General features: G+C 44.0%; 2 protein-coding genes across 2 annotated transcripts; one reads left to right on the top strand and one right to left on the bottom strand.

The window, feature by feature from the left end:
- Positions 1 to 27,797: 27,797 nt before the first annotated feature.
- On the bottom strand, positions 27,798 to 41,791 carry LOC115079328 (interferon-induced transmembrane protein 1-like). The gene is made up of 2 exons (XM_029582794.1): positions 41,533 to 41,791; positions 27,798 to 29,110 (listed from the first exon to the last, which is right to left on the bottom strand). Exons 1-2 carry the CDS (start codon positions 41,749 to 41,751, stop codon positions 28,907 to 28,909), a joined length of 423 nt encoding a protein of 140 aa, XP_029438654.1. The 5' UTR covers positions 41,752 to 41,791; the 3' UTR covers positions 27,798 to 28,906.
- A 75,404-nt stretch (positions 41,792 to 117,195) lies between these two features.
- Positions 117,196 to 451,841, top strand: B4GALNT4 (beta-1,4-N-acetyl-galactosaminyltransferase 4). Its single transcript, XM_029583102.1, has 21 exons — positions 117,196 to 118,121; positions 215,149 to 215,264; positions 300,694 to 300,789; positions 348,138 to 348,233; positions 350,403 to 350,493; positions 357,244 to 357,344; positions 360,389 to 360,456; positions 387,565 to 387,643; positions 399,819 to 399,885; positions 417,076 to 417,219; positions 417,915 to 418,024; positions 420,228 to 420,328; positions 422,232 to 422,235; positions 423,633 to 423,714; positions 425,651 to 426,965; positions 433,712 to 434,037; positions 434,415 to 434,568; positions 437,028 to 437,100; positions 437,430 to 437,583; positions 446,597 to 446,723; positions 450,940 to 451,841. Exons 1-21 carry the CDS (start codon positions 117,971 to 117,973, stop codon positions 451,055 to 451,057), a joined length of 3,573 nt encoding a protein of 1,190 aa, XP_029438962.1. The 5' UTR covers positions 117,196 to 117,970; the 3' UTR covers positions 451,058 to 451,841.
- Positions 451,842 to 490,758: the final 38,917 nt, after the last annotated feature.

Genomic DNA, 490,758 nt, shown 5'->3' on the forward strand with positions numbered 1-490,758 from the left:
AAATGGCTATGTTCGCTGATGACATCTTATTGTTTGTTAGTCAGCCGAAAGTTAGTATACCAGTGATAGTGAATATATTCTCTCAATTTCAAAAGATTTGAATAAATTAGAGGCCTTGATGCTGAATTCAAATATTAAAGAGCTCTGGGAGAACATCTCTTCTTTTCCTTGCACGCGGGCTATTTACAGAAATGTAAATATTTGGGCGTGTGGATTCCACGGAATCTTGCCTCCCTTTGTGAAGTTAACTTGGCCGAAGTTTTCTCTTAATGTTCAATCACAGCTCCACGTTTTGCAAGCATTGCCAGTATCCTTTTTTGGGGAGATGGAAAAATGGTAATCCTTCCAAAAACTTTATACAAGATACAGATGCTTCCTTGTTGGCTTCTGGCGCGGGTCCTGAAAAGACTGAGGTCATCATTTGTTACTTTTAACTGGAATGGGGAGGGCTGCTCGCATTAGCTGTTTCAAGTTGATGTGCGGAAAAGAACAAGGGAGAATAGATTTTCCAGATGTGAGATATTGCAAGGCGGCTTGTCAACTGCGTTTTCTAGGCGAGTGGATTTCAGGCAGGTATGTACTGTGAGAGAGGAATGCTTGAATGTATGGTATTCTCTTGGAGCCCTATGTACTTACTTCACACTATGGACAAACAATTATTGAAACTAGTGAATGCTAACATTTTGCTGGTCAGTTGATACTAGTGTGCAGGTGGTTGTGTAAGGCGTGGCGACGTCCGGTGCATCAATCTGTCTGTATGCCCCTTCTTGGCAACAAGGACTTTCTGCCCGGCATAGATTGTGGCCCTGTTTCCCATCACTGGAAAGAGCAGGGGATGACCTGGTTTTCATGGAGGGTAGTTGTACTTGTACAGCCTTTACCACCTTACAAAATCTCACCAAATCCTTCCTCAGCTTTTTGTTTTCTTGCAAGCCAGACATTACCTGTCCTCATTGGTTTGGTCTGAAGGGGCTTTTGCCTCTGAATCTTCTTTTTTGATGGATGTGCAGAATCTGATGATGAAAGGGAATTTGATTTCAGGGTGGTACAAGCTATGTAAATGCTATCTTCAAGTACCACAGTTGGACTCGTTCAGTACGTTCTGGTCTTCTTTACTAGATGAGAAACTCTCTTCCACTCTTATCAAGCTATGCTTTAAAGAGATTTACCAATTCTTTAAAGACTCAAACTTAAGGGAACTAAATTCAAAATACTTCACCATGTGTACATGGATGATGTAAAAAGGCATAAGATGAAAATCGCCTTATCCCCCATATGTGTCAAATATAATATGGACCCTGGCACATTATTACATCGTTTTGTGTCTTGCTGTAAGTTGGATGCCTTCTGGGACAGGGTGATGCAGAAGGTCCACGAGTACACTTGGTGGACACTGCTGCGAACTGGCAAAATGATTCTGTTGTCACTAAATTTATATACCTAGCCCTGGCATTAGCATGCAAATGCATTTTGTTGTACTGGGTGACTGAGGGTATCCCCTACCTTTGATCAGTGGCAAGAAAAAATGATTCTGACTAAGCAAGTGGAATGGTTGGATGCTAAAGTTGCCAAACGCTCTGTGACTACCCAGTATATTGAAATCTGGAAGAATTTCTACGATCAACTGCAGTTGGAAATGCAGACCCACCTTTTGGCCCTGAGTTACTCCACTAGCTGGAGTGATAATCATGGCTCAGGTTGTAGAATGCAGTCCACTTGCTGATTATGTCAGTAGGCGGGTGTATGTGTGACTGTAGTATGATTGGATGGCGTGTGTATGGTGTGAAAGGGGGATCAGTTTGAAAATGGAGACTGGAGAGTGTGTTTTAAACTATGATAAATGGGGTGGCTGTTTCCGTACTCCATATTTCTGTCATTTTTGGCTGTTTTGTTGTTATGCCACTATTGCAAAAAAAAAATTATTTAAAAAAAAACAACTCCACATCCCCATCAGACTAGAACATTAGTGCTTCCTGAGATTTGTGAGAGGGAAAGAACATATCAGTGCGAGGCAATGCCCTTTATGCTAACAACAGCACCAAAGACCTTAACAATGCCATGATGGTAGTGGCAGATTTCCTCTGCAAGGAAGGAAGCAGGGTCCACCTATGTCTGGATGGCTGGTTTAGCAGGGCCAATTCTCTGTGGCAGGGCATCCTACCAATGCAAAGGCTTATGCAGGTGTTGGAACAGTTGTCTTTGGGTAGTGAACAGAGCCAAAAGCCATTTCTAGCCCTCCCAGGTATTAACATACTTAGGAAACCAATAAAGATTCTGTCAGACAAATGCTACAGTAGTGGCGTATGTGAACAGACAGGGGGTACAAAGAGCAGACAAGGCTTAAGAGTCAGAGCTGTTGATGGAATGACTGGAGGAGCATCTGCAGGACTTCTCTATAGCACATTTGAGTCTTGCTTTGCTTTGGTGACTTGGTGAGTTTGCCAAGTCATAAGTATCCTGTCTCAGTCCGTTTCCTATATCCTCTAGTAAAACATCATACTCTTGTCCTGACCGAACCTCACAAATTGTCTTTTATTGGTTAATGCTCAATCTTTTATATTAAAAAAAAGAAAAAAGTATGTATTATATATTTTATTTGTGACTATAAACCTGATATTTTCTGTATTTCAGAATCATGGTTAGTAGATTCTGATACTGTTATCTTCAATCAACTATTTCCTGTTGATTATGCAATTTTTTTCTTAGCTACACTTTAACAGATGAGGTGGAGGTCTCCATGTTATCTTTAAAAGAAGTTTTCGTTTTAGACTTTTACTATATCAAAGATCCAGCTAAAGTGTTATTATTCTCATCTAATCTTAATATTTGCCTGTTCTATTGTCCTCCTGGGCTCTTGCTAAAGAATGTTTCCTCATTAATCTAATTTTTAACTAGTCTGTCCATAGATTTAAGGTCCACCATCGTTCTTGGGGACTTCAATCTTCATATTGATATCTCCCTATTGCCTCGTATCTGTGAAGTCTTTTTAGAATCGATGAAGGCTTTGCAGTGGTTTCCTTGGATTAAAGCCCCTGCTTACAGGTACGGTCACGCATTGGACCTTATTTTTATAAATAAAAAATTGGCTAACTTTCCATGTTTAGGCAATAACCTCTTTGGAGAAAAGCTTTATGAAACAGTGTCCCAAATAAAGGTAGAGAATTTGGCCCTAGGAGTTAGCTGTAGGTATGCAGGAGGGATCTTCGAAGATGTTTGCTGGGGGTGCCATATCATACGAATAATTATTTCCATGATTTGAATATAAACTGTGAACTCATGTTCACGAGCCTTGTGATTTCTCTATTTAGTGCAATGATTGCTTAGCTAAATATTGCTCCACCTTGGAATTAGACCCCAGCCCATGGCCTTTGTTTCTTGTTGACCACCTGGCCCAAAAAAATATATCATTTTCTTTCTACTATTACTACTACTACTAATAATAACATGCATGTGCCAGTGTGCACATATTATAAAATTGGTGTGTCCATGTGCATGTGCTGGGAGCCGCACACACATGGACTTGTGCGTGTGGGTCTTATATTTGACCCCTTAGGGGTTTAGCACATCTATAATGTGCATCCAAACCCCCCAAAACTAATAGCGCTCATCACATGCAAATGCATGTTGATGAAGCTATTAGTCATTCGCGAGAGCAAAAGTACACAATAAGCAACCAAATGTCCGATCTTATACAACTTTATTGTGTAGAAACAATGTATGCAAATGAGCCCGACTCCAGCCGAGTTTCGCCCTCTTTCAATAGGGCTGCATCAGGGGTATTTGCATGTATAGATATTCTATCCTCATCAATGTTGTATATATGAACAAAGGGCATTGCAAGAATGCGCCAGTCTGTGCAGTGCAAGAATCAGTTTCTTCAGAGATAACACTCCGGACCTCAGTAGTGCACAAATGCTGTGGTCACTTTCAGAGCGAACCAAAGTTTTAAAAAAAAATTAAGTGTGCTGGCGGGACAGGTTAGGAAAACAGATGCTCATACAATTGAGCGTCCATTTTCCTAACCTGCTGACAGCACATCTCCTGGGCCAAGGAAGTGCTAGGGGCATGCAATAGTCCCTAGTGACTCATTTTAGTGCACACCCCCCCATGCTGTATCGAGCGCCCAGGAGAGGGAGCTGTGTGCGCATTGAAAGAGCGGGCGCCAAAAACAGACTCGCTTTTTTAGCGCGTCCATACTGTATCGGCCTGAATGTAAATCTGAAGCAGCACCTGACTCAGGGCTTTTTATTATCTCTGATAATTATTAAGCCCCTAAGGGTAAGGAACACCTCCTGACACTAAGATGACCCAGGGCTCTGGAAGATTCCTATGCTTCTTAAAGATTGACCTCTTGCCTCTGTGCACATCCTGTGCACTTTCAGTAGATGTTTACTTAGAGATCAAAAGATTTCTAGCGCCCAGGCCTCCTGGTAAAAGGAAACCTCTCCTTCACCTGCACCCCTGCTAACATAGACAGCCTCCATACTCTTTTCTATGGCATAGGAGCCATCCACTTATTAAGAAATGTGGAAGGAAGGCCAAAAGACTGCTGGCATGGTTAAAAGGTGAGGTGAGAGAGGCTATTTTAGCCAAAAGAGCTTCCTTCAAAAATTGGCTCCATTAGAAGAAAAAAGGAAGAAGCATAAGCATTGGCAAGTTAAATGTTAAACATTGATAAGACAAGCTAAGAGATCATTTAAAAAGAAGCTGGTCACAGAGGCAAAAAATCGTAGATTTTTACTTAGATGTTTACTTAGAGATGTAAAATATATTCTAAGTGAGATCGAGGGGTTAAAGCGGCACTTAAGGAAGATAAGTTCATTGCGGAAAAACTAAATTAATTCTTTGCTTTGGTGTTTTCTAATGAAGATGTTGGGGAGATACCCATTCCAATAATGTTTTTCAAGGGTGATGATACAGATGAACTGAGCCAAATCACGGTGAACCTGGAAAAATAGCAATGATGAACAGAAGAGTAGCAACTTGCCAGGACCAGATGATAAACACCCCAGGGTTCTGAAAGAACTTAAATGATTATTTTGAAGGGGTTAATAAACATGTGGATATAGGTGAGCTGGTAGATGTAGTGTATTGGATTTTCAGAAGGCTTTTGACAAAGTCTCCCATGAGAGGCTCCTAAGGAAATTAAAAAGTCATGGGATAGGAGGCGATGTCCAAAGTGGTTAAAAGATAGGAAACAGAGTAGCATTAAATGGTCAGTTTTCACAGTGGAATGTCTCAGGGATCTGTATAGGACTGATACTTTTTAATATATTTATAAATGATCTGGAAAGGGGAACAATGAGTGAGGTGATCAAATTTTCAGATGATACAAAATTATTCAGAGTTTTAAAATCACAAACAGATTGTGATAAATTGCAGGAGGACCTTGCAAAACTAGAAGACCGGGCAGATGAAATTTAATGTGGACAAGTGCAAAGTGATGCATATAGGGAAAAATAACTCACGCTGTAGTTACATGATGTTAGGTTCCATATTAAGAGCTACCACCCAGGAAAAATATCTAGGCATCATAGTGGACAAAACATTGAAATCGTCGGCTCAGTGTGTTGCAACGGTCAGAAAAGCAAACAGAATGTTATGAATTATTAGAAAGGGAATGGTGAATAAAAAGGAGAATGTCATAATGCCTCTGTATCGCTCCATGGTGAGACCACACCTTGAGAGACCTGTGCGCAATTCTGGTCAACACATCTCATAAAAGATAGAGTTGCACTGAAAAAGGTACAGTGAACAGTGACCCAAATGATAATGGGGATGGAAAGGCCAAAGAAGTTAGGGCTGTTCAGCTTGGAGATGAGACGGCTGAGGGGGGAGGGATATAATAGAGGTCTATAAAATCATGAGAGGACTAGAACGGTTAAATATGAATTGGTTATTTACTCTTTCAGATAGTACAAGGACTAGGGGGCACTCCTGTAATTACAAGCTGAAGCAGTAAAGACATTCTGTTCTCATGTGCCCCATGCACCAATCATTGTCCATTCTAGTCATGATGTTAAGGCATTGTTTCAGAATCCTCAATTCACCTTTACTAATGCTCGTATAGGGAAGTATACTGCCCTGTTATTGAGATCAGGAGTTATTAGTGTAGTTTTGCAAAATAAAGACTCACATTTAACAATGCTTCAGGCAGCATTAGGACAGTCCACAGATTTTAGTACCCCATGTATTTTTAACTCTGAGATACAAGATTCTCTTTCATGGTTTACAGCTGGTTCCTGTAAGAATGGTATTACTGCTTTTTCTGCTGTTCTGTTTTCACATGAAGAGGAAGTGTTTCAGGAAGTAGCCTTTATTTGCCCACAGGAACATCTGCACAACTCTGTGAAGTTAGCAAGTAGCACATTAAACAAATTGGAGAAAATTCTTTTTCAGTCAACGCACAACTAAGCTCTGGAGTTCATTGCTGGAGGATGTGGTAAAGGCAGTTGGTGTAGCTGAGTTTAAAAAAAGGTTTGGACAAATCCATAAAGTGCTATTAATCAAGCTGAATGAGGGAATAGCCACTGCTTATTACTGGCATTAGTAGCAGGGGATTTAATTAATGTTTGGGTACTTGCCAGGTACTTGTATCCTTGGATTAGCCACTGTTGGAAACAGGATACTGAGTTTGATGGACCCTCATTCTGACCCAGTACGGCAACTTCTTATGTTCTCAAGTTCTTATAGAATGGTAGTTATTATCATAGCTGGGCAAATCGAATGCCATTGTCCATTTTAACAATGGCTGGTATCCCATAAGCAGAAAAAATCATGTCTAGGTAAAGAGAGAAACATAATGACAGAAAAAGACTCTACAGCCTATCTAGTATGTCCTGGTATAACAGCATTCATAGAATTGGTAATAATTTTCAGTCTCTGGGTAGCAACAGTTGTCTGTGAAGGGTTCTGAACCCGGTCCTCTGGACCCATCTCGCCAGTCAGGTTTTCAGGCTATCCACAATGATGCATGAGAGGCATTTGCATGCATACACACATGCAAATGCACCCACGCAAATGCCTCTCATGCATATTCATTGTGGATAGCCTGAAAACCTGACTGACTAGGTGCGTCCTGAGGACTGGGTGGAGAACCACTGGTCTAGGACAACAAGTAAGTGTCCTGCCTGAGGAAGATCACAAAAACCTATGCCGATTTCTGTCCCCAGAGCAGCAGAAAGAGAAAAACTTGCAAAGGAGGCGTGTGCTTCTCCAGCACAACAGTTTGGCACAATCTACAGGATTTAGGGACCTATTTACTAAAGTGCTGCATTAATGGCAGGTTCCCTGCCACAGAGGCACTCCATTTCATTTTATTACCTTTTTTTATGGATGTGCGACATCCATCAAATACAATAAAGCTTTGTGACGTAACTACAGAAAGAATAAATACGAAATGGGGGCAGTTTTCCAAACTGTGCAGGGAGGTACAAAGTCCGCTATACTTTTACCCACGGATATTGCACCAGTTCTGAAAGGGAAAGTACAAGTATGCTTTCTCTTTGAAAAAGTACCCACAGCGATTTGCACCTGAATCTTCTGTGGCTACTTTTGCCAGCCAAAGCAATGCCCACCATTTTGAAATGATAAAACTTGCGTTTTTGCCTTCCCCTCCCCCGCCCCTGGCCTAAACCCACTCCGGGAATGGCACCCTGTAAATGAAGATAAAAGTAGGCGCATTGTTCCACAGTTCATCTGCTTTTACCCGCATACAGGATGGACAATATTCAACTAGCCCTTTCATGTGGGGGCGTGGCTTTTGAAAATTTCTCTATAAATAAACTCCACTTAGTAGAAACTTACTAAGTTAGCATAAATAAATCTATAAAAGCCATGGAGATGAAAGCACCAACACAATAAATACAGACAGCAAGGTCAAGTAATAAACCAATAATTATTACATGTACTGTAATGCAAGTGTTCTTCAAGAATCCCATCCCTCCCGATTCAGCCCCTACGGCGAAATACAGGCCATGTCAGGGATTTACTGCATCCTTCTCTGAAGCCTTAAATAAACCCTAAGCTTGTAAATAAATGAAACCTATGCTCCGTGATTTTCCTGCACAGTCTATTAATATTTCAGCCCGCATTTCAGACTGTGGTTATTTGATGTGTGTTGGCTCACTTCATTGTTTGGACTTTGCCCCTGTCAATCTTACCAGAGTTAACTGATTTGCTGAATTAGCAGCTCGTCTTATCCATAAGCTTCACTTATTGCAAAATAGTGCAATCACATTGACTCTTAGAAAGTCTAGGTTTGAAAGGGCTTCTCCCTGACCTTATTATCGACATTTCTTATCAATCATTGAGAGGACAAACTTCAAACTATTGGCCATTACTTTTGGTTCTGTGGGAAGTCATGGACTAAAGTACTTATTGTATACATTGAATTGGTATAGGCCTGGTTAGGATCTGAGATCTTTTCAAGGTGGGTGCAAGAGTATTTACCGCCTCAGGCAAAACGTCAGTCATGTATCCCCTCCCGCATCTTACCTATTGACAGTGGCTCCAGCACAGCGCGCCTTCCAACTGGTGACAGCGGCCGCAGCTCAGCGCTCCCTCCTACGAGTGACAGTGGCTCCAGCACAGACCTCCCTCCTACGGGTGATAGTGGCTCCAGCACAGTGCTCCCTCCACATAGCGCCAGCCTTTTGGTATGCTTTCCTGCATTGGGTGGTACTAGTTAACGTCTTCATCTACAGGCAATTTACATGTGTTGGGCGCTATCAGATACACATTTGTTAGGGTATGCGTTTTGGACTCGCTAATCTCCTTACTGCATCGAACACTATTCTTGCGTGCCCAAAATGTGCGCCTAACCGCAAGTTAGGCGCACGTGTGCTAGGCTGGATGCACCTTATTGCATTCATTGACCTGAGAGAGTACAGGAGGTAGGGCTAGATGTGAGAAAGCACAGGAATAAGAAAAGAAGGTGGAGAGAAGGAGCACACGATGGAGGGGAGAATAAAGAATGATTGGGGAGACAGCACTGTAGGGAGCAAATGAGAGACCCCAGAGGGGAGAAGATTTAAGAGAGTGCATAAGAGAAAGATGGAGTTAGAAAGGAAGAGAGAACAGAGAAGAGACCACAGGAGATATTGGAGGAGCAGAAAGAAGAGAGGCAGGGGAAATGACAAAAGAGGATGAAAAATGTCCTGTGAAGGAAAGAGAGACAAAGAAAAAGGAAGAGACAAATCCGAAACAGAAAAGAGTAAACAAATGAGGACAGACATGTAAGCAACAATTAAGAGAAATAGCAACATGACCAGAGAATGAGAAAAGAGAGACATGCTTTTCAATTTATTTATAAATGATGTGGAAAGAAATACGAGTGAGGTAATCAAATTTGCAGATGATACAAAATTATTCAGAGTAGTTAAATCACAAGCAGATTGTGATAAATTGCAGGAAGACCTTATGAGACTGGAAAATTGGGCATCCAAATGGCAGATGAAATTTAATGTGGATAAGTGCAAGGTGATGCATATAGGGAAAAATAACCCATGCTATAGTTACACAATGTTAGGTTCCATATTAGGAGCTACCACTCAGGAAAGAGATCTAGGCGTCATAGTGGATAACACATTGAAATCGTCGGTTCAGTGTTCTGCGGCAGTCAAGTAAGCAAACACAATGTTGGGAATTATTAGAAAGGGAATGTGACTAAAACGGAAAATGTCATAATGCCTCTGTATCGCTCCATGGTGAGATCGCACCTTGAATACTTTATTTATTTTAAGTCTTTTCTATACCGTCGTTTGGTGGGGACTGTCACAACGGTTTACATTAAGGCACATACAAGTAGTGATACTACCATTTGTACATTTACATAGGTGCCATAAGGTCCGGTAACATAGTTTGTTATCAAAGTTAGTTTTAAATGTGATTAATCATGTCCATGTCTTTCATTCTCAGTTTTAATTACAGAGCTAATTTTACAAATGAAACTTATCCATTAATAATGGTGTGCTACTTTGTTCAATTCTGGTCGCCGCATCTCAAAAAAGATATAGTTGCGATGGAGAAAGTACAGAGAAGGGCAACCAAAATGATAAAGGGAATGGAACAGCTCCCCTATGAGGAAAGGCTAAAGAGGTTAGGACTTTTCAGCTTGGAGAAGAGACGGCTGAGGGGGGATATGATAGAGGTGTTTAAAATCATGAGAGGGCTAGAATGGGTAAATGTGAATTGTTTATTTACTCTTTTGGATAATAGAAGGCCTAGGGGGCACTCCATGAAGTTAGCATGTGGCACATTTAAAACTAATCTGAGAAAATTCTTTTTCACTCAATGCACAATTAAACTCTGGAATTTTTTGCCAGGGGATGTGGTTAGTGCAGTTAGTGTAGCTGGGTTTAAAAAATGATTGGATAAGTTCTTGGAGGAGAAGTCCATTACCTGCTATTAATTAAGTTGACTTAGAAAATAGCCACAGCTATTACTAGAATCAGTAGCATGGGATAGACTGTTTTTGGGCACTTGCCAGGTTCTTATGGGCTGGATTGGCCACTGTTGGAAACAGGATGCTGGGCTTAATGGACCCTTGGTCTGACCCAGTATGGCAACTTCTTATGTTCTTATGCTGACCCAGAAAATTAAGCCAGAAAGCAAAGGTTGGAAACTATTTTATTATCTGCAGTGCATTTTCTTTCTTGGCTAATCATGTGCATTTTAAATTGGATTGTAAAAATTAATAACCTGTTGTGCATTTATCACTTTGTACTGTGGGCTTAATCATTGCACTAATCAAGTTTTCCTTAGACAGAAAATGAGAACAAGCTAAAGCTGACCAAATAGGAGCTAGCGCTCCTGAGCCTACACTGCTAGGGTAAATCCCATCTCCAACACTAAAATGTCAGTGTTCCTGGGACCCCACTGCAGTTGATTCACCCTGGGCCCTGAACCCTCCTTAGATCAGTAACTGGCTGAAGGATGGAAAACAGAGAATAGGACTAAATGGTCATTTTCTCAATCGAGAGAGTTGAATAATCCGTGAGCCCTCTGGGGACAGAGAAAATACCTTCTGTACCTGAATGCAACTTGCTTTGAGCTCCAATGAAAAGGCGTGAGCTACATAATTATACTAAATAAACAAATAATGGAGTACCACAGAGACCTGAACTGGGACCAGTTTTGTTTAAGATTCATATTTTGATCTGAAAAGGGAACAATGAGTGAAACGCCTTGTGGGCTGTCTACCTTGCACAATCTGTTGACCTGAAGAAACTTGTTTGTACATTTGCTAAGCTAAAAGCATGAAAAGAGAGATTCTAATATGCATTTCTTCCTTGTAGTAGATATTGTGTGAAAGTTGTAGATCAAATTGAACAATGAGAATATACAATCAGTACCATTCTCTTTTTTTTCATAGGAATGTTGTAATTGAGTTCTATGTAAACCGGCATGATGTGTTTCACGAATGTCGGTAAATAAAAGTTAATAAATAAATAAATAAATAAATATGTGTAATAAAGTAACAGAGAAGATAGAATCAGAAATAAAGTCACTTACACCATCTCGTAGTATTAAATATGAAGCAAGAGACTTAGGCCCTATTCTTCACTCAGAGCTGAATATGAAAGCATCAATAAAAGCCATAACTAAAGATGGCTTTTATAAATTACAAATATTAAGAATATTGAAACCTTTTTTACATATAAAGGATTTTCGTACCATCATGCAGGCACTTATTTCACCCAAACTTGACTATTGTAATGCCTTATTGGGAGTACCAATTTCAACTGTCCGTCCATTGCAGTTGCTGCAAAATGCGGCGGCCCGCTTACTGACCAATACGAAGAAATATGATCATATTTCCCCTGTTTTAAGAGAATTACATTGGTTACCAATTCAGTCATGAATCCAATACAAATGTTTACTGTTAATTCATAAAACAGTCTATGGCAAAACCACTGAATGGCTAAATGCCTCCCTCTGTACGAAACTTAAGATCTCTGGGAAAAGCGTTGTTGACGATACCATCACCAAAAATAGCACATTTGAGTACAGTCGGAGAAAGGACATTATCCCTGGCCGGTCCAAAAATCTGGAATTCTTTGCTTCTTGACATCAGAACAGAACCAAGCACAGAGATTCAAAAAATTGATAAAGACCTGGTTATTTGAACAGGCGTTTAATGAAACAAATGGTACCAGCAACTGACCCCACTCAAAATCAGTGGGATTAACCTTAGAAGATTGCCTTGAAAATTTGACTTAAGATTAATTGTGGGAATTATTAATAATGTCAAGAATGAGTCAGTATAGGAAATAGTGCTTTTGTAGCCTAGATTAAGGATTTTAGGTCAGGAAATTTTATATATACATTTAAGCAATTAATTATTACCGAGATTTTAGGAATTTTAGGCTCAAGAAGTTACCTTAGTGCCAGGTTGAGGGACTTATGTTGAATGGAATAATTGTTCATTTTAGTATTTAAACTGGAGAAATACGAAACGTTTAATGGTTTTATGTATTAATTCTATTGTTTTATGCATATTTTATTGTACTGTTAATTGAGATGTATTTGTTGTACTGTTAACCGACTTTGAGGAAGGTCGGTATATAAAAACATGAAAAATAAATAAAATATAAAATCTATTGTAAATGTAGAATTTTATTCATTCTAATGCACAATATTTCACTTTTACAGTGCTGGAAAATTCCTGGGAGCATTGGGATATACATATAGCAGTGATCTAGTAGCTGGGGTAAACTGGATTCTCCACAGGCTATGATAGCTTTTATTGGGTCTATGTAAGTATTAATCTAAAAGTATTGTGCATGGGCTATCAAGACAATATAGGTCTCATCTTCATATGTCAATAACGTCTCTGATGTGACATCTAAAAATGGGATCTATGTAATTTCAAAAGCTTGTGTATACAATATTAGATAATTCTTGTGCTAATCCAGTGAAAGGTTTCAGAATCAGCCAAGAATCCCATGATTGGTGTACGATTTTCAGTGTTGAGCATGTTCTATGCACTATTTTATCCGAGGAGAGGGGTGGTGGAAGGTTAAATAATTTTGTGAAAACAGGGAGTGCCTCACCAAATGGAACAGAGCTGATTGAGAGACCCTTCATAAGAAACTAGCAGCCCATCACTGATCCGTGTAAGAATCAACCAGAATGGTGCATCCTCTTGGCTCTTCCAGTGGGATTGGGCACATAAGGGCCAGCAGGAGCTCAATTACACTCTATTCTGTATTTTTTTTACAGGATTGTTCTGGGAGAAGGGAGGTTTATCATGGTTGAGTTTAATTACCAGAATCCCTGGGTGGGGGCCCCTGTGGGGCCTGAGTTCTGAGGCTTTTAAGTACCTAGCAATGACTCATTGGGATTGGTGCAGTGTCTAGTTACAGTCCATTAACAGGCTGACGTAATACGTTAACCCGCAGTTGGACGCGCATTTTGGATGCACTAGACTAGCACCCGATGCAATAAGGTGATTAGCCCATCCAAAACATGTATCCAAACAGCTCCGTAGCCGATAGTGCTCATCGCATGTAAATTCCATGTAGATGAGGCTATTAGATATTACTCCCAGATGCAGTAAATCGCCGGATACCCAAAGCACAGTTTTTAACGCAGCAAATTTAACTCCAGCCCAGGAGCTGGCATTAAGTCATTCCACCAGCAAGGGTTCATAAGAAATGCAAAAATACTGTTCTGTGTGTTTCTCTTTCTAAGAATTGCTGCAATACTTAGATCTACTGCTTGCAGTGTTCAAGATTAAAGGAATAATGTAATGACCTGATCTAAAGATTTCTGGATGCACAACATACACGCACAATATACGCATTCCAGGTGTGTATATTGGGCAAAATCAGCTGAGGCAGGATAAAATGGACGCTTGTATTGAGCACCCGTTCCTGGGTACCTGAGGAATTTCAGAGCTAGGGACGCTTAATTCATCCCTAGGCACATCCTTTTTAATGCAGCATCGGGCGCCCAGGGGACGAGGCTGTGCACGTTAGGAAAACAGATGCTTAATATGAACGCCCATTTTACCACATGTCTTATTGCATCGGCCCCTAAATGCAGCAAATCCTGGAGCAGGCACTAGCAGGAGCAAAGCAGGCTGGGATGCAGAACGGAGCTATTAAGTACAGCAGAGCTAGGACAAGCAAAATGTTGCAGTTTCTGTGCACAAGGGCTGGGTAGCTTCCTGGTCGCCAGGGATCAGTTCCTGATTTGCATCAACTCTTTGTATCTGGCCCTTAGCTAATTCCGGTGTCTCAGGAGCATGGCCACTGGGTTTTCCGACTCGGACTTTACCTCTGCGGTTTCAGATCCCTCTGTAAAGCCACTTCGTTCGGTGGCTAGAGTTTACACCCTTCTTCCCCAGCTGACCCTGCTTTGAATCTGTGCTTCGCCTAGAGCACCAAGATTTCTGGGGTGGCAGAACCCTGCATGGTGCTGTATGAAAGTCAACATCACCAAAGAAGGGAGCCCTGATCTGAAGGCAATGCTGCTGATGGGAGCAATATTTTTTTTTGGGGGGGGGATGACAGAAGATTCACCTAGGGTGCCAGATATTCTTGTCCCAGCTCTGGCTGGGGCCTTGCCCTGACGGTTAATGTGGATAAATTGTAATGCATGCATTGGCATTATGAGGGTGGATTACGGGTTCTGACTGTGCACACTGGTATCCTGCCCGGGGCTCTGACCTGGAGGAGGCTAATCTCAAATAAACCACACACAACTACTGGGATTATTCTTGGGGGCTTGAACCCAGGGGCTTAACCCCTGTACAAGTAGCCACACGCAAACTTGGATTCAGTACATCATGGTTCCAGGTAAGAAAGTAAGTTTATTTGAGCAGTAGGAGGATAGAAGAAATAAAATCAGATCATATAGAAGAAGTAATGGTAGATAATAACAATTGCTACATAGCTATAAAAAGCTTAAGTTTCCAAAGAATCAGCCATCCCATCACTCTCTCTCCCGCTGTCTCCCCTTATACACTGCAAACGCTTGTGAAAGTAACCGGTTTCCTCCCTATGAGTTCTTATCGGTTTTCAGAAACAGCTGTGCGGCCTTCATTCTCTCTCTCTCAGGCTTTAGTATAAGTAAATTGCTAGCTTTCTCATCATAGATTTAATGGAGTAACTAAATGAACAGACGCTTGCCTGTTGGTAAACATTTCACAGTGCAAGTCAGTAAACAGGAGTTCACTCAGAGGTTGGCCTGTGGCCTTCAAACTAGTCTGGGTCTGGGAGGGGAAGGTGTGTTAAAGGTAACATGAAAAATATTACTGATAACCATCGTAAGCAATTGCATGAAAAAAAAAAGCATTAATATTAAAATGGGTTACTGCAAATCATGTTTACACACACAATGTGCCATAATCTGCCTGGTAATGCAAAACGTGAGTGAGGTAATCAAATTTGCAGATGATACAAAATTGTTCAGAGTAGTTAAATCACAAGCAGATTGTAATAAATTGCAGGAAGACCTTGTGAGACTGGAAAATTGGGCATCCAAATGGCAGATGATAAGTGCGAGGTGATGCATGTGACAGGGACTACCGGTGCTATTGGGCAGGCCTATCACACGGAAGGGGCACTAGATGTCCAGCTCAAATGGCACCTGTAATCCCTGTTACATGGTAAGTGCAAAGGGTTGCTGGCGCCATTTTGACTAATGGCAGCCGCTGGCCTGGAAGCAGGAGACCACTCCTGGGCCCCCTGCTTGACCACCATGGAATTTTGGTGAGTTATGGGAGGGTGAGGGAACTTTATATTTAAATAAATGGGACGGTTTAAGGCTGGTTTTAGGGTGGTTTTTTAAAAATACAAATTGTAACAAAAAAAAAAAACAACCCAACATCAGGGATGGAACCGAAATGGCCCATCCCCAATCCGAAAATGAAATTGGTACAAAAAACAAACAAACTGTGCACACCTCTAATAGATAGTAGAATGAATTAGGTATTACATGGGGGGGGGGGGGGGGGGGGGTGACATCATCAGGCAGCACTGAATGGACGTCTGTCTTAGCTAGTACAGTTTTGAGCTCCACTGAGCATGTGTGGGAGTTCCCGTTCAGGCATTGTTTCATGAGTTTCCTCAATCAGTATCAGAGCTAATTCAAGCTATGTAGTCTATTCTCCATGGAGGTGGTTTGGTATTACATAGTTAATTCAATGACCATGGGTGGGCCTGGATGGGCCATTGGGGTCAGGCCCACCCAACTAACGTTGCCCAGGAACCCTAGATGAGAGGCTGCAGCACCAACAGAAAAGAAGAGACCTGTGAGGCTACCGATGGACTCCATCCCATTGATAGCTGAGAAGAGAAGGAGGCCCAGGAGGCTGCCAGTGGACCCCATCCTATTAGCAGCTGAGAAGGGAAAGCAGCCTGGGAGACCATCTGTGGACTCCATCCCTCCAGCAGCTTGGAAGAGGCGCAGACCCAGGATGCCGCCAGTGGACCCCAGCCCACTGGCAGTCGAAGAAAAAAATAACCTCACCTAGAAGAGCTCGTTCTCCCACTCCTCCAACTGTGCCAGCCCTGTGGCATTCAAAACATTGTGGCCAGTAGGTGCTCTATGCTGATCTCATGCATCACAAAAACAGCATACAGGAAGTTCTAACCTGTGAGTTTTGAATACTGTGGGTCAGGCACACAAGGAACAGCAGCAGAATGGGCTTCCCCTCTTGCTCCAAATGGGGAGCCGGCCTGTGTTTTGTGTGTGTGAGTGAATGGTAGCCTGCCTGGATGTGTGTGAATGGGAGTCTGTCTGGGATGGGGTATGTATGATTGCAAAATTTCTAAGCGGGGAAATGGCGTCGGGTCTGAAAAATTGATGGACCCGCAGCATCGCACAAACCCACATCGCTGAGGTACACCCCCGTTAAAGAATCAGAAGGGGAGTGCTGGATCAGGAGAGTTTTGAACTGATGTCTCTGAAGCAGCAGTGTTGCGAAACGCGCACGTCGGACGATTAACCCCGACAGCCACAGAAGGGAAGTTCATTTGTTTTAAATATATACCCTTAAAAAACCAAAAAAATTCTTTTGAACATTGAAAACTAATATATTGGATGCTAGCTGATTTGGACCAATGATTAAAAGTGACCCTATTGAAGTGCATGAAATACAAGTTTTAACTTGTGAGCACTATGGGTGGTATGATGGTCCTTAAATTTATAGTCTAAATACATATAAGCATTGTTTACATACAGCTTTATAAATTGAAAAATTTTTCAGTACCATGTTTCTTATTTAGATTGTGCTAATCGTGGGATCATATAGTAAGAGAATTTTTGGATTAAGGGTAGTAATCCCATGCCTTCTGTTAAGGGTAGTAACTGCTGCTCTGTGCAGGTTTTATTTATATGTTTATTTATTTAAAATCTTTTCTATACCATCGCTAAGTTATATACCATCGCAACGGTTTACATGTAGGCACATAATTAATGTAGGTAAAAGCGTATTATAGTACATTCTAACACTTGCCGTTTTTACTGAAGGAATGGTTAAGAGTGCTTTATTTGCTGATCGAAGGTTTCTGTGTGGGACGTGTACCCGTAATGCTGTGTTTAGCCAGTCCGATTTCTCACCATGTATTAGTTTGTGTATGGTACATAGGGTTTTGTATTTAATTCTGTGTTCAATAGGTAACCAATGTAGTACTGCCAGGTTTTTGGTTATATGGTCCCTCCTCCTTTTTCCGGTTAGTATTTTAGCTGCTGTGTTTTGAAGCATTTGAAGTGGTCTTAATGTTGTATTCGGGAGTCCTAGTAGAAGGGCATTACAGTAGTCCGTGCTGGAGAAAACTAGTGCCTGTAGAACTGTTCGGAAATCAGTTAGTGTTAGTAATGGTTTTAGTTTTCTGAGTACCATGAGTTTTGCATAGCCTTCCTTTACTTTTAGTGATATGTGCTGTTTTAGATTGATTTCAGGGTCCATTATTATTTCAGGTTTCGTACTTTTTCAGCTAGTTCAATTTTCTGGTTGTCTTTGAGGATTATTGGAGTTTGGCTGATTTCAGTATTTTTCCGTTCTAAGTGTAGAAATTCTGTTTTATCAATATTAATCACAAGTTCCATTTGGTTTAGTAGTTGTCTTATAATGTTTAGGTACATGTTAGCTAGGTTTAATGTTTTCTCTAATGTGTCTTCTTTAGGTATGATTCCTAGTCCTGCTAGGAGATGACATAAGGGCAGCATGTATATGTTAAAGAGGGTTGCAGACAGGGCTGATCCCTGCGGTACTCCTGTTTTGAGATTGATTTTTTTTCTGATAATGTGTTATTGATCTGAACTTGGAAAAACCTATTATTTAGATATGAACTGAACTAGTTTGCTTTGCCGTGTAATCCGATTTCTTCTAGTCTATTAAGTAGTATTTTATGGTTTACTGTGTCGAAGGCTGCCGATAAGTCGAGCATTATTAGAATGTAGTGTTTACCGCTATCAAAACCTCTTAGAATGTTAGAGAGAGAAGTAGTGTCTCAGTGCTGTAGTGCTTTCAAAATCCGTGTTGGGATGGATACAGTAGGTTATTGTTATCTAGATGTTCAGCCAGCTGTTTCTGTACTGTTTTTTCTATTAGCTTAACTATTAAAGGAAGATTTGATACTGGGCGGTAGTTGTCACTATTTTTTTTTTCTTTATGATTGGTTTTATAATTGCTCCTTTCAGTATATCTGGCATAGATACTTCTTTAAGGGATAGGTTTATGATCTTAGCTAATGTATGGGAGACTGTGTTAGCTGATTTCTTAAGTTCAAATGTTGGTATTGAGTCAATTTTGTGTGGGGCTGGGTTTATATTTTTTAGCATTTGTTCCACTTCCAACTCTGATATCTCAGTAAATGATGACCATTGGTTGACTTCTCTTTTTTGCAATTTAATTTCTTGGTTGGCAGTGTTTGGAAGTTTGTTTCTTAAGTTAGTAATTTTGTCACTGAAAAATTTGGTGATTTCGTTACATTTTGATTCTGGTAGATTTTGTAGTGATTCTTGTTTGTCATTGGTTAGGTTTGATACTATTGAGAATAGTGTTCTTGGATTGTTAGCAAACTTTTCTATTTTATTGCTGAAGTATTCTTTCTTAACATTGAGGATTAGTTGTTTGTAAAAAGCTAGATGTTACCCCCATGCTTATCAGTTCCTCAGACCGTAAAAGTCAGGACCCTTGTTGGTTGCTGTCTGAATCCAATTCCCCTTTTCCCCTGCCATTGAAGCAGAGAGCAATGTTGGAGTTGATTCAAAAGTAACAAGGCTGCTGTTCCACCAATTTCAAACATTTACTTTGTATCTACTGAAAAGGAAGATCATATAGCACCGGCTAACCCACCTCCTAATCTTAATACAGATCTTACAGCATTCTTGGAAACAACGACAGAAGAGCAAATAGAGTTTCGTGGAACACTTTTGATAACTTTCGTATTTTCTGCAGATAGAGATTCTATTTTGAAACTTTTTCTACGCAACAGAGAGAAATTATTTCTGGGACAAAAGATATGGGTTTACCCGGACATTGCTAGATCAACGCAAATTTGTAGAAAGAAGCTTTTGGAAATGTCAAGAGGCTAGGCAGCTGGGTGCTAAAATAACAATTAGATACCCACGTAAATGTGTGTTAAATATAAATAATACACGTTATATTTTCTTTGAGCCAACTCAGTTATGTTTCGTTTTAGATAACTATAGAACCAAGGGAAATGATACCTAGCTAGTCCAGGGCAGTGTAATGAGCTAAGTAAGCCTCCTTATTTTCTTTTTCCCTCAATGGTTGTTCTCGTAAACCTTGGATCTCCTCATTTCCTCTTACAGAATTATGATTATAGGAGATTGTAATTTATTTATTTATTTATTTATTACTTTTATATACTGATATTCCTGTACAAAACTACAAATCACACCGGTTTACAGTAAACAAAACTTGCATAAGAACATTACATGGAATTCTAATGTGAATTTTGTTTAAATTACTGATTTAAGACATTTTTTGTTAAAAAAAAAAAAAAAAAAAAGATGAATGGATATGCTCCAATGTTCTAACATTTTTTGTAAATTATGTTTAAATAATCATAAATAAAGAATTAAAAAAAAAAAGTAACAAGGCTTATTGATTAAGGGGTAGATTTTATAATTTTGGGCGAGCGCGTACTTTTGTTCGCGCACCAGGCGTGAACAAGAGTACGCAGGATTTCAATAGATACGCGCATATCCATTAAAATCCTGGATCGGCGTGAGCAAGGCTGCCGATTTTGGGCAGCCTGTGCGCGCCGAGCCATGCAGCCTGCCTTCGTTCCCTCCCTTCACCTTCCCCGCCCTTCCCCTACCTAAACCCCCCCCCCCCGGCCCTATCTAAACCCCCCCCCCCCCCACCTTTATCCATGGATTTACGCCTGCCGGAGGCAGACGTAAATCTGCGTGCGCCAGCGGGCTGCTGGCGCGCCAAGTCCCAACCCGGGGGCTGTTCCGGAGGGCGTGGCCACGCCCCCGGGCTGAAACCATGCCCACGGCACCGCCCCCAAAACATCACGTCACGTGCGACACCCCCCCCAAAATGCCGTGTCACTCCGGGCACGCCCCTTCATGCAAGCCCCGGGACTTACACGCGTCCCGGGGCTTGTGTGCGCCGCCGAGCCTATGCAAAATAGGCTCGGTGCGCGCAGGGTGGGGTTTGGGGTAGGTTTTCGGGGGGTACGCGCGTATCCCTTTGAAAATCTACCCCTAAGGGTAGAAATCACTGCCCCAGCAAGTTACCCCATGAATGCTTTCATCATTTTCTTTAGGTCTTGGCCGTAGAAGCAGTCCTGTGCTTTTTCCCTTATGTCCGCGTAACAGTATCCCAGACCATGGAAGTCAGGTACAGATTTAGAAAAGGTGTGGGTTTTTTTTTTTTCCTGATGCAATCTTATCCAGTGCATCTGCAATCAGTGAGTTCCAGGCATTGAGAGCAGTTATGTGTCAGGGGCAGGAAAGGGGGAACATTTCATTTTGTTTTGTTTTTGGTGGGGTGGGGGGGATTTTCCCCATGAATTTTGTTTCATGAAATGTTTATTTCATTTCTCTAGTTTAAAAAAAATGAAATAAACATTGAAACAACCCCCCTCCCCAAAATGGGAAAAAATTGGGCCTCTCATGCCCCCACCCATCCCTCCCACCTGGAAAAAGGCCAGGGTCATGTAATAAGTTCAGAAATGAGGTATTTACCTGGCAGTCTGGATCATGTAAAAGAAATTAAGACAATAACACTCACGATGGCTTATGTGAATCAATGAAGAGATATTTTCTGTGTAATATACACATAAAACAGGTGCTTATGAGAACACCTGAGACAAATAAAACAGAATATAAATATATATATACATATATATATATACACAGTATATCAGTACATAAGCAAGAGAAATTTTCCTCACAGGAATTATATCCAAAGTCCTAGCAGACGCTGTCACCTTTTTGGAAAAGCGTCTCCAGGCCCTCCCAACTAGTGAGTCAGCTAAGCAGGGGCTGGGCTGGAGCCAGGTCAATGCTGCGAGATCCTCTATTGTTGCAAGATCTGGCACACTGTCTGTTCAGAATCAGTTCTCAGCAGGAAATCTGTCTGGCGGAGGGTGTGCTGGGGTTACATGTTTGGACTGCACATGCACAGAAGGGATTTCTTTCTCTAACTTTCCTGAAATATCGCTAAGCTATTGATAAGAAAAACTACTGCGTAAAGATAGTGGACTTCTTGTGTTTGTAACTACCCTATTGTGAGCACTAGCTGTGTACTTTCTCTAAATTTAACACAATCTGTAACCAGAAATCAACATTTGTATAATCACTGATGTCATGTTTCAGGCAACACGTAAAGTCCAATTTATACCAATCAGCTGTTAGTCTCTGCTATACTTAACTCTTACTGTGCTAGCTGGCTTTAAAGTAAGTAGTAGTCTTATGTTTTTAATTGTCTGCTTTGTGACCTTGAAGCTTGCAGACTTCTTTAGAGAAAGGGAGAGCTATTTGGAGGGGGAACTGCCTAACATTGCATGAGCCTGTATTTTCTTTAAGCAGTACTAGATGGCTGTGTAATCTTTTCTTAGCAAAAATATGCAATACTTCCTAACAAGCTGTATACTGACCTTGTTCATCATAAGATCTGTTTATTACATCCTCCTTCACCATTTTAAGAACATACTTTTACCATCATACCTTGTCTGTACTAACTTCTGAGCATACTTTTCACACACACATAGGGCCTCTCTCATACATGCCACACAGACCAGGATCCTCCCTGGCCCAAGCCAGGGCCTAGGCTGAGATCACAGTAACCCACCATGGCCTAAGCCTATGCGAGGCTGAGGCTTCAGCCTGGGCATCTGAGCCAGCTGGTTCTGAAGCCTCGGCTTTGTGTAGGCTTAGGTTGCCAAGACCTTGGCTTAGACGCTATGCAAGGCCCAAGCATGGAAAACTGGACCTAAAGTCAGGGCCTAGAGGTCAGATCCATACACCTAGGCCTCTGTTGAGGGTCAAGTCTAGAGCTCAGAGTTCCTTAGATGCCGTCCTCTTCTTTCTCCTTTAATCTGACGCCAAACACTGGGTGTATATTTTTCTTCCCCTGACAACACTCCCTCTCACTGAGCCTATAGGATTTCTAGCTGCATGAAGGCGAGACAATTTTCAGCCAGTTGACATGGGCAATACATTTACCTGTGGAAATCACCTTGAAAATGGTCCTCCCCTCTGAGCACAAGCAGTTTTCATCCTTTCTTCTGAAGATGAAGTTTCTGGAAGCCTTGTCCTTTTGCTGAAAGTCAGTTTTTGGGGTGTACAAGGCATGTGGGGCGGACCATCCCTGTATTACACTCTAGTAAGGAGCCCTCCATCCCCCTCAATCTGGAGGGTGGGGATTGGATGCCTGAACACCAGTTAGCCCAGCCATTTTAAGACACATGGGGATCAGTTTGAGGAAGCAGGTGCCTGATTTTTAGACACTGGAGGACTCCCAGCTTCACCCAACTGGAGTTTCTTTTAGCAGTGATGCCTCAGTGTGCCCTCCCTGCCAGCAGGTTCTTCTTCTGATTTACAGAGATGGATCTGTATGATCGATAGTCTTTGGGGGCAAAAGGGCTCTCACCAGGGGACCAAAGACCTGTCAGCCTACTATGACCCTTAAGTGGACAAGTACCAGTGCTGAGGGAGAGTGAAGAACTAACATGGATCCAGTTTAACTTTTGAAGTTTAGCATTGGGGGGGGGGGGGGGGGGGGGGAGTTTGGATCCACTTCCCCACTGGGATTGCAGAGCAGAGAACTTGGCTGATTCCATTGACTTTTGCCCACGAGAAGTCCCCCCAGAAACAGTGAATAAAGGATGAAAGAATTACAAAGTAAGGAAGAATAAGGAGACCCACACTTGATCTACACCCCCCCCCCCCCCCCCCCCCCCGAGGGACCAGGATGGCCAAGGAAATGACCAGAGGTAGGATTTTTGCAGTAACGTTGGGGACCCCTGCACCAGGATTCCCTTACAGTGAGGGGGTGCGCTTCATGCCTGAAAAAAGGCCACCTACCTACCCAGAGCCACACCTGTACCACCATTCAGATGCAACTTCAATATTATGCATGGACTTTCATTTAGGAGTATTAATCAGTAAACTTCTAACCCTCAGACCTGGGCCTATTTCAGTTATTACAGCCACGTGGGAGGCACCACTACCGTATCCACACCCTGGCAACCTTTTAACATCATCTGGGCCATTAAGTGAGAGCTTCCTCCCCAGGGATTGAGAGTCAAGCGTGGGCTGAAATATGTTTGCCAGAGTAGCCCCTGAAGATACAAGTTAGTCCTGTGCCCTAAGGAGCCACCGTCCTCCAAAAACAGGGCTTATATATGATTGCACCAGGTGCCCAGCACCAGGGGGTACTAGCACCACTTCCCCAGCACCAGGGGGTACCAGCACCCCTTCCCACTGCAGCCACCGGGCTGAAGAGCCATAGTCCCTCTTTCAATAGGTCCTGTGGGATGCTGGGTTGCTGCTGCCTGCTCTCACCATTGCATTCAAATACCTCCTCTTTCCCTGCTGCCACTCCTCCTTAACATGAAAGCTGATTTTGGGGGGGGAGGGGGACCTGACCTTTGTAAATGCCACTTCCTGCCAATCACACTTCTCTTATGGTAAGAGGAGGAAGGCGTGAAGGATGGAAAGCAAGCGTGGTGTACGGGGCAGTTCTGCTTTTTCACAATTTTTAAAGTATTACTCAAGACAAGCATCTGCAATCGCTTTCATGTCTAGATCATGGCTGAAGTTAATTCTTAGCCCTCAAAGAAGGACTGAACATAGTATGCAGCTACGGGCCTAGACCAGACCTGCAGAGGAGTTAGGCCCGATGCCTGGGTTAGCCAGGGCTGGGGCTATTAAGGAGGAAGACCACCACCCCATGGCGGATTGAAGGGCCGAGACCTGGAGCATGGCCCTGCCCAAGGGCTACAATGACCGGCTTAAGGTGGGAGGCAAGAGTGAAATGAAATAGAAGGGAAAAATCCCCAGCTAGCTGCCAGTAGTTCATGGCATCATTGCACTGCTTCTGATAAAGCTGGAAGCCCCAAGAGAAGGAGCAAGTTTCTACCTGCCGCACATCTGTACTTTCCAGCTGAACATTATAAGGACAGAAGACCCTGCAGACTTGCACAGGTCAATTCTTCCTAATAATGTAGTTTTCAATTTCACCACACACCTCTCCATGCCTCCCCCAAATGCAGCTAGGAACAAGCTGTGACCCTTCAGACAGACTGGGGGAGGGTAACTTATGTAGCCAATTTATGCCACTAAATTTCTATCTCCCTGCAGAAGTGGCTTTGGAAATTGTCTTTAGAACGTGACAACCAGGAAGGGCCCTTACAGTCCCTTTAGTCTGCCCCCTACCTCAGGAGCCATTGTAAGTTCAATATTTTTCTATACATGTTATTTCTCTTTATGTATAGGGGAGAAACATGAGCCATGAATTTGCTCCACCCAATAGGACCAAGTGGCCCTGCCCAGGAAGATCAGATCCATGTCTTTGTGCAAACCACCCAGCATGGACCTGCCAGTGCTGGATGTTGTCAGAGCAAGGGAAGGTCCAATAAAGCAAATTGGAAGGTGGTCCCATGTAGCCAAGGCAAAAAAACAAGGAGACAACCTTATGTCGTGGAAAGATTATTAATTGTATTACAGAGCCCGACTCCGGCTGAGTTTTGCCGATTAAGGCTGCATCAGGGGCTAAATATAAAATTTAAAAAGACTTATTCAAAACCAAAATTAAATCATCATATCTATATAATTCATAAATTATTTCTCAAAAAAGATTTCTGATATAAAACTCACATGACTTCTGATGTCAAACGAAATTACATAGGTAAATTCTTTTGTCAAGTTTCAATCTAAAATTAAGGGTTGTAAAAGAATTTAACAGTAAGTACTACAAAATTTAACAGTGCTCAAGTTGAACAGATACTGAATATACAAAACATTCTCTATTATAAAGCCTATTGAGTAAGACTGTAGACACTTCCTTTATAGTTACAAAGTATCACTGTGCGGCTACTGTTTGGTAACATGTCTAAAGGAGCAGTTTTACCATGTTGATAGTTACAAAATAAAGAACTTCTCTCTGTATACATATATCTATATATATCTGTCATGATTGGTTTCTTCATGGCAATATTAATATAATTATCTAGTTTCTCAGTTGAAAAAAGTTTTATTAAAAAACAGTGGGAGACTTCAAAAAAAATAATTGATTGAGCTCTGTATTGACATCGGGTATACAAAGCTAACCTGGTCACAGTGAGTTCTTAGTAATTAGACTATTTTGGTATGTTGTTCTAGACTATATATTTAATAATTCTCTTTGCCCTAGTTCTACATAATTTTGAGCGTGATATCTGCCAGACGGCAGAGTGGAAATTATATACAGGATTAAGGTAAAAAAAATTTTTGAAGTCTCCCGCTGTTAAATTTTGTAGTACTTACTGTTAAATTCTTTTACAACCCTTGATTTTTAGATTGAAACTTGACAAAATTTACCTATGTAATTTTGTTTGACATCAGAAGTCATGTGAGTTTTATAAGAAATCTTGAGAAATTTATGAATTATATAGATGATTTAATTTTTAATTTTGGTTTTGAATAAATTTTTAGCCCCTGATGCAGCCTTAATCGGCGAAACTCAGCCGGAGTCAGGCTCTGTAATATAATTAATAATAAATCTTTCCACAGCAAAGTGCTGGATGTTGTCCATTTTTGGGACCTGCCTAAGATTCAGCTAACTGTAGAGGTATTTGAACTTGAGATTGATATTTTGTTTTTCATGGATATGAGGTTCTCAAATCCATGAAAAACCAAAGATCAATCTCAAGTTCAAATACCTCTACACAATTTGTTTCCTACAGTTAGCTGAACTTTGTCAAAGCTGGAAATGTTACTCTTGAGGAGTTTAGAAAACATTACTGAACTGTGTCTTTAATAGGGCCCTCTTCTGAGCCACTTTGGGATCCCAATTTTGCATGGGTTCTTATGGTGATGCTCTACAGTTACTCTGAGATTTAAAGTGTTGATTTGTAAGCCATTTTAATTAACAGTGGATAATCTATATAGATAAGGCTTGTGTCAGTCACTCAGCCACATAATCAGGTGTCTGGCCACCAGGTGGCAGGTGCACTGTGCAAAGGCAATATACTGTGTCTGGCTCACCCCAGGATGGGATCCCACTGCTGCCCCTCTTCAGCCACCATGGGATCGAGTACCAGGGTAGCCCTCTTTTGGCCACCACACCAGCCGTGCTGTAGGCCTTTTCTGCCACTGCAAGCTAGAGTCCCATGGCTTTGGCTACCAGGGACTAGGATCCACGACAGCTGTTCTGCAGCCTTGATTGGCAAGTATGAGCCCTAAGCATGTAGGCTACCCCTCACCTGTGGCTATGTCACTGCTGTGGATTGTGAACTGGTTAAAAGACAGAAAAAGAGTAGGATGAACTGCTCAGTTCTCTCCATAGAGGTCAGCAGATAGTGTAGTGCCCTAAGGATCTGTACTGAAACTGGCATTTTCAAATCTTCTAAAAATTGCTATTCAGCACTCCAGAGTTGGGCAATGAGAGATGTCTAATACCTTATCAATGGAAGAGGGTCTTTAAGTTTCTATATGCTTTAAATTACTTATTGTATCTTGTTTAAGAACATGCCATACTGGTCAGACCAAGGGTCCATCAAGCCCAGCATCCTCTTTCCAACAGTGGCCAATCCAGGCCATAAGAACCTGGCAAGTACCCAAAAACTAAGTCTATTCCATGATCCTGTTGCTAGTAATAGCAGTGGCTGTTTTCTAACTCAACTTAATAGCAGGTAATGGACTTCTCCAAGAAGTTATCCAATCTTTTTTTAAACAACTATATTAACTGCACTAACCCCATCCTCTGGCAACAAATTCCAGAGTTTTGTGTGTTGAGTGAAGCACTTTCTCCGATTAGTTTTAAATGTGCCACATGCTAACTTCATGGAATGTCCCCTAGTCTATTATCCAAAAACATAAATAACAGATTCACATCTACCCGTTCTAGACCTCTCATGATTTTAATCACCTCTATTATATCCCCCCTCAGCTGTCTCTTCTCCAAGCTGAAAAGTCCTAACCTCTTTAGTCTTTCCTCAAAGGGGAATGGAACAGCTTCCCTATATCATTTTGGTTGCCCTTCTCTGTACCTTCTCCATTGCAACTATATCTTTGAGATGCAGCAACAATTTATCTGCTATGAATCAGACAACGTGATCAACACTGAGCAGTTTTCACTAATAGTTTTACAATTATGCTAAGCCTTTACAAAAGTTGTATTTATTAGCAAGAAATCAGAGCTAGAGTTAGCAACATTTATTTAAACTCAAACCCCCAACATCATGTAAAGTAGTCAAAAAGTATAATATGAGCCTTCCCTAAAAGACCAGACATTTTAAACAAAAATAAAGCAATTCTCTTTATAAACTGCATAAATGTGGGCCAGCTACCAAGCATTTGCACTAGCATCACAGATAAGGGGTACCAAAAGGGCTCCAATGATCTGGCATACACCAGTAAGCCAGGTCAGCGGATGTTAGATGCTATCAATGGATGAAGGGCCCGATTCTCTAAGCTCCTGTCCCACTGACAGAATGGAAGAGCACCAGGCTACTCACTGGCACCATGGTCCTTCATGCAGGATCAGCTCTTTTTCCACTTGCTCTGTTGTGACTGTTTGTACCTGCATTAGACAAAACGTACGCTTCTATAAAAAATATAAAAAATTCTAGCAGCCACTAGAGGAGCAGGAGAGAGACATGGAAAAGGAGATACATAGTGTTCAGTGGCTCTGTTGTCAGAAATATTTTGGTAATCAAATGCAGGTCCAAAAACAAACACTTCAGAACATCTGGTGTGAATTGCTGGATCTCCCAGTCATGCTAATAGAGAAACCAGACCTTGTAATGCAAAAAAAACCAAAAAACCCAAACCAACCGAAAATGAAGACTCCTTAAAGAATGGTAATTAAGGAGGAAGAGCTCATGTGTACATCTCATTGCCTTCTTCAAAGGGAAGTGACAATGTCTCAGCCTAATATAGTCTGATAAATGTGGTAATATGGAGACATCACAAAAAGTTATCCTTAAAAAAAAAAGAAATTAACTTTAACATAGGTGCACTGTACAGGCAACATGACTTACTATTTCTGTATGGGGCATGCACTATGAGAGAGACTAAATACAGTAATGTCAGCAGCTAGGAGAATAAAGCAAAAGTCCCAGAACGCACTGGATGGTAAGCCTGATAACATAGCTCTACTAAGAATGGTTCACTATTTTCTAGGAAATACAAGAGCAGGGATCTCTCCATTGACATGGAAGTCATTCCAGTACACCAACATCTGGTCAAGAGCTCAGCATCCAGGTTACTTTCCACCCCTGTTTCCCCAGGGGTAGGTATTCTCTTTCGGCATATGAATAGCAAATACAATGACTCCGGTGGTTATCAGGATGATGAAGAGGAGACAGAAGAGGATACTCAGCACTGGGGCTGTGATGTTCAGGTACTTGGCAGTAGAGGAATAGCTGCTGGCACCATTCATATCTCCCACAAGTTTGCGATCTCTTGCCTGTGAACAAAGATAAGGAAAAGTCAGAACATAAAAGCAAGCAACAGGACACTTGCTAATGTAGAGACGAGTGATATATCATTAAGTTCTAGTCAGCAAAAGCATGTAATGCATTTGCCAATCCTTTTGTATTTTAGGCGAGGAGCCCTGGCATTTTGGGATATGCATACTTTGAATTCCCCTGAAATAAACACCCCGCAAACCATGTTAACAAAATTTGATAACCCAGAATGAAAATGACAAATTCAGTGCTCATCCCTAGTTATCCAGTGCATTGTCCCCATGGAAAATTGAAGTACTCAAGATAGACCTAAAAAACCTAGAGGAAGTGACATCACTCCTCATGTAAGCAGCTTCCCCGATCTGCTCCCCGAGCTCCTGGGTTGAAAGCGCGATAAAACGAAACCAACACATTATTCAGCTGACCCGACGATACCTGTGCTGTTCTTCAGAGTGTGGGGGATGACCTCAAGGAAAAAAAATCTCTGGATCTGTGCAAATTCTCATACACCTGCGGTGAAGATGATCGGACCTGGGGAAATCCAAGATGGCGGCACCCGACACTCCCGCAGAATTGGAGGCAGAGAGCAATGACCCATCTGCAGCGGATGATCTACTGGCGATTCATAAGGAGATGAGAAGGTGGTTCGGGGAGCTGAGGCAAGATTTAAAATCATACATAGAAACAGAAATGACAGCAGAAGACGACCAAACGGCCCATCCAGTCTGCCCAGCAAGCTTTCACACCTATTTGTTTTCATAATCTGTTACTCTGACCGCTGAGGTCAGGGCCCTTATTGGTAACTTTTTGGTTCCAATATCCTTCCACCCCCACCATCGATGCAGACAGCAGTGCTGGAGCTGCATCTAAGTGAAGTATCTAGCTAATTGGTTTGGGGTTGTAACCACCATAATAAGCAAGCTACTCCGTTTGTTTACCCTGCATGTGCAATTCAGCCATTGTTGGTTGTTTGAATAAAAATCCTCTTTACTTAATTCCCTCTGTTGCTGAAGCAGTGAGCTGTGCTGGATACTTATTCCAAGTCAAGTATCAGGCTTAATTGATTCGGGGTAGTAGCCACTGTAACAAGCAAGTTACACCCATGCTTATTTACCCAGACTATGTAATTCATTCCTTGTTGGTTGATGCTGAATATAAATCATCTTTTCTTCATTCTCTGCCGTTGAATGAGAGAGCTATGCTGGATGTGCATTGAAAGTGAAGTATCAGGCTTATTTGATTTGGGGAGATTTCAGAGCTCCTGGCAGAAATGAAGGAAGAAACGGCGGAGTTGGGCCGCCGCGTGGAAGAGGCAGAGACCCATTTAGACATGCAGGGTGAAGGCTGGGATGCGCTGCAGTGAGAACAATTGCAGCTTCAACAGTCCCACTGCTCCTTATCTGAAAAACTAGAGGACCTTGAAAATTGTAGTCGGCGCTGTAATATTAGGATCTGAGGGGTCCCAGAGTCTGAGGACTTTCAGGATTGTACTGCAGTGGTGGAAAACATATCTGCTTTTTTTGTAGTCAAAGATGATACCACAGCCGTCGTTTCAGCTGGAGATATTAAAGTGGAAAGGGCCCATCGGACCTTGGGACCCAAGCTAGCCAATAGACACAGATATTGTAGCATGCTACCACTCTTTTTCTGCCATCATATGCTATATCAGACTGTTCTTGAACTGTAAAACTTTGGCTTACTACAGAAGAGAACTCAGCCACATCATTAGATCAGGCCATGTCATCCTAACCTACTGGGCATAGCAGTTGCCAAAAGTACTTTGTCTAACTGGCTAGGATTCCATAAGGCATTTGCTAGTAGGAATCCAGATTATAGATGCCATTAAGGCTCAAGCAAGAACCATGGCTGCATCAGTGGCTCATCTAAATGCTGAACCTCGAGAAAGAGGGCACCCGTGTACAAGGATGTACGTGTGAAAGGGAGGAGAAATTGCACATTTTGAGAGAGAGGGAGCCTGTATGGGTGTTTGGATATGTGCACAATAAAGAGGGAGCTTGTGAGACTGGTGTGAGAGGAGGTCAAACTTTTGGAGTGGAGGGCTGAGGAGTGAAGATGGAGCAGAAGGGAGGGGGGAGAGTGTAGGGTGGAGGAGTTGAGGCCTGAGAGGGCAAAGTGAAAGGTCTGGCCAACTGAGTAGGGAGAGGGTGGAAGAGATTTACAGTGAACTAGGGAAATTCTGCTCTAAATATTAAAAAAACAAACAACTCTGCATCTTTGAGTTATAAGATTTCTTAATTTAAAATATAAAGTTAGTCAAACTGATTTATAGTGTTATTTTGACCAATAAAATATGCAGAATTTTACATTTTTGTGCACAGAATTCCCCCAAGAGTAACTTTACTGGGCCTTGCTTCTGGTCACACTTTCCAACACTGCCTGGCTTTAATGTTTCTACATTGTTTTTTGGTTTAGTGCATTTTTTGTTTTGTTAACTCCTGTTCCATTTGCATGCCATTTGCCTACTGCATTCCAAATTAATGTGCTTTAACATGCAAGCAAATGAAAGTTCATGCTGAAAATCAATGCATGTTTTAACCTGCATTTTACTATACCAGCCTGCCAGTGCTTAACTCTGGCTAAGCAGAGGGAGCAACAGACAGGCAGTGACTTGAAGTCCCCCTCCCCCATACCCAAAAAGCATGCCACCATACAATATAGGGCTGACTAGCCATCACTATGTAAAAAAGCCTAAAAGTGGAATAACCAGCAATAATTTCAGGAAGTGTAGTGCTTTTGGTGGTTGACAGGAGGATCTGTTGCTAAAAGTGGGTTACTCAGAGGTTTATAAAAAAGTGGAAACTGAAGGCGGAGTAATGATAGATTAACTTGCACGCGCCTAGGCCCGCCCCAAAACAGAAGGCAGCCAACCAGAGAGAGCCCGGCAGGGATTTAAATCATACCCTGCTAGGCGCCGCGCGCCGAGCGTCGCGTGTCGAAGGAGCGCGACAAAGGGGCCTGCCCCTTTGTCTCGCCCCTTCGTAGAGCCCCCAGGAGGCCCAGAGCCTTACCCATGGAACAACCGATATCTTCAAAGGCAACAGCCAGCAAAGATTCCGATTAACCGTTTCAGAAGTATAGAATAAAAGTCCACCTCCCCAGCAAGCTCTCCAACAAGCGTCCAGCATTCACCCAGCCTCTCCAGCAAGCATTAAACATTCATACCAATCTCAGCACTCAACATCAGCTCTCAACCAAGATTCGCCCCAGCATTTCACCCCAGCACTCAACTTCAGCACTCAAACTTAGTGACCTCCAGAAGTGGAGCTCTACCACCACTTGATCAAACAACCACCCACACCTAAGGAGGACTGAGCACTCCTCCAATCAATCCAATAAGCTTATAGACTTCCTTTCAACAATCATCCAAACCGCCCTTCATTCAGACAAACACCTTCTTTCATCCGTCCACAGACATCTCTTCTTCATACAGACTTCTCACCAGTTGTATCCAGTCACAATCAAATATTGCTCAGACTAAACCTCTTCCAGAACCTCATTCATCATGTTCACACACAACATCCCAATCATCTACAACCAGAGGAGAATCTCCTTACCTAACTCCACAAACGTCTTACAAAAAAGAATTATTCCAATCATGACGTCTCCTTTGAACCAACTTCTAGGCCTCACGCTACTCTCAGTAACACTCCTCAATGCACAATCTTTAACTAAAAAGACACACATCCTCAATGATTACCTCCTGGACTCCAACCCAGACATCTGTGCCATCACAGAAACCTGGTTAAAAAACTCGGACATTGCCTTAACCAACCAACTACCTATCCAGTCATATGACATCTTCACCTTCCATAGACACAAAAAAAGAGGAGGCGGACTTCTTCTAGCCTCCAAGAAAGAACTCAGACTGACCGCTCACACCATCAAGACTGAATCCAAATTGGAACTAGGATTAGTCAAGTCAAAACTTATACAAATTCTGTTAGTCTACGCTCCTCCTGGAGTTTTAGAAACCGACCCCTCACCCCTCATAGAATCCATAGCAAAACATATTAACTTAGACCTACCAACTATGATTATGGGTGATTTCAACCTCCATACAGATGCTATACCGCGATCTGCGAACTGCGAAGCCTTCCTCACCACCCTCACTGCTATGGGATTCTCTCAGACTATCAACAGCCCCACACACAAAGCTGGTCACATCCTGGATTTAATATTCATTAACTCTAAATTCACATGCACGGTTGATCCCACATGTACCCCAATCCCTTGGTCAGATCATTTCTTGATAGAATCATCCTTCTCCACATACAAACAGACTCGCACCTCTCCGCACCTTTCCACCATTCAATTCAGGAAATCATGTCCATCTGATATACTCAGCGAGCAGCTCTCCAAGGAACTCTCCAACCTGGACCTGTCTAATCCCGACTCAGCCCTATCTTCCTGGCAAACAATTACTGAAGCAGTCGCAAACAAATGGTGCCCAATAACCTCCAAAACAATCAATCCAAAAAAAAGGGGGAAATCAACCTTGGTTCAGCACCGAACTAAAACAGATGAAACAGGACTTACGCCATAAAGAAAATAGATGGTGAAAAACCCCCAACTCAACTACCCTTTCAGCATACAAGGGTTTCTTACATCGCTATAGGACCTGCATACTACAAAAAAAAAAGGAATATTACGCCAACAAAATACACCACTACCAGTATGACGCCCAGGCCCTATTTGCTTACGTAACACAAATAACTAAATCAACCCCGCCACCTATTCCAGACGAACAAGCTCTATCCAAGGCTAATGAACTCGCCTCATTTTTTCAACTGAAGATCCTAAATACTCTCGCCCTCCTTCCTCCTAATACAACACCTCTCAAATCAGATGAGAATTTCAATTTGTTCGCTAAACCTAGGTTGGACAGCTTCGAATTAATCTCCACCAAAGAGATTGAATCCATTCTAAAAAGACAGAAACCATCTAGTCATCCGGCTGATAATATCCCATCAAGACTCCTGCTGCTTATTCCAGACACGATCTCAGGACCTCTAACAAATATTATTAACAGCCTTCTAACTCAAGGAAGCTACCCAGACAGCCTAAAAACTGCTTCTCTTAAGCCCTTCCTCAAGAAACACAATCTAGACCCTAATGTACTAGCCAACTTTAGACCCATCTCCAATCTACCATTCGTTGCCAAACTTAGAGAAACTGGTAAACACCCAGCTTTCAGAATATCTAGAGGACCATAAGATCCTATACCCCTCGCAATATGGCTTCCGGAAATCACGCAACACGGAGACCCTCCTCATTTCGCTTACAGACCATATTATAATGGGATTAGACAAAGGACATTCCTTCTTATTAGTTCTGTTAGACATTTCGGCGGCATTTGACACAGTCAACCACACCATCCTCCTGGATCGCCTTGAGGATATCGGCATCTCCGGATCAGCCCACAACTGGTTCAGGTCCTTTCTCAGCAATAGGACTTTTAAAGTCAAAATCAATAACAAGGAGTCACCTCTAACAAAATCTTCCCTTGGCGTACCACAAGGATCCTCCTTATCTCCAACCCTCTTTAATATATACCTCCTCCCCCTCTGCCAACTACTGACAGACCTCAACCTAATTCACTATCTGTACGCAGATGATGTACAGATTCTAATCCCAATATCAGAATCCATCTCAAAAGCTCTCACCTACTGGAATAACTGTCTTCTATCCATTACTAATCTACTCAACAGCTTAAACTTGGTCCTCAACGCCTCAAAGACGGAACTTCTCTTCATCTCTTCAAATGAAAACAATCTTCCTCCACCTTCACCGCACAATGCTCACATCACCTGTACGCACGTTAGAGACCTTGGGGTAATAATAGACAATCGTCTAAACCTTAAAAAAATGGTCAACACAACTACCAAAGACAGTTTCTTCAGACTACAGGTTTTGAAACGACTGAGACCACTCTTATTTTTCCAAGACTTCAGGACAGTCCTCCAGGCTCTTCTGTTCGCCAAAATAGATTACTGCAGTGCCCTCTTTCTAGGCCTCCCTAAATCTACCACCAAACCACTGCAGATGTTACAAAATGCGGCAGCGAGACTGCTGACCAACACCAGCCGCGGTGAACACATCTCCCCCGTCCTCAGAAACCTACATTGGTTACCAGTAAATTTCAGAATCCTGTACAAATCTATTACCCTAATACACAAAACCATCCATCAGCAACTCCAACTCGACCTGGATATCCCTTTCAAACTCCACTCCTCTAACAGACCAACGAGAGATATCCACAAAGGCACTCTGAAATTTCCCCCTACTAAAGCCACTCGCCTCTCTACGACCAAAGACAGAGCTTTTTCAATTGCAGGCCCAGCTATCTGGAACAATATCCCAGCAAATCTCAGATTGGAACCCTGCCTCTTAACCTTCAGAAAAAGACTAAAGACGTGGCTCTTTCACCAAGCCTTCCCAGATCCACCGGATAATCACTAGTTTGAGCCTCACTTCTTACAAGGACCTTGACACACTTCCTCCTGAACAATGGACACTGGCATTTCCTGGTTAAAGCATATGCTCTAACCCGTTAAATTATTCGTATCATGTTATATTTATTCTACCTGCCTCTATCTTCCTTCCAGCTTGTCTTTAAGCCTCCAAGTTTTCCATACCTTGTTGATTGTAACTTTGACTTATTCCTTTGTTATCTATTATTTACCAGAATTGTTACCTCAGTTTTACCCTTTGTTAAAATGTAAACCGATCTGATATGGTTATCTACTATGAAGGTCGGTATAGAAAACTGCTAAATAAATAAATAAATCATCTGGGCACCTGATGCTGATTATAAATATGGGGCTGCAAAAAAAAAAAAAAAATGCACTAGGGGAGAATTGTGCATCCATAGCACTCAAATGCATGAGGTGTAACTAAGATGCTATTGCAATGGGCACTCAGCATCCATTTGATCCCCAGTTGGGGGTAAGTACCAGGAACACTGTGGGCAGGGGAGGGAAGGCCTATATTGTGACTATGCTGACTCAAGGCAGGCAGGAGGTGGAAGATAAGTGCCGCAGGTCAGAGGATTCTCTCCTGCAGGAGCAGGATGCTACCCACAGCAGCAGGTCCCATCTGACTAGCCTGTGATACAGAAACAGGCCTGTCCTCCCCTAGAGAACCCCCAGAAGATTCCCCAAGAGCAGGGGCTGGAGCAGCTGAGTCAGTGAAACAGGTGCCCTCGGGACAACCACAGCCACCGCCTTCCCTGCAGAAAAACCAAGCAGCAAGTGGGCTAGGATTAGGCCTGGGGCCAGATCCAACCAGGACAGGTCTAGCAGGCAAAAAAGGAAAAAATCTTAAGTATGTACAAATCACACCAGACCCCAATACACCTCCTATTAGGAAAAACAGAACAAGGCAGATCTAGATCCCTACACAGAACTATATACATGTTAGCAGAAAGAGTCATCTGTCAGATGTGCAAAACAGACCCTCAAATACAGAATAAAGAGATCATACAGCAAAAATAGAAACATGCAGAGGGAACACCCAAGCTAAACTGTATGCAGTACAATGGGAAAACCACATTCCTCAAAATAATATCAGGAAATATAAAGTCATTAATAGCAGCCATATCACTTTTAAATCTTATGCCCAATTGTCTGCTTTTAGTCATTAACTTTTTCTTTAACTATTTTCTTACTTTATGAAATACCCCAAGGCTCTTGTCCCGTATGTTTTATTAGATTGTAAGCTCTACTGAGCAGGGACTGTCTTTGTACAGCACCACGTATGTTGTGTAGCGCTATAGAAGTGTTAAGTAGTAGCAGTATTAATGAAAAACAGCTCCCAGACACAAAAAAAAGCCATTTGTGTCTACAGTTTGGAAATAACATCCAAAAGTTAAACATAGGACTTTAAAAAAATTCCCCACTCCCCATTACTAGAAGGTTGATTTTCAGATGGCTGAAGATTTGTGGATTAGATGTTTAGTTCACACTTCCCGGCTCAGTGTGCTGCGGCAGTCAAAAAAGCAAACAAAATGTTAGGAATTAGGAAGGGAATGGTTAATAGAACGGAAAAGGTCATAATGCCTCTATATTGCTCCATGGTGAGACCGCACCTTGAATATTGTGTACAATTCTGGTCGCCGCATCTCAAAAAGGATATAGTTGTGATAGAGAAGGTACAGAGAAGGGCTACCAAAATGATAAAGAGGATGTAACAGCTCCCCTATGAGGAAAGACTAAAGAGGTTTGGATTGTTCAGCTTCGAGAAGAGATGGCTGAGGGGGGGATATGATAGAGGTGTTTAAAATCTTGAGGTCTTGAACCAGTAGATTTGAATCTGTTATTTACACTTTCTGATAATAGGACTAGGGGACACTCCATGAAGTTAGCAAGTAGCACATTTAAGACTAATTGGAGAAAATTCTCACTCCACACAATTAAGCTCTGAAATTTGTTGCCCGAGAATGTGGTTAGTGCAGCTGGGTTTAAAAAGAGGTTTGGATAAGTTCTTGGAGAAGTCCATTACGTGCTATCAATCAAGTCTACTTAAGGAATAGCCACTGCTATTACTGGCATCAGTAGCATGGGATCTTCTTCGTGTTTGGATACTTGCCAGGTTTGTCCTCTGTTGTAAACAGGATGCTGGGCTTGGACAGACCCTTGGTCTAACTCATCATGGCAGTTTCTGATGTTCCTCCTGGGAGCTCAAGCAAGGAGCAGCAGCTTTCTCCTTCAGCCTCCAAGGCAGAGAGTTGTAAGAAGTGCTGTACCCACCCTGTCCATTTCTTGGAAAGGCATGCTCAGGTGCTTCACAATAGTCAGTCTGTTAGTTCAAATTTTTGATCTTTGTGCTAGCATGGTGGCCGGACCCTCCAGGTTTCAGGCTAGATATTTCAATACCATCAATGAGCCATCCATCCCCCCACCTGGAGGGTTGTAGTTGGATGCCTCAACCCTATTTAACCCTGCCATTTTTCATTAGGGGAGTGGTTACTTCAGGTCAGACAGCATTACAGGTGTCTGGTTTCTCTCTCCTGGTGAGGCCTCTGCTTTTTGAAGAGGAGCGACTATGTGCACTCCCTGCCAGAGGGTCTCTGTTCTTAGTTGCGCTAAGTAAAACATTTTGCCGGAACCCCTGTAAGACTCCTGTTCCAGGGCCGAAGACCAGAGAGCCCCATTCACCCCACGAATGTGGCAAGTACCTGCGACAGGCTTAGCAGCGAGAGATCTTTGATGGCCAGAAGAAGCTTATTTTAGGCAGGGACTGTGTTTAAACCTTGCTCCTCTGGGGATGGTCACCCTTGCTGGGCAGACAGAGAACAGGGGCTGAAGATCAGTGAGCCCATTCACCCCACGAATGTGGCAAGTACCTGTGACAGGCTTAGCAGCGAGAGATGTTTGATGGCCAGAAGAAGCTTATTTTAGGCAGGGACTGTGTTTAAACCTTGCTCCTCTGGGGAAGGTCACCCTTGCTGGGCAGACAGAGAACAGGGGCTGAAGATCAGTGAGCCCATTCACCCCACGAATGTGGCAAGCACCTTTGACAGTTTTTTTGTTTTGTTTTTTAAGGAAGCATGTCTCATTGTAAAGAGGTTTTCAACCACCCCTTCTCACTGGGACCAGGCTGGTATAGGTGGTTCTCAGTCTGACAGCTTTTCAACATGAGGCATCACCATTTAGATAACTAAGGAGAGTTCCATCCAGATCTCCACCCATGTGGCACCAGGACACAGGGCTGGGTGTTCAGGAATGAACTGAGAGACTCAGGTAGGACTTCCATTTCTGCCAGGCCGATACTGCAAAAATCACGGGAGAGCAGGTGTTCGTGTTGAGCGCCCGCTTCCCTCAACGCGCCCAGGCACTCTCTCCTGGGAACGAGATTCTCTATTTAATCGAGGCCACATGCTAAAAAGGAGGCGCTGGGGACAATAGCGCATCCCTAGCGCCTCCTTATTAGCGTCTGGCGTCTGTCAGCGGGTTGACAGACGCCAGTAAAATTGAGCATTGGTTGTCGACCGCTGACAGCCAGGACTCCCCACCATGCCACTGGGTGAGCCAGGCTCACCTACAGCTGAAGCTGGAGAGCTCCGTCAGCAAATGAGGGGCAAGCAGACAGAAAGGGGCAGGGCGCCACAGCCAATCAGATCACTGGCAGAGGGGCGATTTTTTGATCAGAGCCAGTTGGTGCACTGCCCATGGGCTCCTTCCTCTCTCCTTCCCCATGGCCGACCTGCCCCGTGAGTAGCAGAGCTGCCGCCTTTCCCTCCCTGCTAGTGCAGCCTCTGGTTCCCGTTTGCTGGGTTGCTCAGATCAAGGGCAGGTGTTAATTTCTGAGAATAAAATGGGTGGCTTGGCCGCATATTTTACTTTCAGTATTCCAGGGGAATAACTAATAGGCTCATCAGCATGCATTTGCATGTTATGAGCACTATTAGTTTCGGGGGGGGGGGGGGGGGGGAGATTGGCTGCATGTTTTCCACACACACTATTACCCTTGCAGTTGGGCCTGCCACAGGAAATTTCCATTTCCCATGGTTTGGGCCGATATTTTTCAACTGCCCCAAAACAAAACAGACCCACCCCAACCCTTCAAATTCAATTTACAACCCTCCCGACCCCCCCCCCCAAACTTGCCAAAAAAGTCCCTGGTGGCCCAGCGGGGGTCTCGTGAGCTATCTCCCGCTCTCAGGCCGTCAGCTGCCACTAATCAAAATGGTGCTGGTGGTCCTTTGCCCTTTCCATGTGACAGGGGCTACTGATGCCATTTGCTGGCCTCTGTCACATGGTAGGAGCAATGGACGGCCATCACCATCTTAAAAAATGGCACGGGCCACCCATTACTATCATGTGACAGGGACCGACCAATGGCACAGGTAGCCCCTGTCACATGGTAAGGGCAAAGGACCATGGCACCATTTTGATTAGTAGCAGCTGATGGCCCGAGAGAGGGAGATTGCTCCCGGAACCCCGCTGGACCACCAGGGACTTTCTGCAAGTTTTTTTTTTTTTGGGGGGGGGGGGGGGTGTTGCAATTAATTTGAAGGGTTGGGTTTGGGTTTTTTTAATGTGCCCTTTCTCCCCCCCCCCAAAGACAGATAAGAATGCCACACAAAATTTTGTAGGTTTTCCTATCATTTCATCAGTCCCCTCCCCGAAATAGGAAATAAAGATATTTCCTATTTTGTTGCAAACGAATGCACATCCCTAGTAATAGCACTTCTAAGACGCGCTGCCAAACTGGGGCTAAATGGTGGGCTCGGCCGCGCGCACTGCTCTGTATCAGCCTGCGTGTTAGAAGGGGACCCCTTTAAGCCTGGTAGGTTTCTGGGAGAGGTGTTGTGCACTTTTATATCACTATGGGAAGCTCTGCTCAGATTGCTGATGTACAGGATCCAGTGGGAACACCCATGTCTGTACCAAATTAGTCTGTAACTTCATATTTACTGCTAAAATGGCTGTTAATTTAGACTTGTAAGGAATCAGTAAATTATAGTTTAAGACCCAGCGCCTTGTCCTGCCTGGTTTGTCCCTGCTGCAGTAGCCCAAGGGGGAGAGATGCTATCAACACACAGGGAACAACCTGCCACTGTCTGGGCCATAAGCCAGAGCTGCCCCCCCCCCCCCCATCCCCATAGAGAGAGGTCACCCTGGCTCAGAGTTTGCACCTGGGAGTGAACAGCTAGCAGGAGAGCCCCAGAGAAAATAGGTTTGGTGCCCTTGGGGTTAAAACCCCACTAAGAGTTACAGTGCAAGGCCGGTGCCTCCATTAGGGAAAGTAAACAATGGCACCTGGAGAACCAGTCTGGAAGCAAAAAAATCCAAAGTGAAAGAGCCACCAATTTGCACGAATGAGGTGGAGAGACCTCCATATCAATAGAGCAAAGCGGACCTGAATGCAGGGCAACGTTGCTTAAGTCACTCTCACTACTATTGGTCTCTCGTTTGGCTCGTAGCCATCCGTCTCCAAAGGAAGACATTAATTTGCAGTTAAAGCGAGCACCAAGCAGCTCACTAGAGTGGCGTACAATGCGGGGCGGGGAAGAGAAGGGTGCGGGAGCCAGATACGCGCGCACAGACTCCCTTAGCGCGATTTTCTGTAACTTTAACCTAGTGCTACGGGGGAAGAGAGGGGTAGGCGCGACACCAGCTCGCCAGGTCCAGCTGTATGCACAGACAGATCGCCTCTCTCCAGGGTCTGGGCTAGCTCGTTTTGCTTCTGGCGAGAAGGCTAACAGCGCACACCCGCTCTATAACAGAGTTGCCCGGCAGGGGAGTTTTAACGATGCAAAAACCCAGGAGCTACCTCTGCAGAGCCAGCTGGGGGGGGGGGAGCCCAAAGCAATGTTGCTAGAGCCCTCGTCCCAACTCGTTCTCACCAGCTCCAGCGCACGCTAAAAGCAGCGTAATCAGCGGGGAGCGCGCCTCACCTTGATGGAGAAGACCAGCGCGATGAAGCCCAGGCAGCAGAAGTTCATGTAGATGGTGTTGAAGACCGACCAGAGGACGTGGTCCCGGGGCTGGGGGCTGCAAGTGGTTATTGTGATGACGGAGGAGGGCGCCCCGCCGGGCGCCTCTCCCAGCTGGTAGCTGGGGGGCGAGGGCATGGGGGCAGCGGCGGGACTGTACTTGAAGCCGTTGTTCTCCATGCTGCCAGGAGCCGCCTGCTGTGAGGGCGGGGGGCAGGGAGCGGGGGATTTATAGCCAGCAGAGGGGGCGGGGCGGGGCCGCGAGAGAGAGGCTCCCGGAGAGTAAAGAGGGAGCAGGATGTGCGAAGTTCATGGCTTGACAGCTGGCCGACTCCTTTCTCTCCCGCTGCTGCTGCTGCTGCGCGCTAGTCTGTACATAGAAAAAAACAGCTAAAGGAGTAAAAGGGGGGGGGGGGGGAAGAAGGGCTGCCCCTTTATCGACGGGAAGCGCAGATAGGAGGAAGCACCTTTAGCAAAGTGGGGAGGGCTGGAAATCAGTCACTGTTTACTGTACGTGGAAGCCCGAGGCGGGACTTTCCCGGAAAGGGGCGAGAGAGAGAGAGCAGGTGCATTTCTTAATCCAGGCGAGGCAGGGCCGAAGAATTTCCAATCCCAAACCACACATTGGAAATCGTTTTAGTGCCCAGAATGCAGTAAACACTTCCAATCCTTTGCAATTTGGGATGGAGCTCTCCAGAGCTCCTGTCAACTCCTGTCCTGGGCTCTTTCCTGTCCCAGCGTCCAAATGTAGGAGACCCGGCCCGAGTTCTGGGGTGGATTTTTCAAAGCCCGATGCGCGCCCAATCATGGAGCTGCCCACGTTTCTGGGGCTGCGCAGGCTGTGCGTATTTTAAGAGGCGTCCATTGGACGTGTGTATCTCCCGGTACCAGCACAAAAGAAAAAGTCCAAAAAAAAAAAAAAGCGGGGGCTGGGCAGGGCATGGGTGATTCTAGGAATTTTAAATGGAAACCAGCATGAACATGTACAAGCACGCACCGGGGTCCCCTACTGAGTAACTTTACTTCTGCTATAGATGGCATGTAACTTATAAAACAGAAAAAAAAACTAGACTAGTCAGTGGGTTTTAAGGGTTCGGACAGCTAGGGGAGTTAGGAAGCCCTAGCCTATAACTGGGCAAAGTGGGAATGAACTGGTTTAACTGGTAATTGTGTTGGCACGCATGTATATTAAAATCCCCCACTTATGCGATAGAAATGGCCCATGCGCGCATCCATATAAAATGGTGCAAACAGTTACGTGCATCCAGCTAATTTTATAAGATGCTTTTAGATTTTTTTCCCTAAATACAGGGTAATAAAGAGTATCTCGCTATTCCTGAGGTATGGCATTCCATAATGTGGGTCCCAGAACTGAAAAAATCAATTTATATACATCATGATAGTGATTTACCTTGTTGGAAGGGATCATTAATAAACCCTTTTCTTCTAAATGCAGAGTATACATGTACTATAGGTACATAAGATATTAGGAGCTTTGTTAGACAGGAGTCATTCTTGCTCCAGAGTCTTAAACCTAGGGTAACCAGCTTAAAATTCACCATTAGAGCCACAGGCAACCAGTGAAGAGCAGACAACACTGGGGTGCTAAGACTCTGAGGAAGACACCCTAAAATAAGCCGAGCAGTGGCATTCTGCTGTAGCTCAAGACCTTTAAATAGCTTTTAGGGAGGCCTGCATACAGCGAGTTATAATAATCTAGTGTAGATAGCACTAAGGCATGTACAATTGTATGAAAGCTGTTTTACTTAAGATGCATTTGAGTCTTTTCAGCAACCATAGATGGTAACTTTCAAACAGCCACACTGGCATGCATGTATGCACGTATGCTGGCTGACGCCCAGAAACGCGGCCATTTTATAAGGCACGTATGATATAAAATCGGCTGTACACGCGTACATGTGCGCACAATTTTATATGGATGCGTGCATGTGCGTGCAAATGCAGGATCTACCGCATAAATGGTTTTTAAAAACAAAACAAAACATGCACACCAACGCAATAGCCCTTTTTCCCAGTTCACCCAGTTAAGGGATTGTATTTCCTAACTCCCCTATTTAGCCTCCCTTTTACTCTTTTAACCCCCAAACCTTAAACCCCGCTGACACATCTATTTTTTTTTTTATTTTAATACTTACATGCCGTGCAAAGCAGAAGTAAAGTTACACAGTAGGGGACCCCGGCGCATGCTTGTGCGAATAAATACGTGCACATTTCTAGGTAATTTCCTGGAATGCCCATGTCCTGCCCCATACTCCATCCAGGCCACGCCCCCATCCCTTTTTTGATTTATGTGCATACCGGAAGATGCGTACGTACTTATGCGCTTTTTAAAATTCGCGCAGCGCGCACCGGCCAAGACATCAGGGTATCTCTCGGCTTTGGCACACATAGGGCTTTCCAAATCGACCTACTAGTTTTTAAAATACAGATCTTAGTACAGAATTTATTTGTCAGACGTGAATCTAACAGTATCTCAAAATCACATATCTGTATCAAAAAGGCAATATTGTCTGCAGAAAGGTTCAAGTTAGTTAAAGACTTTGCAGGATCAGAATATCCAAGCCACAAGGTTTCAGTTTTGTAGTATTTAAAACCATCCCATTTTTTTTTTATTTGCAACCTAAACTGAGTATTACTCTTTTTTTTTTTTTTTTTAGTGATAATGCAATATATAATCCTCAACTAATAGGATACAACAGTGTATAACTCTTTACACACCATGTCCATGAAAGCAAGGTTATCATGTCACACATCTGGGCTATCATTTAAACCCTTTGCCACCCCTTATCCCACAAATTTGACAATTTAACAGAATAAAAAACAGGAAAAATAGATGAATGGTCGAGGGCCCAGTAAGAGAGTAAGACCTGTGAATTAAACAAAGATTATTTCATTTATTTAAACTTGAGGCAGAACAATAGATCTCACAAAAGTACAACAGGTAAAACAACAAAAGCAGTAAACATTGTCCATTCCATCTTTTTTTTTTTCTTTTTAACTTTTTGCCATGGCAACTGCATACACAGAGGATGCACAACAAATTTATACACACATGCCAGATCAGATCTTACCCAATATCTATACAAAATGAGTTCTGTGTGGACACACCTATAACAAACTACTCCCATGTCTTTGGAAAGGTATTTATGTGAACATTTGGCATCTATTTCTTCTGTCTGCCTCCATTCAAACTTATGCTGGGTCAGACCAAAGGTCCATCAAGCCCAGCATCCTGTTTCCAACAGAGGCCAATCCAGCTCACAAATACCTAGGAGGATTCCTAAATTCTTTCTTAATCCAAAATTAACTTTACCAGTCTGTGCACACACAAGAAATCCCTTAGGCAACTGCGTTGGCCAAGTCGTATCTCAACAAAAGAGATTCCCACAGAGAACGATTTCATGGGCGGAACCCTCTACATCTACACAAACCTTAAAACCACACACCAAAAGGTATATAGTGTTACACAAAGCAGAAAAACCATGCACGTAATTTTCAATACGCGCATAAATGTAACTACTATCTTAGCAATTTTCAAAAGCCATTCATGTGAGTTTAAAGTGCACTTACATGTGAATATCCTATGGACAATGGAATGGCATATATGGTAGCAATTTTCAAAAGCCCACTTACACAGATAAGGTGCATTTATACATGAAAAACCCAATTTTAACCCTGTAAATACTTTTTCAAATCAGGCCCTAAGTGTCAAAGTGCTCTTAGGGATCTTAAATTTAACACATAAATTAGAAGTGGTGATATTTATTCGCATCCTTCTATCCAGAGCATAATAGCTTCTATGCAAATTTTCTAAATTGCATTTCTTGTAATTTGGAATTTACTGTAACCTTATGTAAATTCTGGATTAGCATTTCCAAAGTATATTTAGTGATGGTGGTGCCAAACTCATTAGATATCTAATGGCTAATCTCACCAGACGACTGTAACATAACTTCTTTTTAGATCACAATCCAAGAAATAAAATAATAACTGAGTGAGAAGCAAATAGGTCTGGAGTCTGGTGCTGTAAAGTACAGACATAGGAGTTTAATTTTCAAAGGAGTTACTTGTGTAAATCTAAGATACTATGGGGCAGATTCTCAAAGTCCTACGTGGGTTACGCGCGCCAGGCCTATTTTACAAAGGCCTGGTAAGGCGCGTAAAGCCCAGGGACGCGTCTAAGTCCTGGGGCTTCGAACAAGGGGAGGGGGGCGAGGCGGTCCGGAGGGGGTCCATTTGCTGCTGTGTCGGAGGAGCGTGTGCCGGCCGGCTGCCAGTGCGCGCAACTTACGCCTGCTCGGAGCAGGTGCAAGAGGTAAAAGGAAGGTCAGAGGGGGAAGGGAGGTTAGGTTAGGGGGGCAAGGAAGTTCCTTCCGTGGCCGCACTGAAATCGGAGCGGCCTGGGAGGGAACGGCGGAAGGCTGCGGGTGTTGGCACGCGCAAGATGCACTAGTGTGCACCCCCTTGCACGTGCTGACCCCCGATTTTATAACATGCGCGTGCATGTTATAAAATCGGGCATCCATGTGTGTGCGCACCGGGTAGTGCGCGCACATGGACGCCCGTGCGTAGGTATTAAAATCTACCCCTCAGCAATTTTCAAAAGCCATTTACCTGCATTAAGTGCATTTACTGTGGGTAACACCTATTTACAACTCAATGGCATATATTGTAGCAATTTTCAAAATCTCACTTACACTTGTAAAGTACATTTACACGTGTAAAACCCAGTTCAAAAGGATTTACAGGCTTAAAACTGGGTTTTTTCACGTGTAAATGTACTTTAAATGGGCTTTTGAAACTTGCTACAATATATGCCATTGAATTGTCCATAGGTTATACTCGTGTAAGTGCACTTTAAGATTCTAATTTTGAAAAGCATTTTCATGGTTAAAACTCGGTTTTAAATGTGTAAATGCATTTTACCCACTTTAAGTGGCTTTTGAAAATTGCTGCAATATGACATTGAATTATCCATAGGTTTTACCCATGTTAAGCGCACTTAATGCAAGTAAATGGCTTTTGAAAATTGCTACAATAGTAAGTTAGATTTATATGCATAACTCCTTTGAAAATTACCTCTTAACAGGTGAAGTTTCGAAGGAGTTACACTTGTAAATGTAACATACTATTGTAGCAAATTTCAAAAGTCATTTACACGCTTACAAGTGAATTTTCAAAGGAGTTACATATGTAAATGCATCATACTGAGTATCAATATACAGGTAAAAGGGAAAGCACCCTCTAGCAAAAGTAGTTTTTTTACTCAAATATAACTCAGTAGTGACTGGAGCATAATTTGAAAGGGTCATCGCTCTGATTGTTGCCATTTTAATTCAAGAAATTAAAAAGGTAGAGACAAAAATATAATCTATATGGAATAAGAAGAATGAAGTACAGAATACAATGTGAAATCTGAATCCTCTGGATTGAGCACTCGCTAAATATCTAACTGTAGTTCCTTTACCAAAAAAAGAAAACCCATGCCCTGCTTGATACCTCTAAGTTGCTTTAGCATCTATAGTAAGATCCATAACAATATTAGAATCGCCTCTTAAAAGTAGTGCTTGTTCTGGGAATTGACTTACAATAATGATTAACTGTGAAAAAAGGTTATTAGGAGCATAGATATTATACCCAACAGATATTGCTGATTGTTTAGAGAACCAGTGAGACAAATAAACTGACTATTAGGGTTTTATCTATTTGAAAATAAACATTTTTATTAATTAAAATTATCACACCTCTTTATTTAGCTGTAAAGGAGGAAAAGACACATTGACCCACCTATTCACATTTAAGTTTCTTATGCTTCTCTGAAGAGAGATGAGTTTCTTGCAAAATACGATATGGGCAACAGATTTTTTTTCTTTTTGTTGGAGACAGCATAACATCTACGTTCAAGGAGCTTATTTGGAGAACATCTATAACAACCAAAAATAAAGGGGTTGATTTTCAAACCGCGCGATTTGGCATACTTTTGCTGGCGCATCAGGTGCAAGCAAAAGTACGCGGGATTTTAGTAGATACGCGCGTAGCCGCGCGTATCCGCTAAAATCCTGGATCGGCGCGCGCAAGGCTATCGATTCCGTATAGCCGGCGCGCGCCGAGCCGTGCAGCCTACCCCCATTCCCTCCGAGGCCGCTCTGAAATCGGAGCGGCCTCGGAGGGAACTTTCTTTTGCCCTCCCCTCACCTTCCCCTCCCTTCCCCTACCTAACCCACCCGCCCGGCCCTGTCTAAACCCCCCCCTTACCTTTGTCGGGGGATTTACGCCTCCCGGAGGGCGCGGCCACGCCCCCGGACCACCCTGGGCCGTAACCACGCCCCCGGGCCCGCCCCCGAAACGCTCCCCACACGCCCCGAAAATGCCGCGTGGATCGGGCCCGCCCCCGACACGCTCCCCTCAGAAAACCCCGGGACTTACGCGAGTCCCGGGGCTCTGCGCGCCCGGTAGGCCTATGTAAAATAGGCGCACCGGCACGCAGGGCCCTGCTCGCCTAAATCCGCCCGGATTTAGGCGGATTTAGGCGAGCAGGGCTCTTAAAATCCGCCCCACAGAAGAAAGCAAGAAACATAAATGTCCTGCTTAAAAGCGCAAAGAAAGTCAAATAATAAAAATTGGGGAGTGTCTCTCAGCCTAAGCACCCCATAAATCCAGTGTATAAAAAATGACCCAACCACCAACATACATGCCCATGGGAGAAAAAGATGAAAAGTAAAAAATAGTACTTTAAATCTTCCCATCAAGGAGAACCAACCATGCATACTCCATTCATCTGTTTCTGCATACAAACAAACATTTACAAACCACGCTAAACATAAAATATAAACACATAACACTCCAAGGGACTGCATCTTCATCCAGGCTTCTTTGTCTTGCATTCTGAATCATGCACCTTTGAGGGCCAAGAAAGTCATCTCTATGAAGTTTCTGTTCAAAAAAATTAAATAATATAAAACAAAGCAAGAGGAAGAGAATATTATGATGTAGGGATGCTTTGAAAAGGTTTTTCTTTGAAGCTGCTATTATTATTGCACTGTGAAATTGTACTGATCAGACTTGTAAAAACTATCCAAAGTTGCTGAAATGCCAGAATATGCCGAAATATCAGAATGAATGTCAAGGATCAGCCGTAAGTTTTTTCTACCTTCTGGGCTCAGTTTAGAAGAAATCACATGACTTACATGAATTCATTCTCATTAGCATATATGAGAAAAAATAATAATGCCAACCAATTAGGAAAATGTTATGCAAGCAAACAAACTAGCTCTTTGGTGTGTAAATTAGAGATAGTGACCTTTTTAATCTCTTGTATCAATAACAGGGCAGCCCAGACACCCATGGTTCTACCCGCCCCCACCCAGCCTAGCTGGACTCCTCCAATTACACACACATGGAAAACGTGATACATAACTTGGATGAAATGGCCGCAGCCGCTTATTAGAGTCCCTAACAGGGGAGTCTAATTTAGGTGCTGAGTCCTGCCAATAATGCCTTTTCTCACCACTGGGGAGGTGCCGATAACTCTTTCCACCCAAGCAGAGCCACAAGGTCTTTCTTCCTGTGAGGCCCCGGACAGACATTGTGACTGCCAACAACGGAGGTGGTCTCAGCTGGGCTGCCACGCAGCGAGCCTGCCGGAACCCCTCCCTGCGTATCCAGCCATTGAGCCATCAAAGCCCCAAACCCTGGGCCTGTCTCTCAGCCTAAGCACTGCTCGATGTCATCTACTTGGATTTCAGCAAAGCTTTTGATACTGTCCCGCACAGGAGACTGGTGAATAAAATGAGAAGCTTAGGAGTGAGTGCCGAGGTGGTGGCCTGGATTGCAAACTGGTTGACGGACAGAAGACAATGTGTGATGGTAAATGGAACTCTCTCTGAAGAGAGAGCGGTTTTAAGCAGTGTACTGCAAGGATCGGTATTGGGACCGGTCCTGTTCAATATCTTTGTGAGCGACATTGCGGACGGGATAGAAGGTAAGATTTGTCTTTTTGCGGATGACACTAAGATCTGCAACAGAGTGGACATGCCGGAAGGAATGGAGAGAATGAGACGGGATTTAAGGAAGCTGGAAGAGTGGTCGAAGATATGGCAGCTGAGATACAATGCCAAGACGTGCAGAGTCATGCATATGGGGAGTGGAAATCCGAATGAACTGTATTCGATGGGGGGAGAAAGGCTGATGTGCACGGAGCAGGAGAGAGACCTTGGGGTGATAGTGTCTAACGATATGAAGTCTGCGAAACAATGCGACAAGGCGATAGCAAAAGCCAGAAGAATGCTGGGCTGCATAGAGAGAGGAATATCGAGTAAGAAAAGGGAAGTGATTATCCCCTTGTACAGGTCCTTGGTGAGGCCTCACCTGGGGTACTGTGTTCAGTTCTGGAGACCATATCTCCAAAGAGACAGAGACAAGATGGAGGCAGCCCAGAAAAGGGCAACCAAAAAGGTGGAGGGTCTTCATCAAATGACTTATGAGGAGAGATTGAAGAATCTAAATATGTACACCCTGGAGGAAAGGAGGAGCAGAGGTGATATGATACAGACTTTCAGATACTTGAAAGGTTTTAATGATGCAAAGACAACTACAAACCTTTTCCGTTGGAAAAAAATCAGCAGAACCAGGGGTCACGATTCGAAACTTCAGGGAGGAAGATTCAGAACCAATGTCAGGAAGTATTTCTTCATGGAAAGGGTGGTGGATGCTTGGAATGCCCTTCTGGAGGAAGTGGTGAAGACCAGAACTGTGATGGACTTCAAAGGGGCGTGGGATAAACACTGTGGATCCATAAAGTCTAGAGGACGTGAATGAAGAGTGAGTGGCTCGCGGGAATGATGGCTACTGCCTGGAGATAATACCCTTATTCAATGAACATACATACGGTTAATGCGACTCCAACATTGCTCTAAGCTTCAACGGCAAGAGGAAATGTGGAAAAAAGGATTTGCATTCACAAAAAAGCGGGGAGTAGCTTGCTTGTTACGGTGGACTACCCCAAACTAAATAAGCCTGATACTTCACTTTCAATGCATATCCAGCATAGCTCTCTGCTTCAACAGCAGAGGAGAAAGACTGATACTTCAAGTATATCCAGCATAGCTCTCTGCTTCAATGGCAGGGGAGTAAGACTGATACTTCAAGCATATCCAGGATAGCTCTCTGCTTCAACGGCAGGGGAGAAAGTCTGATACCTCACTTTCAATGTTTATCCAGCATAGCTCTCTGCTTCAGTGGCAGGGGTGAAAGTCTGATACTTCACTTTCAATGCATATCCAGCATAACTCTCTGCTTCAATGGCAGAGGGAATGAAGAAAGGTGGATCTATATACAGACAACAACCAACAAGGATTGAATTATTTAGTCTGGGTGGGCAGGTGGGTGAGTGTGTGGCTTGCTTATTGCTGCGGTTGCTACCCCTAACTAATTGGGCTAGATATTTCACTTAGATGCAGTTCCAACACTACTCTTTCATTAATGGTGGGGGTGGAAGGGAAATAGAACCAAAAGATTACTAAGAGCGAAGATTAACAGATAAGTATGAGAAAAAAAAAAGTGTGAAACTTGCTGGGCAGACTGGATGGACCGTTTGGTCTTCTTCTGCCTTCATTTCTATGTTTCTATCCATGGCCGAACCGAGTGGTGGCCCCTAGGCCCCTCTCATCCATACTGACACCTCCAAGTTTCCTCTAATGCCTCCCATGTTACAATAGGCTTTCCTGAACTCAGTCACCACTGCCACAGGGTTCCTGGCACATGAAAGCAAGGAAGTACCTTTCCACCCACATGTGACGGGCTCCCTCAAAATAACAGCTACGGCTCATGCATCAAACCAATTAATAACTTCCAAATAGCTTGTAGAAACAGATTGTTTCCCATTTTGACAAGTATACTCCATCTGGAACATACAGTTCTGCACAATGTCCGTCCACCCATTCATGTCTCAAATGATATCCACTCCAATGTTGGTCGGCTTTGCACGCCAATTGAACTTGGCACAGTATCTTCCCCACCATCCAGTGCACATCATCTTTTGTCAAGGTATGATTTCGGACCAGCAGATTTTTGAGGATGGCCACAGTGGAGCAAGGCAGCTCAAGACATCCTGGATCGTGTTCAACAGAGCAAGGCCAGCACCATGGCCTAAATCGTTGCTACCAAGGTGCATGATGATAAGGTCTGGCAGTGTTGGACTCACTCTTCCCGACTGCAGCATGGGTCAGAGTTGGTGCCAATGCATGCCTCTTTGACCCAGCCATTTGATTGTCCAGCCTTCTCCTGACAACCCGAGGTTGTGCCCAAATTTCCCACTCATGGCCCTTTTCCAAGTATGTGTGATGACTGAGTGGCCGATCCACATAGAGTGACACCAGATGGCAGCTGTAAGTGGAAGGAGTACTTAGATCTTAATGCGCACTCAACCCAGTGCAGGGGAACCGTCATCATGCCTAATGTATGATGCATAGACTCCTGACCTCCATCGACCTATGTGCTGTATAACATCTTGCAGGATACCGGCGGTGGCAGTACTGGAGGTGGCTTCAATGCAGAATGAATGAGTGCCAAAGCATTCGCTCTGAAGCCCTGCCCCTGTTAGGGCTTTCTTGAAAACCGCCAAAAACTGGTAGTGGCTTAGAGGGGATTTATTGTGGTGAAACAAAAACAGACCGCTCCCTTTTGGGCGAAGGGTTAAGGACAGGGTCACAGTCATGACGGGACATGTTATCAAGTCTCTAGCCACTGTTAATGTGATGATTTGATTGTGGGCCCCCTGATCAGTCTTGGACTATCTCAGTCTTAGGTATAAGGTGCCGTTTGAGATGCTGACATCCTCCCCCAGTAAGCCACATAGCTGTGCTGCATTTTGTGAAGGTACTGTAAACTCGCTAACTTGCAAAGCTCCGAAGAATAGCAGCGCAAATGCAGAATGAAACCTGGCAGAGCATAGTCTTGAACTCGTCTGTAGTTACCGAGGGCAAGATGCGCCAAAGCTGCAACAGTAGGTCATGGGTCAGTGGTCTCCACACGTCATGCTGAGGCAGGGACTCCCAGGCCCAGCTTTGCATCACCCTCTTTATGGCAAAATACTGCTCTGCGCAACCCGTTTCCAGCTTTGAGAAAAACGCAAGAGCTGCTAGGTGTGAACAGACCATGTTTCTGGACAATCCCTGCTGTTTGGCGTGCAGTATGTAGCTAATCAAAAGGTCTCCTAGAACCTGGTGACTAGACCAGCGGTTCGCAATGAAAACGCCTTCACTTTGTTGTAGTTGCACATGTAGGCATTTCATATGGATGGGGGTAAGTGATCTTCGCAGCATCTCGCACACTGTCCGGTTCCGAAGGATCAAGGCGTTCTGTGGCCCTCTCTGCCATTTGACTCCACTCGCAATGCCAGCTTCCTATACAGGGACCACTCGCAACAAGAAAGAGAATCCGCTGTCTCATTGCAAACTCCAGGAAAATGCTTCGCTTGAGCCACAATGTTCGCGCGCAGGCAGCATAACACGAATTCCCCCAGCAACTCTGCCACTAGGAGGCACTCGGAGGTCTGTTTGTTTATTGGATGAACCACTGCTGCGCTGTCACACCATCACACCACCCGTTGACAACTAAGCACCTCGCCCCATATGTGCACAGCAAAAGTGATAGGAAAAAGCTCAAGAAATGTGGTGTTCGTGGTAAGGCCGCATGCCATCCAGTGGTCTGGCCAGCACGCGGCACACCAAGCTCCCCTGAAATAGACATCAAATCCAATGCCTCCTGATGCGTCAGAGTATAGCTGTAGGTCATCGCTAAAAGAGCGGGGCGCTGTTTGCCGTTAAAATTGATGGCTGCTCGAGTCTGAGGCTCTCACCCTGCCTATTCACGGCGCAATACATTCGCCACGGAAATATTTCAAAAACTGGCTCTTAAACATAGCATCGGCTTGGGCACGAGTTGCTGAACACCTTCGCCTACCAAAATGGGCTGCTCACTGCGAGACGGGAGCACTGCGAGTCAGGGAAGTTTTTGCCTTTATGCTATCCCGGCCGCCATCTTTGCCACGAGCGTATCAACTAGCTTCCCGACGCAGGCCAGTCCGGGCAGAAATCATTGAATACCTGACCATAGCATTAATTTAAAAACAACTCCCCCCCCCCCCCAAAACAACAAAATACCACCTACGCTGTGCCGATTGCCGCGGGACGAACAGGCAGCCTAGTGCTAGAACACCCCCTCCTCCCCCCTTCCCTGCTCTACCTTCGAACCGCCCGTCATCAGAGCCGGGAGAAAAACATTGGAAGCAGAACTTTTACAATAAAATACAAAAATCTTCGGTTTTCCTACCCTTTAACATAGCAATTGTGGTAGCAGGGTCGGGCTGGGCTGGAGTAGGAGAGCAAAACCTTTATCAAAGCAGCCGTGTGGCTTGAGGAGCAGCAGGGGAGCTACAAGAGAGGGTCAGTATCGGCTCAGTTTTTTTTTTTACTGGCAGCCATTTTGCAGCGCAAAACACTGCAGGGGCACAAGAAAAGGGAAACTACTGCCGACATTTCATACCCGATTGAGCTTGAACGAGTGCACTGTACCATGAGTCCCCATTCCGGAACTCTACCGCGCGATATCATTGCCGGCTTTCTTAGATACCCAGTCAAAGAAAAGTAGTGTCTGTGGCCAGGAGGCAGCAATCGTGGTCTTGGGAGGGTCATAACATCTCGGTATTTGCGGACATATCCCCGGGGACTCTAAAACGGCGCCAAGCATATCATCCAGTCACTAGTGTGCTCAGAAATGAAAAAATTAAATACAGGTGGCTGTTTCCTATGGAGATTTCGATTACCATTCAAGGAACGATATCACGAGCTACCACACGCGAGGAAGCGGCAGCCATCTTGAAATCGGCAGGCCTCTCTATTAAAACTACACCGTCAGGAGAAAGTAGAGGCTGACCTGAAATTCCGAGATGGCAGCGGGTAGCGAAAGGGGATCAAAGGCTCCGAAGAAACACAGGACCCACAGCCTCAATCTTACCAGAAGGAGCGGGCTGATATACCATCCAGGGGACTTGTGACAGGTTTAATTTTACACTAGAGATCATTCTTTAATATGATAAGGAGTGGTTGTTCAAGTGTACATGTTTAGTTATTATATTTGCTAAGTGCTAAAATTGTTAACAATGCTTGGGGAAATGTGGATTTATTATTGGGGAGGGGGAGGATGATGTGTGTTGCATTGCAAGTGTTGGGGGGGCTGCTAGACCGCCCTAGGATCTCACACCGTCCTTATTCTGCATAAGCAGAAAGGCCATGCAGTCATGGCGATTAAGTTGGAGGGAGGGGAAGGGGGTGGAAGGGGGGAAGGGGCAGATAACGGCGGGCACATGGAGAGGCAGGGTATACAGAGTGACATCAATGACACCAGACCGGAAGTCATTTATGCAAATCAAACTCAGTGTACTTTAGGGGGGATTTGGCAGGAGATTAGAAGCTATGCTACAGTTTTTCAAGGGTGTACACATATTCACACGAATTCACATATCTGCTTAATGGCAGTTAAGCTTATTTCATTGAATATTAAAGGACTTATTATCCCTCGAAAAAGGCACCTTCTGCGTCAGGATATTCAGCGCCACTCGGCTGGGATAATCTGCTTGCAGGAAACACACATGAAAAGGAGATATGAGCATCTGTTACATTGGCCAATGTTTGCGTACAGATTTTTCTCAGCTGCCAATCGGTTAAATAAATACACGGGAGTTAGTATATTATTCATGCAAGGTTTTGATTACAAAATAAAGAAGCATATAGAGAACCCCTCAGGGAGATATATTCTGGTTAAATTTGAGTATCAGGGGGAAATGATAACCTTATTGAATACATATGCCCCCAACGCAGATCAAAAGAACTTTTTCACCCAGGTTGATCAAGTATTATCTAAAGAAGTTAAAGGGAACCTAATCATAACTGGGGATTACAACTTGACCTTTAGTCCTCAAATAGATAATTCTGGGGGAAGCACTAAGGGGACTGGTCCACATAGGAAGAGCCTTCGATCTCTCATCTCTAAATGGAATCTGAATGATGTCTGGAGACAAAGGAATCCCAGTATAAAAAACTATACATTGTTTTCTGCTCCCCACCAATCCTATTCGTGCATACTTTCTCATTGACAAAACACTAATAGGAAGGGTGGGTCAGGTATATATTGATCCCATACCCTGGTCCGATCACGCTCTCATTGGACTGGCTTTAGATAATCCTACCCAGGGAGGGGGCTTTCGTCCATGGAAATTAAATGATTCCCTTATCGATGCTGCTGATGCTTTTAGGAATATGCTACAAAAACATATCGAGGAATTTCTTCACATTAATACAGGGGATCCGGTACTAATGTGGGAATGTTTGAAAACTGTCATGAGAGGTCATCTAATTTCCCGGGGAACCTATGAAAAAAATCAGAAACAGCGCATCAAGCAACGGTTGATGGATGAAATAGCAGCCTTAACAGTACTTCATAAACAAACACTAGGCAAGGCCACCTATGCAAAACTCCCAAAATCCCGGGAAGCACTACAGTCGTTAGCAGATCAAGAAATTTGAGCTCAATTATCCCTGCTCACCCAGGAAAAAGTTGAGTGGGGTAATAGATCAGGGAGACTTTTGGCTAGATACCTGAAAATTAAGCAAACCCAGAATTAGATTACCAGAACTCGGGATGTCAATGGGATCTTACTCAACTTTCCGCCAGATATTAGAGACCGTTTCCAACAATTCTATGATATACTGTATGAGGTTGAATCCTCCATACAGCCGAATCACACTGACGAATATCTTGATGAGATAACCCTTCCTAGACTGTCTGAGAAAGAGCGAGAATATCTGGACAAGGAGATCACACAAGAGGAAATCAGTGAGGCCATAAAAGGACTTAAGGCAAATAAGGCCTCGGGATTAGATGGGTACACCTCACAATTTTATAAAAAATTTTCCCAGGTGCTCCTGAAACCCATGCTGGAGTTTTATAATTACTTAAGGGCAGGCCATTCATTAGAGAAAGGAGTGAACGTAGCCGGAATCACAATATTGGGTAAGCCAGGGAGAGATCTCACTAATTGTGGATCTTACCAACCGATTTTTCTCATTAATATTGATCTAAAAATGTTAGCGAAAATCTTGGCGACTTGGCTAAATCAGGTTATGGGTAGGCTGGTTCATAAAGATCAGGTAGGTTTCATACCTGGCCGAATGGCTGCTGATAACATATGAAAAATTGTACACTTAATCTGGTGAGTAAACAAGCAAAAAATATCTGCGGTTTTGCTATCTATCGATGCCGAAAAGGCTTTCGACATGATGCATTGGCCATTTCTCTTCATACACTTCAGAAATTACATTTTGGCCCCCAGTTCCTTAATTGTTTACATCAATTATACACAGACCCCCAGGGCCTGCGTGAAGGTGAATGGGATATACTCGGAGACTTTCTCAATCAAGAGGGGGACAAGGCAGGGATGTCCCCTTTTGCCCCTATTATTTGCTCTGTTCCTTGAACTGTTAGCTACTAAAATTAGAAATAACCATATCATCCAGGGCATTCAAGTGGGTGACACAGACTATAAAATGTCAATGTATGCTGACGATATTATGTTAACATTGACAAGTCCTGTACAAGCACTTGGTTCCCTCAAGGGAACTTGAAGTTCCCTTGAGGGAACTTCAAAATTTCAGCAAGATATCTGGCTTTAACCTTAATGTCGAAAAATCGGAAATTCTAAAAGTGTCAGTCCCCACGGCAGAACTTCCTGGCCTCCAGACATCATTCCCATTTCAGTGGGCCCACAAGAAAATTAAATATTTAGGGGTCTATCTTAGTAATAACCCTGAGGAGCTTTTTCAACTAAATTACCCATCACTTATATGCAAGGTTTTTGGTGATTTGGATCCGAATTATATCTTTCATGGTTTGGCAGGATTGCGACCATTAAAATGAATATTCTTCCTCACCTGGGATATTTATTCCAAGCACGACCTATCCATATACCATCTAAAATACTTAAAACATGACAACGGATATTCTCCTACATTTGGAAACGGCGGCCCCCCCGAGTATCTCAGTACCAAATGTTTCGTCCCAGACTCAGAGGGGGGCTTGGAGTGCCCAATTTGTGTGGGTATTTCATGGCATCCCAATTGAGGGCGATCCTGGATTGGCATCGAAGTAGTACACAAAATCAATGGGGAGTCATAGAACAGGCATTACTATGTACCATGCCCCTTAGGGCTTTAATCTGGCAACCCAAGCGCACGTGGATTGCTCTAGAGCATGTCTCACTTCCAGTTCAAACCACTCTCACTATCTGGGAGAAATGGAAGATATCTTTAGTAGGAGATAGACAATACTTTTATAAATCCAGCCTCACTGCCAATGCTCAACTATTACCTGGGGTCCACCTGAAATTCTTAATGGATGGGAATCAAAAGGTATTAGATGTATGGGAAACTTCTGGAGACAGGGTGCATTGATCCCATTTGAATCCATGCAAGAGCAATATGACTTGGCCCCCACTGATGTTTTTTGCATATCAACAACTCAGACACTTTTTTCATTCTGAAGGGATTGGTAGAGCTATGGGACTGGGTAAAACCCAATTAGAGAATTGGTGCGACAATGCGGATTACTGTGCGAAAGTGATCTCCCAATTGTATAATTTTATAAAAAAAAAGATCTCCCTGTTAAATTGGCATTTATTAAAGCTTGGGAGGCAGACATTGGCAAAACTCTATCTGATGATACCTGGGATGCCATGTATCTGGCCACAAAAAGAGGGTCCTCTTATGCTACTTTAGCAGAGAATAGTTATAAAGTTCTCCTCCGGTGGTACTACTCGCCAGATCGCCTACACAAAATAGCTGCCACAAATGATCCTCATTCAGGCCGATACAGAAAGAAACGCGGGACAGCGGGCGAGCGTCTGCTCTCCCGGCGCACACAGGCCAGTGTCCTGTGCGCAGGATACAGTAAATAAAAATATGCTAATTAGCGCCCACGGTAAAAGGAGGCGCTAGGGACACTAGTGCGTCCCTAGCGCCTCCTTTTTGACAGGAGCGGCGGCTGTCAGCGGGTTTGACAGCCGATGCTCAATTTTGCCGGCGTCGGTTCTCAAACCTGCTGACAGCCACGGGTTCGGAAAACGGCAAAATTGAGCGTCTGGTTTTCAAGCCGTGGGCCGATTTAAAAGGTTTTTTTAAAAATTATTTTTAACCTTTGGGACCTCCGACGTAATATCGCCATGATATTAAGTCAGAGGGTGCACAGAAAAGTAGTTTTTACTGCTTTTCTGTGCACTTTCCTGGTGCCGGCAGAAATTAACGCCTACCTTTGGGTAGGCGCTAATTTCTGAAAGTAAATGTGCAGCTTGGCTGCACATTTTACTTTCTGAATCGCGCGGGAATAACTAATAGGGCCATCAACATGCATTTGCATGTTGCGGGCGCTATTAGTTTCGGGGGGGTTGGACGCACGTTTTCGACATGTTATTACCCCTTACTAAATAAAGGGTAAAGCTAGAGCATCGAAAACGCGCGTCCAACCACAGGTTAACAGTGCGCTCCGCCGGAGCTCCGCCGGAGCGCACTGTACTGTATCGGCCTGATTGTTGGAAGGGATGTGGGCAGATTGGCACCTTTTTTCATATGTGGTGGACCTGTCCCAGAGTGTCGCTCTTTTGGAACTCTATCGCACAAATTTTACAACAGGTTTTGGAAGAAGTGGTTCTTTACACCCCTAAACATGCTCTGCTGAATCTAGCTCTAGACATCTCCATGGATAAAAATAAACTGGCACATATGATTATAGTAGCCGCTCGATGTGAACTAGCATTAATGTGGAGATCCATGGATTTGCCCTTCATGGATGGCATATGGAAAAGGTTAGGCAGACTTTGGGTGATTCTCAAGGGCATTGCTTTATCCAATGCTACCGGTCATCGGTACTTCCAGATATGGCAACCTTTGGGGGACTGGTTGTCCACGGACGAAGGGGAGGGAACTTCAGTGACAGAATGAATGGCGTAGCACTGCTTATGTGTACTTCCTAGTGTAACTCTGTCTGTGCAAGTCATGGCTGAGCCACATTTCGGCCACACAAATATCCACACTCATTATAATGCCCTGTCCACCTCGGCATCATGGTTCATTCAAGTTTTTGGTTCGTCACTTTAGTACTCTATGTATAAGAGGTACTATTGTTGTGAGGCTGTAAACTTTCCTAATGGGAGGGGGGGTTTATGGGGAATGATATATGTTACGGACAATTGTTAATGCATTTTGAATTGTATAAAAAATGTTATGATATCTGATATGTAATGTTTTTGTTATAATGATGCAATAAAATATAAATAAAGAAAAAAAAAATCCCCGAGGAACCTGGATCATAAAGCCAGGTCTTCCCTAATAGGCCCTGCTAACCCACAAGCGGTGGTAGTCACGAACCAGACCTACCATGGACCGGATTAGGCAGCACAGAAAAGTCCTGCCCATAGGAATAATTCATACAACAAAGGCTAGGCTGCCTATGAGGGACCTCATGTGCCTCAGCGTGACTCTCTTGCTTCGCATGGTGATAGCCACCAGACTGGTCAGTTTCGCTAACTTGTCGCTTGGGAGTCTGGATTCCATCTGTGTAGATTCGAGCTCGATCCCTAGGAAAGTAAGGGCAGTTGCTGAGCCGAGGGACTTGTCCTCTACCAACAAGACACCAAATCTGTGCACCTGCTCGCGAAACGTGTCAAACAACTTAACGCATTTGAGTGAACCACCTCTTCCTATAAATAAGAAATCATCCAGATAGTGGACCGGCGATGCTAGCTCGGATGCCTCTTCAATTGCCAGTGTAGGAAGATGCTGAATGTTTCAAAGTAGGCGCACAAAATCAAGCATCCCATTGGCAGACATTTGTTGCAGTAAAAGCCCCCCTTGAATTCGAAACAGAGTAGATGGAAACTGCTCGGGTGTATCAGGAGCAGTTGGAAAGCAGACGATGTCCGCTTTCGCCATAAGGGTGCCCTGTCTGCAGGATCTTAGTAGGTCCAACGCGGCAACAAAGGACGAATATTGTACCCAGTGTTCCAAGGGAATATGGTCTTTCATGGAAGCTCCCAGTGGATGAGATAGGTTATGTATAAGCCTGTAAATTCCTGGCTCCTTTTTAGGAACTACTGCTAGTGGGGACAGCTCCAGTGGGGGCTCAGTTAAAGAGCCAGAAATGCACCCCAGGTGAACCTCCTTCTTGAGTTTCTCCCAGACAATGTCAGCCATTATGTGCGCTGAAGGGGCATTGACCATCTTAGTGGATTGCGGCTGACCCATGTAGGGAATAAGGAAACCAACTGGGAAACCATTCAGTACAGTATTCGCCCCTGCTCTATTAGGGTAATGCACCAGCCAGGGAAGCATCGCCTGCCACTTTACGGGGGTTGGGTGATAACCTGTCCCCGCCCTTTACTTATTATTTTGCATACATTTGTTTGCCTGGTGGGGTGCTGCGCACCGAATGCAGACATGTTTATATCTGCAATCAGCAATGGAGTAGATGCTCCGTCTGTATTTCCAGAAGATGCCTCTTGGCTTGACTGCCGTGTGCCTGCTCGCTGCAAAAGGGCCATGAACTCACTTTGTAGTCGAAAGACCGTATCGTCATTTTTGTGAGCTACAGGCTGACGTCTTCCCCAAGACATGGTGGACTTACTAGCCATTCTCTCGCGAAAGCCCTCATCATAATTAAGCCATGCAAATCCGCTGTATTCTTTATAAGCGTCCGAAATAGTGTCCAAGAATGTGTAAAGGGGCTGCACTGCAGCGGGTTTTGCATGCACAACTAAAGATGCCATTTGAATGAATTCACACACCCAGTTTATAATCTCTCTCTCTGTGGGCTTTGCTGCCTCCAGTTCCTTTCTCCTCTCCTGCTTAGTCTGGCCCTGCTTCTTATGTCCCTCGAGCAACCGGAACAAATCGATGTAGTGCCTGCACCTGATGCGATATCTGAGGGTTTTGGACAGCAATTCCCAAAGTTTGTACTCCGTTCCAGGCAGCTCGGGGGAGGGGGGGGGGGCGAACCTAGTCTTCTCGGTCTAATCAACTTGCCATAGATGAGGAACCCGAACTTCGGGAGGAAGAGGAAGGTGAACTGGATGATCTGCTTCGTGAGGAAGATGAAGACTGCCTATGCCTCGCACTCTTGTGCCTATTCCTGCCTCTGCACTCCTTTCGAGAAGCTTCATCTACGCTTTGTGCAGCAGACTTACCATGGCCCTTGGTAGGCCGAGGCACCGGGTACAGGGATTTTTGGTGGCGGCTTCGGTGTCAAGGTTCTGCAACCAGCGTCGCTGGGATGAGACTTGGCTGAGTGTTCCACTGACAAGTATTGCTGCTGACTATGTACGTTGCCACCTCCATCTCACTGCGGGCTACTTAAGGACACTGCTGGTCACTCCCTGCGACCACACTTGTGTCTGGATTGGTCAGGGTAGCGACTACATTTTCCCGATTCTTTACCACTATCAGGATATGGTGAGAAATCCCGGTAGGGGTAAGGAGGAGATCTGAATGTGGTTGGGGAGTAGCGAGGCCATTTTCCCTATGACCTGTGCCATGGACCCAAACTTTCATGGAAATGTTCAGATGGGGAGAGGGAGAGAGAGGGAGAGACTATAAGGCCCTTCTAGTAGTTAGATATTTATACCTTTATCTGAGGCCCACCTACTAACTCGAGGTGAGGTTTACGTCGTGGTGTAGGGGTTAGGGGCCACTTTGACATTCAGAGTGAGACGTACGAACAGAACAGTGCTCTCTTGTGAAGATTTGATGACCTTCAGAGTGAGGAAACTCCCCCAAAGATGAGATTTGTACTAGTCTCTCTCTCTCTCTCTAAGGTAATACCTATGTGAAGTGCTAAGATAGCCTATTTATCACAAAGTGCGCTATTACCATAAAACACACCCCTCTTCTTATTGCATGCGATAGTTTTATGAATCCTGGTCTAAGAGAGGGAAAATGATTTGGTTCAAAAATCTTTTTACACACACACTGGCACACCCAGAGCTCTTAAGTGAAAAACAGATTAAACTTACTTATAGTTCCACTCCTCTGATATATAACTGTTCTCAGAAATATCTAGTCCTGTTTCATATGGAACACTGAATAGTCACATAAATTGCAAAGTCACTCCCAGACCAGAATCTGAGTTAAGTACTTGTGCTGTAGAACTTCAACAGCCCATTAACTCTCAGACTATCAATTTATGCAGCGAATGTTCACAGTGTGGTCAGCCTGAAAAGTTTATTTATTCTTTTCAATTAACAAGTAAAAAGAATATTAACACAGCGTTTGAATACACCTCAAATTCTCTTACTCAGTACATTTTCTCACTACAACAGTCTAAGTGAACTAAGCCAATGAAAATCTCTGTGTCTTGGCTGATAATTTTAAGTAACTGACTATTATGAACTAAAATTTTAAAATCACAATCTCATTCCTTTCAATCACACACTATACTTTGGGAGTATTATCAAACAATTTCCCTACGGATTTAAACAAACCCACAGATCTTTAGCCATTCTCACCGAGACCGCATAATCACACTGGCACTTAAGCACGTTTAATATTATGTAACACGATACTTTCATGGAAGGTGCGCCAACCAGCACTGGAACGGGGAAGAGAAGAACCGTCACAACAGTCATTACTATACTTATGCGCTGTCTCTAATTATTCAGTCCGGCCAGCCCTAGTGTTCTGCACCATGGGCTCATAACTGAAATCACAAACCTTACATAACGTGCAGTAAATGCACCCAACAATGGTCACTATTCCATCCTGTCTCCCATCATAATTTCACAAAACTACAGACTGCAAGAGGTAAACTATTTAACAAAAAATTGCATAGTAATGTCACATGATAGAGTGACCAAAAAAAAAAAAAAATCAATGATCTATAAAATAGTTTTTTCTCTACCATGGGTACAGGCTAAGAAGGAATTGTTTTACTGTTAAAATGATCAGGTTATATGCAGTATCTTGCATGTCTTCAACAATATAAGTAATAGCAATACCTATGGTAATCAAACGATCCTTTTAACAGAGAACAGAGCATAGATGGCTGGGCTATTGCCAGCATACGGATAATCAGCCCCTCTCAATGAAGTGACTCATAGCAATGCAGCTAGAGCTAATATTTTCCCAACTAAACTGTGCTCTGTAGCAAGAACAGTGATGGTAACCAAATAAAGTGCTACGAGAATTGGTTTCTCCTAATCCATTTCAACTCACATTTTGATTGCTTAACTCTGCAGTCTACAAGAAGAATGGAAGAAAATCCCCAAATCCAGGTGTGCCAAGATTTTAGCACCTGCATTATTTCTGTCTATTTTATATTCCCCTTTTCAGGCAGCTCAAAGATTGTGGTGATGCTGGAATGTTAGGCATGGAGGGGGAGAAGAGAGATGCTAGGCAGGGAAAGAGAGACTAGATGCTGGGCAGATGAGGAAGGAAGAGATCGGGGGGAGGGGGGGCAGATTGCTGTGCTAAGCCAGTGCTTCCAAAGAAGGAAGCTCTGTGCTGGGGTTGTCTCCAATAGATAAGTCTTGGGTGGGGGGGGGGGGGGGTAAGACCAGGGGCTTCACCTAGGGCTCCTAATACTCTTGTATCAGCTCTGCACCTAGGGGGACCCATGGACCACAGTGTCCTTGTGGGAACGGAGAGGATGTGGGCACTGATGAGAGCTAAGTCATGTCCCTATGAGGCTTAAGGACCTGATTTAGATCTGGAGGCTGTAATAGGCAATGTAAAAGTATATTTGTTTTTGCTGTGTTGCTCGTCGGTGCTGTTGATTCCTGTGACTGGTGATTTTTATTATAGCGCTTTTGATTGCTGGCAACCTGAAAAGAAATAGAAGTTTCTATTTCGGAAGATGCTTTTTATTTGGCCTCAGGGCATGGGTTTGAAGTGTGAATCCATCGGTTAAAGGAAGAGAGAAGTAAGTAATTGTTTGTAATAGGGGTGCAGTTAGATGGTCACAGAGGGGAATTTAAAAAAAAATGTACACAATTTTTCATTTACATGACAACAACCTCATGCATAAGAAATCCATCACGAATGTAAAAAAGGAAACAGTCTACAGCAATAAATTAATCAACATAAGTAAATCTAAATCCACTTTTGGGAAAAGGTCCAATAGACATAATTATATCTATAATTGTAAAGAAAATGGAACAAATAAAGTACTTAACACAGCCCGCAGAAAGGGAGGTTTTTATTACTTTTCCTTGTCCAGCATGAGAGGATACAACCCTTGCCTCTGGATCAGGTCCCTTCCTTGATCATGTTTGTGATTGTTTGAACCCCCAGAGGCTGGTATCAGGCTCCAAAGTGAGGAAGTGAGGAGAAAAAAAAAAAGACAAATAAGAATCATTACAGGACAGCAGCTGGGAAATGTCTCAATGTTGGATCAGTATCCAGACCCGACATCACCAATGCTGTGAGTCTGCTTAGCAGCAGAGTGACAAATGCAAGGCAGGAGGACTGGACAGCAGTAAAGAGGCTGGGAAGATTCCTGCAAGGGGCGCTGAAGTTAAAAGTGAAGTTAGCAGCCGCAGAGGTCAGAGCTGACTGCGTATGTGGATGCAGATTGGGGAGGAGGCAGGACGGATAGTAAATCTATAACAGGACCTGTTTTCTTTCACAAAAAGTGCAGTTATCAGGTGCTAAGCAAGAAGCAGACAGCTGCTGCTTTGTCTCCCACGGAGGCAGAGTACTGAGCTGCCGAGCAGGCTCTCAGACAGCTTGAAACATGTACCCAAAAATTAAAAAAAAAAACCCCTAAAAACATGGCTTTTTAAGCAAGCACTCCCAGATTAACATCTTTGCCCCTCCACCACCTCACCACAAGCTCTTTACCCCCCCAGCCCCCCCTTTATTCCCCTCCTGCTCAGCCCTCCCCCCTCTTTTCCTCCCCCTTTCCCCCCCCCAATGTAACTGCCACCCAACCACCATACAGTGGCTTCCTCTACATGTAAATAATAATTGCAATACCTCGTCTTAATCCTCCTAATTGTAAATAATAACGTATCTTGTAAATGAATGTAGCTCTCTTTCAATCACTTACTCTAGTGATTAACCACATTGTATTGCTTATCTTTCAGCTCTGTTTATCCCACCCCCCCCAATTGCATGCCCCTCGCTTAATGTACTTTCTCTCTTGTTTTAGAGTTACTTGTAAACCGATATGACGTGCCACACGAATACCGGTATATAAAAAACGTCAAATAAATAAATAAGTTCTCGGCCCTTGGGAGCGATCAACTGACGCCAGTACGGCTTTCTGAAGGCTGCCAAGGGTTTTTCAAAGTGGTGGACGCAAATCAAACCAGGCCAAACGTGAATATAAAAGAACACTATCTAGCAGATTTTAAAAGCGCCACGTGCACCGAAGCCGGGAGATGTGCGCATGTCTCGGCCCGACGCACGCCGCGTGGATTTTAGAAACTGCGCAAGTAGGCGTACGTCTCCTGCTACGCACGCAAATCCGACAAGTTCAAAAAGGGGGCGGGGTCTGGGCAAGGTGTGGGCGGGCCCGAGTCTGTGACGTGAAGCCCGCACCTAAGTATTTATGCGCACAGGCGCGCGCCGGGTTCCCCTAATGCGTAACTTTACTTCTGCTATGAATGGCGTCTAAGTAATAAAATAAAAACGAGGCTGGTCAGCGGGGTTTTAATGGTCGGGGCTAATAGGATACAAGGGAGGCAAGTTAGCTAGGGGGTTTAGGAAGTCCTCTCCTTTACTGGGCAAACTGGGAACAAACTGGGGAAATGGGAAATTGCCCACTTATGTGAGCGAGGGGGGCATTTGCGCGCACATGCGCTCATCAATATAAAATCGATTTTATAACCTGTTATAGAATTGCCACATCCATGTGCACACACACAGGGGTCTTGAAATTCACCTCTAACGGGTCGATACACTAAAAGTCGCAGGAGAGCGCACAGGCCACTCTCCTGTGCACGCGATTTAGTATCGGCCCGCATGCAAATGAGGGCCCGCGGTAAAAGGAGGCGCTAGGGACACTAGCGCGTCCCTAGCGCCTCTTTTTTGACAGGAGCGGCAGCTGTCAGCGAGTTTGACAGCCGACGCTCAATTTTGCCGGCGTCGGTTCTCAAACCCGCTGACAGCCACGGGTTCGGAAACCGGACGCTGGCAAAATTGAGCGTCCGGTTTTCAACCCGCGAGCCGCGGGCCGATTTTACATTTTTTTATTTTTAATTATTTTTAACTTTCGGGACCTCCGACTTAATATCGCCATGATATTAAGTTGGAGGGTGCACAGAAAAGCAGTTTTTACTGCTTTTCTGTGCACTTTCCCGGTGCTGGCAGAAATTAACGTCTACCTTTGGGTAGGCGCTAATTTCTGAAAGTAAAATGTGCAGCTTTATTATGGATTATTGGTTTAGTGGACCCTTGGGCCGACCTGCAGGAGACTGGGGGAAGATGAATTATAGTCCATGGATACTGGAACCAGGCACGAACTGTAGCAAGAAACGGGTACTGGAACCAGGCAGAACTGTAGCAAGACACGGGTACTGGAACCAGGCAGGAACTCTAGCAAGATACGGGTACTGGAACCAGGCAGGAACTGTAGCAAGACACGGGTACTGGAACCAGGGAGGAACTCTAGCAAGATACGGGTACTGGAACCAGGCAGGACTGTAGCAAGACACGAGTACTGGAACCAGGCAGGAACTCTAGCAAGATACGGGTACTGGAACCAGGCAGGAACTGTAGCAAGACACGGGTACTGGAACCAGGCAGGAACTCTAGCAAGATACGGGTACTGGAACCAGGCAGGAACTGTAGCAAGACACGGGTACTGGAACCAGGGAGGAACTCTAGCAAGATACGGGTACTGGAACCAGGCAGGACTGTAGCAAGACACGAGTACTGGAACCAGGCAGGAACTCTAGCAAGATACGGGTACTGGAACCAGGCAGGAACTGTAGCAAGACACGGGTACTGGAACCAGGCAGGAACTCTAGCAAGATATGGGTACTGGAACCAGGCAGGAACTGTAGCAAGACACGGGTACTGGAACCAGGGAGGAACTCTAGCAAGATACGGGTACTGGAACCAGGCAGGACTGTAGCAAGACACGAGTACTGGAACCAGGCAGGAACTCTAGCAAGATACGGGTACTGGAACCAGGCAGGACCTGTAGCAAGACATGGGTACTGGAACCAGGCAGGAACTCTAGCAAGATACGGGTACTGGAACCAGGCAGGACTGTAGCAAGACTCGGGTACTGGAACCAGGCAGGAACTGTAGCAAGACACGGGTACTGGAACCAGGCAGGAACTCTAGCAAGACACGGGTACTGGAACCAGGCAGGAACTCTAGCAAGATACGGGTACTGGAACCAGGCAGGACCTGTAGCAAGACATGGGTACTGGAACCAGGCAGGAACTCTAGCAAGATACGGGTACTGGAACCAGGCAGGACTGTAGCAAGACACGGGTACTGGAACCAGGCAGGAACTGTAGCAAGACAAGCGGGAACCAGGCTGGAAAGTAAGCAAAGTCAAAAGCAGGAACCAGGCTGGAACGGAGCGACTACCGACAAGTAGAACCACTCCGGGGCACGGAGCAACTGGGAACCGCAAGGTAACCCCATTGCAAGGCAAAGACTGAGAGTCCGTGGCCAGCTTACATAGGCCGCGGCGTCTGATGTCAGGAAATGGGCGGAGCTCTGAATGGCGGGAACTGGCCTACAAAGATATCCTTCTTGTGCGCGCACGCGCCTAGAGACAGGGTGTCCACCGAAGGCCTTCCTCTGGCGTTGCCCCCGCGGGGACGCCGCCACACGGGCCGCGAACTCCGCCAGCTGAACCGGGATCAGGTCCAGGAGCACAGAGGTAAGGGCCGGGTCGCGGCACACGCGACCGGGACCATAACAAGCTTGGCTGCACATTTTACTTACTGAATCGCGCGGGAATAACTAGTAGGGCCATCAACATGCATTTGCATGTTGCGGGCGCTATTAGTTTCAGGGGGGGTTGGACGTGCATTTTCGACACGCTATTACCCCTTACTGAATAAGAGGTAAAGCTAGCGCGTCGAGAAAACGGGGGTTAACAGTGCGCTGCGCCGGAGTACACTGTACTGTATCGGCCTGTAAGGGAGTGGTTAAGCTGAAATACCGGTGGCAGATATATTAACTATGCCTTTGTCCAGGGATCGTTTCTTGGCCCTGCGTGATGAATTGGGACTACAATAACACAGAGGTGCTGAGAAGAGGAAGCTTGGCAACCTCAGCTCTTACAATTGTAAAAGGGAGGGAAGGTTCTCATATATGTTAGTCTGCATTGAACTAGTGCACAGTTGTGTACAGTAAGATAATGTTAAAATGTTTCCCTCTTTCTCTGTTTAGCACTCACTGCTTGTAATTGGACAAGGGGGTTGTACTGATGTCATAAGACCCACATCTTTCTTTCTTTCTCTCTCTCGCGCTCTGTTTGCTGATTTTAGGTTCCTCCTTCTGATCTGCCCAGCATCTGTATTGCAGCTGCCAAACAGACAGGCCGATACAGTAAAGCGCGGCCGCAGTTACCCCGTTTCTAACCCGCTGTGTACTCACAATTTGGCCTCTCTTTCACTCCCACATGCTGTCTTGCTCAAGCACAAGCTCTCACTGTCACATGCTCTCTCTCATACAATCATTCATACACACAGGCTCTCACTGTCACATGCTGTCTCTCTCTCACACACACACAGAGGCTCTCACATGCTGTCTCTCTCACTCCCACATGCTGCTTGCTCAAGCACAGGCTCTCACCGTCACATGCTGTCTCTCATACAATCATTCATACACACAGGCTCTCACTGTCACATGCTGTCTCTCTCACACACACACACAGAGGCTCTCACATGCTGTCTCTCTCACACACACACACACAGGCTCTCTCTCACTCCCACATGCTGTCTTGCTCAAGCACAGGCTCTCCCTGTTACATGCTCTCTCTCATACAATCATTCATACACACAGGCTCTCACTGTCACATGCTGTCTCTCTCACACACACACCCAGAGGCTCTCACATGCTGTTTCTCTCACACACACACTCAGGCTCTCTCTCACTCCCACATGCTGTCTTGCTCAAGCACAGACTCTCACCGTCACATGCTGTCTCTCTCACACACACAGAGGCTCTTACATGCTGTCTCTGCAAACATTCAGGTCCTCACTCCCACACGCAGTCTCTCAACTCATCTCATGCACGCACACATACACACCGTACAGACCCTCAGCCTCTCTCTCACCTCTGGGCCTCCTCTTCGCGGGGTCGCTGCAGGATAGGCTCTGCAGTGGCCCTGCTACCGGGCCTCTTCCTCTTCTCCGGCCGCTGAGATGATTCGCGGCGGCCCGTAAGCGCTGCTCCTCTTCTGCACGCGCTGATGCTCCTCCTCCTTCCTGCCCGCGTGGCTCCGGCAACGTTTACTTCCGGGACCGCGCAGGCAGGAAGGAGGAGGAGCATCAGCGCGTTTAAAACGCGATCTTTTTCTTCGGGCCGTGGTGACGTGAGCTCCACCACGGCCCTGCCGATCTGCCTGCTACATGCGCGTCACTGGCGGCCGCATGAGCCTCCCTGCGCCCGGGGGCACTGGCTCCCCTCGGGATACCACTGCTCGCGGCGCCCCCTAATACTTTGGCTGGAAACTTTATGATTAAAAAAAATAAAATAAAATAATCACGTGACAGGAGTGACCGGCCCACCAGGGGAAGCCCGATCCCCCAATAGGTCAATCCACCCCTGCGTTAGATGTTTTGTTTCTCAAATAAATATACCCAACTGTTTTGGGGAACTTACTGTTGTGCATTTTCTGCTGGATTTGCTTACTTTGAACACAAAGGTTGAACCTCAGCCCTCCCACACCAACCGCCCACATTATTATTATTGTTTCCTCCCCAAACAAGAATTGCTTTCATCCAGCACTGGCAGAGAACCAAAGGGAGCTCTAAAAGGATGAGATTACAGCAGAAAGGCAGCGCCTTGCAACATCCTCGGCCACCTGGGCTCCTTTGCTGGCCTCTGTAGTCAGATAGTCCTGAGAACTAGGCGTGTTTTCATTCCCGTCTTTCCTCTCTCTTGAAACCTTGCGGTGCTTTCATATTTTCCTTTTTTTCCTCTATATTTATGATTTTAATTCACAAAATAAAATCAAAATACATTTCAATAATGTTCATACAATGAAAATTATTTTTGAGGAAGAAAGGTTATCATAATTACAACTTAAATGTCTAATAATCATACCTTAATCACCTTCTTCCAGTTACCAAACAAATCTGGGGAGCCACTATAAGCAAGAAACTTTTTTAGAAATAATTTTAGAACAAAATTAACAGAAGTAAGTCGACTAAACATTAAAGTCCAACAGTATCCTGACTAGAATTCCCATCTCTTTCTACCTGAGCCCTCTGACCTTCTAAGAACTTTTCTAAATCCTGTGGTTCATAATATATATACTTTTTATCATTCACCCACATTATGCACTTACATGGAAACCTTATGATGGTACGGATCCCAAAAGTTTTAGCAAGATTTGCTAATACAATAAACTTTTTCCTCCTAGTTTGAGTTTCTCTCGCTATGTCTGGATAAATCCATATCTTCTGGCCCAGGTAGAGAGAGGTTCTATTTAACATAAACTGTTTGAGAATTTTATCTCTGTCTTCTGACTGAGAAAATTTTACTAACAAGGTACCCCTACTCTCTACCTGGGCACTGAGAGATGTCTCTAATAAATCGGTGACGTTTAACGTTGTTTCTTGATTTACATTCACATTGCTACTTTGGCTATTCTGTCCTATAAAATACACATTGGATATTAAAGGTAGGTTTTCAGATGTTATTGAAAGAACATTCATAAAGTAATTTCTCAGTTGTTCTTTAGATGACATTAATCTACACTTAGGAAAGTTGACAATTCTAAGGTTTTGATAACGGACTACATTTTCCAAATTTTCTACTTTCTTAGCCATTACATTCTCTCCTCTAATGATATTAGACTGTACATTCTTAATCGAGTTTAATTCTTCCTCCACCTTTATTAACGTCGCACTGTTATTAGTAACCAAAGGATTAATATTTAATATAACATTCTGCATCTCTTTTATGTTGATATTCAAATTGGCAATGTTTGCTTGTAAACCAGTTATAGCTTGCCATAGCATTTCTAAGGAAACTTTCTTAGGGTTTACCGGTTTAGCAATTGGGGTTGATGATGACAAAAAGTTCCCTCCAAGTTCTTGTCTGTCAGTGTTCCCTAGGTTTGGAGATGGAGTACTCTCCCCAGGAACGTTTGGACTCCCATCTGTTCCATTTGATTTTCCACCGACTTTAGACTCTCCCATTTTAGATGTATCAGCTGCTTCACCAAGCTCGCTTTCTTGTACTGACATTATCCCTGGAGCCTCCTCATTTGGGCCCCCTACTACCAACGACTTCCGTAAGGTGTGTGAGCCTGACTCCAAGGTGTAAGCAGTAAACTGGGGGGGAGCCGGCATTGATGGAGCCCCTGGACTTAGACTGACTTCGCCTGATAGAGGGGACACTTGCTCCTTGTCTACCTCTATAATAGGCCTCTCAGGGGTTAAACATGCCGACGGTGAGTAAAAACCGGTAATCACTGACTGAATAGGGATAGGTCTCGCTGGTATTGAGGACTCCTGCTTGACCTTTCCCTTTCTTTTAGTGTGAGGCATTATATTAAGAAAAATTAAAGTCAATGAATATAGGGTTACTCACACTTCTGTAACAAGGCAATGTATGGCTGAAGAGGTACCGGAGGTTCCGATGTCCTGGAAATAAAGTCCTGGGCGCCTTCTTCGCCTTCGCCGGCCTAAGCCAGTCAAAGCCGCGCGCCCCTTACGGAGCGCGCGGCTTAGGTAGCGCGCCGACGGCGACGACGCGCCGTCTGTAGATCTTTTTAAAGGCAGACGCAGGCTGCTGACGTCACTGGGCGTCTCCTTCCGGGTCCAGAACCCGCCGCTGTTCCGAGGGGTGTCAGGTGGCGTTAACAAGCCATCAAGGCGCCAGCAGCAAAACTCCTCTCCGGCCGAGGTCTCTCTCCTCTCCGCTCAGCAGCTCCCGGGGTTTCCAGCGTCTGCAGATCTTTTTAAAGGCAGACGCAGGCTGCTGACGTCACTGGGCGTCTCCTTCCGGGTCCAGAACCCGCCGCTGTTCCGAGGGGTGTCAGGTGGCGTTAACAAGCCATCAAGGCGCCAGCAGCAAAACTCCTCTCCGGCCGAGGTCTCTCTCCTCTCCGCTCAGCAGCTCCCGGGGTTTCCAGCGTCTGCAGATCTTTTTAAAGGCAGACGCAGGCTGCTGACGTCACTGGGCGTCTCCTTCCGGGTCCAGAACCCGCCGCTGTTCCGAGGGGTGTCAGGTGGCGTTAACAAGCCATCAAGGCGCCAGCAGCAAAACTCCTCTCCGGCCGAGGTCTCTCTCCTCTCCGCTCAGCAGCTCCCCATATTTTCCTTTTAATTGCCTAAAAAGGATAACAAGATACAAGTTAAACGCATTAGGCAATACTGAGGTGGATATTGCTATTTCATTGTTTTCACCTGCCGTGCTGAACGATACAGAATATAGAGTAACCACATCTTCCTGTTAAAATGCACTGATATGTTTAACTAAAGTTGAAAAGGACACCGTACAGAGCTGTTTTTCAGTTTAATTGATGGCTTAATCTAAAAAAATAAATAAAAAAATGTGCACAGTACAGTGATTTGATTTGAAGTCTTGAGTTCTTACAGGCAGAGCCGTTGCACATTGTTGTAGTCAGACCTACATCCCTGAGAACTTTCCAGATTTGCCCCAGAGCCTCTGGAATTTTGAAGGAATTGCCCCCCCCCCCCCGGGAGCACGCCGCAAAACTCTGGGTTATGGCCGAGAAGGGCCTGTGCAGGTAGAAAGAAGAAGGAGCGCGCTAGCTGCGCAGGCAGGCGGAAAGGAGGAAAAAGAGTCCCGTCGGCCTGGGTAACTTTAAGAAGAGGAGAGGAGGATTGGCCCGCATGGGCTGAAGGAGGAGGAAGCATCCTGTTTGCTGCCTGGGCCTGAATAAGGAAGCTGCTTCAGCTGGTGGATTCAGGGCAGGAGAGGGAGATAATGAGTGAATGCGTGTGGGGGTGTGTGAGAGAGAGGACGAGTGGACATGTAAACGTGGGTGAGGGATGAATGTGAAAGTGAGCATGTGTGCAAAGGAGAATGAGCATGTATGTGAGCCCTCTGCCTCTGTCTTCCAGCCTGCTTCCCCACCCCCAGGATGAATCGACATCAAAAGGTGGCATGTAGATTTATTTGCTTCTCAGAAACCAGTTGTGACGGATATTCAGCAGCTGAATTAAAGTTTCGTTTCTCCAGCCTGTTGTTAAGTTTCTGTTCCTGGGCTGAGCTTGCAGAGAGCAAGAAAGGAAACTATAAAGCTGATAAAGAAACTGATAAAACCACACTCAACATCCGTGGAACAATCCTGTCATATCAAAATAGCAAATTCTCCCAGGACTCAAACAGCAACAAATTTACCTATGAAAAAGGCAGCAATGCAGACAGTACACCGGGCTTTAGAACACCAATACACCTGTTAATGGGAAAACAGAACAGGCTGGAATATTATAAATCTCGATACAGTGGGCCCGGATTTAGGTATAGGCAACTTAGGCAACTACTTATGGCACTAAAGGTTCATAGGTGCCAGAGCACCTTGCCTTACTGCTGATTTGAGCCTAAACTTCACCTCTGACCTCCAAACACAGCTGAGAACTCTCAAGATTTGACCTGGAGGCTCTGGAACTCTGAAGGAAATGTTGGGTCTCTAGCAAACACCAGAAAACTCCAGCTGCTGCTGCTGTAGTGACCTGCGAAGGTATGGCCCCAGAAGAGGAACTCACCTGGGCCCACATCAGTGAGAAGAAGAAGGAGCATTGGCCATGTGGCTAGAAGAAGGAGCTGGAGGAGCACTGGCTCTCATGGCTGGAAGAAAGCGGACCTCCGTCGGCCTTGCAGGCCCCAAGGAGGAGGCTGCTGCTGCTGAGGGTTCAGGGTGGAAAGAGAGAGAATGAGTAGCATGTGCGTAAGAGAGAGAGAGAGAGAGAGAGAGTGTGTGTGTGTGTGTGTGGGTGGAAGAGGGACGTGAGTGTGTGTGTGAGTGGTTGTGTGTGTGGAAGAGGGCGAGACATGAGTATGAGTGAGCATGTGTGTGTGAGAGAGTATGAAGGAATTAGAGGAGTGAATATGTGAATGTGTGTGTAAGAGGGAAGCGAGTGTGTGAGTGTGAGTGGTTGTGTGTGTGAAAGAGGGCGAGACATGAGTATGAGAGAGCATGTGTGTGTGAGAGAGTATGAGGGAATGAGAGGAGTGAGTATGTGAGTGTGTGGAAGAGGGAAGCGAGTGTGTGTGAGTGTGAGTGGTTGTGTGTGTGGAAGAGGGCGAGACATGAGTATGAGAGAGCATGTGTGTGTGAGAGAGTGTGAGGGAATGAGAGGAGTGAGTCTGTGAGTGAGACTGTGTGTGTGTGGGTATGGGAGAATGAGCATGTGCGTGTGAGCGAGATGTGAGAGTAAACTTTTGAGTGTGTGTGTATGAGAGAGGAGAAAGTTTGTATCCATACATCCTCCTTCCCCCCACCCCACCCCAAGCCACGACATTCTCAGGGTGACTGGAAATCCAGGCGCCAGCCCCGCAGCTGCGGCAACTCCTGGAAGGAAATTCGCTGAGGGGAATGCGAGTCCTCGTGCACTCAGAGGCCCTGCTTCCCTCCCCCCGCCCCTTTCCACGAGTTTCCATAGTAACATGAAGTCTGTCTGTGAGGAAAGGGGCGGGGGTGACCACAGGGGCCTCTGATCTTGCAAGGATTCACAGGCCTCCCCCACCCCCCCCCGCAGACCTCCCTCCCTGAAGTCGCTGCTGTGGCGGGGCCAGTGCCCGTACGGGTGACAGCGGCAAGGCGTGGGGGGAGGAACTGGGCGAGGGGTGATCGGGAGGGGGGAATTCTTAACAGGCGCCCCCCCGTGCCAAAGCCAGCCCTGCTACACAGAACGTACACGTTGGCCGCGTACCCTCAGTCGCACCAGAACCCCGACAGACCCTCAGCAAATATGCAATAAAGACTTCGTGAAGTGTAAATGGAAACTTGTGGACAAAAACTGAACTGGAAACTGCAGCGAGCCAGACTCAGTCTGCAGTGTAACAGCAGGGAAATCGAAACTGCTCCAGTCAGTATTTACTGTGAAACTGTGCTGGAAAGTGAAAGCTTTAGGAAGCACTGAACAGACACTTAGAAGAGACAGTCTCTGCTCGGCGGGAGCTTAAAATCAGGTTGTGAAGGAGAGAGCAGGGGTCTCCACCCTCCAAAAAGTCGAAAAGGAAATGCAGCCAGAGCCATTTGCTTTTGCAGACAATTTCACTCTTCTGCTAACTGAGGCGAGTTGCATGCAAACGTGACTGTAGTAAGGATGCTTGGCATAAACATTTTTTCCCCTTTCATTCACTCCCACTTCCTCTTCTCCTTCCCCTTATTTAAAAAAGATTTTTTAAATCTTCTCCTTCCTCTTATTTAAAAGATACCTACCTCTGTACATATGTTCCTGATTTATGGTTCCTGATTTATGGTTCACAGTTACATTTAATTGAGTTTATGAAAGTTCTCTTTAATAGTTTTCCTGTATACTTGTGTTAATGTATTTCCGCCCTGGAGGCGACTGTTCAGTTCCTTGTAAACCGGTGCGATATGTATTCTTTACAGGAACATCGGTATATAAAAATTAAAAATAAATAAATAAGGTCACTGCAGAATATGTAGAAGAAAATTTACTGCGGGGGAGGGGGGGGGAGAAAAACCTCAGAGCTGGAACAACTTAGGGGAGGTAATAACTATTTCCAGTACTAGCGTGATTGCTGTCGAGGAACATTTCCACAGCACCGTACGGGCACACACAGGGGGCCCTCCCTGCTCCGTGGAGCTCACCATCCAGCCCGGACACACAGGGATGGCCACTGCCATGGAAACCGATTGAGCAACTGGAGTGGAGGAGTAACCCTAGTGCTCAGAGTTCAAATCCCACGGCTGCTCCTTGTGACCTTGGCCAAGTCATTTGACCCCCCTCATTGCCTCAGGTACCGACTTTACAGGAGAATTTTAAAAGCCCCTAATGCATACCAAAGCCGGGAGATATGCAAGGATCTCGGGCTAGTGGGCACCGCACAGATTTTAAGAGACACCGAGTACGCACATTATCGGCTCGATACAGTAAGGCCGCGGTAGAAACAGTGCGGCAGTGTCAGGCGCACCCTTCCTCCCCGCACGCACAGTTCTCTTCACTAACTCCCCGATACTCTCTTCTAATCGCATGCAAATGCATGCCGCGGCTTTAAAGCGTTAGGGAAGGGTTAGGCCCGCGCAACCCATTTTACTGTATAGGCGCTTAATACAGCGCCTATACAGTAACCTGGGTGCGCTGGTGCCTGTCATTTCAAATGGCATTTGGAATGACAGGTACCAGGAAGTGTAAAAAACAAAATTTTTAAATACCTGTCGGAGGGCCGCGTGGGTCCAGGCGGCCGGCGGGATCCGGGGGGCGGGTGGTCGCGTGTTAAGTCTAGGCCGCGGGTGGGTGGGCGCCTGTTCCAGGCGGCGGCGGGTGGACGCGCGTTAGTTTCAGACGACCGGCGGCGGGAGCCGGGTGGTCGCGTGTTAAATCTAGGCCGGGTCGCACAAACGCGCATTCATCCGCCTGAATGAATGCGCGTCTGTGCGACCCCTGCGATTCGGCGCTCAAGGCAGTCACATACCGTGACGTCACGCCTTGAGCGCCGAATCGCAGGGGTCGCACAGGCGCGCATTCATTCACTGCCGGAGAGGCAGCCCCCACCGGCAGTGAATGAATTCATTCATCCAGGTGGAGGAGCCGGCTGCTTTCGCCGCCTGGATGAATGAATGCGCGCCTGTGCGACCCGGCCTAGATTTAACACGCGACCACCCGGCTCCCGCCGCCGGTCATCTGAAACTAATGCGCGTCCACCCGCCGCCGCCTGGAACAGGCGCCCACCCGCCCGCGGCCTAGATTTAACACGCGATCACCGGCTCCCCGGATCCCGCCGCCAGTCATCTGAAACTAATGCGCGTCCACCCGCCGCCGCCGCCTGGACCCACGCGGCCCTCCGACAGGTATTTAAAAATTTTTATTTTTTTTTCTGACAGGTTTTATGTGTCCCACAGCATTAGAGTATCTTAAGCGGTGTCGATGGATTTGTTACAAGACTCACAGTCCTAACACCTACTAGGGGGAGGCGGTAAACTAACACGTTAAGGCCGCGGCAAAACAGCGGGTTACTAAGGAGATAATCTGAGCGCGCGTTACGGTATCGGAGGGGAATAGCTAATTCCTTCATTATACAGCTTTTTCGTTCATTTACATGCTGGGTGCGGAAAGGGTTATGCGTCTGTTTTAAGAAGCGCTAAGGACGCGTGAAACTGGAGACTGTATCACTGAATCGCCTTACGCGCCCGAATTGTGCGCTCCGAGCACGTTACAGACGGGCAATCTTCGACCGAACGATACTGTATCGACCCGTATGTATTTACGCGCACACGTGTGCACCAGGATCCCCTACAATGTAAGTTTACTTCTGCTGTGGATGGTGTGTAAGTAATAAAACAAAAAAAAAAAATGAGGCTAGATAAGGGAGTTTTAAGGGTAAGAGGGAGGTGTATTAACTAGGGGAGATAGGAAGTCCTATCTTTTAGTGGGATGAACTGGGAACAGACTGGGGAAACTGGTAATTATGTCGGCCCGTGTATCTAATAAAATCCCTCCACTTACCCAGTAGAGCCGGCATTTGCGCGCACATGTGTGTGTTCATATAAAATTGCAGGCACATGTACGCGCGTACAGCCGATTTTATGTCACGCACGCATTCTCACGCGTTTGTTATAAAACGGCCGCGTCCGTTACCTTAAGCTGGCAAACGCGCGCACATCTACGCCCGCGCAGCTGTTTAAAAGTTACCCGTCCCCGATTGTGAGTCCTCTGTGGATAGGGAAATACCTGCAGTGCTCGACTGTAATCTGCGCTGAGGTGCCGAAAAAAACAAAATGTAAATCAAGTCAAAATCTCAAAGCGCAACAAGTCTACGATCCAGGGAGAGCAGGATCAGGACTTGAAAGCAATGTCAAAAAGCCGGGGGTGGGTTTGCCTGTGGCCAGAAAGAGAGCAGAACGCACCGATTCAGGAAGGTTTTTCCGAGCATTTGGTGAAACAAAGTGGAACGTGCAGCCTGGGAATTGGTTATGGAGGAGAAGGGCACAGACAGTAACATCCTGCCCGAAGAACAGAAAAAGTGCATTTCCTGTGTAAAATGAAGAGGTGGAGATGCTGATTTCCCAAAGCTGACAGAGAAAATCAGAGACTTCCCATAAAAGAATGAGCAAAGAATGTATGATCCTGCGGGAAAGAAGAGAAGCAGCAGCCATGGTAGTAAAATGTGTACCTGCCACCAGGCCAGAAATGTCCTCTGACAAGGGACAATACTAAAATCACCAGAATGCTGGAATTGTAACTTTGTAACTTTATTTTGCTATTATAGTTACTATTTTCTATTTTTGTGTGTGTGATTTGTTTTTTTTTTTTGCTATTCCCTATATTACTTTGGCAACACATTTCCAAATTATCAGGCCCATAAAGTTTCTTGAAACTTGAGAGGAAATGGGCCACAAGGACGTGGGCGTACATGAGGCTTGGGATGGTTGGAATGGTAAGAGAAAAGGCGGCGCTCTCTCGCCCCCTGCTGGAGAGAAGATGAATCTAGCAAAAAATATCCAGGTAAGAAATAGCTTTTCTTTGTCTCAGAAAACTGAAGATCATCGGGGACCAAGAGATGCAATCAGAGACTAGGAGAATGGGGACAGAAAACGACAGAAATAGTTCCAATTGTTTTGGACGCCACTGGCCCTGATTAAAAAGAACTTCTATGGGTATCTCCATATTTTGCCTGTTTATGCCCTATGGGCTCCAGGCTGAAGCTCTTTTTGTCATGCTGCAAGCATTAAGAAAAAGCCTGAGAGTCTCAAATCATACTAAACATGCCCTGGCTAACGAGCGAGGTTCATTTCTGGCATGGTGCAGGAAAAAAAGTGCATTTCCTGGCACTCTTTCAGCCACGTGACGATCTCAGCCAGGAAATGTCTAATCCTGAACAGAATTAAGCACATTTAGAAATGCATACAGGAAGAGGACTGCGGATTGTGGCAGGATCTGTGGCAAAATGATTCTTCCTGCTTTCTTGTGATTTGACTTCATTTCCCAATTCAGTTTCCAGCTGTCTTTTCCCCCTTTTATTTCCCCCCTGCTCTGCTCCCTGGACAGTCACATTTTCCTGCAGGCGTCCCCTGTTATTTAAATGTCCTAATGATAGTCTTTAGGTGCTCCAATGCACCTGTCCCTTTTTGATCCAAACATGGAGGTGAAGGAAGGTAAGATTTACTTTTATTTACAGAGAATTTAAAGATTTTTTCAAGGTAATTGAATTCCGAATGTACATGAAAGACTTGGGAATGGGCAGTAGCCAGGGCTGAAGCCTGGACGACTGGCGACACTGCCCGCAAGTTTCGGGCTTAAGCTAAATCCACCCCTTTGTGTGTTGGCGAATACACAGTATGCGAAAAATGCCTTCTCACATCTGGAGTCTCCTCTATATTTCTAGTGCAAGAAGGGAGCATTTTCTTCTAGATAAATACAAATCCATGAAGGAACAACTAAATGTTTTATTGCACCAGTTAAGAAAAATGGTTCTGGAGCATATTGTCAACCAAACCCAAAACGGTGCAAAGAATGACATCCCGGTAACTGCAGACCTGTATCTTTGGACAGGCACATATAGGTGATGTTTCCAAAGAGAATTCAAGCTTGGCCATGTTCCTGGTGAAAAACACTTCAGAAATGAATAAACATTATGTTACGAATGCGCCCAGTGAGCCCTGGGAAAGGCATGGAGAGTGAGACCTTGGGCCCCAAGGTGGCTCAGGGAGGAGCTCCAAGACCCACCCCAAGGGAGGTGAGCAAGTACAGGCATGGACGGAGCAAGAACACAGGAGGAGGATGAAGTGGGTCAACCCTCTGTTGAACCAACACATACTAGTGAGGACAGACGGAGGTAGAGAGCTGGAAACTATGAGGCAAGGTACCGGAGTAGGAGATTCTGGATCTGAGAGAGTAAAAGAGTCAGAGTACATAGGGGAATGAGGAATCCTGGAACTTGGACGAGAAGAGAATTCCTGGACTGGATGAGCCAAGACGAAACTCTTGGAGACTTGAACACGAAGAAGAGATGAGGCTCTTGGAGACTTGGACAAGATGAAACTCTTGGAGATGAGGGAGAGTGCTGTCCCTCAGGGTGCCCTAGACAGCCCGACGTGGACTGGTCATGGACCACACTGTCCTGCTATGCGCCTTCACAACCTGGAAGGCTGGTCGTGGACCACATGGAGAGTGGGACGTGCATAGGATGGGGAAGAGGGTCCAGGCAGCACTTGAGAGAAGTCCAGCCAGAGAGGATTCCAGTCACCTGAGGATGGACACCTGGTGAGATGGATTTACTCCTGAGAAGGTCGACTGGGGACGAAGTACAGGGGATGGCAAGGCTGCTGGCAGATTCTTCAGGATTGAGAAAGGAGGGAAAGAAGATGGTACGTGAGAGGGTATGCCTCAAGCGCAGGTCATCTGGACATCTGGACATCTGGATCTCAGAACGAGAAGACATCAGGGTCTCTGAACATCTGGACCCGGGAAGATAGAACTACTGGATGAGTAGAGATCAGAAGATCATAGAGAAGAGGACGAAGGACATCAGGAAGAAGGACATCTGGACACCTGGACATCTAGATCTCTTGAACCAGAGGACATCTGGGCATCAGGAACATCTGGGATGTTGAGTTATGGACGAGGAACCCCGAGGCTTTCGGGAAGGGAAGCCAAGGGCTGGAACATTCCACGAGGACGATCCGACGAGGAATGAGACCTGGAGCGTCGGACGGAGACATCAGGAACAAGAAGACATGGAACATGAAGTCTTCCGGAGAGGAGCAGCAAGATGGACCATGATAGAAGCAGTGGAACTCCATGGACGAAGGAGAAGTTCCATGGAGTGTGTAACTCCATCCGAAGGCACTGAGGAACTGAAGCAGGGCCTTTATATAGGGCAGGACCAGGAAGAGCCCTGAAGACATCATCTGGAGGGCACAGGAGTACTTCCTGTCTCTGGCCCTTTAAGAAGAGAATAGAAAAGCTCGGCCCGCCCCTAGAAGGAGCCCTGGAGGAAGATGGGCGGAGCTGAGGCCTGCAGTGGGGTCCTGGAAGAGAGAAGGCCGGAGGAGGCTCCTGCCGCTGAAGAGGAGCTACAGAAGGGCAGAGTCCTGCCCCAATGAAGAGAAGGAGGTGGGGGCTCCCTGCCGCGAAGAGAGACTCCGGCGGTGGCGCACAGCCATGGAGGAGGGAGGAATCGGCAGCGTGGCACCAGCCACGCAGGAGAGGAGCAGCAGCAGGCCACGAAGGCCAAAGGAAGCATGGCTGAGCGGCAGTCTGGCCGCGAAGGAGAGCGGCAGCGTTGGGCCGGCTGGAGACAAAGGTGAGGGCCTGTCCACGGAATGGGGTCTGCGGGCAGGGTCATAACACATTATGGGGTCCATTTCCAGCTGCTGTCCGACTTGGCTAGTTAGCCATATTAATATATTCGGCTAACTAGCAGAAAATATTCAGCGGCACAGTCTAACCAGCTAACTTTAGGACAGGCCTATGGGCTGGTTGGATCAGCTGGCTAAATCCAAATATCTGAGTTATCCAGTTAATTTAACTTAACTGGCTAACCTCTGTTCCTCCACGGAATGCCTACTGCTCGGCCATGGAATGACCTCATCTTATCTGGCTAAATATAGCCGGCTAAGCCATTTAGAAACTAGCCATGAAGTTAGCAAGTAGCTCATTTAAAAAAAAAATTGGGGAGAATTCTTTTTCACTCAGCGCATAGTTAAGCGCTGAAATTCATTGCCAGAGGATGTGGTTATGTAGTTAGTGTAACTGGGTTTAAAAAGTTCCTAGAGGATAAATCCATAAACTGCTATGACGGTAATTAATAAGCAATAGTAACTTGAGATCTGTTTAATGTTTGGGTAATTGCCAGGTTCTTATGGCCTGGATTGGCCACTGTTGGAAACAGGATGCTGGGCTTGATGGACCCTTGGTCTGACCCAGTATGGTATTTCTTATGTTCTTAGATGGATATGCCAAACATACATACATAACTTTCAGCTGAGGTACTTGTTAACTTACATAAGAACCTAAGATTTGTCATACTGGGTCAGTCCAGAGATCAACCAAGCCCAGTATGCTGTTTGCCAATAGCGGCCAATCTAGGTCACAAGTACCTGGCAGGATCCATAAAGGTAAATAGATTCCATGCTGCATATCCCAGGGTAAGCAGTGAATTTCCCCAAGTTCACCTTAATAATGGTTTTTGGTCTTTTCCTCCAGGAACTTGTCCAAATCTTTTTTAAATGCAGCTACATTAACAGCTTTTACCACATCCTCTGACAATGAATTGCAGAGCTTAATTATATTGAATAAAAAAATATGTTCTCCCATTTTTCTAAAATGTACTACTTAATAACTTCATTGCATGTCCCCTGATCTTTGTTACAAGCATGGTTAAAACTGGATTAAATAAAAAACGAAATGCGCATTGACAACAGCACGTGCTTTGTTATAACGCCTTGAGCAGTTGCAAGGTTGGTTCTGGACAAGCAGTGACAGGTGAATGATCTGGATTTGGAAAGTGGAGATAAGAGCTTGCCTGGTTTTGTTTTGTCTTCTACTATGCAGGCTCAGTCTTGCTTCCGCTCAACCTCTGAACAGGGCTTGGATAGTTTATCACTACCTGCATTGGTGAGTAACATTTGTGTGCTGAGTATTTTTTTGTAATATTCAACAGAGGCAGCTGGTGGTTCTTGTCATGAATCGTCCGTTTTTCTCTCTCCCTTAGCAATCTCTTTCTTTCTCTTAGTGTAAAGTAGAAGCAAAGTGTGCACAAGCGAGAGAACATTAAGCCCATTTCGTCCTGCCCCGGTGCCCTTACCCTGATTCAAAGCTGCAGGCTTTAGGGAGGCTTCTGCAGCAGAGCTCAAGTGACTTTCCAGGGGATCCAGGCCTGCATTTAGGCATCATAAGAACATAAGCAGTTGCCTAGGGTGCCAAACACCCAGGGCAAGGAGGAGCACAACCGTGCCAAGGAGGAGCCGGGTCCAGCCGTCCGCTGCAGAGGTTGCTATTGTGACCTGCCGCCCCACCGTCTCTTCCATCAGCAGGATTCCTCAAGAGGGCACCTCTTTTTCTCAGTCCCTCCACCTCCATGGCCTCCTGCGAGTCAACCACAGGATTCACTCCATTCGACTCCCAAGTGTCTCCTTTTATTTTCGTCCACGCACGCAACGCAAAGGGGGCTCTCTCTCAGTTCAGAGGGAGCTGTTAAAGTTCAACAAAACCCCATCACTGCCAAGCACACTCTCCAACCCTGCCTACAGATGCCAAAATGTTAAATCCCGTCCTGATGGGTCCCTCCTGCGTTCCTTGCAGCCGCCCACTGATTTCAGCAGCCGGGTAACAGCAGGCATTGCCCAGCATTTCTCCCTATGTTTGCCCTCTTGTCCGGCTCAGCGTTCAGTGCTCCTCTTGAGGGGCACAGGTTCAGACTGCAGCTAAGCGTCGTCAACGCCTTGAGCACTGGCCCGGAAAGGCAGACTTAACAAACGTCAGAATTAAATTAAATCTTCCAAACAGGCACTTCAGCTTTTTCTGCCTTGGAATATCTCCCAGCCTCCCCTGGCTTTCTGTCTGACTTGTCTTGAGCTGTTTATTTCCTGGCACTTTTAAAATCTCCTTGACAGCATTCAGAGAGTAAGGGTAACGGAGCTGGTGCAGAAGTGCCGTGGCTCATCTCATGAACGTCCCGCATCTCTCCCCCCATTGCCGCCTAGAGAAGAACCTTTTTTCTGATGAGCTGTAGTGCTTGCATAACATTTGCTTTTTGCCCCTTTTGCTGACCTCCATCTTAGAAGCCCTCTCCCCTGATGGTCAGCTTGGGCTATGCTATGAACTTTCACTGGCCCACAGGCTGGAGGGACAGCATCTTCGAGGCTGCTAGCAGATGCCATCAAAGGAGGAACGGCCAACCCTCCCGCCTCACCAGGCCTGAGCACACCACCTCCATGTCCCGTCGGCTGCAGTAAAAGGGCCGAAAGCAGACCCCCTCTGTGGCCCCGCAACCGCAAGGTAAGAGACTAAAACAGACCTCCCCCCCCTCTGGCCAGGGCTGTCGCAAGAGGATAAGACGCCCTAGGCATCTTCTGCCTTCGTGCCATCTGTCCCCCGGTCACGCCACCCCTCCCCCGGTCACGCCACCCCTCCCCCGGTTGTGCCGCCCCCCCCCCCCCTACCTTGTTCTCGGTTTTCTGGGCCCTGCTCGCGCCCCACCGAACCTCCACTCCTCTTTGCCGCCGCCGCTCGCAGCTCCACGTGGCTCGCGCCCCCTAATGGTCGGTGCCCTAGGCTCGGGCCTAGTTTGCCTAGTGCTTCTGCCAGCCCTGCCTCTGGCCCCGCAATTTAGAAAGGAAGTAAAAACGTGGTTGTTTTTAGAGGCCTTTAATTAATGCTGTCTGTTGTTAATGTGCACATGCTAAGGATGTAATGCACTTTTGTAATAGTGATGAAGATGTGCTATTGCTTTATTTTTATGTATTATTTATCAGAGCCGTAGCCAGGCAATTTGGCACCTATGGGCGAGAAAAAAGTGCTATTTCACCCTGTGCACAACTCGACACCACGAGCTAGAAAACTCTTAAGTTTTTAAAATTTAAACCATAACACTATTACTATTATAATCTATAGATATACCCAAGTGTGACACTAAAACTACACGCTAGCAGAATACCTCATCTCGATTATAAATGCATAATGCAGAGAGACCCTCACCAAATACAGAATGAAGAGAACATAAAGAATAAATAGAAACCTGCAGACAAAACTGAACTGGAAACTGCGGCAAGCCAGACTCTGTATGCAGGGCAAGAATAGAAAACCAGAATCACCACCATCCCTCAGAAAACATAAAACAAGAAAATCAAGAAATATGGATCATTAATAGTGAAACCAGACTAATAAAATGTGCATATTTCAAAACAGCTGATGAGCAGAACATCTAACAATGAAAAACACTGACTTATTTTAAAAATTTCCCAAACACCAATAAAATATTTCAATTCACCAGACACATCAAACACCCGATAAATAAAACGAATAAGGATTTTAAAAACTTTCCGGCTCTCCATACCCGGGAGCTTGTGATTTCCAGTCACCCTGACCCAGAGATTGTTGTGGATTAGTGAGTATGTGTCGGGAGTGTGTGTGCAAACTTTAGCCTCCACATAGACAACACACGCGCTCCCCCTCTACCACATACACTGGCATCGACGCTCCCTCTCCCAGCCCCCCCCCCACACGCTCTCTGTCCCCTGCGTCTTTCTCTCCCCCACGTCACTCATGTATGCGCGCACACACACACACACACACACACACACACACACATTCTCTCACACTGGCGGTTGCCCAGGGCAGCACCAGTATCCCCCACTCTATCCCATTCTCCCCATCTACTCTCCAATGACCCCCCCTCCCCCTAGTCTAGCTTCGGTATCCCCCATCTCTGACTCCCCATTCTCATCCAAGCCAGCACCAATATCCCCCTTTTTCTACCCCCACTGCCAGGCTCTCCCGTCGGTTCCTCTCTCCCCTCTCGCCAGTTCAGTACCGGTATTTCCCTCTCGCCTACACTGCCATGAGAATTGCCTCTCCTCCCAGGAACATCATTCTCCCTGTCCCCCCAGACACCTCCTGTCTCACTGACCCCAGCACAGGCAACATCCCCGTCTCAAGCCAAATAATGTGATAATCCTCCCATCCTCTCCGAGGTCTGCAGAGCCTGAAGTGTCAGCGGTAGAGGGTCCCTTGCCACGGGCTCTCAGCAGGTCACACAGCATCGGTGCGCCGGTGCTGACTAGACTGTCCTGTTTCTTTGCCGGGCGTCTGCCTGCCCTGCCTCGATTTAGCACTGTGCGTAGCACTAGGCCTGCATGGCTGCAAGCGTTTTAGCACACTAGAAGCGCCATCAGTCCCGAGAGGTGGGGGGAGGCTGCAGCAGCTGCACTACTGCTTAAAAGGCTTTGATCTGCCTGTGTCCCAGTGTAGCCGGCGGCACCCTTCTGATTTGCAGCCTGTGGCCATGGCCATATTGACCATAGGCTAGCTACGGCCCTGTTATTTATTATGTATGTAGTCTATAATCCGCTTTGATTGATTGAAAGGCAGGCTATGTGAGTGAATAAATAAGTTATTTTCCAAAACGGTGTATAATATATGCAGAATGGGCAATCTCATTTGACATGAGGGTCCTTAATGTTCTGTTATTTTCCAGATTCACTGGCTGGATTACTTTGATAAAGCAGCCTTATATGGGAGATACAACGTAAATTAATTCTCAGCTCACCTCTCAGATATTTACATATGTAGGGAGACGCCCGATTATACTGCGCCTTTCTGAGTCTGGTGGGGGGAGACCAGGGGATAATCATGGTTGCCCGCTCTCCCGACGAGCGCCCAGGCCACTCTCCTGGGCGCGCGATTCAGGAAGCCAAGGTATGTAAATTAGGGCCCGCGGTAAAAAGGAGGCAGCTGTCAGCGGGTTTGACAGCCAATGCTCAATTTTACCGGCGTCGTTTCTCGAACCCGCTGACAGCCATGGGTTCGGAAACTGACGCCAGCAAAATTGAGCGTCCGTTTTCCAACCCGCGGACCACGGGCTGATTTTTTTATTTTTTTAGATTTTTTCTTATCTTTGGAGCCTCCGACTTAATATCGCTATGATTTTAAGATGGAGGGTGTACAGAAAAGCAGTTTTTTCTGCTTTTCTGTACACTTCCCCGGTGTCGGCTGAAATTAACTTCTGCCTTTGGGTAGGCGCTAATTTCTGAAAGTAAAATGTGCGGCTTCGCTGAATATTTTTCTGTATTGTGCGGGAATAACTAATAGGGCCATCAGCATGCATTTGCATGTTGCGGGCGCTATTAGTTTTGGAGGGCTTGGCTGCGTGTTTTCCATGGGCTATTACCCTTACTGTATAAGGGGTACAAATTAGGGATGTGAATCGGCTTCGGACGATTGAAAATATCGGACGATATTTTCAAAATCGTCAGAAATCGGGGGCTCCCCCGAAACGATAGGAAAACCCCACGATATTGTTTGTGGGGGTTCTCTTATCGTTTTGGGGGAGGGCAGGAAAAACGGCACACAAAAATAACCCCTAAACCCACCCTGACCCTTTAAAACTAATCCCTTAGCTTCCCCCACCCTCCCGACCCCCTCAAAAACATTTTACAGGTACCTGGTGGTCCAGTGGGGGTCTCGGGAGCGATCTCCCACTCCCGGGCTGTTGGCTGCCACTAATCAAAATGGCGCCGATGGCCTTTGCTCTTACCATGTGACGGGGTACCCGTGCCATTGGCCGGCCCCTGTCACATGGAGGGAGCACTGGATGGCCAGCACCATCTTTAAAGGCCATCGGCGCCATTTTTATTAGTGGCAGCCGACGGCCCGAGAGCGGGAGATCGCTCCCGGGACCCCCACTGGACCACCAGGTACCTGTAAAATGTTTTTGGGGGGGGCGGGAGGGTGGGGGAAGCAAAGGGGTTAGTTTTAAAGGGTCGGGGCGGGTTTTTTGTTTATCGGCTTGGGCGCAGCCAATAAACAAAACCACGATCGGGCCCGATTGAAGAAAAATCACATGTGAATAGGAACCGGAATCCGAACCGATTCCGGTTCTGATTCACATCTCTAGTACAAATAGTGCGATGAAAACGCGCAGCCAAACTGGGGCTAAAGGTGCGCTCGGCCGAGCACACCACACTGAATTGGCCCGTTAATAAGTACTACTTAAGGACCACTGGAGGGCATTTGATATGTGTGAGCTTTGTGTTAATGTGATGTTGGGAAAATATAGTGAGTGTCCCTTTAAAGACTTGGGCTGTTAGGATTGGGTGATCAAGGTTTGGTGGGATCTCTAAAAGGTTGGCGTTTTGGTGGATTTTTGCCCTTTCCTGCCCCTGCCCTTATAGAGTAAGGTGGGCAACAGGGACCTCCAGAAATATGAACCTCTGGAGTACTCGGCCTGCAGGCAGTGAAGGTTTCCTCCTCCTCCCGAGGAGCTTACCGGTGTGGTGAAATGGAGAGGCCAGAGGTGGTGGCGTGGAGTGGGTGTTTTCCTCCTCCTGAGGAGTGGGGCGAGTCCAGGGAGCCAGTACTGGGAGGAAGGTGGTGTGGAACAGATCAGAGGAGGTGTGAGTAAATCAGTGTGAATGGGAAGTTCTACGTGGCCCCCTGTGGATGTGGATTTTGGTATGGATATGCTTATCTGGGATCCCAATTACTCAAAGATGTTTGGGATTTGGGTAAGAGTAGAGAGAGCTTGAAAGTATTATTGGAAATGAATGGAATTGTTATGTTCACAGAAAGCGGTGGTGAATTTGTTATCCGGACTGTAGCACGCCCATGAACTTCTGATACATTCGGCATTTACTTTGTAACCTGTTTTTGCATCCATGTAAATAGTTGCTGGCTGGCTTTCCAGAAAAATAAAGTTAAACGTTTAGAAACTGGAGTCTGCTACACTTATGTGGCCAGCACAAATGGATATATGGGTCCAGAGTACATGGAAGGAGAGCTGATGGGAATCCTCCCAGTCAGAGACAAGAGTGATGGGGTCCATTCATGCTGTCGCTGCACAGGTCCACATCACCATCTGCGTGACCAAACACCGAACCCACCGAACAAATCTGGAAGGGAAGAACCTTACACAACAGGGAAACCCCATGCCATCATTTTATGTAAACCGAGGTGATGTTTGCTAACGAGCCGCGGTATATAAAGACCCTTAAATAAATAAATAAAATACATGTAGCCCATCAGGGGGTTCGCACACTGTGACTGATGGAAGCCAAATTTGAAAAATGATCGGGGGTGCCAAACTCAACACAATTTACCCATAGTGAAGGAGTTTGCTTTATATTGGGGGTGCCCAAGCACCCTCTGCTCCCACACCGCTGGCTTCTGTGCTATGACTTTTGTGCTGCTTATTTCGCCACTGCCGTTGACCAAGCTTCTGCTGCCCTCTGGTGGTCAAAAGGTGTATGAGGCGAGATGCTATGCATCGCTACTATTGCTGGACTCTCAGACTGCGCTGGTGACTCTTCGGGTTAGTACCGTGCTGCCAAGCGACTCGGCTTCTGGAGGGACACTTTAACCCAACCCTGATTTTTGGCTGTCCAACTCAATCAAGCACGGCATTTCCAATCCTTGCTTCTTCAGTTTAAAATCAGCACAACTTCAGGAAGAGGAGGGCAATGTCTCCCCAGAACTGGGGGTCCCTGTGCGGGCTCACTTGCTGGCTGCTGAATAAGCCTGGGACAGTTGATGGAGCCCATTCCAACAGCCACTAAAGTGTGCAGGGCAGTGCAGCCAAGCCAGCTCTCAAGGTCTGAAAGTGCTTGCACAACCACATTACCTCCAGCCAGAAGGAGCAGTGAAAAGAATGGAGGTAGGGCTGAGAAACAGCGAGGGAGAGGTATAAGGGAAAAGGAAGGTCAAACAGGGTTTCTTGGGAAGGGTTTGGAAGTCAGGGGAGGAGGGAAAGGGATTTGAGGGAAGGGGAATTGCCCCTACAAGAAATGGCACTGGCTGACCTGCAGCTGAAAGGGAACCACAGGTCAGCCAGGGCCTTCTTTCTGTGCAGCGGGGGTAGGAGTGAGTGGGGATTGCTCCCACCCCCCTTTGGAAGTTTGAAACAGTTTGAAAGGGGGTGGGGTTTTGAGGCCAGGAATGGAGCTGCACTGGAGAAGGTACAGAGAAGGTTGACCAAAATGATAAAGGGGATGGAACAGCTCCCCTATGAGGAAAGGCTGAAGAGGTTAGGGCTGTTCAGCTTGGAGAGGAGATGGCTGAGGGGGGATATGATAGAGGTCTTTAAAGTCATGAGAGATCTTGAACGAGTAGATGTGACTCAGTTATTTACTCTTTCAGATAACAGAAAGACTAGGGGGCACTCCATGAAGTTAGCAAGTAGCACATTTAAGACTAATCGGAGAAAATTCTTTTTCACTCAACGCACAATAAAGCTCTGGAATTTGTTACCAGAGGATGTGGTTAGTGCAGTTAGTATAGCTGTGTTTAAAAAAAGTTTGGATAAGTTCTTGGAGGAGAAGTCCATTACCTGCTATTAATCAAGTTGACTTAGGGGCGGATTTTCAAAGGCCTATTTTGCATAGGCCGCCAGCGCGCGTAAAGCCTCGGGACGCGCGCTAGTCCCGAGGCTTTTGTAAGGGGGCGTTCGGGGCGGGGCCTACTGATGCGGCGTTTCAGGGGCGGGCCCGGGGGCGTGGCGCCGGCCCAGGGGCGTGATCGAGGTCTCCGGACCAGCCCCCGGGACCAGAAAACGGAGCGGGGCTACCAGCCGACGTACGCAAAGTTAAGGGGGGGGGGTTTAGATAGGGCCGGGGGGGTGGGTTAGGTAGGGGCAGGGAGGAGAAGGTGTGGGGAGGGCGAAGGAAATCGGAGCGGCCTTGGAGGGAACGGAGGCAGGCTGCGTGGCTCGGCGCGCACAGGCTGCCGATTTTGCGCAGGCTTGCGCGCGCCAACCCCAGATTTTATAAGATACGCGCGGCCACGCGCGTATCTTATAAAATCAGGCGTACTTTTGTTCGCGCTCGCGCAACTTTCTAAAATCTGCCCCTTAGGGAATAGCCACTGCTATTAATTGCATCAGTAGCATGGGGTCTTCTTAGTGTTTGGGCACTTGCCAGGTTCTTATGGCCTGGATTGGCCACTTTTGGAAACAGGATGCTGGGCTTGATGGACCCTTGGTCTGACCCAGCATGGCAAGTTCTTATGTGAGCGACGTAGGTATTAAAAGCCGCTAATTATACAAGTATACACATGTGCTTGAGCAAAAGGGGGCAGAGCATGGGCATCCTGGGGCCAGGCTAAACATTGTGCACGTAACTCCGTATTTTATAACCGGAGGCCACAGCGCGTATATTTCCTGCTGCTCCTGACGAGGTGTGAGTCTGCAGAAAGCGCTTTTCAGGCCTTACAGGACAGGGTGAGGTGTCCGGGGCAACTGGGGGGAGGGCAGGCTGAAGAACCAGAGGGGTCTGGATGACTCCAAGATAGACTGGGCAAACTGGTGGACTACTTGGGAAAACTGGGAATGTCCTCCCCGCGAGCACGTTTCAAAATCCGCTTAAGTGTGCGCTGTGCATTTTGCTCTGTCCTTCACTCCAGACAAGCACATCAAGCGGTTGAGGCTCCACCAACATGGATGGATATTTGACCCTTTTGGTGGGATAAAATTGGGGGAATGTAATGTAACAGGCGATACAGTAAAAATCGCTCTCCTGTGCGCGCGATTCAGTAAATAAAATTATTCAAATTAGGGCCCGTGGTAAAAAAGGCGCTAGGGACACTAGCGTGTCCCTAGCGCCTCTTTTTGGACATGAGTGGCGGCTGTCAGCCGACACTCAATTTTGCCGGCGTCGGTTCTCAAACCCGCTGACAGCCACGGGTTTGGAAACCGGACGCCGGCAAAATTGAGCGTCCAGTTTTCAACCCGAGAGTTGATTTTAATTTTTAATTATTTTTAACTTTTGGGACCTCCGACTTAATATCGCCATGATATTAAGTCGGAGGGGACACAGAAAAGCAGTAAAAACTGCTTTTCTGTACACTTTCCCGGTGCCGAAAGAAATTAATGCCTACCTTTGGATAGGCGCTAATTTCTGAAAGTAAAATGTGCAGCTTGGCTGCACATTTTACTTTCTGAATCGCGCGGGAATAACTAATAGCGCCCACAACATGCATTTGCATGTTGTGGGTGCTATTAGTTTCGGGGGGGGGGGGGGGGGGGGGGAGTTGGACGTGTGTTTTCGACGCGCTATTACCCCTTACAGAATAAGTGGTAAAGCTAGCGTGTCGAAAACGTGCGACCAAACGCGGGTTAACAGTGCGCTTCGCTGGAGCGCACTGTTATGTATCAGCCTGTAAGTGTTTAGTTAGCAGATTGTTTCAGATTAGAAGGTATAACGGAGGGACATGGTGAATAGGAAGAAGAGCATAGAGTTAAAGTCGGCTTGTGAAATGGTTATCGGATTGCATATGAAGAACATTGAAAAAACGTGTGTTATCGATACGGTTCATTTGGTAATAATCAGTCACTCGGTTATGTGCTGTTGAGGAGAATGATCCTTGTATCGCATTGAAGATTTTGATTGAGTTATCCCCTTGAATTCTCTGAAAGTTTGGATTGATATCCCCTGAAGAAGCAGGTGGGGGTGAAACCAGGGACCTTGTCGGTACACAGCTGCTGTGCCGGAGGTTTGCGAGTCGGCAGCCGGCCGGCGCATGCAAGAGACAGGCATAACTCGGCTGCTGTGTCGGAGGACTCGGGAATGCCCCCAGACCGCCCCAGCCCGCCCATTTTTTAAAGCCCCGGGACATATGCGCATCCCGGGGCTTGCGCACACCGCCGAGCCTATGCAAAATAGGCTCGGCGCGTGCAGGGTTAGGTTTTCGGGGGTTACGCGTGTAACTCTGAAAATCCACCCCATTTTATTTATCTGTTATCCTAATAGTTTGTGGTAATTCCCCAGGAAGGGAGTCAAACAAATTGTAAGCGGCTATTAAGGAAAAAAGAGAGGATAATATACTTCCAAAGTTAACCAGATAAGTTTATCTGGCTGACAAGGCTATCCGGGCTGTGTCTGAACATGGGCCTCTTTAAGTTTAGTTAGCTCCTCACAAACATACTTTTCTGAAAATCAATTGAGATTTATCGCCCTTCCAATCCTATTTGTGTTCATTTTATGTGATCCTGCTCCTGATCCTTCCACAGTGAGCACCAAACAGAAATATTTGTTAAGCAATTTTGCTTTTTCCTCTGCAGCCTCTACCCTCTGAATCTCACATTGCCACTTTTGCACTTCCTTCTATCACTTACATATCTGAAAAAAAGTCTTGGTCCCCCTGTTTTTCCATTATTTGCCCTGTTTTCTTCCATTTGCATCATTGCATTCCTGACCACTTTCCCAGCTTCTCTGAGCTTTTCCAGATATTGTCGCCTGTCTTCCTCTTTCTGTGAACTCTTGTAGTTTATGAATGCGAACCTTTTTTTCTTACCTTTTCATCTATTTCTTTAGAAAGCCATAGCGGCCTCTGTTTCCTCTTTCATTTATTTACTTTCCTAACAAACAGGTTTGTTGCCCTTATAATATCTCCTTTTAGTTTTGCCCACTGTTCTTCTACTTCACCTAGATTTTCCCATTCAGCTAAATATTCCTTGTACTCCCCCATTGTAACCAAGTTGGCTTTCCTGAAGTCTAGGCCCCTCGCCTTCCTCCTGCTCTCTAATAGTGAACCATACCATCCAGTGGTCACTAAATCCCAGATGATCTGAGCCAAAAGATCCATGGGATCCACTCGGCTCATACCATGAGATTGGCCCCGCGATCTATTAAACATCATTCCTGCTGCCAGGTGGAGAGGATCACGAGGGAAGACTAAGGTTGCAAAAGGATAGCGGGGCAGAGGAATGATCAGGCACAGCTGGGGAGGGCTAGATGAACATGGCTAAAACTTTCTAGGGGCTGAGGGGGTAGTGGGAAAATGGCCACAGGTTTTTCTGGGATGGGCGGGAAGGTTGAGAGGGAGAATATGGACACAGCTTTCAGAAGAGGGGAGAAGAATGCAGGAAGAGCCTTCCATCAGTTGGAGAGTATAAGGGCAGAGCTGGTGCAAGGATATTAGGCATAATGAGATACAAGTTTTGTCAAGGCCACAGCTTAGCATGTCGGGTGGTACCAGCTAAATTGTAAGGTGGAGACAGATTGTTCGATATGGAGATCAATATTAGCTTCTTCTAAGAACATAAGACCTGCCATACTGAGTCAGACCAAAGGTCCATCAAGCCTAGTAACCTGTTTCTAACAATGGCCAAGCGAGAGGCAAAATACATAAAGAAATTCATAAATCCGACAAGCATTCAGCTAGCTATCTGGAAAAAAGTATCATTTGGAAATGTGGGCAAAACATATTTTTTCTTCTACTAATTGACCAATTTTGTTCTGCGGTGATTAGTAAATTCTCATTTCGGTGGTTGCTGATCTTTTCATGTGTTTCTATAGACGTGAGGAATAAACTAAGCTTTTTTTTTGCAACGCGCACACTAGATGGTGCTCCGAGTCAACTGCTCCATTGCAGCTTACTTTCCAAGCGATGCCAGCATTGTCCAGTATACAGGCCACACACTGGCAAGAATGGCCGGCGGCTGAAATACTTATGCCAAATATCAACTCTCATCTGATATCCTAGGATGCAGAAAATATCTCCTGCTTGGGAAACGTCCTGCCTTGACGTAGTTTACACATCAGTCTTTGTAGCATGCCTTGGATCCAGGCAGCACTGTGAGAATAAAAAAGCAACGGTGGTGAGAGCAGGACAAGTCTCTGACAGCAAGCTAGGTACGGTGTCCTCTGGGAAAAAAAACTCCTCCTATCAGAGTCGTCTGGAACAGCAAGACGTTAATGAAAAATAACAGCATCACAGCTCAGCAGCAGGCATGGGGCTGTGAGGTGGATGCTACCACTGTCTGTGCAGGCTTGCAGAAAGCTACTGCTCCTGCTGACCTCTGGACTGACCGTGACTGCAGCATGACCCTGCTGGCGAAAAGTCAGCAGCACTGCACAACAGTGCCATCTACTGCCGTCCTGCCTCCTCAAATGAAAGACTTGCTAGCCGTCTAGGACTATGTGAAGCTCCGATGAATTTCACATGCGGGCCGATACAGTAAGGACGCGTTAGAAAGAGTGCGGCAGTGCTGGGCGCACCCTCGTTTGCCGCACGCACAGTTCGGATCACATACCGTTCGATACTCTATTTAAATGGCATGCAAATGCAAGCCGCGTCCAAAGTGCGTCCATGAAGTGCAATCCATTTTACTGTATAGGCGCTTTATACAGTCTTATACAGTATCCCGGGTGCGCTGGTACCTGTCATTTCAAATGTCATTTCAAATGACATTTGAAATGACAGGTACCAGAAAGTGGATCCCAAATTTAACCAAAAGAAAACCTAAAAACCTAAAATCCCCGAATCATGACAGGCGAAAAGCGACTTGACATGTAAAGTATTGTGAATAAGTGTAAGCAAAGTAAACTTACTTTTTCTTTCTTTCAGCCCTCTCTGCCCCCCTGCCTCCCGGGGGCAGCCGGTGGCGAAAGCGGCTTCCAGTGGCCCCCGCCGGCGAAGATTGACGAACGCACGCCCGTAGTGCACGGGCGCCGTGACGTCACGCACGCCCGTTCATACGCTTTCGTTGACTTGGGGGCCCGTCAATTTGGGCGCTCAAGCCAGCGAAGCGTATGAACGAATGCCGTGACGTCACGCACGCCTGTTCATACACTTTCGCTGACTTGGGGGCCTGTCAATTTGGGTGCTCAAGCATGCAGATGGCACGGTGCTCTGCCTGCAGGGAATACAACAGAGGAAAACACACGTAATTCAAATTAGTAGATGAACACATATAAATGCTTTAACAGCTCATTCATGCTTACATCTGCCACAGGGATCTCTGGTGTACAGTTTGAATGGCGGTACACAAAAATAATGTAACAGATCAATGTGGCTAGAGAGAGATTGACAGATAGTCCGCCATCACTGATCAGAGTAAACTACAGCGAAGCATTTATAAATTGTTTTCAATGCAGCTATAGCTGACACAAAATCTGTCACATAAAGAAAAACAGGAAATATATACAGATAGAAAAAAGAAGCATGGCCATGGACATGGATCAGCAACACTGTTATAGACAACCGTATAGGCGACTGTAGAGGAACCAGAGCGGACGCCCATCTCTCGGTTTAACTATACCGTCCATCCATGCCGTAAAGAACGGCATCCGTGTAAGTCCGTGTCCGTGTCTTCTGGCGTCTTCTGGCAGCCATCTCTCTGGGCGCCCATCTTCTGGCGTCCATAGAGGCGTTCTCGTCTCCACCTTTACGGATGCCTATGTTTATGGGCGCCCATCTTCCGGCATCCGTTGAGGCGTTCTCGTCTCCGCCTTTACGGTCGCCTATGTCTACTGGCGCCCATCTTCAGGCGACAATAGAGGCGTCAGAAGACATGGATGCCGTTCTTTACAGCTAAACAAAAACAGATCACGTACCTCCTCCGGTCTTGCAGCTGGGTTCTCGGGTCGGATGGGTTCTCCTTGCTGCGGCTCACCCCTGTTTACCTCTCCAATCTGCCGAGCATTTCCTGCATTTCTCAGTCGAGCATATCTCATTCTCCTTCTCAACCGAATGAAAATTAGCACCAGAGCAATAACATACAGGTTGTCCATGGCGCTGTCCAGTACGAAGCTGATCGAACACCACACTAATGCCAGGTAAAGGGTAGGCGGTAAATTAACAGGTTAAAGACTCGGCAAAATAGCAGGTTAGAAAGGAGATAATCGGAGCGCACGTTACAGTATCGGAGGAAATAGCTAATCCGTTCATTAACATATCATATACATGCCGCGTGCGGAAAGGTTTCAAGAAGCACTAAGGACGCGTGAAACAGGATACTGAATCGCGGGATCGCCTTACGCGTCCCAATTGTGCGCCCACAGCGGGTTAGAAACGGGGAAACTGCGGCCGCACTTTACTGTATCGGCCTGACTGGTAGCTGTTTTATGACTCTCTACTCTTCCCCTACAGAATATTGTCATGGCCAGGCTGGGCTGTAGGAGAAGGAGGGTGTGGCCTGAATGGGAAAAATCCCCCACCCTCCCCACGGCAGACACAAATGGCAGCTCAGCTTCAGAGCCTTCTCTCCCTTTCCTGTTACCAATGGGCAGTGAATGGGGCTCGGGCTAGGATGAGCAAAGTGAGCCGGCCCCAAAAAACCCAAAAGCCTTCTCTTCTTGACCAGGACAGTTTCCAATGGCCTATGCAGCTGTACTAGGTTGGGAGCCTGGGAAGGCAAGGGCAACGAATGTGCCAACCAACTGGGCAATCTGATTGGCTGAATCCCGCCTCACCCCCTCCTTATTCTTTATAATACAATTATTAAAAATAATCGCATTGCTTGTGTGTACGCTCACAGAATAAATAGAATAGACTTAAATAATTACACCAAATATTGTAACTTATAATTATACAGAGTAACTTTTTTTTTTCAGTTGAACAATGTTTGGTGTCATTTATCAGATATTTCTTAATTATGGTAACTAATTTCAAAACTAAGAGAAAAATGAGAATAAATCATCAGTGTTGCAGCAGATTTTTTTTTTTCCTTCTGCAGAGCAGATTTTTACAAGGAAAATTTATGCAAGGAAAATACATGCTCAATTTGGCTTTCAGGGATCACAACCACTTATTTCCACTTGTCGCTTCATTTTCCCCTCCACCTGATCTCTCTTCTCTCCCTACGTCGGGGGAACAGAATTGCTCAGAGGAGCTACTTTCTCACTTTCTTAGTCGCCTCCACCGTCTCCAGATCATCAGAGCACTTCCACCCGGCTCTGGCTGTAAAGCTTCCCTCCGCTCGCATCCTGTCATCCGTTCTGCTCTGCCACCTTTGTAAGACAGGACTGCAAATGCCCAAACGTCATTTGGCGTGGGTGTGAAAAATCAGGCCTGACTCAGCGCCACTTATGAATGAAAGAGAGGGCAGTAAGCGGATGAGCAGCCAGATAGCCAGTTAAATAAGAACGGACAAAACAGGGCAGGAATTTTAAACCTAAAACCTAACCGGCTAAGTCTAAATATCTGGGTGTATGCAAGTAGAAAGGGAGCCAGTTAAAATGTCTTAGCTGGGTAATGGAGCCTATGTGTGACTGGTATTATTTATTATTCATTTAGCATGTTTTATAATCTGCTATCTCCAACATTTGATCGATGCGGAGTACAATAAAACATACACAAATAGCATGTACATAAAAAAAAACTAAAACAAACAATAAACAAAATAACACAAATCATCAAATGTATTTATTTTGGTGTGAATATGCTGTACAAGCGGTTATCTCATTATATCTGGTTATATTTGTTTAGAGCCCTATTAAGTCTCTGCTATTATACTAACAGGCTGATGCAATACTAATAGGCCGATGCAATAAATCTGCGTGGAAAACGGGCACTCAGTATTGAGCGCCTGCTTTCCTAACGCGCACCCAGCCACCTCTCCTGGTCATGCTAAAAAGAAGGTGCTAGGGACAAATGTGCGCTTCTAGTGCCTCCTCTGCAGCAGGCACCCAGGAGAGGTGGCTGTCAGCAGGTTAGGAAAATGGACGCTCGTTAATTGAGCTTCCCTTTTCCTAACCTGAACACTGGCACCCTTTCTTTTTTTTTTACATTTTTTTTAAACATTCTCATCCTTTTTGTTCCTCTGACATAATATTGTCACGATATTAAATTGGAGGAAATACAGAAATGAAAATTGGTTCTTACCTGCTAATTTTCATTCCTGTAATACCACAGATCAGTCTAGAAAAGAGGGTTGTGTATCCCTACCAGCAGGTGGAGTCAGAGAACAATTAGAACTTTGGGCACTGCTACATAACGAGAGTGCCACCTGCAGTCCCTCAGTACTGACCTGAACCCAAGCCCATGCTAACAGAACTAAATAACGAAGGGTAGCACCCAACCAAATTTCCAGACTACCACTTCGCCGCTGGCAAAAACCAGACCGAACAACTGCTAAAAACTGCTCCATGAATCATGTCTGCAAAAAAAGGAGCTTCAACAATAAAAAACTTAAGCAGGTTCTGACCAAGACAGTCTTTCGGTATCTGAAGAAAGGGGTGGGCCTCTGGACTGATCTGTGATATTACAGGAACGATAATTAGCAATTTTCATTTCCTGAACATACCCAGATCAGTCCAGTAAAGTGGGATGTACCCAAGCCACCCTACACTGGGCGGGAACCCGAAAGACCCGCACGAAGCACACTCTCCCCGAAGGACATAAGAACATAAGAAAATGCCATACTGGGTCAGACCAAGGGTCCATCAAGCCCAGCATCCTGTTTCCAACAGAGGCCAAACCAGGCCATAAGAACCTAGCAAGTACCCAAAATCTAAGTCTATTTTATGTTACCATTGCTAGTAATAGCAGTCGTTATTATCTAAGTCAACTTAATTAATAGCAGGTAATGGACTTCTCCTCCAAGAACTTATCCAATCCTTTTTTAAACACAGCTATACTAACTGCACTAACCACATCTTCTGGCAACAAATTCCAGAGTTTAATTGTGTGTTGAGTGAAAAAGAACTTTCTCTGATTAGTTTTAAATGTGCCACATGCTAACTTCATGGAGTGCCCCCTAGTCTTTCTATTATCCGAAAGAGTTAAAAACCGATTCACATCTACCCATTCTAGACCTCTCATGATTTAAACACCTCTATCATATCCCCCCTCAGCCATCTCTTCTTCAAGCTGAAAAGTCCTAACCTCTTTAGTCTTTCCTCATAGGAGAGCTGTTCCATTCCCTTTATCATTTTGGTCGCCCTTCTCTGTACCTTCTTTATACCTTCTCCATCGCAATTATATTGGTTCATCAGAAGCCTTAACGTCCAATCGGTAATGTTTTGTAAAAGTGTGAATAGACGACCACACTGCCGACCTACAGATCTCCTGAGGTGACAGTAACTGACACTCTGTCCAGGAGGTAGCCTGAGCCTTAGTGGAATAAGCTCTGAGACCCAAAGGCACCTGATGCTCTCGGCTATGTATCCCGTGCAAATGGCTTCCTTAATCCACTGAGATATGGTTGCCTTTGACGCTTTGTCCCCCTTCTTTGGGACACCAAAGAGTACAAATGATCAGAACGTCTGAAGTCATTGGTAACCTCCAGATAACACAATAAGATGCGCCACACATCCAGAAGATGAAGGTCTCTGTTCTGAGAAGACTCCCGGGACCAGTTAGGGAACCTCGGAAGCTCCACAGTTTGATTGACGTGAAAGGTTGAAACCACCTTAGGGACAAAGGACGGAACTGTACGTAATGATACCCGATCGTCATAAATCCAAAGAAAAGGATCCCGACAAGACAGCGCCTGCAACTCTGAGATCCGACGGACCGAGCAAATGGCCACCAAAAACACCATTTTCAAAGTCAGATCTTTCAGGGAAACTCCATGAAGAGGCTCGAAAGGAGCGCCACATAGAACTCGCAGGACTAAATTCAAACTCCAATCCGGACACACCGAATGGATGGGAGGGCGCAAATGTTTGACCCCCTTAAGAAACTGAGCAATATCCGGATGTGCTGCCAGCGAACAGCCGTCAAAGTTTCCTCGCAAGGCACCTAGAGCTGCAACTTTTACACGAAGGGAATTGAATGCCAAGCTCTTAGCTAGGCTCTGTTGCAGAAAGTCAAGCACCCGAGAACATTCACTGCTAAAGGGTCACAGGAACGCTGTTGACACCACATCTCAAAAAGCTTCCAAACTCTCACATAGGCCATAGAGGTGGCTTGACGTCTCGCCTGTAGGGGGGTGGAAATTACTTGTTCTGAATAACCCCTCAAGCGTAAATGTCGCCTCTCAAAAGCCAAGCCGCAAGAGAGATGCGATCCTCCTGATCCGAAAATATGGGCCCCTGACAGAGCAGATGCGTTAGATGAGCCAGCTGAAGTGGACCCTCTAGAGCCAAGCGTACCAGATCTGTGAACCATGGACAACGTGGCCATTCTGGCGCCACCAAAATCACCCTTCCAGGGTGCCACTCTATGCGACGGAGAAGCCGACCTATGAGGGGCCAGAGCAGGAAGGCATACAGAAGAATCCCCATGGGCCAAGGACACATGAGAGCGTCTATGCCCACCGAGCCCTGTTCTCGGCGATGGCTGAAAAAATGAACTGTTTTTGCGTTCGCCTGCATTACCATCAGATCCAGCTGAGGAGGTCCCCATCTGGCGCAAATGAGATTCCACGCCTCGAGAGATAGTTCCCATTCCCCTGGGTCTAGTTGCTGACGGCTGAGATAATCAGCTTGCACATTCTCTACTCCTGCGACATGGGATGCAGCATTGCCCTCGAGATGGCGCTCCGCCCAGGTGAACAGAAGATGTGCCTCCAGTGCTACGGCGGGACTTCGAGTCCCGCCTTGCCGGTTGATGTACGCCACCGTTGTCGCATTGTCAGAGAAGACTTGCACCATTCTGCCCTGGATCCAGGGAAGAAACGCCCACAGGGCCAGATGTACAGCCCTGGTCTCGAGCCGGTTTATGGACCAGGATCTTTCCATTGCCGACCAGAGCCCTTGAGTGGACCTGTCTGCACACACCACCCCCCAACCTGAGAAGCTGGCATCGGTGGAGATTATCAGACAATTCGGAGTGTCCAAATCCACTGCCCATTCCAGATTGTCCAGTGACAGCCACCATGACAGACTGGCTCTGGATTCCGGAAGTAGAGGCATTGGTAGATGGAATTGCTCCGACACCGGGCTCCAGCGAGACAAAAGTGCACGCTGTAAAGGTCTTAATGAGTGAATGCCCAAGGAACCAAGTCCAAGGTAGAAGCCATGGTGTCCAGGACCTGAAGATGATGCCACACTGTGGGATTGTTCCTTCGAAAAAGGGAATGTATTTGTTCCTGCAACTTCCCTATTTGGTCCGCCACTAGAAACACTTTGTCCATCAAGGTATCGAATTGTGCTCCGAGATATATCAACTTCTGAGTGGGTTCCAAGTGACTCTTCTGCACATTGATTACCCAACCTAGGGATCGCAATGTGAACATCACCATGTGCACTGATCTCTCGCAGTCCTCCTGAGACTTCACGTGAATCAATCAGTCGTCCAGGTACGGGTGGACCAAGATTCCCTCCTGACAAAGGAAGGTCGCCACCACCAACATCACCTTGGTGAACGTGCGAGGTGCTGTTGCGAGACCAAATGGGAGGGCTTGAAATTGGAAGTGTTGTCCCAAGACCTTGAACTGCAGAAACCTCTGGTGATTCAGCTGGATTGGAATGTGTAAATATGCCTCCGTGAGGTCCAGAAAAGTGAGAAATTCCCCTTTTCAAACTGCGGCCATCACTGTCCTCAGGGTTTCCATACGAAAGCGAGGAACCCAAAGGCAGTGGTTCACCTTCTGCAGATCGGGGATGGGCAGAAATGTGCCCTCCTTCTTGGGGACCACAAAGTACATGGCGTACCGACCTCATCCCTGTTGAGCCTCCGGAACTGGGACAATAGCTTTGAGCTCGAGAATTCGTTGTAGAGTCACCCGGACCGCCTCTCACTTGACACTTGAGGCCACTCGGGACTCCACAAAAACTCCTGGACCGGGCGCGAGAACTCCAGTGCATACCCTTCTTTGATCACTTCTAGGTCCCAGCGGTCTGATGTAATTCTTGCCCTTTCCGTGTAAAAGTTGGATAATTTGCCTCCGACAGCTTTGACGATGGAATGGGTGCTCATGGCTTCATTGGGGGTTTTTATTACTTCTTGCACCAAGATGTCCCAAATCTCTTCTGGGCCGGCGACCCCTGGAAAGGACTGCTGGCGCCCTGAAGCAGGTTTAGAAGCAGGAGGTGCGGAGTATCTACCCGCTCTGAAGCGGCGAGAGTCCCGAAACCTAGCTTGAGGAGGGAAGACTTTCTTAGAAGATCTTTTATCTTCCAGCAACCGATTGCCCTTGGATTTGGCAAGCAGCTTTATTAGCTGATCCAGATCTTCCCCAAACAGGAGCTTGCCCTTAAAGGGTAGATTACAAAGCTGGGACTTGAAGGACAAATCCGCCACCCAATTTTGCAGCCAGAGGAGATGCCTTGCTGACACCAAGGACACCATACCTCTCACCGAGGTCCTAACCATATCATACAAAGCATCTGCAACATAAGCGATGCCTGCTTCTAGACAGGCAGACTGCAGAGCCCCACTGTCGCCCGTACCGGCCCTGGCAGCTGACTCCTGGACCCAACACAGAGAGGCCCTCTGCATGAGAATAGCGCAAACTGCCGCCCAAAGGCTTAGCGCGGCAATCTCGAATGCTCGCTTCAACTGGATCTCCAGCTTGCGGTCCTGCATATCCTTAAGGGCAGCCACCCCAGCAACCGGGATAGTGGTCTTTTTCATGACTGCTGAGACCGCGGTGTCCACCTTTGGAATCTTCAGTAAATCCAAAACATCAGACGATAACGGGTACAGTTTTGCCATAGTTCTGCCCACTTTCAAGCCGGAATCCGGAGTCTCCCACTTCCGGGTCACTAGTTTGCAAACCTTCTTAGGCAGAGGAAAAGATGTTGTGGGACCCCTAATTTCATCGAGGACTGGACTTACGCCCTCGTAGTCAGACTCTTCTTGAGAAACCTTAAGTCTCAGAACTTCAAGGACCTGGGGAATAAGGGGTCTTAACTCATCCCATTTGAACAAACGCACCACACTGGGGTCATCAGTATCCACATCAGCCGGATCCGGCCGCGGATCCGGATCAGCTGCCCCTACTACCCCAGAAACCAGTGTCGCCCCAGACCCCGGGATCTGATCTTGCATACCCTGGGGAGAATCCCCTGTGTGGTGAGCCTGATCAGGAAGGCACTAACAAGGGTCCGTACCCCGACCTCTATTCTCAGGCGGGTCCAAACCTGCCCCCAGGAGACTGGGCCGCTTTACCGCCAAACATTTCCTTGCCAGGAAAGCCTGGTGCATAAGGAGGAATAAATTCTGGGGAAAACTCCTCCGGGTCCCCCTCCCCCACTGGAGAGTCGGCTGGGGTGATATCATCAGTTCCCCTGGTGAGGTCTTCCCTCACCGGGGCTAGAACAGGCGGAGAATCCTCTTCCCGTGAAGCCGAAGGTGAGACAGATGTTCCCTCCCCAAGGGAGGAGGCAAGAAGCCCTGAAGAGCCTTCTAACCCGGGGGGAACATGCTGCACATAAGGCACATCTGGGCAGGCGTTAATTTCTGAGGGGTAAAACTGTGTGCATAGGGTGCACATTTTTGTTAAATCGGGAGAGAATAGCTAATAGCCTCATCAACATGGATTTGCATGTGATGAGCGCTATTAGTTTTGCGGGGGGGTTGGATGTGCATTTTGGATGCGCTAATCCCTTTATAGAATAAGGGGCTGTGGATGCGCGTCCAACCTTAGGTTAAACAGTGCACTCGGCTGAGCGCACTGTATTCCATCATCCTGTAGGTGAGTAGAGGAGAGAAGTAGATTTGGTTGGGTATAACTCCCCCATGTGGGAAGGCTTCAGTGATGAAGTCCTGACCCTATAAACACCAGTGACACCATGTTGAAGTGTGGGTTATGGATTAGCCCTTACATGAGGCAGGATGTCTCTGTTTCTGCTCCTGGTTTAGTTGGGTTCTCATCTGGGAAAGGATCAAGACCATCTCTCAGGCAAAGTGCCCTGGGCAACCCCCCCCCCCCCCCCGGTTCTCCCTTCAGCTACAACAGAATGGTGTCCGCCATGGCCACGCCAGGCTTCTTTTTAACAGCACAGGGATGGGATCTGCCACAGCCACACCGGGCCTCTCTTTAGCAGCAGAGGGATGGGATCCACCACGGCCACGTCGGGCTTATCTTTAGCAGCAGAAGGATGGTATCCGCCATGGCCATGTCGGGCTTCTCTTTAGCAGCAGAGGGATGGTGTCCACCACGGCCACGCCGGGCTTCTCTTTAGCAGCAGAGGGATGGGATCCGCCACAGCCACGCCGGACTTCTCTTTAGCAGCAGAGGGATGGGATCCACCACGGCCATGCCGGGTTTCTCTTTAGCAGCAGAGGGATGGGATCCACCACGGCCACGTCAGGCTTCTCTTTAGCAGCAGAGGGATGGTATCCGCCACGGCCACAGCCACGCCGGGCTTCTCTTTAGCAGCAGAGGGATGGTATCCGCCACAGCCACACCGGACTTCTCTTTAGCAGCAGAGGGATGGTATCCACCACGGCCACGCCGGACTTCTCTTTAGCAGCAGAGGGATGGTATCCACCACGGCCACGCCGGACTTCTCTTTAGCAGCAGAGGGATGGGATCCACCACGGCCATGCCGGGTTTCTCTTTAGCAGCAGAGGGATGGGATCCACCACGGCCACGTCAGGCTTCTCTTTAGCAGCAGAGGGATGGGATCCACCACGGCCATGTCGGGCTTCTCTTTAGCAGCAGAGGGATGGTGTCTGCCACGGCCACGCCGGACTTCTCTTTAACAGCAGAGGGATGGGATCCACCACAGCTATGCCAGGCTTCTCTTTAGCAGCAGAGGGATGGGATCCACCACTGCCACGTCGGGCTTCTCTTTAGCAGCATAGGGATGGTGTCCGCCACAGCCACACCGGGCCTCTCTTCAGCGTGGTGGGATGAGATCCACTGCGGTCATGCCGCCACAGGATGGCTGATGCTGGCAGTGCCTAGTGTCTCCCAGCTCATGGCACTCTGGCCGACCGACCAGCTCATCCACCTCAAAATTAGCTCTGGAAAGGACCCTTAAGCCTCATGGAAGGAGACCTGGAACTGGAATAGAGAAGAGGGGACCATTTTCCATAGTTTGGGATGTCAGTTTTTGCTCATTTTTTATTTTTGGGTGAGGGAAGTTTTATCCCCCCTTCATTCTCATGTTGGTTATATTTTGAAACCGATTTTACTTTTTACCACCTACCTGAATTCCCCATGTATCCAGGGGCTTAGTATCTGTTGCATTGGCCCGGGCTGGCCGCACTGCCCCCCCCCCCCCCCCGACATGGCGAAATCTTGTTTTATTATTTTGAGGCTCAAGCCCAGCTTCTGCTGTTTGGGCCTGCAAGGACTGGGGATGCTATGGAGGGGAAGTTTCTCAGCACTAGAGAAGGAGTCACCTAGTGGCCAGACTCAGAAGTGCATGCGCACAGGGTTCCAGGGGAAGCCAAGAGTGGCCCCTGGTCGTGCACTGTTGCTGCAGTGGCTGAGCTACAAGGAAGGTCGAGCTGGGGAAGAAAAAAATGGGTAGTCTCATGTGCAATACCTTCTGACTGAACTGGAAGCCCCAAGGCAACAGGACAAAACTGTTCTCCCTCTTCCCCCAGAAAGATTTCGTTATTTTATACATAAATTATCAGTAGGTTTACCCAGCCAAAGCCATTTTGCTTCCATCATCCATAGATAAACAGGAATTACTTGCAGGCAGAGCAGGCTATACAGCCCAAGTACAGTAGCATAGCTGGATAACAGAATCCTGGCATTAAAGAGAGGAATGACGGCAGAGCACTGTAAACTAGAGATGGAGTTCCAAGCACTTGAACTGGGGAATTGTAGGAGTAAGCCAGTTAAACCTCTGCTTTTAAACAGTTTTCCCACTGACTGCCTACGTGTGACTCCCTAAATTCACAAGACGCCCAAACTGAACCTGTCAAAAAAAAAAAGGGAGGGGGGCTCCAAGGGCATTCCCGAGGGGGGGGGGGTTCATGAGCTAGCTGGTTAGTGCTGCCTGATTTTCAATGCTAAGTGGCTACGTTTAGGACGGCAAACCCAGGCCACGTATATACAGCAGCCCTGAATCTAGCCCGGCATGAAGAGGCAGCAGGCCGAAGCCTCTCGCTCGAGGGGGGACTCGGTCTTCACAACTCCTGAGAAGAGCGGGCGGTAAAATCGTTGCCTGACGCAGGCCTCGTTGACAGCAGTCTCGAACACGGGAAGGAGCAGTCGCTCAGCAGGAACTCCTGTATTTCCAAGAACCTCTCATGAAGTGCAGAACAAAGATGATCTTGCCTGGGAGGATTAATAGGGAGTTCCTTTCACTCCAAAGAGAAAGACCTTTACAATGCATTTCTTAAGGCAAAGGCAGCAAAAAACATAAAGCACTCCACACATAAATTCAATCTCCTACTATTCTTTACTGGGAAAGGAAATCTTACACCTCACAGCTCCTTACACCTCAATACAATGCAAGAGAAGAATCTAGAAGCATCACAAAGCTCAAGCTTACCTTACAGCCAACAAAAATGAAACTCTGCTTCATGTCTTATTTGCCTTTATTTAGCTTCTTTTTCCCAAAGAAATTTCAGGACACATAAAAATGAGAGATGTTCCAAGTAAGAATAAAACTAAAAAGTGTTGTGGGCATCTTTATATATTGTACAGCTCTGCAAATGCACCTCAGTCTTACCTTGTAGTACCCCTGGCTATTGCAGTACTGATACCCAACACCCAGCTCTGCCAATGCACCACAATCCTGACCTGCAGCATCCCTGGCTATTCCAGAACTGCATCTCCACCCATAGCTCTGACAATGCACCTCAATCCTGACCTGCAGCACCTCAATCCTGACCTGCAGCACCTCAATCCTGACCTGCAGCATCCCCGGCTGTTCCAGAACTGCATCTCCACACCCAGCTCTGTCAATGCACCTCAATCCTGACCTGCAGCATCCCCGGCTGTTCCAGAACTGAATCTCCACACACAGCTCTGCCAATGCACCTCAATCCTGACCTGCAGCACCTCAATCCTGACCTGCAGCATCCCCGGCTGTTCCAGAACTGAATCTCCACACACAGCTCTGCCAATGCACCTCAATCCTGACCTGCAGCACCTCAATCCTGACCTGCAGCACCTCAATCCTGACCTGCAGCATCCCCGGCTGTTCCAGAACTGAATCTCCACACACAGCTCTGCCAATGCACCTCAATCCTAACCGTTAGCATCCCCGGCTATTCCAGCATTGAACTGACTCACACAGCGCTGCCAACGAACTTCAGCCTTCACCTGCAGCACCTTCTGCTAGTTCAGTATCGAGACTTCTCCTTCCACCCCTGCCCCTGCCAGTGCTGCTGTTTTACCCCACAGCCTCTCTGTAAAACATAGAATTTCACTTTCAAATGTTAGAGCCTTAATTGTTTTTTCTGTTTGCACCCCCACATGGCCATTAAATTGTAAGCTTGTGTTAACCTAACCTACTGAAGGACGAAAGCTCTTACTGGTAATTTTTTTGATGGACGACATCAAGCTAGGAAAAGCCTGTCTGCTCTTGGTAATTAGCTTTATGATGGTAAAAGTGTATTGATCAGTAGCATCAACTCCTAGACCAGAGTGAAGGATCCCATGTGCAGATGTCCACACCACTGTGAAATAATCTTTTTTCCCCCCAATTGTTTCTTCTATTACTAAAGATTTCTTTCCAGTTTACATTTTAGTATTTCCAAATATAACAAGTAATAGAGTCCCATACAGTAAAAAATGAATACAAAATGGAAAGAAAATAAATAAAGAACAGAAAATTCTTGATGACCACTGCCTTTAATGGATTACACAGTGCAAATTTTTGATAAAAAAAAACAAAAACTAGAAGAGAGATTTGTTAAAGGGGAAAAAGAATATCCAGAGGAATCTTCTCAAATGTGCTAAAAAGGCTTTAAAAAGGTTCCAGGTGCTAGGACTGCACCCGTGAAGTCAGGCAAGCGAGGAACGCGACCGTCTGGAAGCCGTCAAAGAAACAAACAGCATCCCTGATCACATCAAGGTCAAGTTTACCAGTCAGAAACAAGAGCCCAGCCAGAGGGTGATGTACAGAAGGACGTTTGCGGGGCAGGCAGAGCTTTCCCTGCAGGAATGAACCATCAGAGAGCTGTCCACCTGCATGCACTGTAAGGGGAATTTTAAAAGCCCAGCGCCCACCAAAAGCTGGAGCTGCACGCAGACGTCAGGCTTGCCGCTCACCCACCAAATTTTTAAAGCCGCCCAGGTGTGGGCCTATCTCCCGCCGTGTACACATCACACAAAAAATATAAGAAATTAGCCGTTTCTGCTGGGTTTAAAGGGTCTGGGGTAACTGTGGGGAGTGCAGAGGATTTGGAGGACCGAGCTCTTAAGCGCTGGACGAACTGGGGCAACTGGCGGTGGCGTGGACATGGTAGAATTTGGATCTGGGCACCTGGGTGCGCACCCACTGAAAATTGGGCGCAAATGTGTGCACGGCCATGCTATTTTATAAAATGCATGCCTATGTGCATGCAAGTTAGAAAATGGCCGCATATCTGGGTGTGTGCCGATGCACCTGCGCGAAGGTGTGCCTGAGTACCTGAGTGCCAGTTTGAAAGCTCCTGTCTATATTTACAATCTTTTATGCACACAGGGGAGAGGCCTTCAAGGGGGGGTGGAGTCTGGGCGGGGTTGAGATTTGCATGCATGCTTTTTTTATTCCTTTAAAAAGATTGAATTCCCTCCTTTACACAGTTCAAGGTGGGTTACAAATAAAGCATTCGCAATAACCATTAAACAAACAATCAGGCCGAATGGACACGCGTTTTCCCTTACCCCTTATTCAGTAAGGGGCAGAAAACGAGCATCCAACCCGCCGAACCTAATAGCGCCCTCAACATGCAAATGCATGTTGATGGCCCTATTAGGTATTCGCGCGTGATTCAGAAAGTAAAATGTGCAGCCAAGCTGCACATTTTACTTTTAGAAATTAGCGCCTACCCAAAGGTAGGCGCTACCCAAAGGTAGGCGCTAATTTCTTCCGGCGCCGGGAAAGTGCACAGAAAAGCAGTAAAAACTGCTTTTCTGTGCACCCTCCGATTTAATATCATGGCAATATTAATCCGGAGGTCCTGAAGAGTAAAAAAAGTTAAAAAAGAAAAAGAAAAAAAAAATTGGAAGTTGGCCGGCGGCTCGAAAACCGGACGCTCAATTTTGCCGGTGTCCGGTTTCCGAGCCCGTGCTGTCAGCGGGCTCGAGAACCGACGCCAGCAAAATTGAGCGTCGGCTGTCAAACCCGCTGGCAGCTGCTTCTCCTGTCACAAAGGAGGTGCTAGGGACGCGCTAGTGTCCCTAGCGCCTCCTTTTGCCCGTTTCTACCGCCGGGCTTTATTGAAATACTCGCCTGTGCGCGCGCCTGGAGAGCGGGCATTCGCCCGCTCTCCCGCGGACTTTACTGAATTGGCCTGTATGTCAGCAAACCACTCCCAAAAACAGTCTAAGACTGTGAACAAGCAGAACTACTCCAGCCAACAACAGGATGGCCAGGGAGGGGAAGAGAAGAGCTTAATCTTTCATTTCAAAGGTCTGTCGAAATAGGAACGTTTCAGCTGTTTTCTCAATGTCTGGGGCCAATGCAATGTCACATGTGCAAAAAACGGGCATCCAAACTAGCGCCCGTTTTTTCAACCGCACACACACCCACCACTCCTCGGTGCGCAATGCTATATTTTAATGAGCTGTCGCGTTACAAAGCATTGGGCGCCCAGGGGGAGATGTGGCTGGGCTCCTCTCCTCAGAAGAGTATCATTGAACAGATTGCCAACTCCTCTCCCTGGGGAGTTGATCCATAATAGATTGCCACCTCCTTCCTTTACAGGAGCATCTAACAGCAGTTCGCTAGGGGGCACTCCATGAAGTTAGCATGGGGCACATTTAAAACTAATCAGAGAAAGTCCTTTTTTACTCAACGCACAATTAAACTCTGGAATTTGCTGCCAGAGGATGTGGTTAGTGCAGTTAGTATAGCTGTGTTTAAAAAAGGATTGGATAAGTTCTTGGAGGAGAAGTCCATTACCTGCTATTAAGTTCACTTAGAGAATAGCCACTGCCATTAGCAATGGTAACATGGAATAGACTTAGTTTTTGGGTACTTACCAGGTTCTTATGGCCTGGATTGGCCACTTTTGGAAACAGGATGCTGGGCTTGATGGACTCTTGGTCTGACCCAGTATGGCATTTTCTTATGTTCTTATTACTAACTCCGCCCTCCGGGCAGGGTAAGCACTACAGATAGCTAACTCCTCCCTTCTGGAGGAGCAGATCATGACAGATTGCACACTCCTCCTCCTTTCATGAGGAAAGCAGAACAGGATTGCTAACTCCGCCCTCCTGGCGGGGTGAGCGATAACAGATTGCTATTCCTCCCCTCTGGAGGAGGAGAGCGCTAACAGGCACAAACATGGCTTCTATGGAACCTTATTTTCGCGGTCTGAACTCAGACTCGCCAATTTGAAAACATGGCCGACTCTAGGGGCCTTTTATTCTTCCTCCGGAAATGATGTAAACTTTCAGCAGTCCCGAATTAGGTCGGCTCCGCTCCACTATAGTGATACACAAAGATGGAAAATCGTCTCAGTCTTCAACCAGGTCGTCTCTCCTCGGTCATGGATTTTCAGTCCTTCCTCCGAAAGTGATGTGTCCATTCTAGCAGAACCCAGTCGAATCATCTCTTTTATACCGGAACATCACAATGAGATTCGGAAATAGTCTTCAACCAGGTTGTCTTTACTCGATATCAAAAGATGTCGCAAAACATATTACCAAGTACCATAGTCAAACTGAAGCAAAACTAATTTCATTATATAATACATGAAATCAGACCACACCGACTATCCCACAGCGATTTCTGACCTTCCTACAAGGTAATGATTATACATATATTCTCCGAGTCATCTCTACACTTTAGTTCGAAACGATATCTTCTCAATCCGTCTTCTTCAATGTAGCACACATTTGAATCAAACAAAATAATAAACACTAAAGATATGCTACTTTTTATAAAATCCAAAAGAAGATCTTATCCTCCTTATCCAAATCACAACTGATTTTAAGCAGTATTTAAATTAGCGAATACCAATTGATTTTTTCATTCAAACCTTGAGGGTAAACTGAATGCAATGTGAAGATCCAAAAATGTTCTCGTTTATTTGTGGTTAGTGCAGTTAGTGTAGCTGGGTTCAATAAAGGTTTGGATAAGTTCTTGGAGGAGAACTCCATTAATGGCTATTAATCAAATTTACTTAGGGAATAGCCACTGCTATTAATTGCATCAGTGGCATGGGATCTTCTTAGTGTTTGAGTAATTGCCAGGTTCTTGTAGCCTGGTTTGGCCTCTGTTGAAAACAGGATGATAGGCTTGATGGACCCTTGCTCTGACCCAGCATGGCAATTTTTTATGTTCTTATTTAAACGTGCTTGAATATCCCCTCCTCTAATCCCCTGTTGTAATTGTTCTAAAACAGACCACTTAAGGTCCATAAAACTATGATTAGTTTGTAAACAGTGTTGTACTAGAGGCACTGTCATTTTGGAAGTTTTGATACAGCTTCTATGCTCGATTAGTCTGGTGCATATTTTCCTCTTCGTCCTCTCTACATATCTCAAATCACAGGGGCATTGTATCAAGTAAATAACACATGCAGAATCACATGTGGTGGATGCTACCAAATCTACTGTAATGTCCAAATTTGGAGTCTTCCACTGGTGTCCAGTCATAATTAAGGCACACATATCACACTTCCCACAACTGTGGTGTCCCACACCTTGCGATTTTGGCGGTGTTGAATCGAATGCAGATCTAACAACCAAATCCCTGATGTTCTGTGCTCGCGAGCATGCAAATCTTGGTGTAATCTGAAACACTTTATGTAGTGCCAATACTTGCCAATGGGATTTGACAATCTTGACAACTTCATTGGTGTACGCAGAGTATTTCATCACACATGTTAAGTTCTGGCAAAATGGTTTCTGTTTGTATTGAAGTAACAAGTTTCTATTTGGAAACAAAGCCGTTAAAGGCTTTTTTTTTATTACCGATTTGGATAACCCTTTTGGGAAAATCTTACACTTAAATCAGATGCTTGTTGGCGAAACTCCACATCACTAGAACAAATCCTGCGCAGTCTCAGGAATTAGGAAATAGGTAAACCATCTTTGAGTCTTCTTGGATGATAGCTAGAATAATGCAGGAAATGATTCCGATCGGTCGCCTTCCTATACAAAGTCATCCCAATTCTGGAACCTTCACGTACCAACAGAATATCCAAAAAATGCAATGGAATTTTGATGATATTGCGCAGCAAACTGTAAATGTGGGTTCTGTGCATTCAACCATTGTAGAAAGTTCTTAAATCATCTCAGAAGAAGTCCAAATACACAGTATATCGATGATATAACGTTTCCAATTTGTACTTTTGTATTAATACTACGAGGTTACTGGAATACACCGTGGGGTGTTTTTGGGCCAATTTTTGTGATTGATATTTCTAGACCAGCAAGCAGCTTGCAAAAAGGTGTGAGGCAGATGTTAAAAAGAGCAGCTGACAGGGACGACACCTGTGGTTCTCCTGGTTTCCAAGAAGATGAAACAGAACCATTGCTTACTATTTGTGATCCATTAGTCAAATAGGAGGTGAGGCCCTTGAGAACTGGACTGGCTATTCCGATATTAAGATATTATGATCAAGAGTGTCCAAAGTAGCAGAAATATCTAAAAGGACAAAAATGTAATTAACTCTCCTATCAAACCCATACCTAAAGATATCAAAAGTGAACAACATTAAAGTTTTGAAGCTGAACAATTTGCAAACACCAAACTGGTAGTGGTCCAAAATGTTATCGTCCAAAAAAGTTCTAATACTACACCTTCAATCACTTTTGAAACAAAGGAAGTAGAAGAATCAGGATGGTAATTTGACAGATCAGACTGATGAAAAGATGGTTTCTTTAATAATAGCCTTCTTTAAAATCAGTGGCTTGTGACCTCCACCAAAGATGTAAAAAAGCATACAGGAAATTCTTCTGCAAGATTATGTGCACTCAATAGCAGGTGTAATTGTGTGCACTCAGCAGTAGGTGTAATTGTGTGCACTCAATAGCAGGTGCAATTGTGTGCACTCAATAGCAGGTGCAATTGTGTGCACTCAGCAGCAGGTGTAATTGTGTACACTCAGCAGCAGGTGTAATTGTGTGCACTCAATAGCAGGTGCAATTGTGTGCACTCAATAGCAGGTGCAATTGTGTGCACTCAGCAATAGCAGGTGCAATTGTGTGTGTGTAGTTTTGCTGGGATAATTTTTAAAGCAGGCTTTTGTGCATATTTGTTGGCTAACAAAATTGCCCCCTACAAGGCACTAGTGCACCCACCTCTAGAATGCCACTCATAGCTACGGTTATTCTACCAGGTAAGGCACAAGTTACCAATTGTGTGAGTGTACAAAGGAGTGCTAGTACAGTGATCCATGTGCTACAGAACTGCAATGAGGAGGAGAGACTGGACAAATTAATCCAGAATTTAAATCTAGAATATGGCTATTGCACCTGGTAGGAGTTTGTGTGAGGGTAGTTTGTTGTTACTGAGATGACACCAGAATATCTTTTTTGTATGGTGAGTTGTACAGGGAATGTTCTAGTTCTGATCTGCACCCATTGTTAGGGGTTGGGGGGTGTCCTGTGGATGCAGAGTGGATTTTTACATTTAGTCCCGTGTCAGTCATGTATGTGTTCAATGTGTCACGCATGTGAGAACCATGTCAGGTGTGCCCCGACAGAAAAAAGGTTGAGAACCACTGGGCTAGTATATTCAGCTGAATATATGGGATATGTTATGTTGGCTGGCCACTGTCAGAGACAGGATGCCAGCCATGATGGACCCTTGGTCTGACCCAGCATGACAATTCTTAGGTTCTTAAAGAGTCAGCAATTCAGTGTAATGGAAGTTGCAAATTCTGAAACTATTTGACTTGAACTATTTGGAACTATTTTTACTGTTATTACTATTTAAACAATGTATTACTTTAACACCTGAAAAACTATTATTTAAAATAATTTGTTTCGTCTATATTAGAACATTGATGCTAATAAAGTAATCTGAAATCTGAAGCAAAGAATCACCTCCCAAAAAATATTCAATAAATTATTATAAATAAAACCCTGCAATTTTTTGGGTGGGTTGGGCACAAATGAAGCACATTTTCCAAACTGCCCAGCTCGAGTGATGGGAATTGTAAGGGCTAGATAAATCAGACGGATGGGCAGACTAGATGGGCCATATGGTCTTTATCTGTCGTCAGATTTCTACGTTTCTACAGTTACAGCTTTCATGCAGCCTAATGTAACGAGAACAGATGTTTCAAGCCCTCTGCTTATTCATTGCTACAGAGAAGACGTCGCCCTCTGTTGTTTCACTTTCCTCAGCTCGAAGCAAGTGCTTGGAGACCAGGTCGATGACTATCTCTCAAGGCGTCCTTACACAAAAGGTCAAGGGCACAGGTTTGCCCCGGCTATGAATAGCCATTGCCTGGCGCGCATCCCTCACCCTGCACAGAGCCCAGCCTGGACCATCCTTGCTCCCAGCTCGCACACTGGCTGCTCTTTGAGAACGTACCATCATCACACGCCAGGCTCTGGCAATCCCAAACAAAGAAACTCGTTTTAAACAACCAGGCCGATCAGAGGTAAAAGGCTGGCCTGTTTCCCGAGCAACTGGCTGCAGATGGCCTCTGCCTGCGCCCGGATCCTATTCCCGGATCGATTAGCTAGGATATTAGGTAGCAACGGTCTGCGAATGCCCCTCGCCGAAGCACCATCCTCAAATGGTACAATCAAGAAGGGATCCGATCGCGAGTTGGCTTGGGAATGAACGCCATGTGCCGCCTAGCCTGCGAGGGCCCCGCCTACCGAGAGTGGATTGGCTCCCCGTACACAGTCAGTGACCCGATTGGTCTAACCGCTTCAGGCTGCTGTGCGCCGCGGCGTGGACGCTTCTAGCCTGTGAAAAGGCTGGCGAGTGGTGCTGTAGCATCGCTGTAGTGACGGGGAGGGAGGAGGAGGAGGACTTGTAAGGTTTTCGCGGCCGGGTGTGCATAAAGGAATACAAAATGCATCGGAAAGTGTTACGAAAATAGCAAGAACTCATTGGGGTGGACGAACCCCTAAAGCCGCTATCAACTGGTTTAAGAACGTTCTTGATTGTTTTACGGGATTGCAAGTCTGCGGTGAGCTGGAGCCGGTTTCATTGCAAGCCTTTATCGTGCTTTCTGTGAGGAGACTGTGATGGTTATCAGCAGACCTCCATAGATAATCTGCAAGCGAAAGCTGGACCACCCTTTGCAAGCGCGATTCTCGCGTATCCTGTCTCCCGGCTTCCTGCGAGCGGTCCGCGAGCCTCCTCGCCTTGGAGCATCCTCCTGCCGAATTGTTGGACCCTTTTCCGTAGGGCATTCATTTAGTCCACCAAGATACTGGACCGCGGGGGTGCTCGTGCCGTCGCCTGGTCTCTTGCTGTGGTCTCGCGGGCGTGAAAGCTCGCGCATCCTCCTCTCCCCGGCTGGCGCGTGGGGCTGGGCGAGCCTCCGCTTTTTTTTTTTTTTTTCCTTTGGAGAAGCGCCCTGGTGTCTCGCGCTCTCCCCCCACAGGTTAAAACGTCGCTCCAGCGCGTGGATCGCGAGCAGGCGCCTGTGGTGCTGGAAGCTGGGCTCCGAGGTGCCGGCTGGCACGGAGCGGTGGCTGCAGGAGCCTGGCTCTCTCTGCTCAGGGACTGGGGTAGTATCCGCGGTAATACAGAAAGATAAAAGAACGCGCTTTCGTTTTTTTTTTTTTCGTGCTTTTACATTTCGTCTTGTATTCGGTGTGCGTTTCCTGGTACTGGCTGACCCCGTTTCAAGACTTTTTTTTTTTTTATAGCACAATCACCCAGAAACTTGCAAACCACAAAATAATCGGCTTTTTCAGTCGCTTCTTGAAGCAGAGGTTAGGCTCCCTTGTGTCACTACCTTGTTTCGCCCCACTTTTAAAGTGAAAACGGGAGAGCAGCGAAAGAATTAACAAAAGACACAAAAGGAAAGAACCCGATTACTGACATTTTTCATAATTAAATATTTTTGTGTTGGACACAGCTGGATTTGTTTTAACCTGAAGAAAAAATGCTTTTTTGTAAATGAAGCTGAACTTAGTTTTTTTTTAAGAACCGAATGATGGGATCAAAATGAATAGACTTCAGGCATCGTTTTTCATTTCTTTTGTTCATTACTGAAATACATAAGCAAAAATTGGACCCAAGGAGGATAGATCGAAAAGTCCAAGACCCGAAATTCCTTTGTGCTCACCGGTAAAATGTTTTATGGTGGAAAAGTCAGAGTGAAATAAGTTGAAATGCACTAGATATTTATGGATTTGTAATCTGATTGAACACATAGAAAAGGTGGTAGCAGATTTTGCAAACTTCTGAGGATTTCACTAGACGTTCTCAGCTTTCTTAATTTGCCTCAAAGCAAAAGCGAGGAGTTCATTTTTCCTGGGCAGGCTTGGGGGCGCTTTAGCACGCGCTCACCTCCCTGGACGCGGCCTCCGGTGCTGCCTGGGCTGCTCTCCCCTCCCCTCTCCCCTTGACGCGCCCGTCCCCCAAAGGGTCCGGTAATGGTGCCTCGAGGATGCTGTGGTTCCCGGTGAAGAAGATCCGGAAGCAGTTTAAACTCCTGCTGCTCCTGGTGCTGCTCACCTTCGCCGTCTGGTTCACCTATCTGCACATCAACCTGGTCCGCCAGGGCAAGGCGCTGCGCTTGCACTTCGGCTACAACAAAGGTAATGGCTCCTCTCCTCGTTACTTCGTGCTGCCTTGCAAGGCACTTGTCAGCCTCTTGTAAAGGAAGGGGGGCAGTAAGTTCTGGCCATAGCAAAACAGCCGAAAGAAGTGGCATGCATAATTACCCCGGGGTCCTGGCTGCATTTCTGTGGGAGAAGGAAGGTGTGCATGGTGGGATGCTTGCTGAATTCTGGACCAAGGAAAGGGACCTTTAGGGAAAGCATGTAAAAGAAAAAAACGAAACTGCTTAGCTCTGTATGCTTTTCAATTTCAGTTTAAAAAAAACAAACCAACCAGGTTTGTGTTAGAAAGCTCATTGCACTGAAAAGTGGTTGAATTTACTTGAACCGGAGATGGTGTGCAACACCACAACACCATGGCTTCTTTTCTTTTTGCTATCCATTTCCTTGCCTGTTAATTACCTCCTAGTCCTTGCAGCCAGCTCCCAGATACAGAGAATTCCCAGGATGAATTAATCAGGACTGGCGACTGAGAGCAAGGGAAGAGCTCCTGTCGTCATGTGGCGAATCTGAATGGGGTGTTAATTGCAGTTTGAGTGTAGAAGTGAAGGAAAACCCGAGGAGGAGTGGCTGGTGGAACAGGTCTTGGAAGCTAAGAATAAGGGTAATAAAATAGGGTGACCACCACTTCATCCAAAAGAAGAGAATGAGCTCTTGTTTTAACTCATTACATACATGTAGATGCAGATGCTCTATGATTACCCAAGAGTAGACAGCGGTATGTAGGAGAAATCATAAACTTGGTGAAGTTGTCACAGGTTCTTGTGTATCGTGCATTAACTTCCCTTTCCCAGTTTATATTTCGCCACACCCAGAATGCCAGTGGCTAGCAGTGTAGGGTCTTACTTTATGCTTATTTTCCATTTTACTTGTGAGCCTGACCAACATTTTGTGGGCTGGCTGTGTGAGAGGAGACCGATTGAGGAGGTCAGAGAGGTGATGTAATGTTAACACCCTAAACATGTGCCCATGGATCCAGAAATCCTACATTTAGCATACTATGTAAATCCCCAAAAAAGCAGGAACACACATCCAGATTTCAGTTATAAAAATAATGAAAATGGTTGGTATCATATAATGAGCTACTGCGCTGTGACAGTGCTCTGCACTATGTACAACTTATATAAAGAGTCTCATTTTATTTCATACAAATATTCCTTTTTCTTTCTCCTTTTTTTTCCTCCTTTTATATAAACAAAATTGCTTTATTTGTGATTTTATTGTTGTAACTGCCAACTCCATTCAATTCATATGAAGACCACGGCAGCCATCAAGAGTAGACCTTAGTTTGTTGTTTCGGCATCTAACCTGCCTCGGGGAAGGGGAAGATCAATTCACTTTAACATTTGTCTGCATAACCAGCTTCAAGGTTTCAAAGGGCCCTTTCTTTGGATTTTTGTAATATTAATATAAACTCAAATATATGCTAACTAAATCACTTTTCTCTGTGTTAAAATAGCACCTGATGCTTCTGGATGGATGCTTTAAATGTGTATATGTAGGAAAAAGGCAACTTATGTTTTTAGTTGAGCCATAATGTACAAAAGGTACAATGGGCTACCACGAATATACACTGAGCGACAGTGGTGAGCTTATAGCCTAAATCCCTGCTCCGGGCACATTGCTGTGTGTATGTATGGTGACATCATCTCAAGGTGCTACTGCAGTGACTTGGACACAAAAACCTTGCATTGCAAGGAAAACATGTGGCTCGGCACTTCATGAACAAGTTTAATCACGTACCACTTAAAACATATCGATCACTTAAGCTGGGTTTAAGAACAGCTAAACTGCCCCACATTTGTATGTGTCCAAAAGGCAAGACCAGAGGAGCTAATACTTAGCTTGTAATACTGGAAAGGCCACCGCTGGCACAGTGTTCAGAGAATGCAAACGGTGCTGTTCCCGAAGCATTGCTAGGGCTGGGGAGGCTGCACACAGGCAGCATTCACCGTCCCTGGCGAGAGGGAATCATGGTCCTTGCTTAAGGGCGACCACCTAGTGACCAGTTTTCACAGGACCCATAACTGGAGGGCTCAGGTGCATCACTGTAGTGACCTTCTTCTTTTTTCCATCTATCATTATCTTGAACACGTGTACTGTGTCCTACATATAGTAACATAGTATTGATGGTAGAAAAAGACCAAATGGGACATCCAGTCTGCCCAGCAAATTTCTTATGATAGTAACTGCTACCCTCTGCAGGTTACCCCCATATTTATGTTAAGGGTAATAACTTCTTCTCCTAGCCCCCCTCAAGGGACCATCTACACATCCAAAACACGTAATCAACCTCACCCCCCAATCTTCGCGTTCACCCACTCAACAAACACCTCACTCAACCGCTCAACAATCACCACTCCCAACAGATCAACAACCATCGCACCCAAATGTCAAACAACCCAACACTTCACTAACAGTGCTCAACACTTTTGAGCTCACATCCACTCTAGAAATTGAGAATATTCTCAAGAAGATAAAACCATCCTCCCATCCATCAGACCATATTCCATCCAACAAACTGAGTCTGATCACCAACACCATAGCCAAACCTTTAGCAGACATTATTAACTGCTCCTTCACTCAAGGTCATGTCCCGAACCAACTCAAGTTAGCCATGCTCAAGCCGCTCCTCAAAAAACCCAACTTACCCACCTCAGACCCAGCTAACTTTAGACCCATAGCAAACCTCCCGTTGATTGCCAAAGTTATGGAGAAAGTTGTAAACAAACAACTTACAGAATATCTTGACGAAAACAACATCCTCACCTCAAACCAATTTGGCTTTCGTAAGTCTATGAATACCGAATCATTATTAACATCACTATCAGACACTATCATTTTCAACCTAGAAAAGGGCCAACCTTGCCTCCTTGCTCTCCTGGATCTTTCATCAGCGTTTGATACCGTTAACCACTCATGCCTTCTGCAACGCCTAATAGACATCGGCATTACAGGAGCAGCTTTTAACTGGTTCATATCGTTTTTGGAGAATAGAACATACAAGGTCAAGATAAATAACAAAGAGTCCCACACCATCGAATCCAAAAGGGGGGTACCACAAGGATCATCCCTCTCCCCGACTCTCTTCAATGTTTATCTACTCCCACTCTGTCAACTTCTCACTAACCTTAAGCTAAGACATTACCTATACGCGGATGATATTCAAATCCTCATCCCTATAGAAGATTCCATTCACAAAGCCATATCATTCTGGAATAAATGTCTGTCAGCTATCAACAATCTACTCACCAGCCTCAACTTGGTTCTAAACAAAAACAAAACTGAAATCCTCATTATAACACCGGATAACTATACCCCCTCCTCACATTCTAACACTAATCAACATCCGGACACCGCAGGGCTCTCCACCACGCAACAAGTTAGAGACCTGGGAGTCATCATAGACAACAGACTCAGTCTCAACAAATTCGTCAACAACACAACAAAAGAATGTTTCTTTAAACTTCAAACATTAAAGAAACTCAAACCTCTCCTCCTATACAGAGACTTCCGCATGGTTTTACAAGCCATCATACTCCCAAAGCTAGATTACTGTAACTCTCTCCTCCTAGGCCTACCAGCATGCACCATCAAACCACTTCAGATGGTCCTGAACGCCTCTGCAAGAATTCTATCAAATGCCAAAAAGAGAGATCATATCACCCCTATTCTCCACCATCTCCACTGGCTTCCGATTAAATGCAGGATCCAGTTCAAGTCTTTAATGATGATACATAAGGCCTTACACAACATCGCACCTCTCAACCTAACATTTCAAATTCAATTACACACATCTGTGAAACCAACCAGAAGCGCCTATCAGAACAGACTAATCACACAACCGGCGAAATCCGTTCTGAGGAAACGTGCATTATCCACAGCGGGCCCTTCACTTTGGAACTCGCTCCCTCCAGACTTTCGTTTGGAACCATGCCACTCTACATTTAAAGGGAAACTTAAGACTTGGCTTTTCAAACAAGCTTTCCCCTAGAGCCAAGAACTCGAATAAAAGTCTTTTTCAAGCCCACAACGAGTTATTCAGATCTATTATTTTCTTCCTTTTTTCATTCAGAAATTTACACATGCTGACTTCAATGTAAAATCTTGTTTACTTAGTTCTTGTTCAATGTAAAACTTCTTGTTTATTCTGTTCTATGTAAACCGCTATTTGTAGCGATAGTTACTGTTCTTTGTGAACCGGGGTGATATGTATATTATACAGGAACCTCCGGTATATAAATTATTTAAATAAATAAATAAATAAATAATATGGCAACTCCCTTTGTAAAACATGGTGTTATGAAGCAAATCCCCCAACACGGACCCCGTGTTTCGCCAGTCCAGCTGCATCGGGATGGATGAGAATTTTTAGCAACAAGCAATCTGTAAGAAAAGAACAGTGTATATAGACCAAAATATAAGGAACTGGGACTAAGGCATCATGTGGAATAAAGTCATATATCTAAACATTCTTACAAAACAACATACCTGTGTTTTAGGCTGTAAAATATTTTGACAGGAGCGCACTGAGTTGGCTTTACAAGAGGGTTTTAAACTCTGACAGCCATTTAGGCGCGAAACTGCGCACCAATGAGAAGAGCGGATACATTAACCAATCACCACGTGTCCAGGCTAGATGACGTAAACATACTATCAGATGAAATAACTCCACTCGAGTTCCGCATTTAAACCCTTAGGGGTGACGGTGTCCAGAGTATGAATCCATCTCTGCTCTTTTCTGATCAGAATTTCAGAAAAATTCCACCACCCCCCTCACGGGAGATGTGACAACGTCGATAACAAAGAACTTTAAATCTAACACTGTATGTGACAATTGTGTCCAATGATTAACTAATGGAGCGTTTTCCTTACCCTTTTTGATGTTAGACCTGTGTTCTATAATGCGGGTCTTGATCGTACGTGATGTCTTTCCCACATAAAGTTTATGACACGGGCAGCTGATTACATATATTACCCCTGATGAATCACAGTCTGATTCCCCATATAGTAAATACATTTTCTTAGTGACCGGATGTGTGAAATCTGTAATAGTGTATGTATGCACACATACCGAGCAGTGCCCACATGGTTTGTGGACACCCCTGCTGGGCAAAGTATTCTTGCTCAAGTAGGTAGAATGTACTAACATGTCACGGACATTTTACCCCTTCTATAGGTAAATCTGAGGGCGCTATGAGGGCTATGAGGGCTATGAGGGCCAGAGCGGCCCAATGTTTTCGTATAATACTCGAAATTGTACTACTAAGTGTGGAAAAGGGCAAAATACAATTTACAGTGGAAGCCGTGCTACAGTCTTGTTGTAAGAAAAGTAAATCACTATTAACATATAAGGCTCGTTTAAAAGCCTTTTTTAAGATTTTAGAAGGGTACCCTCTCTCATGAAACCTAAGCAACATCTGCTTAGCTTGGCTTGGGGAAAGCCACTTTTAGGTCGAAAATGACCATCACTGCATTGTGACCCATATCTAATCCTCTAGAAACATTATCCAACAAAGCAACCAGAACTGTCTCAGAGCTCATAATCAATCCTTTGTGTCCCTAAAAATAGGATCAGATGGCTGGGTAACAGCCCTGCATATTATACAGGTGTTCATTTTCACTGCAAACATCAAGAAAGGACTGTACTCAGCTCATGACTCAGACCCAAGATACACAAACATGGTTACTTATAAGATGAAGGTTTTGGGATCAGTTTTCAAGGGTTTAGGAATTTAACTTTGGGGCCTTTTTACCAAATTGCGCTAATCCATGTTAGTAAGTAGATCTCCTTGAGATTAATGAGATCGATTTACTAATGTGTATTTAATTTGTGTGTTGGCACAGGTTGGTAAATATGTCCCACAGGGAGTTAGCCTCCTATATCCGCCCCTTTGAAATTTGACTAGGGCTGAGAACTTAAATTTAGGCTTCCGATTTTATTAGGTAATGAAATTTAGGTGTCTTAAAAAGTGGGCAGCTACTGGGAACAGAGTTAGAGAGTACAGAAAATGTCTGGTGCCTAGCATTCATTTTAAGTGCTAGGTACCTAACTTAGGCCCAGATTCATCATTCTGCTGTAAATATAGCGGAATGCTGAGCGGCAAAGAAAAAAGGGGCGGGAAGGCGATAGCGTGCACTCGGCCACATCGCGGTGGTGCGTTTTCACCCGCCACAGTTGTGGCGCGCACTGTCGCCCCCGTAGCACTGCCGTAAAAGGTGATGTTATTTCCGGCGCTGCTGCCAGCGATAATGTGTAAAACCCTTATCGCCTGCAGCGGTACCAGAAAAAATGTTTCTAACCCCGCCCTAGCCCCTCATTTAGATTTTAACATCACGATAAGGGCACATTGCATTTTAAAGAATGACCTCCTTAGGGCCTGATTTATCAAGGCATTTTCCCATAGACACAGAATGGGAGAAATGCCTTAGTGAATCAGGCCCTCAAGTTTCTAAATCTAGATTAATTTTAGTTCTAAATAAGTTTTTTTTTGTTTAATTTTTATTTATAGTAATTTTAAAAATTATTAACAGCATACAGTGTAGGAAAAATCATAGGTATTACAGAAATCAACCAAGAAAAAGGAAAAAGAAAAATCTTAATACAATACCATAATTCAAGCCCCCTGACGGAGTTATAAAAAAAATAACAGGCAAACATTATCCCACACAAAGCAGAAAGAAACGAGCAACCACTATTACATGATCCTAAATATATTTCTAGTTAGCAGTAAATCAGAAGAAAGAAAAATCATGTAAGTATTTTCCAACTGCGCAGGTTCATTAAAAAACATGCAGGTGAATTTTCAAAGGAATTACATTTACAAGTATAACATACCATCCTAGCAATTTTCAAAAGCCATATGTGCAAAGGAAGTAATTTTCAAAGGCGTTACATGCGACAGTTGTTTAAACCAACTCTTTTTGAGCGCCAGTTTTATCGTTGCATTTCTGTATAGAGCACAAACAGGCCGATACAGTAAAGTTCGCAGGAGAGCAGGTGAGCGCCCAGGCCAGTGTCCTGTGCGCGCAGTTCAGTAAACTAAAATATTTAAATTAGGGCCGGTGGTAAAAAGAGGCGCTAGGGACACTAGCGCGTCCCTAGCGCCTCTTTTTGGACAGGAGCGGCGGCTGTCAGCGGGTTTGACAGCCGAGGTTCAATTTTGCTGGCGTTGGTTCTCGAGCCCGCTGACAGCCACGAGTTTGGAAACCGGACGCCGGCAAAATTGAGCGTCCGGTTTTCGAGCTGCTGGCCGATTTCATATTTTTTTTTTTTTAACTTTCGGGACCTCCGACTTAATATCTCCATGATATTAAGTCGGAGGGTGCACAGAAAAGCAATTTTTACTGCTTTTCTGTGCACCTTCCCGGTGCCGGCAGAAATTAGCGCCTACCTTTGGGAAGGCGCTAATTTCTGAAAGTAAAATGTGTGGCTTGGCTGCACATTTCACTTACTGAATCGCACAGGAATGACTAATAGGGCCATCAACATGCATTTGCATGTTGCGGGAGCTATTAGTCTTGGGGGGGGGGGGGGGGTTGGATGCGCATTTTTGATGCGCAATTACCCCTTACTGAATAAGGGGTAAAGCTAGCGTGTCCAAAACGCACGTCCAAATGCAGGTTAATGGTGCGCTCCACCGGAGGCACTGTACTGTATCGGCCTGAAAGAAAATAAGCTTGTAAGCGACCATGTAAAGCCTGTGAGCGATACTCCATTCCTATATGTTATTTTGTTAAATAATAAGTGGTGTGGGGAGCTGGCCAGGCTCCCATCTCTCTTTCCTTCTAAGGCAAGTATCAAGCTTTGGAGCAGCCTATGACATTATTCCTTTTGTGATCCCAAAGCAGTGCTTAAAGAAGGTGATTTTCAAAAGCCTTGCCATGGGTAAGACAATGTTTTCCCAGCAGGCATGGTCTTTTTAAAAATGTCCCACCTGATAATGTGGGTGAACTTGCACGATGTTGTCCTGTTGGCGTAAATGTCACCGGTCTGAATGGAGGTGCTCCTGTGGGAGGACTGGCGGAGGGGTTTCCACTTCTGGATATGTGTTTGAAAATTCATGTGTATGTGTGTAAATATTCCTGAGAAACGAGCGCACACTAACCAGATGTAAGCATGTGCAGGTGGATTAGGTGGGATAATTTTCCAAGCGGATGTATTCGTGTAAGTCCACCGTGAAAATTGGTGTAACTTATGCTCATTAACTTCCGTGTGATGTTGCACAATTACCCCAAAGTTCTAAAAACAAATAAATGTATTTAATGCTTCTTGTTAGTCAACTTAATGATTGCATAAATAAATAAATAAATATATATATATATATATATATATATATATATATATATATATATATATATATAAAATAGAAGAAACCTAATTGAAAGAATTCAGAATTCTGTATTCAGAGACGTCATTTTTACATGATTTTAGATTGTACTTCGGTGATTATTCACAAGAAGCTAAGATTATGATTTCTTTTTGCCCATCTCTAATTATCGGTTGAAATAATTGGAGAAATAGGACAGCTTCCCAGGATCCATTCCTATTGCTAGTAAGGGAGAGTTCCCTATATTCAAGGAGCCAAGGTACTAAAAGTGCTTTTAACACCGGCTGTTGATGCTGTGTTTAATGTGCGTGTTAACGACGATGATAATAAGATGCAAATGAAGTGCATGCTAAGGAAGGCCTTAATGTACGTATGTTCATACAGATTTTAATGCAAAAGGTTACTGACACCTCCTTGAGGTGTAGTTAAACATTTTGCATTAACGGTTGTGCATTGAATTTTGCATGATTTTATGTATGTTGTTTTTCACTGTGCTAATAGGTAATAAGCTGTTTAGCATAATCTTGCATCTCATTAGCATAAACTTTAACAATGCTAGCTAGTGAATGCATGTTAACATTCCTCAAAAGCCTTTGTTAGGTAATGAGACTATTTAACACGTATTAATGCTTCCGAACCATTAACGCACTTTAGTATGTTGTGTCAGCTTTTAAGTTTCTAGTGATTTAAATTGGAAGAAATATTGATTGTAGACTGGTACAGAAGCTTTCCAGTTTATTCTTCAGGTCTCTGTTTTAAAGAGATTACCAAGGAAATAATCAGATAATATAACTTGTAGAATCTGTTTATGTTCACACAGGTTTTTTTGCCAGCTGACAGACAAGAACAGTCTGCATTATGTTAATAACAAAATAAACCCTTTCTTATCTTTCATCAGTCGTTTCATTATCCTTCATTGCCTAATTTAACACAAAGATGCTTTGATTTAAATAAGTCCATTATGGTTGTCTTTGGGCTGGAAACAGAGCCACAACAATGGCCTGAGAATCATGCACAGATCAGATTTTAAGAAGTGGAAGTTAATATTCTGACATTTTAGAAAGAGGTTTGTGCCAGCTTGCAAGATGAGAGAGTATCGTGGTTTGGGAATTCAGCGATGGGGAATGAGTAACAGATTTGCCATGGAGAGCTATTAGTAGTGTTTTACAGCTTTGTCATGAGCTGAATATTGATATTTTCATCTGTTATTCTTATAATGTTACTGTTACTCTTGAGAATGTAACGGCTTAACAGCAAGAAAATATTGTTCGAATTTTATTTAAAATATTGTCAAATGGGAAAAAGTATACTTGATGATGACAGTTACAAACTAAGAGCAAAGCAGGTTGTCAGTTTGATTTCTATATTGAAAACTCGTTTACAAAATTTGCTGGGGAGATGACGGTAGCACTTAAAAAAAGGTTAAGCTTGATTTTTTTTGCAGGAGTGCGGTCCCGTAAAATCTCACAGCCCATTTATGTTTTTCGGTTTTGATAATGATTTACGGAAAAGAACGACCCTGGCCTGTAAGGAAACACCCAAAAAACAAATCGGAAGCCGATCCAGTTAGCTGTGTAGCAGTAAAGATAGCGAAGATCAGTTTGTGCAAGAAGCCCTTTATTGAAATTTGCCCGACTCTGGCCGAGTTTCGCTCTTTGGTCGAGAGAGCTGCCTCAGGGGCGATAAATGTGAGCAGGACTTATTGCACGCTTGCAGGGCTGAGGGCACAATATTTGTGCATCCACTATTGCAAACAATCTTTGGTTCCGGCTGCACCGGCAATGATACACTCCGCAGTCTCATATATCCTATCAGTGCTTTGAGGATACAAATTGAATGAAGTGTTCTTCACATGTTATTACTACATGTTTCAAAAGACAGGAACCAAAGATTGTATGCAGTAGTGGATGCACAAATATTGCGGCCTCAGCCCTGCAAGCGTGCAATAAGTCCTGCTCGCATTTATCGCCCCTGAGGCAGCTCTCTCGACCAAAGAGCGAAACTCGGCCAGAATCGGGCAAATTTCAATAAAGGGCTTCTTGCACAAACCGATCTTCGCTATCTATAAGGAAGCACTGCCGTTTTTAAAAACTTGGCCAACTAGAAAGCAAATGATTTGTCAAAGTGGAGACTTGGCAAGTAGTGATAGGTTTCATAGAACCAAAGTGAGAATCACCCAGAGTTGATGTGACACGTGGTGTCTCGAGACCACACGGGGCTCTTTTTTTTTTTTTTTTTTTCCCCCAGAGTTCATTTTACAAAATATTTGGATAATTTTTATGCTGTTCCAATAAAAGGCATTGCAGTTTGCAAAGATTCCAGGTATCTTCAGGACAGATGCATCAAAAAACTTGAAAAATAAAAATTCTGTGATAAGAAATTAGTTTTCTGAAGAGACTTCCTTGGTTGGTGTGTCCTGAGTCAGCTGGAATGCAGCTCGTCAGTAATAGTATATCCAGAAACTGCCATTATCCTGCTGTACTGTTTCTCAGGGTTAGCTGTTTGAAGAATGCGTGTTGAATTTCACACTGCTTTGTTGGTATTCATTTTTTTTTTTTTACATGTGAGTTTCTTCCTACTCCTTTGTACTTCCAGCTCAGTTGAAACCAGAGCTGAAATCTAGTGCCGGGAGCCTTCATTCGCAATTACCTGGGGATTTTTCCTCTGTTTTTATATTCCTCCCCCCTCCCCCACCCCCACCTGCTTAGGCTGGTCATCGCAGTGATAGCCCCCAGCAGGGGAAGGACAGGGGCCATGCACCAGGGCTCCTTCTGGATCCCTGCAGCCCTGGGCCCTAAATCTGGCCACTAGGTGTCACCCTTAAGCAGTGACTACAATTCCACCCTTCCCCCCCCAGGCACCGTGAATGCTGCCTCTGCAGCATTCCTTGCCCCGGTTGACCCAGGAAATGGAAGGCCCGACTGGGGGAACAAACCAGGGAGGAGAAGACCCGCGTCGGGGATGGAACCGCTGACCTTCTGCATGGCAGTGCACAGCATTGTCACAAAGCTACTGGGATGGACCTAATCATTTTCTATAATTGAGGTACGGTCAGTGATTTATATTTATTTTTTCCAGCATTTATAGGCCACTTATATACAGCTCTAGGTGACTTACAATTTGAACGTAAATTAAAAATAAACTGATCAGTAAAAATGAAAACTGTGACATTCAAAATAAGAAAAAACAGATTCTTCCTCTAAGATACACCACCTCTGTCATTAAAAGTCTGCTGAAATAAAAATGCTTTTAAGTTTCTTGAAAGTTTTTGTACAGTCTGTCCAGGCGTAAGGCTACAGGTAAAGAGTTCCCATAGAACAGGGCCAGTGACTGAAAAAGTCCTCTCTTGAGACTCAGCCAAACAAACCAGGCGGATTGATGGTACGTCTAAAAGTCCTCTCTGAGACGACCACAAAGGCCATTTTGGATTAATGCACGGTAATTTTCTGTGCATATACATCTGCTCGCACTCAGGAATGTGGCCATTTTGTAACATATGGGGCTGATTTTAAAAGGGTTGCTCGCGTAATATACGCGCATAACCCTTTAAAACCCCTACTGTGCGCGCCGAGCCTATTTTGCCTAGGCCCGGTGATGTGCGCAAGCCCAGGGACGCACGTATGTCCCGGGGCTTGAAAAAGGGGGCGAGGCGTGGGCTGGGCCGGAGCCTCCAGGCACAGTGGCCATTTGCCGCTGTGCCCAGGATCGCGGGCTGGCCGTCAGCCGGTGAGTGCAACCTATGCCTGCCCGGAGGCAGGTGCAACTTCTAAGTTAAAGGTAAGGGGGGATTTAGGTAGGGCTGGGGGGCGGGTTAGGGAGGGGAAGGTGGGGGTGGCGGAAGAAACAGAGGAAGGCTGCGCGGCTCGATGCACGCAAGGCGCACAAGTGTGCACCCCTTGCACTCACCGACCCCGGATTTTATAACATGCACGCGGCTGCGCGCACATGTTATAAAATCTAGTGTAGATTTATGCGCGCCGGGTTGCGTGCACAAAGCTACGCCCGCACCTAAATCTTAAAATCCGGCCCTATGTGCGCATAGGGGCAGATATTAAAATCTACGCCCGATTTTATAACATGGCCGTTGTGCCTGGAGGCTTTTTTTTTTTATATACCGACATTCTTGGCTCCGGCCGTGCCCCGCCCCTTTTTTAAGCCCCAGGAAATACGCGCGTCTCGGGGCTTGCGCGTGTCGCCGGGCCTATGCAAAATAGGCTCGGCGCGCGCTGGAGGGGTTTTAAAGGGTTACGCTTATATTACGCGCGTAACCCTTTTAAAATCCGCCCCATAATGCGCAGAATGTTAAGCGGGCGCACGTGCACACAAATGTCGCTGCTACCGCATAAATCAGATTTTATTTATTTTTATTTATTTATTTTATTTAAAAACGTTTCTATACCGTCGCTAAGTCATGTACCATCGCAACGGTTTACAAATAGGCACAAAATAAGGTATATATAGGTAGTTTATCGTACATTTAACAGGTGCCAGTTACAAACGGTTACAATATCATTAATAAAGTCAAAGTTTTGGGTAGTGGTGGATTAGTCCAGGAAAGTTATTGAGATACTTCTATTTTGGTCTACATCTTAACTGTATTATGTCTTTGTAATATGGTAATGCCATTTATTCTTAGTTGCGCTTTTCTGTATTTTTCGTTCTCTCACTCACTCTCTACCCCCTTGTTTCTTTTGGAAAGGCTTGTTTATAGAGCCATGTCTTCAAGGTTTTCTTAAAGGATTTGATATCACTCTGTAATCTGAGTTCAGTGGGCATTGTGTTCCCTAGAAAGGGTCCAGCCAGAGATAAGTCCCTTTCTCTTACTTGGGTTAGTTTTGCCGATTTTACTGTAGGGATTGTTAGTAGTGCCTTGTTAGCTGAGCAAAGGTTCCTTTGTGGGACATGGACTCGTAGGGCTGTATTTAGCCAGTCTGCTTCTTTATCATATATTAATTTGTGTATGGTGCATAAGGCTTTGTATTTTATCCTGTATTCGATTGGTAACCAGTGTAGATCTGCTCAAGTTTCTGTTATATGGTCCTTTCTTTTTTTTCCTGTTAGTATTCTGGCTGCAGTATTTTGAAGTATTTGGAGTGGTCTAATTGATGAGCTGGGGAGTCCTAGTAAGAGTGCATTGCAGTAATCAGTACTGGAGAAAACAAGTGTTTGTAAAATTGTTCTGAAGTGGGTAGGTGAGAGTAATGGTTTCAATCTTTTAAGAATTATGAGTTTTGCGTAACCTTCCCTTACTTTTAAGGATATGTGGTGTTTTAGGTTGATTTCTGGATCCATTATTACTCCCAGATTTCTCACTTTTTCTGCTAGTTCTATTTTCTGGTTATTTCCTAGAGTTATTGGGGTTTTGATGATTTCAGTATGTTTTCTTTCAAGATGTAAGAATTCAGTTTTTTCGATGTTAATAACCAGTTAAAAGGGGCATGCATCAACACTATTCCCAGTTTTACTACTTTGCCCCCAGTTTGCCCAGTTAAGAGAGAGGTCTTCCAAACCCCAGTTTAATAGCCTTCACTCTCCCCGGTTAGCCCCGCCCCTTAAAACCCCACAGATCTGCTTAGTTTTCTCTCTCTTTTTTAACTTGCGCTTCATCCATAGCAGATCTTGCTTTTCTTGCATATTATATTTATTCTAGTTATGTTCTCTGCAATCCACTGCCCAGTCCCTGTTAGTTGTAACTTTTTCAACCTGCAGGTTGATGTAAACCGATATGATAGGGATAGGAAAAAAAGACTATAAATAAGTAAAGTTACGTGGCAGATGGGCTCAGCACATCCTGGGTCAAGTCAGTATTTGGGCGCACATCTTAGGTTCACGGCTCGAAACGCCCTTTCCCCACCCACACCACACCCCTTTTGAAAACTTTTGAGATGCGCGCACTGTGGGAGATGCGTGTATATTTTTGCGGCTTTTAAAATCCGCTCTGTGCGGCAGTTACTCCCTTAACAGAAGGCTTGGGGGTAACCTGCACGGAGCGGCAGTTACTGCCCTTAACAGAAGGCATGGGGTAACCTGCATGGAGCAGCAGTTACTACCACAAGCAGATTTCTGGGCAGTCTAGCTGGACCATTTGGTCTTTATGTGCTGCCATTACTGTGTTACAAGTTGGGTTGCCTGGGCACCAAAAAATTAACACCTGATGTCTTCTGCTGGCCTGAGACCAGGAGATGCTGCTGCCGCAGTGGGCCCATTGGAAGTTGCTGCTGAGGCTGGCCCTGGGATCAATGAGAGAAACTGCCAGTGTGGTAAGCCAGGGAGAATCTGTCACTGTCTGGAGCTGCTCCCTTTATAGAAGAAAAGCTTCAGGGAGGTGGGGAGACAAAAAAAAAATATCAAATATTAGAAAAGACCAACATACAAAATCTAAAATTGACAAAATAAAACAAAAATGGGCAAAACAAACCCCTCTCTTCACCACAAAACAAAAAATAAAGAGCCAAACAAAATAAATAAAGGTGACCAGGAAAAATAATTTGTTGCCCAGTCTCCTAACATTTCAGCTGGTGCCCTATTTTACTAAGAGGTCCCTATTCAGAAGCATTTAGCTGGAGAACTCAGAAGCTTTGAATATTTATGGGACATAGCCAGTTAAAGTTTAGCTGGATACTGTAGGGGCATTTCAGGGAGGAGTTATCCAGCTAATTCTGGTGGTGCCAGAGACTTGTCCTAAAATTAGCTGGATAAACATCTGGCTCTCTGTAAATAGCCATCTATATTCAATAGTGCAGCTGCACCACTGAATATCCCTCCATAGGTAGCTGGATAAATTAATCCAGCTCATTTTGCTATCTGGCCAGTGACTGCATGTAGACCTCTAAATACTTTTCCACTCCTATATTTATCATAAGTAAACATAATATTATCACCTAGGAGGATACTACTACCTGAGAGGTAGATCTTAAAAAAGTACGCCGGATTTTATAAGATATGTGCGTAGCTGCGCGCATCTTATAAAATCCGGGGTCGGCGCGCGCAAGGCTGCGCAAAATCGGCAGCCTGTGCGCGCCGAGCCACGCAGCCTGCCTCCGTTCCCTCCATGTCCCCCCACCCCCCCAGCCCTACCTAAATCCCCCCCCTACCTTTTGTTGTGCAAGTTACGCCTGCTTGAAGCAGGCGTAACCTGCACGCGCCGCCTCGGCATCCCCCGGCACAGGCCGCAGTGCCGGGGGACTCGGGACCGCCCTCCCGGCCCGCCCCCAAACCATCGCCATGCCCCCGGACCCGCCCCAGACCACCCCCTAACATGCCCCAGGACATGCCCTAGGACTGCCGACACGCCCTGGGACTTACGTGCGTCCTGGGGCTTTGCGCGCACCGGCGCGCGAGTGCCCTGCGCGCGTAAATCCGGCAGGATTTACGCCCATATTGTACAGCATAGTTTGTCTAATGATACATCAAAAAAGGGGTGTAATTACAGTACCTGGTATATGGGAAGGGCGATTTTGAAAGTGGCTGCAGAGCTTGCAGTATTTGTAACCCCACTCCCCCCCCCCCCCCACCGGCATTGCAAACTCATTTTCAAAAGGAAACCCCTTGTGCGAGTTTCCTTCTGAAAATCCACCTAGTGCATACCATGTGGGTATAGAAGTGCCCATTACCTCGCCCCTGCATGGGAGTAGGAGCAAAGTATGCGTAGAGATGTCAAAATAAGTTCTCCGTGTGTACTTGTTTCTCCCAGTCTACCCCTGCCTTTTTTTTTTTTTAATATGAATAAAACCACGTGTCCTGTGCACGGAGGAGAGTGGCAGTTTTAAGAGGGGTTACGTACCTTTGAGAAGGAATTGTCTTTCAAATCTGTAAGGATGAGTTTTAATGCCGTGGATGGTAAAATATCTATCAATTTCTTAATATAGGTAGAAATATCTCAAGAACATCTTAAAGGAATGCTACTTTAAGCTCCAAACCATAAAAAAACTCAGACCACTGCTACATTTCTCTGACTTCCGTACTGTACTCCAGGCTATCATTTTGTCTAAGGTAGACTATTGTAACGCACTCTTTCTTGGCATTCCTGCAACACATACCAAGCCGTTACAACTTTTACAAAACGCCGCCGCTAGGATACTATCAAATTCAAAAAAAAGAGACCATATCACCCCCACACTTTATTGAACTCCATTGGCTCCCTATTCACTCTCGAATTCTGTATAAAACCCTCTCCATCATCCATAAAAGTCTCTTAAACTCCAACCTTAATTGGATCAACCCCCCCTCCTCCCCCGTACCTCGAATAGACCCACCCATTCAGCCCTCCAAGGAACCCTACGTGCCCAATCTATCAAATCTTTCAAACTCTCCTCCACTATAAGCAGAGCTTTCTCTCTCGCTGGCCCCTCTATATGGAACTCCCTACCTCATGATATACGCCTGGAGACATATACTCCCACTTTCAAAAAAAAACTGAAAACATGGCTCTTCCAGCAAGCCTACCCCTTGTCACCCCCTATTACATAATACTCCCCTGCTTGACTAAGAATTGACTAAGAATTGCCTTGATGACTAAGAATTTTGCCTTTATGCCCAATGTTTATGCCCAATGTTTATAGTTCCTGTTATACCTATTTATAGATTCTATTGCACCTATTTATTGTCTTATTGACTCTGCAACGCCTAGACAGTTTTTTCCTCTCTCCCAGTTTAGCCGTTTTCTCCTCAGTTACATGTAAGGGCTCTGCCCAAAAGTTAATTTGTAATTTGTAATTTGCATTTTCTCTGTTATATGTAAGGGCTCCGCCCAATAGTTCCTGTTTTTTGTAAACCGATGCGATGTGCGAACGGATATTGGTATAGAAGAGACTTTAAATAAATAAATAAATAAATAACATAAAAAGTGTTGTTTTTGTGTCGGACCAGTTGTCGATCAAGCCCAGCATCCTTTCTCCAGCAGTGGCTTGTTGGTGACACTTGGAAGAACCCGGCAATGCGTGGCGTAAGGGATTTGGTGGTGCAGCTTTATCGTGTTTAAAAATGAAAATCAGATCTGGAATGATATGCAGGGAACATAAACAAGTATTTGCTCAGAGGAAAAAAAAAATGTTCAGCTGTAAATCCTGTCGTATGGACACAGGCAGCCTGTTTATCAGGGTGATGGATGGTGCACATGGGATCCAATAGTGCATGTTCTCTATCATGTTTATCTTTTTCATTTGTGCCTTCATTCTCGCCTCAGGCACATATAATTATTATTATTAATTTTTTTAATGAAACAGTTACTGGCTGAATATGTTACCTTTATAAAAGGGCCAATTTTTAGTAAGCTGGCTAGGAACAAGATATGCGGGTGACTTTTGTACTTGCGTAATTTATGGTATATTTTCTCGAGACATTATAGAAGTAGTTTCTGTTTGAAAATTTGCTTAATGCTTACACAGGTACAAAAGTGTCCATGCACTACTACTACTTGCAGCATTTCCCGTAGTGCTACTAGGCGCAGGCAGCGCTGTACAGCTGGATAAAAGAAACAGTTCTTGCTCCATGAGCTTACAGTCTGGTTACTTTGCGCCTGCTCTCCGTGTGGGCGGAAGAATGGGGGTAAAAGTACATGGGCGTGCTTTTAAAAATCTAATTTTGCATGCAGAGTTCACTCCCCTGCACCTAAACACACCCCGAAGAACGCCTCTTCATAGAGTGTCTAAAAGTGTGCACGTTGTGAAAGTATAAATGTATTTTTAACCTCTGCATGCAGTGCAAGTTTCACCCCAGGGATCTAGCTGGCCAGCTTGATCGTTACTTGGCTAGATCCCTTTGAAAATTGATCTAAAAAAAGCAGAGCAATTCTGTCCAAATTTTGGTTGCAAAATGCTCCTACTGTTTTTCCCTTTAGGAGGCCTGCCTGAAATAAATACATTCTTGTGTGTTAGGAAAGCTGATCTCTCGAAAGTTGACTTGAAGGAGCCTTTTATACCTCCAGTTGCTTTTGCTTTTATTTTACCTTGTACTTATAAACTATAAAATGTTTTCCTCCTTAAAAAATGAGAGATCCCTTTTTCATGTGGCTTTTTTTGTTTAGATATTTCTTTGTAGTAATCTGTCCTAATTACTCTTTTTTTTTTTTTTTTTTTTCATCCTGACCAACGTAGTCCTTATTTTTAGTTACTCTTACTGACAGGGCTTTTCTCTCAGTTCCAACAGAATTTATTACAGGTTTCTCAGGTGACCTTCTCGTGAATGGCCCCTTCTTCGTGAGAAACCTTTCATGCTAAGCCATTGGGAAAAGATAAACAATCTGCAGCGAGGAAAGAAAAAAAACACACCACATTTTGACTTCTGGAAGGAAAGCCAAGAAATGGAGCATATAGGAGGGTGAAAGAGAGTTTGGCACAGAGAGACAGAATGAATGAGTTTCACTCATATTTTTTTTTTCCCTCTCTCTGGCAGTTTGACATAGAGAGAGATGCAGCGAGCCAAAAGGCTTTGAAGAAAAAGAGCAAGCTGTTGGGTTTAGAGGAAGAGTGTGAGAGACAGTAATAAGGAAGATTGGAGAGAGAGAGAGAGAGAAAATGAAGCAAAATCGAATAAAATACAGAAACGGAAATGAAGAATTTGCAAGGCAGACGTGAGATGAGACGGGGAAATGCAAAAGCAGCAGAAAGTTAGAGATGTCTGAGAGAACAGGAAAGTGGAAAGGCTGTGGTCAAAGGGAGGGTAACTTTCAAAGGGACTTCTGCTTTACCTGCAGGAAATTGTGTGACCTACATGCTTGTAAAAATTAACCGCACACCCATTATATGCGTGCACGTTTGCACGCACAGGGGAGAGAGGTGTTCCGGGGTAGGGTTGGCACTAGCAAACATACTTTTTGATTTATAGAAGTGTGCATTGGTTATAGCTGGCAGCTGATCGGATGTAAGGGAATGGATCTCCTGTGGTGCTTCCCCCCCCCCCCCCCGCAGATCGATTTGCTAAGGGCGGTGACGGCAAACAGATGCTATCCAGGATTAAACGGACAGACTGTTTAGATGTATGAGAGAAAATATGTGTGAAGCTTGCTGGGCAGACTAGATGGGCCATTTGGTCTTCTTCTGCCGTCATTTCTATGTTTCTATGTTTCTATGTTTCTATGTCAGCAGAAGCTCCGCTGGGCTCGTGCCTTCTCAAGATTGGATACGGGTGCCAGCCCTCCGTGGCCCTACTGGCGACAGAGCGAGGATCGGCGACCCTAAAATGGTGACTCTGGATGGGAAGTCATAATGTCGTGGCATCAGACGATGGCATTCGTCGGATTTCTAAACGCGTGTCTGTCGCGCCAGATTGTTGTTTCATAGGCGGCTATTGGAAGAAACAAAAGAGAGCATTCCTCTTCTCGTGAGGACCGAATTGCCCATGCAGAGCGGCGTGCAGCTGAGTGACGTGCACACAGCTCCTGATGCGTTTAGACAGTCGGGAGAACCTGTAATCGCGGGAACAACCTGCGGACCATCGGTCTCCCAGAGACGGGGAAAAGACGCCGGCTTGCCCGATTCTGTTGAGTGCTTTGGCCTGGGCGCGCCGGAATGTAGGGCACGCCGCGAGCGCGCTCATCGGTCGGTCTGCGCCAGGAGGAAAAGGGAGGCCCCCATGGCAGATGGGATTCGTAATTGGTCCCCCTAGTTTGCTGCGGGTGTATGGCAAGGCTGAAGTGTTGGCTTACCGAGGCAGCAAGATAACTCTTCTTTAGTGATTACTGGACACACATGGTCGCACAGCAAAAAGAAGTGGCGCGGTTCTGTTCGGAGCTGTTTCGGAGGGGCGTGACGTTCTTCCTGCTTTACCTGGCTAAGCTCCGGCTTCAGTATAATGGCACCTTGTGTTTCCTTTCAACCAAAGCAGAGGCAAAATTCATTTACTGCTGCCCTGCTGGTCACTGAAAGTCAGCAGCCGGATGGCTGCGGATGAAAAGCCATAAATAAGGACCTGCTATATAGCCCTGTTGTTTAGGGTAACGGGCCTAAGTACTGCCCAGCCAGGAATTGATAACTGCTGCGGAGTTGCACAATCTTCCAAGACTTCTTATTATACATGTTGAAACTCATGTAGTATTTGGATCTTTTGTTAAAATTGTTGACTGCAGTTTCACCTGTTTTGGCTGTTAGCATGGGTGTCAGACATTCCCCCAGTGGGACCTTACAGTATACTGGGTTTTTTTTTCCTTTATCATTTTTAAGAGCGACACAGTGGATAGACTTGTTTATTGGACTGCCTTTTTGTCTTTTCCCTCCTTTGCCAGGGGGGGTGCCTTATTGCTAGGTGCACCGGGGGGGGGGGGGGGTTCCTGCCTGGGTGAGGAGAGGTTTTGTGTTAAGAGGACAGTGAGGATTATATCTGATTTCTGTTTTAAGCTGTCTTACAGTCCAGCAGACTTCATGCTGCTTTTTAGAGGTCTTAGTTATCCTAGTTGATTGGTCATAGCTTGTAAATGCTGTTTGAGATTTGGTGGGGAGCCCCCCAGGGCACACCCCAGTGTGACTGGTGGAAGAAAGGGGGATTTGTAGTCCCTTGGAGAGCGAAGGGGAGGATTATTATGATATTTTTTGGTTTAAACGTGTGTGTGTGTATGTGTGTGTGTGTGTGTGTGAGTATGTCCACTGGAAAGGCAACATTGCTGATAATACTGATCAACAGTTTTGGGAATAAACTTATGACCAGAGTTTTTCTATTCTATTTGTAGTATCTTGACCTGAATGTTTAGGCTGGAGCCCTTAACAGATCGCGACATGATCTGTTTTGTCAGATTGGATAGCCCTGCATTTCTAGATAAATTGTTATGGTGCAACTAGATGCGGTTACTTTAAATGCGGATGGTACTGATTCTCCTATAAAGCGCAAAAAAAACCCTTTTGACTGTGTTCAAACGTTTAAAGTCCCTTTTGTGTCTTAACCCAAGAGAGTCATCTCGGGGACGCAGGGCATGCTGAGTTGAAGCATGAATGGTTTAGAGACAGTGCTGCTACTCTTTTTTTTTTCCAGGTGGCAGTGGGGAGTGGTGGTTTTAATTCACAAGCAGCTTTCTCTTTCACATTGAACATCAGCTGCAGGATGAGGAAGGTAGATCTATTATTGTATTGGATTCGTTATGGGGCCAAAATTTGGCACTGTGTAACCTTTTGTGCTGCACATTCATATTGACCTGATTTTTTTCCACTGATATTGTGGCTTAGCTGTTATGCTTCCCTGACTGTTGCTTAGTGGTGGGGGGTGATTTTAATATTGTAGCAGATTGCAAACTGCCCAAGGTTCCCACGATGGGTGATCCTGTGCTGGGAGTAAACTTTGGGCCTTGTAGATATGTGGCGGGTCCTCCGCCCCTGGCAAACGGGATTATACTTTTTATTCTGAGTCGCATAAAAGTTACTCCAGGCTGGACCACTCTGCTGGTTTCGTAGGGCCTATTTTCTGTTCAGTAATTGGCGTCGTAGCTGTTTCTGACCCATGCTCCTGTTTTGTTGGCTTTTGGCTTGGGCTTGGGCGTTTTCCTGGAAAGTGAATCCCGAGTTGTTTCAGGACTCTCACGCTTACTTGCAAGCCAAATGGCCTGAAAGCGTCTCCCTTAATGATGAGCCCCAGATCTCCCCTTTTCTGTTGTGGGAGGCTGCTGAGATGGGAGGGGAGGGGGGGGGGGGGGGGACGGGACACACGCATCACTGCCTGCACAGCTAACCAGAAAATTTGGAAGGCTGAGATTCTCAGGCTGGCTGCAGATAAGTACAAGGATGGTCCATCAGATATGCATAATGTGGCCCAAACTTCTTTAAATCATTTGCTATTCCAAAGGGCTAGAAAGTCCTTAAACCTTTTTTTTTTTCAGCTTAGGCTCTATGGGACTGAAGCCAGCAAGATGTTGGCGAATTTGGTGAGAATAAAGCATCAGTGTTCTCTTTTATTCTGGATGTTCAGGACAGTTCCGGCCAAGTTAAACATGCTACATCAGATATTGAGAATAGTTTTCTAGCTTATTTCCGGCTTTTTTATGATAAACAAACAGCACTGAAGCCAGAGAGGCCTTGTTCATGAGTTTTGGCCAAACTGCCTGAGGCACACTTGGAGAAACTTAATCTGCCTATTAAGGACTCATAAATATATGGGGTTATTCAAAGGCTTACAGGTCGATACAGTAACGTGCAGTTAAAGATTGCCCGTCTGTAACGTGCTGGGGAGCGCACAATACAGACGAGTAAGGCGATTCAGCGATACAGTCTCCAGTTTCACGCGTCCCTAGCGCTTCCTAAAACAGACGCATAACCCTTTCCGCACCCAGCATGTAAATGAACGAAAAAGCTGTATAATGAAGGAATTAGCTATTCCCCTCCGATACTGTAACGGGCGCTGATACTATCTCCTCAGTAACCCGCTGTTTTGCCGCGGCCTTAACGTGTTAGTTTACCGCCTCCCCCTAGTAGGAGTTAGTGTAGTGTAGTGTAGTGTAAAAAACATTGCTTACCCGCCCTGGTCCCGTCCGGTCTCCGGTCCAGCCCGTCCGGTCTCCGGTGTAGCCCCAGTCCGGTCTCCTGCAGCCCGTCCGGTCCCCTCCTCCCGAAGCAAAAAAAAACAAAAAACGAAAAAAGTAGCAAGGCTCGGGCCTGCTACGGCAGTCCCTTCTCCCTTCCTCCCGATTTCGCACGGCCATTCATCCAGGCAGAGGGAACCGGTGGCGAAAACGGCCCACGGTTCCCTCTGCCTGGATGAACGCACGGCCACCGGCAGTGAAGGAATGGCCGTGCGATTTCAGCGCTGAAGGCAGTCACATGCCGTGGTCACGGCATGTGACTGCCTTCAGCGCTGAAATCGCACGGCCATTCAACCAGGCAGAGGGAACCGGTGGCGAAAACGGCCCACGGTTCCCTCTGCCTGGATGAATGCACAACCACCCGGCTCCCTCCGCCTGAATTAATGTGCGCCTGTGCGACCCGGCCTCGTTTGAACACGCGCCCACCCGCCCCCCCCGGATCCCGCTGCCGCGCCCGCCCAATCGAACACGCGCCTACCCGCCCGCGGCCTCGATCGAACACCCGGCTCCCGCCGCCGCCGCCCGCCGGCCGCCTGGACCCACGCCGCTGCCTGGATGACCGCATGAAAGTGACAGGTATTTAAAAATTTATTTTTTTTTTATAACACTTAGGTTTTTACATATTTTTTGTTTTTTGTTTTTTTTACACTTCCTGGTGCCTGTCATTTCAAATGTCAGTTGAAATGACATTTGAAATGACAGGTACCAGCGCACCCAGGTTACTGTATAGGCGCTGTATTAAGCGCCTATACAATAAAATGGGTTACGCGGGCATAACCCTTCCCTAACGCTTTAAAGCTGCGGCATGCATTTGCATGCGATTAGAAGAGAGTATCGGGGACTAAGTGAAGAGAACTGTGCGTGCGGGGAGGAAGGGTGCGCCTGACACTGTCGCACTGTTTCTACCGCGGCCTTACTGTATCGACCTGTTAATTAGGTAAGGCATCTGGGATGGACAGGTTTGGCCCAGAATAAGATATTGAACTTTCCAGTCCTTAACTCCTTTAGTGAAATTTTCCAGTGCTCTTTTCTCTCCTGGTGTCTTTTCTCATCTGAGCTGAACCAATCCTTAATTCTAGTTCTACCAAAGAAGAATAAAGATCTGTATGATGTGTGCTCATATCGCCCCATTTCGCTGTTAAATATAGATCTGAATCTCCTTGCAGCTGTGCTAGCAAGGAGACTGAATGCTGTATTACCAAGGTTGGTGGCCCCGCATCAAATGGGGTTTAAGGGTAGACATGGAGTCAAAAAAGTTAGGTAACTGATAGCTGCCTTAACTCAAAGGGATAACAAAGGGACCCTCCCTGCCCCTTCCCCTACACCCTCTCCAGCGCCCCGCAGCCTCCCCCCCACCCCGCCCTCTCACCCCCTAGCAACTTTTCCTTGAAAGTACCCTTGCTCTAAAAGTACCCTTGTTCCCCTTGCCCCACTTTCGTCCCCCGCACCTTTCCCCCTACTCCCCCCCCCGCTTTTCTCCCTCCTCACTCCCTCCCCCCCTGCCTCCCCCTGCCCCTGCTTTTAATTGTACATAGGTGCACTTGCCTCCTTAATATTGTTTATAAGTTCATATGCCTATCTAATCTTGATATGGATAATCAAAATCCACTTCGTTCAACAAAGTTGTATTTCTGCTCGTTGACTCTCTCTCACTGTACTTTCGTATATTATCTAGTTAGCCTTCTATCATCGTTCATTGTAATTTCCTTTCACAGTTACCTGTAAACCGACATGATGTGTCCTACGAATGCCGGTATATAAAAAGCTTTAAATAAATAAATAAATAACAACCAGGCTTTACTACTTAGTTAGATGCAGAAAATGCTTTTGACTCCCTGTCATGGGACTGTAATGATTTGGGCATTGGAACATTTCGGGCTTCAGCTTAATATCTTTGCATGGCTGAAAATTCTTTATAGGAACTCTCCGGCACAGCTGCTTATCAATGGGTCGGTTTCTGGGAGCTTTCCAGAAACCATGGGGTATGCTAGGGGTGTCCTCTTTCCCATTATTGTTTATATTGGTGGAAGAGCCTTTCTGGTTGATTCTAAAAGCCCTACGCGTGCCGAAGCTGGGAGATATGCACGGGACTCGGCATGGTGAGTGCTGTGCTGATTTTAAAACCTTCACGGATACGCGGAAAAAAAATAATTTTCTCCAAAATGGGCGGGGGGTGTGTGTGTGGTCTGGGTGGGGCTAGATCTGCACAGTGAAATCTGCGTGCAAGTCTTTACGTGCACAAGTGAATGCCGGGGTCCCCTAACCCTGTATTTTACTTTTAATTTGTAAACCATTGTGATGGCATGTCTGAATGACGGTATAGAAAAGTTGATAAATAAAATAAATATTGTGTAACTTTACTTCTGCTATGGAGGAGGTTAAATAGAAAACAAAAAAAAAACCTAGGCCTCTCAGCAGGGTTTTAAGGGTTGGGCAGGCAGGGTTAAAAAAAGGCTAGTTAGCTGGGAGGGTAAGCAAGTACTGTCCTTTAACTGGGCAAACTGGGAATGGACTGGGGAAATGGGTATTTGCATCGGCGTGCGCATCTTACAAAATTCCCCCCACTTACGCGGTAGATGAGGCATTTGCGTGCACTCATATAAAATGGTGTGCACATGTATGCACATCCAGACAATTTTGTAACATGCTCGCATATACGTGTGTATGTTATAAAATGGACGCGTCGGCACGCCGGCAAACGTGCGCCCACGCGCCAGTATTAAAGTTTCCGTCTTTTTGGCTATCTTGTTGTAAGAGGCTCAGGCTTTCCAATGGTGTTAGTGCTGGTCCAAGAACACTAAAATTCTCCCTCTTTGCAGGTATTTCATTTTTTCCAGGGGTCCTTTGGAGGGGGTATGACAATTATTCAAGATATGTTTTCACAATTTCAGTCTCTTGCGGGGTTAGAAATGAATTTCGACAAGTCGGAGGCTATGCCTGTAAACGTAGATCTGCAGAAACAGAGTCAGGGAATTTTCCCCTTTCAGTGAGGAGCGGAGAAATTGAAGCATTTGGGAATTTTAGATTCCAAGGGATCTCTCGCTATTGTATGACCTCAATATCAAAGATACGGTTACTACTATTAAGATGCAGTTGCATACTTTGGGGGACCTTTCTATGGCCTTCATGGGGTGGTGTGTGCGCTTAAAAATGATCATTCTTCCAAAGTTGTTACATATCGCCTGCACGTTACCTTGTTGGTTGACCATGAAGGAAGCTGCTTTGATTACGTCCTGATTTCTTAAATTCATTTGGTGCGGTAAACGTGCTAGGGTGAGTTCCAGCAAACCGATCAATGCCAAAGAACGTGAAGTGCTTAGATCTCTCAAATCTTGTGCTTAGTGGGGTTGTGGTGTACTGATGAGAATGTTTTTGTTTTTTGTGGAAAAAGCATGGTGGAGAGCGCAAGTGTTTCCTTGGTCTCCACTATTCTTGCTACATACACACGATGCCAAATTGGTCAAGATTTTTAAAGACAATATTTTATTCAGAGCTGGTGCCTTGGCTCGGTGTTGGTTTCAACGTCGGTGGGATCTGAAATGTCTCTGTTTTTTCCCTTTCTGGGTATCAAAAATGTTCTTCCTGGTTTGGAATATGAGCAGTTATTGCAGGGATTCTGGTCTAATGTGTCATGGACATTTTATGGAGGATGATGCACTTACCTTTTCTAGAGCATCACAAGAGATAGGCAATTATCATCTACTTACCTCCCACTTTGCATTTTTTCAAGCTAGGCATTACATAGCTTCCCTAAACTGGTTTGAGACTGCTGTCCATAAAGAGCTTAATTTTTCAGAAGCATTTGGGGTGTGGAAGATGAGAAGAATTCTATTTCATTTTGGCATCTACTACCCAGTTTTGGACTCTCTGAGTAAATACTGGAGCAGGGGGCTGAATACGGATATCTCAAATACTGATATCCAATGGTGCTGTAAAACTTTGAGTAAGATTAATATTGATATGCATGTGTGGGAAGTGAAATTTAAATTACCGAATCATTCCTATGTTGGTGATATTTGACGACACCATATAGAATTCCAGGTGTTAAGGAGCATGATGATTATATAGACTTCTTCAGTGCCCCGCAGTGCTGCCATATTAGATCGATGTGATCGATGTTTTACAGCAGTATACAAGGATATTGCTCTCGCTGTAGGGGATTTCTCAAAGATTCAAGGGATCTGAAAAGGAGTAGATCTGCTTTTGTATTTGTCCTTTACAAATAGCATATAAATGTATCCTGATCAAATGGACAGAAATACCAGCACTTGCTATTGGTTTGTGGCAAGCAAAAATTTCAGCATTTCTGTAACTAGACTGGTTGGATGGTGTTTTTTTTTTTAGAGAGCAGCCATTGGAACTGGCTCATTGGAACTGGAGCAGTCATTGGAATTGCTGATTGGGGCACATATTTTGTAGTTGCTGCTGTCTGATCTGTGAGTGGATTTCTGTATCACAGCATATGTTATTGGTATGAGTGTTGGTTTTGTGATAGCTGCCTTTTTATGGACTGTGTGCAGGTGAGTAAGTGTAAGCATATGTTTTGTTTTGTTTTTTGCATGTGTGAGGAATGGGAACGTGGTAGAAGTGCGGTTGTGTTTGCTGAGTGTGCAGGGATGTTGGATGTTGCGAATAGGAAGGTGGGTAATGATTTGATGGCTCTTCGCCCATGAACAGAACTGTGATCTTGTTGAATGCAAGCTGCCTTTGTATTATTCTATACTGTTTGCTTGTACATCTTAATGTGCCCATGTATTGTCTTGTGGTCTTGTGGATTTGCTTTGGATGTGCCTTTATTCCTTGCTGTAATCTGCATGATCACAGAATGGACTGGGGAAATGGGTATTGGCGTCGGCGTGCGTGTGTAAATGTTCTCAGCAAAACTACACTCACCAGATGGTAGCCATGATTGTTTATGCATAGTTTTGCTGGGATTATTTTCAAAATGGACGTATACATGCAAGGTCATTTACAAAAGTGGTGCAACTTGTGCGCATATTTGCCAGCTAACTTATACGTAGCATTACAGAATTACGCCCTAAAAGATTTGAAGAAAAAAAACAAGGTTTGAAAATGTCTGTTATGCTACAATTTGAAATATTGGTAGGAGGCGTGAAGGGAAACAAGAATCAGAGGTACAGGGATGCTTCAGACCAAGTAACGATGTTTTATGGTATTCATTCTATGGTGTGGCATCTTGAGTGAATCTATGTAATTAAGCAATTTCTGTTTTATATAGAAATATAATTCACAATGGGGTTGATTCACCCATTTTGAGACTGGAAAGGAGGCTGAGGCAAATAGCTATTCGGTAGGCTGGTGAGAAAAAAAAATTGCTATTTGAAGCACTCAGTGTTAATGATGGTCCTTTAAGATTTACAAGAAATTCAAACTTGAATTTATAATAGCAAATGCTGGGTGCTCAAAAACGGAAAATTGTTCTGTTTTTGAGCACCCGGCGTTTGCTCTTTTATTGTATGATTTTTGTTATGTCGATGGAGTATAATTGTGTTGTACTTGTGTTAATATATTGATATTGTATTGATTTATTGTTATATTATGTATATATATACTTACTATTATACCTCATTCCGAGCATTATTTTGGAAGGATAAGTTAAATAACCGAATAAATGTGCCTTGGGATTATCCACTCTTCCTCGCTGAATACTGCAAGAATTGTTAGTGCCTTTGAAGGCAAAGTGCATTATTACAAATATTTGCAGCTACCTATTTAGTACCCTCCATGCCACTTTGGTTTCACAAATAAAAGATCATTTGTTTTATACTGAAAATGAAATCCTGCTTTTCTTATAACAATGGCATTCAGTGAAAGGGTGGACAGAGGTGGATTTGCAAAGGCCTGGTCTGGTACAGAATTGAATTAGCTGTCAGCTGACTCCCCCCTTATATTGTTATTTGGAGATTAGTGGAAAGGTACATTTGTTCCGTCTTATTGAAATTCCTGTACGCTGCATGATTTGTATTGTTTTGGTTTTTTTTTTAAATATTTTGCTGCTTGTTTTTCTCTTCAAGCTCACATCCACTTCTGATCCTTTTCTGCTCTGAAGATGGTTGTTATGCAGCAGTTCCCACAAGCCTGCTCTTTCCTATCAACCATGTATTTGTCAGCTATTCCAGGGTAGAAGGAGTTCAGTTTAGGACTTTCATCTATGACTTGTGGCTTTTTTCCCCTTCTCTCTTCCTCCATATCCCTGTAAACCAAATACTGCACTGACTTCTAGTGACAATTGTACCCGTGGATTCTGATGTCTTATTCTTTCTTTCCCAGTGAATGCTGCCTTCCCAGCACCCAGGTCTGTTGGGCTTGAGGAGCAGAGTCTGACTGGGGACTTGAGATCCGGTTTTGCTGCCTGACCCAGGGACCTATTTACTAAATGTCTTCTTCCGTTTTGTGTCTGTGGGGAAAAAATGCTCAGTAAATGGGGCCATTGTTGTGCGTTTTTTTAAATGTTTGCTGGAAAAACAGGGACGGTGGTTTTCAAACCGGCGCACGTTGGCGTATGTGCATTGGCGCACACCCAGGGACGCTGCCACTTTATAACTGGTGCGCATGTTATAAAAGAGCCCGGCCGCGTGCACGTGTTCCTAATTTTAAGTGGGTGGGCAAATCCCTCTTCTGCCGTGTAAGTCAGGGGATTTTAAAAGGGGCACTTGCCCACGTCATTGCCAGTTTCACCAGTTCTTCCACCAGTTAAGAACTAGCTCCTCCAAACTCTCCCAGTTTAATAGTCTTTACTCCCCCCAGTTAGCCCAGACCCTTAAAACTAATGTGGCACTAGACCTGAGTGCACGCCCAGGCGTATAAATATTTGCATGCACATCTGTTGGCCCCACCCTGGAACGCCCATGTGTCGCCCAGATTCCGCCCAGACCACACCCCTTTTTGGAATCAGAGCAAGATGTGTGCACAGAGGGAGATTCGTGCTTATCTAGGTGGCGTTAAAAATATGGTGGGTGCGCGAGAACCCAACTTGTTCGTGCATCCCCTAATTGATGGCACATGCTGCGCTTTTAAAATCCACCTTAAAGTCAGATATATCACAAGAGATGAAGATGATGTGTATTTCAAATCTGCGATTATGATGGGTCAGAAAGGTATTTATTTCAGTTTATGTATGTATTTCAGTTTTTGAATCACTTTCCAAAATGGTTCAAGTTGATGTACAAGAATTAATATATCAACTATGAAAACTTAGAGGGTGAATTTTCAAAGCATGAAACACAGGTTTATTTTATTTAATGTACTTACAGTCCACTATAGCCAATTAAAAATTGATTAATGCAGATTACAGCATGGACGCTCATAAACATATCAGTACAGTACATAACATTTCACATAAGTAATACAAAACACATCTTACTTAAAATCAAACATTCAAACCAAAAAGAATAAACTTGCTTAAAAAATAGACTTTAAAGCTTTCTAAAACGTTTATAATCTTCATATGCTCTAAAAACAGGAGATAATTCATTCCAAAGCACTGGACCGATTTGAGAAAAAGTTCTTAATCTAGTTTGTTTTTTTATAACTCCCAACTCAAGGTTTATGCATGTAAATGTTATAAAATTGCTTGGGGTTATGTACGTATAAGTATGCGCACAATCTGATTTCATGCATACTTTTATGTACACACACAAAAAAAGAAGCATTCTGGGGCAGATTTAGGATTTGTGCGCATACTTTGATTTTAAAATGGACGAACATAAATTCACATGTGCAAGTTTTGCATTGCAAAGTGCAGGTGTAACTTTGTGTGGGTGAGCTTGTTTACTTAAAGGTGAATTTTAAAAGCCCAGCACATGCATCAATGAAGGGATGCATGCAGAAATTGGGCTGACACGCACCCAACCCTATTTTCAAAACGTAGAGGTGCGTGTGCTTCCTGGGCTGTGTGCACATCTCACTGAGAATGGGGAATGAGTATGGTCTGGGCATTCTGGGCGGGGCCAAGAGATATGCGCGTATCTACCTATGCAGCTGGGCGCGCTCCCAGGTCCCCTGCCGTGTACATTTACTTCTGCTACGGAGGAGATGTAAGCCAGAAAAAAACCCAGCTATTTCAGAGAGGACTTGAAATTACAAGTTTGCCAATATCTCCATTAGTTCATCCAGTCCTTCAGGTCATTGAAACCTTCAGAGTTCTTCACCCAGACTTCCCACCCAACCAGTAACAAACAGCAGACAAGTCTGATACCTGTTGTGCTAGATAATTAGCAATTATAAAATTGCACGAATATGTTGCCTAATGTAGTTGAATCTCTTATAAAATAACTAACGCACATTCCTCTTGGTCCCGCCCTGGAATGCCCTTAGACTGTGCCTTTTCTGCGCAGGTAAATGTGTCTGTGAAACTGAAAATCGCACGTACTTTTAATGTTTTTAAAATAGCATGTACATGAGTATGTGCTACTCGTGCACACAATATGCTACTTTTGCTCATGTAACTCCTTTGGATATTAATGGCTAACATTAAGAACATAAGCAATACCATGCTAGGTCAAACCAAGGTCCACTGAGCCCAGAATCCTGACCCCCAACAGTGACCAGTCCAGGTTACAAGTACCCAGCAAATCCCAAAAAATAGCGAGAGCTTTCCCTAGACTAATAATGTTCTGTGGACGTTTCCTCCATGATCTTGTCTAATCTTTTTTTTAAACCCTGCCTTTCTAGTTGCCTTCACCATGTTTTCTAGCAACAGATTCTACAGCTTGTGTTGAATGAAAAAGTACTTTCTATGATTTCTTTTCAGTCTGCTGGTTGTTAGTTTTATGGCGTGTCCCCTTGATTCAGTATTATTTGAAAGGGTAAATGACTGTACTTTATTTACCCGTTCTACCCCACTCATGATTTTATAAACCTTTTTTTATGATGATCGCTCTCAGCCATCTCTTTTCCAGTTTGAAGAGCCCTAACCTGTGTAGTTTCTCATCTTAGGGGAAATGTTCCATTCCCTTTATCATTTTTATTGGACTTCTCTGCACCTTATCTAATTTCCACATTAAATTTAATTTGCTATTTAGATTCCCAGTCTCATAGTTTTCAAAGGTCCTTCTGCAGATCTTCACAAGTATTTGAATAATTTTGTGTCATCTGCAAATTCGATCACCTCACTTGTTGTTCCCTTGTCTACATTATTTATGAATATGCTAAACAGTACAAGTCCCCATATAGATTCATGGGGTACTCCACTAACTATTAGATTTTTTTGAAGGTGTAAATAAACATGTTTCTAAAGCTGACAATGTCCCTCATGAGAGACTCCTCAGAAAATTAAAAAGTCATGGGGTAGCAGGCAGTGTCCTGTTATGGATTGGTAACTGATTAAAGGATAGGAAGCACAGGGTAGGACTAAACGGTTAGTTTAACAAATGGAGACAGGTCAGTTTACATAGTAACATAGTAATGATGGCAGAAAAGGACCAGATGGCCCATCCAGTCTACCTAACAAGCTTCTTATGGTAGTACCTGCCACTCCGTGCAGTCACCCCGAAGCTTTATGATAGGAGTAGTAATATTTACAATCAAAACCAAGCAACTGCAACCCATAACAAATTACTGCTAGCAACATTTTTACGGGGTGAGCAGCCTTCTCGATAATTCAGATAGTGCTGCTTGATGTGCTTTGCTTTGTAAGACTAGCCATCCCTTTGCTAAAACCATGTTCACTCTTCTCCACTAAGGTATGTGTATCTGTGTGGCTAGTAATGTTGTTCTTAAGAATAGCTTCTACCATTTTGCTTAGCATCAACATCAGGCTCACCAGTTTATAGTTTCCCGGATCGCTTCTGGAACCCTTTTTAATGTTTAAACTTTTTATTGACATTGAATTAGCAACATCCGAAGTACATTGGCTTTTTATGTACACTAAACTTCAGTATCTGACAATATAAACATTAGGAACAATTATATAGAAATTTTTACCCAAAGCCTAACAATTAAGAGGCGTTGTAAAGGTAATGTCTAAATACATCCATCCATCCCTCCCAAGCCCACCTCACTGGGTTTCAAAGTAATACAAAAAAATAACCAAATTTCAGCAGTGAACCATAAAAAAGTGTTAAAATGAGATAGCAGCTGTGGCACAATATATTACATAATCAACATTACAGAAAAAATTAAAATCAAGCAAGAGTGAGAAGGAGACCATCATGGATAATTGATCACTTCACTCCTGGCTCTAGGGGAAAGTTTCTGTAGATATCTCTCCCAGATCTCAAACAAAGCGTATCTTGGATTTGAAGGACTCTATAGTATCCAAGGTTTCCATCTGCATCAGAAAGTGAAATAGGTTCTGCCAAGACCAATAGGAGGGGGGCGTTTTGTCAGACCAAGCCAAGAGAATAGCCTTTTTTTTTATTTTTTTCACAGACAGGGCTTCCTAATGAGCAAAGAAGAATTCTGCTCACTAATCCCAAAGGAGTCATAGGCATCAAACAATAACCCATCCGGAGTAAGTGCAATCGTTTGGCTAATTAAATATTCTAAATATTTTTAATCCACATTCAAAAATCCTGCACTAAGGGACATGATTAGAATAAATGTTCCAAAATACCCCTCCCATCAAGACACTTTAGGCCAGATTTTAAAAGCTGTGTGCTTGTAAATTTCAGGGGTTACTTGTGTGGCCGGGGCATGCGCGCATTTTACGAGCCCAGCCATGCTCGTGACCCCCAATATGCACACAAGTGCCGGGACTGATGAAAGGGGTGGAGCAGGGGCAGGCCGGGACAGTACCATTAGCTGCTGTCCTGGGGAAGCGCGCACTGGCTGGCTGCCAGCACATGGAGTCTACTGCTACTCTGAAGGAGCAGCAAGGTAAAAGAAAATATTATAGCTAGGAAAGGGTTAGGAGGAGGAGGAGAGGGGAAAAGGTAGGAAGGTTAGGTAGGGGTATAGGGATGTTCCCTCCCAGTCTGCTCCTTAATTGGGGCGGACTGGGAGGGAACTGGGGAAGCCCTACTCGTGTCGCTGCGTGTATTTTTCTAAAATACCCCACCTGGCCTCACATGTGCATGGACACGAAAATCCGTCGCACATGTGTGTGCGGGACCTGTATTTTATAACATGCGCACGCTGATGTGTGCATATAATAAAATAGCTGCGTCCATGTGCATGCACCGGGAACCACACGCACATGGACGCGCACGCTCCTTCTAAAATCTACCTTTGCGGACATAAATCTGAATCAGCAAAGCCAACTTTAAAAGCCTGACCTGGAGCGATATAAATGTTCCTTACAAATTTTGTACTGTACTTCACAAAGATTAGCCTCATGTGTGAGAAATCGATCTACCATTTTTCCAATAAGGTTGCAAAATGAACAATAACAATTATGGAGAAGAAAGATTTATGAATCCTAGAGATTCCTATCCTTTCCTGCTCCTCAATTTGAAAAAGTGATTCAATTTTGACCCAAATCTCCTCGGCCAGATTGTCCTTAGACATCACCTGGACATAATGTCTCAACTGCAAATAAGTGTAGATATGTTTTGGATCTAGATTATATTGAACAGTGAAATCTTGAAGTGGTTAAGCTCATCATGTTCATTCACTACGTGAGCAGTATGCTGAAGCCCTTTGGAAGTCCATATACCAAAGATCTTAGATAGAGTGGCAAGGTCAAAAAGGCATTACCTTGTATGAGCAAAAACAAGGACTCTCTAGGGCTATGACTCATCTTTGTACATAAATATAATCTGTGTTTTCATAAGAGATTCCAATAGATTATTTGCTTTAATGTGAGAAGGAAGAACTGATGGATGAGCATGGGTAATGTAATGCAATTACAAAGGCTGGAGTAGATCTTTCTTGATCTCCAATAAAATATAATGGGAAGTGTCAAAGATCCAGTCCTTAAGATGTCTCAACAAACAGGCTACATTATAATAACTTTCCACGTTGGGAAGACCGAACCCTTCCTCATGTCAGCTCCCTATCAACTGCCGAGCATATATTCTGGGTTTCTTCTGTAATAGCCAAGAGATCAAGGCATATATCAATTTGATATCCTTTTAAAATAAGCACAGCGGTAAAATAACTACTGAGGTATATTAACCATTTTAAAAAGACTAATCCTGCTGGTCAATGAAAGAGGAAAGGGAATTCAACTGCTGAAATTTATTAGAGATGTGCTTCGGGTAAAAATTTTGTGTCAGGCTTCGTTTCGGGGCCCCCCCGCGGGAATTTCATTTTTCCCGCGGTTTGGGGTTTTTTTTTTTGGGGGGGGCCCCGATTTTCGGGTTAGTGCGCACTATCGGGAGTTAGCACGCACTGACTCCCGATTGCGCGCATTAACTAAAAAATGAAATTTTTCCAAAATTTCAGAAAAAATTAAATCATTTTTCGGTTCTTCCGAACCATTCCAAATTAGGCAATTTCGTTGACATTGCCTAATTTGGGAAAAACGATTGCACAACCCTAAAATTTATTCTTCAGTTTGGAAGTTAGGACATATAACCTAGTCAAGTCTATGGGAAGCATGATACCTACATATTTGAAGGAAACTTGGGCCCATCTGAAGGGAAATGTATTTTCCCATAAATCTGCCATCTATGGGGAAGATAATCTCTGATTTAACAAGGTTTAACAACATTCCCGCATTAGTTCTGCCAAAGGACTGGTAAAAGGTTAGTCAGATGAACCAGTTTATCATTAGAATTAACCAGTCTGCCATTCTAGCAGCAGAAATAAATTTATTACCAACTTTACGTTTAACCAACAAAGCTAAGTAGTTCACCTGATTTTTCCCAAATTTGAACAATTTTGTATTTATAATATAATAAGGATATTGTTTTGCTCTTTGGTGAATTAACAAATTAAGAACAACCTGTAAGGAGTATAAATGGATTACCCTAATTTGGTAGAGTGACTGGTTAAAGTAATCCTCTCACACTTAACTTGCTTCCTTTTCTCCTTTTAATCATAAAGGCAATAGCTTTCCCCCTTTAAGACAATTTATTATTAGTTTTTTAAAATTTAAATTCCACTTTTCTGCACTTTAAGGTGGATTACATTCCGGTATGTAGATATTTCCCTGTGCCCAGAGGGCTCACAATCAAAGGGCAAGATTTATCAGGCCATGATAAGGCTATAAAGCGCGTTAAACAGTGCATTTTGTGCAATAAACTTTGCATATCCTGCGATGTAGTCCCATTGCGGCGGTATATCGCTCAGTGTTTGGGCCATAAACCCTACCCCTCCCTTTACAGTGAGCTGCTTTGCATGGAATTTTCATTCATGAATTTTGCAAATCCATGCAAAGCAGCTCATGCATACCTAATCTTATGTAAATAAAATAATGCAGCTGACTTAGAAATTTGTCCAATATGTTACTTTAACTACACTGTTTCCCAAAACTGCGGGATTATCAAGACTCCTAACACAGGTGCCAATGCTCCCCCCCCCCCCAGGTAACCGCAATCTCAAGGAATCTAGAACTTTCAGCATATTCTACTGAGCATGTGCAGCTGCAGTTATTCCCTGCCCTCTAGGCAGAGCCTCTCAGTATCTCTCTCTGGAGCCGTGTGGTTGCGGTATACAGCTTTGCCTCAAGCTACTGCTGTGAATTTTCTAGAGCTGCAGCCATTTTTCTAATAAAACCTTTTGTTTTCCCTTTTTCATTCCCTTACCTTGCAGTATAACTTGTTTCCCCCCCCCCCGCCCCCTTTTTTTTTTTTCCTCTTCTATTCAGGCTCTCTGCTGGCTGCATGGCAGGTCTTCTGCAACCACCAGAGTCTGCTTTCTTTTCTTAATAAATAATGCTGCATCAGCATTTCTGTGTCCTCTCCTTAATCTGCTAATATGCCTTTGTCAGGTGCTGGTGGGACTGGGCCTGGGGCCTGAGGTCTTGCCCAGGCAGGAGTTCCATGTGATGTCGTCCGACTGCTGGGCATCGATGGAGGATCAGATAGTGAAGGAATTGAGGACCGGATCATTTCTGTGGAGCGGAGAGCTCATCCTCCCCACACTCCTGGAAACTAGTCTCCACAGGTTGGTGCCCCGGACAACATAGCCTCCCCTCCTGCTTGTCAGCTCTGGTAACAGTCTCCTGGAGAGAGAGGGTGAGACTGAACTGGGAAATCAGCATTAAACTGCTACACCATTGGTGCTATGCCCGAGATTGGTTGCCTGTGCACATCTGTGCCAGAGCACTGGTGGTCTGAGGCATGGCATCATGGATGCTTTGGATGCATGGCCACCATCGAAAACCTTGGCCACCCTCAATGCCATCGAGCATTCTCGATGCTGGGTAAGGACCATCGAGGGCCATGGATTGATGGCCTTGGGCGCCATAGAGTTCCGTGGATGTCCTCAAGACATCGAGTGCCATGGCCATCATCGATACCATTTGAAGCTATGGCCACCCTCAACACTGGCATCATCACGCAATGGAGTGCCATGAAAACCTTCAAGCGCCTGGGTGTAGCGGGTGGACCTCATATACCTTCAGCGATGTAAGGCACCATAGAGGCCATGGTGCCATAAAAGCCCTCGATGCCGAATGCCATGGAGGCCATGGAGGGCATCCTTGGCAATCAGGTACGTGCATCCAGGGTTTCCCAAGGGTGTCGTGCGCTACAAGTACGTTCAAGCACTATTAGACGAGGTGGCATCTTAAGTGAAATTGGCCGTGATAAGAGCCATTGCGGGGTTCAGCTGAGCGCCATGCATGCCATCAATGCCGCTGACTGTCATAGGCATGGTGCATCATTGATGTCATAAGAGCAGTCAAATGCCATGGACACACATGCTGTCGATTGGGGGCACAGTTGAGCACCATGGGCCAACATTATCGAACACCAAGGGTGACATTGCATACCATGTTCGCAGTCAATGCTGCCATGTACCCTTGATGCCGCCTTTGAGCACCAAGGATGCTCTTGAGATCCGGGGGAACTGTCGAGGCTTTTGTCCACCATGGATGATGTCGAGACTGTTGATGGGCCCCTGAAGCAATCAAACGCATGATATATGTGATATAAAGTGCATTAGAGACTAGAGATGTGGATCGGAACTGAAATCGGATCCAATTCTGGTTCCGATTCACATCTCTATTAGAGACTACTGTGGGCTTGATGTATCACCCAGTATACTTGCCAAGCAGCTCTACCTAACTTCTTGCACCAGTCATTCTTTCCACTGGGGACTAGATCTAAAGTAGTTCCGTCTCTAATCAGTTCTGTGACCAGCTGCTCCATGAAACAGTCATTTCTGGCATCTAGAAACTTAACCTCTCTAGCAATTCCTGATGAGACATTGACCCAATCAATACTGAGATAATCTAGTCTCCATTATTATTGAGTTTCCAAATTTGCCTTTCTAAGTTCAGCTAGCATTTCAAAGTCTGTTTGTTCAGTTTGGTTGGGTGGATGGTGCTGTACACTCACTGCTATACTTTTACCTCTCGTTTATGGAATTTCGATTCATAAGGATTCACAATGCATTTTGTTTCTTGTAGGACTTTTTTTCTGTTCACTCTATGCCATCCTTTGCATGTAGTACCACTCCTCCACCAATTTTATCTGCGCTGTTATGTCGATAAAATTTATAGCCTGAAGTCAGTGTCCCATTGGCTATCCTTCTTCTACAATGTCTCTGAATTGTCTATTATATCTGTATTCTCATTTAATGCCATATATTCTAACTCACCAATATTATTTTTCAGACTTCTGGAATTCAAATACAGATATTTTAAAACATTTTTTATTTGTGGATTTAATTGTATTTGTATCCACAACCTGCTTATTAGCAGATGATATTGTCATTTTGGAGTCATTCATATCTGTGTGCTCTTTATTTAAATCTATCTGAGGTACTTCAGCCTTTACTACAGCTTCTCTATTGGGATATTATAACTTCCTTGTTTTGTCAGTATTCTTGGAAGATACCTCCCTCTGAACCATGCACTTCTCAGCAACTATTGGCTTTCCCCATAGTCTAGTTTAAAAATTGCTCTGTTCCTTTTTTAAATGTTAGCACCAGCAGCTGTGTTTCATCCTGGATAAGGTGGAGCTCATGTTAGCACTGTTTAGTATATTGGTCCCTAAACTCGAATTGGATATTCAACCATTGTCTGGTAGACTAACAGGTCTAATTTAGGCTTGGATTTATCAAAATGCGGTAAATATCACATGTGATGGGAAAAGGGGTGTGTTTTATGGTAATAGGCAGTTTACTGCAATAATACCTAAGGGGCAGATTTTAAAAAAGTACATGCGACTCTACCTGGGTAACATCAAGCTAGGTTGAGAGAACATTTGGGTGAGTTTCCTCACTCTAAGTTTCCTCACTCTAAGGGTCATCAAATCTTCACAAGAGAGCACTGTTCTGTTCGTACGTCTCACATTGAATGTCAAAGTGGCCCCTAACCCCTACACTAATACCTAAACCTCACCTCGAGTTACTAGGTGGGCCTCCTATAGAGATATAAATACCTATCTAGGGTGATAGCATTATGGCTAGTCTCTCTCTCTGTCTCTCTCTCTCTCTCTCTCTCTCTCCTTCTCTCCTTCAAACTACCAAAACCATCACAATGGGTGATACAGCTTAGCACTCCTGAAAAAGTTGTAGTTAAAGCCATGCAATAAGGCTTTGCAAAATGGTAAGTCTAACCCCTCCTCTTTTTTGGATTGCACGATACGATATGGTGCTATCGCATGCGTTAAAGGCGTGTTAAGGGTGCTTTTCGCATGCGATAAGCCCTTAATGCATGCAAAAACGCCTTAGCGCATTTTGATAAATGAGGGGATTAGCTAGCTAACTTACCCCTGGACTCATCATTCTGCTGTAAATACAGTGGAAATACAGTGGGCAGGGGGCGATAGTGAGCAGGCGGCCACATTGCGTCAGTGTGTTTTCGTCCATCACAGTTGCGGCCGTGCTGCACACTATCACCCCCATAGTGCCAATGAAATAGCTGTAGCTATTTCCGGCGCTAATGTGGGTGCTAATGTGTGATACATTATCGCCTGCAGTGCTACAGGACCCAAAGTTTCCTAAACCCTGCCCAAACCCCTCCCTTTTCTCTAATTTACATTTTTGATTCGCAAAGCGGTAGTTATCGAGATTTGAAGAATGATCCCCTTAGCCGGATAAGGCTGAATATGGACAGTTTATTTATTTATTTATTTATTTATTTATTTATTTATTTAACAGTTTTATATACCGACCTTCATAGTAAATAACCATATCGGATCAGTTTACAATTAACAAGAATAAAAAACTGGGGTAACTATTCAAGTAAACGAAAGATAAACAGTAAGTAGGAATGAGTCAAAAGTTACAATCAACAGGGAAGAGAACTTGGAAGCTTGCAACAAGCTGGAAAGAAGATAAGGCAGGAAATAAATATGAAGTGATGCCATAGGACGTACGGGTTAAAGCTTAATGGTGCTTTAACCTGGGAGAGTCAGAGTCCATTCGTGAGTATAATCATCATAACGGGTAAGCGTGAAGGACAACTAGTGATTGTCTGGTGGGTCGGTGAAGGCTTGGTGAAAGAGCCAGGTTTTAAGTCTTTTTCTAAAAGTTAACAGGCAAGGCTCCACTCTGAGACTTGAAGGGATGCTATTCCAGATAGATGGGCCAGCTATGGAAAAAGCTCTGTCTTTGGTCATCGAGAGGCGTGAAGCTTTAGTAGGGGGAAATTTCAGGGTGCCTTTGAGAGTATCTCTAGTTGGTCTGTTAGAGGAGTGGAGTTTGAATGGGATTTCCAGGTCGAGTTGAAGATGATGATGGATAGTTTTATGAATTACGGTGATTGATTTGTATAGAATTCTGAAATTAACTGGTAACCAGTGTAGGTTCCTGAGGATGGGAGAGATGTGTTCGCTGCGGCTGGTACTGGTCAGCAATCTCGCAGCCGCATTTTGTAACATCTGCAGTGGTTTGGTAGTGGATTTGGGAAGGCCTAGGAAAAGGGCACTGCAGTAGTCTATTTTGGCGAACAGTAGCGCTTGGAGGATTGTCCTGAAGTCGTGGAAGAATAAGAGTGGTTTAAGTCGTTTTAGAATCTGTAATCTGAAGAAACAGTCTTTGGAGGTTGTGTTGACCATTTTCTTAAGGTTTAGACGATTGTCTAGTATTACCCCAAGGTCTCTAACCTGCTTGCAAGTAATGTGAGAGATGTGTGGAGATGGTGGGGAGATATTGATTTCGTTTGAGGATATGTGGAGCAGCTCTGTCTTGGAGGCATTAAGAACCAGGTTTAAACTGTTGAGTAGATTAGTGATGGATAGAAGGCAGTTGTTCCAATGGGTGAGCGCTTTTGAGATTGATTCTGTTATCGGTATTAGAATCTGCACGTCATCTGCGTACAGATAGTGAATTAGGTTGAGGTCTGTTAACAATTGGCAGAGGGGGAGGAGGTAAATATTAAAGAGGGTAGGAGATAAGGAGGAACCCTGAGGTACGCCAAGAGTTGATTTAGTTAGGGGTGACTCTTTATTGTTGATTTTGACTTTGAAAGTCCTATTGCTGAGGAAGGACTTGAACCAGTTGTGGGCAGATACGGAGATGCCGATGTCTGTTTGGCGATCCAGCAGGATGGTATGGTTGACGGTGTCAAATGCCGCCGAGATGTCTAACAGGACCAACAGAAAGGAGTGTCCTTTGTCCAACCCCATGATAATATGGTCAGTAAGTGAAATGAGAAGGGTTTCCATGTTGCGTGATTTACGGAACCCATATTGCGATGGGAATAGGATCTTGTGGTCTTCAAGATATTCAGAAAGCTGGGTGTTTACCAGTTTCTCCGTTAGTTTGGCAACAAATGGGAGGTTAGAGATGGGTCTGAAATTAGCTGGTACATTAGGATCTAAGTTGTGTTTCTTGAGGAGGGGCTTGAGTGAGGCGGTTTTTAGACTGTCTGGGTAGCCGCGTTAGAAGGCTGTTTATGATGCCGGTCAGAGGTCCTGAGATCACATTTGGGATGAGAAGCAGGAGTCTCGATGGGATGTTATCAGCCGGATGGCTTGATGGTTTCTGCCTTTTTAAAAGGGATTCAATCTCTTTAGTGGAGATTGACTCGAAACTGTCAAATTTGGGTCTAGTAAGAGACTGGAGATTCTCACCTGGCTTGGGAGGTGTAGTATTTGAAGGCAGGAGGGCGAGTGTATTTAAGATCTTCTGTTGGAAGAATGTAGCGAGCTCATTAGCCTTGGAAAGAGCTTGTTCGTCTGGAATAGGTGGGGGGGTAGATTTGGTGATTTGTGTCACGTAGGCGAATAGGGCCTGGGCATCATATTGGAAATGGTGTATTTTGTTTGCATAGTATTCCTTTTTTTTCTGTAGAATGGCGGTCCTGTAGTGATGTAAGAATCCCTTGTATGTAGAAAGGGTAGAAGTGTTAGGGGTTTTTCGCCATCTGTTTTCCTTATGGCGTAAGGTCTGTTTCATTTGTTTAAGTTCAGCGCTGAACCAGGGTTGATTTCCCTTTTTTGTTGGGTTGATTGATTTGGAGACTAAAGGGCACCATTTGTTTGCGACCGCTTCTGTAATCTTTTGCCAGGAGGATAGGGCTGAGTCGGGGTTAGCTAGGTCTAAGTTAGAAAGTTCTTTGGAGAGCTGATCGCTGAGAGTATCCGATGGACTTGCTTTCCTAAATTGAATGGTGGAAAGGAGTGGGGCGGTGTGTGTCTGTTTGTGTGTGGAGAAGGAAGATTCTATCAGGAAATGATCTGACCAAGGGATCGGGGTACAAGAAGGTTCTATAGTGCATGTGAAATTGGAGTTGATGAATATTTGATCCAAAGTGTGTCCAGCTTTATGTGTGGGGCTGTTGATGGTCTGAGTAAATCCCATAGCGCTGAGGGTGGTGAGGAGGGCTTCACAGTTTGCAGAAAGAAGTGTTGCGTTTGTATGGAGGTTGAAATCCCCCATGATCATTGTTGGAAGGTCTGAGTTAATATGTTTCACGATGGATTCTATGAGGGGTGACGGGTCCATTTCTAGAACTCCCGGGGGAGCGTAGACTAAGAGTATTTGTAGATGTTTTGACTTGACTAGACCCATTTCCAATTTGGACTTTGTCTTGATTGAGAGTGCGGTCAGTCTGAGTTCTTTCTTGGAGGCTAGGAGGAGTCCACCTCCTCAGTTATCAGGCTAAGCTAGTTGGACAAGTAGCCATGCCTCAGAACACCGCCCTACCACCCACCAATTAGCCAGATAACTGTTTAGCAGACAGTTTTAAAAACTTTCATATCCCTATTAAAAACATGGCTGTTTAAGCAGGCTTTTTATTAAGCTATGGCACTATTGTAAGCATCTCCTGATTTGGCTACTGTTTGTCTATGTTCAAGTATGTTTGCTGATATGTTCAAGTATGTTTGCTGATATATATATATATATATATATATATATATATGTAATGTATAATTATTATTTTATATACGTTTTATGCTGTACATCGTCTAGATTTTTTTTTATAGGAAATTAACATTTAAATAAAAGACAAAAAGATAAAGGTAGCTGGATAAATAGTTATCTGGATAAGGGGTGGCTGCTGAATGCAGCTGAATATTCAAATTTCACTTAGCTGGCAATGTAGCGCTGAATATAGACTTCTTAACGAATATTTTTCTTGAAAGATTTTGTTGGATTTATGGAAAATTCTTTCACAGGGCATACATGCATATCATCCAAACATCCATCATTGCTATGCATCGAAAACAAATATTGACAAAATTACAAAAAATATATTTTTCAACCATCCAACATAATCACATGACATACCCCAAACCCCCTCCCTATGCAGGGTATACAAGTATCATAATTTAGAAAAATTTTTGATCCTACTAGGGAGTCAGGCAGTAAGTGAGTTTAGAAACGGAAAAACTGTTGCCGGCGTTTAATGGTCCTGACTCCCTAGTATTTTTGCCATTATTGACAGGTTGGGTGTTTGATTTCGGCACAGCTCCAACACAGGTGACCCTGTGGCTAGCCATTTCAGCATAATACATTTCTTAACCATGTAGCAAGCTTTCTGCACAAGTAGTAACAAGTATTTATCAGACACATCGTAATCATCCAGGACGTCAAGCAAGCCTACTGCAGCGCTTAGAGACACCGCGTCTTCCGCCCGAGTTGAAATATGAGAAAAGACCTGCTCCCAGAACTGTTGTGTCACCGTACAGGTGGTTGGATTTCTTTCATCTGTGTCTCAGTGTGTTCTTGAAATGTTGTTATAATTTCTTATAAACTACAAGAAAAGAAAATTCACTTTTCATTCCTGGGACCACTTTAGTCGTCTTAAAGCTTCTCGAACGAAAGGTCTCTTGGGAACAATACACTGCTCTTTGGAAATCTGGTATTTAGAAGTTAATTGTGTGAGCTATGCTCTCACTAATTTATAGACATGGATGTGATGTGACCTTTTTCTTCTTTTCCCAGTTGTTCCATGGCTAAGGACAGAATAAATAACATTTTCTGGAACCTGTCATTTAAAGCAGCTGTCACATAAAAGCCAGAGGGACATAAGTAACTCAGAGGGTTGGCAGAGGGTTCCAAATCTTTAACCTCTAGATTGCCTGCACACACTTGACTTAGGTTGGTAACTAACAAAAGCATTATTCTCTGAAATTTGCTGGTCTCGGTCCATCTTTAGTGGACAAATGTTGACATCTCTATAAAATCATCAATTAATTGGCACTAATTGGCACGCTTATTGGCAGCTTCATTGGAGCAGCAAAGTATTGAATGAAGATGGATTAATTTTAATTTAATTTATTCATTTATAAATTGCCTTTATAAATCAAATGATCCATTCAAAGTGGTAAACATAGAGCAGTGGTTCTCAACCTAGTCCTTGGGACACACCTAGCCAGTCAGGTTTTCAGGATACCCACAGTGAATATGCCTGAAAATAGATTTGCATACTGTGAAGGCAGTGCATACAAATCTATCTCATGCATATTCATTGTGGATATCCTGAAAACCTGACTGGCAGGGTGTGCCCCAGGGGCGGGGCTGAGAGCCACTGCTCTACCTAACCAATGCCAGAGCGAAGGTGGGATTGATCTGCTGTGTCCCTGAAGGACTCGTCTGTATACCTCTCTGTCTGTCTCAGTTCCTGGTGTCCTTGCTTCTCCAATTGGGGTGGCTCAGAGGCTGCCAGAGTGGAGATGGAACCGTTGTACTATGTCCTTGAAGGTCTCCTCTGTATACTTCTCTGCACCAACTCATCTGGGTCAGCCACTCTAGCTTACAGAGGCTGTACTTGTGTAAGTACTAAGAGCTTTTTGCACCAAAAATTGTGGGGTGGGGAGTGCAGGAGGTAGGAATACATGATGAAGTCATTTTATCCCTGCTGATGGAGTCCCTGTATTAATAAGCGAGGCACTCCTCTCCCTTTTCCCGCCTTCATACTTCCAGATGTCTTCTCTTTGTACAGACAGACCTTTAAGAAGTGTCTCTGACGACCTCAGTAGACTTTCACTCTTAAATAATGTTGGTGTCAGAGCTCCACATATCACTGATGATGATCTGAGGGCACTGGCGGGTTATCTCTTCTCCTGACCATCGCGCTATATTCTTGTTTATGAAAAGTTTATTTTCATGGAGGCTGAGAGCCTCTTGTATTTATGAAAGTGGTGTTCGACCCTGCCATAAGTCTGTAACTCTTATCCATATCCAGTATTGTGTTCACTTATGTTTTGAATTTTATTTGCTAATATTTAGCTCATGTCTTTTTCACTGCTAGCTCAAGGTGAGTTACATTCAGGTACTGTGAGTATTTCCTTGTCACCAGAGGGCTTGTAATCTAAGGGAAAAATACCACGGGAGTCACAAAGCTGCGGTAAATGATCCTTCATCTTTGTGACTCTTACATTATTTTTTCCCCATGGTCAAATACCATGAGGAAAAATATCAGGGCAGTTAAAGGCCTCCTTATAATGTGAATGGTGGTCCCAGGAATGTGGTGACCCTGAGTAAGCCACCCTTCTCCCCCAAAATACTCAAATGCCCCGGGGGGGGTCTGCACAGACCCCCTGACATGTCCCTCTCCCTTGTCGCCCCTGGAGGCAGCCAGAGTGACAAAATAATTTTTAAAAAGATATATACAATTTGACAGCAGACCCCACTGCCCATCCCCCAAGCCCTCCCCTTAATAAAAGTAAGGATCCTGTAGGCTGGGACCCCCGTCCTAGCCCACCACCTGAATCCACCCCTTATTCAACAATAATCTCCCTGGTGGTCTGGGCCCGACCAACCCTTTCTCACCAAAATTAAAATCCGGAACTCAGAGGCCAGGATCCTCATCTTAGCCCAACTTCCGGATCCCTGCAAGTCACCAGATTTTGTCCCGGTGGTCCAGCCGGCGCCGAGAGCATCCTGTAGGCTCTGGGCCCAGCAGCCGCCATCTTGATAAATAGTGGCTGCTGGGCCTGGAGCGTAGAGGGTGCTCTGAGCCCCCAAGGGACCACCAGGGGTTGAGTAAGGGTGGGGGTCTAGGGGTGGGTTTCAGGCCTCTGGGACCCTGACCTTTGTGATGAACGGGAGGGGTTGGGTATGGGGTTGGGGCCTGCTACTGCATTGTAAACTTTAAAAAAATATATATATACGGTATATTTTGTCGCTGTGGCTGCTTCCAGAGGCAGTGGGGGTGGGGGGTGGAACAGGGGGTCCGTGCAGATCCCAGGGTATTTGAGTACTTTTGGGGCTGGGGCATAATCTGAGTCATCGGTCCCTTTAAAACAGGGCCCTGGGAGCTTGGGAATGTGTATTAATGCCACCAAGCTCCTGGGGGACGTTAGATACAATTCTTGAGTTGTAGCTAATTTCACTTCAAATAATGTTGCTTGCAAATTTAATTTACATTGTTTAGGGTAGGGGAGGCCAACTCCAGTCCTTGAGAGCCACAAATAGGTCAGGTTTTCAGGTTATCCACAGTGAAAATGCATGAGAGAGATTTGCATGCACTGCCTCCACTGTTTGCAAATCTATCTCATGCTTATTCATTGCGGCTTTCCTGAAAACCAGGCCTGTTTTTAGCTCTCGGACTGGAGTGGGCCACCCCTGGTTTAGGGTACTAATGTACTCATTAGCATGTGTTTGCATGCTGATGAAATTTAAATATGTGCAGTGCCAGGGCTTTCAGAATGTGAGGTGTTTGAAATACCTCGCGTTATCCCATTTACTGCACAAAAAACCTAGTATTTTTCACGCAGTGAATGGCCTAACACAGCTGTGACTGAGCCCTTTGTTTGCATGCGAGGTAATGGAGGGTGAATTTGGGCTTTCCTGGTTCTCAGGCTGCTGCTGTAACCGCTAAGCTTCTCCTCCAACTTGGATACCTATTTGGAGGGAAGGAAGTTTTCTTGGCCTAACAGTTTCTGTCCCTGTTGCAGCTTTGCCTGCACCGGTGCACTCGGTGTCTTGACATTTGATTGCATTACATATCACCCCCTATGCCATGGAGTTTGCTGCCTTTGATCTTGATTCTTAACTCTTGAATTTTCTCAAAAGCTCCTCTCATAGGCAGTGCTAGTTCTCACACACCTCTTTCTCCTCTGTCCTTTTGACTGGAGAAATCACTAATTGAGCTTTGAGTAGTTTATACGTTTGGTTTTATTTTTATGATCCATTTATCAGCCTCCCTATTCTGTTTGAGTGGGGAGGTTTATTGCCCTAATTATAATCATTAGTGGACTTTATGACTTATTTTTTTTTTCTTACAGTTTCATAGTCTGTCAGGTCCCATGAATCAATGGCTTTTCTTTTCTGTGGTGCTGTCCATATAACCTCTGTGTCTGAAAGGCTGTAGGCTCCAACTCATTTGTAGAAGCTGAGAAAAGCAATGCAGTGTTCATGCAAAACGGCTGCTGTATGAAATAATTTACATGCTTCTCTTAAATGGATTTGAACAATGAGAGAAAATGTCCTGTGCAATAAAAAAAAATAAATGTAATTTTATAGAAATTTATTGGTACAAATCCATAAATTCTGATTTTATTGATTCAGCTTTATTGAGCAATTGGTGCCTGTGTCCATAAATCAGACCCTCTGTCTCTTATCCCATGTACAACAAGCCCTGGTGGAGGTAATTCATACAGTAGGATTCTGTTTTCTTGAATTTATTTACCCCTTTATCAGAGTATTTCTGCTTTCAGATTTTTCTTAAAGATCTTTTAGAAAACTCTATCAATCTCTTTTTATGTGACTGTTGTTGTTTTTTTTTCCCCATCAAGTTCTTCTAACCCAGTTTCAAGCTTTTCAACACTTTTTCCTCTTGTTTACTTTTTCTATCAGGTGAAGGGGAAAGCACGCTGCATCCTATTTCTAAAACATTTTCTTTCAGATTCCCAAACCATTTGCTGTGCTTTATATTACATGGGAATGTTTGCTGCTGCTGTTTCATTGGCCTTGAGCAGTTTCCTTCCTGGGGTGTCTCAGTCACTTGGTTGCCAAGCTGTTTTCTGCTTGGGTGATGAGACCACTTGGCACGCTGTTCTGGCCCTTGCAGTTTGCACCCAAGCTTGGTGCTAGTATCACTAAAGTATAGGCATAAGAAATGGGTTTACTGGTTTTTGCACCTTTGCAACCACTGCAGCTTGAGAAATGACTGGTTTGAGTTTCTCTAGCTTTTTTTTTCTAACACATATTGAGAACTTAAGCAGACAAAGATCCTGGAGGTGTAATAAAGGCCTAGCGTTAAAATATCTTTTACTGGGTCTGTGTCAGTGCCCTTGGATGTCGCATCACGTACTGGTTATGGCTGATTTATCCTGCTGTCTATGGAGAACACTGTTTATAAGACAACAAGCTTGCTTTCTCTTCTTACCTCTCCCATCACACTTTTATTGTATCCTCTGACTCTGGATGATCATTGCTAGGACTTTGGGGCTCTTTGTTTTTCCTTCTTTGCTTTTTCCCTTGGTAATAGGATCTTCTCTCATGGCTTTCAGCATCATTTTTATGCTGATGAGACATTTTCCGTTGATAAGCAGGGCTGAATTAGCCACTACATGCGGGTGATGTTATCTGGCAGCACTGAACAAAACTCTCTATTTTGTGTCTATGAGAAAAACCCTTCGTAAATCAGTAGTAGAGTTTTTGTTCTAGGGAGCATGTGCAGAAACTCCTACCCTGGCATTACCTCATGAGCCCCTCAGCCCTTTTTTTCATCTGAGCACCAGCACGGACGTGAACCTGTTTCTTTTTCTGTTTTTTCTCTGAAAATCTATAAACTTTTTTCTTTAAAGTTGCCTCACTGCCTCAGCAGCCCCCAAATAGCACTTTTCAGTGTTAACAAAAACAAAAAAAAAGAGGAAAATAACGAACTTTTCATCCTCACCAATTCTGGTATACAGAAATCAACAGTGAGAGCGGGTTTAAGGGCTATATTTGTGAGAGACAAATGTCCATCAGCGATAGACTTGAACTGTGCTACCGCAATCTGTGGCCAGAACACGACCAGGCCAACTTTATCATGTGGATGGATGACCCTGCATACCCAAAGATTGAGGGCCTGGAAAGTGGAGGATCTTTGGAAGTCTCTCAGAAGCCACAGTTGGTCCTCCTCCTGAAGTGCAGTCGCATCTGCCTTCCTGGGAATTGAACTGAGCAGGAGCTCCTCAAAGGTATTTCCCCGATTGGCAGAACAGGCTGAATCCTTGGGTCTGAGCAAGCATCATGTGGTACAGTTTGTCACGGGGTCATTCCGCGAATGGCAGCACTCACCCTTCGAAGTCAATGGCCTTTAAAGAAGCAGGAATGCTGCCATGACGCTGATGGCAACACTGAACCCTGGGTTCTTCTAGGTGTGCACGCGCAACACGGCACCTTATAAAGTCCTTGAGGCGGGAAACATAGCTTCCGGGACACAATGATCTCATGTGGCTGGGTATAAAAGACCCATCTGTACTCCATAGGATTGCCTCAGCAACAGGTCTCCCTGTTCTATAGCAGTGCATGTTGCTCCTGGCTTGGTTCCTGGTCCTACCTTGTCCAGCCTGCCTTGCTTAGCCTGTTCTGCCTTACCAAGTCTACCCTTCCTTGCCCAGCCTGCCCTGTCTTCATCCCGGTCCTTTTCCAGTCTCTTCGCCATAGACCTCTGCCTTGGACCCGAATCTCTCTCTTGCCTGCCACCTGCCTCTTCACCTCAGCTACAAACTCTGTCTATGTCCTGCTTGCTGCCTGCCTGGACCTCCTACTAGCTCCTGGTTCTTGTCTCGTAGCCTGCCCAGACCCTGGCCTCGTCCTAGACTCTCTGACTATATGCCCTGTGGGACTCTTGCTTAAGTCCTGCTGGTCCCTGGAGCCCAAAGTCTTAACCTGCAGGGAATGGGGCTGGTATAGGTGAAGTCCCAGTCTGGTCCTGGCCCAGGGCGCATTCACCTGCTGCTGGCATGACCTAATAGGTTTGTCTACTAGGCTGCGAAAACCACGCTGCAGCACAAGAGTCCAATATCCTTACACATGTGTCAAACAAGGAGAGATACTACTCTGAGGAACAACTGGAGTAGCTAGGGCACAAAAAGCACTGAATCATGAGCACATCAGGCACATCAGCACTATTGACACATGGCACATCAGCACCGTCGACATTGTCAATGCACAAGGCACTTGTGCCGTTGACACACAAGGCCTTGGCACTGTTAATACAATAGCCAACTACACTGTCAATGTAAAAGTCAATGGCACCATTGAAGCACAAGACACTGGCGCCATTGACACACAAATCCTTGATGCACTTGAGGTCAGAGAGCCTTGGAAAGTGAAATGCATTGGTCTTCAATATGTTTTACTATCAGGACAGATTGCTACATTATTAATGATTAGCGCTGTAGTGTATGCAGGCCACACAGAATTTGACAGGGACAGAAGGGGATATAATACTCATATGCCAAAGTACCAGAGACCTTATACCAACAAAGTTAATAGAATAAGGACTACAACTGGAGACTCCACATCCCATTTGTTCTCTGGTACCTCTCACATCCAATTGGCCTCCAGTTCAAATTTCCAGAGCCCAAATGATGAACTTCAGGGCGTGTCCCTGGTGGCAGAAGGGTGAGTGCTGCTGGTCACAAGTGGCTCCCGCGACCGGCAAATGTAACACAACTGCTGCACTTGCTAGCACACCTAGTGAATTTTGAGAAATCAACTCTAATTATCTCCTAAAATCAAATTAATTGGATCGTGGATAGATTCTCTACAGGAGAGAGTTTTCCTCCCATCAGATTGGGTGAATACTCTCAGATCTCTTGTGTACAAAATGTTGACTCTGGATTAATCAATGACCAGAGAAGTTCTGGGCCGCATGGCATTAAACATAAGAACATAAGAAAATGCCATACTGGGTCAGACCAAGGGTCCATCAAGCCCAGCATCCTGTTTCCAACAGTGGCCAATCCAGGCCATAAGAACCTGGCAAGTACCCAAAAACTAAGTCTATTCCATGTAACCATTGCTAATGGCAGTGGCTATTCTCTAAGTGAACTTAATAGCAGGTAATGGACTTCTCCTCCAAGAACTTATCCAATCCTTTTTTAAACACAGCTACACTAACTGCACTAACTACATTCTCTGGCAACAAATTCCAGAGTTTAATTGTGCATTGAGTAAAAAAGAACTTTCTCCGATTAGTTTTAAATGTGCCCCAGGCTAACTTCATGGAGTGCCCCCTAGTCTTTCTACTATCCGAAAGAGTAAATAACCAATTCACATCTACCCGTTCTAGACCTCTCATGATTTTGAATACCTCTATCATATCCCCCCTCAGTCGTCTCTTCTCCAAGCTGAAAAGTCCTAACCTCTTTAGTCTTTCCTCATAGGGGAGTTGTTCCATTCCCCTTATCATTTTGGTAGCCCTTCTCTGTACCTTCTCCATCGCAATTATGTCTTTTTTGAGATGCAGTGACCAGAATTGTACACAGTATTCAAGGTGCGGTCTCACCATGGAGCGATACAGAGGCATTATGACATTTTCCATTTTATTCACCATTCCTTTTCTAATAATTCCCAACATTCTGTTTGCTTTTTTGACTGCCGCAGCACACTGTACCGACGATTTCAATGTGTTATCCACTATGACACCTAGATCTCTTTCTTGGGTTGTAGCACCTAATATGGAACCCAACATTGTGTAATTATAGCATGGGTTATTTTTCCCTATATGCATCACCTTGCACTTATCCACATTAAATTTCATCTGCCATTTGGATGCCCAATTTTCCAGTCTCACAAGGTCTTCCTGCAATTTATCACAATCTGCTTGTGATTTAACTACTCTGAACAATTTTGTGTCATCTGCAAATTTGATTTCTCACTCGTCGTATTTCTTTCCAGATCATTTATAAATATATTGAACAATAAGGGTCCCAATACAGATCCCTGAGGCACTCCACTGTCCACTCCCTTCCACTGAGAAAATTGCCCATTTAATCCTACTCTCTGTTTCCTGTCTTTTAGCCAGTTTGCAATCCACGAAAGGACATCGCCACCTATCCCATGACTTTTTACTTTTCCTAGAAGCCTCTCATGAGGAACTTTGTCAAACGCCTTCTGAAAATCCAAGTATACTACATCTACCGGTTCACCTTTATCCACATGTTTATTAACTCCTTCAAAAAAGTGAAGCAGATTTGTGAGGCAAGACTTGCCCTGGGTAAAGCCATGCTGACTTTGTTCCATTAAACCATGTCTTTCTATATGTTCTGTGATTTTGATGTTTAGAACACTTTCCACTATTTTTCCTGGCACTGAAGTCAGGCTAACCGGTCTGTAGTTTCCCGGATCGCCCCTGGAGCCCTTTTTAAATATTGGGGTTACATTTGCTATCCTCCAGTCTTCAGGTACAATGGATAATTTTAATGATAAGTTACAAATTTTTACTAATAGGTCTGAAATTTCATTTTTTAGTTCCTTCAGAACTCTGGGGTGTATACCATCCGGTCCAGGTGATTTACTACTCTTCAGTTTGTCAATCAGGCCTACCACATCTTCTAGGTTCACCGTGATTTGATTCTATCCATCTGAATTATTCCCCATGAAAACCTTCTCCATTATGGGTACCTCCCCAACATCCTCTTCAGTAAACACCGAAGCAAAGAAATCATTTAATCTTTCCGTGATGGCCTTATCTTCTCTAAGTGCCCCTTTAACCCCTCGATCATCTAATGGTCCAACTGACTCCCTCACAGGCTTTCTGCTTCGGATATATTTAAAAAAGTTTTTACTGTGAGTTTTTGCCTCTACAGCCAACTTCTTTTCAAATTCTCTCTTAGCCTGTCTTACATTTAACTTGCCAATGTTTATGCTTTATCCTATTTTCTTCTGTTGGAACCTTCTTCCAAGTTTTGAATGAAGATATTTTGGCTAAAATAGCTTCTTTCACCTCCCCTTTTAACCATGCCGGTAATTGTTTTGCCTTCTTTCCACCTTTCTTAATGTGTGGAATACATCTGGACTGTGTGGGGTCTCCATGCTCAGTTTTTCCCAGTGAACACAGATCAGTTCACGATGCTTCTCTGCTCAGCTAGAATATAGATCTCATGTATGCTTTTCCACCAATTCCCATGATAGCCAGAAGGGTGCTTCTAGAAATGGCATTGACGATTTTATGTAGTTTCACTAGCCCGCCTTCACAGTGGGGTCTCCATGCTCTGTGGGACCAGCTCACTCTACCCTTGACAGCCAGAGTGACAGTTTCACAGCAAATAAAACAAGATCTACATTGGTGACTAGATCCCTGTATCCTTCAGGAGGGATCTGTACTCTTGTCTGTTTTGTCACCAAGTCTTGTTGGCAACAGATGCCTCCACAAAACGTTGGTAGGCCCACACGGACCCTTTCAGACTCAAGGATCATGGTTATTTATAGAAGGACAGTTTTCAAATTAACCTCCTAGAATTGAGAGCAATCAAATATGTTCTAACATTCATTCATTTTCTCCAGGGGAAATGCATTCTCATTTAAACGACAAAGTAGCCATATTCTGTATGAACAAGCGAGGAAGCACATGCTCATGGATTCTTTGCCATGAAACAATAAAGATATGGGAATAAGCATGGAAACATCAAGCTGTCTTGCAAGTAACCTATCTTCCAGCGATCTCCAACATGTTAGCAGATCAACTCATTAGAGTTTTTTGACCACACAAATGGTCTCTATGGCAATCAACAGATAGACTTTTCAATATATGGGTACTTCGTCAATCGACCTGTTTGTATAAGAGCAAAACAGACTACTAGAAACGTTTTGCTCAGTTTTTCCCAGTGAACACAGATCAGTTCACGATGCTTCTCTGCTCAGCTAGAATATAGATCTCATGTATGCTTTTCCATCAATTCCCATGATAGCCAGAAGGGTGCAAAAAATGCTCAAGGACTGGGCCCATCTGATCCTCATTGCCCCAGCATGGCCCAGATGGGTTTGGTTCACGTTTCTAGTACAGCTGTCCAGCATTCCTCCAATTCCTCTTGGGTCAGATCAATCCTTATTAACTCAAGAAAAAGGAAGCCTATTTCATTCAAACCTTCCCTCCCTCAGCCTGACAGTTTGGATACTGAGTGCTCAATAATAGCTGAATTGTCTTTAATCAAGGAAGTTGAGGATATATTAGTGTGCTAGAAAACCATCAACTAGAAGGGCTTATGGTTACAAATGGAGCAGGTTTTCCACATGGTGTCAACACAGTACCTTGGATCCATTTGCATGTGAACCTAAAGAATGACTGAATTATTTGCTCATTGTTCCTGATTCAAGTCTTGGTACCTCATCAGTGAGAGTACATCTCAGTGCCATAGCAGCTTACCATGCTCAAATCAAGGGCAAACCTATCTCAACTCATCCTTTAGTATCAAAATTAATGAAACGCTTATGGCATACTGGGGATCCTTCCAGTCGTAAAAACACCTATTCCCAACAATTTCATTGTGATTCTGGAATAACTGATGAAGCTGCCATATGAACCATTGGAGTTGATTTCTGTTGTTTCTAATGTGGAAAGTAATATTCCTGGTAGCAATAAAATCAGCTAGAAGAGTCTGCAAACTTCAGGCTTTTAGTTCATTATCCACCTAATTCATAGTTCTTCCACATTAGGGTGTTTTCTGCACCTACCCAAAGTTTCTACCAAAGTTGGTATCAGCTTTTCATATTAATAAAGCTATTGTGTTACCTACGTTCTTCACAAAGCCACACACACATGTAGGTGAGAGACGCTTCATATCTTTACTGTAAAAAGGGCCTTAGCTTGCTACACAAGAAGAATTCTGCCTCATCAAGCTTCTCAATTTTGCATAAAGTTTCACTTCTTTGACTGTTACTTTTTTAAATTGAAATACCATTCATATTGTTTGTTTTTAATCTCTGTACAAATAAAAATGCATCAAATACAAAAATCAATTTATTAAAACATAATAAGTTACAAACTCTGAACTGTGAAATGTCATTCTTCTGTTGAAGTAGTGCAATCATCCTTTTTATATTTTCTTGAGAAAGCCCTTGTCTTTCGCAGTATATATGAGCTTTATGTATGCTGAAAATGCCTTCAGTATCAGCAGTTTGTCATGCTAATTACACAGAAAGTTATTTGCACACAAATTGGACACATGGTAACAGATACAGAAAGGGACTGAAATAGTACAAGTTGAAACTTGTGAGCAGTAGGCAGTCTTCAATTCAAGGCTTGTATGACTTGAAATTAATGCTATCTCTGCCAGCTGCATAACCTTTGTATAAAGATTACATTTTTCTATAGGGACATCAGTTCATCCAGGAATTATATCAAAATCATCTTTGGTTTGATAAGGATTTAAGTGATTTTAAGAAGAAGGTTCCCTGCAGGCAGGCTGCTAGGGGAGGTACTGGAGCAGGAGCAGAGAGAGCGGGAGCCAAAACTGAAGGCAGGCAGGAGGCACCCTGCAGCTTTGTTCAAAGGATTGTATTAAGAGGTGTGAAGGCTTTAAGGAATATTGATTCTTTGGCAGATTGTAAACTATGCCTGCGGAAACAAGCTAATTATGCTATTTCTTCCAGGATCACACAATTGCGGGATGCTAGGGGCACTGACTCTTATCCTCCTAGTCCCTTTGGCCTGCAACCTCTCCTCTGTCTTCTGCACACATTCAAAACACTGCTAGAATGTGTCATTCTTTTTGCTGCAATATCTCTAAAACCCATGACTTCCTTCTGAACATGCTACCAAAACCCTTATCCGCTATCTCATCACCTTTCACTTAGCCACTCATGGATGTACTGCTGAGCCATCTCTCTTCATTACAGTCTTATTAAAAATTCAGCGGGGCGACTTTGAACCCCCTTCTCCCAGATCACCGCATTGGCTCCTCTTCTTCTTCTGTACAAAATTCAAATTTCTTTTGCCTAATTACAGGTGCATTTCACTCTGCAGCTCTTCATTGCCTGTTCTCTCTTAACTCCCTCTGTATCCCTCCGTCCAAACTTTGTTCATCAGGAAGGATGCTTTTTTTTTCCGTATCCTTCTCCTCGATTGCCAGGTCTCAGCTCCTCACTTTCCACCTTCCAAATGCTGGAATAACTTTCTTGAGCAGGTATATCATGGCTCCTCTCTTACCATATTCAAATTCTGCCTAAAAATATCTTCGAGGTGGCTTTTAAAACTTACACCCTGGCTCTTTCTTGATCATGGCCTTCTTTAACCATTTTTATAATGCACAAAATATCTTTTTTGCTTGCCTTGACTAGATTGTAAGCTCCATCGAGCATGAACAGTCTCTTAAATATGTTTGTACACTGCTGCATAAGACTTGTAGTGCTATTTAAATGATTAGTAGTAGTAGTGAGATAGCACTTTAGAAACCAATTATTTTGTTGCCATAACTGATACAGAAAAAGCAAAGGTCATGGACAACTATAGATGTCTGCTGAAAAAAAAATATGCTGCAAAGCTTTTGCATTGATACTTTGCAATATTTCTCTATCAGTATTGTCAACTAAACTTCCTGTCGTTTTATCATGTTGCTTCTGGCCTTGATATCTAATTCACATCTCAGATTTCACTCACATTTATTTGTCCTGTAGAATGCATCACTATAATCTCATCAGTGCCTCTAGTTGGGTTCTCAGCACTGCAAATTTGGAGCACTAAGACCTCATCAAAGTGAGTCAATTACCAGCAGTACCCTGCAGGACAACAGGCACTCTAGCTGTCCAAGTAAAACATGATTTAAAAGATAGCAGCAAAACAGAGAGGAAATGGGAGACATAGCATGAAAAATGGAGATTAATTACAGATGCTACCTGGGATATGGACAACAGAAAAAAAAAAAGCATTTTTGTGGAACTTCCCTCCTGAAAACTGTGTTTGATCTTACCTCATTCATTTTGTTCAGCTCAAGCTTTTAAACCGCTCTTAGAAGGGTTATTCACCTACCTAGTTGTGTTGCACCTTCAGTACTGCGTGCACTTCTGATTGCCCCCATCTCACAAAAGACATAAGCAGAACTAGAAAAGGTCAGAGATTGGCAACAACAACAAAAAAAATAAAATAAAGGGGGTGGAACGACTTCCTTATGAAGAAAGGCTAAGCAGGTTAGGGACCTTCAGCTTGGAAAAGAGATGTCTGAGAAGGGGATATGACAGAGGTTTATAAAATCATGGATGGGGTGGGAGGGTAAGAAGGGGACAGTTATTTACTCTTTTAAATAATACTAAAACAAAAGACTAACCACCCAGAAGATTAAAAATCGTAATAAATATTTTTTTCACTCACTGCACAATAAAGCTGTGGAATTTGTTGCCAGAGAATGTGGTCAGAGCAGCCAGCGTAGTGAGGTTCAAAGGAGGGTTTGAGCAAGTTCCTGGAGGAAAAGTCCCTAAACAATTATCAGCCAGCGGGGTCGGCAACAAAAAATAGAAGTACTTTTTGGGATCTGCTGGATAAGTATAACCTGACTGGCCACTGTCAAAGAGAGGATGCTGAGCTTCTTTTGACCCAGCATAGCATATTTTATTTTCTTATAAATAAAACTGCACCGTTCTGTATTGGCCCGTTTCAGTGGTATAAATAGTTTGCTTATATGAGAGCCTTATAAAGAGTCTCTCTTTCTCTCACAGCCTTTCTGGCCACTTCTCAGCTTGCAATGTGAAAATATCAGTGTGATAAATTTAATGCACATTGTGCTAAAATAGCAATGTGGTATCAGGAAAATGACCCTAACCACACCCCTTTTTTTTTTATCACAGGGGCTATTTTTCGCAATTTTATAGCATAATGATAAATCTAGGGATAGGTCTGGGACTTAGCCAGAACAATCACACATTTTTAATTTTCTGTCTTGCTGAATGGGAAAGCTTTTGCTGGGTTGTGTGCTGGAAGCGAGGCTTAAGCTTTGCAGGGTAGCGTTAATATTTTGTGCTACCCAGTGAAGTTTAGCCGGGTAAATCTGGTCATGGTGGAGAGCAGACCTAAATTATCTGTGCACGAAAATAAAAAATAATAGATATATTTTTTTTTATCTGTGCACACATACTCGGCTAACTTTCAAACCTAACCAGATATATTCAGCTTGACTTGTTTCCTGCTGAATAACCCAGCCAAATGTAGCTGGCTAACTTCCTGCTGCCCGCACCACTCCATTGACTTATTTGAGGTCAGCATTACAGTTTGTTTTTTATCCCTGTATTGAATTTTCTCAATTTACTGCCACTCTAGTTGGTTGATGCATACTGTCCCCCACTTAGGCACCAGTCCTATATGTGGTGCTTCTCTTTCTCTTTGCCATTCCCAAGTACTGCTGTCTGTTTTCTTCTCTTTGCTGGTGACACTGATTGTCTTCTCTCTTCTGTGGATCCTGCTTTCACATTTTTTTGTGCATGCTTCTTGATATACCTGTTATCTCTTGTGTCGGACCCAGAGCATGCAGCATCTTCATTCTCGGCTGGCTTGGGGAGCTGGAATCGGACCGGGGAACAGAATCTAGTTCTCTAGTACAGCAGTGCAGAACACTACTGTAAAACTACTGGGCTGGCCCAGAGTAGTTTTATTATCGGCAGGCTAAGTTTAGTATGAATGTGCTGTGCCGGTGACATAGATACTAACTTGTGATAAAGCTGCAGTCTCTGGTGTTTGCCTGGGGAGTTCTGGCTTTGTGGAGTGACACGGGGTTGCAGAGTCTACTTGTTGACTCTAGTCCAGCTCTAATTGGTAGTGACTGAAAATCATTGCTTTCTGAAAGCTGTTGGTTTTTCTCAATCGTTTCATAAACAATTGTAGTATTCTGGTTCACAGGAGAACCATTTCACCATTATTCTTTTTCCAGCTGTTGATTAACAACTAAAGGTGAGGAAATTACTTTTTTTTTTTTTGTTTTTGAAGTGGCTATGAGCCACAGAATGAAATGTTCCTGTGAAAATAGGTGAATGTGCTAGTAGAATGTTGTAAGATATACTGGCTTTACTGCTCACTTGCCAAGAAAATAAAGCTTCTCAGACTTGGTGAAAACTCACTCTACATTTTTTTTTTCACGCACTTTCCTGAAAATAGAATTCACCATTTTCTGAGAAGTTAGAGCTCCTTTTCATTGGTTTGTCTCTTCTCCCAATATAGGAGAAATATCTCCCGAGGGACAATTTTGTGCTGTGATGCACTGAGAAGCCCTTTAAACACTAGTTTCTCTCATGTCAGACTCTCATAATGCTTTGTTTTACAGCGAGTGCCAACAAGCTTTGGCAGGATTATCATTTTCCAAACCACTTGCTGCTTAGAATAACAATAAGAAAAAAAATCACCAGGAGAAGTGGAACAAAATCACAGTATACTTTCCAAGGATGAAAAGCTGTATGGGATAGACATAGTATATGCGCTTTCGTCTGCCCTGCTCTCCGTTTCTAATTATAGTAAATGCACAGGATGGCATTTCTGCTTTCATTTTGAGGAGAAACTTTTTGCAGAGTACTAGGAACTTGTTTTAGTATTTTACAGTATTGATAAGACAGGATTTCTTTAAACATAGTACACAATCTAATGGATATTCGGTATGGTGAGATTACCTCTCTATTAAATTTAACTTTCATGTTGATTGGAAATGCATACTCTGGACAGGTTTACCTTGTATTATTACCAGTTCAAGTCACTCTAGTAAAACACAGTTTCAATGGCATCGTACCGCGCTATGTATAGGTTAAAATAAAACATCCCATTTACAGTGTATTAGCAGAAGTAGTAGATTGTGACATTGATTTAACAGAATGGTTGCTGTCTTAGAACTTAACTTATAGCAATTTGTGGATCAAAGAGCTTCCTTATGCTTTTATGTAGTAATGTTGGTTGGGGGTATGGAAAGTATATTCTTATTTTTGATCAGCAGTTTCTAACTGATTCTTTGAGCTTCCAGCTCAGTTGAAAGTGGCCTCTACCAAGGTTACAGGGCCAGGAGAACATAAGAACTTGCCATACTGAGGGTCCACAAAGCCCTGTATCCTGCGCAAGGCAGCGAAGGCGCATGAGCGCACGCCATGTCCTGAGCGCCCGGATGGACGTCCGAGGTCACGGCGTGCGCACATGCGCCTTCGCTGCCTTGAGCGCCCAGATTGGACGTGCGTTCATGCACCTTCGCCGGCGGGGCTGCTGGAAGCCGCTTTCGCCGCCGGCTGCCCCTGGGAGGCAGGGGAGTCGCGGTGCGCGCCTTGGGAGGAGGGGAGAGAGAGGACTGGGGCTGCTGGAAGCATGCAGTAAGTTTACTTTTGCTTTAATAACGTGTCGAGTCGATTTTCTCCCTGCGCCTTGCTTTGGGGGGGAGAGAGGACTGGCAATCCCCGATGCCCGAGCGTAGGAGAACCATCCACTTCCTGGTGCCTGTCATTTGAAATGACATTTGTCATGACAGGTACCAGCACAACCAGGATACTGTATAGGCGCTGTATAGCGCTCTATACAGTAAAATGGATTGCGCTTCATGGACGCTTCATGGACACAGCTTGTATTTGTCTAATTTAAATACTGTATCGAGCGGTATGTGATGCGAACTGTGTGTGCGGCAAACGAGAGTGCACCCAGCACTGCCGCACTCTTTCTAACGCGTCCTTACTGTATCGGCCTGATAGTTGATGTTGCTGCAGTGGTGAGCGGGTCAGGTCTTGGGTGCATCGTGCTGTGGTCTTCTGCGCTGTTAAAATGCCTCCATTAAGGCTAGGCCAGGAGATGCGGGTCTCCAGCGGCTGCTACAAATATTGGGGGTGCGCGAGCACCCACAGAGTTGTGCCGATGCCCTTAACAGACACATTGGGGTAACCTGCAGGGAGCAGCAGTTACTCCCATAAGAAACTTGCTGAGCAGACTGGATGGATCATAGTAGCATAGTATTTTTCTGCTGAGAATACTATGTTACTGTTTGCGATTTTGCAACAAAGTTTATAGCCTTTGTGCTGTAAATGTTATAAAACTATATTTTACTCTTATTTACAAAACTCTATCTGACAAAAACAAACTGAAAAATCCTTTACCTGAAAAAAAAAAAATCAGGGACTTTGGTCTGTGTATTGTTATCCAGAAAAACTTCTGTTAACCAAAAATGGATTGGGCTTCACATGTTGTGCTATCCAGAAAAACTCCCGAAAAAGGGATGGAACAGCTCCCCTATGAGGAAAGGCTAAAGAGGTTAAGGCAGTTCAGCTTGGAGAAGAGATGGCTGATGGGGGATATGATAGAGGTCTTTAAAATCACATGGAGTGAATAGATAAATGTGAATCAGTTGTTTGTTCTTGAAAAATAAAAAGACTTAGGAACACTCCATGTAGTTACCAAGAAGCACATTTTAAACAAATCAGAGAAAATACTTATTTTTCACTCAGTGCACAATAGAACTCTGATATTCATTGCTGGAGTTTGTGGTAAAGGCAGTTAATGCAGCTGATTAAAAAAAAAAAAAAAAAAAGTTTGGAAAAGTCCATAAATCGTTATTAACCGCATAGACTTGAGGAAAGCCGCTGCTTATCCCTGGGTATAAGCAACATGGACTCTGTCTACTTCTTGGGATCCTGCCAGGTTCTTGTGACGTGGCTTGACTACTGTTGGAAACAGGATATTGGGCTTGATGGACCCGACGCGGTATGGCAGTTCTTATCTTCTCTTCTGAAATTGAATCCATTGTTGGGAACAAGCCAAATCCCTAGCATTCTGGATAAAAGATAGTGTACTAACTATCCGTCTGAGCGGCCATAGCTCGCATTCTTAGTCTTTCTCATAGCTCTTGCTATGAATTACAAGTCTTGACTCATGGACTGAGAGCTTTATCTTCTTCAGGTTTCTCCATAGTGAAAAGGTTTGTGATATTTGTTCCAAAGACTGGCACCTCATTTGAAGAAATCGTAGGTATTCTTATTTACGTATGTTTTGAGAAAGTGAATTCAGTCCATTCTAGAATCAGTTTTGATGACTAACAGGTTATTCATTGAGATGAGATGAATGGTTTGCAAATTATAATCCAACAGAATGTGGTTTATTTTGTGTTTTGCGATCCTCGGGAATTGATTTTAAAACTGAAATCTTTGTCTTGGATCTGAACAAAGTCCTGTTTCCAGGGAGAAGATTTTATGCATAAATCATGGTAAACCTGCACACCTAAAATCACATTCCCTTATTATGCAGATCCAAGGAGCAAATCACAAGATTTGACCTGCAAGATCATGGATTACATTTTGCAAACCCTTTGGCCCATCTCTAGTAATTTTCAAGGAAATAAAAGTAGGATACCTATGGGAATGTATGGAGTTCTTCTTACCATCATGCCAGTTGGGAAAGTCTTAAATGGGTGAAAAGAATATTGAGATCTTACCAAAGTTTATGTATCTGATGAAGTGGATTCTTATCCTTGAAAGCTTATAACTGGCTGCTTTCTCCTGTCAGCTGTCACAGGGGTTCTTTGGCTGTACAGGAGTCAAAATCAGCTTGCAGGTAGCAAAAGAACAAATGCATTTTCTAAAGCCTGTTCATTTGTAGAAAGTAGATTTTATCATAATAGAAATGCATTAAAAATCATACCATGATGGAGACTGTTGAAGATGAAATTGCATATGGTCACTTAAGAACATAAGAACATGCCATATTGGGTCAGACCAAGGGTCCATGAAGCCCAGCATCCTGTTTCCAACAGTGGCCATTCCAGGCCATAAGAACCTGGCAAGTACCCAAAAACTAAGTCTATTCCATGTTATCGTTGCTAATGGCAGTGGCTATTTTCTAAGTCAACTTAATAGCAGGTAATGGACTTCTCCTCCAAGAACTTATCCAATCCTTTTTTAAACACAGCTATACTAACTGCACTAACCACATCCTCTGGCAACAAATTCCAGAGTTTAATTGTGCGTTGAGTAAAAAAGAACTTTCTCTGATTAGTTTTAAATGTGCCCCATGCTAACTTCATGGAGGGCCCCTAGTCTTTCTATTATCCGAAAGAGTAAATAACCGATTCACATCTACCCATTCTAGACTCTCATGATTTTAAACACCTCTATCATACCCCCCCTCAGCTGTCTCTTCTCCAAGCTGAAAAGTACTAACCTCTTTAGTCTTTCCTCATAGGGGAGCTGTTCCATTCCCCTTATAATTTTGGTCGCCCTTCTCTTAAAGATACTACTGTAGTGGAACTCTTTTATTGCAAACATGCCAGTACACTGAATATTTTTTTAACTTGCTTTTTTTCTCTCGGTGCATTTAATAAAAAGACTGTTGTGAGTGAATTAATCCCTTTTCAGTGCAGTCACTCAGCAAGGGCAACACAAGTTATTTTTATTGAAACTTCATTTTAAATGATACCCTTACTGTCCATTGTGCCCTTCAATTATAGATGTATAAAGAATGCTCTGAGCCACGTTTTAAAGTTGTATGTTTATGCATGGTCTGTCATGAGTATGTTATATTTTTCGTATGTGTTGGATACAGATCAGAAGAAAACTAATTTCACTTGACAGATTGAATTCTCTGATTATAGAGCTCCATTTCCTGGGCAAACTGGAGTTCACTAGAAGTGACTTTCACTGTAGGATAGCTATCTATCTCCAGCTAGTTTAGCAGAAGTAAATGTGATGTTTATACTTGCTTGCAGTGCCTGCTATTTTATGCAGCACCAGCTTTGTGGCCTAGGTCCCATGTTTTGTAAAGCAGCAGAAGAGATTAGTGATTGGGCTGTGAGTGCTGTGGTACTCTTCTACTTGTTCTTTAAAACTTAAAACCTGCCAAAAAAAATTATATTGGTGGACATAACCAAAGCATATGAAAGAAAAAGCCTTTTTTGGTTGCCACGTTTGTGATATACCCAAGGCCATAGCAGAGAAACTAAATTCTTTGCTTTGGTGTTTGGGAGATGGCCAAGTCAGAAAAAAATCTTTGAAGTTAATGACACAGAGGAACTGAACCAAATCACAGGGAACCAGGAAGATGTAATAGAGCGTATCGTCAAACTAAAGAGCACCAAATCACCAGGATTGGATGACATACACCCCAGACTTCTGAAAGAAGTTAACAATGAAATTGCATGCTATTACCAGTAATCTCTTAAACTTCTCATTCAGGTCAGCTACAATACTTGAGGGCTGGAGTGTGGTCAATATGTCAACCATTTTTAAAAAGGGCTCAAAGGCAAAATGGTAGCAGCTTTTGCGAAGATCAAAACTATTGGCCATCTGGATAGACATGGGCTAATGGGCAGAGCTACCATGGATTTAGTAAAGGGAAAGTTTGCCTTACAAATCTTAAATTTTTTTTGGAGGGGTTAGCAAAGATGTTGACGGGGTGAGTCAGATGATTGAATGTATCTGGGTTTTCAGAAGGCATTTAACACAGTCTCTCATTAGAGACTCATTACAAAATTAAAGTTATGGGATAGGAGGCAATGGTCTGTTGTGGATTGGTAACTGGGTAAAGGATAGGAAGTAGAGGGGGGTCCATATTCAGCCGTTTTGTAGCTGTGCCAGGTAATCAGTTATACATAACCAGCTAATCAATGGTGTATATTCAGCGATGCTGCTGAATATACCCGGCTATCTTAGTTAGCCAGTTATGTATAACCAGCTAACTGTAGGACAGCCCTACGGCCTGACCAGAGTTAGCCAATATTCGGAGTCGGCCGGTTAACTTAAACGGCTAATAATCTACCTCTGTAAAGTTTATATTTATTCCTATCTATTCTTATCTCCTTCATTCCCCAGTTTCAACGACCTTGTTATATTGTAACTTTTTTGCTTCTTCTGCACTGGTTAAATGAACAAAGTTTTCACTCCCCTGTTATCTGTAAACCGGCATGATATGATTGTATCATGAATGCCGGTATAGAAAAGCCTTAAATAAATAAAATGAAATAAATAATTCTGCCCCTCCCTCACGCCCCCAGAATGAGTAAACCATTTAGACGGATAACTATTAAGATATCTGTCTAAATGTTTTTTGAATATGGACCTCTGTGAGTAAGAATGAATGGTGGAGAAAGGTAAATAATGGTGTGCCCTAAGGAACTATATTCGGACTGGTGCTTTTTAATATATTTATAAATGATCTGGAAAAGGGAGTGAAGTGATCAAATTTAGAGATTACACAAAATTGTTGAAAATTGCTAGATCACAAGCTGTTAATGAGAAAATGAGACTGGGTGACTGGGCGTCTAAATGAAAGATGACATATAATGTGGAAAACGATGCATATGGAAAAGAATAATCTAAACTACAGGTACATGATGCTGGGTTCCATATTTGGCATTAACACCCAGGAAAAGGATCTTGGAATCGTTGTGGACACTACTTTGAAATTCTGCCCAGTGCACAGCGGTGGTCAAAAAAGCAAATAGAATGTTAGGAAAGGAATGGGAAACAAACCTGAGGATATCATAGTGCCTCTCTATCAACCCATGGCGCAGCTGGACTTTGAGTACTGTGTATAGTTCTGGTCGCCTCATCTCAAGTAGGATATAGTGGAACTAGAAAAAGTACAGAGAAGAGCGACCAGAATGTTAAAGGGGATGGAATGGCACCTCTGTGAGGAAACGTTAAACAGGTTAGGCCTCTTCAGCCTGGAGGAAAGACAGCTGAGGAGATATGGCAGAGATCTATAAAATCTCGGGTGGGTTGGAATGGGTAAACAGGGAATAGTTATTTCCATTTTAGATAGTACTAGGATTAGGGGGTACTCTAGGAAGTTCATGAAAACCTCTCCAGTGCCCCTTGTTTCAAAATCCCTGGAGGTCTAGTGACACTCTTTGCATTTCTGTGCACCCCGCTAGGGCTGTAAATGTAAATTGATCCCCCTGATTAAGCCCCACCCCCATGTAACAAAAAGTGCCCTCCACTTCACACACCTCACAGATACCTCCCCCCCCCCCCCTCCAGGCATGCCAGGAGCTCCCTAGTAGTCTAGAGAGGAAAGAAGTGATCCCCCTCTGATAGTGAAATTTTTCAAAATGGTGCCAGTGGACTGCAAGTGCTTCTTTGCCCTTGTCATGTGCTGGTGCCATGTTTAAACATGCACAAAAAGAAAATGCGTGCACGTTGTTGTGCTACTCCTGGAAATGTAGCTGCACCTCAAGAGCTCTTCCCCCGGGAGCTTTGCCAGGTTTACACACCTCATGATGCTCCCAGGATGGCATCTATCTATTTATTTTATTTATTTCACCATTTTATATTCCGTCGTTCCAAGTGACGATCACAACATGGCACAGGAGTGACTTGGGATTGATCCTGCACTACTAGATCACTAGGGATTTCTCAGTAAGCCTAGTGAGGTACTTTTTGTTATATGAGGGTAGGGCTTCACAAACAGGGGTGGAGCTTAATTATAGAAGAGGTTCTATTTTACATTTATTGTTTTATGAACATTTGATATTCTGTCATTTCTCAGTTGGTTTCAGGGTGGATTACAATACATTTAAATGAATCAAGGGATTAGAATAATTTATAGTCAAATGAGAAATTGCAATTAATGACATTTTGGAATCCAGAATAGTAAATCCCCCATTTGTGAATAGTTTCAAGACCCAGTTGTGTCTCTGTTGTGTATGTTACAGTCCTTCTTAGAGGGTTCAGGAAGTTGGGTTGAAGATATGGATTTTAGGGGAAGGCTGGCTGAAAATCCATGCCTCAGCTCAGGAGTAGCCAACGCCAGTCCTCGAGAGCCACAACATATTGGCCATGTTTCAGGATGTCTAGATTAATATGCATGAGATAGATTTGTATGAACTGCCTCCATTGTATGCAAATCTATCTCATGCTTATTCATTGTGGATATCCTGAAAACCTGGCCTGTGTATGGCTCTCAAGGGACGCGGCTGGCCACCTCTGCCTTAACTTTCTTCCTGAACTTAAGGTAGCATGGCTCCAGGTGCAGGGTTAGTGGGTTTTTTTTCTCCAGATTTTTGGTGCATAACAGGTGAAGGACGCACACAGTCTGATACAGGACCCTCTGGCAGCGGTCAGTGGAGGAGAGGAAAGAAGAGCCATTTCAGTGGACTGGGTTCCCTTGAGGGTGTGCAAAGGGAGAGAAGTTGAGAGAGGTATTCAGGGGGACTGTTTATTTAAGCATTTGAAGACACAGCAGAGAGTTTTACATTTTATCCTGCTTTTTACTGGGAGCCAGTGAAGTTGATGTAGAATAGGCCTTGATATGATCAGTGACTTTTGCACCCGCCAGGATTCTTGAGGCAGTAATGTTATAGGAGCTGGAAGCCAGTGGGGGTACAGGGAAGTGCGGGGGTTGCAGGGCCACTAAATGCCCAAGGGACTTTTGTACAGGAGAGGCTTGGGGAGCTTCTCGTAGGGTCTTTTCCATTTTAGATGTAAACCGTTGTGATTGTCATTTGGAACGATGGTATATAACATGTCAAAATAAAATAAATAGATAGATGCCATCCTGGGAGCATCATGAGGTGTGAAGACCTGGCAAAGCTCCCGGGGGAAGAGCTCTTGAGGTACAGCTACATTTCCAGGAGTAGCACGACATGCACGTATTTTGTTTTGTGTGCACTGTGCTACTCATTTGCATTGCCTCGGGCCCCTCAGGGCTGCCGTGCCAGTTTTAAAGGGACTTGCGGAGGAGCAGGAGCACAGGAGCATCACCCCCTACCCCTTTCTTCACCAGTGACCCCCATGGAAGGGATAAGTGGGGGCCAGGGAGGTCCCTGACCCTGGCACAGATTTTTTTTTGGGGGGGGGGGGGGGGGGTGAAGGTTGGAGGGCCTGGCTCAGTCCAGCCAGATGCCCTATGGTTTTCTTTGGTGAGCAGGGGCCTGAGGAAACCTTTTTAGCTGAGCCCAGCCTGGTAGGACCCACGTTCTTTCTTGGAGGGTGGGAGGAGAGCTGGAGCACCTCAGAGAGGCCCCCATTTCACTTCTTCATTCTGTTTTGGCAGGGTTTTTTTTATTTTTTAATGTTTATTTTGGTTTGGGAAATGAACCGAACCTAAATAAATATTAAACAAACCAAGAAACGAAGAAAATAAAATCACACCCCCCCCAAAATGAAAAAAAGAAGCAAAATGAATTTCTTTGACCCGCACATCCCTAGTGGTCATGATATGAAGTAGAGTTTCTTTAATGGCACTGTACCGCTGTAAACAAGTCTGGGTAACACAGCTTATTGTGCTCTATCCCGCTTGAAAACAGGTGGCATTCTGAGATTCGTGATTTGGAATTCTGAAGCACGAGGAAAGATTGGGTTGGTTGTGCCATTCATAATTTTTAATTGCATCTGTGCTGATGGAGCAATTTAGTTGGTGATCGAAGAAATTGTTGCTATCTGATGAGGTAATCAGAAGGACATAGATTTTGTGTTTTGTTAGCAATAGACTAACATCAAAGAGTGAAAATTGTGCAGCATCTTTGGACCAAATTGTTTTGCTTCCTTTACGGTTTCAGAAATCATTATTACTCAGTAAGAAACTACTTTATCATTATAAATTCTTGTTCTGGTCATTAACCTGCTGGCTTTTTTTCTTTGGCTTTAATTGAATTTCTGTAAAGCAGCACTTTTTTTTTTTTTTTTTTTAAATCAAGGTCTCTGAATTAACCTACAGAATAAAACTGCCTTTTTAAATGAAGTTATGAACTATTGGCCATGAATTCTTGCTTTCGCTTTTGACGAGTCCATCTAGTACCAAAAGTCTCCCTCAGATAAAGGAATTAATTTCTTAAGTGAGTGATTTCTGTCAAACAGTGTTTGGTCTAAGTTAGTTTTTAGGATTTAACAGATAACCTATGATACAAATTCAGTAATTTAAGGGAACAGAAACTTATACCTTTTGTGAGGTAGTCAATTAGTTTTATTTAGCAGCATAATTATACAAGATTTAATATGGTAAATAGAGTTTTTTTTGATTTTTTTTTCAATTTAGTTTCATAGAACAAAACACTGTTATGTGAATTAGCATAAATTCATGGATTATCTCAGTCATCCTGTGCTTGATGAATACACAACACCAAACTAATTAACCCAGCTGAAAGATGAATTAAGCCAATTTCATCTCATCCTTAGCCAGTGGCGGGCCATGATCTTGCAGAGATTTGGACCCGTCTCTTAGCACGACATGGGGGGGATGGAGGGAATCCAGCAACGCCCCAGCAGGCAAATGACAGGTTACACTACAATTTCAAGGAAAATAGAACCCAGAGGCCTCACAGATGTCTCTATGAAGTATGTCGCCAGGAACGGGGTAAAGAAGGACTTGGCTTACCAAGGGGTAATGTTGACAAGGCAACTACTCTGAAGTTAAAGGAGTGTAGGCTATGCTGAACAAGGAACTCGGTCCTAAAGCTTACTGGTTCACAGCTGTAGTGAACTTCAGTGATAGAAAATTCTGCAAAGGTAGCAGTAATGTCAGCAAGGCAGCCGCAAATCTGTAGAGTTCTGGGGGAATGATTCCTGGAAAGATTCCCCAGGAAAAGGTTACATGGGAAAAGTCCTGCAGTCTGTAGTCCAGAGTCTTTTTCTCTACTCAGGACTTCATTGCATATTGAGTTGCATAGATTCCAATGTTGATTCTTGGATGTCACCATTATCTATAGACACAGGATTGGTGGGCTTCGGACATGTCTTCTAATTCCAGATGTAAATGCATATTCTCACTGTTGGTAATGAGGTTCATGAATAGTACCTGCTTCATATCTGGTTTTATGGCTACATACAGAGTTTCCACCAAGCACATGTTTAGCAGTTCGTGTTTCCAGGAGTGTACTAGCAAATCTTGAGTCATAGCCAGATGTGTGATAGGAAAAAACAATTGCAGTTTCTTTTCTTCTGTGTGATTCACAGTCTCATATGAAATTGCTAAGATCATCATATGGCTGAAGACTCTATCTTTGTGTTGCTCAGGCCTGCACTTTCAATTGTGCACATCCTTATTTACCATGACTGGCTTCTACCCTACAAGCTACCATCTAGCTTTTAAACTTTTAATTTATTTCAATTTAGAACATAAGAACATAAGAAAATGCCATACTGGGTCAGACCAAGGGTCCATCAAGCTCAGCATCCTGTTTCCAACAGTGGCCAAAACCAGGCCATAAGAACCTGGCAAGTACCCAAACATTAGATAGATCACAAGCTACTATTGCCCGGCGATGCACATAAAGCCCTGGGACGCTTGGAAAAACGGGTGGTCCGGGGGGGGGGGCAGGGTATGGGTGGGGCCAGAGGCATCCGACACAGTGGCCATTTGCTGCTGTGGTGAAGGATTGCGTGCCGGCAGGCTGCCAGCATGCATAACCTGCGCCTAAGGTACGATAAGAATTTGGGGGGGGGGGGGGTTAGAGTAGGACCAGGGGGGAAGGTTAGGGGAAGGGGTGGGAAGCTTAGTTCAGTATTTGTATTCCACCTTTACAGGCTCAGGCCTGTCCAAGGTGGATCACATTGTAAGGTGAATATAACCAGGTATATTCAGCAGAACACTTACCTGGGTTTGTTCCACCGAATATCCCGGTAAACTTACCTGGATAACTTTCCTGCTCATCGGCCCTCTGAATATTGACCTCAGTAATCGGGAAAATTTACTTGGTTATCTTTACTCACATTTTTAGTAGGACTTATCCAGTTAAAAGTGCCTCTGAAGGAGATCACACGATGTATGTAGTGAGCCTCTGAAGACATACAGCTTTTGTGCTCTGGGTGCCACTCTCCTTAAAAACAGTCTTAAACCTCGTGATTTTTACTTTCTCCACCAGAAATTTATTTGTTGGAAGCCATAGCGATTTATGAACACATTCATTTTTTTTTTTCAATTTATACTTTATTCTGTTTTACAAAACAAAAATGCTCAAAACTTGAGATAAAGAAACAGATGGGTGCTTAATCGTCAGAAATACAAAGAAACCTTGCACATAGCCCATATCTAAATTCCAAAGTGAGCATCCATAAAAATAGGTCCACACTGGGGGAGATAATAGAGAAGAAACAAAAATGATCAGGAAACATGATATATTTCTTAATAGACCATATCAAGATACAACCTCCTTAAGAGATGTACTATTCTGTAAGAAACCCTCCAAGGGTCAAAGAAATCTTACTTGACAAGCTTAAATTTCACAGAGCGCGGACAAGAAAACTGAAATTAAAATGTAGCTCCCATATCAAGGACACTGTCTAAATTGAAGAAATACTTTTATTTTTTGTTTCCTTGGCAACATCATAAATAAAAGCAATACTTAGTCCCAAAAACCTTTTATCATTTAAACGAAAAAATAATTTGAGGGTCCATTGTTTATTGGATTCTAACACATAACTAACCAACAAATTGGCCCTGTCCTTAACTTCTTCAGAGGACTCTTCTAAAAAAGCTTGTAAGATCTACAATAGGCCTTTCTGTATCACTAGAAACTTATTGCCCCCTCCCAGCACTGGCAAATAATATACCTTAGATATTGGGGGAATAGCCTCATTAGGTACCTTTAACACATCAGTATAAAACCTTTTAAGCATCTGAAGTGGTTAAATTAAGGAGCATTTGGGGAAATTTAGAAAACGAAGATTGAATCTTCTAGCATAATTCTCTAAGTTCTCAAGTTTACGATGAAGCACCTGATTGTCTTTAATAATTGCCAAATTAGTTTCAGACATATTCTTAATTAACACATCCACTTGTCCCATTTTCTTCTCCTGCTCCTTTAAACATTGAGTATGTTCATTAGAGGTAACTGGCAGTGAGTTTACAGAAGACCACACCGTATCTAGTTTGGATATGGTGTCTATTGGGATAGCTGTCCATAGGGTTTCTAGAGTTTTAACAGCTGGTTTAATTCAGTCCCAGTGAGATACCCCAATGGTCTTCTCTGGGGGGGGGGGGGGGTGATCAAGATTCAGAACCTCCCCAATCAGAAATAATTGGTCTCACAGAGTTTATATCCTGGGAGACCCTCTCAATAATGGGGGATATGGAAGTGCTGGTCTCTGGATTCAGAGACAGAAGTCTCAGCTAGGACAGATGATAAATTCCCTAGCCCTCTCCCCAATTTCTTGTTATTGACCAAAATTAAATTCCTCTAGCATAGGCTGTGATGGGTAGAGGATACAGCTAGCTTCGTTGGGGGAAAGCAAACCCATTCCCTTCCTCCTCTTGCCCACAGCTTAGAGGATTAATAACATAATGATCGAGAAGAGGCAAAATGGTGTAAAGGGGCCACGCCGCCGGAGAAGGGGATCTTAGAGGAAGCCGGCATCCTCAGATGATGTCAGGGGATGTGCGTCTCTCAGCTGGAACAGCCTGGTAGCTGAGACGCTCACCGCCTTCTCCACTCGCTCTCCCCAAAGAAGACGCTGCAAGAGAAGGGGATCTTATAGGGAGCCGGCACTCACAAATTACATCAGGGGACACACCTCTCTCAGCTGGAACAGTCCAGCAGCTGAGACGCTCGCCGCCTTCTCCACTCGCTCTGCCCCGATTTAAATTCATTTTTAAGAACAACAAAAAGATGGCTACAAAATCGCTTAAAAAAAAAAAAAAGATAGACAAACTGAAAACAGTTGAACAAAATGGCTAATGCCAGAGATGAGGCATCTCCTCAGGTCTTGGATGAATCGCTGATGATGGATCTCACTAAAACAGTGGTTGTGGCCGTGGACTGTAAGTTTGAGAATGAATGAAGTAGAGTTTGATTGTTGAATCTGAAAAATATGTGGATGAGGTAGAGTAATGCATTTCCACTACAGAGGAAGATACAAAAAACACTAAAAGAGAAAATACGAATTGGAAAAGACAACTGGAGAAAGAACTGACAAAATAGAGACCTGGGGAACGGGTCTCGCAGCCGTAGGTTTGTAGGTCTGTCTTGAAAATGTGGCTGAAGATGAACTATCGGATTTATCGGAGATGCGGCTTTTACAAGAGCTGGATTTGAGTATGGAAATGCGATATTTGAGAGAGCCTTCTGGTGCTAAAAGTCCCAGCACAATCCAGATCAAGCAGTTAAATTATGTACACCAACCTATTATTTTACAAGTATATCAGGAAAAAAAACAAAAGACATGAAACATCAAGGGAACAAACTTCTTCTGACTTTTCAGGTCTTTCCTACCTGAGTCACCAGCAAGAGGTGGGGGCAGTTTTTGCCAATTTGGTCTGAACTGGCAAAGCAAAACAATTTGAACTTCAGTTCCCTGCAAAATTGAAAGTGTGATATAAGGGATAAAATGCAAACGTTTGAAAGGGTTTATGAAATGAAAACATTCTTTGGCCTAATCCAGAGTAATGAAGAAAGGCTTAGTGTGAGTTTCTGATAGTAACTAGCTGCTGAAATTTATTCTGAGGGATAGAAGTACATAAGTTTTGACTGTGCTCATTTTCTTGGCTAAGTGAAGAGTGCAAGGAGCGTTCCTTATTTCTGTTTCTCTTCAGTGGAAATGCAAGGGCCCGTGTGATGTCTTTGGTTACTGAATCTTTAATTTATATAATGAAGAAAGACTCGCTGCTTAATTGAAGGCAGAATTAACATGGAGAGGAACGCTCAAGTTAGGCTCCAGTTGGTGTCCAGGTAGCTGCAAAATATTTTATTTTCTTGAGGAATTGTTTTGGATTTCATTTATTATGGGGCTAAGGTTTGAATCACAGTGGTTGGAGTATTGGATGGTACTATTTTCACAATTCATGTTGCAGATATTTGAAGTTTATGGAAATTATGCCAAAATCGATCCTACAGCCAAGATGAACAAGAATCTATTGAGAACTATATTCTATTATAAAAAAAAACCCCTTTGAAATAATAAAGTGATGGGACTGGGAATGGCGGATGGGGGTGGCATCCAAATGCATTTTTTTTGTATCTCATGCCATATTTAAAGGGACTAGATAATTGGGAGGCGAGAGGGTTAAACCCAGAAATTATGTTTGGTTGGGATGGTAGGGTAGGGCGTAGTGAGTAGAGGAGTCTTGCTTTAAAGGGAAGGAACTGACAAAATAAACCTAGGAGGTCTTTACTTAGCTTGAATCACTGTATTTGAAGAATGCTACGTATGCTGGGGGTATGCAGCTTTATTTTTTTCTTTGTCATATAATAGTGAAATCTAGGGTGGAAACCTGGATTAAGTGTGTTGCTTGAAATGTGGCTTGTACCCCACTTAAGAGAGAGAAATTTCTAATTTATTTTTGCAAGAAACTCATATGACAGATAAGGAACAGAAGGCTTGGGGTTAACCTCTGTGGAGTGATAGTTACTACCCCCTCCAAAAAAAGAAACAAACCAGAATTGCTGGGCAGACTAGATGGACCAGTTTGGTCTTTGTCTGCCGTTATTTATTATGTTGTTATGTTCCTAAATTTAAAGAAGAAATGGGTAGCTGAGGTTTTCTCTGCACAAGGAGCTTCAAAAGGATGTGGTGTGGCTATCTTATTACATAAAAGTATATAATTTAAAATGGAAAAAGTAGAGAAGATTCTGCAGACAGATATGTCATTGTTTTGGGAAGATTGTTTGGTAGGGATATGATTTTAGCATCCTCATATCAACCTAACTATTATAAGCATTCCTTTTTCATATCATTGATAACTTATATTGTATCTTTAGGTTTATCCCCAGTTATCTTAATGGGAGTCTTAGACAGATGAACTTTCAAAAGGATTTACACGCGTAAATGTAACTAGGCCCCACCCCTTTTTCGGGACTTTTTCATTTGTGTGCATACTCGGGCAGCTTTAAAATCCGCTCAGTGGAATAGCACAATCATTAAACCAAAGCAATAAAGGAAATAATAAAATGGTCCTTTTTGTATTGCCCCCTTTTTGCGTCAGTGACGGCTTGCAGTCTTTTGTGAGAGTTAAGAATGAGACCCTTATTTTCTCATGAGGTAAAGCTGCCCATTCCTCTTGGCAAATAGACTCCAGATCCTTTACATTCTATGGTTGTCAAGCATGAACTGCATGTTTGAGTTCTCCCCCAAAGTGACTCAATGATGTTGAGGTCAGGAGACTGTGATGGCCACTCCATTACCTTCACTTTCTTCTGCTGCAGCCACTGAAGGGTCAACTTGGCCTTATGTTTCAAATCATTGTCATATTGGAAAGTCCAAGTGCATCCCATTCGCAGCTTCCTGGCTGATGAATGCAAATTCTCCACCAGTATTTTCCGATAAGAGGCTGCATTCATCCAGGTAGGACTGGGGAAAATTCCGAGGGAACTGGTGCCATTCAGGGCCAGCAGGAGCAAGGAAGCCACCACACTTCCCAATTCAAGGGAGTCAGGACCCACTCTTGGAACCAGGAAATCACCACTTTCACAGGGAGAGTAAAAGGATAATCCTTGTACAGACAATTACCACACTTGGAAACTGATTTGCTGTTTAACAAGAATCAGTAAACTTTTTATTTGAACACCTAATCTGTGTTCAGTTTCCTTGATTACTCACCCTCAGAAAATACCTATCGCATGCAGAAATACAAGGAGAGGTCACTTTTCCCACCTGGGCCATAGCAGAAGCTTCCCAATGAGAAGTATGCCTGAACACAGAAGACCAAAATGGAGAAATCCCCAGAACCCTCTGCGTGTCTTTGGCTTGCCTGGGCTGAATGGACTCTGAGTGACTTACAGAATGTCCCTGGATATCTGTGGAGGCAAGCTGGCACCACACCCCATAGATAGAACTCACCCCTGGGGACACTGGCAAGGAAAGAAAGCCCCAAGGGACATTTTTTTGTTTATCTTCTGAGGAAATGCCCCTCAGGAGAAGAGGGCTACATGTGCATGCTGAAACACCCATAACACTTTGTTTTGAAGAAGCCTGTATTTCACTAGAAGTTGCTTGTGAGTTTTCTTTGCATCCCAACACATTTTCCTGACAGTTAAGTCTGAAATTTTTCTTGTCTATTTGACTGTGACTTGGTATTAACAGAGCCCATAATTTTTCCACATCTTGATCAGAGTTTGAACAGTACTGATTGGCATTTTCAAATCTTTGGATATCTTTTTATGTGATTGTCCTGGTTTATAAAGTTGAACTACTTTTGCTTGCAGATCCTTTGACAGTTCTTTTGCTTTCCCCATGCTTCAGTAACTCCAAAGTCAGTGCAGTCCTGGATGAAATGCACAAGGGTTTCTCAAGAGCTAAGAAACTCATTGACTATTTATACACAGACAATTACAATTAAACAAGGCGCAGATGAGGATACCTACCCTTCATTGCCATCTCAACCTGTGCGTGTCAGTTTGAATATATATTATCAGTCCAAACATTCAAGGATATGCAAACTTTTGAACAAGACCATTTTATTATTTCCTTTATTGCTATGGTTTGTTTAATGATTGTGCTATTACGCAATGTATAATAATTTAATTTGAAACACATAAAAAATAACAGACATGTATTTTGTCTTGATCACTCATGTTTTCTTAAAATGCTACACATCTTACAAATTCTTCTGGGGTATGTAAACTTATGATTAGAACTGTATATAAAACTGGAAGTTTGCTATCCCTTTACGAATACTAGCATACTCTTATGACATATTATGGAAGTCAGATCTTAATATAGGCATAAGTGAAGAGGATATGTACAATGTAATTCACTGCTGTATACAATTACTGACAATGCAGTAGTTTGTGAACCTCAATTGAAAATGCAGCACAGGACAATATTCTTACCTTATAGAGCCTAAAAAACAGGCATAACTAATTCAGACACGTAGGCCCCCACATTGTCTAGCCACATTGATAGAATACAATGCTTAGCTATAACGTAGACTTTATGTAATAATAAACTGTGAAATTTACTTATGAATATGTTCTTCTACACTGTCTTTGGGGGATGTTCTTAGATCCAAAGAGTCTGGCGGGGTTTCTTGCAAATCTTAGTGACTTAGTGACTGGAAAAAGAGTTCTGAGATATTAAGCTTTTTGTATTCTGGGACATTTGTCAGAAATTGTATTCATAGGTAAATTTCACAGTTTATTATTTCATAAAGTCTACTTTATAGCTTAAGCGTTGTATTCTTTCAGTGTGGCTTGACAATGGTGGGGGGATCTAATTGTTTGATGTGAAAGCTGGCATGCTGGATTTAATCCTGTTGGAATTTAAAACGTCGGTCACCAAATCATTTACCGTATTTTTCGCTCCATAAGACGCACTTTTTTCCCCCAAAAGTGGGGGGGAAATGTCTGTGCGTCTTATAGAGCGAATATAAAAAAAAAATTAAAAATCTAATAAAACCCCCGCCCCCTCCTGACCCCCCCAGACCTTCCAAATTAATTTACTACAACCCCCCACCCTCCTGAACCCCCCAAGACCTGCCATAAGTCCCTGGTGGTCCAACGGGGGTCCAGGAGCGGTCCGGGAGCGATCTCCTGGACTTGGGCCGTCGGTTGCCAGCAATCAAAATGGCGCCGACGGCCCTTTGCCCTTACTATGTCACTGGGATCGACCAATGCCAGCGGTAGCCACTGTGACATAGTAAGGGCAGAGGGCCGTCGGTGCCATTTTGATTGCTGGCAGCCGACGGCCCGTCGAGATCGCTCCCGGACTGCTCCTGGACCCCCGCGGACTTTTGGCAGGTCTTGGGGGGGGGGGGTTCCTATAGTAAATTAATTTGGAAGATCTTGGGGAGGGGTCAGGATGGTGGGGGGTTGTATTTAATTAATTTGGCAGGTCTTGGGGGGGTCAGGAGGGTGGGGTTGTTAATTAATTTAAAGTGTTGGGATGGGGTTTTTTTTGGGGGGGGGGGTTTCTCACGGAATTAGAAAGAAAAGTTTTCTGATCTGGGGAATGGACCGAAATGGCCCTCCCCAGACCCGAAAACAAAATGGGGAGAAAAAAAAAAAGCTATGCACTCCCCTAATTTGCTCCATAAGACGCCCAGATGCAGAGCCGGTTTAGCACAAATATTTTTTTTTTTTTAAATTTTCCCTCTCTGAATCCTAGGTGCGTCTTATGGTCAGGTGCGTCTTATGGAGTGAAAAATACGGTAAATCTAAAATCCTTGGTCTTTTTTTGGGAACAGTATATCTCTTCTTTGCTCATGGATATACAGAATGGGACGGATTTTAAGAGTTACGCGCGGGCGTAGATTTGTGCGCGCAACCCGGCGTGCACAAATCTACTCCCGATTTTATAACATGCGCGTGCATGTTATAAAATCCAGGGTCAGCGCGTGCAAGGGGGTGCACACTTGTGCACATTGCGCGCGCCGAGCCCTAGGGGAGCCCCGATGGCTTTCCCCATTCGTTCTGAGGCCGCTCCAAAATCTAGAGGACTTAGAGGTCCTATGGAGGCCTCTGGCCATGTCCCCGCCCCGGACCGCTCATGCCCCGCCCCTTTTTTCAAGCCCCGGGACATACGCGCGTCCCAGGGCTTGTGCGCGTCGCGGGGCCTATGCAAAATAGGCTCGGCGCGCGCAGGAGCGGGTTTAAAAGGGTTACGTGCATATATTACCACTTTTAAAATCCGCCCCTATAAGTTTAAATATAATTGACATTTTATATTTTTCTTTTTTGGAGAATATCATACTTCAGCTCAGAACGTGATGTCATTATGTTGTTAACTCTGGTTCCTTCCTAGAGAAGGAATAATTTTGATTGAAATTGACCAGTAAGGGGTTCGTGTATTCACTTTGAATTTAGAAAGCCTGGTGTAGGTCAAAATCGGGAGGGATGTGTGCGCGTGTCCTGCACACGCGCGTGCCCAGTGGATTTCAAAAACCCCCTACGTGCGCGTGCGCCTCCTGATGTGCAAATATTTCACTCTGATTCAAAAAGGGGAGAGGTGTGTGCGTTCTGGGACGGCGCCAAGAGATGTGCGTGCAAATATTTTACACACCTGGGCGCGTGCCCGGCTCCAGTGCCATGGACCTTTATTTCTACTATGGAGGAGGTGCAAGTTTAACAATAAATAAATAAATAAATAAACAAATAGCCATCCCTGAGGGCTTTAAAGGGTCTGGGGTAACTTTGGGGAGTGCAGGCTATTAAACCGGAGGGGGTGGGGGGTTTAGGGGACTTAGCTCTACACTGGGTGAACTGGTGGGCGAACTGGTGAAGGTGGCCATGCGTGGTCCCCACTTCTGCGGCTCATACTCGGATGTGCAGGGCTGTGCGCTCCCAGTTGCAAAACAGCGCGTACGCATTTGCACTGATGCAGACGTGTCAATCTGCGCCCACACGCCCCTTTGAAAGTTACAGTCTGCGTTTCTATTTCAGCTAACGCTGGGGAGAAATGGGGGAAATATTGTTAAGCTTTTCTGTTGTGCTTGAATGTTTGAATGGTTAATAATGAAATATAAAAAAAAATGCCGCCGAATATTTGACTTAATCTAGCCGGTCAAAATTTGGACCCGATTACCAAGGGGTCTATTTTAAGACCCGCGCGCGTCCATGTGCGCGCCGTTCCCTCGGCGCGCACATGGACGCGCCGATTTTATAACATCAGCGCGCATGTTATAGAATCTGATGGCCGCGGGCACACGCACGCCGTATTTTAAAATCCATGCACGCATGTGTGGGTGGATCGCAACTCGCACATGCAGGGGATGGGGGGATGGGGGTGGGATTTTACAATGCAGTGCACGGCGACGTGAGAAGGGCTTCCCCAGTTCCCTCCCAGTCCTCTCCAATTACGGAGCGGACTGGGAGGAGAATTCCCCATACCCCTGCCTAACCTTCCTACCTCTTCCCCTCTCCTCCCTGACCCCTTCGCGGGCCAGCTGCCGGTGCTGCTAACGGTGCTGTCCTGGCCCGCCCCGACCGGACCATGCCCCCCCGCCTCTTTGGAGAGTTCCGGCACGTCGATGCGTAATGGGGTTTACTCATGCGGCCGGGCCCTTCCGAAAATGCATACAGCACATGCAAGGCCTGGCCGCGTGCATAAGCCCCCCTCCCCCCATTTTTACGCGCACGGGTGTCTGAAATTAGCCCGTAAGGCTTTTCTCCCATTATAGGGTCGATATATATATATTTTTTTTAAAGTCCGCGAGGTTTTCAGCGCGCACACGTGCACATTTTATAACATGCGCGGCCGGCTGCCACGCGCGCTTCCCCAGGAAAGTGGCTAATGGTGCTGTACCGCCCCGCTTCCTTCCCGCCCCTGGCCTGCTCCTTTCTTTAGGTCGGGCACGTCTGCGCATATCGGCGGTTTACGCCGTGACCGGGCTCTTTAGAAAATGTGCGCACTGGGGCAGATTTTTAAATCTGCGCGTGCGGAGTACATTTGTGCGCACTACTAGGCGCGCACAAATGTACACCTGACTTTATAACATACGTGCGCTGCCGCGCGCATGTTAAAAAAAAAAAAATCCAGGGTCGGCGCGCTCGAGGGGGGCGCATACCTGTGCACCTTGCGCGTGCAGAGCCCAAGGGGAGCCCCGATGGCTTTCCCCGTTCCCTCCAAGGCTGCTCCGCAATCCCATGAAGCCTGTGATTCGCCCTCCTTATCCCCTTCCCGACTTTTTAAAAAAGAATGCAGATAGGACCAGAGTCTCCAATTAAAAAACAAAAAACAGTGGGTGCCTCAAAGCCCTGCCTCCTAATACTCTTTCCGGTGTTCCCTAAGCCCAGCAGAAGAAGGACATGGCCTTAACTCTCTCCCACCTGCGCTGAATACTAATTGCAGATAGCGCTGAGAGCCTGCCGACACTTATTGTACATCGTTTAATCGGTACACTGTCAGTGAAGGGACGCACCCCTGTTCCCCTAGCTCCACCCCCAAGGCCACCCAGAACTTCATCCGCTAAATTTAGCCTGGCCTGTTTTCAAAGGCTTTGATCTAGGCAGCTGGGTCCTCAGGCAGCTGGATCCCTCTGCACACTGACCGCAAAAAAGTTGTATTTCTTTTAGTGAATACCACATTAAGGGCCTCATTTTCTAAAGTATCGCAGGCCCCGGTGATGCCCTGACTCCTCCTCTTCCGGGGCCAACTCCGCCCCGATTTAGGTAGCGCAAGCCTGCGATAGCTTTAGAAAATGAGGCCCCGATTGGCCTGCAGGCGCTTAACAACGCTTCAGTGGATAGGGCGGCTACGAGCCTCTAATTCGGTTTTGTAACATCGGGCCCCTGAAGGGGATCCTCTGTAATGCTGATATAAGCATTCCAGCCAGGAAGCCGCAGCCACCAAGTATAAAACATAAATACAACAATATTTAAAATTAATTAAATTAAATTAAATATTGTATCCTGTATCCTGGCTTTTTACGATCAGCCAAAATGAATCTGTCACAGGTGAATGGTGACCTTTAAAAATACTAATAAGAGATATGACTGGAATGATTTAAAGCAAGTTTATGGGATTTGCTTTCCTTGGGTCACTTACTCTGATTTATACTGGTGAGTACAGCAAGCATTCCTGCACTTATGCCAGGCTTAATGTAAATCAGGCCTCATGATTCATTCATGAGCTCCAGTTTAATGAGTCCATTTATCTTGGTGTTAAGACTCTAAATGGCATCTTAAACACAGGTACTGTTTTTTTTTTTTTTTTTGGCAAGACCTGATGCCATTATGGATTTCCATTCTGTTATCACCTTGCCTATTCCTTCCAACTCTCGTTTCTTCCCCCTCTCTATCCTGAAAAATTATTGCTGTTTTTCTCAAAGCACACTTCCCCCCTCCCCTGGTTATGTGCCTGTTGAAAACATTTTGTATTGAATCAGGTTCTTTTAAGGAAAAAGGGGCTGACTGCTCTTAAAAGAGAATTATAGAAAAATTACAGAAAAAACGAGGGATTTAGGGATTATATCTTAATGAGAATATTATTGTGCTGAGAACATATGGAGATCTCCTATGCAGCAATAAAAGCAGACAGTGCAGAACGGGTTTTAAGAGCGTAGAGTTTATTCCTGCTGTATCTGCAGTCCCACAGTCTTGCTGCCTGGATATCTCTAATTATATTCTTTCACGTAGAGCTGTATAAATCCCTTTTTGGGGTTTAAATATCCGTCACATCGGTCATATAAAGCAAAGAATAGTTGGGATGGGGAGGTATAGAAGTGCAGAGACCAGGGGAATCGGTAAGATGGACCGGTTTCCCCCCAAAAAAAAAAGAAAGAGGTAGATGATGAAAGTATGGGTAATGAGTGTGCAGGCTGAATGAGGGACTCACTGAAGTTAATTTCCCCTCGCATTGTGGCTAGCCTTGGTGAAGAAGATCTTTCTCTCTCTGTCTCCTAGGAGATGGGAGGCATGTGCTGCCTCAGGAATACTAATAGGTTCACAGTGATACACGCAGGGCAGGAGGTCACGCTTTGTGTGGTGAAATAAAAGAAAAGGAAAAGAAAAAAAAAACAGGTTTCTGAGGGCTGCTACCTTTTTTTTTTTTTAATGAGTTTATAACCAGGCGCATGCAAATTGAAGGTTTTAAAGCAATAGAAAATTGTATTCTCGCCTGCAGCCGAACAAAGACATTGTGCGGTGTGTTAACTTTTTGTTGAAGCAACAGAGAGAATAATGAATAAAAACAATGTGCCCGAGACCTCTCTGGATGCGAGTTTCTACAGTGGTCACCAGCTGTCTTTACTTTTTACATTTACTTCCCACAGTTTGTGCAATTAGGTAAATCCCATTTAGGCACCCAGTGGGAAGGACTTAAAAAACCCCCCCAACTAAATTCTCTCTATTCCTTAGTTGGAGCATCTCACGATATCAAATACTTTTGCAGATCACAAAACTCCCAGTGTCATTGGCCAGTAGGACAGCTTCTTTCTGGAAGAATATTTGTCCTGTATCGTATTTGGTTGACTCCAATATTTCTGTTGCTCTGCTGTAAGTATTAGAGTTTCTGCACTTAAAGCAACCATACATTAGCTGTCTTAACAATTTTGTTTCTTTAAATTCCTCAGACCATCATCTTCAGAAGAAGCTGATGCCATTTCTGTTTCTTGAGTGAAAGGTGATGAGCTGGCTTTGATTTTTAGGTCAACATTTTAGCCTTTCGGTTCCTACTAGCTATTGCAGGGATTTTGTTTTTGGTTTTTTTTGTCTCATTAAGTGACAACACAGTAATGCACTTTCCTGCTAGGTGCCGAAGTGAAGTAATTTGTATAGGACCCTTCATTTTTAGTTTTTATTTTATTTTTCCTTGAAATTTCAATGTTCATGATAAAAAAAAAAATATCAGTGAAAAAAATGATTTTCCACTGACTTTTTTTTCCTCTGGTTTGTTACAAGAAAGTTATTTTTCAACATTGATTATTATTTTTTTTTTTTTTTTACGTTGAAATTCCCTTAAAAAATAAAAAAAACAACTGAAAATGAAAGCTCGCAAATATGTCTAGCATTGCCCCTTTGACAGAATTCCTTCTCTGATAATTAAAGATTCTACAGTGACTGCCAAAGCCAGTGGACACATGGGAAAAATTATTCCGTACATAAGGAAAGAAATACAGAACGATAGATGGGAGATCTTCTATTAGGAATAGAGATTCCCTTCACCTTGAATGGCCTTTGTTCACTATGCGATGTGGGGCACAAGTCATCCACTGGGGTTTTGGGAATGGACGGTGACTACCATTGTATATTCAAGTTTTGCCTCCCAGAGTCCTGAGATCCACTTATATAAACCCCTGTCTGGGGCTGGAACATCTTTGCAGGTCCCATATCAGAGCCAGCATAGTTCCTGGTCTCCGTCAGCAAGCAGGATTAACTCGGCTATAACCAGCTGTGGGGCCAGCTCAGACCCAGCTCTCAGAGCTCAGAAGTCTGCGAGGCTGCACATGGTCGCTGCCTCGTGAGCCCCTCAGTCTTTCTTCATCTGAGCTACTGTATGGACAGATTCCCAGTCTCTCTCTCTCTCAATACTTTTCTCAACTTTTTTTTTTTTTTTGCTATAATATGCTAGTTTGCAAATTCTTTCTCATCATTGCCTCAGGAACTCCTCAAAAGAACTTTTAACTTTTGCTATTAAAGAGAAAAAGGAAAGAAGCTTGGAGTGGAGAAATCAAAGCTAAAGAAACCCTTGGTTAACAGGTTCAAGGTCTCCAAATATGGTTACTGTGGGTCCAACATGGGCATCCACACAAAGGGCCAATGCAATAAACCTTACCCAGCCTAGTGCATGGGTTTTTGCGCGTTTGGACGCGCATTTTGGACATGCGTTTGGACATGCTAGACTAGCACCCAATGCAATAAAGAGATTAGTGCATCCAAACAAGTGCGTAGCCAATAGCCTCATCTACATGGAATTTACATGTGATGAGTGCTATTAGCTATTCCCCCCAAATGCAGAAAATTGCTGAGTGCCCAACAAACACTTTTTAATGTGGCAAATTTAACTCCAGCCCAGAAGGTGACATTAAGTCAATCTGTGAGTCAAGGGTACAGGAGACATTCTATCTATCTATCTATCTATCTATCTATCTATTTATTTATTTATTTATTTATTTGCTTTTCTGTGCCGATGTTCACCAGAGGTATCACATCGGTTTACAGTGCAACATGGATTATCTATTTTCCATTTGACATTTGACATTTTTGTTGGCATAAAGATAGTAACATTGTGACATTAACATTGTGATATTAATATAGTAGTATAGTAACTGAGGCATTTCTGTTACGACATTAAAACATTTAGATAAAGCGTGTAGAGCATTTAACATATAATCTGTTTTGAGTCGTTGTGGTATGCTTTCTGGAAAAGCCATGTTTTGAGGTCCATTTTGAATGATTGGGTTGTGGAATTTAGCCTGAGTTGAGGGGGTAGGTTGTTCCAGAGTGTTGGGCCTGCTGCTGTCAAGGCTCTTGCCCTTGTTGAGGTAAGGTGGGCCATTTTTGGTGAGGGTATGGGGATGAATCCAGTGTTGGTGGATCGGAGGGATCTCTGGGAGGATTGAAAGTGTAGGGCGGGGCTTTGCCAGTTGAATTTTTCGATGTATAGTGCTTTGTGGATGAGTGTTAGTGTTTTGTACTGGATTCTTTGTGTTATAGGTAGTCAGTGTAAGTTTTTGAGGACTGGTGTGATATGTTCGGATTTTTTGGTATTGGAGTGTGATCTTGCTGTGGCATTTTGGAGTATTTGCAGAGGATGGAGGAGATGGATGGGAGGCCCAGGAGTAGGGTGTTGCAGTAGTCTATTTTGGAGAATAGCAGTGTAGCACTGTTCTGTAGTCATGGTCATAGAGAAGTGGCTTGACTTTTTTTTAGGATTTGTAGTTTGAAGAAACCAGTCCTTATTATTGAGTTTATGTGCTTTTTCATGAGTTCATTGTTGATGATCACTCTGAGGACTCTGGCTGATGTGGACAATTCTACTTTGTCTGTTGAGGGGGTTAAGATGTTGTCTTTCAGTGGTGATATTGTCCTTTTGTTAAGGTGAAGAAATTCTGTTTTGGTGTGGTTGAGGTTAAGGGACAATTGAGACAGAAGGTGTGTGATCTTTCGGAGGTGGACGTTCCAGGTTTTATGTGTGTTTGCGGTGGTTTCTTGTATGGGGAGTAGAATCTGCACGTCGTCTGCGTATAGGAAAAAGGTTAGGTTGAGGCTTGAGAGGAGTGTGCATAGGGGGAACATGTATATATTAAAGAGTGTGGAGGAGAGGGATGAGCCTTGAGGTACTCCATGTGTGAGGGGGATTTGTTTGGATTCTGCGGAGTTGAGTCTGACTTTGTATGAGCGGTTATTTAGGTAGGATTTGAACCAACTGAGTGTGGTGTTGCCCAGGCTGATGTCATTCAGTCAGCTTAGTAGGGTTTTGTGGTTGACTGTATCGAAGGCAGCTGAGATGTCGAGTAGGATGAGGAGGTAGGTTTGGCCCTGATCCATGCCTCTGAGGGTGTGGTCGGTGAACCCAACAGGTTGGGTAGGTTAGTGGCCAAAAGAATATCATATCCCATTTCATATACATACACTAGCCTAGAGAAGCATACAAAGTCTTTCACATGTACTCATCATTCAAGCTCACACATAGCCATATACATAGCATGCCTCAAAGGAATTCCTTAATTTTATGCAAAACAAAGCACAAATTGCTATAGCCACACTTGACTAATGCATGCAGATTGACTCCACTAGATTTCCACATTATGGGGGTAATTTTCAAACACATATACGTGTGTGTTGGTGCGCACCCAGAGACGCAGTATTTTATAACATGCGTGCGCCTAATTTTAAGCTTGTGCACACCCAACAACGAAAGCCGGCTTAGGGAACACGTAACTGCCAGTATTTTGAAACAGATGCGCATCCAGCTGAGTTTCATAAGTTAGTCCTTCCAAACACCCGGGTTATTCAGCTTGCACTCCCCCTGTTACCCCAGGCCCCCTCAAGCCCCTCACAGATGCCTGTATTTTATTTTACTTTTAACTTACACCTCCTTCTTAGCAGAAGTAAAGTTACATGGGACTGGACCTGGGCAAACACCCAAGCATGTAAGTACGTGCACGCTGACCTCTTGGCCTTACCCTGGAATGCCCTACACCCCACCCACCTTGTGCCCCTTTTTCTTCTGATGCAAGATATGTGCACATTGGCACTTGTGTGCGCATTGGCACCTGCCCGTTTTATAAAATAAGGTGGACGTACGCTAGTGTAAGATTCATGCCCATCTTCCAATCTCAGTGCGTGTCCAGCTTTCAAACTTCACCTCTGAAAAGGTAAATAGTTATTTAAAAGCCTGAGGGGACCGGATCTGATCCAGTCGCAGTCACTGAAGAGCAGATGTCTGCCTAACATTTATGCAAATATATAGAAAAGATCATTACACACCTATTTGATCATTAATAATATAGAGTAATTAAAATCTGTCTTATTTCCCCTCATAAAAGGCCAGCTCAGCTTCATATTTTATAATAATAAATCAAATGATATTCAAATTCCCCTATTTACAAGGTTGCTCAAATTTTCCTCTCTCTTTTACAAGCCTTGTCATTCTTTTTCAAGTTTGAGATTTTTTTAGGTATTTATTTTAGATGTAGCTCATGCCTTTTCATTGGTAGCTCAAAGTGAGTTACATACAGGTAACTGTCCTTAAAGGGCCCCACTTTCTAAGACTGGGAGGACACTTTTACTAAATAGGCCCTTACGTTTGTCCCCGAGGCAGTGAGGTGGAAGGGACTTCCCCAAGGCCACTAGGACCGTCAGCAGGATTTCAGTCCTGGCATCCCCCATTTTTACCCTACTGCTCTTATCACTGGGCTACTCCTTCACTCCTCTAGGCAGCCTTTTAAAACCGTTTTCCACTATATCTAATACAATTTATCAATGTTATGACCACACATATATATATATTGATTGAAAATATCACAATACTAAAATCTACTATATTAAAAAGTCACACTTTTACTGTTGACCTGAGGTAAGGGGATTATCTATCTCTATCCTGTATAGATTTTTCGGAATACATTTTTTTAGAACATATGATATGCCATACTGGGTCAGACCAAGAGTCCATCAAGCCCAGTATCCTGTCTCCAACAGTGGCCAATCCAAGTCACAAGGACCAAGTACCCAAACATTAAATAAATTCCATGCTACTAATGTCCGCAACAATCATTGGCTATTCCCTATTTTATTAATAGCAGTTTATGGACTTCTCCTCCAGGAACTTATCCAACCCTTTTTAAAACTCAGTTACACTAGCTGTCTTAATCACATCCTCTGGCAATGAATTCCAGAGCTTAATTGTGTGTTGAGTAAATAAGAATTTTCTCTGATTTGTTTTAAATGTGCTATTTGCTAACCTCATGGAGTGCCCCTAGTCCTTGTATTATCCAAAAGGGTAAATAACCGATTCACATTTATTCATTCAAGTCCTTTCATGATTTTGTAGACCTCTATCATATCCCCCCCTCAGTTGTCTCTTCTCTTCTCTTCAGCCTTTCCTCATAGGGGAGCTGTTCTATCCCCTTTATCATTTTGGTTGCCCTTCTCTGTACTTTCTCCAGTGCAACTATATCTTTTTTGAGATGCGGCAACCAGAATTGCACGCAGAATTGAGCGATACAGAGGCATTATGACATCCTCCATTTTATTTGCCATTCCCTTCCTAATAATTCCTAACATTGTTTGCTTTTTTGAACACAGCAGCACACTAAGCCGATGATTTTAATGTAATATCAACTATGAGGCTCAGATCTTTTTCTTGGGTGGTAACTCCTAAAATGTAATCTAACACTGTGTAGCTACAGCATGGGTTATTTTTTCTTATATGAATCACCTTGCACTTCTCCACATTAAATTTCATCTGCCATGTGAACATCCAATCTTCCAGCCTCACAAGTTCCTACTGTAGTTTATCACCACCCGCTTGTGATTTAACTACTTTGAATAATTTTGTGTCATCTGCAGATTTGATCACCTCACTCATCTCTTTCCAGATCATTTATAAATGTTAAAAAGCACTGGCCAAGTACAGTACCCTGAGGAATTCCACTGTTTACCTTTTCCCACTGTGAAAACAGACCATTTAATCCTACTCTCTGTTTCCTATCTTTTAACCAGTTTGCAATCCACAAAAGGATATCGCCTCCTATCCTATGACTTTTTAGTTTTCTTAGAAGCTTCTCATGAGGGACTTTGTCAAACACCTTCTGAAAATCAAAATACACCAAATCTACCTGTTCACCTTTATTCACATGCTTATTCATCTCTTAAAAAAAAAAAAAAAAAAAGTAGCAGATTTGTGAGGCAAGACTTCCCTTGGGTAAATCCATGCTGGCTGTGTCCCATTAAACCATGTCTATCTAAAAAGAACAAAATCACACAACATATAATTATTTCTACATTTTTTTCCAGCACTGAAGTCAGGCTCACCAGTCTATAGTTTCTTGGATCACTTCTGAAATCCTTTTTATATATTGGGATTACATTGGCCACTTTCCAGTCTTCAGGTACAATGGATGATTTTAATGATGAGTTACAAATTACTTGAAATAGAGCTGAAATTTCATTTTTGAGTTCTTTCAGAACCCTGAGATGTATACCATTTAACCCTGAGATGTATACCATATAACATCACCTCGGTTTATTGTAAACCGAGGTGATGTTATTAACGTGCCGCGGTATATAAAAAAAAATAAATCACGAAATAAATAAATAAATAAATAAATACCATCTGGTTCAGGTGATTTGCTACTTTTCAGTTTGTTAATTTGGCCTACTACACCTTCCAGGTTCACCATGATTTGGGTCAATTCATCTGAATTGTCACTCTTGAAAACTGTTTCTGGAACGGGTGTCTCCCCATCATCCTCTTCGGTAAATACCGAAGCAAAGAATTCATTTAGTGTCTCTGTGATGGCCTTATCTTCCACCAAGTTTCATAAAATCACTGATGATTAATTCAAGCTATAAGAATTCTGCTGAACAGTTAAGTAATTTGTCTGCTATACAAGACATTTTTAATCAAAATAAACTGTCACATGTATAAAAATTACTGAAATGAAAATGACTTCAGTTTGTTAGAAGGCTATTATTAAAAGAGGCTTTATATGCATGAAGGTACATAATAAAAGCAAAAGAAAAGTCACTCCTACTTTGGGAGAGAAAAATTGCTTACCTGTAGTCTGGCCCGGTGACTCATTGGCAGTGATGTGTAGCATTGCACAGAGGGTCCTGGATTTGATTTCTGGCTCTGGTTTACACTCCCTTGATCAGCTAGGGCTAGAGATATTATTTATTTATTTATTTATCGAGTTTTATATGCTATCATTCGGTTTCGCCATCACAACGGTTTACAAGTTTCGAACGGTGCAGAATGTTATGGTGGTAAACATTAGCAAAGTGGGAGGGTTATAGTCACCGTGCAATGGCGACACCTAGTGGCTACTTTTAATGCCCCTGATTGCAGGCTTCCGGAAAACGCCCTGGTGCATGGCCTCTGGCTGAAAACTGTCATTGCAATGACCTACATAAAGTAAGCTGGGAGGGGATATAAAACAGGAGAAAATCCCCACGCAGTTGTGGGGATCCCAGCTTCTGCTTCTGACTGAGCTGGGAGGAGGAGGAGGAGAAAGTGTTCTTGGAAAGCATGGCTCGCATGATTCCATCCAACGGAAGATGTTTTCTAGAGAAGATAGAATGTCAGTGGTTCTTCTTAAATCGATAACCAAAGAAGAGGTGGGGGTTTGTGAAGAGGAGGCATGCAGTGCTTAATATACACAGGATATTGGCTTCTATGGAATATTGTCATTGGAGAAAGATTCTTTTCCCCCCTTTTATTCCTTTTGTCTCTGCAACCTCCTCTTAAGCATATTAAGCAGGAGAAAAATACCTCTGGAATCATGGTTGTTTCTTCAAAGTTTGATTGCTTTATTTGTTGATGATATTTTGATTCATATTACTGATTCAATTAAGACTCTAAACAAAACAGCTCTATACGAATTGTCAAGACATCGAGAACTGATGGGGTTGAAAATAAATATGGATAAACCTGAGCTTATGTGAATACCTTGTGAGGTGAAAGATATCTGGGAAACTGAGTTTCCCTTGAAGGTGGGCAGAAGATGTTTTTAAATATATTTGAGAATTTTTTTATTTTTTTTTTTACCAGAGGACATTATGACTCTGCAACATAAGATTTTTTTTCCTATTTGTTTTTCTCTACAAGGTCACTGCTGCAACAGTAGGCTAAATGTCCCATTTCTTTAATTAGGAAAATTAATTAGTTTCGTATCATGATACTCCCTACTTGGTTGTACATTTTTCAGCTAATACCTATTCATCTGACAAAACGAGAATTAGTATGATTGGTAGGGTAGAATAGCACTCAAAACTAATGAAAATTATAGAGCCTGGTGGTTTCTCAAGTTTTATAATATATGAGGCATTTTGGAGCACATCTTATTATACACCTACAGATAATGGAAGAGGCTTTACCTTTGGAGCCAACATGTACACTTCATGCATTACCTTCTAAATTCCCACCCAGTCCCACTTCTAATGGCTTGGTTAAAATTATCTTAAAACATAAACATGGTTATGCCATAGTATGCAAGCGAACTATAAAGGTTTCCCCATATTTACCTTTAGTGGGAAATAGGCATTTTGTTCAGGGATTACAGAACAGGGTTTTTCAGATGTGGCACATAAAAGGTATTTGTTCAATCTATCACATACTGGGGATGAGGGGCGAGTGCTGAATTTCCAAGAATTTAGAGATAAGTAAACCATTGATGAATATTTGTATGCTTAGCTTCAGCTAAGACACTATATGAATTCTCTGGGAAATTCTGATTTGCAGCAACATATTAAAAATGTTAAAGAAATGGTCAGCATAGAATACCGAGTCTCAATACAGTTTCACTTTTTCATTCCACATTAGTTCAGGCAGAAATGGTAAGATGTATGAATGATTTAGTATAGAATTGGCAAAAAAGAAGTGGGTGTGCGTTTGACAGTAAAGAGTTATCGGGAATACTTCACAAGAATCACATTTCTGAAAATAGTTTAAGGGAAACATAACATAAATTTTTGATGAGTTAATTTTCACAGAGGAGAGCATTTCTGACAATTTCAACATCTGATATATATCTGTTAAGTACGGAAAGGAAAGCAGCACCTTAGGACATTCCTTTCAGCCTTGTGAAGTTATTCAATGTCTTTGGGGAATATATATATTGGAATGCAATTTACAGCTGAATGTAGATGTGGTTCTTTCTGAAGATACATCAATATCTACTTAAAGCAATAAATACCAGAAATTATGGTTGAGGAAAGTCTTATTATTAGCTAAAATAAAAAATCTATACATTACAGAACTGGAGAGCTGAAACCACCTGCTTTAGCATAGTAGAGAAATATTTTACATCACCTACTAGTCATGGAGAAATATATAGGCAAATTTGGTGGTCTGAGGAAGAAAAAAAATGTTTCTGGAGGTATAGGATTATCATATCTGTTCTTTACCTCATAAAGCAAAATGTCTTGTAATGAAAGAAATATTAACGAGAGAGATTGTGTTGTAGATGGTATGGTATAGGTGGAATAAAGGTATTGTGAGGGTGAGTGTCAGTAATGGCAGGGGAGGTGTTTAGGGGCAGTAGGGGTTAACAAGGTTTAAGATTCGTGATGGAAAACTAGATTGTTGATGGCGTGGTGAGATGCACAGAAGGCACACTATGTATTATGCTTTTTGCTTCACTTTGAGTTAACAGAAAAAGCAGAAATCAAATCAAATTAATAAAATTAAATAACTAATTTAAAAAATTTGTAAAACTATACTGAGATTGAAGAGCCTTAAACAGAGGGAGTGCGGTATTTTCTTCATTGGTCTCAGAGCCTTGTTGATGCCACAGTCAATTAATCTTAAAACATAAGTTTATAGGAAATGTTTGCTTAGGTTAGCTTACTAATTTTATGAATCACATTTCTTAAAATAAAATCAATTTATTGCCATGCTGGATCAGATCAATGATCTACTGATTCAAGCATTCAGTCTAGACTGGGAAAAAGGGGTGCAGTGTTGCCATAGTTTTTAAGCCTGAGTTCAGTAGAACAGTGGCTTATCACAGTTGTGGGCAAACATTTTTTTTAAACAGGGCCACATTAGTGTTTCCTATCGGAGCAGGGGGCCAGGGCAGGGGGTCTCCCCTTAGAAATCCGGGGTGTTTACATTGGCAAGTGTACCCCACAGTGATAAGGACAAAGCAGCAGCCATATTTATTTATTTATTTGCTTATAAAATTTTGATCCCGCGGATTCACAAACTCGGCAACAGAAAATACACACACAAAATGTAATCAAACAGCAATAAACAACTAAACATATCAACACACAATAGAATAAAACAAAGCCAAAATTAAAAACATAAATTAGCTGTGTAACCAAACTTAGAGGGTCATTTTTAAAATCGCGTTAGGGCCCTAACGCCCATGATAAAGCCACAACACATATGATAATGCATTGCGACGCACGCTATCACGGGATTTAACGCCGGAAATAACTACACCTTTTTTTCCTGTCATGCTGTGCATTATAGCCGAAACGGGATTTGTGATATTTATTGTTTCGGGCAGGGAGAGGGCAGGGGAAGAAAGAGAGAGCCTCTGGGGAGGCACACATTAGTCACCTTTTTTATACCACTGTAAGAGGGGCCATTTATGCACAGTCAGAGGTATGAACAGCACAGTAGGCATCAGTGAAGGTTTTGTGATTTGGAGTGTTGACAGGTATAAAAAGATGAGATGTGTACAATGTATTCTCTGCTACTAGTTGCCACTCTTACAGTGGTATAAATAGTTTACTTATATGAGAGCCTGATAAAGAGTATCTCTCTCTCTCTCTCTCAAAATCTAGGGGTTAGAGGGCCCAGTACTGCAGTCACTGTTGTCTTAAGGCAAACAGATGACTTTTAAGTCGCTTCCTAAAGTGAAGCAGGTCATTTTCAGTTCTAAGCTCTTCATACCAATAAAAAGAATAATTCAAAACAATTAACAAATAGAACAATATTTTTATTGTATTTTACTCTCATAAAAATGTTCCAAATATGCATAAAACGTTTCAAAACAGATGCTTTAAATAGTACTCACTAATAAAAAAAAAAAACAACTAGTAAGGATTTTAAAAAATTCCCTGCTCTCCGAACCTCGAAACGTTTGATTTCCAGATGTTCTGAGGTTGTCGTGGATAGCAGGGAGAGAGGAAGGAGCAGGGCAGGGGTTGTTGCACACACATATGTGTGCTCTCTTTCTCTCACACACATACACATGTTCTGTCTCAGCCACCCATATTCACATGCTCTCTTTTATCCATACTCACAGTGCTCCCTCACTCACCCCCATACACACACATGCACTCGCTATCACTGGCTCCCTCACACACACACTTCACCAGGCAAGCTCCCATTCATTCTTTCTCACTCTGTCTGTCTCTCTCTCTCTCAAACGCGTGCACGCACACACACTCACACACACATACACACACACACACACACACACACACACACCCCCCTCAGTGGGATGGGGGATCCACTGGCGGCTGCATGAGCTTTTCTGTTTGTTTTTTTAACTGCCGATGGGATGGGGGGTTCCCAGACTTCTTTCAGCGGTCACACAGACTTCTTTCTTTGTTTTTTGGTTACGAGTGGGATGGGGTCCACCAGCAGCTGCAAAGGCCTCCTGATGTTCTGATCGGCACGCGCCAATTCCGGCGGGGGCCAAGATATGCTCCTCATCTTCCTGCCCCGCTGGCACACTGCTACTTTAATTGCGGATGCTGGGGGCCACGATGCTCTCCCGCCTGCGCCAAGGGGGGTGTCATCCCTGGCCACCAACAACCAGGATGACGTCATCAGAGGCCCACGCTATCAGTCCATTGTTAATGAAATCATTGCAAGGCATCAGCGGGCCAGAGATAATGGGGTAAATTCAGGAGGAGGAGAACTGGAAAACAACTTTCGTCAGGCTGGAATAGGCCCGCAGGCCGTAGTTTGCCCACTCGCTGGCTTATCAGATGCCTAAATATCTGTCAGTGTGTTTCAGTTTATATATGTGCATATGTCACCCCTTTATAGTTTTGGATTAGCTGTACCTAGCTGCATCAAACTTCGTATAGAGGCAGGTCCTGGGAGGAGACATTTGACTTTTCCACTTTTCAAAATTGGTGAGCGATCAGAAGGGGAGGGAGAGTGGGAGATCTGGTGTTTTCTTTTCTCCTAAGAAATGCATGCACTTTCGGTTCTAGATCCATTCAAATGAAGAGAAGCTTCTTGTGAGCTTAATCTAGCATGAATAACAGTTACCATGATAGATAGTGATGGAAGAAATGAGTGTGCAGAAGCTAATGCACCCCGTATATCATCCAGGGAAACAGCAGCAGGTCTCACTCAGATATCCCAAAGCAGCCAAAACTTCAGAAGAGGAACCAACCCTCACAGTAGTACCTGCAGAGGGATCCGGATCAGAGATACCAGACAGTCCACCGACTCCCACCCCAACTATTGGAATCGATTTGAGGGTGAGCTACTCAGAGACAGGCGATTAATCGAATAGCTGGCCTTAATTAATTTTGAAGCATCCCCGGGAGAATGACCTTGCCTGGCTGTTATTTTGGATCCCAGCAGGTCCATGCACGGTAACACCCAAAATAGTGGTGGCCCCCTCTGATGCCAGCAACGTAGCAGCAGGCCCCTCCCGAACTCTCCGATGCAGAGGGCATGGAAAAGAGCTCAGTGATGGTTGTCTGGAGCAAATGAGACCATGAAGAACCAGAGTAGGCCCTATGAACCTTACCCTTCCTTTTATTTATTTTGATTTATATTCCGCTTTTTGCACTTTTTTTCAGCGCTTCAAAGTAGATTACATTCAGGTACTGTAGGTATTTCCCTATCCCCAGAGGGCTTACAGTCTAAGGCTTGGATTCATCATTCTTCGCAGAATGATGAATCCTGCGAAAATGGGGGGCGGGCCTGCGAAAAAACGCAGCCTTCGCACCGCCATGGTGTGCCAGCTGCTGCACCAAATAGCGCCACCGTGAAAGATGGTTCTATTCGGTGTGCTACTGCCGACGATAATATTAGTAACATTATCACTGGCAGCGAAGCCACAGCCAACTCGTCCCCTCCCCTAATTTGCACGTGATAAAGCCTTAGAAAATAAACCCCCTAACGGGCCGATTCAGTAAAGTCCGCGGGAGAGCGGGCGAATGCCCGCTCTCCCGGCGCGCACACAGGCCACTCTCCTGTGCGCCTGATACATTATTTATATTAGGCCCGGCGGTAGAAACGGGCAAAAGGAGGCGCTAGGGACACTAGTGCGTCCCTAGCGCCTCCTTTTTGACAGGAGTGGCGGCTGTCAGCGGGTTTGACAGCCGACGCTCAATTTTACCGGCGTCGGTTGTCAAGCACGCTGACAGCCACGGGCTCGGAAACCGGACGCCGGCAAAATTGAGCATCCGGTGTTCGACCAGACAGCCGCCGGCCGACTTTAAAGTTTTTTTGTTTTTACTTTTTTTAGCCTTCTTTTCTGTGCACTTTCCTGGTGCCGGTGCCCGGTGCCCGAAGAAATTAGCACCTACCTTTGGGTAGGTGCTAATTTCTGAAAGTAAAATGTGCGGCTTGGCTGCACATTTTACTTACTGAATTGCACGTGAATACCTAATAGTGCCCTCAACATGCATTTGCATGTTGAGGGCACTATTAGGTGCCGCAGGTTGGACATGTGTTTTCTGCCCCTTACTGAATAAGGGGTAAGGGAAAATGCACGTCCAATCAAGGGTTAACAGTGCGCTCCATCGGCCCGTAAGTTTGTACCTGACACAATGGAGGGTGAAGTGACTTGCCCAAGGAGCGATAGCAGGGCTCAGACGCTGGTCTCTTGGTTTGTAGCCCACTGCTCTAACCACTAGGCTACTCCTCCACTCCACTTCTACTTCTCCACTTTTGCGTATATTCAGAGAGTAAGGGAATGAGGAAACGGATCAGGTAAAAGGGAGGAAGGGGATGCCTGGAGCTACGCAGAACATGACTGCTGCCAGAATTGCAATCGTGGATCTCCAAGTTCCATACAATTTGATATTGTTCATGGCTCTGTTTCATGTGGTTTAGGTAATATTCCAGTGAATACAGACTTCTTTACTCCTCCTCCTGATTAAAAAAAAATAAAAAAGTGCAATACTTCCACTTTTTCTGACCTAGAAGTTCCTTTATTTTAATGTATTTTGGTGGAAAATTAGGAGAATTCCTTGTTTTCCCCACATCTTCTTTGTAAGAGTTTCTGAAAGCGTGCACGACGCATCGGATACATTTTACATGTGTGGGTATAGGCATGCGGGGTACTTGAAGGTAACTCTAGGGTGGGCGGCCTGGTTTATCTGTGACCGCTGAGCTAGAAAGGAGCCTTGCCACCCTCAATGCCTGCGTTTCCTGCTTGCAGATGGCGAGAGGCTCAGTGAGGGGACAGATGCTGGACGGAGAGCAGCCGGCGCACACGCTTCGTCCCTCCAAAGACGAGCAGAGGACTCCAACGAAAGCAGAGAAGATGAGCAGATGGTAAGATTTCGTAACGCTGCTTTTAACCCTTTCGTAACGCTCCTTTTAACCCTTCACCGCTGTCTGAAATAATGGCAGATAGACCGGTCAGTGTTTAATAACCGAGAGTCACGTGGGCTTCGTGAAGAGGTGCTAAGTGACAAATAATGTCAGGCCTGACATTTCTTCTCTTTCAGTTAGTTTTCATGCTGGGTGGTGGAGTAGGGGGTACCTCTTCCAGGTACTGCAGAAATGTGGAATAAGAACCCGAAAGCTGCAGGGGATTCAGGTCTCTGTAGGTCCAGAGGGAGAGGAGACAATTATTTCTCCTTTCTTTGGGACTTTTACTTAGGCATGCGCAAGGTGCAGCTGGGAAGACCAACTTCAAAATAGCGGCGGCGGTATATTAGTGCTGCTCACTATCCCAGTAGATTTTTTGGAACGTTCCAATGGAAATCTTAATGGAATTTGGTGAATTTTCAGGCTTTAAGATAAATCTGAAAAGGTCGGAAGCCTTAAGCCGGAAGAAACTAAAAATTGTGGGGAGAGAACTTCCAGTTGAAATGGGCTAATGGAATTTTTAAGTATTTGGGGATTTTGTTATATGATTAACCTAAAATGTTATACTAGCTTAATATATCTGTGATTCTCACTTATTCTACAACTGCAGCAATGGAAGTCTGTGACACTTTCATTGGTGGATAGGGCTAACTTGTTTAAAATGGTTTTATTCCCTAGATCAGAGCTTTCCAAACTTTTCATGTTGGTGACACACTTTTTAGACAAACATAATTTCGGGACACAGTAATTAGTCTACAAGCAAACCGGAGGTTAAAGGTTAAATGAATGAAATGTATTTCGACAATTTATGTATGTTTCCTTAAATATATACATAATAAAATGTTTCACGACACAACATATCTTGTGAAAACCTTTCGTTTATATTAAAAATATATAATATTCCAAGATTAATGTTATTGTTATAATTTATGAGTAACAATAATAAAACAAAGTTATTGTGTTATTCAATTTACCTCTTTAATGAGATATATGAGCTTGATGGGATGAACACAGCTTTTGAATATTTGGTGTTAATAAAAAAGTCCAAAGGGTCTTCTGCATAATTTTAAAAAGCTGGCCAGTTTCACACTATATAATTATTTGATAGCCTCATTCAACTAATTCTATATGGCTATGAGAGTGAAATCTGGAATTTATAGGAAGGGACAGAATGTCAATACAAATCCTGCACCTCCAGTTCTGTAACTCTGTGCATCCACTGAAATTCCCCCAAACAATGGAGCTTGGATGTTTCCCTTACAGCTCATCATACTAAAAGATATTTTCAAATGCTGGTGTCACCTCACAGTAACAGCAGCACAAACACCTTCCACTGCCAGGCACATTGTGAACTAAAATAAAACCTCGCAAAAAAGACACTCAAAATCTATACTGCAATCCCATTGTAACATAACAGTAATAACACCAAGGACTCAAACAACAATAACCCTACCTGTGAAAAAGCATGGGTAAATATTACACTGGGTCCTAGAATACCAATACACCACCTACTGAGGAAACAAAACAAACCCGATTGCTATAGATCCCTATGCTAGCAGAATCTCTCGTCATGGTCACACACACAGAGCAGAGACAGACCCTCACCAAATACAGAATACAAAATAAAGGAGCACAAATTAGACAAAAACTGAAATGGAAACTCCAAGAAGCCAGACTCTGTGTATTAACAATGGAAAAACAGAACCACCATTCCTCATAAAACAAATAAAATCAAGAAACATAAAGCATCAGTTATAATAGTAAAACCATAATAATAAAAGAATATTTTAGAACTACTGATAAATAGAATTTCTATTAATTAAAATCATATACATTTTTTACAATTTCCCAAGGTTATCCTCTCTCACACACTCACATGTCCATTCTCTCTCACACATACACTGTCACTTTCATACAAATTCATGCTCTTATACCCACCATAACCTCTCGCTCTCACAGACACTGACACACTCTCAGGCTCTAAGACACTCTCTCCCCCTCCACACACACCCCACACACAAACTCTTACTCCCCTGGATTTTCTCATACACACTCTCTCTGGCTCCCTTACATACACACAAACACACACACCCAGGCAAGTTCCCAATCAATCTCACACAAACACACACACCCAGGCAAGCTCCCAGTCATTCTCACACACTAAAACTGACCCCCAGGCAGGCTCCCATTCATTTTCACACCACTCCCTCACCATCCCCCAGGCAGGCATCCATCCATTCACACACATACACCCCAAGGCAGGCACCCATTCATACACATGCACACACTAAAGGCAGACCCCCTCTCTTTCTTTTGCCAGCAACCTCGGAGCCTCTCTCATTCCTCTGCTGCCACTGATGCCACATGGCTATTGGGGAGGCGCTGATTGCTGCTATTGGCACTGAAGCCCATTCTGCTGCCTCCTCTGTGCAGGCCCCGTGGGTTTCCACTTCCTCCATGTTGATCTCGTACATTGTGAGATCCGCATAGAGAAAGTGCTACTCTTGACATTAACAAAGTAAAAAGTAATTTATTTCTTTTTTTTTTTTTTTAACCTTTGCTGTCTGATCTTAGTTTTCTAATCGGTTGGTCCCAGGCTTTTTTGTTCCACCTCCCCTTTCTTATTTTTTTGCCAATTCATTTCATATTGTCTTTTTTTCTATTTCTTTTCTCTCCATCTATCTTCTTCCCTCAAACATACAGTCAGGTTCTCATTCTCACATGCTTTCTCTCTCTCACACACACACACACACACACACACAGGCTCTCACTCTCACATGCTCTCTCTCTCATACAATCATTCATACACAGTCTCTCTCTTGCACATGCTGTCTGACTCTCACACACCCAGGCTCTCTCTCACTCCCACATGCTGTCTTGCTCATACACAGGCTTTAACTGTCACATGCTGTCTCTCTCTCACACACACAGGCTCTCACATGCTGTCTCTGCAAACATTGAGGTCCTCACTCCCACATCCAATCTCTCAACTCACACAGGCACCCAATCTCTCAACTCACCTCATACACGCACACAATCTCTCAATTCAGCTCATACAGGCACCCAATCTCTCAACTCAGCTAATACACACACTCTATGGGCCCTCAGCCTCTCTCTTACCTCTGGGCCCTCCTCTTCATGGGTCGCTGCAGGATCGGCTCTGCAGCGGCCCTGATCTTCTCGGGCCGATCGCGGCAACTCTGATCTTCTTGGGCCGATCGCGGTGACTCTGATCTTCTCGAGCCGATCCTATCCGCGGTGGGGGCCCTACTACCGGGCCTCTTCTCGCCCGCTGCAACAACGCGGCTCCTCTTCTGCACGCGGCTGCTTCATCTCCTTCCTGCCCGTGCGGCTCCGGCAACATTTTTCTTCCGGGGCCGCGTGGGCAGGAAGGAGGTGGAGCACCTGCACGTTTAGACGTGCCCTTTTTCTTCGGGCCGAGGTGACGTGAACTCACCACGGCCTTACCGATCTTCCTGCTGTGTGTCTGCGGCACACAGCACAATGATTCTTCACTGCTTAGCTGCCAGTGGGATGAGCTCCACCGGCGGCCGCATTGGCTCCCACTTGCCGGTGTGTCACGTGCACCGGGCTTGCGCGACACACCGGCACACCTCAGGCGACACACTAAAGTGTCGCGACACACACTTTGGAAAGTTCTGCCCTAGATGGTTATACATACTTCAAACTTTAGGGCTTTTGAAAAAAGATATACAAACTTTGGAAAAACGGGTATCCACATTTCTGTGAAATGGTAAAAAAAAAACCAAAAAAAAACAAACCTATGATTATATTTAAACATTTACAAAGGGACTGGAGTAATGTTGGAAATGATTTATCTGATTTGGAGATATATACGATCTGACTTGTTTTTCAAGAACGCTTAAAGGTTGGTTGTCTGACACCACATATTACTCGATTGATAAGGTAGAGAAAGCCATCATTGCCCCTCTGCATCTTTGCTATGTACTGCATGCAAAAATGAGGAAATACCTGTTCATATTTCTAGGAGTGCCCCTGTTCCCCTTTTACCTATTCATAGGAATCCAGATTCAGCCAAGATGTTATAAATTTGGAAATAGGCTGATGCAGGAGGTCATGTGTTGTCTTTACAGTATCTTAAGGGGTAATAAAATAAAGTCCTTTTTTTGCTTGTTTATAACTGTGGCATTATGGATAAATCCGTTCTGTGTCATGTCATAATTGGAATAGATTTTTCATTTGGAAGAAGTAGAAAGAATTACAGTATCTATGACCATCAAGGCTTTTAAGGAGTTAATAGCAACTGAAGCAACTGAGACTTTACTGTTGAGATGGAAGAAGGAAGGAAGTAGATATAGGTTTTCCAGATAGTTTAATGGAACAAAGTCAGCATGGCTTTACCCAGGGCAAGTCTTGCCTTACAAATCTGCTTCACTTTTTTGAAGGAGTTAATAAACATGTGGATAAAGGTGAACCAGTAGATGTAGTGTACTTGGATTTTCAGAAGGCGTGTGACAAAGTTCCTCATGAGAGGCTTCTAGGAAAAGTAAAACGTCATGGGATAGGTGGCGATGTCCTTTCGTGGATTGCAAACTGGCTAAAAGACAGGAAACGGAGAGTAGGGTTAAATGGGCAATTTTCTCAGTAGAAGGGAATGGGCAGTGGAGTGCCTCAGGGATCTGTATTGGGACCCTTACTTTTCAATATATTTATAAATGATCTGGAAAGAAATACGACGAGTGAGATAATCAAATTTGCAGATGATACAAAATTGTTCAGAGTAGTTAAATCACAAGCAGATTGTGATAAATTGCAGGACGACCTTGTGAGACTGGAAAATTGGGCATCCAAATGGCAGTTGAAATTTAATGTGGATAAGTGTAAGGTGATGCATATAGGGAAAAATAACCCATGCTATAATTATACAATGTTGGGTTCCATATTAGGTGCTACAACCCAAGAAAGAGATCTAGGTGTCATAGTGGATAACACATTGAAATCGTCGGTGCAGTGTGCTGCAGCAGTCAAAAAAGCAAACAGAATGTTGGGAATTATTAGAAAAGGAATGATGAATAAAACGGAAAATGTCATAATGCCTCTGTATCGCTCCATGGTAAGACCGCACCTTGAATACTGTGTACAATTCTGGTCGCCGCATCTCAAGAAAGACATAGCTGCGATGGAGAAGGTACAGAGAAGGGCTACCAAAATGATAAGGGGAATGGAACAGCTCCCCTTGAGGAAAGACTAAAGAGGTTAGGACTTTTCAGCTTGGAGAAGAGATGGCTGAGGGGGGATATGATAGAGATGTTTAAAATTATGAGAGGTCTAGAACGGGTAGATGTGAATCGGTTATTTACTCTTTCGGATAGTAGAAAGACTAGGGAGCACTCCATGAAGTTAGCATGGGGCACATTTAAAACCAATCGGAGAAAGTTCTTTTTTACTCAATGCACAATTAAACTCTGGAATTTGTTGCCAGAGGATGTGGTTAGTGCAGTTAGTATAGCTGTGTTTAAAAAAGGATTGGATGAGTTCTTGGAGGAGAAGTCCATTACCTGCTATTAAGTTCACTTAGAGAATAGCCACTGCCATTAGCAATGGTAACATGGAATAGACTTAGTTTTTGGGTACTTGCCAGGTTCTTATTGCCTGGTTTGGCCACTGTTGGAAACAGGATGCTGGGCTTGATGGACCCTTGGTCTGACCCAGAATGGCATTTTCTTATGTTCTTATGTTCTTATATTGGGGGAGAATGAAGGAGCTTTCCAAAATTATGACTTTGAGAAAAATGCGGTAGGGCATCTTTTTCTCAGCTCAGAGCATGTATGGCAAAATGACAGACTCAGATAGGTATATAAAATGTAATGCGGGTTAGGGCACTTCAGTAGGCATGCACATTAGTTTAAAAAAATTGAAACAAATAGGGGCCAATTTGTTTTTGTTGTTGGGTTGTTTTTTGTTTTTTTTGTGGGGCCATGAAACTAATTGTGGGCCCCATGGATTAAATAAATGCTCTTTGTTTGAAATTCAGTGATGTCTATAGGCCATTATAGTCAAAGGACTCATAGAAATCATAGGGAGAGCAACAGGTATACAGTTAGGAATTGCTAAAAAGTTCAGAGCAGGCAGTCAGGAGACCTGGATAGGACTGACGTGCTGACAAGGAGACAACGGGGATGATGTATCACGGTGAAGCAATTTTCCAGTCTGACCTATTGCAACGCACCAGGTACAGCGACGCTGATCTTGAAGGCTGAACGTGTCAGAGTTTGCTGTGCATGCTTTCAGATGACACTGTCTGGAAGTGTCTATTTGAGCTCCCTCCGAGTACAGGGGTTTATTTTTCCCAATCAACTTTTTTTGCTGCTGCCCATCTTACAGTCTGTCACTGTGCCAGTCAGTAACTCAAAGCAGTGAGACAGCGCTGCGTCTGTATTACTTGCTGTACCTTTTTTTTTTTGCCTTGCGGTAATGGAGGCAGACAGTTGTTTGCAGAGCTGGTACTGATTTTGTGTCTGCCTAGGTGGTGGAAATTGTGGGTACAGGGGGGAGCACCTGTCAGTGGTAGAGAACAAGTACCAGAGGTGTGAAACACAGTGCAGCAGTGTCTCTGTGTTGCTCACACACGCGTGTCAGCGTGGCGCTGGCACAGTCAGTGGGCATGATGATACCATTGCAAAATATTAAATCATTTAAACCTTCACATCCCAGTGACAAAATCAGTCCTGTCGGGGATAGGGAAAGGTGAAGCAGTAAGAAGCCAAACAGTAGTGCTGACTTAGGATGCTGTTGCCTCTTTGGGTGGCAGTTTGCCACTTCAGATGCCATCAAGGGTTCATATTGTAACTCCCTCCTGCTCGGGCTCCCAGACAACACCATAAAACCTCTTCAAATGGTTCAAAACTCAGCAGCCAGGATCCTCACCAACACCAAAAAAAGGGATCATATCACCCCTGCTCTTCAACACCTCCACTGGTTACCCATCAAGTACAGGATCCTCTTCAAAGTCCTCATGATCATCCATAAAGCCAAACACAACCTCATATCCCTTGACACCACTATTCAGTTCACACCATATACCTCATCCAGACCAATTAGAAGTGCCTACAAAGACACCCTGTTTGCCCCACAAGCAAAATCATCCTTAAGAAAGAGGGCCCTTTCGACAGCAGGTCCTCATCAATGGAATGCATTACCTCCGGACCTCAGGCAAGAGCTTTGCCCATCCTCTTTCAAAAAAAGACTTAAAACTTGGCTATTCAGCCTAGCCTTCCCTGACTCCTAACTCTATCCTTCCCAGACGCCTGACTCCAGCCTTCACAGACTCTTAATTCTAGCCATATGAGACTCTTAATTCCTCCTCTTACACCCCAATCAGTCGACACAGAGTCAATTTCGCTCCTATTATATTTCTTAGTCATCTTCCCCACGCGTTCCCTTAGATGCCATGTTATGTTATGTCCGGTTATGTTGTTATGTTGTCTCTGTTATCTGTCCTAAGCGCTCTTCTAAGATGCCTTGTTTGTTACAAAATTTGACGATAAGTTGAGTTATACCATATGTTAAGTTATAGTTATGATATGTGACGATATGTTAAGCTATACGATATGACAAGTTACAGTTACGATATGTTAATTTATAACGCTTTCCTTATTTAATTTGCCTTCACTGTTCTATGTAACGCTCCTTAGCGAATTTTTGCAGTTATATTGTAAACCGGTGTGATTTGTATTCTTACAGGAACATCGGTATAGAAAAATAATAAATAAATAAATAAATAAATGTCACTGTTGCTAGTGTTTTGGAGTTTTTGAGGTGTTCTTCCCGCACTTGCTTTCTTTTTGGTTTGTTTTACTGGAGTTTTGTGTCTCCAGAACAATAAAGACACAGCTTTCACTACCAGGGCACAGTGGCACCTGTAACTTCCATAGTTCTTCCTTTCCTTCTAAAATCTCAGCCTAGTTCTCCTACCCCATTAAGAATGATTAATTATACTGGAGTGGTTTTTTGTATCCAAAAAAGTTCTCATTCTGAAGGACAAAATAGAGACACAAGTCAAAAAATGTTTGATCTGAATGTGATAACAGAGTAGTGCAAGAAATTTCATGCAAAGTCAGAAAATCAGGAGATAGAACAACCTGAGTTTAGCTAAATAAAGCAGTCCTCACCACTTTCCAGTTTCTAAATAAAGCAGTCCTCACCACTTTCCAGGAAAATCACACCGCAATCATTAGAGAAACTATTGCCATGCACTGAATGTGATACAATGTCCATTTGGAAAGCCCATTCTACAAGGAAATCTAAATTGCACTCTGCACCTTGGGGGTGTTTATGGCACTCAGCATTGCTTCCATGCACAGATATGCACAGATCTTACAACTTAAGAGTTCTTGTTTCCACACTGCCTTGCTGTCGGACCCCAGACCTAACAACTGCCCAGTTGGGTGTGGTTGGGGGGTTCTGCCTTGCACCTCTCATGATGCTGTGGAGTCTTCAAGCCACTCTTTCTGCTGCTTGACACCATTATCAGTGCCCGCCCTGCAGGGGTCTCTGCTGTGTTCACCCTTCATGCTGCCTTAGGATACCAATGTCACATTGGGAGCCAGTTTGCTGCTCGAGATGCCATCCCGGGTTCATGACACTGTTGCTGGTGTCCTCTTTTAGAGCCTTAGTCTGTTTCTTTGCGCCTCTCACAGTGACTTGGTGAAATTCTGCCAATGTTGGTAGCCCTTTGCCTCTTTACAGAGTCGTAAGCTATTCATGCCACTTTTTGTGCAGTCTTTCTAGGTACCTTGGAGTTCTTTTCCCCTTCTGTTGATTTCTTCCCACAAGTTTTAAGACAATTGATTAGAAAATTATTTCTGATTCACTGTATTTAAAGTTCAAGGTTCTTATTGAAAATATTGTTTTTTACGTTACGTTATGCTTTACACTCCTTGTTATTTGTAAACCGGGTTGATGTGATGCCTATCATGAAACTCGGTATAACAAAAACAATAAATAAATAAAATAAATAAATAACCCCTATTCTGGACCCCAATATAGGCTGGAAATTTCTTGTACATACTCCCCCCCCCCCCCCCCCATTGACTTGCATGGCAAATGAAAACACTTTTTTTTTTTCTCTTTGAAGCTAAAGAAATGAATTAGGGTCCCCACGAAGTTAACTTTCAAACGAAACAAGTTTTTTCCTGCTGCACACCCCCTATACTTCAGCACCTGCTTTTTGGTCATTTCTAGCATAAAAACATTTTGGTCCAAAATAGTTGACTAAAGTGTTTAAAACAGAGAGTTAACATTAAGAACATAAGAAAATGCCATACTGGGTCAGACCAAGGGTCCATAAAGCCCAGCATCCTGTTTCCAACAGTGGCCAATCCAAGACACAAGTACCCAAACATTAGATAGATCACAAGCTGCTATTGGTTATTAATTAGCGTCATAGCAGTTTATGGATGTATCCTCTAGGAACTTATCCAAACCTTTTTTTAAACCCGTTTTAACACACGTCTTATTGCATCGGCCTGTGAACCAGGAAGTGTCGGTGGGGTGGGTGCCTAAATATGCCATGCTGAGTGCCTGGGTCAGAGAAAGACATCTGTTAATTAAAGCGATATTCCCGTACCGCTGATCTTTCGGCCTTAACGTTTACAGTGACCTCCTTTCAAGGGATGCAAGCAATCACCGACAGTAATTCTTACTTTTAGCATGATACAGTTCACCTCGTACTAACCACAATTAATTAGGTAGCCACATTTGTCCTGGAGAAAGCTGGATTATTCACAGGTTTGCGATACCTTATATTGAGCCAGCATAAGAATTATGCAGGAAGCATATGCATGAGCTTTTAAGCACATAGGTCTCTTGAGCATCTGAAGAGCAGCCTTTAAAGAATCGAGAAGTCATCTCCAGTATGCAGGCTCTCGCAGCATGTTTTGTTGCACAAGGACTCTTGTCTTCCTGTCCAGTGTGTAGCATTTTGCACTGCCTAATCCTTATCAGAGCCATGGCCCTAATTCTCCTCGGAGAGAATCAATAAGGCCTATAAATATGCCAGTCGTCCTAATGGTGTCTCGGGAGCACATTTTCTTTTCTCTGGGGTTTTAATTAGATGGGTTAGACAAAGTTGTTGCTAATTATTTTCAGGACGTGGCACATTCTAATAGATTTCTCCTTGATGGGCGGTAATTTATCTGTCACTGCGGTTTCCCCTCCTCCTTTCTCACTCCCGTTGATTATGAAGCCTCAATTCATGAGGGCTTTTTACCTTGACAAATATATTTGCAGTGTATTTTCCTTCTTCTTGCGCAAAGAAACGGTTAAAGGCCTTTTGAATACTAATTACTACTTTTTTTTTTTTCCTTTCGCTTTCTTCTAGTAATCTGTGAATACCATGTATTAATTATCTTTATGCTTACCGTGGTCTGTAACTTTACCTTGGAGGTTTCTCTGCTCACAGTGCTCCTTCAGATTTCTTTTGTTTTTCCTTTCTTAGTGACTTTATTCTATTTCGTTCATTATCAAAATTCCTAGCTCCCCCCCCCCCCCCCCCAGCTATAGGATCTGCCATCCTTCACCTTTACAAGCTATAGGATCTGTCCATAAGTGGCCTGCTGAAACATAACATCTGTGGTTTTCATTTTGTTTTTTGAGGGATAGGCAGACGGAGGAGGCTGTCAGTAGAATTTGTGTGACTCTGATTGATTGAGTGTGAAATGCTTTTTATTCAGCCCGGCCATTAATTCTGACATCTGTAACGTGCTGTTGGAGGAAGATTGGGATTCTCTGAAGCTGAGCAGATTCACCAAGTCACAAACGTGGGTCATGTAATCGTTCTCAGCACAGAAAGGATGGATTCTTGCAAAGCTTTCTGTGAAAAGTAAAAGCCATTCATTACCCGTGCACAGTGGTTCCCATGCTGCAGTCGCCCTATGGCTTCTCTCAGTTTGATTTTCTTCCTGTGACCCTGCAGCTTTTCTTAACTAAATATATGCAGTTTAACTCCAATAACCTACTTTCTTATTCCTACCTAATGTACATCTCTTATCTCTTTACTTGCAATCTGCCTCACATCTGTATGCATCCTTGCCTTGTTACTCTATTTTTTATCTGTTTATTTATTTGAATTTGTTAATAGCCTAAAAAAAACCTAGGCAATGTACAGCATAAAACATACATAAAATGATAATTATACATTACATACATATATCAATAAATAAACTTGAACATGGACAGACAGTAGCTGAATCAGGAGATGCTTACAATAGTGCCATAGTTTAGTAAAAAGCCTGCTTAAACAGCCATGTTTTTAATAGGGATTTGAACGTTTTTAAACTGTCTTCTAAACACAGTTCAACTGGAAAAGTTTTCCAAAAAAATAGGTGCCACAGTAGAAAAAGCACTGTCCCTGGTTGTACACAGCCTGGCATGGGATGGAGAAGGCACGTCAAGAAGGCCTCTTTGAGAAGAGCAAAGTTGTTGGGTGGGGCATTATAGATGTAATAAAGCATTGCCCCATGAAGAAACCGAGTTGGAAATCAATTTATAGGTAATGACTGCGATTTTGTACGTAATACGTTCACTGATGGGCAACCAATGTAAATCCATCAGGATGGGAGTGATATGATCCCGTCTTTTGCTTCCAGAAATAAGACGTGTGGTGCATTGAGCAGTAGTTGTAAGGGTTTTAGAGTTACTGCAGGAAGACCTAGTAGAATAGAGTTACAATCTACTATGGGGAGAATAGAAGCTTGAACTATCGTTTGAAAATCAAATTTTTCAAAAGGTGTTTAAGACCACAAAAGATTCTTAGTTTGAAGAATCCAGACTTTATGATGTTTTTAAAATGAGGACGGAAAGATAGCAGAGGTTCTATTAGTACGCCAAGGCTGCATATTGGAGTGTTTAATGAGAGAGAGGTATTTTCAATAGAAATTGAAGACAGCGAAATCTTGGAATGGATATGTTGAATCAAAACACATTGGGACATATCTTAAAAGATACACGCGGGCGTAGATTTGTTCGCGCAACAAATCTACGCCCGATTTTATAACATGCGCGTGCTGCCGCGCACATGTTATAAAATCCAGGCTTGGCGCGCACAAGGGGGTGCACACCCAGGCCGCTGTGCTGGAGCACTCGACCCCGCCACTGGACCACCCCGGACTGCCACCACGCCCCCGGACATGCCCCCTGACTGTCGCCACGCCCCCGGACCGCCCATTTTGGAAAGCCCCGGGACATACGCGCATCCCAGGGCTTGTGCGCGCCGCCGAGCCTATGCAAGATAGGCTTGGCGCGCGCAGGGGCAGCTTTTCGGGGGTTACGCGCATAACCCTTTGAAAATCTGCCCCATTGTGTTTTAGAAATGTTTAAAGATAATTTATTGAAAAACTGTCAACATTTGATGGAAGGTAGACATAGATTAAGCATTTCAACGGTATTGTTCCAAGAGGGGTGGACTTGAACAAAAAGCCAAGGGATGGCCAGGAACAATAAGTAGAGTAAATGTTATTATTAGCTGTTTTTAAAAGGGGGGGGGGTGTTTTGGGGAAGTTTGGAAAATAAAATGCATAGATTACATTTTCAGTTCTACATGCGTTATTTACCCACACAAAAAGGAAATGCAGAGTACCCACGGCAAGTTTTAATCAATGTAAAAGCCCGCATGTTAAACCTGAAACATCATGCAGCTAGGCATTTTCAGGAAAACCCTACACTTATTTTCTCAGTCTGACGACAACACAATTCCATTCCAGACATTTACAATAGGTCTCGTGTACGGGTTGATTTAAGCCCCATGCAGCTGCAACCCATTCCTGTCTTGCTGTAGCCTATCTGGGCTGCTAAACTCTGTAGCAAACTTGCCCGGTCTGCTTATCTGGATATTTCCCATGTAGCTGGTAGCTTCCAGCTTATCTGGGTCACATCTAGTCAGACAGCTGCCTTCCCTTGCAACCTTCATGCAGCCTGCCTTGCTAGAAAGACTCAGCTTCCTCCCAATAAGCTCTTAATTGGCTTTGCTTGGATGTAACAATTATCAGTATTTCTCCCTGTCAGCAGCTCCTGCCTCCTGACAGGCTTTCAGCCCTGCCTTTCCAGGTCTGTAACTCACAATTGCCTTTTAAACTGGCTTTAGGCTGTGGCTTCCTAGAACTACCCTTCCTTGAAGCCTCCTAACCTCGTTCCTTTCACTTTCTTTACTCAGGACTAATCTGCCTCTTTTCCCCTTATGTTTAAATGTATTTATTAAGCACAGCAGAAAGGAACAAGCAGTACTTCGGAATACGTTGGTTTCTGATGCACCCCGAAAGCCAACAATAGAAGCACTCAACGTTTTAACATTTTCCAGGGTTTAACCCTCCCATTCCTCGTCCCACACCCCTGTTCCTGAATCCCTCCCCCCCCCCCATTCAAGAGAAAAAGAAACCGTCTGTAAACTGACTAGTCCATCTTCTCAACCACTGAAAAAGGGGTCTAAAGGGCTAAAAGTCAAGGTGGGTTATGTTAGCCGTTCAGAACCATACTTTGAGCAAGGGGAGACAAACTCTGAATGTAATTGTTCCATGTGGTGAGGAAGGTTCTCTGACGTATAAAGGTATCTCTACTCGCTATATTCTTCATCTGCATTATATTGTGGAGTGAATTGCTCCATCACCAGAAGGAAGGTGCGTATTTTCTCTTCACACTGTCCGTGTCTGATTTTTTTCCACAGTGAAAAGGCCTTCGTGACCCACGGTTTCCTCCCTCTGTTCCCAAGCCGCAAAAACGAGATGTCATCAAACAGTATTGCATGAAGTGTGCAACAGTACCGAGAAGGCTGGCGATCTTATGCCAGAATCGATTAATCAGAAGACAAGACAAAAGCAAAACAAAACATGAGATACAGCAGCCAGCAGCGGATATCTGACATTTCCTCACCCACATATCTGTTAGGTGTGCCTGGTATCCTCTCACAGGGGTAATGTAAGCTCCTAAAAGACATCTCCCTAAGGCCTGGGTTTCCAGAAAGGCTATTAAGGCTCCTGAAACAATGTAATAAACCATTTGTAGTACACAATTCAGGCAGATCCCTGCACCTCAAAGCTGCCAAATCAGCACATGGATTATCCTTATCTAATTTTTTTTAAAAGCTTTATGCAATTGAGAAACTGATGCCTGCTCAACTTACTCCAATAAGAGCAAATTTTCCAACTCCAAAGCCAAATCAATGATAAGAGAATATTTCAGGAGTGGACATATTGTCTCAGTTTCACATATGAAAAAAAAAATCCTTGTTATCTAAGACAGGGGTAGAAAAACTTTTTTTTTTTTTTTTTTTTTTAAGAGTGCTGTATTACTGGCATCTATTGGAGCCGAGGGCCAGAGTTCCCCTTACAACCTCCATGAGCAGCAACCATACCAATGTAATGCATAATTCTTTACAATTAACAAATAGAATAACATCAAATAGCTGGCTGGTTTCTAGAATTATCCTCTTCGGATCTATTATATGTTGTGGTTCCTCAGGTACGTCTTCCGAAAGAAAAGAGCAAGACAACGCGTCTGCTCTGGTATTTCTATCTCCAGGACGGTACTTGAGCACAAAATCAAAATGATTGAAAAAGAGAGTCCATCTGGCCTGTTTGTAATTCAGACGTTGCACGTGGCGGAGATACTCAAGGTTTTTGTGATCCGTAAATACGGTTATTTGATGTTGAGCGCCTTCAAGCCAAGGCCACCACTCCTCGAATGCAAGCTTTTTAGCTAAGATCTCCTTATCGCCGATTCTGTAGTTTTTCTCGGCTGGAGAGAATCTTTGTGAGAAGAACGAACAGGGATGTAAGACTGTCGAGTCTCCTGTTTGGCTCAACACCGCCCCTACACCCACTTCTGAAGCATCAACTTCAATGATAAAGGGCTTATTGGGACTGGATGCTGCAAGCACGGTTCAGTGGAGAAGGCAGTCTTCAATCTCTTGAACGCGGAAATGGCCTCCACTGACCATTTTGAGGTGTTGGCACCCTTGCGATTCATCGCAGTCAAGGGTACAGTCAAAGAAGAATAGTTCTTAATGAAACTGCGATAATAATTGGTGAACCCCAGGAATCTCCTCAAGGCCTTCAGGCTGGTGGGTTGAGACCACTTCTGGATACTTTCAAGTTTGTGAGTGTCCATTCGAAAACCTTCCTTAGACACGATGTAGCCTAAAAAAGGCACTGAGTCTTTATGAAATTCACACTTTGAAAGTTTAGCGTACAGCCGATGTTCACGGAGATGGGAAAGCACTTGTTTGACGTCTGCAAATCCTTAGAGAAGATTAGTATGTCAGCCAGGTAGACCACCACGTTCTTGTAGAGCAGGTTCCGCAGGATATCATTCATCATATTTTGGAATGTAGCAGGTGCATTGCACAACCCAAACGGCATTACAAGATACTCAAAATGGCCGTCTCGCTTGTTGAAGGCCGTTTTCCATTCATCGCCATTTCGAATGTGTATGAGGTTGTAGGCCCCTTTCAAGTCAAGCTTAGAAAATATCTTGGCCCCTTGCAGCCTATCAAACAGTTCCGAGATTAACGGCAAGGGGAAACGGACCTTGATCGTGATTTCATTTAGACTTCGGTAATCTATACATGGACGTAGGGTACCGTCCTTCTTCCCCACAAAGAAGAAGCCTGCACTGGATGGTGACTTAGATGGTCGAATAAACTCTTTTTGGAGATTTTCTTTGATGTACTCAGACTTAGCTTTGTTCTCCAGAGCTGAGAGAAGGTACACCCTTCCTTTTAGAGGTTTTGAATTGGGCTTTAACCTAATTGTACAGTCGTAGGACCTATGTGGGGGAAGAATATCAGCTGCTTCTTTAGAAAATACATCTCCGAAGGACATGTATTCAAGTGGCAGTCCTGGCACCGCTGGAATCGTAGTCATGCAATTTATAGATGAAACCTCCTGAAGGCATTTCTCATGACATTCTGGGCCCCAACGTGAAAGATCCACGGAAGCCCAGTCAAATTGGGGTTGATGCAACTGCAACCAAGGCAACCCCAGAACAACAGAGTGCATCGCCTTCTCCAATACAAAGAAGGAGATGTTCTCCGTATGAAGTGTTCCGGTGCAAAGTGTAACTGGTACAGTCTCGCAAGTCACATCGTCCGGCAAGGGCTCCCCATGAATGGAAGACAACAGTAGTGGGTTCTTTAAGTTGATGAGAGGAATCCTTAAACATTCCACTAGCCGTCTAGTAATGAAGTTGCCTCCTGGCCCTGAATCCGCCAGGGCAGGAGTCTGAACCGTGACTGGTCCATAGGTCAGGGAGACTGGAAGAGAAAGTGGAAGAGAAGATGCAGTAAGTCCCAAGAACAGTCTTTCCGCCGGACTAGAATTCCCACGTCCTCCAAATAAAGTAGAAACATCACGGCCGGGCTAACCACAGTACATGCACGGACCACCTGTTTCCCCAAGTCTTCTCTCTTTAGAGATCAAGTGACCATGATCAAGTTGCATCGGTTCCTCTTTATCTACAGCAGGAATTGCTGGACCCATCTGAAAAGCAGAGGAATTAACTGATTTCAACCCAGGTAATACCTTAGGCTGGAGTTCCTTCACCTTGTCTCGGAGCCGCCAGTCAATCCGAGTAGCTAAGGCTATTAGTTCTTCCAGTGAGTCAGGTGTCTGACGAGCAGCCAGCTCGTCTTTTACGTGGGTGTCCAGGCCTCTGCAAAAGAGTGTCTTCAGACATCTGGGGTCCCAGCGAAGTTCTGCTGCAAGAGTTTTAAATTCAATGGCAAATTCAGCCAGAGATCTGTTGCCTTGCTTCAAATCCACCAAAGCGAACCCAGCAACAGACATACGAGCAGGGTCATCAAAAACGGATTTAAACAAATCCATAAATCCTTCTATGTCCTGCAAGATAGGGTCCTTGCGTTCCCACAAGGTAGATACCCACGATAAGGCTCTCCCATCCAAATAAGACAGATGTAGCTAGTCTTCGAGAGGCCTGTGGGAAATAAGGAAGGTTGTAAGGTGAAATGTAAGCTGCACTGGTTCAAAAAGCCCCGAGTCTTCTGGAGTTCTCCGGAGAATCGAATAGGTGCCGCCAGTGGAACAGCTGTCTTCAAAGTTACCTCCTGTAACTGATCTTCTTGTGTAGAAGCTGTGCCTTCTATCTTCTGTGTATGAAGCTGATGAACTGCTGCAGTAGGTTTCTCCAAGGTTTCTTGCTGTTCTGAGATGCGTTGAGCTAGGCCAGGAATAGCCTGCAAAGCAGAAAGGTAAGCCGGGTCCATGACTACAGATATCAATACCTTTAGCTGAATTCCTAGGAGTCCTGCTTCTTCAAATACTTTTAGCTGGATCCACTGGAGTTAGCAATGTGTTCAATGCTGCTCCCCCAAGGGGAGGAGCTAGCAATTTGTAATACTCCATGGGCGGAGTTATCGATCTGTAGTGGGTTGGTGAATCCCTGGGCCAATGGCAGATGACAGCGCCCCCAGGAGGATCCCTGAGAGGGACCACCGGCTAGGCTGGAGTATGGAGACAGACACAGATAGTTCTTTTATTGGACAGGAAGTAGAACCACCAGAGGTGGCAGTAGTGCACAGCAGGGCTGAAGTCCCTCAGATACTGGATACTGAGTCCCTCAGATTCTGGGTTGCTGAGCTGTAGAGAGAGACTATAGGTAGTGAGTAGACAGGGTATGCTGGATACATAACCAGTAGTAGATGATACACTCACAATTGTAGATCTGTAATGGCTTTCTATGCAACAGAGAGTCTTCAGTATATTCAGGAACAGGAGCCATAGGCAAGTACTGGTTCCTATATGCAGTCTGGAATAAGAACTCACAATATCTGTGCATGAGATGGCTTCTGGAATAGAAGAAGGTCTTTGGAGGGTTTTAGGAACATAGGCCCTCGTGGAGCGAGTACCGGTTCCTATCTGCAATTTCCAGTAATAACTCACGATCTCCGTACCTGCCATAACTTCTTAGACAGAAGGGAGTCTTCAGAGATTGGGAACATAGGCCCTCGTGAAGTGAGTACCGGTTCCTATCTGTAATAGAACTCAGTGTTCACGTCTGCGATCGCTTCCAGGCAGTAAGGAGTCTTCTGAGCATTCAGGGACGTAGGCCCTTGAGGAGCGAGTACCGGATTGCAATCTGAAATCAAGAAGAGAGAGTGGGCCCCCAAGGAGCGGGTACCCTTTGGTAGTTCAAGGAGGCAGAGTAGCTTGGGTGAATCGAATCCAAGAGAGAATGATTCGAGTCCTTGCTAACTCGATTCGTAAGCATGAAAGAAGACCTTTTATGTTGGAAGCGGATGATGTCACTACGGAGGGATACCCCCGAGGTTTGCGCCCTTGCCGGTATATCTCTGGAGCGCGCGCGCCTTAAGTCATCCAGAACATGGCAGATTTGCAGCGTCAGGCCAGCCCGGGGACTCCAAGGAGAAGCGGCAAGGAGACGCCGCGGCAGCAAGCCATCCATCAGGTCCAGAGGGAGTCGCCACAGTGGTAAAGAGGGTGGAGCGAGGGCGAGAAACAGGCACGAACGCAACACCCACTGGTTGTGGATTCATTTGTCTGAACACTAAGAAAGGAGAAATAATTACTTACTGATAATTTCCTTTTCTTTAGTACAGACAGAAGAATCCAGCTTCCTGCTCTCAGTTACCGAATGATTGTACTGTGGTCCTCCTGCATGGCTGTGTGTTCCAGGGAGTGCTGGTAAATGTCAATCCAATCCCTAGATTAATGTTATTACACTCCTTATCTGAGCTCAGTATTTTCCTGTTGGCTCGGTGCTGAAATGGTTATCTGTCATAATCAAGTTTTGTTAGTTTGTTTACAGTTGGCTTTTGCAGAGAATACTGGCTGGCTGATGTCATTGCAGGGGTATATATACCGTAATGTCAGCTTTGCTCTGTCTCCATCGGTTGTTAATGTATAACCCACTGGTTCTGGATTAATCTATCTATACTAAAGAAAAGGAAATTATAAGGTAAGTAATAATCTCTCCATGGAGCAAAACATCTGTAGTAGGTAGGAAAATTGGTGATTATTTTGTCATAGTATACACAACACACTTATTTATAAGCATAGAAGTTTTACTTAAGTCTGTGAATAAGCAATAAAGCATATAAAATTAGAAATTGCAATAAAGAATATGTTAAATGAAACTTCCCCTCACAGCTTTGCAATGTGAGTCTTATATATCTTTGGAAATATGGAAACACAATGTTGGAAAATACAGGAATAGTTCATCAGGCAGTTCATTAACCACTGTAATGCCCAAAAGCCTTTCCTCTGATCTGTTCTTTCTCTGATTTCAAACAGCTTGATGTATGTCTTTTTATGTTGATTCTGCTGACCTTTGTCCTGGTTTCAGTCTTTCTCTGGGCTACTCCCATGTGTTCTTGAAGCCCCAACTGTCTGTCCTTATCACATCAGCAAACAGGTGTGGCTAAGTGACTACTGTTCTGTTTTCCCTGATATCTGTACAGTTAGCCTCCTGAGTAACTGCTCTTTAATATATCTGATCTCATGACTTGTTTCAAGCAGGCTAAGAAAAATGGCATATTTATTCTCATAACTTATAGGCCTTATATCAAATAATTACACTAGTAATATTAGTGATTCTCTGCCCCACTAATTTCTATCGCAGTACAGAGTTCTTCACATAAACTAAATAACTGCTTAAAATAATTTCTTACATTCCACCCACCAGATATTGGAGCAGACTAATCACTAATAGGAGTTGTTCTTATGTAACTCCACCTTGCACAGAGGAAGGGTAAGCACATGAGTCATAACAGCTTTACAATACATATCAAAATAGTAATTCCAAGTATAATAGCAAGGCTAATGCAAACAAATCAGGTTTTTCTTTTTCCATACTTTAATCTGTTCCCACTACACACATACTAACAGCCCAATCAGATTCTTTGGCCTATCCTGGGGAAAAATTACAATTTTCAATTAACCATTTAGTGCTGTTTAGTACCTGTGGGGTACGATTAATAATCTGTGTAACACTGGGCACAGAGTTTATCATTAAATCTAATGCCATACAATTACCCATAACAAGCAGATTTCACCACTCAGAAGGTATTACCCATCAGTAACACATTATCCCTGACTCCTTCATCACCCAACTACATTAATTATTTTTTTATTTTTTCTTATTGATATGTAAGTTAATTAAAATATATTAACTACATTTGAAAACAAAAAATATTTTTAAAAATACAAAATAATAATAAATGATTGGATAAAGTTGTAGGTTTCATATATTATGCCTTTCCACCTGGTAATAACTTTGATGTGTATTTATAATCATTAACCACCAGCCTCCTTCCAATTAGGCTGATATAGTCAGCGTGTTGAACAAAACAAATACTAAAAATTTGTTTTGTCCAAGACTCTGACTATATCAGCCTAATTGGAAGGAGGTTGGTGGTTAATGATTATAAATACACATCAAAGTTATTACCAGGTGGTAATGCATAATATATGAAACCTACAACATTGTCCAATCGTTTATTATTTTTTTGTATTTTTTATGTTTTCAAAAGTAGTTAATATATTTTAATTATCTTAAATAACAAGAAAAAAATAAAAAAAAATTAATGTAGTTGGGAGACAAAGGTGTCAGGGATAGTATGTTATACAATTATCTCTAGCATAACGATGAGTTTCAGCTAATTGATGTGCTAGTGCATGGAGATTATCTTGGGTAACATTCTTAAGGGCTTCTACTAAGGCTTGTAAGCATAGGACAGCAGTAGAGAGACAACCAATAGCATGTAAGTTGGAAAATGGGAAGCATGCAGAACCCATTAATCTATGGCATTCCTCAATAGTAATAGGTGTATATTGTAAGGCATTCTGACTGTCCTGGTTACAAAATTCCAGGGAGGGGAATAGTTCTAAGGTTTGCCATTTACAATGGGACTTATATGTCTACTTGTGCTGGGGAAAAACAGAAACAGGGAAATAAACATATACAAGGTTGCAATTTCCATTACAATCAACAGGGAGAGTAGCTTGAATTTTATATCCCCTTAACAAGAGAAATGCACAAGAGCTGAAACATGGTTAGGATGGGAAATAGTCTATGAGGACTGAATGTCCAAAATAATCATCTTAATAATAATAGACCACTCTTCCCATAAATGCAAACATGAGACATTGTTATGGGATGGGAGGCTAGTATGATTCACTGGTATTGAAGTTCTCAGTGACTACCTGGTATCGCTGGAATATCTGGTTATGATATTGCATGGCACCAGCAAAAATATTGGTGGTTGCAGCTTGTCATGAGGGGGTGAACTATTCTTAAATAAAACTGTGGGCTAAATCGTGGGTTTGGGTTTGAGTGGTTACTAATGAGGGCTTGGTAGAAACAAAGTGGAAATGAGTAAGAAAGAGTGACATCAGGAATGAAAAGAATCATTAATTATAGGTCTATCTTATGGGCATAGAGCAAAGAATCTGGGATTAGTATTACTATGTATACAGTTAGCCATTATGGCTAATGGTATGGGGGCATTTTATGATATACCAAACATGGGATGGTAAAATTAGAAATATTAAGAAAGGCCAATGTATGATATCCTCAAAGCTAAATTCTGAAGGATTAACTATTTCATGCTTATAGCATATGTGTATGTTACCATAATTATCATAGCAGGTGAGATTAGTGAATGATTCTAATGCTAAGCATGAAAATGTAACATAAAAAAAAAGAACCTGACAAACCCAAAAAGGTTAAAGTAAACAAACCAGTCTTTTGAATAAAATGTTCAAAACTGTAACCATGGCTTTAGACCTAAGAAGTAGAGATGTGTAGATGGTCTTTTGTATCTGTGTGCTTGCATCAGGGCTTATGGAGAAACATTCATTATGATGACAAAACAGGCAAGCAATTCAGTGTGTCTCATTGTCTTTCGGCAGTACATGCTGTAGTAGGGATAAAAGTATAGGGTAAAAAATCCAAACTTTAACACTAACAGTTTCCTGCTCTACATCTATTCAATATTCTAAGCACATGCTCTAAACTCTTTTTCAACATAACTATTATCAGACTAATTTATTCCTCCACCACCTGTCTAATAACTAAGGCAGCTCCATATCGCTAGACTTTTAAAGTCTCTCTCTCTCTCTCTCTCTTTGTGTGACTTTCTAGGCAAATATCCTGCATCTCATTCTGTAACTTACATTAAATAAAAAACAGTAATAGGAATAGAAAATAAGAAACTTATGAACAGAGTGGGTCTTGTGTAGCAGATGTTCCGGTCTAATGGAAACAATTTGCTGTAGCTGATCGGGACCATGCATTTTCAATGCCATTTCTTGTAGTGAGATCTCAGTATTAATTAGACATTCAGACTAATAAGCACATCTGCCTGATGCAGAAATGAAAAAGGAGAGGATAGACAAAAAGGATCAACAAAACACATACATTATATCCAAAGAAAATAAGAAATGCAGGTTGCTCTCTATATTTCTGATAAGAGCCTCTCACATTCCTTAGAGCAATTCTGGTCTAGCCAGCATAATCGTAATCCATCTCTTGAAGTGAGCGGAAGTTATATGGTCCTACATCCATTCTACAGGATAGCGCTCAATAAAAGTACCTAGAAGGGCTAACAGTTGTATGGCCAAAATACTATCAAGTAAAGAATTCCTAAGGAGCCCTCATTAATGTACAGTTTCTATAAAAACTCTACGATAGCCATTAAGGGGGGAAGGGGGCATATCTCCCTCATTATCACGTTGACAAATTGCAGTTCTCACTTTTGTCCAGGTAGAACTGGAAGTACATGGGAAATTCACTAAATTCAGTTCATCTGCAGTAAAAGTCAACTTACATTCCCACATTCTTAACTCTGTCTGTTTATACCTTTTAAAAGGATAAGCTAATTTTGTGCTATAGAAACCAATTTCTTCCTCTGTTTATGTAGGGAAAGGCAAGGTCAGTCTTGCATATCCTCCACTTTTTCTCTTCCTCGCTAGCACCATTCCTTTTATCAGTTAACTCTTCAGTTCCTTGTGTCTTTTCAGGTTCTAAAGCACTGGTAAACAACTCTACAGTATCAGAATTATTAATGTCCTCATTAGAGGGATTTTTCTGTCCTTTTGTGACCAGGTTCTACATTTCTGCATGACTATGGGTCTCAACTGCAAATGCACACTGACACTGAACACAATTTCCTGGATCTGACTGTTCTTCAACTTAGTGCTGTAAGTCAGTCACACCCTTCTTAAGTGTTTCCTGACAATAAAAATGATGGCAGCAGACAGACAAAAGCATCAAACATGCCTTCAGACAGTCCCTGACACCTTCCGACTTATACCAGGAGAAATATTTCAGAGTTCAAGTCAGTGCTCTGTCCCAGCTTTATAATCACTGTCACATCAGCTGTCTCTGTTTGGCTCAGTAACTGTGCTGCAGCATTCAGTTTGTTGTGACTGGTCCAGCCAGACATGATATCAGAAACCTAGTCAGTGGGAACATTGCTAGACTTACATATGATCCAAGTATTGACAGCAAGAAGGACACGTATTGTCAGTCTCTGCCACTTACTGTATAATAATATAACAAACATACTAGGAGACAAACTCCAATCCCATCTCATTGCCAAATGTAGTAGGTAGGGAAACTGGTGATTATTTTGTCATAGAATCTACAAAACTCTTATTTATAAGTGTTGAAGTTTTACTTGTAAATCTGAGAATAAGCAATAAAACATATAAGATTAGAGTTTACATTAAAGAATATGTACAATATTACTTCCCTCAGTTTCCAATGTGAGGGGAAGACCAGGAACAGTTCATCAGGCACTTCATTAACCACTGTAATGTCCAAAAGCTTTTCTCTGATCTGTTCTATCTCTGTTTTCAAACAGTTAGCTTGAAGTAGGTTTTTTTTATGTTGATTCTGCTGACCTTTGTCCTGGTTTCAGTTTTTCTCTGGGCTACTCCTATCGGTTCTTGAGACCCCAACTGTCTGTCGTTATCAAATCAGCAAACAGGTGTGGCCAAGTGGCTACTGTCCTGTTTTTCCTGATATCTGCACAGTTAGCATCCTGAGTAACTGCTCTTTAATATATCTGATCTCATGACTTGTTTCAAGCAGGCTAAGAAAAATGGCATCTTTATTCTCATAATTTATAGGTCTTATATCAAATAATTACACTAGTACTATTAGTGATTCTCTGTCCCACTAATTTCTATTGCAGTACAAAGTTCTTCATGTAAACTAAATAACTGCTTAAAATTTCCCACATCGCTGGTTATGCTGGTGGACCCTTAGACCGAGGGGGAGTTGCCGCTGCCTGTGGGGAGGAGCCCCACAGGCCCCCACCATCAGGTAGGTGAGGCTGAAGAGGAGCAGAGACCCTGCTGGAGCTTCATCACTACCAGCACATGTTCCCCTTTGGTTGAGCCCTTGGGTGCCGGGGACGGCTGGACTTACATGGGGTCTCCACAGAGTAGGAAATCCAGACAAGAGAGGAGATTGTAGCGCAGGCCAAGTTTGGAACAAGGGGAGATTCATGCCAGGATCGAGATGGGCAGCAGACCTGGAGACTAGGTCCAGACAAGGGTCGTGGCAGGCACTGTAGCTTGTAGTCTATGTCCAGGCAAGGGTTGTGACAGGCAGTGTAGCTCTTAGTCAGTGAACAGTCCAAGGTCAGGCCGAGTCAAGCAAGGAGTGAAGAAGGATGGGATGATGAAGGAACTCAGGAATGGCAACGTACATTGCAAGGAGCATAGAGACCTATTGCCAAGGCGAAGCTGGCCATGGAGCCTTGCTGGGAAATGCATCAGTACCCCCTCCTCTAAGCCCTTCTCCTGAGGATTTTGGCTTCTTGGGATGGGACATATGGAATTGCTGGATGAGGCTTTTATCTAAAATATTGGCAGCAGGCTCCCAAATGTTCTCCTCCGGACCCAATCCTTTCTAGGAGAGGAGATACTTCCATCTTGGGCCACATTTTTTCATGTCCAGGACCTCACATACCTGGTATGTTGTATCGCCCTCTAAGGCAACCTCCGATGGCTGTGGCATCTTCCAAGAGGGCCATGAGAGTACCAGAGATTTCAGGGGGGAAACATGAATGGAGTTATGAATCCTCAAAGATGCTGGTAAGCGAAGTTGATAGGTTACTGGCTTGAGTTGTCATAATACCTTGAATGGTCCAATGTAGAAAGGAGCGAGCCACATAGATGGAACTTTTGAGTCTGGTATAACGTGTGCTGAGCCACTCCTTTTCCCTGGGTTTGAACTGCGGAGCCAATCTACGGTGGATGTCAGTGAATCTCATGACTTTTCAGCCTGCTTCCTGAAGCATTTGTTGAATATGGGTCCAGAGTTGATGAAGTTCTTGGGCCATCAACTGAGCCGCAGGCGAAGGAACAGACAGAGGCAATGGCAAAGGGGGAAGCGGCTGCTTACCATATATAATCTGAAAAGACGAGGACCCCATGGAGGAACAGATCTGAGAATTAGCTAGCTAGTGTACACTAATGGAACTTAGTGCTCACTAATACGAAATATGAAATTTCACAAAATTCATCAATATTTTTTTGTTTCAGGGCGCTCCCGAAACACAACGAAATAGACAATTTCATTGCTATTGTCTATTTCGTTTAAAACTAATGCACATCCCTTTTGAACAGTATCGCACACAAAGGAGCGAGAGAGACATCTGCTCGAATGTTTTTAGCAATGTACAGTGCAAGCAACCAGGGTCTCAACTTGCAGAGAAACAGGAAGCAAAGAACTATATCTGAGTTCGAAATCAAAGCAGGTGAAAAAGATAGCCTGTCGTGGGTTCAGACGCTGGGCCTGATGGAGATGCTAAAGATTCTTATGGTCAGTGTAGACAGTGATATGGTGCTGAGCCCCCTCTAACCACTGGCGCCATTCTTCCAAGGCGACCTTAATGGCAAATAATTCCTTGTTGCTAATGCCGTAATTTCGTTCGGCCAGAGAAAATTTCTTCGAGAAAAAGGAGCAAGGATGCAGGGTTCCACTCAAGTCGGCCGCTACCCCTTCAGAGGAGACGTTTATCTTTACAATGGAAGGGCATTGTGAATTAGGAGTTGAAGACAAGGTTCCTGGAGGAAAGCCACTTTTAGTTCTTGAAAGGCCGTCACTGCTTCAGGAGGCTACAGTTTAGGGTAGGCCCTTTTTTGAGTCAGAGCCATGAGTGGGCCTGCCAGCTTGGAATAGTTGTTAATGAAGGTGTGGTAGGTTGTGGCCAATCCTGTATACACTTGAGCTTCTCCAGGTCCATTTGAAAGCCTTGCTTGGAGACAATATAACCTAAGAAAGGGTCGTGGCAGGTGGCGTAGGTCATAGTCCGTTTCTAGGCAAGGGTCGTGGTAGGTGGCGTAGGTCACAGTCAATGTCCAGTCTAAGGTCAAGCCGAGTCGAGCAAGGAGCGAAGAAGGCTGGGACAAGGAAGGAACTCAGGAATAGCAACATACAGTGCAAGGAGCGTGGAAACCTATTGCCAAGGCAAGGCAGGGACTTGCCTTATACAGTCCCTGAGCAATGATGTCATCAGTAAGGGCCGTGGGACTTTTTCCTGCCGTGGGCCCTTTAAATTGTGCAGAGAGACGCACGTGCCTAGGGGTCAGGCTGCAGAGGAAGACTGCGGCATTCCTGCCATGAAGGACAAGAGTGTAGAGTCAGCAGCTCCGGATTCCCCTGCTGCCGCCAGGGAACCCGGGCCTGCCTCCGCTGCAGCAGCGTGGCGTGGGATAAGTGAAGCCAGCTGCGGAGCTTTGCGGCTGGCAAACGCAACTAGGCTGTTCTGAGAAACTATAGACTGAGGAGCCTGATATCAATGCCAGCAAAATGGTCAGAATTATTCTTAACAAAATTACTGACCACATAAATAGAGATGGTTTAATGGGGGAAAGTCAACATGTAATTTGAAATGGGAAGTCTTGCCTTACCAATTTACTAGATTTTTTTGAGGGTGTAAATAAGCATGTGGATGAAGATGACTCAGTTGATGTAAAGAATCTGGATTTTCAGAAGGCATTTGACAAAGTCTCTCATGAGAGACTCCTTAGGAAATTAGGAGATCATGGAATTGGGAAGCAGTGTCCTTTTATGGATTTGTAATTGGACAGAAAAACATAGGGTAGGACTAAATGGTCAGTTTTCCGAGAAAAGGCTGTTAGTTGTGCCCTAGGAGTCTGTATTGAGACTTGCGTTATTTAGTATATTCATAAATGATCTGGAGAAAGGAACAATGAGTGAGGGAATCCAAATTTGCAGATGACACAAAATTGTTTTGAGTAGTTAAAATAGCAGCAGAGTGTAAAGAACCGCAGAAGGACCTTGTCAGACTTGGAGACTGGACTTCTACATGGCAGATGCAATTTAATGTGGCCAAGTGCAAAGTAATGCATGTAGGGAAAGCTTCATCCCAAATACAGGCACACTATGCTGGGGTCTGTGTTAGGAGTCACCACCCAGGAAAACGACCTCAGATTCCTTGGGGATAATACCTTTGGCTTAGTGTATGGCAGCAGTCATAAAGGCAAATAGAATGTTAAGAATTATTTGTAAAGGAATAGAGAACAAAACTGAGAATATCATAATGCCCTTGTATAGACCCATGGTGCAACTGCACTTTGAGTATTGTATACAATTCTGGGCACCCCCATCTCGAGAAAGACATATCGGACATAGAAAAGGTACAGAGAATGACGACAAAAATTATAAAGGGGATTGAAAAGCTGCCTTCTGGAGAAAGGCTAAACAGATTAGGACTCTTCAACTTGGAAAAGAGGCAGCCGAGAGGGGAAATGATTGAAATGTATAAAATTAGGATGGAATGGAATGGCTAAATATGGAATGGTTTATTTATCTTTCAAACAACCCTAGTACTAGGGGACAATCCATCAAACTAGCAACTAGCAGATTTAAAACAAATTGTAGGAAAAATTTTTTCACTCAGTGCACAATCAAGCTGTGGAATCTGTTGCGGGAGGACATTGTCAAGGCAACTAACATAGTGAGGTTCGAAAGAGGGTTGGACAGTTTCCTGAAGGAAATGTCCATAAACAGTTACTAGCCAGGTAGGACCTGGGAAAGTACAGCGCTGATCTCCGGGAGTGAGATGTAAGAAATAGATAAACCATTGGGGATCTGACAGGTACTTGTGACCCAGACCGGTCACTATTGGAGACTGAATGCTGGGCTTGATGGGCCTTGGTCTGGCCCAGCATAGCGTTTCTTATTTTCTTATTTATGTTTTTTAAAGTAAAATGGAGCTGTAATGTAAGCAACCAGGGTCTCAACTTGCAGAGAAACAGGAAGCAAGTTAAGTACACATATGGAGCAGTAGAGAAGTCTTAGCTCATACAGCTCAGAACTAGCTAATTGAATACAGTTCAGCACAGTGACATGGAATGTGTTTCCAACACTCTCCCACTCATGAATATCACGCTATGGTATTCTTCGGACTCTTCTGTTGGGATGTAGCTTAGTTAAAATTATCCCGGTTTTACTTCTTCTTTAAGACTAAACTTTAACTTAAATGCTTATTTTGAATTAATAATTTTCATGTCTTTTTTTTTTTTTGCTTAGCACTGGTTCCCAAGTTCTCATCCTGTTTGAGATAAAAGTTCTTTAGTAATAGCCTCCGACCACTTACCATGCTGGTTGGTCTTCATTGCATCTTTAGTGCATTTTGGTTATTTCACTTTATGAATCACACTGTTGCAATAAGACTTTGCCTCTGGTTTAGCTTCTGTCTCGTGTTCTTTTCATTTGGAAAATATGTGGCTTGATCATATTTCCTCAGAATGTCATCTCTGTTTTCTAGAATTTAATTTCCTTTTCTTGTCTCAAGAAACCTTGGATTTCTGCTTGTCAGGGTCTTTTTCATTTTGGTATCATACAAGCGGCATCCGTTCCTGTTTTCACAATAACCAATGGAGATTGTAGGTTTGCTCTTAGCATCTGACTTCTTCCGATATTACTTGGGAATCCAATCATATCAGGCATCGCCTTGGCAAGGGGTATCTTGCATACTTCAGGAGGAGCATACCTGGAGAGGCCAAGGTCCCAAAGTTGTGATGGAGTCAGGAGGTAATTATGTGGGCCTGAGGGTATATAAAGACCCAGGTGAGGAGTCACTGAGATGACTGGAGCAGGAACAAAAGCCAGACAAGTGAGTGTCGGACCAGCAAAATTGAGCCCTGGAAATTCTTAAAACCTGGCCTCAATTTGGGCACACTAGTGCTGGTCGAAGGGGGAGCTTCTGGAGGCATAACTCCCTTTCTTATGTATATTAGATAACTATTCTCAGACTTTCTCATGTTGCAGTTTTCCAGCCTATACTTCCCAGGCTCATGGGTTCAAGCCCTGTCACTCCTGACAATACAAGACCATCCAGACATTTTGAAGTATCCTTACAGGTTACATCTTGCTTGGCCATACTGCTTTTGGTGATCTTTCAGTAATTTGTTGTTGCAGTAGTTTCTTACATAAGCAGCAGCCCACAATTTGACTGGTAGTCCAGATCTTATCAGCATTATACTTTGCTGTTTCTAATAGAGATCGATTAGCACATTCTACCGTTCTGTTTTGGGATGGTGAATATGGAGCTGTCTTCTCATGATGAATTCCATATTCTTTCGTGAAAGTTTCAGTTATATACTGCTTACCACTGTTCCCTCTAAGCTGCGTGCGTGTGTGACCACACACAGGTTTTCTCACTGCCGCCGCATACTGGTAAATTTTAAAAAGACACGCATCTGCGCCCATAAACATACACCTCATTTTATAAAGGGCGCGTGTAGCATTTAAAATACTGTTGCTGTGCATACTTCTACAGCCATTACACAGAGAGAGAGCAAAGTTATGCAGGCAACATATGTGCATTGCCTTTGAAAAATTTGTGGTTACATGTGTCAGTCTTGGCCCCATCCCAGGAACGCCCATGACCTGACCCTTTTCCGCCTCCTTATTCTGGACATGTACGTGCATATGTGGCTGTTTTTGCACGAGCAACGTTTTTAAAATCTACTTCATAGCTTTTACCCCCCCCCCCCCATTTCGCACAGAAAGACCATCAGGGCAGTGGTGGAGCTCATCCCATCATGGCCCGAAGCAGGCCGGGTATGCAAACTGTGCAATTGCACAGGGCAGCACAACTGGGGTGGGTGGCATCCGGAGCAGGGATAGGCCTGTGTGGCCACTGGTGGTCCCCCCATCCCATTGGCAGCAGAAGAAGCCAATGGCCCGTGCAGCTGCCAGTGGACCTCACCCTTCCGGTGACAGAAGGAGCAGGAGACTCACACTCCACATCTCTGATCCTAGAGCAGAAGAGGAGACCCATCCTGCAGCTCCTCCTCATGTACCAGCAACGCAGTCTTCAACACAATGCACAAGATGAGCATAAAGGAAGTGCTAGCACCACGAGTGTTGAATACCGCAGGGCCGGCACATGAGGAGGAGTCTCAGGATGGTTCCATGCAGCAGCAGAGGAAGACTATGAGGCCCTGAGGACCCTGCCTGCCTGGGATGCATATGTGTGTGTGAGTGGGAACCTGCTAGGGATGGGTGTGTGTGTGTGAATAGGAACCTGTCTGGATTGCATATGTGTGGGTGTACCAATGGGAGCCTGTCTGGGATGAGGTGTACCAATGGGAGACTGTCTGGGATGAGGTGTGTGTGAGTGTGAATGGGAGTCTGCTTGAGGTGTATGTGTATGAATGGGAGCTTGCCTGAGATGGATGGGTGTGAAAAGAGTCAGCCTGGTGTGTGTGTGTGTGTGTGTGTGTGGGTGTGTGAAATGGGAGCCTGCCTGGGATGAGTGAGTGTGAGTGAATGGAAGCCTGCCTGGGATTTTAGGTGGTTGTAAATGGGAGTCTGCCTGGGATTTGGGTGGGTGGGTGTGAATGGCAGCTTGCCTTGGGATTTGGGTGGGTGAGAGTGTGTGAGTGAATGGGAGCTTGCCTGGGGGGTGTGGGTGTGAGAATGGGAGTGTGTGTGTGAGAGCATGTGAGAGCATGCGTGTGTGGGTGAGAGCATGAGAGAGTGAGAGTGTGTGTGTGTGTTTGAAGGAGTAAGGGAAGAAGACAGGTGGAGAGAGAGAAAAAAAGAGACCCTGTAAAAGGAATTGGGGAAAAGACTGAAAAAGGGAACATGGGAAAAAAAACCTGGGGCCAACTACTTTGAAAAATAAGATCAGACAACAAAGGTAAAAATATTATTTTGAATTTTTAGTGATTGGCATATGTTATTTTTGGGAGTGTGCATTACATATTTGTATTTTGTTTTTTATTCAGTATTTCACTGATTGAATTTGTAGTTCCTTATTCTGTAAGAGATAAGGGCCTGTCTATGTCCTGCATGTGTAACTGAGATGCAGTATTTGTGCTGGCATGTTTTTCTGTAGGGCTTTGTAGCAGTACGGCTTGTTCTGTTAATCCCAGTAGGTGGTGTATTGGTGTTCTAGGGCATGGTATAATATTTGAATGTTGTGATATTTAACATTTTTGGGCTCTTTATTCTGTATTTGATCAGGGTATGTCTGTGTTCTGCATATGAGACAGAGATGGGGTAGTTTTCTGGCATTGTCATTAAAAAGGCTGCTGCTGTTTGAGGGTTGAGGGGTTTGTGTTACTTGTCAAAGTGTTTGACAGTGAAAGGTTTGCAGTTACTGAAATGAGTGCATGTGTGGAAGAGGTGGAGAGTTGAGTGAGTGTGCATGTGCGTGTGAGAGTCTGGGGAGTGAATGCAAGGAACGAGTGTGTGTGTTTGTGAGAATGAGCATATACATGTGTGAAAGAGTATGAGAGTGAATATGCAGGTGTTTTTGTGTGTGTGTGTGTGTGTGTGTGTATGAGAAAGTTTGTGTGCAAGATGCTACCAATGTTCCCTCTAAGGATTGGGTTGCTGTGAGCATAAAATTGCTAGGGTTTTTGCATCAAAGAAAGTAATGCTCACAGGATAATGAAACCAAATATTTTTGCTCAGGAACAAAAACCTTTGCACACAACAACCCAATCCTTATTGCTGGCTACTATTAATAAAATCCACTTGCATGGATCCACTTAAATCCCATGTGTATTAGCTCCAATGGGTTTTAGCTTGGTTCCTTGGAAATTGCCTTAAATGGTTTTCTTGAATATTTACCTTTGGTACAATCTTCACATGCATCCAGAACTCCTGTCTTCAAGTGAGTACCTTTACATTTTCCCACTTTTGCTCATAGATTTTAGTGTCTTAATTTAAATGTGTAAAGAGTTCATGCCACAACACATGCAATATATGCATGATCATTCATTGGTATGGCAGTGGGGTAGCACGTGCAGTATTTGTGTGATCATTCACTAGTATGGCATTGATGTAATACGTGCAGTATTTGCATGATCATTCACTAGTATGGTATTGATGTAGCATGTGGAGTATTTGCGTGATCATTCACTGATATAGCCTTGATGTAGCATGTAGAGTATTTGCGTGATCATTCACTGGTATGGCATTGATGTAGCACGTAGAGCATTTGCATGATCATTCACTAGTATAGTATTGATGTAGCACGTGGAGTATTTGCGTGATCATTCACTAGTATAGTATTGATGTAGCATGTGGAGTATTTGCGTGATCATTCACTGATATAGCCTTGATGTAGCACGTAGAGTATTTGCGTGATCATTCACTAGTATAGTATTGATGTAGCACGTGGAGTATTTGCGTGATCATTCACTAGTATAGTATTGATGTAGCATGTGGAGTATTTGCGTGATCATTCACTGGTATAGCATTGGTGTAGCAGGTGCAGTATTTGCGTGATCATTCACTGGTATAGCCTTGGTGTTCATCCGATAAATGCCAGTCTTTGGATGCAGTGAATAAAAGTTCTTTGCAATTTTTGAATTCACAGTTGCCTTTTTCAATCCATCATCTGTTCATTTGGAAACTCATATGAGATTGTCAGCTGGTTCAGGTACACATAGTACATCTTCAGCTAAAAGACTTTCACAGTCACTGTGTCCATATGGCTTAAGTTGAATACATCCTATTCCCATTACTTCATAGGACAAGCCATCTGCCATTGTTACAAATCTGCCTTGTACTGCAGTATGTTTAGCGAGTAATTCATGTTGTCTAGTTTAATGATTAGAGAGGCGCTAGAACCTATCAGAAATGATTTTGTTGTCAGTTGTCCCTTGATCGATTATCGGGGGGGGGGGGGGAAGGAGTGTGTGAACGAGCTTCCAGGGGCCACCAGCAGCAGCTAGAAAAAGTTGCAGCGCTGAGCCAGCAGGATCTGTGAAGAGACACGCGAGGAGAAGCTGCCACACTGTGAAGTAACCTGGATCGCAGCTCTCAGGCCAGTAGCTTATCAGAAGCAGTGGCATTGCACCAATCGCTGCCTGCCTGCTGTTTCCTTTTTGGCGACTGGCACAGCCACAGAAGAGAGAGAGGACCGTTTTTCCTGCTGCAGCTAGGAGCGTTTCCAACTCTCTCCACGCTCTCTCCCTTATTACCGATAACTTCTTTCCTTCCCCCTTCTGATCCTCCTTTGCTTCCTCATTCCGTCCCCTCCCTTAAGTTGGGCCTCTATCCTACAGCTTTGCCTGTCCTTGCTGGGATCAGTTTTTCTTCTTAGCTCTGGCTCCTGTGTGTGGTGGCTCCTGCTTGCAGTGCTGCTTCATTGTCATGCTAATTTAATCACACCGTGTGGCCTGCTGCCGCTTCTCTCCCTCCAAGCCCTGGGCTGGCCCGGCCATCTCTCCGCATCCACTCCTCTCCTGTTTCAGCCACCTCTAAGTCCCACACGGGCGGCGCAGCTCTCAAAACCTAAGGTTGCTGTCTTCTGCATGCATCCATCCAGCCTTGGTAAAATAAAGGTGTGTTGCCTAATGCTGCTGGCTGTCGCTACAAATTGCCTGCCTGTCTCCTGAACCTGTTTCAGTCCCGCGGGGCCCTGTAAAGTGTTGAGAGAGAGAGACAGAGGAAGGGTGACTATGTGTGTGAATGAGCAGTGGAAGCCATGGGAATGTATAAGTATGTGTGAGACAGAGGACGTGTGTGTGTGTGTGTGTGTGTGTGTGTGTGTGTGTGAAAAAGACAGAGGAAGCATGTCTGTATATGTGAGAGAGCAGAGGAAGCATATATGTATGTATAGGTGAGAGAAGTGTATGTATGAAAGAGACCTGTGCATGAGTGGTTTTGTGTGAGACAGAGAAGTGTGTGTGTGTGGGTGTGTGTGTATGAGAGAAACAGAGGAAGCTTGTGTGTATATGTGAGACAGAGAAAGCATCTGTCTGTGTGAAAGGAGCAAGTGTGTATGTATGTGTATATATGAAAGAAAGGACGTGCACGAGAGTGTATGTGTGTCAGGAAGCATGTGTGTGTGTGTGTGAGAAAAAGAGAGACAGGAAGCATGTGTATGTATGTGTGAGAGAGACACAGGAAGCGTGTGTGTGTGTGAGAGTCGGAGGAAAGATGTGTGTGTGTATGTGAGAGAGACAGGAAGTGCGTGTATGAAAGAGGAAGCACACACATTCATAGATATGCTTACTCTCAGGTGAATTTTTAAAGTTGAAGTGCATTTATACATGCGAAACCCATGAAAATCAGGTCTTATGTCTCTCACTTTACCTGTGAAAGTGAGCTTTTGATAAGTGCTACAATAGTATGTTATATTTACATGCATAACTCCTTTGAAAATTCATCTGTGACTGTGTGTGTGTGTGTGTGCGCGCACCACCCCAATCCACAACAATCTCAGGGCGACGTGGAGAGCAGGAATTTTTAAAATCCTTATTGGTTGTAATTATTGGATTTTATTTGTGTCTGCTGGTTTTGAAATATTTTATCTATGTTTAGGAAAGTTTAAAAAATGTGTGCATGAGTTTTTAATTAGTGGAAGTTCTATTTGTCAGCTGTTTTGAAAAAAAATTTTTTTTTTCATATAGTATGGATTTACTATTCTGAGTGATGTTTTATGTTTCTTGATTGTATTGTTTTATGAGCAATGGTTTTTCTTTTTGCTTTTCCATTGTTAGACTGTAAACAAGAGTTTGGTTTGTTGCGGTTTCCACTTCAGATTTTTTCTGTGTGTTTCCATTTATACTTTATGGTCTCTATTCTGTATCAGGTGAGCGTCTATCTGTGTTCTGCAGGTGTAACCTTATTGTAGAAGGTTTATTCTGTGTATGGTGGTGTGATGTGTGTCTCTTTGTACTGTCTGAGTGTGGGATGTCTGTGACTGTAGTGCGATCTGCTTGCCTGTGTTTCTGGATGTGGTGTGTCTGGTTGTGGGATGTCTGCATTTCTCTGTGATATTGTGACGTGATGTGGCAGTCTTTCTCTCTGTGTCTGGGCATAGTTTTGTGTGTCTGCCACAGTGTGTCTGTCTCATTATCGGGGTGTGATGTGACCTGTGTTCTGTCTATCTGTTGTAATGTGTATTTCTCTGTGTAAGGTGATATATCTGTGTCCCTTTGGGTGTGCTGTGTTTCTCCTTGGGCCTGGCTGCCTGTGTCTCTTCCTGTGTGTCTGTGTGTGTCCATCTGTTTGTGCCATGTCTGTGTCTCTCTAACTATAGTGTCTCTGTATGGATGGATGTGGTTTATCTGTCTGAGCAGGGATGAAACATCTATCTCTGTGTTTGGGCGTGTTGTTACTCTGTCTGTCTCTCTGCCACTGGGTGTGCAGTATCTGTGTGCATGGCTGCGGTGGGTATGTGTCTCTCTGTGTTTGTCTGTGTGTGCCTGGTGTGTCTCTCTCTCTGGTGTCTCTGCCTCTCTGTGCCTGGCTGGATGTGGTGTGATATCCGCCTCTCTCTGTGTTTGTGTGCATCTGTTTGCTTCTTTCAGCAACTGAAGAGAATCAAAACTGGAACTCTGAGTTTCTGGCTGGCAGTGTGATTGCTGCTACTTGACAAGTGGTTCATCCGCTGATTGGTTGGTATGAGACTAACACTAGGCTATGAAGCCAGGATACCATTTTGTATGTATGTATGTATGTATGTGTGTGTGTGTACGTATACACATATATGTGTGTGATTGATGTAACCCAACTTTGGTGGAGCGGGAGGTGGGGGGAGCACATTGTATGGATGGAAGGGGGGGAAGGGGCCTTAGCTCACCCCTGATCTATACGGTTTGTTTCTCGGTGGACCCCAGTGGTGTTCTCGTCATTAAGAACATAAGAAGTGCCGTGCTGGGTCAGAGGTGGGTCCATCGAGCCCAGCATCCTGTCCTCTCTGAATATGGAGCTCATGCTCAGATGATGGCAGAAAAAGACCTGCAGCATCCTTTACTGCTGCGCTGAGCGCCTCTGGTCTGCACGTGTCTTTGTGATTTTCTTCAGCCCCTTGCAGCTCTGCCTTTGTACTTTGGTCCGGTTCTGACGTAGCTTCTGCTGTTACGTTACTAAGTTCATTCACACATAACTCTGCCAGTGCATCTCAGTCTTGACCTGCAGAATGGCCGCTCTTCTAATACTGAGTCCACATTATTCTGCTGCAGCATCTGAGGACTGAATTGTTTGTACCCTGTGTTATTCCAGTGCTAAACTCAACCCATCCTTATCCATGCAGTCCCCTGAATCGTGAATGTTTCAGAGTACTCTGATTTTTCACGACCAAATCCGCAGTGTACATGGCAAATGATAGTTAAAGCACCTTAATCCTGACCTATAGCACCCTCTGCTGTTTTGTTACTAAGCTCTCAGAGAGCACTCTGAGTGCCTTTTTTTTTTCTTTAAACCGGATTACATTTTGTAGCATTCCATTAATGTGCTCCAAACCTTTAGTGCACCTTTGGCCTAAGACAACCTCTGTCATTTCAGCACTGGGTCCCCAGTAGCTGTCAGTCCCTTCTCACAAAGGACAATTTTCCGAGCCGTTTACCTGGCTAAATTGGCTTGGCTGATAATTGCCCTCCTTTGCCTGCCTGAAAGCATGTGCCGGCTTCCACGGAGCGTGCATGTCTAGGCGGATTGAGGGGGTGGAGCGAGGGTGGCTTTCTCTTTGAAAGTTCGCTTGCAGGCCCACAAGTATCAGGGGGTCTGCATGCAATACAGGGATTTAAAAAAGTTGCTTGCTTTAAACAGAGATGAGTAGTGACACTCAGAGAAATGGGGGGGGGGGGATCTTCAGTTATGTCTTGTAGTTTATTCATTTAACTGTTTGGGACATCTGTAAACTGTGGACAGATACCTACTTCAATATTTCTCACTGATACTTTGATCAAAGGCTTCCTGTTGAGTCTGGGCAAATATATTCAGCATATACATTATTTAACCTGGAGGTGATATTGAGAGCTCCCTGCTGTAGCTGGCTTAAGGAACAGGCTGCAAATTCAACCAAAGTCTCTTGCATAGCAGTACTTGGTGCTGCCGATAAACCAGCATATCAGCATTGTAAATTAATAGTTTCAGAAAAATAGGTAGTATTCTGTTGCTGCCTTTAAAACAAAGTATTGATCTATAGGTGTAACCAGCAGCTATGAGTCACGGGTTCCTAGCTTCAAAATTCTGCTTTGCTGTCAGCCCCAAACGGAAGAAAGCAGAGTTGCTGTTCCTATCACGGTTTACCTCTCAGTTTCGTGCAAGATATAAATAGAATGCAAATGCTATTGCTCTATTCATTGTAGATCCAGAAGCTCATGAGCTTTGACTATGGCAACAAATGTGAAAAAGTCATTGCTAATAGTGTTTGATTAATGCAGAGTAAATAGATAATGGTTTGTTTTGTGAATGCCAAAAAAGCTCCCGGCTTTAAAGACGCTATCAAATGTTCTAACCCTCAGTGCAGCAGTTTGGCAAGTGTTGAGGAACAGTAAAAGTAAATACATGCAATGAAGAGATTTGATACTGTACCTTATTTGTCCCTTCTGTAGGATTATGAAAGGAAACTTATCTGCTGTAGCTTACAACAACATCTGCAGTGCATTCTCACCAGGGCTGGTGCAAGAGTATTTGGTGACCTAGGAAAACATTTGGTTAGTTTCCCCACTCCCACCCCACCCTAACTTACCAATTGGTGGCAGCTCTAGCACAGTGCTGCCTCCTGCTGGTGACAGTGGCTACAGCACAGTGCACCCTTCATTGCCAGTATTCGCTCTGGCACAGCGCCCCTCCGGGTCCCTTGCTGGCAGAATTTTACTGTCCCAAAATGTTGGCGCTCTAGGTGACCGTCTGGTCTGCCTAATGAAAGCGCCGGCCCCGATTCTTAGCATTTGTGAGTGCACCTTGCACTTGGGAACACTTTTTCTGAGCGTGAAGGCCAGATTAATAGCAATGCCTTGCTTTCACTTGGGGTTTAGAAGCACAGGGAGCTAAGGTTAACTTATCCAACATCAGTGGCCAGTAGGGTTGTCTTGAACTCATGTCTCAGGACTTTCCTGAATCAAAATCCAGTGGTACTTCTCAGTCCTAACTACTTAGCCCACTCCTTCGATTTATACGGTCATGTTAAGCTATGCCATTTCTCATTTCACATTTAAAAATCAAAACCAAATAAATTCACATAAATACATGAAGAAAACATTCGGGTGAAAAACGACATGCTTTACCAAATACAAATACAGCGCAATGTAGAATATTTGCAAAGAGTACAGCAGTGATGAGGGTAATATTCAAAAGGGTTTGCCCAGTTAACTTGTAAGTTAACGAAACAGACCCCAGAATTTGAAATTTCCACTCCTCTCACCAGCAAAATTTTACCTAGCTTAAGTCATTCCCTGGATAAAATTTAGCCAGACATAAAGAGTAGGGATGTTCCAGGGTTTGTTCAGCCAGTTAGCATTCAGCACTAGTCCGATAAATGTAGCCAGGTAGGCGTGGCCATTGAAAAGTGTCCTAAATGTAGCCAGATAACTTTTATGTGGTTATATCTGCATTCACCCGATCGCTTAATATTGACTTTGATGTCCCTGCAAGCCAAAGAAAATGGCAGTGATTCAAAAAAAGGTATGGAGAGGCTATAAAAATTGTCAAGCTTTTTCAAAAGGACAAGAACATTTCTCTTTGGGATAATAAAATAGATCCTACTAGAACATAAAAAGTTTTAACAAAGGATTAGGAATTTAGACTGGGAGCAAAAGAGAACCACTGACTACCTCCTTTTTGATTTTATTCTGATATTTCAGACCGTAAAATAACATGCTGGATAATCCTATCGTTTTTTTTTACACACGACCAAACTTAGCCAGCATAGATAAAAGCCCCGATTTTCTAACCAGCTCCATATAATTAAAAAAGTCAGCCAGCAAACATGCAGTTTTGTATATTTCCTTTTATGCTCCTTAAAAGTCTACAGAGGGTGCTGCATAGTGTATATTTATTTTTATTTTTTTATTTAATGAGTTTTATATACCGTCATTCGAAACGTCAAAGTAACGCCATCATAACGGTTTACAAAAATCAGGATATAGGTTAAAGGAATAGAGGGGGTTGACAAGGGGTGTAAAAACAAACATGTTATTAGGCTTAGTAGTATATAAATTCCTTATAACGAGTCCTATGCAATAAAACTTGGTGGGCCCTACTGAACCGGTCTCAAAAGAAATTAGCAAGTGCACTCTCTAAAATAAGAATGCAGCCACATGTAAATGAAAGAACATCACCTGCAAATTAGGGTTTGTTTGGCACATGAAAAATATCATGGTATGCTCTCCTCTACCGATTAATTAGCGTGTGCTTGCTTAGGTGTAAACTTTAACACCTGATCTGAGGCAGGTGTTAACTTTCTAACATACACCCTCTTGAAAGAGCTCAGCTGTCAGCATACATTATGCCTAAAATGTGCAAGGTGATATACAAGAGATGACACTGTAACAGTTAACCCACAGGCCCTTGACCTAGAACACATCTTTCCATACTTAATGTTAAATTGTACTTTTATGCCACTTTCCTCAAACAAACATTCAACCCAAAGAAGTTGCAATGGTCAAATACATCAACAACAAGAATACAATATATCAATTAAATACAATATAACATAATGCAAAGTAAAAGTAAAATATCTTAATGCATCAATATGTAAAGTACATCCCTCAAATACAAATATACATTAATAACAGTACATAAACATTATGGATTTGTAATTCCACACACCCCACTGTCATTATGGAGGGGAAAGCCACTAATCAAACAACCACTGAAACCTGCAATCACCTAGTTGCTCCTGAAGGAGCTTCCAACTAGATTTGCCCTTTGGTAGTGACCCAACCAAGCAACAGGGGGTGCCTAAAAAGAATAACATGGGTGAGAAAGAGGCAAGGCCACAGAAGACAAACCGCAAGGTTGTGTAAAAACTGCAGCAGACCTTGGAAGAGTTGGTCATAGGGTTGAGCAGCAAGTCCTTCCTTTGGCCCCCGTAGTATCTTCAAAGGGAGCAGCGTCTTCTCTTCCCATGATGGAAAATATCTAATGAGGCTTCCTTTGATGACATTGGCTAGAAGAGGATAGGGCCACATCGGACCAGGAGGCAGGTGATGGAAAACTGTAGTAGGTTGGGACAGAACTGGTTGTGGGACTCAGCAGTAAAGATCCTCCTTTAACCCCTTTGGTATCTTCAGAAGGGGCAGTGTCTTCTCTCCCTGTAACGAGGGATGCATAAAAAGGCTCTTTGAAAAAGAAAAATATATTAACACTTGTTTCTTTTATAACTTTCCACACAAAACCAAATGTATTTATACCATGAAACTGTCTTTTCAAACAAATAGTGAACTCATGACAATAGGAGTATTTTTGTATACTCTACAATGTATAAGATACAATGGTTTTACTATCTCTTATAATTCGACAAGGTCATATAGAATGACTTGCTTGTGATGACCATTGCTGTTATTGATGTGATTAGTCAGTTCAAAAACCTTTGCAGATGTTCTGACACTCTAGAACAACAGTCTGGGAAACCATGGATTATCAGCAGTCCACAAATCTTTTGAGGTACAGCAGAGCTCAATACTGAGGGCTTTGCTGTCCTTCTGAGTAGCAAATCACCTGGATGGGATGGTATGCACCCTAGGGTACTGAAGGAACTAAAAAATGAAATTTCTAATCTATTAGTTAAAATTTGTAATCTATCATTAAAATCATCCATTGTACCTGAAGACTGGAGGATGGCCAATGTAACCCCAATATTTTAAAAAGGCTCCAGGGGCAATCCGGGTAACTATAGACCAGTGAGCCTGACTTCAGTGCCGGGAAAAATAGTGGAGACATGGTTTAATGGAACACAGTCAACGTGGATTTACCCAAGGCAAGTCTTGCCTAACAAATCTGCTTCATTTTTTTGAAGGGGTTAATAAACATGTGGATAAAGATGAACTGGTAGATGTAGTGATTTTGGATTTTCAGAAGGCGTTTGACAAAGTCTCTCATGAGAGGCTTCTAAGAAAACTAAAAAGTCATGGGATAGGAGGCGATGTCCTTTCGTGGATTACAAACTGGTTAAAAGACAGGAAACAGAGAGTAGGATTAAATGGTCAATTTATTTTATTTTATTTATTGAGTTTTATATACCATCGTTCAGTTTCACCATCACAACGGTTTACAAAGTTTCGATGTTTAACAGAGTGTTCAAAAGTTCAAATGCTTAACATAGTTGTCTTAGTCATAATAAACATAATTTTGTTGTTAAATTTTACAGGTTATATTACCTGCTTTGGATTTTTCTTAATGGAAAAGGGTAAACAGTGGAGTACCTTAGGGATCTGTACTTGGACTGGTGCTTTTCAATCTATATAAATAAAAATGTAAATGTTCGTTTTTCAAAATCTTAAATCTCCGAAAGTTCTTCACCGATTGCTTTGAAATTTTGACACAACGTTGCATTCGAATATGCGCGTGTTTTTATATACCTATATTATATAGATGTCACACCTGTGACAGGTAAAAACATGCTTTTTTGGAAAAACAGCGCCATCTGTTGGACGTAAAAGCAACACACGCTATCCCTATGAGGATAGGCTGAAGAGATTAGGGCTGTTCAGCTTGGAGAAGAGACGGCTGAGGGGGGATATGATAGAGGTCTTTAAGATCATGAGAGGTCTTGAACGAGTAGATGTGACTCGGTTATTTTCACTTTCGAATAATAGAAGGACTAGGGGGCATTCCATGAAGTTAGCAAGTAGCACATTTAAGACTAATCGGAGAAAATTATTTTTCACTCAACGCACAATAAAGCTCTGGAATTTGTTGCCAGAGGATGTGGTTAGTGCAGGTAGTGTAGCTGGGTTCAAAAAAGGTTTGGATAAGTTCTTGGAGGAGAAGTCCATTAATGGCTATTAATCAATTTTACTTAGGGAATAGCCACTGCTATTAATTGCATCAGTAGCATGGGATCTTCTTAGTGTTTGGGTAATTGCCAGGATTTTTGTGGCCTGGTTTTGGCCTCCGTTGGAAACAGGATGCTGGGCTTGATGGACCCTTGGTCTGACCCAGCATGGCAATTTCTTATGTTCTTATCTACAATATAAATGGGCTCTGACCGACGGACCGCAAATGCGCAGTAGAGAGCAGCTCTACCGCACATGTGCGGACCATAGAGCTCTGCGCTACGTGCTGGGTGTCACAGAGGGGAGGAGGAAAGGGCAGACGAGTCGCCGCTCCGAGAAACGGCTCAGCCCGTTCCTCCGCTGCTGGGGAAGAGGGGAGTGAGTAGGGACTGCCAGACAGTTACACACAGGAGGAGGAAAGGGTAGAAGAGTTGCCGAGCCAGTCCGTCCACCGCCGGGGAAGGGGGGGAGGGAGTTGGGACGGCCGGAGCAGAGCAAATGCAGTAGAAAGCGGCTGTGAAGAGATCACAAGCAGCTGCAGCCTGCAGCAGCCAAAGCGCTGAACAAAGAAGAGCTCGCCCTCTTTCCCCGCCCCCTGAGTCCCGCAGATAAGGAGAAGCCAAGTTAAGATCCCACAACTGCGGGGGGGGGGAGGGAGAAGACAGTGCTGTCAAGCCGCCCATGGGTCTCAGCCACCACGGGAAGAGTTTACATGGGCATCGCTCCACCCCCACTCCCAGCAAAGCACCGTCACGAAAGTGAAAGCCAGAGCCCTGCTCCCTCCTCCCTCTCAAGCCCTCGATCGGATTTCTTAAAGGCACAGGTCTCCCAGAAAGAGCAAAGTAAGCTAGGCAACGTGTCCCAAATCTGTTGCTGTGCCTGCCGCCTGCCCTTTGCAAGGGGGGACGGGGACAGAGTGATTTCCTCATTCTCTCAGACAAAACAGGCGTGGGAACTTTGCAAGCTCTTGCGAGTGCAGAGCAAAGACTTAGGTGGAGAGGGAACAAAAATATCGCCCGTTTTAACTGTGTGAGAGAGAAGTGTGTTAATGTGCGCTGAAGGCGAGTGTGAGTGCCAGAGCGAGAGGGAGACTACGTGAGGGATTGTGTTCGTGTGTCAGAGGGATTGGGCGTGCGTGTGTGAGGGACAGAGGGAGAGTGTATGTGCAAGAGAGAGAGAGAGAGAGGAAGCCTATGTACGGGGCTGTATGAGAGAGAGAGTCTCTATACCCCCCAACTCTCCACTTATAGGTTAGAGTGGAAGGGGTTGAGTGTAGAGGGGAATGGGAGAGCAAAGGAGTTGGGGCCTGTAAGGATAGAGTGAAAGGGGTCTGAGCCTGTCCCTCCGCCACCGGGGAAGGGGGGGAAGGAGTTGAGATGGCAGGACCATTACACCTCATGATATCCCCCTCGGCCACCTCTGCAGCTCCTACCACCGCCGCCGCCTCTGATCCTTCATGGTGCTGGGGGGGGGGGGGGGGGGGAGGAGCGGAGCAGAGCAAAGATGTAAGAGGAGAGGGGACAAAAATCTCGCCCGTTTTAACGGGCTTAACGGCTTGTACTAAATATTTTACGATTCCATTTCACTGATTCTGATTGCATTGTTAAATTGAATTTTCATAGATTTCGATGTGACATTGCGTTCGAATTGAGCTGTGTTGTTTACCATACCATTCATTTACTGAGTATAGTTTATTTTTTTTATTTTTTCATTCTTTTTTATTTCTAGAATTATGCGGTTTACATCTAGACATGGATTGATTCTCACATGGACAATTATATTTTGCGTGTTCTAGAGTTGGCAAACCAGACAATCTCTATATCTGCACAGACAATGGAACAACAAAAAATATTGTATACCCACAAGCATTGTGAAATTTAAACATATTAGAAACGTGCGCTTTCTCTTTTCTTTCTTTTCCATTTAACCAGACTGAGCCACAGCAACGCGTGGCTGGGTACAGCTAGTATATATATAAATGATCTGGAAAGGAATACGACGAGTGAGGTTATCAAATTTGCAGATGATACAAAATTATTCAGAGTAGTTAAATCACAACGGATTGTGATACATTACAGGAGGACCTTGCAAGACTGGAAGATTGGGCATCCAAATGGCAGATGAAATTTAATGTGGACAAGTGCAAGGTGTTGCATATATGGAAAAATAACCCTTGCTGTAGTTACACGAAGTTAGGGTCCATATTAAGAGCTACCACCCAGGAAAAAGATCTAGGCATCATAGTGGATAATACTTTAAAATCATCGGCTCAGTGTGCTGCAGCAGTCAAAAAAGCAAACAGAATGTTAGGAATTATTAGGAAGGGAATGATTAATAGTACGGAAAATGTCATAATGCCTCTGTATCGCTCCATGGTGAGACCGCACCTTGAATACTGTGTTCAATTCTGGTCGCCGCATCTCAAAAAAGATAAAGCTGCGATGGAGAAGGTACAGAGAAGGGCAACCAAAATGATAAAGGGGATGGAACGGCTCCCCTATGAGGAAAAGCTGAAGAGGTTAGGGCTGTTCAGCTTGGAGAAGAGATGGCTGAGGGGGGATATGATAGAGGTCTTTAAGCTCATGAGAGGTCTTGAACATGTAGATGTGAACCGGTTATTTACACTTTTGAATAATAGAAGGAATAATTGAAGTTAGCAAGTAGCACATTTAAGACTAATCGGAGAAACGTCTTTTTCACGCAACGCACAGTGAAGCCCTGGAATTTGTTGCCAGAGGATGTGGTTAGTGAGGTTGGGGAGGAGAAATAGCCTAGTGGTTAGAGCAGTGGGCTACAAACCTGGAGACCAGGGTTCAAGTCCTGCTGTTGTTCCTTGTGACCTTGGGCAAGTCACTTTACCCTATATTGCCTCAGGTACAAACTTAGGCCTGGATTTATCAAAATGTGGTAAGTACTGCAAAAGAGCTAAGTTAGTGCAAATTGTGATACCCTTTTCAGATTCTGTGATAAGTGCCAGATCTGTTGTATTTCCTACATTCAACCACTGGGGGACCATTGTTAGAGAGAGACTGAGACTAGCCATAATGTCATGGCCCATAGGTAGGTATTTGTATCCCTATGGTAGGCCCACCTAGTAACTCGAGGTGGGGATTAGGTAAGAGTGTAGGGGGTTAGGGGCCACTTTGATATTCTACATGACACCTACGAACAGAACAGTGGTCTCATGAAGATTTGATGGCCTTCGGAGTGAAGAAACTCACTCCAAGATGAGATTTGGGCAAGGTTCTCTCAACCTAGCTTGATGGACTCTCTACCTGGGTAACAGGCTAACCCAGCCCACTCTCTGCCCCTAACTCCTCCTATTTTCTGAATTTGCATCGCACCATACGATATGGTGCGATCGCATGCGTTAACGGGGCTTTTTGCATGCGATAAGCCCTTAATGCATGCGAAAACGCCTTATCGCATTTTGATAAATGACCCCCTTAGATTGTAAGCCCTCTGGGGATAGAGAAATACCTACAGTACCTGAATGTAAACTGATGTGATATCTCAGATCAAATGTTGGTATATAAAAAATAAATAAATAGTGCAGTTAGTGTAGCTGGGTTAAAAAAAGGTTTGGATAAGTTCTTGGCGGAGAAGTCGATAAACAGCTATTAATCAAGTTTATTAGGGAATAGCCACTGTTATTAATTGCACCAGTTGCATGGGATCTTCTTAGTGGCCTGGATTGGCCTCTGTTGGAAACAGGATGCTGGGCTTGATGGACCCTTGGTCTGACCCAGCATGGCTTCAGTGGTGGCTACCTTCCCCCCCTCCCAATATCTTCAGTTTGGCTGCATAGGGCTCCATGAGAGCTCCAGCCCAAACACTGTAGGATTGAGGGTAGGTGATTGTTGAGGGTGGGTGGTCATATACATACCAATGCCCTCTGGAGTAAGAGCTGGTAGAATTCTCTCCCTGGCATCAATGGCATGGGTATAGCTGCACTGGGATTTATTGAGCGTTACAGATAGAGGAGAAGTGGCTGCTGCAAGTGTAGGATTTATGGGAAATGTTGGACCCAATATTTAAAGCGTGTTCAGCACTATTTAGCCGGATAAATGGGACTTATGCGGCTAAGTAGTAGCTGCTGAATATGCACCTACATTCAGCGGCTGCTGCTTAGCTGTGTAAGTCCCTTATACGGCTAAAAGTTACATGCACAAAAAGTAGGCGTGTACTGGGCAGATCGGGGCTGGACCATGTTAGCCATATAACTTATATGGCTAACTAATGATCTTTAGAGTTACCTGCATACATTTTTGGTTAAGTTTAGACACTCCACCCCCCCCCCCCCATAGAGCAGGTCTAAACTTAGTTTGGGTAGACTTATCCAGCTAAGTGCACACATATATGCGTATATTTAGCGGCTTTGCCATGCTTCTGAATATACATCGTAACTTAGCTGGATTAGTCATATTCGGCTAATTTACTTAACAGGCCAGCACTGAATATTGGGCCAATTGAGTACAGGACAGGGAAGAGAGAGAATGCAGAGAGAAGTGGAGGAAGTAACAGAGGAGAAATATCAACACTAAATCTGCATTTACACAAGCTTAACAGAAGACAACATTTTCTAACTTTTGTGTACACTTCAAAATGTGTAAGTCACAGTGCTGTCATGCATTATGGTGCATCCCATAAGTTCTTAACCATTGCCATGATTGTGCACAAATGTTTCATAGCATATGTTCTGTGTCCTGCATGGTATCAGATGGTTTGTACAAGATGCATCTTGCAGTAGAGACAAGACTGTAGTAGGTCTAGGGAAAGTCCCTCATAAAAAGCAATTGAGGGAACCTGTGAGAGATGATCAAAAGGCAACCTCTTCCCATCAAACCTTGGATGTTCCTCTCCAGCTCCAAATGTGGTCCATGGCCCTTTGAGATGGCCTTCATCATTGCCCCAACACTACAGGGTGCTTGTAGGCAGGGGATAGTTGGATGCTGGTATCCTGTCTCAGGGCTGACAGATTTTCCTCCTTTCTGTCAGTGGGAGGGAATTTCTGACAATGTAGAGTGTGATATACAGAACTAGAAGTGTAGCGTTTATATTGAGATTTTGTCTCATCCTGTATAGATTCGTCTTCACCCCTATATAGAACAATTGGTTGAATGCAATAGGTGGCAGCTCTGTGGGTACTTGAGCACCCCGATATTGAGTGAACTCCTTTGCTGTGTCCAGGGAGTTGGTAACTTTTGAGTTTAGCACCCTCAGTCATTTTGAAAAGTTGGCTCCTATGGTTGAATGATTCTACCAAATGATTATAATGGTTGTTTTACTGGGTGATTGGGGGTTTCTTTATGCATAGAAGACCCTTGGGGCTTTTTCTTGTAGTGTCTTTTATAGCTAATGTAACGGCATGGTGGTGGTGGTGAGGAGGAATACACTATGGGCGTGATTTGTGGAAATGTCATTTCGACTCCCCTTTCCTTATCTGGTTTGCTCCGTGTTGTCCCCCTCTCCCCCCGCCAAATACTTCTGTCTAGAGATGCCTCTGTCCGGATTGGCCACTATTGGAGAAAGGATGCTGGACTATATTGACCCTTTTCTCACCCTGCATGGCACTTATGTTCTTTATGACCAAGTGAGCAAACATTTGCATTAATTGGAAATTTCCCATGCTCTGATTTTCAGTAATTATTTTTTCATAAAACATTTTCCTTCTTGGTATTTTAGAGAGTCTGGATCTTTGACTTTGCAGGCCCTAGGGACCATGGATTCTCCCAACTTCTGACCCCATAATATATCTCCCAGTTTCCAGTCAGTCAAGATATGGGCTTTTCATATTCCAGCAAAAAACACGTGATGACACACGAACATTTCATGATGCCTAATTTCTTTTTTTTGCACAGAAATGTGCACATGGTTATGGCAATGTTTGTCATATGAATTGGTGTATAGTAAGTACACCATTATACATTGAAAACAGTTTTTCCGTTTGGAAAACTAGACAAATAGCAAGATCTCTTTAAGCTCTGAAGAGCATTCCCCCATTCCCACCACTGCTGTTGGCAGATTTGCTGGATCTGTCTGCCGAGCCAGGTCCTTGGAATTGAGTCATTTGTGTTGCATTGGCCAAGATGAGCAGCGCTTTGTACAGGGCCAGGGGCCAGACGAGTCTTCAGTCCTCAACTTACCTACTGGTAGCAGCTCCAGCGCCGTGTTCCCTCCTTCCAGCAGCGAGAGCTCTGGCACAGTGCTCTCCTTCTTTGGCAGAGGTGGATCTGGCACAGTAACCCCTGGCCCCGCCATCTCCCTCTCACCAGCATCCACCCTCCTGTCTCTTTCTCGAGCATTTACCACCCTGCCTCCTGCCTCTTTTCCCCCCCCTTCTCAGCATCTACCCCGCCTCTTTCCCAGAATCTGCCCATTTGCCTCAGCCAATGCCTTCCCTGCATCTTCCTTCTCTTCCCGCCTCCTGCCCTCTTCCCCAGCACCCACCCTCCTGCTTCTAGTGCAGCATTTTTGCCATTCCCTTCCCCCCTGAATTTTGGTTTTCTAGATGACTGCCTAGTTCGCCCAGAGGTAAAACCAGCTCGGGAGCTGGGGCAGAGGCACGGGTGTCAAAGTGTGAGCACAAGATGCCGCAGTGGGGAAGACGGGGCAGTTTGAAGAAGAGCACAGTGCAAGCATGGATAGAAAAGCTGATTTAGAGAGAGGGTTGGTTTAACTTTTGAACTAACGGCTGCCTAAGCCTAGAAATGTGCCATACCTGCAAGGGTTCCCATCCCTCATGCAATTTTAAGAAATTGCTAGTCTGGTGTTTGTTGCCTCCAAAGCCTCAACAAAAGAAGAATGGATTTTGAGGTTAGCCCTGATAAATTCTTTTTCCCTCAGGTCTGACAGAGATTAGAGAGTGAAGCTTTTTTTTTTTTTAAATTAAATAATGCTACTTTTAGGGGGGGGGGACGGGACGGGACAGTTTTCAAGCTGCCTACTTTTGAACAATTTCTGTGGGTCCTTGTTACCCATGGACTTTGCAACCAGTGTTCAAAGTGAGAGTGCATGCATACGTTTTGCTTTGAAACTTGCCGCAGATACAAAGTACCTATGTGGACGTTTGCCCCTGCTTTTCTGCGAGCACGTTTCGTAGAAAATATTGGCTATTATTTTCCTCCCCTTACCGAAACTCCCCTAGGAGCTCTTCCTCTAAATGTGGCTAAAATTCTGTGCGCTGTGCAGAGCTGCACAGAGAGAGTGCAATTCCCAGATGGCAGTTTAAGAAAGCAAATCACCGTTTAGCTTTGAAAATGATCCTCTTTATAGTGTAAGAAAAATGGGTATTCCCAAATGTTTCAAGACTTACCTAGGAAAGATGTAAGGCATCTTCTGTGTCTGCAGTAGAAGCTAGTTTTGTTGTTTTTTAATTAATTAAACTCTGTGGGGTACATTTTATATTTTCGGCCTTATCAGTTGGAGTCTTCCTTAAAGATAGTCTGCCTGTCTCTGCTATATAACTGGATAATATTCAATGTCTTAAATAGGGGGATTTATTGACTCGGTCTGGCCAGTTTAGGAGTAGTATGAGATTGGTGATATTTTTGTAGCCAGTTGGGCTGTTCCTTTTTTTTTTTAAATATTTATAAGATTTGTATTCACCCCCTTCTAATTATAGTCTCTATTTGCGATGGTATAAGTCTATATATATTTTTTCTTTAATTGGTATGTTTGTCGTGGTGATAATTTTGAGGGGAATAATGCTTTTGGCATCTCATTTTCTATTTAAAGTGCTGTACTTGAAATACTTTGAAATAATTCAATCAATAGAAAGATAAAAAAAAAAAGGAAACTAGGCAAGAAATGGAGTTAGCTGGCTGTTGAGAATCAGAAAGTGGATCCTTGGTCCGACCAGCGAAGAAGGGAAGGAGTGGTTCTCCGCAGATGGAATAGGTCGGAAGGCAGTGCCGCAGCTGAAGGCAGATGATCTTCACCCTGGAAGTCCGTGACCCCTCCAAGCGAGTCCTGTGGAGGCCCGGACCGCTGGGACTTAGGTGGCTTCGCCCTGGAAGCCATTGGTCCCCCCCAGGAGGAGCCCGTAGGGACCCGGGTCGCTGGGACTTAGGAGAGCGGCTAGAGATGGGAACGAGAGAACAGACCAGGTTCAGGGCAGGCAGCTGAAGATGTGGACGAGAGAACAGACCAGGATCAGGACCAGAAGACACTCCAAAGATTGGTTCCAAACCACGGACTGGAACGGGAAGGCTGAACAGGCAGGCAGGAACAGGCAGGTAGGCAGGATCAGGATCAGGACAGCAACTCTCCACTCAGACGAGTCGACCGCGTTGCAAGGCGAGGATCTGCGGTCAGACGCCGAGTTTAAATCTCCCTCGGTGTCTGACGTCAGCAAGGAGGCCGGCTCCGCTCTTCGCGCCAGAGGCCCTTTAAAAGGGTTCCCTCTGCGCGCGCACGAGCCTGGGGGGTGGGGTTAGCACAGCATTCGGCGTCTCCCTCGTGGAGACGCCGCGATTTAGGCCCAAGCAGGCCCGGGGAATCCGCGGCCCAGCCGGCGCCTCCTTCGCAAGAAGAAGGTAAGGGTCCAGTCGCGACCGGAACCGCAACAGCTGGCAAAAATAGAGGGTCATTGTTTAAAACGTGATGTGCTGTTATCTCGAGTGATAACGCCCCAACGCACGCGATAACTACTGCATTGCGATGGTATTTAAATGAGGGGAAGGGGCGGGGTTAGAAACGTTTTGATTCCGCTACCGCTGCGGGCAGTAATGTTTTAGACATCATCGCCAGCAGTAGCATTGGAAATAACACCATCTTTCCCATTGGCGGTAGGAGGGGGGGGATAGTGTGCACCACAGCTGCAACCGCTGCGGGCAAAAATCCCTCCCCCCGCTCCTTTTTTTTTTTCGCGACTCATCATTCCGCTAATGGGCATTAACCAGTGGCAAAGTGGCTTTAAAAATGCTCCCTGTCAACCAATGTGAGGGGAGTTTTAAAAATTCAGTGACATCACATTAGTGCTCTGGCCTCTTATTCCCTATAAGAAATAAAAAGAAGAAAGGGTACTACATAGCAGGGGTGCCTTATGAAAATTGTGAAACAAGGATCATTAGGCCCTCTATTATCTGCGTTACAAATATGAATGGATGAATGGGTCAGGAATTTTTGTGGGGAGGGGGGAGAGGACAGGCAGGCAGGAGTAGTCGTACAGGGCTGAATTTTCAAAGCCATTTGTGCATATAGAAGTACATGCGTAACCTAGTTACATGTGTACTTTCAGGCGAACCGAGCGGATACAGTCAGGGGGTGGATTTAGGGAAGGAGACGGCACTTCCACACTTAGGAGCGAATTTTCAGAGGAGCTGTGCACCTTAGAGCAACGCATCACAGCAATTTTCAGAAGCTCATTTACATGCGTAAAGTCCAATAATACACCTAAAACATTTTGAAACAGCCCGACGAAGTGGTTTTCGCAGGAGCTGCACGTGTAAAAGTATTCAAAAGTCCATTTACGCACATGAAACCCAGTATTAAGTTGAGAGTGAACTAATGCGTGCATGTTTGCTTTGGAAATATCTGATAAAGTCTGTCTGTACAATGTGCACATTACCCCTATGCAGACTGTTTGAAAAGTATCCTCATAAGGCAAGTTTCCTGATAGGAAACTAAGCTACCCCCCCCCCCCCCCAAAAAAAAAACAAACGAGAGGTTCTGAGTGTCAGGGGCATAGAGGGCACATAAGGAAGGTATTTCTCAAAGCCATTTCCACAGTATATTACCTGCAAAATTCCTCGATCTATATGTGGGCAAATGTGTGCGCATGGGGTCTGTATGTGCATATCTTTACCCACGGCGAGCAGAGGCCTTCTCAGGGGTGAGCTTGGGGGGAGGGGTTAGCTCTTACATACATATATTTTCTTGAAAAAGCTACGCGCACGCATTAACAGCGGTAAATGTGTGTGGGTAGTTTTTTGTGGAATAATTTCGAAAGGAAAGGACACATGCGCCCGCACGTTTTATACAAAAACAACGAGCAGTCACAAAATTATCCCTGAAAAGGAGGAGCTGGGCTCACTGGGTGCCCTACTGTTTGTAGCACAAGTTTTAAATGAAATTGGATGACTGGTTAAACAAGTTACCAGAGAAGGATAGACAGAGAGACGGAATAATCTTCTAAAGTCAGTTTCCCTATAGGGAAATAGCCTAAAATCACCAATGTGTGTTGCCAGATAATGTACAGCGTCTTTCCCCTGTCCTTGTAATAGTTTCAGGCTTAATCTTCCCCTCTTAAACTTCCAGGCATATTGCGAGAGTAACACATTGAAACCAGAGAAGAATTGTCTAGGCGACACTACTGTTATCAGAGAGAGTAAGTAAAATAATGTAGGCAGGCAGTTCACGCTAACAGATTGTATCTGCCAGAACCAGTTTGCATAAGTTCTGTGCCACCTACATACATTTTTCCAAAGTCCTTCAGAAGGAGCGCATTACTGGCAATATACAAGGAAGAGATGGGTTAGCAGTCACATAGGCAGCTAAACATTTCAGTTCAGTCCCTGACCATTTAAATGGATATATTTCTTGTAAATTAGTCCTTGGCATCTCTTCCCCACTGGCATAGTTCCTGATTATCTTAAACTCTTCTCCTATGCTGATATATCCCCGCAATCATTTTAAAAAAACTCCAGCAATGTTGGAATTGAAGTCTCAGGAGACGTAACATATAATAGAACAGCTGCACACAGCACATTTCTGCGCTTGGCTTTTAAAGTTTTAATCCTCTTAATATTAGCTTGTGATCTGATATGAACAGCCAAAGGCACTGTGTCTCTAAGGCAAATAAAAGGGAAGATGATAGCATGTCTGCCTTGTGCCCCCCCCCCCCCCCCCCCCGTTCAAAGAAAATTTCTGGAATCTGAATCCATTAAGTACCTTTCTACATGGCTTCACATAGAGAACTTTCATATAAATTATCCCATGTTCTCTTACCCCTTTATTCCCTTGTTAACATGTTTTATTTGTTCAATGTAAAGCGCCATGCATGGCGTATGTTTGTGTACACTGTGAACCGATGTGATATCCTGGATGAATGTCGGTATATAAAAATTTTTAAATAAATAAATAAAATTATCCCTGAACCCAAAAGATTTCCTGCATAAATGTCTACTTGACCCAGTTAAATGTGATGGACCCAAGAAACAGCAAGGTAGGTGATCCAGTAGAACCGAAGGAAGACAACAAAAGGGATGCCACAAAAGCCTTTTTCAATTCTTTATTGGAGGAGACGTAAAAAACTGCCCGACTCTGGCCGAGTGGCGAAACTCGGCCAGAGTCGAGCAGTTTTTTACGTCTCCTCCAATAAAGAATTGAAAAAGGCTTCTTTGTGGCACCCCTTTTGTAAGTTAAAAGTGAGACATCAGGAATGCCTCTGGAGGGGAGCTGGGTTGAACCCCTGATCCAGACTAAAAAAAACCAAAAAAACAAATTATCAAAGGATTTTTTTTTTTGTCTAATAAATCCCGCCAGATTCCTATTTACTACCTTAACAAGAACTCTCTTCCTCTTGTGTGCCAGGACTTTAGAAAAGAACGTAAAATCTGTGCTTAGTAGTAATATCAAGTGGTACAATGGAACACTCATCCTGTGGCCTCACCTTCATAGGGATGGCCACTATTTCTGCTTTACAGAATAAATCAGGAAGAAGTAGTTTCACCAAATGTTTTTAATATTCAAAAGGAAATCCATCTGGGCCTGGGGATTTCTTAAACCATAACAATTTAATTGCCTTTAATATTTGTCACTATACTGTGTGTGTATATCTACAATGTATTCAGACCTCTTCACTTTTTCCACATTTTGTTACGTTACAGCCTTATTTTAAAATGGATAATGTGCATTTTTTCCCTCCTCACACAATACCCTGTAATGACAAAGTGAAATCAGGTTTGCAGAGATTTGTGCAAATTAATTAAAAAAAACAAACAAACCCAAAAAAACCCCTGAAATATCGCATTTACATAAGTATTCAGACTCTTTGCTATGACACTCAAAGTGTCATAGCAAAGACATCCTGTTTCCATTGATCCTTGAGATGTTTCTCCAACTTGATTGGAGTCCACATGTGGTAAACTCAATTGATTGGACTTGATTTGGAAAGGTACAGACCTGCCTATATAAGGTCCCACAGTTGACCATGTATATCAGAGCAGAATCAAAGCGATGAAGTTGAAGGAATTGTCTGTAGACCTCCGGGATAGGATTGTGTCGAGGAAGGGTACAAAAATATTGGTGCAGGATTGAAGGCCTCCATCATTCTTAAATGGAAGAGGTTTGGAATCACCAGGACTCTTTCTAGAGCTGGCCAGCCACTGGCACAAACTGAGCAATCAGGGGAGAAGGGTCTTGGTCAGGGGGGTGACCAAGAACCTGATGGTTCTGACAGAGCTCCAGAGTTCTGCTGTGGAGATGGGACAATCTTCCAGAAAGACAACCATTTCTGCAGCACTCCACCAGTCAGGCTTTTATGGTAGAGTGGCCAGACGGAAGCCACTCCTCAGTAAAAGGCATATGAAAGCCTGCTTGGAGTTTGCCAAAAAGCACTTAAAGAACTCTCAGAGCATGAGAAACAAGATTCTCTGGTCTGATGAAACCAAGATTGAATGCTATGGCCTGAATGCCAAGCATCATGTCTGGGAGACACCAGACACCACACATCACCTAGCAATTACCATCCCTACAGTGAAGCGTGGTGGTGGCAGCATCATGCTGTGGGAATGATTTTCGGCTGCAGGAACTGGGAGACTAATCAGGATTGAGGGAAAGATGAACGGTGCAAAGTACAGAGAGATACTTGATGAAAACTTGCTCCAGAATGCTCTGGACCTCAGACTGGGGTGACAATTCATCTTCCAACAGGATAACGACCCTAAGCACACAGCCAGAACAATGCAAGACTGGCTTCAGGACAAGTATGTGAATGTCCTTGAGTGGTCCAACTAGAGCCCAGACTTGAACCTGATTAAACATCTTTGGAGATAACTTAAAATAGCTGTGCATTGATGCTTGATCCTGACAGAGCTTGAGGGGATCTACAGAGAATAGGAGAAAATCCCTAAATACAGGTGTGCCAAGATTGTAGCGTCATACTAAAGAATGCTTGAGGCTGTAAAAGATGCCTCAACCAAGTATTGAGTAAAGGGTCTGAATACTTAAGTTAATGTGATATTTCAGTTTTTTAAAAAATGAATGTGCACAGATTTCTGCAAACCTGATTTTGCTTTGTCATTATGGGGAGATTGAGAAGGGAAAAAAATGCATAATTATCCATTTTAGAATAAGGCTGTAAAATAATAAAATGTGGAAAGGGGTCTGAATGCTTTCTGAATGCACTGTATATTACTTATCTTATATGGACATAATGTGGGCAAATCTGCTGACTGCAAAAGATGTGAGATCCTAAATGGTCTGCTTATACTCTACAAATGCTGATGCCAGCATCTTCGAAGCATGCACCATCCCACTCTGGCTATTTATTTCTTCACTACATTTTCTAACCTCCCCTCTCAGCAGAACTCTCAAAGCCTTATACCCACCCCTTCCTATATAAAAAGTATCAGCCTTCACCTTGTACTCAGTATCTTTATTGAGGACTGCATTCAGTCTACCAGCTTCACTCTGCTTAGCTATCGGACACTTCAAGGTTTTACATCCCCTTGTTCCTTTTCCAGTTCATCTATCTCTCACTCCCGAGTAAAAATCTGGCTGCTCATGTGCTCTCATCTCTTTCAGGCGTCCTGTCACCACCATGTTATCAGCTTCCCAGTGGGAATTTTCCCCCATAGATTCTAAACAACAAACCAAAACTACCTGTATGAAGACACAATAGAGGTTCCCAAAACCTGCCCTAAGGGAGCTCCAGCCAGTCAGGTTTCAGGATACCTGTAATAAATATTCATGAGGTAAATCTGCATACAGTGGAGGCAGTGCATATATATATGTTCATTGTGGGTATCCTGACTAGCTGGGGGTCCTGCAGGACAAATTTGGGAACCAGTGATATAGGGCAATTAAACTAGAGTACGAAATTCAACTTCTCAGTGAATTTTTCTGAGTTCACACCGGATATATGAAGTGGAAAATTTGCCAGGGAAATTTCGAGTGCTTTACTTTTCCATGGCTAATTTTCCGTTTCTAAAAATGTATTGCTTCATAAAATTAATTAGCCACAATGAATGGATGCTAACGTGGCATTGAGAAAGCTTGGCAATTTCACATTTTGAATTTGTTTCAGTATAACATTGAAACCCCTTTAAGGGGGCAGTTTTCAAACTCTGCAGATTGCTGCAAAGTTCACTGGTACTTTTGCCTGCAAACCTGGCACCAATTCTCAAAGGGAACGTACATGCGTATTTTCTTTTCGAATATTGCCTTGGGAAAAAGGCATCTGCAGAGATTTGCCCTGCCTTTTCTGAGGATACGTTTTACCTGAAAAATAATGTGCATACTTTTGAAAATGTAAATTTGGTGCCTCCCCCGGCTTAATCCTGCCTCAGGAACTCCTCCATGTAAATATTGTTACTGTTGTGATTACTGTGGTAGTGATAAAGTGGACCCTTGGGCCGGACTGCAAGGAGGGTTCCTAAGCAGACCGGGAGGCGGAGTCTATGGGTCTGGCAGGGCTTCACCCGGGACCCAGAATCCCCCGGGAGGAGCCCGTAGGGATCCGGGCCCTCGGGACTTAGGCTGAAGGTGGGCTGCAGAGGGTATGGCAGAAGCAGGCCCAGGTAGGTAGAGATCAGCAAGCAAGTCCAGAAGCAGGCCTGGGGCAGACAGGCTGCTAGCCAATAGTGTACTGAGGCCGGGCCGGGTCAAGAGCGGTAACAGGCAAACAGAGTTCGGAAGCGGGCCAAGGGCAGGCCTGGCAGCCAGTAGGCAGAGTTCAGATCAAACTGAGGTCGTGGCTGGCGGCAGGCTGGCGGAGCGCTGAGGCAGACCGAGGTCGTGGCTGGCGGCAGGCTGGCGGAGCGCTGAGGCAAACCGAGGTCGTGGCTGGCGGCAGGCAGACGAAGTACTAAAGCAGGCCGGGGTCGAGAACCAGGAAGACAATCGAGAAGTCTCTGAAGCAGGAACGGGAACGGAACCAGGAACCAGCAGAGTCCGGAAGGCAACTAGCATTCAAGGAACTTCGTTGCAAGGCGTCTACTAGGAGTCTGGATGCTGGTTAAATGCAGGCCCCGGGTGAGACGTCAGCTCGGAGGCTGTCCCGTACTTCCGGGTGCTGGATGCACATAAGGGCCTTCCTCGCGTGCGTGCACGCGAGGCAAAGAGAGGGGTGGAGCTTCTGGCAGCCTGGACGGCGTTCTCCATGTGGGGAAGCCGCGACCATGCGGCCCACCGGACCGGGACCTTGGCGCGTCTTCTCGTGGACCGGAGTGGAGGTAAGCGGACCCGACCTCGAACATGGAGGAGGCGGTCGGGACCGCAACAAATATGGGTAAAACTACACGTGTCATGGAACAGTATGCATACTCTTACTGTCTCCCAGGTGAGTAATTTTCAGAAAATCTGTTTACCAGGATAAATAGCCATTTAGATGGCTAAATGACTTGTTAAAATTGCCCTCATAAATTTTAAACCAGATGTACGCATGAGTTACACTAGTCTTCAAAGGGATAGTATGCGCATGCTCTCCCCTAGACAATTATTCCACCAAAACTACCCGCACACATTCATACCTGTTAATTTGTGCAGAGATTTTTTTTCTGGGAAGAGTTTTGCACAAACTTTGGAAAATGCAAAAGTCTGCGCGTAAGTATAATCATTGCAAATCTGCGCGCACAAATCTATGCCCGATTTTATAACATGTGCACGCAGCCGTACGCATGTTATAAAATCTGGGGTCGGTGCGCGCAAGGGGGTTGCATACTTGTGCACCTTGCGCACGCCGAGGCCTAGGGGAGCCCCGATGGCTTTCCCTGTTTCCTCTGAGGCCGCTCCAAAATCGGAGCAGCTTCGGAGGGAACTTTCCTTCCGCCCCCCCCCCAACCTTATAAGAACATAAGAACATAAGAAATTGCCATGCTGGGTCAGACCAAGGGTCCATCAAGCCCAGCATCCTGTTTCCAACAGAGGCCAAAACCAGGTCACAAGAACCCGGCAATTACCCAAACACTAAGAAAATCCCATACTACTGATGCAATTAATAGCAGTGGCTATTCCCTAAGTAAAATTGATTAATAGCCATTAATGGACTTCTCCTTCAAGAACTTATCCAAACCCTTTTTGAACCCAGCTATACTAACTGCACTAACCACATCCTCTGGCAACAAATTCCAGAGCTTTATTGTGCGTTGAGTGAAAAAGAATTTGCTCCGATTAGTCTTAAATGTGCTAAAATAATTGCATGTACGTGCACAAGTGGCCTGTATTCATGCACATGTTTTATAAGTATCAAAATTATGGGTGTCTTTGGTTTTGCATGCACATTTTACCAGTACAAAAATGGGGTGGATTAGGAGGGGAAAAGAGAAGGGGGGGGAGGGGGATATGAAGCAGAGTTTTAAATACCTGAAAAGTATTAATTAATGATGCTTGCCATAGAACTGGGCTTCAGAATAGGAAGCTCCAAGAGGGCAGACTCAGGTTCAACGTCAGCAAGTATTTCTTCATGGAAAGGGTGGTGGAGGCATGGAACGCCCTCCCTGAAAAGGTGGTGAAGACGAGAGCTGTAATGGAGTTCAGAAAGGCTTGGCATAAATATGGAGGATGCTTAGTGGCTAAAGGATAGAAATGAAGGGATAACCTGCGTGGGACGGGGGTAACCTGCACGGAGCGGCAGTTATTATCCATTCAAAAAAAAAAAGAATTAAATACAAATAAAAAACAAACCCCCAAAACTCACTGGACAGACTTGGATGGACCACTTGAGTCTTTTTCTGCCATCGTTTACTATGTTGCTGTGTTCCAGGGACGGGTCAAGAAGCTGCTGTTTTGTAGGAGATTTATGTGTATACATTGGCCAGCTTGCCCGTACACTTTTACACCTAACTGACTGGAGCAAGTGAAATCGAACTTGCCAGTTCTCTGCAGTTTTTTGAGGGGGAAGTCTGGGGGAATGGAGGGAGCTCAGGGTGACGTGCGAGGAGGTCTAGGTCAGGGCTTCCTGAACCTGTCCTAGAGGACCCCATAGCAGTTGGGTTTTCAGGATATCCACAATGAACATGCATGTGGTAAATCTGCATATACAAAGTCTCCATGGTATGCAAACTTATTTCATGCATATTCATTGTGCACATCCTGAAAATCCGACTGGCTTTGGGATCCCCAGGACAAGTTTGGGAAGCCCTGGCCTAGGTGAACTGGAGATGGACTGGAAAGCTTTAAAGGTCTATTTATTCATACAAGCTTTCCTACAAGATAAGGGTAATGATTTTTTTTACCTACCTTTTCTCTCATGGGTTTCTTCTTCTTGTTACTTTTGACTGTTTTTAATATACTATCTTATTACTGTTTTAAATTTTTGTTTCTTTTATATACTTTTTTATTTGCTGTTTTATTGTTGTTCATTTACTGTTGATTATTGTTTTAATTTTTACAAAGGATTTGATTGTATTGAAGAGATTAGCAAATACCGGAATATACATGTGTACTTCAGAGCAGAACTATGTTGTGCTCCTGCTGCACAGTTTATACAATATCAGGATAAATTTCCATGCACCCACTTCCATGCACAAATCCAGTACCACACACGTGTTTCAAAGTTAGGCTTTCTGGGCATACAGGAAGGTAGCCCGTATTATCACATCTCATTTCTGCAGGCAAAGCACTTTTTACCCATGGAAATGCCTTTGAAAATGACTCTTCCTTTCTTTATTGATTCCTCCCCCTCCCCCTTCCCCCACATACAGAGTGCTTGAAAAACTTTGAGATCTAGTGTGAGAAATTAAGATGGTGAGGTGGGTTTTATTTTTTTTTTTTTCCTAAATAAGTCAAATAAATCAGATCGCAAATCTGTCTATGGCATTATAAAAATTTGCATAGTGAAATAGTCTGAAATTGCATGCAGATACGAAATTTTCCTCAACATTTTTTTCATTCAGCGCGTTCCAGAAAACCTACATCTCTGGTTCAGATTCAGACCTTCTGGTAGAGAAAGGTGCCTCAGACATCGTGCTAGTGAAATGTATTGCCTGCTTATTTTTTTCTTCCTTTAACCCTAGTCATGTAATGCTGTTAGCTACTCAGCTGAAACGTGCACTGTACATTTTTCTGTACTAAATCCTTCTTTGACAGAAAGCAGTTCCCACAGGTCCTTAATTTGATGGTGCTGGGAAGGGAATTCAATTTTCCACTCTCGCTTGTTCTCTTTGTCTTGAAATGAACTGGACAGTCATTAGCTCGGCCCAATCAGGTTTCTATTGATCTACAGATGAATACCATGAAAGCTTTCTAAAGACATTTGTTTTAAAGTTCAGATATAGTTCATATTTATTTTCTGTCTCTCAGAAGGTCAAAATCCTAAATCAGCAGAGATGCTTTTTCCCATATTCATGGTGATGAGAGTCCTGGAAGGGAGGACTATCTTGTGTTTTGTTTTGGGTTTTTGTTTTTTTTTAATTAAGATAACAAAGGATTAGTTATTAAAGTGTGCTGTAAGGCCAAAGACTCAGTAACTCAATCACCTGAAATGTAATATCAGATTCAAATTGTGCATTTACTGTTACAGCATGGATAATTAGTACAGATATTATTGCTAATTCTCAAATTGAAATGTTTGTGATATCAAATCACGGGTTTTTTTTTTAATTAAATCTATCCTTTACAACACTAATATACAACAAAAGGAGTAGTAGTAGCTAACCAAATTACAGCCTCGAATTAAATAAAACTGTTAATTACAAGAGGGGGACGACATTGAAGGGGTTCAGATTACTTTACAAATAACCGTGGGAATGAAGTTTGATTGGTGGTGAGTTGTCACCTGCGCATTGAGATATAATGAAAGCAGTAGAAATCATAGTAACATTTGAAAAATCGGCTCACCCACAATGCCTATGGTGAGTGGATTTTTCTGCAGGTGAAGGAGTGAAGAGTCCCAGTGCCTTTTCAGTGACAACCTGGGACTTTCTCGGGGTCCTCAATGGAGAAGACCAAATCTTCTTAGGGCCTTTATAATAGAAGACCCGCATTTTCTTGGGCCCCTGCAGAACAGAAAGAGGCTTGCGGGGGGGGGGTGGGGATGGAAAGAAGAGTGATAGGGCTGGAGATTGGGTAGTGGTTAAGGCTAATAATAGAGCTGGGGAGGAGCAGAGCAAGAGGAACATACAGGAGGAGATTGAGAGGGCTGGTGACTAGAGGAGGAGGGTGATAGGGCTGAGTAAAGGGGAGAGGATTGCAGAGGAAGAGAATGCGAGGGCTGCCTGGGGAGGGGGAGTAGAGAAGGGGAGAGTAGGGTGGACTGGGAAGGGGGAGGGTGTTGAGGAAGAGAATGAGAGGGTGTAGAGGAAAAAGCTGTGGAGTAGAGGGGCGTGAGAAGGTGATTGGAAGGTAAGGGTAGGGGCAGGAGAGGAAAGAAGGAAGTGAATAGAGGAGAGAGCGGACTGCACCTGGGTGAGGTGGAGGGAAAGAGGGCTGCATGGGGGTAGAATGGGGTTAATACGCACCACCGAAGAAATGCACTTTGAGTAAATGAGGAAAAATAGCAAATACGCACGTAAGCAGCATGTATTTTGCATATATGCTATTTTATAGGCATCAAAAGCATGTGTGTATCTTTGGTTTCTTGCACACATTCTACTGGTGCAAAAAAGAGGTGGTCTAGGAGCGATCCAGGGCAGAGTTAAGTAGTATGTGCGGTAATTGCTATTTTATAAGAGAGATAGGCGTATAAATCATTTAATTTATTTGTACAGTTTTACACCTGCTAACTGACTAGCGCAAGTGAAATCGGACTTGTATGCAGTTTTTGGGTGGGAAGCCTTGGTGAACTGGTGAGGGTTCAGGGTGATGTGCTAGAGGGTATAGGTGATCTAGAGATGGTCTCGATGAACTGGTGGAGGTATCGGCAAACTGGTGATTTCAAAAATGTATTTTCAAAACAGTATATTATGCGTATAATGTTTCTGCGTAAAAATTAGGGTGGTTATGCGTACATTTCATTTTATTTTTGCGCCTAAAATATACTTTCATATGTTTATAAACTAGGTAGAGAAAGTTTGCGTTTTCTTGCATTGGAAATATTCATGCATACTGAAACATTTAAGGTGAATTTAAAAAAACTTGGCATGCAGAGTACTTGGGGATGAGCAAATAAGTCGGACTCATGCGTGCCGATTGTGTTTTAAAAAGTGCTCAAATATACGCATAAATGCCGCAGCACGCACATCTGAAAAATTTCCAGCGAGGGCCGTGGACATTTCAGGGCCTGGCCAAGAGATGCACAAGTAAATACTTATGCGCCCTGGCACGCGCCAAGGTCCTTATGGCGTAACTTTACTTCTACTATGGATAGCATGTAAGTCATAAAATAAAAGGGTCAAACCTTTCTGAGGGGTTTAAAGAAACTGGCCAGGCAATTTGGTGCCCATGGCCACGTGAAAAACTGCGCCCTCACCCATTACACACAACATGACACCACAAGTTGGGAGACTCTAGAAAATGTTTGTACAGCAATGTCCAAGTCTGGTGCAAGGGTATTAGGTGTCCTAGTGGAATCTTTCAGCCTTGCACTCCACCCACCCCCCCATTACCCTCTCCCCACACACAATTAAGGATTATGCTTTTATAATAACAGATTTTACATGAAAAATAATATTCAAAGTATAGACTTCTGAGGTAATAATATCATTCACAGTATGAATATTATATTTATATGCACTGCTTTGGTGCAAACCAGAAAACCCTGCAAAAAAAGCAAATGACACTTGGAACCCATGTGGTATTAGGTCTACTTTAATGTGTCTTAAGCATGGGCTTGGCCCTCAGAAAGCCATGAGAAAACAGAGTTACTGTTATGGTCGTGGACCCTTGGGCCGGCTAAGACTGCAGATGTTACACTGTGGGGCCCACAGTGAGCGTCGAAGCCGGGAGGCAGCGTTGAAGAGACTCCGGAGAAGACTTCCGAAGTCCAAGGTCCCCCCCAGGAGGAGCCCGTAGGAACCCGGACCTCTTGGACTTAGGTAGGACCCTATGCGACCAAGGATCCAGGCAGCGGCTGAAGAGATGGTCGATGAAGACTGCAGGGCCCAGAGGGCTGGAAGAGTCTTCACCCTCGGAAGCCCGCGACTCCCCTGGGAGGAGCCGTGAGAGCTCGAGCTGCTGGGACTTAGGAGAATCCCCTGGGTCAACAACAACCGGATACCTGCAGAGGTGGAGGAAGCAGAAGTCGGAGTCCAGGAACGAAGCCGGGTCAGAAGCCAGAAGACAGAGGTCCGAAGTCAAAGCCAGGGGCGGAAGCTGGAAATAGTCGTTGGATGGAGCCAGGTCAGAAGCCAGAAGTCAAAACCAAAACCAGGGGCGGAAGCGAAGACGAAGTCAATGGACAAAGCCGGGTTGGAAGCCAGAAGTAGATGAGAAGATCCAAGATCCAAAGCGGCAACTAGTGACTCAGGGGACTGAGTGAACCTCGTTGCAAGGCACTGAAGATGTCCAGAAGCAGGGTTTAAATACCCTGATAGCGTCTGACATCATCCGAGGCAGGGCTGGCCCCTTTAAGAGGGACTCCTCCCCGTGCGCGTCTAGGGGGCGGGGCCAGCCGCGGCAGATCGTCGGCATCTCTCCTGAGGAGGAAGAGACACGCTGGAGGCAGTGCAGGCCCGAGGAGGCCTCGAAACGGCCCGGGCCATCCCCGAGGTAGGTGGAGGGATCGGGGCACGGCCCGGGACCGTAACAGTTACAAAACAGTAAGAACATAAGTCCTGCCATATGGGGTCAGACCAAAGGTCCTTCAAGCCCAGTATCCTGTTTCCAACAATGGTCAATTCAGGTCACAAGGACCTGGCAGGATCCCAGGAATAAGCAGTAGATTTCCCCAAGTCCAGTTTAAAAATTGTTTATGAACTTTTAATCCATAAACTTTCCAAACCTTTTCTTAAACACAGCTACACTGATAGTTTTCACTACTTCCTCTGGGAACTAATTCCAGAGCTTAATTATGCATCGAGTAAAATAATATTTTCTCTTAATTAGTTTTAAATGTATCACCTAGTAACTTCATTGTGTATCCCCTAGTCTTTATACGCTTTGAAAGAGTAAACAACCAATTAACAGTTTCTCATTCCACTCGACTCATTATTTTATAAACCTCTATCATATGTTCCCTCAGCTGTCTCTTGTCCAATCTGAAGAACCTTAACCTCTTTAGCCTTTCCTCATAGAGGAATCATTCCATCCCCTTCATCATTTCAGTTGCCCTTCTCTGTACCTTTTCTAATTCTGCTATATCTTTTTTGAGATGTGGTGCACACAATATTCAAGATGAGGCCACATCATGGAGTGATACAGAGGCAATATATTCTGTTTTATGCTCCATTCCTTTCCTAATAATTCCAAACAGCTTTTGTTGATTTTGTGTTTTGGATTACAAGATTTTTGTGTTCTGAATGCAAGAAATTAGAAACACCATCGAAACATGAATGTAAGATAGGAGATTGCTCACCAAAATTGGCAGTGTATCTTTCCTCCATTTTTTTGTGAGAAAATATACACCGACACATATGTTGTTGCTCAGATTGGGGTCTGTGTACTAAAAGCACATTGTTTTTGATGGTTACTGTGGATATCCTGCCAAAAATAGCGCATACTAATATAGTTTTATGCAAAGTGCAGGTGAACTCAAAAGGCTGCATTAAAAGGATCATGGCTTTGTGAGGGTGCTTGTGTTCTGTTTATTGTTTTTATGTGCCCATCAGGTTAACCAGCCCAAAGTGAAAGGTTAGTCAATGCAGGGGGAACCCATCCCTCTCACCTTAGATGAGCATAGGACCATACCTCCCGAAAGCAAATCACAATTTCCTCTCCCCCTCGGTGGTGTTCCCCAAAAGAAATCCCTCCTCTAGTGGTGATCCGCAAAGGGACTCCCCCCCCCCTTCCTGGAAGCTATCACCAAAGGTTGACCTCCCCAGCCCCTGCTCCCCACTATGCAGTGATCTATCCCCTAACGAAGTCCTTTCTGCTCCCTCCCCCTGTCCCCAGGCAGTAATCCAGCTTTATTCCTCCAAGTACCTTCTCACCCCTCTAGGCTCCCCATGGGCACCCCAGATTCTGCTCCCTCCCATTAGTTGGAGGTGTGCCTTTTATCTGTTGCCAGCTTGGCAGTGCTAGTGAAATGGCATTGCTGAGGGCCACCTCACACTTTGGAATGAAGTTTGGATTTCTACTGGGGAGATCTTGGTGTCGCTGTGAGGGGAGAACGGTGGCATTCATCTTTGCGTATCACCATAGCAAGGCTACTTCTTTTGAGGATCACTGTTGGGAATAGGAGGGTTCTTTGAACATTGGTTTGGGGTGGAATTATGAGGAGGTCGCGGTAAAAGGGTCAGGACAATGCAACTCCAGCCTCCTTAGGTAAATGCTACCACACGAATTCTGCCATACAGAGATGGCATGCTAGAATTTACCTACAACCTACGAGACCAGGGCAAAGTTTTCTGCAGTAAAATGACGACTAATGGGCTCATTACCTTGCTATGTGCATGTTTAGCATTTGCAGGTGCTAAATACCTCTACGTTCTCCCACGTTGAGAGCTTAGTAGATTCTATATTCCTTAATGCATGCATCAGTGGTGATTAGCATATGCATTATGCTTACCGATTTTTATATATAGGACACCACTAAGAGTTATTAAGATAAAGGGACAATAGATTGCTCTTGGTTTTAAGGACTCATTGCAGAGCAAGTTTCAAAAGTCAAAAATAAACATATTGGTATGCTTCATGAGTAGTGGGTGTCAGTGAGTGCTAACAGCATTTGTTTTAATCATTAATGTCAAATACATTAAGCGGAGATTAGAGTAGCTATACGTTGGGTTATTGGGCTTGAAATACACAGGTGAAGAAAACGGATGCAGAATTGCTTAATATTTAAACAGAAGATGGATAATTCGTATCAGGGGAATTAGTAAAAGGTTCTGTGGACAGAGTGAGAGAGTCATGGAGATTACTTATATAAGGGGTTATTGGTTGGCAGACTTTCCTGTGATACAGGAGTCCTGCCCACGAGCTCATACTGTAATCAGATGTGATGAGGAAGGCAATTTTGTGGAACTCGTTACTGAAGGCTGTGTACCTGATCTCGTGTACAAAAAATGTTTTAAAACCCGCTGAAGACATATTTGTTTCAAATGGCGTTTAATGACTGAGTCTAATGATGTGAGTGGGTTGTAAAATAAATAAATAGTAAGATTCTGAGTATCAGTTTTAATGTTCTGTTCTGTTTGAGCCTGTTTTATATTATGTTTATCCTGATTAGGGATGCTCTGTCATATATGCTGCTTAGAGCTGTGGCTGTAGGTGGCCTATAATATATTTTAAATAAATAGAAGCACTGGAACTATTTTTTGTTTTCAAGATTTTATGTAACAGTTTAATAGATCATTCAGTTATCATTTTTGTTGACTGGAAATGTTTCCAATTACATTAATTATACCTCACTTAAATAAAACCTTTTGAAACAGCTTTTTACTTACGACTGATTCTTGTCAATGCTTACTGCATATTTACATTTCAAATAAATTAACAAGTACTAGAATAAAACATGAAACACTGCTGCTTCAGAGGGCTGATGCTGAAATGAGACTGATGTCTTCATATTTTTAGTGCATTCTCAGTAGGCATCTTGGACTTCCATTAGTGAATTGGGTTACATTTCCAGCAAGATTGATGGTTGGGGCAGTTTCATACCTGAAGTATCTAACCTCCTAATTTCAGGTGTTAGGCGGCAAGATGGGCCCCATTAAAAATTGAGTATGGCCTATTTTCACTAGATGACTTAATTTAGCTGTTCAAATAGTGGGCAGTCTAGGCACAGAGTTAGGACGATTAGACGTGTAACGTTGATTTTCAGCATTAGGCGCCTGATCTTGGTGGCCAAATTTAGGGGCTGCGGTACCTGATTTTAGCCACCTAAGCTCGGCTAAACCTAGGCAGTCAAAATTGGGTTGCCCAGCAGTGGCTGAAAATCGATCCCATGGGATGGTTTTATTTATTTATTTAGGATTTTTATATACTGTCGTTCCAAAAGAAGATTGCCATGGTTTACAAAAACAACATTCACATTATGGGTCAACACAATATCAGAACATGTTAACTAGATTATTGATATAGTAATTTGTGATACATTAGTTCCTTTACATTCACATATTGGTTCCATTCACATATTAATCAGAGAGTTGTCTTAAAACTTTACGTCTCTCAATAATTATCGCTCATTCATCTAACAATATCAGTGTTGATATTGAAATTTTCTGTATAATGTTATTTTATGTTAGATCATATGCATTTTTGAAGAGCCATGTTTTCAGTTCTCTTTTGAAGCTCTTTCTGTCTGTTATCAGGCGTAGAGAATTCCACAACACTAGGGGGCCCGCTATGGAAAACATTCAGTCTTTTATTTGTGTTAGATTTGTACTCCGTGTTGTAGGCATCATTAATAGTCCTTTGTTTTGCTACCTTAGGGGTAGATTTTCAAAGGGGTACGCGCGTACCCCCCAAAAACCTACCCCAAACCCCCCCTGCGCGCGCGGAGCCTATTTTGCATAGGCTCGGCGGCGCGCGCAAGCCCCGGGACGCGCATAAGTCCCGGGGCTTGCCGCAAGTGACGCAGCGTTTTGGGGGCGTGGTCGAGGCCTCCGGACCAGCCCCCGGGTCGGGTGATGGCGCGCACAGATTTACGCCTGCTTTCTGCAGGCGTAAATCTGCCAACAAAGGTAGGGGGGGTTTAGATAGGGCCAGGGGGGTGGGTAAGGGAGGGGAAGGTGAGGGGAGGCGGAGGGAACAGGCAGCGCGCGCTGGGCTCGGCGCGTGCAGGCTGCACAAATGTGCACCCCCTTGCGCGTGCCGACCCCGGATTTTATAAGATACGCGCGGCTACGTGCGTATCTTATAAAATCCAGCGTACTTTTGTTCGTGCCTGGTGCACGAACAAAAGTATGCCTGTGCGTACATTTATAAAATCTACCCCTTAGTGTTCGCTGTGGTGCGTATGGATGAAGAGTCACTCCTATTAAACAGGGTTTTTTGACATCTATGATGTTAAAAATTAATATTAATACTTTATAATGGATTCTTGATTGTACTGGCAGCCAGTGTAGGGCTGTCAGCGAGGGGGTGATGTGGTCTAATTTCCTTACCCCTAATAAGAGTCTTGCTGATGCATTTTGTAATAGCTATAATGTTTTAATAGACCTGAAGGAAGGCCAAGAAATAATGAGTTGCAGTAATCTATGTTTGAGAATATTAGTGTTTGTAGGACAGTGCGGAAATCCTGGAATGTTAGTAAAGGTTTCAACCGATGTAATATTCGCAACTTTTAATTTATTTATGTGCTTTTTCATTGTGATGTTCTCATCAATCTGTATTCCTAGGTCTCGTACTTGCTGTAATGTAATGTGAAAATTACCCAAGTCTGGTGTGGCAGTTTATCTATAGAGGGGTTTCTCCTTAGCCACCCGATTTCAGGGGGGTTTTTTTTGTGTTTAGTGCTTAAGCTGAGATAGTTCTTGCTGTGTTGCCTTCATGTAAGTTGAGAGCGTTGATGCTGTATTTTCAGTTGATTTGGTGACAGGAATATAGAACTGTATATAGGAAGAATTTGATTCCTAGCTCCGCTAGTAATTTACCTAGAGGAAGCATATAAATGTTGACGGGTGTAGCTGAGAGTGCTGAACCCCGGGGGACACCTGTATTGATTAGGGAATGTGTCAGATTAGTGGTTGCCCAGTTTGACTTGGAATGTCCTGTCAGTTAGGAAAGAAGAGAACAGTTTGCGAACAGTTCCGTCTACTCCAATTTTTTTTCATTTGATGGCATAGTAGAGTGTGGTCCACAGTGTCAAAGGCTGCAGTTAAATCTGTTGGTGCCAAGTGGTAAGATTCGTCATTGTCAAACCCCCGTAGCACTGGGTCTACTGGGTTTTCTGCAGGACTTCAAAAGAAATTGCAGTGGTATTGCTGGCAGAGCTTAACTAGATTTGCTGATAGGAATGTGAGAGCTCGTTAGAGAGCTCAGATAAAGGCTCTGTACGTCTGACATCTGAGGCTCACCTCACTCTGAGATACGGCAGTGTTGCCAGTACTTCTTCAAGAGAGAGACTGCCGTTTTGAACAATATTAATTTCTTCACACTCTCGCTCCTAAAGGTCTCTTGACTACAATGCATTTCAACAGGGAATTAAAAGATGCCCTTCCTCTCTCTCTCATTGAATGTAGCTAGGCCAGCCCAGCTGGGTATGCTGTGCTGCTGCTTCTCCCTGGTAATGGAAAATATGTCTGCTGATAGAGAGAATGCAGCTCACACAGAGGGGCCATTGCAATCAGGGGCGCTACTCCTATTGCGTGTTTTCACTCGCGTTTTAGCACGGGTTTTTCAGCGCTAATGTAGCCCTGGTATGTAAAAAGGGCTTTAGCGCCAAAAAACGCAGAAAACATAGCACACAGTGCATGCAGATTGCAGGGTAATAGCCTAATTAGCTGTTACCCTGCAATGCAAGGAGGCGCGCTAAGCAAGAGACTGTCTAGACCGTCTCCTGTTACCATGAGAAATTTAATGTCTGCTCAGAGGCAGGCATTAAATTTCACATGGCTAGCCTGACCAAAGCTCCCTTCCCAGGTCTGGCCCGATGGACCAAGCAGTCTGGGTCGGACCCAGGGGTCCTCTACCTGAAATGGTGCATTCTGAGGTCTATGTTTTAAAACTGCTTGCCAGACCTCAAATCTCCCCTCCAGGCCAGGAACCCCGCCAGAGTCTGTCCTCCAGCAGGGCTGTTCCCGCTTAGCCCTTTTCACTGACACTTGTTAGAGAAAGGACCAATCCCCTTTAGGACAGCTTTCAGAAAGGGATTGGTCCTTTTGCTGACATGTGACAATGAATGGACCAATCAGCAATAAAGAAAGGAGTGAGTAAATTAATATTAAAAGCTTGAACATAAAAATGTGTGCAAAAATTTAGGCACCTCTGGTCAAATTGTATAAGTACATAAGATTTGCCATACTGTGTCAGTCCAAAGGCTCATCAAGCCCATTATCCTGTTTCCAACAGTGGCCAATTCAGGTCACAGGTACCTGGCAGGATCCCAAGGGGTACATAGGATTCCATGCTGCTTATCCCAGGGGATACGAAGTGGATTTCTGCAACTCCACCTTAATGATTTATGGACTTTTCCTTCAGGAGCTTGTCCAAATCTTTTTGTAAATGCAGCTACAGTAATAGCTTTCACCACATCCTCTGGCAGTGAATTCCATAGCTTAATTATGCATTGAAAATTTTTTTTTCTCTTATTAGTTTTAACCATATCATCTAGTAACTTCATTGTGTCTCCCCTAGTCTTTGTTCTTTTTGAAAGAGTACATAATCGATCATCATTTACTCATTCTTCTCCATTCATTATTTTATAGACCTCTTATCATAGCTTCCCTCAGCCGTCTATTCTTTAGCCTGGAGTGTCCTAACCTCTTTAGTCTTTCCTCATAGGGGAATTTTGCCTGGCACAGACATCAGACTCACTGGTCTGTAGATTCCTGGATCACCTATTGATCCCTTTTTAAAAATTGGTGTTACATTGGCAACCCTCCAGACTTTAAGTACCATAAACAATTTTAATGATAGTTTACAAATTACTAATAGCAGGTCCGCAATTTCATTTTTCAATTCTTTCAGCACTCAGGGGTGTGTACCATCTTGTCCAGGTGATTTGCTACTCTTCAGATTGTTACTTTGCCCTATTACATCTTCCAGGTAGACAGATTTGTTTCAGTACGGTATGTTTCAGTGAATCTCTGCTGACACATACCTCTACATGGTACAGAGTAAACATGATATTTTTGTCCTGTTTTTAATGCTAAATTACTATTTGTTGATTTTAATAGATTGAAAATAATAAAATAATGAATATGGCAGAGGAATGACTGGTTCAGCATAGTCCAGGGTGTAGCTCAAGCTCTGTTTTCCTCACTGGCAAACTTGCTACTAATGTTACTACTTATATCACTTCTGTAGTGCCACTTGAGGTATGCAGTGCTGTACAAAACGCATAAGAGACAGTCCTAGCTTGATAGAACTTAACAATCTAATCAAGACAAACTTCCAGCAGGATGAAAAATTCTCAGAAGACAAAAACTGGAGAGAGAGCTCTTTCCAGCAAGGGATAAGAGACCCTGTACATGCCTTTGGTGAGGTCTCACCTGGAGTACTGTGTTCAGTTCTGGAGACCGTATTTCAAAAGGGATACAGACAGGATAGAAACAGTCCAAAGAAAGACAATCCAAAATGGTGAGGGTTCTGCACCAAAAAAGTTATGAGACTGAAGTGCCTAAATATATATAGACTGAAGGACCTAAATATATATACCCTGGAGGAGAAGGGAAACAGGAAAGACATGATACATACTTTTAAATTCCTGAAATGTATAAATGATCCATAGGAATCATATTTGTTCCCATGGAAAGAAAGCTGTAAAATTAGAGGTCATAATATGAAGCTCCAAGGGGGGTAGACTCAGGAACAAGGTGAAGAAATATTTCTGCAAGGAAAGCATGGTAGAGATATGGAATGCTCTCCTAGAAGAGGTGGTGAAGATAAGAATGGTAATGAAATTCAAAAGAGCTTGGGATAAACACAGTGGATCCCTAGTGGCTAAAGGATGGAAATGAAGATAAGGGGTGAAGTGCACGGAGTGATAGTTGCTGCCCTTAACAGAAGGTATGGGGTTAAGCTGCATGGAGCAGCAGTGACTACTCTTAGCAGAAGGTATGGGGGAACCTGCACAGAGTGGCAATTACTACCCATTAAAAAAAACAACTTGCTGAACAGACTGGATGGACAACTTGGTATTTTTCTGCCATCATTAACTATGTTACTGTGTTACTATGACTACTCGTTAAAGCTAAGCTCTACAGTTGACTTGAGGGGCTAACGAGGCAGCATGCATACGGGAACTCCTGCACATGCTCAGTGGTTAAAGTTTGCTGTTGTTAGATGTGTCCGATTGGCGCCTTTGGACGACATCACCCCACGTGCCATGGCTAATTTGTCCTGCTGCCTACGGATAACGCTGTTTACGGTACACAAACTTCATTTTTAGAATCTTTGAATGATATCTAATATGTATACAAAATTAATATATTTATTGAATGGTTCAGGTGATGTTTTCAAACACTTGAATATAAGTATTTTTGTCCTTTCTTGAAAGTGCATTAGGAATCTCTGAGTAACTCAAAGATCCTATTTGTATTTTCAGGGAAACGAACTGAGCTCAAGGTCATATGGGAGACATTCTCCCTTTTGCTTTTAGGCCAAAAGGTAAAATGTCTCCAGGCTACAGAGAGCCCAGGAACCTGTAAAACCAAGGCTGGTGGGGTTCCCCCCCCCCCTCCTCTAGCCCATATCGATTTCACACAGTGGTGATTGCTGATGTGGGGGATGAGTTCAATTTGAGTATCTAGTAGAGGATGTAGTTGTCTGCGACCTCTCCGAGCCCAGGCACTTTATTTCTTGTTTTCTGCTCCAGTGCTGGCCTTAATTGAATGTTAAAAATAAATCCCAGTATCTTCAGCTCTGTAACATTCCCCTGATCACGTCCAAGTGAGCAGGAGGATTTCTTGTTCCTATATTGGTGAATATGCAAATTGTACTTATTTATTTCCCACTATCATTAACCTAATAAATGAACCAACAGATTTTTGGGTGTGAAGGTGGAGGTGGTGGTGGGGAGTTTGTCGTTTCAGAGTTGGTTAGATGAATATAATGCTTGCAGCAGTTAAGGCTGTAATTGCTGCACATCATGGAGTTAGTTATGCTTCAGAAATGAGCCATCTGGAAAGTTTTTAGCTGAACATTTTGAAGTAGCTGTTTGTAAAGTCTCTCCATATTCCCTTAGCTTCCCTTAATATCTTTAGTTTTCTCAGATGAGTTCTGAGTGCTCTATGCCTCCCAGGTTATAGTTTCTCAGCCTATTTTTAAATTTATTTTGTGCACAATACATGAATTTACTGTACTGTGAAAAACAGGATATGAAGGTCCAGGCTGTCCTACCTCTATTCTTGACACCAGACAATGGCCAACCAATTTTCAGATGCCCTGAATAGAAAGCTCAGCTTTATAATTTAACTAGCTGAAACCCACAAAACGTTTGCAGTCATGTGAGTATTTCTATACAAACAACTCTCTCCTCTGCTCCCCCTCTTCCCTCTTACACCTCTCCCCTTACCTCTCTTCCTCTTCACCCTATCCACTCTTCTCCCTCTCCACCCTTCCCCACCTCCTCCCATCCACCCCTCTCACCCATCTCACCCTTACTTCTCTCCCTCACCCCTCTTCACCCTTGACCCATCCTTCCCTTCCTCCTTACTTGTGACCGAGTACTCCTCTGTAAGTGCAGATAAAAGTTTGTGTATAGGTTTGGCCGCATTGGGAGGAGGCGTTCCCAGGTCAGAGGAGGAAAAGTACACCTGTAGATTGCGTTTTTAAATTCTAGGCCATGTAATTTTCCAGCAGAATTCTACCCATAGAAAAATTTAGTGAAGTGTCCATGGCCACTTTATACGTAAGCATGTTTCAGTTTGAGAATTCATGCAAAGCTTGCAGGTAAAAAGCAGACATGTCTTTGTTCCAATGTGGACAGTTTGAAAATTGCCCCCATAATGTATGGCACTAAAAGCATCACTGACTTCATTTATTTATTTGTTTGTTTTTCTATACCGACATTCGATAAAGAATATCACATCGGTTTACATAGTAACTCAAGGGATAATTTGACAACAGTAACAACAGGGTCCAATTATCTTTACATCACAACAATAATAAAGTCTTATTATATTAACAGTATAATATTAACAATAACGAAGTCTTGTTATCTTAACAGTATAAAGGATAACATTTTTTTTTTTTATTTAACAATCCCGAAGTCTTGTTGCCTTAACATCCCTTCCCCTTTCTCCTTCACCATTACCAGAAGGGTAATCGGTTTTCTCTATCACTTCAGTCTGGAGTTATTTGCAGCCCCCTGCTTTGCAATCATTCTTACTGTGAGCATGGCTAAGCTGCTCATGCAGGGCATGATAGTTGCACATTTTCTCTGCCCCCCCGTGGCTTTCAGTGCTGACCAGCAACATCTCTGTGCTCCTGAACCACTGCCTTGAGCTCCAATGCAGCTCAACTGCAGGCACCCGTCACCTGCTTCTCTTTCAATTTGCCACTACGCCTCAGCTTTCAGCAAAGGCATTTCAGGATCCTTAAAAGACTCAGGGCACAGGCCCATACGGTCTTACCTCTGTCCCCAAAGTTTTCATAACTACATTAAACATTCATGATCTACCTCCTGCTGTATTCCCCCCAGAACGATCCTTTAAAACCACAGTACACTGGTGTTACTGAGATGCTACTGGCCTTACGGGGACAGATCTGCACCAAACACACTGGAAGAGCCAAGGGGAATCACTGTACTGCCTGACTCATACACAATCAGTGATATGCTACCAGTTTATCAGGGGGCTTTCAGCAGCTCCGTTCCATTTTTTCTGTAGGCGAGGCTGTAAACCGCATTGAGAAATATATTTTTGGATTTGGCGGTATATTATTTATTTATTTATTTATTTAGTTATTTAGAGTCTTTTATATACCGAGGTATAGCAAGCTGCCTTCACGCCGGTTTACATTTTAACAACTTGTTACAGAAAGAAAATATTTAAAAAACTGAGCAACTTGTTAATTTAACGCAATTAGAACCATTCTATATATAGGCAAATACAAACAATGTACGGATAGATATTACAGTTAATAACCATAGTACAAGTAGAGAAAGAAAAGCAGATCATACAGTGTAAATAATATTGTCTAAGCAGTGTATAATAGGGTAATGATACAAATGTTATGTAAGGAAACTCGGGAATGTCTTCGAGTCACCAGAGTGTGGGCGATCGGTTTATCCAACACCATCTGTGAATGTCTGTCGGAAAATCCAAGTTTTGAGTTCCTTTTTGAATGATTTGGTGTCATGGAGTGTGCATAGGTGGTCTGGTAAGGAGTTCCATGATTTCGGCCCCGCAATAGAGAAGGCTCTGTTCCTAGTGTTGGAAAGCTTTGCTGACGGGAGAGGGGGTATGGCTAGATGCAGTTTGCTGGTTGTTCTTGTTGTGCGTTGAGTTTTGTGTATTTGGATCATGTTCTCGAGGGCGGTATCGTCTGTTTTGTAGATAGCATTGTGTAAGATTGTTAAGGATTTGAACTTGATTCTTTGTTCGACTGGTAGCCAGTGAAAACTTCTTAAGACGGGGGTGATGTGGTCTGATTTTTTTTTGCCGGTTAGAACTCTGGCTGCAGCATTCTGCAACAGTTGGAGAGGCTTTATGGCAGATTTGGGAAGGCCGATTAGGAGCGAGTTGCAGTAATCGAGGCTGGTAAAAATAAGTGATTAAGAACATAAGAAAATGCCATACTGGGTCAGACCAAGGGTCCATCAAGCCCAGCATCCTGTTTCCAACAGTGGCCAATCCAGGTCATAAGAACCTGGCAAGTACCCAAAAACCAAGTCTATTCCATGTAACCATTGCTAATGGCAGTGGCTATTCTCTAAGTGAACTTAATAGCTGGTAATGGACTTCTCCTCCAAGAACATATCCAATCCTTTTTTAAACACAGCTATACTAACTGCACTGACCACATCCCCTGGTAACAAATTCCAGAGTTTAATTGTGCGTTGAGTAAAAAAGAACTTTCTCCGATTAGTTTTAAATGTGCCCCATGCTAACTTCATGGAGTGCCCCCTAGTCTTTCTACTATCCGAAAGAGTAAATAACCGTTTCACATCTACCCGTTCTAGACCTCTCATGATTTTAAACATCTCTATCATATCCCCCCTCAGTCGTCTCTTCTCCAAGCTGAAAAGTCCTAACCTCTTTAGTCTTTCCTCTAGGGAAGCTATTCCATTCCCCTTATCATTTTGGTAGCCCTTCTCTGTACCTTCTCCATCGCAATTATATCTTTTTTGAGATGCGGCGACCAGAACTGTACACAGTATTCAAGGTGCGGTCTCACCATGGAGCGATACAGAGGCATTATGACATTTTCCGTTTTATTCACCATTCCCTTTCTAATAATTCCCAACATTCTGTTTGCTTTTTTGACTGCCACAGCACACTGAACCGACGATTTCAATGTGTTATCCACTATGACACCTAGATCTCTTTCTTGGGTTGTAGCACCTAATATGGAACCTAACATTGTGTAATTATAGCATGGGTTATTTTTCCCTATATGCATTACCTTGCACTTATCCACATTAAATTTCATCTGCCATTTGGATGCCCAATTTTCCAGTCTCACAAGGTCTTCCTGCAATTTATCACAATCTGCTTGTGATTTAACTACTCTGAACAATTTTGTGTCATCTGCAAATTTGATTATCTCACTCGTCGTATTTCTTTCCAGATCATTTATAAATATATTGAAAAGTAAGGGTCCCAATACAGATCCCTGAGGCACTCCACTGTCCACTCCCTTCCACTGAGAAAATTGTCCATTTAATCCTACTCCCTGTTTCCTGTCTTTTAGCCAGTTTGCAATCCACGAAAGGACATTGCCACCTATCCCATGACTTTTTACTTTTCCTAGAAGCCTCTCATGAGGAACTTTGTCAAACGCCTTCTGAAAATCCAAGTATACTATATCTACCGGTTCACCTTTATCCACATGTTTATTAACTCCTTCAAAAAAGTGAAGCAGATTTGTGAGGCAAGACTTGCCTTGGGTAAAGCCATGCTGACTTTGTTCCATTAAACCATGTCTTTCTATATGTTCTGTGATTTTGATGTTTAGAACACTTTCCACTATTTTTCCTGGCACTGAAGTGAGGCTAACCGGTCTGTAGTTTCCCGGATCACCCCTGAAGCCCCTTTTAAATATTGGGGTTACATTTGCTATCCTCCAGTCTTCAGGTACAATGGATGATTTTAATGATAAGTTACAAATTTTTACTAATAGGTCTGAAATTTCATTTTTTAGTTCCTTCAGAACTCTGGGGTGTATACCATCTGGTCCAGGTGATTTACTACTCTTCAGTTTGTCAATCAGGCCTTTCACATCTTCTAGGTTCACCGTGATTTGATTCAGTCCATCTGAATCTATACCCATGAAAACCTTCTCCATTACGGGTACCTCCCCAACATCCTCTTCAGTAAACACCGAAGCAAAGAAATCATTTAATCTTTCCGCGATGGCCTTATCTTCTCTAAGTGCCCCTTTAACCCCTCGATCATCTAACGGTCCAACTGACTCCCTCACAGGCTTTCTGCTTCGGATATATTTTAAAAAGTTTTTACTGTGAGTTTTTGTCTCTACTGCCATACAGTTCTGAATTCTTGTTGGTGTAGAAGCGGTTTAAGATGTTTGAGGATGTGAAGTTTATGAAAGCCTTCTTTTGCTTTCGTTGCGATGTTCTTTTTGTAGTTTAGTTGGTTGTTGATCCAGATACCGAGGTCCTTCGAATTATTCTTCAGTTGGATGTTGGTGTTGTCAATTTGTAAGGAAGGCATTGGGGTTATTTGATCTGTGTTTCTTTCAATGAGGATGCATTCCGTTTTGTTCATGTTGAGGCATAACTTTAGGTGGTTTAACATGTTTCTAATTGAGATAAGGTGGCTGGCTGTTAAACTCAGTGCGTCTTCGATCGTGGAGGCTATAGGAATGAGGAGTTGGATGTTGTCGGCGTACATATAGAATGTTACGCCTAGACTAGAGATGAGATGACAGAGTGGGAGAAGGTAGATATTAAAGAGGGTGGCCGAGAGGGCAGACCCTTGTGGTACCCTGGTATCAAGAGGGAAGGGATCGGAGGAGTTGTTGTTGAAGGTTACTTTGAAGAACCTGTTGTTTATGAATGAGGTGAACCATTCGAGGGTTTTGCCTGAGAGACCTATGCATTCGAGTCTTGATATCAGGCTTTTGTGGTCTACGGTGTCGAAAGCCGCAGAGAGATCTAGTAGTATTAGTAAGTGGCTTAGTTTATTGTCGAACCTCTTATGATTTTATTTGATAAATTGAGTAGTAGGGTTTCTGTACTGCGATTTTTCCTGAAACCGTGTTGAGCTGGATGTAGTATTTTGTTGTTCTCTAGGTGTTCGTTGAGTTGTATCAGTGCTGCTTTCTCAGTCATAAGATTTTAAATAAATAAAAATAAATTTGAGGGAGATATTCTTTCTCATAAAATTGCTCTACCACTTCTCTCCATATAAGAAAATATCAATTGTACATAGAACATACAATAAAGTAACACTAAAAATTACATTCCTATTATGGAATTCTTTGAAGATTCTGAATCCTTTTACTGGAACAATATACAAATTATCTAAAAATATTGTATCGGGTGTTGTGTAACCATTGCCTCCCCCCCCCCCCAGCGCCCCACTGGATTGTCTCACTAATATAATTTTTGTGCCATTTTGTAGGCCATTCAATTTGGAATTTAACAGTACCTTACGTATTACTTACATCTATTATTTATGGCCGGAACATACAATAGCAAAAAACAGCGTCAGATTGTCTGTATTAAGATTATTGTTTGTTTGTTTTTTTGAGGTGCATGATGCTGGAGCAAACTTTATTATGGAAAAAGTGGATTGCCGAAAAATTAGGTCAAAGCGAAAGCTGGGTTCAGAGGACATGGGGCAAGACTGCCAACGAGTGTTTTACGGAATTTGGTGACAGTCGATCACTAAAATTGTTTCAAGAAAACCAAAAAAATTACTGAAAATTCCAGTAACAAGCAGAAAAAAAAAACCCCGTGACCTCGCTCATTTTAAAGCCACTTTGTAAGCTAACAGTGGGCACGCCAACTATTAATTATGAGGTAGATTTTAAAAGGGTTGCGCGCGGCAAAACCAGGAGATATGTGCATGGCTTGCGCATGCCGTGTGGATTTTAAACGGCCCGCGGCCACACACATCTCCCGGCACGTGGATAAAAAAAAGGTTTGCCAAAAAAAAGGGTGGGACGAGGGCGTGGTCTCGGCGAGGCATAGGCGGCCTGGGACTGCACCATGCAGTCAGTTTAGCCCACTAACATGCACCGGGATCCCACAACCGCGAAACAAATTTCTGCTATGGCTGTGTGTTAAGTAGATAAATTTATAAGAAAAAAAAAGGGTAGTTAGCAGGGCGTTAAGGGTCGGGTTTAGGGTAAAAGGGAGGCTAGTTAGGTAAGGGGTTTAGGAAGTCCTCTCGTTTACGCATTTTATAAAATCTATGCCTCCATGTGTGGACGCGTGTCGCTTTGAAAGTTACCGCTGTTATGTTTAATTCTGTGTTGAATGCTGATTAAAATGGTACAAATATTGCCTGTTTCTATCTGATTTCTGGTTGCTGCTGCAATGGGGGAGGCCAAGGTTAAGCAATACCCGGTACATGAACTTTTGAAACTACGCAAAGTGCAGATCCAGAAGGCTTCACGATAGTTAAGATGTGACTGCACCTCACCCTTTCGATTAATGTTGACTATCTGTTCGATAACAGATGGTAAGTTGTTAAAAGAATGCTGCAATGCTACATCACAGACCTTCACATCTGAAGAAGAGACTTGTATGATCTTGATAGCCCATGTAAGATATTTTTGTACATGCGGAAAATTCATTTTACTCCAGATGCTGTACAGCTACTAGATCACTGCATTACATATTAGCAGTAGCATTTTAGCATTTATTAGGATTTATTGTTCACACTCTTTGCACATAGCAGTTCGAGAAAGTACAAAGTAAAACACATACATAGTAAATAAAACAAACAGAACGAAGAAAAATTACAAAGTAAAAACAAATAAATACAAATGCTGCCTTTCACAACAGATTCAAACCAGTAAGGAGGTATAATAAAATATTTTAACGATCAAAATGGAAAAAAAAAATCTTAATTAAGATCATGGATCTCCTAGCTGAGTGATTTATTTATTTATTTATTTTATTTATAGGTTTTTATATACCGATAGCCGTTTGCACATCGTATCGGTTTACAGATAACAAAAACTTTTTGACAGTGTCATTATACAGAACTTTTGGCACTGCCATTACATAGAACAGTAAACTTTGCATACAAGAGATAAACATCAACAAACAGTAACTGGGTAACTATCTACAGGGAACGAAGGTTCCTCAAATGGGAGCAGATGAGGGAAAATTAACAAGAGCACATAGAGACGGTAGTACATGGAAAGCATTGTAATCAAATCAAGAGGTCATAGGGGAGAAGGTAATTGAGAGAAAAAGTCAGCAGAAGCACGTTGTAAAGGGTGATACAGGGAATGCATTATACACAGCTTAGGGGGTCATCAGGAGGATGATTGTTGAGGGAGGGGTAGGCCTGAAAGAATAGCCAGGTTTTTAGGTTTTTTTTGAATTTGGGTGTAGATGTTTCAGTGCGCAAGTCTGGGGGCATAGAGTTCCACAGGGTGGGGCCGGCCAGGGAAAAGGCTCTGTTCATTGTGGAAATAAGTTTAGTGGATTTGATAGAGGGGGTACGGAGTGTCCCTTGGAGGGCAGTACGAGTCGGTCTAGTGGATGTGCGAGAAAGCAGTGGGGGGTTGATCCAGTCAGTATTTTCATTGGTGATGCTTTTATGAATGAGGGAGAGAACTTTGAACAGGATGCGAGACTGTATTGGGAGCCAGTGGAGATCGATGAGGGTAGGAGTAATGTGGTCACGTTTCCTGGAATTGGTGAGGATACATGCTGAGGCGTTCTGTAGGAGTTGTAATGGCTTAGTATGTGTTGCAGGGAGACCAAGGAAGAGTGCATTACAGTAGTCTATTTTGGAAAAGATAATAGACTGTAGTACTGTGCGAAAGTCAGTGAAGAATAAGAGGGGCCGGAGTTTTTTGATAGTTTGAAGTTTGAAGTAGCAGTCAGTTAGGATAGATTTAATGAAGGGTTTGAAAGAGAGCTGGCTGTCAATGAGGACGCCAAGGCTACGGGTGTGGGAGGGGAAGAGCGTGGAGGAGTACGCAATGGGAATGGAGAGAGAGGAATGTTTGTTAGAGATGATGAGGAGTTCAGTTTTTTGCGGGTTAATGGCAAGGTGCATGTCAGTGAGTAGCTGGTTGATAACTGTCAGGCAGGATTCCCATTTTTGAAGAGCAGTTTGGAGGGAGTCAGTGAAGGGGAAAAGGATTTGGACATCATCTGCGTAGATAAAGTGTTTGATGCCAAGATTAGTAAGGAGGGTGGTGAGGGGTAGCATATAAATGTTAAATAGAGTAGAGGAGAGAGAGGAACCCTGGGGGACGCCTTGGTTAAGGCTAACTGGGTCGGATTCATTGTTGCCAGTGGATACTGTATAATGACGATCTTGTAAGTATGATTTGATCCAAGAGAGGGCAGTGCCGGAGATTCCTATGTTACTGAGAATGTTGATTAATATGATGTGGTTAACAGTATCAAAAGCTGCAGATATGTCTAACATAGCAAGGAGAAATGAGTTCCCAGTGTCAAATCCTTTAGTGATGGTATCCGTCAGGGATAGCAGCAGTTTTTCAGTGCTCAGGTTTTTCCGGAAGCCATATTGTGTGGGAGGAAGGATGTTGTGTTGTTCTAGGTGATCAGATAGGCGAGAGTTGACTAATTTTTCCAAGATTTTAGATAGGAAAGGGAGATTAGAGATAGGTCTGAAGTTAGCTAGAGTAGAAGGGTCAAGGCTGGGTTTTTTAAGGATTGGTTTCACGACTGCCTGTTTTAGGAGTGTAGGGACTGTACCTTGCTCCAGGGAACAGTTGCAGATGGATGAGAGAGGTTTGGCAATAGCTTTGGGAATAGATAGGAGAAGTTTAGTAGGAATGGTTTCAGAGGGGTGAGAGGAGGGTCTCATTTTTTTTAAGATGTTTTCAATTTCAAGGGAAGAGGATAGGTCGAAAGATGAGAGGGTAGAGGTAAGGTTGAAAGAAGGCAGTTTCACAGTGTTTGGGTTGGCCGCAAAGCATGCAGTGAGAGAGGACACTTTGGTTTGGAAGAAGTGAGCAAGTTCATTGCAATGTTTTTTTGTGGTGGGAGTAGGAGGTTGAGTGGGGTTGGAGCTGGTCAGATTGGAGATCATGGTGAAGAGTGCTTTGGGATTGTATTGGAACCTGTGAATCTTTTTGGCATAGTATTCACGTTTCGTTGAGAGTGTAGTATTCCTGTATTGGTGCATAAGCTGGTAATAGGCGGTTTTGGATGCTGCAGAGGGGTGTTTGCGCCATTGCCTTTCTAAGGTTCTGAGACGGGTTTTGAGGTTCTTGAGCTCTGCGGAATACCATGGTTTCCTGTTTGGATGGGCAGGTTTAATGGTTTTTGTAGTTTATTGGATATCAGGATGTTGGTTTGGGTCACATCTGACTATAAGCAGCAAGTTTAAATAGAAAGGTTTTCAGGACTTTCTTAAATGAGTAGTTTTTCAGCCATCCTAATCTGAACAGGCAGGGAATTCCACAAGGCTGGGAAAGCAATTGTAAAGGCTTGGTCCCTGGTAAATTCTAAGGGCCAGATTTTAGTAGCTACGCGTGGGCGTAGATTTGTGCGTGCAACCCGGCGTGCACAAATCTACACACGATTTTATAACATGCGCGCGCAAGGGGTTGCACACTTGTGCACCTTGCGTGCACCGAGCCCTAGGGGAGCCCCGATGGCTTTCCCCATTCCCTCCGAGGCCGCTCCGAAATCAGAGCGGCCTCGGAGGGAACTTTCCTTCCACCCCCCCACCTTCCCCTCCCTTTCCCTACCTAACCAGCCCCCCAGCCCTACCTAAATCACCCCCCCCCCCACACCTTTATTTTATAAGTTGCGCCTGCCTCCGGGCAGGCGTAGGTTGTGCACGCCGGCCAAGTGCCGGTGCGCTCTATCCCGCCCCACCCGCTCCCCGCCCCTTTTTTCAAGCCCCGGGACATACGCGCGTCCCGGGGCCTGTGCATGTCGCCGGGCCTATGCAAAATAGGCTCGGCGCGTGCAGGAGTGGGTTTAAAAGGGTTACGCACTTAACCCTTTTAAAATCCGCCCATAAGTGCATGCCTGATGGAAGGGATTTCTAGCAAGCCTTTGTTCTCAGATCTCAGCGATCATGTTGGCTTACAGAGCCTTAGTACTGTGCTGATCCAGGAATCAGGATTGCCTTGGAGTACTTGGTATACCCGTAGAGCCAATTTGTTTTGAATTCTGTATTTGACAGATAACCAATGAACAGAAATAAAAACTGGGGTTATGTGGTCACGAAGTAGGATACCAGTAAGGATATGGGCGGCAGTATTTTGAACAAGTTGAAGAGGACGCAAGGTGGATGCTGGTAGCCCTGTGTACAGGCGTTACAATAATCTAACCCTGTAAGCAGTAAGGTCTGTAAAACAGTGCAGAAAATAGTGGGTTCACTTGCTGTTTGATTGGAATGGAAAGAGTTTCATGTACCAGAAAAGAGGGAACATTGTTTAGCTGAAAGTTAAGTAGGACAACAGTATCGGTCTTCTCCATATTCAGTTGTAACTTGTTTATTGAACTTAGACACAAAGATTTGAAGGGGTGTATTGCCCATACCACCAGAACACCTTAAAGGACTGGGTTCAGCTTAAGAGATACCCAAATTGGAAAACCAGGTCTGAGCACAGTTCCCTGGGGAGGGGAAAAAAAAAACCCAGGTTCCAGAAGAAGCATTAGGTTCAGACTGGGAGGAAGAGGCACCAGGAGTGTTGGATTTGATAAGGTGATGTATGTATGCAGGAAAGCTTCCTCTTCCAGCTCCATAAACTGTTCTTACCTGCACCATGGAAAACAGGCAGTCTCAACAGAGGGAGAGAGAGAGCATCGTTGGCATGGAGGCCACCTCAGTCCTCTTCTGGCTGGCGAGAGCTGATGCTGCATCGCTGATTCTGCATGCAAAATCTAAAATGCTGCACGTATTCTGTGTTCTATAGTTGCACAGAATTGCCCCCGGAGTAACTGTTTTGCACAATGCTCTTGTGCTCTATAAATAATAAAAAATGTCAGTGAATGCCTTTTTGCATCTCTTTGGAAACCATCTGTGGAGATGAGGGCCCTCAGAAAGATATGATGAGATCAGGGATGAAAGCTTTATGAAGTTGGTCTGTTATTGTGTTTATAGCTTTGTAGATGGCCAGATACAGCCAGATAAGAATCTGTTTAAGGATGAAAATTTAAATTAATAATGTAATTTGGAATTCTTTGCTGAGTGCCTGTTTAATAAATAATCTGGGTGATTTATTTCTGTATGTAGTGGGATGCTACTGATACTAGATAATTTTTCCATTGATTTTTTTTTCTATCCGCTGTTACAGTTTTGGTGTGATGGAATCCAAAGGCACGACAAGTGTTTCTGGAGTCTTGCTAAGATCAGATCACAAATAGGGTTGTTGTGGGAGTCTATTCCCGCATCACGATCTCGACAGTATGCATTTTCCCACCTTTATCTGGCAGAGGAGCAGGTGCACATTTGCCAAGTGAGATAGAGAGGAGACTGAGTGTCCTGTACCGAAATCCACTTTCTTCCACCCCTGTCCTTACTGTCAGCTTTTTGCTGTTTTGTTGTTATTCTGCCTCACCTGCTAATTTAACAAATGAGTAGTGGCGGTAGTTGAATGTGGTGGAGGAGAGAGAAATGAATAATGGCTTTTGAATCTATTGATATTAATCACAGCACGGTTGCTTAGTGGGAAATAAGGTAAGTTATAAGGAATGGTGTGCAGAAGGGGAATTAATTCCAGTTCACTTAAGGCGTACCTTTTTACAGGAAACCTGCAGTCACCGCATGTTAAAAAGCATCAAAAATACAATAAGTAGAGTGCTAAATAAATACATTGTTGGTAATGCTTAGAATGGTCTCTGTTTATTTATTAGGCAATGCTTTTAGCTGCAGATAAATTAGATTGAGCTTTGCTCTGCCTTTCCGCACGTACCGCAGCCTTTCTCTTGTGTGCCTTTGTCACATCCTATCTTCTGTTTCTCTTTCCTTTCACAGATGGAAGGGCAGAACCTTCATGGAGACAATGCAAAGGGATCTGGGAGGCTGCAGACCCTAAACCTGACTAGGACTGTCTTTCCATGGGATGAGCAGGTAAGGGGATCTGATCAAAATGCAGAATGGTTACTGAAAGCTAATTTTCAAAGGGAACAACCCCCCCACCCCGGCACACCCCCCCCCCCCAGAAATTTCACTTTGAAAATTTAGGGCCGGTGTAGACTTTGGGTGCAGGAGTATGCCTGGGAAAGTATGCCCAGGGATTTCAGAATTGCCCTTCCCCATCCTTAATTTTGGCTGCATTGGGGAAGAGGGCCAATATTCAAATGGAGAAATCTAACCACTTTAATGATTACTAATGCACTAGAGGCGTCTGAAAAGTGTCCTCGCTGTGTATCTCTTTGTTTAATGATGTTCTGCTATTGGAGGCAGAGATGAAGTACAGAAAGGGGCTGACGAAGCAAGTTTGCTTCCCTGTAAACAGGGCCTCGCCATTGACCGCAGGACAAATCGGGCCATTCTCCAAGAAGGCTGGCAGTGCTCTTAAATCGGTGACATCAGATAGATCCTAGCAAGGAACTTTGACCTCAAAACATGGAGAAACTTTTAGCGTGGAAATGTGCGGCCCTGACCCTCCCCCACATCCCATGCAAGGGCCTCTCAGTCATACCTTTCCTGCAGAGCCCGCAGGTCTTAGCTCCTCTCTCTGTCTCACAGCTGCCACAGTGAAAGTTTTCTGGAGCTGTAGCAGCTGTTTTCACAGGGCCATGAGGTTGTTTTTCACCCTCTAATCCTCTTAAGTAGGTTTTTTTTTTTTGTCTGGTTTTGTTTCTTTATTTTTATGTCGACTGCATGGCGCTCTGGTTTTGGTGCTCCTGAGTGACACCAGTCAGTTTTTGTCCAGCCTTCGAGTCACTTATTTGCCTAGCTTATTTTTCATTGGATACCTTAAGAGGGTCTGTGCTTAGATATTAACCCCCCCTGCCGCTGGGTTAGATCTATCTCATCCGTGTGATAAATGGGGTGCCTTGAAGGTAGGAAAATCTTCAGAGAGATAACTGTGTTACTCTGGTATAGCAAAAATGACACAAGGCGGGGGGATACCTTATAAACGAACCAATTTAGTAACCACAACATTTCGGCATGCTTCCTCCGTGAAACTTTTTTTTTTTTTAATCAGCAAGACATCATCATCAATCATTTAGTACAACAGGAAACAATATGTTCAGCCAAATGTACACGAACAAAGATGTGGGCATGTCAGTATGACCAAAATATTTGTCCAGCCTTTAAAATACTTTACAATAAGTTTATAGCTTAACCCTATAACCTTCAAAAGGGCGTCTGCCATCTGAAACCCCAACATAATATTTCTCAAACCATATCATTGCTGAGACACTTTTCATTTCCTCATAATAACAATATGCCCCCATATTTTTAGGAAAGCATTCCCTCCAGACAATTAAACCCCTGCTCCTTGTCGTTCCCCCCGGCACAGCCAATTCCCCACCCCCCTCCTCTTCCTTTGTACATAGTAAGTTAAATTCAGAACATGTTTTCGGTTAAGATAGTTATTATGTAAAGCAAGTTCTCTGTATATTTTTCTCGGTTAATCTGTTATACTGTATCATGTCACCAAAAGGCTTGCCTTGAGACATCCTGTTGTATGTAAACCGGTGTGATATCTCGAATCGAATATCGGTATAGAAAAACAAACAAACACATATCATTATTACCCCCTACCCACAGCATTCTCCCTCAAACACCCCCCACACAGGCTCCCATCTCCTCATCACATTCATCCTTATTGTACTTTACATCTAGCCTTTCCAGAATCATATAATCAACCATCTTCCGCTGCCGAACATAAATGTCTGGAGGTTTATCCTCCAACCACTGTATCAAGAGACCTTTACAATTCACAGTTATTTCCAGTGCTTGGAACAGGCCTCTTTCCCCCTTCTTGTCTCGTCTTTGTAAAGGGTTCTCCAGGCAGGACAGTTGCTCCATCGATGTCTGACTTTGTTTCCGTACAATTATATAACACCTGTTGAATATGATCCCCCAAATTTTTCATAATCCATGTTAAAAAGCGATGGGTCATAGACCCATTTTCAGAATGGCATTTATTACAAACAGGTGAGGTAATCAACTTCATGTGATATCTTCGTAGTTCAGCCCAATATACATTGTGAAGAATCTTAAATCTCATTTCCCTTAAACCTACACCAGTGTACAGCTTATGAAGAGAAGCACAGATTTTGCCCATTGTCTCTGGAGTGATCTTCATTTGCAGTTCTTCACTCTAGAATCTGCCCAACTTAGTCAATTCATCACATCATCGTTGTTGCTTGCATAGCATCGTCCGTTGTGAGACAGGGTTTTTCAAGTCTCTTATCCCCTGAATCGAATTCACAAATGCCACTTCACTGCGTAGATTCTTCTTGAACCATTTGCAAGAGTCCCAGTAATGGCTTAATTGTAAATATGCAAAGAACTGTGTCCATGGCAAAACAAATTGAAGTTATAGCTCCTGAAAACTGCATTCTTCTCACAGAACATGGATTTACCAGAAATCCATTCCCCCAGAAACCAAAGTTGGCACGCTACATTATACAATTGAAAGTTCGGAAGGCCTAAACCCCCTGTCTTTATTATTTAATAACTTCTGATAGCTAATTCTAGTGCTTTTGTCCTGCCATAAGAACTTGACAAACATAGATTTAATCAGTGCCAAGCCAGTCCTGTTTAACCATCATGGCAACATATGCAGTCTATAGAGCAGTTTAGGCAGAATCATCACTTTCAATAAAGCTCTGCGCCCCATTAATGAAATAGGCAGATTCATCCACGTATTTAATTGCCCTGTGCTGCCCTCAAGCTGTCTACTGTATTCAAATCATGGAGCTTAGCTAGGTTCATTGGTATCCATACCCCTAAATACATAATTTTATCCTCCGCCCATTGAAAAGGAAAAGTTCCAGGCCTCTCAACGCCCTATCCAACGTCAGTGCCTCATATTTCTCGCAATTAATATTTAGACCTGCAATTGCTTGAAATTGTAAAAATAACTTGTATTTTTGGTACACTCTGGTATGCTTCACTGATGAACATCAAAATATCATCAGCGAACATTGAAAGTTTGTACTCTTTTCTCCCTATGTTTATTCTTTGAAAACCCCCTTCCTTCCTTAACTTCAAAGTCATAGGCTCTATAGCCAAGATGACTAATAGAGGCAACAGGGGGCATCCTCGTCTCACTCCTCTCCCCAATTGAAAGCTTTCTGAAACTGATCCATTAATAAGAGCTCTAACTGAAGGATTACTATATAACGCCTGTAACCATTGTGCAATAGCTCCAGTAATCACAAAATTTGCCAAAGCCCAAAACATGTATTCCCAGATCAAGGAATCAAAAGCTTTTTCTGCAACTAAGCTTAATATGAGGGCCCTTTTGATGTGAACTTGTGATATGGCTGCTATCAACCTACAAACATTTTTCATACCGTGCCAGCTCTGAACAAATCCGGTCTGGTCCTCTGCCATCAAGACTGGAAGTAGAGCCCCAAGTCAAGCTGCTAAAATGGACATTAATTAGTGAAATCGGACGATAGGATTTAACATCTTGAGAATCTTTTCCTTTTTTGGGAAGCACAATTATGAGGGATTGATTCATGTCTCCTGCAATCTGTCCCGAATCCAATATAGAATTATAAAATTTTGCCAGTGGCTTCAAAATCCCGCACTGCAAAATTTTGTAATATTCAGAGCTTGTTACAGTTTTGGCTGCAGTGCAACCGCCTCACCACCAGGGGTCCCTCTAGTGCTGGCTCTCCTGACAGGCCCAGTCCATCTCCTCTGTCCACTCTATGTTCTGGGTTTGCCCTTATAACCCTGCCTGACAGTTCCCTCAGTGCTTCGGCATCGAGCTCACCTGGGCTCCCTGCTCTAGCCTGCCTTGCGCGGCCTTCGGGCCTTTCCTTGCCTTGCCTTGCCTTGCGCGGCCTTCAGGCCTTTCCTTGCCTTGCCTTGCCTTGCCTTGCGTGGCCTTCGGGCCTTCTTCCTTGCTTTTCTTACCTGGCCTACGGGTCTTCTGTGTGTGTGTGGCCTACGGGCCTTCTGTGTGTGTGTGGCCTACGGGCCTTCTGACCTGCCTTGCTCTGCTTACGGTGTGTGGCCTACGGGCCTTCTGTGTGTGTGTGTGGCCTACGGGCCTTCTGACCTGCCTTGCCCCGCTTACGGTGTGTGGCCTACGGGCCTTCTGTGTATGTGTGGCCTACGGGCCTTCTGACCTGCCTTGCTCTGCTTACGGTGTGTGGCCTACGGGCCCTCTGTGTGTGTGTGGCCTACGGGCCTTCTGACCTGCCTTGTCCTGCTTACTGTGCCCTGACCCAGCCTGAACCTAGACACTGCTATCTGCTGCCTGCCCTGACCCAGCTTGGACCCAGACCCTGCTACTTGCCGCCTGCCCTGACCCAGCCTGGACCTAGACACTGCTACTTGCCGCCTGCCCTGACCCAGCCTGGACCCAGACACTGCTATCTGCCGCCTGTCCTGACCCAGCCTGGACCCAGACCCTGCTACTTGCCGCCTGCCCTGACCCAGCCTGGACCTAGACACTGCTACTTGCCGCCTGCCCTGACCCAGCCTGGACCCAGACACTGCTATCTGCCGCCTGCCCTGACCCAGCCTGGACCCAGACTCTGTTCTAGCCATTCTTGTCTCTCTCAACCTGGAGCCACCCTTCTGGGTGGTGTTCACGACTCCTGACCGGAGCCCAGTCGTAACAGAGCTCAGCCCATCAAGGCCAGCTGCTTTACTCAGTTTTAATCTACGGATGGCCATAGCCACCTCAATCTCTGAAATAGGGGAATTTAAAGCCTTGGTTTGAGGCGGAGAGATTTTAGGCCACTCAAGCCCAGAAAAAAATTCCTGTCGAGTCTCCTCATTCACCAGTTGAGGTTTATATAATGCCCGATAAAAGGCCAAAAAGATCTTTTCTATACACTGCGAATCACGTCTCAATTGACCCTTTTCATCTTTCACACCAGTATTAACTGACATTTGTTGCTTAATTTTGACTAAATTGGCAAGCAACTTACTGGCTTTATTGTTTGTCTGAAAAATGTGAGGGAATTTTGCACTCTTTGAAATAGGTTATTCAATGCTAACCTTGATTGCTCTCAACATCTTTTATCCTCTTCCCTAAGGGTTTCTACATGTTTATTTTGTGCTGTGTGTGCCAATCTCGACGGTCTAAGAATCTCAGCATTCCTAAGCTTGTTTTGCTTAGATACATAAGCAATAATGTGCCCTTTCAGGACCACCTTGCTAGCTTCTCAGAGCAATGCTGCACCGGCCTGGCCATTTTTATTAAAGTGAATATATTTTTTTCCAGCTCACTCTTAAATTCTCTTGGAACATTTGATCATGATATAATCTGGGACTCATCTTCCAATTTAGTGCTTACTGCCCAGTTATCCCTAGTTTTAACCCAACCATTACTGGAGCATGATCTGAAATAACATAATGGTCACAATTCTAGCATTGTTTACTAGTGAGCAAAGCCCCTCTGAGATCAATAAATCTAATCTCGAGAAATATTTATGGTGATTGGAGTAAAACGTGAAGTCTCGCTCTACTGGGTGAAGTGTCCGCCAGATGTCTACTAATGCTGGTTCACTGTTTAAAAAATTCACTCCCATTTGTGCATGGAGTTGCTTCTGTCTTTTTTTTGCTGGCTTTCAATCAATTCTTGCATCTGCAACTACATTAAAATCTCTGCCCACAATTAGCTGATAACCGGGGAACCCAAGCAGCACAGAGACCAAGCCCTCAAAAAAAACATGGGAATAGACATTAGGCGCATGTAAATTAAAAATACCTACTTTTCATCCGACAGTGTTCCAAACATCACAATATATCTGCCTTCTTCATCTGCAATTTGGCGTTCCATTTGAAATGGAGTCTGCTTATGTAGGAGAATCACTACTTCCCTTTGTACAGGAAGAGAAGTAACACTGCCAAACCCAATCCCTTTTTAATTTAGCATGTTCTTAGTTACTCCGATGCGTTTCTTGCATCAGAACTACATGTGCTTTTCACTTCTCGAACATGTCAAGCAGTTTAGTACTTGTAACCGGGGAGTGAATCCCATCTACATTTGAGTATACATTTACTTCAGCCATATTTATTTATTTATTTATGTATTTATTTATTGGTTTTTATATACCGCCGCTCATCAGAGATATCGCGACGGTGTACAGATAACAAAAACATACACCGGAGCGTTATATATGGAACAAGAGTAACAGTTGAAGTCTTATACAAAGCAACTAATAAAGAACAGAAATATAACTTAAGAACATATTTATAACGTAACATGTACAGCTTAAATTAAGGGTAAAAATGGGGATGCTGAGAGGGGCAAAAAATATAATTTGGAAGGAAAAAGGCAGAGAGAAGGCGTAAAAACATAGAGAAAGCATATGAGTGGAGAGAGAGACAAGAATAGAAAGGCGTATCGATTACATTAAGAGTGGTGAGAAGGGCATAAATAGAGTGGCTTAGCGGTTACATAATAGGCTGTCTAAGGTATAAGGGTAACAAAAAAGAACGTGAAAGAGTGACATATTAAATGAAAAATTTATAATAAGAGGGGGGGAGGTGGGCTGTAGCCGAGTATGCAGGGATCATGTGTAGGCTTGGGTGAATAACCATGTCTTGAGTTTTTGTTTGAATATTCGTTAAAATCCGGCTGGATTTACACGCACAGGGCTTTTAAAATCCGGCCCTAAGTGAATTATCAGGCTTGATTGTAACCACCGTAACAAGCAAGCTACACCCATGCTTATTTGTTTACCCAGACTATGTAATTCATTCCTTGTTGGTTGATGCTGAATATAAATAATCTTTTCTTCATTCCCCCTGCTGTTGAAGCAGAGAGCTATGCTGGATATGCATTGAAAGTAAAGTATCAGGCATTTTTGGTTTGGGGTAGTAGTCACAAAAACAGTACACAGGAATACCATAAATGGTTTAAATTAATTGATAATTCCATATGCAAATTCTAGAGCTCTTCAGTCTACTAAGCCACTTGCTTGCTATTCCACATTTTAGAAATTTGGAAACATCTTAAAACCTACTTAGTTCAAAAAGCTTATAATTATTTAATTGTTGTTATTACCGCAAGATGTCCTGATATTGTTTGTGGGCAATTGTGATTTTAATTATGAATGTTTTACTGTAATCCATATTGGACACGTTGTCTTGGAAAGGGCAGGATAAAAATGATTTTAAAGAAATAAAATAAATAAGCCCTTATTTAAAAGGAAACCAGCATCTAACCAACACCGCCCCCCCCCCCCGCCCTAGAAACGCCCTGTGGTATTGGGACGGTGACAGCATGTTGCCAGCTGTTTATGCTGAAGCCTCAGAGTGCCTCAGCAGTGACAGCAAAGCGGGTAACCATGGACCCCATCTCTAGATGCCACTGTCCCCGTTTGCAGCTTCTAGTCCATCCATGCCATGTCATGCAGGAACAAAGTCTCAGAAGGCCAGGAGCCAGGGGAGAGCAATGCTGGAAAGGAGCATTCAAACTTGTATGGGAAAAGGCTGCCCTGTGAGTATCCCTCCCAGTTCCTCTTTAGAGCCTTCTGTGAGGGACTTGCAGGTGAACTCTTAGCTTTGTGTCTGCTACAATACATAAACATGTCATGTAGACTGGACCATCTGAGACCATGCAGGATACAGAACACAGCACAATCATGGTGTACATTTTCTTGTCTAAATAAATGTAGAATGTAAGTCCACAAGAGTGTATAGGTGTCTTTCTTTTTTTTCTGGCCTCCTCTCTTTCGCTGTCTTCTCCCATCTTCACCTCCCACAACTTCTCCAGCTCTGCTAGCCTCACCACCTCCATCAGTAGCCCTCAATGCATCCTCTTAGCTGAGTCCTTGAAATGGTTTGTACACTAATATGTTAGCCCCGGTCTAAGCAGCTATTTAATTTTAGATCTTAAAAAACATATGCTAAATAGTAAAGTACGCTCTCTTCCACAAGCCATACAACACGCACCCACTAACTTGTCATTTGCAGCTCATGTACCTTCATTTACGTGCGACTTTGTGCCTAGCACATTATTTTGCATGCGACCTAAGCTTTTCTACTATTGCCACAGCTTCTTCGTCACTTCTGCAGTGGCATGCAACATACACAGCGCTTAAGTGCATGGTCCTCTATTTGTTGCAGGTCTCTGTAGTCAATTCAGAATAACATTTTTTTTGTAACTCTCTTCTCTGTTCTGCCTTCCTGTATCCTTTGCCCCTTGTGATGATTCTAGAGTTCCACAACTGAACTGATCTTCTCCTTTTCGCTTTATAAGAACATAAGAGGTGCTGTGCTGGGACAGATTAGTGGTCTAGCAGGCAGCATCCTGGGACCAGTCTGGGTCATTTGGAAGAACCCAGCAGATCCTAATAGAAAAGTCCATTCCCTATTGCTCATTCTTAGAAGTAAAACGTGGAGACACTCAGTCAGTTCTATCTGATTAGTAATGGTTTGTTATGTACCTGCCCTCCAGAAATTTGTCCAAACCTTTTTTTTTTTTTTTTTTAAATTAAGCTGTACTGCTAGCCTTGATCACAGTCTCTTTGTAATTTGATTTAAATCTGCCTCTTGTCAATTTCATGGAACGTGAGTAAGTAATTGTTCCCTGTTAACTTGTTCTAGGTCACCTTTATCATGCCCCCTCTCGGGCATCTCCTCTCCAAGCGGAGGATTCCTGACCTGTTAAGCCTTTGGTTGTAAGGGGAACTGTTCCACCCCCTTTACTATTTTTGTTGCCCTTCTTTGAGCTTTTTCTATCTTTTTAGAAGTCGTAACCAGAACTGCACGCAGTAGTCAATATGCAGTCACGCCATGGATCGATAGAGAGGTTTTATTGTATTCCCTCTTTTCTTTTCTCTTCGGCTGCTGCGGCTGCACCCTCAGCCATGATTTCAATGTGTTTTCCACAAGGACACCCAAGATCCTTTGGCTGACAATTCATCTATCTCCTTACGTGTAGAACTTCACTGATTTCCATTTACATTCAGTATAAAATTCTAAGAACATAAGAACATACCATACTGGTTCAGACCAAGGGTCCATCAAGCCCAGCATCCTGTTTCCAACAGTGGCCAATCTAAGCCATAAGAACCTGGCAAATACCCAAAAACTAAGTCTATCCCATGCTATTGTTGCCAGTAATAGCAGTGGCTATTTTCTAAGTCAACTTAATTAATAGCAGGTAATGGACTTCTCCTCCAAGAACTTATCCAATCCTTTTTTAAACACAACTGCACTAACCACATCCTCTGGCAACAAATCCCAGAGTTTAATTGTGTGTTGAGTGAAAAAGAACTTTCTCTGATTAGTTTTAAATGTGCCACATGCTAACTTCATGGAGTGCCCCCTAGTCTTTCTATTATCCGAAAGAGTAAATAACCGATTCACATCTACCCATTCTAGACCTCTCATGATTTTAAACACCTCTATCATATCCCCCCTCAGCCATCTCTTCTCCAAGCTGAAAAATCCTAACCTCTTTAGTCTTTCCTCAGAGGGGAGCTGTTCCATTCCCCGTATCATTTTGGTTGCCCTTCTCTGTACCTTCTCCATTGCAGCTATATCTTTTTTGAGATGTGGCGACCAGAATTGTACACAGTATTCAAGGTGCGATCTCACCATGGAGCGATACAGAGGCATTATGACATTTTCCGTTTTATTAACCATTCCCTTCCTAATAATTCCTAACATTCTGTTTGCTTTTTTGACTGCTGCAGCACACTGAGCCGACGATTTCAATGTATTATCCACTATGACGCCTAGATCTCTTTCTTGGGTTGTAGCACCTAATATGGAACCCAACATTGTGTAATGATAGCATGGGTTATTTTTACCTATATGCATGACCTTGCACTTACGCACATTAAATTTCATCTGCCATTTGGATGCCCAATTTTCCAGTCTCACAAGGTCCTCCTGCAATTTATCACAGTCCTCTTGTGATCTAATTACTCTGAATAATTTTGTATCATCTGCAGATTTGATTACCTCACTCGTCGTATTCCTTTCCAGATCATTTATAAATATATTGTAAAGCATGGGTCCCAGTACAGATCCCTGAGGCACTCTACTGCCCACCCCCCTCCACTGAGAAAATTGACTATTTAATCCTACTCTCTGTTTCCTGTCTTTTAACCAGTTTGTAATCCATGAAATAATTACTAATAGCTACTGTCCCCACAAATGTATTATGTGTTGGAGTCTTACAGTGTGGACCGAGCTGCGTCTGGATCTGAACGATGTGTTTTGGATCTGCCAGAAAGAGACCCTAATCTGTTATAGTTCAGTCTAGAATTTTTTCCATAATGCTGTTATGGCACATCATTTCCCATAAGACCAGTCAAGATAATACTGCAACAAAATACTTAGCACAAATTGATGCTGTCTCCAGTATAACTCTAAAAATAGTCTTTTCTGATGTGAAATTACCAAGTAACTAAGAGGTGCTTTCATTAATGCCAGATACAAGTGTATTCCTGGAACGCAGAATCTTAAGGCAAATATCTGTACCGTGTATGCCTTCTGCAGAGTATGTGGGCTGAGAAACACTATCCAGCTGATATGCAAGGATTTTATTTCCATCCCGAAAGGAGATCCACTTAATATTCATGAGCCGAACACATCTTATGGACTGCATCATTTTTGTGGACTAGCAGGGCATCCGAGGACTGGTATATGTAGGAAAGAGTCAGAATTTAGTTGGTTGTGATCCCGGTTTTCATTGTGTTATTTTGTTAAGCTAATGTGTACCACATTGGGAGAACAATTTTCAAAGGGCCTTCTGCAGGTGAAACAATGTTTTTACATGCAAAAATGACCTTTTTCAAACTTGCCGCCCCCATATGCAGGTCATCGTATGCACTTATATTGTTTTCATGTGTAAGTTTACCTGGACTGAGCAGAGGTGATCCAGGGGACAGAGTTGGGGAGGTTTTTAAAGCAAACGTCTGGATTTCTAAAGTTACCAGGTGTAACTACTATGGGTGGAATTGGTGGTATCATTTTCAAAGCAGATGTAAGCGTGCAAGTCTGCTTTGGAAATCTTGTGCACATATTTGCTGACTCTTCAATGAGTGATGCTACAAAATGACTTCCATAATCGGTCACCTTGTGAGCACTTGGGATAAAAGTGCTATAAAAATGGAATTGTGGAGCCTGCCACTGTGGGAGGAGGGAAGGCAGCTGCCAGTATGGTGGCAGCCTCTACCAGCCTCTGGGATGGCAAGGGTTTCCAAATTCGCCAGTGCAGACCATCTAAGGAGAGGGCAGCGGTTGGGGGAGACTGCCAAGCGATTAAGGAAAAAAGGCTGCAACAGTATTTTGCTTGCACGGTGGCAATGGAAGTATCCTCGGTGGACAGGAATCTATAAAAACTCCCAAGCATCCTTCGGTGAAGGAAGTAGCTTGGCTAGCAGTAGTGGGACTGAGAATGAACAAACCTTGCATTCACTTGAGAAGATCATCCTCAGTTTTGATTAGTAATCATGGCGTGTAAGATGCCCAGTGACACCCAATATATCATAATAAAGCGAGAAATTCAGTTTGTAAGCACAAAGATGCACAGTTAAATCTCTGTAAAGAAAAAAAAAAGGTGGCTTTGAAAGTAATTTCCTAAATTATGCGGTTGCACTATAAGCTGTACATTTGAAATTTGATCCTTCTCGTAGTTCCATTGTGGCATTTTACTTATTCTCTATTCATAAATTAAATCAGGCCATTAAGGGCAGAGAAATAGGAAAACCTTTTAGTTACATCCAGGCTTTGGATGTGTTTTGGGGGAGGAATCTGGGGAGAGGAGGTTGGGGACTGGAAGGGTGGCAGTAGGGGTATCAATTTGTTATAAGGAAGAGGGCTGGAGCCTGGTTTGAACTGACTGCTCTGGCCTGCTACTTGTTTTTCATTCATGTGGAGAGTTGGGGGAGATAGAGTCAGATGCTAGCTCCAACATTGTTTTAATTCTTTTGGGGGGTGGTGGAGAGCTTGGAGGCTCACTCTGCTTGTGCTGTGTATGCCATTTAAGGTTCAAGTTATCTGGATAAAGGTACCCAAATGACTTTAAGACTGCCCTGAGGCAGGGCATATAGATGCTTTGTTCCCTAATAGAACATTCTTGGCCTTGAAAGGTATGGAGTATGGTGTGTTGATGAGTAGAAAAAAACACTCTTTTAAATGCATCCAAGTCTGGTGCACTGATACAACATAATGTGAAAAATGTTCATGTAGCAAGCTGCTATAAATTATGCTCCTGTCTCCGCAAATGTATCGTGTGTTGGAGCCTTACAGCGTGGGCCGAGCCGTGTCTGGATCTGAGTGATGTGCTCTGGACCTGCCAAAAAGGGTTTTTCAACCCTTCAGAGACTGCAAACTGCCACAGCCAAGGTGAAGGAATATAAAAATGCATCAAAACCCCTGTGAGCTCTCCTGTGAATGACAAATGCTCTGCAAGAACCAGCACCCAGCACTAGCGGTGTTAACAAGTTGGGAAAAGGGCTGCACTGTTTAGCCTGCCCGGAGAGCTGCCTTCAGATGTCTTGTTTTGTGTAGCTCCTGCCAATTAAGATGGATACTCCCGTACCAAACTGTAACCCCTCCTCAGAGGTAATTACCTGCAGCCTGAGGTTCTTAACCAATCGATCAGTCTGATGTAGACGTGAACCTTGGGTTCTCTTCTCTCTATTACTGTATTAAGTACACATACCCTGCAGTAGACCAAACAGTTCTGTGCGCACCAGATAAGACCCAAGCTGTTTTCTTTATTCACAGCTCACAAACACCACAGTCTCATAGGGACAGCAAAGAAAGAATTGATTTTGACTCTCCAGCAGAGACCGTTTTTAAGCTAACGATGCAGATGGAATTGAAACCCTTTTTCAACTTAACCTCCTTGTGGTGACCTTCTCTTGTCTACCTGCAGTTCTCCACTACTTCCTCCTACAAGTGCAGAATCCCGTAATACTCCCTCAGCTGTCATTTTGGAAGCCTTCACAATGGAGAGGTTTGTCAAAATGACCTCTGGAGGAGCCTAATGCCGCTCTACCAAGGAGTTGGGTGTCTTTGGGCAGGGTATCTGGGAGCATTGTTGTTGGAATCAGGGACACAGAGAGATACTGTTTTGGGATCTGGGGTACGGACGGACATTGCTGTTGGAATCAGGGGCGCAGAGAGATACTGTTTTTGGGATCTGGGGTACGGACGGACATTGCTGTTGGAATCAGGGGCGCAGAGAGATACTGTTTTTGGGATCTGGGGTACGGACGGACATTGCTGTTGGAATCAGGGACGCAGAGAGATACTGTTTTTGGGATCTGGGGTACGGACGGACATTGCTGTTGGAATCAGGGGCGCAGAGAGATACTGTTTTGGGATCTGGGGTACGGACGGACATTGCTGTTGGAATCAGGGACACAGAGAGATACTGTTTTTGGGATCTGGGGTACGGACGGACATTGCTGTTGGAATCAGGGACGCAGAGAGATACTGTTTTTGGGATCTGGGGTACGGACGGACATTGCTGTTGGAATCAGGGACACAGAGAGATACTGTTTTTGGGATCTGGGGTACGGACGGACATTGCTGTTGGAATCAGGGGCGCAGAGAGATACTGTTTTTGGGATCTGGGGTACGGACGGACATTGCTGTTGGAATCAGGGACACAGAGAGATACTGTTTTTGGGATCTGGGGTACGGACGGACAATGCTGTTGGAATCAGGGACGCAGAGAGATACTGTTTTGGGATCTGGGGTATGGACGGACATTGCTGTTGGAATCAGGGACACAGAGAGATACTGTTTTTGGGATCTGGGGTACGGACGGACATTGCTGTTGGAATCAGGGACGCAGAGAGATACTGTTTTGGGATCTGGGGTACGGACGGACATTGCTGTTGGAATCAGGGGCGCAGAGAGATACTGTTTTGGGATCTGGGGTACGGACGGACATTGCTGTTGGAATCAGGGGCGCAGAGAGATACTGTTTTTGGGATCTGGGGTACGGACGGACATTGCTGTTGGAATCAGGGGCGCAGAGAGATACTGTTTTGGGATCTGGGGTACGGATGGACATTGCTGTTGGAATCAGGGGCGCAGAGAGATACTGTTTTGGGATCTGGGGTACGGACGGACATTGCTGTTGGAATCAGGGGCGCAGAGAGATACTGTTTTGGGATCTGGGGTACGGACGGACATTGCTGTTGGAATCAGGGGCGCAGAGAGATACTGTTTTGGGATCTGGGGTACGGACGGACATTGCTGTTGGAATCAGAGGCGCAGAGAGATACTGTTTTGGGATCTGGGGTACGGACGGACATTGCTGTTGGAATCAGGGGCGCAGAGAGATACTGTTTTTGGGATCTGGGGTACGGACGGACATTGCTGTTGGAATCAGGGGCGCAGAGAGATACTGTTTTTGGGATCTGGGGTACGGACGGACATTGCTGTTGGAATCAGGGACGCAGAGAGATACTGTTTTGGGATCTGGGGTATGGACGGACATTGCTGTTGGAATCAGGGACGCAGAGAGATACTGTTTTTGGGATCTGGGGTACGGACGGACATTGCTGTTGGAATCAGGGACGCAGAGAGATACTATTTTGGGATCTGGGGTACGGACGGACATTGCTGTTGGAATCAGGGGCGCAGAGAGATACTGTTTTGGGATCTGGGGTACGGACGGACATTGCTGTTGGAATCAGGGGCGCAGAGAGATACTGTTTTTGGGATCTGGGGTACGGATGGACAATGCTGTTGGAATCAGGGGCGCAGAGAGATACTGTTTTTGGGATCTGGGGTATGGACGGACATTGCTGTTGGAATCAGGGGCGCAGAGAGATACTGTTTTTGGGATCTGGGGTACGGACGGACATTGCTGTTGGAATCAGGGGCGCAGAGAGATACTGTTTTGGGATCTGGGGTATTGACGGACATTGCTGTTGGAATCAGGGGCGCAGAGAGATACTGTTTTGGGATCTGGGGTACGGACGGACATTGCTGTTGGAATCAGGGGCGCAGAGAGATACTGTTTTGGGATCTGGGGTACGGACGGACATTGCTGTTGGAATCAGGGGCGCAGAGAGATACTGTTTTTGGGATCTGGGGTACGGATGGACAATGCTGTTGGAATCAGGGACGCAGAGAGATACTGTTTTTGGGATCTGGGGTACGGACGGACATTGCTGTTGGAATCAGGGACGCAGAGAGATACTGTTTTGGGATCTGGGGTACGGACGGACATTGCTGTTGGAATCAGGGGCGCAGAGAGATACTGTTTTTGGGATCTGGGGTACGGACGGACATTGCTGTTGGAATCAGGGGCGCAGAGAGATACTGTTTTTGGGATCTGGGGTACGGACGGACATTGCTGTTGGAATCAGGGGCGCAGAGAGATACTGTTTTTGGGATCTGGGGTACGGACGGACATTGCTGTTGGAATCAGGGGCGCAGAGAGATACTGTTTTTGGGATCTGGGGTATGGACGGACATTGCTGTTGGAATCAGGGGCGCAGAGAGATACTGTTTTGGGATCTGGGGTATGGACGGACATTGCTGTTGGAATCAGGGGCGCAGAGAGATACTGTTTTTGGGATCTGGGGTATGGACGGACATTGCTGTTGGAATCAGGGGCGCAGAGAGATACTGTTTTTGGGATCTGTGGTACGGACGGATATTGCTGTTGGAATCTGGGGCACAGGTAGTAATGTGTAAATCTGGGAGTATTGAGGGCCATGTATGTTAAGAATTGGAGTCGGGAAGTGAGATTAGGCTTCGTGAGGTGGATTAGCTCACATAGGGGGAAGCTAGGAGGTATTTTGTTTGCAGCTAGTTTGTGGTTAAACATTTTTTTTCTAAAAAGAAAAAGCATTTTGAGCCTGCGCTTTTGTGTCATTGACATATATAGAAAGCAATGATCAAAGGCATTTTCAGGGTTAAACTGTGTTTTACCCATGGAAATGGGTCTCTTTGAATATTGCACATCCTGTATGCAGATGAAATTGTGCATGTATTTCAGTGTTATCTGCCTACTGGTCCCAGAGGTAAGACGTAGGTGGAGAAATGAATTACATATATAATTTTGTGCCAAATAATTACATGCAGAAAAGCCAGGCACAAATCTTAGCGCATAATTTTTCCTTAGGCAATAATCAAAGCAAAACTACTGATGCAGTTTGCTTAGTTTATTGGTACAAACTGTTAGGGCAGTGGTTCTCAACCTTTTTTCTGTTGGCACACACTTGACAGATGGTTCTCACTTGTGTGACACACTAACACACATGACCGTCATGGGGTTAAATATAAACATATACTCTGCATCCATAAGAACCCCCTCCTCCCTCAACAATGGCTACAGAGCAGAACAAAGACATTCCTTGTTCAATTCACCATACAAAAAAGATATTTCTGCTGTCATCTCAGTTATAGCAACATAAACTCTTTCTCCTACCAGGCACAATAGCCCTCCTTATGAAAAGACAGTAATTTACCACCAATACATGTCTTATTGAGAAAATACAACAAATAAGATTGATACAAATACCTATATGCTAGTAAAATACCTCACCTCGGTCACACACACCTAGAATCAACCTTCACCAAGTACAAAAACACCGCAGATTACAAATATGGAGACAGAAACTGGAATGGAAATCCCAAAACTCCAGTCTGCAAGCAGTATAAAACTGGAGAAATGGAAATAGAAATATAGCCCCTAACAGACTCCCAGGATCTGCAATAATGCACACAAATGAATGCGCTAAAAGTTACACCTGCATTATGGGATGCACTCAAACAGTAACAACCCTTCCTATGAAAAAGCAATGCTACAAATGTTTAACCAGGCCCTAAATACCAATACACTTCCTATTAGGAAAACAGAAAAAGCCAAGCTTGTATACACAAATTACAAGCTTGCAGAATATCTTTACCTGGGTCATACATGTAGAACACAGGCAGACCCTCACCAAATACAGAATAAAGTGACCATCAAGTTCATGTTTTTGTTTTTCCATTGTTGCACTGCATACACTCAGTTTGGCTTTTTACTGTTTCAAGTTCAGTTTGTCTATTCATTTCTATTTATAAATCCTCAATAAATATAAAATAATAATTCTAAAACTAGAATAATAAATATAATAAATGTTTCAAAACAACTGATAAATAGAATACCGATGAAGTCAGCATTAAGCAAAAGAGCTTTCTCCACAGCGGTCCCCAAAATCTGGAACACTCTCCCACCAGAACTCAGATCAGTGCAATGCTACTCTACATTTAAAAAAAGACTCAAAACTTGGTTATTCAACCAAGCTTTCCCATAACAGCAACCTGCGGAACATCCCTGCCAATGATCCCTTCGGTGGTAATCCACTTAAGAGCTATTTAGATCATCTATAGAACTCACTTAAACTTTGGCAGTCGTAGATCATAACCCAGTCTTATAATTATCATCTGTTTATCTAACCTACATTAGGCACTGTATCTTTACTTATGCCTACATTAGGCAATGTATCTTATACTTATGTTATTATCCCCATATATATTTATCCAAGTTATATCGACCTGTTCATTGTAAGACAGTTACTTGTCAATGTTATTGTTAAAATGTAAACCAAATTGATCAGTAATTCTGTTATTGGAAAGTTGGTATATAAAAATGCTAAATAAATAAAATAAATAAATAAGTTAGCTGGAAAAGTAGCTTCTCCCTGGACGGTCCATATCCTGCTCACTAATTATCTGGCTATGTATTTAGCTGGATAATTAATTATCCGGCTAAGTGGTGGCTGCTAAACGGGACCAGATATTCAGCACATATTCATTTAGCTGTATAAATTCCTACTTACCCAGCTAAATAGTGCTGAATATCAGCCTCCATGAGTAAAAGTACTCAAGGAGTTTGCCTCAGTGTGCCTAGTTTTGATTATTTACTCCATAAGATGATGGATTAGGTGGGTATCATGTTCTGAAATTCTGCTGAGAGAATGCCTGATTGCCCAGCTCCATACCACAGCTTCCTGAAGTTCGTAAGATTATGATGTTTGGTGCTGAGCTGAAACTAGGCAGTAGGAAAGAAAGTGACTGATCTGTGGACAGATTTGTCTCCAAGAGCCCCCATGAGATAGCTGTTAAACTACAAAGAATGCATGAGAGAGAAACAAAACCAGGGAGTCCAAGATGGCTGCTGTGACTCAGATGGAGAAAATAGTGCAGGAAGTATCAAAGTTCATGTCTATAAGACTTTAAAAAATATTTAGTAAAATTCAGATTTCCTTAGATAAGATAAAATCCACTCTGAACTCATGCTTGATTTGAATCACAGAGATTGAGAACTTGCCACAGGAGCACTTAAAAGGTAGGCTGAGACATTTCTTTAAAAAAAAGCCGCACTTGAGGAAAACATGAATGACCTAGAAAACTGAAGTCACTGCAATATCGTGAATATGACTAGATTGCCAGAAATGGTGTAAAATAAAGATTTATTGTTCTGTTATTGAGAATATTATCTTGCATAGACTGGCTATTGATATGGAGGCCTCACTCATTAAACTGGAACAAGCACTGTGACTGGGAGTCTTATGGACAACAGTGAAAGACCTAGATTAGTGATGGTCAGAGTTTTGAATTATGCAAATAAAATGAAAATCCTGCTGGCCCACTGAGCACTGGATTCAATTCCAAAAGAAAAATGAGATTTGCTGGTCATGGGCTCAGAGGAACTGGTAGCAAATGAGCTAATCCTGTACTAGAGGATCTGCTAAAGGACAAAAGAGTGGAAAGCAGGGAGCAGTTTGAGCATTGACATAAAAATGGTCACGATCTAGAAACATTGGCAAAACGAGGAAAGATTAGCACAGAGAGAACTGGCATTCCATAGTTCATCAATCTTTGAATTGAAAGTAGCACTTGATGATGATAGATTATAACACGGCCATGGTGGATAGAATGTTGAGCCTGAACCCAGAATCCTCTGTTTACCTGCTCTTAGTACACAATAGAATTTTGTCCCTAACATGATAGATTTTGCCTTCTTTGACTGATGCTAGTTAAGAATTAAGACCATTGGTGACATGGTGGATCTTGGAAGCGCTATAGCAATACTTCTAGAAAAGATGGGATGAAATGTTTCAGTTGCCCTGGAAGAATTTATATGTTTTTCTTCAAGTCAGGCATTGCATACTTTTGTTACACACAAATACACCTAATTTATTAAAGTCAGACATTTCAATAGGCACAGATAGTTCACTATCTCTGCGGAGTAGATTTCTGGTTCACAGGTAAATAAGAATGCCATCCCATAGGTGAAAGATAATTGGCACTAAGATCACATCACTAGCATCACAAATAAGGAAACAGAGAGATTTTTATATCAAATCTTTAAAACTCTGGTGCCAGCTAGCATGCAAAAAATGCAACTTAAATCACTGAAAATATTTTATATCAATCAGCCTAGAGGCCACAAAATGGGGTTTCTGCAACCTAATGCCTGTCTTAAATTCCAAGAAGAATCTGGCACTTTAATTCACTGTTTCCTGACGTGTGTTAATATAGTTCTCCTTTGTCTGTCCTAGAAGATAGGAAGTTGGGAGTGGGGAGTGGGGTTCTTTCCCATCAAGGGGAAGCTCAGCTTTAGGATGCTACTGATGATGACATCAGAAACCATGTTAGTCATAAGAAAGAACTGCCATACTGGTTCAGACCAAAGGTCCATCAAACCTAGTATCCTCTTTCCATCAATGGCCAATCCAGGATCACAAAGGGTAGATAGATTCCATGCTGCTTATCCCAGCGATAAGTAGATTTTTTCAACTCTGCCATTAATAATGGTTAATGGACTTTTCCTCATGGAACTTGACCAAACCTTTTTTAAAATGCAGCTGTACTAATAGCTTTCATCACATTCTCAGGCAATGAATTTCAGAGCTTAACTATCCGTCGAGTAAAAAATATTTTCTTTTATTAGTTTTCACAGTGGAAAGAGGACACGCCACATGATATTGTTCCAAAGAAAAGACTTACTGAAAATAAACATCTTTAATAATAATGATCTCATATACAGTACATCTGTTAGGAGAAGAATCCATTTAAAATCCACATTACTTCTTCCCACCAGGGGAATTTACCAGCCTTGACCAGTTCCAAGGTTAAAGTACTAGCAAAACCACTTCTGTCTTGATATTTTGGATCATTGACGTCTGCATCCAAGATCCTGGGGATAACCACTAGCAAATTCTTTTAATCCTGCTCTTCCCCAAACTGATTGCATGAACAAACTCCCTTATGGATTTCGTCTCTCACCACTCCTTGTACAGGTGCCCAAAATCTGGAGGTCCTGGCTCCCAAACGTTTCCTTATGCCATAGGCTGTAGACAAGACTCTTCTACTTCTAACTGATTATATCGATCGGGTATGCTGAAAGTATGACACAGGTTAGTCACATGCTTATTCTTTCACATCTTAGGTACAGAGTGGGCTGCTGCACTAGGATTCCAGAAAACCCTTGGAGATCTGGTAGCGAGCCCCTCTGTTAACAATGAGAGGATTTTCTCCTTGTTTCTCTTCTTAAAATCTCTTTCTCTCAGGGATCTCTTTCTCTCTCTCTCTAGGGCTGACCTTTCCCATTTAAGACTGTTCTTTTTCAGACTCACACAAGAGTATGTCTCTGGGCCTGGAAGACAGCATTATTGTCCTTGTACTAAAGACATTAACTTTAGTGAGAACTAGGGAGTCCCTACATTAAAATTCAGGATTTCTGGTTTGACATGTTAGAAAAAATTAAGTATACTAATGCCATTGTTCTCTGAAATTCTCCTTCTGCTAGGGGAAACTTGGAGATCCACGATTGCATGAAATATTTTAAAAAGTTAATTGCATTTTGAGTATTTGCTAAGAAATATATTCTTGGATATTAACTATTAGCACACTTTGATGTGCAAAGTTATGGGCTAGGAGAAGACGACTGACAATAGGGTTAGACAAATTCTTTGCTGTCTGGGAAAATATATATTAATCCTTTATCCCCTGACTCAAGCAGGCAGGCTTTCCATAATTCCATTTGGTACAAGTGGCAGTTGCTCCATCTGCTAGAAGTGGCTAGCAACAATCTCAGATAATTTAGAGGGTTAATTTCAGAACTTCACACATAGCGGTAAAGTCTGTACGTACTTACTATGCATGAACTTTGTTGCTATTTTCAAAGCAATTTTATGGCATATAAATCATTTTGAAAATGCTGGTGTAAAGTCTCCTAGTATGTGCACAAAGCATATGCAGAAAGTTAACACTGCTCCTACCAGTGAGTAATTTCTGAAAATCCAAAAGTCTGCACGTAAGTCCTAACCCACCTCAGCTCTGCCCCCAGAACGCCTACTTTGAAGGCGTGTAAAAGTACGCACGTACTCAGGTTGCACATGTACTTTTGCATGCATTAAATAATTTTTTCCTGCACGTAAGTGATTTTGAAACCACCCCCTTAATATTAGATGCTGGCTTGTGATCCAGGTTGTAATTAATATTGTATATGTTTGTGTGCTGGCTCTGTGTTAGTTCATTTGGTGGATATTAATGTTGTAAGTTATCCTGCTCTTGGTTGCGTTGTTTTGATTGTCAGTATATATGATTGTAACCACATTCAAGAGCAGAAAACTGGTTGGAACGGGGATGTTGTTTTTCTTTGCAGGGTGCAACTGTTTAGAGTCCTACAATTTAGAAAGCTATTTCTGTGATTTTCATATTTATGAGTACAATTTGCCAATTAAGGGACCAGTTTTCAGTTTCTCTGTAGAGCTTGCAGGTCCTCCGTGATGCTGCAAGCTCATTTTCAAAGGCGTTTCCCTTTGAAAATCCACCCTGCAAAATCTGCTCTTTCTGTGGATCAGGTGAAAAATAATCGCTGAAATTTTTAAATCAAATCTCCGAGTGTACAGTCACTCCCCCGACTTCTCTCCCCACCCCTAGGAGAGCCCCTTTTCTCTGCTGATAAAAGTACCCATGCTTTTTCACATCACACATGCTTTTACCTGCATAGAGGCTGTTTACTGGCATAAAATGCTTTCAATATTGCCTTAAAAAAAGATTGTTAAAAATTAAAAAAAAAAGGTTTATCAGGGTGGTTAAAAAAACTCATTTCTTTTCATAGTCACTTTTCATATTCTTATCTTTAGAGCAAATTGCAAGGTGGGAGGAAAAACAATGAGAGATAAAGGGCAGATGAGTGTGCAAGACGAGAACAGAAATAACAAGTGGTCCTATTCTAGTACCCTGGATAGAAAAAGAAAATTAAATCATGGCAGATCGTGATGTAGGAAATAATGCAAATGGAAATGCTGACCACCTATGTAGAACCTGGAACAGACATTGAGCAATGAATGAAACGTTTGGAAGGGATTCCTCCTTGATTACCTAAGGAAACTCTTGAGATAGCCATAGCGGCTTTGTCTAGAACAGGGTGGAAGCATTCATGCAAAGGAAAGCTCTAGGCAGGGATGAGTCTGTGCAGGCTGACCCTGTTTGTGTGATCGTCTGCACGAAGTGAGTTAGGCTAGGTGGGTTTGCATGGAGGGTACAGATGTGCGTATGGGACAAGGTGGCATTGTCTACCAGGATTACAAGAGGATTTCAGGAATACAAAGTTTCAGAGACACTGGAAACTTTCACATTGTTTATATTGCTTGTTTCTGTTTGCTCCGGTTTGATTGCAATGCCAGTTGTCTTTGAATAATTAAAAAAGAAAAGATTAAAAAAGAAAAAAATAATAATAAATGATCCCATAGGAACCAAATGTGTCACTAACATATTACCAAAGTTTTGCTTTCTGATTAGATCTGTGAGCGTGTTAGTTTTTTTTACTTTGTTTTGATTTATTTATTTGAAGCTTTAGTGGAGCAGCAATGTGTTCTTGTCTAAATAATGTTCCCTTTCAAGCTGACAGCAGATTATTCACCACGGATTTTGAATTATGGCTCTTGCAGCTGAGCCTTCATTGTGATGAATGTTTTTTGTTGAGGGATAGAGAAGGTAGGAGATACTAAATGTTAGTCTTGTTTATGACCTCAGCACGGTACACTTATTTTCAAAGCCCTGTAAGACATGGTTTTATACCTGTAAATGGCTGTTATAAAGTTACCTGAGCTCAGGATGACAATGTGTGTAACCTGATTTCACGTGGACTTTTACGCTCACTGGAGAGAGGCTTTATGGGGGGGCGACTGAGTGTTGTGTGTTAAAAAGTATGCATGTAAGTTAACTTGCACGAGTTACTCCCTCGATAAAGCGGGCGTCGCTTTGTATGGCTGAGTCTGTGTAAGCACCAGCCCATTTACACAGGAATTTTCAAAGCGAACTTACATAAGCGTAGCATTCTCTGACTCTATCCTTTCCTGCGAGTTATAAAATTACTCTCCCCGAGGGTAATTCTCAAAGCCATTTCTGCAGGGAGAGCAGTGCTTCACCCGTGGAAATGGACTTTCTGAAAATTGCCTGCACTATCTGCACGTAAACGTGAGTGCTTGGGGCCCCATGCGCTTATTTTTACCCACATTAGGTAGATGACGTTCTTAGGGTGAATTCTCCACAGTTGCTCGTGTAAAAATTAGCCTATACATGCGGAAGTAACCTATACTCAGATAACCGCTATTTCATAAACATCAAAAGTACAAAGCGTACTTCGGACTTAGCGCACACGGATACGCTCAAATCAAACGTTTTCAAACGCCCGTGTCCACGTGCAGATCTCCCCAAAGGGGGACCGGGATTAGGGCCTATAGCCTCACTGCGCACATGTTCTAAAATCCCCCTCCCCCTTCCTTACACGTGCGAGTCGGCATTCGCGCGCACCCGCGCATGCCGATATAAAACTAGGCAAGCATGTGCGCATTGGTAGCAGATTTTATAACATGTGCGCGTCGACGCACGCATGTTATAAAATTGCCACATCCGTGTGCACGCACCGGCAACCGCATTCACATAGACGCCTGCACGAGGGCTTGAACGTTACCGTCTTAGGCCTATAGATACATCTTTCCGTTATAAAAATAGTGGAATGATGAGCCATGGGGAAAAAGAAAGGGGCGGGGTGAAATTGAGCAGGCGGCTGCATCGTTGCGGTGTGTTTTCGCCTGCCGCGGTTGCAGGCGCTCTGCACACTTTCGCCCCTCCCTACCATCAGTGGGAAAGGTGTTGTTGTTTTCAGCAGTACTGCCGATGATAATGCGTAAAACGTTACTGCCTGCAGTGCTACCGGGCACTACATTTTTAAATCCCGCCCAAACCCTTCCCCTTTCCCTCATTTAAATTTTAAAATCACCATGCGGTAGTTATCGTGTGTGTTAGGGCGTTATCACATGCAATACAAACATACGTATGTTCTGGAGTAAAGATATGCGTATTTCGTAACACGGGTGTGCATGATATGCATGGGTTATAAAATACTATCGTAGATGTACGTGTAGCCGTAAACGTGGATATATGCCGCTGAACGGAGTTTTTTAAAAGTTATCCTCCCTGTGCAGAGTTGGGGAAGGCTTTGCTCTTATGCATGTACTTTCGATTTTTATAAAAATAGTGATTGTGCATTTAGGCTCGTTTTTACATGCGACAGCTGTTTGAATATTGCTTCCATACTTTTGACGTTATAAAAATATGCACACAAATTTTTTTTTTAATCAGAAAACTTACACAAATTAGCAAGTGTGAATGTGTGTGCTTAGTTTTCCTGGAATAATTTTCAAAGTGAAAGTATATGCATGTTTTCACTTTTAAAATTAGTGTGAAGCCCTTGGGTAAAAAAATATTCATAGACTTTGAATTTATGTGGCCAATCTAAAATTGCCCCCTTAGAGGTCAATTTTCAAAGCCACCTCCATGGGTAAAGCAGTGCTTTACCTGCCATACTGGGGTCTTTGAAAACTGCCCACCATACATGCGAATAAACAGCCGAAGCAATATTGGTGTGCATTAAACAGGGGTTCATGATTGAGCACCCGCTCTCTTAACGCACGCCGATTCACCTCTCCCAGAGGCCCGATTTAATATGAAAATGGGCTGCCATGGTAAAAAGGAGGCACATGGGGAAATTGTCCCCCCCCAGCGCCTCCTCGGCAGCGGGCACTCGTTAATTGACCGTCCCTTTTCCTAACCTGACCGTTGGCGCACATATATTTTTCTTTTTTTTTAATGCTCCTATTTCGGTTTCTCTGACTTGATATTAAGTGAGAGGAACCAAAAAAAGGAACAGAAAAGCGGTATTTTCTGCTTTTCTGTAATTTTTTGGGCTCCTCAAGAATTAGCGACTGCTCCGGGCAGGCGTTAACTTTTGCAGGTTAAAATGTGAGCGCCGAGCACAATTTATTTATTTATTTTTTACATGGGGGAAATAGGTAATAGCCTCATGAACATGAATTTGCACGTGACGAGCGCTATTACCTACTCGCTCGATTGGACGGGCGAACCCCCATTTTTGCATGGGGGGGCTATGGATGCGCATCCAATCGAGTGTTGAGCCGTTGCGCATGGCATTGCGTCGGCATGAAAATTATGAACCCAGTGCTATGATGTGTGCAGTTTTACCTGTGGTGAAAGAAGGCAGGGCTGGGAAAGGGCTTGCGAGTTAAGTACAAACTTTTTTACATTTTAAAATTTTACCCAGGACAAGTATCCGCACGAAAAGGAGGTAAGAAAATGTATTTTACACAGTTTTCAAAAGGAAAGTTGTTTGTTTTTTTCCTTTCGAAAATTGGTGCAGTCCCCGTGCGAAACGTACGCACCACATTTGCACTTCGGCGGAGAGTTTGAAAGTTAGGGCAGTAAGGGGCGTCCAGCCGAGCGCGTGGCTTTACTCGCGGTTGAGCGCCAGTTTTGTGTGCGTAATAAACAGCCGCCGATGCAGCAAGAAGTTTTATGCACTCCAATTGTGCACCCTGACAGGCCGGGTATTGGCCACATATTTATTTATTTATTTATTTTTAATTTTTATATACCGGAATTCCTGTATGCAATACAAATCAATCCGGTTTACAAGTAACGAAAAGGTTGCCCTGGTCTGGGAAGTTAGACTGGGGTTTTTTACATAGAACATTGAACAATAACAATCAACCATTGAACATTATTACAAGGAACAGTGAAAGTAACAATAGTATTTAACAAACAAATATTATTATTATAACATTATTCGTGTTTTGAGCTGAGTGTGTGTGTTCACATTTTACAAGGAACTTTAGTAGCGTATATAGTCTGCAAGTAATCGGTTAAATAATATAATATGAAAAGGATGACTGTTAAATAGCTATTGCGAATAACCAAGTCCGTGTATGAAATTAAGTGTCAATGTGTTAGTGACACCTTGCAATGGTTGGATCTGAAAGACAGGAGGAGGTGCCTAGTTACACTCTGGGAATTGGAACGCTTGCCTGAAGAGCCAGGTTTTTAACCTTTTTTTTAACTCTGGTAGATTGGGTTCGAGTCTTATGTCTGGTAGGAGCGCATTCCATTGATGTGGTCCCGCAGTGGATAGTGCTCTTTTTCTTAGCGTTGATTTGGCGGGAGCTGCGACTAATGTGCCTTTGTAGGCGCTTCTGATGGGTCTGGCCGATGAGTGTAGGCGAAGTTGAGTTTGTAGAGATATAGGTGCGACGTTATGAATTGCTTTATGGATAATGGTTAAGGTTTTATATATGATTCTCTGTTTGATGGGTAGCCAGTGGAGGTTGCTCAAGATGGGGGTAATATGGTCTCTTCTATTAGTGTTAGTTAGGATTCTGGCTGCGGCGTTTTGTACCATCTGTAGGGGTTTGATGCTGTTGGAGGGGAGGCCCAGTAAGATTGAGTTGCAGTAATCAAGTTTCGAAAAAATAATGGATTGAAGAACGAGGCGAAAGTCATTGAAGTGAAGGAGTGGCTTTAGTTTCTTTAGGACCTGTAGTTTAAAGAAGCAATCCCTGGTGGTTGTGTTTATGAATTTTTTAAGGTTAAGTTGATTGTCAAGCCAAGTTCCTAAATTCCTGACGTCTGCAGAGAGCTCCATGTTTAAAGATGTGGTTTGTGCCGGACTAGGTGGGTGGTTGTTCGGGTTGTGTGAGATTAGTAGCAGTACATATGTAAATTCCATGTAAATGAAGACATTAGCTAATGCTTTCTGATGTAGGGAAGTGCGCCCAAGCGCTGGGAGCCCAGTGCACTTTTTTTTTTTTACACGGGAAATTTAACTCCAGCTCTGGAAGTGGAGTAAAGTTTACTCACCGTGAAGGGTTCATAAAACAACATTAAAAAAATCGGGTCTCTGTGTTGCATTGAATGTGTCCTCTTTAGTATCATCCTGGCATACCAGTATTGTTTAAACTTACGTTGGAAACCGGGAAATACATCTTGCTGCTGTTATCTTAATTCATTGTTTCCCTTCCAGGGAATAAACATATTTTACAGCAAATAATTCAACTAAGGTTTAATTTAACTCGATTCTAGAAAATAAAAACTGAATTTACCACTTCTCTGGTTTTTCTGATCAAGTCAGTGTGTATATATATTTTACAGCAAATAATTTTTAGGAAAAGGGGTGTGTTTTCATGGTAATTTATTGCAGTTTGATCTAATACATGTGTAAAGCACTAAGCGAGATAACTTTTTTTGCACTTTGTGCCAGAATTGTTGTATTTCCTACATACAACCATGGGGGGGGGGGGGGGGGGGAGAGAACCATGTTTAGTAGTTACCCAAGTAGAGAGTCCATCAAGCTAGGTTGAGAGAACATTGCACAAATCTCATCTTTGGGTGAGTTTCCTCACTCCGAAGGTCATCAAATCTTCACAAGAGTGCACTGTTCTGTTCCTACGTCTCACTTTGAATGTCAAAGTAGCCCCTGACCCCTACACTATTTATTTTATTTATTTATTTAAATTTCTTATATACCGGCATTCGCGATGGGAGTCGCATCATGCCGGTTTACAAATAACAAGGTGTGACAACAGAATAAATACTTAATAACTTAAAAACATTAACATGTGATAGAAGAATAAGGTAGCAGTTACAATAAAACAGGGATAAAATGCAACTTGGAATGAAGAGAAGGCAAAAGAGAGATTAACACTGAGATAACAAAAGAATGACCAAGGTAAATAAAACCAAGGTAAATAAAACCTGCCTCATTAAAAAAAACATTATTGAGTTGTCAAAGGTTGTTGATTACCCTGACGGGAGTTCTTAGTTGCTTGAGTTGAGAGTGGGTTCAGTTGGTGTCTGGAAAGGCTTTCAAGAATAGCCAGGTTTTAATACACTAATACCTAGCCAGGTTTTAATACACTAATACCTAAATACACTAATACCTAGCCAGGTTTTAATACACTAGCCAGGTTTTAATACACTAGCCAGGTTTTAATACACTAATACCTAGCCAGGTTTTAATACACTAATACCTAAATACACTAATACCTAAACCTCACCTTGAGTTACTAGGTGGGTCTCCTATAGAAATATAAATACCTTTCTAGTATGTCAGCCTAATGGTTAGTCAGTCTCTCTCTCTCTCTCTCTCTCTCTCTCATGACTGTAGGAGGGCCCTAATAGGAGCTTAAATATGGAATTTGCAAAAACATCACACCATGCATTAAAGGCATTTTTTGCATGCGAAAACACCATATAGCACTTTGATAAATGACCCCCTTTAATAAGCTCTTTGAGAGCCAGTATTTAAAGTGTTAAAATCATTGCAAAGTACATTTTTGGCCAAGTGCGAATTCCAGAAAATACTGTGGTCAGGCCCTAGTGCATATTCTAATTAGCAAGCAGTCAGTCAGATTTCTTAAAATAAACATCAAAAGAGAGATGAGAGAATGGTCTGCTGTTTGCTGCATAGAAACAGATTCTTATGTCTCCTTTGTACATTGGAAAGAGAATGTCGTACAAGAGCGAAAGCTCCACTCCTCCTTCGAAGGCAACCTGTGCAAGACAAAATGAACTTTCTAGAACCTGGCAGCTCCTATGTGGTTGAAGGGCGTATTCATTTTACCTGTCTGTCAAGGTCCATGAATTTGATTCCAGGCTGGTTTTAAAAATGTCTTAGCAAGCCTGAAGGTAGGGTCAGATTAAGACCAACTGATGCCCTAAGCACAGCCCAACAATGGTGCCCCCCTCGGCCCTTCCATTGCTTTAACTGACAAGACATTAAGATGTAGTCAGGCCGATGCAATATCGTCCACTCGGCCGAGCGCGTGGTTTTACTCGCAGTTGAGCGTGGCTGATGAAAGAAACCAGAAACTCCTGCTTTCTGTGATTCCTCCTGTTAGTATCCTAGCAATACTAGTTAGGAGGAATCACAGAAAGCAGAATTATGTCCCGCTCAAGGGCTTAACAAAAAAAAAATCCTACTTTCTGTGGTTTTGAAAATGTGTTTTGAAAATGTGTTTTCCAACATTAAAATCAGCAAACCTACAAACCTCAGCAGTAGAAGCAAAAAGAAGCACCCTTCCGTTAGCAAAGCACAGTTTTAGATGCCCGATGCAATAAAGATGCCCATATCAATTTGAACACCAGAAATGGACATTTTCCTAGCGTGTAGCAGATGGACTCAGGACCAATGGGTATCGTGTACTCCTGATAGCAGTTGGAGATGGATCAGATTTCAATCTGACGTCAGCCGCTAGTACATATACCCCTGCAGGAAGTGCAGCTCTTCAGTATTTTCCGTCCCCATAGCAGTTAGGGACTCTATGCATGCTCGCACAGTGTTAGAGTGATTTTACCAAAGAAAACCAAATTAAGAAGCAAATCTTACCTCTACTCTCCTGCGGTGACACCCATTGGGTCCCTCCCCCAGTTGAGAATTCCCGAGGTGATTTCCGCGATCCCTCGGAGGTAAGCCTCGGTCCGGCAGCCGACTCTCGGCGAAGACCTAGCCCCCGACATTGGGTGAGGCTGAGAGGCAGCGGGTGTAACCTTGAGCGCGGCGGTGAAGGTATTTTCCCTCTCCCTCTGCAGCCGTAGACCGGGAACAAGACTGGGAAGCGCCGAGACAAGGTAAGGTAGAAATTTATTTAAAAGTCTCCGGTCTCCAAAGCTCGAGAAGATGCACAGGTTGCCAGCCGGGACCAGTGCCACCGGGTTGATCTGCCCTAGCAGGGCTAGACCCCGGTCAGATCCGAGGGTCCTCCCACGTGAAGACTCTCCAAGTAGGTCGCCACATTGTCCGTGTGGTCGCCGTCACCATCTTGCTCTGTTCACCGCCCTGTCCGCCGTTCCGATCCGTGCGCACAGAGACGAGCCGGCGTGCGCACAAATACCTTGTGCGCACGTCGCGTGCCCAAGTACCATGCGCACAAGCGACACGCATAGCCACGCACTTACTGTGCCAGGCGCATAACTTTGACCTGTGCGCACAACAGCGCGCACATCTCCCTGAGCGCGCACCCAACCTACGCGCATAACTTACGCGCATAACTTACGTCTTCAGCTCCCGGACAGAGTTCGGACCCAACTATGATGGTGGCTACAAGAAGCCCATCTGAGCCAGGGAATGAGGCTTTCCTCACCAACCTGGATCCTACTCACCACGGCTGCCAGCCTACGAGGATGGGGAGCACACTGCCAGGAGCTAACCACCCAAGGGCAATGGAACGAACGAAGAAGAGTCTGGATGGAACATCAATCGCCTAGAAGCCTGGGCAGTCAGACTAGCCTGCCTAAGGTTCGTTCACAGACTCCGAGACAAAGCGGTCAATGTTATGTCGGACAACGCCACAACAGTGGCCTACATCAACCGTCAGGGAGGAACCAGAAGCCAACAGGTGTCTCTGGAATTAGACCTTCTAATGTCATGGGCAGAAGTGAACCTTCAAGAGATCTCGGCCATCCACATCGCTGGGAAAGACAACGTCGCTGCGGATTACCTCAGCAGAGAAAGTCTAGATCCAGGAGAATGGAGGCTGTCGACCACACCGCTCTGATTGAAATATCATTTGAATACTGCATCAGATGCACAGAGGACATGCATGGCAACACATGCGTTAGGAAAATGGGCGCTCAATTGCAGAACACGTTTTCGATGCACGTTTTATTGCATCAGCCCCCACAGACCTAACCTTCCCAAACATCATTTGCATGTAATGCTTTCCTTCTATGGGAAGATTATGGGGGTGAAAGGGGAAGGGGAGCTGTATCCCTAAATTGTGGAGAGGGACTCCTACCTAAATGAGGGGAGAGGACTGCGTAACTATCCTTATAAAATCAGCATGTCTCCTTGTCCCCCTAATAATTTTTGAACCATTTTCCTAAACTTTTTTTTTATAATTGCAATTTATAATTAACACAGGACAACTTGTTACAGAAATTCCGGGCTTACAGACACCATAAATCAAGCAGTCATTGTAGGAAAAGGAAAAAAAGAACAAATCCCAGTTCCATATGGCCCCATTTGTGAGGAAAAAAAAAAGGAGGGAGCCAAGATAAAACAGAGCAAGCATAACCAAAAGAAACAGAAGAAAAAGCAAGTATGAAAAGACAGCATCAGCTGAGCATTAATATGACAACTGGTTAGGTAGAGCTAGACGCTGATGATTTCTGAACAGGGCCCAATGTGGTCAGAGCTGGGTAGCACCGCCCACCCTCTGACATCACTGGCGCTGACCAGAAGGGACTTTAAGGAGGCCCTTCATTTGGAAATCTGTATTTTGGTATATTACTATCACTGTGGGTAAGTAATTTTTATAGTCCTGTCAGCAGTGTGGATATTCTGGCAGTGTTGGGGGGAAGGGGGGCGATAGAACCTTACCTTCAGTTAGGTCATGTTTTACAAGAAGTGCCAGGGCGAGGCTTCTGGTGAGTGCACCATTGCGGCCACAGAAGTTAAGTGTCTATTTTTATCCGCGACTGTTTCCTCACAGGAATTGGATATGTTAACATCTGTTCGTTAAAAAAGAAATATGATGTGATACCCTCCATACTAGTAGAGGACATTTTATGTCCATCAGAAACTTGGCTTGCAGATTCCGATATTTCATTTTTTAATTGAGGTCCACAGGGCAACTCCTATCTCCATTGTGCAAGAGGGGATAACAGGAGAGGAGGTGGGGGCTGCCTTTTAAGAGAGTTCATTTAGAGAAAGGAAATGATAAGGATATGAAAGTCTTGCAATAGTTCAAAACTGGTTATTTTGTTTGTTGTATTGTCCACCGGGGAATATCAGCAAATGATTAGACTTTTTTTTTTTTTAAATCTTTTCTTTGCAGTTAAATTCTGAATTTGTGCTAATTCTCAGGGATTTGAATACACACACTGTGACAGTAGGCTGTCTGGTATGTTTGAGGGGGGGTCTTCTTGAATCTATTTTCTGCATTTAATCTGCGGCAACTCATTCAGACCCTGACCCGTAAAGCAGGGCAGTACTGAATATTGGATCAGTTACCGTTTCCTAATCGAGCTTCATTATTGGGGAGAATTAAGGAATTAAAAGTGTCCCCAGTGCCATGGTCAGATCATTTCCATGTTTCTTTTAAGATTTTCTGTTCCTTTGGATTCAAACAAATTGATTAGGGGTAAAGAAGGGTGTGAACTGGCCTGTTCTAATTATAGAAGGGAATTTGATGGAGCTAGGAAGGTTTATTTTAACCAATGTCTTCTGGTTTCCTTAAACCGATCTCACTCGCTTTTTGATGAAATTCATCTGATTTTAAAACCGCCAGAGGATAATTGTATTGAAAATACATCGGAACTCCAACTCTTTGCCAGTTTCTGGGTAAAGAAATCATTCCATCAAGATCAGGTAATTCAATGACAGTTGCAAGGATTGTCTTTACCAAGTTTTGATCTACAGGCTGATGCGTTTTGATGAGCCATTTTGGGATATTTTGATTCAGAGACTGAAAGAATAATGACAATAGTGAGAAATTCTTGTTCTTCATTAGATCCCTGCCCCTTTTCAATTATTTATGTAAAAAAAGGAGTTGTTTTTGGATCTAATTCAGAAATTAGTTCATTTTTTTCTTCTAGAAGGTTTTCTTCTTAGTGAATTCAAGAGCGCTATTGTGTGGCTGATTGCAAAGTGAGGTAATTTACTGTTAGATGTGCCATCTAGTATTAGGCCAATATCGAAACTTTAGGAAAAGATTTTGAGAAAATTGTATTAGACCAACAGATTTTTTGACAGAAAGAAATGTTATATTCTAATTAATGTGGTCTTCGGTCCAACTACAGTGCTGAAACTCTTCTGTTATCTATTTCAGATTATTTACTTACAAAATTGGGCAGTAGAGGGTCAGTATTGGCAATTCGATTTGGTTAGTCATTAAATATTGGTAGCTTGAGATCTATTGCTGTTGGAGACAAGGTCCTTGCTTAGTTTAGTTCATTTTTACTATGCAGGGAACAGAGAGTTAAATGCGAGGATTACTCCACTTGGTATAGTATGAGTTCGAGGGGGGGGGGGGGGTGTCGGGTTCAGGGAGCTGTGCTGTCTCCTACCTTATTTCATTTCTGCATGGGATCTCTCGGTACCCTGCTAGATACATATGGTATATTTTTTAAATTATACGCTGATGATATCCAGCTTTTGTGTCCTATTGGTCAAGACATTCAGGGGATCTATTGAGGGTTAATTACTGTTTGCAGGAAATATATTTCTGAATGTATACAAACCAATTCTAAACCCATAACAATCTGAAGCTGTTTAGTTTTCTAAAACCTCTCATCCAGATATTGTTATTCTTGTCTGACTGGGATTGCCATACCTTTCTGTGAATCAATATGGAAGCTAGGTTTCATTTATGATGAGCAATTCTTATTTAAGACCCAAATAAATAATGTCTTAAAGACTATGTTTTTTAACTTAAAATTAATATATCTTCATTTTGATGATTTTTATACCTTAGTACAGGCTTTTCTTTTAACAACTTTAGATTATTACAGCTCTCTTAGGCCTGGATTTTCTAAAATCGCAGGCCTTTGAGAATCGTGCGATACTGGGAGGCCGAAGCGGGGGGGTGGGCCTGTGAAAGCCGGCAGCGATCGCACCACCACAGTGTTATCGCTGCCGGCTTTCGCAAACCAATAGTGCCACCGTGAAAGGTGGTGCTATTGGGCGCATTACTGGCGGTGATAAGGGTTCTTACCTTTTCGCCGCCAGCGATGTCTCCGCCACATCTGCCCCAGTTCCGCTCCGACTCCTCCCCTTCTGGTGCTGACACTGCCCTGACCCCACCCCAATCTAGGTATCGCACGCGAAAAGTCCCTTTTCGCGTGCAATCCCGTTAGAAAATGACCCCCTTTATGTAGGGCTGCCAAAAATTAGAATAAAGGCACTCCAAATCCGCAGCTAGATTGATTTTGGGGGCGGCTCACCGATGGGAACATGTTACCCCATTATTGAAATTGTTGCACTGGCTACCTGTTGAGTCGAGAATTCATTTTTTTTTTAACTGTTTATTTTATTGGAATTTTATATAAACAGAAACAAGAATAAAAAATGCACTGCATGAGAAGCACAAAATACAAATGAAAATGCATGTCTCACAGTCAATAAATCATATTTGGCTCAAATTATATGCGGGTCATGCCATTATTGCAACATAAAACATTGTTATGCAGAGCCAATTCTCTCCAATGAGAATTCATTTTAAGCTGCTAGTTTCAGTATTTAAATGTGTGTATAATCAACCTCCTTCATTTTTGGCTAAATTATTCTCTCCTTATGACTCTCTTGCATCTTTGTGGTCTGCTAGTCAGAGGTTTTTGGGGTTTTTTTTATTACAAATTCCTTCACTAAGACAGGCGTGTTTAGAAAATACTTGTGGTTGTGCCATTTCAATGATTAGGCTGGTGTTATGGAATGCTCTGCGCTCAGCACTGTGCTCTTATTCAGTTCTTGAAGCTTTTGGTAAGCAATTTAAGACCTATTTGTTTCAGGAAGCATATGGACAATAATGTTAATTTTATCGGTCTTTTTTTAGCAGGATACTATTGTTAGTTTTATTAGTCTTATTGTTTTATATTTTATTATGAATGTATTAATGTAATCCGCCTAGTACATTTTTTTTGGGTATAGTCTAACCATAAGTTTTATAAATAAATAGCGTTATGAAGTGCAAAGGTTCTGATTATTGGATGTCTTCTGAAAGACGTCAAAGTCCGACGAACCCTCACTAGAGCCATAAATGTAAATATGAAGGACCCAAGAGCTGCATTGACTACTGGAATTGAAGGAACAAATGTTTTCCTCAGAGTCAAGATCCAAGAAAAGATCCAGGAGCAAGGAACCTTCCTGCTTTTCCTTCTTGACTCATGAAATGAGTTTCTTGGAATCAGGTTCAGATTCTAGAAGAGTCAACACTGCTCTTTGGTGCCAGTAACTAAGAGTCTGGAGATTATGGCTGCATCAGGGGATGAGGTGAGTCTCCTATGCAGAGACTGAGCTGTGACAGTCTCCAGGAGTTCATACTGTTGCCATCTCTACTTTCCTCTGGCTACCTGGATGATATGTCCTCTCTTATCAAGACCCTTTCTCTTTTGGCCTTAGTAATTTTTCAAGGAGTAATTGGACAGAAGGATCCTCAAGGCTCTCTTGACACCTCAAGAGGATAGAGGTACCAGCATCAAGTATCATGACTCCTCTGATAGTGGCAAAGGAACTGGTTGGTGAAATCTGTGCAATGGCACCAAATTTGATATCTCAGCATCGAGACAGTTGGCATCTAGTCAAAGCTATACAGCATTGGAAATGGAAGCTTCTCTTGCACAGCAACATTCGACTCTCAAGGCCTCCCAGGCCTAAGTAACCATCTTTTATGCCTAATGAGGCTGTGCTTCAGGAGTTGGTACAAGCTCAGGCATCTAATATATATCATATAATAGTAGTATTTCTCAGGAGAAAGAGGAAAACACTCCAAGACAATGTGAAAGTTAAACTCTAATTATTACATAGATAGTTTGCTTTTCCAGAAAAGCTCTTGCAGTGATGCAGTGCCCATCGTTTGGCTCAGATATCTAACATCTCTCCACTTAGATCTAGTAAACTGCAGAAAAGTCAATTGTTCAGTCAATCAGAGCTAACACCACAATGGTTAATAACAGGAAGAATGTTCCTTCTCCCAAAGGAAGACCCCAGTAACAACCCCCAAAATTACTGACCAATAATCTGCTTAGCTACAAACTATAAGCTGTATACTGAGGTAGATGCAGGTAGCATGTGTGATCACTAGTGTAATGGTCTATCAAAAATGAGAGGTAGAAAAGAATTGTATGTGCTTAGATTCAGTCTTCCAACTCCCGGGAACATTCTATTCCTTACTGACTGAAAATGACCTTGGGCAAGTCACTTCACCCTCCACTGCCTCAGGTACAAACTTTGGGCTTGATTTACTAAGGCTTTTTTTTTTTTTCCAAATCTATATCTATGGGAAAAATGCTTAGTAAATCAAGTCCATAGATTGTAAGCCCTCTGGGGACAGGGAAGTGCCTACAATACCTGAATGTAACTCTCCTTGAGCTACCAATGAAAAGGCATGAGCTAAATAGAATAAATTCATGTGCTTACTTTCCCCAATGAATAACCAAATGTGAGCTGAGTCAGGATGCACATTTCTCCTAGCTATTAAAAAGTGCCCATACTTTTACACGAAAAAAGGATGGACAATGATCAGAATGCCATTTCACATATATAAACATGTTTTTACCTATGTCAAGTGTATAGAAAAGATACAAATTTTCTATACACTTGATACAAATGAGAAAATTATTTTTATTGTATTTCATTTTCAATGAAGGTTATTAAGACACACTTTTTGGTAGGATACCGAACATGCACCCTAAGATGGTAACTTTCAAAGTGGCACGTGGGTGCATGTTGGCACATGTGCGTTTACGCACGCCCAGGGACATGGTGATTTTATAACTTACACGCATGATATAAATTAGCCTGAGCGTATGCACATGTGCAGCTAATTTTAAGTGGGCATGCATCTAGGCCCGTAAATCCCATTTCTACAACGTAAGTCAGGGTATTTTAAAACCAGCACACATCCATGCCATGACTAGATTCACCAGTTCGCCCAGTGTTGAGATAGGTCCTCCAAACCTCCCTGACTTAATAGTCTGCATTCCCCCCCCAGTTACCCCAGACCTTTTAAACCCCTCCAAAATGGCCATTTTTTGTTTTGTTTTTTTCAACGTGACTTCCTCCATAACAGAAGTAAACTTATGTGGCAGTGGACCCTGGCGTGTGCCAGGGCACGCAAGTATTTATGCGCTCGTCTCTTGGCCATGCCCAGAAACACACCCACACCATGCTCCCAATACAACTACAGCTGCCGCAGAACAGTGCCAACATGGCTGTAAGTGAGTTTGTCTCTCAAGACCAGCACAGAAGTTTGAACACTATGCAGTTCAATCTCACTGAGAGCAGTGCAAGGTGTAGACCAGAAGGAACAGCTGTTGTAGTGGCAGTGACAGCCAGAAGGTGATTGGGAGAGATAATTAGCTGGATTCTGGGGATGCTGCAAACTCAACCTGAATGGGATGGGATTGGGGGGGGGGGGGCATATGACTGGATCTAGCAAGCAGGATGGATAGCTGGTTTGGGGAGTTGAGTGACTGGCTGACTGGGTGGGGGTAGAGATGACTGACTAGGGAATGACTAGGTGGAGGGTGGCTGGGGGGTGACTGACTCGGAGAGGTGGGAATGGCTGGTTATGTGGGATGAGACTATGAGGATGGGGGAAGCTTGAGACTGCTGGGGACAGGTTAGAGGGATGGGGACAAGGGAGGTTGAGAAAGAAAGACTGTTGGGGACCCACATTAAATTGAAATTGAGGGCTTCGTTCACTAAGCTTTTTTTTTTCTATAGACACAGAGTAGGAAAATAGCCATAGATGCTGCAGCAGATTCTACTTCTACCCCATCTCTTGCTCCTCACCCACAGCTGCTGACTCCTAACTTTGGACTTCTAGATCCAAATAAAATTTGTCAAGGCCTGTGTCAAGGTTACATTAATTGAAGGAAACCTATCCCAAACTGTAAACATTTCCTTGATTTTAAATAAACAACTTGAACAGGAAGGCATATATAAATATTTAGGAGTAGATTAAGGTACAGCAATCCACCATAAAATATTTTTATTTACTTATTCATTCATTCCACTATTCTGCAATTTCTAAGCAATTGTTTAATACTGAACAACTAAAACAAATCTGTGTGATAAGTGAGCAAATAATGGATCAAATTAACAAACTAAAGAGTAACAAATCACCAGGATCAGATGGCATCCACCCCAAAGTCCTAAAAGAACTCACATGAAATTAAAACCCTGTTGCTAGTAATCTGTAACCTATTATTTAAAACCGCCACAATATCTGAAGACTTGAGGGTATCCAATATGATGCCAGTTTTTAACAAGTGCTCCAGAGATGATCCAGGAAACTATAGACTAGTGGGCCTGACATCAGTGCAGGGTAAAATGGTAGAAGCTATTCTATAATACAAAGATACTGCCCATATAGATAGGCATGGCTTAACGGGGAAAAGTCAATATGATTTTAGAAAAGGGAAGCCTTTCCAATCTTTTAGATTTTTTGAAGGTGCAGATAAAGGTGAGCCAGTTGATATAGTGTATTTGCATTTTCACTAGGTATTTGATAAAGTCCCCCATGAGAAACTCCTCAGTAAATTATAAAGTCATGGGATAGGAGGCAGTGTCCTATTGTGGATTAGTTACTAGTTAAGACAGGAAACGGTTAGGACTAAATGGTCAGTTTTCAAAATGCAGAAAGGTTATTAGTGGAGTACCACAGTGGTTGGTACTGGGACTCATGCTGTTCAGCATATTTATAAATGATCTAGAAAAGAGAACAAATGAGAGATCACATTTGCAGATGACACATAATCATTCAAAATTGTTAAAAAAAAAAAAAAAAAAAAGCAGTGGATTACGAGGAACTGCAGAAGGACCTTGCGAGATTAGGAGATTGAGAATGTGAATGGCAGATGAAATTTAATGTGGGAAAATGCAAAGTAATGCATACTGGGAAAAATAATCCTTAGTACAGGTACACAACGCTGGGTTCTGTATTGGGGGCCACCACCCAGAAAATGTGTACAAATACATTGAAATCCTCAGCTCAGAGTATGGCAGTGGTCGAAAAAACAAATAGAATGTTAGGAATGATCTGGAAAAGATGCAGAATAAAACAGCAAATTAGCATATTGCCTCTTCATTGATCCATGGTGCAGCCGCACCTCGAGTATTGTGTGCAGCTCTGGTTGCCCTGTCTCAAAAAGGCAGAACTAGAAAATGTGCAAAGGAGGGCAACAAAAATCATTAAGTGAATGGGTTCTCTGTAAGAAGAGGCTACACAGGCTAGGGCTCTTCAGCTTGGAAAAGAGACGGCTGAGAGAGGACATGATAGACGTTTATAAAATCATCAGTGGGGTGGAACGGGTAAATAAAAGATGGTTATTTGACCTTTCAAATAATACTAAAGGAAGGGGGGATGCTCCATGAAACTAACCACCAGCAGCTTTAAAACAAATTGTAGAAAGTACTTTTTCACTCAACGCACAATCAAGCTGTGGAATCTGTTGCCAGAGGATGTAGTCAAGGTGACCAGCACAGTGGAGTTTAAAAGAGGATTGGACAAGTTCCCTGAGGAACAGTCCATAACCTATTATTAACCAGGTAGGCTAAAGGAAGCTATTGCCATCCCTGGGAGCGAGTAACAGGAAATAGATCTACTTCATGGAATCTGTTGGGTACTCGTGACCCGGACTGGCCAGTCTTGGAGACTGGATGCTGGGCTCGATGGACCTTGGTTTGACCCAGCAGGGCAATTCCTGTGTCCTTATGTACTGAAAAATGATTTAACAGCATGTAATAAGAGACAAGCCATTTCTGTATTGACATACAGCTTTGGAAGCCTGGACTAGCCCCAAAAAGACCTCAACCAGTTGGATGTAAGAGAGAGGAAACTCCTCCATGTCCTCCAGCTAGTTTATAAGAACTGGTGTATGCTAAGACTGCAGATCCCAAGAGCTGAAGAGGCTACATCTTGTTTTTAATTAATACTTTCTGGTAGACATTTTATTTTAATTAATCATTTTCTGTAAATCAGATAGACAAAATATACAACCTTTTCCATGTCCCTAAAAGTACCAATATGCCTTACTGTAAAAATTTCTTTAGAGTATTTCAGAAATGTTTAGCATTTTTTTTTTTTGACAAATCAGCAAGAGTATGATTTGCCTTGAATTTCCCAACGCCTGCATTCATTGCGCAGCTATGCAATGCTGCGGTGATGCGCCTCTCGGAATAATGATTCCTAATGTTTGTTCTCTGGATACTGCTGACAATACCTGGACTGAGTCCAAGAAGAGAATTCCATTTTCTATCCCACATTACCTACCTTTCTCGCTCTTCATCTCACTACCTGGTGATTAAATAGCAGCTGCATTTTGTTGTGCCAGGGGGTTAATTAATCAATATCACTTGCTTACCAGCAAGCGACTGGCTTCAGGGTATGTGAAATGGGATTTTGATACTTTTTTTTTGTTTTACAGCAAAACTTTGGTTATTAAAAAAAACAACAACAAAAAAAAAAAACTGAAATCTTGAGCTCCAGATTAATCCGTATACACAAACTGGCACTTCCATCATCGGGTATTGTTGCAAACCGTATGTTAAGAAGTATGGCTTGCAAACCTTTTTTCAGTTAATTCAATTGGCAATTTAAATAAACACCCGCCTGTCCTTTCTCATTCTGATGTGTATTTGTCATCAAGAAATATTAACATTTAAAGTTTTTGAACGCTCCTCATGCTTAGCCACCTGGCCAGCATGAATTATAAGTAACTCAGGTCCTGCTGTGCCCCCTCTTAGCAGAAGCCCGTACAAACTGCATATTGATACATAAAAGGCAATCATATGGCCCGGCCTGGCGGCAGTTCTGCGCATTGTCATCAAGGGAAAACTCCAAAACTTGGTTTCTGCGCTCAAGGCTATGGCTGGCGATTATTGCAGTCGCCATCGGGTAAAGATGACATCTCATAGTGCATGTGCATCAGAAGCAGCTGTGGTCTGTGGCGCTCAGCACAGCCGCTAGCAGGGTATTAGGCACCCTTGGTGGAGTTTCAGCCTTGCACCCTCTCTCCACCCCCCATAGGCCATCCCATCTGCTCCCACAAAGTTTTGATAATTAAGCTCAACAATCATGATAACCGCCCCTCTCAGAAGAATCCTATAAAAACACACAACTAGACATGGGGGAATCATTTTCAAAAGCCATTCAATGCAGGCAAATAAGTTTACCCAGGTAAAATGGCTTTTTGAAGATCGCCCACATTAAAAGTGCCTAAAAATACAGGGGTATGAAAGGGAAAATATGCTCATCTGGTACTGGTACAAAGCCCACAGGTGAGTGTATCTGCAGACTTTGCAGCAAAACTTGTCTCCTATATATATATATATATATATATATATATATATATATATATATATATAATAAAAGTGTACTTCAGGTATCATGTCACAGTGTCTGATGAATCTGTCATCGGTGATTTTTGGTGGTAGATTGCAAAAAAAACAAAACATAAAAACCCATCAAGAAAATACATAAAACTGCTAAATTAGAAGAAATCCATTCTGCATTTGCCGAAGGTCGTCTCTGAAATGGCTGGCTGATCTGAAGGGTGATTCTTCTTAATATTCACCATACAAAAAATTCTCAGATTCTTTTGTCACTTCAGTAGCAGAGACACAAAGCACGAGAGTCAACTTTTGAAAATGATTGGGGAAGTGAAGAACTCAACAGAAATTACAGTGCTCCCAGCAAATAATTAAAAATCACAACACATTGGGTCATGTCTGTGGCTGACCGGCCTGTATTTAAATGTCCAGAGAGGGGCAGGCGATGCAGACCTGGGGAAGATTCACGTGGCCAAAATTAAAGCTAGGGAAGCACTCAAAGGCCCACTGGTCACTCTTCTTCCCAACCCCAGCTCTTCTCTCCAACCTCAGCTTCCCCCTAAACCCAGCTTTAAACTCTCCCCCCTCCCCCGTCCCAGACCCCACTACTCTCTGACGTTCTGCTAATCTCTTCTGCCTCCACTCCCCATCTTATCCTAGTCACCTTCTCTCCTTACTAAGCATGGCTAAACTTTCACTTTGATAGTTGGGGAGGGGGTTTATTACCCACCTGCAAGCCGCACTCCCTAAGTCCCCTTAGCCTGCTCTGCTCCCCATTTTCCCTTGGTCCTTCCTTTTCCGTTTCCTTCCCAGCAGGTTCTTCCTTACCCCTCCCCTTCCGTGCAGGTTTGATTCAGCTGTCCCTTCCTTGCTGCCTGCCCGAACCCCTGCTTAGCAGGTTAGGCTTTCCTTCAGTGATGTCCCCTCCATGGGCTCAAATCACGTCCCCTTCCCTTCCCTCCCTGAACTCAAGCACATCTCTTCCCCCCCTCCCTGGATCTGCTCCTGCCTCCCCATCCCTTGCAGTACTGCCCCAGGCCAGAGCCAGCCCCCGTGCCCGCAGAGTCCTCATAAGATTCTCCGGCACCTGCGTGGTCTGAGCCACAGCAACTCGGCCGTCGGCATTCCCCAGCTCCAGGGCCATAGGGGCAACGTGGCACTTCCTGCCAGCAACTTGGATACTCCCAAGTTGTGTGGTTTAACATGGCAACGGGGGGGTTGTTTTGTGAACAAAGAGGTCGGTGTCTTCCATTTCCCCCTCAAATCAAGCCCTGACTGCAGCCCCTTCGATATTTGAATTGACAAAGGAGGAACAATCTTTGAGAGGATTTTCAGCCCCATGGCTTCGCATTTCATCGCGGCCTCATTTGTGGTAACGACTGCAGGGCTGGAAAAAACCGGGCAGAATCCACCTCCCCCCCCCCCACCCCCTTGACCTCTTCCAGCAAGCTACAAAGTCTTCACCAAACAAAATAAACAGTTTTCCCAACTTTCGTCTCTGTAGTTTGAATCTGTTCTCTGTCTTTACAAGTCCAGTGAGGCCCAGTAAATGGGGCAAATGAGTGCATGAGGCTGACAGTGCCAAGTTTTAAAATGGCAGCACTGGGCCTGGAGTCCTAGGGGATGCTGCATCGGGCTAGTAAGCCCTGAAAAAGAGGGGGGAGGGGGGGGCGGGGTCAGATGGGCTGGAGGATGAGTATTTCTACTCAGAGGGGGTGGGGGTCTGGCTGGGGACTTTCAGCCTTTTTTTTAAAAAACTTTTGGCCGCCTCTGAGGAGAGTACAGGGGTTCTTAATAGATCCCCAAGAATTTTTACTCAATTGAGATGGGGGGGGGGGGGGGTAAAATATGTGGCTGCTCTGGCCCTTTAAAAGATGGCTGCCTCAGTCTGTGGGGACACAGTCACGCAGGGCACTTTGTGGTATTTATTTCCCGGTACTATTTTACCACCGGGAAAACAATCGCACAGGATTTACAAAGCTGCCATACTGAGTGAATCCCTCTGGGAATAATACTACAGTTTAGTAAATAAACCCTTTTGCTAGCTAGCGCTAATTTTCAACACTAGCTGGCTAATTTACAGGTCGATACTCTAAGGCCGCGGTAGAAAGAGTGCGGCATTGCCAGGCGCACCCTCATTCCCCGCACGCACAGTTCTCTTCACCTACCGCTCGATACTCTCTTCTAATTGCATGCAAATGCATGCCGCGGCTGCGAAGCCTTAGGCAAGCATTAGGCCCGCGCAACCCATTTTACTGTATAGAGCGCCTATACAGTATCCTGGGTTCGCGGGCCTAACGTTTCACGGCCGCGCTGGTATCTGTCATTTCAAATGACATTTGAAATGACAGGTACCAGGAAGTGGACAGTTATGTTCTCCGATGCTCGGCAAACTTTCCCCCAGCCCCCGCTCACCTGCCCTGGCCCCGTCCGGTCTCCGGTGCAGCCCCAGTCTGTCTCCTCCTCCCGAGGCAAAAAAAAAAAAAAAACCCGAAAAAGTAACAAGGCTCGGGCCTGCTACGATAGTCCCTTCTCCCTTCTCCTCTCCTCCCGATTTCGGCGCTCAAGGCGGCCGGGTGGGCGTGCATTCATCCAGGCAGAGGGAGCCGGCGGCAAAAGCGGCCTCCGGCTCCCTCTGCCTGGATGAATGCACGGCCCCCGCCGGCAGTGAATGAATGCCCGTGCGATTTCGGCGCTCAAGGCAGTCACATGACATGACGTCACGCCTTGAGCTCCAAAATCGCACGGGCATTCATTCACTGCCAGCGGGGGCCGTGCATTCATCCAGGCAGAGGGAGCCGGCAGTGAAAGCGGCCTCCGGCTCCCTCTGCCTGGATGAATGCATGGCCCCCGCCGGCAGTGAATGAATGCCCGTGCGATTTCGGCGCTCATGCCTTGAGCGCCGAAATCGCACGGGCATTCATTCATGCATCAAATTCCTTATAGGAAAACCTCTTTCTAACAAATAAGTTGATCTCCAGCCTTTTTTTTTTTTTTTTTTAATCAGAAAAAGACCACTGAACCCTAGTCATAATGAAAATAACTTTGGCTCCTGAATGGGCAACCGATTAGACTGGGATAAACAGAAACAATGCCCGTGCGATTTCGGCGCTCAAGGCATGAGCGCCAAAATCGCACGGGCATTCATTCACTGCCGGCGGGGGCCGTGCATTCATCCAGGCAGAGGGAGCCGGCCACTTTTGCCGCCGGCTCCCTCTGCCTGGATGAATGCAAGCCCACCCGGCCGCCTTGAGCACCGAAATCGGGAGAAGGGAGAAGGGACTACCGTAGCAGGCCCGAGCCTTGCTACTTTTTCGGGTTTTTTTTTTTTTTTTTGCTTCGGGAGGAGGGGACAGGACTGGGGCTGCACCGGAGACCGGACGGGGCCTTGAGCGCCGAAATCGCCCCCATTTTTACACTTTATTCCCGTTTTAATTTTCTAACACCACACTAACACCAAGTAGAGGGTGGCAGTAAACTAACAGGTTAAGGACGCGGCAAAATAGCGGGTTACAAAGGAGATAATCTGAGCGCGCGTCACAGTATCGGAGGGGAATAGCTAATTCCTTCATTATACAGCTAATTCGTTCATTTACATATCATATACATGCTGCGTGCGGAAAGGGTTATGCGTCTGTTTTAAGAAGCGCTAAGGACGCGTGAAACTGGAGACTGTATCGCTGGATCGCCTTACGCGTCCGAATTGTGCGCTCCCAGCTCGTTACAGACGGGAAATCCTCAACCGCACGTTACAGTATCGACCTGTTAGTAGGCTGTCCCTGTGCACAGAAAAAGGTGTCTTAAACTGTCTACACCTGTGCACCCAGAACCAGTGTTCCCTGCCTCCTCCTCCCCCCCAGTCTTAGAGCGAATATCTTCCCTGCCCCATAGCAGGCACTCGCCTCTCCTTCCAATTCCAAAACCCCCGTGGTCAGATCATTGTCAGCTCCACCTTCAGAAGCATTTAGACGAATAGCTCAGAAGTTATCTGACTAAATTAATATTGGACACTTAGCTGGCTATATTATAAGTTATAATAAGTTAGCCGGCTCTGATACTCAAAGTTATCTGGCTAACGTAAGGCCTCATTTGCTAAACATTTTTCCCGTAGAGACAAGAGTGGGATAAAATTTGCCTTAGTAAATCAGGCCCTTAGAGGCCTTAGGTCTGGCTGGGCAAAGAGCTGTCCTAAAGTTAGCCAGCTAACTGGTCAGTGACTATGTGTGCACCTCTGTGTGATTAAATTCACTGTCAAAAGCTGGGTGAGGAAGAACCTCAGTTATGTGGTAAAGTGTGTTAGTAGATCAAGAGGAAAGATCGGTCCTTCCCAGTTTAGTGAGTTGCTTGAGGGAAGAAGTGACTCATTTTATTGGGCACTCAGTGGGCAAATTAGTCCCTTGTTGGAATGAAGGGGAGCACTGAGGCAAGGAATTGAGCAGCAGTATAGAGATGACACCTCAGTGGTATGGATGAGGGGATCGTGTGGGGGCGAGCACTGGAAGGGGAGCACTGAGGCAAGGAGTTGAGCAGCAGTATAGAGATGACACCCCAGTGGTATGGATGAGGGGATCGTGTGGGGGCGAGCACTGGAAGGGGAGCACTGAGGCAAGGAGTTGAGCAGCAGTATAGAGATGACACCCCAGTGGTATGGATGAGGGGATCGTGTGGGGGCGAGCACTGGAAGGGGAGCACTGAGGCAAGGAGTTGAGCAGCAGTATAGAGATGACACCCCAGTGGTATGGATGAGGGGATCGTGTGGGGGCGAGCACTGAGGCAAGGAGTTGAGCAGCAGTATAGAGATGACACCCCAGTGGTATGGATGAGGGGATCGTGTGGGGCGAGCACTGGAAGGGAAGGCACTGAGGCAAGGAATTGAGCAGCAGTATAGAGATGACACCCCAGTGGTATGGATGAGGGGATCGTGTGGGGGCGAGCACTGGAAGGGGAGCACTGAGGCAAGGAGTTGAGCAGCAGTATAGAGATAACACCCCAGTGGTATGGATGAGGGGATCGTGTGGGGGCGAGCACTGGAAGGGGAGCACTGAGGCAAGGAGTTGAGCAGCAGTATAGAGATGACACCCCAGTGGTATGGATGAGGGGATCGTGTGGGGGCGAGCACTGGAAGGGGAGCAAGTCACGCCTCATAGTCACCTCTTCCGGGGGTGGGGGCCGGAAGAGGAGCAGTGCGCTGTCCCATTGCCATTTCTCTCATGAGCCCCCGGTCTCTCATGGTAATTTCCATGACAAAGGCCACATTTTGCAGCCCTCACTGCAGAAGTGGAATCAGGAGAGGACACCCCTGATCATAAGGTCATTTATGCAGGGACATGAATTTCTTCACCCTTTATCAGACATAATCCTGTCAGTCTTCTCCCTACTCTGCTACCATATCACCCTCCCCCATCCTCCCTTCCTCTTCACACCACCATTGTAATGTAATTTGTAAATCACTTGTATAGTCCATCAGCATCTTGCTTTGTCTTTACCTGCTCATTCTGTTCTGACCTGATGAAGGGAATATTACTTCTGAAGGCTACGCAAGAAAAATATTAAATTAGTGTAATAAAAAGTTATTGCCTTATTTGATTTGATTTTGCCTTTATTTTCCATGCATTCAAGTGGGCTAACAGAGCAACTACAAAGCTTTATACTAGGTCAGTGATGGTGAAATCCAGTCCTCCAGTGCTACAAACAGACCAGGATATCCACGATGAATATGCATGAGATAGATTTGCATACAGTGGAGGCAGTGCATGCAAATCTATCTCATGCCTTTTCATCGTGGATATCCTGAAAACCTGGCCGGTTTGTGGCCCTCGAGGACTGGAGCTCGTCATCACTGTGCTAGGTGGTTTAGATGACCTGTGATTATAAGGGAATTTACCCTTTTTTTTTTCCTGTTTCCTCTCCCCCTGTCCTGACACAGAACAAAGGGAAAGCAAATCTGCATGTGTTTGAAGACTGGTGTGGAGGAGCCGTCAGGCAGCTGCGGAAAAATCTTCATTTCCCTCTCTACCCACATGTGAGTAAATAAACTTGATGTGTGCAGCCATAGATGAATGCCGACATCACTCTGTAAGAGTCAGAACGGAAGATGCTTTTAAAATGCCTGAAAGGGAGAGGAAGGATGGGGCATTGAATATCGCCATGATATTAAGTCAGAGGGTGCACAGAAAAGCAGTTTTTACTTCTTTTCTGTGCACTTTCCCGGTGCCGAGAGAAATTAATGCCTACCTTTGGGTAGGCGCTAATTTCTGAAAGTAAAATGTGCGGCTTGGCTGCACATTTTACTTTCTGAATCACGCGGGAATAACTAATAGGGCCATCAACATGCATTTGCATGTTGATGGCCCTATTAGTCTCGGGGGGGGGGGGTTGACGCGTGTTTTCGATGCGCTATTACCCCTTACTGAATAAGGGGTAAAGCTAGCACGTCCAAATACCGGTTAACAGTGCACTCCACTGATAATCTGGTTAAGCAGCGATGCTAATGGGAAAAGAAAACCACTGCAGGCCTACAGGCCCCAACCAGCCGCCTCCTCCCTCCCACCCCTGCTCCAGAGGCTGGGCTGAGCCTGCCACCTGCTCCCAAAAACGCCCTTCATTGGATGGGTCACCAAATATAGAGGCCGGGGTTGGTGAATGCCTCTTCCCCTCTCCCCTACCCCAGCCCTAACCCTCCCACCTTTGCTGTACCTGTTTCTCTTCAGCCTGGATCGTGGTAGCCTCTTTCTGCTACCTGGGCCCGATGCTTCTGTCGTAGCTAAGCGGGTGTGCTGGAAGCGCGGGCGTCCGCCATAACGCTCATAGGGGCCGATGCAACACTTATGCGCAGAAAGCGGGCGCTGAACAGTCAGCGCCCGCTTTCTTAACGAGCCCCCCGGTGCCCCTTCTGGGGACGCCATGCAATATTTAAATCAGGGGTCCCGAGAGCGTCAGCTGTCTGCCGGTTAGGAAAACCGACGCCGATAAACTCGGCGTCGGTTTCCCTAAATGCTGCGCTGCCATGGGTTCAGGAGACGAACGCTTGTCAATTGAGCGTCCGTTTCCTGCACCCGGCTGCCGGCGTTTTTTTTTTTTTTGTGAATTTACTTTAGTTTTTCCTCCTACTTAATATCGCAACGATACTAGTTTTAGGAGCGCTCAGCTATTAATGCCTGCTGCAGGCAGGCAATCCTTTCTAGTTGCTAAAATGTAGAGGCGCTAATCCCCTTAGGGGCGGATTTTAAAAGGGTTACGCGCACCGAGCCTATTTTGCATAGCCCGGCGATGAGCGCCAGCCCCGGGGACGTGCGTATGTCCCAGGGCTTTGTGAAAGGGGCGGGGGCAGGACTGAGGCCTCCGGCACAGCGGCCATGCCGGGGGGATCGCGTGCCGGCAGTTGGCCAGCGCACATAAGTTACTCCTGCCAAAGGCAGACGTAAATAACAAAATAAAGGTGGGGGGAGATTTAGGTAGGGCTGGGGGGGCGGGTTAGATAGGGGAAGGGAGGGGAAGGTGGAGGGGGATGGAGGAAATGGGGAAAGCCATCAGGGCTCCCCTAGAGCTCGGCGTGCACAAGTGTGCACCCCCCTTGCGCGCGCCGACCCTGAATTTTATGACGTGTGCGGCTGCACGTGCATGTTATAAAATCGGGCGTAGATTTGTGCGCACCGGGTAGCGCGCACAAATGTAGGCCACACGCACAGGTTTTAAAATCTGCCCCATATTGCATAAGGGGATTAGTTAGCGCCTATACAACCCGCATCCAAGTGCAGGTTATATAGTGCGCTCGGCTGAGCGCACAATATTGCATCGGCCCCATAGGAAGTTACTGTGGCGTTTCTTATGTTGTTGATTTTGTGTGCTTTGCTAGGAAGATGTGCAAGAAATAAAATTGGATTAGATTGGATGTTTGTTTTTGTTTGAATGATTTGAATTTTTATTTTGTTTTATTAGTATTACAATTTTAAAAATGCTGTGTGGGCTAGAAAACCCTGACCTCTCGCTTTCCCCCAACCACACATACATCAGCATAACAACACGTGCATTTTGTAACCTAGAACATATCCATCCCTCCAGTGTCTCAAACAGAGGGAGCACTGTGCTTCTGGTATTCCAGGTCACACTTGAAGGAGAGAAATTTTTATTCAAAAAATGAATGGAAAGAATAGAGAATGTAATTTTTGTTGTCTGTGTTTATTTTTTAAAGACTCGTACTACTGTGAAGAAACTTGCCGTCTCTCCAAAATGGAAGAATTATGGACTGCGTATATTTGGTTACATTCACCCTTTCAAAGATGGTAAGTTACAACAGTGTTACCCCTTGCATAAGAATATAAGAACCTAAGACTTGCTATACTGGGTCAGATCAAAGGTCCATCAAGCCCAGCATCCTGAGTCCAACAGTGGCCAAGCTAGGTCACAAGTACCTGGCAGGATCTCAAGGGAATAGATAGATCCCAAGCTGCTTATCCCAAGAAGAAGCAGTGGATTTCTGTAACTCCACCTTAACAATGGTTAATGGACTTTTCCTCCAGGAACTTGTCCAAACCGTTTTTAAATGCAGCTATACTAATAGCTTTCACCTCATCCTCTAGCAATGAATTCCAGAGCTTAATTACATGTTGATTAAAACAATATTTTCTTGTATTAGTATTAAATGTATCACCTAGTAACTTCACTGTCTGTCTTTGGCTGTATTGGAGAACTAACGTAGCCCTGACATGAAACTACTTAGACAAACTACAATATTTTCCAAAAGGAACAGATCTCGCTCTGCTGCTTTTATTGTGTGGACTTTTATGTTTTCATATGTTTGTGTAGTAAAACTAGTTACACAGTGAATGCACTGTGTTGTAGTCTGATGCTGCAACACATGTGGTAGCTCTGAGGTTGATAGTTTAATTGTAAAATTTCACCTGTTCAAACTAAAACAGCAGTTTTGTTTTAAAAGAAAATATTTTACGTATTTGCATTTGACGAGAGCGCTATTAGTTTCCCAGCGCATTGAACGCACATTGTGGAGGCACTAATCCCCTTATTGCAAAAGTGGATTAGGTTGCGCCTACAGAACCCGTGTTCAACTGTGTGTTAAACAGTGCACTTGGCTGAGCACACTGTTTTGCATCGGCCCCATACTGTTTTAAGAAAGGTTGGAATCAGACTAGTTTGTCTCCAGGCCTATGGGAATCGCCACTCGGTCTCACACAGCCTCAGACTAGGAGTGCTCATTCTTATTTTATCTCCTTTTTTTTTCCTTTTTCATTTTCTTATATTAATATTGGAGGATGCACCAAGAGACTAAGAAGACCTGATCAATCTACTTTTCAGAAACTTTTTATGGTTTCTTATTAGGTTGATTTTTTTTATTCTGCTGTGGTCTTTTTGTTACGTTTGTTTTTGTATTTCCAATATGTTGGATAAGGGAGCCGAGGGTTGGGATTGGGAAGGCGTGGGCATTTGTTAAGACTGGTCTGTCCTTTTGGTCCAAAAGTGTTTCTCTCCAGTGGAGCTCAGAGTTACTTGCCAAACCTTTTGTTTTATTCAATCCAACGGGATGGTGGCTGGGAATGGAAATTGGATTGGCGTACAAGTAGGGGGTTGGCTCTGGTTGGGTTAGGGTGGATGTGTGCAGATAGGGTGGGGTTGAAAGATGGCATACTAAATAGCATATTAATTGGAGTTTCTCAGGATGTGTTTTCCAAGTGATATCGTCCTTTGTGTAAATATAAAGTCTGTATGGAATATACATTATCCTTGTTAGGCTATGAGAGAGGGTGATGGATGCCTGGAATGCCCTTCCGGAGGAAGTGGTGAAGACCAGAACTGTGAAGGACTTCAAAGGGGCATGGGATAAACACTGTGGATCCATAAAGTCTAGAGGATGTGAATGAAGCGTGGGTGGCTTGCGGGAATGACGGCTACTACCTGGAGATAATACCCTTATTCAATAAACATACACACGGTTAATGTGATTCCAACATTGCTCTAAGTTTCAACGGCAAGAGGAAATGTGGAATAAAGGATTTGCATTCACAAAAAAGCGGGGAGTAGCTTGCTTGTTACGGTGGCTACTACCCCAAACCGAATAAGCCTGATACTTCACTTTCAATGCATATCCAGCATAGCTCTCTGCTTCAACGGCAGGGGAGAAAGACTGATATTTCATTCATATCCAGGATAGCTCTCTGCTTCAACGGCAAGGGAGAAAGTCTGATATTTCATTCATATCCAGGATAGCTCTCTGCTTCAACGGCAGGAGAGAAAGACTGATACCTCACTTTCAATGCATATCCAGCATAGCTCTCTGCTTCAACGGCAGGGGAGAAAGACTGATACTTCACGCATATCCAGAATAGCTCTCTGCTTCAACGGCAGGGGGAATGAAGAAAGGTGGATCTATATACAGACAACAACCAACAAGGACTGAATTATTTAGTCTGGGTGGGCAGGTGGGCGTGGGTGTGGCTTGCTTATTGCGGCGGTTGCTACCCTAACTAATTGGGCTAGATATTTCACTTAGATGCAGTTCCAACACTGCTCTCTCATTAATGGTGGGGGTGGAAGGGAAATAGAACCAAAAGGTTACTATGAGCCAAGAGTAACATAAGTATGAGAAAAAAAAAAGTGCAGAACTTGCTGGGCAGACTGGATGGACCGATTGGTCTTCTTCTGCCGTCATTTCTATGTTTCTATGTTTCATTTCATTTCTGTATTGTGATGATACACAAGTCATTTGTATATCACTCAATGTTAAAGGGATTTCATCATGAATTATAAAGAAGCATATTTTACAATTTGCCTTTATGAATAAAGCCCAAATTATGATGCTGCTGCAGGAAACTCATCTAACAAGAGCGGAGAATGAAAAAATATGTTGTGGCTGTGTGGTCAGGCTTATTATGCATTATGTAAGTAGAGGGATCTATATCCTGATCTTTAAGAATCTTCCCTTAACAGTAAGGGTACATTCAGTTTCACTTACTATGGACTCTATATGTATCAGGATGAGTTCTATGCTGCCCTGTCTGGTATCTTGGCTGGAATAAATACTTCTAGGTTGTATTTGAGGGGAGATTGGAGTATTTGTATGGATCCTTTGGTTGATAAATCATCCTCTGTCAGGGGTTCTTTTAAGCTGTGCATCGGTCTTTAAGGAGTTGATTAAGATTTTCTACTTGATTGATGTCTGGAGAGAGCAGCATTCTAACTGCAGAGATTATACATTCTATTCTTTCAGACACAAAATGTACAGTAGAATTGATTATTTCTTGTGTTCATCTAATATGGTATTTCTGGCCAGCAAGAGTAATATTTCAGTCTGCTTTCTCTGATCATTACCCTATTTGGGCAACACTGGATTTTGTAGGTAATTAGGCTCATGGTGCAAAGATGGAAGTTGAATCCTGCTAGGCTAGGAGATGAGAGTTTTTAAAAAAAATAATGAAATATCCTGTCTTTGAATTTAATTTTATATAATCCTGAGTCTGACTGTAGTCCAGCACTGCATTGAGAGGTGTTCAAAATGTTCCTTAGAGGGAAGATGATAGCTTAAGCGAGTCACCTCCAGAAGGAACACAAAGTCAAATATTGGCTAAGATTAAAAAATGGAAAATTAAACACATTTTGGATTCCTCTATTAAAACACTGGAAAATGTTAGGTGTGAGTTAAAATCTCTTGAAATTGATAGGATAGAGTGTAATTAAGTATATTAAACTTAAATTTTATGAACATGGGAATAAGGCTGGGACTGGATATTCTCTGCCCCCACTTAGCTGGATAAGTGGTTTTTATGATATATGATATGTACTCAATGCAAATCACATAGAACAATATATTCTTTATTTCTCTGTAGTCTTTTATTTCTTTGCTACTTATTTGTTCTTATGTGATCCATTCCCCGATACCTGTTCATTGTAATTTTAATTCTCCAGTTCTGCTGGTATAGAAAAGTCTTTAAGTAAATAAATAAATATTTGGCTTATGCAGTGTATAAAATTTGTAAATAAATAAACCTTGACTTATCTGGCTAAGTAGTGCTGATTAACAATCTCACAGAGTGTCTAGTTGTAGATACTCTGTGAGTGCCATATCCCTTCTCAGTTGTCTCTTCTCTAAGCTAAGAGTCCTAGCTTTTCTCTATAAGGGAGCTTTTCCATCCCCTTTGTCATTTTTGCCACCCTTGTTTATTTATTTTAAACCATTTCTATACTGCGGGCTCCAGTGAGTGCGACAGTTTACAAAGTTTAATATAAACCCACACAGTTAACATTTGTAGGCAATATTTATAAACAGAAACTAAAACTACATCATGTACATCGATATTTCAGTTTTGCCCAGCTACGTCTGTGATGACTCAGTACCCCAAAGAGCCATTCCTACAAACTGGCCCTTCCGCATCCTTCCATGCTGCCTTCTGTCTGGCCTTATCTATACATTTCTGTGTCTGCCATGTATTTTTTAACATGGCGTGACCAGTCTGCACACAGTACTCAAGGTGCAGTCACACCATGCATCTGTACAAACATATTATAATAATCTCAGTTTTGTTCTTAATTCCTTTCCAAATAATTCCTAACATTCTATTTGCCTTTTCGACTGCTACCACATACTGAGCTGAAGATTTCAAGGTATTGTCCATAAGGAATCCAAAGTCCTTTTCCTGAGTGGTGACTCCTGACATGGAGCCCAGTATTGTATAGCTGTAGTTGGGATTATTTTTCCCTACGTGCTTTACTTTGCACTTGTCCAAAATAAATTGCATCTGCCATTTAGATGCCCAGTTTCCTAGTCTCACAAGGTCCTTCTCAGTTCCTTGCAATACGCTGCTGTTTTAACGACTCAAAACAATTTTGTGTTGTCTGCAAATGTGGACACCTCATTCACTATTGCTTTCTCCAGATCACTTATGAATATACCAAATAACACAGGTCTCAGTACAGAGCCCCTAGGGTACTCCACTAATGGCCTTTTCCCCATTTGAAATACTGACCATTTAGTCCTGTTCTCTGTTTCCTGACTTTTATCCAGTTACCAATCCACAACAGGACATTGCCTTCGATCCCATGACTCTCAGTTTCCTGAGGAGTCTCTCTTGGGGGACGTTATCAGATATCTTCTAAAAATGCAAATACACAACAGCCACCGGCTCACCTTTATCTACATGTTTATGCATGCAAGTGCCAACTCTGCTCCTAGTCCAACCCCTGGAATGCTTCTCCCCAGTGTGCGTAAGAGTACACAGAAAAGCAGGTTAGGAAAATACTTTTAAGTGCACTGAGCCTGGGTCACTTTTAGAACAGCTGTTTACATATAGAAAACCAGGTTTTATGTACTTAGATGGGTTTGAAAATATCCCCCTTAATGTAAATTTTCTGCATTAGCCAGCTAAATTGGCTATATATCTCTATGAAGGGATAACAGGCTTAAATCTAGTCAGCTAAAGAGAGGAGAAGAAATGTACATAGCTAGTTCTAACTAAAAACAGATAACGGCAGGTGAATTTTCTCCTCAAATTAGCCAGTTAGTGTGTGCATGTGAAAATCTTTCTGAAGTTACCCGACTATTTGGTGTTAAGCGCCAATCACGCTTAGGGGTAGATTTTCTAAAAGTGCGCCCGCGCGTACTTTCGTTCGCACACCAGGGGGTCAGCGCGCGCAAGGGGGTGAACATTTGTGCAAGTTGCGTGCGCCGAGCCCTGCGCGCGCTGCCCGTTCCCTTCCACCCCCCGCACCTTCCCCTCCCTTCCCCTATCTAACCCACCCCCCCACCTGTGTTTTAAAAGTTATGCCTGCCAGAAGCAGGTGTAACTCGCGCGCTCCAGCGGGCTGCTGGAGTGCGATTCCCTGGCCTGGGACCCATTTCGGAGGTTTCGGCCACGCCCCTGAAACACCCCCAGGCCGGCACCATGCCTCCCGACACACCCCCCGGAACGCCCCAAATGTTGCGTCGGCCCCGACACCCCCCGCAACACACCCCACCCAGAAAGCCCCGGGACTTAAGCGTATCCCGGGGCTTGTGCGCGCCGCCGAGCCTATGCAAAATAGGCTCGGCGCGCGCAGGTTTTTTTTTAAAGGGTTAAGCGCATAACTTATCCCTTAAGGTGCTTCTCCACGGACACAAGGATACCACACCAAAATTTTGTAGAAACAAATCTCAATTTTTTATTGTATATCAATAAGCAATACAGGTATCCCTGGGAGATACAGAATAGCAGCAGTTCTCTGGCAAGATGCTCATGAGAAGCACTACTCTCTGTCTCCCTTTGTACATCAGCTAATTCTTCTTTTATAGGTGAAACAGGCAATCTCAAGTAAGTCCCTAAATTGCATGAACCTGTGGGCGTAACATGTACACAGTTTCTCATGTCAAAAAAAAAAAATTAGACCTATGTTACCCTGATCCCTTTCCCAAATTCGGGCCTACTTGCTGGTGTCCACATCAACCTTCTGTTAATCTTTTGTCCTGTCAATTTAGAGCAACTTTCTAAAATTGTATCCTTTAAAGATACTCATGGGTGAGGGCCAGTTTGCCTTGGAGAGGATAGGTAAGTACTGGCCAGGACCAAAGTCACATTTAGAGACTGGAACCCAGAACTGGTGATGGCCACAGCTGGGCCGGAGTGGGACGTAGAGAGCTGTAGCTGAGGTGCAAGAGCGCATCTGAGTTAGGGCAGAATCCAGGAATCACTGTGAAAGCAGGAGGCTCGCTTTGCTGGGAACATCTTCCTGATTCCTAGCAGCTCCTGTTAAGCATCAGACAGTCTGGTTCACTGGGGGACAGGATCAAAAACTCTCTTCTTGGTCTCTCGTGATCCTTGGCCTCATTTGCTTCCTCCCTACAGGTTAACTCTGTAGCTAAGGCTCTGGATGTCCACTTCCCAGAGTTACCCCCAGCTCAGTCGCTGCCTGCCTGCACTTCCCCCTGATACACATTATGTGATATGTGCTTTATCTTTTCCAGGTGCAGGTAGTGTCCCATCTAGAAGGAAGCATTTTCTCTCTAATAATGACTCTGCTCCTTATTTTAATTGTATATTTTTCATGTACAGGAGACTTCCAGTTTGCTGTTGCCTCTGATGACAATTCAGAATTTTGGTTCAGTACAGATGAAAGCCCAGCCAATGCTAAACTGCTGGTGTTTGTTGGAAAGGTAAAAAGCCATTAAAATCTAATTGTGATAGGAAGGGAAGGGTAAAATTTTTGTGGTATGAAATATTGTGCCAGAGAAAACAGAATGCTAATGGTACTCTGCTTTTATTTAGACATACTGTCGTAAATAAATAACGACCCATATATTGGTGGGACTAATAAAACGGAGTTACTTCACGGCTCCATTTTCAGCCACTATCCAGCTAACAAAAATAGCCAAATAAACTTATCTGCTAAATATCCCCAGCTAAAGCTTATCCAGCTAACTTTAGGACAGCTCTTTGGATTTCACAAAGTTATCTGGCTAATGCTGAAAATCAATATTTAGCTGGCTAATTTATCAAAATGCATGTGATAGGAAAAGGGGTGTGTGTTTTATGGTAATATGCAGTTTACCTATGTGAAGCACTATCTTAGTGCCTGAGTTGTAGTATTTCCTACATACAACCACTGGGGGGGGGGGGGGGGGGGAGAGAGAGAGAGACTAGCTGTAATGCTATCACCCTAGATAGGTATTTATATCTCTATGGAAGGCCCACCTAGTAACTCAATGTGAGGTTTAGGTATTAGTGTAGGGGGTTAGGGGCCACTTTGACATTCAAAGTGAGAAGTATGAACAGAACAGTGCTCTCTTGTGAAGATTTGATGACCTTCGGAGTGAGGAAACTCACCCAAAGATGAGATTTGTGCAATGTTCTCTCAACCTAGCTTGATGCTACCATCTCCTCAGTGGCCCTGATAGCTAGGCTGGCTCTCCAGGAGCCCTATCACATGGCTTTACACAAATGAAAAAAGGTGTAGTTAAAGCCGTGCGATACGGGTTCACAAAATTGTGAACCCAGCCCACTCGGTCACAAATCACACCCCACACTCCTCCCTTTTTTCTGATTTGCATCGCACCATGCATTATGGTGCTTTCGCAGGCGTTAAAGGGGCTTAACGCATGCGAAAACGCCTTATAGCAATTTGATAAATGACCCTGTTAGCTGGATAGCTGACTGTCCCAGAGTGCCCCCAAGTTAGCCAGAAAAATGTTTAGCCGGATAAAAAGTTATCCAGGAAATTTGGAACTGGTTAGTACAGCGGGATTTTAGATCCACCATTTGTGCAGCTAAATCTGAACTTAGCTGGACACATTGCGCTGAATATTACCCCCCTTGAATTATAGCACGCGTGTTATTGCCAGCTTTGGTAGCATGTTTAAAAATGTGATGGCTGGGCAGGAGTTTTGCACTGGGAAAATGTAGTATGACTATTGCTTGTAATTCAGAAATTGCAGACACGACGGGGTCGATTTTAAAAGGAGCGCGGACGCGCCCACGTGCGCGCAGTTCCCGCGCTTGCACACGGGCGCGCCAATTTTATAATATGCGCACGTTGGCGCACGCAGGTTATAAAATCGAGTGGCCGCATGTACACGTGCGCTGGATTTTAAAATCCGCGCACGCATATGCAGGCGACTCGCAGGGGGGTGGGGGGGGGGAATTTAAAAGGCCATGCGCGGCGATGGGAGTAGGGCTTTCCCAGTTCCCTCCCAGTCTGCTCCAATTAAGGAACTTCCTTATATCCCTACCTAACCTTCCTATCCTTTCCTTTTGCCTCCCCAACCCCTTGTTTTTTGTTTGATTACTTACTGCTCCTCGAATGGCGCTGTCCCAGCCCGCCGCCCCTCCCCACCCAGACCACGCCCCCCCCCGGCCAGCCTCTTTGGAAAGGCCCGGCACTTCGATGCGTAACGGGATTTACGTGTGTGTGCCCGGGCCCTTCCCCCCCCCCCTCCCCCATTTTTACGCGCGTGGCCCTTTTAAAATCGGGCCGTACATAACTAAGGGGTGAATTCTCAGCACTGGCTTAAGTGCCAGAGCTGCCCGACTAAAGTTTGGCTGGCTAGGTTTGGGATAATTTCTAGATGGCCACGAGTGCTTGAGCGCTGCAGTTTAGCAGCTTAAGTCCCTTCCCTCCCCAGCCTCCAGGGAAGACCCTGGGGGCTGCTCAGCCACGGGAGATTTTCTCAGGGGCAGATCTAGCTGCCTAACTCCTAAAGTAGATGGTAAAACCCTTTGAAAAATTACCCCTAAATGCCTATGATACCACTGTGACACCCAGCATAATAAAATATAGTATTGTGCATATATACACGCTGGAGGCAAGGTTGACTCAACTACCTACCTGGTTAGTTTTTCTTTGGAAATTTGGTACATGTTATGTGGGTACAAAAGTGCCCATGTGTCTCACACCTGCTATACCTATGGATGCCTTAGGCACTGAAAAATATCCGCCTGTATTTGAAGGTTTAATATGCATATTCCTCCCCCTCCCCAACCACACGTCCTGAGCTGCCCATTTTTGGAGTGACTTAATATAACTATTTAACTGCTGTCTGGGAGACGGTTCTGAAACCCAGTGATCCAGCCGTCTGTGTGGATAGGCAGCAAGATTGTGCTGCAAATTGCTCTCACTGGGGACAAGTTAAAATAGCTTTTTTTACCTGTAAAGTATTATTGTGCGCTATTTTAGCCCGCATCAGCTCCCAAAGGGAAACGACCTTTCTTGTCTCCCTTTGAAAACAATTATGCATGTTAAAACCATCCACGTACTCTACACCTGTGGAAGGAGGGGACAGGAAAGCAAAGTAGCCATGCGTACATTTGAAAAATCGAATGTCCAGAGAGGCAGTTACCACCCATAACAGAAGGCATGGGGGGGGGGGGGGTAACCTGCATGAAATAAAATTAAATAATAAGCTTTTTCTGTCGACATTTCCCATGTTGCTGTGTTTTTCTCCCTCATCCTACACTTGCCCGCAGGAACGCCTCCTTTTAACGTGACTAAAACCCTGGGCGGTTTTGGATGCCGTACAGGGCAATTTTCAGCCAGGCCATTTTGCCTGGGTAAATGCCTTTGAAAATTGCCCTCACAATGCTTAATTATTATCATTGAACAAATTCCATAATATTGCTGAGTATGGTTTCCTATTTACAGGGTGTACCAAGTTGCTTTGCATTGAAACATTTTTTTTGCACTGTCCCATATCTTCTCTTTCAGACGGGATCTGAATGGACGGCACCTGGAGAATTCACCAAGTTCAGCTCACAGGTTTCCAAACCTATCAGGTAAATTCAGCTATTTTCTGCTTTGCCGCTCTGCTTTTTTTTTTTTTTTTCCATCCAGTTCTTAATTCCTGTTTTATTTATAGCCAACATACGTAGTAGCATAATAGTTATCAGTAGAAAAGGACCACATGCCTCCCTCCATGCCCCCCCAGCATATTATACATCTGTGCCCTACCATAGAGACCCTGCTTGATCTTTCGTCATCTCCCTCCTTTACAGTTAACCGCTGCCTTCTTTCCCTGTCCCAAGTTTATTTAAGTAGAGAGGTGCTGCGAACTTCTTCAAAATTGGTCAGAACCCTCGGCTTTCTGTGGCAAATTTTCAAGATTTTGCAGCAACTATTTGCATAAAGATTCATACCTCTGACTATGCCAAAAAAAAATGTCAGTTTTAATTAAAAAAACATTCACACTGTTTTTAAACCATATTTAAACTCCATACAAATTAAAAAAAAATGTAACAAGTACAAAAATCAGTACTTTATCAAGTTAAGATCTATGTTACAAGCTTTTAACTGTGAAATTATCTATTTGCATATTTAGCTCAGGCCATTTCATTAGAAGATCAAGACAACAATGGTTTTTAGATTTGCTTGAGAGAGTCATTGTTGTCTTTCCAAGTGTATGAGCTTCTGTATGCCAGAAATGCATTCAACGTCAGCATTTTGTGCTGCTGTTAATTACACAAATGTTGGACTCATGGTAACAGGTACGAAAAGGAGTTGAATTATCACAGGTTGAAACTTGTCAGCAGTAGTATCAGCATTCAAGGCTTCTACCAATTGAAATGAATGCCCTTTCAGCCAGATATGGGACACCATCGGTTGCAGACTTCCAAAAACTCATTCCAGTCTTTGCAGCTGGTGTTAGGTTGGCCACGTATGCAGGCATAAGAAGCTTTGCATAAAGATAAAAATCTTCCAAAGGGACATCACTCCATCCAGGAATCATTTCAAAATCATCTTCGATTTGAAAAGGATTTAAGAGATCTTTGAGGGAGGCCCACGTTTTGACTGCTTTTGCTTTCACCCCGACTTTAAGCCCCCCTCTGCTTCTTGCTCACTTCAGGACAGGATAAGGAGGGTGAAGGGTACAACAGAAGGAGAAGGTTCCCGGTAGGTTCTTGGCAGGAGAGACAGCTGAGAGTGAAGGCAGGCAGGTTCCCTACAGCTTTCTTCAGAAATCTGAACTAAGAGTGTGGCAGATTGTAAATGATGCAGTAACAATCTAATGCGGTTTCTCTCATGGCTGCTTGCACAGTCGTGGGAGGCTAGAGGTAGTGAAATAGGTTTATCAAACAATTGAACAAACCAGGAAATTCCTTGAAGTTGCAACAAACCTTTCAGAAACAATTTTTGAAATCGGTTTCAGATTTTTGACAATCAAGCAGATTTCATCAGATTGTTAGAATTGTTTTGAATTTTTCTAAATTCTGAATTACATTTTTCAGATTTTTTTCCCCCAAATCTGCTGGTAAAAATCCAACAACATTCTCTGCTAGAACGAGTGAAAATCCAAAAAAAGTCCATCATACTTGAACATGGCTGAAATTTGTCTGGTTCACGATTGACCTCAAATTGCTTGAGTTCTATTACAGTTTTGATTGCTACTGTAACGTTCGTTAAGTGGAACCTGGGTCGACACCGCTTACCTTGAGTCTGGGAAGCACCGGAACGGAAAGTCCTCCTCTCCTGGATGTAGAAGAGACACCCCTGAGACAGTGATCAGTAGAATCCAAAACGACAGTCCAGGTCGGGACCGGCGGCAAAAGAATCCAATGCCGTGGTCCGGGTCAAGGCAGGCAGCAAACAGGATAATCCAGGGAAGGAGTCCAGATCAGGGCAGGCAGCAAACAGAAATAATCCACTGGGTCAGTCCGGGTTCAAGCAGGCAGCAAACAGAAATCCAGAGAGGCAGGCCGAGGTCTGGGCAGGCAGCAGGCAGAATAATCAAAGTTCAGTCCGGGTCTAGAGCTGAGCGACAGGCAGGGAAGCAAACAAAACACTCACCAAGCGCACTGTGGCCGAAGCGAGGAGCTCAGCAGGAAGCTCCGTTTAAATGTCAATCCTTTCCCGCGCAAACCGCGGCTGGTCGGCGTCTGACGTCAGGGGGCGTGTCCACGGCGCGCTTTAGCGCGAGATTTGCCCGCGGCGGCGGTCCTGAGCACGGAAGTCCTCGGGGAACGTCGGGGCCGTGCAGGAGGAAGTTGCGCCGCCGGCGCCACGGGAACAACGGGGACAGAAGCAGAACCCCGCCGACCCCGGAGGACAGCCCCGCCGGCATGGGAAGCGGTAACAGTACCCCCCCGGCAAGGTCCCCCTCCCCGCCTCTGGGGACCGGGCTTGAGCGGGAATCGAAGGTGAAATCGCTGAATTAATCGGGGGGCAAGCACATGGGTCGCAGATTCCCACGTGTTTTCCTCCGGGCCATAGTGTTTCCAAGAGATTAGATATTGTAACTGCCCCCCTCACTGTTCTAGAATCCAGGATGTCCTGTACCTCAAATTGATCATCATTCTGAACTATGGTAGAGTTGACCTTACGCTTCCTATGTGGCCAAGTCATGACAGCAGGTTTCAATAAAGAGATATGAAACGCATTGTGGATACGTAAGGAGGGTGGCAAACAGAGTTTGTAGGAGACAGAGTTTATTCGTTTCTCAATGGGGAAAGGTCCAATGAAGCGAGGAGCAAATTTTGCGGAGGGTAAACGTAGACGCAGATTGCGAGTGCTCAACCAGACAGGATCTCCAGCGCGAAGGAGGGGAGCCATGCACCGACCCTTATCCGCTTGAGCCTTCATCTTGGCCGCATTCCGGAGCAACAAGGCCCTAGTCTTCGTCCAAAGACTGGACATGGATTCAACAGCGGCATTGACCGCAGGACAATTGGAGGACCCTTCAATGGGCAAGGGAAGACGAGGATGCCTACCAAAGACCACAAAAAAAGGAGACTTCCCAGTGGCCTGAGACGGAAGATTGTTGTGACACATTTCGGCCCAAACCAGAAGAGATGCCCAATTGTCCTGTCGTTGATTAACGTAAGTACGCAGAAAGGTCTTTAGAGATTGGTTTGTCCTTTCAGTGAGGCCATTGGATTGAGGATGGTAGGCAGATGAAAAGGCAAGCTTGACCTGAAGAAGTTTGCATAAATTAGTCCAAATGAGGCAGTAAACTGGACCCCCCTGTCGGAGACGATACTGATGGGGAGACCGTGAAAGCGGAAAATGTGTTGAATAAAAAGGTGGGCTAACTGGGAGGCAGAGGGTAGTCCAGGTAGAGGAATGAAATGTGCCATCCGGGAGAAGCGGTCTACTACTACCCAAATAACGGTATTCCCCTCAGAGAGCGGCAGATCCGTAATGAAATCCGTGGCCACATGAGTCCACGGGGAAGCAGGAATGGGTAGAGGTTGTAACAAACCAAAGGGCTTACGTCGGGGAGTCTTCTGTGCAGCACAAACTGGGCAGGAATCCACATACCGTTTGACGTCCTGTTGCCAGCGGGGCCACCAATAGCGTCTGGAAAGAAGATCCTTGGTCCGGGCAATCCCGGGATGTCCTGCTAAACGCGCATCATGAGCCCAGCGAAGAACCCGGAGACGCAAGCGTTTAGGTACCACGGTTTTCCCCAACGGAACTGTAAAAGTGGCTGCTATCTGAATGCGAGCTGGATCTATGATATAGCGAGGCGGGTCCGGAGTTTCATCCAGATCAAAACTGCGGGAGAGGGCGTCGGCTCGAACATTCTTGTGAGCTGGTCGAAAATGGAGTACAAAATCGAAACGGCTAAAGAAAAGCGCCCATCTGGCCTGTCGTGGGTTCAGGCGCTGAGCCGTAGCCAGATACGCCAGATTTTTGTGATCCGTGTAGATCGTAACAGTGTGCCGTGCGCCCTCCAGAAGATGACGCCATTCCACTAGAGCTAGCTTAATGGCTAGAAGCTCGCGATCTCCGATGGTGTAGTTCTTCTCAGCAGGGGAAAATTTCTTGGAGAAGAACGCACAGGTCAGCAAGCGGTTGTCGTCTGTTTCTTGCAGAAGAACCGCCCCAACTCCCACTGCGGAAGCATCGACCTCCAGAATGAAGGGCCTGGTGGAGTCGGGACGCCGGAGGCATAAATCCTTAGTGAATTCTTGCTTGAGTTGAAGAAAAGCCTGTACAGCCGCAGCAGGCCATTTATGTGTCGGGGCTCCCTTTTTGGTAAGCAGCGTGAGGGGAGCAATCAACGAAGAAAAGTTGGGAATAAACTGCCTGTAATAATTGGAAAAGCCCAAGAACCGTTGTAAGGCTTTCAAGCCCACAGGTTGAGGCCAAGTCAGAATGGCCTTCAGTTTATCGGGATCCATGGATAGTCCTTTATCGGAAATAATATATCCCAGAAATGATAACTTGGATACATGAAAAACACATTTCTCCAACTTAGCGAACAAGTTGTTTTCACGAAGACGTTGAAGCACCTGTCGAACATGAAGTAAATGTTGGGGCAAGGTATCCGAAAAAATGAGAATGTCATCTAAGTAAACAATGACATGCGAGTACAACATATCCCGAAAAATGTCATTGATCATATCCTGGAAAACGGCAGGAGCATTACATAAGCCAAACGGCATAACCCTGTATTCGTAGTGGCCGTCATGGGTGTTAAACGCCGTCTTCCATTCATCCCCTTCCCGGATCCTTACCAGGTTGTAAGCTCCGCGTAAGTCCAGTTTAGAAAAGATTTGGGCTCCTTTAATGCGATCGAACAATTCAGAAATAAGCGGGATGGGGTACTTATTCTTCCTCGTGATACTATTGAGACCTCGGTAGTCGATGCAGGGTCGTAACGACCCATCCTTCTTCTTGACAAAAAAGAACCCTGCTCCAGCAGGAGATGTAGACGGTCGAATAAACCCATTCGCTAAATTCTCCTTGATGTATTGCCGTAACGCCTCGGATTCAGGCTCTGACAACGCATAAATCCTCCCCCTGGGTGGAATCGTGTCCGGAAGAAGATCTATAGTACAATCATACGGTCTGTGGGGTGGCAGGGTTTCAGCACGCTGTTTACTGAAAACATCCTGGAAGTCTTGATAGGGAACCGGAATACTAGGAGAGAGTTGAGTAGACTGGATGGAGGTCCTGTGGATAGACGTTAAACAGTTCTGAAAGCAAAAAGGACTCCAAGAGGTGAGTTGCAATGAAGCCCAGTCCAACCGGGGTTGATGAATCCGTAACCAGGGTAGACCTAAAATGATTTGATTGACCGAAGATGGAAGCACATAGAGCTGGATGAGTTCTTGGTGCAAAACTCCAGTGGTAAGCAAGATGGGTTCGGTGACGTAGCAGATTCGCATACCTACAGAATGTCCGGACACTGAAGTAACAGAGAGGGAAATGTCTAGAGGTTTGACCGGAATCTGGTATGACTTAACCAGTTGCTCCTGAATAAAATTACCGGCAGCGCCTGAATCAATGAAAGCCTGGGCCGAATGTACTTGCTCCTTAAATGAAATGGTAACAGGAAGGAGTAGTTGTGGAGAGGAACCAGTGGGACCCAGGGAGGCCTCTCCTACCCGTCCTAGGTCCGAGAGTTTCCCGCCTTGTTGGGACATTTATTGACGAAATGACCGGCGCCCGCACAATATAAACAGAGATTCTTGGTTCTCCTTCTGTGACGTTCCTCCGGCGTTAGACGAACCCTATCAATCTGCATGGGTTCATCAGTACCACTCGAAGCTTCTGCAGCAGATTGAACCGAAAGAGGCTGCTGAAAAGTGGGGGCTAGGCGAAAGATCCTTCGGGAAGCAGCTCGCTCACGTGTTCTTTCCTGGAAACGTAAATCTAAGCGGATAGCCAGTCGAATTAATCCCTCCAGAGTTTCAGGAGGATCTCTGCCAGCAAGTTCATCCTTAATGTTCTCTGCTAGACCTTGTCGAAAAATTGCCAACAAACTATCCTCTCCCCAAGCAAGTTCAGAGGCTAATGTCCGGAACTGGATGGCGTATTCACCCACGGATCGGGATCCCTGCCTAATGTGAAGTAATTCAGTAGCTGCTGAATTAGAACGTCCAGGTTCGTCAAAAATAAGGCGAAATTCTTTTAAGAATCGGTCCAGGTTAGAGAGAAGGGGATCATCCCTCTCCCAAAGAGGAGAAGCCCAAGCCAGGGCGGGTCCCTCCAACAAGGAAAGAATAAAGGTAGTCCTGGTCTTGTCATTGGGAAAGGAAGTGGGCTGTAACGAGAAGTGCATTCGACACTGATTAATGAATCCTCTACACAGTGTGGCAGTTCCATTAAATCGAGGCGGAGGAGGAATCCGAATAGGTGTAGGACTTGCGGCAGAACTGGTTATGGGAATAGCCGGGGTATGGGCTAACGCATCCATTCGGGCAACCAAACGATCCAAGACCCCTGTGACTTGGTCCAGAACCCCTTGCTGCTGTTGAATTCGATTGGCCATCCCGGGAATTGCCTGGAGTGCGGCCAAGTCGACTGGTTCCATGGCTTCGGCCAACTGTAACGTTCGTTAAGTGGAACCTGGGTCGACACCGCTTACCTTGAGTCTGGGAAGCACCGGAACGGAAAGTCCTCCTCTCCTGGATGTAGAAGAGACACCCCTGAGACAGTGATCAGTAGAATCCAAAACGACAGTCCAGGTCGGGACCGGCGGCAAAAGAATCCAATGCCGTGGTCCGGGTCAAGGCAGGCAGCAAACAGGATAATCCAGGGAAGGAGTCCAGATCAGGGCAGGCAGCAAACAGAAATAATCCACTGGGTCAGTCCGGGTTCAAGCAGGCAGCAAACAGAAATCCAGAGAGGCAGGCCGAGGTCTGGGCAGGCAGCAGGCAGAATAATCAAAGTTCAGTCCGGGTCTAGAGCTGAGCGACAGGCAGGGAAGCAAACAAAACACTCACCAAGCGCACTGTGGCCGAAGCGAGGAGCTCAGCAGGAAGCTCCGTTTAAATGTCAATCCTTTCCCGCGCAAACCGCGGCTGGTCGGCGTCTGACGTCAGGGGGCGTGTCCACGGCGCGCTTTAGCGCGAGATTTGCCCGCGGCGGCGGTCCTGAGCACGGAAGTCCTCGGGGAACGTCGGGGCCGTGCAGGAGGAAGTTGCGCCGCCGGCGCCACGGGAACAACGGGGACAGAAGCAGAACCCCGCCGACCCCGGAGGACAGCCCCGCCGGCATGGGAAGCGGTAACAGCTACCCCCTGGGGTAGATTTTAAAAGGGTTACGCGCATAAGTTATGGGCGTAACCCTTTAAAACCCCCCCCCCTGCGTGCGCCGAGCCTATTTTGCATAGGCTCGGCAGCGAGCGCAAGCCCTGGGACGTGCGTAAGTCCCGGGGCTTCGCTAGGGGGGGGCGTGTCGGGGCCATGCCCGAGGCCTCCGAAATGGGTCCTGGGCCGGGGAATCGCGCGCCAGCAGCCTGCTGGTGTGTGCGAGTTATGCCTGCCTCTGGCAGGCGTAACTTTTAAAACACAGGTGGGGGGGGGGGTTTAGATAGGGCCCGGGTGGTGGGTAAGGGAGGGGCAGGGGCAGGTGCGGGGGGGTGGAAGGAAAGTTCCCTCCGAGGCCGCTCCGATTTCGGAGTGGCTTCGGAGGGAACGGGCAGCGGGCGCAGGGCTCGGCGCTCGCAAGGTGCACAAATGTGCACCTTGCGAGCACCGACCCCGGATTTTATAAGATACGCGCGGCTGCGCCTGGTGCGCGAACAACAGTACGGGCGGGCATAGATTTATAAAATCTACCCCCCTATGTTTTGGAGCTTTTCCAGGCATTAATTTTTCATCTCAATTCTTCTCCTGATGGCTTTCTTTAGGATGTTGATTATTCTTCATTATTCCACTTTGTTTCTAATTAAACTGTTTAGCTTCACATAAAGTTTGGGCAAAATAGCCTTGCAGTGTGGATAAATACAGACTTTTCCAATAAGCCCCGCTGTTGCTGCTACCTTGTTGCCTCTGGTCTGAGAGGCTCCTGAGGACTGTCAGTCTCTCCTTGTGAGAGAGTTCAGTCAAGACTTTTCTGTGAGTAGCTGGGGACTTGGTCGAATATATAACTTGCAAAAAAAAAACACATTTTCCTTTATTTTGTCAAGAAAAAATGAGCTGCTTAGAAATGTCTTTTTTCAGTCTTGAAGGACCTGCCTTGTCAAAATAAAACAAAAAAACCCCAGAACATTTCAGGCCTCTAGCACCTTATTTATAGTTTTGTAGTAGGCAAAACCTGACTTCTGAATGTTTCCCATGGGATCCTGCCACACGTTAGCAGCTGTGAGAAGTCCATATGTAGGCTGCCTTTTTTTTTTTTAACCACTAGAAGAGCATTAGTGTTCTTATCAGAGTTCAAGGCAACACTTTTTGTTTTACTCCAAAAGCAGCCCCCTCTTCAAGGTTCTTCCCCCCCTGAGATCTGCAGAGGTCCCAGCACAGATCCCTGAGTTTTCCTCCCTGCATTGGGAAAACTGACCATTTAGTCCTACTCTCTTTTTCCTATCTTTAAAGCAGTTACCAATCCAGAATAAAACATTGCCTCATATCCAATGACTTTTTAATTTCCTGAGGAGGCTCTCATTAAGGACTTTGATGCCTTCTGAAAATCCAAATAGTCCATGAAGGTAATTGTCAAAAGAATTTACGTGTGTAAAAGTAACATTGTGGGGTAGATTTTCAAAGGTTTGCGCGCGTAATCCCCGAAAACCTACCCCTGCCTCCCCGAGCCTATCTTGCATAGGCTCGGCGGCGCATGCAAGCCCCGGGACGTGCGTAAGTCCCAGGGCTTGAAAAAATGAGCGGTTCGGTGGCGGGGCCGAGGGAGGGGCCCAGGAGCAGGATCGAGGCCTCCGGAACAGCCACCGGGCCGGGGGATGGAGAGCCGGCGTGCGCAGGTTACGCCTGCGAGGAGGCAGGCGTAACTTCTCAGATAGAGGTTAGGAGGGGGATTTAGGTAGGGCTCGGGGGTGGGTTAGATAGGGGAAGGGAGGGGAAGGTGGGGGGAGGTGGAAGGAAAGTTCCCTCCGAGGCCGCTCTGATTTCGGAGCGGCCTCGGAGGGAAACACAGGCAGGCTGCTCAATTGTGCACCCCCCTGCACGCGCCGACCCTGGATTTTATAACATGCACGCGGTAGCACGCGCATGTTATAAAATTGGGCGCAGATTTGGTCGCGCCAGTTTGGGCGAACAAATCTGCGCCCGCGCGTACCTTTAAAGATTTGCCCCATGTTGTATAAATTTTCAAAAAAAACATTTACATGAGTAAAACCTTTTGAAATTTATTTAAATTTCAAGGGAATTGTGTGTAAAAGTTGCAATTTTCAAAAGTCCATTTATGTGCGTAAAATTTGAAACTTTACCTCCCATGAGGATAATTTTCAGAGGGACTTCTGCAGATAAAGCAGACCGATGTATGCAATTGATATTCATGTAAAATTATGTGCATACTTATTGTATGCTTGTATATTTACGCACACAGGGGAGAGGTATTTCAGGGAGTGAAATTTGGACAGTATTTGGACTATGCACATATATTTTTTGATTTGAAAAAGTTTACATGTAAATGCTTTCAGTAAAACTATATGCACCAAATAGCAGGTGTAATTCTGTGTGAATAATTTTGCCGAGATAATTTTCAAAATGGATTTATGCGCATAAATCAGCTTTAAAACTTGGTGTAACTTGTGCACATATTTGCTGGCTAACTTATGCATGATATTACAAAATTACTCCCTACATATAATATTAATATCCTCCCAAATAAGTAAATGTTATGGAAAGATAGAAGAAAACAGCCATTAAGGACAAAAAGGTACATCTACTCTGCCCAATTTGCTTCCTTTTTGCAATTTCATAGACCCTCAGTTGAGAATGGTAATACCAATTTTCAACTTGTTGACAAGCCAGTTTACAAAAGAAATCATACATCAATTGCAATGAAACATGAAACATAATCAAATAAAATCAATCAAAGTAATAAAACAAAGCTCATAATAAAAATACAACCTAATAACAAAAAATATAAACTGTGCCAGTAATTAATCAAAAACCTGACCGAACTGGCATGATTTAATGTTTCCTGAACTTTAAAAAAAATTCCTCTCAATGTGTAAGTCTAATGAGAGAATTCCAAAGAAACTGGGGCTTGATATTGAAGTGTAGAGAGCCTTGTGTCCTCAAGAAAGGTCTTGCAGGGGTGATGGTACCCTTAACAACTCCTTTTGTGAAGATCTTAGTAACATAGTGCATAATCAGTAGTTATTCAGCTATCTTGCTCCGCCCCAGTACACGCCTACTTTTTATTTATTTATTTATTTTATTTAACATTTTTTATATACCGAGGTTCTGGTAACAAAGTTACCAATCACTCTGGTTTACATATAACTTTGGGATGACATAACACATGTGTCTTACATATAACAAGGAAATGAAGAACTGGGTGAATAATTCAATAAATTAAATTAAATTGCTTAAATTTTTGTGTGTAACTTTTTTTTTTTTTGTGTGTAACTTTTAGCCAAATAAACTTAAATTTTTGTGTGTAACTTTTAGCCAAATAAGGAACTCATACAGCTAAGCAGCAGCCGCTAAACGTAGGCGCATATTCATCGGCTGCTACTTAGTTATCCAGCTAAATAACCCTAAATGCAATTTGAATATCGGACCCAATTGTGTACAATGAGTTACAGTAGTCAATGTGACAAAACCAGTGCACAAGCCAGCATTTTAAAATCTGCTTTAGATAAAAAAAAGGAGCCAATTTGCGAATAGATCGGAGACCATATGAAACAGATTTTATCAATGAGAAAACTTGTTTGGATATGGAAAGACATTTACTTAAAAATGGAAATGAAATGTAAATAAATAATACCAAATACTCAAACTTCCACCAGCAGAATATCTACATTATTCATTTCAGGAGGTAATTTAACCCCAGATTTGCATCTCCCCCAAAAAAAAATTGCTTTGGATTTGGCCTGAGTCTATGCTCGAACAGCCAGTTTGCAATTTTAGTTAAACAAAAATGAAATCTCAACATATCAGCTGCTGAGTTAGAGGTAAATGCTGCTAACACCTGAATATCGTTGGCATAGCGATAGCAGCTAAAGCCCAATTCTTGAATCATACTTGGAAGAGGAGACAAAAACAAATTAGAAAGCAAGGAGAAAGAATCAACTCCTGTGGAACTCCACAGACATAATCCTAGAAGATAAAATGTCATTCTGCCACCCTATTTGGAAGGAGCGTTCTTCCAAAAGAGACTTCAACCATCTCAGCACTAATCCAGAGATTCCCAAATCGTTCAGACACAGTAACAGTAATTCTTAATCCAACGTATCAAATACATAGTTCATGTCAATAGGTACAAGAACATCTGTATCCTTATCAATATTCAACCTAATTTTCTCCCATCATTCATCAAAAAGTGTTATTAGCGCATTGATAATGCATGTGATAAGGAAAAGGGCGTGTCTATGGAAATTTGAGTTATTGTGTGGTGCGGTAATTTACCACTTCGCATTGGTATTATTGCACGGCATGGGAAGTTTACCACGCTGTGCTCTATTCCCTATTTTTCAAATCCTGCACTAAAGGGGGGGGGGGGGGGAGGGAGAGAGAGAGAGAGAAATTTATTGAAATTTCAAGGGAGTTGCGTGCATAAAAGTTGCAATTTTCAAAAGTCCATTTATGTGTGTAAAATCTGAAAATGTACCTCCCATGAGGGTAATTTTCAGAGGAACTTTTGCAGATAAAGCAGATCGATGCATGCAATTAATATACATGAGAGAGAGGGTACCATCAAGCTAGGGTGAGATAACATAGAACAACATTTCATCTTTGTGAGACTTTCCTCACTCCAAATGATGTTAAGTCTTCACCAAGGTGTACTGTGCTGTTCTTTTATCTGACTCTAATGTGAAACTGGCCCCTAAACCATCACTAACACCTCACCTCAACTTATTAGGTGACTCTTCTATAGAGATCCAAAAATTTATCACAAATTGCATTATGGGCATTTCAGGCACAGCTTAACACTAGGGAAAAAGTTGTAGTTATTTCCAGCATTAAAAGTGCGATAGCATGTGTTATGCTATCGCACGGTGAGATATTGCCCCTAATTTAACAAATTCCCACCCAACACTCCTTCCTGATCCCCCCCCCAAAAAGATTTGCGCTACATTGTTTTTCGCATGCGTTATGGCGTTAACGCACGCATTAACGCGTTATCTCGTTAATGCCATAACGCATTTTGATGGTTTGCTTTTTAGAGCCAACAGGGTTGTTTCTATGCTAAAATGTTTCCAATAGTCTGATTGTCTTGGGTAGATGGCATTTACCTTCTCTTCAAAATCAGTAACTTTCATAATAAAAGGTTTGAGGCATCTCAAAGAGAGTCTGTACTTCATATTATAGTTTGCAACTTATTTCTTCACGCAGCACACAGTTAACTTGTGGAACTCACTGCTGATAGTTTGGAAGCAAACAGTGTAACTAGGGCCAAATTTGTGAAAGATAGATCACATACAGGCTTATTTAAACCATGATTTCTAGAAACTGGAAAGGGTCTGAGAGGGGATGGACAACTCCTGCGTCCTCTGAGCACTTGCCACATTCTTAGACGAGGTGCTTGGCTAGCTGGACCTTTGGTCTGACCCACTTTGTCAGTTTCTAGGACAATCACACTGTCAGTCAAAGCGGAGGATGTTCACTAAATGGAAGCTGTATAAAAAATTCCTGGAATTCAGTAAATAGATACGAACACAACAAAAATAAAAATCTTTATCTGAAAACCTCGTAGACAAGCATTGGCAGCGGTGAACGTTCCCTTCCCCTCTGTGTTGGAACGTACATAAATGTGTTAAGCAGTGTCTCCTTTCTCCTTTGGGGATTGTCAGTACAAGTTTTGTGTTTCCATTGAGAGAAACAAAGCAAGGGGGGGAAAAAAATCCCAAGAACGTTTTTGCAGCGAATCAAAAAGTATGCCTGGGGCTTTGAGAAGTGTCATAAAGTATATCAGACCTAGGGGGGTGACTTTGTGCTGTCTTTCAACAGGAGCCAGTCCTGCTAGGGGAAGGGAAGCAGTATGGAGGTAACTGAAGGGTGAAAATAAGCAGCCAGGAATAACTTTGTGTCTGTTACCTCTTCACTAATCGATCTGCAGCGAACAGTTTGTCAAGAGGGGTAGGAAAATGAATTTAACAGCTCCCAGATTAGGATCATTCCAGCTAACAGCAAAGAAGCTTAGAAGACCCTAAAAATGCAGCCCATTTGTGTTACAGATACATTTATTATTCAAATACAGGTTTCAGTAAAATCAGATTTATATCAAATGATCTGTGTAAAATTCATAGAGGCCCAACCTTCCAAGGGGTTGTCTGCCTAACCTTTGGAGATAGCTAGACAAAATGCAAAATTTGAATATCCCCTCCCTGGGCTGATTGCAGGGCATAGTTTCATTTGGTCCATGCAGTGCTGATATTCAGCGCTATCTGGACAGAAGTAGCTCAGGAAACAGCCAAGGAGTTTCGTGCTCGCAAAAGGAGCCTTCCAGAAATGCGTGGTCAGCTCAGCACTTTCACGTGGAAGTTTCATGCAAATGAGGGCATTAAGCATTCCCTTCCAACGCAAAGAGGGGCGCTGGCTAGAACTCTGACCAGGAGTAACGTTTCTTACGCTGGTTCCGCCACAGGGCCACACCCCCCCATCTGTGGGGGACAAGCGGCAAAAGCTCCACAGTGCCTTTATTTATTTATTTGTTTGTTTATTTTAAGTCTTAAGGTGGCCAGATAGCCGGCTAGAAAGTTATGCTCCTATACGCTCTCTCCTATTCAGCCCCCCTGCACATTTTAACTTCCAGTGCATTAGCATAGCATTAGCTTATTACATTGGCAGTTAAAAAAAAAAAAAGTTTAACCTGTGCATTTAAAACCGTGTTCTGAAATTCAGTGCATAGGTTCTTGACGCACAGATTATTGCATTGGCCTGTCTACATGGACCTCTTAGTGGTCAGTTTTAAAAGAGTCTAGCCACTAGCCATTAGCCGCTTGGAGCCGATTTTAAGCTCTAGCCAGTTAAGTTTAGCCACCAAATTACAACGCAAAAGGCAGGCTAAATGAATTTTGCTTACGTGGAGTTAGGAACGTTTTCAGCCACTGCCAAATAAGCCTTCATCTAATATGGCAGTGAAAATTATCCCTTTATTCCTATAATTCATCTCACCACTCTTCTCCCAAAATATCAATTTATAAAATACATGCATGGGCCAGCCCAGTGGCTGAGTGGAAGCACTAAATGCAGGGGGGGGAGGGGGCCTAGGTTTGATTCCTAGTTGAGGTTTTCTGCTTCCTAGGTCAGTGAGATCTAGAGCTTTCATCATGCATTGGCAACATCCAGTGACAACTACAGGAAATTGAGAGGAGATTATAAAATAGAGGGAAAAATTCCCAGGCTAGTCATGAATGAAGGCCCGTAGCATCAGATCCCAAACCTGGCTCTGGCTGAGCTGGAATCCCAAAGAAGCCAAAAACAAAAAAATGTCTAGGCTTTGTTGTTACAGTTTGGGAGTCTTCATTGGGTGTGTCTAGAGATTCAAAGCAATCAGAAGTAAATGCAGTCATGGATCCTTGTGTCATTTTTTGTATGCATAGGTGCTTTGTTGGCCTTACATAGAAACATAGAAAATGACAGCAGAAAAGGACCAAACGGTCCATCCAAACTGCTCAGCAAGCTTATGGTAGCATCTGCTGCCCCATTCAAGTCACCCCCGTACTTAAGTTTCCCAAACTGTAAAATCCAATGCCCTTGTTGGTTGCTGTCTGAATCTAAAGTTCCCTTTCCCTCTCTTCCCCCTGCTCTAAAAGCAGAGAACAATAATGTAGTTGCATCCCCAGTATGAAGTATGAAGGCCTTCTTTGTTTAGTGCTTTCAGTGTTCTTATGATCGGGGAAGCACTATATTAAGAGCTTTTTAAATAAATAGAGGATGACAAAAGCAGGATGATTAAAACTGTTGTCTTCTGCATTTAGTTTAAATGCCAAGTGATGCTTGTCAGAATATAAACCTCTGTTGCTAAATACGGCCAGTGGTACTGCATGGCTAAAGGGACTGCCTCTCTTCCCCATGAACCTTTTCTACATCTGAAGATAATGTGTGAGGACTGGTGAGTGACGGATAAACAGAAAGCAGTCAGGCTGATGCCATGAATGTCCCAGGAAGGACTTTGCACACATTCTTTGATACAGGTGTGCTCTTACTGAAATCTTTTTTTGCAGAATTCACTTATTTTTAGTATTTATTATTTATTTATTTAACAGTTTTTTATACCGACCTTCATAGTAAATTTACCATATCAGATCGGTTTACAATTTAACAAAGGGAAAAACTAGAGTAACAGATTCACGTAAACGAAAGATAACAATAAGTAGGAATAAGTCAAAGTTACAATCAACAGGGGGAGAGAACTTGGAAGCTTGTAACAAGCTGGAAAGAAGATAGGCTGGTAAAAAATTTTACCATAGAGTGTACAAGTTAAAAACTTAAGGACGGTGCTTTAACCTGAATGTCTCAGAGTCCATTTATTTTTTCTTTGAGAAACGGAGTGCCAGACCGGGTAGGAATGAAGGCCAACTAGTGATTGTCTGGTGGTTCAGGGAAGGCTTGTTGAAAGAGCCAGGTTTTAAGACTTTTTCTGAAAGATAAAAGGCATGGCTCCAGTCTGAGGTTTGATAGGATACTGTTCCAGATCGATGGGCCTGCTATCGAAAAGGCTCTGTCTTTGGTTATAGCGAGGCGTGTGGCTTTAGTAGGGGGAACATTAAGAGTGCCTTTGTAAATGTCTCTAGTTGGTCTGATAGAAGAGTAGAGTTTGAAAGGTATTTCCAGGTCAAGTTGAAGTTGATGATGGATGGTTTTATGGATTAAGGTAATCGATTTGTATAGAATTCTGTAATTTACTGGTAACCAGTGTAGTTTCCTGAGAATTGGTGATATGTGATCGTAGCGGCTGGTACTGGTTAACAATCTTGCTGCCGCATTTTGAATCATCTGCAGAGGTTTAGTAGAGGACTTGGGAAGTCCTAGTAGAAGTGCGCTGCAGTAGTCTATTTTGGCGAACAGTAGCGCTTGGAGGACTGTCCTGAAGTCGTGGAAGAATAAGAGAGGTTTAAGTCGTTTTAGAACCTGTAATCTGTAAAAGCAGTCTTTCATTGTAGTATTGACCATTTTCCTTAGGTTTAGTCTGTTATCTAGAATCACCCCAAGATCTCTAACCTGCTTACATGTGATGTGAGAGTCGAGTGGTGTAGGTTGGTGGATATTGTTGTCATTTGAGGAGATGAGGAGAAGCTCTGTCTTAGAAGCGTTAAGGACCAAGTTTAAACTGTTGAGTAGATTGGTGATGGAAAGTAGGCAGTTATTCCAATGGGTGAGCGCTTTTGAGATTGATTCTGTTATGGGGATTAGAATCTGTATGTCGTCTGCGTACAGATAATGAATTAGGTTGAGATCTGTTAACATTTGGCAGAGGGGGAGGAGGTATATGTTGAAGAGGGTTGGGGATAAAGAAGATCCTTGTGGTACGCCAAGATTAGATTTTGTTAGGGGTGACTCTTTATTATTGATTTTGACTTTGTAAGTCCTATTGCTGAGGAAGGACTTGAACCAATTGTACGCAGATCCAGAGATGCCGATATCTGCTAGGTGATCCAACAGGATGGTGTGATTGACGGTGTCGAAAGCCGCCGAAATATCTAACAAGACTAGTAAGAAGGAGTGTCCTTTATCTAACCCCATAATAATATGGTCTGTTAGTGAGATGAGGAGGGTTTCAGTGTTGCATGATTTACGGAAACCATATTGCGAAGGGTATAAGATCTTGTGGTCTTCCAGGTAGTCAGAAAGCTGTGTGTTTACCAGTTTCTCCGTTAGTTTAGCGACGAAAGGGAGGTTAGAGATGGGTCTGAAATTTGCTGGTACATTTGGGTCCAAATTGTGTTTCTTGAGGAGGGGCTTGAGTGAAGCGGTTTTTAGGATGTCTGAGTAGCTTCCTTGGGATAGGAGGCTGTTTATTATGCTGGTCAGAGGTCCTGAGATCAAGTTTGGGATGAGAAGCAGGAATCTCGATGGGATATTGTCAGCTGGATGGCTAGCAGGTTTCAGTTTTTTTAGAAGGGATTCAATCTCTTTGGTGGAGATTGATTCGAAACAGTCAAATTTGGGTCTATTTAGAGAATTGGAATTCTCACCTGACTTGATGGGAGTTGTATTAGTAGGAAGGAGGGCGAGGGTATTCAAGATCTTCTGTTGGAAGTAGGAAGCGAGTTCGATAGCTTTTGAGAGAGCTTGTTCATCTGGAATAGGTGGTGAGGTTGATTTAGTGATTTGTGATACGTAAGCGAAAAGGGCCTGAGCATCATATTGAAAATGGTGTATTTTGTTTGCATAGTATTCCTTCTTTTTCTGTAGAATGGCGGTCCTGTAGTGATTTAAGAGTCCCTTGTATGATGAGAGGGTTGTTTTGTTTGGGGTTTTGCGCCATCTATTTTCTTTCTGGCGTAAGTCCTGTTTCATTTGTTTCAGTTCCGAGCAGAACCAAGGTTGGCATTTTTATTATAGTATTCTTACTGTGGCATGGACTGACACCGTTGAAGCAATTATTTTTAAGAGTGTGAGGAAAACAAGCACGGGAGGCAGAAGACGAAATTCCTGAAAACAATTTAGTGTTATTATTCACTTTGCACAAGGGGTGTTTTCAGGAACATGGTTCTTAGGATAAGCAGATGTACAGTAAAAATATGCCGAAGCTTTCGCAAAATGGGTTTCTTCCTCCGGGTTTCTAACCTCATCAGGCTTCCCTATTCCTCTGCCCTTATTTTCCAGCCCACAAGAAGAGGCGATTGCAGACGCGGTCTCCAGGTGTCTTGAGCCTCTGTGCCCGGGGCTCCCTGCGTAATCCGGCAGGCCTGACCGGAGCCTGGAGGGTACGAGTCGTCTCTGCACAGCTCTCGTGTTTAGAGGCTTCTCAGGCAGAGAGCATTCCATGTCACTTGAGGGGGGGAAAAAAAAAAACTAATTTTAAAAAGCTGTTGGATCAGTGGTTACCATGAGAACAGCGACAGTCTCAGCACAGAGGAGGGGGGGGGGGTGGTCTGCTGGGGGTGGGCGGGCACGTTCGGTTGCCTGAAGAGGACCGACAGCTGGCATTGATAGAACAGCGGGCTCTTGGCTTGGCTGCAAATCTCTCTCTCTTGACTCCTGCCTGCTATCTCGTGGGCCCACGAGCTAAAGTTGTCTACAGTTCTCCCTCTCCCCTCGTTTCCCTCGGATGCTGCATTTTTTTTCTGCCCCTTCCATTTGTTTTCTCTTCTCCCTCCCCCCACCACCAAGGATTGAAGGGAGGACATTTTATTTATTTATTTTTATCATGAGCATTTTTTTGGGTGTAAGGAGCTGGGCTAGAGGGGTAACCGCAGGAAGATAAAGCTGAAACTTGACACCAAGCAAGCAAAAAAAAAAAAGGATCCAGATAATGACCAGGAGGAAAATGTGCATCTGAAACCCTGTCCTGAGCCCTCCCTTCTTCGCTGGGATATATGGGTCCGCTGTTTCCCTTTCCTCTCTCTATTGATTCTGAGCTCTGCCTGCGAATTGACAAACTGCTTATCTGAGCCAGGGCCTAGCACTAATGAGAGGCCAGGGCTGACTTTAATTAGGCACTTGTTCAGCATTATGCGGTAAGGATGGCGGAGGTTTTGAGTCAGCCTGCAGGAAGACGCTTCCCTCTATCCATAAGCTTTGCGTTTTGTTTTGTTTTTGTTTTTTTTTGTTCAGTGGGTCACCCATTCACAAAGATCTGTTGTCCTGGAGCTGAATGAACTGCATTGGAGGAGTCCATTTAAGTAGCATGGGCCCTCCCTGTAAGTGCTGAGGTAAGAGTGCTTAGAGCACACGGCAGCCTGTTCGCATCAGTTTACACCAGCACAGCTCAGAGAGGGGCTGCTATTGGAAAGCGAAAGGAGCCTTCGGCGTTTTCCATGTTCAGAAATTAGAGACCGGATGCTTCATGTGTTAAGACTTAAAGACTGAGATGAAACATGTTTTATGCAACAACAAAAAAAAGAAGACGACAGCCCAGCCTGAGAAACAGGAGCCTGAGCCAAGAATCAACCCCAGACTCCTACTTGGCAGCACAGAGTGCTAACCTGTAAGCCATTAAACTGTTTCCCTTCATCCTCTTTTTGTAATACTACAAAGTTCCTGTTACATTCAGGACATTTTTTTTTTTTTTAAGATTGGCAGTTTCCTCCTTCTGCTTTGACCTTTCTGCTCGGTCGAAACCAGGGTTGGGATTTCAGCACCACGAGCCTTCATTTGCAGCTGCAGAATTTTTTTCACTATTTTATATCCCATCTCAGCTCTCTTAGTGCTCAGTTGGGGGTCCATGGATCAGGACTTGCAAGCGTGGACCCTAATTCCAACCCCTAGTTGTTTCCACTGAACATTGACTTGGACTCCCTCCGGCCCCAGGAGCTGTGAACACTTCCTCTGTGGTATCCCCAGCTCTAGCTGGTATGGAGAACAGCAGACCTGACCCTGGACTTGAATCCATAGCCTCTACATGGCAGACGTCTCCGGGCCAACTGTGCAAAATCAAAGAAAAGAAAGTTAGCAAAACGCCCATTTGACTCCCAAATATTTTTAGTATTTTCCTTCAAGTGCCAAAGATGTTCCTAAAGATGATGATCAGCACTAGATTTGCCAACTGCCACCTCTTTGTAGAGTGCCCCTTCCTTTTACACACTAACAAATTGTGAAGGGTAGCGGCTGCGTGAGCCCTTGGTGCTGCAGCCTCAAGATCAAACCCCCCGAGGCCTGGTGAATGCGCCCTGTAGCACGACAGTCTGAAGCTTACCATTATCTGCCGCCTCCCCTGCAGGTTGAGCCCTTGGATTCTGGCGGCTTGCAGGATTTAGGAAGCTCCCTAGGGCAGCGGTGATAACCAGAGTCCAGGTACACACCAGGGTCAGGGCAGGCAGCAGGCTAACGGAGTCCGAGACGGGCCAAGGTCGGGGCAGGCAGGTAGCAAGAATAGTCTGTTCCGGGCAAGGGGTCAGATCAGGTGGCAGGCAAACATGGTCAGCTCCAAGCAAGAGGTCAAGATCTGAAGTGGCAACCAAAGGGCAGACAAAGATACACTGAAGACACTGGACAAGTAAGGAAGATGAAGCTGGACAAGGCAAGGCTGGAAGACAAGGCACGCAGGAACTGGGAACACTGGTAAAATGCACTTTTAGGCAGGAGACCCATTGCTGAGGTAAAGACGGAGTACAAGCAGGATTTAAATAGGCAGTCCCTTCTGACATCATCACTGGGCACCGCTGCTAAGTTCCCGCCATTGGCCCTTTAAGAGAGAAACCGTCAGGTGTGCGTGTGCCTAAGAAAGCTTGGATGGGTGGCAGTGGTCATGGGGGTGTTCCGCATCACATGGTGGAGCCCAGCTGTAGGCAGCGTCCTGACTTTGGCATGCTGCTGACTAGGGTGAGTGACGTGGCTCGCAGGGAGCCCCCTCGAGCCACGAATCTAAAACAAACATTCATACATCCTTGATATCAATATTTTTCATTCATGTCTGTGCATTTGCCACTTTCTCTTGTCAGTCCTAGTCTTTCGCGTAGATCAGGGTATTTTATAACAGGCACACCAAGACCAGTTTCACCCATTAATCCACGAGTTCGCCCATTTAAGAGCTAGGGTCCTCTAAACACCTCTGGTTTGATAGCCTGCACTCTCTGCAGTTACCCCAAATCCTTTAAACTCCTCCAAAACAGCAGGGTGGTTTTGTTTTTGTTTTGTTTTGTTTTGTTTTTTTACACCTTCTCCATAACAGAGGTAAAATTACGCAGCAGTGGCCCTGGGTGTGTGCCGGGGCATGTAAGTATTTGCATGCACATCTCTTGGCCATGCCTCGAAATGCTCACACCCTGCCCACATCATGCCCCCTTTTTTTTGATTGTTAAATCGAGTGAGATGTGCACGCAGTGGGAGATATGCATCTGTGCGGCTTTTAAAATTCGGCAGGCATGCACGAGCCTGACTTATGCACACATCTCCCAATTTTGGCGCACACTGGGCTTTTAAAATTCATCTTTTGGTATCCTTATACAAAAATGAATGCAAACCCTTCATTCAGAAATTTCTGGAACCTCTTTGAACAGCAGTAACTTCAGGTAAATGTTTCCTTTAGCTGTTGCTCAGTCTTTCACATGGCCCTTGAAGAATTTTGGCCTGTTCTCCCTTAGAGAACTGTTTTAACTCTGTGACAGATGAGGTCTTCCTTGTATGAACAACTCGCTTCAGGTCTTGCCCAAAATTTCAACATTTAGGTCGGGACTTTGACTTGGCCAATCCAAAACATGAAATCTTAATCTTCAGCCATTCTGTGGCAGATTTACATGAAAATTTAGAGTTTTTATCTTGCTGCATGACCCACGTTCATTTCAGCTTCAGCTCATGGTCTGACATTCTTCTCTAGAACAGAACTCATGACTCCATCAGTGATGGCAAGCCATCTAGTTCCTGGTGTAGCAGAACCTCATACCATGACATCTCTACCACCATGCTTGACAGTTGGGATAATGTCCTTATTTTAAGAGGTGGTGTTTGGTTGTCACCAAACAAAATGTTTTTTATTGTGACCAAAAAGTTTAATTTTTGACTCAACTGTCCAGAGAACATCATTCCAGAAGTCTTGTGGGTCATCCAGATGCTCTTCAGTGAACCTGAGTTGGGCAGTGATGTTCTTTTTAGAGAGCAGTGGTTTCTCCCTTTCTATTCTCCTATGAACATCATTTCTATTCAATTTTTTCCTGTTGGTTGATCCATGAACCCTCACATCAGCCATGGTGAAAGAGGCCTGCAGATCTGTAGATGTTAGTCTGGGGTTCTTTGTGACTGGATGATTTTCTGGTTTGCTCCTGGGATCTTGGCAGGATGGCTGCTCCTGGGTAGTGTCACCGAGGTCTTCAGATTTTGCCATTTGTAAACTGTCTGTCTGACAGTGGATGAATAGAGCTCCAATGTTTAGGAATGGTCTTGTAACCTAGCCAGATAGATGAACATCAACTACTCTTTTCATAGGTCCTCTGAAACTTCTTTTGATCATGGCATATGCATTTTATTTATATTCCATTTTGAAGGTACTTTGAATGTAATCCACTTTGAGTTCCTACTAACTATTAATGGTGAAGATAAAACTCCAAACCTTTTGGACCTTTATATAGGACAAGATACCCAAACTCGATTGTGCAGATTTACTCTGCAGGGTGGTTTCCTTGTTAATTATTTAAGCATCTGATTCTAATGTCAATTAATTGTGCTAAGGAAACTAGGGATTCACTTACTATTTTACACTTGCACACTGATTCTGAATTAGCCTTACTGTTCCTATTTTGTACATTATTGTGTCTCAAGAAACAAGGAATTGTTTAATTTATACACTTTGTACTGCATAAGAAAAGATTAGTTTAAATTAAACAAGGATAACATGGTAAAGAACTTATAATTCTCACTATTATGCTTGAGGGATCACACACTTTTTCTCAGCACTGCATGTGTGTGTTTGAGACAGATATTGTGTGCGCCACACAGTGCATCATCTGTACATGGCAGGCTGGGAGTGAGTGAATGTGGCAGAGCGTGACTGTGACCTTGGCAGCATTTGAACACAAGTGTGGAAGTCTGAATAGTGCACCCGCTGTCACATTTCTGCTCATATTCTCTATCGGAGCGTACCAGAGTCAAAAGTGATTACCTCTTCATAGCCAAGAAAAAGGCACTAAAGAATAATTTGACAGATAAATAAAGAGAGCTGTAAAAGAGACAGGAAGATAAGTAGGGGACTATAGAAAACAGAAAAAATGCAGGAAGCATGGGAGAATTAAAAGGTGAAGAGAGAAGGAAAGATAAAGGGGATCAATGTCAGCATTATGCTAAATTAATGAGCAGCAGCAACATGTCCTTGTAGACTTTTTAAAAATGTTCTTCCACAGTGTAAGCAATATAAGGGTGTTCTGTAACCTGTCTGATGCAGCGCATCTCCTTCCCTCACATGTCAGGATGGACAGTGCTACAGACAATTATCTCTGTCACTGCCTATACCTATGTAATCTGAGTAGCTCAGAAAAGACCATGTGGTTTTCCCACATAATCAGACTTTTATATTTCAGACTTTTCAGGTTTAGCAGTTAGAATAAAATAAACAATACATCTCTCTGCAGTCCTTGCTGCTCAGCATCAATTTATACTGAGTAAAGTTCTGCATCATTAGTAAAGTTTAACATCTCAGAGACCTTGACTTGCTTTAGGGTATATTAATAAACACAATTAGTTAACTACCCCCATAACTTTAAAAGATTACCTTCCGTTTTACCCTGAAGCAGTCTCTGAGTAGGCAGTTTCTGTCAAAGGGATCAGGTGTTCTTGGCCCCAGTTATTTGATGGCTAAGGCTGGTGTGAGCCCTGGAGAAGAAAAAGACAGGTTCAAGATGAACAGCCAAGTAACAGCAGGGCTTCTTACTGCACGGCCCTGCTTTGTTGCAGGGAGGGCTCTGGCATCGTCGTCTCCAGGTGTTAATGGTTCTTTTTTCACCAGCCCCCTGAACCCTGTCCCTGGCTGTTTTTAACAGGCAAAGCAAGAATATGTAAGAAGTTTATATGTAATCAAGGAGCAGGACGGATGGGGTTGTTTCTCCATTTCAGACTGCTGGCCACCCTCTCCCATTGGTGGTGGTGCAGTGGGGGGTCGGGGGGGTCACTGCTCCTGCTGTGTGGTGACTTTGGACCAGAATATGATCTCAGTCCTGCAACTTCTTGACCCATGAGCTGTCTTGCGGTGTTGGTGCCTGTCCTTTGGATAAGCTGTTTTTTGACTCTGGGCAGGTTTGGGTTGTTTTCGCCTCTCTGTCCTGGGCAGGTCTTAGCTCATTGTTTATAGAAAGAAGCTATAGCACTAAGTTAAACAGGCAGATCAAGTAACCTGGGCACATGTCATTCTGGTCAAAAGTTCCTCATCTTGTTTTCCTGTTGAAACATACATGTCAGCATCCATCTTATGAAATCGGCGACCCTCTTGTGGGGTCAATAATTTGTATTTGGTAGCATCAAGTGGTAAAAACCTCTGATACCTCCTACAGCAGCAAGGGCACACTTGCCTTTTCTAAAAATGTTATAAATCCCTTCCCAGCAACCCCACTCTCCACCAGCATATTTTTTTTACCTTTTTTGTTTTACAAATTTTAGGAGAATGATGCAGAGAGAAGATACCATTCTAATATATTAAACAGCAAATTCTTTGCAGGATCTATGGGGATTTGCAGCTTCCTGTTAGAGGATGGTGACTGGCGATAAAATAGCCTTATAGAGTAATATTAAAACTAATTTCCAGTGCCGTTTCCATTTGGTGATGATATTACTTGAGCAACTATTCAAAATATGATAAAAAATAGAATAATTTGACTAAAACAGCAGATGATCAGACCCTGGAGGTAACAAAATAAAATACTATAAAGAGTGTCAAAAAGTGCTGTAATGACAATATTCAGTTTGCGGCAAGCATCAAATTTATCCTGGGGATATTATGCACATAACTTGTCCCAGATATTAGATTTTAGGAATGAGATTGATATGTTGGTTTCATCATGTTGTTTTATGCTTTTATTATATGTTTTATCATATGTCTGTGTTATTATATGTTTCATGTATGTGTGTTTTATTGTATTTTGGATGTTATTTTGTTCTCCATTGTGAGCAAGCTCTTCAGATCAGCTGAATATAAATATCCACATATAAATAAATATTACACTGGAATTTTAGTTTGCTTTGTTTGCATTTATACTATTGTTATTGATGCACTAGAGACTTAAACTTTCCTTTTTAAACTAAACAAAAAAAAAAAAGAAAGGGAAAATATAATTCTACAGTCACAAACTTGAAACCAAAAGAGATTATCATACAACTCCTCATGAACTCCCTACATAAGCACAAAAAGTTCATAACATGCACTCATTTTGAGCAACACTTTGATATGCCTCAAGAAGAAATATCAACCAGCAAATACAGACAAAACTAATAACAGCCTATAAACCATTAGTCCACTTATAATTGCATTCTCCTTTTTCCTTCCTTTTAGAAGCTCCCACTGTTAATCAGATCTGTCTTCATTCTCAATAGATCTTTAAGTGGTTTGACAGCCAATGATCTAGAGCAGTGCATCTCAGTTTATTTTATTTCATGGCACACTTTCAAGCTTGCGTCTCTTCACGGCATACTGAACCAAATTTTACACAATCTTCTCTCTGCTTCCACCCTCCCCCTTCCCCCTCTCGCAATCTTATCTCTTTCCTACTTCCCCCAATTCTGCCTCTTACCCTCTACGCTACACGATCCTCTCAACTCCCATTCTCTCTCTCTCCACCCCGTTAAGGTGATGCTGGTGCCTTCTGAAGTGATCCTCGCTCTCATACCCGTGTGTGATCATCTTAGCCCCATGTGAGATTCTCTCTGCCCTCTCATGTTCCCTCTTCATCCTCGCACCTCGTCCCTCTTTTATTCCATCCCCTCTGTGCGATTCTCTCCCGCCTCCCTCTGCATGACTTTTTCTTCCATCCTGTCTCCTATGCAAGTCTGTTTTTTCTATCTCAATTCTCCCACCTCTCCTGCCATATGATGCTGTCTTATCCACCCCTGCATGTTCCTTTTTAACTCTCCCCCACCCCCTCACACCCTCTAATGAGATGATCCTTTCCATGCCCTTTCGGGTTGGCAGGAAGAAAACATGCTTCCTACCCTTGCCTGCCTTCTCATCCTCTGGCTTCACTTTGAAGTTTGAATGCATGTTACCGGTGGGTCCCATGAGACTAAAGGTGCATGTTCAAACTTCATTTTGAAGCCAGTGGAGAAAGAGACTGACGCAACATGAAGTACCCTTAAACCCCTCTGCTAGCTGGAAGAAATGGGGGAAGGTCACACTGGAGCTGCTGCTAACATGGCACGTCAAAGGCTTTGCTGTGGCACACTGGTTGAGATTCAGCAAAAAAAAGCATCTCCGGTTCCTACTAGTTATGCTGTATACCTGGAGCTTTAGAAGCACTCAAATAAGTGCTCAAGCCTTGACTGACACTGGTGCACTATTTTCAGTATTTGCGTGAGTGGTACTTGTTTAATTATTAAACACCAACCAAGCTAAGGGTCTGATTTACTGTGCTTTTTCCCTTCACAGACACAGAATGGGGGAAATAGCTGTAGTAAATCAGGACCTCAGTGGGCTGCATTATTACCACTGCTGTGGTGTCCCATTTCTTAAGCATTGTAAAGTTTTTCTCTCGGGCAGTTACTTTTTTTTCCTTTTCTTTCATTATTGGTTAGGAGAATCCTTTGCCGTTCCTTTCAGCAGATTATTTTTCAAAATGATTTTGGTGCCGCTGATCAAGCTGGACCAGTCACGATCCGAGCTTGAAGCTGGGCATGATTTATACTATTTCCAGCCGGTCATAATCCTCAAAATCACAATTTTAAAATCAGTGTTTTATCACAAGAGGAGCTAAAGAGCCCTTCTTAGAAAGCAGGCTTTTGTATCTTTTTGCTCTAAAATACTAGTTTGAAAATTGTGATTACAAATTGTGATCAGAATGCACGATTGTAATGAACAGAGAACATCACAAACCATATCCCTTTGACTGGAAATCATGATTTTGTGGATCTTTGGATCCATCTGTAGTCTCACAATAAGAATATTGCATGCTAAACATACTTTAATTAGCATAATATCTACTTTGTATCTGTTAAGTTTTCAGAATTCCCTTATGCATCCTTTGACTTTTGAAATGTTTTACTGTGATTCATCTAGAATGTACATTTGAAAGCATTAGAACAGAACTGCAGACATAAAAAAGAACTCCTGGCTAGAACCTCTTATGATGCAAAATATTTTCATAACATTGAGAAAGCAAAATATAAATAATTGAAATGAAGCAGAATTAACAATGAGAATTAAGATACATGTGTTGCTAGTTAGAGAGAGATTTGTAATTCTGTGTGGTTCTTTCATGCACATTGGCATCGCTTTTTTCTTCTGCTCAGGCTAATGACCTCCCGCAGGTACTACTTTGAGCTCCTTCACAAGCAGGATGACCGAGGATCTGACCATGTGGAAGTTGGAGTGAGTAATTGTTTAGTTCAATTTAGTTTCCCATTGTTGTCAAACGAATGCACAGTTGCCAAGGGAAGGGAGAACTGTGGACACGTGTCTAGGGAAGATGCAGTAGGATTCCTGCTGTTAATAAGACTGATAATGTAATGGTTTTATTTAAAATTAGTGTAAATTGATGCAGCGATGTGCTTCCTGTTTCAGTTATCAGGTTATGCAGCATTTCTATTTTTTTGGTCCGGTAGTTTCCGCCTGCTCTTTTGGGCTTCCAGCTCAGAACCAGCCTCTTAATGGGCTAGCATGCCATGAGCCTTCATTTCCCCCCCCCCCCTCCCTTTTACAATTCCTCTCTGACAGCCTAACCATTGCTGCAGCAGCCTTGGGCCAGATGTCACAGACTATGCAGCAGCGACTTCTGGCACCTCATACGTACGCATCCTGTTCACATGGCAGAGGTGTCCTCATCACCAAAACGATTTTCAATTGAACCTAACTGGCACCTGTGTGGCAAATATTCCCGTGTCTCCTTGCCCTCCCCCCCACCCCTCCAACCCTGAGCAAATTTGAGGGACATGCTCAGTATATGCAAATGAGCTCTACTTTTGCACATATTACATCTGATTCATGGGTAAAGGAAGGACGTAACCTAGCACCTTTCACCAGTTCACTAGTGCTGTGCATTTTATTTTATTTTATTTGTGTTTTTCTATACCGGCATTCACGGAAGTTCGTATCATGTCGGTTTACATAAAACAAGGGGTGAGCAATACATTATAACGTACATAGCTAAAACGTAAGAGTATACATTACAAAAGTATAACAAGTGCATAGAAGAAAAATTTACAATAAAACAGGGGTTATTCTAACTGGGATTAGAGTTAGAGGAGAGATAAAAAGTTTAACAAGAAGTAAAACATTGTAGTGATTGGTTGGTATTGTCTGTTTCAGTTTAATAGAAGATGCTCAGTGTTGCTGCATTTGATGGAAGTGAATCATTAAGGGTCCGGAAATGCTTTCATGAACAGCCATGTTTTAAGTCTCTTCCTGAAGGTTGGAAGACATGGTTCTTGTCGTAATTCTAAGGGGATTGAGTTCCATAGTGGGGGACCTGCTGTGGAGAAGGCCCGATCTCTCAATGTTATATGCATGGAGTTTACTTTTAACTCCCCACATGTGCTTCACAGCAGGGAAGTTGCCCCCACAACTGTGCAAATAATTACGTACCGGTAGACCCCGCAGAGGAAAGGATTTTACAAGGGAAACTCTGCAGGAAGATACATGTAGGGGAGGGAGGACTAAAAATAGCTCTCCCCCAGGTTAGGTCTGTCACCGAACCCACTAAAATATGGACAGCTGATGGGATCGCTATACCACTCTGCTCTTCTTTTTACCTGTTTATATTTAATCGTGAAAATAGATCCCAGTTAAATGTTGGATGCCCACCTCTGAATCCTGTATCATACATCATTTCCCCTTTCATTTTCTAGTATCTTCTCACGCTGTGATTCATGAGATTCTGTTTTTCTGTCGAGCCATTTTCAGCATGTCTAAATATTCTTGACATTCTCATAACAAACATCAATTCTGCATTCCAGAGAGACATCTCTGACAGACTCAGTCAGGAGTGTATCAGTGTTGCAGCATATTTACATCTCTCCTCTCTCCTCCGCACAGAATATCAAGAATAATTCCCTTCTCACTGAGATACGGCAATAATCAAGGCATGAGGGGGTTCTGGGATTAAATGCACTGCCGAATGTTGGTGCTGAAGTTTTGCTTCTTATAGGGAAACAGTAATAAGGAATGGCTGAAGTGCTCAGAGGTTATAGGCATAGACAAGATGGCATACAGCCCAATGTCATGGATAGCCATTTATCAAATTGACATACTTATGAGAGCTCAAACGTCCCGCTGAATTCATTGGGGTGTGCATGCAGAAGACCCCTTCAAACAGACCACAGATAATACCCTCCTTCTCCACCCCCCCCCCCAAAGCAGAAGCATCCATTCAGTAAAATGCATTACTTTGTGCTGTAATAATAAAACTCTGGTTACCCAGTATAGACTTGAAGATTATAAACACGCTAAAGGGATATAGTAGAATCTTCCAGGAGAGCTGTTTACCCTAGAGCAGGTAAGAATCAAGGGGGCATATGCTGAGACTAAAAAATGATAAACATCATCTACAGAGTAAAAAAAAAAACCTGTAAAGGTTGGCATTTTACAGATTAAGCCCAAAGCAAGCTACAGCAAGAAAATTCAACACAGACAACCACATCATTAATGAGAACATACAACACAAGCATAAAATAGTTAAATAGACCTAAAGTCAATATTGACCCACTTATGCCAACAATAAGTCCCACAGCTCCACCCAGGTATTCGTAAAATAGCTGGCTAAATTGTCATTTTCCTGGAGGTAAGCCTTGCCTCTAATGGCATTAAAAACCAGAATACTGTGTGCCGAGTCACAACCAGTTTTTAGTTTTTGTTAAAGTTGGAATAGCAAGTAGAGTTTGCTGGGAAAACCTAAGTAGCCTTAATGGCTCATAGTGTTCTAGCAAATTTCTCAGGCAGTCTGGACCTTTCGCATTTAGACATTTGAAAACCACTAATAGGACCTCAAACTTGATTCTTCCCTCAACTTGGAGACAGTGTAACTCTTTTAAGATGGGGGTATCATGATCACTGTCTCTCTTTCTCATTAATAATCTTGCTGTGGTGTTTTGCTGTAGCCTTCTACTCTACCCGAATGGTTACAGAAGAATGAATAAGGGTAGCCACATTATCTTTACCCAATAAAGGGCATAACTGTCATATTTGCCTCAGCCACAAAACAAACACCGTATTTCAGAAGTAACCTGGGGCTCCATCATTAAAGAAGAGTCCACCAATAAAGATGAGACCTAGACTGCAGGTGAGGCTCTAGGATCAGTCGCTTAAGTTTCATCTCCAGATGTCTGGATAATCTAGACTCCCAGAGTACTCTGTATTTGATTTATTTATTTAAAAATATTTATAACCCACTCTTCCATAGTTTGGACTGGGCTACAAAAAACACACATTAAAAAAATAAACATTACATCATAAAAATAACGACCTACAGTTTAAAAAAAAACACAATACAAATCACTATACACAGAGACATAAGAATCAAAGATTCTTACTGGAAAGGATAGTCCTTAATTGTAAAGAGGTCAAGCCTTTAAAGATCGTATCTGTGGAGTTCATGCCTATGTTGTGTGAACATCAATTTGAAGAGGTATGTTTTTAAGTTCTTTTTGAATGTTTTTGAGTCTTGGTCATTGTGTAAAGGAAACTGCAGAGATTTCCATAATAATGGTCCAGCCACAGAGAGAGACTGCTCCCAAGTCTCGTTGAGGTGCGCAAACTTAAATGAGGGAGCATCTAAAAGGCCCTGGTTGGGAGGTCTTAATATACGCCATGTAGTATAAAGTTTTAACGTTGAAGAGATCCCTGGTGCTTTGAGATTATTTAACAAACTTTGGTCCAGATTCATTAAGGCATTTCTCCTATTTTATGTCTATGGGGAAAGACTTTATTGAATGATGACAAGCATTTTATATTGCTTGCACCAGGAGGCTGGGAGTCAGTGTAATGACAGTAGGGCTGGGATTATATGTTCAAATAATGAGGTACCTGTCAGTAATCTGCTGAATTTTGAATGAATTGAAGTGGTCTAATTGCACTTGCAGGCAGCCCAACATAAAGGGAATTGCAGTAATCCAAATTAGAAAACAGAGACTGGAGCACAGTGAAAATCACCTGGATCTAAAGTGGGTTTCAAACAGCACAGTATTCTAAGCTTAGAGAAAGAAGGTTGTACTACATTTTTTATTTGCATATGCATTTATAGCTCCCAGATTGTAAATAGTATTTGAGATTGGTGAATTCGGTAAACTATTGGAGGGGAATCTTGAGAGGACAATAATTTTGTATTTCCAAACATTTAGGGCAAGATTACTATGTTTTGTTAAGGTCCACGTATCCTTGGGGGGGAGGAGAAACTGAATGTTCACCAGCATAGAGTTTGTAATGTACCCCAAGGCTTGCCAAAATCCAACATAGTGGTGTCAAGTAGATGCAAAATAAAACTGAAAATAAGGCTGATCCCTAGGGTACACCTGTGGTTAGTAAATTCCAAATAGAGGAACTTGATCCTATTGTAAATTACTGTGTATTGTTTGTGAGATAGGACGTGAACCATGAGAGAACAAAACCAGAAATATCCAAAGCAGAGAATTGGGAAAGAAGGATGGAATGCTTGATAGTGTCTGGCAAAATGAACAAATAGTTCCCTTATCAAAAGCACGTCTAATTGTTTTGAAGCTGGAAAGTAATAAGGTTTCTCCTCCCCCAGGGACTGTGAATGCTACTTCTGCAGCATCTCCACCTCTGGCTAGCCCAAGGAATTGAAGGCTTGACCCAAAAACTGAATCCACATCTTTCATGTGGCTGTGCACAGTGTTTGCCATAGAATTTAAGGGAAAATGTTTGATGAAATATCAGAAAGGGAAAATGTTAATTGCTCTGCCTGGAAGTGATTCAGTCTCATCTAATAACACCCCGCAGCTGTTGGAGAATCTGATGAGATAAGATGGACCTCTATTACAACAATATCCAAAACCGAAGTTATTCACATCATTTCTAATTTGAATCCTTTCTCAAATCCAATCAATCCTTGTTCAAATGCTGTGCTCAAAATATTGCGCCATTCATTGTTAAACTGGTTAAATACTATTCTCCCTAAAGAGAGCATGTGTAAAACCAATCATAAAAAAGCAACTCTGGATCCTACTGTCTTGGCACACTATCGACTGGTATCATCTTTCATTTCTTGCTAAAATGATAGGAAATGTGGTACTATCTCAATATTTTGATGTTTTTTGGTAAGCATATGGCACTTGACCAATATCAGTTTGGCTTTAACCATTTCCATATCACAGAAAAGCCCAGTCCTCGTGCAGTGTGATACAAATGTGTGATACAAATGTAGGGTCCATGATTGCAGAGTGCCAGGAGGAGCATTGATGCATGTTCCCTGGCTGAGGACCATCGTTGCAATGACAGGACTAGATGAACTGAGTGAAGATATAAAATAAGAGAAAATATCCCCAGGTAGTTGCGAATAAAAGATAATGGCGCCAGATCTCGGTCCTGGTTTTAGTTGAGCTGGAAGTCCAGAGTAGCAGGAGGAAATTGTCAGGTCTCCCATAAGTTTTCTATGGAATAAAATTCTGTAAAAGTAAATATTTGTTGCAAGTATTTATGGAAAAGTGGAAAGCCTAGTTTTTGTCATCATATTTGCTGTGAATATTTTCATGCATCTCTTCTTAGTCTTATCAAATAATCATAGCTACATATCACAGAGAGTTCTGCATTGATTCTACCTATCTGAATCAGAAAGTCTATCGAGCTGAAATGATGCTCAGATATGGATCTTATTAAAGAAGGCAATTACCAGCCCTCCCACTTAGCTCGCAGGCCCGCAAGTATTGATACCCTGACCACTGGCACCATGGGGCGGCTTTTCCCTCACATACAATACTTTTTGCAGGTGCAGAGGAAGCGGGTGTGGGGACCTCAGCACGACCCCCCCCCCCCCCGCGTGTCCTTCTGCCAGTCCTGCCTCCTGCACTGCCTCGTTTACCCACTTGAGGCACAATTCAAAGGAGGGTTTCCCTCAGATGAACCCCCTGCTCACCCCTAGAAATCCTTTAGCCCCAAAATGTAGTGCTAAACCTGTTCGAAAACGGGGGAGAAAGATCCCTTCTTTATCGCATGTAAATTTTCCCTGCAGTTCTGGGACTTCCTTCTCTACAGCCAGACACTCGGCAAGCCTCCAGGTCTTCCCAGGAGAGTGTCCGGTATCACTGAGAAAAAAGCAGCTGCTTGCAGAGAGGAGATTGTTGCATCTAAATGTTAAAAGGAAATAGAATATGCTTTTAAAAGTCAAGCAGGTTTTTTTTTTTTAATGAGAATCCTATTCCTGGAAGTTTGACACTGATATTGTCCTGAAAAGAAAGATTGTGTTTTTTGGTTTTTTTATTTCACTGCCCTACCAAGACAACCAGAGACAAGCTGAATCACTCCTGCCTTTGCAGTTCTGATTTCCAAAAGTAAAACCAGAGTACAAATCCACATGAGCCCGCAGAGGCAGAATCAGGACCAGTTAGGCTGTCGCTCATAGCATGGACCAGTCTTTGTAACTTCCTTTCTTTCTCTGTTGTACTCGTGACCTGAATTGGCCACTGCTGGAAACAGGATACCTGGCATGGTGGACCTTTGATCTGACCCAGTATGGCAAATGTTATGTTCTTCTGTTTTTGCTTGAACCCCTCCCACCCGGCATTATGCTAATATGTAGTTCATTGCTTTGCTCCATGCTTCTGAAGTTTCCTTTTTTTTTTTTTTTTAAAACAACGCTAAATATAGAGTTGAATAATAGAAACAGTTTCATCCAGTGCTCTGTGTTATCCCTCATTTCTGTGTATAGAAACTGGCTGAAAGATGTTTGGCTTCCATTTAAAACTGAATTATCTTGATTGATGGATATATTGTTCAACCATTTGCTTCTAAAAACCTGAAGGGATAATTTCAAAGACATTTGCCCAGGTAAATTGGCCGGCATGAAACTTGCCCTCTATCCTGCTAAAAATGCTTCATTCAAAAAATAAATAAATTCTGCTTCTAATAACTCATACAGTAAATTGAGTAGGTGTAGTGGATGACCATCATATGTGTCTTGTCACTGGCTATATGGATAAAGCCTATAATGACATAGAGACCTGGTAATTGTGGTGCGATAGGCAAATGTGATAAAGCCTTTAAGCACTAAATCCAGATTAATCATCGGTCATTCCACACCTCTCACTTGCATGTGGGCATCAAGATTGCTTTTTGCTATAGTGAATACGAGATAGTGCACCAATCAACATTAACTGGGCACTTAACTGAATCTTGAAGTTGGTCCTCCAACTCTGCAGGGTTTCAGAGTGAGTTACACTCCTTCTTCAGGGAGCTTCAGGATAGCTGTAATGAATTGCTTCAGCTGGATGTAGCCCATACCTTTTTAAAGGAGAGAGTCTATAAGTGCTTCAAAAAGATAGCAATGAAAATATGGCTAAACGTTGGTAAGACACTTACGGAGGTGGTCAGTGAAACGCGCTAGGATCATCAATGCTTGATAGTTACTGTGAACAACAACAACCATTGAGCTCTTTAGAACAAACGTCATATTATTTAGAGATCAGTCTAATTCTTTAAATAGAATCCTGGGGCAGATCGCCTACTTAAAATAATGTTTCAGCTCAAAGTTACTTACATTCTTCATGTGATCTACGTTCTGCAGTGGATGCCTTTTGCCGCGTCAAAGATGGTCGGTCTGCTGCCAGAACGCTGATTATAAGGGAATTCCATCAAACGGAATGAGGCTGAGGAAGTGACGTGTTAGTTACAAATATGGTCAATACCTAAAAAGGACTCTGACGTGGCGATCGGGCAGCCATCTTTAATAACTCCTTATTGGGCAATTGACGTAATTGGGAACCCCTGTCGGCCATTTTTTAATACGATCGTAGGATTCCTTTATCGCTGTGAAGATGATTGTGAAGACGATTCATTATTAAAAATGCTTCATTAGCATGCATACTTTTAGCCAAGTTAAAAATAAGTAAATAAATAAATGCTTTGGGGGTGAGGAAAAGAGGGTTTAGATTAGGGAAGGAATTGGGACATTCAAAGGTTTGCAATGCTGTTTGACCACCATCCCATCCCTCCACCCCAACACCTCCACCAGCTGCCCACGCAATAAGTAGGTGCTACATCTGTGAGTAACTTTAGTGCTTCTACTTTATACTGGCTAATTTTCAGAGAGAAACTACCTGGGTAACTTCTCATCGAAAATGAGCTACAAGTACCTGCCATGAAAGTACCCGCATGTTTTAAAACTACACGGGCTATTTGGAGATTGCACGCCAAATATTTGACTGTTTAAAAAAAGAGTAGGTTGGAACTTCCCATAAAGTCAATGGTCAACAGCTTCATCAGTCAAAGTGTAAGACTATATATAGGAATCCTCTTAATCCCATTTTATTTTATTTATATTCTGCTTTTCAAAACAGATCACATTCAGGTATTTCCCTGTCCCCCAAGGGCTCACAATCAAAGGGCTAGATTCATCAAACTAAGAGGGGCATGTTTTATGTTGATAGTGCACATTGCAATAAATAGGCTACCTTAGTACTTTGCATAGGTATTACCACAAAGTATGTGAACGTTTTCACACTTTGCGGTAATACCACAATTATTGGAGAAAGAGAGAGAGAGACTACCTGTTAGGCCCTCATAGTAGTTAGATATTTATACCTCTATAGGAGGCCCACCTAGTAACTCGAGGTGAGGTTTAGGTGTTAGTGTAGGGGTTAGGGGCCACTTTGACATGCAGAGTGAGACGTGCGAACAGAACAGTGCTCTCTTGTGAAGATTTGATGACCTTCTGAATGAGGAAACTCACACAAAGATGAGATTTGTACAATGTTCTCTCAACCTGGCGTGATGGACTTTCTACCTGGCGAAAACGCCATAACGCGACTTGGAAAATAATCCCCTAAGTTTGCACCTGAGGCAACAGAGGGTATAAAGTGACTTCCTCAAGGTCACAAGGAGCAGCAGGCTATCCCTCCGCTCCGTTTTACGTGGACGGGGCAGAAGTTGAAGCATTAGCTTTCCCCGCACAGACCAGAGGCTCTCTCTCCATCAGGAGCCTTGAGTCAGTTTGACTCTGCAGTACAGCGCATTGGAAGAACTGTTTAAGGTGATGTCCTATGATCTGATTATCCAAGTTCATCACATGTCAGGTCTGAGCTGTGTGGCAGGAATGAAATAACAGTGTGTGCTGTAGGTCGGAGTTTCCCCAACTGCCGTGCTGTCAGATCTGATCACTTGTACTGCAGAAGAGTCACTATTCCCTGCCTGATTCCACATGTGCGGTGTCGGCATGCCCATGGTATGGAAGATGTGAGATCAGAAGTATCAAATAGAATTCAGCAGGCAGCAAGGTGACTGATATGGGTGACATGTGGCGGTGATACAGAGTTTGCGTTCTTTCCCCTTCCCCAACTTATGCCCAGTTAGTACCCCTTCTTAACCATGCACATGTGCATCAAGCTCTGATTTGCTTGCTGCTTACGCTTATCTAACACTCTGCTGCTCAGTTCAACAACGTGCTTGGAGATTAATCACAATGTGCAGGCTGCGGTCCCTCTGAGTCCCGCAGCTATCAGGGAAGGGAGCAAGGGGGGGAGGGAGTGAGGACCCACCCTTTTAGCAGCACAGATGAGCCAAGTTACCTGTATCTTACGCCCTTGCAAAATTGGCTGCCGCCCACCTGTACACACACACACCGATTGCTCCTCTTTCCATATGATGAAGCTGGAGCTGCTGCTTGAGTTGGCTTCCCCCAGCTCGGAGCTTAATCTGTGTCATAGTTCTGGACAAAGGTGAAGACTGACATCATGCTACTTCCACTCCTCCCCCAGGGAGCCCAGAGCTGGGCAGCAGGATCGGTAGAAGCTGGAGGACAATGAGTCACAGGTAGGAGGAAACTCACGCCTGCAGTAGATTTCGGCATAAGCAGGAATAGTTTGCTGTCCTGCGCACAAATATCAAGAGGAAGCTGATCATCCGTGCGGCGGCAGGAGGCTGTTGTACAGTGGCGCCGGAGGCTGCAGTGTCTCCTCCAGTGCTGCTGTGTCTGCAGTGTCTCCTCCAGTGCTGCTGCGGCTGCAGTGTCTCCTCCAGTGCTGCTGTACACACGTTCCAGAATGGTTCTTTTTGCCTCTTCATCAGATGGGCAGCAGAGTGCAGGGCACCCTTCCCCATGTGCTACAGACAGGATCCAATGCCCGTGGTGCAGTAGCTCTCCTCAGATAATACAACTTATTTTACGATGATTATTGTATTAAAATCATACAAAACATTTTCAGTAATAAATGAAATCAACAGCAACCCAAAAAATCCAAGCACCAGAATAAATAAATAGCCAGGTTTTTAACCCTTTATGAAATGTTTGAAAATTTGATTCTAATGATAACTCTTAATGGAATGGCATTCCAAAATAAAGGGGCTAGCTGCAGATTGGCGTGTAGGTGGCGGAACGGCTAGAGCTCCTGCCGAGAAGAGCGTATGACCCGAGTAGGGTCCTATGCACTTTGTTTTCCCTTTACAACTTCAAATTGTATTATATGCCATCAGCTGGATTAAAAGGAACTTCAAGGTGCACCTTGATAAGTGGCCCGTATATATTACAACCTATAAATTATACTCCCGAAGGAGGGCTCTTTGGCACTATGCAAGTATTGAGGTCAGCACTATCAGTAAATATGAGAGACTGAGTTTGTATCCAACCATACCCTGGATTATAACAATGAAGTGCAAACAAAATGCTATACTCATGAAATACCGCAGTAAACCAAAACATATGTAACAGGTGTCGTACATCAGTGCTAGAGCTGTGCTACAGATGGCATTCATTGCCCTTCAGATTATAATCATTCACCCTTTTTTTTTTTTTTTTTTAATTTAATCCAAAAACGTTTTTCCAAAAAATTGTTTCTATTTCAAAATGTGTCAATCAAAGTAAAAGAAACAATGCCTCTAAATCGAAATCTGTAAATCAAAATCTTCAGAAGAGCAAGGAGGAAGATAGATACACTGACCCGGTCATGCGACATCATTGAACAATCGTTGAATCTTCTTGGATGTCAGTATAAGAGTTCCAGAATTCTCTTACAGATATACAAATCTTCTAAAAGTAGATAAAAGCCTGAATTAGCACAACAGACAGCGCTTTTTTTTCCCCCCTGCTGTGCAGCCGGCAGCAGGGAAGGAAAAAGTGCTACCGGCTGGCTTTGCCTCCTAACCCAGCAGTGAAGGCCCTGCGCCCATGCACGCTTCAGTTATTCTCATCACCAGAGCACCCGCAGAGTCACGGCAGCAGCCTGCGCAGCCGAACCAAGCAAGGTGAACGGAGGATCCGGGAAGGGGGATGGTTTCTGCCGCTTGACTGGCCCATCGGGACATGCACTAATGCCTGATAGGCCAATCCACCGCCGATTTAAGCAACGGGGGTGGGGGTTTGTCATGTGATCAAACCTCTTAGCATTAAACAAAAGTTTTTGCTACTGTATTTTGTAAAAGTTGAATTCTGTTTATAGATGACACAGAGCAGCCTTGGCATAATAATAGTCTAGCTGACTTGTAACTGTAGCGTGAACAACTTTTTGGAGATCATTCGCAACTAAAACAGATGTTAGCTTATGCAAGTATCTCTGATGAAAAAAAAAGGGCTAAGAGTTAACACAGAGATCTGATTGTATAGCGACAGTTTCAAATCGAGCTTCACTTCCCTCCCCAAGGAAGGGGCAGTGTCTTTAGCGTAAGTTGAAGTTCCTGCTGTTACTGGAAAATGTTACATAGGTCTGTTTAATCTGCTTATCCAGACCTGCATGGCTATTTGTGGACCTTTCCTGCAGAAACTTGTCCAGATCCTTTTTTTGAAACCCAGGGTTGATGTGTCGCACAGCATTTTTCTTAGTGTAGGTATTGCCTTGAGCTTGAAAATGCCTGGAAAACATTGCTGTGGGTCATGATTGATTTGATTGGCAGAGCTGTGTGCCTGGCTCTAGCCATTGCAATTAGTCTCCAGCTTTGTGCTGCACCAAGTATATCTCTAAATGTCATCTCTTTGGGCAGAAAATAGGCCACATAAATGATAGTGCTTGATTGTAGCTGTAGCTTCCGTTAGTCCCATGGCTAAAAACCACACTCATCTTGAGGCTGAGAGATGTGATCAATGTCTTTTCAAGCAGCTTGATAGGAACAGTGGCCCCCGTGGGCTGGTATGAATTATTTCCCTTTTCTTTTTTTTTTCACAGTAAGAAATACTAGCATGGTGTGAGGAGAAAGGTGTACACAAAGATAATAAATAGAAAAAGTGACCGTCCCCTGTAGGTGTGTTGCCGAGCTGCCTGCCTGCTAGTCAGGTCATTCTTCTGGGAAACGAGAGCCTGTTTTCTTCATCTCTGTATTCAGAAAACTCAGGCATTAAATCGTACTGTCGGGAAAAGATTTCGAAATGCTAATTTTCTTCTTTGTTTATTTTCAGTGGCGAATCTTCCTCCCCAGCCTGAAGTTCGAAGTCATTGATTCCTCCTTCATCTCGCTCTATGCAGGTAAGGCCTCTTTAGGAGCCACCACGTCCTTATTTATTTAATTTATTTCCATCTATTTTTTAGCCCACACAACCCTAAGTGTCCGTTTCTCTTTCCTTCTCCTTTCACTTTGGAAAACAAGTCATGTTTTTAGTTTGCCATTAGGATTCATGATGCTCCGTTCCTCTTCTCATGCTTCGACTGTGCCCTGAATAGAGTCTGACCTTTACTGTGTTTGATAGTTGTGTCTTGCGGAACACTAGATGACGGTCTCCTCCTTTCCTTTTAATAATTGTACCATGAGAAGGGCCTGGCCTTTTCCATCTGCATGCTGTCACTAGGCTTTATGGAGTGAATAACTGCAGAATTATACGTGCACTTTCAAACAAGGACAGACTCCTTCTCAGTTTTTAGATGCAATAAAAACACATACGAGGACTTTAAAGTTGAGTTGTCATGCATCTAAGATATGTATTTATTTAATAACATGTGCTTAACTTCATGTGTTTCAAAATGTTCCGTATGTAGGTAAACAGTATGCTGTATATGCACATAACTTTGTGATAATTTATAAGTGCATAAGTCACAAATTCCTTCCCAAAATATTCCTTTCTAGTGCATGTAAAATTAGTTCTCCGAAGACAGGCAGTCTTTTGACATGGGTGACATCAGATGGAGCTGGGCACAGAAATTTGATTTCAGTTTCTAAAAATGTTGAGCATGCATTACTGGGCATGTGCAGTATGCTATATTGCCACGTGTCCATATGGGGGCCTCTTCAGTTTCATCTTTTCCATGGAGCCCACTGGTCTCAGATTTTTTTCTCTCTCCTGCTAGCAGGGAATATTTGCTTCCTAGGAGAGCAGGAATCATCTTTTGTGGGGCCCTAGGTCTTCGAGCCTGTACCACGTCTGTGCTGTCCGGGTTGAAAGGACTGAGACCTACTGAAAGGTTGCACCTCTGTGGGGTCGAAAACGCTTGGATCCCCTGTCACGACCTCTCATGCCAAAGGAGTGCAGCGTCTGCTTCTTATCGTCCGGCAACTGAGGAACCGGGGATTTGTCCCTCCTACTGGCCAGTTTCTCCAACTCACTCCCAAACAAGAGCGAGCCTTTAAAGGGCATTTTAGTGAGGTTAGCCTTGGAGGTCGCATAGGCCGACCAGTTTTTCAGCCATAACTGATGCCTGGCTGCTATTACCCGAAGCCACCCCCTCTGGCTGAGGTGCGGACCAAATCGCAGCCTGCATCTGCCGAAAAGGCGGCTGCTGGTTCCATCAATGCCCTGGCATCACACCAGCTTCATCGACGACCTGAGAGAGAAGTAAACAAGAGCAAGTCACCAGGGAATAACAAGAAGCTATTTGCAAAGTCATAGCCACTGCTTCAGCCTGCTTAAGGATGGCCTCAATCCTTCTATCAGGCATATCCTTCAAGGCCGCTCCTCCCTTCATGGGGATAGTCGCCCACTTGGGGATGGCACAGACAAGCGTGTCTGCTTTTGGAAAACGCTCTCTCACCACTGGATCCAGGGGGTACAGGCCTTCCAAAACTCGACCCCCTTTGAAATTTGCCACCAGGGCGCTCCACTCAAGATTAATCAATTCTTGAACGGCCTCCATAACAGGGAAAAAAACAAGAAGCTCTACACAAAGAAAGCAAACTGGGATTTTTCTTTGGCTCGGACATGGAATCCTCCCGAGATACTCCCAGCATCTTTAAGGTCTGGGAAATCAGAGCCGGTAGCTTATCTCTGTGAAAGAACCGCAACATAGTCCTGTACGGTTCCAGTCCCGGAGGAATTTCCCCATCCTCCAGCGAGTCAGGATTGGCCTCATCATCCATGCCATCCAGATTCCTATCAGGCCCTGCTGCCAATCTAGGTTACTACCCAGGAAAGAGATCTAGGCATCATAGTGGATAATACATTGAAATCGTCAGCTCAGTGTGATGTGGCAATTAAAATAGCAAACAGAATGTTACGATTTATTAGGAAGGGAATGGCGAATAAAATGGTGGATGTCATAATGCCTCTGTATCACCCCATAGTGAGACCGCACCTTGAATACTGTGTGCAGTTCTGGTCACCGCATCGCGAAAAAGATATAGTTGCACTGGAGAAAGTACATAGAAGGGTGACAAAAATGATAAAGGGGATGGAATGGCTCCCCTATCAGGAAAGGGTAAAGAGGTTAGGTCTGTTCAGCTTGGAGAAGAGACGGCTGAGGGGGGATATGACAGAGGTCTTTAAAATCATGAGAGGTCTAGAATGGGTAAATGTGAATCAGTTATTTACTCTTTCAGATAATAGAAGGGCTAGAGGGGACTCCATGAAGTTACCAAGTAGCTCATTTAAAACAAATTGGAGAAAAATCTTTTTCACTCAACGCGTAATCTCTGGAATTCATTGCCAGAGGATGTGGTTACGGCAGTTAGTGTAGCTGGGTTTAAAAAAGGTTTGGATAAGTTCCTAGAGCAGAAGTCCATAAATTGCTATTATTCAATAAGGATTAGTAGCTTGAGATCTTTTCATTTAGGGGGTCGATTTTTGAAAACACGCACAGGCGTCCATGTGCGCGCGGTTCCTGGTGCACACACATGGATGCGGCTATTTTATAACATCCACAGGTCGGCGCACGCATGTTATAAAATATGATTCCTGTGCGGGCGGGTGCCTTCTCCCACGCGCAGTGGGGGGGGACTTCTTAAAAATATGCGCAGCGACGCAAGTAGGGTTTTCCAAGTTCCCTATTCCCCTTAACTACCCTTCCTACCTTTTCCCCTTTTCCCCCTTTCCTCCCCAACTCCTAAGCCCTAGCTATCCCAAATTTTTTTGTTTTATTACTTACTGCTCCTTCCGAGCAGAAGTAAGATCGGCGGGCCAGCCAGCTGCCAGCCGCTGTACCAGTCAGCCCCAGGCTCAGCCCCTTTTGATAGCCCGGCAGTTCTGTGCATATTGGGAGCTACACCCATGGCCAGGCCGTTTCTAAAATGTGCTCCGCGCACGCATGGCCCGATGACACGTATATTCCCCAGATTTTACGTGCATGGGCTTTTTAAAATTCGGGCTTTAATGTTTGGGTTATTGCCAGGTGGTTGGCCACTGTTGGACAGAGGATACTGGGTTTGATGGACCCTTGGTATGACCCAGTATGGCAAATCTTTGTTATGTTCTTAGAAGAGCAGATTAATATGCTTGCAGGCCTCTAATAGCACACATGAAAGTATTTTAGCATACATATTAAGTTGGGTATCTACTTGCATGCAAACTATGCACATAGGATGATAAATTCCTTAGTTATTGTCAACCTGTTTGCTATATTTAGTAGGACCCTTGTGTCCAGATAAACTTATCACCTGCTTGAACTAGGTGATAGATGTTAGTGGACTGAGAATGCTGGCATGCCAACATTTTAACACTTGAGGAAAGCCATGTTATCATGGCTTCCTCCCAGTCCAGGACTAGGTTTCTTCCAGTGCCTCTCCCCCACTCAACCCAACAAATAGATCGGATCCTCCAAGGTCTTTCACTCTCCGTGAAGAAAGATGCCTCCCTCCCATCTCACAAAAAAATGATTAGCCCCCTTTTGTCCCAGCTTCACATAGTGACGCACTCCTAGGCAGTGCCATTCAGAGTTTGGTGGTCAGGATAGCCTATGAAGAATATGGTGCCCTCCAGAATAGTAGGTTGACATTCTGAAGGGGTGGGAGAAGTTGTAGGGTCTTTGGAAGCCTCCATAGGAGCTGCTTCTCTCTGCAGCAGGGGTGTGGGGCAGAGGAGCCCATGAAGGAGCCTTTAACTTGTATCAAGGAAGGTTTAGTTAGGGTTGGAGGATTATGATATACAAAGTAAGCACTAGATAAAAGGCCATACTCTTTTTAGGGTAGGCTTTTTAGCAGTTGCAAGCTCCTGCTCATCATTATCTTAGTAGATTAGAACGTAACTGCAATTCTAGCGTGCACGCTAAAATTTTAGCATCTTCTCACTAACATTTTTTTATCATCCAGCTTTGTGTGTCAGCCCCATTGTGGTTGCTTTTGCTGCAGTAAATTATCACCCATTAGATGGTAGAAAGGTGGGAATGTTTGCAGGGCAAGTGGACGGAGAAGGAGCAGCAGAAGAGTGAGAGTAACACAATATAGAATTTAAGCCTGGTATAGATCTGTGAGATGCAGCAAGCTGTGGGGGCTGGAGGAAGAAGGAAAAGCGACATGAGACAAGGGATTATGAGATGAGGCCAGGCCTCCTGGCTGTTTCCCCACACTGCTCTTGTTCCCAGGGTAAGCAAGCCAAAATAGTTTGCTTTGAAGCCTCTAAAACTGCTTATTTGTATTTTGCTCTTTTGCTAAAAACTCCACCTCAGTAAAATTTGTTTACAGCAAGTAACTAAAGTGGGGTTTAATTAGTTTCAGCCACAGAGGAAAAAAAGATCCAGTTTGTTCCCTGCAAGCACATACCCTTGATATTTTTTACAGGATTAAATCCATGTGCTGTATCAGACAGACCGGGACATGTTTTGTTTAGTTCTGTTCAATGAGCAGATAATTTGTTTTGTGGGAGTGTTAGTTCGGTGCCCTGGCTGGACCTGCGAACCTTGGCGTTCCCTTCTGTTTCAGCTTCTGTCACACACACAATGGAGCAACGGTGGCAAAAGAGATGCGAGTTGTATGACCTGATGTGTTTGAACTTCTTGCGCCATTTAACTCGTCCCAGCTGCAACTAATTTTATTCTTGGGGCTTGAATCACCCATTTAGAGATTGGAAATGAGGTTGGCCTGCATACCCACTCAGGAGGGTAGGTGTAACATTGAGATCCAAAGATTAGGCCTCAGGAGACCCGAGGGTAGCAAATAAGACGTTAAGTGGCAATGTACTAAGCTGTATTAAAATCATCCATAAATACATGTTAACAGCTGATTTTAACGCTGAATTATGCCCAGTGTACTAAAGGGCATTAAACTGTTGGTTTTATGGGAGATAACGCCAGTCCATTTGGGTACTTGCCAGGTTCTTATGGCCTGGATTGGCCACTGTTGGAACAGGATGCTGGGCTTGATGGACCCTTGGTCAGACCCAGTATGGCATGTTCTTATGTTCTTATGTTCTTACTCTGCTGGAGGATAACTCAAGGCTCGATGTGATTCCTTTAGAATCAGTGCTTGAATTTCGAACTCCACTGACCCATTTTGTCTCTGAGCTCTAAAGCCCTGAAGTGCCTTCTTGCCCCTCTCTGGGATTTGCAAAAGAAGCGGCAACTTGAATGGGAAATGTAAATGTATCAGCTTGTGTCTTATGATTATATGTCTGGTAAGCTGGAACAGATAATGTAGAGTTTAATTAAATCCATAGATCTTCTTTCCTTTCCTCAACCAGGCGACAGCGCTGTGATTAATAGATTTTAGTCAGGAGAGGCATTTTCATCATTAACTGGCCATCAGGCTTGTCCCCCCGCTTCCTGTGAGAGAAAACCTGTGGGGATAAGGGACATAGTTTCCTGCAGATGTCCAATGCAGGAATCAATAGGAAAAGGGAGGCTGCTGCTACTAGGGAAATTAGAAAACTGATGAAAGAGGTAATTTCAGTTCTTTGGTGATAAATTGAGCTGGTTTTTACTTTAGACGGAGCTGAAAAACCATGCACATCCCCTTTCTTTGCATCTGCTTTTGCACTATTCAGTGTCTGATGGCAGAGAGAACTTTGGTTTATTGTATAGGGGAGCCATATGTGCACGGTGGTGGGGGTGGCAGATTGGGATTCCTGTCACTTTCCGCTCACCCTAACAGGCACGCACAGCAGGTGGGTGTAATATTGTGACTCATTTTAAACTCTTGTGTGCCAAAGAGCAGCACAGTGCTATCCTTCTATATTGTACAAGCATCTTCTTGTCGTTAGTAGAGATAGCACCATGTTAACCTGCCAAAAAAATAAAATTAATTAAAAGCAACAAAATAATTAGTAGAGATGATCTGCTTTTATAAAGCTGACAGCTGTTTAATGGTGCAGGCTTCTGGGACTACTAAGGTCCCTTCCTCATTACCTTATTAAATGTATCGGCTCTATCCAACTGCGTTGTGGCTTTTCTGTAATTTTACTTGTTACGTAGTAAATGACGGCAAACCAGAATGGTCGATCCAGTCTGCCCGGCGAGATGTTATTGTTCGGTATTCCAGACATGTGTACTTTAGGGGGTGGAAGGGTGTTTGCTTTAAATCTGTGTGACCAAGTAGTTCCTCCTTTCTCTTTTTTCCTTTCTCCAACTGAATCGAATCCCAGCGCTGGGATCCTGCTGCTGTGAGCCTTCATTCTCACCCCCACCCCTCCCTTCTGGAGTTTTTTTCCATCCCCACTGTTCCTAGCCTGGTCATTGCAGCTGTAGTCCTGAGGCCAGGAGCCGTGCACCAGGGCGAAAACACCCATGTGTAACATTAACACAAATAACATGATCACCACCATATCTCTTTTCCTTATTAATCCCCCCCAGGAGTAGCACAAGTTTTCTAAATCACTGGCGCTTGAAAATAATATTTCAACACTAAAATTAAAATAAAATATAAAACACCAACAAAGCTGGCATCTTTAAAACCTCTGCTTCCAAAGGATTAGACCAGAGCTTTCCAAACTGTGTAACGCAACATGTTAGTGTGTTGCCTGCAGTGTGCAGGTGTGTCGTGCACCGTGCCTTCAACTCCAACGCGAGTTTGTGCTTTTTTTCCTAGCGATTCACTTTTTTTTTTTCAGTTCGTGGGTTGCTTATTATTTGGCGATTTTTGCTGTCAATCGCGGGTTTTTTTCGGGCTTGGTGGGTGGGACTTGAGCCCAGCTGTCCCTGTCATTGGCTGCTGCTGATGATGAGGCCTGGCCATGAGGAGCACTGACCACAAGCCACAGTGTCTGGTGATCATGGAAGGTTTTATGCACCACGGCAGGCTTGAACCCTGAAGGAAATGAAACACTTAACTGGCAACAATCACAAAGAAGAGGTACATGAGTGAGGGGGCCAGACATGTGCTGGGGGGGAGATATGAGTGTGTGGGGGCCAGACATGTGCTGGGGGGGGAGATATGAGTGTGTGGGGGACAGACATGTGCTTGGAAGAGGGGCGAGATGAGTGTGTGGGGGCCAGACATGTGCTTGGGCTTGTTTTTTTGGAAAATAGCGCTTGTTTTATCATGAAAAACTGGCAGCAATCAAAAAGAAGAGGTACATGAGTGTGGGGGCCAGACATGTGCTGGGGGGGGGGGGAGAGATGAGTCTGTGGGGGCCAGACATGTGCTGGGGGGGAGAGATGAGTGTGTGGGGGTCAGACATGTGCTTGGGCTTGTTTTTTTGGAAAGTAGCGCTTGGAATATATATTTTTAATATAAATGAAAGGTTTTCATGAGAGAAACATTTATTTATGTATAGATAAGGAAACATATATAAATTTTCAAACTACGTTTCGTTCATTTAACCTTTAACCTCTGGTTTGCTGGTAGACTGAATTACCGTGTCGTGAAATTATGTTTGTCTAAAAAGTGTGTCACCAGCATGAAAAGTTTGGAAAGCTCTGGATTAGACAGTGCCCTCATTTAACTCGCCTCCTTTTCATGTCAATACATGGTGCCCAATATTTTATGAAAGCCTCATATTTCCCTCTTAGCAAGTGGTAATATTTTCATAAACCATCATATCTTAAGCCTTCTGCAACCCTACATGATGGGCTCTAAATGCAGCCACCAATTGTCACCCTTAACAGCCACCAGGACAGTCTAGAAATTTATACTTTATGGGGTAGATTTTCAGAGCCCTGCTCGCCTAAATCCCGCCCAAAACCGGGCGGATTTAGGCGAGCAGGGCCCTGCGCGCCGGGAAGCCTATTTTACATAGGCCTCCCGGCGCGCGCAGAGCCCCGGGACTCGCGTAAGTCCCGGGGTTCTCGGAGGGGGGCGTGTCGGGGGCGTGTCGGGGGCGGGCCCGGTCGCCGCGGCGTTCCGGGGGCGTGTCGGCAGCGTTTTGGGGGCGGGTACGGGGCGTGGCTACGGCCCGGGGGCGTGGCCGCGCCCTCCGTACCCGCCCCCAGGTCGCGGCCCGGCGCGCAGCAGGCCCGCTGGCGCGCGGGGATTTACGTCTCCCTCCGGGAGGCGTAAATCCCCCGACAAAGGTAAGGGGGGGGTGTAGACAGGGCCGGGCGGGTGGGTTAGGTAGGGGAAGGGAGGGGAAGGTGAGGGGAGGGCAAAAGGAAAGTTCCCTCCAAGGCCGCTCCGATTTCGGAGCGGCCTTGGAGGGAACGGGGGGAGGCAGCGCGGCTCGGCGCGCGCAGGCTATACAAAATCGATAGCCTTGCGCGCGCCGATCCAGGATTTTAGTAGATACGCGCGACTACGCGCGTATCTACTAAAATCCAGCGTACTTTTGTTTGCGCCTGGAGCGCAAACAAAAGTAGGCTGTTCGCGCTCGTCTGAAAATCTACCCCTATGTTTTTAAAAGAAATGAAATTGTAGCTTAATTTCACAAATATTTTCATCTTATTCCAATCAAAAGTATACGTGAAGCTGACTTCACACGCATACTTTTGATTGGAATAAGAGCAGGCGTAGCTCTGTGTGGGTGATTTTGTGCATATTATTTCAGATAATTTTCACTGTGCACTTGTGCATGTGAATCCACTAATATAAATAATATAATAACCCATGTACATTAGCTGCATTTAGAAGAGTTATTTTCAGGCCCTTGTTTAGGTTGGAGTGTCAGGCTTTGGGTGACCTACAGAAGGTGCAAGGATAGGGGTACCTCGTCAGAGCATACAGAGTTATCTCCAGGATCTGCAGCACGCCCTTCAGAGGGAAAGCAGAAGATTGTGTAAGCCCAGTCTGCACTGAGGTCAAGAAGCTGGAAGTCTCTCCAGGAAATCAGGAAGAGAACACGAATCCATCACGGAAGGAATCACTCAGGAATGAGGAAGGGATCCATGCAGGCAAGAAAAAAGTTAGGAACAAGGCGGGTGCCCTGAGATTCTGAAGGAATTGTCCCAGAAAGCTGTTGTGCCAGCAAGGATTGGTTTCCAGCGCTGTCCTTAAAACTCTACTGCCAATCCGAGCATTTCCCCTGCTCCACCTCTTGGGCAGTCTCCTTAATTTCTTCAGGATGAGTTAAGATCCTCAAGCCTCTTGTGATTCTTGAGAACTGTTTATTCTAGAGAAACCACTGCAGCAGTTTGTAATCAGAAGCTTTAATTAGAGAAAGACAGAGACAAAGGGGACAGGGACAGGGCCCGGAACAAAGCACAAGGAGATAATTTGTTCTGGGGAATAACAGGTCTATACAATTGTAAAAACACCCAGTTACCCAATTTTTACAGCAATGTGTATAACAATATATACCCTTCATACTGACCAATCAGAGCATATTCAGAGTGTTGTTTTTAGATAAGTGCAGTACATTTGATTTGAGAATATATTAGACCAATCAGCTAATAGGTCTGGGGTGTTGGCTCATTGCATTCCAGCACGTAGACAGGGTCCTCTGCTTTCTTTGTCTAAAAACTAGTATTCAGGCATACAGCAGAAATGAGGTGCCTCAGAAAGTCAGTGCATACATATATCCCCCTCTTGAAGGGTTACGCCTAGAAACCCTTCACATATGGGCGGGGCCGTGGGTGCCTATCTTAGGTTATCCCTTACATCCTAAGCTAGCCTTAGGTGAAGAAATCTTACCCGTCCTTGGCTAAGCCCACTGTTTTTCCCTGCCCATTTGATTCATGGGGAAGCTCATGCATGTCCATCATTAAGCACTGATGGATAGTAGTTACTTGATCTTGTACTGCAGATGAAGAGTTGATCATAATTTTCAGTCCGGGCATCCTGGACATGGCTGCAGCGATGTAAGATCCAAATCATTGAAGGCAGAGGCATATGCATGGTAGGCAAAGACATAGCAAAAGTCCAATACATCATGCTAGTTCTGTAAGGTATTGATGGCGCTATGCAGTATTATGACAACATGCAGCAGTGAAAACAATCGCTGTATGGACATTCCTAATTCAACTGTGGCAGTCACCTGTCCAAGAGGTGACCCAGCAGTGGATGGGAAGGCTTCTAAATTAGTTTTGGTCAAGGGGTATTTGCTGTTAATGTAGTTGAGGGCTAGTTGTACTGCTTTGTCTTCGGGTGCTTCTGAGGAAGCGGGGGGCTAATACCCCTCTTAGATTGATGGTGTGTCTGAGTGTAATTGAGGATAATCATAGAAACAAGTGACAGCTGACTCTGTGAGAAGGTTTATAGCATGCTATGTGGTCTAAAACAAAATAATCTACTTCGCAGGGTTGCTAAACCATCAGTGTGAGTCTTTGCACAGGAAAAGGAAGAAATGTAGTAAAATAAAAAAACAGAAATAAGGAAAAATAATATCTTCCCCTCTGGAATCCCAAATGTAAACAAACTAGCTTATAGATAGAGATAGAAGAGCATTTCAAGAAATCACATAATAGAGATTTTAGGACTGGAGACTTCTACAAGTGTAAAAATTGCATGACCTCAAATTATATCATTGATTTAGGAAATCTAAATCATGGCACTTACAGAAAGGCATAATAACTAGATACATATAACATCAATTATCGCATGGCAGATCAAGGTACATTGATTCATGTGATCAAGAAAACTACATCAGGGTAAAGAATAACGAAACATAAAACAAAGAAGAAATCAGGCCAAATGAGTAGATAACTCAGGTCATATAATGTAATAATGTTGGGCTGGTTCGCTCTGAATTCTGACAATCAATGGAATATTCATTTTATTCAGTAGGTTGTATTAATCTTTCGCTAATCCAGGCCTAAGTTAAATATGTGTGCATAGAACATGTGTGTGTGATGGAGCAACACAAATTCAAATTGATGCAGCAAAAGTAAAGTGTAATAAACAGAACCACAGACAACTCAGGTACGGCAGACACTACATAGAATATATGTTTCACAAGACCGACACATATCCATTTATTTCACAAATAATCATAGATATCTTCATAACATCAAGACAGACAACAGTTAACACATATTTTGAGCTCAAAAATGAAAACAAAAGTAAAAGTAAACCAAAAAGGTGTTTGAAAAGTGCCTGGGAAATACCAGAAAAACAAAAACCAGAATTCTGTTTAAAAATGGAAAAAGAAAATAAAATTGAAAAAATATAGAAAAATAAAATATCGGCCTTAATTCTTTCATGACAGGAAGGCCAATGACATGAAAAATAAAAGCTAGCATACAAAAAAGTAAGAAAAAGAGAGATATGCATCCACTAGGAGGCGCTATCACAAGCCGCTTTGTAGAATAATACCAATATTTAGAATTCAACCTTGGAGAATAAATTCAGTCAGCAGAACACTGAGCTACAAAAATATCTCTGTCAACATTGCTGGAAAAAACCTTGTGAAACAGCAAAACAATGTTAAGACAATTCATATACTATTTAATAAAATCAATTTGGATTTGCAAGAAAAACAAACCTAGGGAGTGCTTTAAATGTACTGATGCGACTACTAAACCTTTGAATGCCTGTACCAACCCCCACTAGTGATTGCACGCCAAAGAATCTTAACTATTTCAGTGTCTCTCTGTACTTTCAAAACAATCTAATTAGCATAACCATGCCAAACTGCCATCTTTATTCATATACACACGCCTTCAATAGGAATGCTCCATTTGTTTAAACAAATGAAACCTATTTCTTTCTTCTTGGCACTTTGCTCAAGACGATGTCCCTGGGACATTCCAATCCAGAGCGCTGGTGTACACGTCCGGCCCGGTACTGCCCCAGCCTGAAATGCCGTGAAGAGATTGTCTGGTCTGATCAGTCAGGAGATTCAAATTACAGCTGTAGACGAAAACTCCATCCTCTGCTACCAAAATGTTTATTCTAGAGAAACCACTGCAGCAGTATGTAATCAGAAGCTTTAATTAGAGAAAGACAGAGACAAAGGGGACAGGGACAGGGACTGGAACAAAGCACGAGGAGATAATTTGTTCCGGGTAGTAACAGGTCTATACAAGTGTAAAAACACCCAGTTACCCAATTTTGACAGCAATGTGTATAACAATATATACCCTTCATACTGACCAATCAGAGCATATTCAGAGTGTTGTTTTTAGATAAGTGCAGTACATTTGATTTGTGAATTAGACCAATCAGATAATAGGTCTGGGGTGTTGGCTCATTGCATTCCAGCAGGTAGACAGGGTCCTCTGCTTTCTTTGTCTAAAAACTAGTATTCAGGCATACAGCAGAAATGAGGTGCCTCAGAAAGTCAGTGCATACATACAGAACGGTCTGGATCACTTCCTTCCAAGGTCATTAGTTTGAGACTGGCTAGCCCCTGTTATGGGGGAAGAAAAAAACGTGTGGATTGTATTCTCAATTCCATGTGCATTATTTTCCATGGTAAAAAACACCCATACAGCAAACCGATGCAAATGTCTCTGAGTACGTTTTCCCACTGACCGGTTTTAAACTGAAAATATACGCATACTTTCTCCTTGAAAATTAGTACAAAATCTGAGAGTAAAACATTTGAAAATGGTCATCTAAATTAATCCATTTAAAAGGTATCGCCTACAAATTATTTGTTGCGTCTTGATAACCAAAATCCTCTTTTTAAATAGCACCTAGCCTATGAGCACATTTTCAAAGAGAAACTCCATGCGGGGTTTCCCCTTTGAAAATCAGGCTGGTGGTAGGAACGGGACATCATTCTCAGCGTGTGGATTTGCACCTGACCTAACCCCGCCCCTTCCCCACCTCTTTCCAGTTGCAGGTAAAAATATGCACCCTGTGACTAGCATGGGCACTTGTACCTGCCAAGGGGGGGAGTGTGGGCACTTAGCTGGATTTTTCCCGTAGGTAAAAAGCTTTGAAAATTGCCATCTGTGTGACACAAATGAGACTTGTGCTGGAATCACATCATACTGTTAGGAGATTTTGGTCAAATAGTGCAGTATTCTTAAGGAAAGGTGCTCTATCTCTCTCTCTCTCTTATTTGGATTGAGCTGTCGCCTTTTCATCAGTAGCTCAGCAGGTATTTCCCTGTTGCCAGAGTGGCATAAAGAACATGATGGAATGAGACATTGTATATTTTATTCATGATTATTCTTGAATGGTATAGTTACCCGTAACCCATAATAAACCTCATTCCATCCCTCTATAATATTTGAAAGGGTGGGAGAAGGAAGGAGCGGGGTTACTTTGACAAGCTCCAGTATTTGTGTTCATTGCTATATATAAACACTTTTGTTCCTGCACTTCCCTCCTTTGAAGGGAAGTTGGAGACTGTTTATTTCCTTTTCTAAAGTGAATTTTGAAATCTGTTTTCACGCTGGTGACAAGCAGTGTCAAAACTAACATTATCTATCAGGCTATCTTGTTTCTATTCTTATGACCGATTTTCTCCTTTGTTAGCTGTACTTGGAGGTGCTATGATAGAAGAAAAAAGTCTGTTGGCTTCTCTGTAATAACGGTTAAATATTCAAACCCAATGCGGTGCTTGATCCCCATTTTTAGGCATTCTTTACATAGTTAAAAAAAAAAAAAAAGAATGCCTCATGGGAAGGTTAATCTTTTTTCTGTCTCCTCCCTTGTAAATACTATTTATGAGCTGTTAGATGTTTGCTGTTCCCTAGTTCATAGTTTACTGTTCCATGTAAAGGCAATGCCTAAAGTTTTTAGTTATCTGTGAACCGATACGATGTGCAAACGGTTGTCGGTATATAAAAGTTTCTAAATAAATAAATAAATAAGGTTGTGTCTGCGTGACAGTGGTGTCCAATCTACGCAGGTCTGCAGTCCCTGTATGACAGCTGGTGTAGCATAGTGAACCTGTGCTGTCTCTGCTGGTTCTGGCTCCTGGTCCCCCTGCTAATCTATTAGCGGGCCGCCGCTCTGTGAATGTGAGGCCTCCATTCAGTGTATGCAACGTATGTGTTTGCACCAATATAAGCCAAGCCAGGAGCAGGTAAAGGGTTATCCTGCTGTCAGTTAGATGAAGAGTGTTGGATTACACATTCACATATTATGACCAATGATTATAAACCGCAGCATGATAAGGGGAATATAATATGCAGCCCTAGTGCTACATAAAGGTCATTACACAATTTATTGAATTTTGTAGTGTTTCTTGTTTCCTCAAATTTTCGTTTGAAGTGAGATTATATTATATATAGTGATATTATGTATAGTGATTTGACTATTCTTGCACTTGGTGGGTTTTTTTTTTTTGTATTTTTCTTCTAGGATGTACATGTTTACATCTTTAGATCTGTCCCTCTATTCTTTATAACAAAGACCACTGACCATTTTAGTAGCCACTCTCTGGACTGACTCCATCCAGTTTATATCCATTTAAAGGCACAGTCTCCAGAATTGAACACAGTATTCCAAGCGAGGCCTCACCGGGGTCTTACACACAGGCAGTTTGACCTCCTTTGTGCTGCTGACCATTCCTCTCATTCCTCTCCCTGTGCATCCAAACATCTTTCTGTCTTTTGCCACTGCCTTAAGATCATCAGATACGATCACCCCCACACTGTATCGCAGTGCTTGATCCTGCATTTGTTTCGCATTAAATCTTAGCTGCTAGACTCTAGACCATTCCTTAACTTTCACTAGGACCCTCCTCCATGTTTTCTACCCTTTTCTGGGTGTTTACCCTGTTGCAGATTTTGGTATCATCCGCAAAGAGATACACCTTTTCCGCTAGTCCTTGCGCAATATTGAGAAAATGTAGAAAAGAGCCAGTCCAAGATCCGATCCCTGCGGCACACCACTAATAACCACTGCCCTTTATTGTTTCTAACCCGGTTACTCACTTCAGGGCCCATAGCAAGGGCTCTCAGTTAAGTGGCGTCTCTAGACTGAAGCATTTGCGGGGGAGCACGGCCCTCCTGCCCTTCCTGCATGCAGCAGTGCATAAAGGTGTGTAGCCCTTGGAAAGGGGTTTTTAGAAACCTGCCATCCCTATGCGCAGGTAAATATATAACTTTACCCACCGCGAGAAGAGGCATTCCTGGGGGATGGGCTTTACTCTTATGTGCATATTTGTTCTGAGGAAACCTACCTGCACAAGTTATCAGGCGTAAATGTGTGCAGGCAGTTTTCCTGGGACAGTTTTCAAAGTGAAAATATACGGATTCCTTCACTTTTGAATATTGTTACAAAATCTGTGGGTAAAAAGTAACTGCAAGCTCTGTACAACTGTCAGCTGTTTGAAAATAACCTTCTTAATATCTTATCTGGGGTGATTAATGCTTTAATGCAGCTTTACAAGCTGCAGAAGGTAGAGCGAGGGGAGTCCCTTGGTGAGGGACACAGGGTAGGTCATTTTCAAAGGGACTTCTGCAGGTAAAACAGTGCATTATGCACAGAAATGGCATTTTACAAATTGCCCGCCCAATATGTGGATAAAGATACGCACATATATTGTGTTCCCGCAAAAATTTCCCTGGACTGAGCAGAGGCGCTTCTGGGTGGTGGGGGGGAATGGGGAGAGGTTGGCAAAATTTGTGCTTACACAGATGCTTTTGCGTTTTCATAAGTGCACACAGAACATTTCCTGAAAAATCTCAGCAAACCATTTAGCAAGTGCAATTGAGCGTGGGTAGCTACAGTGGGATAATTTTCAAAAGAGGAAGAACATGCCTGTGCACATAAAATTTCCCTCTGAAAATTGGTGTAACTTGTGCAGGCTGTTACATAGTGATTGTAATATACAGGATGGAGACCTTCAATAGATAAGTCTGTTTATCAAGATGATAAATTTTATCCTTCGTTGTTTTCATTTAAAATTTATCTTCTCACACACACAAACGGTGAGTAACAATAGAGAGAATGCTATGATTTACAACAATATTTTAACCAATTACAAAAATGTACAAAATATCATCGCAAGATCATATCCCAACCCATAGAAATAGAGTAAAAACATCCACAAGCACTCATACCATTCCATGCCCACCCAATACAATAAAACTAACTCAATTAGCAAAGATATATATATATATATATAATGTCAAAATCGATCAATAGAAAGATAATTCTTCAGCATCTTACAGCGACCATATCACCTTCATCTCAAATATAATGATGAATATATTTGAGATGAAGGTGATATGGTCAGAGTAAGATGCTGAAGAAGATTTATCATCTTACTATTGATCGATTTTGACATATATCTTTGTGAATTGAGTTAATTTTATCGTATTGGGTGGGCATGGAATGGTATGAGTGTGTTTGAGTGTTTGTGGATGTTTTTACTGTGTTTTTATGGGATGGGATATGATCTAGTGACCTATTTGTATATTACATATTTGTAAATTTTTGTAATTGATTAACAATATTATTGTAAATCATAATATGGTTAGTGCATAATATGGATATTATATGGATAAGTTATAATAATATGGATATATCATAATATGGATAAGTTCTTGGAGGAGAAGTCTATTACCTGCTATTAATTAAGTTGACTTAGAAAATAGCCACTGTTATTACTAGCAACGGTAACATGGAATAGACTTAGTTTTTGGGTACTTGCCAGATTCTTATGGCCTGGATTGGCCACTGTTGGAAACAGGATGCTGGGCTTGATGGACCCTTGGTCTGACCCAGTATGGCATGTTCTTATAGCATTCTCTCTATTGCTGTTCACAAATTTTAAATGAACCCATTGTAGGGAAGACATAATGCAAGAGCCAAGCAGACAAAGGCCGACATGGTCAGGTAGCATGGTTCAAAGTTAAGTCATCCCTTCAGTAAATGACACTATGCAGTGTTAGAGGATATGTTTGAGTCTAGCTACTGAGGATTTCCTTATCTTTATTTGCTGACTTTAAACATCTGTTTAAGATCAGTCTGAGGAGAAGGGAATAATAGAGGATTGGTGCAGGCTCAAAGGCTTGCATGCAACATTCTGATGATATCACCATACCCAAAGAATCCATTTCTTTGCAGGACCAGTACAGTTACTTTAAAGATTGTAAATAATATCCCTTATAATATATATATTATAAAGTTTGAATAATACTAATGCATGTTAATCTAACATCAGTTTTGATTGTTGTAAATGTCTTGTTTTCAGTATTGACTGGCAGCATTATGGACCTTAGATATGATAAATTAAAGCAGTAATGTATTTACAGTACCTTGTATTTATTTATTTTTTATTTCTTTTGGGTGGGGTGGATTCCCAGATGAATCTTCTCTGAAGATGAATAAGGTCGATCACATTCCACAGTCTCTTGCCAGCCACTCAGGAAGTTACCTGTGGGAAGCTCAGAGAGAGGACCATGGGGCAGACATGCTGAAACCAGACCCTCGGGATACTTTCTTCCTAAGTAAGTTGGGCCAGAACTATCGAACAGGGCCACAGGTTTCAGCCAGCACGTTTACTGCCATGTTTTCTCCAGCTCGGATACCTTTCAACTCTTAGAAACATGGAACACATAAGCACAGCCCTTATGTGTCTCTAGCCTTCCCAGTTCCATATGCCCTAGGCCCCAGTTGATCTCTGGCTTTCTCACCCGTTTCCTCCCTGAATCACACATTCCTTGCTTTGGTAAATACAGTATATTAAAGCCAGAAATCAAAGGGTTCCTTTGGATTTACCTTCAGATGTAGCGCTCACCCTGGATCTTGTTAACTTTTAGTTAACTCAAAGTCCCAGGTTTTATCTCAGGGCTAACCTCAGTGATAGGGCTCTCTATAGAGTAGACTGTGTGTATCTTACTGTTTTAAGACGAACCATGTGCGGGTTTAGCCATAGAGTTGTGAGGGCCAGCTAGGCCATTCCTCATTGCGCAGAGCTTCTCGGTTGCGTTAAATAGAATTCTGGGATTATACGGTATTTACTCCCCAGAGAGTTCAACCTGGGCAGTGCACGTAACTCGCACTGCTCTGCCAATGAAAAGGTGTGAGCTGAATCTAAATGAATCAGATAAAAAAAAAAATAAGTTCCCTCGCTTCCAGGTTCGCTCCTCCATCAGAAGCTCCAAAGTAAACTAACTTTGCGTTTTGATTTTGTTTTCTTCAGCTCCCCTGATTGAGCCGTCCTGGGTGGAGAATGTACTAGTGCCGTGTGCCTATACCCCGACTTATGTGGTTAAGGACTTCCCCATCGCACGCTACCAGGGCCTTCAGTTTGTAAGTGTCTCATACACGTTGCCCCTTTTCTTTATTCTGCTACCAGGACCTTCTCTTTAACAGATACCTCATGAGCTTCCATGTAATAATGTAAGTTGTTTGCTTGATGTCGTTGGTGCTGGTTGAGCTTTCAGTGTGTGTACCTTTATGATGCCACATAAAGTAAAGCAATGATTTTTTTTTTTTTAATTTAGTTGTATAAGAAATGCATTTTCTCTTGGAAGCTTTCAGATCTCACTGTAGTTTCAAATGTGTAACATAGGCAAAGGGGTTTTTGAAGGATAATGCATTGCCCAGTTGTGCCGCAGCCTCCTCTGTCTGTTCCTGACATTCCCCGGATGTGAGGATACATGAGGCATCTAAAAAGAATGACAGTTTCAGCTACATTCTCTTCTGGGACAGCCAAAGTTCAGCCAGGGGTGTTTTGCTTCACCCTTTGTGCTCCATTCCTGTTTGTGTAAGCTTTTGTCGCTTCAGTTACTGATCTTTCTTTATTTATTGAATTTATTGAATCATATTTAGAACTCGCAAAGTAACATCACCTATATGAGATAATAAAACAAGTGATAAAACAAATAGCAAACAATAAAATACATCATAAAACACTAAAATCTAAAGGAACCAAAAAAGCAGGAAAGCTACCCAAAAGCAGCAAAGCTACCCAAACTCATTACACTGCCACGACATCTCCATGGCTACTATGGTTGGTACTCTGTCATCCTAATCCAGGGCTTTCCACACTTCTCCTAGGGATCCCACTGTCAGTTGGGTTTTCTCGAATGTACCTGAGATAAATTTGCATATATTGAGTTGCCAGTGTATGCAGATTTATCTCATGCATTGTTGTGGAGATCCTGAAAAACCCAACTGGCTGCAGAGTCTCCAAGACAGGTTTGGGAAGTCCTGGCCTGTTCCCCCCTCCAAAAACAATCCATTCAATGGCTGTGAATTTTACTAGGGTTATCAGTGTCGGAACATCTAGAATATAACCGAGTTTAAAAAAAAAAGTTTGGACGCGTTTCTGGAGGACAGGTCCATAAATACAGTAATCATTAGCCAGGTACACTTTGGCTTCTGCGCCTCTTAATTCCTGAGGCGAGAAGCGTGAAACGGACTTTCACATTGGGATTTGTTGGATACTTCCAGTGAAACTGGACTGGTCACTGTCAGAGACAGGATGCTGGGCTCAATAGGCCATTGGAAACTCCAGGCTAAAACATGGATTTTGTTTTCTCACTTGTCCAGACTTTGTGCTGATTTTAGAGAACTTCTCCATAATAGGGAAGGCATTCATGATGGAAGAGGTAACATGTCTGATTGTGCCAGAGGGACTGGGCTACGAAAGAATAAAAGCTACTCCATGCTAGTCCAGGACTGCAAACCTGAATGCTTCTTCGCTTTCCACAATCAGTAAAGTACAAAGGAAGGTTCCTGAACAATAGAATCGAGCAGCACCCGGCCCTCTCTCTCCTGGTTTTCTTTGCTCATGCAGTGCCGATGCTGTGGGACCCTTTTGGCTGTGGAAATGATCTTTTCCTTACACAGGCTCTTATGGGTCACTTGTACTAGAAGCAGGGGACATGTCTCATTCTTGGCACTTTTCCATCCCGACTTTGTACATCTTCCTTTGGCCCCCCTTCATTTTTCCAGTTGCGAAACTGAATGGTTTTGGAACAAAAAAATAGAGAAAATGTATTTATACTTGGCTTGATATTTTGTAATTTTTAACTTTTCTTTGTACGCCACTTTGAACAATGTTATTTATAACAGTGGATTATAAATAATTCCAATGAATAAATAAGGAAATGTGTGTTCCCAGCTATCGCTGCCATTGTATTTGTCTGACTTTACATGCATTCCTGTTTTGGAAATCTGCAGTACTTTGTGTTGATACGGAATTATTTTTACATTTTTTTAATGCCAGTTGGGTTTTTTTTTGTTTCAAGCTTTATAATGTTACTAAAATGTTCTTTTGAAATTAAATATCATATATCCTTTGGGTTCCTGCACTGTTGGCCTGTATGAAAAAGCTCATGTCATGCTCATCAAAGCCCTCATTCTAACCCCAGAAGTGTCTGTCCTCTCTCTCCATCCCACTGTCTTTCTGTCAGTCTCCACTGAGCTCCCCCTTACACAGGGCACTTTCCATTGTCTGTGCCATTCAGGTAGTCTGCTCAGCTGTCCCCTCTGCTTTCTACCATAGGTCTATCTTTCATTTGTCTATCCCAACGACTTCACCCGCCTTACCCACATGGAAACGGAAAATAAATGCTTTTACCGGGAATCTTCTCTGTATCTGGAAAAGTAAGTCTGCATTTTAATCATGAGCCTATGGTTTCTAATAATAATAATGTTCTGAGTCTCTGTAGGTTTCTAATTTACTGAGCAGATACCAGTGGTTTACCTGTCCATTTGTATTTTATGGATTAGATTAGATAGTTAAATCTATTTTTGTTCTCATTGTTTTGCAGATAATATTTATTCAGTTTTAACTTTAGATGTGTTTTTTCTTTCAAACTATTTTTATGTTCCTTTGTTTCATCTGTGATATTTTCATGGAGTTGGATACAGATTTGGATTCATTTAACATTTTGTCAGTATTATACTGAAATTCAAGTTCAGAGCTTTATGTAGAACATTTAAAGGTCATCAGGAAGCAACAGAATGCAATTACATCACATCTCACATTACCACCTAAAATGAAGTAATATGAATCGATATCTTTTGGTCTGTAAGAATGCTTGAGCTCTTGGGTAACCTGGAAATGCTAATAAATAAATTTTCTCTCATGCATATTCATTGTGGATATCCTGAACACCCGACTGGCTGGTGGGCCCCCAGGACAAGGTTGGGGACCACTGTTTTATAATGACCATCAGTGGCTCCTTGCCCTTGGCAATGTATTTTTAGACTACTGAAAGAGTCCACATGGAAGGGTGGCACCACAGCATTCTGGGGTACTTGTCCCCTGTAGGGAAATTATTCCTAAAATGTGGTGGGTCCAGATGTTCAACATACCAACAGGGGAAGTACAAACTTCACCACTGATGACAGATAGCATGGCTGAATGACTGTCAAAGATAGATCCTTACTTATTACCAAACTATTTTTACTTAACTTATCCTCCCTGTAATAGCTCAATTGAAAAAGAAAAAGCAGAAGGAAGGCAATTTTCAAAGCCATGTACCTGGATAAATAGTGATTTACCTGAGTAAATTGGGCCTTGCTGAAAATTGCTCTGCTCAATTGCAGCTGAAACTACACATGGAGCTCCTCTCTCGGTTGCCCACACAAAAGAGCAGATGCAACGTACACAAGCATTTTTTTTTTAATAACTTTTATTACAACTGTCAAATGAGAAACTTTACAATATCTTGCAAGTGTACCTAGTGTGACGAGACACATCTTCAGAACAAGAGAGAAGAAAAATGAGGTGGTCCTTATTATCCTGTTACATCGGTCCGGATGCATGGGTTTATTCCCCCCACCGACAGATGGGGACAATCTTTTTCTGTGACATCATCATTAGTTGACACCCTGGTGCAGCTTCAGCAAAGGCCGGTTTTCCCTGTTTCCAGCAGGTAGCAGGACGTACTGTTGTGATGCAGCAGGATATTTGTTTCTCAGGTTTAGGTTTATTATCTTCCTAGCTAGCTATTTAGAACCTTTTTTACTGCTCTTGTTCTTTTGCCTTTCCTTGTTCCTATTCATTAACCAAAAGAATTTCAGATGGTATTTTCTTAGAGGATCCTTTTATGGTGGTGTGTTTCATGTCATTTGTAGGTTATTTTTGAGTAAGTTTTTAGTTTATCTTTCATGGCTTTGACATAAGAATGCTAGCTCTTGTTGGAGCTGCACCACGGTAAAAACCAGTGTTGATATCATAGAAAAAGGTGTGTGTCCTCAGTCTCCATCTACTAAAAGGGGACATAAACCCATGCATCTGGACTGGTATAGCAGGATTCAAGGAAAGAAAATTATCAGGTAAGTTAAATTGTTCCATTATTATACATAAATGCGTACAGGCATCCACATTAATTGGGGACCTCAGACAGTTTTCTAGGCAAATTTTCAAAGGGAAAGTGTCCACATGGTTTCCTTTGAAAATTCAGGGAAAAGTACATACATTAAAACCATCCATATAGTTTGCAACTGAGCAGGCTATTTGAAAATAGCATCTAAAACTGTTTTGGGATTTAATGTATAGGATTGTAATTTTGTAATTTTCATTAGTCTGCATTAAGTCCATGCATCTGAAGTTTGATAAGTATTTTTTAAACTGTGTGGCAGAACCATACAATTTATAGAATACCGTGTATCTCTGCCCTGGAAGCGCGCACGCTTATGTTTTAGTATGCATGCATATTTGTAATGCAGTAAAACACATATACTTTCTCTGTCCCTTTTATAAAAGTGCATGCATATATTTTACATGCGTAATAATTATAACATGTTCATATAATAACCCAGAGTTAAATGCGGAGGTAGGTGATTTATAAAATATGCTTGCACTTTGCACATGAAAATACTTAACCTGTGCGCGTACTTGGAATCACCAGTTTGCCAATGTGTCCGTCAGATAACCCTGACCCTCTGGCACTTCACCTTAACTTCCCACCTAAAAACTGAAAACAGAAGACAAATGTAATTTCACTTCTGCGACTTAATTAGGGGTAAAAGTGTATGCACAAGTTCGGTAACACATGCGCAAATACCATTTACACAATAGCAACTTGTGCACATGCTTCTGAACACCACCCTTCCCCCACCTTAACATTTATACGCGATTCTGCAAGTACCTGAATATCAGGTCTGCCTTATCCGGGTAACGTAGCCAGATAAGTCCAAATATCTGGCTAAGGGGTTTATTTTCTAACCCTATCGCACGCGAAAAGGGACTTTTCGCGTGCGATAGCTAGATCGGGGCGGAGTCGGGGCAGCGGCTGCACCGGAAGAGGAGGAGTCGGGCAGCGTCGGGGCGGACGCTGCAGAAACTTCACTGGCGGCGATAAGGTAAGACCCTTTATCGCTACCAGTAGCGCGCCCAGTAGCACCACCTTTCACGATGGCGCTATTGGGTGCGAAAGCCGGCAGCGATAACACCGCGGTGGTGCGATCGCTTCCGGCTTTCGCAGGCCCGCCCCCCGCTTCGCCCCCCGTTAACGCGTGATTCACAAAGCCCTGCAATTTTAGAAAATCCAGTCCTAAGTTAGCTGGATAAGTAACTCCTCCCAGTTATGCCCGCATCCCACCCACAACTGAGTCGGCTAACTAGGGTGGCCAACCGGCTCCAGATTTTCAGGACAGGTTGATCTAGTCCTGGTTTTACCCCCTTGCCTGCTGGGACTTATTCTGATGTACGTATTGCACTCCATCAGAAAATCAAGACTATAAGTACCTGCGTGCAGGGGGGGTAAAACCAGGACTGGATCAACCTGTCCTGAAAATCTGGAGCCGGTTGGCAACTCTACGGCTAATCGAACAGGACCTGCTTATCTGCCTAAGTAGCATCAAATATGAGCCTCTAAGTGTTCATCTCCAATATGGACACTGTGCAGCTGAAAGCAAGTTTTTTTTTTTTTTATTGTTTGTTCTCATTCCTCCTCAGGTTTGGATTTACAAGTATATGAAGATGGATGAGGAAGAAGAGGACCCTCACAAAAGCACCTTCCTTTTTTTGAACCCAGAAAGTAAGTAGTATGTGCTCAATTTTCAGTAGGATGCCTAACTGCAGACATACCTGGTCGATTTTAAAAAAGCCTTGCTTGTGTCAAAGACGGGAGCTATGCAGCGTGTGACTCGACACAGTATGGGGCAGATTTTAAAAGCCCTACGTGCACCGGGCCTATTTTGCATAGGCCCGGCGACGCATGCAAGCCCCGGGACGTGCGTATGTCCCGGGGCTTGAACAAAGGGGCGGGGTGTGGGCGGTCCGGGGCGGGACGTGGGCGTGGTCAGAGGCTTCCATAGGGCCTCTAGGCAGGGGGATCATGCGCCGGCACTTGGCTGGCGCACGCAACCTACGCCTGCCCGGAGTCAGGTGCAACTTGTATAACAAAGGTTGGGGGGGGGGGGGGGTTTAGGTAGGGCTGGGGGTGGGTTAGGGAGGGGAAGGTGGGGGTGGGTGGCAGAAGGCAAGTTCTCGCCGAGGCTGCTCCGATTTCGGAGCTTCCTCGGAGGGAACAGGAAAGCCATCGGGGCTCCCTTAGGGCTCGGCATGTTATAAAATCGGGCGTAGATTGCACGCACAAATCTACGCCCCGCGTAGGTACTAAAATCTGGCCCTATGCGTATATCTCCCAATACCTGCATAAACATTTTTTTCACAAAAAGGGTAAGAGCCTGGGTGGGGCATGGGCGGCCCGGAACTGCACCATGAAGTCTGCGCTAAAGTCTTTATGCACAAAAGCGCACCTGAGTCCCCTACCACATAACTTGACTTACGCTATGGACGGCGTGTGAGTCGTGTAACAGCAAAGAACATAAGAACATGCCATACTGGGTCAGACCAAGGGTCCATCAAGCCCAGCATCCTGTTTCCAACAGTGACCAATCCAGGCCATAAGAACCTGGCAAGTACCCAAAAACGAAGTCTATTCCATGTTACTGTTGCTAGTAATAGCAGTGGCTATTTTCTAAGTCAACTTAAACTAGTCAGCGGGGTTGTAAGGCTTGGGACTAATAGGGGCTAATAGGGTAAAAGGGAGGAGACTTAGCTAGTGGGGTTAGGAAGTCCTCTCTTTTACTGGGGCGAACTGGGAACAAACTGGGAAAAGAGGTAATTGTGTTGGCGTGCGTCTAGTAAAATCCCCCCTACAAACGCGAGCAAGACATTCAACATGAGACGTACGAACAGAACAGTGGTCTCTTGTGAAGATTTGATGGCCCTCGGTGTGAGGAAACTCACCCAAAGAGAGTCCATCAAGCTAGGTTGAGAGAACATTGCACAAATCTCATCTTTGGGTGAGTTTCCTCACTCTGAGGGCCATCAAATCTTCACAAGCGACCACTGTTCTGTTCGTACGTCTCACGTTGAATGGCAAAGTGGCCTCTAACCCCCTACACTTATACCTAAACTCCACCTCGAGTTACTAGGTGGGCCTACCATAGGGATACAAATACCTATCTAGGAAGAAGGCATCATGGCTAGGTTCTCTCTCTCTCTCTCTCTCTCTCTCTCTCTCTCTCTCTCTCTCTCTCTTGTCTAAGACCATTTACAATGGTCCCCCAGTGGTTGAATGCAGGAAATACAACAGGTCTGGCACATTGCAAAGTCTGAAAATGTTATTGCCATTTGCGCTAACTTAGCTCTTTGCATAGGTAATTAGTGCAAATTGTGATAAACTGTATATTAGCATAAAACACACCCCTTTTGCTATCGCATGCGATACTTATCGCATTTTGATAAATCCAGGCCTAAGTTACTTTACAGTCACACGGTATTAAATGTTATGAGTGTGTGCGCCTCAGGTGATGAATGGTTATTAAGAAAAGTACAATGAAGATTTAGAACCCCAGCTGTTGAACGCAAGAGGTATCGTAGGATTTTCATTGTTCAACATCTGGCCCTGTTCAAGAATGCTTAAATTACAACTGAGAAAAATAATGCATTTATTGTAATTGCAGATTTTCTTGAGGAAGAAGATGGGGTAGCCAGCCCTGGCCCATCAGAGAGTCCACTTTTAGAGAAAGAAAAGAGCTCACTTTTCCTGCCAAATCAGCAGGCATCCACTACAACAGACAGGAAAGAGGAACTTCTTGGTGGAAAGGATTATGAGGATGACGTAGATGACTACATCTTCCATCGTAAACAAAGAAAGTTAATCGATAGCCTTGCTGAAAGGCAGCAGGTAACCAAGGAGACTTACAGTCCAGGAGAAATCTCCATAGCTACATCCGAGGGTTTTCACGATGATGAAAACGCAGATTTCAGTCGGCAAGTGACCCTGGTACACAGCCGGTCCTTGTCTTGGGTTGCAAAGGATCAAGAGAATCAGAATCAAAAGAGCCGCAATGCCCTGTTACCAGTGACCAAACATGGCCGCAGCACCTCCTCAAACCTCCAGCCTCATATCTCCATCCCTATCTTTGCCAGTAAGATGAAGCAAGCCTCGAACAAATCAGTTTTGCCAAAAGGGGAAAAGAAGTCGGAGAAGGAGGTTAAAAAGTCCCAGAGTAAAGTATATGTGACTCGGCTCCAGCCAGGAAGGAAAAAGGTGAGGAAACAAGAATCCGTGTTTCCTGGAATGCTTCTGTACCCCAAAAAACTGAGGAGGACACGCCAGAGCTCCCGAATTCCAGCGCACCATCCATCCATCGCTGACAAGCTAAAAATCACCGATGTTTATGAAGCTGGCAACACTAGGGCATCTTGGCTAACCAGCAGTGCATCCAGAGAGAGAGCCGCGCTGAAGCGCAAGAGCATCAGAAGAGAGAGGGGAGGCAACAGAAAGTGGAGTCAGTCCCACGGCCCAGTGGAACTAGAGCAGAGGGAGAGGAGGTTACGTAACAGTATGCTGACATCAAGAGCTGGCCCTTTGAGTAGGGAAGGGCTGGAGCCGCCGACTTCTCCACAGGTGAAGACTGCACTAGATTACAATTCCTCTGAGATTTCACCGGCAGAGGGGATGCAAGTGACCTCTTTCATGAAGATGTCAGAGGTCACTGAATCACAGCAGGAGAAAGAGGAAGGCCAGGCCAAGGTGGTAGTGGAGGAGCTGCCTGATTACAGTTATGAGGACTCTGAGCTGCGCCAAAATTGGCTGGAGGACTCCATCAACTGGCAGAGGACCTTCAGTGTCAGTTCGGTGGACTTTGAGCTGCTGCGCTCTGACTGGAATGACTTGAGGTGCAACGTGTCAGGGAACCTGCAGCTTAGCGAGAGCGAAGTGGTGGATGTAGTGGCCCAATATATGGAGAAACTCAACGAGAAAAATGGGGGGTAAAAAAAAAAGGTTTCATTTCTTCTTTTTATTTCTTTTTTTCTATGCATGTTGTTGTGACAATGATCCAAGTGTTTAAATGACAAGAGATATATCCCATTTTTAATGACCCTTAAATAAAACACGAGAGAAAAAATGAATGGTAGAAGGCTCTTTTGCATAAATTTAACTATGCTCCGCCCTTCACTCAGCTGTCCATGTCTGGCTTAAGGGAATAAATCAGTGTTCAGAACTCCATGGGATTCCTAACCTTCTCTCACTTTGCAGCAGTGAAACCCGCAGTGAGAAAAACCATTCAGCCCATGTCCTCATTCACAGGGCTGCAGGTATCGGGGAGGCAGCTGGTGCAGTGAAGTGGACCCTGTCATGATTGGGGAGGTAGAAGAGGATCACCTGGGCAGCAGTTTGAGCTCATATATACAGTAGGCGAGCCAGGTAGTCTCATTTCATGGTCCATGCAGGAACCCTTTGATTGGAACTCTGCCAGAATTTCCACAACTCATGCACCTGTCAGATTCGGAGGGGGTCCCTTCTCACGCCTGCTTCCAGCTCTCGTCATCGGAGCCCGTCGTTATTGTATTCATTCAATACTAATCCATCCTCCTTGCACGCTGCTTTAGTAATAGAGCTGAACTGTGATTGGGAAGGGGATTCTGTCGCCATGTTCTTTCATTTCCCGTTTCCATACTTTTGAAGACACCCTCTCGGTAGGAGAGAGCATGATCACGTTTCTGTTAGTATTTGTTTATTTTTTTTTTTTTAAGGGTTAATTTTCAAAACTATGCGTTTTGACGCAAAGTCCACAAGTACTTTTACCCAGTGACACCCGCCACGACTTTCAAAAGAAAAATACGCGCGTGCTTTCTCTTAGAAAATTAGCCAAGGAAGAAATATCCACAGAGATTTGCACCTCCTTTTTCCGTGGCTACTTTTTTCCGGCCAAAACCGCGCACGTAGTTTTGAAAATGCAAAACCGGGCACGTTGTTGGGGGGCCCCCCCCCCCCCGGGAAAACTTCCAGGAATATGCGGGTGTCTGTACGTACGTTGTTCCACCCACATACCTGTGGGCAGTTATGAGGGAACCCATTTACCTGGGTTCAATGGCCTTTGAAAAGTGCCCTCTTAATTCTGTGCATTGCTTCCTGGTTGGACCTCCATCCTGAAGCTGGCGGGACCACCCTCGCTTCTTTAGATGACAGCGATGGGATCGAGTCATGTTCCCTCTGCTAGTTTTGGAGTGTAGCGCTCGTTTGTTAAGATAATAACCCCAGGCGAACTTTCCTCGAGGATAATTTGTGATCTTCCTCTGTAAGACTGGAGTCTTGTTTCTCTGATATGTGAGCCGAAGCCAGGCTATCCCCCCTTGTAGTGCTCACTTTGAAAATGGGTGGGAGGATTTAATTACGAAAGGCAAGGAGCTTGATTCCCACTGCGATGCCATTATCCATTTAGACAGAGAAAGCAGTCTAGATATGATTTTCAAAGAACAGGATATTACATATTTGCCCTAGTAGTAGTGGGTTGCATACCTTTTATTACTTTTCAACTACAAGCCTATCTGTAAACCATGATGAAAGAACAAATGGACATGCATCATTATTTGAAGGCGAATAGTTGGTCACATGACTGCGCGCAGTACCAAATGGTCTGATTCTTCCCCTTTTCTGGAAAGGGCAAATATCTTTCACTGCCCATTCACAACAGTTTCCGAAATGCCATGGCCTCACAGCCACCTCCTTCCCCCCCCCTCCCCAGTATGAATTTGTCTACTGAGATTGGCAGATGTGTTCTTCATTCTGTGGCCCTATAGAGTGTGAAAAGCTGATTTTTTTCCTTCTCTTTCTTTAGGCTATTTTGCTTAAAACCTTCCCCCTTAGATTGCCTTAGTTAGATGTTTTGCCTTAGTTAGATATTTTGAAGCATTATTTTTCCTCGCCAACCTGCTGAGCCAGTCCACGCTTTTTTCTTCACGGCAACTGTCCCTATGAGGAAAGGCTAAAGAGCTCAGGGCTATTCAGCTTGGAGAAGAGACGACTAATGGGGGGGTTATGATAGAAGTATATAAAATCTTGAGTGGAATAGAATGGATAAATGTGAATCAGATATTTATTCTTTCAAATAATACAAAATCTAGGGGACATTCCATGAAGTTAGTAATTAGCATATTTAAAGCAAATCGGATAAAATTATTTTTCACTCAATCCACAATTAAGCTCTGGAATTCATTGCCGGAGGATGTGGTAAAGGCAGCTAGTGTACCTGAGTTTAAAAAAAGGTTTGGCCAAGTTCCTGAAGGAGAAGTCCATAAACTGCTATTAACCAGATAGGTTTTGGAAAAGCCACTAATTAGCCTTGGGCATTTGCAGCATGGAATGTATATATTGTTTAAGATCCTGCCAGATACTTGTATCCTGGATTAGAAAATGTTGAAAACAGGATACTGGGCTTGATAGACCCTCAGTCTGACCCAGTAAGACTATTCTTATGTTCTTATGGCATATGTAGGTAAAGTTATGCTACAGAGTTCTGAGCCAAGTTCTCAAAATACACCTAAGTTTATCAGAATAAAACTCCTTTTGAGTGGAGGAGTAACCCAGAGGTGACAAAAGCAGGCTGAGAGCCAGCGAAACCAGGGTTTGAAGCACGCTTCTCCCAATGATGCTCCTTGTGACCTTGAGAAGCCACTATATCCTCCATTGTCTCAGGTACAACTTAAATCTAGGGCAGAGACATAGCCAACTGTACCTGAATTGTAACTCGCCTTTAGCTCAAGTTTGTACAGCCTACATAAACAAGGTGGCAAGGACACTGTACCAAGTACATAACTGCTTTAGAATCGCAATCAGTGTGCTTCTTTACATGAATCGTTTCTCCTGTTTGTGGATGGGTCCACATAGAACCCTGTAGCGCAGTGTCACACACAGCACGCTTGCCGCAAGGATGATGTCCTCGTCCTGTTACATTGTCTGGAGGCCTAATGGGCAGCAGGGTAGATTTAACCAAAACATCCTGAAGGTTTTGCCCACGTGTATAAGCTACATTAGGGGAAATCTTTAAACACTGGGTGCAAAGTTAAAACCGACCAGTGCCTGCGCAAAATGTCCACCACCATGTGTGCTTGATTGGTGTACTTTAACCCGCAAACCAAGTCTGTTGGAGTCAACGCTTTCTTGACTACAGTCCGGGGAAAACCTTGATTTAAGAACCAGCAAAACATCACTTGTGCTTGTATCTTGAATTCTGATATATCTTGAGAAACCCGTCTTAAAGACGTCAAGAACTGGCTTTTACACGCGCAAATGAGCACAGTTTAAAACACGCACGCGTGAAAGAAATAACTAGTTTGATCACTTAGTCCACCGGTTTGCCCAGTCTATCTCTAGGTTATCAAGAGCCCTCTGATTCTTTAGCCTGCACTGCCCCCCAGTTTACCCAGACCTTCTCACCCAGTCAGCTTTTGACTATAACAAGTTTTATTCCGACTTGCACCTGAAAAAGAGCAGAAGTAAATGTGCGCAGGTAACAGCCTGGCACACTCTGCGTTCACTAGTTTTACAATCGGGATTTACGCACGTAAAGGTTGGCCCCGCCCCAGGACACCTCTGACACGCCCCAAATCCGCCCCATTTTTTTCACGCTTTCTGTTGCACGCGCACATATATGTGCGTATTTTCCCAGTTTTAAAATAAGATTTGATCGCGCTTAGCCCATATACTCGCATAAATGGGCCTTTTAATGCAAGCAACTCTTAAAATTCACCCCCTGGAGTACAGGCTTAACTGTTCCCAGAAGATGTTAGTGCATATATGCATTCTACTGAAGGACTGTCAGATGTTAGTTGGGCTTTAGTAGATTTGCAAACTTAGCACAGTATAGTCGCCTCCACATCCGCCTTGGCATGCACTTGCTAAGGAAGAAAATTTAACATCTGCCTTGGAGCAGGCGTTAACTTTTAGCAAAGGCTTAGCTATCAGCAGGCATTATTGTTGAAAGATGAAAGTCGCCATGAGATGTCTTTTTGAAAGTTTACTCGCACATCCCTTTGGAAAAGAAACGCCACCTACTTTAGACCTTCCTACTGCATATTTACTGATACAAGAAAAAAGTTTTCCAAACACATGACAAGTGGTTTGCAAATGCTGTGCATTTCACAATGTATAAGATATAGTAATAGTATCACAAAGGGCTATTCCACAAAGTCTTATGGAATGACATGAATATGATGGCTATTGCTGTCCCTGTGTCCTGTCTGGGCAATGAAGGCTTCTTTGAGGTCAACAGTTCTTTTTGTTTGACTGCAGAGCTCAGAGTTTTGAGCCCCTCCCAGACCGTGTCCTTCCTGCTGTTGAAAACTTCACCCATCGCTACAGCTGCATCCCTTCCTCGCCTAGCATCATAGAAATGAAACATATAACATAGAAATGACGGCAGAAGAAGACCAAACGGCCCATCCAGTCTGCCCAGCAAGTTTCACACTTTTTTTTTTCTTTCTCCCACATACTTATCTGTTTCTCTTGGCTCTTAGTAACCTTTTGGTTCTATTTCCCTTCCACCCCCAACATTAATGTAGAGAGCTGTGTTGGAACTGCATCTAAGTGAAATATCTAGCTTGATTAGTTAGGGGTAGTAAAGCAAAGGGTGATCCTGGCCCCAACACTATAGGGTTGATGTGTGTGGCAGTCAAATCTCCCTCCCCGGTGTCGATGGCATGGGTGTGCTGGAACCATCTTGCAGACTCCCCTGGCTGGATGTCATATGACAGTATGGGTCAGTCATCCTGTGTGCTTGTGGCACAGCCTCACCTTCCTTCTCCGATTTCTCCAAGCCTTCCTCCTCTTCTGCCTATTGTAATCCGCTCTCTCCTTGGCAGACACCTGAAGCACGTGCTTTTGGTCTGGCTCTTCATTCACCTCCTTCCTTGAGGTCCGGTTTCTCTCCTACTTCTTTTTTTCAGCGCTGATAACCAGCCCCATAGACCAGGCAATAATTTTACACAGATTTTCAGCAATGAGGAGCTGTGAGGAAAAGAGGATTCCACATGCTCAGTTTAACACACATGTGCTTTTTTTGTGTAGCATGTACACACTAGTCAACGAGGAGGTGGATATATCACAGAGACCCAAAAACTTTAGTTCACATGTTAAAAATGTACAAAATTGAGGAAAAACTTTAGTGCATCACACACACTGGAACGGTAACTTTTAAACAGGCGTGCGGACTACCATGTGTGCACGTGCATTGGCCCATGCCCAGGGACGCGGCCATTTTATAACACATGCGCGTATATGTGTGCATGTTATAAAATAGCCACAATTTTAAAAGGACATGCTCCTATCCGCACAAATGCCACTTCTACCGCTTAAATGGGGGGGATTTTAATAGACACGCGCCAATACCCTTACAAGTTTGCCCAGTTAAGGGATAGGACTTCCAAACCCCCTTAGTTTAAAAGCCTCCCTTCTGCCCTGTTAGCTGCGACCCTTAAAACCCCGCTGATCTATCTGTTCATCTTTATTTTACTACTTCCACGTCTTACATAGCGGAAGTAGAGTTACACGGCAGGGGACCCCAGCGCGCGCCTGTGCCCGTATTCCCAAGCTCATTTGAAGTTGAAATACAGGAACACCCATGTCCCACTCCTTTCTTGTAATTTTTCATTTGTGCATGCAGCACGAGATACATACGTACTCGAGTGGCTTTTAAAATCCATTTGATGCACACCGGCCTGACATATTCGGGTATCTCCCAGTTTTGGCGTGCATTAGGCTCTTAAAATTCCCCTTTGTGTGATGTTTTAGCGTGCACTGTAAGCTTTTTAGGAAGGACGCACAAAAAAGGTTTACTACAAGTTTTAGTGCATAGGCCACTACTTACGGGTCTATTTACTAAGTGGTGCTGACCCAGTAAGGTGCCTGGCGATATTCTCTGCCCCACACCCAGAACAACTTAGCCCTGAGTTATGCTGCACCCCCCACCCTTCTACAATATTAACCCCCTCCCCCCCCCCCCCCCCACACACACACACTGGAAATTCCCCAGGGATCTTCCCATGGGACTGCAAGATCCCTGTGGAGTTTCACAATTGCCTTCATAATTGAGAAGATGGCTGCAGAAAAGGCCCACCCAGTGTTCCTACTGTGCTGTCATAGGTCTTCCTGGATCTGTGCTTGTCCCCTTCCTTTTACTTTTAAGAGGTGCCTTTTTGTATGCTTAAGTTCCGCCACTGTTCTGGCTCCTAAAACTTTTGTTGGAAGACCGTTCCAGGTATGCACCACTCATTTAGTGGAAAATTATTTTCTTACATACGTTTTGAGCTTCCTTCCCTTCATCTTCATATGATGACCCCCCCCCCCAAGATAGGGAATCGGCTGGTGAACTGCTCATCTTCATCAAAAGCAAAGTCGCTCCCCCTTTGAAGATCTCAGTTCACCAGTGACACAAACCCTCCCATGTTCCCCTTCAGAGCTGTTCCTCCCCCAGGTCTGAACTGTTCCATAAGACCGAGGGAAGCGGCGGGTCCATGGGAGCACGGGAGCTGCCACACATACGAGCAATACAGACTTTTGCGCTTTCCAGAAAGCTCTCAAAGAATCAGTTCGTTCGGTGCCAAGCGCAATCACGTTACCCCCTGTTTGTGACTTGGTGAACTGCTGACTTCAGAAAATGCTTGATACAAGTAAGCAATTTTGCTGATTCACTGGGAAAGCCACGTAACATCCGCTCTGCCACTGTCCCTCCCGACAGGATCTACACGCTGCTTAGGATTATCAATGTCGAGAAGCGCCGAGATTCCGCCCGTGGAAACCGGTACCTAATCGAGCTGGAACTGATAGAGAGGGGACGCAGGACCGTCCGCCTCTCGGAGTATGTCTACGTTCTGCTGCACCACTTCAAGCAGAATGAAAGCATGGAGGCGAATGAAGAAGAAGAGATGGTGATAACTGAAACAGCCACAGAGTCCCAGCAGCAGCAGACCAGCCCCTGGAATGTAGTATATGGGAAGCCTGTCCTGTGTCAGCCTGTCAGACTGAACTGGAGGCACAATGTGATGGTTCACTTTGTCATCCCAGGTGAGAGACTGAGGGTGTTATCTTACAGCACAACATATCACGCACCTTGTGGTTTAATATGCAAAGCAGTGATGTTTGCTTTACCTAAAATCTTTGGCTGTAAATGTAATCTTTTGGGCAGTGTAGGCATGCAGTATCTTCTTGCCATGTGTGGCCTTTCAAAATGAATCTTCCTGGAGGTTTTTGGAGGCTGCGTACAGATGTCCAGTGGGGAATTGGTTCAAATGAAGATGAAGGTGGTGGTGATGGGGGCAGAAACGGTGAGCCGCATGGGGCAGTAAAAAATGAAATCCTTCACCTCCTGTTTGGACCTTATGCAGTCAGATGGGGTTTGCTGACCCATAAAATATGAATCTTTTTTTTTTGGTCTCCTGCAGTGAAAAACCAGGCTCGCTGGGTGCAACAGTTTATTACAGATATGGAAGGCCTGTACCATGAGACCAAGGACGAGAACTTCAATATCATCCTGGTTGACTTTGACAGTGAAGACATGGATGTGGAGAAAGCTCTTAAGGATGCCAAACTACCACGGTAAAAATATCTGTATTGTAAATAGGAGATATTAATCAGGTAAAATGACCTGGCTGAAAATTGCTCTCTTTATGAATAGACACTTGTCCGGTATCTTTTTAGGTAACGTCCTAAAGGAAGTACCTCAGTATTAATATATACCGTTTTTGCTTTTAAATTTTATGAGTGAGCTTAGTGCACTGTGTGTATATTCATAACATGTTCAGTCTTATCGAACCTACTTGTGAATATATTCAGTGGTGCGGCCGTGCTGCTGAATATCCTGGATAGGTTTATCCGGCTAATTGTTCAGCCGGATAGCAGATGAATATCAGGCCCATTGTTCCCAGCAAGCATAAAAACAGAGCTGGGGACAGGAGCTAAAAAGTGCCATGCTGGACAGCCCAAGGTCCATTGAGCCCAGCATCCCATCTCCAACAGTGGCTAGTCCAGGTCACAAGTATGTCTGGTTTCCCTTTGAAAGTTATCTGCAGTGTACATGGGCTGAAAATGGCTGCAGGTGCCTCTGGTTATATTGAAAATTGCTCCCATAGAATATGACAGCCGATAAGGAGAGCATGCAGTCTGCCTGCTTTCATTGCTGGCCAGGAGAGCGACGTTCTCTGCTCCTATTCAGCTGCAGATGTCATTTGGGAAATGTGTATCGGAAAAAGGAATAACGAGGCTTATCCATAATGAAACGTAGCTAATAATGCATTGTGCAGTTTAGATGAGGGACCATCCCAAAACCCAGCATGTGGGGGAGTCGCTGCAGAGATGCTCACCCCCTTCGAGACATGATTATTTCAACATAGAATGTGATTACTTGTATTCTAATTGTTTGCCAAATATCGTTTGGCTGTAAATGTTTTTTAAGTCCCAAATTTGGGTAAATGAAAACCATAGGGGCAGATTTTAAAAGCCCTACGCACGCCGAGCCTATTTTGCCTAGGCCCGGCGACACGCACAAGCCCCGGGACGCGTGTATGTCCCGGGGTTTTGTGAAAGGGGCAGGGGCGGGACCGAGGCCTCCGGCACAGCGGCCGTGCTGGGGGATCTTGCGCCGGCACTTGGCTGGCGCGCGCAATCTACGCCTGCCCAGAGGCAGGCGTAACTTATGGAGCAAAGGTTAGGGAGGGTAGAGGTAGGGCTGGGGGGTGGGGGCAGGTTAGGTAGGGGAAGGGAGGGGAAGGTGGGGGGGGGGGCGGAAGGAAAGTTCCCTCCGAGGCCTCGGAGGGAACTTTAGATTTGTGCGCGCTGGGTTGCACGCACAAATCTACGCCCGCGCGTAGGTATTAAAATCCGGCCCATAGAGCATGCGTAGAGCCGACCTTTATTCCAAAGGTTTTAGTCTTACTAATAAAGTCTTACAGTAAAAAAAAAAACAATAAGAAAATAACTTTAAAGTTGACTTCTTATAAATGAAGAACCTGTCACGTAGTTGAGAGCATAGATTTGATTTTCTGAATTAGTTTTCATTCAGGAAACCAGTGCCATCAATATCCAACAGTTCGGTTTTATGGCTGGGCACATCAGTGCAGTTTTACTGAAATATGATTTTGCAGACCGAGAGAGTAGTGAACAAAACCACAGGCACAGACTGGAAAATGTTCCTTTCGGGCTTCCTGGAAGTGTAATTAAAATGCACTGAAGATGGGGTTTTCGTGCCGTAGATCTGTAATTCCACAGGAGGGCAGTCATTGCTGCAAAATCCCACGGGTACTTTTTTTTTTTTTTTTTTTAACTTGCAGTCCTGGCACCAGCTCTGAAGGGGGAAGCACATGCGGGGACTTGCACTTGGAAAATCTCCCAAAGAGTTTGCAGCCGCTTTTTACTAGGGAGACTTTATCTGGCCCAAAACAAACCCGCATCGATTTGAAAGTCCATAACAATGCGCGGTGTTTTCTTCCCCCACCCTGGGAACTCCTCCAGGAATACGCAAACGTCTGTGCATTGTGTGTGTCTCTCACCCCCGTACAGGGTGGGACCGTTGTCAGACAGCTGATTTATCCAGGGTGAACGGCTTTGGAAAATCACCCCTTCCTGTGGTATAAACCATATTATATAGTGAATAAAATTCATTCTAATCAGGGGCCTGCTGTATCTGAGGCAATTAATAGCCACTGCTATGAATCAAGTTGACTTAGGGAATGGCCACTGCTATTAATTGCATCAGTAGCATGGGATCTTCTTAGTTTTGGGTACTTGCCAGGTTCTTATGGCCTGGTTTGGCCTCTGTTGGAAACAGGATGCTGGGCTTGATGGACCCTTGGTCTGACCCAGCATGGCAATTTCTTATGTTCTTATGTAACAAGCAATTTTCTGCTAGACAAAAATCGGGAAAACTCTTTGGAACATCTGTCCCTCGGTTTTCTCTCCCCTGCCAACACGTTTGATCTGACATTTTTCTCTTCCAGGATTTTAGTACCCATTATTTCTCCTTTCCCCCTTTTACGTTCATTCCTTTCTTTTCTTTTCAGCTACTTATACTTGAAAAGAACAGGCAACTTTGAACGCTCAGCAGGACTACAGGCAGGGGTGGATTCAATAGAGGTGAGAGCCCGCAGGGAGCATTGGGGGGGGGGGGGGGGGATGAGGGTGCTCATTAGACGTGAAAGATGGAGAGGAGCTTGTGGGACCGCAGACAGAAATGGTCTCGGTATGTAAGAGGCAGAGAGGGAAACTGGTGGGATTTCAGTCTGTGCCAGACTTGGTCAAGATGAAAGACGGCTGAGGAGATGTAGAGGTGATTGAAGAGGGCCTGAGAGCTAAGAGTATCATTGCAGGTTTGGACAGGAAGCTTGGGTGAGGGATAAATTGCCACGATCTATAGGTGCAAAAAAGACATGCGATTTACAGCTGTTTATTTACTGTTTCTCCAGGACAGCCATACCATTGTGTTTCTCTGTGACCTGCACATTCATTTCCCTCTCAGTGTGCTAGATAGTGTCCGAAAGCACTGCGTGGAGGGGAAGTTGGCCTTTGCACCTATCGTCATGAGACTGGGCTGTGGGAGCTCACCCCAGGATCCCCGAGGTAATGCTGGTCCCTCACACTACTTACAGCTCACTCATCTCAGGCCCACATAATAAAACGCAGCTTAAAACCTATGCTGATATAGCTCACAGATTTTCATTTACACATGCTTTAATTTGAATTAGTGTGCACTATAAAAAAAAAAACCCAACAAATTTTAAAACAAAAATTATTCAAAATGAAACTAAAAATAAAAATTGAAAAAAATAAAATGAAACAATATTTTGCCATGCAGACTTCTAGAATCAAAGTTTTAAGCTCTGGGGGCAGGCGGCTGCAGCATTTTGGCATAGTCTTGCATGCAAAGGTCATTTTGGCAAGGTATAGCACATAAAATCGAAGGTTTGCTTAGCCTTGGTGCCTTCCGCAGAGAGCTTATGCTTTCATTTAACTTAAATGCTTCCTGTTACGGTATGTCTGAGGGCTACAAGGGGGAACACAATTGCACTAATTACGTTCGGCATGCCAACTTATTGCAACTGTACTCAGCCAGGCAGAATTTCGATCTAGTTGGTGTTTTGAAATAGCTGAAATGATTCTTTAAACTATTTGCACCAATATTTGTCAAATGTTTTCTCCTACTCCACACCTATGGGGGAAAACCTGCCTGACAAACTAGCCCCTTACAATACTATTGGAAGGCAATGAGTAAAAACAGTATCCTCTTACACAGCGATCCCCATTCTGAGCCTTCCCTGTGTGGAAGTCATGGAGAAGGGAAAAAAAAGCTAAAAGCAAAAAGAAAAGGTAATGTGAAAGCTGGTGTGTGGGATGGGACCTGGCTGCAGAGGTGATATTAAACCCAGCGCCTTTCATCAGTGCGGCTCATGATGTCATCGCACATCCTGGCTGCAGCTGAAGACTTCATTAAGCACACCCTCCTCATTATAGACCAAGGGTAGGCAAACGGGGTCTGGTGTCAGCATAGCCACGAGGAATATGCATGGAGGCATTGCATGCAAATCTATCTCATGCGTATTTATTGTGGATATCCTGTTTGCTGCACTCAAGGACTGGTGTTGCCTTACCCCTGTTATAGATCGTCATTTACATCATAAAAAGCATTGCTTGCTTTCTTGCCACTGGCACCACGCTGGAAATTTAACTCCTGGCTATGAGGTGGAGTAAAAGTTAACTCGTTTTTGGTGGCCGTGTTAGTCTACTGCTGTGCCCAGTTTGGTAGTCCAGCTGCTTCTGCCTTGCCGGGCACAGCAATAGAATAATATGACTACCAGAAATGTGAGTAAACTTTTACTGCACCTCAGACCCAGGCGTTAAATTTCCTGCAATGACTAAATGTGCGCTAAGCTGTCTGCCCTTTAATGCATCTCCCTGCATTGCTGAGCAATAGGAAATAGCTTCAGTAAAATGAGATTTGCATGTCCCCGCGTTTTAGCATGGATTTTTTTGTGCACAATCCCTTCTAAATACCAGGACTAAGTTACCACTGAAAATCTATGCTAAAACTCGGGTTAAAACCATCACTATGGTGAGTGTGCCTTATTACATTGGCCTCAATATATGCGGGGAAGTAGGAAAGGAAGATCCATGTTCAGGAAACACATACTAGGTTGTTTAATATTTTGTTCTTGCCTCCCTCTTGTATTGTTCTCTTGCCTTCTGTTTATTGGGGTTTTCAAAAGTATATGGAAAAACTTCTTAGAACATAAATGAGAAAGAACAAGGCATCATCTCTCTCTCTCTTTCGGGAGCTACACTTCCTCCATCAGGTCCAAAGAAAAAAGTCATCCTTCGTTTTTACCCTCTCATTCTGAGAGTAACTTTCAAACAGCTCCATGTGGCCCCAGACGCGCATATATGGCCATGCAGAGATCTACTACATTATTTTATAACCTGCGCGTACCAGTGATACACAGATTATAAAATATATGTATGTCTGCTCTCTATCATTCATGCACAGGTTTACTTACAGGTGAATATCTGCAATGCATTGAAAGCACATACTTTTCCTGCCTGTTTTAAAAACATATGCACTCACTGTATATTTTGGCTTGCTCGTATAAAAACCCTATTTACAGGCGGAAGCTGGTATTTTTTTTAAAAGATGCATGTGTAATTGAAATCACCAGTTTGCCAAAACATCCACCAGTTTGCCCAGTCCTCCTGCAGATCATCAAGACCTCCCTTCTTCTTCACCCTGAAACCCCCACCCAGTTCACCCAGATTTTCCACCCAACAAAGACTAAACAATAGCCGAGTCTGATATCAATAGCAGGTGTAAACTTTACACAAGTAAGTTGCCCAATGTTCACACGCAAGTCTCTTATAAAATAGCAGTTTGGGCACGTGGCTTTTGGCCCTGCCCTGGAAAACCCCTAAACCGCCCCTTAAGGGAAGGTGCACGTGAGACCAGCAATCCTTGCGTAATTTTGATGTTTAGAAAATAGCATGCGTGTGTGCATATGTTGCGGTCTCGGTCGCCATGGTGGCACCCGAGACCTTACCTTCTTCCCGGGTCCCGGGAAGCTGCCGCGTTCCGCGGGCTCAGGACCCCGGCCGCCGCTTCCTCCAGCCGTTCCGATCCTCCGCGGGCCTGCAGGGCCTTCGGGCGCCATGCGCCGGCTCCCACGCTGCCGCTGGCGTGCTCTCACGGCCAGCCCCGCCCCCAGGCGCGCGCGCGCGGCTGACCTCCGGTTTTAAAGGGACCAGCGCGGGAAAACCCGGCTCCTCCCTTCTCTGACGTCAGACGCTGCAGGGCTATTTAAGCCCTGCAGTCCCTTCTCTTCTTTGCCTTGCAACGAGGTTCACTACTTCCGGTAGTTCTAAGTTGCGTTCCTGGATTGCCTGTGACCTGCCTGACTCCGCTTTGCCTGACTCCGCTTGCCTGTTACCTGCCTTGACCACGGATTGCCTGACTCCGCCTGCCTGCTACCTGCCTTGACCACGGTTTGCCTGACTCCGCTTGCCTGTTACCTGCCTTGACTCCGGTTCGTAGTTTGACCCTGCTTATCTTCAGCCTGTCCTGACCTCGGTTCGTGACCCCGACTTCTGCTCGCTCGCTGCCTGCCCAGACTCCAGTCCGGATTCCACTCCTGGGTTTCTTCGTTCTCGCCTAAGTCCCAGCGGTCCGGGTCCCTACGGGCTCCTCCTGGGGGGACCTCGGGCTTCCAGGGCGAAGTCTCCTAAGTCCTAGCAACCCGGGCTCCCACAGCTCCTCTGGAGGAGTCTCGGGTTTCCAGGTGAAGATCCTATTGCCCAGTGGGAGTTCTGCCTACCGACTGTTCCCTCGGGCCGGTCGGCCCAAGGATCCACATCCGGATTTTCTCCAGCTCAACAGTTTGCAAGGCCATGGATCCGGCAGACCTCGCCGGGCTACAGGCCATTCCGGGTTTGGCCCAGCGGTTGGTTCAGCAACAGCAAGTCCTGGATTCCTTGGCTGCTACAGTAGAGCGGCTGGCGTCTCGCATGGATACCGAGCCACCCGCGCCCGTTCCAGTACCGGCACCTGTTCCTGCACCACTGGTAACCCTCCAGTCCCCTACGCAGCTCCCAGTGCCCTCTCGCTATGCCGGGGATGCCAAGGCATGTCGAGGGTTCTTAAATCAATGTTATGTGCGCTTTGCACTACTGCCTAACCAGTTTCCCACTGATGGCACCAAGGTGGCGTACATTTTTGCCCTTCTGGACGGACGGGCCCTGAATTGGGCTTCCCCCATGTGGGAGAATAATGATCCTGCACTGGGGGACTTGAATCGCTTTGTGGAAGAGTTCAAAGCGGCCTTTGATGAGCCAGCACGACAGGCTTCCGCTACTTCAGAGTTACTTCAGCTCCGGCAAGGGTCACGGACCTTGGCAGACTACGCATTGGATTTTCGCACCCTCGCCCACGAGGTAGGCTGGCAGGATGAGGCTCTCCGGGGCGTGTTCCTGGAGGGCTTAGCCGGTCGTATTAAGGACGAGCTAGCGGCTCGGGACCTGCCGGAGACCCTGAGTTCCCTGATTGACTTAGCAGGTCGAATTGATCGGCGTTTGCAGCAGAGGGCGAAAGAGGGGCGTCCTTTCCGATGTTCGACGTCTGTGACTCCCAGGTCCTCGAATTCGAGTTCGGGGTCGCGAGGAACTACATCTTCACCTGCAACTGCCTCTGACGAGCCCATGCAAGTGGGTCGTTCGTCTTTATCACCCGAGGAAAGGCAGCGACGCCGGGACTTAAGACTGTGCCTGTACTGTGGAGGAAAGGGCCACTACCTTGCCCAGTGTAAAGAACGGGCGGAAAACTCCCGCGCCTAGGTGTAAGGGAGGAGTGTCCCCTAGGCTGCCTTAGTCCTGCTCCTCAATGTACTATACCGGTAACCTTGGAATATCCAGGTGGTTCCTTCCTCACGCAAGCCCTAGTTGACTCCGGGGCTGGAGGCAACTTCATTACTAAAGAGTTGGTGCAACAGTTGAATCTCTCTACGCGACCTAGGACTCCTGCCTTGCGGATAACCTCTATTCAGGGTACTCCTTTATCAGGGTGCATCTCCACCGAGACCGTCCCGTTGATTTTGCAGACGGGCTTGTTACACACCGAGGAGATTTCCTTGCTAGTGTTGGAGAGAGCTGTACATCCGGTAGTTCTCGGGTTACCCTGGCTTCAGAAACACTCTCCTGTGATTCGCTGGAAAGATTTTCAGATTACCCAGTGGAGTTCGGAGTGTTTCCAATCCTGTCTCCAAGCGAAAAGATTCCAACGGATTCCGCTGGCCCACACCGTACCGGTATTACCGGCTCCGTATGCTGACTTTCAGGATGTCTTTTCCAAGGAAAAAGCGGAATTGTTACCGCAACACCGACCTTTTGACTGTGCCATAGAGTTGCTTCCAGGTATTACTCCCCCCCGGGGACGAGTTTATCCTTTGTCTCAGCCAGAGACCCGGGCCATGTCCGAATATATCTCCGAGAATCTGGCTAAGGGCTTCATACGCCCTTCCAAGTCTCCCGCCGGAGCAGGTTTCTTTTTTGTTGATAAAAAAGACGGAGGCTTGCGGCCTTGCATTGATTACCGTGGCCTCAATGCTATCACCAAGAAGAACCGGTACCCGCTTCCCCTCATTCCGGAGTTGTTGGACAGACTCCAAGGAGCGCAAGTCTTCACTAAATTGGACCTCCGCGGCGCATATAATCTGGTTCGAATCCGCCCCGGGGACGAATGGAAGACGGCGTTCAACACCCGGGACGGCCATTATGAATATCTAGTAATGCCGTTTGGACTGTGCAACGCTCCCGCTGTATTCCAGCACTTGATGAATGAGGTTCTGCGTGACTTATTGCATTCCTGCGTGATCGTCTATTTGGACGACGTTCTTATACACTCCCCGGATCTTGCTTCCCATCGGCAACATGTGAGACAAGTACTCCAGATTTTACGAGACCACCATTTGTATGCTAAGTTCGAAAAATGTCTCTTTGAACAAGAGTCATTACCCTTCCTCGGGTTTATAGTGTCTTCTACGGGTTTCCGGATGGACCCCAGCAAGGTATCCGCCATCAGGAAGTGGCCCCGACCTGAGGGGTTAAAAGCATTACAACGCTTTTTGGGGTTTGCTAACTTCTATAGACACTTTATTCCTCAGTACTCTCGCTTGGTGGCACCTTTAACCGCGCTAACTCGGAAAGGGGCAAACACTCGCCTTTGGCCTGAGGGAGCTTGTGAGGCTTTCAAACAATTAAAGAAGGCGTTCCTCCAGGATACCTGTTTACGTCACCCAGATCCAACACGGCCATTCTTTGTCGAGGTCGATGCCTCTAACATTGCTGTGGGAGCGGTCCTCTCACAAGTCTCTAACTCCGGACATCTCCTACCCTGCTCCTATTTTTCTAAGAAGTTCTCCTCAGCCGAGTGCAATTACGGTATTGGGGATAAGGAGTTGCTGGCTGTCAAACTTGCGCTGGAGGAATGGAGACAGTGGTTGGAGGGCTCTCTTCATCCGGTTACAATTTATACAGATCACAAGAACCTGGAGTTCCTTAATCAGGCCCAACGTCTTAATCTTCGACAAGCACGATGGTCCCTTTTCTTTAACCGTTTTAATTTCATTCTGAAGTACCGACCCGCCTTGAAGAATGTACGGGCTGACGCGCTCTCCTGTTATGAACTTCAGGAGGAGAAGGAAGACCTCCCACAACACATTATTGATCCCGCTAAAATCCAGTTAGCTAGCACCACAGTTTCCACCCTAGGACGAGTGGTGGTTTCCCACAAAGACCGCAGAAGGGTGTTAGCTTGGGCCCATGACTCACTTTCAGGGGGTCACGCCGGCAGGGAGAGGACGCTCGACCTGCTTAGCCGCTATTACTGGTGGCCTCGAATGCGACAAGATGTCCGAGTATATGTTGACTCATGCCCAGTATGTGCCCGGCAAAAACCGCCTAGTGGTCGGCCCTGGGGCCTCCTGCAGCCGCTGCCTATTCCCGTGGAACCATGGTCCCACATAGCCACGGACTTTGTAGTGGATCTGCCCCCCTCGGAAGGTAATACGGTGATTTGGGTAACGGTAGACCGTTTTTCTAAGATGATTCGCCTGGTACCCTTGCCTAAGCTGCCCTCTGCACCTGAACTCGCACTCCTGTTTACTACACACGTCTTCTGGGTTCACGGTCTACCACAGAGTATCGTATCGGATCGAGGGCCACAGTTTACGGCTCATTTTTGGCGTGCCCTTTGCAGGAAATTTGGGGTCCAATTAAATTTATCCACGGCCTTTCACCCCCAGACTAATGGTCAGACGGAGCGCACGAACCGCACTCTTAAAACTTTCCTCCGCAGTTTTATCTCCGAAAAAGGGAATAACTGGACTTCTCTCCTGCCTTGGGCAGAGTTCGCCTACAACAACCATACCCATGCTGCCACAGGACAAACCCCTTTCCAGATTGTGTATGGACGTCACCCAAGGCCTCCTTTGCCGCTTCCTATTTCCATTCCATCGCCAGCTGCCTTAACCATCACGTCAAGTGCATCATCTCTGGAAGAGGATTCAACTCAAACTGAACACCGCAGCAAAAAGGTCCCAGCAGTATACCAACCGTCATCGACGACCAGCGCCAGTTTTTCTGCCAGGTACCAAAGTGTGGTTAAGCACTCGGAACCTCCAACTACCTAACCGCTCTCGTAAGTTGGCTCCTCGATACTGTGGGCCTTTTCAGGTTGCGGAGCGTATTGGTACCGTTTCCTACAGACTTCGCCTTCCGTCTTCACTTCGCATCCATAACGTGTTTCACGTATCTTTGCTGAAACCAGTGGTACTGTCCCGGTACCATCATCCCTCCACAGACGCACTATCATCTCCTATGTCTACAGAGACTACGTATCAGGTACGAGAAGTCTTGGACGTTCGCTTCCATGCCCGTCGCTGGGAATACCTGCTGGCATGGGAGGGGTGTGGCTCCGAGGAGGACTCTTGGGAACCAGCTCGGAACATCTTGGACAAATCATTGCTCACTCAATTTCATCTGGACCATCCCGGGAAACCTGGCCCTTGGCGGAGGGGGCGTAAGAAGGGGGGTACTGTTGCGGTCTCGGTCGCCACGGTGGCGCCCGAGACCTTACCTTCTTCCCTGGTCCCGGGGAGCTGCCGCGTTCCGCGGGCTCAGGACCCCGGCCGCCGCTTCCTCCAGCCGTTCCGATCCTCCGCGGGCCTGCAGGGCCTTCGGGCGCCATGCGCCGGCTCCCACGCTGCCGCTGGCGTGCTCTCACGGCCAGCCCCGCCCCCAGGCGCGCGCGCGCGGCTGACCTCCGGTTTTAAAGGGACCAGCGCGGGAAAACCCGGCTCCTTCCTTCTCTGACGTCAGACGCTGCAGGGCTATTTAAGCCCTGCAGTCCCTTCTCTTCTTTGCCTTGCAACGAGGTTCACTACTTCCGGTAGTTCTAAGTTGCGTTCCTGGATTGCCTGTGACCTGCCTGACTCCGCTTTGCCTGACTCCACTTGCCTGCTACCTGCCTTGACCACGGATTGCCTGACTCCGCTTGCCTGTTACCTGCCTTGACCACGGATTGCCTGACTCCGCCTGCCTGCTACCTGCCTTGACCACGGTTTGCCTGACTCCGCTTGCCTGTTACCTGCCTTGACTCCGGTTCGTAGTTTGACCCTGCTTATCTTCAGCCTGTCCTGACCTCGGTTCGTGACCCCGACTTCTGCTCGCTCGCTGCCTGCCCAGACTCCAGTCCGGATTCCACTCCTGGGTTTCTTCGTTCTCGCCTAAGTCCCAGCGGTCCGGGTCCCTACGGGCTCCTCCTGGGGGGACCTCGGGCTTCCAGGGCGAAGTCTCCTAAGTCCTAGCAACCCGGGCTCCCACAGCTCCTCTGGAGGAGTCTCGGGTTTCCAGGTGAAGATCCTATTGCCCAGTGGGAGTTCTGCCTACTGACTGTTCCCTCGGGCCGGTCGGCCCAAGGATCCACATCCGGATTTTCTCCAGCTCAACACATATGCTAACTTTCCATGCAGAATTCACCCCTCTATTTTTACCTAATGAAGGGAGTATAGCTCTTAAAGGCTAGTCCTATAACAAGGCTTCATTTTTTTAATTTTCCTTTATTTCTGTCCTGGCATCCACACTGATTTTACCCGAAAAGTCAAACTTAAGAATCAGGCAAAGGTTCCACTGCTCTTTTAACAAAGCTTTTGGCATAATTATTTTTTAGTGTGTTTGTTTTCTAGAATTTGGAGGAAATTAAATTCTTAAACAAAAAGTATAATATTCCAAAATTCTGCCAAGCTGACTTTTTTTTTTTTTGGTGCGTTTTGTGCCGGAACTTAAATCTGAGCCTCTAAGTTCTACACTGGAAGGTATAATACTGTTTGGTTTCCAGCAAAGGACAGTGCACACCAGTAGAACAGCAGAAGCTGGTCTTGGGCTGTGGTGGTTCCTGTTTTCGGCGATGCTTTCAGCACACACTGTCTTTCTGTACTCTTCCCACGTCCTGTCCCCCTCCCCTACTCTCCCATTGTGGGCGGACTTTTCAACCTTTCTTCCTCTCAGACTTTTACTTTTGTTTCTCTCCGCCTGCTCTTAGGGTACTGGGAGGTCAATGGTTTTGGCTTGTTTGGAATCTACAAATCAGACTTCGATAAGGTTGGCGGGATGAACACGGAAGAGTTCCGGGATCGCTGGGGTGGAGAGGACTGGGAGCTGTTAGACAGGTAAATCTTACAGGACTGGTACAGCAGCAGTAAACTCTGCACTGGTTCTAGTTATTTATTTCACCACCTAATTAAGTTAATATAGATCAAGTTGAGGAGGAATGGTCGAGAGAAGAACTGCTATCCAGAGCAAGGATTCCCAACTTTGATATACGAAGGCTGCAAATAGGTCTGATTGGCATTGGATCGCCACAATGATGGATTTGCAAACATTGGTGCTAAAAGGAAGGATAATTTGCATAGCCTGCTTACCCCGAGACCAGAACTATTTGTCACTGCTGAGCACCATAATTGGTATCCAAGAGGCTACAAGTGAAAGGATGTTAGAGGTGTACACGCAGGTCAGTGTTTCTCTAGCCAGTCCTCAAGGACCCACCTGTAAATGTATCTCATGCATATTCATTATGTCTAAGACAATCAAGTTGAGAACCACCGATGCTTTCTTCTGTTTTACACTTTTCTTACTGGGCTGTGCCTGAGGGAGGAGCTATACTAGTTGTACTGATCAGGTAATACTTGCCTTACAATTCTAGCAAATAACATGTTTTCTAAACCACAGCATTCTGGTGCACTGATCAATCCTGTAGTCGATTTGTGGGATATGAAAATGTGTAAATAAAAAATTAAAATACAATACTACCTGCTGTATTGAAAAGGAGGGGGAGGGGGAGGCTTCTGGAGGAATCACCAGAGCTCAGGCACAGATCATTTAAGCAGAATCTTTAGGATCATTTGGTTGTATGTGGCAGATCCCCACTAGTTGATCTCACCCCCAGGGATAAGCGCTGGGTTTGCCAAGTCTGCCTGGCTAGTAACTGTTTATGGATTTTTTTTTCCTTCAGGAACTTGTCTAACCCTCTTTTGAACCCAACTATGTTAGGCGCCTTGACCACATCCTCTGGCAACAGATTCCGAAGCTTATTGTGCACCCAGTGAAAAATATTTCTATGATTTGATTTAAATCCGCTGGTTGCTCGTTTCATGGTATATACCCCTAAGCCTAGTGTTCTTTGAAAGGGTAAATAACACAAAGGCACTATGATATTTTCAGCATTGTTCTCTATTCTATTCCAAATAGTTCCTAACATTATATTTGATTTTTCTGACTGCCGCCACACTTTGAGCAGAAGATTTCAAGGTTTTGTCCATAAGGTCTCCAAGGTCCTTTTGCTGCTTGGTAACTCCTAACACAGATCCCAGCATCGTGTACCTGTAGTTGGGATTATTTTTCCCTACGTGCGTTACTTTTACATTTGGCCACAATAAATTGCATCTGCCCTTTGGATGCCCAGTTTCCTAGTATCACAAGGTCCTTCTGCATTTCCTCACAATCTGCTGCTGTTTTAACAACTCGAAACAATTTTGTGTCGTCTGCAAATTTGATCGCCTCACTAATTGTTCAGATCATTTCTGAATATGCAGAATAGCACAGGTTCCCAGTAAAGATCCCTGGGGCACTCCACTAACAACCTTTCTTCATTTGGAAAACTGACCATTTAGTCTTGCTCTCTACTTCCTGTCTTTTTTCGAGATACCTGTCCACAATAGGACACTGCCTCTGATCCCATGACCTCCCAATTTACTTACGCGTCTTTTACAATGGATCTTGTCAAATGCCTTCTGAAAATCCAAATACACTATAGCAACCAGCTCACCTTTATCCACATGTTTTTTAAGGCAAGACTTCCTTTTGCAAAATCCATTTTAACTCTCCCCTATTAAAACCAAGTCAACTTATATGATCAGTAATTTTATTTTTAAGAATAGCGTCTACCATTTTGCCTGGCACCAACATCAGGCTCACCAGTCTAGTTTTCTGGATCACCCCGAAGCCCTTTTTAAAAATTGGCATTACATTGTCCACCCTTTAATTTTCAGGTACCGTGGTTGTTTTAACTGATAGGTTGCAAATCACCAGAAAAAGGTTTTCAGTTTCATATCTGAGTTCCTTCCGTACTCTGGCGTGAATACCATTTGGTCCCAGTGATTTGTTGTTTTTTAATCTATCGGTGTGATTTATTACATCCTACAGTTTCACAATAATTTTGCTTAGCCTCTCGAGGGTCAGCACCATCAAAAAATGTTTTGGTTTGGGTATCACCCCGACATTCTCCTCCATGAAAACAGCAAAGAATGAATTTAGTTTTTCTGCTGTTTCCTTGCCTCCCTGTGCACCCCTTTTATCCCTTGGTCATCTAGCAACCCAAATGACTCCGTCACAGGCTTTTTGCTTCGAATATACTTAAAAAGCTTTTACTGTAGAACGGCTTTCTGTGTTTTCTGTTGATGCTGAATTCCAGGAGCCACCTTGGATTTTTTTTATAGGCTGTGATACTTTTCATTGGACCAACATAATTATACAAAGATGGTACAGTGTATGAGCTTTTGAGATCATGTGGCTTCCCTCTTAAGACGAGACCAGTGAGATTTGAAGAGGGAATATATGTAGTCTCAACAGTTCGCATATCACACCGTATTTATGAAATCTTGATATTGGAAGTATCACAACTTGCAAAGAATCTTACAGGCTGATTTTGAAACAAGTGCGCTTGCGCCCATAAACGCACCTATCGGCACACGAGCAGACACATGCTGCAGTTTGAAACATGTGTGCATACTTGCGAGCGTATGTTTTAAAATACACCTCCCACGCATAAGTATGCACCTAACCTTAAGAAATTGCTCGAGAAAGCGTACCTCGCGGATCTTTCCTAGGACTTTGCCAGCTTTTACACGCGTATGTAGTCGGATTTTAAAACGCACGCTCGCGTGAGGGACAACCCAGTTTTCCAGTTGTCCGACAGGTTGCCCAGTTAATTTTGAGGTCTTCAAAACCTTCTGGTTCTTCATCCTTCACGCCCCCAGTTGACCCAAACCATGCCCTGTAAGCCCTAAAACTCGAGAGTGACAGACTTGCTCCTCCTCTGGAGCAGCAGTAAAGTTACACGGATAATAAGCCAACGCATGCTGCAGCCTCTGGTTTTAAAATACGGAGTTACATGCATAACTGTAGGCCCCGCCCTGGAGCTCTTATGCCCTGCCCCATTTCTGCCTTCTTATTTTTGATGCGCGCTCGGGTACGTACGCATGTATTTCGTGGCTTTTAAAAATCCGCGTTGCTCTTGCGCAGCCCCACATTCGTGCGAATGTGGGCATTTTTGCCCCAAGTAACGCCTTAAAAATCGACCTCTTATCTTATATTGTCTAGGCTTTTTACTCTAGCCTTTCCTTTCCTCTGCACGTCCCGCGCTTTGTCATTTTTCCGCCAAGCCTTCTCAGATCCCCCGGATACACACTAGATGACCTAATTCCCTTCATGAACGATGGAACCTTGTACCTCAAAGTTCATTAAGCGCTAGCCTGCTCACCTTATTGTATTATATTACTAGTTTTCTGTCATCCTAGGCCTCTCTTTCTAGCTGATTAAGCCTCCAAGTTCACCCTCCTTGTTGAATGTAACTTTGCCGCCTCCGTTCATATGTTTATTTTTGTTTCAGTTTCTACCCTGTTCGATGTAAACCGATCTGATATGGTCATTACTATGAAGGTCGGTATAGAAAAGTGTTAAATAAATAAATTAAATACATGATACTTAGAAATTCCATATGATATTACTTATCCAGAAAGCTCCCACTGCTGGGGTTCTTTCTGTTCAGTTTATCTGAGCTCTTCCCTATTATTAAGCAGGAAAATGCAACAATGGCATTCTTCAGAATTACTGAATGTTATGCCAAATGCACCAGCAACGTGAAGACAAAAACAATGATTGCTGAGGAGAGGCAGAGCGGGTAAAGTAAGTGTAATGAAAGAAATATAGATAATGATTTAATCAAAAAAGCCCAGCTCCTTTGAAACTGGGACAGCCTTGTAGTACAAAACTAGGAGAGCAGTTAAAAGTGGAAATATTCTTTCCTATCATCTTTGAAAATTAAGCAACCTAACGATGAGAGCCCAACGGCATGCTATATAAAATTATGTATAGCTCAGCCGGAGACTGTATAGCATGTGTGTAAGTAAAAAAAATAAAATAAAGTACAGCCAGTTCATTAATAATCTATACATAAGATTTGGAGAGACTCTGATATGAGGGAGGATTTTTGTGAATATAGTTATCTTGTTTTCTGAGATTTGAAAAATCGTTGCTTGTGCCATGGAGAATATCAGATATCAATATGAGTTCCTAAAACATATGCACTCTTTGTGTCCCTATATTCAGGGTGCTTCAGAATGGACTGGAAGTCGAGCGCTTACGACTCAGGAACTTTTATCATTACTATCACTCTAAACGGGGAATGTGGAACACGCGGAGTAAGAATTTGCCACCCAAAGAATGAGCATGCAAGCTTCCATTACTGCTGGAGAACTGTGCAGCCTGCTGGGAAAAAAAGCCTCTCTTTATCAGTCATTGTTAACCGGGTACCTGAAGCCTAGGGAAAGTTACCCATACTGCTGGTGCGGCTTCATAGATACCTGTAAAAAGAGGTACTTTAGAACTGGAATATTTTTTAAATTTGTTTTTAAAAAAAAAAAAAGGAAATGTTTATTTCTTTTTTTTGTGATTTTTCTTAAAGACTAATCTTTATGAGAAACAAAGCTATGAACTCTTGTTCTGTAGAGACCTGCAGATTTTTAACTCATCAGTACTGTAATGCAGCACTCGCTGCTGGTTTTACCATCAGACAGAGGTGAGCAGAGGGAGCTGGAGAAATCAGTTAGGCCAAACCTCATCACCAGCAGCAGCAGCAACAGAAGCATTCAGGATTTAAAAACATCACTTCATGATCCTTGAGATTGCAAGGAGAGCGTTCACTCTGTACTACTCCCTCATAATCCCACCACCAGGTAATGATTGATGCTAGAAATACTTATCCGAGCCCTAGGTTTCTCAGCTAGATACGCTTTTTGCAGTTCAGAACCTAGGATGGGGTAAGGAGCTGCTAATAGGAAAGACAGATTTTACAAAACAGAAGAAGCTCAGGAAAGGATTCAATACAATTCCAAGCAAAATCAATAGGCTATAATCTACAAAATGAAAGGGAGCTGCATGTTGCAGAAACTCCAGGGAAATCACTGGCAACAAATCTTTTAAATCAATAACCCATTCCAAAGCAAAAAAAAGAAAAAAAAATCAAGGTGCAAATGTCAACCCAGCATAATCCTGTTTCATCTTCTCTTAATTTAAATCTGCATCAAGAGAAACAACCAGAAAATGATAGGTAGGCGGTCGGACCTTTGCATTCTGGGGAGCATGCGTGTAGTCATCCACCTGTCCAAAATCATATGGCAGTACCCTTACAACTAAAATCTGACATTTTTCTCCAGGTTCACAACAGCTTTTGACTAGATAGAGAAGCGTTATTTGAGCTTGAAAGTGTCTGAGATGGACAGATCCCACAGAGCAGAATCCTATAAGACAACGTTCATTTGCCACCTTTGTGTACTTCCGTGGTTGTGCAATTTAAAACCACTTTGCATTTGTATCATAAAACAAGAACTGGAATTTCAAACCAAGGATTACAAGTCAGGATCATATTTGAATGGCAGGATGTCAGATTTGAAAGTAAAGTAAATTTGTGACATTCTTAGCAGTACGCAGACATAAGAATATAAATGCCATGCTGGGTTAAAACCAAAGGTCTATCGAGCCCAGCATCCTGTCTCTTGACAGTGGTCAAGCCAGGTCACAAGTACCCAGCAGGATCCCAAAGTAGGGTTTTCAGTTGGCTTCAGATTTTCAGGACAGGTCGATCTTGTCCTGCTTTTACCCCACTGCATGCTGGGACTTATTTTGATTTCCCTATTGCATTTCCTAAATAAAGCAAGATTATAAGTACCTGCATGCAGGGGAAGTAAAACCAGGACTGGATCAAGCTGTTCTGAAAATCTGGAACCAGTTGGCAACCCTATCCCAAAGAATAGATCCAGGCCGCCTTGCTCATTCCCCCAGAGATAAACAGTGACTTTCCTAAGTCTGCCTGGCTAATAATAGTTTATGGACTTTTCCTCCAGGAACTTGTCAAAACTCCTTTTTGAACACCCTGTTTTGCTAGATGCCTTACATTCGACAGCAACAAATTACACAGCTTAATTGTGCATTGAGAGGAAAAAATGCTTTCTCTGATTTGTTTTAAACCTGCCACTTATTAGTTTCATGGAGTTTCCCCTAGCCTTGAGAACACGGTGACCAGATCTGCCCACAATACTCAAGGTGGATCCAACAGAGGCATTATAGTAGTTTTATTCTCTATTCTTTTCTGAATAATTTCTAACAACCTACCTGCTTTTTCGACCACCGCCACAGACCCTTTGATTTTGCTTGGAGCTCTGCTGGATCCTTTCAGGAGGTTCTTTTGGAACTATTAAGTTTTTGATATCCCAAGCTCTTTGGTTCTGGCATTTTGCAGTGCCGTGGCCTCCTTAGTATGCCCTTCCGTCATTGGCTGTTGCAGGAGAGGGATCTTGGCCCACGCTGTTGTCGTCCATGCTCACACAAACATATGTCCTCTTTCTGTGAGTTGTGTTATAGAGCAGGGACTGACTCACTGTTGTTCTTCTAGTATCTGGCAATGTTTTCTAGATTGTGTAAGCATCCTGTTCTCGTGTACAATGAGGTTCATTTTAGAGTAGCAGTGACTACTCACTTGATTTAAACAAATGGCAATGTATAACCAGAGAAGATGAAGATGACAATAATCATTATCGTGATTATCACTTACAGTGAATCAGTTATAAACAAATTACAGACTGCCAACAGCTGTTCTTTTATCAGTTCCTGAAATGTGTCTGCTTCTCTCAGATTAACAGGCAAATGTTTTCTGAACTTTCTTGCAGATTTTTTAAAAAGCTCTGAGTTCGGTATCAGTCTTAAACCCTTGGGGCACAAAACAAAAAATGCGAGAATATAGATCCAGTATTAAACTGTATATAGATCTAAACAGTTAATATAGGATCTTCTAAATCATAATGCACACATTGTACAGTAAGTAGCAGGTGCTTTACGCCTTCAGGGGATAAAACAAGACCTAGTTAAGAGTGTACTGGTGAATTAGTTTAGGAAAGTGAAGAGAATCAAAGCAGTAAATATTAATAGATATAATTACTAATCTATATGGGAATATTAATGTAGTCTAGAAATGGAAACAGACTGTGATGAGCCAGTTTAAATTTTTTTGCTTTCAGCAAGACTTTGCACACAATACCAGTTTCTACATAGACAATCCTAAGTGCTGCAACCCTGTTTTCTAATGGATAGACAAATAAGAATCCGGAAGCAGGCACAGGATCATTCCCGGTGTCTTGTAGACCCTAGAACTTCAATTTATTTTTCAGAGAACTGCATTAATTGTTAAACAACTGATAATTTGCTTGTCTTAGTAAAGGCACCCAGGCCTCTTGAGAGCTGATCAATGAAGTCCTCTACTGGCTCCAACACACATCTTTGCAAAGCTCTGTCGGAAATATCAGTTGAGCCCAACAAGGATTATTTTTTTTAACACTTTTAGATCCGTCATTGGTTCATGCACCTTGATTCTGTGATCACACAGCACATCTGCATCGTTCCAGTGTTTGTCCAAGATTGTGGAACTGTTTCCTCAGATTCTACGTGATTAAACTGCTATAATGTTTTTAATGTAGGTTTTGGTTCTACATTAGTCCTGCTTGCTGCAGAAGTCTGAAATTAGTTTAGAGGTTAACAGTATTTGAGACACTGTCTTACCTGGAGCTCATGTAGCAAAAATGATCCCTCTATTATTTAGTATGTATTGTCCTACTTAAGCCCCTTGATCTGTAGAAGTTAGGAATTTTTTTTTTAACAGTAATGCAGAATGTTTCAACATAATGCATAGTATTTCATGGATCAGATTTTTAAAACAAAACAAGACTTTTATTCCAAACACAGGTTTTTTCACAGCAGCAATCAGAAATGTTCATCTGTATTCACTTCCTTCCTTGCTTTATAGCATTCTTGTTCTATAACCTGCTTTGCAATCAAAGGGTGGTTTGATATAACACATTATCTGGAAACCAAAAAAAAAAACCAGTTTCCAGGATCCTTTTCTTACCAAAGTCTGCAATATTCCTCGTCCAGCTCTATATTGGCCAGCATTTCTTTTTTCAATTATTTTTCATTTGACCCAGAGCCAAATTGGTCAGACACTGATAGCTCTCAAACATCGTCGCCAGCGCCCACTTTCATATTTTTAATTTGTTAATCAGATACTTCAAATAGAGGTGAGACAATTCAGTGGAAGAATGCGGCTGCTGGATACACACCGGATGTGTGTGACCAGATCCAGAAATCCATGTATTGCTATGTGGGGAAACACAAACTGGTACATGGGAAGATCTGTGTCAGAGGTGACAAGATGAAACTGGTTAAGTGAGGTGAAACGAGAGTTCACGTGTATTGTTTTAAGAGTTGTTTTGGTGTCCTCTGTGTTAACATTCCTTTGGCTGTCTGACCCAACCTGAAAGAAAAAAAAACGAAAACAACCCTCATTCCCCAAACATGAAATCTAAGCAGGTCAGGCAAAATGTCTTAAGATAATTTCTGTGAAATTATGATGTAGAAAGATGTTTTCAGGAGGTTATGTACTTTTTTTAATTAAAATAAAATGTTTTGGTTCCAATCTATTCCTTGTTGGATTTTACTTGAGTTGTCCTGAATACCCTTTTGTGCTGAATGCTGAGCTGATGTTTCAGTTTTATAAACCCGTTTCCAATGTTTGCATACAAACGTAATGTAATACCCTCTTCCACTGACACTCACAGAGAATGTTCTTTAACCCCCAAATAATTTATGAGGTCAATATTCAAAGGCTTTTATCTGGATAAATGGCAACTTCAGAATATCACCATCACTTATCTGGATAAAATTTAACCAGAAAACTTAGGAAATTCCAGGGCAGGGATGAAGTAGCCAAGTAACTTATCTGGCCAACTCCAATATTTGGAGTTCACCAAGTTATTCAGCTGCCCCTAGTTGTCTACAGGAAGAGAGTTAGCATTATCTGAGAATGTGTTCCTGGGTAATTTTAACTTGCGTAATTATGTATAGCCGGTTAAGCAGTATTTGGAGGAAAAAAAATTCACCACCATCCCAACGAAAGCAAGACCAGCCCCCCCACCCCCCCCCCCAAAAAAAAATGTAAGTATCATTGCAGGGCTGTGGGCCTGAAATGCCTCCCTCCCTGTTCCCCACCCCCTTGCCAAAAAATCAATCTATAAGTTTGGCCAAAGTCCCATCAGGAGGCACCTTCCCTCCCATTTTCCCTTCAGCCCCACTGTAACTCTCCCACCCCACCCATATGCCCCTCCCCCCCCACCGAAGCCCCTTACTGCAACTGGGAACTCCGAACGTGCTTCCAGTTTTTTTGTTTGGGTTTATGGACGCATAACCTTCTGCTACTCTCTCTAGTTCCATTTAATTACCCGCTGGTTAATCAAAACATCAATGTGTTTTTCTTAGTTCTTCCGCTTCCTCTTCTAACATTATTGCTGGTTTTGGGCCTCATATGTTTGGTTTCTTGTATTTTCACACTCCTGAAATAAAAGGTGTGTTTCTATTTTTTTTATCTCCTTCCAAGAATCCACACTTCCTCCTCTTCTCTTTACATAGAAAGTTCCATGCATGTAAATGTGATGCCTAATTGAGGAGCACAATGGTTAGGTTTATAATGTGATCAAGCAGGAGAAGCTGTCAAAGGCTATAAACACCTCTCTTCACAAATGAAATAAAAATCTGTGCAAACAAAACGGGACAGATTACTGTATTTAAGTGGCTGTGCTGGAAACACTGCTTTGCCTGTTTGTTTACTGTGACTTTGAAGAGTCTAAAACTGCACATATACAATATTAAACTTCAAAGGCTTATTTAAAAAGTCAGGTCTTAATTAAATGTCTAAACCCCTGCTTTAACGGCAGGGGGAAAAGGGGAATTACTTTCAGACAGCAACCAACAAAGACATGAATTATACATTCTGGGAAAACAAATAAGCATGGAGATGATGCAGCTCCAACAATCTTCTCTGCTTCAACAGCAAGAGGTAATGGGGAATTGGACTCGGACAACAACCAACAAGGGTGCCGACTTGACGGTTTGGGAAACTAAGTATGGGAGTGACTCATATGGTGTGGCAGATGCTACCATTATGGGGGAGACCTGTATGGCGCATCTAATGCTACCGTAAGCTTGCTGGGCAGACTGGATGGAATGTTTGTCCTTTTCTGCTGTCATTTCTATGTTTCTATACTCTCACTTCAAACCTGCTTACCTATGGACTGTAATCCATACTTAACAGAGCGCGCAAGAAAAAGTTTGCATCTTAATCCTAACCAAAAGAAATGGTGTCCCCAGCAAGGCCTCCTGGGTTGATGTCAAGCCTTGGACAGGATGTAACCAACTAGGAGTAGGCCCCGGGAGTATTCCCCTCTGAAACAGCCAAGGACTGCTTCCCCCCCCCAAATTGCAATTGTCTTCATCAGGGTTATGGGCTAGTGTCTCTCCACCTTCGAGTTCAGAGGGAGAGTCTATTGGGATCCTCTCTCAGAGCATTAATTTCTGCCAGAAGACCTCTCATATTCCCAATTCCTGAATAAATTGGGCAAGGCTATCGAAGTCAATCTCCATAAGGACCAAAATCCCCTTCGGTATACTAATGATTCTGGAAATGCCTACTGAGCCTGCAATGATATTGATTCATTCAGTCCTGTGGGAACTGCAAATGAGAATGTGGGATAATCCAGCCTCCTTCCCTTGCGCCCCCCCCCCCCCCACACACACACACCAGTAGACAGGAAATGGAATCTTAAATACAGGGTACAGCAATCTCTAGGTTTTGGTGTGGTTCAACTACCGCACCAGTCCACAGTGGTGGAGTCAGCATTAAAACGGACTAGAAAGACCAGGATTCTTCCTCCCCCAGAGAAGGATCCTGAAAGAAGGATTTCTGAAAGAAAGTCTACCAGAGCTTGATGCTCAGTGCTTGCATTGCTGCCCATCAACTATACATGGCTGCATCAATAAATTGAAACGTTTGTTAGAGTCTCGATAGGGATCACGAAGCCAATCAGCAGGCCTTTCTGAATGCAGAAGAGTGTGAGTATTATCTGCTCTAGTCAGTATATGAATCATTTGATACCATGGCAAGATCTTCTACTGCAGCGATCAGAGCATACCTGATGGCCTGGCTGAGGTCCAGCAGCCTACATGAGGATGTTCATGAAAAGTTGGCTGATATCCTGTGTTTGTGGACAAGATCAGAGAAACTGCCACCCAGATCAAGGAGCGATATATGACCATTCAGTCATCAACAGGGGACAAGCAGCCTTCTTCATTTAGATGTTCTTACTTCACTTGTAAGCGTTCCTTCTTCCAGAGACAACTCTTTCACCAATTTTAGTGGTATCACGCCCCAACTGCACTTCCACAATAGCTTACAGCTCAAGGACATCCACATGAATGGCGTCAAACTAAAGCACCACAGCAGGCCAGCCTAAAGCTGGTCCAAGTTGCTTGACATGTATCAGTCTTTAGACCGCAAGTCCTCCAGTAGGGGGATGAATTCACCTGTTCCTCAAAGAATGGTGGAAGATCACCAAGGACCATTGGGTCCTCAAAATTGTGGAGTCTGGATACCATTTGTGCTTCTCTTGTCTCCCTGCACTTCATCAATGTTTAGCTTTTGACCCAGCTCCGTATTGAAGTGGAGTCCCTTCTCAGCCAGAAAGCAATAGAACCTGTTCCTCCCAAAGACCATTGCAAGGGGTTTTATTCTCACTATTTCCTTAACCCCAAGAAGTCAATGGGATTGAGACCCATCCTGGATTTACAAAGTTTGAACAAGAGCCTGTTACAGTAAAATTCAAACTGAACTCCCTCTGTTGTTTCTTTCTTAGTCTTTTTCTTTCAGAGAATTGTTCATTCATTTCCTTCTCTCTTGCCTCCTTCCTCTTTTTCTTTCACCTCTCCTGCTCTCCTCTCCTCCCTCTTTCTGTTCCCATCCTCCTATACTCTTTCCTTGCCTGTTTTTGTTTTGCACATACCTCCTATCCTCCTGTGCTCTCTCTCCTCCTTCCTATGTGTCCCTCCCAAAGCAGTAGCCCAGTGCTTCTGCAGTAAAATTTCTGAAGGAGGTTTAGATATTTTACTGCAGGATGCTACCTCAGGTCCTGATACTTCTGTGGTATAATTTAAAGGGCCCTGTGGCCTGAAAAACTATACCCCTTACCCCCCCCCCCAAAGTTAAAAATGCCCTCATGAGGGGGAACCTCCTGAGACACCCCACCCCCCCCTACCATCTCTCAAGATGGCACAGACCCTAAAAGTGTGGTTCTTTTGTTGAACTGCCGGTCTTGATGTTCTGGTGAATGGTAGTGATTCACATCTTTCATGGGCTTCCTCTGAGTCTTTTCCCCTCCATCTGCACTTCCAGTGCTTTCTTGACAACGTATCATTTCTCTTTTCTTTATGTCTAGTAGCACTTTAAAAATAAGTAGTAGACTTCCACTTGCCCAAATCGTTGCAATCCTCTTTCTTTCCTCATCTCGGCAATCTCAGCCACCTTCAGCCTTTTCCTGATGTCTTTGTTTCTAACCTTGCATTTTATAGCACATTACTGCAAGCTAATAATTATTAAATTCTAAAAAGGTCTGCCATGTTTTTTGGAAAGGGGCACTTAAGTAGGATGCGCCCTTTTGTAAGAATGATGGTGTCTGGTGATTGCACTGATATTATTTTATGATGCATAATTTAAGGCATTTGACTCTTCAAAAATCCTACCTCTTATAGTTTGGATTGTACAACTGTAATGCAAAAAAACATTTCAAAACTGGCGGAAGGAAGAAAATTAGGGGAATATAATAACATAGTAGATCCTGGCAGATAAAGACCAATTAACCCATCCAGTCTGCCCAGTTAGACCAGTCTACACTGCTAAAGACATATTCCATCAGCTGTAGAAGCTTAACTGCTTATAGAATATTGCTCCTTATCCACGTCATCTTTTGTTCTCTTTTTCTTTGGTTCTCTACCATCTTAGCTAAATGAGTATACAAGTTCCCACATTTAATCCATCACCCAAATACCCACCACAGCCCCCTCACCCCATGCACAAATCTTACCACCAAGGTTTTGTAGCAATCTAAACATCTACTAAACTAGTCAAATTGTTGTCTGAACAACTGACCAGGCCTTTGACCCTGCTGGTTGGTACCAGGCCATCACACCCATGTCAACATTAATCTGCTTGATTAATGTACCAACCTGACTACTCTGTGACCCGAGTAGTCATTCGAGCATGCTTCCTGTATCTTCCTCTTATGTTCTTCTTATCACCTTGCTGGGTGATACCTGACCACAACCAACCCCAATTGGCTTCTGGGCGGTTGTAGCCTGCTGATTCCAACATACTATTCCATGACCTGTGATATCACTGGTTTGTTTTCTCCTCATCACCTCTCCCTATGCCTCTGCTCTCAAGGAAATGAAGGGTGGATTGTTGCAATAATGTGAAGAGAACCCCACTGAACCTCTACTAGTAAGAATATTCCATCTGAATATGTAGAATAGAAGAATCTTTACTTGGTGTATAGCTCCCCCATGTGGGTTGCTGTAATGGTAATGTCCTGGCTTTATAAATACCAGGGACATTACCATGAAGTGTGGATTTTTGAGTTGACTTGTGAGGGGTCAGGATGGAGTTTTTCCTGCTCCTGGGTTTTTTTTTTTCTTTTTATTTGGAGGGGACTTTACGGAATAAGATCTAAGGTCAGATGGAAGAAAGAGCAACTCATCTTCTCTTTTTTGAGAAACGCATTTTACTTCTGTTTGGATTTTGGTTTGGAGGGAATTTCATCCACCCTTCCTTCATCTTTTATTGCTTTTTGAAGCCTAGATTTTTTTATGTTTGGTCCAGCAGCTAAATTGCCCAGGGCCTAGGGAATATAGTCACTATTACAAGGAAAGGAGGTTTTCAGAAGCCTCTCAGCTGGAGAGATCCAAGGACCCTTTGATGATCAACAGAAGGCGTAGATTCACATTAATTCCTGGGAAGAGAGAAATGTGAGAAAAATGGAACTGTGCATATATCCGGTGTACGCCACTGAAATATCAGGATTTATTGAAGGAGGCTGGATAAGGAGTAGTCATCTGGATCAAGGTTTGACCACTTTAGTGAAGTATCCTACTGCACCAATTCTGGGAAGGAGCTGCAAAACTTAACTCCTGCAATTGGGAAGGGATGTGGAAATAGAAGATCAAATTAAAACGTAAGTAAAAAGTCAGATTTATTGGAAGAAGATTATGTAATTGACTGTTTTGAGCAAAACCTTGTAAATTTGTATTCATTTCACCTTACAATCAATTATCAGTAAATTTATGTTGGCAACCATATTCATCATCCAGTGTGATTATTATTATACATGCCTTGGAGAATAATCTCTCCTCAACAGGGAATCCTGGAAAATAGAGAGGCTTAAGGACAGTATAAGTATTTATTTATTTATACTGACATTCATCTCAATTGAGATATCACACCGGTTTACATTCAGGTACTGTAGGTATTTCTCTATCCCCAGAGGGCTTACAATCTAAGTTTTTGTACCTGAGGCAATGTAGGGTAAAGTGACTTGCCCAAGGTCACAAGGAGCGACAGTGGGACTTGAACCTTGGTCTCCTGGTTCATAGTCCACTGCTCTAACCACTAGGCTATTCTTCCTCCCTGTAAACTACCTATACTGTAAGGACAGTATAGGTAGTTTAAACATCTTGAGCCCTTAAAGTGAAGAATGGTCCTTAGAGAACTATAGGGGACATTATCCCAGGGGTTACAAATGCAACCTGCCAGTCTTGTTCCTAACACTGCCCTCTGTATGGATAGGTGTGGGCTTGAATTCTGTCACAGTACTGGGGGTCACCGCCTCAACTGGTAGGGCTATTCCATCACATCAACCACTCTCTCAGTAAAGCACTAACTCTCTCATGCTTCCTCTCAACCTTTCTCCCTCCAACTTAATGTTAGGACATTTTGTCCTTCCTGTAATTTATTGAAGCCTGTCAAATATTTGTATGTTTCTGACATACTTTCCAGGATAAACTGGACAACAAATAGTCATCACTAAAAACTCCAGTTCCCCAAAAAGAAGTGGTCGCCTGCATTAGGACCAGATTAAGGAGCCGATGCAATAAATCTGCGCTTTCCTAATGCGTGCGCAGCCACCTCTCCTGGGAGCACGACTGAATATTTAAATGAGGGGCTGTGATAAAAAGGAAGCGCTAGGGACAAATGCGCGCCCCTAGAGCCTCCTTTGCAGTGAGTGCCCAGGAGAAGTGGCTGTCGGCGGGTTAGGAAAACAGATGCTCAATTTTACGAGCATCCGTTTTCCTAACCTGTGCACAGCCTAACCTGACCGTTGGCACACATTTTTTTTAATTTAAATTTTTTTTTAAACATTCTGGTCCTTTTGGTTCCTCCGACTTAATATTGCCACGATATTTAAGTCGAAGGAAGTACAGAAAAGCAGTATTTTCTGCTTTTCTGTACACCGTTTGGCTGCTCAGAAATTATTGCCTGCTCTGGGCAGGCGTTAATTTCTGAGGGTAAAAACGTGCGCATCGGACGCACATTTTTTAATTTTTTTTTAATTGGGGAGAATAGCTAATAGCCTCATCAACATGCATTTGCATGTGATGAGCTCTATTAGCTTCATGGGGGGTTGGATGCATGTTTTAGAAAGGCGAATCCCCTGATAGAATAAGGGGTTGTGGTCGCACATCCAAAACCCGCATCCAACCACGGGTTCAACAATGCACTCAGCTGAGCGCACTGCATTGCATCGGCCCCCTAAGTGTCACGCACAAAGTCAGAGAAAAAGTATTTTCTGAAACTGATCCTTAAATAGGTTTTTCTTTTGTTGTGGTTATTGGACCAACACAATATGCCAGGACTTCCAGGGTACGGAGTATTCAACCGCTGTCCAGGCCCAGGGCTGAGGTGTTTGGAGTCTCCTCTGTTTGATGCCCTGGTGCCTCTGCCTTGAAGGTAAAGGGTTTGAGAGGAGAGGGGGAAATCTGCCTGTGCAAGACCATGCGCTGCAGCAGCTCTGCCTTGCCTTGTAGCCCTCCTTCCGCTATCCTCACTGGCGCGGCAGGGCCGGGTAGGGAATCTTCAGGGACCAGATGCTCAGTCACAAACAGGATCTGCCGCACCGTATTTACACTCCAAAAAAAACCCCCCAAAACATTGCTATAAATAAACTTCTTCTAGGGTGGCAATGTGGAGGAGCGGGCTACGAATACGTGAAACCAGTGTTCAGATCTTACTGCTGCTCCTTGTAATCTCGGGCAAGTCCCTTCACCCTCAGGTCCTGTTTACTAAGCTTTTTTCCCATAGACACAAAGAGGTTAATATTCAAAACTAAAGGCCGGATTTTAAAACCCTGGCACGCGTAAATCCAGGGGTTTGCGCACGTGGCCGGGCCAATTTTCAAACCGGCCCGGCCACGTGCGTAAACTCCGGGACGCGTGTAAGTGCCGGGGCCTCAAAAGGGGGCGGAGCGGGGCGGCCCCGGGACAGCACCATTCCTCTCTGTCCCGGAGCCTCACACGCTGGCCGGCTGCCGGCGCGCTCAAGTTTCTTCAGGTCGGGCCCTGAAGGAACTTGCAAAACAAAAGGTAACAAAAATTTTAAAGAAAGGGTTTTAGAGGATGGGGAGGAGAGGGGAAGGGGAAGGGAGGGAACTGAGGAAGGCCCCAATCTCGTCGCCGCGTGATTTTGCAATATCCCCCCCCCCCCCCCCCCCCCAATCGTGCGCACTGCCTGGGCAGCACGTGCACGTTATAAAATCACACATCCGTGTGCACACGCTACCCGGCACATACATATCTTTTTTAAATCTACCCCCTAAGCATTTAAATAGCTAACTTGGAGTTGGATGGGTAATTTGGAGTTAAATGGGTAACTTAGGGATTATCCATTTAAATGGCTTTGCATATTCACCTCAAAATGGGAGAAAATCTTTAGTGAATGACCCCTTAGATTGTAAGCCCTCTGGAGGTAGGGAAATACCTATTTTACCTGAATATAATCTGCTCTGAAGAGCCAAAAAGCAGAATAAAAACAATACATAAACATACAGTACATTTAGTAGGTGATGGGTTGGTGCACTCCATTCACGAGATTTTAAACATCTAATGCAGCTCCAAAACATTTTTTTTTTTTGTTACATATCAGGATTTGACTTTCCCAAAAATCGTTTCTCTGACTGATTATTGTAACATCTCATTGTTCTGGGGGTACTGCTGCAAGTCACAGTGACTCCTGCCACTCCCCAGACCGCTTGGATAAATGTCTTTGCAGATTAGTTTTCTGCCACTCCTTCTACCAGATTAAAATGGCTGGAGATTCTGGTTCCAGTCTGAGCCTCATGCCACCAGCTGCAGGCAAGACTCAGTCCATTTCACTGTTGGCACCAAATAGGCGCGCTAGTGAAGCACGAGTTAGGCTAGCCCCACTCTCTTTCCTCCTCCTCCTCCTCTTGGCACACAGCGAGCTGTGGATTGGGACTGCAGAAGTTCTCTGGAAATTTGGTGACAGAATCCCTCTCCTTCCTTGTTGTTCCAGGTGGAATGGAGGAGTTCTGCCGAGAGGAACTTCCTTCCTGCACGTTCACCAACAAATTCACTAGGGAAGTCTCTATATCCCTTCCTCCAACACTCAACGTCTCTCAAAACAAAGAGGTGGCTTTCCCAATGCCTCTCCAGAGACACACACACCCCCGAGCTTGTGGCCAGATCAGTTGAATTTTAATTTGTTAGCCATAATCCTATAGACTGCTTTCTAGATGACATTGTTCTATTTTCTTTTGCATTTCTTCTGTTTTGCATGGTTTGAAATCTCTCTATATTTTTTGTAGCTAATGTTTTAGAATCATTGCTGTTGGGTGGACATGCTGGAAGGAGCAGAGAGAATGAAAAGTGATTTAAGAGAGTTTGAAGATTTGGCAGCCGGGATTCAGTACAAAGAAGTGCAGAGTCCTGCATCTGGGGTGCGGCAATCCAGAAGAGCTGTATGTGATGGGAAGGTGAAACGCTGATGTGCACGGACTGGGAGAGGGTCCTTGGGGTGATAGTGTCTAGCTGAACCAAACTATTTTATTTATTTATGTATTTAAACTTATATTCCGCACATTTCCAAGAGTTCAAGGCGAACGGTATGCAAAACATTCATGAAAATAACAATAACCACAAAAAGAAAAGCCCTTCGCCATCATCCGGACCACGCTGTCCCCTTCCAGGAGGGTCGTTGATGTAAAAAGGGCAGAAACCATCCCCACTCCTGGCCCATTGCCTCCCGGATTGAAAACGATGCTAGGCCGGCATCATTTTATGAACCAGGAGCCAGTGGGGCAGGAATGACTGGGGGGAGTGGAGTTTGCATCTGTTAAGTTGTTTCTTTTTTTTTTCCATTAACTTTCTCGAACAAAAGTCAGCTGACTCTGCCAGTGGTGCAGGAGAGTCCTCACTGTGAACGGGTAACACAAAATTAGATGCAGATAAACGTAAACAAAGCAAAGCAGAAGGCATCCATATAATGTGTCAAGGTGGGAGATCTCAACCTGCAACATCCATGGTCATTAGCAGCATAGTTTAAAGGGGCACATTTTGTAGAGACATTGGGCCAATGCCTGCAAACTAGCAAAAGGTTTTTTTTCTTGGACAGGAAGAGGTATGTTTTGTTTTCAGAGGCTACGTCAGGGCCTGTGTGCCCAATATAAGAATTTCCACAGGTAGATCAGCTGAATCTGCATAAAAGTGGATTTTCAGTTCCCTAAAAGTGCACGTGTACTTTCACAACACGCACGAGTTTAGCTGTATAGAAAATAAATGTTGGTGGAGAGGGCGTGGTTGGAAAGTGTACATGAACATTTCATTTTCAAAAGTTTTATAGAAGTGTGCATATACACTTACAACATGTAAGTGTATATGCACACTTCTAGGCACATAACAAGCTCATGTTCAACAACACAGGCTCCTTGAGTATGTGTGAGCTGAAAAGTGTCACATACTTTTGAAGTTCTGCATCCTACGGAAAAATTACCCTGAAATGTAAGACCTCTGTATAAAAAGAGAGGCCCAGTCTATGAAGCAGGCAGAGTCTACTTTGAACTAACGCTAGGGTTGAGCAGTTACATGCATTATCCACTAGAGGGCAGTTTATCCCTTAGAAATAGAGCATGTGGAGCAGAAATTATAGCATTAGATCATGGCGTTGCAGACTGCCGTGCCACAAGGCAATTGGGGACTGGCTAGGGCTATATGCAGAGAATCTTTGCAGTGGCTGTAACTACAAGGGACTGCTGCCTGGGGCTATGACACTAACATAATAGACACTGTGAGGTCCATATTAAAAAACCTGCCAAGCAGGTAAATTATCCAGGTAACTTTAAGCAGATATTCAGTTGCCCTTTTGCTGCTAAAAATGCTACTGAATATATCTGTATCGTGTTATCTAGATAACTGTAGGTCTGCTGTTTATCCATAGACAGCAGAATAGTGCTAAACATCCCCTCCAATAATGCAATCAAAAGAAAAAATGAAAAACCTTAGCCATATTTTCAAACACACATAAAATTAAATATAAGAAAGTCTTTGTGTGGTGTCATATTTATAATCAGTAAATATGACTGTACAAAATCGACAGAATATTCCTACCCTCCTTATAATAGCATATCAGAATAAATTGTGACATGGAAAATGTTCTCGCATATGTCCAATCCCTGCCCTATTTATAATCTGCATCACTGAAAGTCACACCCTATCATACTATATCATTTTTTAAAACATTTTTTTTATTATAAACTTCCATAATATAAAGTGTGAACAAAAGTCCAAACTAGCATGTTATAATGCTTCTAAATCCTTGGATATATGCTACTTATTTGTAGGTAATTTGTTCTCCCACCTCAAATGGAACTGAATGCCAGTTCAGTTGTTGTAGTAGTTATCACTGCCCGGGAAAGAGCCCGAATAAGTCAGGCTTGCGCGCCGAGCAGTTTTTAAAAGCCACCCGGATACGCGCGTCAATGCGGCTGTGCGCACTTCTCAAACGTTTTCAAAAAAGGGCGAGGCGAGGGCACGGTCCTGGCAGGACGGGACATGGGCATGTCTGGTGGTGAACCTGAGGTGTGCGCGTAAATACTTACGTGACCCGGCACGCGCCGAGGCTCCCTGCTGCGTAACTTTACTTCTGCTATGGATGAGGTGTAAGTTTAAAAAAAATAAATAAATAAATAAATAATAACAGAGGGATCTTTGAGCCTTTAAGGGTCGCAGATAACTGGAGGGACTGAAGGCTTGGGGGTTTGGAGGACCCTATCTCTTAACTCGGCGACCTGGGGGCGAACTCGTAAAAGTGGGAATAGTATTGGTGCGCACACCTTTAAAATCCCCCCAATTTAGGCGGGAGAAGCATGCGCCCATTTAAAATTTGGCGCACATGTGCGTGCGGTCAGGCTGTTTTATAACATGCACGCAGGTACATGCACGCGTAAGTTATAAAATAGCTGCGTCCCCGGGCGCGCCAGTTGGAAAGTTACCGTCGGGAGTGCTTGCCGTTACTGGGAGGAGGTAGGTGTCAAGTTAAGGTGGGGGAGGAAAGTGGATGTGGAGAATTTCCCTTTGAAAATTAGCTTGCAAGCCCGCTGGTACAATGTGCCTGTAAGCAGTTTAAACATTGCTCAGTGTGATTGCTCTAGTTGTGTTCGGAGTCCTAATGCCCCGGTTGATGGGCCGCATAATGAGAAGGAACGGTGCGGACTGAAGGTCAAGAGAGCAGTGAGATAAAGGCACCGGGACACTGGAAGTTACTGTACATTGTAAGTGCATTAGACCCTTACCTCTTGGATGTTTGGCTTAGCCAAGCGATGCAGATGTTACAATGAAGAGGATCCTCTGTGTTAATCCCACGCTCTTTTGAATTCCAGGAGGGCAAGCCATGCATCCACCAGCCTTTCCCTGAAGAAATGTTTCCTGGCGTTGTTCCCCCTTTGGAGCTTCATGTTACGATCCCTAATCCTACAGCTTGCTTTCCACCCGAAGCGGTAAGGCCATGGCACGCGTGAGATTAACTTTGGTGTTTCTTGGTTTCGTGTCTCCCTCTGCCACTATGCCTGGGCCAGGGGACTCCTACTTTTGCAGGCCCTGAATATATTGAATGTGAAAGCTGAGAGCCTTTTCAATTGTAGCCACAGTTCCTAATTTGCAGTAAGTTCTCTTCCCTGGGGATCTTTTATATTTCTTACTATTAACCCGTGCTCTGATCAGTCTGAAAACAACTCGGTTAAAAGGACAGTAATTTGTGAAAGTGTTGTACAGCACGGGGACAAATCATCATTGTTTTTATCTCTCGTTATTGATTTATGTTCCACTTTTCAGGCACTTCCAAAGCAGATTACATTCATGTACTGTAGTTATTTCCTTACCCCTGAGGGTTTACTATCTAAGCCCTTGGAAAAGTTCAGTAAATATACACGGAGATCATATTCTAATACCACCCAAGGTTTGCTTCCACTTCATTGTAGGTTGTTGTTGGCTATAGCACTGTGGAATAAAATTAATTTTAATGCTTTTTAATGTTGATCTTTTTGAGGGACTAATAAAGTCTCCCTCTGAGCAATCTGTAGACAGAAAGAGGCTTTTTATTTGTCACTTTCTTCCAACAATGTGGTTAATACCTTTGTTTATTGGAGCAAATCCATCAAATTCTCAAACATTCTCTGAATGGTCCTCTTATGAGATTTGATCTGCATTCATACTTTTTGTTTGTTGACCTCAGGCTAATGGTCAGCGAGTTTCTGCTGACAATCAGCACAGCAGCACCACAATTTAATTACCTATGAGAATTGCGCAGTAGGAGGAGACTTCAAACACTTGCAGTGCTTTCTCTCTAGAAGAGAATACTTATCAGAAAGCAGGCTACATTCCAGGTTCAGCTGCTTTTGACAAATGACTGAATTATTTTGAAAAATTACTGGTAGCAAAGTTACTTTTGATTGGGGCACTTGGTGTTTAAGAAAAGAGAGCCCTTCCTTCAGCTTCCCCCATACTAATCTCTGTGTGACCTTAAGCAAGTCCCTGATCCGCCTGTGCGCAAACCCAACTGTAACCTTGTGAATGGTTTTTGTAAGCCTGCACCCTGCATTTAGTATTACATAAATAGGAAGTATACTGCAGAGAACGAGTGCTTTTTGTGAGTCATGTTTTGGGGGAGTGTTAATATATATATATATATATATATATATATGGAGTTTTCAATGCAGATCCATCCTCATCTCCAGACTGAGGCTGATACTGTAGCGTTCCCAAGTGCTGCAGGAAGGAGCTGTGCACATCCCCCAGAGTCCTTTAAACGTTTTCAAATGTCGCTGGTGCTCAGACTCCACCTATCAGAACTCTTCTTGAAAACAACTGTCCCAGTATTGGACGGGTTTCAGCTTTAAATACAAACAACTCTGCTCTGAAGAAAAGGCGAGCCTCTCCCAGGCTGCCCACAGGCGGGCGTTGTTATAATTTATATCTTATCTTGATGTCCTTGACAGCTGAGCTGAGCCTGCATCTGTTCTCTCCCGCCCCTGCATCCTTTGAGCTGCCCTATCTGAGAAAGAGAGACACACATTGTGAATTGTACGGCTCAGAGCACGTGACTCCGTGCTGTGATAAAGGTGCCAGGTGCGGGCCACTGGATCACTGCCAGCTGTGGTCGCTATTCCATCCCAGTAGCACTGCGAGGTCCCTCGCCAAGAGGGCGAGAGACCAGGACGGCAAAATAGGGACACCGGGGTTCTAATCCCAGCCATGCTAAGGTGAAGCACTTTGCATTCACTCCTCTAGTCTCTCACGTCATTCAGGCTTCAATTAGGAGCTTTGACAATTTAACACAGGGGTAGGCAACTCTGGACCTGGAGCACCACAAACAGGTCAGCTTTTCAGGACATCCACAATGAATATGCATGAGGTATATTTGCATGCACTGCTTCCATTGTATGCAGCTACGGCTGGTGCGTATTCGTTATAAATATCCTGAAAACCAAACCTGCTTGTGGCACCCCAGGACCGGAGCTACCTACCCCTGATTTAACAGATTAAGTTGATCATATTTGATGTTACAGCAAAGAAGATGGGGGCAGCGCCTCCTGCTGGTCCAGGTACTAATTCTACATATAACTCCTGTTCATACACCTCAGTCCCGCCTGTTGCTAGGGCTGTTGCAAGGGGTTGGCAAGAAGAGCGATTGCCCTGGGCATGAGGTGAGGGGACTGCCGTGTCACCCTTTTGAGTCGGTCCAGGAGCTTGAAAGGGAAGGGGGATGCTGAAAGCAATCCTTGTCTGGGGTGCTGTTTTATCCGCCAGCTGCTCTGAGTACCGAGCATCCACATAGCTCTGCCAATGCCCCTCGGTGCTGACCTGCAGACATAGGCGGAGTTTTAGGGAAAGGGGGGGGGTTAAGGGAGAGCAATGCCCCCTCCCCCCCCCCCAATGCTCCAGGTGCTAGCGCTGAATTGGGTCCCCTCTGCCCCCTCTCACCAATATATCCTCCCTACCTCTTGCCCCCAAACTAAGGAGAGGACAGCGTCACCTCCCAGTGCAGAACTGACCCCAATCCAGTTCTGCTGATCCACTTCAGTCCTGCCCCAGGGAGCCTCTCTGCTGTGCCAGTGCACCACATCCTCAGAAACAACTCGGTCACAAGCCAAGCTGCTTTGCACCTCCTCATCACTGCTACCATCACATGACAGTTGCCCAGCTGAGCTCATAACTTGGTAGAGAGGTGACCGACAATCATCCAGAACTGTGGTATTCACTCCCAGCCCTCCAGGGCCACCAAACAGGCCGGGTTTTCAGGCTATCCCTAATGAATATGCATGAGAGAGATTCACACACAATGGAGGCGGTGTGCATGCAAATCAGTCTCATGAATATTCATTGAGGATATTCTGAAAACTCGACCTGTTGGTAAGCCCTGGAGGGCTGGGAGTGAATAGCCCTGTTCTAGAATAAGGAATAAAAATGGTATCTACATTGGTATCGTGTGTTTTACAATGGCTTCCCGTATATAAATAGTCCTAAAGCATTAGATCTTCCCTGTCCAGCAGGTGCACTTCTCAACATTCAACTCAACAACTTGGGAAGATCGGGTGAATGTGCTTAGCTGGTTCCCTGGTTAGGAAACCAGTGCTCTCTCGAGGGAAAAATGAAATAGCAACAGCAACCACATTTATTGTTTTCAGTTTGTGTCTTTTTCAAAATGAGATAGGAAAAATGACCAAACTTTGCTTTTAGAAACTCTGGGGCACGTGCTAAAATGAAAAATACATGTTTAGACTGTCCCCTCCCCCCTATAATGTGTTTCCAACTGGTGACACTGCCATTCAGATGGGTGGGCCCCATAAATGCTCTGACTTTGCCTCACTTTTTGTGTCGGGGTCCGGTGCAATCTGCTTTGGTTCTGCTACCTTGTAATTTAATGTTACTCTGGCTAGAAATGGCCAAGTGGCAATTTGGAAGCAGTGCAACAGGGCCAGGTCACATTCAGTGGTGACAGGAGCTGCTGCTAATATCTCTTGGTGCCAGTTCTATAAAAGAGAGTGGTGGATTTACACAGAGTTAAGAACATAAAAAATTGCCATACTGAATCAGACCAAGGGTCCATCAAGCCCAGTATCCTGTTTCCAACAGAGGCCAAACCAGGCCACAAGAACCTGGCAAGTACCCAAACACCAAGAAGATCCCATGCTACTGATGCAATTAATAGCAGTGGCTATTCCCTAAGTAAACTTGATTAATAGCAGGTAATGGACTTCTCCTCCAAGAACTTATCCAAACCTTTTTTGAACCCAGCTACACTAACTGCACTAACCACATCCTCTGGCAACAAATTCCAGAGCTTTATTGTGCATTGAGTGAAAACAAAATTTCTCCAATTAGTTTTAAATGTGCTACTTGCTAACTTCATAAAGTGCCCCCTAGTCCTTCTATTATCCAAAAGAGTAAACAACCAATTCACATTTACTTGTCTGGACCTCTCAAGATCTTAAACACCTCTATCATATCCCCCCTCAGCCGTCTCTTCTCCAAGCTGAACAGCCCTAACCTCTTTAGTCTTTCCTCATAGGGGGAGCTGTTCCATTCCTCTTATCATTTTGGTCGCCCTTCTCTGTACCTTCTCCAGCACAATAGATTCCATTGCTCCCTCGCATACTGTTCATTTTCTTCTATCCCTTCCCCCTTAGCTTTTATGTATTTATTATCTATTTATGTACTGAATTTGTGATTCGCTCCACTATAAAGTACTCAGCATGAACTGCACAACAGTAACAGATTAAATCCAAGTTTTAAAATCAAATACATACTACAAATCAGCAGTAAAAAATAACTAACTGGTGCACATGATCAAAACACATCCTAAAAAATCAGAGTAGTAATCAGCTAGAAAAAAGCTGCATCACAACAACATGGACCTAGTGCACCATCAACTTGGGAGCAGTACCCAAGGAATAATGAAAATCTAAGACCAGTGTTCAACCTTAACCAGGAACCAACCCCTCTTGCCTTTTCACTCTCCCTCCCATCCCATCCCTTCCCATCCTCCTTATCCTGCACAATACAACCAAATGACTAATAGGTTTCGCACAAAACAATGTGTCATTGACAGGTTGAGCAGCCGGGGAAGATGAGACGCTGCCTGGGAGACAGAGCGGAGGTGCTGGGATGGAACACAGATACCAACTCCATCTTCTACCTTTCATCTCCTTTCTAAAAGTTTTGCCAACTCCCTCCTCCTCCTCCTCATCCCCATCTCCAGCTGCCTCTACGTGGTCTCAATGGTTCATGAATGCAGAGGGTATTTCCATGATGGGAGGTGGGGAGGGCGGTGTATGAAGATGTGACAGCAAGCAAAACCACGGACCAAGTCTTCAACCCCCTAGTGTGAAGGCCAATGCACAGCTCCGCAGTGCTGTATGGCCACTGTGAAATGACCAAGGGAAAGAGCAGTTACCTATTTATATAATTATTTCTACCATCAGCACAGTTATGTGACTTTTCTCACCTTCTCCTTTCCGTGCCCCAGCCTTCCCCACCCCCTTCCATCAGGATTCCCTACACAAAACATATCCACAGTAGCATTCACTGTCCTAGGAGGCTCGTGAAGGTCACACCACGTACCACACCTTTCTCATGAACACCTGCAGCTCAGCCTAGGCCAGCTCAGACGTGTTTTGTCATCTAAAATTCAGAGCAGCTGGCGGTCGTGATGGCGGTGGACTCACAATTCTCGTTTGCCACCGCCGTGCAAAATGTCTCACCTTCCCCGTGATGTTTGCTGGGCTGGAAATTATTCCCGAGATACCATGAAAGATGATATCGCTGAAGGTTTGAGAGGGATTTTGAAGCACATTTTGAGAGGGGGGGGGTACAGTGAGGGGCAGCTGCTCGCCTTTGCCCCCCTCTGAATAATGAACCCTGCTCTAGCCTCCCCTCTGCAGAGAGTTCCTCCTTTTCTTTCCTCTACCTGCCAACAATTTGCTTTCTGCCTCCGATCAGGAGCACTTGGGAAAGCTACAACGGTTTTTATCAATCCTCCCGAATCCCGACAGACCCACCCACCCCCATGGGTCGCAGGTTGCTGTCAAACACGCAGCGGTAGGAATTATCTGTTGGGCTGGGCACTGATGCCAAGGGCAGGTTGGCACTGCACCAGCCCATCTTTCCTTCTCTGCCGTGTTTTCCATGGGCTGGGGGAGGCAGGTTGGTGCATGTTCCTTGCAGGTCTCTCTGGGTCGGGACGCTGCGTTGTCTGCTGTGGTTTGTCAGTTGGCATAAATCGCCAAAGTAGCAAAATCAGATCTCTTAAGTCAGAGGCTCCCGAACTGTGGGTGGTGACCCCCACACAAGATCAGTGGCTGGGGGGGCATGAGAAAAAAGGCTGTTCCTACTCATAAGGACCTCCCCTCCTCCCTGCACCTGGCGGCAGGCGTCAGCACGGGGCCTGTGAAGGTGCTGCTGCTGCTAGCCCTGCTTCTACTGCTACCTTCCCAGTTTAGGTGAGTGGGAGGAGAGCAGAGGTCTGCTGTTTGGGTTGTGAGCATCATATAGGGTCAACTGTTAAAATTTGGGAAGCAGTGCTCTAAGTCTTTTCGATTGGAAGTTACAGCACCTCCTTCGCCTCAGACCCTCAGTTTACAGCTCTGTAGTTTAGAACCATGTTGGATTCATACCGACATAAGGCACAGGTCTCCACCCCAAGCTATTAGATGCATTTGAATGTGTAAATAAGCATGTAGGTAAAGGTGAGCTATGGGTATAGTGGACTTTCAGAAGCCATTTGTTGACCAAGTCCCCCATGAAAGACTCCTCAGAAAATTAAAAAGTCATGGGATAAGAGTCGATTGTGAATTACTAACTGGTTAAAAGCCAGGAAACAGAGGGTAGGACTATGATTAATTTTTGAAATGGAGAAAGGTCATTAGTGCAGATACACAGGGCTCAGGACTGGGACCTTGGGCTGTTTAGCGTATTCATAAATGACCTGGAAAAGGGAACAACGAATGAGGTGGGCAGATTTGCAGATGACATGAAATTATTCAAGTTGTTAAAAAAAAGCAACAGATTGCGATGTACTGCAGACAGAGGGACCTCGTGAGACTAGGAGACTGGACAACTGAATGGCAGATGAAATTTAATGTGGAAAAGCGCAAAGTGATGCACGTGGAGAATAAAAAAAATCCCAACCTCGGCTACACGATGCTGCGTTCTACCCAGGAAAAAGATGCTGGAGTCCTTGTGGACAATACATTGACATCCTCGGCTCAATGTGCAGCCGTGGTCAAAACAGCAAATAGAATGTTAGGAAAGATCCGGAAAGGAATGGAGAATAGTACAGAAAATATCATATTACCTCTGTATCGAGCCACGGTGCATGAGTGCTGGTACCCCCATTTCAAAAAAGACATAGTAGAAGTAAAAAAGGTGCAGAGGAAGGTGACAAAAATGATAAAGAGGAAGGATCAGCTCCCCCGTGGTGAGAAGCTACCCAGGTCAGTTCTCTTTAGCTTGGAAAAGAGAAGTTTATAAAATCACCAGTGGGGTGGCACATGAAAATAAAAGATAGTTCTGTACCCTTTCGAAAAATACTAACACAGGGGGACGCTCCATAAAACTAACCACCAGCAGATTTCAAACAAATCGTGGAAAGTACTTTTTCATTCGGTGCCCAGTCAAGCTGTGCAATCTGTTGCCAGAGGACGTGGTCAAGGCGACGAGCAGAGCGGCGTTTACAAGAGGTTTGGACAGGTTCCTGGAGGAGAAGTTTGGAGATTATTGTTAGCCAGGCATTGCTGTCGCTGGGGGTGAGTAACAGAAAATAGATCTGTTTTACGGGATCTGCCAGGTACAGTATCTGCGACCTGGATTGGTCACCTTCGGAGACGGGATGCTGAGCTTGAAGGAAATTTGGTCTGATGCAGCATGGTACTTCTTATGGTCCTTAAACTGGGAAGATACTTCTCTTCGTCAGGTCAGTGAGGCAGCAGTGCAATTCCACTGTATAAAAATAGTACAGAGTTAGCTAGGTCTTAGGTTGCCTACCTATTTCTGCAGCTCAGTAGAGGGAAACGGGGATGGGATTTGATAGAGGTGGCAGAGACATTGAAACTTTACAGTTCAAATGGCCGACATCTAATAATGAGCGAGAGTGCCCATTGTTTATTGTTTGATTCTATTGGAATATTTCCTGTATTTTTATCCATGTTGTAACAAACACCTGCTTGGAGAGATTTCTCCATCTGGCTGGACACCATTTAAAGACTTCATGCTTGTCCTTTAGATGCCCCTGGCCAGTTCAGTAGGAAGTGGAAGAAAGGACAGGGCCGGCCGTGGGGGCAGCTCCCCCTTCCCATGACACGGCCGGGGGGGGGGACCTGGCCTGAATCCCCTTCTGATGATGCAGGGGGGCTCCAGCAGCCACGCGGGAACTCCAGAGAGAGCAGGACACCGGGGCCTCGCCTCCTGATGAGCCGCACTGGTGACCCCGCCTTGAGCGGCCGCCCACCTCTTCTGACGGGCCTTGATACTGCAATTTGCGTGTCAGAGAGAACGTGCGCCTACCACTAACCCTGATTTCCCATTTTTGTGACTCTAAGTCATGAAATAACCAAGGCTGTAAAGTAACGCAAGGGCACGAGGAAGAGAATCTAAACCGGGAGCAAGGTGATCCGGGGATGTCTGTGCGGCTTCCCAAGGAATCCTGTTCAGCCGTGGACTTTGCCCAAGTTTCGAGCACAGTTTTTGCCTTGAAACTTGCCATGGAAACAGACCGAGGACTGGTTTTATGTGCAGGTAGAGTTTTGCTGGAAACGTTAAGTGCACGGGGCTGAAGCTGCAGTCTCCCCATGCGCTTTTCCTCCCTCAGCACTGCCTCCTCCCAGTGTGGCTAAAGGTGGGTGCTCTGTGGAGCTGCATCAGGGGGGAGGGCATTTGTGCAGGGAAATCACTTTTTATGCACAGTACATGGCATTGAAAATTGCTTTCTTACTGCCCATGGCGATCAAGGCCCGGAGCATTCAGGCCTGCGTCCATTCTCCACCAGTGGCAGGTAAAGAGAGTACAGCGTGCAGAACGGGCCCAGCCCCTCTCTTACCTTTCCATTTTCCAGCAGTCATTGAACAGGGGGAGATATCCCAGATTGGGATCTTACGTTGCCCGTCTTTGCCCCAACCCAAGGGTGCATAACCCTGGTCCTGCAGATGGCTCTGGCTTCCCGAATGACCAAGGTACACAAACTAACTTGGTTGGTCCTCAGCTCAAATGGATGCAAATATGCCTCGTGACTATTCATTGTGGATATCCTGCGGCCCCGGAGGACCGATCAATGCCCGCTCTAAGGTGCATAAGGGACCATCCGACGTTTTTTCCCCTGCCAGGAGTGCTCCAGTCATCCCGCGGTTTAGACCATGCGAGGTCCCGTAAGCTAAAAGAGCTGCCGACCCTGCAGGGCTCGTATCACAGGACAGCTGGAGCATGCCAGGCGGGGAGAAAGGTGTCAGTGGTCTCCTGCGTATCTTAGAAGCAGTTTTGACCAGGGTTGTGCACCTTTGGCCTAATCCCTTTCTGAACTCAGTTAGTCTTCCTCCACAGTGTCCCTTGGCAATGCTATGCTGTATTTGTCTTCCACAAGTAAAGTATTCATTGCACAAAAGATGTATTTCCTTTTCATTTTCTGGGCTGCTCCCTAGTTCTTGCATTATGAGACCCAAGGTCCTATGCACTAAGCTGTGTTTAAACCAAGGTCAGTGTCTGCACCAGTAACCCTACCCTTTACCTGGAGCCGCCACCTCGCCCAGGCTGACCCAGTCCTGCTCTAGCCCCGTTGTATGCAGGGAGTCGTAGTTCTAATTTCCCTAAGCAAATTTCCACTAGATTCCTGCACAGGCAATGGGGCAAAACCAGCCCTGGATCTGCCTGTTTGGGTTGACCTGAGCAAGGTCATGGGCCTTAATTTACCTCATCCTCGCCAGACTAAAAGCATCAAAGCTCCCCCATCTACACTGTTGCTTTAATGTGTGTCAGAGCTGACGTCTACCCTAAATAATCTCTTTGATAGGCAAATTGAAAAGGCCTCGCCCTGAGTTTCCTGGCCAGGTTCTAGGAATGATTTCTTAAGGTGGATCCGCAGAGATGCCAAACGCTTTCTTCTCAATTCACTTAATTAGCAACAACAAAACAAGAAGACTGTAGTGTGTCAGGCCAACAACAAACAGAAGAGTTTCATAAATAAAAAGAAAGAAAATAGATACTATCCTATGCCTCCTCTCTCACGTTCCCAGCCTGCTGAGCAGGCTCCTTGCATCACCAGTGATTTGTAATCACTGCAAAGGCAGGTCAAGGGTTCTGAGCCTGGTGATTAAACCACTCACACATGCCCTGCATTTTCTATCCTGTGGCACTAGGCTGAAGGGGGGGGGGGGGGTTCTTTTCCTCTTTCTCTGGTATTTGTTCCAAGTGAGTCAAAATCTGCAGTTATAACGCTTCCTGTAACAGGAGTGAGCCTCACTCTTCAACCAGGGTACCTGAGGTACAATCTGAAGCCCTCTGCTTTACCTCTAGTGGTCTTCTTACCGCTTACATTGGGGCCCGCTGCAATACCTTGCGCTGCGGCCAGCACATGGCTTGACACGCGATTGGATGCACATTTTGGACGTGCAATATGGGGGATAAGCGTTTCCACGTAGTCAATAGAGCTCGTCACATGTAAATTCCATGTAGATGAGGCTCTTAGCTAATACCCGCGATGCAAAAAATATTTCTCGCGCGGACAATGCGCCCATTGCAACGTGGCAAGTTTTACGCCAGCCCAGGACTGGCATAAAGGTATAGCCCTGCTCAAGGGCTCATTGATAAAAACAAAACATCCTGCTTTCTGTGATTCCTCTTATTAGTATCATAGCAATACTAAGTAGGAGGAAATGCAGGAAGCAGATTCTGGTAAAAAAAAAAAGTCTCCAGTAAATTAAAAATAATTCTGGGCGCCCAATATAAGCTCACAAGATACACTGTCCAGGCCGTGTATCTTGTATATTGCGCAGGTAGTGGGAGAAAACGGCCGGTCATAGATTGAGCGTCCGTTTTCCCAACCCGCACTGACAGTCACCTCCACTGTGCACCCAATGCCGAGGAGGCACTAGGGATGCACAAATTTCCCCTAGTGCCTCCTTTTTAGCACGAACCCCCTCATTTAAATATCACATTGCGCCCCCAGGAGAGGTGGCTGGACATACATTGGGCACTCAACATTGAGTGCCCGTTTGCTACAGCACAAAAGAATAGATTTTAAAAGGTTGTGCGCGGGCGTACACGTGCGCGTGCTACCCGGCACGCGCACATGTACGCACAATTTTATAACATCCTCTGGTTTTACGCACGTAACCTTCTTAAAATCCGGCCCAAATATTGCATCGGCCCCGTTGTGCCAAAGAGAGCCTCCTTCTGGTGCTCAGAGGGCGTGATATGTACAGGCAACATATCAAGGGTGCACCTGGAAATTCTTAATCAGGCCAGTGGCACCAAGAGCAATGGGACTATTCCTCTAACTTTCTGCCATGCTTTCTAATGCATCTCCTGGTGCTTTGTATCTTCTGTTACATTCATGTACAGTACAAACTTGTCACTTGGTACCGATGTGTCCTTTTTTTATTTTATTTTGCAAAGCATTTGAAGTTTCCATACCAGACACACCTGCTACAAAGAAATGAATCTGATACATGATGAAAAAAGCAAGAGGAAAAAAATGCAGAAGAAAACAATATACACGTATCAATTTCTTATTGGCCCCCAGATTAAAGAGACCCTCCATAGAAAATTTTAAACATTATTCTAAAGAAGCTAAATCATTATTATATACCGGTAGGAAAAAGAAAAAGCACAGCTGATGGATGTACACCTTACACATGAATCTAACCGAACAACATCTCAATGGTGCATCCGATGACTGAATCACACTATTTGAAGCAAGCGCCTTGGTCACATTCCTATTGATGTACCAAAGCACCCAAGAAATCCCCAGTTCTGGAGCCCGATATAGGCTGCAAGTTATCTCTAAATGTTTCCCCCATTGACTTTAATGGCAAATGAAAACAAATCAAACTAAAAAATGAATTTTTTTTTTTTTTTTTGCTTTGAAACTAAAGAAACGAATAAGGGTCCCCATGAAACGAATTTTCAAACAAAATGAATTTTTTTCCTGCTGCACACTCCTATTCCCTCCTATCCTATGATGGCAGGAGGAAGTGGCAAAGTGGGAGTGGCAGAAAGAGTATGCCACTGACTGAAACAATAACCCAAGTGTGCTCATCCCACTCAGAAACACTTGCCCAAGTTGATGCGATAATGCAGCAAATGTGTAAGTGTTAGAGCTATATTAATGTAAGCAGTAGCAGCATCGTCTACAATTGTTAGACTATTTTCCTGGGAGCTTGCATCTGTGAAATATGTGTTTGACACGTAAAAAAAATAGAACTACTAGTATAAAGAAAAGCTGTTTACTGTTAGACGCTGAAGAATGGGCGCCAACAGTCTGTGATGTATAATGCCACTGTACTAGGAGACAACTAGGAGAGTGTAACGTAATATTCAGCATCACGGCACGGAGGCACTGAAGTCAGAGAGAGGAAGGAGTCTGTAACACCCAGTACCTTTTCTCTGGGGTACTGCAGACTGAGGAGCCTGTGATCGTGCCAAAGCCTCTGGGGCACTGGAGAGAAGGAAGGACTTATGACATCTAATTACTAAAGAAAGAGAGTGAAGCCTGCGATAGCCAACATCACAACTTGGGGATGGTTAAGCATATCTGATGGGAACCTACTGGGAGGAAGACAACGAAACAGGAATGGGCAATAAGGAATGCGACGATTGGGAGAGAATGCTTTTAGGGTAGTTCTACAGGTTTTAACTTTACTCGGCTTTTTTATCCCATTAACACATCTATAGTGATTTTGCAAGGCCTGCTATAGTAACTCTGTATGTATAAATCTAGCCCTGTGAGGCCTGTAACTCCTTCAGCTCTAGGGATGTGGCGCCTCAGTGATTAGCTGATGGGCATAGAGGCATATTTTATTCTTACGGGGGTCCATCTGATTTAAAACGTGTATGAAAGTAAAGGAGTTACCATGTTTGATCCTCACCGTCTCTGTTCTCCAGGGACCCAATCGCCACTTCTGCCGGGCGTTTGAACCCATCTCATGTATAACAAAATGTTAGTACCTCAAGCAATATATGTAAGAGCTTAGAAGCAAGACGTACATTCCTCATTCTTACTCTAAAGTCACTGACCTGATTTGGAGCTTCCTTATCACGGGAAACTCCAGCACTTACACCTTACCCGCTCCAATTGTTCTATTATTAGTAATGATGAGGATTAGGTGGCTAGCCTGAGAAATAATTAGAGATAGACATAATGCTTTGAGAAACTTGTGCAAGACCAACCACCTGTTTCCCATCAATGCTGCCAAAAGAATCTCTCTCACTTTTATCAGACTGTTCCACGGGGCACCTGAGCTGTTTCATTTAAGATGTAGTCCCAGTTAGCAGCTACTTCATGATTCAGCCACCCCCTTCTAAAACTGCCATTTTTAGGTGGGTTTCTTTCTGTAGCACCGTGGCATGTCGACTTTCAGATCTTGACCCTGGCTGGAGGTTTGGCTCTCTCACGTGGGTCCTGCCATGCAGGTAGGCGTAAATTTCTCCGGGCACCGGGAAAGTGCACAGAAAAGCAGTAAAAACTGCTTTTCTGTGCACCTTTTGACTTAATATCATGGCGATATTAAGTCGGAGGTCCCGAAAGTTAAAAAAAAAGTTAAAAAAAAAAAAATTTTGAAATCGGCCTGCGGTTCGCTGGTTGAAAACTGGACGCTCAATTTTGCCCATGTCCAGTTTCCGAACCCGTGGCTATCAGCGGATTTGAGAACTGATGCCGGCAAAATTGAGCGTCGGCTGTCAAACCCGCTGACAGCCGCCGCTCCTGTCCAAAAAGAAGCGCTAGGGACGAGCTAGTGTTCCTAGTGCCTCTTTTTGCCGCGGGCCCTCATTTGAATACAGAATCGCACGCACAGCAGAGTGGCCTGTGCACGCGCTGGGAGAGCGGGCATTCGCCTGCTCTCCCGTGACTTTTACTGTATCGGCCCAATACATAGTAAAGATGGCAGATAAAGACTAAATGGTCCATCCAGTCTGCCCAGCAAGCTGCTCATGGTGGTAACTGCCGCTCCGTGCAGATTACCCCCATGTGATTAGTACGCATGCAGACTCCCACTCCTATCAGAATTCAGTCCTTTACAGTGCCTTTATGAGATATTCGGCTCCCTAACATTTCCACCTCTTCAGCCTTCATGATATATAAGCGACATGCCAAAACACAGCACCTTTCAAAAACAAAACAGTGTTATCTATGTCAATCTTTGGCGCATGTAAACCTATGCAAAGTTTTGAAAGCTTCTTGGGTTCGCCACACTAGGAGTTGGTAGTTTTATTTATGGGGGAGGAGGCCACAGCAAAAAAAAGAGTGTGAGAATACCAGCTCTCTACTGCTGATTTATCATATCTCAAGGAATGTCCTGCAACTCCCCTTTCCCCTCTCTGTCTCTTCCTCCTGCCTAGTTGCAAATTTGAGTAATGGTGTTTATCTGAAGTCTGGACCAGGGGAGATATGGAACCATTGTTTGCAATACATTTCACACAGCAGATCCTTGAAACATTGCTAGCTCAAGGCAAGTTACCTTCAAGTGCAGTAGGCATTTAAAGCGGCTTATATGACATGAGCTTTTTGTAAACCAGATCAGTTCCAAAAGTATTTTACAGCAAAGATTCCAGCAAGAGATTAACTTAGGTGCAAAATTCCAGTCTTGTGGTTTTAGGAGGAAAAGTACTGAGCAGTACATGAGATAAAGAACAGACCTAAGACATGGAGCAAATGGTTTCCAGAGAGCTGAACTCAGCAAGATATTCATTGCTATAGTGCAAGAATGTTGCCTCTAGTAAGCTCCTGCATTCTCACTGAAGTCTAAAAATCCTGATGGATCTACTACTATCCTGCTGCTGCTACTGGAAGTTAATGAGATTCTAAAATGAGGCTCCTATTATAAAGCCATGGCCCTGTGGACTGGAGGTGTGGCCTAGTGGTTACAGCCGCAAGCTGAAACTGAGGGAAGCCACGGTTCACATCTCAGCTCTTCCACTGATGTTCTTCATGGAGTTTGCCCTCCATTGCCTCGTGTACCAGCCTTCTGGATCTTTATAATTCCAGAAACTCCTGTTGCTAAGGGTTAACAAGAGAACCATAAAGTAAACAGAACAGTTTTGACTAACCAAATGGTACTCTTACAGATACTCAGCCCACAACTAATGAAAGCAGTTTGTATTTATTATTTAAACTAAAAATGGGATCTTGGAGAGGGCAGAGTACAATGGACAAAGATGACATCTTGGAATGATATCCTACAGAGGAGAGTCTATGGTTAGCATATGGGATATACTCCTGGGCAGACTAGATGGAAACATGATCTTTTTGTGCTGTTATCTACTGTTATGCTATGTATTGATTTGCTCCATAGATTAGTAAGTAAAATTTCAGGTTAACGTTAAAATAAGGTTAGTCAAAACATAAGTGGAGGCAGGGACCATGCTTAGGCAGAGTCAATGCAGAAAATAGAGAAGCATGACAATCACATTGTAGTTCTCTAAATTGAAGAAACATTCATAATAAGTCCAACTCAATATTTTATTTGAAGAAACACCCAAATTCAAGGTATATGCACAATTTTAACATCGATGTGTCCCTAGACTCGGTCCCATGTTTCGCCCAGAGGCTGCGTCAGGGGGAATCCTTCAAATCAGGTTACTTGTATTTTGCCATTCTCGGTAGTCCAGGTTTGCTTGATAATTAAATGGCACTGGTTGTTACTGTCTCTTCGATTTCCATTTCACCGTGGAAAGAATCTTCTTAGCTTAGTGGTGGCCACTAAATGTAGCTGGATATCCAACTAAGTACAATATTGGGCTCTACAGGTGTGCAGTAGGTGAGTAATGGAAGAACTGCTCAGGAGGACCAGAGATCCTCAATAAAGCCTGTCCTTGATCAATCAGGCACTTCCATCCAGTTGCAGATTAAGGCTGCCAGAACCATGCTATGGGGTGAGAAGTACACCTTATAGTAAGAAAAAAGGACTTCTAAAAGAGCTCAAAAATGAAATTTCAGATCTACTAGTAAAAATTTGTAACCTATCATTAAAATTATCCATTGTACCTGAAGCCTGGAGGGTGGCCAATGTAACCCCGATATTTAAAAAGGGTTCCAAGGATGATCCAGGAAACTAACAGACTGGTGAGCCTGACTTCAGTGCCGGGAAAAATCATGGAAACTGTTATAAAGAATAAAATCACAAAACATTTAGATAGTCATGGTTTGATGGGACACAGCCAGCATGTATTTACCCACGGGAAGTCTTACCTCACAAATCTCCTACTTTTTTTTGAAGGGGTTAATAAGCATGTGGACAAAGGTGAACCAGTAGGTGTGGTATATTTGGATTTTCAGAAGGGGCTGGCCAAGCGCGTAACTCCCATAATTCACGTGCGCAGGGCTTTTAAAATTTACCTGTAATGGAATACCTCATTTCAGTCACACATGCAAACCACAGATAGAACCTCAAATACAGAATAAATGCAGTATAAATAGAAATGAACAGACAAAAACTGAACTGGAAACTGCAACAAGCCAAATTCTGTATGCACTGCAACAATGTAAAAAACAGAAACGTTACCATTCCTCATGAAACAAAATTAGTAAAAGCATACCAATAAAAATAATTCAAAACAATTAATGAATAGAATAACATTCAATAATTAAAAACTCATAAAAAATTTCCAAACATCAATAAAATATTTCAAAGCAGACACACAAAATTACACCCAACAATTAAAATAAGGATTTTTAAAATGTCCCCGTTATCCATACCTTGGAACTTTTGATTTCCAGATGCCCTGAAATTGTCATGGATTAGCAGGCAGAGAGTAAATGGGGTAGTTATGCACACACATGCTCCCTCTCATACACACACATGCACCCTCTCGTATACACCCACAAGCTGTCACTCCCTCACACACACACACATGCTTTCTCTCACTCTCCCACATACATGCTCTCTCTCTCTCCTACACACAAACACACATGCTTTCTCTCACATACATGCTGTTTCTCACTCTCCCACATATATGCTTTCTCTCACTCTCCCACACATGCACACCTGCTCTTACTGTCCTGCACACATGCTTGCTCACTCTCCCACACACATGCACACATGCTTTCTCTCACTCTCCCCCACATGAGCACACATGTTCGCTCACTCTCCCACACACATGCACACCTGCTTTCACTCTCCCACACACAAGCACACATGCTGTCTCTCTCACTCTCTTCCTCCTTGATGTAGCAGACAGCAGCAATCTCCTTCTTCAGCCCCCTTGGCCAAGGGAGCGACTTCTGGCCACGGGGCATTGGACCACTTCCGGCAGGGCGTGCTCCTCCTCCTCAGCAACGCGGCCCCACCAAAATTGTCAACTGCCTTAATAAGTGGAAAAGCAGTGCAGCCCCGCCAGAATCAGTATTGTTGCCAGTGGGGCCACGTTGCTTTACCACTTACTAAAGCCACGCTGACCACACTGTCGATTTTGATGGAGCAGCACTGCTTTTCTTTTGCTGAGGACCCGCCAGCACCCAGTCGCACTACTCTCTTTGGCACCTTTTGGTAGCGGTGCCAATGGCTGTGGCCATATTGGCCATAGGCACGCTACGGCTCTGAGTGTAGCTGGGTTTAAAAAATGTTTGGAGAAGTTCTTGGAGGAGAAGTCCATTACCTGCTATTAATCAATTTGTCTTAGGGAGTAGCCACTGCTGCTACTGGAATCAGTAGCTTGGGATCTTCGTGGTGTTTGGGTACTTGCCAGGTTCTTGTGCCCTGGTTTGGCCTCTGTTGGAAACAGGATGCTGGGCTTGATGGACCCTTGGTCTGACCCAGCCTGGCAATTTCTTATGTTCTTATGTTCACCCTCCATTGCCTCAGGTACAAACTTAGGGCCTCATTTACTAAGCATTTTCCCTATAGACTCAGAATACGAGAAAAACCTTAGTAAATCAGATTGTGAGCCCTCTGGGGATAGGGAAATACCTGACTATAGTCTGTTTTGAAGTGTCATGAAAGGCAGAATATAAATGAAAGATCCAATGATTAATTCTGTGCACATCACAGGCCACGTGAAGTCTAATCACCATTTTGCTGGGGGATGGTAGGTAATGCACTTGAACACTCCCTTCCTCTGTTGATAGCTGCAGTACAGGTGATGCTTACACTTTGGCAGGGACTGCCCAGACTTCATCTGTGTGCATCATGGCTGGATTTACTTCCTCATAGCGCTTTGTATGTGCATCCGCTCTGATTTATGTATGAGTAAGACCTGGTTTTGCAGTAGTTAAGGTGAGGAAGTGCTGGTGTTTCAGGAGGGCGATGCCTTAAACCCTAAGGAGGGGGTCTGCTAAAGTGGAGGCGAGGAGCTGCTTCCATTCATGAGATGAGTGTGCGAGTCAGGTTATATCGCTAGGGTGTGAGAGCATTCATTTCCGAATTGACCTGGGGTCATGCAGAGGGTAAAGGTGGTGTCAGAGCATAAAGTGAGATTTCCTACCACTGGATTGTGGGGTTTAATGGGGAAAGTCCTTGCTTTCTCACCAAGGTAGGAGGCAGCCAGGTGGTGTGAAAATTATTTTCCATCTTCCCCATTTTACAGACCATTCTATGTAGTTTACAGTAACAAAATACTTTACAAATAAAATACAATAAGAAAATAAATCCTTTCCTGATCATAGCCGTCTCGGATTGCTGTGAAATGCACACCCTGCCAGTTCTCAAAAGGAGAGATCTGCCTGCATGTGTAGATCTCGTGGGACATGGAATTTTATAGGGTGAAAAATGAAAGAGGAAGGGAAGTACAAGAGGCAGATTAAAGGTGGTAGGGAGGGACGAAAGCAGGCTAGAGGATGGTATGAAGACAGGAGAGACATAGAACAGCAGCTGCCACATATTTTACTGCTTGGCAAATAAAACCTATTTAGGAATGGTTTCATCTGCTTGTATGTTTATTAATGAGCAGGAATGTGGGTGCGGTGTACCTTGTCTGCCCTCCCCAGGAAATGTGTGTTCCCGCCTTCTTTAAAACGGTGTCTCTGAAAAGGAGACAGTCTCCAGCCCGGTCAGAGCCAGAGAGAGAGAGAGAGAGAATCTCGCACTCATTTTAAAGTGAATTTTAAAAGCCCTACATGTGCCAAAATTAGGGGATGCTGGGCCAGCGTGTGCCGAGTTTAAAAGCCAGCCGGATACGCGCGTACATGCCGCTGCGCGCCCAAATGAAACGTTTCCATAAAGGGGTGGGGTGAGCGTGGTCTGGGTGTGTAAAATGTGGGTATTTTACACACATTTTAGTGTGTAAAATACTTGTGCACGCTGGTGTGCACTGGGGTCCCTTGCCATGTAATTTTGCTTCTGCTGTGGATGATGTGCAAAGTAATAAAACAAAAGAATCTAGGCAGATCAGCGGGGTTTTAAGGGTCAGGTCTAATGGGGGAAGGGGAGGCTATTAAACTAGGGGTGGGTTTGGAAGTCCTATCCCCTAATTGGGTGAACTGGGAAAATGGGCAATGGCGTTGATGCGTGTGCCTTTAAAATTGCCCCCACCGGCGATAGAAGCAGCATTTGCGCGCACAGGCATTCGCCCGCTTAAAATGGAGCGCACCTGTGCGCGCGGCAGGGCTATCTTATAACGTGCGCGCATATGTTATAAAATAGCTGCGTCCCTGGGCGCGGGCTGGCGAAGGCGTGCACACGTGCGCCTGCGCGCCGTTTTGAAAGTTACCATTCCTGACAGTTGCATCTTTCTGTAGGAAAGAATCCAATGTTCTGACTTCCCAAGCCTGTGTACAAACTAATCAAACTGGGAGTGGCTGGGTGTGACCCATGGACTCATTGCTAAGGCAGCAGTGGGGGGAGGGGAAGGGAGGGGCCTGGCGGCAGATAGATTGTTCTTCAAGTCTATACCGGCTGCTGGTGGGGTGAGGTGAAAACTATTTGCTGTTTTCTCTTCAAACTGCTCGGGTTCCTAGAAACCAATGAAATCATAATCCAATAAAGTGAGATTAGGTGGGCTGGGAATAGCCTCAAGGGACAGGGAAGGGGGACGGGGAGAGAGGGCGGGTGCCCTGTCCTCTGCAATCCCTTCAGACCTGGGAGCCCAGGCAGTGCTGCATGAGTCACCGCCAATGCTCTCTCTCCAAGCTAAGGTGTGTGGCACTCACTGCCAGCTCCACATTCACATTTTCCTTTCCATGCAAACTCAGACACTTTCATAGAACATCTCGAAGGAAGGAAGAAAACAAACAAACCCGTTTCCTGTACGCATGCATTTATTTCCATTTGATAGTTGGCTTTTCCTAGGAAAGGCACGAGGCGATTACAAAGAACGATATGAACTACTGTAGTACTACATATGGGGGTGGGGGATGTGCACGTGAGAACCGAATAATGCAAAACCGTACAGGGAACGATGCATGGTGCGCGCTGATTTCGTAGTGCGGGGAGGATACCTGGCAATGAGGTCGCCCAGCACGGCGCACAGAAGCAGAATACCGTTTCCATCTGGAAGAAGCAACAGCAAGAAACAAGAAAGCCATCTACTTTTCGCATCTGCCCTGTACTCGTGACCCAGGCTGGCCACGGTGGTCGGAGGCGGGCTGCTGGGCTCTGATGGACCCAGCCTGGCACGCTTGATGTTCTGGAACAAATACCCAGTGAAATACTACGCCAAGCCCTCAAACCAGCAGTGGGTCGGGGTGGAGAGACAGGACTTTAAGAAGAAAACAGACAAATAACCCCCATCCAATCAGCAGCATTCATTTAAGAAAAGGAAGAAAAGCAGTCAGCAGGCTCCCTTTCAGTCTAGAGAGGATTCACGCTTTGGGGTGGAGAATGTTAAGTGGGTGCACAGGGCTACCCTACGGTGCCCACCGTTCAGCCCTTCCCGACCTCAACGTACAGCAAAGACGCTGTATTTCCCCCTCTCAGGTCGGCGGTCGTCTTCCACCCCTCTCTCTTGACTTCCTTTGTTTTCCCTCGTGCTTTCCCCTTCCCAGATATTCTCTCTTCCCTTTCCCTCTGAGGACTCTCTCTCTCTTTCTTTTTTTTTTCCTTCCCTTGGACTCTTACATTTTTTTCCACCCCTCCCAAAAGGCCCAGTTCCCTAAGGGAAACCACGAGAAGCTAAAATGTGGGGCGAGGAAGGGCCGTGAGACTTTGGCTTATAACTATCAAATTTAAGAACTGGGCAAAAGTCCCACCTGGGCCTTTGCACAACTGATTTTGACATTGCAGTCGCTTGTGCAAAAGATGCACGTGCAGAGTGCAAGCAGCCATACTGTGCCCGGAGGAAACTGCAGCCTTAGCAGGCCGCCACACTTTCTATTGGACCAACAAAAAAAAAAGATGTGGTACATGGAGAGCGCTCCCCTCTCGTCTTCTGATCTGAAGAAGCAGCTGATTGTTTTTTGCATTGAATGCATTCTTTAGGAAAACTATGGGTTTTTTTTTAATAATTAAGTAAGCACAAATTATCAACTGAATTTTTTAAAATGCAAGACAACTTTTTTTTCATATCACAAGATCTTTGGAATTTCAAACATATAAGTTTACCAGTTTGTTGTTCGATAACTTGTAGTTTAGGGCAAAGGTTCCCAATCTGGGGTCTACTCTACAAGATCATCCCCCGGGCTCCATCGGAAGGAAGGCAAAGGCTCTGTTTTAAGGCTGCTGCTGGCTGATCCCAAACTCCCCACGCGGAGAGGAGGAGAGGACCCTGACCTCAACCTTGAGGAGCCCAAAGCTGTGCAGAGAAGAAGAAGGGGAAACTTGTAACCAATCGTTGCACGAGGGGCCCAGACTGTTACGGGGAATAGGTGAGAAAGAGCAAAGCTGATTGCCACCATGAAAAGCCTGAAGCCAGACTGAGAAGAGGAAGGGACGTGTGCTGTCCCCAGCTGCTCCCCAGGGCCAGAGGAGGGAGCATTCAGGGTGATAATCCTGAGGGGCATTGCTAAGTGTGCTGTGGGTGAGCTAAGTGCCCGACATCACATGGTAGGAGCAATGGATGGCCCGCACCATTTTTTAATGGGACAGCTGAAAAAAAAGTGCTTGGAAACGAAGATTTCCCGCGGTGGTTCTACGAACACGATACCGGAAATGAGTCCGGTACCGATTCACATCTCTAGCAGTTACTACCATGAGCACCTTTCTGAATAGACTGGATGGACCATTTGGTGTTTATCTACTATGTTAATATATTACTCAGTGCTCATTGCATGTTCTCCATATTTATTTATTTATTTTTAATTTTTCTAGACCGAAGTTCCTGTACAAATACAGATCACATCGGTTTACATAATAACAACAAAATTCACTTAGGAGCGTTACATATAACAAATAACAAATAACAAAGAACAACATAACAATATAACATAATAATAATAATATAACATAATAATATAACATAATAATAATAATATTTCACTCAGCCTGGGGATAGGACAGAGGCTGGAAGGACTCAAAGGAGGTGGCTCAGGACAGGAAAGATGAGGAGATGCTGTGTGCAATGTGTGTGCTGCTCAAGGCGAGACCCGGCTGTCTATGCCCTGCAGGCTGCCTATTAATGACCACACTCCAGGGCCCATGCTGAAGCTAGCAAGAAGAGGCTTGCATGGCGTTCCTACCCTGCTGGTGTCTCTTGTTGCTGTTAGGTAACAACAGCAGAGCTCAGGTGCTGGCCTGGATCTGTTGCAATAGGAAGTGGTAACTTTTCTGTGCCACACCTGATCAGATTGGAAGGCACACTGGCTGGCAAACACTTTCTCAAAGTAATAGTTACTTTAAAAAGCCCTTTGAATACATCTGTCTGTGGCAATTATCATCCAGTCTCGAATTTACCGGTTGTGTCTAAAGTTAATTGAATCAATCAACAGAAGCTAAATATCCTCACCTACCAATTCACTCAATACAAAAAAGGAGGATGTATTATATTCTTTTTTATAATTTTTAAAGTGCTAAATAGATTATCCTTATAAACTAATTACATAGGAACGAATACCATCAGTATTAGTGCAAATGGAATTTAATCCATCGCCTCCCGCCACGCAATGGGCCTCAGGCAAATTCAGCGATTATTCAAGCACTAGGTGTATAATCATTTGGTATCGTTCCTCTATTTATTCAAAAGCATTTTTTAATTTTAATCCACTAAAATTTTTTTATAATATTTTCAAAGTTCGTTTTATCCCAAAACCCAAAAACTCATTTGTGTGTTTCTAAAATCTCTTATACTTATTTTACCCTTATCCCT

This window comes from Rhinatrema bivittatum, chromosome 17 (genome assembly GCF_901001135.1).
Source record: "Rhinatrema bivittatum chromosome 17, aRhiBiv1.1, whole genome shotgun sequence".
In the NCBI taxonomy this organism is placed as follows: Eukaryota; Metazoa; Chordata; class Amphibia; order Gymnophiona; family Rhinatrematidae; genus Rhinatrema; species Rhinatrema bivittatum.

Coding starts and splice junctions, on each gene's coding strand:
- LOC115079328 (XM_029582794.1), bottom strand. CDS start 41,751: ATGGAGAACAACGGCTTCAAGTACAGTCCCGCCGCTGCCCCCATGCCC. Junction 29,111..41,532: donor CGCTGGTCTTCTCCATCAAG/GTGAGGCGCGCT, acceptor CTTTGTTCACAG/GCAAGAGATCGCAAACTTGT.
- B4GALNT4 (XM_029583102.1), top strand. CDS start 117,971: ATGCTGTGGTTCCCGGTGAAGAAGATCCGGAAGCAGTTTAAACTCCTG. Junction 350,494..357,243: donor CATTCACCCTTTCAAAGATG/GTAAGTTACAAC, acceptor TTTCATGTACAG/GAGACTTCCAGTTTGCTGTT. Junction 446,724..450,939: donor GACTGGGAGCTGTTAGACAG/GTAAATCTTACA, acceptor CCCTATATTCAG/GGTGCTTCAGAATGGACTGG.